The 483390-nt window shown below is 36.8% G+C and overlaps 39 protein-coding genes and 8 long non-coding RNA genes across 85 annotated transcripts; 22 read left to right on the top strand and 25 right to left on the bottom strand.

The window, feature by feature from the left end:
• The first annotated feature begins 8372 nt into the window (after positions 1-8372).
• psq (pipsqueak) lies at positions 8373-53902 on the top strand. 2 transcript variants are annotated; one of them, XM_068291120.1, is made up of 11 exons: positions 8373-8548; positions 11724-12008; positions 12086-12250; positions 49171-50184; positions 50858-50996; positions 51120-51752; positions 51817-52023; positions 52078-52467; positions 52632-52734; positions 52804-52987; positions 53164-53902. In XM_068291120.1, the coding sequence occupies exons 2-11, from the start codon at positions 11856-11858 to the stop codon at positions 53449-53451; spliced, it is 3276 nt and encodes a 1091-aa protein (XP_068147221.1). In that variant the 5' UTR covers positions 8373-8548; positions 11724-11855; the 3' UTR covers positions 53452-53902. The 2 variants fall into 2 exon arrangements, with proteins under 2 accessions (XP_068147221.1, XP_068147220.1); XM_068291119.1 differs by having other exon boundaries at positions 51817-52467.
• Positions 29664-31633, top strand: LOC137577244 (uncharacterized). The gene has a single exon (XM_068290666.1). It carries the CDS (start codon positions 30663-30665, stop codon positions 31524-31526), a length of 864 nt encoding a protein of 287 aa, XP_068146767.1. The 5' UTR covers positions 29664-30662; the 3' UTR covers positions 31527-31633.
• A 2609-nt stretch (positions 53903-56511) lies between the features above and the next one.
• Positions 56512-65533, top strand: LOC137577610 (mannosylglucosyl-3-phosphoglycerate phosphatase). 6 transcript variants are annotated; one of them, XM_068291126.1, is made up of 10 exons: positions 56512-56621; positions 58809-58991; positions 61477-61702; positions 61950-62553; positions 62621-62707; positions 62769-63332; positions 63391-63905; positions 63966-64211; positions 64282-64377; positions 64442-65532. In XM_068291126.1, exons 3-10 carry the CDS (start codon positions 61487-61489, stop codon positions 64511-64513), a joined length of 2400 nt encoding a protein of 799 aa, XP_068147227.1. In that variant the 5' UTR covers positions 56512-56621; positions 58809-58991; positions 61477-61486; the 3' UTR covers positions 64514-65532. The 6 variants fall into 6 exon arrangements, with proteins under 6 accessions (XP_068147227.1, XP_068147228.1, XP_068147229.1 ...); XM_068291127.1 differs by lacking the exon at positions 56512-56621 and adding an exon at positions 56667-56807; XM_068291123.1 differs by lacking the exon at positions 56512-56621 and adding an exon at positions 57047-57695.
• On the bottom strand, positions 65489-68690 carry Git (ARF GTPase-activating protein GIT1). Its single transcript, XM_068291129.1, has 8 exons — positions 68332-68690; positions 67547-68265; positions 67331-67487; positions 67190-67275; positions 66809-67117; positions 66390-66553; positions 65937-66318; positions 65489-65870 (listed from the first exon to the last, which is right to left on the bottom strand). The coding sequence occupies exons 1-8, from the start codon at positions 68489-68491 to the stop codon at positions 65667-65669; spliced, it is 2181 nt and encodes a 726-aa protein (XP_068147230.1). The 5' UTR covers positions 68492-68690; the 3' UTR covers positions 65489-65666.
• Positions 68691-68776: 86 nt separating this feature from the next.
• LOC137577618 (uncharacterized) lies at positions 68777-69253 on the top strand. The gene is made up of 2 exons (XM_068291135.1): positions 68777-68943; positions 69013-69253. Exons 1-2 carry the CDS (start codon positions 68833-68835, stop codon positions 69109-69111), a joined length of 210 nt encoding a protein of 69 aa, XP_068147236.1. The 5' UTR covers positions 68777-68832; the 3' UTR covers positions 69112-69253.
• A 56-nt stretch (positions 69254-69309) lies between these two features.
• Rab4 (RAS oncogene family member Rab4) lies at positions 69310-70742 on the top strand. The gene is made up of 4 exons (XM_068291132.1): positions 69310-69451; positions 69520-69600; positions 69671-70003; positions 70068-70742. Exons 1-4 carry the CDS (start codon positions 69436-69438, stop codon positions 70277-70279), a joined length of 642 nt encoding a protein of 213 aa, XP_068147233.1. The 5' UTR covers positions 69310-69435; the 3' UTR covers positions 70280-70742.
• A 166-nt stretch (positions 70743-70908) lies between these two features.
• On the bottom strand, positions 70909-77576 carry Dcr-2 (Endoribonuclease Dcr-2). Its single transcript, XM_068291118.1, has 9 exons — positions 77391-77576; positions 77168-77263; positions 76979-77109; positions 76444-76621; positions 75988-76298; positions 75222-75924; positions 74591-75148; positions 74362-74536; positions 70909-74300 (listed from the first exon to the last, which is right to left on the bottom strand). The coding sequence occupies exons 2-9, from the start codon at positions 77192-77194 to the stop codon at positions 71218-71220; spliced, it is 5166 nt and encodes a 1721-aa protein (XP_068147219.1). The 5' UTR covers positions 77195-77263; positions 77391-77576; the 3' UTR covers positions 70909-71217.
• A 930-nt stretch (positions 77577-78506) lies between these two features.
• On the bottom strand, positions 78507-80407 carry LOC137577612 (facilitated trehalose transporter Tret1-2 homolog). Its single transcript, XM_068291130.1, has one exon. The coding sequence runs from the start codon at positions 80256-80258 to the stop codon at positions 78855-78857; it is 1404 nt and encodes a 467-aa protein (XP_068147231.1). The 5' UTR covers positions 80259-80407; the 3' UTR covers positions 78507-78854.
• Positions 80408-81859: 1452 nt separating this feature from the next.
• Positions 81860-82350, bottom strand: LOC137577617 (protein PET100 homolog, mitochondrial). The gene has a single exon (XM_068291134.1). The coding sequence runs from the start codon at positions 82232-82234 to the stop codon at positions 81992-81994; it is 243 nt and encodes an 80-aa protein (XP_068147235.1). The 5' UTR covers positions 82235-82350; the 3' UTR covers positions 81860-81991.
• Positions 82351-82408: 58 nt separating this feature from the next.
• RhoGAP54D (Rho GTPase activating protein at 54D) lies at positions 82409-86468 on the bottom strand. The gene is made up of 7 exons (XM_068291121.1): positions 86104-86468; positions 85811-86040; positions 84962-85756; positions 84723-84901; positions 83491-84576; positions 83098-83429; positions 82409-83034 (listed from the first exon to the last, which is right to left on the bottom strand). Exons 1-7 carry the CDS (start codon positions 86244-86246, stop codon positions 82665-82667), a joined length of 3135 nt encoding a protein of 1044 aa, XP_068147222.1. The 5' UTR covers positions 86247-86468; the 3' UTR covers positions 82409-82664.
• Positions 86469-86570: 102 nt separating this feature from the next.
• Positions 86571-87561, top strand: icln (chloride nucleotide-sensitive channel icln). The gene is made up of 2 exons (XM_068291131.1): positions 86571-86763; positions 86866-87561. The coding sequence occupies exons 1-2, from the start codon at positions 86645-86647 to the stop codon at positions 87419-87421; spliced, it is 675 nt and encodes a 224-aa protein (XP_068147232.1). The 5' UTR covers positions 86571-86644; the 3' UTR covers positions 87422-87561.
• On the bottom strand, positions 87419-88216 carry LOC137577615 (ribonuclease H2 subunit C). The gene is given in 2 exon segments (XM_068291133.1): positions 87419-88003; positions 88005-88216. Coding segments are annotated over 2 exon segments (471 nt in total). The 5' UTR covers positions 88035-88216; the 3' UTR covers positions 87419-87562.
• A 109-nt stretch (positions 88217-88325) lies between these two features.
• On the top strand, positions 88326-99351 carry Smurf (SMAD specific E3 ubiquitin protein ligase). Its single transcript, XM_068288686.1, is given in 9 exon segments — positions 88326-88468; positions 89190-89662; positions 89727-89765; positions 94950-95186; positions 95246-96810; positions 96812-97542; positions 97607-97806; positions 97896-98059; positions 98128-99351. Coding segments are annotated over 8 exon segments (3276 nt in total). The 5' UTR covers positions 88326-88468; positions 89190-89607; the 3' UTR covers positions 98413-99351.
• On the top strand, positions 91133-92988 carry ND-51L1 (NADH dehydrogenase (ubiquinone) 51 kDa subunit-like 1). Its single transcript, XM_068290302.1, has one exon. The coding sequence runs from the start codon at positions 91446-91448 to the stop codon at positions 92925-92927; it is 1482 nt and encodes a 493-aa protein (XP_068146403.1). The 5' UTR covers positions 91133-91445; the 3' UTR covers positions 92928-92988.
• LOC137575913 (uncharacterized) lies at positions 94243-94505 on the bottom strand. Its single transcript, XM_068288687.1, has one exon. It carries the CDS (start codon positions 94503-94505, stop codon positions 94299-94301), a length of 207 nt encoding a protein of 68 aa, XP_068144788.1. The 3' UTR covers positions 94243-94298.
• A 983-nt stretch (positions 99352-100334) lies between the features above and the next one.
• Positions 100335-153393, bottom strand: LOC137577068 (uncharacterized). The gene is made up of 8 exons (XM_068290447.1): positions 153037-153393; positions 111481-111767; positions 106714-106980; positions 101849-104983; positions 101468-101783; positions 101265-101395; positions 101028-101195; positions 100335-100967 (listed from the first exon to the last, which is right to left on the bottom strand). Exons 1-8 carry the CDS (start codon positions 153143-153145, stop codon positions 100626-100628), a joined length of 4755 nt encoding a protein of 1584 aa, XP_068146548.1. The 5' UTR covers positions 153146-153393; the 3' UTR covers positions 100335-100625.
• Positions 142471-148489, bottom strand: LOC137576329 (chromo domain-containing protein rhino-like). 4 transcript variants are annotated; one of them, XM_068289372.1, is made up of 3 exons: positions 147330-148489; positions 146928-147271; positions 142471-143290 (listed from the first exon to the last, which is right to left on the bottom strand). In XM_068289372.1, exons 1-3 carry the CDS (start codon positions 148419-148421, stop codon positions 143113-143115), a joined length of 1614 nt encoding a protein of 537 aa, XP_068145473.1. In that variant the 5' UTR covers positions 148422-148489; the 3' UTR covers positions 142471-143112. The 4 variants fall into 4 exon arrangements, with proteins under 4 accessions (XP_068145473.1, XP_068145474.1, XP_068145475.1 ...); XM_068289373.1 differs by having other exon boundaries at positions 143148-143290; positions 146911-147271; positions 147330-148487; XM_068289374.1 differs by having other exon boundaries at positions 143155-143290; positions 147077-147271; positions 147330-148487.
• An 11951-nt stretch (positions 153394-165344) lies between the features above and the next one.
• On the bottom strand, positions 165345-188659 carry CCHa1-R (CCHamide-1 receptor). The gene is made up of 9 exons (XM_068290448.1): positions 188621-188659; positions 173169-173681; positions 169946-170172; positions 169783-169886; positions 169514-169726; positions 168604-168707; positions 168071-168208; positions 166828-166956; positions 165345-166741 (listed from the first exon to the last, which is right to left on the bottom strand). The coding sequence occupies exons 2-9, from the start codon at positions 173474-173476 to the stop codon at positions 166531-166533; spliced, it is 1434 nt and encodes a 477-aa protein (XP_068146549.1). The 5' UTR covers positions 173477-173681; positions 188621-188659; the 3' UTR covers positions 165345-166530.
• Positions 188660-189389: 730 nt separating this feature from the next.
• On the top strand, positions 189390-190408 carry cid (centromere identifier). Its single transcript, XM_068289211.1, has one exon. The coding sequence runs from the start codon at positions 189523-189525 to the stop codon at positions 190297-190299; it is 777 nt and encodes a 258-aa protein (XP_068145312.1). The 5' UTR covers positions 189390-189522; the 3' UTR covers positions 190300-190408.
• A 424-nt stretch (positions 190409-190832) lies between these two features.
• bbc (choline/ethanolaminephosphotransferase 1 bbc) lies at positions 190833-201722 on the bottom strand. 3 transcript variants are annotated; one of them, XM_068289210.1, is made up of 6 exons: positions 201172-201722; positions 196683-196923; positions 196460-196618; positions 194802-194933; positions 192413-192571; positions 190833-192349 (listed from the first exon to the last, which is right to left on the bottom strand). In XM_068289210.1, the coding sequence occupies exons 1-6, from the start codon at positions 201417-201419 to the stop codon at positions 191927-191929; spliced, it is 1362 nt and encodes a 453-aa protein (XP_068145311.1). In that variant the 5' UTR covers positions 201420-201722; the 3' UTR covers positions 190833-191926. The 3 variants fall into 3 exon arrangements, with proteins under 3 accessions (XP_068145311.1, XP_068145310.1, XP_068145309.1); XM_068289209.1 differs by lacking the exon at positions 194802-194933 and adding an exon at positions 193244-193375 and having other exon boundaries at positions 201172-201721; XM_068289208.1 differs by lacking the exon at positions 194802-194933 and adding an exon at positions 195739-195870 and having other exon boundaries at positions 201172-201719.
• Positions 201723-202336: 614 nt separating this feature from the next.
• drk (growth factor receptor-bound protein 2 drk) lies at positions 202337-210712 on the bottom strand. 3 transcript variants are annotated; one of them, XM_068291663.1, is made up of 6 exons: positions 210635-210712; positions 209474-209778; positions 204993-205090; positions 204801-204920; positions 204566-204731; positions 202337-203883 (listed from the first exon to the last, which is right to left on the bottom strand). In XM_068291663.1, the coding sequence occupies exons 2-6, from the start codon at positions 209549-209551 to the stop codon at positions 203710-203712; spliced, it is 636 nt and encodes a 211-aa protein (XP_068147764.1). In that variant the 5' UTR covers positions 209552-209778; positions 210635-210712; the 3' UTR covers positions 202337-203709. The 3 variants fall into 3 exon arrangements, with proteins under 3 accessions (XP_068147764.1, XP_068147762.1, XP_068147763.1); XM_068291661.1 differs by having other exon boundaries at positions 210551-210701; XM_068291662.1 differs by having other exon boundaries at positions 210536-210693.
• An 84-nt stretch (positions 210713-210796) lies between these two features.
• unc-104 (kinesin family member unc-104) lies at positions 210797-232304 on the top strand. 10 transcript variants are annotated; one of them, XM_068291651.1, is made up of 27 exons: positions 210797-211194; positions 219812-219970; positions 220037-220119; positions 220183-220422; positions 220482-220666; positions 220732-220987; positions 221162-221325; positions 221385-221524; positions 221721-221762; positions 222452-222571; positions 222642-223424; positions 223492-223658; positions 223726-223919; positions 224271-224483; positions 224720-225129; positions 225195-225372; positions 225436-225526; positions 225591-225887; positions 225947-226309; positions 226381-226570; positions 226709-227101; positions 227185-227299; positions 229017-229043; positions 229149-229338; positions 229404-229540; positions 229606-229707; positions 229773-232304. In XM_068291651.1, the coding sequence occupies exons 2-27, from the start codon at positions 219871-219873 to the stop codon at positions 229867-229869; spliced, it is 5277 nt and encodes a 1758-aa protein (XP_068147752.1). In that variant the 5' UTR covers positions 210797-211194; positions 219812-219870; the 3' UTR covers positions 229870-232304. The 10 variants fall into 10 exon arrangements, with proteins under 10 accessions (XP_068147752.1, XP_068147753.1, XP_068147751.1 ...); XM_068291652.1 differs by lacking the exon at positions 210797-211194 and adding an exon at positions 218726-218987 and having other exon boundaries at positions 226381-226561; XM_068291650.1 differs by lacking the exon at positions 210797-211194 and adding an exon at positions 218726-218987.
• On the top strand, positions 217121-218822 carry LOC137578023 (probable basic-leucine zipper transcription factor O). Its single transcript, XM_068291665.1, has 2 exons — positions 217121-217767; positions 218700-218822. The coding sequence occupies exon 1, from the start codon at positions 217474-217476 to the stop codon at positions 217714-217716; it is 243 nt and encodes an 80-aa protein (XP_068147766.1). The 5' UTR covers positions 217121-217473; the 3' UTR covers positions 217717-217767; positions 218700-218822.
• Positions 228383-228942, bottom strand: LOC137578022 (uncharacterized). Its single transcript, XM_068291664.1, has one exon. It carries the CDS (start codon positions 228821-228823, stop codon positions 228434-228436), a length of 390 nt encoding a protein of 129 aa, XP_068147765.1. The 5' UTR covers positions 228824-228942; the 3' UTR covers positions 228383-228433.
• A 426-nt stretch (positions 232305-232730) lies between the features above and the next one.
• On the top strand, positions 232731-233230 carry LOC137577674 (uncharacterized). The gene is made up of 2 exons (XR_011032447.1): positions 232731-232796; positions 232859-233230. It is a non-coding gene; the product is annotated as an uncharacterized lncRNA (long non-coding RNA).
• A 749-nt stretch (positions 233231-233979) lies between these two features.
• Positions 233980-234447, top strand: LOC137577897 (uncharacterized). Its single transcript, XR_011032500.1, has 2 exons — positions 233980-234046; positions 234108-234447. It is a non-coding gene; the product is annotated as an uncharacterized lncRNA (long non-coding RNA).
• Positions 234448-235603: 1156 nt separating this feature from the next.
• LOC137577093 (uncharacterized) lies at positions 235604-236692 on the top strand. The gene is made up of 2 exons (XM_068290474.1): positions 235604-236001; positions 236061-236692. Exons 1-2 carry the CDS (start codon positions 235667-235669, stop codon positions 236398-236400), a joined length of 675 nt encoding a protein of 224 aa, XP_068146575.1. The 5' UTR covers positions 235604-235666; the 3' UTR covers positions 236401-236692.
• Positions 236693-244718: 8026 nt separating this feature from the next.
• On the bottom strand, positions 244719-245548 carry LOC137577353 (uncharacterized). The gene is made up of 2 exons (XR_011032404.1): positions 245143-245548; positions 244719-245083 (listed from the first exon to the last, which is right to left on the bottom strand). It is a non-coding gene; the product is annotated as an uncharacterized lncRNA (long non-coding RNA).
• Positions 245549-246122: 574 nt separating this feature from the next.
• LOC137578081 (uncharacterized) lies at positions 246123-246590 on the bottom strand. Its single transcript, XR_011032538.1, has 2 exons — positions 246444-246590; positions 246123-246378 (listed from the first exon to the last, which is right to left on the bottom strand). It is a non-coding gene; the product is annotated as an uncharacterized lncRNA (long non-coding RNA).
• A 9558-nt stretch (positions 246591-256148) lies between these two features.
• Positions 256149-317612, top strand: LOC137577601 (putative polypeptide N-acetylgalactosaminyltransferase 9). 4 transcript variants are annotated; one of them, XM_068291115.1, is made up of 12 exons: positions 256149-256838; positions 275441-275475; positions 286253-286989; positions 291889-292257; positions 292328-292492; positions 293565-293758; positions 309501-309719; positions 311215-311357; positions 311415-311505; positions 312116-312217; positions 315627-315734; positions 315794-317612. In XM_068291115.1, exons 3-12 carry the CDS (start codon positions 286620-286622, stop codon positions 315953-315955), a joined length of 1923 nt encoding a protein of 640 aa, XP_068147216.1. In that variant the 5' UTR covers positions 256149-256838; positions 275441-275475; positions 286253-286619; the 3' UTR covers positions 315956-317612. The 4 variants fall into 4 exon arrangements, with proteins under 4 accessions (XP_068147216.1, XP_068147214.1, XP_068147212.1 ...); XM_068291113.1 differs by lacking the exon at positions 312116-312217 and adding an exon at positions 311655-311765 and having other exon boundaries at positions 256151-256444; XM_068291111.1 differs by lacking the exon at positions 312116-312217 and adding an exon at positions 311655-311765 and having other exon boundaries at positions 256151-256838.
• On the bottom strand, positions 298133-299998 carry Idgf6 (Imaginal disc growth factor 6). Its single transcript, XM_068291117.1, has 3 exons — positions 299777-299998; positions 298942-299517; positions 298133-298871 (listed from the first exon to the last, which is right to left on the bottom strand). The coding sequence occupies exons 1-3, from the start codon at positions 299919-299921 to the stop codon at positions 298219-298221; spliced, it is 1374 nt and encodes a 457-aa protein (XP_068147218.1). The 5' UTR covers positions 299922-299998; the 3' UTR covers positions 298133-298218.
• On the bottom strand, positions 317603-335305 carry LOC137577602 (putative polypeptide N-acetylgalactosaminyltransferase 9). Its single transcript, XM_068291116.1, has 10 exons — positions 334747-335305; positions 330849-331208; positions 330622-330786; positions 329408-329598; positions 322253-322471; positions 321214-321359; positions 321064-321154; positions 320893-320994; positions 318222-318329; positions 317603-318164 (listed from the first exon to the last, which is right to left on the bottom strand). The coding sequence occupies exons 1-10, from the start codon at positions 335027-335029 to the stop codon at positions 318003-318005; spliced, it is 1827 nt and encodes a 608-aa protein (XP_068147217.1). The 5' UTR covers positions 335030-335305; the 3' UTR covers positions 317603-318002.
• Positions 328028-329638, top strand: LOC137577604 (uncharacterized). The gene is made up of 3 exons (XR_011032436.1): positions 328028-328305; positions 328365-329373; positions 329473-329638. It is a non-coding gene; the product is annotated as an uncharacterized lncRNA (long non-coding RNA).
• Positions 335306-336014: 709 nt separating the features above from the next.
• Positions 336015-336729, top strand: LOC137577605 (uncharacterized). The gene is made up of 3 exons (XR_011032437.1): positions 336015-336210; positions 336274-336521; positions 336594-336729. It is a non-coding gene; the product is annotated as an uncharacterized lncRNA (long non-coding RNA).
• Positions 336730-337489: 760 nt separating this feature from the next.
• LOC137577954 (trypsin-2-like) lies at positions 337490-338263 on the bottom strand. Its single transcript, XM_068291557.1, has one exon. The coding sequence runs from the start codon at positions 338261-338263 to the stop codon at positions 337490-337492; it is 774 nt and encodes a 257-aa protein (XP_068147658.1).
• Positions 338264-340042: 1779 nt separating this feature from the next.
• Positions 340043-359387, bottom strand: LOC137577948 (transmembrane protease serine 9-like). Its single transcript, XM_068291555.1, is given in 6 exon segments — positions 340043-340136; positions 344816-344996; positions 346233-346942; positions 350966-351600; positions 357107-357292; positions 358755-359387. Coding segments are annotated over 6 exon segments (2439 nt in total).
• A 1476-nt stretch (positions 359388-360863) lies between these two features.
• Positions 360864-362123, bottom strand: LOC137577471 (uncharacterized). Of its 3 annotated transcripts, none has more exons than XR_011032419.1 (4): positions 361677-362123; positions 361358-361605; positions 361207-361304; positions 360864-361133 (listed from the first exon to the last, which is right to left on the bottom strand). It is a non-coding gene; the product is annotated as an uncharacterized lncRNA (long non-coding RNA). The 3 variants fall into 3 exon arrangements; XR_011032418.1 differs by having other exon boundaries at positions 361207-361289; XR_011032420.1 differs by having other exon boundaries at positions 361196-361605.
• A 19526-nt stretch (positions 362124-381649) lies between these two features.
• Positions 381650-382260, top strand: LOC137577671 (uncharacterized). Its single transcript, XR_011032445.1, has 2 exons — positions 381650-381881; positions 381950-382260. It is a non-coding gene; the product is annotated as an uncharacterized lncRNA (long non-coding RNA).
• A 16627-nt stretch (positions 382261-398887) lies between these two features.
• LOC137577941 (trypsin 3A1-like) lies at positions 398888-399679 on the bottom strand. The gene has a single exon (XM_068291538.1). It carries the CDS (start codon positions 399677-399679, stop codon positions 398888-398890), a length of 792 nt encoding a protein of 263 aa, XP_068147639.1.
• Positions 399680-407980: 8301 nt separating this feature from the next.
• Positions 407981-408751, bottom strand: LOC137577939 (trypsin-1). Its single transcript, XM_068291536.1, has one exon. The coding sequence runs from the start codon at positions 408749-408751 to the stop codon at positions 407981-407983; it is 771 nt and encodes a 256-aa protein (XP_068147637.1).
• A 255-nt stretch (positions 408752-409006) lies between these two features.
• On the bottom strand, positions 409007-413232 carry LOC137576558 (cilia- and flagella-associated protein 161). Of its 2 annotated transcripts, XM_068289757.1 has the most exons (5): positions 413222-413232; positions 410078-410173; positions 409510-410025; positions 409349-409450; positions 409007-409281 (listed from the first exon to the last, which is right to left on the bottom strand). In XM_068289757.1, exons 2-5 carry the CDS (start codon positions 410171-410173, stop codon positions 409072-409074), a joined length of 924 nt encoding a protein of 307 aa, XP_068145858.1. In that variant the 5' UTR covers positions 413222-413232; the 3' UTR covers positions 409007-409071. The 2 variants fall into 2 exon arrangements, with proteins under 2 accessions (XP_068145858.1, XP_068145857.1); XM_068289756.1 differs by lacking the exon at positions 413222-413232 and having other exon boundaries at positions 410078-410285.
• A 766-nt stretch (positions 413233-413998) lies between these two features.
• On the top strand, positions 413999-427787 carry Picot (putative inorganic phosphate cotransporter protein picot). 2 transcript variants are annotated; one of them, XM_068289755.1, is made up of 5 exons: positions 413999-414156; positions 418291-419138; positions 425750-425922; positions 425992-426555; positions 426625-427787. In XM_068289755.1, exons 2-5 carry the CDS (start codon positions 419075-419077, stop codon positions 427345-427347), a joined length of 1524 nt encoding a protein of 507 aa, XP_068145856.1. In that variant the 5' UTR covers positions 413999-414156; positions 418291-419074; the 3' UTR covers positions 427348-427787. The 2 variants fall into 2 exon arrangements, with proteins under 2 accessions (XP_068145856.1, XP_068145855.1); XM_068289754.1 differs by lacking the exons at positions 413999-414156; positions 418291-419138 and adding an exon at positions 424323-424480.
• A 137-nt stretch (positions 427788-427924) lies between these two features.
• Positions 427925-429688, top strand: Nach (nach). The gene is given in 6 exon segments (XM_068291531.1): positions 427925-428577; positions 428629-428653; positions 428655-429078; positions 429144-429270; positions 429325-429428; positions 429492-429688. Coding segments are annotated over 6 exon segments (1530 nt in total).
• Positions 429689-429958: 270 nt separating this feature from the next.
• On the top strand, positions 429959-431540 carry Amyrel (Amylase related). The gene is made up of 2 exons (XM_068289677.1): positions 429959-430610; positions 430671-431540. Exons 1-2 carry the CDS (start codon positions 429960-429962, stop codon positions 431496-431498), a joined length of 1479 nt encoding a protein of 492 aa, XP_068145778.1. The 5' UTR covers position 429959; the 3' UTR covers positions 431499-431540.
• Positions 431541-433010: 1470 nt separating this feature from the next.
• gprs (speckle type BTB/POZ protein) lies at positions 433011-441415 on the bottom strand. Of its 7 annotated transcripts, XM_068289684.1 has the most exons (10): positions 441323-441415; positions 440382-440514; positions 439506-439685; positions 439132-439290; positions 438772-438810; positions 437632-437749; positions 437240-437571; positions 437034-437174; positions 436790-436840; positions 433011-436612 (listed from the first exon to the last, which is right to left on the bottom strand). In XM_068289684.1, the coding sequence occupies exons 3-10, from the start codon at positions 439674-439676 to the stop codon at positions 433706-433708; spliced, it is 3918 nt and encodes a 1305-aa protein (XP_068145785.1). In that variant the 5' UTR covers positions 439677-439685; positions 440382-440514; positions 441323-441415; the 3' UTR covers positions 433011-433705. The 7 variants fall into 7 exon arrangements, with proteins under 7 accessions (XP_068145785.1, XP_068145782.1, XP_068145781.1 ...); XM_068289681.1 differs by having other exon boundaries at positions 436508-436840; positions 441381-441393; XM_068289680.1 differs by having other exon boundaries at positions 436508-436840; positions 441333-441369.
• Positions 441416-446302: 4887 nt separating this feature from the next.
• Alk (Anaplastic lymphoma kinase) lies at positions 446303-458102 on the top strand. The gene is given in 10 exon segments (XM_068289846.1): positions 446303-446666; positions 450899-452172; positions 452239-452932; positions 452997-453492; positions 453555-453742; positions 453813-453990; positions 454062-455095; positions 455161-455368; positions 455431-455701; positions 455703-458102. Coding segments are annotated over 9 exon segments (5280 nt in total). The 5' UTR covers positions 446303-446666; positions 450899-451305; the 3' UTR covers positions 457047-458102.
• A 3773-nt stretch (positions 458103-461875) lies between these two features.
• On the bottom strand, positions 461876-482723 carry LOC137575865 (putative fatty acyl-CoA reductase CG5065). Of its 4 annotated transcripts, none has more exons than XM_068288594.1 (11): positions 482276-482723; positions 468419-469448; positions 466166-466282; positions 465994-466098; positions 465777-465920; positions 465577-465711; positions 465389-465509; positions 465019-465318; positions 464824-464956; positions 464499-464756; positions 461876-464281 (listed from the first exon to the last, which is right to left on the bottom strand). In XM_068288594.1, the coding sequence occupies exons 2-11, from the start codon at positions 468851-468853 to the stop codon at positions 464134-464136; spliced, it is 1896 nt and encodes a 631-aa protein (XP_068144695.1). In that variant the 5' UTR covers positions 468854-469448; positions 482276-482723; the 3' UTR covers positions 461876-464133. The 4 variants fall into 4 exon arrangements, with proteins under 4 accessions (XP_068144695.1, XP_068144696.1, XP_068144694.1 ...); XM_068288595.1 differs by lacking the exon at positions 482276-482723 and adding an exon at positions 481049-481201; XM_068288593.1 differs by lacking the exon at positions 482276-482723 and adding an exon at positions 477032-477613.
• Positions 482724-483390: the final 667 nt, after the last annotated feature.

Here is a 483390-nt window from a genome sequence, read left to right as displayed (position 1 = left end):
TGGTAAGGAGCGATCATTTGTACAAGAGAAATGGAGTGGATCACCTTATAGTAAGCAATTTTTAGTTAATAGAATGGATCTTAGCTTAGTATTGAAAATACATGGACTTATTCATCTTAAAACTAAATAATCGTCTATTTTCAATATGGTTCCTGGTACTGTGGAACAAACTGGGCCGTTTGTAGGAGGCTATTTCTAACCAAATGCTAGAAATACATATAAGGTGAAAATGGGGAAAATACTCACTTAAGATCTTAAGATGTACATATGTACATTATCACACAGATTAGACTACTATATAAGACTACCATATTATTCGATTAATAACTGTTCTAGTGAATAGAAAAGTGTAAGGATGACAGCTCTTTGGTTTTCCAATTCCAGAATCATTACCTTCATCAAAACCAAGAATTTTACAAACAAAAACAATGTTCCCCTCAAGTATGGACGGATCCAGGTAGAGCCTAGATCTAGATCCTTTTATGCCCCCAATGAACAATTTGCCCTACCAAAATTGTATTGTTTGAAGAACCTTAATAAATAGTAAATGGAACTTGCTTACATATGTATGAATATATGTACATATGTATGTATGTATGTACATTCAAAAAGCTCAAAGAGAGGATATTTCATTGAAATGGTCACAGGACAGGATATGCGTTCCCAGACAGGATACGATCAGAAAAGATTGCGTCAAACAGATTCGACATCTCTTATGTACATTTACATATTATGAACAAGTAACATGATGAAAAAGTGTACATAAATTCTTCACCTTATCTAAATAGCAGATCCAAGTGATGTCAGCTTCTGGCCAAGTTAAATGTAACCCATTAGATAGAAGAGTATAGAAAATTGAAAAGAAAACGAAGCAACGAAGGAAGCAGGCAAAGTTCTGCGTGGGATGACGCCGCCGCCGCCGCCGCTGCTGCGATTGGGGAACAGTATTAACTTGATGGCGATGCAAAGAGAGCGGGTGAGTGGGGGGGTAGAAGGGGGGCTAACCTTGAAGTCATCATTGTTGTAGTTGCTGTTAGGTTTCAGCTGCTGCTTCTGCTCGGCGGCATTGCTGCACATGCATACAAATGCAAAAAAAAGAAAACAAAAACAAAAAAAAATTTGAAATGCAAAGCAAAAAAAAAAAAAACCTAAGTGAGTAACAAGGGAAGAGGGACAGAGAGAGAGAAAGAGAGAGAACTAGTCAGAGAGAGTGAACGCACTATCAAGAGAGAGGCAAAAGGCAGATGTGCGACGGCTCCTGCTTCGGCTCGGCAGCTCCCCCTTTTCTTTTTTGAATTTTCCCATTTATGCGAAGAGAAGCCCCTCGTCGAAGCGAATGTTTGTTGTTCTTGCTTCCCCATTAATCTGTTTTGGTTCTCCCTCTCTTTTGCTCTCTCTGTTTCTCTCGTTCTCTTGCTGGCTTCCTCCCTCAGTTTTCGCACTTCATGTTCATTTCCCTTTGTCAATTGAATTTAATGGAGTTGCGACCCAAGCAGAGGACCTGGCCCCGGAGGTCCAACTTAGGGGTAGAAAAATTGATCGATCAACTTGATCACAGAACCATGCAATGGGTACATTTGGGTTTTTTTTTTGGGGTGGGTTTTCAGTTAGCTCCTGCAGCTGTTCTCCACAAAAAAACAAGAGGAACAAAAAAAAATGCAGCAGAGGGTCCTGCCAGGCTCATGTTCATTTCCCTTCCCCATTTCCCGTTTTGGTTTCCCCGTTTCTTTGTGTGTGTGTGTGTGTGTATCCAATTTACCTTGCAGTCTACTGAACTTTTTTTCTTCTCTCTTTTAGGGGTTGTAAACTGCAACTTTCTGGTAAAGATCAGCAGCTGACGCTTTTTGGTTTTCCTGTTTTCTGTTCTGTTTTTTTGTTGGGGGAACGGGGTCTACTTAGGACCAACCCTCCTGGAGGGTTAGGGATCAACGCTGACGTTCAGTTTCCACCCCAATCTCTCTAAAATAATTACATAAATTGTTAGGTTTTGTAAAGGGGCCCGAACCCACACCCTCGCACCCTATATATCCACCACCCGCTGCCTGCTGCCCTTGTTGTCTGTGTATGTGTGTGTGATCTGAGCCAGTTGATGTTGATGCTGTTGTTGCCCCACAGTTAGGGTTGCAAATCCCAAATGAATCGCAAATTCTTGTTACAGCAACAACAGACACCAAATCATCAAAAAGATTACTTCAAACGAAGTTTGAATACACTTCAATACAATGGCGGATCCAGGGTGGAAAAAGTTACCCCCAAAAAAAAAGCATTTGTCACCTTATACTTTAGTAAAAATAAGAAAATTAATCGACACAGTTTTTCCACTAAGCTCCTATTATATAAACTATTTCCTAAAGCTTTTTTCTAAGTTGCTACCATCGACTATTGTTGGACTATATTTACTTAAATACTTATCCTACTGTTTTATACGCAAATTCATGTAATTACTTTTCATAGGAATTTGTTTTATATTTGATATATATTTGATCTGTACGATGAAAAAACCCTTTCTAAAAGGTGACCCAAAGTTACAAAAATGTTTGAACCCGTCCCAAAATACTTTCAGAAGTTTACCAAGATTGTTCACCTGAGTTGTTTCCATACAGATTTCCTTTAGAATTCAGAAAAGATAGTGATAATAAGAAAGAACATTTTATCTAATTACGAATTTCATTCAAAATGAACTGATTTATGCGAAAAAGTAGATTTTCCTCCCCCTTTTTTGGATAGGGTATTATCCCAAGTAAAAGCTCCTTTTCACCCCCAACACCGCCTCCAGACGGACAACCCACACAAAAAAGGGACACCGAATAGAAGTTACTACGCCTCAGCAACATCTATGTACATCCGTATGTAGGAGGGTTGAAATTTTGTGATGTGGTGATGTGGAGGGGAGATCATGCTTGGCTAACGTTGTCCTTCGTCCTTCAACCTCCCCCTGGTTCCTGTCATGGACAGGGCGACCATCCTGTGTTTGCCCTAGAGAGTAGGAGGGGAGGGAGTTAGGGAAAATCAATAAATTCTGGGCGGATCGGGAAAATAAAGGAAATGAAAATGTGAGCAGTTGTCGAGCAAAAGCGATTGCCATGGAAGATGATGATGATGATGATGATGATCTGGATGCTTATGCTGCTGCTGCTGCCTTCCTTTCACTTCTCCTCTGATTTTGACCCAAAAAAAATAAAAGAAACACAAAAATTGCCAAGCAAAAGAAAACCAGAAAGTTCCATTAACGAAAAATATTTGTATTTTATTTTTTGGCAGCCTCCATGACTTCCACTTGGCTAAAGAAAGAGAGTAAGAAGAGAGACGTCGCTCTTGATGGGGCGGTGGGGGAAGAGCATTCTTTTGAAAAGCACAGGCCCCATCAATCACACACAGACACGCACGCACACACACACTTAGAGAAGAGAGTAAGCTTAGCATGAGCGTCAAATAGAGACAGAGAGAGAGAGAGAGAGAGAGAATTAAAGTATTTTCGATTTCGAGTTCGAATTGAAAACGAAGCTTGTTTTAGAATTGAAAAAAGAGAGGCGCAAAAATAAAACAAATAAAATCATAATGGGAAATCAAAGCGCACAGAAATAGCAAACAAACACACATACACGAACACACCTACGAAAAAAAAAAAACACACACACACACACACATGAAGTGTGTAGAAAACTTAATTGACAAAAAACAAAAAGCTCATGCAAACTTGAAAATTACTGTTTAATTTTTGAAGTAATCAAAAGGCGTGGGCTGAAGGGTTTGCGGGGTGAGGCTTGGATTTTCACTTTGCCAAAAATTGGAAAGAGAAAAAAACTAGTTTGAGAGTTTCTTGTTCTCTCTTTCTGTGGATATTTTCTTTATCTTTTTCCAAAAAACCAAAACAGAAAAAAAACGATTTCAATTTTTGCATTAGAAAGTTTTTACATAAAATATAATTTCCAAGTCGAGCTTTAACGATCCCCATGGTCAGCGCAAAATGGAATTGGGTGTGGGTGCGCTTATATACAGATAGGCTGACAGACAGACAGCCAAATAGACATGTACATATGTACATACATGTACATGTTGTTGTTGTTGTTGTTTTTTGTGGCTTTTGGAGCTGCTTCACTGACTCGCCCCGAGGGCGCATCAAAAAAAAATAATGCTTTTACAGACAAAACAGACAATAAAGTAAATTTCATGTTGTCATGTCAGCCAACAACAACAACATCAACAACAACTACAGTAAAAAATGTTGAAACCCTGACGCTGATCCCCGCCGAACGATGTAGCCGCCCGCCGCCTTACTACATACAAAATTTCATTTCATTTCCACCCCTAAAAAAACAAAGTTCGGTTATTTGGGGTTGCGGCGGCGGTGGCAACATCGATTGAGACAAATAAAGCTTCAGGGCCAAAGTACAGCAAAACAGAAACTACCCTAAAATTCTCGCTCGTTTCGCTCGCCCCCCCCTTTTCACATTGAGTTAACCGCTTTTCTTCCCTTCCCTAGATCGAGAGAGGTCGCCAGGGATAAGGGTTTTAGGGGTGAATGACGAAAGGCGGAAAGCGAGCGAAAAGTATGTGGGGATCCATTCATGGGAAACTGCAAATCGAAAACACGTTGGAGACTTTTAGGGCAATGAGAGCTATTCATTTTTAGTTACTAAGCAGAAGGTCTGTGGAGTTCGTTTGTTAGGTTCTTATGCATTCCAAACCAACTGATTACTAACTGTTTTCGTCTAGTGCAAACGATTTTGTTGGTATAAAAACCGCTTCAACAGAGATTCACGAAAATTAGTTGCCAAACTCTTTAGATCATAAGAGCCGAGTTAGAGAGTTTGTTTCCAAAAGGTTTTATCAAAGAAAACCTTGAAAATGGAAGCTATTTCTATGATCTCATATGATTATTCCCATATACATACTTACTTATGCTTAATTCTTTCTTAATTCGCCTCGTTTTAAGTTATTAATCTATTTGTTTATTGGTCTAGTATAAGCCAGATCGTAAATAATCTGCTCGTTTGGCCGGAAAAACGTCAGCCAAGTCTAGATTTATGGAATAGAGATATGTAGTTGAAACAAATTCCGAAGACCATCTAAAAATCGAGAGGGAGTCAGGGATACCCCTCAAAATATATATATACATATACATACATATATGGAAATTTTAATTTCCTCTGCAGAAATATGAAATAATTTGTAAAGATCTATTTTTATAGTTTTCGTCATTGTACTTCTTTATGTATGTACATACTTATGTGCTTTTATAGATATGCATATCCTTAACATATTTTGTTTTTTGTATTATCATATTATGATCCCTTTTGGTTACTTCTCAAAAACAATATGATCCTTGTATAAAAGGAAAATCGATCTTGGATATTGAAGTATTATTAGTTTATGAGGTAAAATATGGATAAGAAGAAAGTTTTCTTGATTTTCGGGAGACGGTAGGCTTAAGTTTATAAGGTAAGATCGGCCTAAAGTACCATTTGATATTTTAAGAAGCTTAGGATGTATAACAGAATTTCCTTCCGAGGGGATCCACAGTAGATTTCAGTGCTGTCTGAAAAGTGGTGGGAGACGGAGGGTTGGGAAAGCCACCGAATAGGTGTGATTATATTTTGTTGGATATTTCAAATACCTTAAAGATCAACATGCAGTTTAGCTTGGCGTTTCGTTTCTTTGTCTAACTCTCTCGCTCTTTATCGTTCAGTTGCTAAGTATGTATGTATAAGTTGTCAACGCATGCCATGACACGTTTAAGGGCGGTGCAAGTGCAAGTGGTTAAAATCCAACACCTGTCGTTAGCTTTCATACAAACATATAAACATATGACTTGAACAGTGGCAGCTTTTTGTTTGAGGGGGGGTGGGCAGTGGGGTGAAATGTCGTTCTCGAAAATTAAGAGAAATGAATTTCATAAGATGTTGTCAGGCCTAAATGATAATATATTTTATCCAAGTCACCACCCACCCCCTGGAAGTCAGCCGCTGCCCCTATTGCATATTGCACTTGGTTAGTTGAAGGGCTTCATGGTGAAGTACACGTCAACGGAAAATATATGATGATGATGATGTTGATGGGTGATGGAGTGAGATAGCACCAATGCTAGTCTAAAACTTTGCCTCACTATACATATGTGTGCATAAGTTCTAGGGCAAAAAAAAAAATTGTTGCATTAGATAATCAGTCGAGTTGAAAAAAAAGGTGGAGAGAGATAATAATTGTTAGAGCAGGCTATCATGTGCTTGCAATTTTTATGCATTTATGACACACACACACACACACACATATGAAAGCTTTTCGGCTCTCTTTCATAGGGGTTGGGGGTTTGGGGCTTAAGTGAGGAAGAAAGAAAGCAAAATAGACCAAGGGAGTGAGAGAAGAAGGAAGAAGATTGAGATATTGAGTGCATGCGCACCATTCAAACTCAAGAATTGCAATGCATGGAACATACACTTGTCTTACCCAGCACGCGCACTAACACACACACACACACACACACAGGTAGAGAGAGGGAGAGAGAGTAAATGCTGCTGCTGCTACCCACACACACACACACACACACACTGACATACATACATACATACATACATGCACTTACATAAAACATTTCCGAATGACGTCAATCGCTTTTGCTATATTGCCTAGTATAATATACATACTTAGTTTTATTTGTTAACTTTATATTCTTAGAATAGAAGTTTTGCGGTGCATGTGTCTGCGTGTGTGTCATAAATTTGAATTTTCATTTTGGGATCGGTGGCGCCATCCATTGGGCTTTGTATTTGCAATGTTTGTGTGTGTCTATGTGTGAGGGTGTATGTGGTATGGGGATCTTTTGTTTTGTTTGTTTGCTCTTCTCTAATTGTATGTGTGGGTGGAGGAGCAGAGGGAGTGTTTGCTTAGAGATGACAACTTAACAATGTCTCTTTGTTTGCCGTGAGTGATGCACTAATACATATGTACATACATACATGTTTATTTATATATGTATGTATGTACATATTTATTAGAGGATTGCCCGCTTAACTTCAAAATAAAGATAGTTTAATACATAAAAAGATTTAATGCCCGATGAATAATAATGTAAAGAGAATGTACATACATAGGTATGTATGTATATACATACATACATACAAACGTATGTAAGTGCTTTTGTTTGTAATACTCACGATCATGCCGTGTCACGTTGCACAATTATTCATCCCTAAATATTCCGTACATACATATGTATGTATGTTTGTGTAAGTGGGTGATGGTTAGGGGTTAGGGGGAGTGGAAGGCCCACTGGATGGAGTATGGGGTGCATTTTAGTGGGCCGTGCTCTGCTACAACATTGTGGCTTATGTATAGAGCTATAATTATATGACTGTATATACATATGTACATATGAAGGTGTATGTTCTTGTAGATGTGTATGTGTGTGTGTGTGGTGACCTCGTCGCTCGATCGATTTTTCCCATTAAGCAAGTAGAACATGCATGTACATACATATGTATGTATGTACATATGTGTGATTATGTGTGCGAAAGCGAAAAGTGCGGGGAAATGTAACAAATGGAATGGAATCTAACGATCAAAATAGGAAAATGGAAATAAAAACAAAAATGCTTCAATTATGCACACACAACTACAACTCGTTCTTGTTATTGTTGTTAAAGCTAGAATATGCAATTATTTTAATATATTCAGCCTTGATGCTCATGAATGTCAATTAGTTGTGATATTTCTGTTTCATTGCATTTACTCCATGTCACGTAACGATCACCCAACGCCCCCCCAAGACTCTTACCACCCTCTTCTAAGCCCAGCAACACTCAACTAAAATGAGTCGCTTTGTATGCTTCAAACAGAGCACAAAATTGAAATAAATATGTATTTTTACCTCCCACATTTCCGCACCCAAGCAAAAGACACTTTCCTGACCAAAGGCAACTTAATATGCAAATATTTCTACATGGTGGCGAATATTTATTTGCCAATTATCTAAAACGAAAATTTAACTTTCACTTGCACGATTTGAGCATTTTAAATTTACCGCCCAAATGAAAAGCATACAATTTCATGTGGCAACACTGCTTAGACCAAAAGTGTTGCCAGAAGGTTATAACGTAAGATATAACGTAAGTTCTCAGTGGCTCCTTAGAGAAGGGGAAACTGTTAAACTGATATCGACTCTAGATTTATTTGCCGATAGCATGAAGAAACTCCTGTATACCAGGTCCAAAATCACGCGTAGGACATTTATTTTTGCTTGTATACCAGTTTTATGATCCGGCATAGTGTAGTTTTCTTCCATGTAGATCAGTTACAACAACGTGCGCCAATTATCGTTATCGTTTTGTCAGCCAAATTCGTTTGTTCTCGATTCTCGTTATCGTTTTGCCAGCCATTATCGTTCGTTCTCGCTCTCATGAAACAACATGAAAAAGTAAAAGAAAAAAAATAGTATGAAACGAGCAAAGTGCAACAACAACGGCAACAACAACAACATCTACATATTCGCTAGTGAAGAGGCAGAGAAAATCAAAATTTAGTGCAATGAGCGCTAAATAGAATAAATTAAAAGGTATTTTTCGCAAAAAAAAAAAAACGGGAGGGGAAAGAGAAGGCAAAGCCAATTGAGTTTCTCGTTGAATTGTGAACGGTGTGTGTGCGACTGAGACAGAGAGAAGGCAAAAAAGACGAAAAGCAATGAATAACAGAAAGAAAAACCAAATAAAATGAAGGAGTAAGAAAAAATGTATAGAGCTGGCGGTAAATTTACGCATGTGTGTGTGTGTAAAGTGTGCTGTGCTGTGTGTGTTTGTGTCTGTGTGTTTGGAAAACAACAACAACAATAACAAAAGCAACAATTTGCAATTACAATAATTTAGCGTAAGGCAACGTGCGTAATCCATTTTGGGTGTGCGTGCACTGAGAACAGGCAAAATTATGCAAAAAAAACAAGCAGCGCCAAAGACAGCAGCAACGGCAACTACAACAGCAACAGTAGCAGGCGCAGACCCCATATAAAAATAGCGCAAAAGGTAAAGCAACAACTAAAAATAAAATTAAAACAAAACGAAGCAAACAACATTTCAATTCAATTCAATTGACGTTTATGTTGCAGCTTTTCCGAAACGGGGTGGGGGCGTGCTGTTTCTGTCTCTGTGTCTGTTTCTCTCCCTCACTGCCACACAAAATTTTTTTGCCAGAACAATAATAATCAAAACAAAAATGTTTAAAATCCATTTTCTTTTTTGCCGCTTCACCTCTCTTTCTCGCTCTCTCATTCTCATTTGCTGTCTTAGCCATTGCGCACCCACATACACATACAATAGGCAATACATGTGAATGGTGGGGAATGGTAGGTGGATGGGTCAACCAGCTATCTCGCTTACTCTTGTGCCTCCCAAAGGTAAAACGAAGATGGCACAGTGCCCTGAAACATGATTTTAATAGGCAAGGTGTTGTGATTTATTTCAAATTTGAGATCAAATGTAAACAAATATTTCGTTAAAAAAAGTAAATATGGATTGATAGAAAAAATTTTAGTTACCCGTTTATAATACAGTGTGTATAAAAAATGGCACAAAGAACTACAAATTCTAAGTTCTAAGTTAAAATTAATAATTATTAATTATATCTCTTATTAGTAGCAACATATGTATAAAGGAAATTGTAGTTAATTAGTTAGCTATTGTGTGTAAATAAAAAGAAAATGCTTAAGTCAATTTATTATTGATGAACAAAGTTTTTATAGAACCCTTGACTCACTGTACAAGAAACCAGACAAAAACAAAACATTAAACCCCCTTGTAGGGTGCACAATATACTGGATTCGGGGCATCTTGGAATTTTCATTCAGTTGTTGATTGTAAACAACAAAAATGATGAAGTTTCCCATTAAATTCCAAATTACTGATTTAGTATTTCATTTGGCCTTAACCATCATTTTGATTATAATAGTCATTTAACCTTTAGATTTGTAATTAAACGGTAACTTTGGGTAATGGAACTGATAAGCATCACCGTAGAGTGTGTAGGGCACGGGCAATGGCCATATTCAAGAGCATTGAAAAGTGAAAAAGAGATAGAAAAGAAAAGAAAATCCATTTGCCAAACAAACAAGTAGCAGAAACCAAAGCGGACGGAATACGATGATAAAGAAGAAGACCAAGAGTAGGCGTATGAGGGTGGCAGTGTATAAGAAGAAGAATTTACAAAAGGCGGTAAAGTTGGCGACAAACAAAAGCAAAAACAACAACACGACTCTCCCCCTCTATCTCACTTACACCAACTTTTTAAGTTTCTTCTGATTTTAATAACTTTTCCTTTTTCTTTTGTAAATATTCGAATAATGTTTGAGCCATACAAATCAGAATATAAAAATTTACAACTCTTGTGGTTTACTACCTTTGCCCGTTCCTTCCACTTCTCAATCCAATGCTAAAGCATCCTTTTTTGGACGTTACTATTTTACTCTGTGCTTAAATTTATTTCTTTTGCCATTGAAACCGTAAAAAGAACTACAAGAAAAACAACAAGAACATGGCCAAGAAATACAGCAAAAAAAAAAAGAAAAAAGAACTGTAGACCAAGACAAAACTGGAAACTGGTTTCGGCCGCACAGCTCCAGCTCCAACTCCAGAAGCAGCAACCAGAGTACCAGGCAGCAGCCCCATTTTACATGAAAATGCGCAAAACTTAAAAAGTACAAAAAAAAAAATAAATAAATAAAAAAATTTCTGAATTGAAGCCCCAACAAAGATGGAGATGGAGCCAGGCGCATTGGCAATGAGCACAGAAAAACAGAAACTAAAACCAACAAAATGTTGCTTTTCTTTATACACTTGCAGATAGGAAGGGTATTATAAAGTTTTCTCAGATGTTTGGTATGCAAAAAAGGACCTCACAAAATGTACATATATATAAATGTTTTCGATTAGAGTTTCTAATCTAATAAGCGAGCTCTCTGGAGATTGTGGTTTAAGCTATTACCATAAGTAGGCTAAGCTCTTGAATTGAACGGATCGAATTATACTATAGCATAATCTTCCCATAGAAATGATTGTTCAAATAAGATGTCGAAGGTTTCTTGGAGTATCTCATTTAGATCTACAACAAGATTCAATTAAATTGCTAAAATGAATATGAAGACTTTTAGGCATAATTATATACTAAAGAAGAACTGCAAGAGTATACATTATTTAGCAACATCTTTAATATATGTATAAATTTTTTCTGACTTTCTACTTTTCACAAACATGGGTTTTATATGGATCCGAAATGCTTGACCTAGGTCATCTTCATTGAGAGGTTTGCTATACCTGAATTCAGCATTTAACATAGACATTCAAAAGGATGATATCAAAATGATTTCCATGAAGATTGGCCGCCTTATAAGAGATTCTAGGCTAGTCGACTTGATCAAAGTCCACGTATTTTTTTTTTGTTATAGCTTTTTTGCTTATGTCTGCTGTTGACTGCTAACTTGTAGTACAATGGAGACAATAACGACTTCAACTCCGTCTTGGCTCCTTCTGAAAGCTAACAGCACCAATAAGAAGGAGGAGTGGGAGCATCACCATGAAGAACAAAAAATAAGAGAGATAGGCGCGAGATGCTTCTCAGTTGCCTGGGGCAAGACTTTTCGCGTGGTAGCTTTTATTTAAGTCAAGTTAATTTTTTTTGAGTTCTTATATTGGTTTTCGTAATATGTTTCTAGTTTATGACACTTTGTGTATTCTTCTGTTTTTCAGCAACGTGTTGAACACGTCTAAATGAAAATCAATTTTGAAAAACCAAGTCAAAGACAAAGACTAATGTAATAAGGAACAAAATAGCAGAAACTACAGCGAAATAGAATCAGAGGAGAGAAGGAAATTGCAAAAATGGCAGCCGCCGTACGACATCATCAGTATTTCAGCCTTCGCTGGAATAACTATCAGAATACCATGACTTCAGTGTTTCAACAGTTACGGGAGGATTTATCCTTCGTCGATGTGACCTTGTCCTGTGAACATGGTTCACTCAAGGCTCACAAGGTAAGAGACCGTTAGATATTCCCCATAGGAAAACGATATTAATAGGTTTTTTTCTCTTCTTGTTCCTTCCCCAACAGGTTGTCCTGTCCGCCTGCTCCACATATTTTCAAAAATTGCTGCTCGAAAATCCTTGCAAGCATCCAACAATAATATTACCTGCCGATATCATCTTTACCGATTTAAAAACCATCATTGATTTTGTTTATCGAGGTGAAATTGATGTTACCGAATCGGAACTACAGGTGAGAAAACAACACAATGAAAAGATTTCTGTGTTTATAAATTGGGTAATGAAGTTGTAAAAGGTTTTACGACATTGTCATTTGCACTTGATTAGTCGACTTTCTTTAAGATATTTTTAGAGTTTTAAATTACATAGTTGTTTAACTTTTCATTTTGCCTAGAATGGCCAAATTGCAAAGAATTTTTAAGGAGGTTATCTATAACAGTGAAAACTAATATTGACAAGAAGTTTACAAAAAGTTGAAAGACAGAAAATATTAAACATTTTTGAGCAACAAAATGTTTAAAGGTTTATGTAAAGGCAAACCTTTATTTTGAATAATTTTTATATTTCCAAAAATGTTGCAATTAGTTGCAAAATTTTAAATTTTAGAAATGTTTGGGAAATCAATAAATTTAATAAATATTTTTTTTATAATTTGTGTTTCTAAAATGTGGAAAATTGTTTTTAATTGATTTGATTTTCCATTTTGATTTACCCTTTAAAAAGGTAAATATTTTGACAAAAACCCTTTTTCTTCTAATTTGAAGACGAAGTGAACTTGACTATAAAATTACCTTGACTAAATAATGAATGTGTTAAGCATTATTAATTCGTCTGGGTCCTCAAATTTATATTTTGTTAACCCTTTGCACCTTCAATTTGCATTTTTCTCGCTTATCAGCGGCACATTCGCATATCGTTGTAGAACTTGGTCAGAGTTCGGTTCGTTCACTTTTAGTCATTATCAATTTATTATTTGTTGTTGTTGTTCACATATCTCTTAATTATATATATTATTTTATATACATACATATATGTATATGTGTATGGACACGTTGTTACTTTTATTTAGAAGTTCCCATATATCTTGAAATTTCCACCTACTTATCTGATTGTCAATAGGGAAACTTGTGTATCAGTGTAAGTGTGTGGGTATGCATGTCGTATGCATATATTAAATTTTTAAATTGAACGCAGCCAGCAAACAAGACTGAGTGAGATGGAACGATCGACAAATACAATTACAGTTAGCATAGCTCCTCCCACCTACCTTGTCCATCGCCCGGTCCAGTCTACTGTTGCGCTTTTGCCCCCTCCATTGTAATTGTCATTCGTTTGCTTTATTAACTGTATTGAAGGTTCTCTTCTGCATTTAAGAGAGGGCGAGGGAGGGAGAGAACGATGGCGGCGTGCATGTGGATGGAAGAGCGAGGTTAATTGATAAAGAATGTCAATGATAAGGAGTAGAGGGGCGGTTCTGTTGTAAATTTTATAATTATTATCGATTCCCTATGCAGATGTTGCTGCTCCATTCATGCTGCTAATTGAAAAACATTTGTCTGATTTATCAGACCTATAGTGTTGGAATACTAATACTAAGTAAAGGTCGAAAGGAATAGATTTTCTAACGGTATACAAATTGATCAACAGGCGAACTATTACCGAAATCAGCTGTTTTAGCGGAACAGGCTGAGACAGACGTAGAAAGTGTCGCCCTCCTGTTAAAAATATAAATATGGTGGCGCCACTGCCGCCAGACGACATCTTTGGTAAGCATGGAACAGCTTTTTCTTTGCTAAAACCATTTTGAAAAAAAGCTTGAACTGTGGTGAATTAAGGGTGAGTAAGGGCTTGAAACCACTCGTATACCGCCTGTAAATCGTTTTGGTACCAAATTTTTTTCGAAAATTTATAGCTTTTGTCTATTTCTATGCAAACTATAGTCTGAGGTTTTGGTAAATATTTACTTAAGCTACTCGGGCCCAAAACAAGCTTAAACTATATAAATTTGGTATGAAACGAAAGAAAAAAATTCCACGAGCACAATCTCAGGTGCGCCTTGCCGATTTATTTTATAGTTTTTTTTTACGGCTAAAAAAAAAGATCAAATTTTGAGATGGTGTTGCCAGATGCCAAATTTCGGTTACTCAAATAAGAGGGCTTTTTGAATCATTTGTTCTCACTAGAGCAGCCAAATAATTTAGAGTAAAATATTTAGCTGGCAGGGCGGTCAAACACCTCGCCAAATAAAAAATAGCGTTTGCCAACACTGAAATCTAGCTTTAGACGACTTTTCAACACTGAAATCTCGAGTAGCTTAAGTAAATATTTACCGTCTTTGGCTAACGCTTGAAGATGTTGGCCTTTTCTTTTTAGCCGTAACAACAGTTTTTGTGCTCATATCTAGAAACGCCGTAGCCCCCATCCTTAGCAAGCTCCAACCTCAGCTGCTTCTGTTGTTGCTGCTGATTCTTGCGGCGTCGGCGACCGACCGACGAGACGACTTCCCATTCATGCTGCCTGTGGCCCGCCTTCGTTCCAGCCTGCTCGACTGCCTGCCTGCCTCCCCTGCAAGTTTAACTTCTTCGTCTCCACCTTGCCTGTGTGTGTGTGTGTGATATTTTTTTTTTCGCATTTTGTCACAGACATTGGGTGCGCGTCGCTCCATTTTTATATTTTCGCTGCAAAAGTTTTGCCGGCCATCTGTGTGTGTCCCCCCTTGTGACTCGCCCGCCAGCATTTCCACAAGTTGCCAATTTTTTTTTTTTTTTTTTTATGTTTTGTTCACTCTTATAGGGGGAGCTTACAACTACAGTTACGCTGAGAGACACAGGGAGGAGTATTGTGTTTGTTGTTTGTATCTCTTTCTGCACATGTTCTTGGAGTTGCCTCCTCATTTCTCGTTTCTTCGTCTCCCCCATTGCTACCTCCTTGCTGTTCCTACTTTATGTATTAAAATTTTTTTCGCCCATTTTTATTTTCTGTTTCCCTTTTGTAGTTGTTGTTGTTGCTGCCCTTGCCGACCGCAACTTCAATGGCGTGAGAGCAAAACCAGAGTTTGCCTGTGTAAGTGTGTGGGTGTGTGTGTGTGTGTTTGAGCTTTTAGCTTGAACGTCGTCTTTGCTGGGTGCGTATTTTGGTTTTGCTTTTTGGCTTTGTGTGTGAGTGTTTTTTTTTTTGGCGCGTCTGCTTCGCCTTGAAATTTTTTTGGGATGGCTGCCCATTGTTAAGTCCAGACTGGACTTGGATATTGTTTGTCTCTTTCGCTCGTTCTAACATTTACATATGGGTGAGTGTTTAGCGTTGCCACTTTGCTTGTTTTTTTGTTCGTTTGGAGCTTAGATACAATTTTTGCCAAGCGTTAATTAATGGGCACACCCAACACAACCCCCATCCTTTCTTCTCCTCCCTTTGTCACAAGTATCGTGTATTGGGCTGTGTATTTTTGCCTGCTATAGCAGTTGAGGGTCTTCCCAATGCGTCGTTTGGCCTCATTGCAAGCATAAGCATGTCGGTGCATAACTGTATGAGTGTGTGGGCACCCGCACCTTTATCTTTGGGGCCAACTATGTGAACAGCAGCTGAAACTGACACAAACACAAACCAACCAAAAGAGATAGAGCAAAAGAAAGAGAGAGAAAGACAAAGAGTGAGGGCCAGAAGAAGCAGCAGCAGTAGGTGGACATCAGTTAATGGGGTGGCGAAGCAACCTCCGCTACTTCCCCCACTACCGCATTCACTGGTAATACTCTCTCTCTCACAGTCAGCGCCAACCACTTGGCTTGCATTTTTTCCGATTTTTTCTTTCATTCTTTCTTGCAAACAAATTTTTATTTTTCTGTGCAGAATTTTTTCCTCTCTCTGAGCATTTTTTCTTTTCCTTCTTTTTTTTTTCTTTTTTGCGCCCCGCGGCACGTCGCCAATGTGTCTCAGTGAGTGCGATTGTATATGTGTGTGTGTATGAGAGAGTGAGAGCTCTGGCAACTTTGAACTTTTTGAAGGAGCCGGACCCAAGCTTTGGTCTGAGTCGAGCGCGAGAAAGGGAGGTAAAATAAAAGAAAAATCGAAATTGAGTGAAGCGCAAAGAAAAAAATTTTGCGCTCGTATGTGTGAGAGTCCACCAACAATGGGACGCCCAGCTTACACACGCTCACACACACACACGCGCTCACTTTCATTCTCAGTCCAAGTCGCTGCTGCCACCCCCACCACCACTTAACCACCCCCTGAGTTGGACGACGCTGCGTCTGTCCAGTTTCGTCACGACTATTTTTTTCTTCTGAAGTTTTCGTCCTGCTTCTTGTCTTTGGTTTCTCCTGCTCTGGGGCTCGTTGGTGTTGTTGTTATTGCAGGAGAGCGAACCATTTTTTTCTGCGGCTCACGAAATGTGCATTGTTTTTCTTGCACAGTGTGTTAAAGCTATTAGAGCCACAGACATTTATTTAATTTTTTTTTACATGGTTTAATTAAATATAATTCTAGTTCGTCTCATTTTGATGAGTTTTAAAAATTTATCTTATATTTAATACTTATAATAAAAATATGACAATGACGTCAGCAAAAAATGGTTCAAAAATTTAAAAAAATATTTTAGAAGCGACTTAAAATTTTTGGATCAAGAAGTTTCAAAGATTTGTTTGCATGTTTCTCCAGTCGGTATGGATGCTCTTTGGTAACCCATTTAACTTTGGTTCTGGCTGTATATCCTTGTCTACACCCTTATTTTTTTTTTTTTTTTTAGATGTACAACCATGTTGCTTGTTCTCGCTTTTAGCAATAACAACAACACCAAGTGTCCATCAATTGCTGCAATTCCTCTTTTATTTTTTCGTGTCGGTTTCTATTCCCACCCATTGTTTTTACTGGTCCTTTCACCAGGATCTCTAACCTAACTTAAACCCATGCCACACACACAAATCATGGCCAGGCAAAATTCGTCTCTAGTTAAAGGGCGTACAACGCGTCGTCGTCGTCGTTTGAGTTTGAGTCTGACTACTAAAGGCTCCACAAAATGCCCCTTGTCCCGCCACTTCTTTTCCCCACACGTATTTCAGAGTGTCGTTCTCTGGTCAGTGTGTGTTGGTCATTTTCTAAGGGTGTTATATACGGTAGGACTCTACCATCTTCCATATACACTCCCACATTTACCACTAGCCGCGAATGCTTCTGCTTTTGCCTTTTCCCTCCATCTCCTTTACCGTTATATACATATATCGCGTTGCTCTCTCACACTCACACTTTTGCAAGTTTGTTAAGAAATGTGTAAGTGGAGTGAGTCGGAGGAGGGGGTTGGCTAGCTGGCGCCAGCTCATCAATAATGCAAATTGTTGTTGTCTGTAAAAAAAAAAAAGAAAAATTTACAATTTTTTTCGCAACTGCAGACCACTGTGCGCGTGTTGTGGCGCAATTTTTTTTCCTACTCCTCCCCCCCTTACTTCGTTTATTCGACTTCGTCTACTGAAGGCTTTCTTGTTGGCGCTCAGGCTCAGTGTTTCTTCTCATTTTTTTCAGCTCTTGCTGCTGCTGCTTATGTTGTTGTTGTTGTATGCTTGAGTACTTCTCTGCCTCTGTGAGTGTGTGTTTGTGTGTGAGTTGGGGCTTGCTTATGGTTTTTTTTTTTTCGTCTTCTCTTTTTATGTGCAGAGAGCAGCAGCAGCGTTGGGGCTCTGCAATTTTTTCCGATTGCTAGCGATTTTTTTTTCCCGCTGCCGACGCTGCTTATATATGTATGTATGTATATGTATATATGTTTGTATGTATGTTTGTGTTTGGATGTATGTATGTGTGTGCTTTTGCTCCTTGCTTTGCTGCTGCTAATCGTTGTCGTTGTCGTCGTCGTCGCCGACGCTGCCGTCTTTTGGCATCATTCTTTTTATTTGTAATTCGGTTCATCATCATCGTTCATCGTTCTGTCGCATGTATGTAACTGTCTCCCCCTTAGTAACCGCGCCCCCGCTTACCCACATTATCTTTGTGTATGTGTGTCGCTGACGCCGCAGCCGCTCGCTGCCTTTTCTTGTATTTCTTTTTTTTTTTTTTTTTTTTTTGTATTTTTTTTCGACGACGACGGCAGCGACGGTCAATGCTGCCAACTTTGCTGCTGCTGCTGGTTGCTAGTGGCTGACTGCTTGGCCTGCCTTCATCAGACAACATTTGTATTTGTACTTCGGTGGGTCTTGCTTCGATCTCTCGGACTTTCGGACACTCGCCGCCGTCGCCGCTGCCGCCACCGCTTGTAATTATCGCCGTGTGCCAATTGATGGGGCCGCAATGCAGCTTCCCCTCGCGTTGCCCCCCACACTAGCCCCTTGTTCGCTTCTCGTTGCGTGGTCCAATGTCTGCCTTTTAATTAGCCAAAATCAAATTAAACTGGGCCGTTGCCGGCCCTCTACAACAACCGCCAAATAAAATTGAGTGCTTAAAAATAAATATCAGACAGTGTGTTTTTACCGTTAAATTGTGTCGTTTGCTCAAGTTCAAAAAAAAAATAAAATATATACATATATATGTATATAAGAATAACACATATAAAAAAGCTTACGTCTTACGTAGTTTTGTCTTACGTCGAAGTAAACAGGCAAAGGCAAAGGCATTCCCTTGCTCACCCACACACAGGCAAACAAAAACATACAGGCACAAGCTCGTACGCATACATATGCACATGCACGCACCTTGTAAGAGAATGAGTGAAAAAGAGTGATTGCGGAGGGGGAATGGCGAAGGAGACGGTCGCATGGAAGTCGAGGGAGCCGTCAAACACATGTCGCCAATGCCGCAAAACACATTCCTTTTCGTCTGATGTTTGTACGTGGTTGTGTACACATACATATGTATGTATGTTTGTGTTTGTGTGTGTTTGTGTGCGAGAGAGAGTGAGTAACTTTCTTGCTCTTCTTTTATGATTATTTTATTTGATATTTTTCGTATTTATTTTTATATGCAATTGCCTTTTGCCTCACAATTCGCGTGTGTTTGCCAATGCTTACGCTCCTAACGGCGACGCCGGCGTCTCCGCTGCCTCCGCTAACGGTTTATTGAACTAGCTCTGAAGCTTGAGCTATTTACGCGCGCCGGTTTTTTATCTCTGCTCCCTCACACTCTCTTTCTCTCTCTCAATTTCTATATTCTCAATTACAGTTTAAATTAATTCATAAATTTTCAATATTTATTTTTTTTTAGCTTTTTTAAAAAAACTACAATAATAAAAAAAAAAAAAAACAAACAAAGGAATAACATACATACAAATAGTATAATAATAATACTAAGTAAATCTAAAGCCAAAGCCACGAGTACCCAGAGATATTTCCAAATAACTGTGTCTTTCTCTCTTTCTATTGAATTCGATACCGTACACTCTGGTTACGACAAATTCAATTGCAATTTTCTTTATATTTCCTTTGGTGTTAATAATATAAATGGTTTTTCGTTATATATTACTTAATTATTATATTTTTTCTACATTAAAAAAAATTAAAATCTTTAAATCCGTCACGTCGTCTACTACAATTTGTCATCAGTAAGAATAAAAGGATACACGCCTCAAATAATATCAAGGTAAAGATACAACTTGAAAAATTCATTGCCTACTTTAAGGCGATACAATTTTTTTTGGGCTAGGCTGGGCTCGCTCTCTATACAAACACAAAGACACATACATATAAAAATACTTATATAAAATAATGACCATTAATTAGTTAGTTATAGAGTCCAGGCCTAACCTTAGATATCTACCTAAGCCACACCCACTCCGCCAATTAGCGACCATCAAAAATAACCACGACGAAATACTGAGACATCACAAACGCAGAAAAACAAAAGTTGAAAAAGTCCGCGGAAGGGAACACACCTAAAAAGTTCTGGTGCTCAAAGACTTTTTGAGGGTGGAGAAAATTTCTGAAAGGAAGCAACACTTTCCATCCTACTTTATATGTACATACATGCACATACATACGTATATGTAAATATATGTACATATGTAGGTATATGTATTTTTTTTGTAACTAATTAAATTATTTATCGATTTTGATCACTGAATTTAAAGGCACTTGTTTAGCAAATGATCGCCCATCTAATACACAACAGAGGATATAGGACGATTAATCCCTTAAAGTAGGCAGTATAAAACTTAAACCTTTAGGTATTTATAAAGATTGACCCATTTTATACCTGCAAAAAATTTCAAATGTTTCATTAAACAACTAGCTTTTGCATACTTAGAGGAACAAAGCTACTTATTTTACAATATTCCGATTTTTATGGCATTTCATACATTAAACAAAGATAGGATCGCTCCCCTATCTAAGACTTTCAATTACAAGTGTGTTTATATAATTTTGCATTGGAAACCTGTGGGAAAGATTGGATCTTGATTGTTTTTAACATAATATTTGATAAAATGGTGAATTAGATACCTGGTCAATAGTCCAAGTTTTGGTACTTGGTATTTCATCCATTAATCAAAGATCAGAGACCAATGTTTGAGTTTTACTTTACTGAGTCTTTGCTATGGCTCTCTGTTTGATGACGTTGTTGTTGTTTTTGCCGTTGCCGTTGCCTTTGCTGTTGCAGTTGAACTTGAAGCATTTCCACTTGAGTGAACAAAACGTTACAAAGTTGACTGCTGCAGTTCCCCAGCTATAGACGAGGAGCTTCAGATCCCCGTCAGGTTAATCGATATTTGTTAAGTGCCGAAGCAAGAAAGAAAGAAAAAAGAAAAAGTTCACACATCAAGAAGAAGTGAGCAAAGTTTTATACTAAGAAACAAAAAAAGTGTTGGTAAACTAGAAAAAAAAAAAAAAAAACAAAAAAACTAAAAAGGGAAAGAAATCGCCAATCGAAATGATGATGATGATGACGATATAAACATAAAAACAAAAGGCAAAAGGCAATGATTGTTGGCAGCCTCGTTTTGAAATGACCTGAGCCATGGGTTGAAGGGGAGGGCGGAGAAGAAGCCAACGTGGGCCAACGGAAAGACATACAGGCAGTGAGAGGGAATAAGAAAAAGGCCACACAACTATTATAGGAAGATGCAGACCAGCGGCAAGCGTCGCCGACGAGACGATTATGCGCCGGCTTGGAGCACTACTCTCTTTTGCATACAATAGAGGGTTATCAAGTCCAAACAAGAGTTGCCCCTTTTTGTGTACCGTTCTCCTCCCCCCAACCACTTCCTTTTGCACTTTCACTCCCTTACTCCCATGCTCCCTTGCACCCACTCATTTGTATTTTTTCTTCACTATGTTCTGCTGAGTTCGCTCAAGCATCGCCTGGTTCTTATCACAAGCCTATTGAGCGACTAGCTCAAGAGAGGGCGGTAACGGTGGCTTAACCCCCTGCCTGCCCTACATCCCCCACTCCAACCACCCACACAAACACACACATTTACAGATAGCATAATCAGAGGGTATTTCCGAGCTGTGATTTTTATATTTTTCAATTTGTTTTTTTCTTTTTCTGCTTCTTCTTCTTCTGTGTTTCTTTTTACATTCATTTACGCTTCTTGGACTTTTTCTTAATTTCTTTTTAGGGCTTAAATGAGTTCTACAACCCTCCTCTGACTCAGCCCCTCCCGCCTTGCCCACTTGAAAAAAAGGTTCTCGCCCAAGCAAATTTATTTAAGCAAGAAAAAAGGAAATTCTCAAAATGTAAAACAACTGGGCAACATTTTGATTTCCCCCCCCCATCTTAAGGGTAGGTTTTGGTATGAGTTTCCAACGCAGTTTTTTTTCCTATTGATTGTTTGCTTGGATTTTTTCCTTGTTTTTTTTACTTGGGCCAACATCAATCACAGTCAACGACAGAACAACAAAGACTTCAAAACTACATTGGCAATATGATAATTTGTTATAACCGAGAAGATTTTGACTAGAAATTCTTTAATTTGATGTCTCAGATAGTTGATTTAAGACTATGGCGACTAAGGTAGGTGGGGGCTGGCAATTGGAACGAACAAAAGTTTAGTGTAACCAGTCAAACTGAGACCTCAGGGCCTGAAGTTGGATGAGATGTCTTAGACTTGGCAGCAGCCACGCCTGAGAAACAATTCGTATAAAATAAATTTGGATGATTCTCAATAGCTTTAGTAGAATATAGAACCAACTCAGGTTTGCTTCATACAAATGTGGGAAAAAAATGTTAACTTTGAATTCAAATTTCAAACGGACCGCCGCGTTTGTCTTTCTTTGTTACCATCTCCATCCTGAGTCCTTAACCGCCTCCTCAATCCCTTAACTTCTTTCTTACCCCCAATCCCCAATTCATTGTGTACATTTTGTTCATTGAACAATGCTATATAATTACATAAAAGTCAGGCCAAAAGGAGAGAGAGAGCATCAAACAAGAAGGATAAGTACAAAACGAGAAAAAAAGTTCTAGTGCCAAATGGAAAAATCCTTCGTTTTAATTTCTCTTCTTTTTTTTTAGCTCTTCGTTCAAATCACACCCAAAAAAAAAAAAAAAAAAAGAGAAATTTCACCCAAACCGCCCACACAACTACTAAATAACCGATTTTTTTGTTTTTTTTTCTTTCGGAACGTTTCCAACTCATCAGCAGTTTTTTTGTTGTTGTTGTTGTTGTTGGGTTGGCTTCGGGTTTTTATTTCTCAACTAATCCCACACACCCCTCCCACCACAGAGAGCAGTGCCAGAGCTATGGGCACACCCAGTGATTTCGTGAATCCCTTCAATGTGTCTCCTTCTCCTCCGTCTCGGTCTTGGGGTCTCCATAGCCGTTCCGTCTCCTCTCCTGGTCCTGGCATTTTGTAGACATTTTTTTTTCGGTTTTTTTTTCTTTTTCGGTGCTACGTTTAAACACTGCAAAGATATAGATTACATTTATTGTTGTTGGCTGCTCAAAAATGTGTATATAGGGAAGGTAAATTATATATGTACATATATATTTGTATATTATATATTTAGTGTACATACATACATATGTACATATGTACATATGTAAAACCAGAGGAAAAAATAAAAAGTGTTTGTTTTATTTTTTTTGGTGGTTTCTTTGTTTGAACTTGCAAAAATGAAAGAATCTGATTTTAACTTGTTGTAAATGAGAATATTTAAATAGATTTCGTGAAAACATTAGTTAGAAAATTTTATGAAAAAGTCCTTTCAGGGTTGGAAAATTAAACGAAAATTCCAATTTATACACAAAAAATGCAGAAATGGAACGAACTTTAAACTAAAATTAGAAAGTTAAGTTATATCGCGTTATTTTAACTTGTAACATTTTTGGTTTCAAAGTTTTGTTCCTTGCTGAATCATGTGCAAAATAAAAGCAAATATTTGTAATATTGATTTTTTCTTAATAAATTGTGTGCCCCTTCAATAATTTTATAATAAACAACAAATTAGTTGGCATAAAACATTGATTTGGGAAATTTAAAGTTTCAAACACATAAAGCTAGATAAAAATGTTCCCAATTCATCTCAAATAGCTTATAAAAATAATATCTTGAAACGTTTGCGCCTAAAAGTAGGCAATATGTGTGTGAGTGTGTGTGTGTGGAAGATGGGAGAAAATATGAGGAAAATTATGAAAACGAAAGCGGTAATGTCGCGTCGCGACGGGGCGACGAGTCGTTTGTCGACCTACAGCAAGTTGTTGAAAGTTGTCAGGAATCAAAATAAAAGCCTCGAAAAAAGCAAAAATCAAACAACAAACAAACACACACACACACACACACGCAAAACATAAGTAGAAGATGTAGAAAACGAATAACACGAGGAACAGCAAGATGAAAAAGAAGAAAGAATTAAAGGAGAAAAACGTGTATAAAAGAAAATACACAAACTCACAGGGCTCATGTGACCCACCAAAAACGGAGGGAAACATACATATAATAAAATAGTAAAAACGTTGACAGCGACGCTGGCGCCTGACGTCGACGTCAACGTCAACGGAGTCGTCGTCGTCGTCGTCTCGCCATGTAAATAAAAGTAAAGCGTGTGAGAAGCAAAGCGAAAATACTCTGATACACACACACACATTTATAGCATAAAAAATACTTGTAATAATAATAATAAAAATGCCGGCCTGCCGCCTGTTTAACGGCTGATTCCTCTGTTTTGTTGCCATGTCTCTCTTATGTCTGTATTTCTTGCTTGCTTCCTGCTTCTCCTCCTACACACACACACACACACACACACACTCTTTTACACACAAGTTCACTCACATGATTACACGAAAATTTTTCTGGCATCTTTATTCTCTTTTGCTCCCTTTTTGCTTTGCTATTTTAGTCAGCTGCTTTTCTCAGACATATGTTTTTTTGGCCCTTGCCTTTGCTTTTAACTTTAACTTGAGTAACTTTGCTTTAATAGCCTTGACTTTGAGTCCTTAAGCTGACATATTTAACTTAAAAATTGGGTCTTAAACATAAAGTTACATTGCAAGTAAATTTAGTGATGAATTCTCGTAAAGATTTACCTCTTTGAATTGGATTATAATGCTAATTGTTAACAGGTTTGAATGGTTGCATTTGTATTGAAGAGTTTAGATGCACTTGGCAGGATCTAAATAGATATTAAACACTCGACTATGATTAAGCATTCCAGAGACCATTCGGCCCTTTTCAAACATAAGAAATCTCAATTGACAAATGTATAGAATGAAGCTATTAAAAGTTTATGAATTGCCATTACGGTGTCAATAGAAAACTCCTAGTTCTTATGTTCATCAAAGAAACTAATTTTGAAATGTGCGAGAATTGAACTCCGGGGCCAAGCCCTAAAAAAGCAAATTTTTAATTACAACTGCATCTGAAGTTTATGTACAAGAACTTGACCAAGAAAAACCTTGGAAAAAAACCCCATGCGGAAAGAGAAAAATGCCAGTGAAGAGGTGGGGAGGGGGGGAGATGTACCAGTGGCAGGAAAAAAATCTGTGCAAAGGAAATCGACATGCAGATTAAAAAGGAAGTTTGAGGTAGAGAAGCAGCAGGAAGAAATGCGTAGAGAAACAGAGCCAAACGAGAAAAAATTCGATTATCTGTGAGAGGAAAACTGTAATTAAATCTATGGGGTTTTCCTCCCCCACGACCAACACTATTCACCTCCATGTTCTCATTCTACTGGTCGTCCTTCTTGGCAAAGGAAATGTGCTGCGGAAAAAATGCAACGAAATCACGTAAAGCAAACTAATACCGCAACAAGGCGTGCAGATTGCAGGAGTAGTAGTGGAAAGTAGAAAGTAAAGAATGGAAGAAAAAGGACTTGGGTAGCGTAATAGTAGGAGCTGAGCCTGCGCAGGATCTGCGAACGGAATCCATCCGTATGGTTTGAGTTTTGGGTTGAGTTTTGGTAGTGGTCTTTAGTGCCAGGGATTAACAGCGAGCCAAATGGCATGAGCTTAGGCTCTTGGGCTTGGCCATCCAACCATCCAACTAGCTAGCCAGCCAGCCAGCCAGCCATCCAGCCAGGCAGCCATTGAAACCAGGCAAAAGAAGAGGCTTCATTAGCATAGACATATAGAGAGAAGACAGAGAGAAGGAGAAGATGAAAAAGGGGGGGGTAAAGGAAGAAGAAAAAGAATACACAAAGGAGGAGCAGAAGCAAAACGAGAAAGGACGAGGTGGTTGGGAGCCATTGCATGTGGCGGGGCTTATGTATGTGGCGAAAAAAATGCGGGGTTTTCACAAGATGTGCCACTAACTCAAACTCAAACTCGAGCTCGGAAAAAAAATATAAAAAACGCAGCACCACCGGCAGCCACCTGAGCCTGAACCAACCTGCAGGACGCGCGCCGTTTGAATGCCGGAAATGAACATTGGGAAGTTGAATCGCTGGAACTTGGGAGCTAGCTTGGACTGGGTCTAGAGAACTGGGACTTCGTCGTCGTCATCGTCGTTCTAGTCCTCGTCATCATCATCATCATCATCATCATCGTTGTCGTTGCAGTGGTCTGAAACACAAAAGAAATTAATTTCATTTTTTTCCCCTGTTTCTGTTTTTTGTTGTTACATTTCTCGATGTTGCTTTTGGCCATGTTTTGTTTTAACCCACCCCTTCCTAACACAGGAGAGGAGGGCCAGAGCAGAGAAAAATTTCTGCTAAACCAAACATTGATTGTCACAAGAGAAGTAGTAGACGGAGAATAGAAGGAACACTAGGAGATGCAGGACCAGCTGCTGCCATTGCCTCTGATGGAGATGGCGATGATGATGATGATGACGCTGCTGATACACACACAGACATAGCATATAAAGAGAGACGGTAGAAAGAAAGTCCGGAAAAATTGCACTTTGCATGCGAAAAAACAAAACAAAAAAAAATTGTACACCAAAAGTTTACTCCAACACTCTGAATACGAAATACCCTGTGAGAACTTGGAAATTTTGACGATCAGAAAAAGGATACCATTAAAAATAGTAATAGAAAACTATTTTGTTTCCTTTAAATTTCTAATAATCGAGTAGGTTAAAAGTGTGTGTTTGACTTTGTAGAGTTATAACCCAGTGTGAAATGGTGATTTTTGACTCTGGGTATAGAGATATATAAATATAGAAGGGTGATATTGCGATTTTTGTCCCTAAAATATGCAACAAGCAATTGAAAAATTTCCTTTTTAGAAAATTTTGAAGGAATTTTGTAATTTTTGGTAATTAAAACAATTTTTTTATCCATAGACACTTTTTGGATATAGACCTTTTAAAAAAACGGATTTTGTCAGGGAATTGCATATTTTAGGGGGCAAATTCAAAACATTTCACATCCTAAATGTAGGATGCTTAATACTTCATTCATTCCCGGTATTTACAAAAAAAATACAAGAGAATGGAAGTAAATGAAGATTCCTCCGCCTGGGCTATAAACTAACCCCACACACACACACACACTCTCACTCTTTCTTCTCCACACATGAAACTAGCAAACGGGGTAACGTTTGAGTTACGGAAATGAAATGTCACAACGACACGGAAGGCACTTGGCAGACGCGGCAGGCTCGACTCGACTCGATTCGGCTCGGCAGGAGTTTGCTTGGCTCCGCTGTTTAGCCCTGGCTGGCCTCCAATGTATGGCCCAATGTGTTGCCTGCTGCCAATGTTTGTGAATGATGTTAGAGGTTAAATGGACCGCCCAGTTGCAGGCATCAACTTCCCATTGCCCCCATCTTGACTGTTTTTTTGCTTCCTGCTACGTGCTTGGTTTCTTTTTGTAGTTTTTTTTTTTTTTTTTTTTTGACGCGAACTCGCACTCAAGCTTCGACTTAAACTTGGTGGTCAGGTGTTGTCCGCCAGCTGTATATACTCGTCTATACATGGCTATGTGTATCTTCTATCTATTGTGTGTGTGTGTTTTTTTTTTTTTTTTGTAATTTACTAACTACTTTTACGCGCTGGTTCTCTAGAGAGAAACAGACAGATAAAAGAGAGGAACGAAAAATGAGGAAAACCACAACATTTACCCACCATCGCCACCACCGCCCCTCGCTCTTTTGCATTCCTTTTGTTTAGTTAACAAAATTGCAAAATAAAGAAAAAAAAGAAACAAATATAAGAAAAACTTGCCTGCCGCCCTGCATTTTAATTAAAAATTCTTCAAAATTTGCTTTGGGTTTTCTACATTTCGTTTTTTTTTTTCTCTCCGTGCTTTATTTCGTGGTGCATCTATCTACTTGGAGGTTTTCCCCATTTTTACCCAATAATACTCTTGTGGTGTTTGTTTGTTGTTGCACCTGAAAGTAGACCACATATTTTTAATTTGAGGCAATTAAAAAACAAATTAAAAAGGATAAAAGGAAAGCAAAGGCGGTCAATGCAAGCCACGACTTTTTCTAGAAGTTTAAATGTTTGAAAAATGTTTCTTGGAGCTTAATAAAGACAACAAACAGTTGTACCTTTTGCTACTCATATGTTTAATATTTGATAGGAATTTATGCGTCTTTGAAGTGAAGGAAGTAGGTTTTTTTTTTTTGAACAGAAGAGAAAAATAGATTCTTGAGTCATTGTAAATAAGCAAAAATAAGACTTTTGATTAATGCAAGAAATTGAGAGTTGCTTTTTGTATATTGTTGATTACACCAAATGTCAGAACCTTATATATTAAAAGCTAACAACTAAAAATTTTACTGAATTTTTCTATAAATCAAATTATATGTATAATATATGTATATAGAAGAGTGTTACCAATAAGAACAAAAATCTTGTCACACAATTGCATTGGTCTATAAGAACTTGAATGTCTTGCTTAATAATATCTCCGATAGACCCTTTTATAAGTTGTTTTTGTGGTCAAACTGACTCTATTCCAGTGTCTTAATGGCATTCAAACATTACCAAATAAATAATAACCTTGAATAGAAAACTAAAGAATAGAAAGAATAGAAAAACTAAATATTAAAATACACTTTAAATTTGTACGTGGACTTTCTCTAGAGTATTTCTTTATAAAAAGCAAGGCATTGTCTTTAAATCGGACAAATTTCGGTGAAAATGCTTTTGTCCAGCTTTGTGATAAAAACGTAAGAAAATGCACTTAATAGGGGTTGTTCCTGAATATATAAACTATTGCAGAATGCAATAAAAGTGAGATTTGTTCAATTTGCTAAACTCAATGACCAGCTTGAAGGGAGGGATTACATAAACGTTAGTCTACGTTAGTTCTTATACGACCAGATCAGTTTGCAGCAGGTAACAAAAGATTTTCCAACTGCAAAAGGTGGTGGCCTTGGAAAATTCACTAAATATAAACCTATGTATTTACCTAAATTGTATATACATACATACATATGTATATACTATATGTACATATACATACAAAGTTGGGTTAAATATTTACCCTAATTTAAAGCGTAATCTTTTCGGGCCATAAAACCTTTTACTAATGACCTAATTTTTCTCGATTTTTTTCACTCTCTTTGCAGGTAAGCATCAATATTCGTGACTGACCCAAGAGAATTGCAAAAACAACAGAAAAAAGTAAAAACTGTAAGTTTCGCTCGATTGAATCAGAAAGAAAATAGCCAATAAAATGCAAGTTGAATCACAATGCTCAAAAGTCGAAGAAGAAGACACACAAAACTTGTATTTCGTGTCAAAAAAGTGAAGAAAAAATGAAAGCAGTTTAGCCCAAAAAATATTTACCTGTTGGACTTTAGTTTATATAGCTCCTTTGCCACGCCTTTAGCGCCCCCAATGCTTTGTGTCGCTTTCTTGGAACTGAGATTGAGGCAATTGATGAGGCTCCTGTGTACTGTACACTCAAGGGGGCATAATACTGTTGCAAGGTCTACCCTTCTGCTTTACCTCCTCCTCCTTCTCCTCTATGTGTATATGCCAGCCAAGTGCTAATTAAGTTAGTATGCACATGTATTTATGTATATATATATATCGGAATACATATATGTTGATTGTGAATGGCATTAGCAGTAGCAACATTTGGAAACAGCAGTTTTTTTTTGTGTCTACTTAGCAGCTTTGTGAAAAATCACAAGCCCAACACGGATTCGAATGTGATCTGACCTAAACTCTTATTCTACTTCAAATGTCTCTCTACATCTCTCTCTCTCTCTCTCTTTCTATGTACATATGTATCTTGTGATATGATGTAGTTGCTCTTGTTATATTTGTTGATGATAATGTGTGTATTGTTTGTACTCAATTCCCTTTGGCTTATTCTTTGCATATGGCATCGAAAACCGATAATTACCCTCAACAAAATGTGCTGTACAACGTCTTAGTAGTGTTGTCTGTGTCTGTGTCTACCTGCAGCGGAAGCCACACAAGAGACACACACACACACACATACACACACAGAGCCAGAGAGACATTCATATACATACAAATAAACTGGACAACAACCAATCTCACCTTACCTCACCTTGTTTTTTCCTACAGCAGCAAGCAATACACACAGCGCACAAATTACTCACGCGCAAAAATCGCTGCCGTACTTTTCCATGTACGACGAAACAAATAATTTCACTATATGTATGACGTATGCGCTTTCTTGTTGTGTGTTTGCTTTTACTATAAGCAGGGCCGGATTTAGTTACTGGACAAGGGAGGCTCCATACAAACGGGGAGGCAACTTCTGGAAAGTGAAAGATAGCAGATTTTGAGGCAAATATCTATCTACTTTTCAGAACTTTCTGAAATCTCGAAGCTCCGAGGTCTCCTTCACTTTGCTAAATTCGGCCCTTACTTGCCTCAGAGAGCGCAACCAAGCCGAGTCGAGCAATATGTATAAGCGTTGCTTCTTCTTGGTTTTTTTGTTACCTGTGTGGCATACAAAATTATAAGGGTACCTCACTACATCAAATTTATTTCTACATTTAAGTTCTTTTGAAAATTGGCGTCTGGACAAAAATCATAGGCTTCTTTACCTGTTGCCCACCCTAATCCAAGACAAAATCCACCCTTTTTGCTACCTAAAAGTAAAGCGCAAAAGTTTCTACAATAACCCAGCAGATGTCTGTGTAAAAGGAAATCCTTGAAGTAGTAGAAGAAGAAGGGACTCTGTGTACCTGGGACGAGGACGTTATTCACCCTAATCCAGATTTTTAACCCTGCGCCAAAAATGTTTTGTCTGCCTGTAGCCTGGGTCTCGCCATGATCGTCGTGTATATAATCATCCGTATGCGACAGAATCACAATCACAAACGTTTCAGAAGTTTAACCTAGCACATCATCAAACCAAAAATGGTTCTTGCCGCCGAAATTCAGAATACAAATTCCTCTTCAGCAAAGAATTTAAAAAAAGTCAACAATTTCATTGAATGTCAAATGGGTGATAGTGGCAAAAGAGTGATGCTTCGTTTGCCCAGCATACGCCGTGAGGTTGGACGTCCCAAGGTCTTTGAGAATCGTAAACTTATCGAACAGATGCTGGTGGAACATCCCCACTTTACTTCCATAGATGTCCAGAGGGAATTGAAATCATTGCACGGTATTAGTGTAAGTCGTCGAACCCTACAACGTCGTATTAGTGAGATTCGTGCCAAACGTCGTAAGACAACCCAAGGGAGAAAGCAGCCAAACCCACAGCAACGACAACAACAGCAGCAACAACATCAGGAGGACGAATTCCTGGATGAAAATGATGAAAACTTTGACAACTTTTTCGATATTGATGAAAACGAAGATTATAGACAATTTGAAATTAGTTATCTTAGTGCAGAAGCCAAAAAGAAACGCTTGGATTGGGCTCTAGCACATCAGGATTGGACTGTCCATGATTGGCGTAATATCTTCAATATGGATGACATAAAGTTTATCGATTGTGAGTCGCCGTGTAAGGAAATCTATGTGGACACCTTGCTGGGACCGGAGAGTGCTGGAAATAGCAATGATTTGAATCTACTCGAACAATTGATGGCCATTATTCAGCCAAAGATACAGGAATTGCCGCAGCCACCGAAAAATGTTGAAGAGTTCCGTAAAGTTCTCTACAATGTATGGCATACAGATCAGGAGATGGTGGACAAAATTGAGCAGCTCTATGAGTCTATGTCATGGCGTGTGGCCTCTGTGATACAAAGTGGCGGAGATGAATCTGATTTTTAAGAAAAACGGGTTGGCTAGAGGGTAGATGGCAAAGCCAAATGCACCTAAAAACATATATTTAAAAACTATTATTATTATTATTTACTTTTATTAAACTTGACCTTATAAATAAATTAGATTTCATGAAAATTATATCAGGTCTGTTCTCGTTTTGAAGTAGTTTTAAATTTTGAAAATTATTCAGCGCCCACTGTATCAGCTTACAGGGTTGTCGAGGTTGCCAATTATTCATCTAATTCAATTATTGGATATCACTCAGTATTGCTTGATATTGTGTCCTAAAAGTCAATGTTTACAATAATCAGTTAATATAGATCAGAATCAAAGGCGAAAACGGATCTCATATTTCGATTTCGAAAAAATATTCTTTAAATTCGAAAATTCAAACACGACTGATTGACAAAATTCATCGTGAGAAAAAACGAATTTGTATCGCGTCACCTTACTAAGTATTGCTCATTTGTATCTGAAATTATGTTGGTGTGTGTGTGTTGATGTGTGCGCATTTAAGCCGCAAAAAACAAAAACCAAGTCAGCATTTGCGACAGAAGAGACATCGGCAGTGGCAGTGGCAGCGGCAGCGACGTTGACGTTAATACGTTGTTGCTTATTCAGCCCAGCGCATGGAACCGGCGTTTGTCTACCTGTTCGCTTCAAAGTTGGGCATATTTTCTTTTTCTTCTTACCTAAGGGACCCACGGACAATCACACACACAGATATACATACTACCTGTGCGCTCATCCAATCGACGCACACACATGGACTCAATTGTCGATCAACTGCTCTCTTTCACACCTACATACATACATATGTATGTATTTGCTTTGTGCTAAGCAAAAGAGAGATCGTGAGCGAGAGAGAGAGAGAGAGAACCGCGGGGCCTGACTGACTGACTGCCTAGCAAGTCAAGCCAAGCTGAACGAGCCACGCTAAGCTGCTGTTGCCGCTCCACCGGCGGCGTTAACCATGTTGTTGCCGGCGACGTCGTCGTTTCTTCTTCTTCTTTAGCGTCGTCTGGACAGCGTCAACGACGACGACGGCGGCTCTAGCTCTGACGGTGGCTCCGACACCAGGGACGTCCAGCGGCAAAAGTTGGGTTTCGGAATTTTTTTTTCCATGCTCTTCTTTGGTTTCAGTTCAGTTCGATTTTTATGCACAGTCGCAACGGAACGTCTACATATACCTGACGCGCGCTGCTGCCTACTACTACTACGACAACAACGACGACGACGACGGCGTAGTCTCCCCCTTGTTCCCCACTATCACAAACTCTCTCTCTCGCTCGGTCGCTCATTCGCGCTCTCCTTCGCTCGTTCGACAACATTACTTTTATGGTGCGGGGGGACGAGTGATTCTTCCGTCAAAAATTTTGTTGATTGTCGAAACGTCGCGAAAAAGAAAAAGTGCAACAAAAGCGAATAATACATAAAAAATAAAAATAGTGCAAAGCGAAAAAAAACGAGTGAAGAAAGAAGAAGATTACAAATAAGAGCAAAAGTTTTTTTGATAAAATATAAAAGAGAAAGAAAGAAATAAAAAGAAAGTAAGTTTGAAAAAAAAGAACGGTGTGTGTTTGTGTGCGGCGTGAAGAAAGAAATGAGTAAAAAAAGAAGGGTAAAAACGAAAATCTACTTAAAAACGGATGTGATTCTATCTGTTGAACTCGATGGACTTAGGTGTTGTCGGCCATTTTGTATATGCCCTGTCATTAAGCCAGCATGCTATGTGTGAGTGTGAGTGTGTGTCAGTGTTTGTTTGTATGTGTGCATTGCCTCAATTATTGATTGATTAATTATTGCTGACGCGTATATAAGCGCGACCCTTTAAAAAATAAAACCGGTTAGCTACATTGGCTATTGGATGGAACTCTGCTGCGTGTGGCAACTCTCCCTGCTGTTTTAGTTAAAGACTCTCTTTAATATATACATATGTATGTATATAAATACACATATATTTCATTTTGGAGAAAAGTCGAATGTTGCAAGAGAAGTATTACCATATTGACAGACAACTTACAATATCGGAAAACGATGGCGAAAAAATAAAGGCGCATGCGCCACAGCGTAACGGCGGTTACACACATGGTCCAATCTTCTGCAGCACTCCTATAGCCTCTTTTTCTTTCATTCATTTGCAATTAACACTTTTGTGTACGTGCCGGGTAATCAGAGGTAACAAACAACAACAGCAACAGCATCATCCCCTCTAACTTGGCCAATTTGAAGTCAGAGTCGTCGTAGTCATAGTCTGACTTTGTGCTAGCCACAAAGCTAATCAGCGTGCAACGACTTTCTCGTTATTTAGTTTGTTGTTGTTTTTTTCCTGTTTCTCTTGTGTTTGTAATTATTATTTTATAATAAACTTATTAGCAGGCAACAAAGTCGCTTTCTGCTAATGCGTTTCTTTCTTCATTTCGCGAAATTCAATTAAGGAATATCCACACAGACACAGACACACATATCTGGGGAGGCCACGCACATGTTCAGCGTTTGCCTGTCACATTCTATTTCTTATTGAGGTCTATCATACTATGTATATGAATGTATGTACATACACAAATATGTATCTCTCTTTCTCTTTGTTACTTGCGGATGTTTTGGCTTGATTTGCCATGCATCAATAATATAGTAAGCTTGAAAAATGTGGAAAAAATTAAGACAAGCCCCTGATCAAAATGGTTTATATATACATCCATACATAAAATAGAGGAAATGGTGGAATGTTTAAACTTCTTTTAAGACTTTTAGAAACATCTTTATTTTCTATTAATTTCAGTTCAATTATCCTTTTGAAAACTAGAGTACTTAGCCAAAGCATAAAGCATGTACAAAATGCTTTTTCATGATAATCTGAGATTTTGTTATTTGTTATTATATCCTATAACCGTTCATGGATACACTTTAGGACCAATTTAAGTATATCTTTGATAGAGATGGCTCAGAAGTTATCAATATACATAGTAATTTTACATGTACATACATGTATTTGTTTAAACAATTTTAACTTTATTTTAATTCATTATATTAATACAAATGAAAAGACTTGAAATTTCCTGCTTCTTCTACAAGAAAGTTCACTAAATTTAGGCAATATTCCAGTTAGATTTCTCAAAATTCTTGATCTCATTTAAGATGATTGTTCTTATTTTACATGCAAAAAGTTTACCAGATTGCTCAATGATTGGAAGTATTAAATATTATTGGCATAAACGATTACAAAATTTAATAAATAAAGGCTGATCAAAGCCACTATTTTTGTTCAAAATAAATAATCTAAGAGGTAGGTACTTTGAAAAAATTCCCATAATTCAAGTCATTTCTTATAAACCAAAGTTACGACACTTTTTCAAAAAAAAAGTGCTAAAACCATTAAGCAATTCAGTTCAAAGAACTTTTGAAAACTGAAGAAAAACGATCCAAACAAAAACAACAAACAAAAAAAAAGAAGCACAATGATGACATCCAATTGGTAAGAGTCGTTTGGAGTTTTGTTCGGTTTTTATGTCTTGTCTGTCGTTTGGCCCATCTGACGGTCTGTCTGTTTATTTGTATGAATGTATTAATAATGCCCCTATTATATTTCAATATTCATATATCCACATACATGAATATTATGCCCTGAAACCAAAATGAGCTCATCCCCAAAAATCCGTGTGTTTATTCGTATATATGTGTTTACGATTTGATATGCTTATGTAATGGTTTTACAATTTTGCATAGATTGTTGTATAACTTTTACGAAATGTCTAACAAAATGGGCGACATTGTAATTAACACTAATTAATCACAAAAGCTTGCAAAAAAACAAAAAAAAAAAAAAAACTAAAGGCAAAATTAACGAACGAAAAAGTCAATCTGCGGCAAATTTTTTGTTGTTGATGAAAGAAACAGAAACAACAAAAAAAATAAACGTTAAAAAACTCTGCACGAGGAGGCCTTGAACTTGCCTTGGGGTGCTGCTGAAGATCGTTGTGTGTGTTGGCCAAGATGATGTGTGTGTGTGTGTGTGTAAGAACTACAATTTAATCATTTATTACAATGATTATAATTCCTTTTCTTGCCTCATTATATTCAATGGCTTTTGTGGTGGTGCCAACAAACTCATTAGACCTTGAAAATTTCGGTGCGTGGTGTTTTTTTGGAAATTATAGCCAAACGACATTGTTGCGCAAGTGCGTAGAATTAATTACAAAAAATAAGAGGAAAAATAAAAAAACCAAAACCAAAAAGAACTCGCCGCGCTTCGCCTGATGGTTTCCTACTCCCATGACAATTAAGAATGAGTTAGAGTATTTTGTGGAGTGGTTTTCTTCCAAAAAAAACGTGTCTGTGAATGTATATAATTTGGTTATACATATAAAGATGGCGTTTGGTCTCGTATAGGAAACCCAGAAATTATCGAAAGCCTGTCTCTCTTATTTGACTCTTTTTTATGTAAACATTATCTAGATCAATGTGATATAAACAAATTGTCAAATGCTCGCAGTGTTATTCAGATATCAGATACTATATAGAAAATTGTACAATTATAAAATGGCGTAAACTATTCTCAGACTATCAAGAGTCTGAGAATGTGTTTCAATTTCGCAGTTGCAAATAAATATGCTCAAATCAGTGAAAAGTTATTTGAAGCTTTGTTTGTAATTGACGAAAGTCGCCATAAATGTACTCAAAACCTTTGAATAACAATTTTTGGAGGAAACTGAAATTGTGAATAAAAATGTAGTGGAAATAGATTTTGATCTAAAACGTTTGTTGTTGGTTGTTTCTAATTTAATTTCTAATTTTTCGTTCAAATTTTTATTCAAAATAAATATCTCGTGAAAAAATTTGTTAATTTAAATTGTTGCTTATTCTTCTGAACTGATAAAACTATTTCAAATTGATTAAAATACAAAATCCTTGGCAGGATATATTTGAGGTGTATGTTGCTTTTAGTAAGTGTACAGAAAACACAATTTCAGACTTGTCCATTTTATTGCTTTGGAAACGGGCTAAAAAAAAGTTGTTAATAGACCCCTCTCTCTTTTTTTTCTCTATGATCCTAGATGGATGATCAAAGTGTGTGGCCGAAATTTACTTTGAACATATTCTGATGTTTTAGACAATTCTGAAACAGTATCCATTCTCAATTTGTGCAAATTGGTCTGTAAATGAATATATTCATAATGTTACTCATAAAAATAAACATAAATATCCTTTTTCTTCTCTTTGTCATTTTCTTTTGTAGTATATTATTGAGTGTTTTTTGTCTGAACAATGTGGCAAGAAGGGTAAGAAACGTTTTACTGCTTCAGTTGTTGGGATTATTTTCAAAATATTTTCATGATTTATGAAATTTACTTGGTTTTTGAAATCCAATTTGTTGAGCCGATTGACTCTAAAAGCGGCTTACACCTGATAAATTCTTCGATGTTTTTTTTTTTTGGAAATGACTTTCAATTTTGTTTTGTTCTGTGGCTGCTGCTGCAACAGGTAGAAGGTAGACATTAGTACGTTAGTAGTGACGCCCGTCAGATTTAGACAAAACAGGTAAAAAGGAATGAAGGAAGTGTCTAAGAGCGACCTCCATATGTATTCACTGGATGAAAAGAAAAATAACCTGTTTCTAGAGAGTGCTCAGTTACTTTTTCCTTTTGTTAATGTTGTTCCCCCTTTTGGTGTTTCTCTGTTCCCCCCACTTCTTTTTCTCTAAGTAACTCGCTGGAAAAACGTCAAAATTTTATGAGCCAACACACACACACACACACCAGACCTTGACCTTGCTGATGTACTTGTTGTTATTGTTATTGTTGGCTTCTTCTTTCATTTCTTGGTGTCTTGCCTTTTCTCTCCTTGTTCTATTTCTTGCATAATTTATGTGTAAAGAAAATCTAGGCTAGACATTCACACACACACATACATACAGAGTTACTACATGCATGTATGTGCCGTTATCAAACTGGCTTTTTACTCCACATTACGCGACGCATACGTTGCTGCTGCCGTTGACGTCGAAGTCGCCGTCTGTCTCTGTCTCCAGCGCTGTCGCCGTCGACGTCGTCTCCTTTTTCGCCTACTTCTTTTTAGCCACTTCCTCTTTGCAGTGCTTTGGCACATTTTCAAACGTTGTGCCTTTTTCTTTTTTTTTTTTGATTAAATTTTATGTTGCTGTTGTTGTAGTAGCTGGTATTCCCCATTTTTCTGACTTACCTTACCTACTTTTTGTCCTCCTGCCCCCCACAGCAGCTCCTTCGTCGCCTTGGCTTGGTTTCTTCTTGTGCTGTGTGCTCCTTTTTGCTTGGAAACGAGTTTTTTCCTACACTTTTCCACCGCACATCTCCTTTTTAGGTGGTTGCTGCTGCTGCCTCTCAAACAGGTCGCGTTTTCTTTTATTGTTTTTGTTGTTGTTATTATTGCATCTACTTTTACTTATTTCTTCTCTCTCTCCTTCTCTCTGCTGCTGCTGCTTCTCGTCGCGTGTGTGTCAGTGTTTACCTTGCATACGTCCTTGAAGATTTGTCTTTTCTTCTTTCCTTTATTTTCGGTCTGCTTCTTGAGCTTTGTTATTTTTATTACGTATTTTCCTCTTTTCTTCTTCTTTAGCCCTTTTGTTTTTATTATTATTTTTATTTTGACATTCCTCGTTTTTTTCTCTTTCTTTTATGCTGCTATAAATATCATCCATACACGTTTTCTGATTTTCTGTCTCACTCGAGTTCCTGCTTTTCGCCTATTATTAACTTGGCTTCTTTTTTTATGGCCCTGACTCTTCTTAACTTTAGCTTTGAGGTCAACAAACAGCTGCTTCTTCTTGTTGTTTTTTTTTTTTTTTTTTTTTTTTTTTTGGTTTGCTGAAGTCATGCGTGGCTCTGGCTCTATCTCTGACTCTCTCCCTAACACACTCACACACAATTCAGGGAGAGTGTGTGTGTGTGTGTGTGTAAGAGAGAGAGGCAAAGTCTTGTAGCCGGCTTCAGAAACCAGTTTCTTGTCTCATCGACCAAAAAAAAAAGAAAACGAGGAAAGAAAAAATTAAGTTTCTCAGCCTAGCAAACATGTATATTGAAATATATACATATATATATGTACATATATATAAATTTGTATATAGCCGGCTACTATATCTTACTCGTTTTGTGTTTAGTTCGCACGTTTTTTCCCTCTCTCTCTCTCTCTCGTCTGTATCTCTCCTGAAATCATATAGTCAATATATTTTTCCTCTTTCTCACACCAAATGTTTGTTTCCGCTGAGTTTTTGTTATTAAAATTTTTTTTTATTGAAATATATTTTACAACAATAAGTCCAAGAAAAAACCCAAATAACCAAAGTTCTTACAAGTCTTTTTATTGAAGAACGGAAATGCTTACACATGCAGGCAAATAAGCGTATGTGTGTGTGTGTTTGTATCAGTTAAATCAGTTGTTTTTGCCAAAAGGCCCTCTTGTCTCCCTCTCAGTACGATTTCGATTCATGTTGTCGTTTCACTTGATTGTCGCCCGAGAATACAAAATGAATTTCAATTTATGTATGTTTTTTTTTTATATATTTCTTTTCTCTTGAGTAAGATTTAGATATCTGCATACATCAGTATACGTTTGTACATTGACGTAGAGAGGGAGACAAAGAGAAAGGGGGTTCTCAGAACTCTCAAAATTTGCAAAAGGGACATCCCTTGGGGACCACTTTTACTCCCTACGGCTCTGCCAATACGTACATACTATGCCCATATGTATCAGCCTAAGATTATGTATTTTCAAAGATAAGGCAAACTTCCTGCTATGTAATTTTTTTATCTAAATTATGCTATGTTTTAACTCACCAAAAAGTCTAGAGTAGGAATTCCAAGTTAAAAGTTTGAACTTCATTGATTTTGCCAAAATTTACCCACTTTTCAAACAGACTCAAATCAAAATCTAAGTGTTTCTGGTCCATCTCTTTTAAACAAGTGCTTTCTTACTTTTACATACAACAGAAAGAAAACTTCAGCTGAAGCTGAAAAGTCTTCAAAGGGTTAAAGTTGTATAAGTATGGTGTATATACATATGTACATACATGTATGTTTATTTCGTTATCAGTTTTCCTATAATTGATTTAACAGTCAAAGAAAATTTTATCGACAATTTTTAAGTACTTAATTAATGCATTATCGCAAATTACTTATACGCACAGTATGCTTTATCAGAAAGGGTAAAAACATTGAAATAATCTTTATGCCATCTTAAGCCATTTAAGTCAAAAATAGCCATTATGATTTATTTTTATTTTGTCTTAATTGTTTTACTACATTTTAATACTAAATCGCATATTACGTATACGCAGAGATTGACCAGAAATATAATCTTTCTTTCCATTTGGCAGCTTATGCTACTTAGATTTCTGTTGAAAACATTTCTTATTAGTGTATTTACTTATTCGTTTCTTAAACAAATTACTTTGCAAAAAAAAAAAGCTATTTGCCACTTTGTGGCTTAGCTACACACGACGAATATCTGTTTTGGGAACGACGACGACCGCGACGTCGACGAAAAACGATGAAATGCTCGGCGACAGTCGTCAAAGAATACAATTAACATAATTTACTTACAAAGACATGCAAACCCCGTTCTTCTTGCCCCCTTTCCCCTCTCCCATTTCCCTCCCCTTCAGTAACCATCACGACTTGCCCATCAGTTTGCCGTATTCAGTTGAGCAAATTTGGCAAATCGTCTTCGTTAGTTGTTGTAGGTGTCATTTGGTTGTTGTGTTGAATTGCGAAATCGATTTCGATTATACTAACCCTATAATTTTTTTTTTCCTCAGTTCTCATGCTCTAGAAAAGAGAAGAGAAAAAAAGGCCAAGCCAAGATAAGTCAAAGTCCTCTCGCTCTTTCCAACTCGCTCTCTGTCTATCTGAAATAAATTTCTTTTTCATAAATATTTCATGGGTGTTGTTGGTTGGTATAGGTAGACGTTGATATCGTTTATACAAAATCAGCAAAAAAAAAGTGATTGGAACTTTTTTTTACTTTCAAAAAAACTGAAATGGAAGAAAGTTTATTTTGTTTTTGTTGCCAAAGATATTTACATGTTAATATGTACATATATGTATGTATTTATGTGTCTAAGTTTAAGAAAACAAAAAAAAAAAAAAAACTACAATTTGCATTGCAAAAAGCAAACAAACTTCAAACTTTTTTGAAGGGCAGGATTAACATTTCTCCTCATGTGTGTGTGTGTGGGTCTATGTGTCGCACGTTGTTGATATGGGGATTCAAGTTGGCTCCCAATTTTTTCATTTTATTTCTAACCCCCTTCCCTTGTTGTTGATGTAAATTTATGCACATCTACGAATTTTTCTACATCTATCGAGAAACAGTCGAGGGTTCCACTAAAAGTAAAACATTTTTCTATCGATCACACAGAAGTCTAATGATCCCCTTTCAATGGGTAAAAGGGAATTTAATCGTTTCTTTTCAACTGGAACTTTTCATGTGACTCTCGTATCAGTGCCTGCAAATTTGCATAAATGATGACTATTCCGTATGTGTGTGTGTGTTTTTTTTTGTTTTAGCTGGACTCCTCTCGAGGGAGAATTGAAATTTCAAAGTTTTTAAGCATACAAAATCAAAGGGAATACATATATTTGTAAAATGTTTTAAGCGCAAAATCGAGAACAGGCTCATGCTAAGAACAGGCTCATCCCAGGGCCCAGGGCTAAGGCATGAAACCATAAAAATGGCAAATTAACCTAACCCCATGGCAAGGGATGGGTAGAAGCCACAAACAAAACATCGTCATACTTATGTACGTATGTTCATATATGTACATATATGTCCATACATGTGTACATACAAACATATATATTATGTATGTGTATATATGTACATATATACATACATATATCCAAGCTGAAATCGGCACGTTTCCAGCTACGTCCAAGTCCAATCAAGCAAAGTCGTCAGCGTCACCGTCATCGTCATCGTCGTCGTCGTCTGATTGAAGCAGCAGATCGAATCGTATAGAGTGGCCGAGGGAACGCAGGGAACAGAAACAAGAGGAGGTTTTGGTATGGAGGTAGGCAAGCAAGAGTCAGGGCTATCCGCCGCGCTGTCCGATATTGAACAACATGCCATAGGGCGGCAGCGGACATTGGAAACGACTCTGACTACAACCAAGCTGTTTGGTTGGCAGTCGCTCACTTTGCTCGACAACGACAACAGCGATGAGGAAGACTGAGGGCAGCCTAGCAATTTATCCAGCCATGCATATTAAGCCTCACGATTTGTATTTGACTGTCGGCTGTGTCTCCTCCTCTCTCCGTCTCTCTGTGCTGTGTATGTGAGTCAGTTAAACCGGCGGCATATGTATATGTGACCTGCTCCTCCATCACCTCCTTCGGTCTCTTAAAAGACGCTGAGTTCGATTTCAGTCAAGTTTCAGTTTGAAATTCGATTTCCCATAAGTTTTCAATTTCACAGACTTGTAATATAAATGTTTCAGGTCTGGGACAACTTTAGCAACAGAGTTGGAATGGAATATTTACATTTTAAAACCAAGTGATATATATATACATACATATATATATTTTCTTTTTATACCCTATAAGGGTATGAAAAAACGAAAAGGAAGGGTTTTTATCCTCTCTATCCTGCAACAATTCTATTCATTGTTCTTTTCGACTCTTTCTCTTACTGAAAATGGATTTTCATACTTAATATTTCAACTATTGTATTGAAATTTAATACACTGCAACTTATTATCAACATCTTTGATTTTACGAAATTTCATAAAAGTTGCATTTACAATGTCCAAGTTATCCTTTTCCAAAAGTTTACGCCGCTTGTTTGCTAGGTGGTATTTAAAAGTCGAGGCATTTAAAAAAAGTGTAAAATTTTCTGGGGGAAAATCAAAGTGAAGTAGGCATACATATAAATCAACTTGCTAACAAATTCACATCTGTTTCTAAAAGTTTTCATTGCCTTTTCGCAGTAACCATCTGCTGCTGTTTGATGGAAGAGAAGAGTCTGAGAGTGAATGAGTTGACTGCCTGTCAAGCTGTTGTCGCTGTCTCTATCTCTGTCTGTGTGTAGCGTGAGCAACAAGTGAAGAAGTAAAAGAAGCTGCATCTTCACCCATCTGGCAATGTTACTTACACTCACACACACACACACATGTACATAAAGACATTGCCGATAAACGTTTTATTTTTGGGGCCACTTTAAGTGAATGAGTGCTGTTGTTGCTGTTGTCCCGTTATTCCACCTCATTTTAACTTAAACACACACACACACGTAAGAGAGTGGGAGGCTGCTTAACATGCTCTCGCTCTCGTTCTCTGCTTCTCTACACCTCTTTTCTTAGTGTGCGTGCGTGTATGTGTGTGCTAAGCCGGCACTTGTGCAACTTCTGGCACATGTTGAACCCCCTCTCTCTCTCTCTCTCCCCCGCCCACATACATCGCATACATCTTTTCTTAGTCTTCTTGCTTTTATCCTTGGCGCATAGCTTCCTTTACTTTTTCTGTCGCCGTCGTCGTCGTCGGCGGCAGCGTTGACGTCTCAGACAACCGTCTACCGTCACCGTCTCTGTCTTGGTCTTGGGCCCCCCTCTTTTAGCGTCTGCTTATTGTGCCACGTCCACAATTCGTTTTTGGTTTCCTTTTTCTATATTTTGTTTGCCTTTTTATGCTGCTTTGTTCGCGCGTAGACAAGGGCTATAAAAATGCTTTTGCTGCTACGTCGTCGTCTTTGCCTTCCCCTCCTCGACGTCTCCCTTACCCACTCACCTTCATCTCTGGCTGCTGCTCCCACACGTTATTTGTTTTGTTGCTCTTGCTTTTTTTTTTTTTGCCGTCTTTTGTATTTTTATTATTATTATTTTCGCGTAATTCTGTGTTTTGCTCCGCACATTCTTTTGGAAAAATTCAACTTTTACTTTTTTTTTGTGTGCTTCTTTTTCTTTTCTTGTCTGATTATTTTTTCTGTGTTCTGTTTTGCTCTGGAAATTTAGCCTTGACTTTGCTTCAGTCTATCAATTCGTTTTTATTTTATTTTTTAAGTTGTTTTTTCTCGCCTTTCCTTTTCGCCGCTTCTCCATTTCAATATCAGAAAGTAGCCCGAGCGCCACCAAGGGAGGTGGAAAGGGCGGCAACGGCGGGGAAGATTCGTTTCATTCATACATTTTCCATGAGTTTTTATTGCCGTTTGCTCTGCAGCTCCAGCTCTGCCGGCGTCGTATGTGGGGGATATAGTCAGCAGAGCGGCTCGTCGTCGTCAACTAAAAGATGCATTTGTATCTTTTGTTTTGGGCTTTTTTGTTGTTGTTGTTGATGTTGTTTTTGTGACTTTTTATGTCTTTATTTTTATGATGGAAGGTCGTTGGTTTGGCTGCCTAACTTTATTCATTTCTCTCTCTCTCCCTCTCTCTGTTTCTCTCTTCTCTCTCTTAGTCTTCTTTCCTACTTTTAATTTACATTTCATTCTCCACAATGTAAAGTGTTAATTAGTTTGCCTTTTGCCTTAGAATTTAAAACGATACAATTCAACCGATTAATCGAATGATCAATTCGAACAGTTGGCAAAAAATATATAAAAAATTCTCATTAATATGCGGGTATTGTACTACTTCCCCTCCTCAAGCTCGTCCACCAACCATTAAACCCAATCGCAAACGACTACAAAAATGTGGCGAAGCAGTTTATTGAACTTTTCGGCAAAAATAGGTACATACATACATACATATATATGTACATTTTCTATCATGGCAAATTTTTTGCTCGCGTGTACAGAGCCTCTCAACATTTTGGGAGTAATGTCGTAATTTACTCGATTAGTTTCACTTCCTCATCCATCGTATAGCCCAAAACAGACGTATTCTCCTCAATTTTCTCGATTAGATCAGATCGACAAAGGCGACAACCTTTAATTCGAATAATTTTCGCCGTCAATAAAAGTAATCAAATTGGCCAAAATGACGCTCTCACTTCTACTCCACCTCCTCCAACTCCTCTCTGAGGCCATTTGATAACTGGTTTGGTTCCGCTTTCGAAAAGCCCCTCCTCCTCCTTCTTCTGCTGCTGCTGCCCTCCCCTTTATAATATGTATGTGTGTGGTTATTCTTTTTATAAATATTATTACTACTAAACGTAAGCTTTTTTCTTTGGTTTGTTTTTTGTGAACAAATTAATTATACATTTTTGCTTATTTGCAAATTTTCTCTTTTCTCTCTCTGCCTTGGGACTTGTCGTTGTAGGTAAATTAATCGGGGAAAATAAAATTCATGTATATTTAATTCGAAGTGTTCAAAGTTTGAATATCGAAATACAATATATTGAAATCGTTTATATAGTATAACGATTGATATTTAGATTGCTTAATTTTAATATTCGATTATAGATTTCTCCAATGATCTTTTGTGTCTTTTTAAATGGGTTTTATTGGCATTTTCTTTGCTCTTAGTCATCGTCTTAGGTTTAAACATACTATTTTCATGGTAGTTTCTTTTTTTTTTCTCTCACTTTCTGTGATTTAACTCTTTGGAAACATTTGTTCCCGAATCGATTTAGCTCCAAAGTCAATGCCAAAAATTTACTTTTATTATAATGTAGGGCCAAGTTTTTCATATGCAAATTACAAAAAGATTGTCACATCCCTTTTACCCAACTCACTGAAAATCCTCATATCCTCCCCCAACACCACCTCATGGCTTCAAAATCAAGTTTTCATTTTCCTTTTTCCATAGATTTTTCTTACTTTTTTAATCCCAAGTTCATCTCATCTCATTTGCATGCAATTATTTTGTCTTGCCCATTTGGGAAATTTATAGAAAAAAAAATTGTGACATGTACTTCAATTTCCCAAGAATATATATCATTCTAAAATATATCTTGATGCCTTGCAATTTGCTATAAAAATCTTCATTATTATCAATGGGCATTTAATCAAGCTGTGAAATGGACTCCAAAACACCAAAAAGAAAAATCGTCAGGAAAATGTTAAATGAAATGAAATTACGCGAAACATAGAGTGGAGAAGAGGAAAAAAATAAAGATGCAAGGAAAGGCAGTTCGGCAGAGTGTGGGAGTAAGATGATGGTAAGGAAGAGGAGAAAAAAAATGCAAATGGTGAAATTTTAAACCCTTGAATGTGCGCGGTCCATTGTCTTTGATAGTCATCATCAGGCTGGGCAGGACTGAAACTTTGACTGTGTCTGAGAGTGGGGTGGAATTCTAGGACACGGGGATTGGTGGGTGAAACTGTGTGGGGTGGATTGTAGGTGGGTCCAGAGATTTCTCCCCCCTCCCCTAACATCCTTCATTTGCTAGTAAAGAGCGCGAGCATCTCATTCCGTTGCCCATTTGCCAACTGTGCTGTAAGTAAGCTTGCCGCTCATTTTTTTCTCTCCACTTTTTTTTCCTTTTCTCCCTTCGTTTTATTTTACATTGTGTATTTCTTTTTTTTCGTACTTCCTTCCTTCCGCTCATTTGTCTCTGCATGAGGCTGTCGCTCGCTGTGCCCGCTTGAATCTCGTTTGTTTTTTAATTGTATTTAGTTACATTGGTAATTATTGATTTTTTTGTTCTTCTGTTTTCTGAAATCTTTCAGTTTCAGTACAGTTTGTGCAGCAGCAAAAAAAAGGGGGCGAGATAATAGCAGGAATAGAGTTTTTTAGGTGCCGAAGATGAGGCGAGAAAGAGCCGGCCATTTTTCACAAATTCTATAGCATACTTATTTGGATTGAAAAAAAATATCTTTATTTGAAATATTTTTGTTCAATTTTATTTGGAGTTTGAGATTTAAAATTAGATGGATTTGTAAGATTTATCTATTTAGTTACAATTTGTGCATGGAAAGATGCGTTTCACTTTGAAGTTCGTCCAATCCAGGGACTCGTAATTGAAGTACTGTTATATCATTTCAGTTCCAGATTCGTTTAAGAAGATGAAAAAATCGGTTAACATTTCTTGGACATCGTTTGAAAGCTTTGAATAACACAAAAAGCATTCAATTAGTTTTAAAGTTAATCACAAAAAGCTTATAAAGGCTTAATTTCTATTTGAATAGTTTACTTATAGTCAATCTGATTTTGAGGAAATTGCTGGCTATATTTGGATTAGGACTAAATGGAAAAATTGTGGGCCTATGGGTTCACTATGTTGACATAATTCCTACGTTTTTTAAATGGTTGTTGTTATTGTGTTTTTCTGCACACTTTGTCCATAGAACTTTTCTTATTCCTTTTGTTTTGTTTCTCGCTTTTCAATTATGCCTGGTTGGTTGAATTGAACTAGGAAATAGAGAGAGAGAGCGAGAGAGAGGAGTGACAGAAGATGGCTACTGGATTGGACTTGGGGCTTTTGTGGCTCTCCAATTGCTGGGACCCATTGTGCCATTTTAAGCTATATATCACTCATACGCAGTGCTGGTTCCTTCTCTCTTTCTATCCTTCTATATTCCTATTTTGTTTTTTTTTTTTTGTTGTTGTTTCTCTTTATTTTCATGCACTAATTGCGTTAGAATTTCAATGGAAAACAAAAAAAAATATAAAAATGGAAAAAAGTGACACTGACTAACTCCTCTTGCAAACAGCATTTGAGGGGGAAAGAGGAGAGGTCTGGGATTTCAGGGGAAGGTTAAGCTCTTTGATTTTGACTTTAGCAACAGCAGCACATGAAGAAAGATTTTTTAATTGGAATTCACAGTGGAAGAAAGGGAGTGGCGGGGTGGACGATTATTGAAAATGGTTGGGTGAACTGGATTGGTTTTTCTTGACTTGACTTGGCTAGTAGTGATTTCTTTTCGTTTCGTTTTTGTTTTTTGGTTGCAAAAATGAAGTGGAGTGGGTGAAGAGGGGACTGGGGTAAAAGTCGAAGTATACATATGTACATACCTGCTGGCTACCAATACTTTTTGTTTTTTAAGAAACCTTTTTTGTTTTGTTTGGTTTTACATAAGTCCCAGGGCCATTAGAGCTCCTTTCCTCTTTGTCGCTTCTTTTTCTCTCTCTCTTCTTTCTCTCTCTCTGTCGCCGTAGTCGTCGTCATCGTAATTAAAAATAAGAATAAGGCACTGGTCAAAAGCAGAAAAAAAATGTGCCAAGAACTTGCTGGCTTGGCCATCAGCAGCATTTCCTTTTCCTTGCCAACCACCCCTCTCTTGACCTCCTTGGCCACAATTTATTTAAATTTCACTGCCGAACTCTTTTCTTGCTTCTTGCCCCTTTCCCATATTTTTTTCTTGTTATTTTTAATAAAGTGCCGCACAAAAAACAAAAAAGAAAAATAAAAATAAAATGAAGAAGGCCAAGAAAAAAAAAACTGCGAAAAAAGTTGCGTAAATTTGTTATGTACTTGATGTTGTTGTTGGTTTCGGTTTTTTGTTCTTGCTGAAAACTTAAATAAATAAATAAAAGAAGATGATGATGAGGAGGAGCAGGCAGAGATGAGTTTGGTGGGTTGCTCCAATGGGTAGAGGTAAGTCTTGGCGTTGATGAGCGAGCAGAGGCTGAGCAACCGACCACAAGTCTCCATGCTTAACCACACAGCCAACCCTTTTGGCCCCGGCAGTGGCAATCATGCATCCTTGCCTGACATGGCCCAGGACAACTCCCTGAAATGCCCCTTTCCCTCTCTCTCTGGCTCTCTTCACTTGCCATCTCTTTCTCTGTAGTTCCGTTTCCGGCTCTTGCCATTTGCATGTACAGCAGCAACATTTTGTTCCTTTCATTTAAAACGAAAGATGCTGTGCTTTTCCCTTCCACCACCATCACCACTTTCCTCTCGCTCCATCTTGCCATCTCTCTCGCTCTTATTCTCCTGCGTGCCGCAGAAGAAAAAGAAAAGATTTCTTTTTAAAAAACACAAACTGGACAACTGGGATGGGTTGAGGGTTGCTCCAAGCATGCCGTTGTGAGGGGGGTAGGGGGCTGTGGGGTATACAAATTTCAACCTACTCAATTTTTGCCTTAATTTCTTTTCTGGTTCGCCCCCACACCTCTCGCTCTTCGCCCAACTCACTCCCTTCCGCTGCCATCGAACTCAGCCAGGCGGTAATAAGAATTTTTTCTTCATCCTTCTTTTTATATACGTGAGTGTGCGAGTGTGTGTGTGGGTTTGGTTGTTTTTTCCTTTCCGTATTTTTAATTTAAAATGCGAAGCATATAAAAATGGGCAGGGACTTTGGCCGGGATCTGCTCCTGAGGAAGAAAAAAAGAAGAAAAAAAAACTTTTGAAGTAAATATTTGTCTGTCCAATTGCGACGACGGCCAAGACCAAGACCAAGACAACTGCCATTTGCAATGGGCATCGATGTGGGAGTGTGGATTGGGTTAAGGTTTGGGCGAAAGTGTTGGGCTGGGCTTTGGGCTCTCTCTTACTATATTTATTTAATTTTTTTTTATTTGTGGACACACTGGTGACCAGCCCAGCAACACCAACTTCTTAGCCCCATGCTTGTCTTTGTATGCTAAAAAGGGTGCGGTTACTCTTTCAATCCCATTACCATTAGGTTTGGAATTATATACATACATATACATATGTACATATATATGTATTTATTGATTAAACAATTAATTGTTTGTTGTCTAATTGAAATAGTTCGATTCAATGATTTAAAAGATCTTAAAACATGGACACTGTTGTAATATATAATTAACAATTTTCTATCTTTTTTTCTTATATTTTAGGGCCTGCTACGTACCGCCGAACAATTGAAAATCAAAGGACTCTGTGAGACAGCTGAAAATGCAGATGATTTAAATGATGCGGCAACTGCTACAATAACAGTATCCGAAAATATACAACAGGCAGTTGTTGGTAATATAGTTAATGCCACTATAGTACCCGGAGGAGCCAATTCACCCACCGCAATTGAACAGTCTCAACACCAGCATCATCATCATCAGCAGCAGCAAGAGCAGCAACAGCAGCAACATCAGCAACAACAGCAGCAGCACCAACATCAGGTACAAAATCAAAGTCATCAGCAGGAGTTAAGCTCAGCCTTTGGTCCATTGGGCGGGCAATTGTTAAGTACGAATAGTACAGTAAATGGTGAGCCGGCATCAAGAAAAACTCGTCCAAAACGTTCCAAATCACCGGATCAACAGCAACAACAGGAACACCATCAGCAACAGCAGCAGCAGACAATTTTAATTCAGGGACAAAATCAAACATCAATTGTTAGTTTACATCAAACAGTCGATGGAAATTATATACCCGTGAATGCCACTGGGCCGGGTGACGAATCGGACGTGGATAACGATCACGAACTTGATCACGTGCATGAGCACGAACACGAACACGATCACGTGCACGACGAGGACGACGACGAAGACGTACATGAGAGTAAACCAAATAAGATTTGTAAAACAGAACAATCACTTGTCTCGCCAACATCAAATTCGTCCCATACACCTTCGACACATCATCATCATCATCATCAACAACACCAACACCAACATCATCAACAACAAAATGCTGCGGCGGCAACAGCAGCTGGAGGAGGCGTGGTGAGCGGCAACAACGGCACCACAACAACATCAGCAGCAGCAGCATCAGCAGGAGCAACAACAGCAGCAACATCAGCATCATCATCCGCAGGAGGAGGCGGTGGTGGTCAAGCAGCAATTGTCACACAAATTGTAGTAGCGCGCGACGGAAAAGATACAAAAAATATGACTAGTTTAGGCATGGGATTGGTAAGTGGAAGCAGTTTCCATTACTCTCACGTGTGTGTGTTCATTATGAGTGTATTTGTGTGCTTGTGTGTGTGCTTAAGGGGTGTGCACAATAGGTACACATCTTAGTTCCCTAACCCTTCTATTTCATCCCATAATTCTGGTAACAAGTCGCTTCTGAGGGAGTGAACAAACTTGAACATTTCATTATGTTATACTCATTCATTTGTTCACTCAGTGACTCTTTGACTCAGTTGTTTATTTTATATTCATTCATTCATTAATTCAATCAGTGACTCATTAACTTAGTTGTTTAGTCAGTGAATCATTCACTAACTGATCACTATATATTTTTGCTAAGAGTGTAAGAACTAACTGGGACTTTATAAAAACCAGTTAATTCAAAACTGAAGAAGTGAGTGAGCAGTTGAATAAGTTCGTTAGCAACTGAACAACTGATTGAACAAATGAGTAAACGAATGAACAAAAAAAAATAAGCAAATTAACATGTCCTGCTCATAAGAAAAGTGAGTCAGTGAAATTGTTCATCAAAATGAGTCGTATGCCCCAACACTAGCAGCCCCCGAGATGTTCTCTCTGTGTGTGATTCTAGAGTGTGTGTTTGTGTGTGTGTGTGTGTGTGAGAGAGAGAGAGTAAATTATTACATTTCTTACTTTCCGGCATTTTAAACAGAATGGCGGCCTATTGGGCGTACCCATGGGTTTTCTGGACTTTACACCCGAACCACCAGCACCATCAGCCACACCAGTCACTGTAACGGAACATGTCGATATCTCCTGCAATCCAAGCACAGATACGCGAGATCTATCAAGTGAGTGTAACGAAATGGTAGTGTGTAGAGATAAATTTATAATAAAGAACTTGACTTGACTTTAAGAGAGATAAATATGAGAATCTTTGTGACTTATATTTTGAATTTTCCTTCTTTTGCCAGATCCCACCGAACCGCTTGACATTGACAATCATTTGGCGCAACAAATCCATCGGCTCGATCAATCTCCCATGCATTCAATAGCCCATCATCATACGGGGGATGAGAGTAATTCAAATTTGGTGCAAGTGCAGCATATAAAAAGTGAAGTAATTGAGGCGAAACATTTATCGCTTGCTGCACAGCATCAGCAACAGCAGCAGCAGCAACAGCAACAACATCAACAGCATCAGCATCAGCAACAACAACAACAACATCAGCAGCATGCCCATGTCCAGGCCCAACAGCATGCTGCCGCTGCAGCTGCCGCCGCAGCCGCTCATCAGCAGCAGCAACAGCAACAACAACAACAGCAGCAACAGCAACAACAACAGCAGCATCTACATGCGCAACAATTGTTGGCAGCACAACAACAACAACAACAGCAACAACATCAGCAGCAGCAGCAACAAGCGGCGGCGGCAGCAGCAGCTGCAGCAGCAGCTTCTGGGGTGCATGCACAGCATGGTGGACACGTGACGCATGCGGATATTGGTGGCGCAACTGTCATGGAGATTGATCCGAGCCAGATAAAGCATGAACCGGGCATGATTATAACGCCAGAGATTGTCAATATGATGTCCTCCGGTCATATGGGTAAGTTTAATATGAATTAACTCTCGTTATTGTTTCTAAAGTCATTTCTCTTGTCCACATTCAGATATGTACAATTCAGATACGAGCGAGGATTCCATGATGATTGCCAATGGCTCACCGCACGATCAAAAGGAGCCGCACTATACGAATTTGGATCAGAAACACGGAATACTTGGCGGCAGCGGAATTTGCGGACCGGGTGGTGCTGGTGGTGGTGGTGGTAGTGGTGGTAATGGTGGTGGTGTGGCTGGTGGTGTTGCTGGCGAGAAAGGTCAGTTTAATGGTCCCAAAGCTTGGACACAAGATGATATGAATTCAGCTTTAGATGCATTAAAGAATCAAAACATGAGCCTGACGAAAGCATCCGCCATATATGGTATACCATCGACCACCCTATGGCAACGTGCTCATCGCCTGGGCATCGAAACGCCCAAGAAGGAGGGCGGCACAAAATCATGGAACGAGGATGCATTACAAAATGCCTTGGAGGCATTACGTGCGGGTCAAATATCCGCCAATAAGGCATCGAAAGCCTTTGGTATACCGTCATCGACATTGTACAAAATTGCCCGACGTGAGGGCATCAGATTGGCAGCACCATTCAATGCCGCACCAACAACATGGACGCCGGAGGATTTGGAACGGGCATTGGTGGCAATCCGAGCGGGTAATACATCGGTGCAAAAAGCAAGTGCCGAATTTGGCATACCAACAGGTGAGTTTCAAGTTGTGTAAAGATTGTGGTCAGACTCCACCCTCTCTCGACCCTCCACAAATGCTTTTAATCTTTCTGTCATTCCATTCTCCCTTCTCTTACTAATCTATCACTCTTTTTTCGCCCCTATTCGTTGCAATGCTCCTTTTTTTTTTGTTTTGAAGGCACACTTTATGGACGCTGCAAACGCGAAGGGATTGAATTGTCGCGTTCAAATCCTACACCCTGGTCTGAGGATGCCATGAATGAGGCCCTGAACTCAGTTCGGTAAGTTTGGTAAACAAAAAAATGGCCGACTTGACATAAGTAAAAGTGTAATGCGTTTTTTTTTCGCAGTGTTGGCCAAATGTCAATCAATCAGGCGGCCATTCATTATAACCTGCCCTATAGTTCACTCTATGGGCGCTTTAAGCGTGGCAAATACGATGTTGTGGCCAATACCAGCGGAGTTTCGCTATTGAATACCTCAGGCAACACAACTGGAAGCATTGAGATTATTGAGCATAGTCAGGAGAATTCGGTAGGTGATATATAATGTGGTCAGGCGATGACAAACTGATTGGACGAACGCATACCAATTGCTTCAACTGATGCCTAAGCTGATGCTTACACTTTTTGTTTAACAAGCTGTGACAGCATTTCTCACTAACCACTAAAACAAAAACCATAATTTTTTTCTTTATTTACACCCCAAAGTTGCATATGTTGCAGCAACAGTTTCCGTACAGTCCGTCACCGCATCCACCAACGCCACAGCATCATAGTACACCGCAACAGCATCACAGCAGCTCTCAGCAAGGACCACCAACGCCACAGCATATGCAGCAACAGCATGTGGTCCATATGCAGTCGCCACATCAGGGTCATATGGCAACGGGTCATATGCAACAGGATGTGGTTACCTCAAGTAGCCAAGTGGTGCACGGCCAGCCGCAGCAACTTCAACAGATCTATCAGCATCATGGTACGCCCGAGCGTAGTTGAGAATCACTGCATGCTGCTTCATTAATGGGCAGCAGCGGCAGCGGAGGAGTAGGAGGTGGTGGAGGAGGAGGAGGAGGGCCTGGTGTATTAACGGGTATCAGCACTACACCCTTTGCTAGCATATCAGCATTGGTTAGCGGTGGATCAGCTGCACCATCACCTCATCATTCAGCACCACCGTCAACATCAGCTTCAACTGGCACTAGCAAACGAAAGAAAGCAGCCAAACAAAAGCGTTGAGTGGAACCGAAATATCTAAAACCGGAACTACTACTAGTGGACAACGTTGAGGACGACGACGACGACGCAGCCATTGCCGCCGTGGCCAAGCCGGCGGACATCAAGTTTAGATTCAATTCAAAGCATTGGAAGCGTAAACTTAAACAATTTCATACTCTGTTGTCCGTAGGCAGGCAGTGGTCCAAATTCAAACCCAACTAGATAACAAAAACATTAAATTACACAAGTTTGGAATGTGTATAAAAAAAATGTAAATAGATATATAAATATATATTTATATATTATATACAACAAAATATTATGCTTTACCTACCAATTAGACGAACATAGTTATACATATACATAAATACAAAATAAAAGTAAACAAAAAGTCCTCGGTTCTAGCCATGTAAGCTGAAAAATGTAAGAAAAGATAGAAGATAAAAGATAGAGAAAGAGACACGTATGAAACTTTTGCCTAGGCTCGAAAGATGTAACTTGGATTTAGACTAGGTTGTTGTGTGTGTATGTGTTTGTGTGTGTGTTTGTGTTGCTGTTAATACATACATATATACATTTTGATCCTAAGTGTACCACAAAATCTGAATAAAAGACAAGTTTAGCAGAATTTGTAGACTGAAGAACGCCCCTTCCAAAAATGTAAAAGAAAAAACTATTTAAACTTTCTCACATACACACACACACACACACACACACACACACACACACACACAGCAATAATTCACACACATACGTTTATATATTAGATATAAATGCTTTATAATTTTTGAATGGAGAATACCTTAAAACAAAATAGTGTAAAAAAAACCAAATGTTTTATGAATTAACTAATTAAACCTCCTTTCTTCATTTAGAATTTGATTTGAAAACCAACAACCCATACTCCGCCCTCCATAAACCCCCCCGCCCTCTTCAAAACTCCCTTGAAGTTTACTATGTATATTTTGAAAAGAAAGTGCAAGGAATAAACACATGAAATAAATATGTATTTTTGATAACAAAAAAAAAAAAAAAAAAGAAACAACCGTAAAAGAAACCGCAAATGTTAAACACTAAACAAACATTAAACTAATTAAGATATAAGCGAACTTCTATCTCTGTATAGTAGCAAAAAAAAAAACAAAACAAAAATACAGATACAAAAATTAAAATCAACATTTTTCCCGTATACAGAAATTAAAAAATATTTCTATTTTTCTGAAAACAACTTTAGGTTGTTGAATTTTCAAGCAAATCAAAAGTAAAACAAAAGAAAAAATATCTCAGATTAATCTAGAAAAATACCAAGAAAAAAAAAGAAATTGTAAAAATTATTCTAAATCTAAACTTTTTTAAAAACAAAACAAAACTCAAAGAAAATAATTAGCTTCCACTAGCATATGTATTTATTATATATATATATATTTATATATATATCTATGTATATATAAACACAGGTGCGCAAAAATTTGATTGGAATATATTCTGAAGTTACTTCAACGTTTTTTTGGTTTCATTTTCAGACAAAGAAACAAAAAATAATAAAAAAAAAAAAGGAAAATTGTAAATAGAAATTTTTAGTTTTTAGTTTTTTGAAATGGAAGAAAAAAAATCAAATGTTTTCGCACTTAATTTATTTTTTAGTGTTATATATATTTATGTATATATATACACCGACATTGTAGAACTGAATGCAATATGCTTACCTTAAATCAGGGTTCGCATTTGCTTGAACCCTGCCTTATACTCTATTTAATCTTATTTCCTATTATCGTTTAGTTTCCTCATATTCCCGTTCTCTTCTTTTTCTTCTAACTTAAATTAAACTGTATAAAAAAATAACGATTAAAAACAACAACTGTATATCATTGTAAAGAGAAAATCCAATACAAAACAAAAATATATCATAATAACTTTGTTAAAATTGTCCGAAGAGCAATTAAAAAAAAAAAAAAAAAGAATAAATCAACCAAGAAATAAGTTGGAATGACGTATGAAATATACACACTGAAGAACATTTATTAAAGCAAAATATGAAGAACATTACGAATTAAGCTAAATTAAAAGTATAAGAGTAAACTTTAACCACAAAACAACAACAACAGAAAACAACAATATTGTAGCACATTTTCGGATTATCAAGTAAAGAAAATTACTGTATCTATTACAAAAAAAATCCCCCCTTAACAAAATACAATCTATGTATGTATAACAACAGACCTAAAAAACAAAAAAAAAAAAAAAACAAAAAAACAAAACACAATGGCAAAAACATTTAATGTAATATTGGTATAACGTAATTTTTAAAAAGTGAGGTACTATGAAAATAAAAAATTATTAAATAAAATAGAAAATACAATCAAAAAAAAAATTTTGGTGTCTTTTGTAGTTATTGAAAAGTTTTGAAAACCCAACCGTTTTAGACTTGAATTGCATTATTTTTTGTTGTGGAAATTAACAACCAACTTGTGAAAATAAATCATGTTAGAATACATTTTCAAATTAGTTTTCAATATGAAATTTTTTTTTTTTGTTTTTAACAGATATGGTGTTTTTTGAGAATATCTGAAACTACCTATTATCTTTGCCAATTTCCAAAGTTCGGAGAATTCTTAGAGAAATATGACTATTGCAGAATTAATCTAATGTGAGGAATATGCAATTTATTTTCAAACTAATGGGAAGATCTAAAAAAACAGGAAGTTTTATTAAATAACTAAAAATATTAGATGTCACAGCATAATGTTTACTGGGTTAGATAATGTGAGACTGTTCCGGTGCGTTTTGTCAGTCTGGTAACACTTTTTGGGGGAGCCGGTCATCAAATACTGGTTCAAAGTGGTTGTTTCTTTAAAATGAAGGGAACCAAATAGGGGGTGTTAAAAACTGTTTTTTTTTGTTGGCGTTTTTTGTTGTGTCTCTTTTTTGTTATTGTTGCTTTTGTTTTCAAGGTAAGCGGTTGTGCGCGCGGATATTTTCGCAAAGTCGTTTATTTCGAAAATTTAGCATCGTTTTTGCTGTGTTTCTGGCCCATGATTAAAGCTCGCCCGCCCACCCAAAACAGAAAAAAATTTGCAAACGAGTAAAACAGTTAAAATTCTGCGCGTTACTTTTTACGTTGGTTTTGACAAAAATTGGTAACCAAAATGTGAACAAAACAAAACTGTAACTATACTGTAGTTATTTACACCCAAACGAGAGTGGGGAGCATAAAACTTACAACTGTAAACAAATATAATAAACCTTGAAGAAATGACATCAATATTAGAAAAATTCGATCCAAGTGTAGGGCACATTAAGTGAATCTAATAAATTCAATTGATATAATTGCGAATTAGAGCAAAAAGCGGATATTCCATTTGGGGTTTGCTAACTACATATATTAAATTTTTCTGTCATTCATAATATAAATTTGGTAGTTGTTGTTCTTGTTGTGGTGTGGTGGCAGGGGTTAGCAGCAGGTTCTTTGAATAATTCATGCCTCATGCCTAGCAGCAGAAATTTATGAAATATATATTAGGTCACTAGGGTAAAGAAGGCTCGGACATTAACTGCATTAAGCAGTTTATTTTATATGGCTAAAGGCAGCTGCAAGTTCAAGTGTACAAAAAGCAAGGGGAGCAAAAAAAAAACGTCGTAACTTCGCAGCCTAACATTACGCACGATACATACACACACACACGCCGTACATACAAACACAACGCACACCTACGCCCGGTAGGGAGAGGGGGTCAAAAGAATAAAGCTAAAAGCTAACGCCTTTTGCGTTCAACACGTTTTTACAAATTACCTTAAAAATATAAAAAAAGACTACAACAACAATATTTTGCTGTAACAATAATCAAGCAAACAACGTGCTGCGGAATTTTGGGAGAGAGAAAAAGCTTTGAAGCAGAATGTGGAAAGCTTATCTCTTGGTACAGCTGATAGTAATTGCTATACATACATATATATTCGAAGAAGTCCTGGTGTTCAGCTGACTTCTACATACAAGACCAACAACAACAACTGCGCAGAGACAACAAGTGAGCCTCATATCTCGAATCTTAATATTTCTTCTCTTGTCTGACCTTCAAGTTATGCTAAAATGAACCAAAAACAAAAAAAAAAAAAAAAATTGGGAATTTATTTATAAACATTTCAATATACACATTCAAAAATCAAAAATTATTTTCAACAATGATTGTCAGCTACATTAATTCCATAAACAGTTAAACCAGCCTATAATGAACTTTAATGCGATTTGTGAATTACTTTTGATCTCGTAATTCATTTCTAGAAATCTACTATCACTTTTAATGACTAAGAAAGGCAAAGTTTCAAAAAAAAAAAAAAAAAAAAACAGATCAAAAAATTACTAGTGAATGAAAATAAAAAAAACTTCCAAATTAGATAATTTGGCAGGAATTGTCATAGAATAAGTTAAACATTTGCTGGCAAATTAACATTTCTTGTGGAAAAGTTGTTGATAATTAAGGTACTAAATAAAAACAAATGAAGACATTATCAAACGGTTAGGAATCATTCCCAACTCCTTATCGTTTATAAACGTTTTAGCAGAATTTATAATTTAACTGTAAAAATATTCCTTAAATGTTTTGAAAAAATTATTTAGTATATGGGCATTTCCAAGGAGGATTGAGGATTCGCTCCAGTTCCAAGAAATAAAATCCGAAGGTTCTCAATTTGTGTCCCATTATAATCTGGGAAAATTACTATAAATTAAATGATCATAAGTCAAATGTAAACCATTTTATTAGATAGTTTTCTGGCATTATGGTATGCCTTATTCCTGATAACCCTATTCCTGCTCCTTTTAATCAATAATAGTTACAGGCGATTTTGGCACAGTTTAAAAATAATTTAAGTTTTAAGCTATCTAGCATTGAACATTTGATAATATTGAGATTAAATATCTTAAATGTTTATAAAAAGCCTAGAAAGACACATAATCATAACTGAAATATTATCAAATTATTAACAATAGTAATTTCTGTACCAAGAATATTTGTTTCTTTTTCTCTTGATTAAATGGAAAGTTTCAACGTATTCAACAAAATGAATTATTTAACTAGAAACACATTTTACAAATTTATGAGAAACAAATTGTTTTTGCTTTTTCTTTTTAATAATTGCAGACCTAATTGAAGCCACTAAACGATAAATAAGCTCCGACGCCAACGCACTTTTGCGCTGCTATAAATAGTTACTAGGGCAACACAGCCAATTCAAAAGGAGTAGGAGGAGGACATCCAACCACTACGAGGAAGCACAGGACGTTAAGGAGTGCGGTTGTATCCATTTTTGGAGCCTGCCTGGAAGTGAGTATATGCAATTAGATGGAAATGTGGAAAGTGGGAGGCAAGAAGAGGTGCGGATGAAGGGCCCGGTTATGAAAATAATAATTAGGTTACCAACCTGTTTTGTGGCCGCTGGGGAAATTTTAAATTTCACCTAGAGTATTTGCTTAAAAAATTGGAATATAACTTTGCTTTTCCATTTGAATTTTCATTTCCGTTTTACCTTTTTTTTATTGTCGGTTTTTGCAAGGCAATCAAGTAGCACTAATGAACTTTTGTTGCTCTCTTATGCATATAGTATACATACATATACATATATCTTTGCCTACGTAACCCTCAAAATGATTGGCTGTTCACTTCATGTTCATGTTCATGTATTCAAGTTCGACCTCAAATGTTTAAGCCTTCTATAAAATTGACCCTTGAACCTTTGACTATACATCTCAAAGGTGTCTGGCCATGTCTAAGTGTAAGTGTATGTGAGTGTGTGTGTTCACTATCCTGAATGAATATTCAAGGATAATACTTACAAATTGCATGCAATTGTTTGCCACTCTGAACTTTCGTGGCTGTCGGAAGTGCTGAGTAGATCCCTCAAGATTCTTTGCTTATAAATGCCAACGAGGCAAAATCCAAAGTAACAAAGTTGCCCAAGTAAACAATCAAACAATGTTAGTTTATTTTCAGTTTCAATATTTCAGACATGATAAATAAACATTAGTATTTTGTATATTTTTGGCATAACAAAGTTTTCGACCCTAAATTAATTATCAGCTCAAAATTGTAGTTTCCATATCTAGTGAAACATTTTTTAAAGGGCTTAACTTACAATTAGACTTAAAGGAGTAGTTTGAATTGAAAATTTCCTTGATAAATCCATGAAAAGTTCTATTTGTATCCTGGCAACGACTTTGAATGATATACATATGTATGTATATACCAGATATCATTGTGTGTATGTTTATGTGAAAATAGCAAATTGTGGTTGTAGCCTTTGCGGTTTTTGCATTTTGTCAGGTTAGCGTGTATGTCTGTGGCATTTTCATTTTCATTCTCATTTTCATTTTCATTTTGCTTTCAAGTGTAACATACATATATACATATGTATCTATGTATTTAGGTAAATAGATACATGATGTATTGTTCAGATTCAAAAACTAATACAGTATGCGAAAATCTCATTATCTTTAAGTAGATGAATTAAATTTAGTTATAAATAACATAAAGTAGGTGAAACAGATTTCTCTAGTCCTTACAAATGCAATAAATTTTAAATTTGCACCAGCTGTGTCCTGTTCCTGTGCTTCGTAAATCGAATACTTTATTTTTTTTTTCTTTTTACTTCTGCATTTCCTGTGCCCATTCATTTCCTGGCTTGGCTTATTCGTCGTCATCGTCATCGTCGTTGTCGTCAGGTCAACTTGTTAATGCTGTTCAGATTGACAATCTAAAAAAAGAATTTGTATTTTGACGCTATGGTAAAAAGGAAGCGATAGATTTGCTCTTTTTCTGTTCTTGTCATATATATATTTTGTATCTTAAACCTTCTAACCCTCTAAAGGGAAATATGTGAATGAAATCAAAACTACTGACTATTTTTATTGTAAATTCTGGATTAAAGTTACGCGTTTGGACCAAAATTATTCAATTATGTCGCCTTCATAGCCAGATTTTTGAAGAATATAGAGATCCGTCACTGATTATACAGAGAACAACTGAATTTGACACTGACCTTCTCTGGGCCTTGGCCAACATTGCGTATACGTTCCGCATTGAGAGCAAAGCACTGACAATGAGATAAACAGACAGAGAACGAGAGAGAGAGAGAGAGAGGGAGAATGTGTTGTTTGCTTTCAATATCAATGTCAATCTGGGTGGTTTAATGGGGCATATCGGGCACACATTTTCAATTGCTATTCATTTCATTCAGCTTTTGTAGGTCATCGATTCAGTCGATCATTGTTTTGTTTCCTTCCTCCTCCTTTGTTGGTCTGTTATGCTTGTTGACACACTCTTGGCAAATATTGCATAAAAATTCAGCTTGTTTGTGTACAATTATTTATTGCACTTGTGTATTTTATTTATTTGCCCCTTTCTCCCGCTCTCTCTGTCTCTCTCTCGTTTTCTCTCTCTGTTTTCATTTCGTTTTCATTTGTTCCAATCTTATCTATATATGTATGTTCATATATACGATTTAATTCATTATATTTTATTATTTTACTTTCTCGCTGCATTTGCATTTTGTTGACTAAAGTGAAAACATTTATTACGAACAATTTTCCTTTTTCTAATTACAAAAGTTCTGTATTTGTTTTCGTTCTTTGCTCTCGTTCTGTAATTATCATTATTATTATTATTTTTGGTTAAAAATGCGTTTACGTTGTGTAAAATTGTTGAGAAAAGTTTTGTAAGTTTTTAATTAAGAAGAATAAAAAAAAAAAAAAAGTAAAAAAATTGTTGGCCAAAAATATTTTGTGTGTTGTTGTCACTTTCACCTTCCAAGCAGCGTCTGTAGAATGAGCAATGCCACAAGCGATGGTGGGGGAGGAGGCGATAGAGGCTTAACCACTAGCTCACCAACGGCAACGGCAATGGCAGGATCAACAGGAGTGGGAGCAGCAGCAGCAGCGGCGACAACCGGATCCGGATCAAATCGTCGACTTAGCAGCTCAACACGCTCATCTGGAGGAGCTAATGGAGCCATGGGCAATGTAGTTGGATGGCTGAAGCAGGTTTCTGTTTGACATTGAATGTAATCGATGTGGTGCTGCACCAAAAACCCCAACCCACCACCCAAAAAATCCCCCTTTTCAACCAACCCCTCTCTCACTAAACCTTTCTCTTCTCACATAGTCAACAGTTTTATCTCTTTCGCTTGCTTTGATGTTTAAGTTGCCTTTTCGAAATCCTTCCAAAGTGTTGTTTACGTGCAAAGTTGAAGACATTTTGTATATATGTTTATATAATTCTGATTTTCAGGCCTCCATTGAAGTGCGCGACGCTGGCACTCGCACATTGTCTATGCTCCAGAGTAGTAATCCGAATTTTCGATCGTTGGATTTATCGACATTGGCCACACCGTCCACCGCCGCTGGTGGTATTACAGCAGCAGAAGCAGTTACCTCTGCTATACCATCAACATCAACGCCGCCTTCACTGAGTGGTTCCTCAATACTCGCCGATCAAGAGGAAGATCCCTATGATAGCAAATCATTGACACCCCAAGACGCTCGTGATCTATTGACACGACCGACACGTGCTTACGCCTCGGTTAGTCAACCACAAAGTCCGCGACATCGCGGCGGATCACGGGGCAGTAGTGTTTCCGGATTTTTACCCGGCCTAAACGGTCGCTCCACTTCGATATCCTCTCAGCTGGAGAAAACAAAGAAGTTGCTGAAAATGACAGAGGGCGAGGATAAACCATTAACGATTCTACACTACAACGATGTCTATAACATTGAGTCCATGGCCGAGACAGAGCCGATTGGTGGAGCAGCTCGTTTTGCCACGGCCATTAAAAGCTATGGCCATTTGAATCCTTTAGTGCTCTTCAGTGGGGATGCCTTTTCACCCAGCATGTGTAAGTCTTATTGACATTCTTGTGATTAAATTAATGAGAACTCAGTGTCATTTTCATCTTCCCATAGTGAGTACTTTTACCCAGGGTGAACAGATGATTCCCGTCCTAAATACAGTGGGTACACATTGCGCTGTCTTTGGCAATCATGATTTTGGTAAGAGTAGAGCTAAGAGCTACAAATTGAGTGAAATTTTTACTTATTCTTCTTTCAAAAGATCACGGCCTCGATATACTGGTGGAATTGATAAAGAAGACAACTTTTCCCTGGCTTATGTCCAATGTGGTGGACAATGAAACGGGTCGACCCCTCGGTGGTGGCAAAATCTCTCATTTTATTTTGCACCAACAAATCTCAATTGGTCTTATTGGTCTCGTTGAGAGGGAATGGCTGGAAACATTGCCAACCATAGATCCCAATGAGGTCACCTATATCGATTATGTAGAAGCGGGCAATCGTCTGGCGCGGGAACTTAGAAACGAAGGCTGTGATCTGATCATTGCCTTAACCCATATGCGTACACCCAACGATATAAATTTAGCTGAGAAATGTAATGGGATTGACATTATCCTCGGTGGACATGATCATGTGAGGGAAGTCACCGAGATTAATGGTAAAATGATTGTTAAATCTGGCACAGATTTTCAACAATTTTCGGTTATAACAATGGAAAGAGATAAAACCAATCGAGAGCATTTCACTACGGATGTTAAGTGTGTGGATGTTACGGCAAAAATACCCGAGGACAAGGATCTTAAGATGGAGCTAGATAAATATGCCAGTAAGAGAAAGAGAATGCATTTTGAAGCATGTCCATTTTAATAATTTTCTTCTTGCAGAATTCATTGAGAGTAAACTATCCGATGTTATGGGTGTATTTAGTGTGGAACTAGATGGTCGATTCTCGAAGGTTCGCACCCAGGAGACTAATTTGGGCAATTGGGTTTGTGATGTGGTCCTAGCAGCTGTCGGAGCTGATGTGGTCATACTAAATGGTGGCACTTTTCGTTCGGATCGGGTGCATCCAGTTGGTGCTTTTACCATGGGTGATCTTGTCAATGTGATACCCATGCGGGATCCATTGATACTTCTGGAAGTAAGTGGAAAAGTTCTTTGGCAGGCTTTGGAGAATGGCGTCTCATCTTATCCCAAATTGGAGGGTCGTTTCCCTCAAGTTGCTGGCATTAGTTTTGCCTTTGATCCCGAGGCCAAGCCAGGCAAACGTATTGATCCACAACTCATTCAAGTGGGAGACGAATATCTGAAACTGGAACAAACTTACAAATTGTGCGTCAAGAGTTATCTTTATATGGGTTGCGATGGTTACACGATGTTCAAAGATGCCAGAGTTTTGGTGAGCTCTCTGCAAAAATCTCTTTCTATTTGCTTTGTTAACATTTGTTTTTATCTGTAGATGGATGATGATGCCTGCCCGGAGTTGGGTATAACACTACAGAATCACTTCAAGGCAATCAATTCCCGTAAATGTGGCCAAAATACTAAGCATCGTCAATCGTTGGTCACTTTATCCAGGCGACACAGTTTAGTTCAGTGTCTGGATAGTTTAGACCTGGATGGTCCCTCACCCATACGTAAGCTCAGTGTTGGTGGCGGTCATCATAATAAGTCTTTGGATCTCTCACATGGCAACTCGCAAAAGGTAAATCAGATAAAAAGGAAGAAATCATGAAAAAGCATCAACAAGAAAACGCTTTTCAACTAATTTTCAGATGCTGCGGAGGGCTTCCTTGGATGATTTGGAACAATCCACCTGCGATCTGGCACCACAACTGGAACATCGCATAGTTATGATACAAAATGAAGAGGTAGACTTGATTTAAATTTATTCTTTAGAACAATTTATACAATATATATCGAAATATTCTTTAGCACCATCGACAACTTCTGTTTAAAAAGGAAACTCACATAATGAACTCCACCATAAACGAAGAGGACGAGTAAAGAGCTTCCACTTATAGCTTTCTTTATTTTTAAGCCAATATTTTGCATTTATGATTGATATTTTTATCATTTTCTTTCCTTTTTTTTTTGGTTTTCCTAGTTACAAGTTTAGACAACTTGATGAAGATTGTAGTAGATCAACATCTTGCGTTACGGAAAGACATATTTAGTAGTTACACATAATGTTAGTTAGATATATATTTATTGCGCTAATGCTGTTGTTATTAATAGTTTAATTTTTGTTGGGTCTAAGTTAACGTAAACTTGATATTGTATTATATACATATATATACACATATATGTAAGCTTTCAGTGACGGATGGATAATATAATAGATATACTTATAACTAGTATCTCAATCAAATGTCCTGAAATTTCAAAAAAATCCGCCACTGTATGCCATATACATACCTATAGACATATATAAGCAAAGAGTACTATAAGTTTTTAAACAAACATTACAATCCATTTGAAGGTTGTTATAATGCATCGTTTTGATTTTGCAAATGAAAAGTGTGAAATATTTGGAAAAGAAAGCAATATTTTTATGAATGTGTAAGAAGCAGCGTATACATATACATGTGTATGTATGTTTGAGTGTGCGTGTGTGTATATTTTTGAAAGGAAGTTTCCTTGGAAAGCATAAACTGTAACAGACCAGGCATATATATACTTGATAACGAATATAGAAAATTGTTTAACTGAATGTCCAAAAAACAAAACAACAAGAAACAAAAGATAAGCTTACAACTGACAACAGCAAATACAAAGTTAACCGAAATGTACAATATACATACAAAATCAGCAGTCACTTAACAAGATATATACATACATATATATAGAGTACATGTGTGTGTTAGGAGATATATACATATATATAAATGTTGCACCTGAAATAGTAGTTAATTTTTTAGATATTTCCATTTCTTTTAAGCTCTCTCTCTCACTTTCTCACAGAAAAAAACTAAAACTGTATGGCTTGATGTAAAACATTTATTAAATATATGAAATATATATGTTTATACATATATATATATTAAATATGAAAATTTTGCTTCTATAGTGGAAGCACTTGTTAGTCACAAAATGGGTTTAATACTTGTAATTGTTAAACAACACAAAAAAGAAGAATTGCAGAAAAAAAGAATGTTTGTTAATAGAATTGTAAAACCAAAGTCTTGATGGCACTAGCTATATGAAAGGCACAATCTCGTACTTCCAATGTATTTTTCTGTATGCCCAGTTTATCATCAGTCTCAATGGACTTTTGTAAATTCTCACACTCATGTTGTATGAGAATATTATGACGTGTCAATTGTTTAAGAGTTTCCCTAGTTGCCTCACTAGCGTTGGGTGGCTGGAAATAACAAAATATTGCAAAAAATTATAAAGAGGAACTTGATTCACTCTAATTTTAACTTACCAAATTTGTATACAAAGCTATCAAATCGGTAACAGCTGAACGTATCCTTTCACCATGCGGTGCTATGGATTGCTTTTGTTCCTCGGGTCCTTGTTGCATGGCAATTATCAATTCCTTAAGGCGCCGTGTGACTAAATCAGATTTTAGTTTAACCTCTTCGCCAAAAGGCTTGCCATCGCCAGCCATTTGATACATGCTGGTTGTATTCCGGACATCTGTTTGCCCTTTGACCACTATTGGTGCTAGTCGTCGTTCATACATGCTTGCTGGTCTTTTAATGGTCGATTGATTTGAAGATGATGAGCTGTCATTTGGATTACCCTCGGGCAAAGAGAGTGGTTCATGTTCTGTGTCCGGACTGCTGAGACTTAAATCAATACGTCTGAAGAAATTATAAAATTATAAATGATAATAAAAACTTAAAAATGAAAACTAAAAGATTTCAATGCTCACAATGGCTCATCATAGACGCTGGTATTTGATGTACTAGAGAATTTCGATTTTAATTGAGAATTCTCGCTGGATAGCTTTTGCACAACATTTTTTAGCTGATTGATTTCAGATTTGTATTCACTGAGCTGTTTGCGCAACGTTTCCATTTCACTGTGAGTCTGAGCCTAAATTAATAAAATTAAATCAAAATGTTTACATAAATCAAATAATTAACTTAAAAGAAAACTTGATAATCAAATTAAAATAACAGGTCTAGGGTCTATATAATTAAACTACAGAATTCTATTTCTACTCAGCTAAAAAATTTTATTTAATCTATGAACACTTTTGGCGGCATTGCTATTAATAGTAATGAGTCTTCTTCATTTTTAACCAAAACTATTGTTCAGTTTGAGTATCTTTTGACGCATAAGGTTTACCTGCTGGGCCATTGCCGGCACTGGAGAGTAGTCATCATCGCTGGCCACCGGATCATAGATTGGCTCATCATCTGACAAATTTGGATCATGTATGGCGCTCTGTTCGAATGAGTTGAGCAGAACTGAATTATTAAATGACTGCAGCGATTGCAACGATGTATGCTGTTGTTGTATATGATGCGGTGGCATCACTGGTGCATCTAGTGGACGCAAATTGGCCATATTCTGTCGACGCAAAGCATCGATGAGCACATCGGTCAAAAGACCAGCGAATTCAGAACGATTGAAACGCGCCAACTTTTGACGACCCTGATAAGAGTAGACATAATTGAAGGGAGAATTAAACAAAGAGGTCACATTAATTTAAGCAAAAGGTCAAACCTGATTGCGAGTGGCACTAAGAAACGGATTGGCCGGAAGAAATGGCACAGTGGCATGATCAGCATTCAAAGTGCTTGTAGACCAAACTATCAATAAAAACAAATTACATATATCACAAGTACTTATATTTGGCTTACTCACTCGCTTCACATTCACGTCTATCTACTTCATCGTATAAATCCATTACCAGCTCTTCGAACATTTTATTAGGCACCAATTGCAATTTTCCGCGTGCTATTTTCAGTTGTTCACTGATATCGGCACCATTTGTCTCTGGGATGACAAGATGTCGGCCAGTCTGAAAGTTTTGTGAATGTTATGCTAAGAACAAAATGTCACTTTGCTTATGAAACTTACCGAATGATCAGGTTTTTTGCCACCCAAATAGACAATTATCCGATCGGTCACATCATACATGGCATCAAGCAGTCTCTCTGCGATTGTATTATGATTATTAGCCTTGGCCAATTCCAATGGGGTTAATCCATTGCCATCTAAGGCATTTACATCGGCTCCATAGATCAATAGCATCTCGATCTGCGATGCCTGACCAAACTTCGCTGCCATATGCAATGGAGTTGAGCATTTCTCCTCATGATAGTAATTCGGATCGGCCCCTTGGACAAGCAAACGCAAAGATGTCTCCAGATTGCTAGTCCTTACACTGGCATGAAGTTGTTTGCTCAACTCTTGCTCCAGATTTCCAGCATTGCCGGCGGCATCATCTTCCATATCCTGAAGACTTGGTTTCAAAACAAACGTTAGATTTACATGCTTGGCCTTGATGAAATCCGACTTTGTAGGATGCAATGCATCCTTGGGAGTTGGTTTGCGCCAACGAGGCAAATGTTTGTTGCCACTGGAAGAGTTCGTTGCTCCGCCATCCAACAAATGATGCTCCCATACACTATTGGCTCCATGGGCATTAAGAGAATTAACGAAATTTAATACCGAAGGCTCCCAATTGCCTTGACGCAGCGATTTCACTATAGAAAAATGACGTCCCAAACTGCGATGAACCGAACAACAATCGGCGCAGAGCAAAATGCCTCGATTTATACTGGCCCAGGAAGGATCTACGAACAACGAGAGAGACATACTTAATCTTCATATTCTAAATGATTGCATTTGTTTGTTTTTACCTGTAGCTCCACAATCTCCACAAACTTCTGTTTGCAAACGAGATTTAGATTTACTGCGAGACATTTTACTTGCAGAGGGTGGAGTCGTCGTCGATGTGGTCTCTGTGGGCGCTATAAATAATTTCTTATGAGCTTCGATTATGCTGCTGGCAAAACACATCACACATGTTCCTTTTTCTAAATATCCACATTTAAAATGAACTTAAATTGTTTGGTTCCTTTATTGGTTAAGAGCAAGCATTTTAAATATTTTTCTTTTAACGTTCAATTCCTCCAATTTCCGTATAATATTGAAGAGAATCGTTCGTCACCCGTTAACGTTGTTGTTTGCTTGGCGTAGTTTTAGGTTTTAGAAGCAGTGTTGAGCAACGTCAGTGGAATCTGGCCATCTATATGAAACAAATTGGTATGGCAACATTTATTTTCAACAGCAAAATTCTTGCATTACCCAAAACTACTTCAAAAAGTCAAATAAATAATTATTTCGATCAGCCGTTCAAGATGAAAACTCCAGTTTTCGGTGAGCTCAACACATTTGAAGTGTCCGTCCTGTGCAGTTTAATGCCAGCTGTTTTTATTTTCCTTTGGTCGTTGATAACCGGCGATATAAAGGTGAGAGAGAAAAATTTTGTTCTTATCATCACAATTAATTAATCATAAATTTTTTTATTACACCTGTAGAATTTTGAAGGTAGCCGGCTGGCATATTCAGAGTACACCGCAAAAGATCCGATCAATTGTTACCAAAACTATGTTGAGCAGAAGTCTAAGGATACTTAAGGATACTTTAGATTATAAATATATATATATGTATAAAATGTATTAAATTTTGTTATCTACACCGATGTGTCATGTGTAAATAAGTGTCTTTTGCCTGTAAACACAGTAAATTTACCGCCTGGTCACACAGACTAAAACGAAAGACTCATCTTTTTGTTTTAATTTTAATTTAGAAGCTTAAAGCAGTATTTTGATCTCCAATTACGTATATTGCTGCGAATATTGACTACCCGGTGCATATCCGACGTCATTTCGAGCTGTGCATTAGTTCCTTGCGAATAGGAGAAGATTACAAAAAACAACGACGCAAAAGCAGCAAAAACAATGTCTGAGACATACGGTTTGTCATCAGGAGAACAACGACTATCTAATTAGATATTCTAATTAACTAATATTTTCTTAATTTAGATTACCTGTTTAAGTTTCTGATAATCGGCAGTGCCGGAAGCGGGAAAAGCTGCCTTTTACATCATTTCATCGAAAGCAAATGTAGGCATAAGTTTGTTTAATTTTTTTCTGTGTCGTTTACAATTTGTTATCTTTTGCATGGGTCCACTAGTCAAAGACGACAGCTCCCACACAATTGGGGTGGAATTTGGTTCACGTATAGTTAATGTTGGCGGTAAATCAGTAAAATTGCAAATCTGGGATACTGCTGGACAGGAGAGATTCCGATCGGTGACACGCTCCTACTATCGCGGGGCGGCTGGTGCATTACTGGTCTATGACACAACTTCGAGGGACTCATTCAATGCATTGGCAAATTGGCTAAATGATGCCCGGACATTAGCCAGCCCAAACATTGTTATACTCCTGGTGGGTAATAAAAAGGATTTGGAGGAAGCACGCGATGTGACATTCTTGGAGGCAAGCACCTTTGCCCAGGAGAATGGTAAGCTTTAGGGATGGTGTCATTATTGGCTTTGTTATATATATATTCCTTTTGGTTTCTGCAGAGCTTATATTCTTGGAGACGAGCGCCAAAACCGGCGAAAACGTGGAAGAGGCCTTTTTGAAGTGTTCAAAAACCATATTGGCCAAAATAGAGACAGGCGAATTGGATCCGGAACGCATTGGCAGCGGCATACAGTATGGCGGAGCAGCTCTGCGAAATCTCCAGACCCGACAACGCAGCATTAACAAACCAGATTGCACATGTCGCGTGTAGATGACGACAGATTGAATCCACTCAATATTTACTTTACTTTTGAATATATTATAAAAAAAAATTAATCTCTAATATGCGAACTCCCCGGATCGCATTAACAATTAGGTTGTTCTATTTTCTATTTGTGTCACTTTAGTTCATTTTAGTTTTTAATCATTCCAAAATGTGTGTTAGTTTAATTTTAAACATTTTAACAATTTTATTTTATTATATAACTTGCTGAATTATTTATACGAATGGTCTCCAAGAAGTATGTAGTTATCGTAAAATATAAGGGACTAAAAGTGAATGTGGCACCAGGCAACGCCAAATGCTGGCTAAGATTTGGATTTAAATGGAAGGAGAATGTGTTTGGCATTTTTTGTTTGTAAATAAAATTGCACAGCGATTATAATTGTAAAGTTCTCCAAGTTATGCACGCGATTTAAATAAATAAAATGTAGAAAAAACGAACTAAACGCAACTAATTAAATTTTTTTAAATAACTTAAGAAAGCAGCATATAAATATGGAAATGTTGAACAAAATGGCTAGCATGTTAAATTTGCTTAACAACTAATCCCGAAGTAAATGCAGTTTCCAATTTAAAAGCTGACTCCGTACCCCCGAAACATTTGAACAACAGCATAATTATAAAAAAAGGTTTTTTATTTATTAACTTGAGAAAATTTGATTAAAGTATAGACAATACTAACTCTTAAAAAAAAATTGAAGATTTTGTTCTTTTCAAACAATTATAGACTTATATTAAAGTGTACAACAAATTGTCAGCTTTACAAGCCAGTCTCCTATAAATCCTTTGGAAAGCATTAACATATTTTTTAAATGCTGATACAAACTAACTCCAAGTATGAATTTGCGACTAAAAGGCGATCAAGACTTACAGTCTGTAAATCCTAAACGTCTGATATTCGCAAATTGATGCTGGTCGTTCCATATCTAAGCTTCGCTCTTAGCCAGTTTGCGTAGTGCGTGTTTTGCTGCCGCTAGCTTGGCTTGGCTGTTGTTAGTACCAAATCCATAGACCTTAATGGTTTTCTCATTGCAGGTGAACGAGCAACTAACCATCACCTTACCCTGATCCATAATGGCAGTACCGAATACGGGTTTAGCTAGCTTATGCTCATTGAGTTGACGCAGAGGATTTATAGGCACATTTCGTGAGAATTCAATAAGTTCTGGCTCAAAGAGTCCGTATACCACCTCCCAGGTTTTTTGTAGATCCTTGGAATCAAGATAAACGGCTGCAATTAAGGCTTCGACAACATCACCCAAAGCCTTGGGCACATCTACATTTTCCGACATATTCAATTTACCCTGAAGTGGCTTTTCTTCGTTGGTAGACAAACACTCGACCATTTCCAATTCATCTTCCTGGTCCATAGGAATGGGATTTTGTACATCGTTTTCTTCTAGAAGTATGCGTACATGATGGGTTACACGGTGCTTATGTTTTTCCTGGAACTTCACAAAATTGTTGATCGATTCGGTCAGTAGCGAATTTTCAGCTAAAATGAAGAAATGAAACCGATGCCTAACACAAATACATGCCAATGTTGTGTTATTGACCAAAGCGGATCGCAAATCTGTTAGTTGGCCAGGATTCATGCGGATATTACGCTCAAAAATATATGCTGAGATTAGGAAATCCAAAATGGCATCACCAATAAACTCCAACTCTTGGTAGCAGCCAGTCAAACGGTTAGTGGGATTCGATGGATGAGTAAGAGCCTGAAGTAAATACGCGCGGTCCTTGAAGGTGTATCCAAGGTTTTTCTCCAAATGACGATAATTGATGAGTAGTCCATCGATCTCATGGGGATCACGAGCTGCTCGTGTACGCGTACTACCCAATTGAAGGTCAAGAAGTTGGGACAATGGCTTACCAATGTCTACCTGCTTGCAGATGCCAAAATATTCCAACAAGCGGAAACCATGCTGTAGACCATAATTCTTAACAATAACGCCAAGGAGAGCTTCCAACGTGTCGGCGACCACCTTGTTGGGCAGTTTTAATTTACCAACGCAGAAATTCATTTCAGCTTCATAATCCGTAGTTGTATAATTGGCATTGGCTTGACAGCTCTCGACAAACTTTTCATAATCCGCCGGGGTTAATTTTCCCAATGAAAAAATTTCTTCCTCAGTAAGTTTTAGGGCACCCAGATTCCTTGGTAATATCAATTTGGCGACTTCTGGCTGTTCTTGAAACAGATTTAATATATTATATGGCAAACTAGTACCGGGCGGTTTCCAGTTATACTTTGGAGAAAATAAGGTGCCATTGATTTTCGAAGGAATATCGGTTTCGTTCATACAATATAGGAGATTGCGATTGGACACCAATGTGGATTTTATTTGGGTGAGAACGCCTTCGTTCCAGTTTGTATGCATGCTTGACAAATACAATGTTGCACTCATCTTTAGAAAACTATCTCCCAACAATTCCAAACGCTCCATGTCAAAGACATCCGAACTACCGGAAGTTGTAAGGGCAGATAAAAATTCACTTTGCTCGGCGGGCGTTATGTATTCATCGGAAATGGTTTTCTGCAACACCGATAGCTGCTCAACTGGAGTAATTGGTTTTGAGTTGGGTAGCAACGCTGGTAGAGATGTGTTCGCAGCAGTTTTGCAGTCATAAATATTTCCCTTTGACATATTGAATTGCGCCTCAATCCAGAATTCTTTGTCCTCTTCCTCCATCTTGTCATAGTTGACAACCATGCCGCTGGTGAATTGACAGTAATAAGCCAGTTCAACTGGATGAGTAGACATCATGTTGCGGCTCAAGTCCACTGGTTCCATATAACTTTGCCAGGGTGCTTCTAGATCACTAATCTGAAGACGTTCCATTGATACCTCTAATTGTTTGGTGGGCAATGGATCCAACATGGAGCGTGGTTCCTCAACTTCTACGCTAACTGCATTACCTGTTGTATCTACATTGCGGCGCAATGACAAATCGATATCCAGCACCTTGGGCCGGTAATCGGGACCATTTTGTGGTAGCAAATGTAGTCCCAAATAAGTGTTCATACGCTGACGCAGTGCCTCTGCGTGAAGGAGGAAATGCAAACGATTTAGAATACTCGGCAGAAAGAGTAATTTTGTCCAAAGATCGCCGGGAAATTCAAAATTGAAGCACAGCTCCGGTATTAAAATAATTCGCACACGAGCTTTGCTCTGAGTTGAGGTTTTTACTCGCTGTCCTACATAGAAATTCAATTGCTGTGTTAATTCACGAACTTCAATAAGGAACTGATTTTGATGGACCACATCTTCGATGACATTTTTATACTTGGACATGGTGTACTCATAATAGTTAATTTCGTGTTGGTTACTTTCCATCATGCTAAATGGGGTCTTATCCCTGTGCACTTTGGTGACTAACATCCGTTTATCCTGGTAGTTTGCATACCATTGGGTCACAATTTTACCCTCAAAGTCTTCCGCGCATGGAGGTTTTTGCTTGCGTCTTTGATCCAGGCTTACAGGTTTTGATTGTGGCAGTCCACGATAGAATTTAGTCACTAAATTCCAATCGATTACATCGCCTTCCCCTTTTCCTTTTGATTTGATATCTAAGGGGACTACCAGATAGGAGTTCTCCTTGCTGCGTTTATCAAGCACAAAGTAGGACTGCCAAATTTTCAAGATATCTCTAAACAGCATAATATGGAATTGATGCAGATGATACAATTGCTCTTCAGTTTTTAAAATCACTTCATGCGGCTTTTCAGCGACGGCTACGTGAATCTTTCCATGACTGCTAAACAGTGGCATTTCAGCCAGAGGTGGCAGTCGCTTACGCAGGAGCAAGGCATACCCACGCCCGGTCTGTAAAGTTCCGTGCATGTGCTCCGTGTATTCATTTCGCTCGAAATGTGGCTTCAAGAATATCTCATAAGCATAACAGGTCTCACCCACACGAGGACGTGTATCATAGAATTGAGTGGGACAGTTTACGGGATAGGTGCTGGTATTATCTGATTTATCGTCTTTACGCTTTACTTTGCTTACTGCAAAACAAAATTTTTTGGTTATTCATCTTTCATTTCTCTACGGACTAATTTCACTTACCATCATCGTCGTATTTCTTCCAGTGCTTAAAATGTATATCAGAAACATCATTTAGGCGGTCATTTAATGAAGTTGGCATAAACTTTTGATTAAGCTCTCCATGTTTATAAAGTTCTTTACAGACATTGAAGGCAGCCGAAATTTTAGCTGATTTATTGCAATTCATGGGATCTCCCTAAATGAAAACAAGCATGAATTTTAGTTTGCACAGAAGATTACTCATACGTACATATATGGTGTTCCTTAACTTGGTGCTAAGTGGCAGATTAACGGAAACTACTTGCTTACATTCGCCACTTTTGCCAAACTGTGCTTTACGTTCGTCTGGGTTAAGCAATTTGTACCACGGCATATTAAAACCAAATGCATCGGATGGTAGGGTTTGACAATAACGATGTAGCAACGCAAGCGCACTACTGGCCAAAAGCAGAGTACCATGCTCATTGACAAAAGGCGGAATTACATCCCTAAAATGTTCATTTATTTCATCCATTTGTGGCTCGGCACGCTCCAAGACACGATCCTTTAGATAGTTGGCTATAGCTAAATGAGCATTCTGATAGTCGGTGATTCTCTTGGCAGTCTTTGACCTTTCAGATTCCGATGATATGATAAGAAAAACAGCATTTTTAGAACGAGCCCGTCCCTTTGTTTGCACATATGAATTAAATGTCTTCAAAGGATCCAGTATAATGACATGATTACAGGCCTGCACATCGATGCCCTCCTCTAAAACGGATGAGCATATCATTAGATTTGCCTCGCCTTCCCGAAATTGTTGAATCGCCTATAAAGAGAAATGGAAATTGTTGAAGAAATAAAATTTATATCGATTTTTAAATAAACAAGTTGTTGTTTACCGAATTTTGCCACTTTCGTTCTAGTACGGTATCGAAATTTTGAACGATTCCATTCCGCCCTACCATAAACTGTGGCACCAGTACATTCTTCAGCTCCGGCACTGAGGCGATATAGTGAAGAAGCATACCGTAGATGCTCTTACATGTGTACCTTCGTTCTACAAACACTAGACAGCATATATCTTTTGGATTCTTGTTGCTGAAGGTTTGCTTTAAATACTGAAGAAATTTTTGCACTCGAGGGGTAGAAAAATTGTATATGATCTCTTCGGTGTCCAATTTACCGTCAGCTATTTTCTCATCATCTAGCAAATCTCTTAGTTTGCTTACAAGCAAATGTCGAATATTATCACATAGAGCAATGGCCATTCGGTATACTGCCCTTAAGACCAGCGTCTCTGCCTGTCGTTTCTTTACTTCAAACTCAACTATTAAGGCAACGATCGCTATAGATCCCATGTAGATACCATACTCTTCCAGCTGATAGATAAAATCGTTAAGTAGCAACTTTACGACACTCTTCTTGTTTGGATCCCGCTGCTGCTGAAGGCCTTTGGAGAAACGGAATGGTTGTTTGCCAATATCCAAAGTGTCCACCTTCTTTTGAAAGTTTTCAATATAAAATTTAATAGTATCTACGACCGCAAATTGACGATTTCCATAGCCATATAACAAGAAAAACTCTTTTGGCTTGGTCGAGTAACTAAAAGACAAATGAATAAATTAAATTAAAAAATCGAGATAAAAAGTAAAAGATATATATTACAGCATGACATTCTCCATTTCTTTCATATCTGACACGGTGATAATATTGCCATGATAAGTTGTCTCTAGTTCTTTTAATAATTTTTGCACGTTGCTGATCTCATTGCCCTTGATCAAAACTCCGGTAAGGCCAACAACTCGTGGCAGTTGCACACTGGGCCCAACGTGTAGAAATAAACGCATAAATTCACGAAACGGATGACGTCCGGTGCCATGATGACATTCATCTATAATCACAATGCTTACGGAGCCCAGAGACAGATACGAGTGAAGCATCAGGTCCAACATAACCTGGGCAGTACCAACAAGAACCTAATAGAATTTATGCATACAATTATTATAATCATTGTAAATACATACATACATCAAACTTAATAATTAGTTTAATAATTAGCAAACATGAAACATGAAATTTGGAAAATCATGCAATATCAAAACAATGCAAATTGGAACATACTTGATTTTCTTCTACTTCAACAACCCATTTGGATTTACTCCATTCATCGACACCTTGTTCGCCTACATAAAATCCAACTTTAAAATTTGTATGCGATTTTATGGCCTTTGCCTGTTGACGGGCTAACTCGACAGTGTTGCACATGAATAGAGCTCGTTTTCCGCCATCCTCAATGGTTCTATAAGTTTAATTCAAAACAGATAAAAAAATGTATCCCATAACCTACATATGTTTGTATCTTATGTCTAAGCTAAAGTGTTTATTCTCAAATTTCAATTTTGTGTTTTTTTTTTAAAACACTTGAGCGTACATTTTCCTTCTTATATATGTACATATGTAGATACATATTTCATTAAATGCACTTGCCCTTTTCATATTTAGATACATACATACATGCATATGTACATACATAAATGCCTCTCTGCTAGCCTTAACTGGTAAATCGCTGACGTTGTGAAATTCAACTTCAATTATTTTTGTTTTTTTTTTTTTTTCTGTTTGTATTCTTACATCAATACAAATAATTATCACTTACTTATCAAAGTCCAATGAGAAACGCTTTAATGCCAGGATGGCCACAAAGGTTTTGCCGGCTCCTGTGGGCAGATAGACTATACCATTGCGTTCAGTTAGATGGTCAACCAGACGCAATTGATAACTACGTGCCTACGACGAAGGATAAAAATTTTAAAACGTTTACAAATATAAAACCAAATCAGCTCACATGAATTTCCTTTGGTGGGGTTGCCATCGCGCTAGCCGGCCTTTGTTATTTTTTCGCAGAATCAAATAACCCTTGTGCTTCTGATCACCGCATTCACTATACAATCATATGTATGTATATATGTATTATAAATCACACGTATGTCTTACAAGCGAAGGGATTGTTCTTATATCTGATATGTTACGTGGCTTAATATTAGTGGCGAACAAATATGTATACTTACATGTGTTTTTTATATATGCACACACAAACACAGGCAAACCTCTTTGTCTTTTTTGTTTTTCGGGGATGTACCGAATTTCACTTTTAATTGCAATTATTTATTAACTATAAACACAACCAAATCAAAAAGGAATAAATATTACAAAGGCACTTACACACGTTACGAATTAAAATAGTACAAGTTAACAAAATCAACAAATTTTAATAAAAATAAAACTTGTCAATTTTTTGAAGCAGCTGTTCTGAATTTCGGACAATTAGAATGTAGATAGCGGCTATGTACATTCATTTTACATAATCGATAGGCTGTGGCTGTGGTCTATCGATTTTTTGCCTATCGAGCATAGCCATTTTTGAAAAATGCCGACAAAAGGAATTTAACGATTAAATGTGAAAAAGGCTAATCATAGTTGGTTTATTAGTTAGTTAATGAAGTTTAAATCTGTATCCTTGCAGTTATTTCTCTAAATTACGAACTATACACAATCCATTTAACTTAATGTTTATGTCGTTAATATATTCAATGGTATTTGCATTCGAAAATTAACATAACTAAATGCTGGCAAAACTCTTATGTATAATGGAGAAAATTAATTGAGGCATTTGAATAGTATTATTCCTCCAATGACAACACACGGTTCAACATTCAGAAATTTAATATGCTAAAAATATCATACAATAAGATGTAATTTTTCTAGTGGTGGTGAATTTTATATTAGAAAAAACATTAAGGGTTTGAATTGGAAAAGGTAGTGGCACATTTCATATTCATTTCATATATCATGTAGTGATGATTGTTTTTACAAACAAAAACATTTCAACTTTGTAAAAACAAATGGGCTCATTCTATCATCTAATATATATTAAAAAAATAAATAAAGATTGCATTCTGAAAGTACTTATCACGAGAAGCCTCTTTCTTCCCATACTTGATGCAGTTTCCACGTTGTCATTTTGTATAACTGTAATTATTTTAATAAATAATCTAAAATCATTAGTATGAACGATTAGCTAAGCGAATCATTATAATTCATTTGACAAAAACATTTACGTACTTTGTGAACCAATTAAATTATGCAACACAAGTAATAAAAAAACAAAGGCAAATCTACAAATATTTCATTAAGTATTGTTTACTTTATCAGTAATTTTTTGTTTGTTGCTTTTCTTTTACTAATCTTAGTATCAATTATCGACGTCCTTTTCGATTGGAATTTTTCAAGATTATATACTTTAATCAACAACTTTGGTTTTTACAAGTACTAGTAAAATTGGGTTATCTGGGCGAATTATTGAATAAGAAATTCTACATTATAAATGTACGTATAAATATATGCTACATATACAAAAGAAATATAAAAAGTATTAGTTTTAAATAACTTTTATGGACTAAGACTATATACATATTAAACGTATAATTAGGTGCTCTTTGGCAATCTTGTCTAACTCATTCAGTCGCCGTTACTTAACTTTTTTGATCATCTGATTTTTCGGTTTTTTCCACCTTCCCGCCACCCAAAATATGTTGAATCTCAACAATAGTTTTTCCCTTCGTTTCGGGCACAAAGAATATACAATAGAAGAAGGCTATAACAGCGATGACGGTAAATATCCAAAATGTGGGACCAGGATTAATCGACGACTTGAGAATGGGGAACAGGAGGGTCACTAGGAAAGCCGATAACCAATTGCTTGTTCCAGCAATAGAGCCAGCCACACTCTTGATATCCTCAGAGAAGAGCTCAGCCATAATTAGCCAAGGCACTGGACCAAAGCCAATGGAGAAGAACACAATAAAGATACAGATGCTGCTTATTGGAAGCCAACCAATAGATTCCACTGAAGTCGGATCGCTGGTCTGCATTTGGAAATAAACACCCATCAGACATGTTGTGATAGCCATAAAGAATGCCGAGATGAGAAGAAGGATGCGACGGCCAGCCTTGTCAATTATGGCTACGGCAACCACAGTGGTCACAACCTGAACGACAGCAATCAAAATAGCGCAATATTTGCCTTCTATGCCAACGCCAGTTTCCTCAAAAATTGATGCAGAGTAGAAGAGAATGGCATTGATACCAGTCCATTGTTGGAACATTTGCAGCAAGACAGCTATGGCCAAACCTTTGCGGGTCAATGGACGTTTAAGGGCCGCAAAGACATTGACTTTTTCTGCATCATTGCTTTTTTGAGTTTCCTCAAGGATTTCTTTTAATTCGTCCTGAATGTCAGCATCCTTGCCACGCAGCCATTGCAAAGCCTTTGCAGCATCATCTTGCCGTCCCTTAAGGGCCAAATAGACTGGCGATTCGGGCATGAAAAAGTGTACAACAGCAAATATTATTGGTAAAATGGCGCACAATATATTAATGGTCAAAAGTTCCAAGAAGGCTCCAACTATGTAACCATATAAGACACCGGACACAATAAGCAACTGAAAGAAACTTCCAATTGTGCCACGTAGCGAAGTCGTTGAGATTTCCGTACAATACATAGGTGCTGTCACACAGAACGCTCCGCCGCACATTCCCAAAATGAAACGTCCTACATACAACATGGCCAAATTATTGGCAAATATCATTAAAATCCATCCAACCATATAGGGCGGTATGAGGGCCAGCATTGTGGGTCTTCGTCCAATCCAATCGATCATAAAACCAATAGGGATACACACACAAGTCGCACCCAATGTCAGCAAAGAGGATACCCAGCCAAATTGGCTCGAGGATACTGCCATGCCATATGCATCACCCTCTGTTATCATGGTCTCTACCGGTGAGGACCAGCCGATACTGGCGCCCATACAGAAGGCACCAAAACTGGCCGATAATCCGGCTATATACTGTGGTAAAACCGATCCCCGCGACATGATGTGATCTCCGTGATGCCTTAAAGCAAACTAAATTCAAACTTGGCTCCTTTCTCGACCGTGCTTCAGTTGTTGCTCTGTCGCTGCTCTTGCTGCTGCTGCTGCATCGAGAAAGTCGTAAATCGAGTTCGAGTTTCGATGGGCGCCACAAATCAGAGGAATTGAACTCAACTGAAGTGGGGGCGTGAAAAATGCCATAATGTAATATAAAAAAGCCCCCCCAAATAGTAATAGAAAGCAGAACCTTAACTAATTAACGGCTGCTGCTATCGCTGCTTCTGCTGCTGCTGCTGCTAAAATACGAATAACTGCGTCTCGCTTCCACCCATAGCTTATATGCTCATGGAGTAATCAAGTGGTGGAATAACAATCCGCGCAATCCCAATTGTCGATCGGACAAGCTGACGGCACTAATTATACTCTAATGGCTTGAGAAACCCTCCTATGTGATGTTTTTTGTTCAAACCCCAGGTACGTTAATAAGTTCTCTGAACTTTTTACTATTCTTCTAAAAATACTAATATTAAAACAACCCTTTAAACTGTAAAATAATCAAAATAGAAATGTTGATTTAATTCATCCGAATAATTTAAAAAATATATTTAAACGAGGTTTTCATCAGCCTTTGGTATACGTAATTGCAAAACCTAGTTAATATGAACGGGTCTGAAATGTATTATTAAAATTCTTAGTAAAATGATTAAATTGTATTAAATTTGTAATACATTTTAAAATACTTCTTAGATTAATTTCAAACAATCTGACTACGGTTCAGGTTCAAACCTTACCTTGGAATTGGTAAGAATATTTACATAGGTTCAAAAAATTACAAGAAATGTATTTGTTATGATTTTTGGATGAATACGAATTTGTTAAAACGTTAGGCTGAATCATTAGCATTTGATTGTTTGGTTCATAAGCGATTATTTCATATTTTAGTCGAAGATTCCTCTATCATTACACACGATCCTTATTTGCCAATATGTCGGGTTACCTCTACGTTTCTTTGATTCTCCTAAACTTGTTTGATAATTATTAAAATTCTATAGACATTAGAGTATAATTATAGTTCATATGGGAAAAGGTTTGAAAATTCGGTTCCGCTGTTTTCTGGCTGTCATTGTAAACTACAGTTTGTTTAACTACTGCCGTGTGAAAAGCAGATAATAGAGGCAGAGAGCCTTTCAAACTTAATTGGGCGGGGTGGGGGGTGTGGCGCACAAAAATCGTCATGTGAGAGGTAGGTATGTACATCTAATCTGTCTAACCAATAGACATCATCGGTAAATCGAAGGTATCACATCATCACGCCTAATACACATGTTGTGGGAGACTTCACTAGTGTTAACAACGGTCACTTGGCGGTCGTAGTGGCCAAAGTGGCTATTGATAAGTTGTCAATCGAATAGAAGTACTGATTAAACGGAATCCATATATAGATGGGTTTTTGTTTTTTTTTCAAAAACATCTGCACCATGACTAGAACTAGGACTATTACTATGATGATAATGTTCTTCATTTGATAATTTCAAAGCCAATTCATGGTTTTCTGGTTAATTGCAGGCACATAGTAAACACTTATCATATGCCTACTTGAGAGCTTGTTTTTTTGTGTAATTAGAAGGGTTTATTGTGTTGCAGTAGAAAACAATTAATCATCAGCCTAACTTGATCAAAGTGGACAAGTGCATGCCCGATTATATAATCCAAAAGGTAAATACAATTATGGCGTGTTATTTTTTGCGTTCGGCTTCTTCCATGGCACGCATCATTTTGGCGTCATGCTGCTGATGGTGTTCCCTAATAGCCCGTTGCAATTCCTCGTGATGACTCTTGTGTTCCGGTGGATAAAGTTCCCGCTTCTTTTTGGTAACCCATTCCTCAAAGTATTCTGGTTGATTGAAGATGTGGAATAGCGTCACCGGAAATGCCATGTACATTCCCATTTTGGCTACCTCCAAGACCCAAGTTCCCATCTCGTATGTATCTCTGTTGCTTGTTTTTTAATGCAAAATAAATAAATTTTGTTGAATATTTATATTTTTGGTTATTTTCTGCTTCGAAACTGTCAACAAACAACAGCTGTTTAAATCAGTGTTATATAGGATTGTAACGAAAAAACTGTGTTGAAAAACGAGAGCAGGAAACGGTAAATTTTTAAACTCAATTTGTATAGAATATATTTTTGAATATTTCGTTAATTTGCATGCATTTAAAATGAAAAATCTTAAAGTAAGTGTATATAGATTATTGTAAATTACAAAGCGATAATAGAATATAATTTCACGGAAGCAACTTTTTCAAATCTAGTTGAGTTTTATAAGAGATTTTCGATGAGATTTTTTTAAAACCGTACAACGGTTTTAACGTTAGATTTACGAAAGGGAAGAGAGGGGGAGCCTTAAACTAAAGGGCAGTTTCGCCGGGATACTCCTCGTGTGAAGTAATCAATAATTTCTTTGAGCACAAATGCTGTTGTCCTTCTTGTAGGCACAGATTCTCTTTGTTATCCAAATCGTCTAAATCAACATTTTTTGGATTTTTCAATGGTGTCTCTGCCGATCGTTTCCTTCCATTTGTTGAAGCAGAACTTTGGGGGGAGCCGACGGGTGCCGGTTCATTGCCATCCAAACAGTATAATAAACTGGGACTCAATTCCGATTCATCGAAATCATCAATGTCCTGAGTGCTGGCCCCATCAAAGTCATCGGAGCGACTGGCGAACGATAGATCTGCTGGACTAGCCGTCAAAACGCTGCGTGTCAGCAAATATTCCCTAAAATCCAAAACACAACATTTTAGTAAATATACAACGTATATATCCTTCTGGACTACTGACTTGAAATCACTGGACAAGGCATTCAAATTCGGTTTGGCTTCCTCGTTGCTATTACTGCTACTTTCAGTGCGCTGTCTGGCTGACGAGAAGGAATTTATGCAAGCAAAATTCTGCTGACGCCGCAAAATATCGGCGTAGCCACCAAGAGATGTGGCATCTTCACTGTGTAACGATGGCGGTTCAAGTTCCGGTTTACCGGGACTTGCCGTCAACGATGAGTCCGCATCATCTTGTAAAGCAAAACTTAGATTAAGCTGCTTGTCAGTGTTTCCGGCAGCTAATGCATTTAAAAGCATCACGGGTTTGCGGGAACGAGGCGTCATAATGGATTCCTTAAAAACAGAAACCCTTGAAATTATTCAGAAGGTCACAGATTACAAAAGTTTTGCTTACCTGCATTGCTTTGGGCATACGTTGTGTGGACTTGGTTATCGGGGACATGGAGCGTCGACCCATGTGCAGAGCTGGAGTGCTTGTAATGAGATCCATATTTCGGTAAACTCTGCTCTGCAGAAGGTGCTGCTGATAGCCTAGACTCAAGCCAGGCAGCTCATTGGAACTGCCCATACTTTCTGAGAGGGTATCATCGTCATCGTCATCTTCATCAGCTTCATGGTCATCCACCGATGGCTCTATCTCCCCTTCATTACCATGATCCTTATCATTAGCACCATCATCAACATCATTATCATCGTCGTCCACATCCTCTAAAAGTGGGGCATCAGCTGCTTCTAAATGACCATGTTTCGCCTCTTCCCCACTTGGTCGACGCTTTAAAGTAGCTGAGACACTTCGTACTAATCGTTTTGTGGTTTCCGGAGTGCTGAACGGGAATCTTAAATTACCCATGCTGACTCCCTTCATCAGTTTGCGTGTAATAGACTTTCCCAAGTGGTGGTTGTGGTTGCTCTGATTGCTGGTTGTAGGCACTTCTATAATGGGTGTGAGTGGATTGTCGAGGTTAGCGCCATCGGTAACCTGTGGCAAGATACTACAGAGATTAGGCTCAGATTTGTAGCGTGATGATTGATGAACGGGCGTGCTAGGATTTGAATACTCCTCAATCTCTAAAAGGCGATGATCATCCCAAGCAACAGCTTTTTTCTCAGCCAATTTTTTCGCCGCTGATGTTAAAACTTTGAGCGGTGTCACACAGCACTCACCATCAATCTCGTCCGAATCTCCGACAGCAGCAGCAGCAGCCACGGTAGTACCAACACCTTCTCCACTATCCGAGTGCTGTCGTGAGACGGGAGCCGAATTGCTGCCACTGTCCGACGAGATGGACGACATTGTTTCCATTTTAAGCGATGTGGATGAAATTGATTTCTTAAGTGAATGCTTGTTAGTAGACATTGAAGTGGCGCATACGCTGGCAACAGTTGGTGTTGCGGCATAAGTGTTTGGTGGAATTTGCGGCGTAGGGCTCTGGAATAGCACTCGTAATTTCGGCTGCTTCACATGCAACATATTAGGCGTCTAGGATATGATAAGATGAAATGACATGCGATTAGTTTACAGGAAATATACGATAAAAAAAATAATGATCAATGAAAATGAACGAGCAGGTAATAAGGTTTTAAGAACACTTTTATGGTTGCACCACAATTCTTTATAATTCCTACCTCGGGCCCTCCTCCATCCATTGCGGAATGAAAAGCAGGCGGTGGAGCTCTCTTTGGTGTGCGGGACATAAGAGTCTTATGAAAGATATGCTTCTTAATTGAATCGCCTAATGATTTGGCACTACGTGTAGCCTCATTGTTCTTCAAACGATTCATTACTACCAACTGCAAAGGTGTACCTTTTAGAAGATCCGCCAATAGATTAGATTTTATTTCACATGATATTTTAATGGACTTACCCTGTCCATTTTGCTTATTAAACTGTTTGATTAATCGGCGCTTTTTCGATGATTCAGGCAGACTTTGTATGTGGGCATAAAGCTGTGCCAATTCAGTGTCAGTATTGTTGGTATTGGTGGCTGCTGCGGTGGCTGCGCGGTCGACAAATGTGTAAACAGTATTTACTGTGGAAACGTCTGATATGGATTCATCAAGCGTTTGTTCAGGAGACATAGTTTTCTTGCGTTTCCGCTCAAGGAAATAAGCTCTAATATCGGTGGCCAGTTTACCGGGTACCTGAAATATGTCTAGGCCACGGATAATCATGTAACTAACAATGCTGGACATTTTTTTGGCCGTATAATGCAGGACTTCCGGCGGCAATTGACGCGGGCAGATCAGATGAGGTGTGAACAAAGTAGCCAAATTTTCGGCAGACATTTTATTGCTATTCTCGTGCTTGGCCACTGAGTGAAGCATTTCAATGATATGGTATAACAGCTCCCTATGCTCTTCGGGTAGCAATAGAAGCAGCAGCTGCATGGAACTCAGTAGATGTTCTGCCTCCTGAGTGCCTACTTTACAGGTATAGACTTGACACAGTGGTACAATTTGCAAGTGTGCCGGATAATGGGCATCGGTGAGTAAAGGTTCAGGCAACTCCGCCAAAAAACTTTTAAATACGGTGGCACAGTCATGTGCTGAATAACCGGCCAATTCCAGATCCAAGGGCTTGTCCTGTTGTATGTTAGCTCTCAGCTCATTCTGCCGGGAAACAGCACCCGCCTTGCGAAACAGACCTTCTTGAATAAGATCTAAAAGAAGAGTATATTCAGTATTTACCCATTTTCATATTGATATTGACCTACTTTTATCAAGCATCAGAAAATCCTTAAGTTCTTGCAGGTGCATTAGGAATCCCGCATCAATTGTCGACTGCAATGATTCTGTGGGACTATTGCACACTGATTTCGAGCCCGATGCGGCGCAACCAGTTGGGGCTCCAATCTGTCCAAGACGATGTTTTTTGGAAAGGCGATTCCATTTTTTCATCTTACCCTTGTCCTCGTAGACAATTTCATGGCATGGTAAATCGAATCTGTCAAAAACAGTTAGAACAATGTTTATGTTAAAGTCATTAGGCCAACTGGAAGACACCTACTCATCCGTATTTAACTCCAGCTCAAATGAAAGATGCATTCGCACCAGAGATTTATATTTCTCATAATTGCAGCCGCGCATGCGCGTGGCCAAATCGAGGTCATTACAATCATTTATATTCACGTAGTCCAAGTCCGTGTCCATTGTTTAGTAAAAAGAGGAAGCAGCTGCCGCTTCAGGCGCAGTCATAAAGCGAAGACAATTCGAACAAAGAATATAACTAGAATTAACACAACTTATCTTTAACATAAACTTTAATTATTCCCTAAGTAATTGGACTTAAAATATAGACTTTAACCATATTTTAAATTGGTTATATTTAAAAATTTAATTGACGACGCGCTTCAAAGACACTAAAACCGCTGTGAATTGAAATATTAAAAATGGCAGGGTTGTAGAAACTCCCAAGTATATCGGTGTTGGTCAACAATGTTATCGAGCCTCCATCCCTCAAATCCGAATTGTTGCTTTCTATCAACACTAAATCAAGATATCTGCTATTGTCTCGCGGTCGTTTTATTTTTTATAAATTTTGTATTAAAATGGTAATAATAACTCCAGTTTCGGCGCCCGAACACGGTTTGCTGTACACAGCTAACAATATAAAACTTAAGTTGGGAGAAAAAATTGTTGGAGACGGAACAGTCTACATTGCTCAAAAGTAAGTTCAATATTTTTGCGGCAGGGGAGGAAATATCCGGCGTCTGCGTCTGGAATTGCAACTTAGTGTAATTTTTTGTTATTTTTGTTTTCATGCATATAGCTCGCTTTCTTGGCAACCTAGTGATTTGCCTGATGGCATATCTATTAATTGGACAGAGGTAAGCTTACATGGAATCTCATCAAACCCCAGGAAATGCATTTATTTCATGTTGGACAACAAAGTAGAATGGGATGGGGTATATGGCAGTGGACAAAATGGGAACGAAAATGGTATTGGAGAACCTCAATCGCGTGATGATGTGGATGAGGGTAATGAAAGTGACGAGGATGATGATGGTGTTGATAACTTTGAGGATGCTTTGGATAACGAACAGTTTGATGCAGTCACAGAGTGCTGGCTCTTGCCCGACGATATACATTCTGTAGACACCATGTACCGGGCTATGACTACCTGTCAGGCGCTACATCCAGACTCTGCAGATAGCGATCTCTCTGAAGATAGCGATGCTATGCAAGATGCCGGAGGCATGGCTTATGATGATCAAGACATGGCTGGGGATGCACTCACCCTGGGTCACAATGATGGCGAGGTAGGTGGTATGCAAAATCTAAGCCTCGACGATGATGACGAACGTTTCGAAGATGCCGATGAGTAAATTTTTTACGCAGAGGTTTTTTATATTTATAAATTATGCAAAATTTTAAGGCTAAAGTGTATGAAAATTGTGAAGATATTTGAATAGCTTTTGGAATACTATACATTATATATATATAAACGCTATAAGCGCACCTATAATCTATGAGTTTTCCTTTTTGCTCTCCTTGTGGCGTTGGATTTCAGCTTCCAAATCCTCTTCTTTAATTTGTTGATACATCAGCGCCTCTGCCACATCTGTCATAAGCAAAGCTTGTCTATATCCATCCGAATTGGAGGGGACTTTATCGTAATTCCAGTAAGTAAACTCGTCAAATTGCCCCGTCAAACGTAATTGTCTCTCCGACGTGTCTATTAAGGGTTTCTCCGTCTCCTGAAGCACGAGACCTTTAAGTCCGCTGGGGACATTTGCTTGCTGACCCAAGAGAGGATAGCCACGCAAGGAGTTAGTTAAGATTCCTGTCCCATAATCAGGATTCTCGCGGGTATAGTTATTAAAACATTTCTCCACGTTTGCCTCGCCATCGCCTTGAATTTTGGCGGGCAAATAATGGAGGCTGAGTTGTTTACTTTTTTGCCAATTGTTTGGCATCAAAATCCAAAGTAATGGACATTTTGAGCGCGATGACTTTACAACCTTTGTGAAGTTCTGCGTTAAGACAGCTTGTGTTCTCAGCTCTTTTTATCTTGGTTCTCGGGATTTCGGAATAATTTTTTAAGTTACGAAAATTTTGTCAGTTGTTGTGGACAATTTTTTTATACACAAGAACGGAAACCAGTGTTGAGAAGCACCCACTTGAATGAACGTTTCTGGCGCCACCGATCCGTATTGCAAATTAAGGGCTGCGTTATCGATACCGATATTGTGAGTGCAGCCCCGTCGATATTCCAGCCTATTATCGATATGAAATTTCTGCATCGATGTGTTCGCTTCGCCGTGTGTGTGTGCGCGTAGGAAACGAAAATAATTTTATATTTTTATTTCAAACGAGCTGAAATAGAGCAAAATACATATATGTAGAATATATGTTCACAGCTCCCTCCATGTGTATGTATAGTTTATAACAAATAGATAAAACGTGTGTGTCTTAATAACTATTGCGAATTTCTGTAGCTACACACATACCATACACATACATATACAACAAAAAATAAAATACAAGTGCAAAAGCAAAGGGAGCAGCAGGCATCAGATAAATTAAAGTTAATTAAACGCCTAGTGGAATATAATTTAATACAATTTGTAAAATAATAAATGGAAAAGAGGAAAAAAATAATAGAAATAAAACTGGCGTCGCAGTATGCGTGAGAGCATTTGATCTCCCTGTGTGTATGTGCATAGTGTATGCTGCTGCGATGTGTGTATGTGAGTGTATGCATGTGCGTGGGTGTGTTTGTGAGTGCGACATGTGCGTGTGAAATGTTTTTGAAAGCAAAACAATTTCCGGTGAGTTTTCAATGCATTTTTTTGTTTGCTACCTGCCCAGTCAAGGGAGGACCAAAGGTAGATGCAGCTTCTCTTCCTCAGCCTCAAACTCTCTATTTGTCTTTTTCCATTATTATCATTTATTCCTTTATAAGCTACAAATTTTTGCAAAACATCCGCGCGTCTTTATTTAACAACAATTCATTCATTCATATTTTCACACCCACACACACTTACATGCATACATAACTACTTCTACTCTCATCAAGAATATTGCTTATCATTTATATTTAATAATTAATCAGTTTCTTTTTTTTTTTGCTTTTGCCTTTTCAAATTCCAGCCTGTAAATAACCAACTCAAAATACATACATATGTAGTAGTTGCAATTAAGTTATTTAATTGTATAAGTGGGCAAACAATGACACACAGCAACAACAGTCAAGGCTATAATAACAGCAACACCAACAACTGCAACACCACCACCAACAAAAACAACAACAACAAAAATTGCTGCTGCTACCTTTGGCAATGATATTATTTTTTTCTACCTCCTTCAACAACATCAACAAATCAGTTCAATAAAAGCAGCAGCAGCCAACCAACAAAAATGTTCCAGCTAAATCAAATAAACAAAAACAATAATCGATGATAATCGATGTAATATTGACAACCAATAATAATAATAACAATAATAATAGCAACAACAATCGATAACAATCAATATCAAATTTATATAAAATTCTGAAAAGTCTGAAATTATGAATAAATTGGATTATCCACGTCGCAATGGTACACACAAAGTTCGCATAACGAGTAAGTTTTAAATCCTAAATTACACAATTAATTAAGTGTTTAAAATAAATTATTTCTTTTGCAGTATTGTGTGCTAGAAACTTGGCCCGCAAGGATTTATTTCGTGAGTATTTGCTAAATGAAAATAAATTATATACATTTCAAATTCGCCCATCGTTTGTCTTAAAAAAAGAAAACAAATATTGCTAGCAATTCTATAATTTTCCATGTCTAAATTTAGCATTTCCTTTTCGTCTAACTTTCATTTTCTATCCAAAAAAAAAAAATTAACCATTCGTTGCTAGGCCAAATCAAGCAAAAGTGTTTTTTTTTTTGTTTTTGTGTTGTTTAGATATATAACAAAAGTGATTATTACTAATTTGCTTTCATTGCGGCTCACTCACTCACCCAAACACACACAAAAAAATATATGTACATATGTACATTTATAGAAGGGGCGGACCGACAAATAGACAGACGAATGGATAGAGGCATAATTTATTTATTTCTCGTACAATGTTTTTTTTTACACCTCGTTGCACTTTAAATCACGCGTTTTTATGAATTCGCCGACTATTGTATGTACATAACTAGTATAGATGTGTACTTCCATTTAAAGAGACACATAAACAACAATCGAATCGTTATGTCTTTCTAACTAAAGTCTCTTCTCTGTTATCTCATTAATAATCAGGTTAGACGATCCGAAATCAGTCTCAATTGACAAAAGTTTCTTTGAATAGATTTGTTTATTAATAAAAAAATATTTATATAAATACATAATAGGAATCAAAACAAAATGTTGATAGAGCATTCTTTTTTTTAAATTAAAGTATTGATTTGTTTCTCTGCTAGATTCTTAATTGTCTTTGTTATAGCAAAATTTTCTTTTCAATGCAAGGACGTGGTCTTTCCAATTATTAATCTTTTCTTTCATATTTTGTTCTCACCTATTTGCTTTCATCTCATTGTTAGTTTCTTTCGTTGAGTCAACTTTTTTGTTATGCCAATGCAAATAAGTTTATGGTATGGGTTCTTCTTTTCCATTTGTACTTCTTTTTTTCTTTCCCTTTTATTTTGCAATAAAGTTTTTGTTTTTTTTTTTTGTTCGTCGCATTTATCGACAGTTCTGATTAGATTTGAAAAAGTTTTTTATACACACATGTGTGTATAATATATACATATATAAAACTTACTATTCATGTGCCTATACATACATATGTGGTATGTATCATCAATGGGGAAACCCAAAATTGAGTACGAATGTTTGCCTGTTTGTTGGTAGTAATCAGGATTTTTTAGTTGTTGTATATTTTATCGCCCAGACCCCTCGACCTAGATATAAATTGTACCACTAATACATAAACATATGACTTAAATTTGACCAGGGGGACTAAAGTTTGGTATGACTAAAGTTTTGGGTTTCTCCGATTGTGTTAGTTACTTTTAATAATTCAGAAAAGCATGCCTAGGATTTTCCTTATTTCTTATTTCGTGTAAGATTTTTAGATTAGTAACAAGAGCTCCTCTTAAATAGAAATAATTAAAATGAATAGAATAATTATTGGTGCGCATTTGGGGAGGTCAATCTACAATATACCATATCTTGGACAAATGCCAACACATCGGATTTGGATGACTGGATTAAATTTGGCCCAACCAAATGCAATGCGTTTAGCAAAAGATGCTTGGAAAAGTACTCAGATTTCTGCACAGTCTTTAATACATGGGATGAATGGTGTTATGATATCTAAGCAAGCTTCTACCAAAAGTGGCCCTCCAAAAGGAAATCCTCCCGCTGGAGATGCTCCAAAAGGTGGTGGCCCCCCCCAAGGGAGATCCACCCAAAAGTGGAGGTCCACCCAAAGTCGATCCCCCAAGGACGGTTGGGCCTCCAAAGCATGCCAAGGGAGTTAAGCCACCACCTCCACCCAAGACGCCACCACCTGGGACTCCACCACCGCAGACCAAAACCAAGTTTGGGCCGCTAGCCGATGCAGATCGTATCTTTAGCAATCTTTATGGTCGCCACGATTGGCGTTTAAAAGGCGCTCAAAAACGTGGTGATTGGTACAAGACCAAAGAGATTCTCGAGAAAGGTCACTTGTGGATTATCAACGAAATCAAGACGTCGGGTTTGCGTGGGCGTGGTGGTGCTGGTTTTCCCAGTGGTCTTAAGTGGTCCTTTATGAACAAGCCGCCAGATGGAAGGCCTAAATTTTTGCTGGTCAATGCCGATGAAGGAGAACCGGGCACTTGTAAGGATCGCGATATTTTACGCCATGAACCTCATAAATTAGTCGAGGGTTGTCTAATAGCTGGCCGTGCCATGGAAGCCCATACTGGATTCATCTATATCCGGGGCGAATTCTACAACGAGTGCTGCAATTTGCAATATGCCATCACCGAGGCCTACAAGGCAGGTTTCCTGGGTAAAAATGCTTGTGGATCGGGATTCGATTTCGATCTTTATGTACATCGTGGTGCTGGCGCCTATGTTTGCGGCGAAGAGACTTCTCTCATTGAATCACTCGAGGGAAAGGCGGGCAAGCCACGCAATAAACCTCCGTTTCCGGCGGATGTGGGGGTGTTTGGTTGCCCCTCCACTGTGACGAATGTCGAAACGGTAGCCGTTTCTCCGACAATCTGTCGCCGCGGTGGCAAATGGTTTGCCAGCTTTGGACGCACACGAAACTCGGGTACTAAACTTTTTAACATATCCGGTCATGTTAAGAACCCGTGCACCGTTGAAGAGGAGCTATCAATGCCGACACGTGAAATTATCGAGAGACATGCTGGTGGAGTCTTGGGCGGTTGGGACAATCTTTTGGCCATTATCCCAGGGGGATCATCTACACCCTGCATCCCTAAGGAATCGGCCAGCACAGCAATTCATGATTTTGACGGACTCATGGCTGTTCGCTCATCCATGGGCACTGGCGCCATTATAGTGATGAACAAGCAAACGGACATTATTAAGGCAATCGCACGACTTGCTGCCTTCTACGAGCACGAGAGCTGTGGCCAGTGTACACCCTGTCGCGAGGGTTTACATTGGGTTAATATGATCATGCAACGTTTTGCCACAGGACAGGCCAAACCCAGTGAGATTGATATGCTATGGGAAATCACCAAACAAATTGAGGGTCATACTATTTGCGCTCTGGGCGATGGAGCCTCATGGCCACCACAGGGTCTTATACGCCACTTTCGCCCACTAATCGAGGAACGTATGAAGGAGCGTGAAGCTTGCGATAAGGCTGAAGCTGCCGCTGCCGTTTCCTAGTTATTGTCACTTTACATTATATATTTATTTCTGATATGTGTGTATGTATAGTAAAAAAAAAGAAAAAAGAAATATGTGATAGAGTAACAGGGGGAAACCCTTCTCTTCATGCAACACTGACTTCCGTTTGTGGCGACGGACGGCAACGAGTGAAAGTGCAGCCAGTCGTTAATTTCCTTCCAAGAGCGACGCGCGTCGTCGACTGGGGCACGAAATTGTGCCACGTAGCGTTAAGCCAAATAGGGTTGAACGACATGTGGTCGATGGTTTTTTTTTCTGTCGAAGCTTACTTTATTCTACTTACTTTTTATGCACTTAAGCCATTACACGGGCATCACAAAATGCAATGCATTGCTCTGTGGGTAGGAAACTCGAGACTGAGGAGGAAGATGAAAAAAAAAAAAAAACCAAAACAATTCTTATTATGTTCATTTTCTAAAGCTTTACGCCATGTCTCTTTATTTAGTGCTCCGGTGTATGCTCTGTATATAGAATATTTCTTATCTTTAATCTTAGTCCAAATGTTAACTAATTTGTAGTAACTTTCTCTCAATCGGATCAGTTTTCTTAAACTTTGTTGTTGATTTTTGGTCATTTTATGGGTCGTATACATTGCATTCTTTGGAAAATGTAACTTATTTCCTCAAGGATACGCCACTGTTTTGAAGGCATATAAAAGTATTTTCGATAAATCCAATAGTCCCACATTTCAGATTCTTTAAAATCGAAGCTTTTGCTAAAAAATATATCAGCAAAATATATTTTCGTTAGTTAACATGTTCCTTAAAACCAAACTAAGGATTTGGAAATTATGATTTTACTAGACCTACATCTTGTGATAGTTCTTGAGTTAAATTCCTGGAATTTTGATAATTTCTTTTGTCTCAAGAGGCATACAATTGCCTTGCACAACATACAAATGTCCTTTATGGAAATTTTCACTGTCTGGTATCACTTGGTTCTTCTTTGCCTTGTGTTTGCTGTAGCATAAAATCAATCAACAGCTGTGGGTTTGCGACAAAGAAGACCATGGTGTCAAATTACCGAATTGTACCCAAAAAAAGAGTGTCAGTGAGATGAGTCAGTGACACATTAAGTCCAGCAGTATTTTTTATTTTTTCCAACAACAGTTGATAGTTGCTAATTGTTTAAGTAACTTGGAATTGCCAGGCGCTTAAGTTGTCAAAATGCTTTTATATTATATATTTTCTTCTATATAGGTACATATATCAGCAAGACGATAACGATTTGATTTGCTAGCGCCAGAGGCTTGCTCATTTCCCTTTGGTTCTTTGATATACTTATTTGAGTGAAATGTTGTTTACATTATTTATTTATAACAGAGAAATTAAGGTTTTTAACAAATTTGTCTTAGCCATGGGGATTGAATGGTGGTGTGTGGGGTATATTAGGTACTCCATGTCCTTGCTGTGGGTTCCAAGGCCTTCTACGTCGCTCATCGAACGGGGTGCCCAGGACAAAGGTGGCGATTACTGCGAGAAGTGCCAGCAGATGAAGCCAGTTGCGAATTGGACTCATGTTGAAATTGTTTTGTGGACTTCGAAGTGATTTACACATTTATTTATACCACCCTGACGAGAGAGATGTGATAAGCGAGCAGCGACGGGGAAAACTTTTAAGAATGTGATTTTTTTTTTTTTTGTTAAGCATCTGTTGTGACGATGATCTCGTTATAGGTTGAGGTAGATGATGTTATTGCTGGGGTTGTTGTTGTTGTTGTTAGGTAACGTGGATTTATGGCCAAACGATCTGGGAATCCCGGGCGGGGTCGAAGAGGTTTTTGTGAGCCACTAAAGGGCAATTGACTGCAGTAAAGCAGGAACAAAAAAGGTACCATGAACTTGACGAACATCATGTTAGCTATGACTGAATTGGATAGCCAAACCTTGTTTATATTACCCAGCAGGAACCAATTTTCCACACGAATCCCCATTTAAATTAAATTAATTTGAAAATAATTTGCAATAATATGTTTCTCTTTTTGTGTTTTATTTTTTACAGGCTTGCCCGATCCGTTTGCCAAAGTTCAAGTGGACGGCACTGGCCAGGTGTATTCAACGGAGATAAGTAAATCTTCTTTAGATCCCAAATGGAATGCACACTACGATTTGTTTTTGGGTCGTGGCGATGCCATCACAATAACCGTATGGAATCAACGTAAAATTCACAAAGGAAGCGGTTTCCTTGGATGTGTTAGGATACCAGCGGTGACCATTCAAAGCCTAAAGGGAGCAGGATGTAAGTAGATTGGCTTGCAGAAAAAAACACATTTCTAATGTTTTTTGTTTTGTTTTTAGTTCAACGTTTGGATTTGGGCAAACTGTCGGCGGATGATGATGAGCTGGTGCGAGGACAGATAATTATATCGCTATTGCCAAAAGATGGACCATGCAGTGGAAATCCCTTGGCAATAGTTGGACCAAGCGGGGATGTAAGGGGACCGTCTGAGGATGATTCATCGGAGGATAATAATTTGCCAGAGGGTTGGGAGGAGCGGCGAACGGACAATGGTCGCTTCTATTATGTGAATCATGCCACCAAATCCACGCAGTGGGACCGACCGAGGCGAACGACATCACCGCAACAGCGTAACGGGAATAATGATAGACAGCCACCGGCTGGACCAACGAGATCTACCACCTGCACAAATCTTTTGAATGGCCACGGTGGTTACGGAGGTGCTGGTAATCGTAATCGCGACACAACAGCAGCCGCAGATGAGCGGCGTCATTCGACGGAAATACTGTCGAGTGTGGGCAAAGAAAACACCAGCCCGTCATCTACAGCAGCGGCAACACCAGGAAAAAAACCTTCCTCAAATAGTCGCAGCACCTTGGAACCACGTCCCAGCAATGAGCCAGCACTGACCATTAGCACCAGCAATGCAACCAATAATACTAGCGCCACCAGTACCACGGGCAGTAGTCGATTGCACAATAATGACAATCATGTGAAAACGCCAAAGCATCAGGGAATGAATGGTCATGGAGTCGGTGGTGAGGCCATCTCGCCCACAGGCCAGCAGAACTATGTGAATGGAAATGCCAACCAGAGTGGTCAGGCGGCGCAGCCGCAAAGTGCAAGTAATGGTTGGGCGCAGGATGAGACCACGACAACAACAACAGCTGCAAACACACCATCAGCGGCTCCACCATCATCAATAGCAGCAGTAACAACAACCACAACGCCAACAACGACGCCACCCAGGCACACACAAAGTCAAAGTCCAACAGCAACAAATGAACGTTCTCCTCCGCCAGCGGGACCAGGGACGCCGACAACGACAACAAATCGAAATGTCCATAGTCCCAATGCCAATAGCAGTAGCAGTGGCCAGACTGCAGGCAGATCCACAACTACTACTGCTGCTCCACCCCCCGCGTCGGCTGGGGTTGTTGGTCAGCGCTCCCAGAGACGCAGTTCCCGGCAAGCTGGTGAGGATGCGTCATCGACAAGAAGACGCTCGTCACGCGGTACCAGAGGCAATGGCAACGGCGGCAGCAGCACTGGTGGCGGGTCGGGTCAAAGATATGCCTCCTCAGCAGCAATTGCAGCTGCTAATCAGGCAGCTCGTCCATTTCTGGACTTGCCGCCGGGCTATGAAATGCGAACAACGCAACAGGGACAAGTGTATTTTTATCACATACCCACTGGTGTCTCCACATGGCATGATCCGAGAATTCCACGAGATTTCGATACGCAGCATCTGCCGTTGGACGCAATTGGTCCGCTGCCAAGTGGCTGGGAACAGAGGAAAACGGCCTCGGGGCGAGTGTATTTTGTGGATCATAACAATCGGACTACTCAATTCACAGATCCTCGTCTAAGTGGTAGCATATTGCAAAGAATACGACGAGGAGGAACAATACCCCCCATCATCAGCAGCAGCAGCAGCACCACCAGGAGCACCAACCCCAGCGCAGACACCAGCCACTCCCGCACAAACTCCAACGCAGCCGACTGCAGCCGTGACACCCATAGCACCGACAGCAATGACGACGACAATCATGTCCACACCAACGCCCCATCGTATTGTTCCTGATCTACCACAGGGCCTACTTGAGGGCGCTGATCTCCTGCCAAAATATCGTAGAGATTTGGTTGGTAAATTACGCGCCCTACGCACCGAACTGCAGACAATGCAGCCCCAGTCGGGCCATTGTCGACTGGAGGTATCACGCAACGAGATCTTTGAGGAGAGCTACAGACTGATTATGAAAATGCGGGCCAAGGATATGCGCAAACGATTGATGGTTAAATTCAAGGGCGAGGAGGGTCTCGATTATGGCGGCGTGGCACGTGAATGGCTGCATCTACTATCGCGCGAGATGCTAAATCCACAATATGGCTTGTTTCAGTACAGTCGCGACGATCACTATACGCTCCAGATAAATCCCGACTCTGGTGTCAATCCGGATCATCTCTCTTATTTCCATTTTGTTGGCCGGACTCTGGGCATAGCTGTGTTCCATGGCCATTGTCTGGATGGTGGCTTTACCACACCCTTCTATAAACAGCTTCTAAATAAACCCATTACCTTGGGTGACATTGAGGGTGTCGATCCGGAACTGCATCGCAGTCTCACTTGGATGCTGTAAGAATTAATTCACATGTATAAATTTACAAGAAATACCTATTACAATTTTCAATTCACACAGGGAAAGCAATATCAGTGGAATTATTGAGTCCACATTTAGTGTAGAGAACAATAGCTTTGGAGCACTGGTGGTGCACGAACTGAAACCGGGCGGTGCGACCGTACCCGTCACAGAGGAGAATAAGCGAGAGTATGTGAAACTCTATGTAAATTATCGTTTTATGCGCGGCATTGAGCAACAGTTTCTAGCATTGCAAAAAGGTGAGTTCAGAAAAGGTCTCGCTGGCTATCTAGACATTTGCAATTAACACCCATTTCTCTCTCTCTCCCTTTGCAATTTAATTGGGTAGGTTTTTGTGAGCTTATACCCAGCCATTTGTTGCGGCCGTTCGATGAACGTGAACTGGAATTGGTCATTGGCGGCATCTCGAGCATTGATGTCAACGATTGGCGAAACAATACGAGACTGAAGCACTGTACGAACGAAACGACACAGGTGTTGTGGTTCTGGCAGGTAAAAATAAACAACAATTTACTTTTAATTTATGCTCTTACCTAAAAGTTTCTTTTTCTACTGTATAGGTGGTTGAGTCGTACAGTTCTGAGATGAGGGCACGTTTATTGCAATTTGTGACTGGATCATCGCGTGTACCTTTGCAAGGATTTCGAGCATTGCAGGGTTCAACGGGAGCAGTGGGACCACGATTATTTACCATACATCTAACTGCAGATGTGCCGACGCAAAATTTGCCCAAAGCCCATACATGTTTCAATCGGATCGACTTACCGCCCTATGAGACCTATCAATTACTCTGTGACAAGCTAACCCAGGCCGTCGAGGAGACTTGTGGCTTTGCTGTTGAATAGAGAACTAACTAAGCCACACATGTGCATATGTATATGCATAGACACACACACACACATAGACTCATACACAACACCCCTCTATACATATACATATTTATATATATACATATATACAAACACACACACACACACACACACATATATATATCAAAGCGATTTGAAATCAAAATTTAAAAAAAAAAAACTGAAAAAGTAATGATTAATTTGTATTTTATTTGTTAAAAGAACGTAAAAACGAAGAAAAATTCTATTCACAAAATGCTGTTGCAGTTAATGAGAGAAAATTTTGAAAGTGCATATACACACGAACCACTTACATTTATTATATATATTATATATATCTATTTGTATTTTACTGTCCAACTTTTTTGGCCTTCCTCTGTTTGTTTGTGTGAAGCGATGATGTTTGTGACGCCCTGTTATAAATTGTAGTTTTAAATATTGAATCCTAACCATCCCTCATCCCACTTATATCCCACACTCATCCACCCATCAATCCCATCTCCTTTATACATACGATACATTTATACATATATACATATATATCATAGTTAATAATTAGGCATATAGAAAAGAAAAGAAATGAACAACAAATTTTATAAAAATTGGTGGCATTGGTCCGGCAATTTGATGTGCTTTTTGTTTTAGTTTAATGCATTTTTTAATGTTTATTAATTACGTTTTTGTACATTTGATTAAATTGAAAATCGAACTCAATTCTAAGTTTTTATTAATTAATTGTTAAAATTGTCCTTAAACACACACATAAGAACACATTATCACATATACATACACACAACACACACACAAACACTACGATACATATTTGCATATTTTATAAACATGTAAACAAATTGATTTGAAAAAAAGTACTCAATTCTTTAATGTAGCTATTTTTAGTTTCTTTCTCTAAAAATAAATGCAAATTATTTAAAGAAATTTTACGTTAACAACAATTGAGTTTCTTAGCTGGACATAAAATCAAGAGAATATTATTCAATCTATCTACAGTCACATTCACTTTACATTAGTTATTAAAAATGCCCATTAAACTGCATATACATACATTAAAAATTCATAATCGAAACAATTGGACAAAAGAGAAAATTTCTAGCAAGTGATATTAGTGAAAATTTTTAAAGTCCTTTTAAATTGGTAGTTTTTGAAATACTTATACTCCAATACCCTCTTGCCCCTTAACTTACCTTATGCATATACATATGTGAAATCTATTGATTTGAACAAAAACAAACAAAAAACAAAACAAAAAGCCCTTTAATATAAGAATGTAAGCATTACAACACAAATCGAACGTTAACTTTTTAGCTTTAGAGAGCTCTAGGATGTGAATGAAATGTTGTAAGGATTCAAAAACAAAGAAAAAACAAATGCAGATCGATCTATACTTAGATGCTGCAACAAATAACAAGGACATTGCTCCAAATACCCAAAAAAATGGATTTAATAAATAAAAATGAGCCTTATACAAAAAAAAAATATATATATATTTGCCTAAATTTCTTGGAAAAGTACAAAACTGTACTGTTGTTAAAGTAGTTGATGATTTTATGAATTTGATTCTTTTGTTTTTGGTTTTATATTCACGATTCCATTCAAGATCTCATATAAATGTCGTTAGCTTTCATTTTTTTTTAGGAAAATAAAAATAATGCATGTTTTTTTTTAATAGTTATAGAATATTCGCAGAGAATCAAAAATTTTATACACATTTGTAGTTTTCGAATTGTATTTATTTTTGCCTAATTTTAGACATTAGTAGATTAAATTATACGATTATAATATATATATATATATAGGTATGTATATATGTATTTTGAACGTATATCTAAATTGTCAATATAAGTACAAACTAGGATTAACTAAAAGTGCATGACTATTCATCTCCAAAATGAAAATTTTGGAAATGTCATTTAATTATTTTTTCGGCAGTTTTTAGCGGAGAATAAAAACTTTAGAACAGAACAGAACAGTTCCAACTCCAGCTCTAGCTTCACGTACAGTTAAGGATATATAATTTTTTTTTTTTGAGCAGTTCGATAAACGATAGCAAAGATACAACTTAATACTCATATATTTTATGCTATTAAATTACCACACAAAATCGTTCGCAAGTTACTAAAGCTAGTGCATGGGTTGATATACTTTTACTCAAAAAGGTATATCGTAGATGTAGAGTCTAAATAGAACTAGACTCAAAAGTCTGGATCATAATCTCTAGAATAGCGCGTTCGGTTTGGATGATTGTTATAGCTATACATTTGGTGGGCATCGGCAAAGGCATCTGGATATTGGTGTCCATATGCCTGCTGATGCTGCTGATGTGATGGATACTGATGATGGTGATGATGATGGTTGAGTTGTGGTCGCTTCAGAGAGTCACCCTTTTGCGAATACGTCGGCTGCTGATCATAGAAATAGTCACCACCTCCACCTCCTCCTCCGCCACCGCCGCTGCTGCTGTGAGGATGACGGGTAGATCGCCAGCTGTCATAGATGTTGGAGCTATTGCTGCCATGCATTGAGTTGGTAAAGCGCTAGAAAATGAATCAGAAATGAGATTTCAGTTTGATTCATTACTAATGTTCCTAAGTTACCTTGGGTTTAATGGGCTGCTTGGTATCATTCCAAGGGTCATCTATGTTGTAAAAGTCATCCACACCATAGTTATCCACTCCGCCCATGTGATTTACTTTCAGCTCATTAAGCATATCATTGGTCAGAGGAATTGGTGCCTTCTTAGCTCTCTTCTGGCGATTAAGGAGCTAAAAGATAAAAACAAACAATTTTTGTAATACATATTAAATTAAAAAGATGAATATTCCCATTCTTACCACTGTGACTCCAAAGATGATGACAAAGACCAACGATCCCACGCCAATAACAATCACAACTATGGCCCATTGGGGAATGAGAAGATCTTCTTCAGCATATTCAACATTTGTCTGCAGATTTTTGGCTATGACTGAAGTAGATAAATATATACATACATATAAGGTGATTCGAAGCCTAAATATTTTTAGTTAGAAGTATTTACCACTGAAATCCGTAGCGACGGGATCTATAATATATTTGCCCATCTGATAGCTGGCTTTAACCAAATGCTCTTCCTGGGGTCCTGCCACACTATCCGTCTCATTCTCCTGGGCATCTTTGTCGGGTAGAATTGGCGTTGTCGGTTTGGTTAGAGCATCATGGAATAATTGTCGAATCTCCAAGGTATCCACATCTTCTGTAATATTGGCCAATTCCACATAGTAGTCAACCAGAACGCTGCCCTTACTGAAGCTATCAATGCGAACTTTCTTGTACCATTTGTTGAGTTGTTGGGCACTAGAATAGACATCATTTAGCTGGAAAAGATCAGAGAGAGGGAGTTTAATACTTGCTACAGGATTACCAAGATAAGTGGGCATACCTGTGCCTCTAGCTCATGTGCCAGGTTCTTCCATTCGAGCGTATTGTGATCAAGTAATTCTGGCTTCCAGGCTACGCCATCGATGATCTTGATTGTTGCAGCCAGATCACAATCTGCTGTGCAATGTCCTGGTTTTGTAGGTCTGGGTGTCGTTGTTGTTGTTGTAGTTGTGGTGACCGGAGCTGCAGTTGTTGTTGTTGTACTACTGGCACTAGCTGTTAGAAGATCCTCAAAGTTAATGGTCTGAGCATTCAGTTTGTCAATCGACAATGGAGTAGTCGGCGGTGTGGGCCATCCTGTGAACTCTGTGGTGGCACGCATCGGTGGTCCCTTCTTAATGACCACCTGGGATGACGCCGATCCACCATCGGGAGTGGGAACATCGTGAGGTGTGTGCGGTGTTGTCAAACGATGAGCACCCAAACGCTTATGGAAACCTTTTGGGAAGACCACCTTCAGACCGCCTCCAGAAGCTGTTGATTCTCCCGCAGCAGCTTCAGTACTTTCCGGTTTGCTGGTCGTTGTTGTGGATGTCGATGTCGAAGCTGGATGAATGCCCTTTGACTTGTAACCAGGTGGCAGCAAGGACTCGGGCAATTCATCTTTGCCCTTGTCAGTTTGATTCAACTTAAAACCCGGTGGCAGTAAATCGCTCAAGTCATCCAATTTGATTGGTGTCACACCTAAAGGTAGTTTGGATTCCGCTTCCACCTTCTTTTCCTTTGGTGCCTTATAACCTGGAGGCAGGAATTTACTTAGATCATCAAAAGGCACAGCCACTGGTGGAGATCTGGCTGTAGTTGTGGATACATTTTTGTTCTGTTTATATCCAGGTGGCAGGAACTTGGACAAATCATCGACTTCCTTTGGAGCTGATGATGGTGGCGTTGTGGTGCTTAATTTGTAATCCTTAGGCAGCAAGGCAGCCAGGCTGTCGTCAAACTTAATGCCACTGAACAGGCTTTCCAAAGCTGAAGATGTTTGGGCCGTGCTTTCATCAGGATTCGCAGTCGTTGTTCTTTTTGTTGTTGATGGTGTTGTTCTTGGAGGCTTATAGCCCTTGGGGAGAAGTCCTGCCAAAGCCACATCCTGCACGGTTACAAGACCATTCTTAAAGGATCGACTAATTGTGGAATTACGTCCCGGTTTCTTTGATAGATTCGCCAAAGAGGGCAACTCGGTGGTTGTGGTGGTCGTCGTAGTAGTAATCTTGCGATTTTTATAGCTGGATTTGGGCTTGAAGCCAACAGGCAAAAGTCCAGCTAGCTCATCCATTTCACTCTCATCGAAATGCTGGACTTTCAATTTGCTACCGCTGCTTGTGGTTGTCGGAGCACTTGTGGTCTTTGGTTGGAATTTCCTTATATGAGGCACAAACTTTCCACTTCCAGCGCCCACGGTGGTGCTGGTGGCAGGCGTTGAGGCATCCATTTGGCTAATGATTGGATATTTGCCTGAGAGTAGGCCACTGGACAGCTCCGATTGTACACGGTCCAGTTTGTCAATAATGCTCTCTGTGGAGGCACCCACAGAGGCGGAAACGGAGGCAGAAGCAATGGATGAAGATGAACTGGTAGTGGTGGTCGTGGTGGTGGGTGTTGTGGTGGGTGGTTCTTCACTACTCTCCATGGGCTTTTGCTGTTGTTGCTTGGAGTGAACTTTTCGCTCTAGTTCCGAGAGGGTTTGCTTTGTCTCTTCCTGCTCAATGGCCGGGAAGGGTAGGAAACGAGCTCCATTAATGCTGCGACTGGTTTGAATAGAAGCCACCACGACATAGCTCTCGGTTACATTAGGTGTGGACTGATTCTCAGGTAAGGGAGTGGTATTTATCACAACAGGTTCGGTTTTTTGTTCCTCTTCTTCTAGCTTGGGAGCTGGTTGGCTATCACCAAGAGTTGTTGTACTCGTACTTGGGGTAACTGGAGCTGGATAGGCAGTAGATCCATTTACCACGCTCTTGGTGGTCACGACCGAGATAATTTCACGATCGTCTTCATGCTGGGCAGCCGGCTCTGATTCATTGGTGGCATCTTCTTCATCAGTTCCCTCGCTATCCTCTTCATCGTATTCATATTCATCATCACCCGCACTACCCTCCTCGTCATCATATTCCGATTGTGAATCCTCTTCTTGGTTGTGTGAGTCTTCCGTTTCTTTCGGTTTCTCTGTGGTGGATGTGGAAGATGTTTCTACTGGAAGCATTTCTGTGGTTATATTTTCTACTTCAGGGTGTTCTTCTTCGGTGGATTCATTGTTTGGCGGCATTGCAGTGGTGGCTTCGTCATCTTCTCCAACGTATTCGTATTCATAGACTGGACGTAAAGTGGTCACATCGTTATCACCCTCAGTGGTCTCTAGAGATTCCGTTTGGGCATCCTCCTCTGTACTCAAAGTGTTCTTTTCCGGCTCCTTGTCACTGGTAGTATTGGTAGCTGCTGCATCCAATCGCGAACCATCAGGTAGATAGAAATTGGATGTCAATATAATGGGACTCGACTGTTCCAAGCTGGCACTTGTTGATGATTCATATTTGCTGGTGCTTGTTATTTCCTCTTGTAGTGGAAGTTTCTCCAAACTAGAAGCCTCTGAATGGTCATCCTGTTCGCTGCTTTCCTCTTCTCCCTCATGCTCTTCCGCCTCCTCCTCCTCCTCCAGTTCCTCTTCTTCCAGACTCTCTGTTGTGCTTGTGGTGCTAGATGTGGGTCGCGGTAGCTTCAATCTGGCACTATTATAGGTGAAAGGTCGCTTACTAACCAAACTAACTGGCTCATTGACTTCACGACTAATGAACACCGGTCGTCGGGGATTAGGTGACTTACGTCCAAAACTGGGACGCTCAGATGGAGTATTTTGTGTGGTCGATGTGGTTGTCTTCGATCGATTGCTGCCAAAGCGATTGTAACGTTTGCTGCTCACTTCATTACTACTTCCCGTCGTGGTTGACGAAACTGTTGTTGACGATGGCTGTGATTGGAAACGATTACGCGAACGATATGGTTGCACAGCAGCCGCGGAGGATGTTGCTGCAGCCTCCGTAATGGTCGTGACAGGAGCTTGGCTGCGTGTGCGCGTGGGTGAGAATCCTCCACCATTTCCAAACGGACGACTCGATGAGGGCAATCGCTGTTTGTCGTTCTGCAAATGGATATACATAAATGGAGATGAGTGGTTGGTAGAATCAGTAGCCCGTTTAGCTAGCCAATGCATTGGCTATTGTTATTATTATTACTATTGCCGCAGCCCTTCTTCTCAAGCTTTAGTCGCGGCTTTTGTGGTTGTCTGTCGCTGTCGTCATGGGAAACTGTCATAGTTTCAACACAGACGACAAGAGATTTGAGCAACAAGCAGGTCCCGTCCCTGTACCTGTCCCTGCCCCTCTCCCTCTCACCCTGCTGCAATGATGCTCTGCGGTTCGTCTGTCAATTGTTTGGCGTGCGAACGCCATTCAACTGATTCTCAAATTTGTCTGAAAGCGTTTTGTGCAAATTTTTTTCTTCTTCTCTTGTCTTCATTGCAGTTGCCGTTTGCCGTTGCCCCATTTTCATGGAGATGTCTATAATTTATGTGCTCTCGTATTTATTTCATTTTCTGTGGGTTAGCTTAAGTTGAATCGTTTGAGCAGGTTTCAACTACATCTAAAGCGGATTCAAGGTGTGCGAATTGAGTTGAGGGTGGTTAACCAAGCAGTTGGAAGCTCGTGAAGCAGCTCAAAGCGGAGATATAGATCTCTATAGATCCCTCTGTATATACTACTGACCTGATCTCATTCTTGAGCTTGTAGAAAAGTGGGAATACACCTCTAGAGAGTGGCCTTAAGGAATTGGACTAGTATATCAACACCTTTCAATAGAAAGTACTTCGAATTAAGAGGCCAAAACGTTCTTTCCGTTTTCGAAGGGAAGGGTCTTCAGATAACAAGATGAATAGGCTAAGAAGAAAGGCTTTCAACGACATCCGAGTGGATGATCATTAAGATGACTCATAGTATAAATGTATGAGCTTAGATGTGAACAACTCTGGATTCAATGGAGAGTATTTGAACTAATGATCGCCCACCAATAGATAATGTGGAATTATTGTACCGATGCCATTAAATTGTAAATTAATCGTGATCTGATTTTGTATTTACCATAAGCTAGCATTAATCATACAAAACGACTTTCGCTTGACAATCGAAGAGGCACACGAAATGGAAGCAATTAACTTGAAATATTTATGTGGGCACCCCACCAGATGATGGCAATGGAAATGGCAGGTGGGGGAAAGATAAAGGTGTGTGCGTATGTGTGGAGGAAGAGCTGGTGAAAACTGACATTTCAATTATGAATGAATGAATTGTTATTAAAAATAAAAATGTAAATATTAGTAAAAGAAGTAACAATAAATAAATAAGCTGAAGTCTGCTCCAAAATAAAATTTATGATATTTTGGAATGTGGTTCAGGTGAAAGGTAAAACAGTTTTTGTGTTATGTTTTTTTTTTCTTTTGGCTATTTGGGAACTGGTTCTGGCCAAAAAACAACATCAAAGATAAAGACATTTATCGCATTACATTTGCAGTCACGTAAAAAGAGAGAGAGACTGGCCAAGACTCTAACTCCAATTCCAAATTGAACTGCCTCTATTATAACAACAAAACTTCACTCTCCAAGTTGATATTTTATTGGCCAAAAATCAGAGCATAGCCAATTGTTTTGTTCACAAAAAGCGTTATGCAATTTTGTTAACGAAACAACAGCAAAAAAAAAAATTGTTAACTATTTCTCTTTCGTTTGCTTTTACTTTATTTTCTTTTTACCTCTTTTTTATATGTTTATCTTTCGATTTGGATTTCGATTAACAACATTTCGTTTTAGTTTTGCTTACCGTTGTCTCGCTGAAGTGTGCCAGAAACTGGGTCTGCTGGTGGGGCACATTGATGCGCTGTGCCTGCGGCTGGAAGCCACCCGTGAGGCTATTCCCTGAACCGCCGCTGCCGCTGCCGTTGCGTATCGCCTTGGAGCGTGTGAAGCCATTGGCCAGTGTTGCAGCCGATGCGGACGCGGACGTTAAGCCACTACTACCACCACCAACAGGCACACCAAAGGGGCGTGGCGAAATATCGTAATAGTCTGATTGCCGATTCGGTTGTTTCTGTGGGAAGCGAACACAAAAGCAAAAAATCGAAAATGTTAGATGTAGTAGAAGAAGCCGGGATTAGTTTAATTAGTTTGGCATTTTTAGTTGTAGGTGAGGGCAAGAGTCGACGCCATTGCGGGTGCTTATGGTACGTATAGCAAGCTACTTTTGAAAATATATAATTTACTGATGAATTATGATTGGCCTAATAAATATACTTGGCCAATTTATTTTTGAAACTTATTATTTATAACTTGCCGACAAGATCAGTTACCAAATGCAGGTCAATATATGTATATTCCATATTTGATAATACAGTTACACCCCCCGATTATCCGAGCTCCCATTAACCGGACACCCCTATTTTATCCGGGATGAAGTTGCGTTTGTTCCATTGTCACTGTACAACCTAAAGTACTTCTATTATCCGTGAATATTAACAGAATATTTGGAAAGACGAAGTTCATAAAAATTGGCTTTTCTGGGCTAATATTCAATCTCATATTTGAGTGTTATAAACAACCCAAAACAAAGCAATTATTGATAAGACAGATGGATTGGTTCTTAATAATACATTAAGAATCAAATCTTAATAGGTTTCTGAGATATTGAAGTAATTACTACTCCGACTCACATCAGTGAAAGTTGACTTACTTAGATGTGGGATAAAAGGTTCGACTAAATTACAACAGATCAAGCTTTTAAATCTATAACTATTAAGTCAATTAAAATATCTAAACCAGAATGTTTAAGTCTATTAAGATGGAACAATTATGCTAATTTTTGACTTGATTACCTATTATAACTACTCATTCTTTTAATCTGAACTGGATATTTCTGAGATTGCTGTACAACTTGTATTGGTTCAGTAAAAAGTTGAAATGCATCAGTATAATCTCTTACATGACACATTTTCCGACTATTATCTAATGAGCTTCATAAGCCGACATAATGCAACTAATTCGGGACTTGAACGAGAGGAGCAGCCCTTCAATGGGAAATTGTCTCTTTTAAGTGACAGAACTATCAAAGGGTCAACTTGGTTGTAACACTCAACAAAACTTTAGGTTGACATAGATTGTAATCTTAGGTAACCAATTGATGAAGTGGACAGCCAGTACCCTACTCCAAATGCAACAGCAAAAGGTTTTCTTGGATCCCATGGACAATGGACAAAAAGCAGCTTAAAAGATATGTTTGATTGAAAATGAAATCGAAAGCTGAAACAGCAAGACAATAGAAATCGATTGAAATCAAATATTTGATTGAAGTGTATCAAGGTCGAACGAATCACTAATTATCCAATTGCAGTTCACAGAAATAAAATTGCTGCCAGTTTCGCCTTTAAGTACATGTTATTATTATTGTATAAATTGTTTTTTTTTTCTTTTCGTTTTTTGTTTTTTACGATTTTTGAAAGTGGGCACTTCTAAAGGCAATCTCTAGCTCCATGTCTTTAGCATAGCAGCAGTTGTGCTCTGTTAAACAAATTGCATACAAAACGCGAGTTTTGTTGCTAAAAGCTGCATTTCATTGCATTTTTTTCCGCTTCTTGGTTGAAGTCGGTTTTTACGCATCAGAAAGCCCGTTAAGACCCCGCCCACTCTTCGGATAGCTGACAGCATTTTCCCTGTGGTTCCAAGTGAGAAGAAGAAATTGCGGTTAGTGTACTCTGATTAACTGATCACTGATCTAAAACTCCCAAGTAGTTAGCCACCTTGATAAACTATGTAGGTGTGGGTATCAAAAAGTAAACTAAATTTCACTCTTTTGTCAACTTAAGTGCATTAGCTAGCCGGGAGATTGTGTGCTGTGTTCGTGTGTTGATGAGTTATTTATGGTAAAGAAAGCAATTTCTAAACTATTCATCAAAGAGAGCTTTGAAATCAGCTTACTTATTTCCAAGTCGTATATGTTTATAGAGGGAACGCAGATGGAGGGGAAATCATATTGATTTTAAGTGCAAGACCTGAGAGTCATTGGTGCAACTTTCCCCTCATTGACAAATAAGTACTCATTAATGAACTAAGTATCTACATGCAAACATAATTATAATGTGTGCACAATATTTAAGTATCTTCATTTCTTAAAAGAAAATTTGAAATTTGTTTGAGTTTTGCGTAACCAACTTGGCTATCGTCTTTGGATATCTTAACCCATAATAACTTTTAACTGTAAGTCACATTGTACTAATTAATTTTGTCTAAGTTGCCATAATTTGGATTCTAATATGTGTCCAAGCCATGGCTGGGAACTATAGAGGCGCCTCTATGTAGATTTTCCAATATTTATACTACATACAACAAAAATATATCTTAAAATTCTAAAACTGCATTCATTTTAGACAATTGTTTATCGAATATTCATTTCGTTTCATTTTAAAGCTTAACCAACCAAAATATCTTTGGCGTATCTAGAGTTTGGAAGGCTAAAAACGGCAAGTAATCTCTTTGCTCTAGCAGTTTCGGCCTTCCCATAGTTCTGCCTGAGATTCATGCCAAACTAATGTCACAGTTTTATAGAGAGATTAATGGTAGTAGTTATTTTACGCTTTGTTACCCTTTTGGCTAAACGAACTGCTACGTCATTGGGCCGAATAGTGAATTTTGTTTTCGTATTATAAATAAATAGGGCTCTTTGTAATATTGGACTTCTGACAAATTTCTTTAAATTAGGACTACATCAAGTAAGATCACTCAAATATGAAATTGAAATTTTACAAAAGAATAATCCTAATCTCTATTCTATTTTTAGTTTAATGTGGACTTGCATGATTTACAACCTGTCTTCATATCTGCAACGTTTGCTGTCTTTTTGTTTAGCTGGCCAAGTTAATTGAGTTTTTTTCCTGACCAGAGCACAGAGCACAAATGGCATAAAGAAACCATTTCCATTAGTCAAATCAGCACAAAGCAAACAATACTCTGATATCCAGCTTAGAGCTTTGACTTGGGACAGTGTAAAAAGTGCATGGTGCCCACTCGCTGTGCTCAGACAATTTAGCCACCTCCACTTGCCTACCCCCTCTCCTCCTCCTATTGCCATGCATTTCTCTGGTCAACTGACCATTTCAATTAGGGCTTTAAAACTGGAAGTGCGTGTTCATGCCATTTCAATATGATTACACAGTTTTTGATTTTTTTTGGTTTATTTCAATTAAATACACGTTTTCTCAACTCGATGAGACGAGGAAATGCATTTGACTATTTTGAATATTCAACAATTAAATTGTTCAAGTCGTTGATATGCAGAAGCCAATTCGACAATTATTTCCCCCCTCCCATATCTTTTCCGTGAGTGTGTGTGTGTGCTTAGTGAAAGAAATAACAGAAAGTAGTCAATGTGTCGGCGTTGTCTCTTCGTCTGCCATTTGTTCAGATCAGTTAATTTGATTTGTGTTTGTTTCTCGGTTTGCATTGCGTGAGAGGCGTTAAAACGCCCCAAAGGAAAAACTATAAAATTAGTAAGTACATAAAACAAATTGCGTGCTATTGGAAAATAGCAAAATAAAGTGAAAGGAAAAGTCATTATGGCTAGAAAACTTGCGAAAATCGGGGAATGTTAGTACATACATGGAAAGTTTCGCATATACTTCCTGATATATTTGATCTGTGCGAAAATATCTCTTTGTTACCTTTATCGATCTCAGTTACACACTCTAGTATTGAAATATATCAACGGTTTCATAGAGATTGTGAATTATCTTGAACCTTTAAGGTTCCTGCATTTTTAGTAAAAGGGTGAAAGAAATTTCCCTACTTATCTTCTCTATATCAACCCTTTCGATATACCTACAAAATGGAAAGTGTATGCCCTTAATAAGGCTGGATTAAGATTTGGAGTAATGTGGGAAAGAAAGAAATCAATTCAAGATCAACAAAGAAATATCTTTGCTATATCATCCATTTCGTTTTATTTCTGAACTTTTAGTAGTATTTGTATTGTATTATTATTTTAAAAGGTTTGCAATATTAATACTAAATGAATATATAGAAAACACTTTATATTTCCGTCATTATTGACTTGCTAATTTAATAGTTAATTTACTTTATGTGTAATCTTATCTAAGCCGTCATCAAGAAGTTGAAGTAACAAAAACTCATTTACTTAAGTCATTCCTAAGGTATCGGCTCTAACGTCTAATACTAGCGATTAAAACAGGTGTAAATGGATAACATTTTAATGGCATAATGCAATTTGAATAAAAAATTCTACTTGTTAATTTTCTTAATTTGCATTCTTGCCCATTTTGAAATTTGGTTTGGATTTGGCTCTAATCATATTTCATATGCAAGTAAATGTTGCAATTTCTGCATTTATTTTGTCGAATTTGATTTGATTTCGTTTTGAGTTTGTTATTTTTGGAGCTGATTGAAGCCTTTGCGTGTTGACTACAGACACAAAAAGTTACTTAATTGCCTCAAACGAAGTTGTTGCATTTGGCCAGACACCATTGAACAAGCCGCATATGGAAATATGTATGGCTGGAAAATTGAATTCATATTTGGAGCTTACCGCAGCAAATTGTGAAGTGGGCAATCCACCGCCGCTTCCTCCTACAGCAACGGCTCCGAACGATGAACCGCCATATGGGGAATTGCCGGCCAATGCTGATGTTGGCTGCTTCTGGCCATTCTCATTGGCTATAAATAGGAGTTGCTCTTGATAGGAGCCCGGCGAAGGTGAAAATCCTCCAGAATTTGAGCCTCGAAAGCCGCTTAATGATGATTGCGATTGGCGGGGAAACGATCCAGACGATGGCACAAAACGATTTTGTGATGGAAAATAATAGCTGGATGTATCTGAAATGAGTAAGGTCAAAACCATCAGCAAAATGTACAAACACGCGTGTTTTGTTTTTTTCTTGAAATGTGTCAAGCAACAATTCAAATTAATGAAACGTTTTAAACACAACTTGCTGACACCTTTCAACGCCAGCGGCTGAGCTTAGCCCTGAAATGTTTGCCAAAAAAAACACAAAAATCATTGCAGTTAATTGTGAGAAGTGTTATAAATAAATAAATAATAAATAAATGAATGGAGCTCGCCTCAGGCTGACGCAAGCTCCATAAGATTTTTGGGTCACAAATTTGTCACAGCAGCAAAGCTCCAAAAACGTTTTGCCATTAATTATTATAAAAAAAAAACAATTATGAATGTATGTAACTTATTTATAACAAGACATAGATCAGATTCCTAACATACACAGAACACAAATTGTATATTCAATATCAAAAAGTATCGAAAGTGTAGATAAAGTGGATGATTTAATATCTTTAGTGCCAAAAATCATTCAAGTTGTGGGATTTATTTGTATTTATGGGAGTAAAAACAATATTAACTAGCAATATAAGCTTGTTAATATTACAAGCAACATTTTATAGGCAATCTTAAGAAAACCATAAATCATTTGAATTTGATTGTTATCCAAGCTAAAAGTCATGTTGGGGAGGGCAACTTAATTTCTTACAAAATTTATTACAGACCAATACTAATGCTAAATATGTATACTATTTTAATTATGGGCGATGTTAAACCTATAAATGGGATTCTTTTGGTTTTTGATATCTGTTTTTGTACATTTGGTTCAATTTTATTGAATATTATAAAAAATTTGAAACTCTGGGAATGTTAGTCATTGCATGTGTCGTAATAGCTCGTAAATGAACTGGGAATTATTCATTAATAGTAATTCACTTTTAAGACATGTTTAATATTAAAGTATTGCAAACTGCCATTCTTTTAATTTTTATATCGCTATATATCCATATAATTGTCAAATTCGAATTTATTGCCAAAGTCAAGAAAATTACTCATTCGCAATGTTGACTCACCGAAGGCACTCTGACTAGTCGTTGCATAGTGAGGATTGGTTTAATATTCTTGTCAACTTTGCTAACTATGTGCTATACATTTAGCAATCGGGTGTTGTATTGTTCACAATTATTGTTTTTTGTTATTAAAAATTATTATTCCCAAAATCTCTCTATAAAGAGAGTTTCGATATCTTTGTAAGCTCCCATATCAGACCAATAATTTGATTTTCTTCACAATTTTTATGTATTTGACATTGTCATTTTGTATTTGTGCCATTGTTCAATTATTTCATACGGAGGACACACACACAGACACAAGCGTCAGCAGCAGCAGCACCCAAAAACCCAAAATGCGGGGTCTTACCATGCGTCACTTCTGCAGCAAAACTGTTGACTGTTTGACCCACAATGTTTGGCCATAAAAAGAAACTGATACAACTCAGAAATGCATTTGAAAGACCACGCAAAAGTCAAATCTTGTTCGTGGGCCACATGTCGACAGATTTTCGCTGCTTGTACAAACGTACACATTCAATTTTTTTTTCTTTTTAGTCTTACTAATTGAAAATTGAAATATCATATAGCCGCAATATTTCAAACGAAATTGCAGCAGCCGCAGCCCATTGAAAATTTTATCAGGCAAAATTTATGCAAGAGCCTAAAGCCTCAAATGGAATGAAGTGGAAGTAAAGTGAAGTGAAGTGGAATGGGTTAACACGCCCACCATATGTAAGCCTTACTTTGAATTTCACACCTTATTTTTCTCGGTTTGTTTTTGTTTTTTTTTTTTTAAGCACTTGGCTATATACAAATAATTGCCGTTTATTATCACATGCAAGAACGCGACGAGGCGTTGCTGCATGCCCCTCACACATTTCGGGTTGGAGAGCTTGTCGAGATTAGTTTAGGGTTTGATTAATTATTTGAAATGTCAAGAAGGCAAATCTTAACAAAATGGGACAAGGCAAAACTGAAACGGAAACTAACTTCTTCGATCTTCACACATTTCACAATTAACAATAAATTTAAAATTGTTATTATATAATTTAGTTGTACTTAACGGAAAAAATGTTACGAAATGTTAAGTTAACAGCATCATTTGCGAGCCAATTCAAATTTAACATAATCACACAAGAGAGCTCTGTTAATTTAGAAGTGTTGCCGAATGAGCAACAGGTTGTTGTTTTCATACGATGGTGGAGCGCGTTGAGCTGCTTTTTCTCGCTGTATATCATCTAATGTGATAACGTATGTTGTGAGGGTTCGAATCCCCTTGCCGACCCCGGAGAAAAATTCGAAATTTTACTAGTTTATACCTTCTGCTGCTATGCACTGGCAAGAGTTTTTGGTAATTATGATAATCATTAGCTCTAATCCGCAGAAGGTAGATTAAATCGTTCATTCTTACATTCCGTTGACACTGCATTAATAGCTTCTATGTGTGAGCCTTGCAGCTTAGCTGATTGGAGTGAATACAATCTTTTTTTTAGAAATTCATTCCATCGATTAAATTTAATCTCTAGGAAAGCTTCTGTATCTATTACGGAATTGTAAAACTGAAGTTCATTAATTTTTCCACTCACATATTTGACCTACAATTGAAAAACCATCAAAATAATTCTTATATTCCAAAGTCGTGACACATTTGCCTACATTCTAGAGAGAATTTGACAGTGGCATAATAAAAGTTTGCCTATCGATGACTTTGGAATTTATTGTAATGGACAATGTTCAGTGTGGCGATTTGAATAAACAATTAGACAAGCAGAAACAAAACGATCGTTTCATGAAAACGATCAACATTGAATTCATTTTGGTGGAAAATAAAAGAATATTAAATATGCAATAGAGACTGACAAAACAAAAGACATACATACATACATGGATATCTCATCGTCGGCCTTTTCAACTTTGCCGCTGGCGACCTTTCAAACTGTCATTTGTCTACCCAACTGGTTGGCAAACAATGTGGCCAAAAGACACCTACCTACCTAGATTCAATAGTTGGACTGGATTTCGTATGGGAAGTCGGACATCCGTTGACAACAGCCAATGCCCTGCTTTAGAGACTGTAAGTTTCCATTGTATGTGCAACCAGATTTTCTTCACCTCGGGAAAGGGCTTCTTACATATGCCGCTGGACTTAATTCCACAAATATGTTCATAGAAATTCAATCAAATTGCAAAATCTCCCAAATCGATATAAAATCAAGCCATCGCAATTCAAAACTGCTGCTGCACGCTTGTCTTGACATTTGATTGTGAACCTAAGAGAACAAGGAGAATTTGGCGAATTGTGTTCACCTAAAAGTAAATACAGTGAAACCTCGATATAACGAATCTGAGGGGGATCGCAAAATTATTCGTTATATCTATTGATTCGCTATAGGTACTGAAATGTAAGACCTTAGTCCTTTCAAGGGACTTAACAAAAAATTCGTTATATTGGGTTTTTCGTTATAACGAAGTTCGTTATATCGAGGTTTCACTGTATCTGCGAAAATTTAATGTGGTCATAAAATTCGTAATATCTGAGACTTGTTTTCGAAACGATGTTTGTATGAATGTCGTGGACGCGGCAAAATACAATTTGGTTCGCGTTTCTAGGAAATACTATTATAAAAGGGATAGATAGACACTTTTAAAACAAAACAATCCAAACATATAGTTCACGAAACACCATAAATAAACTTTAAATTTGAAATTTTGAAATTTAAACGAAAACTTTAAATTTGGAAATTCTAAAATTTAAACGAAAACTTTAAATTTTGAAATTCTAAAATTTAATTTAAACGAACACTTTTAGTTTTTTATTTAAACAAAATATACCATAAATACGTATATGCGCTTTTCTGTGTCACTTAATTTTGATGTAAAAGAGATATTATTGGTTAATTTGCAATTTTTAATGGTCAGAATTTGGATTTTAGGGTTAGGTTAGGTTAATCCGGGAATCCTTTTGGTCCTAGCAGCTAAATACATCTAACAGGATTTGGGTGTCCGCTTGGCTGCAACCTAAAGCGTTTTGCCAAGACTGCACAGGAAGTGTTCTGGAATTATACATTTCCTGCAGATATTTTTGGCGAGCTCCTGTGTCCAGAGAGCATGTGGGAATTCTGCAATCCTATCATCTGCGCTGCCGGTCTGTTATCTCGCGAGCTACACGTCATCTTGACTATATAACAAATGATGGCTTATGGATTTAATATTTTTTCAAATTTTGCTTTGTCTCGAAACAAAAAATGTCAAATTTATTATTTTAATTTTAAAGCCGAAAGGACAAAGAAAGGCATAATGGTCCGATTTCATTTCGATAAAAATGATTGTTTATGGAATGAGTTTTAAAATTTGTACTTAATTTTGATGTAGACTTTTATGTGTATTTTGTAGCTTCGAACGAAAGGACAATTTTTAACAACTTTTTATGGAATATATTTCGAAATTTTCACTTTTCATAGAAATTCATTCTTATTTCTTAAACCGTTCGAAACTTTGATTAATTTTGAATTAAAGGATTAAGCATAACTGTTTTATAACTTTTGGACAATATCTATCAAAACTTTTGTAACTTTTTGTGGATTGCGTTCTAAAATTCACTTAATTTCAATTTAGAATTGTGTACGTTTTTAGATATGATGGATTATGTATATATGTTTCGTAACTTTGGCACTTTTAGCCACTCTTATAACTTTTCATAGAGTCTGAGCTAAAATTTGTACTTAATTTTGATGTAGACTTTTATGTGTATTTTGTAGCTTTGGCCGAAAGGACAATTTTTAACAACTTTTTATGGAATATATTTTGAAATTTTCACTTTTGATAATAATCCATTCATATTTCTAAAACCGTTCGAAATTTTGATTAATTTTGAATTAAAGGATTAACCATAACTGTTTTACAACTTTGGGACAATTTGTACTAACTCTTGTAACTTTTTGTGGATTGCGTTCTAAAATTCACTTAATTTCAATTTAGAATTGTGTACGTATTTAGATATGATGGATTATGTATATATGTTTCGTAACTTTGAATTGAATTAAAGGATTAAGCATAACTGTTTTATAACTTTTGGACAATATCTATCAAAACTTTTGTAACTTTTTGTGGATTGCGTTCTAAAATTCACTTAATTTTGGAATTGTCTACATATTTAGATATGATGGATTATGTATATATGTTTCGTAACTTTGAATTGAATTAAAGGATTAAGCATAACTGTTTTATAACTTTTGGACAATATCTATCAAAACTTTTGTAACTTTTTGTGGATTGCGTTCTAAAATTCACTTAATTTTGGAATTGTCTACGTATTTAGATATGATGGATTATGTATATATGTTTCGTAACTTTGGCACTTTTAGCCACTCTTATAACTTTTTATAGAGTCAGCTAAAATTTGTACTTAATTTTGATGTAGACTTTTATGTGTATTTTGTAGCTTCGAACGAAAGGACAATTTTTAACAACTTTTTATGGAATATATTTCGAAATTTTCTCTTTTGATAGAAATTCATTCTTATTTCTTAAACCGTTCGAAACTTTGATTAATTTTGAATTAAAGGATTAACCATAACTGTTTTACAACTTTGGGACAATTTGTACTAACTTTTGTAACTTTTTGTGGATTGCGTTCTAAAATTCACTTAATTTCAATTTAGAATTGTGCACGTATTTAGATATGATGGATTATGTATATATGTTTCGTAACTTTGAATTGAATTAAAGGATTAAGCATAACTGTTTTATAACTTTTGGACAATATCTATCAAAACTTTTGTAACTTTTTGTGGATTGCGTTCTAAAATTCACTTAATTTTGGAATTGTCTACGTATTTAGATATGATGGATTATGTATATATGTTTCGTAACTTTGGCACTTTTAGCCACTCTTATAACTTTTTATAGAGTCAGCTAAAATTTGTACTTAATTTTGATGTAGACTTTTATGTGTATTTTGTAGCTTCGAACGAAAGGACAATTTTTAACAACTTTTTATGGAATATATTTCGAAATTTTCTCTTTTGATAGAAATTCATTCTTATTTCTTAAACCGTTCGAAACTTTGATTAATTTTGAATTAAAGGATTAACCATAACTGTTTTACAACTTTGGGACAATTTGTACTAACTTTTGTAACTTTTTGTGGATTGCGTTCTAAAATTCACTTAATTTCAATTTAGAATTGTGCACGTATTTAGATATGATGGATTATGTATATATGTTTCGTAACTTTGGCACTTTTAGCCACTCTTATAACTTTTCATAGAGTCTGAGCTAAAATTTGTACTTAATTTTGATGTAGACTTTTATGTGTATTTTGTAGCTTTGGCCGAAAGGACAATTTTTAACAACTTTTTATGGAATATATTTTGAAATTTTCACTTTTGATAATAATCCATTCATATTTCTAAAACCGTTCGAAATTTTGATTAATTTTGAATTAAAGGATTAACCATAACTGTTTTACAACTTTGGGACAATTTGTACTAACTCTTGTAACTTTTTGTGGATTGCGTTCTAAAATTCACTTAATTTCAATTTAGAATTGTGTACGTATTTAGATATGATGGATTATGTATATATGTTTCGTAACTTTGAATTGAATTAAAGGATTAAGCATAACTGTTTTATAACTTTTGGACAATATCTATCAAAACTTTTGTAACTTTTTGTGGATTGCGTTCTAAAATTCACTTAATTTTGGAATTGTCTACGTATTTAGATATGATGGATTATGTATATATGTTTCGTAACTTTGAATTGAATTAAAGGATTAAGCATAACTGTTTTATAACTTTTGGACATATCTATCAAAACTTTTGTAACTTTTTGTGGATTGCGTTCTAAAATTCATTTAATTTCAATTTAGAATTGTGTACGTTTTTAGATATGATGGATTATGTATATATGTTTCGTAACTTTGGCACTTTTAGCCACTCTTATAACTTTTCATAGAGTCTGAGCTAAAATTTGTACTTAATTTTGATGTAGACTTTTATGTGTATTTTGTAGCTTCGAACGAAAGGACAATTTTTAACAACTTTTTATGGAATATATTTTGAAATTTTCACTTTTGATAGAAATTCATTCTTATTTCTTAAACCGTTCGAAACTTTGATTAATTTTGAATTAAAGGATTAACCATAACTGTTTTACAACTTTGGGACAATTTGTACTAACTTTTGTAACTTTTTGTGGATTGCGTTCTAAAATTCACTTAATTTCAATTTAGAATTGTGTACGTATTTAGATATGATGGATTATGTATATATGTTTCGTAACTTTGAATTGAATTAAAGGATTAAGCATAACTGTTTTATAACTTTTGGACAATATCTATCAAAACTTTTGTAACTTTTTGTGGATTGCGTTCTAAAATTCACTTAATTTCAATTTAGAATTGTGTACGTTTTTAGATATGATGGATTATGTATATATGTTTCGTAACTTTGGCACTTTTAGCCACTCTTATAACTTTTCATAGAGTCTGAGCTAAAATTTGTACTTAATTTTGATGTAGACTTTTATGTGTATTTTGTAGCTTTGGCCGAAAGGACAATTTTTAACAACTTTTTATGGAATATATTTTGAAATTTTCACTTTTGATAATAATCCATTCATATTTCTAAAACCGTTCGAAATTTTGATTAATTTTGAATTAAAGGATTAACCATAACTGTTTTACAACTTTGGGACAATTTGTACTAACTCTTGTAACTTTTTGTGGATTGCGTTCTAAAATTCACTTAATTTCAATTTAGAATTGTGTACGTATTTAGATATGATGGATTATGTATATATGTTTCGTAACTTTGAATTGAATTAAAGGATTAAGCATAACTGTTTTATAACTTTTGGACAATATCTATCAAAACTTTTGTAACTTTTTGTGGATTGCGTTCTAAAATTCACTTAATTTTGGAATTGTCTACGTATTTAGATATGATGGATTATGTATATATGTTTCGTAACTTTGAATTGAATTAAAGGATTAAGCATAACTGTTTTATAACTTTTGGACATATCTATCAAAACTTTTGTAACTTTTTGTGGATTGCGTTCTAAAATTCATTTAATTTCAATTTAGAATTGTGTACGTTTTTAGATATGATGGATTATGTATATATGTTTCGTAACTTTGGCACTTTTAGCCACTCTTATAACTTTTCATAGAGTCTGAGCTAAAATTTGTACTTAATTTTGATGTAGACTTTTATGTGTATTTTGTAGCTTCGAACGAAAGGACAATTTTTAACAACTTTTTATGGAATATATTTTGAAATTTTCACTTTTGATAATAATCCATTCATATTTCTAAAACCGTTCGAAATTTTGATTAATTTTGAATTAAAGGATTAACCATAACTGTTTTACAACTTTGGGACAATTTGTACTAACTCTTGTAACTTTTTGTGGATTGCGTTCTAAAATTCACTTAATTTCAATTTAGAATTGTGTACGTATTTAGATATGATGGATTATGTATATATGTTTCGTAACTTTGAATTGAATTAAAGGATTAAGCATAACTGTTTTATAACTTTTGGACAATATCTATCAAAACTTTTGTAACTTTTTGTGGATTGCGTTCTAAAATTCACTTAATTTTGGAATTGTCTACGTATTTAGATATGATGGATTATGTATATATGTTTCGTAACTTTGAATTGAATTAAAGGATTAAGCATAACTGTTTTATAACTTTTGGACATATCTATCAAAACTTTTGTAACTTTTTGTGGATTGCGTTCTAAAATTCATTTAATTTCAATTTAGAATTGTGTACGTTTTTAGATATGATGGATTATGTATATATGTTTCGTAACTTTGGCACTTTTAGCCACTCTTATAACTTTTCATAGAGTCTGAGCTAAAATTTGTACTTAATTTTGATGTAGACTTTTATGTGTATTTTGTAGCTTTGGCCGAAAGGACAATTTTTAACAACTTTTTATGGAATATATTTTGAAATTTTCACTTTTGATAATAATCCATTCATATTTCTAAAACCGTTCGAAATTTTGATTAATTTTGAATTAAAGGATTAACCATAACTGTTTTACAACTTTGGGACAATTTGTACTAACTCTTGTAACTTTTTGTGGATTGCGTTCTAAAATTCACTTAATTTCAATTTAGAATTGTGTACGTATTTAGATATGATGGATTATGTATATATGTTTCGTAACTTTGAATTGAATTAAAGGATTAAGCATAACTGTTTTATAACTTTTGGACAATATCTATCAAAACTTTTGTAACTTTTTGTGGATTGCGTTCTAAAATTCACTTAATTTTGGAATTGTCTACGTATTTAGATATGATGGATTATGTATATATGTTTCGTAACTTTGAATTGAATTAAAGGATTAAGCATAACTGTTTTATAACTTTTGGACATATCTATCAAAACTTTTGTAACTTTTTGTGGATTGCGTTCTAAAATTCATTTAATTTCAATTTAGAATTGTGTACGTTTTTAGATATGATGGATTATGTATATATGTTTCGTAACTTTGAATTGAATTAAAGGATTAAGCATAACTGTTTTATAACTTTTGGACAATATCTATCAAAACTTTTGTAACTTTTTGTGGATTGCGTTCTAAAATTCACTTAATTTTGGAATTGTCTACGTATTTAGATATGATGGATTATGTATATATGTTTCGTAACTTTGGCACTTATAGCCACTCTTATAACTTTTTATAGAGTCAGCTAAAATTTGTACTTAATTTTGATGTAGACTTTTATGTGTATTTTGTAGCTTTGGCCGAAAGGACAATTTTTAACAACTTTTTATGGAATATATTTCGAAATTTTCACTTTTGATAATAATCCATTCATATTTCTAAAACCGTTCGAAATTTTGATTAATTTTGAATTAAAGGATTAACCATAACTGTTTTACAACTTTGGGACAATTTGTACTAACTTTTGTAACTTTTTGTGGATTGCGTTCTAAAATTCACTTAATTTTGGAATTGTCTACGTATTTAGATATGATGGATTATGTATATATGTTTCGTAACTTTGAATTGAATTAAAGGATTAAGCATAACTGTTTTATAACTTTTGGACATATCTATCAAAACTTTTGTAACTTTTTGTGGATTGCGTTCTAAAATTCATTTAATTTCAATTTAGAATTGTGTACGTTTTTAGATATGATGGATTATGTATATATGTTTCGTAACTTTGAATTGAATTAAAGGATTAAGCATAACTGTTTTATAACTTTTGGACATATCTATCAAAACTTTTGTAACTTTTTGTGGATTGCGTTCTAAAATTCATTTAATTTCAATTTAGAATTGTGTACGTTTTTAGATATGATGGATTATGTATATATGTTTCGTAACTTTGAATTGAATTAAAGGATTAAGCATAACTGTTTTATAACTTTTGGACAATATCTATCAAAACTTTTGTAACTTTTTGTGGATTGCGTTCTAAAATTCACTTAATTTTGGAATTGTCTACGTATTTAGATATGATGGATTATGTATATATGTTTCGTAACTTTGGCACTTTTAGCCACTCTTATAACTTTTCATAGAGTCTGAGCTAAAATTTGTACTTAATTTTGATGTAGACTTTTATGTGTATTTTGTAGCTTTGGCCGAAAGGACAATTTTTAACAACTTTTTATGGAATATATTTTGAAATTTTCACTTTTGATAGAAATTCATTCTTATTTCTTAAACCGTTCGAAACTTTGATTAATTTTGAATTAAAGGATTAACCATAACTGTTTTACAACTTTGGGACAATTTGTACTAACTTTTGTAACTTTTTGTGGATTGCGTTCTAAAATTCACTTAATTTCAATTTAGAATTGTGTACGTATTTAGATATGATGGATTATGTATATATTTAGATATGATGGATTATGTATATATGTTTCGTAACTTTGGCACTTTTAGCCACTCTTATAACTTTTCATAGAGTCTGAGCTAAAATTTGTACTTAATTTTGATGTAGACTTTTATGTGTATTTTGTAGCTTTGGCCGAAAGGACAATTTTTAACAACTTTTTATGGAATATATTTTGAAATTTTCACTTTTGATAGAAATTCATTCTTATTTCTTAAACCGTTCGAAACTTTGATTAATTTTGAATTAAAGGATTAAGCATAACTGTTTTATAACTTTTGGACAATATCTATCAAAACTTTTGTAACTTTTTGTGGATTGCGTTCTAAAATTCACTTAATTTCAATTTAGAATTGTGTACGTATTTAGATATGATGGATTATGTATATATGTTTCGTAACTTTGAATTGAATTAAAGGATTAAGCATAACTGTTTTATAACTTTTGGACAATATCTATCAAAACTTTTGTAACTTTTTGTGGATTGCGTTCTAAAATTCACTTAATTTCAATTTAGAATTGTGTACGTATTTAGATATGATGGATTATGTATATATGTTTCGTAACTTTGAATTGAATTAAAGGATTAAGCATAACTGTTTTATAACTTTTGGACAATATCTATCAAAACTTTTGTAACTTTTTGTGGATTGCGTTCTAAAATTCACTTAATTTTGGAATTGTCTACGTATTTAGATATGATGGATTATGTATATATGTTTCGTAACTTTGAATTGAATTAAAGGATTAAGCATAACTGTTTTATAACTTTTGGACATATCTATCAAAACTTTTGTAACTTTTTGTGGATTGCGTTCTAAAATTCATTTAATTTCAATTTAGAATTGTGTACGTTTTTAGATATGATGGATTATGTATATATGTTTCGTAACTTTGGCACTTTTAGCCACTCTTATAACTTTTCATAGAGTCTGAGCTAAAATTTGTACTTAATTTTGATGTAGACTTTTATGTGTATTTTGTAGCTTTGGCCGAAAGGACAATTTTTAACAACTTTTTATGGAATATATTTTGAAATTTTCACTTTTGATAGAAATCCATTCATATTTCTTAAACCGTTCGAAATTTTGATTAATTTTGAATTAAAGGATTAAGCATAACTGTTTTATAACTTTTGGACAATATCTATCAAAACTTTTGTAACTTTTTGTGGATTGCGTTCTAAAATTCACTTAATTTCAATTTAGAATTGTGTACGTACTTAGATATGATGGATTATGTATATATGTTTCGTAACTTTGGCACTTTTAGCCACTCTTATAACTTTTCATAGAGTCTGAGCTAAAATTTGTACTTAATTTTGATGTAGACTTTTATGTGTATTTTGTAGCTTTGGCCGAAAGGACAATTTTTAACAACTTTTTATGGAATATATTTTGAAATTTTCACTTTTGATAATAATCCATTCATATTTCTAAAACCGTTCGAAATTTTGATTAATTTTGAATTAAAGGATTAACCATAACTGTTTTACAACTTTGGGACAATTTGTACTAACTCTTGTAACTTTTTGTGGATTGCGTTCTAAAATTCACTTAATTTCAATTTAGAATTGTGTACGTATTTAGATATGATGGATTATGTATATATGTTTCGTAACTTTGAATTGAATTAAAGGATTAAGCATAACTGTTTTATAACTTTTGGACAATATCTATCAAAACTTTTGTAACTTTTTGTGGATTGCGTTCTAAAATTCACTTAATTTTGGAATTGTCTACGTATTTAGATATGATGGATTATGTATATATGTTTCGTAACTTTGGCACTTTTAGCCACTCTTATAACTTTTCATAGAGTCAGCTAAAATTTGTACTTAATTTTGATGTAGACTTTTATGTGTATTTTGTAGCTTTGGCCGAAAGGACAATTTTTAACAACTTTTTATGGAATATATTATGAAATTTTCACTTTTGATAGAAATCCATTCATATTTCTTAAACCGTTCGAAATTTTGATTAATTTTGAATTAAAGGATTAACCATAACTGTTTTACAACTTTGGGACAATTTGTACTAACTCTTGTAACTTTTTGTGGATTGCGTTCTAAAATTCACTTAATTTCAATTTAGAATTGTGTACGTATTTAGATATGATGGATTATGTATATATGTTTCGTAACTTTGAATTGAATTAAAGGATTAAGCATAACTGTTTTATAACTTTTGGACAATATCTATCAAAACTTTTGTAACTTTTTGTGGATTGCGTTCTAAAATTCACTTAATTTTGGAATTGTCTACGTATTTAGATATGATGGATTATGTATATATGTTTCGTAACTTTGAATTGAATTAAAGGATTAAGCATAACTGTTTTATAACTTTTGGACAATATCTATCAAAACTTTTGTAACTTTTTGTGGATTGCGTTCTAAAATTCACTTAATTTCAATTTAGAATTGTGTACGTACTTAGATATGATGGATTATGTATATATGTTTCGTAACTTTGGCACTTTTAGCCACTCTTATAACTTTTCATAGAGTCTGAGCTAAAATTTGTACTTAATTTTGATGTAGACTTTTATGTGTATTTTGTAGCTTCGAACGAAAGGACAATTTTCAACTTTTGTAAATTTTAAATAGAATATTTTGAAATTTTCACTTTTGATAATAATCCATTCATATTTCTAAAACCGTTCGAAATTTTGATTAATTTTGAATTAAAGGATTAACCATAACTGTTTTACAACTTTGGGACAATTTGTACTAACTCTTGTAACTTTTTGTGGATTGCGTTCTAAAATTCACTTAATTTCAATTTAGAATTGTGTACGTATTTAGATATGATGGATTATGTATATATGTTTCGTAACTTTGAATTGAATTAAAGGATTAAGCATAACTGTTTTATAACTTTTGGACAATATCTATCAAAACTTTTGTAACTTTTTGTGGATTGCGTTCTAAAATTCACTTAATTTTGGAATTGTCTACGTATTTAGATATGATGGATTATGTATATATGTTTCGTAACTTTGAATTGAATTAAAGGATTAAGCATAACTGTTTTATAACTTTTGGACAATATCTATCAAAACTTTTGTAACTTTTTGTGGATTGCGTTCTAAAATTCATTTAATTTCAATTTAGAATTGTGTACGTTTTTAGATATGATGGATTATGTATATATGTTTCGTAACTTTGGCACTTTTAGCCACTCTTATAACTTTTCATAGAGTCTGAGCTAAAATTTGTACTTAATTTTGATGTAGACTTTTATGTGTATTTTGTAGCTTTGGCCGAAAGGACAATTTTTAACAACTATTTATGGAATATATTTTGAAATTTTCACTTTTGATAGAAATCCATTCATATTTCTTAAACCGTTCGAAACTTTGATTAATTTTGAATTAAAGGATTAACCATAACTGTTTTACAACTTTGGGACAATTTGTACTAACTCTTGTAACTTTTTGTGGATTGCGTTCTAAAATTCACTTAATTTCAATTTAGAATTGTGTACGTATTTAGATATGATGGATTATGTATATATGTTTCGTAACTTTGAATTGAATTAAAGGATTAAGCATAACTGTTTTATAACTTTTGGACAATATCTATCAAAACTTTTGTAACTTTTTGTGGATTGCGTTCTAAAATTCACTTAATTTTGGAATTGTCTACGTATTTAGATATGATGGATTATGTATATATGTTTCGTAACTTTGAATTGAATTAAAGGATTAAGCATAACTGTTTTATAACTTTTGGACAATATCTATCAAAACTTTTGTAACTTTTTGTGGATTGCGTTCTAAAATTCATTTAATTTCAATTTAGAATTGTGTACGTTTTTAGATATGATGGATTATGTATATATGTTTCGTAACTTTGGCACTTTTAGCCACTCTTATAACTTTTCATAGAGTCTGAGCTAAAATTTGTACTTAATTTTGATGTAGACTTTTATGTGTATTTTGTAGCTTTGGCCGAAAGGACAATTTTTAACAACTATTTATGGAATATATTTTGAAATTTTCACTTTTGATAGAAATCCATTCATATTTCTTAAACCGTTCGAAATTTTGATTAATTTTGAATTAAAGGATTAAGCATAACTGTTTTATAACTTTTGGACAATATCTATCAAAACTTTTGTAACTTTTTGTGGATTGCGTTCTAAAATTCACTTAATTTCAATTTAGAATTGTGTACGTATTTAGATATGATGGATTATGTATATATGTTTCGTAACTTTGAATTGAATTAAAGGATTAAGCATAACTGTTTTATAACTTTTGGACAATATCTATCAAAACTTTTGTAACTTTTTGTGGATTGCGTTCTAAAATTCACTTAATTTTGGAATTGTCTACGTATTTAGATATGATGGATTATGTATATATGTTTCGTAACTTTGAATTGAATTAAAGGATTAAGCATAACTGTTTTATAACTTTTGGACATATCTATCAAAACTTTTGTAACTTTTTGTGGATTGCGTTCTAAAATTCACTTAATTTTGGAATTGTCTACGTATTTAGATATGATGGATTATGTATATATGTTTCGTAACTTTGGCACTTATAGCCACTCTTATAACTTTTTATAGAGTCAGCTAAAATTTGTACTTAATTTTGATGTAGACTTTTATGTGTATTTTGTAGCTTTGGCCGAAAGGACAATTTTTAACAACTTTTTATGGAATATATTTTGAAATTTTCACTTAATTTTGATAAAGAGTTTTATTCATTTCTTAAACCGTTTAAATTTTGGATTAATTTTGATTTAAAGGAGTAAACATAACTGTTTTATAACTTTGGGACAATTTATAACCAAAACTTGTGTAACTTTTTGTGCATTGCGTTCTAAAATTCACTCAATTTCAATTTAGAATTGTCCACGTGTTTCGAAATTTTGTCATAAAGGATGGATAAAGGATTTTGTATATGTTTCGTAACTTTGGCACTTTTAGCCAAATTTGTGCTGAAATTTGTACTTTATTTTGATGTAGAATTTTAAATGTATTAACTTTGGCCAAAGGGAAAATTTTTAACTTTTGTTAATTTTTAAAGGAATATCTTTTTTCTAGTCCTTGACTTAAAAAGAACTTTGAATACTTTTAGTTTGATATTTGTAAAAATTCACTTGTTTATAATCTGTTGTAATTTTTGTCTCAAGAATCAACTCGATAATAATTTTTTGATACTTTTTATTCAAATGATTTTCAAACTCTCAGCAATGTTGTGACTATTCGACTGAAGTAGTTGTTTTCAGTTCATATGACCTTTTGAGTGAGAATTTCTAGGTAACTAGATTGACTTGTCATGATATGTAAAACTTTGAAAAATAATTGAAAATTTATACTGCCTTCTGAGACCCTTGAAAACAGGTCATTACATGGCATGGCATGGCACTTGTTGGCATGCAGTTTGTCTTTTTTCCGTCTCCATCCCACCATGACTCGAGTCCGCTCCCATTTCAAGTATCTCCACCCCCCACCAATAGTCTGACAGTTTGACATTTACTACGGCAAAGAATTTGCAACTTGTTGCTGATGCCGAGATGCTGATGATTTCCCATCTAACATCTCTTGGCATGCCATTTGGCTGGGGCTCTGGTTTTTTAAGCTAATTAAGGCAGACTCAAAATAATTTTTGAAATTTCAAATTTGTTTTTTATGCATTTTCAATGCAATGCTATGCAACCAAAATTGCGAAAAGAAGAAACCCCTGAAATATACAAAATAAAAGCATAAAATTTTCCAGGGGGCAGCAGTAGAGTCTTCTTCATTTGTTTTTGTTTTGTTTAGCTTTTTTCTTTTGTGTTGTGTGCGAAATGTCAAGCAGCAACAACAATAACAACAACAACACAAACAATGGCCATAATAATGAACAACAGCAACAAGTTGAACTTTACGTTTTTCTTAACTTTAATCAAGTTTCTGTTTGGTTATACATATATATTTTTTTTCATCATCTGCTTAGCTTCTTGGTTGGACGCTCTCTACTTAGTTCTTCTTTTTATCTGATTGAAGGTCGTTGCAGTTTATGAATGTTACAGCACAGTTTGAGAAGCATTGCACACAAGACATGATCTGTTGCATGATCTGAAAATCTGAAAATATAACCCCCGAACCGGATTTTCTGCCTACTCCCATGCTTGTAATCACATTAAATGTCGAAGTCTAGTAACAAATTGCTCTGCACAGGTTGCAAATATCTGCTCTGACATCATTCTATAACCATTGAACATTATCCCATCAATGTGTATATTAAGTATGCCCACACCCATATTCAGTAATACCGCAATTTTGTTGTTTCTCTTTTGACAAAATACATAATTTCATTTAATTTACTCGCTTTTAATGGACTGCCAAGCAAGGTGACGACCAGCAAAATACAGAAAACAAAAAACGACGAAAAGACCTTCGTCAATGTCGTTCATTTGATACTCTTTCAAATTGGAGATCTCGGTCAGATCATCAGATCTCTAATAACTAAATATATTCTCTAGTCAAGCTGACTCTATGGCCATGTCACCTTGTTTCTAGCACTCTGAAAGCAACAACTATTTGGAAGAAGTCCGGTCCCAAGAAAACTCCTGGGGATTCCAAATTCCTAATACCTGCAACAAATTCAACCCATTCCAAAGAGAAAAAGATATGAAATTGCATTAACGGTCCAGACGTTTACTTATTTATAAGTTCAAATGTGCCAAAGATGTGTCCTTTTAGAAATTTTAAAAAATTTATCGGATCGTCAATATCAAGTTTGCCTTATTTCTTTTTCTTTTTCTCCAACTGCTTCACCTTAAGCAATGCATTTTGATCATTTCTGGGGATATTGATTTTGGTACGTCCTCTTCGTATGGCCAGCTCTCGGGGATGTTGATTAGTTACCTTCATTACATTTTCAAGTCCAGTGGCTGCAGCAACGGCCTCGCGCCATTTTCTGATCCTAATGGATTTCCGAAATTCTTGGCCCACCGTTTTTAAGGATCTACAAGCCTGCTTTTTCACATGGTCGCCATGCCGACGCGTTTTCTTGATACTCCGCGGTTTGGGTGTCGGACATCTAGTCAATGGGTGAATCTCACGGGAAACATGGTTTTGAGGCTCTTGTACGAAAGCCCTGCGATTGCTCGAAAACACCTTCTTCTTTGTATCTTGGAATCTTGGATAAGCCTTCGATTTAGTGAATTTGGGCTGCAGCTTCCACTTAGCCTTCGACTTCATAACTTTTTTCGCCCAATAATTGGCCATTTTAGGAAGTATTCGTGGAACAACTTTATCATTTCTACCACTTTTTTTTTTCAATTTGTCCAAATCAATTTTGCGCATTTTATAACTTGGAATTTTGTATTGTATATTATTGTTGTTGTTTATTCAATAGCACAAAACGTCGGAATGTGAAGAGTTGGAGTATGGCATGAGGCAGGTAAACAAGGCACATTTACATGGCCTACTTTTCACTTTTTATTTTTCATTTCCCCGCCTGCTGCCTTTGTCTGATCAGGATTACATAGTAATCTTTCTATTAACACATTTTAGTTGTGATTCCATGAAATATTAAGTATTAAGTCTTTATTAATGTCAAATACCAATAATAGACTAGTCGTATTTACAAAGGAATACAAAATAAGTCGCTTTAAACTGGCACAATACACTAGATTTAACCGATTGATAAGGATAAAGCAGGTTCTTTTGAAGATTTTGTGGTTACTCCCTATTTATTTCATATTTCGGCTTATTCAAGATAGGTATACCTTTTTACCATTTACTTGGATAATCTATTCTGGATCTAGTTCTTCTAACTCTCTAGTGAAATGGTACTAAAACTTATAATCAATTATACATGTTGATTTCTGTCATGGCTCAAATGTAAAAACGTAAATACAAATTCATTTATTTCAGTCTGAAAGCTAGTAGCAAACAAATCGGTTAAAAAAATTAATTTTTCTAAATTTATAAAAGTTTTAACTAAATTTTGAGTATTAATAATATTAACAAAAAAGGAGGAGTCCCACTCTCACGCACTATGTTTCCAAAAGGCCGTGCAAACCAGCCCGTGGCACAGACAAATGAGGATATCAAAAAAGAACTGAAAAATATGCATCCCTACAAGTTATTTCACAATGACTATGTCGCTGCCATGGATGCTGAACAGAAGGCTAGATTAACACAGCGGGAAATTTGTCGTCTCTCACGTTTGGCCTGGCATAATCTACCGCCACCTAAACGTATGCACTATGTCATTATGGTAAGACGCAAGATTATGGAAATCCTAAAACGGAAGTTATTGTCAAGAAAGAAGGTCCACCAAAAGAAGGGCCCCCATAAGAGGGGACACCAAAAGAGGGGTTTGGCTAGGCCTGTGATGAATGATGAAAGACGCAAGATGTTCGACACAATGATGCTGAATCGATTTGGCCACATGAATAAGTAATGAGGCATGTAATGTCTTGTTAATTTCATACAGGATTGTCATAGCTTTTGACTTAACTTTGTTATAAAGATGATATTAAAGCATAACAACAAATCAAGCAAATAGTTAGACGTAATTTTGTTATATCTCTCTAATATAAGCAGTATACCCACTTACCGTTAGGGTATATCTTTGAAGAATTGGGCCCGAATTCTCTTGCTCTTTGGTATATTCTCTGCTGCTTCTAGCCCGGGGAGTTGTTAATTAGAAAATAATACACCGATGAAGGTCAATGTCAAGCGAGATATACAGAAGGAGAGACATGGAGATGGAAAAAGGGAAGTTATGTATGTGTAAGTTTTAATGAATCAGCTAAAAAAAAGACTTTAAAGAAATTCTATTAGTCGGCAAGTTTGTGGCCTAAGTCTTTTGATTTTTATTGAAGAATTTTTTTGTTGCGTCATTTATGAATGAAAGAAAAAAAATTTACTTAATGCACACAACACACACACTGAGGGAGAAATAATAGAGGATTACATTCCAATTTTAGTTTTAATTATATTTACTAATACGTTAGCTGTTGGTTAATTACATATGCAAACTTGTTACACAAAACAAACCGAAAAGCGAGCAACACAGAAACCAAAACAAAGAAACATAGAAACAAACAGAAAGAAAAAACAAAACTATTGCCAAAGCTCTCCAGCTGGTTTTCTTTTAACTTGCTTCGCCCGCTGTGTGTGTGTGTGTGTGTGTTGGCCATTGTTTAAACAAATATGGGGCGGTGGTGACGGTGCTGGAGCTCAAGCTGGTGGTTGAGAGATATATGTACATATGCAAACATCATATGCATGTAGGAGCAAAATGCGCAAAGTTTGTCTACTACTCCACTAAAAGCCTTACATGTGCCAACAAAACCGAAAAGTGCTACCAATTAGGTGGCATACTGCGATTTGTATATGTATGTGTGCCGAACGTCAATAACTGAGTGTACAGCAAATTAGCTTTCTATAATTTATAATAATTTGTTGCTAAATGGTAAACTCTATTCGTTGGCATTCTCCGCTTCGAAAGTTTTTTTTTTTTTTTTTTTTGTTTTGAAAACATCAAATTATTAAGTTGCATCTTAAACAAGAAACAATCATCTTTAATCTTGGATATCGTATGATTTTAATGCTAGATAATTGGCTAACAGCATGCGAGGCAACTTGTTTGTGCATTTTACAATTTTAGAAGATTTTATTTGAACTTTGCAGTAGCTTAAGTTTACAAATTTTATTTATTGAGATAGAAACAAAAAACAAGCTAACTTTAACTGCAAAGTAGTTAGTGCAAAAAAGTTTCTTTACTGTATTTATAGGCTACCTGTTCCTGGCCAACAAAATTAAACCGTCAATAAAATGTCAAACCTCTATTTTCATATCAGATATCAGAAGTCTAGGAAGTGTGGCGATTGTAAGGAATGCAGCTTATGAGGTTTGTGGACACGAACATAGACCGTGGTTATCCACACCCACAATGTTTAAGTCAAGTGTCAATTTATAATTGATACAAATACAGACACCCCCTTTTCAGCACACTCTTGTTCCAGCCCTTCTCTTAATGCTCTGAAGTGCTGGGCAAATTAAATACAATTACGGCAAAATAATTGCCAACCAACGACAAAACGTAACAAACGACTCATAAACGGGTTTCTTGGGTTTAGAATGTTGTTTGATTTGGCCAACAGCATTCCATTTCCTCTTGTGCGGGTGTTGGCCACGTTCTATATAAATCAGTTAAGGCGCATTCTAATTGCCGGGCCAAGGTGTCCTTGTACACAGAACAAAAACAAAAAAAAAAAAAAAAAAAAATTAAATGATTGATTAGCATAAATATTTCTTGGCCGAAAGGCGGATATTATATTTGTATCATGTCGGAATGACTCGTTTGAATATGTTGGCAAAATCAAAAACCAGAAAGCAAACGAAATCAAAAATGAACGCTTTAAAAACTGGTTCGAATTTCTTTAGTTTATTATTTGCATTATTGTATGCAACCTGCTCAGACCAGTGACAGTAAAACTGTAGCTGTAATTAAAGTGGATTTTCGGGTGGGCAGTCAAAACAAACTCAACAAACTGGGTAAATGTAACACACACAAACACACTCAAACACTCTGACACACAGAGTGCAAATGCACTTCAAACTGTTGCACTTATTTTTCAAACGTTTATTTAAACTGGGTGAGCAGGTGCTTAGTTAACCGAATTATATAAAATAAATCCACAAACAACTTGCCGGAAATCAACTAAAACTTTTCGAATGGAATGTACTCTGTGTCTGATTCTCGTGGACCATCGATGAAAGTGAAACCGTTTATCCAATGCCGAAGGTGCAATACCCTGACAAGATTTATTACTTTCATGAAGAGGATAGCGCGGGGTCTTCAGGCTAAGATTTTCTAAGGGGAAATGGGTTTTGGATATCGAAAATCAGCCTGGAAGACCGGAAAATGTATCGATAATCTACCACATTTGGTAGTTAAAGGAAACACTTGTTTTTATTACAAGTCGTTTCAATTTAATACAAAAACTCTCAAGTGACGCATTCTGTTCAAAGCGCCAAAAAGAGGAAGTCCATGCACAAAGACAAACAATTCCCAGTCCAGCTCTCTATGGGCCTGAGAAAACTTCCAAACATTTTAAATTCATGACCAGCTTGACATAATGCCCATCAACATAAATTGAAAGCATTTTATTTTCAGTTTTTTTTTTTTATAATTTTTTCTCTTTCTTCATGAAAAGTAACCGCATAAATTTGTAAAACATTTCGAGTCAAAAGAAACATCCATCCAGATGCGTCGGCAAACTACTGGAACAACAACTACTGGGCGTGGCATAAGCCAGGCCAAAATAATCTTTTACATAATACGCTAAATGCTCATTGAGGGTCAGTTTTGGGGCGGTGAAAATGAATGAATTTCGTGAAGAAAGGCAACAGAGACGGTGAAACAAAACGAAAGTGAAATTTTTTTTGTTCGCTCATCGATTAAATCATGATTTTTCTTTTGTTTCGGTAATTCGAGCTTAAGCTTTGAATGATGAGAAATGGAGAGAAGAAAACAAAAGACAAAATCATCGATCATAGATCAATAAAAAAAAAAAAAAATTCAATTTTCATAAACTGAAGATGAGCATAAACATGAAATTAAATTGAATTCAGTGTGGGAGGTGGTTATGATCATGATGCTTATGATGATAATGAAGATGATGTGTCTGAGGCAGTCAAATTGATACTTCCTCAGTTCATAGTTCAGTTTCACCTGTTTGCCAATGGAGAAAATATTATGCAAAATATTAGAGACTCACGATCTAGAGAAGGTACGTTTATCTGTAACTAAATTAGTAGGCATTAGTATTTGAACTATTCGCTTTCCTCACTGCCAGAGCTTTTATCAGGTAAACGATGATTTAGGAAAATTTTGAAATATTTTGTTTACATTTTTCAAAATTTTTCTCATACTTAAATTACTAATAAAAGGTAGTTTATTTCATAATTGGTTTGCTCGTATTTCAATGCTAAAATAAATAATTGAAAGTTTGCTTCTGACATTCATTTATGCAAACTAATTGCTGTTATATGACCAAATAGCAGTAGACTCATTTTATCTTAGCAATAGCAGATTGAATCTCGGTCTTGAGCTCTTGAAATGTTTCTGGTTTAAAAATTTGTAAGCGACTTGATTTTCGATTTAAAACTCTGATGAATTTTTATTTTCTATACAGAAAACAACTAAAATGGTCGGTTCAAACTGGGAACTCAGTTTTTGTTTATTCGCAAAGGGATTTTTTCCATAAACTTTTTGTGAATCGCTAAATGATTCATTCTAAATAGCTTGGCTTACCAAATATTTAGATTCAGTATACACAAGTATCTGTCATTTGAATCAGAATAACTGAACTGATATATCTGTTAGATATTTTATTTGTTGTGCTTTAATAATCTATGCCACTAATCAAAGCCCAACAAATAAAGGTGTTACGGTTAATCTTCAATTTTTAATGCTATTCACATGTGTCCATCTAAAGACTCAACTTTACTTTGAGTATCTTACTCTTTGGACTTTCTCTAACTTGAAATGTATTGCTATTAACCATAGATCAAAAAGACTTTTTAAAGTTCAATATTGTATACTATTACGAAGAATACTGAAAGTCATTTTAGACTAGTTTAGATTGTCGGCATTAACATAGCCTTAAAGTCGTTTTTGGTGTTTTTTTAAGCCTCGGCAAAGTAATACATTAAACCATTAAAAAGCAGCCATTAAAGAGAACTTCAAAATCCAATGATCATTCTCACACACGTAAAAGGACAAACCACAATAAATTCTCGCCCATGCAATTGTAAATGGCAAACGAACAACGAAAAACTTCTTGACCAAAAAGAAAAAAAGTTCTCTTTAGCCGGTTTTTGCATTTGACTATCAATTTCAGGCATCAACAGACCATTGCCAACACTCCATGGACCTGGTCAAAATCAAAGCCAACCAAAAACTGGTTCAATACCACTATTCGGTCTCTCTGGATTATTGTGTGCGGGTGGCAATGTCCATATTCACATAAACAGTCAAAAACAAAAACAAAAACACAGAATTCACGACTGTAAGTTAAGTTGCGGCGTAGTGTTACTTTAGGCCATATTCCAATTCCAGGCTCTTTTTCTGGTGGCCCTTCATTGCTTGGCCCCAGCTCGTGCTGGGTTCAACGTAGAGGTGAAAGGCGAATGTAGTTTTGCTCTGGCGCATATTTTTTTGGCATGTCAGCTCTTCAATTTTGAATATTCTATCAATTTATTTGATGTTTGATTTGTGCTTCACACTTTTTTCCCCCTCTGCGTTTTTCTTTGTTTTTATTTGTTTCTTTTGGCTGCGTCAGCGTTGACTTTGTCCACAGTTTGCTCGTGCCATGAGTTTCATTTCATTTTTTGCCATTTTTATACCCTGGACTCAGTGGAGAAAGGGGGTATATAAGCTAACCACAAAGCACATACTAGATTCCGAGGATTTTAAGGACTATAATGTTTCAATGTTTAATTTTTCCAAGTGCTTGACACATGTCAGCAAAGAAATATTTCTCTAATGAAACTTCATTCAATAAAGGGCAGCATAATGTCTTTTTCTTTTCCATTCTGTTGAATTTTTTTTTAAGGTGCGACTGCATTTTGTTTATATTTATTTATTCATTTTTCTTTATTTTTCTCGTTTCTTGTTTTTTACTTATGTAATTTGCCAAGCGTGCTCTAGTCAGGTTCAATAGAAAAAATTGTATATTGCAAATATTAAAACCAAATTACGAGCACAACTCAAATGCAAAAACGAGTTTTATAGAAATCGAAAACGAAAAATTAAACTTTACTTATCGCCCCAGACCTGGGCTTGGCACATTGATCTCTTGCTTTTGGTCAACAACTAGAGCAAAAATAGATTTCATTTAAGCAATTTAAAGCAAAAGCCCCTAAGAGAACTACTGGAATGATACAAAATTTGCATATGATGAAATTGTGAAAATACCAAACCCAAATCCCTTGAATTTCAACATTCCTAGAGTTAGTTATTTGGTGTGCTTGTGTGTGGATGTAGTACCGTAATTCAGTAGAAAAAAAAAAAACAACAGTTCTATTACTTAATATGCAACACTAATGCGAACAATAGCAGCACGACATCGTGAAGAGAAAAAAAAGTAGTCAGACCCCCAACCCAACCAGATTCAAGCATCAGACTCGAACCCGAATCCGACCCAGCCACATTCACCGACAAAAAACACACGATCCTACAGTTACAGTTTCCCGAGACATTCAATCAACACAATTCCACGACTTGGTCTTAGAAAGGCAAAAGTTGAATAAAATAACAACAGCAACAAAGATCTAAATAGAAAAACAGTTGTTCAACTGTTCATGGTGTTGTTGTTGTTTGCTGTTGGATGGTTGGTTGGTTGGTTGGATGAGGGCGGCTCACAGCGGGCTATTTCACACCTACAGTATACTGTGTAAGCACATATGTACATACATATATACAGCTACAGGTACAGTTAGAGTGTAGTTGGAGTTGCTCTGATATAGAACCCCACTTATAGTTGGGTATTTTTTTTGGCGGCACTTTTTTTTCTAAGCTATATATGTACGTGCTTGGATTTTGATAAAGTGCTACAAGAGATTGTTAAACACTGACAATGGCAAGGAATTTCGTTGCTGGAATGATAATTTGTTTTGGAATTGGATCACACATTAATGTGAGAGATTTGTGACTGTTGTCTAAGCGGTTTGAGGTAGTACCTGAGAGAAGGGAACTGCCAATGCAGTGGATGGGAATTTGTCTAGAATTGTTTTAATATACATATGTATGTATATAAATCCTTCTATGAATATGTATAATTTATGCTGGTATTGACTCTATACTTATTACTTCTTCTTTGTTTTCATTCATAATCATCCATTCTTAGTAATCGATAATAAGGATTTCAGCTTGGGAGTTTATATTTTTAAGGAAAATAGTTAGGATAGTCTCTCTATTCTACTTGTGTCTTCTACATTCTACCGATCTGCTTCACATCATTCAAACAGTGTGAAAGGAAAGCCAATAAACGTTTTTAACACTAATAGACATCTTTCTGACTATTTACCAAACAAGTTTCAGTTAAAAACTGAACCAAAATCCATTTCCCCTTTGTCTAAATGACTAAATCCAAAACTGTTATTAGTCAAAACTTGAGTAATTTTCTTACCAAAGTGAAATCCCAAAATTCGTAAGCAAACTGAGTTATTAATGTCGTTACAAGGAAAACTCTTATGGGGATACATTCACAATTTAAAAAAAAAAAAAAGAAACCGAATCAAGTTCGTTGCTTAAGTCATTCGTTTCGTTGGCTGGCCTTTTGTGACTTTTGTAAGGCAATTTTTTATTCCAGCTTAGCTACTGCAATGAGAGGGAATGCAGTTATCCTTGAGTCAACAATTTGGGCAGACCGCCCTATAAATAGTATGTATGTATGGACATATATAATAATCAAAGAAGAGATTCCTCCCCTCCATCTCTAGGGGCAACATTTAAGCAGGAAATGATGCCCAAAAGCAACAATCGAAACAACAACAAGAGTTGCTTAACGAGCAGCCGGCATAAAATGCAATATATGCCCTTTGTTCGGATCTTTTCAGATGGCGAAAAAGGCAAACTGCATTTTTAATAAAAATGTCAAGATATGAAAGTTGTTGGCAAGAAAAAAAAAAACGACTGAACGAATTGCCACAGAACCGAAGCCGAATCTGCCAAAGTGGAGAACTGCTCTCTGATCTCTACTGGCGACAATGAATTGCAATTTGCAAGCTTCTGCTAAGTAGTCCTCGCATTCAATTGATATGGCCGACTGGCAGAGACTGAAAAGTGCAACAGTCGAGAAAAAGATCATCATCATTTGCCTCACTCGGCGTGTGTGTCTGTGTGTGGGTGAAGAGGACGAGCGACGACTACGGCGACGATGATCAGCGTCTTGAAAAGCCATTCAACTCGGGAATGGAGATTGATGGAGTGTTATTTGCTTTAATAACACTCTTAAGAATTGCATATTTGTGGTTCATTGAACCGCACAATATTAAAACGACGTTTTCATGGGTTTTTATTTTGTTCAGGTAGCCTACACCTCATCCAGCACAATATGTAATGAAGCCAATTTCCATCCACTTGGCTGCGGATTCAGAGTGCCAAACCACTTAGGGAAACGTTTTCAATGGGTCTGGAGTATATGGCTTCTATAGTATAACTGAATGCCTTAAACACGCCCCAAAATCATAGCCCATTCAGCTACCCACGCCCTAAGCCACAGTCATACATAAATAGCAGGAGGCAAAATATGCAAATCAGACCAAAGACAAAAGGCATAGAAAGAATCAAACAGAGGGAGCAACAAAAACCTTTGCTGTTCACACAATAAATCAGCCAGAAACAGCAAAGGAGGAAAAAAAATCACAATGAGCAGCAACAGAAATTGTAATTACAACAACAATAGACCAGTTGGCCAAGAAAAACTAAGCCAAAATCAAATGGTTGACCATTTTTGTTTTTTGCTTTAACGTGGGCAAAGTGTGCGGCGAAATGTTCCATACCCTTTATTAACTATGACAAAGGGTATATTTAGTATCTTCAAACTCATGATCAGCATCTATTAAATTCAGACAAAGATTCATGCCAATTCATTACAAACTACTTTAGATGGTATTTTTTAGTCGATTCTTTTATTTGGTAAATGGTAAATTTGCTTTGGTTGTCTTTCATTGGACTTTTGGCCATTCTTTTTATCACCCCAAAAACAAAAACGAAACAAAAACTAAATATGCGGAAAATTACAATGTATATAGAAATTTGTTTTTTGTGTGTTTTGAGAGAAACAGTTATCAAATCCGTAATTTATGTATGTAGTAGTAGACTTATTTCTCTTTTTAACCGATTGCATAAAAGTTGGCAAATTTTTATTCATGTCAATTTATGTAAGACTATGTAAATGATTGCGAAATAAATTAAGAAAATAATCAAACGCTTCTTTTTTTTTTCATTATGCAAAAAAGTTGTGATATCCATATCATTCAGATCGAATTACCATACTATCTATTTAGCGGATTTAGAGTCACAACAATTTGCAAGTTTTAAGAATTCTGATTAATATAAAATTTCTTTTATATTCGTTTCCTTTTGTTGGTTTAATTTTTAATATATTTTACTTTTCCCAACAAATAGTTTTATTATAACCGTGAATTTTTTGTAAAAGACAGGAAAAAAAGGAAATAATTTTGAAAACCAATTAAAATTTGACAGAATTAGATAGAAACCATGTTGGATATATAATTTAGTAAAAAGATCGATTCTATTGATTGAATAATTTTCTTATTAACTTAAACAAAACATCCACTGTTTAAGCCTGTAACTTCCTGCTATCTAATAATATTAACGTTGAAATCACGCTGCAGAGTTAACTAAGAGGATTAAATTTGGCGTACATTTGCAGTTTGTCTCCAGTCAACTGACTAGGAGAAAGGCTTAAAGAGCAATATCTATTATTGAAGTTACTCCTATACAAACGCCTTCACTCAATGGCCTTTGTTGCCTTTCCGGTACAGTGTTTCCCATCTATATTTCCAACCCGCAATGTGGGTTAATGGTAAGCTTAACTCGATTGCCTAACCAGAAATTTGTAATTTAACAGCAGCCGCAAAATTTATAAAGAAAGGGGCAAGTGACAATTACCAATCGCGATATCAACAACCTCAAAAAAAAAAAAACCTAAAACCGCACGCAAATTTACCTTGAAATATAAATACTTAAGAGTAAGAGAGTTTCAGTTTTTAAAATAAAAAATTCAATCTGAACAAAAAAAAAAAAAAAAAAAAACGGGGCGTCACATTGCAAATTGTAATTTTCGGCTGAACCAAACAACAACAAAAGTAAAACAACTTTAATGACACGAAATTGAATGGAAGGCAAAAAAAAAAAAAAAAAAGAAGAAAAAAAAAATAAGCGAACTTAAATTTTTGTTTTATGCCTGGCTGTTTGCACTTTGCAACAAAACGGAAATGCCAACAACTATAGTAAGAGAGAAGGACAGACAGATTCAGTCAATTGGGTCAAGGATTCTCAAGACATTTTTTTCGCCACACTCGATTGACTTCGACCCGAGTTAGGGTAGGGCCTCACACACATAGCTTACATATAGTAAAGTTCAGTTCAGTTCAGTTGAGTTCGGGTCGGTTTGGTTCAATCACCGACTGATAGTGAAAATGGTTGCACACCTGGGCCAGAAATCGAAGTCGAATTTTCCTTTGTCTTTTCAAAATATTTGTGCTGGTTATGTCACTGACCTACCAATAGGCTCTCGGGCTGGCAAAAAAACCACCAATGCTTGTTGCAACTCAGCGGGTTGTCCCCCCATTTATTGGACATCTAACATCTACATACATTTTTTTTTGTGGTCCAATTATGAGTCACGTTGATGGACTCCAAACACGGCATCCAAGTCCATGAATCATATGGTTCTAACACGATTTTTTGGTATCCCCAGTGGATTTATTTGTGGGAACTTCTTTATTTTTTGAAAAACAAGAAAAGATTATTTCTAAGAAACAACAAAACTTTCTAAAAAAAAGTATTGATACTATATGTCATTGTGAATCAAAGTAAAAATATGTTGGCCAGTGTAATATATGATAAGTATCAAATTGTCTGTTGAACCACATAACTTTTTAGTACGATTTTCCCTCAGCCATATTGTTGGTTACCATACTTTTGCCCATAATCACTTAATTTCATAATTTTGCATTACTTTCGCCCCTTTGGCTAAATGGCACCTGGTGGTCGCTTGGTGCCCTGGCCATAACTACCGACGATTTAGTGTCTCCAAGCAGTTCCGTTTTCTACAGTCAACACTTTCTTTTTGCCAAAATTTACATATACTTTTTGTCTTGGCCACTGCGCTACTGCTGATTTTGTTTATGATTTATAACCGCTGCCAAATTGTCAAAAGAAATCAACTCTTCCAACACCCAAGTTCTGCATGAGAGGCGATGACTTCGCCACCGCCGCCGCCGCCGCCGCAGCTAATGACTGACTGTTGGTCAGCAAGTTGGAAGCCATAAAACACAACTGGACGGAATGGCACAATTGCAACTAGTTGGCCAGGCGAAAGTAAAACGAATGCGAAACAGCTATGAGGAAAATCAAAAGCTAAACAACAAAATCAAGAAAAAAAAACGGTTTAAGGAAAAACGAAGAGAAAAACTGAGAAGAAAGAAAAACCTAATGCGTTCAATGTACTGCAATGGTGTAGACAAATTGGGGCGTGGCAGTGCAGCACAGTGACCAGTCAACATTTGTAGCTCTTTTTTGTCTGTGCCTTTGTCATGAGTCATTTGTAAGCGGAAGTTGTAGGCGAAGCTAATTAAACAACAAACACACACAACACAAACAAAACAAGAAGCGACAGACAATTGAAAGAAACATTGTAATGTGACTTTTAGGCAAAACATTTAACATATTTTTCATTGCCCACCCACCCGTCAGATACAATCTGGAAATTTAAGACACCAAAAGAATGCACATCGCCTGGCAATTACCATATAAACCTCATTCATTTCGAAACACACCCCGAAACAGAAAAGTGCACAAAACAAAGCAAATCAAGCAAGTATATAAGAAAATAACGTAATAATTGCATTTGCCCACAGCTACAAATATTTCAAAAAGTCAAACAAAAATGTCAACAACTTTGCCAAAGACAACAGAGAATGAAGGAAATCAAAATAGGTATACATATATATAATATGTACATATGTATATATATATTTATGAGGAGTGCTGATTTGTGGGGGCTTGAATTTCAATTTGGCAATTACAATACAAATTGGCATTTCAGAATTTATTATTACCATTTATGAAATTGGGATATATTTTTATTTTTACTATATATATTAACTATACATAACTGATTTATTTATATGTAACTAAAGTATATTAAAGTCTTGTGGTTTTCTAAGTTGCACTGTTGCTAATAAAAAAAAAATAGATAAGTTCAATTTTAAATGAAAGATTAGTTAAAGTTCTCAGATGAATCAAAATCAATCTGAGAAGAACAATAACATTTAATGATAATATCGCTACTTAGATCGTGATTGAAGCACTATGTTCTTTAGCAATTGCTAGTAGATAAGAAATTAAAAACAAAATGTCTTTAATTAATACGAATCTAAATTGCAAAAAGTTTCATAGTTTCAGTTGCATCTTTCACATTTACATAAAAGGAGAAAATAATAATAATTCAAACTAAACATTTTTCTATTCAAAAGATAATCAATAAAATGCTTTAAAAACTTATACCAATGTTAAAACTTTCAAGAAATTTGAGTTTGAAGATATAACAACATAAACTTCTTGATTCAATAAACTTTCAAATACGATTAACCAGATCGTAAACAATATAATGGAAGTTAATAATTAAGGAAAACTTGAAATCATAATTGGTACAAACTTCCACGTCTGTTCAACATTACATTAATAGAAACCTAAATATTATAAACCATCGTTTTATGCATGTTAGAAATGTCGTTATAAAGCCTAATTTTAAAAATATATAAAATGATTCATTCATTTGATAACTTATTGTGTTTTTAACCCTGAACTTCAGCAGATTGCTATTGCTTTGTGTACGATGAGAATTTTCATACCTAAAACGAAAGAGAGAAAGAGACGAAAATGAATAAAAACAGTTTTAATGTTAGCTCGTATAAAATAATTAAAAAAGTGAAACAACACAAAATTAGTTAGTTGAACATTTTCGGAGTTTTGTTTGATGGTGTGAATATACATATAAAATAAAGTAATACAATCATAACTATATCAGGTTCTGGGCTAAAACAAAACAAAGCAAGGTCAAAAAACCAAAATTGATATTACGGTTTGTGTGATTTTGTGCGTGGAAGTGACTTTTAAATAAATGTGGGAATAACCAGAAGAAAAATCACTGCATAGACTTTGCTTAGAGCAAGGTTAAACTTGGTTTCCGTTTGATTAATGACTAGCTAAAATAACTACCATGAGTTTTTGCATTGAATTTTTTAGTTAACTACTTAGTATTAGCTATTGATAATTGGATATGATTATTACTCTAACACTTGAAGATTCAATTAGATAGATATGTGATACATTTTGTATATGGATATGGCCTCATAAACTAAATCATCGTAAACTAGTTTGGGCAATCAAAACCGCATCTCCAACAGATGTTAAGAGCCCTCGACACTCAATTGCATCAGCAGCTACAACAACTACAACTACAGAGCCAGCAGCAACACTAGCACCATTAACAACATATAATTGCTGTTCCAATAACCTCTAACCCGCAGGCACCCAACAACAAACAACAACTGAGATAACAAATAAGTAACAATATATTGTATATATAACGTTGGTGGACTCGTGCCAGCCAAACAAACAACTATAGGTAAATATATTAAACTGTCAAGCAATCATAATAAATAAAGCCAACAAAAGCAAAGTGGAAAAACGCCCCCACCGAAACCGACAAAAAAAAAAAAAAAAGAAAAGAGGAAAACAAAATATAATAAAAAAGTTCATCATGATGCAGTGGAAATTGTATATCATATGATGGTCCAGCATTAGCCAAAAGCGACTCAAATAAAGAGAGATGGGGAGTGAGAGATCTGCAGGAGGTCGACAATCATTTCGGTTTTTACCTGGCCTCAGATCTGCATATACATATGACTTGATGTTTTCTTGTCTGGCCCACACGACAGACCTGGCCAACTACAAACCACAAAAAAAAAAAAAAAAAAATACAAACACAAATGCAAGACAACTAACTAACTACAAATACTGTTTTTGGTAATAAGCGAAGCGTTAAACAAATTGCATTACAACAACACAAACAACAACTACATACAATAACAACTTACATACACGAAAAATGTCTGATTTGTTGTCTAGCATATGCAAAGCGTCATAAATGAGGTTGCCTTTTGCCTTGCATTGCCTTGGGCGTAATTACATCAACTACCAAAAATGGTCAAAAGAGCGAGAAAATTATCGCATATATATGATGTAGTTGTTGTTGTAATAACCAGCCATCCAACTAACTGAACGCAAGACAGACAGAAAATAATTAAATGCAAATTTATTTTCAAGCCACATTATTTTTTCTCCTTCTTTTTTTCTTTCAATATGTCGAAACATTTTCATTGCAATTAATGGAAGAGACCGATAATAAATGTTGCCTAAACAATTTATATATATTTTTATTGAATACAAGCTTGCAAGACTTGTTTTCAACTCGAGGAAATTATAGCAACCAGATCAATACACACATAAGTCAATCAACGCCCCATTAACTTAACTAAAAGAAAATCTTAGTTTTCAAAATGATTGCAAAATGTTTCAAGTTACATTTGATAGCTATGAAACTAGCTTTACATTGAGTAAAGCAAAAGTAAATCACAATCACTAGAAGCATTAGTTCTTAACTAAACCATGAGAACCAATATTACATGGTTATGAGAACTAATATTAAGTTCTCAAATACTGATGGATCGACTATTGTTGTCCAACATACAACATTGTTCTCAATTTGTAAACGAAACAATAAAAAAATATTTTACAACATTTCAAAGTTCTTCTTACTGAAACAGAACAGAACCGAGAGACGTTATATAATATAAAGATGATCAAGGAGACTTCTCTTTAAGGGGTTTCTCTTTCAAGTTATTCCCCTAAAAATAAATTTGAATGCTTGAAGATAAACATCAAATTCGTTCAACATTTTTTTAAACTTCTAGCAAAATAACTATACCCTCATCTAAGAAACAGAGTATAAGAAAACCAAATTGGCAAGCAATAATCGGTCATAATCACACAGAGAAAATGAGTTCAAAAATCTAGACAAGCAACAAGTAAGCGCACCTTAGAAAATTATACTTAAATTGATTAAATTATAAAGCAGAGAATTAAAAGTCAACACAAGATGAAAATTGCTTCCCTTCCATCTGGTTTTATAGATAATAACTCAACTCCAAATGTTTGCCGAAAATAGAAACGAGGTAGAAAAAAAAGGTAATTGTTGAATTGATTCGAGAATGAGATATAGCCAGAGCAATGAACCGAATACAAAACTAAATTAATTAAAGAAAACTAAACTTTGTTTAGATTAAAAATTGAACTTTCTGCTGCATGTCTTTCCTTGTATAATTTTAATTTTGACCTTCTGTTAAGCAATGATGCCAACTTTAGTCAAATTTTTCGGTTAGTTACAAATCGAATTGCAAATCGTTAAAAATTGCTTTATGATTTGTTGGCAAATTGTTACAAGAAAATACAAAAAACCAAATGCAATCAGTGAAAAAAGCAATGTACAAATGACATTGAAAATTGCGCAAAATATGTACACATTAGCCACTCGATCAAGCCGGTCCAGCCAAGCCAGCAACGAGGCGTGCCTGTCTAGCTAACCATTGGTGCCAAGCATACTCTTTGGGTTGGGTTTCTCGTAGTCGTTTGATTGAAGGTTGTATATGGCAGCAAGATATGCATAGATCACACATATCCAAACATATCGCAATGGTTAGTCAGTCAGAGAGTTATGTTTTTATTTGCTTAATTCGCGAAAGAGACAAACACAATTTGAAGCTTTTGCATGTAAAGAGTTTGGTTAGTTCAATGAACCGAAGCCGCCCACGAGAAAAGCTTGTCATGGATAGAGAGATGGAGACACATTTGAAGCCGCATGGTTCAAAGCGAAGGCGTCTGTATAGCTGGGTAGCTGTCAACAGATGCCACAAGATAAGACACAAGCAGACTCCAACTTTAAATCCGACAACACGTGTATTTGGAGTCTCATAATTTTCGACTTGATCTTGAGCATGAAATCTACACAACAGAGAGAATAGAAGAGTGCCTCATCTTGGAATTTTTTTTCTACATAAATCTTTTGGTTTACGAACATAAATTTCCTCCTCTAAGTAACAAAAGAGGCAAAACCAACTAACAATTTGTCATATGGCTAACTTGTGCATTATCAATGTGATTTATGTGGCAAAGAAGAGTGGCAAATGCAGGTGCAATAGCACCGGATGAAATCGGATTGCTATTTCCCTGAAGGCAAAATTTTTCATGGCCCATGGCCCATAGCTTCATCATCACCACCAAAAATATCGCGAGCGTCGAACTGTAAAGTTATGATGCGGCCGTTCTTTGAACGGAAGTTAGCGTTTAAGGTTATGGGTACGGGGTCGTGGCAGAAAGATCTACCAACTTTTGTTGTTGTTTTTATACGTACGGGGTGCTGCAACCTACATGACAACCACCAACGACTCCAAGTATTTTATAATCTGCTGTGGATAAATGTCAATGAGGTCGTCTAGGAGAATAACATCCGTAATACTCATTCCTTGCCAATTGACATACAGAAAGAGTTTTTCCCGCATTTTAAAATGGTGTATCACCTTGTCCAAGGGAAGGCCACGAGCGAGGCCATACGGATATTTTTTTATTCTGGGTGAAACTCTCCATGTTTCCCCTCTTTCCCTTTTGTTGCCGCTGCGATTTATGGAATAGTTGTCGTCTAAATTTGGCTCACATTTCGGTGTGGTGGTAGTGCTAGGCATATTCTCCTGCCTATTATGGGTGCCACAGTGCAACTGATTTATTAAATATATTAATTAATGCGCAAGAATATTGATATATAAAGATGCTTACACGCTTCATTACAACATCAATGGAATTATCCAGATTTCTTGGCTTCATAGGTTTACCCGGCCGCGATGTAGGCGTATCGCGTAGCTTTTGATGTTGTTTCCCTTTCTTGCCCCTCCATTTACGTGCCTGCTCTTTAATAAACTCCAAGGAATTATATTTTGAAACAGCACTCAAACAAGGGCTGCAAGCTCCTGTTGTTTTACCCGCTTGTGGGCGTTGCTTTTGAGGCTTCTGAGTTTCTTGCTTCACTGGGATCGTTTCATCATTATCACTTGAGTCACTGCTCAGGTCTAAAAATGATCTATGCTCATAGGACCGCGAATGGTTTCTCTTGGCCTTAAATTCTTGTTTTGCCTTACGTTTTGGCGACGATAATATATTTAAGGACTTATTGTCTAATTCTGGGGTGAGTTCTTGATTTGCTTTTCGTTTTAATGGCGATACGATATTTAAAGTTTTACTAGTCATTTCGGGAGATACTTTAATTTCTTCTTTTCCTTTACGTTTTAATGGCGATAAGGTATTAGAAGTCTTAATGTCCATTTCTGGGGAAAGTTTAACATCTTGTTTTGTTTTACTGGCTATTTCTGGGGATAGTTTAACTTTTTGCTTTAGTTTACGCTGTAATGGCAAAGAACTAGCTTTTATTTGGAGTTTGTCCATTTTCATGAGAAGATTAGCTTCATCAATTTCCCTGGTGTGCAGCGTTGAAGATGTTGTTTTTTTATTTTGTTTCTTTGCCGATGTAGATAAAGTTTCAAGGCGCTCGGTTTTGATCAGTGCCTCCTGTTTCATTTGTTTTTTATGCAATTCCACCTCAAAATCCGTGAGAAGTTCAATGCAATTGCCCATGTTCTCCTGGGGCTCCCAAGTGCTCTCCTCATCCGGATAACCAAACCACTTGATCAGTAGTTGTGGGCGTCCATTCCAAAAGCGTTTACCCATGATCTTTTCTACGATGTATTCCTCAGGTAAGATTGTTGGCTCGTTGCTCTTGAGCGGTGTTTTGTTAGACGGTTCTTTTTTAATCGTCTTCACTTTGGCGTGGCCAATTAAACTCACGGATACAAAGGCATCCTTCTTTAAAGACATTTTTATCAACTTTTCGCATTACAAAATTCCACAAGAAAAAGGGTTGCCAGATGCCTCTCTTGTCCCGGCTCAACGGCAGTGCTTACAAAATCTGGCAGCGCCACCAGAGCCCATAGAAACTTTACTAGTGTTGGCTACCGAATTTTTCAAATTTTTTTTTTCTGTTACTGATCGTTTTTAATTATAATCTAAAATTAAGAGTATAGAGTATCTTTAAGTCAACTCAATTCTTTTTAAAGTTATTATTTTTTGTTTTTGTGTAGCCATTAATACTTGTTTTCCTTTTGGAGCAACAAACTACAGTTAACTTAAGCGGAAATAATGCGGCTGTTGTTGCACTATGAAAATGTATACATACATATGTACATATACAATACCAACAACCATTTTAATTGGCCATTGGCAAAAATACCAAAGCAATATTTAGCTTTTGTTTTAGTGTGTACTTACATATATAAATGTACATGCATATATGTACATACGTACATATGTAAATTACAATAATAATTTTTTACATTTCTTTTCACTGCAATAATGTGCAAATCAAGTTTTGGACAACAATGTCATTGGGCATTTTTCTCATCATTGTGGTCACAGAAAGGCGCCAAGTTTACATGGAAACTCAATGAATGAAATGAAAAAACCGAAGCCAATGAAATGTGTTAACTGGATCCAAAAAAAGGGTTATACCTCTTAAAATGTATGTATGTACATATATCATTTAGTAACTTTATTTCACTCAAATAGTTCTTAAAAAGCAAAAAGCATTATGATTTATGAGACGAATATGTTTCTGAATAAAAGGCGTTTAAAGAAATTTGCAAATATCTTAGGCCAAGTTTCATTTAATCAGTGGCGTAGCCAGAAAATTTTTGGGGGGGTTAACATGTTTTAGGATCAAAGATATTGAATTGGCTGAATCAATTTTATAAGAAATGAAATTTTTATCCCCAAAACCCCCCCCCGTTACTACGCCACTGCATTTAATTAAGCTATTTTCCTCCTCATCAATGGACTGTTTAATTTGAAATCAGTGTTTGTAGGAATATCGTTTATATAGAGTATCAGCATATTTGTATTTGTAAAATATGTGTAAGTAAAGTATGTTTATATGCTGTGACAATTTAAAAATGTTATATAGAAAAGTCAGTCAGTCAGCTGTTGACAGTTGGCAGCTGGCAGTTAGCGGGGCAGACAGTCAGTCAACCTGTTATAAATTTTCTGAGCTCAGACTCAAAGTTGCGGCACAACTTTACGACGTTTCTTTCACTTTCTTTTTATCACGCATTTGCCATGTGTATGCTGTTATATTTGTTGTTGTTTCTATATCACATACATTCGTTCGTTTTCTCGTATGTAGGTATTTATTTTAATTCGATCAAATTAACAAGTAGAAAGAAAAAAAGTGAAATTAATGACAATGATGAATAAAAAACCAAACAAGGGCAGCTCTCATCAAGGGTCACCAATTCACTTTCGTTTTTCATATTTCCTATTACAAAATTCCAAGCAGCAAGAGAAGGAAAAAAAATCATGTTGCCTTTGTATTCGTATGTTTAATTTGCATAGAAGAAACTTGAAACTAAACTTGTTTTCAACACGCGCGACAAAAGACAAAACAAAAAAAGGCCAGCAAAAACAGAAAATATTCATAAAGAAAGAAAACAACAAAATATAATACTGTGTCCATAAGCAGTGTTTCTTGATTTCGGATGCATATACTAATATGTATTGGTATTTTTCCTGTCCGGTGTGATCATCGATTCATTAGTAAGTTAATTTTATTAAGTTTTTGTTTTGAACGCCACATACATATACAAATACAATAAAGATTTGTGCATATGTATGAATGAACACACACACACACCTAATATTTTGCCATAGGCGTAGCCAATACTATTATGCTTATCCACGGGCACATTTAATACCCTCTAGACATTGAATACAAAAAGGGTATATTAGAGTCCTGGTCGATGATGTTCATTTTTCCACCCTGACTCAGATTGTATCTCTAAAGAATTGCAAAAAGTTAGCTTAAGAAGTTTGCCTATAAATATTTATCCTAAACTAGACTTAGGGTTTGGTCAGGTATAATTCCAACTATCCCTAAATTTTGCATAGCTCAATATGCTAGACTGAAAATAAACTTGGGTATTGAAATGTCGACATATTTTTTTGCTAATATCAATTATTGTCTATGAATTCCTTAATGCCAAAAGTAGAACTTGTAATTTATGAACTAATGCACCAAAGGTCAAGCTAAACAATATGAAGGCGAATAAATCCATTAGTTTTTATTTATTATAAATTTCTTACAACACTTGAACAAGGTTATTGTACTTAGTTTCCTATGCAGTTGATGACATTCCATAACTATTTTGAATCCAAAGAGGAGTTGTTAGACACCAGTCATCAATATTAACACCACTTGACCCCCCTTTAAAGATACGCCTATGATTTTTACCCCGTTAGTCTCGCTAGAAAGGTTGGCATTTTGATGAGTTATGCAATAGATTTGATTTTAATTTGAATTTTTGTTGATTTTTTGTTGATTTCTTTTTTTTCCTTGTTTGGTTAGTAATTAATTAAAATACATGGTATAAGCTTGGACAAAGACTTAATCGAAATGTTGTAATCCAGTTAAATATTATGTCAAGTTTACAAGACACGCTCAAGACAAGGTCACAAAACTTACAAACACTCAGACATTGCATTTTTGTCGATTTTTCAATGAAAGATGTTGAATGAGAGGAAAACATCTTAAAATGGATTTTGGAGTTAAAATTAAATTAATTTCTTAAGCTTTTAATTTAATTTTATACTAAATTTAGTCTTTCAAAGATACACAGAAGCTAAAAACTATATCATTTGCCTATGGTTTTCGGAAAGATGGTTTACCGAACTAGTTTTATTAAATCAGATTATCAAACTATACTCAGAAAGGAGCTTGGCAGAGAGCTAACAGACCGACAGACAAAGGATTAAATTATTTAAAGTATAGCTATCAGGAGCTAAATAGGATAGAATAGATGATTTTCTAGTAGAGGAAGAGAACGCTCTGAGTAGATTACAAAAAGTAGTAGGTTGTAAAGTTTATGTTAGGTATAGTTGTTAGAATAATGTCGACTAAGAGCTAATTGCATAAAAGAATGTCCACATCTAAGTCAGAGGAGTCTTTTTCGCCATTCAAAAGCTTGAGCATTAATATAACATCAAGCCTAATTCTACGATTAATTAGAGAGGAATGATCTATTAAAATACAAGGGGAACTAGTCGTTGCAATCCCTCAGCTTAAGCCACAAAAAACAAATAGTTTAATCTGCTTTTAAACGGTTTCAAGACCAGCCTCTTGTGATTTCTGTGAATCTGAAACGGCCTACAAAACAGTTTTAATAGGAAGAACTTTTTGTGTGTTTTTCTTGTTTTGTCACTAAACTTGTTTGATCTTAAAGTCGTAAAATTCTAAATATGTGGATCCGCATTGTAGCAATAAGTTTTAGATTATGAGGAATAGAATGATAGAAGAACTTTGTTTCGAAATGGTTAACAAATTATGCTATATTAACGTTATAAAATTATAAAAATTATAAAAGTTCTATCAAATTTAAATACATAAAGAAATATTCACTGATAACTAAGTGAACTGAATGACTGTTGGGTTAGGGCTCAAATTGGCAAGGGCATTTTGCCTGTGCTAACCTGATTCTCTGGTTTCGTATAGAACCTTTTTTTGACCTGCTTTGCTTTGGGAATATGAAGAACTTGTCTGACATTCGATACTCATTTTTGCTGATGCCTTCTTCTTCTTATATTTTTTTGACTTTACTGTTATGAAAACATTTACAAAGCGGCACTTTATTGACGAGCTTGTTGACTTGGAGTTGTAACCCACTTGTAAGCCACCACAAAACCATAAAATTCAAAAGGAAAAGGCCAAGAAAAAACAAGCTCAAAAGAGGCCACATGACTTAAATGTTTATTCAAAACGAAATTCGCAAATTTTTGGTCTCAGGAAGAGCTGCAGGTGCCACCAAAAAATTTGAATGTTTACTCTAAGTTGATTCAATACTTAAGTAAGTATTTATATGGTTTGTATATAGGCAGTACTTATTTGTCTCTTTCAACAAACAAACAAACTACGAAAAAAACGCAATTTTAAGTTAATTCCACGGAAGTTTCGAACGTGTTTCATTAAAAAAGCAAATTTTTTTGATTCTGATGATTTTTTTTATATATTTTTTGGGGGACATCCGTTTATGATCGCCATGATTCGCTTCGTGACAAATCTCAACTGAATTTAAGTTTAATTTCTGTTTATAAGTCATATTGTTCTTTTTGGTGTTTTGGTTTTTGTTTTTTTTTTCTGTGAAGAGACCTTCGGCCAGTTCCGGCATGTAAGAAACAAAAACAAAATTTTGAGACTATCTCACGGTTTAAAACAGGCCGCCACCAACATCGAGATAAATTAGCATGAAGTGAATCAGATGGCGGCAGGTATCTTGATTTTTTGGGTTTTGGGGTAGGGGATCTCTTTTCGTCTGGTCTTAATGAAACTTTGTGGCCATAAAAATATGACTAAAATCTGAAATAACGTACATATGTAAAACTTACTCACCTTGCGCGCTGACATGGCAAAAGATGTTGACGCTTATGAAGATGGAGAAGAACAAGACAAACTCTGCCGACGTCGACTGCCGCCGCAGTCGGTTCACCGGGGCCGGCATCTTTTCGGTTTCTGCTTCTATTTTTATTTAATTTTTGTTTATTGTTTAAACAAAGTGAGAATGTTGTTGTATCCAAAAGTGGTTTGCAATTTTCGTGTTACTTGGTACTCGGGTACACGGTATTTTTTATTTTTTGTATATTTTTTTGTGTTTGGAATGACTTTTTTGTACACTTATTATCAATAATTTATTTAGTGCTTAGCATTTGCATTTTATGTTTTTCAACTTGATTTGTTTATGGCTCTGAAAGCCCATTTAATAAATTTTTTTTACTTAGTTAACTGGCCAAACAGGTTCCCGTTTTGTCTTCTTCTGGCTTTCAAAATATTTGTTGTTTGCCAAAAACAAAATAAAATAAAAATTATATATTTTCATTAAACAAAATCTTTTGCGTGGTTTTTTTGTTATTGTTTTTTGCCTTGCTATTTGGTTGGAGTTACCGTTAAAATGTAATTAATAATATTTGGCTTAATGGAAAAGTTCAAGGCTAACAGCAACGCCAACGTTGCGTATGATGAATGTACCATAATGTGTGTTTGTGTGTATGTGTGCTTGAGTGTGTATTTAGAATTGTGTGTGAGTAGGCTAAGAGTTCTTTTTGGTAACCTTTAAAGTGAATTGAGGGGGAAACAGTCAGAATTGAAACTATAAAATCAAGTGAATTTCTATAGCTAACTCTTTTAGTCATTGAAGCCTGATCTATTGAATTCTTTTATATCCAATAATTTGATTAAATTTATGGCTATTGTTCTTCTAAGATAATCAATTTGAGGTGAATATAGATATAACTGGAATTACTAAGACTATTTGAGTATTCACAACAGATTTCATAAAAATCTATTGAAATATAGCTAAGTTATAGCTGAGTCCATTAACATTTAACCAATCATCAATGAAATTTTGCCCCAAGCAAAACAAATTTTTTTTATTAATTTATCTAGTTTCGAACTGCTATTTATTTTTAAAACCACTTCACTACACACTTTAAATACATTCAAACGAGATCTTACTGTACTTAAGTACGAGAGATCTTTTTCTAATCAATAGAATGCATAATTAATTTCTTGTTCAATTTATAATATTCCCAATCCATTTGAAATTGATTCTTAAGATGTGATTTATTTTCCATTGCTTTTAAATTTTTGCTCATTTATTGTTAAATTGTTTGAGTTGATAAATTAATTTTTGTAAATGAAGTCTTTTTTTCGTCACTTTTGGCCATAAATTTTCACCTGTTGTCATCAGAAATAATAATGGCAACATTCACCTTGGCGAAAAGTGTTTCATTTTGTTTTTGTATATTTTTTTTTTCATCTTATTTGTTGATGGTGAGTTTTTTTCGGTTTTTTGTTTAATAATTGATGTGTTGTTTTGTTGTTGCCATTTCTATTTGTCTTTAAGTTTTCTTTATCTTTTTGTTCAATGAATTTTATTAGAAAATATTTTAGCCTTGGTTAAGTTTTCATATTTTTCTGTTTGTTTTGTAATTACCATGTTTTTAATTAATTCTATTTAATAATTTAATTTTTTTTTGTATTCTTATGCATTTATGGCAGTTTCTAAGTGAAGGCCGTCCAGTGGGGGGGAATGGAAAGAGGCAAATTTTTATGTTAATAACAATAAAGTTGAAGAATCTCAATGCTATTAATTGAGAGCGGTGATTGGAGGGGCAACACACATCACTACACACACACACAGGCACAAAGCAAATTCAAATGTGTGTTAACTTGCTTTCAATTCAAAGTGAAATTTCCACACACACACTCTCAGATACTCCACAACAAGTAAAAGCGTCTAAAAGCAATACGAAAATCCACTCCAACAATAACAACAATTGCAAGTAATGACCGAGTGACTGAACTGCAAGCAGTACATGTTTATGTACATATGGGGGGGACTCAATGGGGCGGGAGGCGTGGTCACTTTAATGACGTTTCATAAACAATTCAAACGTAATGCAAAAACAAAAGAAAACACAACACACACATACACAAGCACACAACATGTACGCGTTTTGCATATCAAAAATTGTAATTACAATCGAAGACTGGAAATATACCGAAATTCAAATATTAAGACGGTTAACCGTTCCACGCACTCGCACGCTAATAAGTCACCTTCCCCACCGTCTGACTTAACACTATGGCAAACAAAATTCACCATTCGAGAGTTGGACTAACCCGACGGCAACAACCAAACTGAAACGCGTTTCGAATTGTACTGAAGAATGGCTAAAAGCTAATAGCTAACCAAAGAGCCCAACGCAACGGCAAACCCAAGGCGGTTAAAACACGTTTTAGGCCCCAAGACAAGTGCAAAGCGAGAGAGAGAGAACGACAGTCTGAGCGCTACTTAGATACAAGGAAAAACTGAGAGAGAGAGCGTCAGTGAGAGACGAAGAGGTAGAGCGTAAGCTTGGCCTAAACGGGAGCGCGTGGCCAACTAATGGCTCCAAGACATGGCCTACCATTGAAGACAGAGTTGTCGAGTTGTTTCTTTAAAGAAAAATTAGGCGAAAAAATTTGTTCTTTTAAAATAGTTAAAAATAACAATAGTTAAAATTAAATAGGGACGAACTGAACTTATTAACGTCTTTTCATATTCATATTGTTTTTAATTATTTAGAAATAATTTGTTAAAAGTACTTTCCATGCACTATGACACATAAATACTAAAATAATTTAATAAGTTTCACGGTTTTACAAATTTTATTTAATAGTTAAAAAAAATCCTTATATTGTATTTTTAAATAATTGTCATTTAAAAACTTTGTTATTTTGAGTGAATTTTAAATTTGCCGCCCACAACGATTTTTTTATCGATATCGACATTGAATTTTAATTATCGATATAAATCAGAACCGGATAAAAAATAGTGGGAGTCGGATAAAAATATTCGGATATTTGTACCGAGAATTATGCTACAAATTTGATCGGTTTCTACCTTTTCGGCTCATAGCTATAAAATTTCGTTGCCTTCTTTCAGGTTAAAAAGGGGTTGGTTGCTTTGTCGTTACTTTTTAAATGTCTCTAAGCGCCGACTGCCTTGTATTCGATAAACATTAGGCGGCAAAATTTAAAATTATTGTCACAAAAACTTCTTTCTTCTTTTGAATATCTCATTTCAGTAGTCCATTTGATTAACTCAAAAGATTAAATTCAAAACCAACTTTTAAGCATAGAAATTTCGAAAGTTGCATACGTCGGCAAGTTTTGGTAATCTATAAAGTTTAATCGTCTGGTAATAAATTACCGAAACGAAAAAGCAGAGCTATGTTGCAAATTTGAATTGCACCAAAGGATTTCTAGCAGCACATAAAGATTCATTGTTGCACAGATAAGAAAAAGACACAGCGAGAAAGAGAGGGAGAGAGGGAGAAGCAACTGGGCAAAAGGGGACATTTGTACATATGTGGGAAGTGGAATCATTTGGTCGCCTGCAGGGCAATCGATGGCATCAAATTCCAATTCAAGCGGTGATGGTGATATAAGCGGCAAGTTTCGAAATATGCAAATGATGTGAAATGTGTGTGAGGCAATGGAGGCCAGGCAACAAGGATATGTAATCGCCGTTGGCTACAGAAGAAAAAAAACTATGCACGGATCCTTGTCCATCTTATCCACCTGTAGTCCCCAGTGAATTTCTTTCGCTCATTTTCTTCCTTACCTCCCGCACTCCGATTGCCTGTCTGTTACAGCTCCACGTTGTTTCGATACATATTTTTTTAATCTATTTGTCGACATCTGCTGCTGCTGTTGCTGCTGCCACTGACACTGAAGTAACCGAAGACAATTTTCGCGCAATTTTGCAATTTCACAAACATTGAAATTTTGCTTATGACAGTTCTCGTTTCTCATCTCTACAGGCACAATATGCTTTTATCTCTTCTTAGCCAAAAGAAAACTCAACACGCATTTTTATACTCGTATATACTATACGAAAAAGTAATTTATGTGAAACAAGTCTTTGACCTAGCCTTGAGTATGTGAATTTTTTTGCCAAGTTTCGCTAAAAAGAATTTCCTGCTCCTTGACATTCACACACTAATATATGGGAATATTTAAAGTAGTAAAGAATTTCGGAATATTGATTCTGAGAGAGGAGTTTCGTTCTTTTTTGGCCTTGTTAACATGTTCATTAAACGTGCTTTACTTTTGCAACCATTTTTGTGACGTTATTCAAATGCCATCAGTCATAGGGTACCCCAGAGTAAACCACAAACACGTACTTAACGCACACTTAAACTCATAAAATTGTCTTTTGGAGGTTTCCCCGCCACAAAATAATAATTTGTCATTTATTTTGCATGCATCCGAGTGGAAACCGAAAACGGAAATTCAACTCGAGTTGGAGCCAAAGCACAAAAAGTAAAAAAGGAAAACTAAACTTGGCAAAAAGTTCGAAAATGAACGTTTTCAAAGTGTTTAACTAGTAGACGACGGTGGCAAGTAGGACAATGGGACGGATGAGGGCAACAATTGAACTTGTCATCATTGCTCTTGCTGGCCCCCCCCCGTTCCGTTCATGCTGTTGACAAATGACAATGATTTGGCAGTTGTTGCAGGCGACAACGAAACTTAAGTTATCCATGTCCAGGACCAATGTAGGAGGGCAACTAACAATGTCAAGAAAGCTGCCAAGTGCTGGCTAAAGTTGTCTTCATTTGTCCCGGAACTAGGTCGTTTGGGGATAGGGATATACATAGATATGTATGTACGTTTATGGATGTAGGGGAAATGCCAGTTGGCTGGCTGTGTGGAAATTTTACTTCCTACTCTCGGCTTAATTGAATGAGATCGTTGGTGGTATTGCAGCAGCTTAATGACAAGTGTCAAAGGCTAATTAAGTTGTAAAGTGCAGAAATGTTGCTTGGTCTTGGACTTGAAATGGTCATCTGCCAGCCAAATGGGCAATATCAAAGATGCTGGTCGTAACTAACTTCAGTTAGGTGTTGCCTAAGGCGTTTCAAATCAATTTCAAGGGAAATAAAAAACACTTAAAGTGAAATATGTTTTTGCGTTTTTAAATGGGCAATAAGCCCGATGGCTTTACTTAGCTGGGTTGAAGTTAATTTAAATCCACGGCAGAAACAGAAAATTCTTGGGCAGATTCCATCCAAAAAGTTGATGAATAAAGTTAATTTGCTTTTTTAGTAGTTTCCGAAGCCTTCAGAAAGAAAAAGAAATTTCAAATCTGTCAGAATAAAAACTATTAGCCATTCATTCACCTACCAATGAAGAAAGATATATGTATATCCCTTTTTTCTATGGCTATAGCAAAGTGTTAAATAAGTGACCAATAGTTGTTCTCAAATCGATTGCCAATTTCAATTTGAATACCAATTTCAATTTGATTTTAAATTGAACAAGTTTTTTGCCATTGCCGTCCACCCCTCCCACTATAACATTAAACCTTGGTCCGTTGAATTTTTCATTATCTCACTATGATTGAATGCTCTGTTGGCTGGACTGCGGCTAATTTGATTGAAAAAGAAAAGGGTTTTCCATTTGTTTAGCAAACAAATAAAACTCATCGATGCGCAAAAGTCGGGGGATCAAAATATATATATATATTTAACAAGAAGACAAGAATTTATTTTATCAGCGCTTTCTGTTTGTTTCTTATTTTCGCAGACAGCTAAGAGCCGAAAAAGTTGACTCACTTTCTGAAAAATTGAAAGGGTTCATCCCTTCACTCAAAGATTTGAAATTAATTAAACAAGTGTCAGAGAACTGTAACTTTTCATACAAAATGCTTGACTGCCTTTAAATTGGCATTAAGATTAGAAGATTTAATTCATTGCGATAGTGTTTATGTGTGTGTATGTATCTTTAAAGTCAAATTATTGACCTTTTCCAGCAGTCAGTAAGAGTTCAGAGCACTTTTTCTATGCAAATTATGGAAAGCCACATCACTACATGGACACACACGATTGTATTAGGCATTGTGCATAAATTGTTAGCAATTTAATCTTTTAAGAGCGAAACGAATGTGACAATTCAGGCGAATGTCCTTTTTATTATTTGCCAGAAAACAAAAACGAGAAGGAAAAAAAAGGCTAACCGAACTCTCTTTCCTCTCTGTCGTGTGACGTCCCAGTCTTGTCTTCAAGCAAATCTCAGTAGTGGAGTGACAGAGTCAAGTCAAAATCTTATAGAGGTCCACGTGCTGGCACGTTGATGTGGGTTCAACTTACGATTTGGATTGCCTTTGACAAATAAAATATGAACACGCGTTCGAAACTTTATTTCAGCCCATAAATGCAATCAATGTGAATGTGTGGTATTCTCTTTTTTGTTTTCCTTCGTTTTTGTGGCGGGAAGGGGGAAAGGGGACAATTGTGAAATGGAAAACATGGAATGGAAATCTTAGTGAAACCTTGACGATTTTAATTTATATAATGATTGGTTTTATATTGCTGCGAAGTTAATTAGCTTTTGTATGTCACACGAGGCGTATGCTTAATTTGCTTCACCTGTTTCGTGTTACCACTTAATGAAGCACTATGACGCTCTTGGCCCATACATTGTGCATTTTGGTGTCAGATTTGAAGTTGGTGCCCTGTTTTACCTGGCTCATCTACTACATTTTTTCTTGGTGTGGCAATTAGAAAGCAAAAATGTTGTTGGATGTTGTTTTACCCAGACCACCAGCTGTTCATTGATGTGAATAGCCCCCAAAGGGAGCTTAAAGTTAGCTCAGTGAATGGCTGAACTGTGGCTTCTCCATCTCCTTTGGAAAATATCTAGCAGCAGCAGGAATTGCTGTTGGTTATGGGGAGGGTAAGGGATTCTGACCAAGGGCTATAAATGCTTGTAAATGCCCCAAAAATAGACATGGACTTGAACCGGAGAGTTGACCAAGGAGTGTGAAAGGTTGAATTAGATGCGGTCGAGTCGCAAATAATAGTTGGAGTTGAATGGGGCGAGAATCGTATACATATATATAAATCAGCAGGTGGTAAATCTTAAATGAGTATTGTTGGCAATTCAGAGATTACAGCCAAAACAAAGGAATACATTAAAGTAAAAGGAAAGTTAGGTGTAGGTAAACCTAAGAATTGAATTGATTGAAATTTAATTTTTTTCGATTTGGGTCACCATATTAAAGTTAGACGAGTTTGATTAAGCTAATGTTGTTTTCTTTCTGTGCTGCTTTGATTCTTATCCTTCATATTTTTGTTCTATATGCATTTTAACCTGTGACATAAGGTAGATTCTTGATTGGCTTGACTATTTGAATCGTTTGTGATCAACCCCTTTTGAGCAAATCTCGAAGTGCTCCCGTTGGATGCATTTATTTTTTATTCCCTCCATTCACCGATTCTGCTAATTTTTGGGGTATCCCTTTACAGTTTTGCTGACAATGTGTGGTTAATGTCACGTTTCACACAAAGCAGGGGAAAAAGTTTTTTTTTTTTTTTTATATTCTTCGTTTCATTTTTTATTCCCTCGTAAAAAAGATAATGTACTACAACCTTGTCAAATTCAATCGATTTCTTAAGCCAAAGACACTTTTTTAAAACAGTTATTAGGTAGTTAATCCAAGGATTCAGCTAAAAGTCATTGTAGATGGACAGTATAATGTCAAAAGTTAGCTCCTAAGGAAACTCAAAAATACTTTATATTATCAATGTTAAACATAGTATGTAAAAGGTTTACAAAAAACTTCTGCTCTAGTTGTCTAAAGGTTAAAGAATTTTATAAAAAACTACTTTATCATTATAAATAACTATGTTGCACATAGTTTTAGATATATAGACTTCCATTTGGACACACTTAAAGAATAACTTTAGTTATAATTAAACAAAAGTATATGGTAAAAAACCAACTAAGCAAATTATGTAGCATACTTATTGGGGATAAAAGTAGGTTGCGCTTAAGCCCAAAGACTTTACACACCAAAAAAGTCTCGTCAACTTTATTTTCAATATATTGATAATATTGAATTAATTATTTTGTTTTTTTATTGAGTTTTGACAGCTCTTTACTTTTTTCTGTCATTTTAATCTAATGAAAGACTCTTAATTAATTTAGTTTAGTTTAGCTCTTGGAATATCGGGTAATCTCTCTTGACATACAGTCCTTTTAAGTCACTCGAAAAATCATGGCATGGGAGTTTCGGATGATTCAACCGAATTACGATTTCACGGTCATTGCTAATGCCTTGCTTAACCTCAGCACGCGTATTTATATATTCTTGCATATATTACTCTCAGCCGAGTGGCATAAGTATATTCTGTCAGCACAGAATTGTTCGTATGTACATATATTGTATTATTTTTTCTTCTTTCTGATTACATTTATAGAATTTATGTATTTAAAATGCATAGGCAGCTGTCAGTTGAGTGGATTCTAGATTCAGGATGTGTGTGAGCCCAGTCTAGGGATGCCGTCAGCAGACGCCAAGTGAAGCCCAATGTAGATATATGAGTGTGTGTGTAGCCAGGCGACAGCACCACGCCTACGTGGATTGTCCTTGTCTGACTCACAGACACACGCATGTATTCGTAAGAGAGGGACATGTTTATGTATAAGTGTGAGACCCAAAAGTGCCCTCATGCTTATTGAGTGCCAATTTTTATGTGCCTAATATGTGTGTTTGAGTGTGCAAGTATGTGTGTGTATGCGTTAGATTAGTCCTCCTCTAAGCAATTTACGATTAGCGAACATCATCCTGCTAGACCGCAACCCACTTTTTCCCCCCACCATTCGTTTTTGGTTAAGCTGCCGTTGCTTTGCACCTTCAGGTTTATTTATTTTCCTACCCTGCAAGCACATGCTTGAAAGGATATATTTTTTGTTTAGCACTGAAAAGCATGCTATGGAAATGATTAAAAATTTCACAGCCACAAAAACACCACCAACAAATGGATATGTTGCGCAGTAATTGCTTCATCCAGATACTCTCTTGAGAATTTTAAACCTATACACAACTGTTACAGGGTATTTACTAGCCTTCAACTTGTTGTAGGTTGTACCTTGTGCTTTTTTGTTATATTTACATTTCGTGTTGTTCGTCTCAAATCGTTTTATTTATTTGCCTAGCTACCACAGACACACCTCCCCATAAGACGGTGGCCCTGCACATATGTTTTATATGCCCTTACCATTATTGTTATTATTATTATTAGTATTGCTCTCTTTCTGTTTGTGCTTTCTTTCTATTGTTATTATTATTCTTTCTTCAGCACGGTATTGTTTTTGTGGCTTTTAAGTGTCAAGGCACTTGGCACATTCGCTTTAATGAATATTAATGGCCGTTTAAATAAGAAATGAATAACTAAAAGCAAATAGCTTTATAGACTTCTCTTAATTTCATAAATGAAATAGAATTTTAACCTGTGGCTACAAGGCCAATATGCACTTGATTACTTACACAAAAAGAGTCTTTGGGCAAGCTAATCAATTTTATCTGTCAGGCATGCTATTAAATTTGAGTTAATCTTCTTACCACAGACATTTGTTTGAGTGAAATAATCAAATATAGTCTTTGAAAGTTCATTCGACATCTAAAAAGCTTGAAGTACAAACAAACCAAGAACAATTATATTTTGATGAATTAATATTCAATCAGATTTTTGTCTTTTATCTTTTATAAATTGAGAATGAACAGACAAAGCTATATTTTACGAAATCATTGGCTTACTGTGGCTTATCTATGGCAATCATAAGTATGGGTTTGATGCAAAAGATGTAAAAATAATGAAAGTTGAGCCCTTAATGTATGCAATAGTTTACTGAGGGAAAAATATGCAATAGGCATGTTTGGACATATGCGTTTTGAAATAAATAAGGAAGTTTTTAAATATTCAGTGGATAAAAAAAAGGGCAAAAGCAAACTTTGCTTCTTATCTAGCCCATAGCATACTTTAAGGGGCCAAGTTCACCCAATCTATAGTCCTAGTTTCGCCTATATCTTTAATAGTCCTCTTTAAGAATGTTCCTAATATTGAGGCATACTATATTTCAAAAGATATACTATATAGAACAAATAAATGAAATAGTTTATAATCTATGCCTACTTAATGATTTCCAAATTCACATTCCTGAATCCGAATTTGATTTGGTTAATAAACGAAACCGCAAACTAGTACATTATTGCTGCCTTTTAAAGTCAATTGCCTGTGAAATGTTTTGTTATAATTTAATTGAATCGCGGTGTATATCTTAATTAAGTCTACTGTAAATTGCATTTGCATACTTGATAGCCACTTGGGAAATCGAACATCATTAATTAGAGGCTAGCATTAACAATTAAAATTAAATTACCACAGATAACAGAGAGTTGTTCATAATTTTGCAAGAAATGGTTATAAAAAGAAGTTTAAAATAAAAATAGCAAAACGCTAAAATGAGCAAAGAAATGAAATTGAAATGCGAAACCGACCGACTTCGAGGACAACAACAACAAGAATAGAAAATATGGAAGATGAGTTCCTGACAGTAAAGGAAGACGCAAACACTTTGGACAGTTAATAAAGCCAAGATAAGCACTCGACTTGCTGGCTGGATGACAACTTGACATGGACGCTTAAGGACCAAAAATATATATATATATATAATATATACACAGTTTTTTATAGTCCATATATATATAGAGCAACCGCGACAAGTTTATTAAAAAAAATAAGGAAAATAAATGAGAGGGAGAGAGAGAGGACACAATAAGTAAGTAAAAGCACGGTTCGTTTTTATGACCTTGTTTCATCTTTCATGTTTTCCCAGAACTGAAATTTAATGTAGGTCTAATTTATATAATTTTTTACTTACTTGAGTTCACTTCATAAACTTCTTGGAGAGTGATAAAAAAAGGTAAATTTAAATATCACTTTCGGCACAAAAGTAAATTTAGTTTACAGGTAAAAAAATATGCGGCAGAAGACCTCATTTCACTGTCCGATATTGATTGATTGTTTATCCGCTCAGCTATCAACCTTTGACAAAAACCACGCCCACGCGAAGCCAAACATTCAAAAAGCAAAGGTAATCTTTGAGTCCAGGGAAGAGTGCTTAAATCCTTAGCACGTAGGCTTTGCCGTCCAACATTTCCATTAGTTGATTTAACATCTGAACTTGCCAAAGAGCGAAAATGCTAAAAACGTGCTCATGATTTAAGCCGCTTACTTGAAGTGGATGAGCTATGACCTATTGGGTCAGAAATTAAATTAAATAAAAATATTCCAAATCACAAAAGGTCAACACTTTAAATATTATTTATCTTATAGTTACCGCTCTCAATGGTAAAACAGTTCTCATATGTTCTTAATAGAAGTACTTTACTTTACCCTTTATTGGCTCCATCTTCCAAATAATTACAATTAAAGATTTATTTGTTTTTTGTATTTTCTTGGAAATCCTGATTAAAACACAGATTTACCTAGACCGCAATGTACTCTAAACGTCAATAATATAAATTTCAGACCATTTCAACCCAACTAAACCCAAAAGTCTCGTACATATATAACGCTGGAAATTTGCTTTGACTTGTCGATGTGTCAATAAGATTCCTTTTATACGATGGAAAGGGTTGCCCAAAGGCAAACCAATTAATCTTTTGGCCTGTTTATCGGCACTCAATGCCACGCCCCAAAGCCATACAGAAGTGTGGCCTACTCCTTTGTAGGTCATGACCGGTCTGATGTCCTGATTTGCCCCACACAAAACTTGTCCGCAGTCAAAGGCAGACAAAAAGGCAAACCCACCTAGTCATTTAATTTCACATAAATTTTACTTGTTCTCGCCAACTCTTTTCTCATTCCACTTTTCTACTGAATAGTCATTCTTTTTATATTGTCGTTTGTGGTGAATAAACTTTTGAATTTAAGGCCACAGTGAAGCTTCTCTTAAGTAGACTATAGTTTAAAAGATTTTTCGACTAATAACATTGAACTTGAATTGATATTTTTTTGCTTTTCTTTCCACGGGAATCGTCAATACCTCCCTCTATCGCTTTTTTTATAATAAAGGACTCTAAATAATAATAATTGCCACCCTAATAAATTTGTCTGTTAAGCAAAATTTCACTGTAATTACATTTATTTCATTCATCTATTTTGTTATTTTTTATATTGTTGAAAATTGTTGCACATAAAAATATATTTACAGAAGTTTTTATTTTATGCTTACATGGACACAACATGAAATCATATATTTATATGTACATAGATCTGTATGTGTATTCAACTATATGCCTCTTATGTTTATATAAGTAGATAGTGCTTGTATGTTAGCTTAAAGCCGTAGAACGGCTGCAATACTTTAGTATGGAACAGACACTGGGGGAGGGGGAGGCTGGGTGGTCGGGGCGTTTGCTTAATATTATGACTAGACGACAGACATGAAAAACGCATAAAATTCTATGTGCACAATTTATAAACCCTATGACTAGTGCATATAGTATACAGACTACATAGTATGCATATTCAGTATGCTTACGTTTATGTACAAAACTAAGGATTTTAACAACTTTCTAGCTATTTGTATAGGTATAAGTACATAAATAAACGTCTGAAAAGTATATGTCCTGGCCAAGTGGAACTTTTCTTACATTTTGTTGTCTTTCTTTAAGATTTATTCAGTTTCAAGGTGGGACTTTTTGCTTCAAGCCTTGCATAAAAAGAAAAGCAGTTCGGCTCAACAGGTTTTTCAAGATTCACCAAGTTCTGATGAAAACTAGTTGAGAATTACAATTAATTAAGGCGCTTAAATATGGGCAAAGCTTATTAAATCCATTTTTTTCAAACAAATAACAAAGACCCGACTCGCTGAACCACTCCCCTGAGTCCTACTCTGATCACTTACTTTAATACCATTTTTCATTAAATTGATTTCCGTTTTCATCTTTCTTACTACTTGTTGGAAGTTACTTCCATTGGCGATACCTTTTTCCTGTTGTTCGTCTTCGGCTCAGTACAATCGTTTCGGTGTCCTGTAATAATAAGTGCTCTTAAGACAACCCTTGATTTGAATCAAAAATATATTTTAGCTATCCCATTATCAAATAAGACCAATTCATTTTGTCTTGTGCATAAATATTTGTTTGGTTTTTCATTCTGGCCTCTACCTTCCTTCGCTTTTAGGTCAGTTGACTAATTTTCGAGCTAAAACATTTTTCAATTTACTAAAAAAAAATAAGTAGAACGCTTGAAGCTTAATGAAAAAATTCCACAAAAATTATTTTTTTGCCAAGACATTTACTTTTCAGGCGCCTCACGTATTAGTTAGATTTCCTTGCGTGTGGTCCCCCGAAAATGTCCACCCACACGCCGAATACTATGATTCTTGGAAATTTGCAAATATGTTAATTGGATTAAAAATTATGTGGCTACTTCACTTCCTGTAATCTCCGTTGAGGGCGGTCTGCCTACGCTTTTTTTCGGTATTTTAATTTAATGGGGATTCCTGCTGATGCTGCTGTGGTTGGGTCAGTTGCCTTGATGCGTGGTTTCGTCTATACTGACCAATCTCACTTAGCGGGGCGAATTCATAACTCGCTGGCATAGACTCGGGCAGGGCGGACACTGAAATAGGAGCAGTTTGTCCGCCGTTCGTGAGGGGGGGCAGCGACGTTATAGTTGTCTCTTGCAGGCGACAACTAAACGAGTGCGAATGAAATCAATAATTTGGTCAATTTTCGTAAAAGGATCTACAAATGTATGTATATCGATCGATGCGACTCACCTGCGTACAGTGCTCTGATAGCAGGAATGACGCGATTGATAGCGTTTCGAGGCGGTGCTGGTCAATGAAGTGTCATTGTGTTGGCTGCGCTTCTTGCGGCGACCGTTCACGCCTCGGCAAAAGAGATATCTGCAAATTGACCAATTGCGAAAAGAGAAAAGGGCTCAGGATGTAACAGAAATCAAAAAGCAACATGCAATATTTCAGGACAAAAAAAAAACAACATTTCGATTTTCATGTTTTGTGTGTGTAACTGTGGTTGTGAATGTTTATGGTTCTGTGTGTTCGTGCGACTGTGTGTGGGTGTGCGTGTATGTCTTTCATTGTTGATTGCAATTTTGAAAATAAATACTGACAGATGGTGCCTAATACCCAAATTCAATTCAGTAATCAAGCTTTTAGTTTTTCCTACGTTTAAAGCTTTATTTCGTAACTTGAATTTCCTTGTTTTGGGTTCGAGGGTTTCTTTTATAGTCGACAAATAGAAAATGACTATCCTTGATATCATTGAGTGCGCAAATGTTGCTGCCAGGATTTACTGTGACTACCCTCGTATTTTAAAGCCTTAAGCCTGAACGAAGGATATGCAAACGGACATCCTAGTTGTTAATAAGTACTAGGATCTGCTGAATGTAGAGAGAATATTTTACAATATTTATGTGCTTAACAATGAGAACTTCATGGAAGCACTATATGTATACTCTTGCAACTATAGAAGGAATAATATGAATATAAGAAGAAAGAAAAATTTATGTGAAAAACATAAATTTAATAGTAATAAACAATATTTTTTGCTAAGAGAGATTTTGGTTAACAATAAATCAAATTCAACCCTGCCTAGACACAACAATTCCAGCTGATAAGTGCGCTCATACATATATATAGAACTACATATGTATGCACATAAATTTGTTTGTATGTATGTATGTATGTATAGTATATAGTTTGTTATCTATAGCATACTCTTGTGGGCAATCAGAAAGAAAAAGTTTTTGCCAAGTGGTAATGTTTTTTTCTTTGTTTCTTGTTATTGTTAGTTGATTGGTTGGTTGGTTAGTTGGTTTTTGGTATCGTATTGCTTTGGTTTTAGGCTATGTTTTTAGGGAGATACAAATTGCAGTTTGCTTACGCTTACAGATTTACAGTTATTTGTTTGTTATCGATTCTAATCGAATATCATTAGTCATGCTGTTATGCTGCTGGTGGTGGTGGAGGAGTAGGATTGATGTGAATGAACAAATACCTATTGAAATGCTTGCGAAAGGCCCCGCTCACAAAGTAGAGGGCAACCGGATTGGCACAGCTGTTGGCAAAGGACATGCAAAATCCAACGATGCGCAGGACATGCCAGAATGCATTATAATCTTCTTGTGCAGTTGGCCTGTGTGCGAGAGTATGTCGAGATGTGGCAAAAACCATCATAATGGAGATATAAACGAGAGAAATTGATTATTGTCCAGAGCTGGGAGTATATGTCAAACAAATGGTGACAACATTACTCAAGCCAGCTCCTTTCTCCAGGCAGGAAAAGAGAGGCTGTGCGGGTCAATAGGGTGCCTGACTGTCGCTGTGACAGTGTGTGTGTGTGCACGAGTTCCTTTCTTATCTGCATTGACAAATTGACTTTCCCATTCATGAATATCGTCAGCACACATAAATCCTGGCACACACACACACACACTTCACTTCCTTTTTTTTAGACGCAATCGCACTCTCTCTCCTTTCCGCCATTTCTTTTCTTTCCCCATTTTTTTGTCATTTGCCCCTTGTACTTACCAGTAGTAGAACCAGAGAAAGAAGACGTGATATGGCAGAAAGCAAATACCAAAGATGACAACAAATGCCAATACTGTTACAGCAACTTTACGACGAGCTCGAACCTGAAACACAAAACAAAAGTTGCAACAAACCAGGCAAAAAAAAACTTGCTAAATTGAGGTTGAATATATTTATTTTTATTTTGTTTTGGCATTCGGCAAAATTTATTCTGACGCTGCCAATTGAATTTTAAATTTCCTGTAAAATACTCAAAGCATGTTCACTGGTTAAGGCAATATAAATATTTTAGTAGACTCAGTTTAGGCAACAAGCATTTTGAGTTTTATTTAATTTAATTTTATCTCCGGCCTGCATGTGTGAGTGTTTTGTTTTTTTGGGTTGTTGGTTATTTAATGTGAATTGTTAATTGATTGAGACTTTTTGGTTAAAAGAAAAACACTGAAAACTGTGAATGATTCATTAAGATTGCCAAAAAAAGTATCTAAAATACATTTTAAAGACCTGCTTTCGACAATAAATTATAAGAAATGGCTGCCAATCCAGACATGACGTCTTAATCAATCATCTATGTTAATCGACAATGCTAGAATGTATGCAGGTCTATACAGTTTTTGCCGAAAGTTTGTTGGCTTAGGGGACACTTCTTTAATAGTCTTTCATCTGAGGTGACCACAAGCTTCAGTCAGTAGAGGGATTGATTTAGGAAAACGTAAATTCTAACTTCAACTTTAACAAGCTTATACAACATTTGTCCTTGAGAGAGAGAGACATTTCTATAGGTAAAGTTGGTTTAAATTCAACAAAATATCAAGAAATTTAATAGAAAATGTACATATATATTCAATGACTAATATAAATTAGGTTTGAGTATGGCACATTTAGAGCTTTCTTTCTAATTTTATCTTACCTGTCTGACAGCTCCTTGCATCTCACCGGGAACACTGGCCGAGTACATCAAATGCAGAGCAATTAATACATAGAAAGCAGCTATGATAACCAAAGGTATGGCATAATATACTAAGAATTTCAATAGAACCATAGTTTTGGCATAATTTGCACCCCAATCATCAGGATATGGATAACAGATTACAATCGATTTCTCAAGACTAATGCCAACGGGCTGTAAAAAGAACCAAAATTATCACACAAATGTTATATTTGAACGAGGAAACTCACCTTAAGATTACTGCCAATAAGATCTGGTATACCGCAGAGTACAGCTAAAAGCCATATAGATACAGCTATGGCCAAAGTCATACTAGTCGCTCGACGACCACCTCCTATTTAGGTTATAATTTTCAAATTTTTCCATATCAAAATTAGTAATTTGGTCACTTACCATGAGCATGAAATTTACGCAATGGATCGACTATAGCAAAATATCGATCACCCGATAGGGCAGTCAAGGTAAAGACTGATACGCCAATTGACACATCCTTCATGAATTCGGTAACACTGCAGAGCGGGCCGCCCCATGGCCAATATTCCACGGCATAAACCGTGGAGACCAATGGAACTGTTGTCAATATAACCAAAAGATCAGCCAGGGCCAAGGAAAGTATATAACTGCGAGACATTGAGAGAGAGATCAAGAGAGAATATTAACAAAAGCCAAGGCTCGATAGATTTCTGTTAAAATATATCCCTTCGTGCAAGCGTAAAGAAAGGCAAAAGTCTAATAGATTTATGTGACCTTTTTTTTTTACATGGGAGATAAACCAGCAGCTTGCATATCTCTAAGGGTCCAAGGATATTTTCTGTAGCACGTGCGCGCCTTGAAGTGTGATAAAACAAATGATTTATGCCTGATATGTTGGCCAATTTTTAAGTAAAATTTTTGCCATTTGCCCATTGACCGATAAAATTGATTTATATGCTTGAGAATTTTTGCTTGAAAACATTTTTGACTTTAAAATTTGAATAAGAAGAAAAAAGAGGACGCCATAGTGACTGCAGATAAATTGCTTACACAGTGACAGAAGCTTTGTGATCTTATGCAATGTATAGTAATTTAATGTCTCCATCTCCCTTGCTCTGTGTAACCCTATCTCTTTCACACCCAGAGACGATGAGCGTGTGTGTTATACCATAAATAAGCTGCATGTGGCAGCAGAAACGAAACACCAAATTACATTTTTGTGGCACTCTCGGCACAACCTGATAAGGATTCTTGCTTTGGGTTTTTCTAGTGTTTTCTGTTTTAGTCCAGAGAGTCTGGTGGTCTGCCGGGGTATGGTCTATTTTTAGTCCTGGAATCCCCACCTACTTATATTCCAGTCGAGCTGAAACTGAGTCAAGTTGACTGTGGTCCGTTGCCTGGCTATGAAATGCAATTTCAGCGTAATTTGATCAGTTGACATTTCAGTTGGCTTTGGCTGAAATGTGCAAGTTTAATGCATTGCACGTGGGACAAGTGCTGTGACTCAGTGTGTGTGTTTGAGTGGGTGTAACTAAACACAGAAGTCCTATCCTTGGCCAGTGTTGGCATTATTGCTTATGATTTTTGGTGTTTTTATCAAATCCATAAAACGGAGAACTTTTGGCTTTTGAATGCAATTAAAAGTGTACTTATTTATGTCTGAGCACTTGTGCTAAAGCCACCTGGAAGCAATGCTAGGTTTGCAATTTGATTCTGTTGAACTTTGTGAAATGCCAATCAATGCACATTGGAACCTATCTCCAATTTCTTAGCATAAAGTGGAAAAAAGTTGATCAATACAAAACTTGCAAAAAAAAAAAGTAAATTCGTAAGTATCAAGTGTCAAAGCTGTTTTGTCTTGATGAGGTAAACTTTATCAAAGGGTTCGTATGTTAAACTAAAGAAGAATTCAAATGTTTACTACTAATAACTCTAATATCTAGTATCGCTCTTGATACGGCTTTGACCTCACCATTATCTTAAAGTTACAACTAAAGGCAACTCTATAATTACGTATACGCAATGTTTGTTTATATGCCATATTCGTTTACTTTTTGCCAAAAATTCCGTTATTGGGCCCAATGTGCAATGGTTTGGTCTATAACTTTCCAGTTGACAGATTTGACATCTGATTTAGATTGTTCTTTTGCCTACTACGAGTTGCAATGCTGCAAATTTGCAAATAATTTGCTTTTTTTTGATTTACTGAAACGGATATTTAGTATAAGCTTCTTCTTTAAAAAGCAATTTGTTTAGACCTTTAACAGAAGCTGTAAAACTATTAAACTTCTAGGTTGAACCCCAGTTAACATGGGGCCACACATTGAAGGGCTAGGGCCACTACCGAAGGTCAAGTGTGTGTAAGAGATGTGCGTTGAGTAAACAAGAACATCAATTAATAAATATCTTTTTTTTTTTTTTGTTATAGTCAGCCAGGTGTGACCTGGTAGTAGAGAGTTTAACGTTTTAATTGGCTGTACCCAACGACCACAGAAAGTGAAGTCCAATTCACAATTAACGAGATTCAGGCATCTGGCTAATGATGTAGCCACTAACGAACACTAATTAGCTATAAAGGTTTTTTCTTTACCAAGAATTCTTAAATAATTATGAGATTTTATTTATGGCTCAACTTTGCATATTTTAAGCAAGGAACTGTACCTTCAATATTTAGTCAATACCTCGAAGAGGTTGCCTAAAAGTAGGCAACATATTTTTGCCAACAAGCAGCGTAGGGCCCCAACATCTCCTAAAATCAAATTAATCGCAAGGCCTGTGTAACAATAACTTGATTTATGGCACTCAATTTATGCAAAACAACACAAAAATGTTACAATACACGCGCACGCACACACACACACACACACATGTGGCCAAACATGGCTAATTAGTCAGCTGTGGTATGTATAAGCCAAAAAGACGAGCAGCCTGGCTAAATTTTAAGTAATTTCTAGCCAAAACCAACTTCGACATTTTCCGCATCACAATCATCATCAACTGTATCATCATCAGCTTGGGCAACCACTTAATTAGCAGCAGCAATGTGTAAAGGCGTGCCAACGTGTAGAGGCGTGCCAACGTGGGCGTGGCGTAGGCGTTGTAAGGAACTTTTCACCACTGACATTTGCCACTTTTGCATGCATAATTTGCCACACACACTTTCGCCCTAAAAGAACGTAGCAGCGTTCATAATTAAATTCAATTTAAGTTTGTCATAAATCAAAAAGACATTTTTCATAATGTGAAAAGCTTTTTAAAGTTGAGGAATGTGATCGACTTTAAAATACCCTTAGTTTTGACATATCTATATACACATAATTTTTACAAAAACTTCAGAATATATAACTACAAGGATGAAGGATTCTAACAATGTCATCGAAGAAACTGAAAAGATCATGAAATTGAAAACATAAAAAGATACTTTACAGAAAACTTCATAATTATCATATATTAAACTTGATCTATGTTCTGATAAAACAAGGTTTACTCATTAATATCAGAAAGTAGTTTTATAAATCTTTTTTTTTCTTAGACATTAAAACTCAATTGCCTAATATACCCCACTAGCACTTGTTCTTACAACTTTTGAAACAAATTCTTTTTTTTTTTTTTTTTTTGGTCATAACTTTTCTTTGAAACTCACGTGTTGGGCACATTTCGCATCTGTCGCACACTGAGAAAGACCACTATGAGCGTGCCATTGCCCAGTACGCCGACCACAAAGATCAGGGCAAAAAGTATGGGCACAATATAAGTCTCTGGACGTCTTCCATATGGGACATAAGTTGTTGCAGTTGAGCCATTTATCGAATTATTATATTCCTCGAGGAGTGGCGAGGCAGTTGCCATGGCCAGATCCAAAAGTGCTTGAGTCATATTGGATGACTCTGGTTGTGGTTGTGGGAGTGGCAGACGACGGCCTGGAGTTGTGAGAGATAGCGCTGAGTCCATTTCTTATATGTTTTTGTTTCTCTTTTTGACTTCTTCTTCACTTTGCGATTGCTGAGCCAATAATTGAAACTTGTTTAAGCATAAATGATTCATTTAATTTCCTCACGGCTCGTTGAATATTGTTGATTCCTTTTGGTGTTTTCTTTTGCTGCATTGCCAATTGGGTTTTCCGGCTTTATCAAACAAATATATCAAATTTGTTTTGCTGCAAATAGAACAAAAGCAAGATATATTTATATAGTTCGATTAAATCATCTGTGAAAATTTGTTTTTAACTTCAATGTGAATGGGTTTCTATTGAACAGATTTGTACTATTTTACGAAATAAATATTGTAAATGCATTTTTCCATTTAATTTGTACATCAATTAAACAATTTAGGTCTTAGAGAAGTAAAATCAACACACACACACATTTGCCTATAAAACAAACAAAGCTTTAAACTGAATGGGGTAAAAAAAAAAGAGAATTTTCCACATTTTATACAAACAATTAAGACAATTCATTCATTTAAATGAATTTGCCAAGAGCTTTTGATTTATTCACTTTTCGGTCTGAAACAAACAATCAATGCACAGTGCACAAAAAGATGTGTATCAAGATTACATAAATATTTATATTTATATTTAATCATGGAATTTAATTTTATTCATTTACATTAATAAATAAATAAACGTTTCTATAGATGTGCCTATTATTAGTAAACATATTGACATCGCTACTAACATTCCACATAATTTAATGTTTAAATATATATTTATTATTTTAGAACTTTAATATTTTTTGTGTTTATAAACTTCACAGTGGTTAAACAAGACTTAAAATTACATTTAGTCCTTAAAAAACCTAAAAAATTTTACACAAAAGAAAGATGCTTTTAAAGTTCCTCAGTAGTTCAATGTGAGAAATTTCATTAAACTTTATCCAAATATTCATTTGTATACAATTTGCTTAGGGCTTGTACTAAACCAAATGCGGTTTGCATAATGAGAGTAACTAAGTCAAAGAGAAAATGACTATGCATGGTCATGTCATTCCGAAATCACATTAGTTTGTCTCAAATGTGTTTAAATTATTTTAAATTATAAAAGTTGTCTATTAGCAATAAAATTAAATTTGTACTTTGTTGCTCGCGGTCATTCCACAAAGTTCTTTATAGTTGGCAAAAAGTGACTTATTCGCAAAAAATGTCCTGTCTAGTTTCGGCCTCTCATTTTAAAACTTCTGCTTGTGACAGGTAATTAAATTGTAATTCATAAAATTAGAATTTGCTAATAAAAGCAAAGTCTTTTATGTTGAAATCCATCGTTGGCATAGTTGAGAGTGGAATTATTGCTAGGTATTTTACGGCCTGAGGCGGGATTCCAAGTTGGCGCCTTTCTTAAGAATTTGTGTTAGTAAATTATATAAATTTATAACTCGGGCTCTGGCATTTTCTTCTCTTTTGATGTTACTCTTGTTTTTGTTTAGTTTTCTGTTGGTGTTTTTCTTTAAATTGAATGCAGGCCCGCAGAAAGTACAATTAGATTATTTACTTAGCGAAAGAACTTCTGTCCCATGAAATGGCATAAGTTCCATTTAGAAATGTTTCTAGCTCCATGTTTATTTGATTTGCATCCTTTTTTTGATATGTTGAACATCTGTCAATGATTTGTCTCATTAAACACAATCTCTCAATTCAAGGAACTTTTTAGGATACTTGTTTACTTCAAGCGAATAATAAAATATCAATCAGGGTCGGATTGCCTTAAGGCGGGTATGTTATGGCCATGCTACAAATGTTTAGCATTGCTCAATTTAGTATTTGTATTTTGTTTACAGCTCTACATTCTAGATAATCTTTGAATCTTAGTCTTGTTTCAGAAGCAAAAAACGAGTGCCCCTTCCTTTGCATCTACATAAAATTGTTCGTTGCTATCAGATCAACGAGCTAGGTCGCTTTAGGGGCTACATTGGGGATGGGTGTCGCTAAATTCTACTGGCAAGGGAGTAGAATGGTCATTTTAGAACACTTTTCATTTATTTGTTTAGAAACCGAAAAAGAAGTTCCCAAAAGGCCGTCAATTTCACAGCTTGCCTCAAGCGGCAAAATAACTCTCTCTCTCTCTCTCTTTTATACCTTAATACGTGCTTGATTCAATTGCTGTAGTTAGATGACAAAAACATGTTGTTTCTCAATCCGATGTGATATGTTCGTGAACTTTAAGCTGCTTAGTAAACATTCCCACTTCAACCAAAGGCTTTAATATGCTTTGTAAACTGTTTGCCAAAGGGAATCAGAGTGCTGCATTTTCCTCTTGTGTAGTTGCTTTTGTTTTCTTTCGCTTCTCGTTTCTATGTCCTTTTGCTTCCTTTCATATTTAAGTTCAAATGCAGCAACTCGTATGCATATCGTCTTAGCCCCAAGTAAATTTCTAGTTCCAGTTAACAAACTCATTTCCCTTTTCCCTTTTTTTCCACCGATATTTGCCTGAGAGAAATGAACTGGGTTTTGGCATTGTGAAATGGCGAAGGCCAGCAGCATTTGCATTGAAGATTCTTTTTAATTAAAGCAAACAGTGTGAAAATTGAAAGGAAAAAGCTAGTGGGGGGCATGAGATTAGCTTTAAGTTACAGATTTATGACATTAGCATATAGTCGGTTACTTATAGCATGGCATTTGCTTATCAACTTGATGCTCTGTAGCTTGACTAGCACTTCAAGGGAATGCATATCCTGTCATTACATTTCCAGCCATTAAGCACATGTACACACACACACACACACACACACACACACACACACACACACACTGTCCCTATATAGTATGTCATAAAATATTACTGACATCCGAACGAACTTCAATAGCCAGGACCAGAATATCTAGCAAGAACGAGTAAGAGAAAAACTGAGTATAATTGAAATCCGTGCGTTGCGGTTCGTGTCCTTTTTCATTCATGTGTTTCTTACTTTTCGCTGACACTTCTTTGTAATAAAAATATGAATGGATTCACACCCAGGTAAACATCATAACATTATGGTTTCCCTCCCCCTTCCCTATACTTCTCAACTATTTATTGTTTTCTTTCGCTGAGTGCATAAGCCGAATGGCATTGGCAAACCAAACCAACTGCAAATGCAAACTGCATTCACGGTTAGGGGCCATAAAAACAAATGGTTAACTACGCAATGCCTTAGCTTCTGTTTACTTTTCATATACTTAGCTGGGTGAATATAAAAACAAAAGTACAACATTTTCTGTGCAACAAATGCAAAATATATGCGACATAGAGTCAATCTAGGTCAGAGTCTGGACCCAATTGCATTCTCAACAACCTCTCTGTACAATTTCTTAATTAGCAAAAAACTTTGTTCGTTTTTAAGTTCAATTTATATGCATCCCATTAGCATATAACATATTCTAAGTAATGTCTGGTCAAGTTGTTTTATGTAGTTTTTCTAAATAGATGAATAAAAACCACAAGAATCAAACAGAAGTGGACTAACCATATTTATATTGATTGTATAAAGATGCAAAAGAACTGAAGTTCTTAATATATAATTGATTCCCGTACATAGAAGTCTATATATAATCAAATTACTTAAGTTCAACTCTTGATAACTTATTATATGAATTGCATGGTGAAGCTTTTCCTGTGGAAAAGTTTTAAACAAAAGAACTTAAAAGTTACCTTAACTTGTTGCCCCAGGTTGCACATTCTGTTTGTTTCATCATCAATGTCTTGGAATTTATAACTTAACTATATAGATATAAACTGCACAGTTAATTAGCTTGACTTGATGCTGAATTCTTGGAAGTTGCAAAAGTTTTCTTAATCAACTTGACAGGAGTCATCGGATAAAACAGATAAAGTTTGAAGAGAATATATAGTTGTTATTAAATATTTTTGTATTTCTTAATGCTGAAAATTGATTTTTAATGAATTTATGACTGGCAGTCAATTGTCGTGAGGCTAATTGGTATGAAGACATAAATAATAGGGCCATTACAGAGTGTCCTTATTAATGGCCGCATGCAATGAAAATGATTGTGTACAACATGACGTATGAGCAACATATGACCTTTAGTGGTTTGGGGGGCGGGTTTAAGTAGAACAGAACGAGAAATAGATTTAAAAATCCTAAGTGTATAATTATATGAAATTAAGGGGAAATCTCAGTGTTCTAGAAGAGCGCTAGATTGCAATGACACATTCTATTTTTTCCCATTCCTCAATTCAAAATTTTTGTTTCTATATCTCTTATATATCGATAAAAATCAATTAAATTTCGTAACCTTTTTTTTTGTTTATAATTTTCTTTGAAAAGGGTTGAATTTTGAAAATCTCCACAAACAAAAAAGTAAACTTGTGGCCATTGCCAATTCCCTGAAGAACATCTTGTAGTATCTAAACAATGAAACATTAGAAATTTGCATATATTGATCCCTTATTCTGATACAATTCCATTTCGCATTTTATATGCAAATTTTCTAAATTTTAGAAAAACTTTTGGAAATTCCAATTTAACTAGATTATATTGTTCCTGTTGTTGTTCACTTTACGCAATTTTGTGTCCAATTGAAATGTAAAAGGGTTTCATGCTAATTGCAAAATGTTTTGGTTTGAAAATGCAAATTGAATTTGAAATAAGTTTGAATAACAAAAGCTTATTCGCATCTCACTTAGGCAACGCCTTTGATTTTGGCATTACAACAAAAGTGAGCTTAATTAAATATTTTTGGTGAATTTCATGCCATTTCGATTGAGGCATTTTGTTTTTGGTGTTGCTGATGTTGTTGTTCTGCGTTTTGCATTCCACTCGTATTAGGTTAGTAGGGAAAATGTCAACATTGTGGCATTGTTTGCCGTTGCTCGTAATTAATTTGTTAACACAATGACGAGGACATGGCCAAGAGAACGGAGTAAGGGACATGGACCTTGGCTTGGCGTCCGTTTGTTTCTGTGTACTCAATTAGCTAATTGAAAACTTTTCAACTACATAATGCCAACACGATTACCTAAACCACAAAAAAAAAACATCAATTTATAATGCCAAGATATAAATTTCCACAAAACAATAAATACGTTAATATTCATGTCTATTTTTGGCCCTTTGCCCTTCATTTGGTTCCCTCGCAACCATTAAAGTTGACAAATAAACCTGTTAGCCTGTATCAATAACTGGCTTACAGCAATTTGACAAAATAAAACAAAAACTGAAATACAAAATAAAACTGCTTTGCTCTGATTTATGATGGCCAACAAAGTAGGAGACGACAAATGCTCGTGGAGATGGGGACATTTAGTCGCTTATCTTACCAGCCATCTGGATGTCAAATATTTATGGACTCTTCGATCGAACAAATGTATGTTCAATGAATATATATAGATTTGCTACCCTCTTTCCAATCATTGAAAGGTCTTTTTTTTCAATCTGTTCTTAGTTGTGGCCAAAATAGAAAATTATGTCGGGTTGTTGTTGTGAATCTAGCCATAGTCTTATCTAGCCATATTTGTCCTGTGTTTTTGTTTTGTTTGTTATAGATTTAAATTCTTTACAATATTACGTCTTAGGAAATTCTAAAGTATTTTTGAAACACAACAACCTTGGACAAATACATAATCGTTGGAAAAGATCTTTAAACTTTGCCAAAAAAAGTGTTGATATTTATGTTTTTAAAGAGTTTCAAGTTTAAGATTCTTTGGATGGGTTGTTTTTCTATATTATATAACGGAATATTTTGCAATTCCCATAAAAATAGAACAATGTACTGAAATATAGAGTTTAATCTGAGTAATCAAGTTAATTAAAGCTTTTGCTATTAATTTTAGCTAGCTTATTGGTTGGTATATTTTAATATTTTACTTTGTAAGTAAACTCTTTATGTGTAAAATAGTTAGTTACCGTACCTAAGTAATGGTAATTATAAAACGTACTTATTTAGAATAAAAATGTCATAAATAATAGCAACTATAACAATAACAATCAAATATATCTGACACTCATCGCTTTTATAAATTCTTTTCATTTGTGGATGAACTCGAGCCAATTGTGAATTGCTAAGTACATTCTAGTCGATCCTTTTGACTGATAATTCGCATTTGTTATTTGATAAATCAATGCAATTTATCAGCAGTTCAGTAGCAAGCACAAACGCCACTTAAAGTCTGTCCACATGTGTGATTTTTTTGGAGGAGGAGCGGAAAAAGCATGTGGGGGGGTGGAGGGAGGCAATTGGAAAACATCCGCAGGCAAATTTTTTATCTAAAAGCAAACACTCGCCCAACACGTTCCAAACTCCAAATAGAAAATCAAAACCAAAAACCGAACGTTACCGAACAGAAATGAAATGAACTGAAATCTTATCTGTCAGCCGTTTTGGGGTGGCTTAGTCCGTCTACATAATAAATGTTAAATGCATTTAAGTTAGCGGCAAATGTTACGAGTTGTGTTTGGAAGGATCTGCTGACGACATACGCGAAAACATTTTCATCTAATAAATAACGCGATTCGCAGAATCGACCAGACGAAGTCGCGCAGTCTCAGGCCCTGCCCCTGTACACATCTTTTGGGGACGACTTTTACATTGTTTTTTCGTTTATTTCGAAACAAAAGATTTGTGATTGGCCATTTGTTTTTCGTTGACTGTTGACTGAAATTGAATACGCCGCGAATCTCTGCTCTTTGTTCTTATTTCAACAAATAATGAACTGAGGGAAAAAATACGATTTACCTATAAGTTACTGAATGCAAACATACAAATATTTCAGAAATTGACATGTATGACTTCATCAAAAGTTATTCATTTCCAAAGAAACTTCTCGAGACCTATGGAAACACAACAGGAAACACAGCGAAATTGTCGTTAAAGGTTAAAGGTTAGCGGGCAAAAGTTGTTGCCTCTGCACCTCGCATATTTTTATCTTTCAGCAAAAAGCAATTACTTTTGTCTGCGGCATATTTAAAGTCCTCGTTTTAAGCATCTTATATTTCATTTAAATGCCAGAGGAGATGCCAACGAAATCCAAAATACTTAAAAACTCGTATGTTCCAATCCATAAACCAACTCGCTAAGAGGCAGCCATAAAATATGTAAATTTAAAGCAGCTTCAGAGCTCCGTAAGCCCATTCGCAATTCGAATACAATGTGATAGTTATATTTAATATTTTTATACACTGACTTAGGGTAAGTCTGCTTTATTATGAATCTGTTTTTAGTTCTGTGATGAGTCGTTTTTGACTACCAAGTCAATGTCTGCATGGAATGTACATATAGTTAGGAATGGATGTTCAACTTCATATCATATCGATTCAATCAGCTCTCTAAGACCTACCTAGAATTTGAAAAATTTTATTTTAATTTAAAGAGTCCCCACAAGCAAGGGTATACAAACTTCGAAGACTTTGAGAAGCTTTATTTATGTATAGGTATATAAGTATGTATGTATGGTATATAAGTATATCCTGGTTCGATTTGTCAAACTGTTCGTACACTTTTTGTTGCCTCTTCTTAAAGCTATAAAAGCACTAGCCTGGCAGGGGCGACAATGGAGGGAGGAAGGGGAAAAATTGAACAATTTGATGCTGCTATTATCTCTATAACGAATATATACATTATTCAACCTATATATATTTTGTTAACATTTTTATTGCTATGTATTGGATTTTCGCTTTGATTTTGCCTAAAAGTATGCTGTAAAATACTCATTTTGCCGCAACGGAAACGGATTCCGATAACATTTTAGTGGAAATTCTTTATACCCTAAAATTTAAAATGGGTATATAAACTAAAAGCAATTGTAGTGATTAAATATACAAGTCTCTAACTAACTCTGCTGAACTCTCTGCAATTATAAATTATTGAAATCGAAAAGGCATTAACTGTTTTTCTTAGTAAATAATTAACTGGACTGACTGTATCTTTCGTATTACCATTAAATCATCATTTAGGCTGCTAAACTTTGGATTGCAGATACTTCTAAAGTCGACTCCACATTTTTCTCTTTTGCGTTAGCAATTTAATACAATGGCGGCCACAAAGCTGAAAGCTAAAAAAAAATTGTATGGTACTGAATGGTTCCGGGCGCTCCCACCTTCATTTCCCTGCCCCATTTTGTGATTTCATCAATGCGGCAAAAAACTTTGAGAAAGGGAAAAAGACAGATAGAGAGGGAGGAGAGCGAGAGAGCGAGAGAGAATGAGAAGAAGTAGAGTATAATAGAGATAGTGAAAAGAGCAAGTAAGTTTAAATTACTTTTACATGCTGCTAATGTCCTTTAATAACCATGTTTTGGGGTGTGCATAACAATTTCATTCTGCTCGTTGCCTGCAATTACAGTGCATTAGTGTTTGAGTTTTGTTTTATATTGCTTTAACCGAGAGTAAAGTTTTTGCACTCACTATAAGTAAGTTTTGTGCGCCAAGCCACGCAACAGCTGCAAATTAAATGAATAAGTAGAAGAAACCACAAACAGAATGAGAGAGTTTTAGCAGGTGTATATACAGAAACAGACCCACAGATAGACACAAAATTTCCATAATACATATATGTATATGCACACCTACAAATATTGTCTTAATAAATATTATTAAACTCAATTTGCATTAAATTAAACTTGAGCGAATTTCAATTTCAAACATGTGTGTCTGAAGCCTTTTCCTTTCCGGCTCTGCTATACATATGTGGGTCTCATATGCCAGTTTCACTCTCCTCCTGGTTTCCTCTTCTTTGGTGGCCATTGAAATTTTGGACCATTTGTTGTTTTATTGCCGTAAACTTTTTCGGTCCTGCCATTTGCAAGGACTAATTGTGCGCGCTAAAAGTGGCCATTTTTCGCCTGGCTTTGTTTTTTTCTTCTTTTTTTTTTTTTTTTTTTTGTTAACTTAAGTCCTTTGAGTATGTAAATGAAGTTCCTGACGCTTGATTTATGCACTTGAGTAATGGTTTTTCTTTTATTTGCTTGCTCTGCTGTTTGTCTGACAATTTAAAATACTCAAAAACACAAACACAACACGAAACGGAACACTGAACATACTGAATTCCCTTTGTTAAGGCATTCAAAGTGAATTGCTCGAAATTTACTTCTGTGTTTTTACTGTTTTTCATTAAGAGTCATGAGATTTGAAAATATATCTGGCTTATTTTTCTCAGGAATCTAATTGGGCGAGGATTATCCAAATAAAAATATTTTGCCCATTAGGAAGAGGCCAAACAGTTGAATTTTGGAAACATTTGGAGTCCTTTAAGTGAACATAAATGGATTCTCTCTCTAAAAGAATTTAAAAGTTTCAAAGAGTTTTATAGTATGATACCTATCTTAGGATCTTAGCCCGACTTTCTCTATCCTATGTCGTAAAATGAACTCTCGAAATCTCACATAATATCCTTCTAAAGACTTATATGTATTTAAAATACAAAAGAGACAATAGCCAAAACAATATTTGTATTGTCCTTTGGTATTTTGGGAACCCAAAGCTAACGCATATTCCCATGAAGTTTAAGTACTTTTAAGTTTGAAAATATTAAAAATATATATATTTTGTTCCCTTTGTCTCTAAACTTATTCCAAAGTTATCTGTTACTTTTAATTTGTATTTATAATGAAAATAGTTTAGAGTTTTTTCTACTTTTCGTAAATTGTTTTCTTCCGATTTTGAATCACCCTATTTCAATATCCATTTGCCAAGCGCTAAAGAGACATATTTTTTAAAACCACAAAAGAAAATGAAATATTGTCCTTAATAATAGAAACCTAATTGTGGGAGTGGGCCATCTTTTGGCATTAGTTAAAGTTGAGAGATTTGCATGGCCTACAGCTAAGTGTCTTTCAAAACGATTTGCGTTCCATTTTTCACAAGCTGACACAATTTATTTTTCTCTTTGCAGACTTTTTTCACTGCTCATTAATATGAATTTCATTTTGTGTTTTACTTTCGTTGGGTTTTTTCTTGGTTTTTTCTGCATATTTTCCTAATTTTTCTATGTGTTAAATTTTTGTTTGTTTGCCAATTTGCATAATTCAAGACTTGCCTCAAAGCTGAGAAAATTTCTCTTTAGTAGTTTTGTTGACATTCTTTCTTTGATGACTGTGATGGCCACCTTCCCCCCGCCCCCGCTCCACTTGCTCATTAGAATCCCGAGTCAGGACAACAACAGCAACAGTTTGTATTTGGTTGGCCGACTAAATAAATTTGTTAGATGCTTGGCCGCTTGCTGAGTGACAGTGAACACTTTGCCTCATACTCTCGGTCTCATTCTCCACCCCTGTCTGTATCACTCTCTCTCCCTGAGATTCTCTGACTCCTGACCCCACCTAAACATGGATACATCAGCACATCAGTGCACATATATCATTTTCATTTTGTAATTTGTCTCCTCCCACTCTCCTCCAGGCAACAGCTTCTACCTCCTGGCTTGGCTTTTGGCTTTGGCCTACAGTTTGGCCCACAGTTAATTGGTTGGGTGTTGATGTGAATGTGTAGCTTGCCTCATATTAAATTACATGACAGCTAACATGAGATGGTGGTGCCCCGAGCCGTGTGGAGGGAGAGTCATATACCAGAAGCGTCTTGCCTTAGCCCAAAACAGAAACACAAAAAAATTATGCCCATGAGCTGTCGTTCATAAAAAATGGGAACAATTCAATTTTGCTTATGCAATTTTCATGTTTCCCTTAAGGTTGCTATCTAACTTTTTGGCCCAATAAAATAAATGTCGAACAGATTTAACACCAGGCAAAATGATTTAATTTACTTTAAATTAAATTACCATATTACAGGAATTAAAGTACTTGAAGTATTTAGTTAAATAAACCGAAAGAAAGTAAATTAAATTTAATATTAAATTGATTAGTTCAATCGCAAGTTCCTCACCCACTCACTTTTTGATCCACTTTAGAGAAGGATAAATTAATTTCATCTAATTGTTAGAGTTTCCTTCCTCTCTCCCACTTTGTCTGTCTATGTATTTCGGGAACTAAGCCATGGCACACTTTTCATATTATAAGCAAAGTCGTCGACATTTTCATTAATTCCAAACGTGCATGTCTATCAAAATTCTCTTGGCCATGGAGCCATAGCGAGACGGAAAGTCAAATTGGAATGGGAAAGAGAATATAAGCTCAAGGCGAAAGTATTAAAATTATCCATTTCTCTTTCAGTTTGTTTAATTAATGAGATTGTCTTACAAAGGAATGTAATATTTCTAGATGTGTTAACGAATTTCGCATACTCTATAGGCTGCAGGAGCCAAAATTAGAATGAATAAAATTGTATACCATTCCAAGTCCTTATTCGATAGATCTGCTGCTTATAAAGAGAAAATCTTTAAAGAAGTTTTGTTTAGTTACATTGGTTTCCCCCCTTAAGGGACACGGAATCAATCAAAATGCCTCCAATCCCTTAGCCATTACAGCAACTGATTTCAATGATCCATTAAAATGAAATTTGTCTGTTGTCTGTCAAGACATATGAAACTTTTTTATTCTGCATAGATGAAATTTTGCATATTTGTTTAAATATTAGATGTAAGTTTGTTAGTTTGATGGCTTCTTAGTAAATATCCTTAAGGAGAAATAGGTGCAGTAGAGTATTTTAGAGTCACCAAGCTAAATCTAAAACAGAAACGTTTAACACTTCACTGGGCTATCTTTTGGGCAGTTTGCCTAAACCCATTACTAGTTCCAGCCAAAGATAAATTATATAAAGATTTAATCTGAAGCATACTCAAATAATGACTACAACATAAATATTGATTTAGTTGATAATACTGATTAAATCTGGATGATGGATTTGTGAATTTCCCTTCGAGTAAAGCCAGCTGACCAAGTGTCTCATTGTCATGGACAGAAACCAAATTTTTTTTCATTGTGCATATTCATTTGTGAAAACAATGCACATACCAAAGACTTTGTCAAAGTGTGGCCCAAGTAGGTATGAAGAGCAGCAAAGCCACTTGAAAAGTTCAGGCATCATTACTTTGGTATTTTGTGGTGATTGGCTTTCGTTCTCTATGCTCAAGTGAAGCAGAATGAAAATGAAGTGAAAAGAAACCGAATAGAAAGAAAAGAAGAGAAAAGCCAAAAGAATGGACAAGAGATGATACGGCCAACACTTGGAGTGACAAACAAACAAAACACTTTGCAGCCTACGTGTTTGGTTTGGCTAAAAGGAATGGGCCAGGAACATCTTAACTAAATGCCACACACATACACACAACACAAAAAGTTTTTTTGTTATATTTCAATTTAGTTTGTCAAGTTTTATATTTACTTTAAGTTTCACTTCGATTCTCAGTTTCAATTTCTTCTTCATCAGCTCATACACACCCACACACACACAAATCCGCAGATATCGGGAAAGAGAGAGAGGGCGTCCGGTCTTCTGCCCGTAAGCATTATAAAAATTTATGGCTAATAGAAATTAAATGACTGCCATTCGTATGTATTAACAAAGAACAAAATTAGTTATTTAGTTAGTTAGTTAGTCTGTTGGCAACTGCCAAGCTAAGCACAGAGAGCTCCTCATGATGGTCAATGTGATAAATTGACCCATATATAGATCTATTCAACATATGGTTGCAGGAATATAACTTTCTATGTCAGAACATAAGTTTCAGCATGAATAAATTACAGCAAAAAGTTTACGAATTATTAGTTAGAAAAATGTTTGCATTAAATTAATGAAATCAGATTGGGATATTATAGTTATAGATCTATTTGGGAAGACCCAATATGTTTAATTTAAATCATTATGTAAGGGACATAAAAGGCTTTGTGGGTCTATTGCTAATACGACATGTGAACCGGGAATTGCTTTATTTAAAGTCTTCTTAAGATTTTATTCATTTAGAAGCATTCTTAAAGTTTTAGGTACCCAAAAGTACTTATTTTAAGGAATATTACTCATACGACATGGAATATATTTTTATTTTATTATATATATTTTTATTTATAGTGATCTGACTATCTTTCACACATTTTGAGAATCAATTTCTAATATTTTTTATGAAATACACAAAATATTTTAATTTGACAATATTAATATTTTAAGTTCTTAGAAAGTTGTAAACATTTTCAATTAAAATTGATATAAAATTCGGGAAATTGCTTGAACATTGACCTTGATACTGTTTTCTTTAGTAGTTTTTGATTAGTTTGAGAAATTTTTTGTGAAAATTGCAAGTAAAGAGCAAATAATTGTTTCTATCTTTGGCAAATTTGTAAATTTTTGAAAGCGTATATAGTTTTTAGTACATAAAGTAAATACAGTATGTAATTCAGGTGAGCAATTTTCATGTGTTTGGCATGTTGTTGCTGTTTATTTTGGCTGGAGCATTATTTTTTTGTTTAATGCTGTCGCGTCGGCAAATTATAAACAAATCGCCATATTTGAAACGTTTAAACATTGTAGAAGAGCACACGCCTCTCTGCTATATAATTAGATTTACACACTGAATCTAGTGCGATATAGGCCTCAGTGTCTTGCTATGATGATCAGTCATCAGTTTATCATGTGTGTATTTGTGTGTGTGTGTGGGCGTTTGAGGGGGTGGCAATTAGTTGCCATAAAGCGAATCAAGCAACCAACCAACCCACTAGGCAGAACATGGTTTATGTTAATAGTTCTGGGTTATGGGCACATTTAAGCCAGGCCATAAGCAAGCCAAGGATATTCAGGTTATATCTCTGCTGCCAAAGACTAATAAATGGCATATGCCCTTCCATTGCACTTGCACTTTATCCTCTCCACTTGCATCTCCTAGTCCTCGTTCCCTCTTGGTTTTCTGTGCATTTTTAAGTTTGTTTTGCGTTGCGTTTTTTTCATTAACTTGAGAAGATTTCTTTCTCTCTCTCTACCTCTGGGTCGTGTAGTTGGTTGACTTGTGGGTTACTTAGTTGTTTTTTTTTTTATTGTTTTTGTGGTTTCCTCTTAGTGGGCGGTTGGTTGGCTTGTGTCTTTTTTGGCAGATAAATTTCTAAAAAGCATGAAAAGGGTGGATACTGGCCAAAGTCCCTGGTTGAGTTTTAGGTTTGTGTTTTCCTTTTTCATTTTTCTTGACACTTTTAGTTAACTCAAATATTTATGAGCTTTTTTTATTGTTGTGAAAATAAATTTTCTGGATACTTGTAAAAATACGTTTTGAAAAACGCTTGTTTTACAGTCGGATATGTAAATCAATCATAATTCGAAATGCCAAGTAAACAAGAGAAATCCATCAACATTCAAAATCATTTTGCATTTTGGGCACTTGATATGCGATTGAAGCTGTCAGTGCAAATTTTGAATTAAAGGCAGGTACATTTAAACATTAAATTTAAATAAATTATTTGAATACTGTAAATTATGGTTAAAATGTTTAAATGGAAATAAATCAGTGGATTTTTATATTAACTCCAGATCATTGAAATAAAGAACTTTTGAATTTAATTTTATGAAATGTTTTAGGAAAAATTTTTCAAAAAAATTGTTAAAAATTTAAATTTTTTAAAATTTAATTAAGTTTGACATTTTCTAAACCAAATTGTTCTTTCAAGGTACAAAAAGATTGGAATTTATTTCTTAAAAGGAGAACACAATAATTTTTGTATTGAAAAAATGTTCAATAATATCTTTAATTTATCAAGATCAGAAAAAAACGGCACAAATATATTTAACACAACATTTTACAATTCGATTGTAAATTGAGTACAAAAAAAAAAGAAAGGAAAACTAACTGTGAAAAGCGGAAGCAATGCACACGGACATACGCAGACACACATATGTAAATTGTGGAGAACCCAGAGTCGAACGAGATTCCGATTTGTAGATTTGAATGCAAATTCCTAGAACGATATTTTCCCTTTGCCAGGCGATTTACGATTTGTTATTGCAATTTACACAAAAAAGCAAGCACAAAAGGGTAAAGGCAAAAAGGAAAAGCCATGAACGATACATTTTACACCATTTTCCAAAACGTGAAAGGGCACAGTGCAAGCGTAAATTTTCACAAAATGCTTCTCAACTGTCAGAACACAATTACTTACTTAATCTGATCAATTTATTGTTTCCCGATAACACAGACGCATGTAGATACATACATACATATATTTATATATATGTACATACATATATATCTATGAATCGCGATTTACATCAATTTGCAATTATTATTTATTATGCTTACATCTGCATTAAAGTGTTTCCGTGTTTAACTCAAACAGGATATGCCTGGTTAGCAGAGGAAAAACACTTGTAAAGATTTTTATGTTTACACACACACATTCACACACACAAAGACACCAAATTTTGTTTAGGTTTTTTAAATTTTTTGGTTTTATTTGATTTTTGTTTTGGTTTTTGTCTTGGCACTTGGTTTAGCTAAAAAAGCCGGAAATTGACTTCAACGTTTAAATTTCGCACCAATTTAAATTTCGCTCTATGTGTGATCTCTTTTTAGATGGCCGACAGAAAATTTATCCGTGAACCGGAGAAAAACGCATGCGACTTGTTGGCGCGCGCGAAAGCGTTTGACCAACTCACAGCAATTTCCCATTTCATTCAAGACTCAAAAGGGCGGCCAGCCACAAAGCCAAAGGATGGGAAGGGAAGGGAAGTATCTTCTGTTTGGTTCTAAAATGCCGGCTATGATTTGCCAGGCGCATGCTCCATAATGTTCATTTGTTTTGGTTTTTTTCTTTGTGTACTAAACCAATAACTATCTTCATATGGATTAAAGTTTTATTTGTATAAATTTGCATTAACAATCTTTTAGTCCATTGTAAACGTGTGATAAAACAAAAACCATGGAATTAATGAATTTGCATTTAGCAATTTGAAATAATTTCATTTGGCGGACAATAAACTAAAGCGCCACTGAGCGCTAACATGTAGATATTCGGTGTATGCATGTAGATAGCGCAGACCGGGTCATACGGTCACACTTTGCTCTTCAGTAAAAAAGGCGGCAAGCTACTTTGAATACAACGATTTTTTTTTGTTTTGTTTGTCTCATTGAGTGTGCTGTTTGTTAAATATAAAAATAATTAACACATATTATTTGTTTAAGTCAAAAGTAACTAAATTAGCATGAGACCCCCCAGAGGTAAGAGCGGTGGACATGTTGGACATGCGACCAAAAAGAAACGCAATCAGCGGGACGCCGAAGATTCTGATGAGAATGAAGATGATGCCACGCCATTTCGTTCGCCAAATGCCGAGGAAGATGTCACAGACTATGGCTTGGAGTTCACCACCAGCCGATTGACTCTCACTGATCATAATGGACAAGCGCGGAACTCAACGTTGCGAACTAGAAATCAAACATCTCAAGTGGCCCAACAACCCGAAGACCAGGATGCGCCAACGGACTATGAAGATGAAGATGAGGAAAACGAAAGCGCCGATGAAGAAAATGCTGAGAACCAACCACCGAGTAACCCACATAGATCCCGACCCGGACCTATACCGCCACCGGGACGTTCAAGTCAAAATCGAAAACAATCGCAACCACAGTCACATCCTTCACCTGGTACACCTCGCGTCAGACGAAAGCAAGTAAGACCTATAAATAGAGACGTACGAATGAATCAGCAAATCGCACGACTGCAAAGTACAGTGAATTCGCTGATACCACGCCTCCCATTTTCTCGCCTGGTGCGTGAAATCCTTCATTATAACAATAGAGAAACGGATCCTTACAGAATGACTGCATCCGCTTTGGAAGCTCTGCAACAGTCGTCAGAGATGTTTCTCGTGCAACGATTCCAAGATGCCTATCTGCTTACCATGCATCGTCAGCGAGTGACTTTAGAAGTCCGGGATATGGCATTAATGGCCTTCTTTTGCAAAGACAGTGCCAATTGATGAATGCGTGTTCGAGGCTTCTAATTATACCTGTTTATATAACTTTGAAATAATTTATCATTTGTTATTTTGTTAATAAAATCTTCCATCTATCTTACTATTAACCAAATGGCATTGTAGTCTCTTGTTCAGAATATCCTGTAAATAGTAAACTAAAATTCTTGTGTGAAAATATAGCCACAGGGCATTGCGAATTTGAATTGATTTATGAAATAACAGAAAACTAACGTAACAGAAAACTTACTCAATTATAGCAATTTATAATGCAAAAATTCCTTTCGAAAGAATTATATATTTTTGTGAACATAAATGAATTAGGATTATAAATTCACTTTAAGTACTCAGGAATGAATCTAAAAAAAAAAATTTTAAAATACAAACAAATCCAGTTAATCGAAAATCTGAATTCGAATTTTAGTGTAAACATTTAATTAGCTGTAATTAGTTGACCAAATATTGTTTTATATGGTAAAAATGAATATTAAAACAATTGTACTCTAAAATATACATATTTCCGAATGAAAAAAAAACAGTTTTGGTTTTAGGTGTTTTTGTAATTCGTTTTTATTTGTGGCATTTCACGCTCATTTTGGTTTGTTCCATTTATTATATTATTTTACTTTGTTACGCCAGTTTCTCTCAGTTTTGTAAAACATAAAACATAATCAATCCATAATAGTTTCACTATAAATTTGCCGCTGCAGCGCCAAGCAAGTATTTAGTTACAATATTACAATTAGTTTAAATTTCTCTTAAAAAGTCAAATCAGAATAGTTGTGTAGGTAGAGAAGTTATGCGCCTTTTTGAAATGAGTCACCATTTAGAATGTTTTAGCCCGTATGATATAGGGGATACTAACTAGCTGGTTAGTTAGTTAGCTCTTAATAAGAATCAAGGAAAGGGGTAAGAGAGTTTGAAGTGGGGGAAAAAGATATAGGACAACTAATAACTAATGAAAAACATTAAAAATGTAGATTTCAGGCTTTCTCTCTCTCTACTCATCAATGGATAAAGTTGAGAGTGTGTGTGGTGTGGTGGGTTAGGAATTGGAGTGATCGATTTGATGGGTTGGTGTAGGATGAATGTCTTTAGGGTAGATCTCATGGTGAGTTTCTTCTGTTCAGCCAATTCTAATCGTCTGGAGGGACTTAAAATGTAAATTGAGCTTCTGTTGTTTTGTTGTCTCCTTGTTAGGCCAAATTGTTACAATTGTTATTATTATTTTTACATTTTGGCATTTGTTTTTGTTTCGTTTTATGCTTTTTGTTTTTGAACAGTAAAAAATACTGCATTCTACACAATTGTAATGAATTACAATTTACACAATTATATAAAATATATTTATTATATATATATATATATATATGTATATATATATACGTAGCCAAATAATTGATATCTGGAGGGGCTGGATTTTTGCAAAACATTTGCTTCTGCTTTTTTTCCTTCTCATTTAAATTGTAGTTCTTGTTCTTGTTTCAAGATTGACGGTGAATTTTGCTGGGTTGTGTTCACAATTTGTATAACGTGTGCTAATTTCTGATTCTAAACTTGCTCCTACACGGCCATTGTCTGCTGCCTCTTTGTCTTCTTCTTCTTCTACTTCGTTATCTCAATCCTCCATATCTCATTTACCATCAACGACATAAATTTGTAAAAAGAAACTAATTAAATTAATGTTAACCATTGATTGGTTTCCAGGTTGTCTAGTGGGGGGTTTGCTTTTTGATTTTCGATGTGTGGTGCCTCCATTCTTGTCGGCATTGCCGCCAAAGTTACTTTGGCTGCTTACTGAGGCGGTGGCTGGATGCGGCGCGCTACCTTTAGGCGTATATGGGATTCTAAAGAGATCAATGTGCAAATGTTGACAGATCTCCAGGCACACCTGTGAACAGTAGCGCAATAGATCCTGTGTACCCCAGATAAGGGTGAACCAAAGTAACCAAATCTCTGGCACAATACAATTGAAATATTGGTTCAGGAACAATAACGATGGACCAAGCAGTGACCAGTCCAGATACTCCATTTCCGATTTCGTCATATGGGCTATCTACAATGTGGAATTACAGATTATTATTGTATCAAGATTGACTGTTTCTTTTTGTATATTTACCACTAGCTTATTGGTTATTTTGGCGGCAACCATGCCAAAGGCTAAGATATAAACCGAGGCATGCTCGGTGAATATATTCTGCGGCGATTTTTGGGCGATTATTAAAGCTGGTAGCACCACCAAAGTCAATGGTATGCTAGGTGAAAGCACACTTGTGCCCTGATGGAAAACATTAAAAAATTGATGTTAGTTTGGTTCAGAAATAATTGCTGCAAATCTTGCAGAATGTGAGACAATTACAGTCACGCCAATAGTGCATAGTCAGGTTCACATTTTGCAAAGGTTTACAACATTTGAAGGTGTTTTTTGGGGGGGGGATAGAGGGAATACAAAAATTCTTTTGGCTTTAATTTGTTTTTTATTTTCATTTTACTTGGACTAGCGCTATTTGGTGGGTGGACATGGGTAGGTAGTGGTATATGTAGGATTGTTGGTGTGTTGGTGGTGGAGAAAAGGGAAACGTTAATTAAGCAACAAGGCAACATACAAACTATTCAAAGATCCAGAACTTTTCAACTAAAGAATGTACCATACCACAAGACTTTATAAACTACCATAGATCAACAAGAAACAACAACAAATCGACATAAGGCAATTATATATATAGATATACACATTAAGATAAGATAGGACAAATAGACAAAACAATTAGTTAGTTGGCTACTTAGTTAGTTAGATACGAAATATCACTTAGACTAAGAGGGTGGGGGAAAAAAATAACTATAGATATGCAGACTGGCTCAGTATATGTGTTTGTGTGTATCCTTGGGAGAGTGTGTGTGTGTGGGTGAAATGAATGGTTCAATAACCATTTATATATTGAATTCTTACTGCAACCGATGATCCATTTTTGCCACAACCCTCGTTCAGAATGCTTTTCGCGTAACGCAACGCTAAAATTAAATCAATTCCAGTGGCCAAATAGAAGGGCACAAAACGTGTCTCACAGTCAAAGTAGGGCATCTTTTTCATTCAGTTTTAGTTTGTGTGTTCGATTAATAAAATTATAATTTTTTTTTGTAATTTGTGAAACATAATTTTGAATGCAATTTATTTTTAATTTTTTTGTGTAATATATATATGTGTGTGTGTTGCATGAGAGAGAAAGAAAAAAAAGCGTCGCCATTAATTTTTTAATTAAAATTTACACACAAGTTTCCAGAAGTCTTTTGTAAAAAAAGAATAATAAATAATTAAAGAAACAATATTTATGTATATTTGTAAACAATTTCAAATGTATGCAAATCTTCAAAAATATTTAGATTACAATCAAATGTTTCGATTAGGAAAAGTGTATTAATTGAGAAATGATAAGGCGGTAAGGCATGTTTAATGTTTCATCTAGTTCAATATAAACAGTTTTTTAAATAAATTTTTAAGCCTATAAAAACTTTAAGTTAAAAAAAATAATAATAATACATACATCCAAATATGTATAACTAAAGACGAAATTATTAAATACAATTTGTCAGAAACTATTTAAAATATTATAAAATTGAATCTTTCAGAAATGGGAATCTAATTGTAAGTTGAAAGTGTAAAACTATCTAGAATCGAGATAGTTAAAAAGTTTGAAATTAGAATGTAAGAACTTTGAATTATATAATTAAAATTAAGATGTTTGCACATATGTAATTCATAGTGGTGACTAATTTTTGATTTTAAGAATAGAAATTGAAAATTCGCTGCTATTTTTCTAAATATTTTATAAAAATTAAAAAAATTCATTTCTCCATAAAAACTCATATCTTTGATAAGTTTAGATTTTACTATTTCATTGTAAGGCTAATACTAGTTTAATTCAACGAACTTACTAACAAATTTTGTTGCAATTATCTTTATTGTTTTACACATGCCTTACCCCTACAACGTAGAAACTTATACAAATTAAAAACTATTAAAATAAATGGTCAAAAACATAGGCATGCTTATTAAAAGTCATAAGGTTAGATGCATTAGGTATGTATATCTTATAATCCTTAATATCCATGCACTGAATGAGAGAGCCCACTGAATGAATTAAAAACCAAAATCCAAATTCTAAGAGTCCCTCTCACAAATATCAATGAGGAGAAGAAACCAAGAACCAAATGTCATTCCAGAATGAAGCAATCTTTAGAGATCACAGATGAAAGTTAAAAGATTACATATCTTTTCTACCCAATAAATAAATAGGCTACAACAAATAGAATGGTGAAATCCCTAAGGATTAGATTATCAGTTGAGTTAATAATTAAACCATTGATTGCATAGTTAGTATTAGTTTAGTATCACTTTTTGCGAAGTCGTGTGAGAGAGAGAGAGAGAGACAGACAGAGTCAGAGAGGAAATGGTAGTTTGGGCCTTGTTGAGGGTTTTTTTTTTTTAAGAGGGGGAGAGCAATGCTTACAGCAACTGATGAGCCGTTTTTGCCACTGCCGCCTTGAGTAAACATTTTTAAGAAATTTATTAGATTCTGGGCATAACCGATTGTGATAAATATTAATATTGTGTAATTCCATGAAACGCCCACAATTGGTATCTAAGATGGGGGAAAAAGATTTCAAGAGAAAAAACAATAACAAAACAAAATGAAAAACAAAGTTAATTTTTTTTTCCAAAGATTAAATATAGTGAAAGAGAGTTATGGAGTAGATAGTGAGTATTAGAGAAAGAGAGAATAATTTTTGTTGTGAAAAAAACTTATAAACTAAGCTTAAAGTTTCTTAATAAAAAGATTTTCAAATAAATTTTAGTAGAACCGAAACCAGAGACATAAAATATAAACATAATAGACATAATAGAAAACATATGAAATTCAACTTAAGATCAGCATCTAAAAAGGATATACATATATATAACGGGATATATATTATAGATCAGTAGTAGTAGTTGTTTATTTTATTTTTTGTTTTTGGGCATGCTCAGTTATCCGAAAAATTTCAGCGCAAGGCATAATGAAAAAATATAACAAGAACAACGACATGAACAATAACAACAACAACGGCACAAATTATATAGTTTAAGAAAAGGGTAGTAGGGAGAGAGACAGAGAGAGAGAAAGAAGAGAGTTTAAAAAGTGGTAAGGGGTCAAGCAGATTTGATTGATTCAATTCGAACAAGGGGGAAAGAAGCAGGGAAGAGAAATTCCACTCTCGCACAGGCCGGTGCCCTTATGCCCAGTCAAATAAAAACGGAACTAGTTCACTTTTTCAATATCAAAATTCAATTTGATAAGAGCCAAAATAGTTTTTGTGGGAAAAAAGGTGTGTGTTTGTGTGTGTGTTTGTTTATGGGTGTTCGGTGTGTTTGTGTTTATGTATTTGTAGTTCTAGTTTTGGACTTACAGCAACTGTTGAGCCATTCTTGCCAACACCACCGGCCACAACGACGGAAAAAACATAGGTTAGGGAGAATAGACCACACACTGTGGTGGCTATTGATAGACCATACCAAAGCTCAATATTGCCAATGCCAATCTGCAGCACGTGTGTATGTTTTTTATGTATGTGTGTGTTAGGTGTTTGTGGGTAAATATTTTCGTTTAGTATTTTTATGTTGTGGCAGCAGGTAAATTGTTTAATTGTTTGTTTGTTTGTTTAAGAGACAGAGCGCGCGTTGAACGCATTTATGTACATAGAAGTAAGAAGAATTTAGTTATTAATTTTTTTTGTTGGTTTTTTACATTTGTATTTAGTGTTTTGAGTTGTGTTGTCCTGGAACTAGTTCAAAACTCTCCTAAAATATCCCCAAATTTTTGCCATCTGGCAATGTTGTTCATGCTTAAGAACTAGTTCATTAAATCGAACCAAAACGCACACAACTCTTTTAATTAACTAACTTAAAACTAAGCAATTTGAAATGGTAAAAAAAAAGTTAAATAAAATATGCTTTTTATACTAAATATAAGCTTAAACAATTTAGAAACAAAAAAAAAGTGAAAGGAAACTTATATAAGAACTGAATATAAATGCAAAGAACTTCCGGAAAGAAATTATATATTACTATATGAATATTTTTTCTCTTCTTTTTGGTTTAAGTTTTTTATAATTTCAGATTTTCGCCTACCTTGGTCAACCATATCTCAGGACCCAAAACCGCCGATATCAGATGTATGGCCATAATCGAAAACTGAGCTTCGGTCACATCGACGCGTCCAAATCTCATTGTACCCGACACATATGTTTGCCAATGTGCGCAATAGAATAAAGCTATGGCGCAAAAGCACTGCAAAAATAAACAAAATTTATCATGTTCCTTTTTCAATGGAATACAAAATAAGCCTACTCACCTGAAAGAATAACCAATTGGGATAGTGACCCAACTGGCATGAGATGCAGGCAGAAAGAGCCACAAAAACAGTCGATATAGAGTCACAGCCATGATCAAAGAGTTCGCCCAATGGCGATGAGGTGTTCGTACGACGAGCCTGTTTGCCGTCAATTGAATCCAAACTCTGATAGATGAAAAGACCCAGAGCACAAAGGAAACAGGTCCAACGCGGTGGTGGTTCCATGCCATTTGGGCTGTAGCTGTAATCAACAGAGTTTGTAAGTCATGAGGCTTTTAAACGAATCGCACTTTAAAGAGCTAAATAAAAGGTATTGGCTTAATAAATTCTATTAAAAATTAAATAAACTCTTTGAGATCTTTGAATGAATGAATTTTTTATTCACCTTCTTTTCTACTATTCCCATTGTATGAATGAGTATCAGTACAACTACTGATACTATTAATAACAGTTTATTGATCTTTTATGTCTATCAAAAAGGTGAAATTCTATTAAAACGAATGCAAACAAAAAATGGTACAATATAATTAAGCCAAAGCCGCCACACTAACTTTGTTAAAGGAAAAGTCTGCTGATGATATAACTTGGTGGTTCTTAAAATGGCTCCAGAGACAATCTGCCCACCTTTTGATTTGCTTATGATTTAAAATCTAATATTTATATCAGATTTATTGATCTCAAGCCCGTTTAAATTAGCTTGGAATATTATGTAAAAAATTTATAATTTGAGATGAGATTGAGAATTGAGCCTTTTCAACAAATGTTCGGTTCAAACACTGTTTGGAAGGCATATATGTAGGTAAGCTGAGATTCCAGGAAAAAAAAAAAACAATCGAAATCAAATTACGATCATTAATGGCGTAGAATTGTGAGATAGTCCACAATAAAAGTAGAGAGATATTTATATAAATAAATGATATTTAAGTTAACATTTAATGCATGAAAGAAAAGTTGACTAATCCTTTTCCTACGAGATTCATTTCATTTTCAATCTAATTTTCCATTCTGAATAGTTTAAAATAGTTGAGGACACGTAAATTTAAACTTTAATGGTATATTGATTTTTTATTGTCCAATAATATTTAGTTTCCCATCGAACTTCATTTGTTGTAAAGCGGGGGACTGACTATGTATGTATGTATGTACATATGTATATCAGCTAGCCCCGACCTAGACACATGCTGACGTCAGCTTCAACATAAAATCGCCTGATGGGCAAAGATCCCCTGTCGCAACAAACGCAAAAAAAAAGTGAATATTTAAAAATAAATTACTAAAAAATGTCATAGATAAGCAGCAGCAGCAACGTTAGCACCGCAAACCTTGATTCCACCCCCTTTATCACTCGAATATAGAGTAAACGTCGACGACGACGTCGACGCTAGCAATCAGCTGATTTTATTGTTCCGGCTAGAATTTACTTAACGAAATCTCTAGATATATGTACATACATACATACGTAGAAAACATACAAACACATGTTTGTTTTCGCTTAATCATCATTAAATCCGATTTATATTTTGTATTGTAGTCCCAGTAACCCAGAGAGCAAACCTGTTGGCATTCATTTTAGCACAAATTGCTAAAACAAATACATTTATTATTCCCCATATATAGTATTTAGTCTGATGATGATGATGATGTGTTGTGCAAAGTGCAAATAAGAACCAGTTTTTCCGTTCATTTTTGGTGAACGAAATTTTAATTTAGCAAAACACGTGCAAACAACACACGCATCATGAGGTAAGAGAGAGAGACAGAAGATAGTGATTCATCTATCCCAAAAAAAGGAGGAAGTGTCAGGGCTGAGATTTGACAAGTGAATGACATTGGGCGACAGATGATTTTTGCTCTTCGTGGGATAGAGGAAAGGAAAATTCAATTTCCAATTGAGTTTATATTGAGTTCACATAACCTTGACATAACCCCTAGACAAAAAAAAAAAACCGCATATATAAACGCTTTCTCGTCATTTACGGCAATTTGCATAAAAATTGTCTTTCTTCTGCAGCAATAATACAAAATTTAAACTGCATAAATTATTTAAATTCTCTGCACTATATTTAGTTAAGAGAGAAAACTAGGTTGGAGAATAAGAAAATATGAGATTTATACTTGATTTCATAAGTAATTCAAAGTTGATGTTTGAAAGATGTTTGTGATCGTTAAAAAAAAAACTTTCTCAAACCTAAATCACAACAATTATTAATGTGTAGTAATGCAAGCAAAAGATTACTTTTTTATTTGTGGCTAACAAATAAATTATTTTCCCTGGTTTGCGAATAAATTTTGGATTCATTTCAAAAAGAACATTTACGCCACAACCAAAAACCAAATGGAAATCAATTAGAAATCTAAATTAACATTTTTAATTCAATCAAAAACAAAAAAAAAAAACCTAAAAAACATCAATTGAATAGAGAAAAATGGCAAACGTTGACAGGGCTCGGAGGTTAACTAAATTGAACTTTCTTGCCATCAGAGTGCACCTGATATAAACACTCTTAAGCATACATATATAGAAATATATATATAGATATATGAATTGTATGTATGTATATATGAATAATTTTGAATCAAAGAGATTCCCACGAGCCTTTGTTTATTCACTTATCGTTAATGTGCGCCTTTTGTGCGTCACATTAGCAAAAAACAATTACACTATTTAACACAGTTTTAGGTCCCAACCAAGAACAAAAAAGAACTGCAGTTGTTATGGTTTATGAATTTCTTTAAGTATTCAAGAACTTCAATTAAAGCAGTTTTTGCTTTCATATAATGGAGCACAATGTAAGATCGTGATGTTGAAAATTGACTTAGAAAAAGAATATCGAAAGAACAACCAGTAATCCTGTGATTTCAAGTTTAGGAGTTAAGCCAAGTTCCATTAAAATGATCGATTATTAAGAAATAATTTATTGTCCTTCTAAACATTAACTAAACAGTTTAAATATTTTTTCAACATACTTTGACACATAATTTTATTGTATTAAAAAGGTTTCATAACTTTAATCGCAGTTTCTTGGTATTAATTACTCAACTAGGGTTTACTTAACAAAGCCGTAATTTATCGATAATTGGAAAATTGCAGCATAGTGTTAGATTTTGCACAAAGATAAAAAAAAAACTTGCGACTAGACGCCTTTTTGCTATCTTATCTAGCTGGCGCGATGGGCATACCTACATATGTAGTTAATGTCCAAGTACAAGTAACTGTGTGAATGTGTGTGGGGGTGGATCGGGTGTGAGTTTTCCCTCTTTCTCACTCTCGTCAACAAAAGTAGCTGTAGTTAGTCAGTTGTTATGTGTGTAGTAGTTATGAAATGATATTACTATGTCGCGAGGCTACACATTATGAAACTGTGACTCTTGGCTGGTGGCCTGATTGGAAGTGAAAAGCGAGGCAAATGAACGTCAAAATTATAAAAGAAAAAAAACGTATGAAAAATAAAATGTCGCATTTATGACAAGTAAAGGCTGGCAGGGTTTGTTTTACATAAATAATACGAGAAAACAAATAAGTGATGATGAAAAATGTGCATACTTAGCTAAATCCAAGCCACACAAGGATTACTAATGCTTTTCATAGAGAGATATGTATCTACATACATACAAAAATATGTTGCGATGCGAAACCTTGGCAGTAGATTAACCCTTTGGCTGTCCTTTAAAACCTCAACTAATATTATATGTTTGTATTTATTTCGTCTTGAGCTCAATATCTTTTCCCTTACACATTTTTTTAAGCTTTTGTTGGGTAGTGCATAATTTGAAAAATAGACAACCGATTTATTGAGAACTTAAGACAATATTTATAAAAGCAGTACTCAACTCCAATTCTTAAATTTAATGTAATGCGACTCCCACTTTAAAAGTAAACAAGCCCTCAAGTAAACAATAAAATGCACACACAAAAAAAAAAAGAAAGAATTATCGCTTTTGATTGTAAATGGCGAACGGATGTGAAACGGAAATTGGGAAGTAGTATGTATGTACATATGTATATGAATTTGCCAAATGCATATGACTTAATAAATAATGTCGTTCAGCTGCCAAACTAACTAACGTCAAAGACAAATACAACAAAAAATGGTGCAATAAGTTATATTTAAATTACGTATTTTTTTGCATCAACGCAAAGGAAAGTAAAAGTGCACAGATAATGAACCATTTAATGCATTTTACTTTGACTTTAAACTTCAAATAAAAGAATCTCAAGCAAATGGAGTGCCACAGTGCTAACCCACATTATTTTGGCCCACTTTTTATGGCATTCTATACCCGATGAGAAACCAGCTGCTGCTGCTTCTGGCCTGCTTACGAAATGGAAACGAGCGGGGAAAGAAATGTGTCAGACAGTCACGCATGACATTGAAAAGGCAAATGAAAGAGAAGAAAAAAGAAAAAAAATACTTGACATGCACTTTTTGGGGGTCTTTGCTCACAGTCCCCCCTTCCTCGCCACGCTTGATCACTTGGTTGCACTTACCATATTAATATCAATGTGGTCACAATATTGAGTACAAGACCGACAATTGTTATCAAATTGGGGGCCAGCCAGAGCGGCGTTTGGGCCACCAACCAATTCCACCAGGGTTGCAGTAGCGGATCCAAAAGACTAGAACTGGAGCAGGAGTATTTGTGCTCGCTTAGTTTGCGCAGTTGTTGGCCACTCAATATGTGGACTCCCTTGTAGGCAAGAAGCGGCATTTTGTTGGCAATTTGATTATTTTGCATTTCCTTACTCTTTCTCTCTCGCTCGCTCTCTTAAAAAAAATTCCAAATTGGAATTTTTCACTTCACGTGTCAAGACTTTTCTTCACACACACAGCACGCTCGAAATCTTGCACACGCACATTCAAAAACTTTCTTTCCCCGCAGATTACAACGTGATGCGATTTTACACGTCTCGATTTATCTTTAAAAATGCGTATCCAAAAACTTAACTGATGCCCCCGAAAAAATAGCAACAATTATTTTTATTTTCTTGGTTCTGCTTAATTTTAGTGTTGACTAACGATTGCAGCACAAAAAAAAATATCGACCTAATTATCGTTTCAGCGATAGCCCAATGAACATTTTTTCAACATGTCTTGTTAAATGCCTTAGGCAATTATTCCACCATCGCGGAATTTGATTTTATCGGGTTTTTAACTTTTTAGGTCAGACTGTATCTTCTTCATGTTGGAGCCTTACTTTAACTTATGATATGGCTCGATAGATATATACATACATAATGATATCGCAGGAAATTATCGACTCCCATTATTTGTCATCCGTCTGCTGACGATTTTTTTTTTTGTCGCCAGGGTCACACTTACTCATTCGGCGGCAAATATTAAAACTTGTGTTATTTGATTTAAATGTAGACTTTTTATTAGATAAATCAGTTATCGCTTAAATTTATTCCTCATTTGTATGTATGTTTTCTTTGTTTTTAAATAAGTATATCTAAACCTTGTTGTTGTTGCTTGCCTGCTTTAGATTCTCAATATATGTATATACATATATATATATATAATATATATATTTGTATTTATTAGTGTACTTTATAAATTTTTCCTGCAAATAAACTAAATACATATTAGTACAAAAAACTTGTGTCCTCTTCATTTTTTTTTTTGTTTATTAGTTTCTCGATTGTAAAAAATATGTATGCTTAATATGTTTTTGATGTTTTATTTTGTTTGTTTGTTGGTTTTTGTAAAATTACTTATTATTGGCAACTCTTCTTCACATCTTTCATTACATTTTCCTTTTATTTTGTTTGTTGTTTTGTTTATGCAATATAATAGTTTGTTGTTTTATGTAGTTTTGAATAATGCTTAAATGTGTGCAACTGCAACTATATATGTATGTATGCTTGTTTTTTTTTGTTTTTCTTTTTTTTGTATGAAGAGCAAATAATGACAAAGAGAAGCTAATGCGAAGCATCGTCAATCATTTTTAAATCCAATATAATTATAGTAGTTATGTAATAATTTATAGCACAATAATTGTTGAAACTTTTTACACATGTCACATAAAATGTTTAAATTGTGGTGAGATGGCGGGGGAGTAGATTTTTGAGGGCCGACGGTTTTTCGAGAACAAATCAAACAAAAGTTACTAATGCAGCGACATTTCATTTAATCGTCAAATGATAATGGACGGGGGAATAAAATGTAATGGGAAATGGGTGTACAACTTTAGTTAACAGTCGCTGCCAAAAGTACATGTGCAGCTGAGGCGAAAAGTTTTTGCATGCGCTTAATATCGTTTCGTTAATGTTTAATATATGTATATATATATATTATATAGATGTATTTATATAGTAACCAGCGATGCACAAATTTAAATTAATTTAATTGGTAGGCATTTGTTTTTCATTTTTTGTTTTTTCTTTTTTGATAATATTATATAAATTTTTTTTAGGTTTGTTTATTAAATTGTCTTCCATGCTGAGACATTTAGGCAAAGGTTTTTTTTTTATCTTTTTGTGTTCCTTCTCTTAGTTAAATTTGTTTTTTTGTTAATTATATAATAACTATGATTAGTGTTAAAACAGAAAAATACGAATTAAAGAACAAAGAGAGGTGACAACTAAAAAGGAAGAGCACATTGAGAGAGGAAAGTGATTTACGATGATGCAGCAGCAATTCGCCAGGACAATATATATAATATAATATATAAATGAACTTAAAATACAAATATATTTATATCAAAAATCGTTTAGTGCCATTTCTATATATATCTATATATATATTTCTTTCATATAAGTATGTATTTGTATATGTAAATTGCAAGTGGATGCTGTTGTCAGTTTTAGAAACAATTTCAAAAAACGTAAAAAAATGCATTTTCCTTTTTTTTTTTTTTTTTTGCTTAGTTTGTTTTTGTTGTTGATGATGTTGCAGCTAATATTTATAGTATGTAGTTGTTGTTGTTGCTTTTTCTGCAAATAGTTTTTTTTTTTTTTGTTGCGGCTGTGTTGCCTGTTAATGAATTGTTTTGTGTTTTTGTGTTTCTTTCTTTTTTTTTATATCTATTATGAATGATATGGCGTCACATAGGTTGCTGGGAATATGCCTTTCCGATTGCCAATTTCACCATTCCACCAATTCTCGTCGGAGCGATCTGTTACAGTGATGACATCGCCGCGTCTGAAGTCCAATTCACCAGATTCTTGTGGCACAAAGTCGTACAACGCCTGTACAAGCATCTATATACGATATGAAAAGAAAAGCAAACAAGCGAGAGAAAAAAATTTGAATTAAATTTAGATAAACTCATATTTTTGTATACTCTTTAACCTAAAACTGGTTATGAGGGTACATTATAATGATGAAAGCCTATAAAAGTGTTTTCTTTCTTCCTTTCTAATTTGTATACCTATGACTATACATTTATGCACTCTCTTATTGCTGCAAGGTATTGCTAAGTCGTCGTTCATCTTAACGTATACAAATATTTTGTTTATTATTATAGGCCGTCGGTGGTGGCCTTAATTGAAAGACTAATGTGCTGCCTGCTGTTGCGTCACATTTTAATTGCTTTCTTTTTTTATACAACTGCAAAAAATTCTGATAATTTTGCTCACATGCTTATAAATACGGTAAAGCAGAAATATATTCTTATTCAGTATCGTGTATATGCTGCTATGCAAAACTAATAATTTAGCCAATCACATTTAAATGGCTATATTAATGGAAAAGGAAAAGTAGATCTCAGGTTTATCTGTTTTGCAATTCTCCTTTGTAAAAAACCTAAAAAACCACAGAAAAAAAAGCTTAAAGTTTTTCCTAATATAAAATACGTTAAAGACTACTTTTACTGTTTTTCTAAACCATCGCTTAAATTGTCATTTAAGCAAACTATTTCTGGTATTTTATATAAAAGTATACCTCTTCAGGTATCATATCACGTAATTTGACATCCTGTGATCGTGATACGCTCGCTGTTCGATGGTATTCAACCAGTTCATTGAGGGAATTAAATTTGACCACCCAGAGAAAGAATTTGCTTTGGGCATCGCGCAGAACCTTAAAATGTTGCACACCATCGGGACATCTAGCAAAATAAGAATGCAATATATTAATCAAATTTAAACTTCAAATATTTTTTTGCTTGAGGACTCACTTGACTGATAAGGAGAAATCGCCGGGACTAGATTCGCTGATGCGTATCAAAAAGGCGCCTTCATGTTTATTCGATAGTAACTTTTCAGCATCGGCACGTGTGATACGGCCATAATACCAACTAAAATCATACAAAATAGATAAAGAATTAAATTTCGTTATATAGCATTAAGAAATATTAAAAATGACATACTCGTGATTTTTCATTTCTATGTAATTGCTGGGTATAAGACCTTCTTTGCCATCCAATTCGGCACGATACCAATTGGAATCGTCTTCCATGTTTAATATCTGGAAATTGACAAAAAACATATTGAATTATAAATTAAATAGGATTGATTTTTGCATAAATTTAAAATAAATACTTTATCTAGGTTTTCACCCTCAAAGAGTTTGTGATTCTGTTTACTTAACAGAAATGCTGACCCTGACCTTCTTTTGGTTCAATTATTGCGAAAAGTATGTTTGATTCACCTCAAGACATTGAAATTGCTGAATATCTACGGCGACTTTATTGTAATAATAGTTGTTGCTGATTTGACGTATTAGTGTCTCTTGGTTTCCTAACATAAAATGCTTTTCGACTTAAAGTTAAAAATTTTTGTTATTTTGTATTGAAAACTTTATTTTTGCTTTAGACAAATATTGAATGGGATTTGATTTTATTAAGGTCAACGTGGGTTCTTCAATTTTAAATAACTAAATTGTAAATAAAAATGAAAGCAAAACTCATTTTTAAATGTTGGATGCGCATTATTTATAGTTTTTAGGTTCTCTATTTATTAGTTGAATATATTTTGGATGTGAGTCACGTCTTGCATTGCTCTTTCTGACTTTTTTTCTTCTATATCTCTAATATTTATCTCTCATGCCATTTGCGACAATCAATGGAAGGCGCTTTTCCCCTTCCAAAAAAAAATTTTCTTTTGAAATAATTTTTGATAAACAATTTTCAATTGTTTTGCTCCCCAATGAGAAACTGTGTCAATTCGCAATCAACGAAGAGGAAAACGTCGAAAAAAAAAATAACAGAAACGATAAGCTAAAATTGAAACTTGAAACGTGATAAGAGGAATCTCTTGTACGTGATTTCACTTAATTGTATGTACAAAATGTGTAGAATGTATGTATATGTTATACTAGATACATTTTGAGTTACGTTTTAGTTTCGCACACACTCATGACAACAACAAAAACTGACTGACTACGCACAATTATAAATAGATAGAGATACATTTTTTGTTGTTGTATCTATGAGATGTTTGCTGCATGTCCAAATATTTGTTAGCTAATCCGCCTCACAGAATGAGAAAGAGAGACACAGAGAGAGAGAGAGAGAGAACATTTCCAAATTGGGGGCGAGGGAATGCCAATATTTTATTTAGTTGAAGGCAATGCGAAAAACTAAATACAACTTTTCCATGAATGAAATGCTATCAATCAGTTTAGTTGACGACGACCTCCAATCTTTCAATGTGTGTATGCGTGTGTGTGTGTGTCCTCCATCGAGGGCCATTTTGGCCAAAGCATTTACAATCAGGTGCTGTGAGAATAAGTGAGACGACTTCTCTGTTTGCATTTCACATGAATTGCCGGAAAAGGTCAACACTTGGCCAAAAGCGGCATCGGGGGCGGAATTATTATATAATCAAGCAAAAAATGTAGCACTGATACCCGGAAAAAAAGAAATGTACAAAAATGTTTACTTACAATGGAAACTAATGTACTAATTTTATTTTTGACACATTCTTATGAGGGCCTTCAGAATGTAAATAAAAAAATAAGAACTCCCGCTAAAATGTGGGCGAGATGTCAAATAATTGCTGGTGAAGTGAAAAGATATCTAATCAATTTGCATAATATTGAAGTCTTAACCGGATGTCAAGGATGCCAATGATATCCAAGTATGGCGACATGGGAATCTCTCATCGAAATGCAACTTCCAACAATTTACTAAAGATGTGCGAAGGTTTTTTTAATCACAAGAACCAGGGTTTTTATGAGAGAGGTATAATGAAATTAACAACAAATGTGCAAAAAGTGAGTATCTTTGATTTCGGTCGTAATATTATATACATATAAGCTATATAAACCCCAACAAAAGGTTTTAAATTTTGAGGGTTTTAATCTTAATTCGCAGCTTGAAATCAATATAGTACCTATGCTTTCGATAACTAGATTACAATTAATCTAGATTTGATATAGGACCTTAAGTCACGCAAGATGAAATAAATGTCATATATGCCATATTTTACAAATGTTTAGTTAAATGCTCAAATATTTAAATCCCTAAACTATAATTTGTTTTAAACAAATTTTTTTGTGCAAAAAAAAAAACTTAATGACCCCTACTCATACATTAAAGCACTTTGAATTTTTTTGTTACACCCATTCAAGCACACACACACACACAAAGGAAACGCCACTCAAGTGAGTCACATTGGTCTGTTTTTTTCGGGAAATTTTTCCATTTGGGCTTGTGGGTGGGTGTGAGTGAAGGAATTTGAGAGGGCTCAAACAACAGTTGAACGGCGGTCTACAAATATTTTCTCAATGACTGACTAACATACAGATGTATTACTAATGAGAGAAGCTAGATGGATAAATTTCATCCCGTCTCGTAATCGTTTTATTGTTGTTTTTTATTTTTAGATTGCTTAGTTTTTCATTCATCGAGAATATTGTTCGGTAATTCGGAAAACAATATTTTCAGAGTATCGCTTGGCTTAGAGCTTTGTATTACCTCAAAAATTTTGTTGTTCTCGTGACTTTCAAGTCAGTTGATTGAAATGGAAAGGAATGTTGCCGCCTTAGGAGCGTTATTCTTAATAAATATTATTATTTAATTGTTTTGTGTTGTTGTGTAAGTTTGAGGGTTTACGTAAAAAATATTAAAAGTACTGATAAATAAACAAAACTGAATAGCGAAATCAATAGTTCTGTAGAATTTTAGGAAAAGATCAACTATAGCGTAATTCAAGGAAAGAACACCAATATAAACTTTATTACATTATGCTACTATAAGCTTTGACCGCTAGGGGGTGCCAGTGTACTGATGTAAAAATAGAACCCCTAATACAGTACCAAGAAATGACAGATAACAATTACTCTTTAACGCCCTCGAGTTTGATTTCAGATAAAGGTAGGTGTTATAACATTGAATTTGCCTTACTTAGAAAAAAGACAAGATTCAGGGGCCTTATTGAAGAAGTTTTGCCCCCACCCATAATCAATACATAACTGACGCATCGTCTGTCTGCGTGTTAGGGCTCTTTCTGATCCCCCTTTTTAGTGAGCCACTGGTTTTCCAAAAAAACTGATGATTCATTCATGGGCATAAATGGTTTTCCCACATTCCAAAATATCAATAGAAGATAAGATGTTTGTTGGTCAGCACAAACATGCCTTCACACACACAAATAACTACACACACACAAATGGTTGCTATCTCTATCAATGTGGATTAAGTGGCGTTTGGATGATTTGAACTTGTTATCAACTCAGCTGATAGGAAAAACTATTAAAAGAAGGCAACGAAATAAATGGACGATGGATTTTTCTAAAGATATAGAAGTGCATTGGACACACTTGACCTTCGATAGATGTAGCAGCAGCAGCAGCTGTTATTGGTGTTGCTGCTGTTGGTGATAAAGAAAGCTTCAAGTCATTGACATCATCAATCAGCATATTGAAGAAACTTCTGCAAAATGAAAACCTGCCCTGGCCCTGGCCTGGCCTGTGACTAACCTACGACAAGGTAGACACACCGCACCGCAGCCCCCCAAAACAACAGCAAAAGAACCAAACACGGGGAACACAACAAGCTGGAGCTCTGAGCTTATACCGCCCTGGCAACAAGAAACCGGAAAATTCACCAGCCAAAACAAAGGGCCTAGGACAGAGAGTAGAGAACACCTGGAAAGGAGATGCAGATAGGTAGTGGGGCAGACAATGAAGGGGAGGGGTGAAGGTGAAAGAGGCATTGCAAAAACATAAAAGATTTCGTATGTTATGTTGGCCATCGACGACTTTGAGTTACTCTGCTTATATTAGTTCATTCATTAAAGCATTGGAAACCATCACCTTTTAAAGGCTTAGTAGTAAGGTAGGTTGGAATTCTAAAAAAAATTAATGTTTCAAGCAGTCTCGGGAGTAGTTCTAACACATCAAAGTTTCTTTAATTATGTAGCGGGCATTTTATCTTGGTTACACTAAAATATACAGGGAAAGACAGGGGTTTCAAGAATTCTCAGTTTCTTTCTTAAGAAAATTCAGCTATGAATCACCTATGCACAATAGACGTTATTGTATTTACAGGGTATACATCCGTATGCAAACTTCCGTCTAAAAATTAGGATATTTCCCTAACTGTGGCATATGGCCAGACGAAGAGTATGCACAGAACCAAAGAGTCAACATCTGTTTTAGCGATAATCTTTTCCTTCTTCTATTCTGTTTTTTCACATTTTGAACCGCTTAGGCGGCTTTAGTTTCCCTTTTCTTCCCCACCTTCTCCTCCTCCACACCCGCACAATAACAAAATCTGTCTAAGGTGTCTAATGCGGAGATGTGGGTTAAGGCAACGACCTGGGCATATATGCAAATGCAATCCTTGCTTGGTGCATCTACATATCTGTCCCACGATGGAATGAGGGACTTTCGGTTAAAACTTACCTTTAGAATCTGAGTTTTCCGAAAACTGAGTTCATCGTCGGCAGTTGCTGAAAAATCGTGTTTGGCGATTGCTTCCATTTTGTTGTTTATTTAATTAATTAATTATATGTGTTTGTCGCCTTCCGCTGCTTTTATTCCTTTTTCTTTTAATTTACTTTAGTTAGTCACTTTTTTTTTTTATATATATATATGTATGTATATATTTGTATATGTATGGGTGTATAAGTGTGTAATTGTGTTTGTAAGTTTGGTCTTATCAGCCTTTTATGTGCACCATGCATACGCGCGAGTTGTTGTTGGTTTGCCTACAAGAATTTTATATTATTATTATTTCACCTCGTTATACAATAAGTAATAAATTTTAAATTTTTTCAATATTTTTCTTCAAATTTTTTCCTTTTTTGGGCGAGCGATTAAAAATATACCGAATAAACACACACAACCAGGCACAGCAACAGTGAACAGTGTTGCCATTTTGGCTTATTTTAAGCTAGATCTGGATTATTTTAAAATGAAATAGCTTGGAAAGTGGTTAAAATGCTTATAGCTTGAAATATACTCGCAACTCAATGTCGCAGCTCCAGATCCAACATGCAACTCGATCCAACATCCAACAAAAGAGCGCTGTTTATGCAACACACGCACACTTTTATGCTTTTTTTTTTTTTATATTTAGCTTATTCTTGCTTTTTTTTCCCTAAATCTAGCTTATAGTGACTCTAAATTTCTGGCAACACTGACAGAGAATGACAGCCGGACAAATGAGAGTGAACGAGAAAGAGATAGAGCAGAAGCAACAGTGTTACCAACTGTAAAATTTATTTCACATTAAAATCACTGAGACTATTGAGGCCTGTTTTTTTTTTTTTAATGAAACTAAAAGCCAATTTAATAATGAAAAATATGAATTTTTCATGGCTTTCAAAATTGTTGCTCTTGCTTGGAATTACTTATAGTTTTACATTGATTTTTTTTTTTGAAAAAACACTAAAACTTTTAGGGCGTGTAGGTTTTTGGCTGGCAACGCTGTGGCGCTGACGTCGTTGTTGTTTGTTTTTTTACGTTTTGTCGGCTTGCCTTTTCTATATATATACAATCGTTAATTTTTAAATAGGCACGTTTTCTGTCGTATTGATAGACTATTTAGAAATTTTTCTTTACTTTTTGCCCAATAATTTTCTTAAATTTATACAATTTATTCTGCGAATCTACAGTGTGTTATCGATACACTGTCTACACTGCCTATCGGATATACTTTTATCGAATGTATTAGTCGGCAGTTCGATAGGCAAAACAGCTGTTTAACAACTACAACAACAAACTATTATTATTTTGCGGGGAGTTTGGGGCGGTTTTCCATGGCTCTGCGCAGCTGCAAACTAAATCAAAATTTTCCATCACGCGTAATCCTAAGGACACTGCACAAATGGCCAACAACCGCTGGCAGTGTCGGGTTAAAATTAGACTCTAACAAACGAACAAAAGCCATCAAATGTAATTGACGTGCAAAGTGCAAGTGCAAGTGCGGGGGAGCAAGTGCAAACAATAACAACAATAAGACTAACAATTTAAGTGCAATCCAAATAACATACATATATGTACATATATGTGTATTAATTCTATATAGATTAGAATAATTTAAAAATTATTGTGAAAGAAAGTAGAAAATAGATCAAAAGAGCGGAAGTCCTTAGTGGAAGAATTCATTATTCCACTAAAATGTAAGTTTTCATTAAGTATTTTAAATAATTAAATCAATATAGAACTTCTGCTTGATTAAAATAATTTTAAGAAAAATCTTCACTTTGCTGTATTCACGAATTTTTGAGAAAAATCAATATTCCAAAATTGTTCTGGTCCTGCGCACGCATTTCTCTACCCGTATGAAACATTATTATCCTGTTGCTGTTGTTGTTGTCGCTACCGAGAGTCCAGCTGGACCGCGTGGGCGTCTAGTCAGACCCTTAGTCCTTTCTCTTGGTTTCAACTAAAAATAAAAGTCTTTTTTTGTCGCTTTGCAAATGCTATGCGAGCATATGGTGCAACCTGTCATCAGACCTCAGACCAAAATATGCCAGCACAAGCAGTCATTTCACATTTCACAAATCTTGTTGCCTGCCGCCAGGCGCAATAGCTTGTCCGCCTACGCTTTGTGAGGGTGTTGATTATCTCAGTGACGGAATTAAGTTGGTCTCGAACAGCTACACAACTGTGCTAACTATAATTTGAATAAATGCTTAGCTGATTACTAAAATTTTAATTTAAGTTTAATGTTTAATTTTGGTTATTCGTAAAATCAATGATTCTTTTTTAAATAATTTGTTTGTGATCTCCGAGTTATATTCTAGTTCAATTTGAAGTAACGAAGTTTTAATGTATATACATACATTTAAGACTCATTTTAACAGTGATTGTATGAGGTAGCTTTGGAATATTATTTTTCAGAATGCGGATTAAGCGGATTATTATTTTGAATACTTTATCGATATGAAAACTTTTCTTTGTGACAGTCTAACACATGTTTGTTTGACTCCGCTCCTGCTTGGATAATTTTATGTTATCACTTTGTAAATTGACCGTGTGTGCTCCGTTGCGTCGACAATTGACGTCAGACATTTAAATACATACCTACTATATTCGATATGCGAACTTATGTGTACAAATATTTGATGGGTTCCCCAGAGTTAAGTTCTGAAGTGTTTGTGTCAATTGAACCCAACACCATCAATATCATCAACAGACAATATCATAACCTTTGACCTTTAAAGAGACATCCTTTACCTTTATGCGACGCAAAAAGTCATTGCATCTCAAGGGTAGTAAGCATACAAACGTATTTGTATATGTATGTATGTGTGTATATTTCATTTCGAATGTCGGACGTCGCTTCTCGGTTCTCCTTTGTGTCTGCTGTATGTGGGCGTGCTCTTTTGATTCCATTTGCGCATCAGTTGTCGTCCATAATATGCTAGAGTGAGTCATACAATCGGATACTGCTGATTTTTGCTCAGCTCAGTTATGTTTCCGCCGTAAAGCATTCAAAGTGAACTCAATTGCATTTGTTCATCTTGCAAATAATTGAACCAGATTGTTTCCGTTTATATCCGTTTCACATAAATAGTGCAAAAAGACTTTAAAACTTATTTAACTCAACTAATAGATAGTACCTACTTTATTAACAGAGTTTCTTATCTATCTTATCATCAAAATTCGAATGCTTTTGTCGGAATTGAACTGGATCTAATATGGTTTTCGAGTATTTTGTTGTATGTAGCAATATTATATAAAATAGGTTTAAATAGTGACGCAGAAACATTCCAAACATAATAATAGGGACATTCACTAAGATGACAAACAGGCGAAACGAAAATATGTCATATTTATATTGTCTGGCCGTTGACATGATAGAATAAAGGTTTTTTTAAAAAAAAAGAGAGGCTTTTGATCTGATTACGGGATAAAGAAGATTGTTATTAGAGCATAGAAATCGAAAAGGTTCTTGCAAAGCATAGTTGGAAATACAGTGTTTTAAAGATAGACGAATACAATTTCTAGTAGGTCTACGGGGCACAGATGGGTTTAACTGTTTCAATAGCTCAGGAGAGTCTATTTCATCTATGATAAGTCTGTGTAAAAGGATAGCACGAAACATTACTCTACGATTAATTAGAGAGGGGAGACTGATTAAAAGAAGCCTAATGGAGTACGATGGCAAATCGACATTGCGATACCAATATCAACTATTGAAACGAATCAGAACATAGAATGCCAAATTAAAAAAACTATGCAGCTCTTAATTATTATTTGCAATCAACTCGAAAACGAAAACAGGCTGACAACATTTGTAATAATAGTTGTTAAATATTCATGTGAAACTAAACATTTTAGCACACATTTTTCCCTAATAAAGGAATGCGAAAATATAATCTATAATCTCCCTTATCGCATGTGGTAACCAAAGTAATGCCTCGAAAATATTTCAACCACGAGTACGCTTTAAGTAAGCAGACCTCTTCTGTGTCCTACCTGTTCCTTGGTGGTCGGTTATAATAGCCATGGCTTAAATGGCACTCGCTAAAGTCCAACCGCAACATAAAGTGGCTTCCAAAATGTCATGAATAAATAACATAAATGCAAAAGAAAAAAATGAGTACTCTCTTATATAGAAAATATAAAAAAAGTGCTACTCAAGCATAGGCTAAAAAAAGGTGGATGGGAATGGAGCCCAATGGGGGTAAAAGAAATGGGAGTGGGGTAGGGAAGGGGGCTTTTTGGCTGGCAGTGTGCAGCGAGTAAGCAATAAACATAAATTTCCGCTGTGCGCGACGACATTAAAATACACGGAAAGTCACCAACATAAAAAAAAGGGGAGAAAGAAGAAAATTCTTTACCTGCTCGAAAAGACCTTCCTCCAACTCCCAAAAAAAAGGATGCCAACCAAACTTAATACCTATGTTATAATACTAGTATCCTTTTCCTTTTTTGTTTTTTTTTTTTTTTTTGCAAGAAGCCTTCCATGTGCGTTCGAATTGCAGTGTATGCAATTTTTGTACGTCAACTGGGCGTGGCTTTCCATTGCGGTTTACCAAATTATTATATATAATAACTTGCAGCATGTGGTCTAGCCGGGTCACCCATAATGGGTTTTCTTTTCTCTATATATGTAATTAACAGCTGACAGTTGTAATGGCCATAGTTTTAGCCATGAGAGAGAGGGTCTGTTAAATAGGATAGAAGATGAAGGAATATTCATTAAGGAGCTTGATAAATAAGCCTTGTAACTTACCACAGAAGGCGATCCAAGAAGTGTGTTTGTTTGTTTTTCTTTCTCTTTTTTGTTGCCTCTTCAAGGATGATTCACCACTTTGGCTTCCTGTTTGCCCCTACTCCTGACAAAGTGTGTTTGTGTGCCTGTGTGTGTTTAGGTTCCAGCCATGTAGAGGCGTACTATTTGTTTGAGACGCCACTGTAACAACTTGGCACGAACATTCACTTGGATGAGTCATCCTTGTTCCGCTTCGTCTGTGTGTGTGAATGTGTGTGTGTACGGCAGGCTTCTTTCTGACTTTTTCTTCTTTATTCGTTGCTTTCATTGCAATAATTTAAATAACAAAATCGCATTTAGTTTATGTTACTAGTAGACATGCCTTACGGCCGCCTGGGTGAAAGCAAATTGAGTTCTCCCGCTGTTTTCCACGTGGCTGCCATTTTAAGAGTCCTCCAAGCCCTCTTGGCTCCCCCCCCCCATTCTTGATGTTTCTCTTAATTAAGGAGATGGCTCAAAATGGAATGAAAAATTCAATTAAAAATTGATTTCATGCTAACATTCTAAACTCCTGGAGCGTTTCGAACTTGAAGTCAGCGAACCTTAAATATATACAAAATGATTACGCTAAAAACCAAAAAAATCGCTTCAAAACTGTCATTGACATTGACTTGAAAAAGGAATTTAAAATTTAAAGTCATTCAGAAAAAAGAAAGAAAGGAATTGCGCAGCCAAAAAAAAAGAACAAAAACGTCAACGACCCCAACCCTGTGGTTTCTGCGTAAGGGCAGGGGAAGTTGAAGGTACACACGCTCGATATTATTTGGGTTGGTTTTTGTTGTTGATGCGTGTGTTTGTGTATGCGACTAAGTGTGAGTGGAGCGCGTAGGTGGGTGAGTGGTTGCTCGTGTGTCCTTTCCTTCAATTTGTCGAAATCCTAGATTGGCATTCACTGCGCCATAATAGAATTTGGTGTTCGTTTGTCCCCTTTATGTTCAACTTGGGAGTAAAAATTTAATCAAAATTTGATAAAGGTCAGTTTTGTTTTAGTTTCTATACCAACAGCAAACTATTGAAAATTCAAATAGTCTCCGTGGACCCTTCAAACGCATTTAAATAGAAAATCAATAAATAAATTCCATAAAAATTAATAAAGAACTCTACATACATAAATATGAAATTTTTCATAAACAAATAAACACTAAAATATTTCTTAATAATCGAACCACTCGCTTGATAATTGTAAAAAAAAAACCACCTAACTAGTTAAACCGATTTTTAATATGGACTTCGCTAAATAATTTTCAAGACTTAGTTGAATTCGTCATATTTTATATATGAAATAATAAAATATAAAATATTCAAAAAATATATTTCATTGAAAAATCCTAAACAATCGACTTATTCGTATTGGTCAATAGAGATTTTTAAAACATAGTGACAAAATATTGTATTTACTCAACATTTTATACATATACATATGTATCTAGATGACAAATAAAGGCTCAGTTAACATATCTTAACATTTTAAAGCCTTAGACTTAAATGTCTTCAAATTTCTGGCAATCTCAATTACCATGTATACATACCTATACGTTTATACGAAAAGTCAGTTTGATCTTACAAAAATCTTGTTAAACTGACAAAAAGTTATTATAGAATTTATAATTAATAGAAAGGCAATAGTTCGATTGGTGTCCTTTTACAGCGAGGACAGCTAAAAAATATTCCAAAAGTTCTGTTTGGATTTGCGACTTTGTCGATTATCTATTGTATGTATATTATAAAATGGGCACACTAGATTTGCCATCCACTTTAGCAAGTTGAGTCTACTCTAGGATAGTTCTTTAGGCCCATTGTATTAACAGTATTTCGAAAGTACTAATTACTAAAAAATTTTATACCAATGCCAATAACCTAAACCTAAAATAATCCTGAAGAGCTTAGCTGTTCTTTCACGGAGTTTGTCATTACACAAATGCTTCAAAATTTATTTTCTCATTTTTTAAGTGCCGTAGGTCTGCCATTGATTTTTGTTTTAGTAAGCCTTACTTTTTAATAATCACAAACAAATTTATATTATATGATTTACTTAGGAAATTATAAATCTTCTTACAAATTTAAACAATTGTGATCAAAATTCTTACTATTTAACATCATGACAACATTAATAAAGAGCATCGAATAACATTTAATGACATTAATTACATGAAATCTCATCCCTTAAACTTGTCTCTTAAATTATATACTACTCAAAGAGGGGACTATCTAATTTAATCACTCATTTTTTTCTTGGTGTCTCTACCATGCTTGACGTCGAATTTCAATGTCAATGTAATTACGTTGCAAACAAATGAAACTACCGGATAGAACATAAAAAGCTTAAAAGCCTTAGAAGTCCTGCGTCAAGTTGCCTAGGCTGGAGGAGAAGAACGACGTAGGGTCTTGACTGTGAACGAGAAATCAATAGAAATTTCATTTTACGTCATTCGAGGCGCAGACGTTTGCTACTATGCCGGCAGCGAAATTGTCCATAATCTCAGATCAAATGGTAAACAGTGGCGGCCAAAAATAATGTCTCATCAAAAAGAGAAAAAGAGTGCGAGTTAGGGGGACACAGCGAGAGAGAGAGAGAGAGAGAGGGAGAACGCTGTTATGATTATTATTAATGTTATTGTGCGCTAAAAGTTCTTTATGAAATTTATGAAATATTTCCTCTTCCCTTCCTGGCCTCTTGTGTATTTTCAACCACCCTGCCACTTGTTTCTCTTTGCCCCTTTTGCCAGAACTCTTTTTGGGGCGCATGCGTCTCAATTGAGGGCTGGTTATCCTGGCTTGGGCCTCGACTCAACTTGTCACTGTGCAGTTCGTTTTGGTCTCTAGTCGTGCGCGTTTTGTTTTTTTTTTATATTGTTCGGGCCCATCTCTTGGCCTGGCCATCGATTTTGTGCAGAAAACCTAAAAGCTTCGACCCAAGAGAAAAGAAAAAAAATTCGAAAAAAATCCATTGAATTGTACGAAATTTAAAAAAAAAAAAAAAAACATACAGCAAAGTAAAGGATTATATAAATGTTTTAAATATAAATCAAATTTCAAATTTATGCTTCCAATACAAAGAAAGTGCTAAAGAATTTTCCCAAATGCGTTGTTATACACAAAAGTTAAAACTCCATGTAGATACCAAATAGAAAAAGATATAAATAAAAAGGATAAATTCTAAATTCAATTTACACGAATGTGCGCATTTGGTTATTTATTGTTTTTCGCCTTATTGTTAACAACAATTTTGGTGCTTTCCATTATATTGGCCACCACTTCAAAGAGATCCATGTTGGATACATTTATTCTGGTCTTCAATTATACACAAGAACAGCAGGACCAACAGCAAGAACAACAACAACAACAGCAGCAAGAGGACTATCGACTACAGCAACAACAACAACAACCACAAATGTTTTTTAAACCAAAATCCCTTTGAGTTGATTTATTAATAATGATAAAAAATAATTTTAATAATACAGAATAATTGGTAAATGCTTTAAAAAACATGTAGAAAATATTTTGCAAAAAACAAAAAAAAAGTTTTCATACAATTCGCATTAAAAAACATTTCAAAATTCGTCTCTCATTGTTTTCTTTAGTTTTAATTTTACTTTCATTTACATAATTTTCAAAATTATTAATCATACATGTATTATTATTTTCCTAGTTTTTGTCCTTTTTTCGCACATACAGAAGCCTCGAGAACAGTGTATACTATATATATCAAGTGAAGTGGGTGTAGAGAGAGTGTGTAGAAATTTTCTTTGTCCATGGCAAAGGCTATATGAAAATTTATTAATAAAGGTCAAGACGACCCAGCCGAAGGATATGTGTGAGAGTGAGCGATGGTGCGAGTGAAGTGTGAAGGATATATAGTCTAATGGTTATGTGAAGGTTTTTCCTTCTTTTGATAGTCCTAGCAGGATCTGGAATCACTTTGCCCTGTTTTTCATCAGCTATATACGCGACCGAAATGTGTGTCACTTTACATTGAATCAAGCATAAAAACATAACAATTTTATTTTGCATATTTTAGTTTCTTCTCCATTACAATTCTCTCTTTTTCTCTTTCTCTTTGTTTCTCCAGCTGTTATGCTGCCTTTATCACTACTGTCTTTCACTTTCGAAGGCGTCTGCGCATATTTCTTTTTGTGTAGACTTTTTTCCCCACCAAAGATTATTATTATATTTGCAGGCTGTTGCATTTATGCTGTTACCAAAAAATATAAACAAAAGTATTTTGCCAGGTAAACAGAGAGAGAAAGAGAGAAAAATCAAAAGAGAGAGAGAGAGAGAGAGAGAGAGAAAGAGAAAAAAATATAGAGAGAGAAACAAAGAGAGAGCATGGAAGAAATCCTTACAGCTGCGCATTTCAAAATCTTGGAAGTTATAGAATATAATGTGTTATCAATATTTTAGGCCACAACTGTAACGTTGACTAAAAGAAATTTCACGTGTGTGTGACTTGGCTGCGATGTGAAAGATTCACGAAAAATGTGTAAAAACTTCGCTTAAATTGTAAAAAAAAAATTACAAAAATAAAAACATAAGCGTCATCAAAATAAGTGACTTTGGCATATTAAAATTAACACAAATAAGTGAAGAAAATCGAATTGTGTAATTCAACGTAATATGAACAACTTAAAGGATATTAATCCTCAAGACATAAAAATATAAGCGAAAATTTCATTTGGCTTTTCCCAAAAGGTAAATGGAACGTTAAATAAATCAAATTTAACAATATATGCATAAATCGTTGTACATATTTAAAGTCTTTCCTATCTAAAGGGTGGGTAGTGTGAATTTGCTTTGCTTTTCTGCTGATGACTCATTCGTGGGGCCGACAGTCGGCTGCGCTTTTTATTGGAACTGTTTTGGAACTATTTGTGTGTGTGTTTATGACTGTGTGTGTGGTTATGAGGGTTATATGAAAACTATTTGCCTAACACTAAATTCAATAAATAAAAATAAGTTGAATTTTTAACATTTTATTTTTCATTATTCTTAAAAATTCTTCTTGGAATTCCAAAGCGTTTGTTTTTTAAGAATCAACATTTCTATTTTGTAATTTAATTTTTTAAATTCTGACTATACGAATATTTTATTTATATGTTTTCATTTACTACTAAGCAATTATTATTTTTGTGTGGATCTGCAAAATATCCTCGTAAGATTGAGTCTTACAATTAGTATAACTCTGAAAAGTATGCTACACTTTTGGACCTAGAGAATTTTGTTTCATAGAATTGTCTACATAAGTTTTATGCAGGCATCCTAAGCTCATTATGCGTCAATATATATGTATATATTTATATTTCTTCACACATGTGTATGTGTGGTTCCCTGAAAGAATTGTATGACTCACAAGCCATAATCCACACACACACAAAGCACATGTATACATATCCTTATTTACCATGAAAAGTTACAGTCGCGGCAATTATAAATTTGAAACCGGCAGTTATGCGGTTTATTTGCGAACCACATGACTTTGATAATTATAAGCACATTTGCTTGCACTTTTCTTCCAGTTAAACGCAACCTAAGACAACTGAATTCCCCCAGCTCAGCGTAATCCAGTCCAGCCAAGATGTCGTCGGTTAAAGTGGCGGTGCGTGTGCGCCCCTTTAACTCGCGCGAAATAGCCAGAGAATCGAAATGCATCATTGAGATGACAGGGGCTACAACGGGTATGCAAATATATACGCACCGATTTAATAAAAAGCCTCACATTGATTTATTACATTATTTTGCAGCCATTACCAATCCAAAAGTTCCACCCAATACCAGTGATTCGGTGAAACGCTTTAATTTTGACTATTCCTACTGGTCTCATGATGTAAGTGAGAGCGATGCAAAGTGAAAAAAGAAATATTAATAGATCGTTCCTTTTCATTTTTAGCCACGTGACTTGGATTTCTCCACACAATCAATGGTCTACAAGGACATTGGCGAGGAAATGCTGCAACATTCGTTTGATGGCTATAATGTTTGCATTTTTGCCTACGGCCAGACTGGTGCTGGCAAATCCTACACCATGATGGGCAGACAAGAAGAGCAGCAAGAGGGCATTATACCCATGATATGCAAAGATCTTTTCGGTCGGATACAGGACACGGAAACCGATGATCTCAAATATTCGGTGAGTTATTATAATCTCGAAAATTATGAATCTTAGTCAACTCCTTTTCCAATTTTCAGGTTGAAGTTTCCTATATGGAAATTTATTGCGAACGTGTCAGGGATCTGCTGAATCCCAAAAATAAAGGTAATTTAAGGGTTCGAGAACATCCACTTTTGGGTCCCTACGTAGAAGATTTATCAAAACTAGCAGTCACCGACTATCAGGATATACACGATCTCATCGATGAGGGTAACAAGGCGAGGTTCGTATGAATTCCAAATTAAAAGGAGTTCTGAAAGGTTAACTTTGCGTTTACTTCACTTTTAGAACTGTGGCAGCCACCAATATGAATGAGACTAGCTCTCGATCTCATGCAGTCTTTACCATATTCTTTACACAACGTCGTCATGATGCCATGACAGATTTAATCACTGAGAAGGTATCCAAGATAAGTCTTGTGGATTTGGCTGGTTCCGAGCGAGCCGATTCGACTGGCGCAAAAGGTACACGCTTGAAGGAAGGAGCCAACATTAACAAATCATTGACCACCTTGGGCAAGGTCATTTCAGCTCTGGCAGAAGTGGTAAGTGGTGTATCTAGAAAGTATTTGCTAAACAAAAGAAATTTGAATTAATTGTGATTTTTCTATGCTGCTTACTGCAAACTTATTGGTAAAAAACAGTCTGTAAGTTAATTACTGTCCACCTGACTTTAGCCGAATTTTAATATACAAATTTATAAATTTTCTTTTTTCAAGGCCTCTAAGAAAAAGAACGCTAAGAAGGCAGATTTTATACCTTACCGTGATTCGGCCTTGACTTGGCTATTGCGTGAGAATCTTGGTGGCAATTCCAAGACTGCAATGATAGCAGCTATATCGCCAGCAGATATTAACTACGATGAAACTCTTAGCACTTTACGGTGAGTTAAGGTCTTACCAATGAATGAGTGGACTTTATCATAAAAATCTCGATTTCTAGGTATGCGGATCGAGCCAAGCAAATTGTCTGCAAGGCTGTGGTTAATGAAGATGCCAATGCTAAACTTATACGTGAACTAAAAGAAGAAATCCAAAAACTACGCGATTTGCTCAAGGCCGAGGGCATTGAAGTGCAGGAAGGTGAGTTAATGGAATTGAAATTTGCAGACTATTTCATAAGCTAAACATAAAACATACGACTAACATACACACAAAATTAACTGCCACACTTGAAAACTTGAACTTAAGTTAGTTATTAGATATATGTAGTTGTTTAACTAAAGAGTAAAAAGTCCCTCGAAAACAAAACAAAAAACAAAATCCTCGTTTCGTTTAGGACCCGATGGCAAAGTGGTGTGTGAGAAGCGTGATGCGAATAGTAAGTAAATAGCTAAGAATATTTTTCATTCTGCGCTAACTAAGGCTTCACTTGCAAATTAATATCAAACCTAATTACTCTCAATATAATTTATGTATAAATATGTCAAATATACGTTTAAACGTATATCGTAGAATTAACCACAGCCAAAAAATATATACTATATACCAGCATATGTATGTGTTCGTGTGTGTGAACTTCTCTTCGCTTCAGGACAAATTTATATTCATATTCTTATGATAATCACCAAAATAAAAATTGAGTCCTATTTCTGTTGCATTTTGTTTGTCAGGCCAAAAAAGGGACAGTGGATGGGTATGCATAGTCCATCCTGTCTCCCTCTGTTGTCCCTGATCGTAATATACTTATCTATACAATATATTTTATGTTGCCCAAATGTTTTCAAAAAAAAAAAATAAACAAACAAAGTGCAGGCACATACTCCTTGCAGTCTGGATCACAGCAGCTGCCTTCAGACATGCCAGAGTTATGTAAACGGATTTTTTGTCCCCTAGTTAAAAACTACACCCAATTGGCAAATTGCTTTGTTCCATATACTCGTATAAATAATTTCTACATTCCATATTTATATACATATATATATATAAATAAATAACCATCGCACGCTTTATATTTCTCATTTAAATTGATTGAATTGAAAACCCACACGTTGGTAATCACTTTTACAGAGGATGAGATTACCAAATCGTCGGTAATCAAATCATCCCCCACCAAGGCACGTAATCGTAATGGATCGACTACAGAGATGGCTGTGGATCAGCTGCAGGCTAGTGAGAAGCTCATTGCTGGTAAGCTATAAATACATAAGCTCTCTAACCCGAATCAAGTAATTTAATGGGATGCAATTTCTATTCATAGAACTCAATGAGACCTGGGAGGAGAAACTTAAACGCACCGAGGAGATCCGCCTGCAACGTGAGGCTGTTTTTGCCGAAATGGGCGTGGCTGTCAAAGAGGATGGCATTACGGTTGGAGTATTCTCGCCCAAGAAGACACCACATTTGGTTAATCTCAATGAGGATCCTAATCTATCGGAATGTTTGTTGTATTACATTAAAGATGGACTAACACGTTTGGGTACCCATGAGGCAAATGTGCCACAGGATATTCAATTGTCCGGCTCGCATATATTAAAGGAACATTGCACCTTTGAGAATCGTAACAGTATGGTTACACTTTTACCCCACAAGGATGCCATTATTTACGTTAACGGACGCAAATTGGTCGAGCCTGAAGTTTTAAAGACCGGCTCACGTGTGATTCTGGGCAAGAATCACGTATTCCGGTTCACCAATCCCGAACAGGCACGCGAACTGCGCGAAAAGATCACCGAAAATGAGGCAGAGAATGAGAATGAGGAGAAAGCTGACACCCAGCAAGTGGATTGGAATTTTGCCCAATGCGAGTTACTTGAAAAGCAGGGCATTGATCTCAAGGCCGAGATGAAGAAGCGTTTGGATAATTTGGAAGAGCAATATAAGCGTGAGAAATTGCAAGCAGATCAACAGTTTGAGGAGCAACGCAAGACCTATGAAGCACGCATAGATGCTTTGCAGAAGCAAGTGGAGGAACAATCGATGACCATGTCCATGTATAGTAGCTACTCGCCAGAAGATTTCCATCAGGAAGAGGATGTCTACAGTAAGTAAAAGCATCGACAACTTGTGTCCAATTTTAAATTTCTTTTTTGTTTTTTTTTTTATTATAGCTAATCCCATGTATGAGTCCTGCTGGTCGGCCCGTGAGGCAGGTTTGGCTGCCTGGGCTTTCCGTAAGTGGCGCTATCATCAGTTTACATCCCTACGTGATGATCTTTGGGGAAATGCTATATTCCTTAAGGAAGCCAATGCTATATCTGTGGAGCTAAAAAAGAAGGTAACCCACTGTATGCTTTTCTTTCTTTTCAGACTCGTATTAATTTATTTTCTTTTTGCCACTCTAGGTTCAATTCCAGTTTACCCTTTTGACAGATACCTTGTACTCACCGTTACCACCAGAGTTAGCCTCCAGTGTATTACCCCTACAGCAGCAAGAGGATGAATTTGGTGCCCCACCAGTATCGAAAACTTTGGTGGCTGTTGAAGTAACTGATACCAAGAATGGAGCTACTCACTACTGGTCGCTAGAAAAGCTACGGTAAGTTTTCATGCTGTGGTGTAGTTCTTCTTCTTTTCACACATTCATTCTTTTGCTGCACTTGTATATGATTTGAGATAGTTTTATTTTCGGTTTCTCTGGTAACGTGCATGGTGGTTGTAGTTTCTCTCTCTATATCAAAATAAATGCCTAGCGAAGATATCACCGCCACCATTTACGCCTACAATCAACTCTCATCGCCATTAACATAGCCACAAGAAGAACAAATGCTATTAGTTGGGCTTAGATCAAATGTTGATTTGTACTTTTTCGGTTCTTTTACCTCAAACCTATATCCTCAAACTCCTCCTTCTACTGATCCATCTCGATCATTTGACCCCCTCCATAAAGCTATCGCCTCGAACTGATGCGACAGGTGTACAATGTTGAAAGTCCACCATCATCCATGCTATTCGATACGTCCAGCATAGAGATGACGGAGGGAGGGCGGACTGGATATGTTGGATTATCGACTGAGCCGCAGCAGGTGCTGTCTCTACAGGTGGAACAGCCGCCGCCAACGCCATCATCACGTTTGACATTGGCCAATCTAATACCCTCTAGGTTTGCTTTTTAATGAGAGAGGTTTCTTTCATTTGTATAAAATTTGCAAAATCTGTGTATATTTATATAGTATGTCTATACTTGTCCTTAGTTGTAGTTGCATGGCTTTGCTCTATCCATAATGATAGTCCTATTCTGCTTTCTCTAACCACCATATATCAGCACCTCCGCTATAAAGTTTTTCTCCAATACATCTATATCAAAATTTAACATATGAAACAATAAATTATTTGCAGACAACGTCTAGAGCTAATGCGCGAAATGTACCACAATGAGGCGGAGCTAAGTCCCACATCTCCCGACTACAATGTGGAGAGTCTTACAGGAGGGGATCCATTCTATGATCGTTTTCCCTGGTTCCGAATGGTTGGACGCTCGTTTATATATTTGAGCAATTTGCTCTATCCCGTTCCCTTGGTCCATAAAGTGGCCATTGTCAATGAACGTGGTGATGTTCGGGGTTATCTTAGGATTGCAGTCCAACCTGTTTTAGATGAAGAGTCGATTGATTTCAACAACGGAGTCAAGCAGTCAGCTCGTCTCATTTTTAACGAAGATGATGCCAAGCCCAAGTACCGAGCGCTTAACGAAAAGGATGATGTTCAGCGTTACATTGAAAATGGTGGAATCGATAGCAAACTTGAGGGTAAAGTCAATTTTAAGTTAAAATCAAATATTTGTGATTTACGACACTCTTTTATTTGCTATTAGAACTTGAAGATGCTGATTCGGGACGTGGCATTGATTCCAATTCCGCTTCGGAATGTCACGAAAACACCGAGGAGCCAGGAGAACATTTGCAGGTGGGCAAAGAGTTTACATTCCGTGTAACAGTTCTCCAAGCAACTGGCATTGGAGCTGAATATGCTGATATTTTCTGTCAGTTCAAGTGAGTATTAGGGCAGGGTATTTCTTTTCCTAAGATCTAATGCCAAGTAATATATCTTTATAGCTTTTTGCATCGTCATGAGGAAGCTTTCTCTACAGAACCGGTTAAGAACTCCGCTTCTGGAGCTCCGTTGGGCTTCTATCACGTCCAAAATGTGAGTATTGGTATTGTAATTGTTATAACATTTAAATAATTCTAAATGGAAATGTTTTTTTTAGATAACTGTACCCGTGACCAAGTCATTTATTGAATACTTGAAGACACAGCCAATTATGTTTAAGATATTTGGCCATTATCAGACACATCCCTTGCACAAGGATGCTAAACAGGAGTTTGTCTCTCGTCCACCACCAAGACGCATGTTGCCACCAAGCATACCAATAAGTCAGCCAGTGCGCAGTCCCAAATTTGGACCGCTGCCCTGTCCGCCATCCTCAACGGTCTTGGCGAAACATGATGTCTTGGTGTGGTTCGAGATCTGTGAGCTGGCCCCTAATGGTGAATATGTGCCGTCGGTATGTCCAAATAAATTTGCAGTCATAAGCACAGGAATTTAAATTACATCCCATTCTAGGTGGTTGAACATAGCGACGATTTACCTTGCCGTGGGCTTTTCCTGTTGCATCAGGGCATACAGCGTCGAATTCGCATAACAATTGTACACGAACCCACTCCAGAGGTTAAATGGAAGGATATTAATGAATTGGTGGTAGGTCGCATACGCAATACACCCGAGTCATCGGATGAGCAAGATGAAGATGCTTGTGTCTTGTCGTTGGGTCTGTTCCCTGGCGAGGTTTTGGAGGTGCCCGGCGATGATCGTTCCTTTTATAGATTTGAGGCTGCTTGGGATTCGAGTTTGCATAACTCAGCTCTTCTGAATCGTGTCTCTCAAGGTGGTGAAACTATTTACATAACGCTTAGCGCATATTTGGAGGTAACCCCCAATAAAATTTACAATCTTATATATATGTTATTCAATTTTAACCTTACTTCATTTTTAATTAGTTGGAAAATTGCGCACGTCCAGCGATTATTACCAAAGATCTTAGCATGGTTATATATGGACGTGATGCACGCACTGGTCCACGATCGTTAAAACATTTATTCTCAGGACAGTATCGCAATCCGGAAGCAAACCGCCTCTCCGGTGTATATGAGCTGTCGCTGCGTAGAGCATCTGAAGCAGGTAGTCCAGGTAGCAATTCTCATTGTAGATGTAATCTGTGCTTTATTCAGCTAAGGCATGACACAATTTGCCGTATCGCCTAAGCTCTCGTGTCTTCTTCTCTAATTGATCTGATTTTCTGTATTTATGTAACTTATTTTTTATTAGGTGTTCAACGACGCCAGCGGCGCGTTTTAGATACGAGCTCCACATATGTACGTGGTGAAGAGAATCTTCATGGCTGGCGCCCACGTGGAGATTCCTTAATATTCGATCATCAATGGGAATTGGAAAAATTGACACGTCTAGAGGAAGTAGGACGAATGCGTCATTTGTTGTTGCTACGTGAGCGCCTGGGCATGGACACCAATCCGAATCCAACTACAAAAACTGAAAAGGATGTTTGCAATTTGGCTGCCCGAGCAGCTACATCGCCAGTGCACATGGTCATACCGCAATCACCCCAGACTCCTGTTAAAGATCCGCAACAAATTGTCCCAGAGCGAGAGTACAACCAGCGTGAGCAGGATCTCATGCTTAAATGTTTGAAATTGGTACAAGGTACGTGAAAATATAAGCAAAGATTTATTAAGATGATCAATTCATGTTTGTTTCTCTATCTCCCACTTCCACTTTATCTGCAGGACGCTACAATAAGAGTGAGCAACCCAGCGATTCACAGACCCAATCCGATGTATCGCCAAGTGATGAAGGTTGCGCAGATATGACCGTTAGCTGCATTTCCAGCAACTCAATGGAGTGAGTAGGAATACAAATTCTTTATCCTTAAGCTCCCGCTTTTCTCAACCAGCTTCTCCTCATGCATACATATTGCTTTCTCAGTTTATTATATATATATACACAACATACATATATACGCACACATTACATTAACTCACACATACAAACACAAACGCACAGCTGTCAAACAAACACCCTGTACACTCCATTTCGACTTTGCACTACGCCCTTGGGACAATCAGTGCGTAGGGTGCAGGCCTTGGCATCTATATTATAGACATAACCACGTTTACATCGACACGGTGGACCACATAACGGCATACAGTATTTTGAGCGATACTGACAAGTCTCCGGGCAGACACCGGCACAACCCACATAGGTGGAATTATGACAACAGCCGAATACAAAAGGATGTTGCAACAAGTCCTTTTCGGCAAGTGGTTTTCTTTTTTACACTTTCATTCTGGAGCACAGTTTTTGGCGTGGTTGTGGCCAATGTGATAATGTCCATATAGTCTTCCTTGTCTTCGCCTTTGCCAAAAGGCTGCTTATGGAATTCAGAGGAATCGTAAAGTGCATCGAAAGGATGAACGAATGTTATATTACTGTTAGCTAGCGCATTCACAGTGAAACTTGACTGATATGATTTTCTCATTTTAGGAAAAGGAATGAAATGAGTTCTCGTTGATATGTCTTTACTGTCATCGTTTGTATGTGAGCTCGTTGCGGTTACAGCTAAATCGGTGTAGACTTCTGTTTCTGTTCCTTGGTCAAAGTAACCTTCGGTAGTAGTTGGTGATGTGTGACTTTCTCCAAGTTTTTCGAAAAGACTGTCAGGTTTAGTGACTTTAGTCCGTGGTCTCTTGATTATACCCCAAGTAAATTGACCTTCATTTGTTGTGCCAAATGGATTATATGCTCCATGCAGCTCAAAAAGTGTGCTGGTCAACAAAAAAATTGAAGTAAATTTCATCCGGATGCCTGCCATTGCAAGCTTTGTTGATTTTGAAATGGACAACTTTACCTTCCTTTCAACGTTGTGTGAAATGCCAATTAGTCTTACCTCTGTCGACGTCTTAACGAAAGAAAAACACACAGATCTTGAATGTTCTATAGAATATGATAATAATATAAAATTTCATAAGTTAGACTTTACTGAAACACACGATGAGTGCCGATTAGTTTCTGGGGTCCCACATGGGAGGGACAGTCGCTACGCAAGATGCACTGCAAGCTGAGCTCATTAAATATAAAACCTCTTTTGCATTTACATGGCACTCCGCAATAACTGACACAGTACAGTGACTTATATTGGCAAGTTTCCGGGCAGACACCACCGCAAATTACCCTTGTGGCATTGGGACCACAAAGGCCGGGGAATGGATTCCATATATAGTTATGCCTTTGCGGATCAGGGTCTGTTAGATGATGTATTATGTGATCTTCTCTTTCATATTTGGCAAGAGCACCCCCTTCCGACATTCTTATCAACATCACCACTGTGAGCACTGTTAGCCCAAAATGCCGAGACAACTCCTTCATTGTACAATAAACAATCAACTGAAGCTCAATTCAATCACACTCATTCATTGGCAAAAAAAAAAAAAAAAAAAACAATAAACATTCCAACAAACAGCTGTTTTTTCTTTCTTAATAACTCTCCAAACTCAAAAACAACTTTCCTATAATTTCTTTCTGGTTATTTTTCTTTTGGTTTCCTTTTTTACACAATTAGAAACAACAAATTTGTAATTCGACGCAGGTTAGTTTTCTTTTGTCTATCCAAAACCCATTGGAACCACAAAGTTGAATAATTTTTTGATTCGTTTCGGGTAAATTGATATGTAAATAAACTTTTTGCACTTAGATTATGTTCGCCGGATCGCGCGGATGCTCCCAATGGATGGGAAGCTCCAGCTCCCGCTACTCAACCAGCTCTTCCATTGCGTTTGTATGTGCCAGAGCTTGAGGAGATCCGCGTTAGTCCTGTGGTGGCACGTAAGGGTCTATTGAATGTGCTCGAACATGGTGGTTCCGGCTGGAAGAAGCGTTGGGTGGTAAGTATTTCATAATGAAGCTGCAATACATATAATTTTATTACTTTAATTTGTTTTTATTTTAGATTGTGAGACGCCCTTACGTCTTTATCTATCGCTCCGAAAAGGATCCTGTAGAACGGGCCGTTCTTAATTTGGGCACTGCCCAAGTGGAGTGCAGTGAGGATCAAGCTGCCATGGTTAAAATACCCAACACATTCAGGTGGGTTGATGTACCTCCTCGACAAAAACTTTGTAATTTACAAATTTTCTTTTGTTTTCTTTCAGTGTGGTTACTAAACATCGTGGCTATTTACTGCAGACTTTGGGAGACAAAGAAGTACACGATTGGCTTTATGCCATCAATCCTCTATTGGCTGGACAGATCAAGTAGGATCAATCGAAGGCGATAAGAGAGAGCCAAAGACTTAAATAATTACCAATTTATATTTCAGATCGCGTCTGGCTCGTCGTACATTGGAGCCGGCTTCCCAGACAGCTTCACAGATTCAAGCCACCAGTGCAACCAATCCAAATAATGCGAATAAATGAGATACAATTACGATGGAATCCGTGTTGGTTTACTGAGACGCAGGCTATGGCTGGCTGCAGCGTCTGAGTTTGGCCAGGCGCCGTTTGTGGTCGATTCAACGTCAACGTTTACATCCATGTCCACGTCAAGAACAGCAGCTGGCATCTACAACAACAGATTGAAACTGGATTCCATCGGAGATTACATAAAAAGTATAACAATAAACACAATAGAAATTTCGATTACAGAATAGAAAGAAAACACAAAATGCAAACGTACGTAATTTTTAAGTAGTGCAACGTGTTTATTATACATTTTATTAATACATATGTTATTATTATTAAAATATTATTACAATTAATATTTTGTTGGCAGCCACAAGAAGAAGTAGGTTTTGCGAGCAACTAGATTTTAAAATAGATTTGCTGGCCTACTTTACGAAATTGTCCACAACATATTTACAATGGACACAAATAGAAATATATATATATATATATCTATATATATAAACAATAACAGGCAAATATTTGTAAATAGCTTTGATTTATTATTTGTTTACATATATGAATTGTATAGATTATCTGAAATTAGTTTAAATAATATTTATTGATATTTAGTTTTGATTTTTATATTTTGAAAGTGATATTATGTTGATGCCATTTGATTTATAAAAGAAAGACAAAAATTAATGCTTAAAAGAAAGAAAGAAACAAACAGAAACAAGCAAAACACTTATATATATATACATATATATATGCATTTTAAAGGAGCAACTATATATGAAAAACTCAATCTATATATATATATTGATAAACAAACATATATGTATGAAAACAATTATTGTATAAAACCTATATATTTGCTGTTTATACACAAATTTTTCGAATAATTATAATACTTGATAAAATTCCATGACAAGAAGAAAAATAACATCTTATATAATAAAACTGAGATATATATGTCTGTTAACAAGAAGAAACGAAACGAAATAAAATGAAACAAAAAATAAACCGTACAGTATATAGGATGTGGCTCAGCAGAGAATTTTGCGTAATCCCTATATAAATGGATAATGACAATTTGTTAGTAATACTTACATGAAATTATTTTACACACAACAGTTTATCGAACAATGATCAAAGAATGATATAATCGAAATTCAAAGTGTTGACTGCTTCAAAGCTTTCCCAGTTAATCGCTTCTTCCCCTGTCGATTATTATAATCGGTATAATCTATTCTTTCTCTCACACACACACACACTGAACCACCTGCAAAAGCTTAAAGCAAAAAAAATTGAATAATAATGATAATAAAAAAAAAAATGAACATATAGAAAAACCTAATTGTAGTTTTGATAACTGTACATTTCCAAAGAAAAATCTTTTAAAATCAAGCAAAGAAAATGCAATGCGCTCACAATGCAATAACTATTCACAATGTGTATAGAAGTCTCTAAACACAAACAAACCAACACACACACAAAATAAGAATAACTATTTAAAAATGCTATATACTACTAATATTTATATGCATACATACATAAATTTAAACGCATTCATTTTGCATTTTGCTTTCAAATATGGCACGAGCTTAGAAAAAGTACAGAGAAAAGTCTACGGAAAGCCTTAGTGACCATTCCACCCACCAAGGATCACTAGTGCAGAATATTTCCAGGCCTATTGATTGGTTGATTCATTGATTGATGAGTCAATTGTTTTCCTTTGTGTTCAACGCAATGAACACACAAAGGTTAAGCGATTGTTCTATCATTGGTCAGTGTAGTTAAGTTGAACTAGAATGAAGATTGGTTAATATGAGTTTTGAGTTTTTGTAGCAAAAATGTAAACATTTGTTAAACTATTGAATTAATTTTCAAATTGTAAAATATTAGAGAATTGTAATTACTAAATAATCAGAATCTATACGAGACATATTATCTATATAAATATATGTATGTATCGTATTTGTAAAACATATTTGGCCATTCAAATTGTATGCAAGGCCAACAACAAATTGAAATGCACACACAAAAAGACACACATACACATGCACACATAAACATATACACCGCAAAACAAAGATATATGTAATGCTAGAAATCTGGTGATTACAAAATACGTTTGAAATTCTATATGGAACCTATATATGCATATATAAATAATAATGTGTCGAAAAAGAAAAGAGACCCAAAGTAAAGCAAATCATAAAAATCAAATCGCTCGCTAAATTTGAGAATAAAACGAAGAGTTTAATCAGCATGTAAAATCAATTCTCGGCAATGGGTTGAAATGAAAGGATAGCAAGAAGGCATGAAATATAGAGATAAAGATAAAGGCGATCAAAAAAAACCTATGCTATGTGTATGTACTTGTATAATCGAAATTATATACTATTAAAGAAACTATATAAAATAAAACGGCTTTACATGAAATAAAAAATCGATATGAAGTATTAGTCTTTGGATCTTATTGTTAGCCAACAAAGAAGTAACAAATATTAATTTGACTTAGGTTAAGCTTGGCTAATGGACCTACTGACAACGATAGGATGCAGCATTTGCCGGTTCAGGACATTTCATGGAGTCTGTTTAACCGAGCTCTAATCTGAACCATTTTCAATTATACAATTTAACTAAAGTAAACCTAATTTGTATGAAAAATTGAGAATTTAGTTTTTAGCCGTAACTGGAACATGTCTAAAATTGTAAAAAGATCTGAAATTATACGCTTGTGGGGTAAAGTAAATTAGATTCTTCGAGCATCTCTTATCCCATTAGGTGTAGATGACTTTAATTTTAATGGTTTTACGCAATCATCTCAAATTTTACTCGGTCATTTTGCATATAAATAGAACTCAATTCTTTTCACTTATCATTAGTGGATCATAAACCGAGACAAAATGCAATCCTCAAAGACCGCCATCGCCCTTCTTCTTGGCTGCATTGTTGTAAGTATATTACATGGCTACATTTATGATAAATCAAATTGACCCCTAGCCTTTATTTTTAGCTTCTGGGATCAATGACGGATGTGGCTCATTCTCTTGATTTGGCCAGAGCTGCTAAGTGCGCTGAAATTGTTGCAGCGGGCACTGCAGCTTATTTAAGCACCGCTCCACCTATTATTAAGAAATTGGTAACCTGCTCAGGTTTCAAGGCCGCTAAACCAAAGGTAGCCGATCAAAAGGAATTGTTCTTGCTGATCGGTGACTTTTTGAAGGCGGCGATTGCTAAGCCAAATTGTGTTATGTCTTCACTTCTTGAGACCCGAAACGTGTTGAATAAGCATGTCGAAAACTTCTTTAACGCCAAGTGCTTTGTTTAAATAAAAACATCTGCCTGAGCAGATATTTTCCAATTTCTTTCAAGTACATAAATTAAATTATTGTGTTTTTTTTATTTAAACCAATATGGATTGTTTCTACATATGTCTAAAAGACACTCTCCATCTATTGAATCTTACATTCATGAAAAACCTCAACTTTTTTTTTGACTTTAGAATAGAAACTAACTTAATTAAGCAATTTGAAAATAATTGCATACATTTTCAATCCCAATTGGCCTTGAATTTTTTGGGCCAAGCCAATATCTATAGCCATTTGAATTTATATGTCGATTCACGGATTGAAAACGAATCTCATAACATTTTTGAATGGAAAATTGTGAGTTTCCTATCTATTGATATTAATAATTGTTATTTTTATTAAGATTATTATCAGTATATGAAATATATTGTCGATTAAGACAAAAAATCAGTTTCAGCAGTCTAAAACTGAAATTACAAAATTTCAAATTTGTTTTTTTTTTTTTTTTTTTTGCCATCAAGTATCAACTAAATCTGAATTAAAGATGTGGCTTGAAAATTGCATATGGAATTCGATAACCCCGAAATCCTCGTTGCTTAGTTGCCTAATTAGACTCATTTACCAAGGACATTAGTAATTAGTATAATAATAATAGTTTAAGAACAATTTATAACCGTAACTGGAACATATCATTATCTCAATTTAGTAATTTTCAGCACGAAAACTTGTGAACTTGGTTTCCGGGTTTATAATTTTCATGGTTTCCATCCCATTGGTGATTCTACATATAAATAAAAGTCATTGCTTCTCTTATTTAGCATTAGTGAATCGAAAAGCGAGATAAAATGCAGACCCCAAGAAGCACCCAAGCAATCTTTCTTTGCTGCATTGTTGTAAGTGTTTTAAATAAACCTATTCCGATTTATCAAATTAACTAATATAGTTTATTTTAAGCTTCTAGGCCCAATGATGGATATGGCCTTGTCTTTTAACTTGGAGAAAGCCGTTAAGTGCGCTGAAATTATGGCAGGAGGCGGTGGTGCTGGGTTAATCGCCGCTCCACCCATTATTAAAACTTTCATAGGCTGCACTAATTTCCAGGCCACAAAAACAAAATCGCTTGATGAGACAGATGTATTCTTGTTGGTGGGCAGCCTTTTACAAAAAGCAATTGCCAAACCATCGTGCATTATCTCTGCATTATCCGAATTTAAAAAGGTGGTTGCTCCGCATGTCAGTAAATTTATTTCAGCCAAATGTATTAACTAATAAATACAACTGACTGAACAGATCATCTTTTCGAACTTTTTTCAAGTACTTATAGAGTTATAGTATACATTTAATATATACTTACTACACATATCGAAGTTGAGTTTATTAAACAATAATACAGATTTGTATTTTCAAGGCCATTTTGGAAGCTTCGTAATTTTTCTTTTTATAAAGCTTTCTTGCTTCTTCTTGAATTTTCTGCAAACCGATTCAAAATGCAAATGACAAATTTAGTTATTGTAGGAAAACTTCAAACAGGACTTCCACAATTCAATAAAGGTTTAAGATTCCTGCAGCTAAAGCAATTAAGGCGGTGTCAGAGCTTCTGGGGAATTGCTAGATAAATGGATACCTACATATCTAGGTCGCTCTAGTTAGGACCACATCAATTCATTATCAATTTTAATATGCAAATGTTAATTATTATTACTAACAAGAGTTTATCTTTCATTCGGTTTCAAGCTTTTGTACAAGTTGAATCTTATTGTTAGACAAAGAATTTTAGAATGAAGAGGGCAAACTAATGTTATGGATGACAGGGCGTATGAGGTATGGGGAGAGACAAACCAGGACCTGTTTATAATTAGTTAAGTTGTCATTGCTGGTGCTGGTCATGATAATGCTGTTGCCGAAGGTGATGCATTTTATCAACGCTGTTGTTTCTGCAGTTTCTGGGACTTGAGAAATGAATAATTCAATAGCAGAAGCTGTAGGCTTACAGGTCTCCAACGTCGGCCACTATAATTGAGGTCAATGAAATCAACATGACGTTGTTAGCACTTGGTGGCTCAGTGGTTAGTGGGAATTGATTCTTTTGCCGTGGCGGCTCCACTTTCAATGACCAAAATGGGTTTTTGCTTTTGTTTGTGGGGCCTTCGAGTGACGGAAGCTTCGTCGGTCCCCGAAAAAAATCACAGCCACTAAAAATAGCAAACAATTAAATGCAAATCAAACGATTGATTGATAGATTGATCGAACTACTGTGAAAATTCAATTGGATTGCACAATGTGAATTAAATATTTGAGGCAGTTCATTCTAAATGGTACTGACTGTATTTGGCAATTACCGCACATTGGCAATGACATTGGCCAAAACGCACAAGAAGATTTGCCAATTGCTGCTGTCGGGTATAAAAGCATTCATCGAATGCCTCCAACGCCACATAACTTAAGTGATCGTTATCCGTTTAGCACCGTGTGTGTGAGTGTGTTGTTGTGTGCCCACTGTTGAGATCAAGACAATGTTTGATTCAAAGATTCGGGTGCCCAAATATGATTCGGAGGCTTTCGACAATGTCGAATATGAGCTCCAGATGACATACACTTTGGAGACGGATAGGCGGATCATGAGCTTCTATGACGCCATGTGGGGCATGGAGGTTTCCGGCGGCAGTGATCAAGATGAACCCCTGACCATTGTCAGTGTATCGGCTACAGGTCTAGCGAAGCGAGCAGGCATGCGGGTCGGCGATGAGATAACTCAGATCAATGATGTACCAGCCTTGGAGATGACCTTTAATGAGGCCCTGCAATTGTTTCGCAAGTCCTCACGTTATGTGAGAGTCTATGTTCGAGGGTAAGTTAATAGTGATAATTGATAATTGATTCTCATGTGTATGTATGCCTTTTTTTCAGGGATGATGATGCTCCCGGCGAAGAGGATTGGACGTGTGACTGTTGGTTTAAGCCTCGCAAGCCATGGCGACGTGACTTTACACCCATTGTGTGGAGCTTCCCCTGGAATGATCGCCGCAAGCCCGTGTACAAGGAATCCAATTGCTTTATGGTGCCAAGTAAAATGGAGGAAAAAATTCGTCAGCGCCGTGCGGCCACATCGGCAGTTCATAAAAAGGATGAGGCTGCCCCACATACACGTTCGCTTACGCCAACGCCACGTCCCAAAAACCAGCCAGGACCCAATCTTCTCGAGAGCGTATTACGTCCTCGGGGCCCTCCACCTAGGGACTTGGTCTAAATGCATTCCCAATAACGACGGTTACAAATTGAAAAACGGAGAACTGCAAATTTGCAGAACCGAATCTGCTGTATATAGTATACCCCAAGGCGCAAGATCCAATTTCTTGGCCAATTTGAGCCTGTTAGGCAGTCGCAGTGACAGGCTCTGGTGGGGGAAAAGAAATTTCGTAGATTTTTTCATCATAAATGGAATTTTGACGAAATTTACCAAAAGGAAAAGTTTCGATTGTGCGAAAATAAATGATGAAAGCTTTTTAATTTCTTGTGAATAAATTTTTATTTCATTATTATTATTCTTAGAAAGTATTATTAATTTGAATGGCAGTCGATTGATGTCGCTGTTTCTTCCCCTTTCTTTAATTTCCCTGAGTGAAAAACCTTTGATGCTGGCCTTGGAAAATGCACCCTGACACATATGCACTATCATGGACTGTCTCCATTATTACAACAAAAAATCCCAAGCGATCGTGTCAAGTGTCTCAATAATTTTGACTCATGATGCTTCGTAACGAACCAAGAGAGAAAATCTCCATTCTCTATCAAATGAATCGATCAAATCTGTCACAGACATGCCTTAAATTGGAGGTATAATTAGTGTATTTAATAATTAATTATTTAGGGTCTGTTCATAATTTAAATGTTAATTGCCACACATAATTAGATTACAAACCGTTTCAAAAACTTAATTTTACTTAGCAATACTTTAGCATTAAACCAAATGAAATTGTTTAATAAGTATAACTAAATAGTATTTGTGTAGAGCTTAATTATAATTTAAAGTCTAGGTATATAAAACCGGCTTGAACATCGGAAATTGCTCCATTACGTAGAAACAAGTGAAACATTTGTATTTATCAATTTTATTTCAATGTAAAGTTAAAAAAAAGGAATACATAGTAATTTTCATCTTGATCAATGGTCCCGTCAATGGATAAAGCCGATGTTTGCTATTCTCAGCATAATCGTCCTTTATGAGTTGTACCTGACTCAGGCAATGGAAATCTTACCAGGCCAAGGGAGAAATTTCCTGGATTGCCATCACTTCTGCAGAAAGAATTCTTCAGGAGATCGGGTCAAGTGTGCATATCATTGCGAGAATGATTACGGATGCAAATCGGCTTTTATAATGGACAGCGCCGCAAGCTGAACCATTATACCTTCGATGACAGCAACGAGGAGTATTTGAATGGGAAAGAGAAACTGAATCTACGCGAATTTATACTGCCACCAATTAAAAGCGGAAAAATTTAATTATTCTTGGTTAATTATTAACCAGCAAAATTCAAAAAAAAAAAAAAAAAAAAAAAAAAACTGAAACAGCTTGAATAAATTATCTCGATAAGAAGGATAAATACATTTAATTTTTAATTATTGCCATGCAGGTATTATGAAATTGATCTGCTCTTTGTTTGCCGACCCCATACAGTAGGTATATATGTACATATCTAACTGATAACCCGATCTTAATGAAATTTGGTATAATTCTTGTTTTTATTTTTTTAGTGTATTACTAACATTAGTGTATTACTAACATTATTAGTGTAGTGTACTAACAACCAGAAGAGTTTGATTTTTTACAAGAATGCCAGGTTTGCAAGTACATATTATAAACTTACAATATATTTAATCTAGATAAAATTACAAATAACAAGTAAAAATAAAGCTACTTCAATTAAGTTTTGGCTATCCAAATTCACTTGGTTGCTGTTTATAAAAAACTGCTTCTAAATCGAATTGATTTGTATAAATTTGTTTCACTCATAGTTAAAATGCCACGTTTTAGAAAGGCTTCTATTTGGCTTTTGACCGAGTGGCTGTCGGCTGATGATGTCGCTGTTTGCTGCTTTAGTTATATTTTTCCTTTGTGAAAATTTCTTGACTCTCGCCATGCAAAGTGTACCGTGTCATGGACGGACATTCATGGACTGTCATCATTACTGCAAGAAAAATTGCCGAAGTGATCGTGTCCAGTGTGTATATCAGTGTCAGAATGGATGTGGTTGCAGGACAGCCTTCATAGTTATGAACAATGGACAATGCCGCAAACTGTCGCGTTGCACCATCGAAGAGTCCCAAGAGGAAAATCCCTTTACTATGGATAAATTAATGACCATGACTTCGACAACTAAATCTTCAGCGGCCTCCAAGTCTAATGGCAATGATAGGCTAAATCTGAATCCAAATTTGCCGGAATTGGTCATTGAGGATAAATCTGCAGCAGGCACGGGGAAACGTAAAATTTTTGCTTCTTTTCTGTTAAAAATAGCTGCAAAACGGTTCGCCAACAAAATGGTAGACAATGTATTGAAACCTCTTATTAATGACAATGTAAGTCCAGACGTTGTCATAGCAAGTGCCAAAAATACGATAGGCGAGGCGATAGATTTCGTTGCCCCAATTGCCAAAAATCTGTACGGGTAGTATGGGTGCTTTCCGCAACATCTTATGAACTCATATTTCGATATACCAAACCTTGATCGGTGGATAAACGCAAATAATAGTAGAACCATTTCATTATCAATTCTTATTGACTATATTATTATTTTTGCATGCAGCCAGGTAGGGTAAAATGGTATATTAAAGTTGCCATAACGGATGTATAAATTTTCTAGAGAATAATGGATCTAATTTTCTCTGTCATCCACCATAAGCACCTTGATTTCGAAGACCGGATAAGACTGTTTGTTTATTGTAGAATGTTTGCTGTATGACTTTTTGAAGCGGCTATTTGAAATTTTGGTATTATTATTGTGTCTATTTAAATAATTCACGTTTGTATATACATTTCGCAAGACACATGCCATTAGATGAAGCTCATGGAATGAAAAGATTCATGCTTGTTCTTGGCACACTTAAATGCTTAAAAAAATGCAAATTGTAGCCATAAACAAAAGTACATACATACCGAAAATATTAGAAGCGTAAAGAAAATATTTAACAAAGTTAAAGGCAAAAAGACGGACAGACCGTAAAAAAATGCAAATTACTTCGGAAACATCTCTGCCAGATGTCTAAAGAAAAAATTGTAACAAATAATACAGGGAGAGCTTTTATATTAAGCATGTAATTCAATTTTCATTAGCTTCTGTTGCTGATGCTGGCCTTGAGCCACCCCTCAAAAGTAGACTACACTTGGAGAACTTTTTCAATTTTATTTTTGCTTTCGAAAGTGTATACAAAGCAGAATACTATCTACCACTGCAATACGATTTATTATGGACCAAATTCATTTTTCCATTGCGCAAATGCTAGGAACGGGCTTCACTATGTTTTCTATCTTATATACACTTCTAAGTTTTTCCATAAGATCGCAATACTATATCTCTTAGCCCCAAGGAAGTGTTTCCTGCCTATCCTTTCAGTGATTTAACTACCTCCTTCAGTGATTTACTACCTTTTGCCATGTTATTAAAATTATTTTCAAATCGAAACATTTCAAAATGAATTTGTTATTCATATATTGAATACTAATAAAAGTAAAAGCCAAAAATTATTATACAACTGATACAATGTCAAACCGGATAACGGACTGCTAATGATAATGAATATGCAGAAAGTTTTAATGGGATAAGAGAAAAACTTTCATTTTGTAAAAGTTTTCAATTTCAACGTGAATTCGAAAATGCCAAGTTATGACAGTAAAGACAGCATCAAGTCATTCTTTAAGTTTTTTGTTTTGTTTTTTTCAGAAAACATAACTCGGACCCCATTTGAAGATAACTATTTTTACGGGGCTTGGCTTAGGCAAAGGCAAAAAACAGGTTGGGTAAAAGTGAATGACGAACAAGTTGTCATGGGAATCGTCGAGATTATCATCACCAAAATAATCATTATTTGTGGGAAATGTTGGTAAAGCATATTTGATGGAAAATTAGCACAAATCATGGCAAATTAAATACTCAACATGACCAGCTGTAAAAGTTTTTTGCCAGTCCTAAAAGATTTTATAAAGTTCAACTCTGTCAAGTGAGAATAGAAATTGAATGAAAATGTGGGGGAGCCGTAAGTTTGGTGTGGTAAAGGGGAGGAATTTCACCATCAAAGAAACAAAAATGAAGGGGAGAAAAAAAAAACTGGTCAGTTGCTCGGCTGACTGAAGCTTGAGCCAATTCAACCTATGGTCGATGCAATTTTCCAATGCCATTGGCTTGGATACTTTGCTGCAGTTCGTACAGTTTTTTGTTTTATGTTTTTTTTTTGTCCAGTTTATCCTCCCCTACCGCCCTCGCTTTTGCCCAGGAGGTCGTTGTTGTCGTCGCCGTGGACGGAGTTGCCCAGAGGTTATAGGTAAAAGGGCTCCTGGGCTAAATGTGGGTCAAGCTTAAGCCAACTTAATAAATGGCTTAGATGGTTCAGTTGTGGGTAAATGGAATGTGTAGCTACTTTAAAAATGTTTCAACGGTGAGTGTATTGAGCAGTGACTTAGAGATAGTAGTCAGAAATGTTTGCAATTATTGGTGGTACCACTCTGCATATCAGCACAGTATGATATGCATTCTTGTTTATCAGTATGTCAATATTTCACGAATGAGGCACACACACTCTGCTGTTGTTAATTAATGCAAGCCACATAGGGCAACAAAAACTGTGACTCCGTAGAATAAAAACCTTAAATGCTCTCTGCAATCCTTGTGATATTATGACGCATTCATCGCATTTGCCCATGAGGAGATGGGACAACGAACTGCTTTTATCGCCTCTGGCACCGAAATTCACTAAACAACAATTCACTTTGGCCATTAGCATAATAGGGTAATGAAGAGGGGAGTATTGGGTCAGATGGGCAAATGATTCTCCTAATTAGACATTCGTAAAGTACGACATTATCTCATTTCCTCTCGACTATTCAATCCCACCAACAAGTTTCCTTGTATCCGATAAAATGCCAGCGAGTTAGCAATTGAGTGAGTGGCTTCTAAACTGAAAATGAAATTTGAAACAACAAAAACAAAGAACAGGATGAATAAATAAATGTTGCAGCAGATCCATTTTATGAGACATGTTTGATCTCTACTACTATTAAAAATTATCTTATGAGATTATTTTTTTATATGCACTTAAAAAAATTGTTTGAAAAAGTGGTTTACGTTGTTGTTTATTATTTTCAAACCCTTTAAAAAAAAAAAAAAAAAACTAGTGACTTGTATATCCAAAGGCCTAAGTAGTCCTTCAGCTAAAAGTTCAGACAGCATTCTAGTCACAATGTAATATTTTTTAGTTTAGGCCAAGATAAAAATTAATGGGGATACAAAGCTTCAAAGTCATATATTTGATATACAACAATTTTAATGTGTATAAAATTGCAGAAGTTTTTAAACAAATTTATCTATTGAAATTATATTTAATTATTTTTATTTTTAACCATTAACCATTTTATTTTAATTATTATTTATTAATCACACCTACTATCTAGGTCCGCCTTAACTGCAGCAACTCGACGTCTAAACGCCCATTTAGCGCCCAAATAGATGAAATACATGGATAATGTCAGTGCACCTACGATCGAAATTTTACGCTTTTGTTTTGTGAGCATATTTTTCCCTTGCTTAACAAGCTGATTTTCTTTAAGATTTAGCTTTTCCTCGCCATTTACATTCTCCTCGTTGCTGTCATCGACTGTACAATGGTGCAGCTTGCGGCACTGTCCATTATTGACTATTATAAAGGCCCGCTTGCATCCGCAACCATTCTCGCAATGATATGCACACTTGACTCTATCTCTTCGACAGTTTTTTCTACAGAAGTGATTGCAATCCATAAAGGTTCTTCCACGGCATGGCACAATATCCATTGCCAGAATCAGGTACAACTCGTACAGGAAAAATATAATCAAAACAACAAAAAGCGACTTCATCATTGATGGTAGTGGTGTTTAATATTAAAATATTGAAATTCAACTTGTTTTTAAAGGGTGGCATTGCGGAAGTCGTAGAAGCTGGCCAAACTTATTTATCCAAGTCAAATTGATTAAGCCAGATGTTTCATGTGATTTTATATAATAGTAACATTCGTCTTGGTGTACAGTGGGATTGATGCAAGTCACTGCGTTTGACCGATAATACAATCACCGGATGTTGATCAAATTTGGTAAATTATGACAATAGCCTAGAAAATAACAAAGTTATTGATTATGAATCTTCCTTTCTATATCTTTTGAGGGCAACGATGATGTTCTATCTTAGTCTAATTAGGAGGAATTTAGATTCTCCTAGTGCACAATGGGCCAGATTGCGTTTTATTTTTACAGAAACTACAATTTTAATACTACAGATCTGAAGAACATCAGTTTGAATAGAATAGAAATTTTATTTTTTGCACTTATTGTTAGATCACGGGGTGATTCTTAAAACTATTAAATTTTGCCTTTTTGCATACTTTTAGGCTGAGTTTCAAAATATGTTGGAACATTTTTTTTTTTTAGGAAATACAAAAATTAATAATTTGTTTAAAATTTTGGTTTCAAAACTTAGTTTGAACGTTAATCAATGCATTTTACCAACAATACAATCAAAAAAAAAAAAAAAAAATATATATCTAATACAATTAAATTCGCCGTGTGGAGAGTTGGAAATAAAACTTGAAAAATGTAATCTACATATATATTATCTATAGTATTTATTATACAACACACTTGGCGTCAAAAAATTGTTCGACACGCGAACTCAATACGTCCGCTTTTTTTGACAAAGTTTTCAACTAGTATGAACAATTCCGTTGTATTGACAATTTTTGGATTTGTGTGTTGAAAACCAGAACAGGCTACAAAATTTGCAAAAATGGTTGGAGCGACATTTAAACCAGCTGCACTGGCACCTGTAAGGACTCTAATGTATTCAGCATCCTTGCTTATCTCAAAAGAATGCACTACGCCCATCATCGTCCCCAGTAGCTTAATATAAAGACCATAAGTAAATTTTATTTATCATAAGGGATATTGCATTTTCTATATGTTATATAGCATATATACGCACTATTGCCGTCGTATGACCGGAAAAATGACTAAAAACCATAAAAATTGGAGAACCCTTTAACCGTGCTCACATATTTTTTTGTAGAGAAAGCTGAGCAGATGAACGATCTAGTTTGGGCAAAGCAGAACATTGTATACCCTTGCAAGTTTCTGTTCTAATCTGTTCCTTCAACAATTTTATAATACGCTCAGAAAATTTAAAGTCTGAGGGGTATCATAAAACTATTAATAATCCTAAAAAAGGATAAGACAATATTATCTCGTAAAATAATGCTGATTACGAATATTGGTATACATATGGTTTGTTAGCCTCCCTTCTATGCCTCGCACACATCTATAATACCTCGCAAAATGGTTGAATTTTTTTTTTTGCAAAGAATACGCGCAGATAAATATGATTTTTCATAATTGATTCTAATTTTTAATGAAATTACGCACGTGTCGTCTACAGGATACGCTTCCACTTCGCTTGTGTTATTTACAATTTGCTGGCAGCTTGGACCACGGCAACTGCTAATTTCATCAACAATGGACATAAAGGCATCTCCAGATTCCAAGCCAGTTAACCTGCATCTGGCTCTTCTTGCTGCTTCTTTCTTCTCTTCTGGTCCTTGTCCACGTGTCAGTGTCATCGAACCCAGAAGCTTCAAATAATTAAATATATTAATTGATTGGATCAACAGAGAAGTGACGATCAAATAAATACAACGATAAGGCTGAAAAGAAAGATAATGTTGTACTTTGAGTTCTGCATTTTGGCTCGGTTTTCCTAAGAGATCCCAAGACATGAGTTGTATATATATGCTTTCTTATATAATAGGCAAACGAAAAACTTAAATACCATTGCAAAACAACCGTAAAAATTCAAATCTAAAGGCAAAATCAAGCGTACCGTAAAAAATTTCCATCTCTTGAAATAGGATACTATAATGTCAAAAGCTATAAAGAGCATTTATAATTTACACTCAACTTAAATTGATATTAAGCATTAAAACTCCTTAATTATCATCGAAACATTTGAGCTTAACTCGATAGATAATGTCTGTGAAATGTTCTAGCTATGAGTGATGGTTGATTTCAGATTCAGACCTAATCTAATCACAAAAATCAAATTACTATTCGCGGCTGCCTCAAGGAACATGTTCCTAAATGCGATCAGTTGAACGATGTACGGATGATGCTCAATCCGTTCCCATGTAATTTCTTTCGTATTCTGATTAGATAGATTCTAGATTCTCTCGATGTTGAATTTGTAAGGTGGTAAGCAACTGATAACAATCCATACATTTAGCTTTATGTAATTTACTAAAACTAAAATATTATGCAAAAAACAACATTTCGGTATATATGCTTGGAAAAAATTCGAATGTATCATCTGCACAGGCAGCTGTCTTTATTAGTTAAAGCACTTGGCGGCAAACAATTTATCGACATGCGAAGCCAACACCTTTTGAGCTGAAAGAACTGCATCCGATACGCAGGTAGGTTTTCGCATAACTTTTTGTACAAAGTTACCGATCAGCAAGAACAAATCCGTTGCATCTTGTACATTTGTTTTTGTGGCCTTGTACTCAGAGCAGGTTATCAAAGCTTTAACAATGGGTGCAGCGCCACTTAAACCAGCCGCACCGGCTCCTGCAGCAACTTCAGCGCAGGCAGCAGCTTTGCTCAGCTCGAAAGAATGAACCACATCCATCATTGGTCCCAGAAGCTTCAAAAAGGATAACATTTCATTTGATTGTTCAAAAAAAGGTCATGAAAATCACTTACAACAATGCAGCCAAGAAGAAGGGCTATGGCGGTCTTTGAGGATTGCATTTTCTGTCGGTTTTTGATCCACTAATGATTGGTCAAAAGAAAACAGTTCTATTTATATGCACAAAGACCGAGGAAAATTTATATGATTGCATAAACCATGAAAATTAAAACCAGGAAACGAGCTTCACACTTTAAGTGCTGAAAATTAAAATTACTTCATAGTTAGTACACCCTACAAGCGTATAATCCAGATCGTTTAGGCGAAATTCCACAATTGATGATATGTTCCAGTTATGGTTGTGAATTGCTTAAAAACTTTTATTATTATTATTATTATTACTATTATTATGATTATTACTACTACTAGCTAAGTAGCAAGTATTATTAGAAGCACTAGTTGTCATGGCCTCTCGCTCATTTTTCCATACAAATTAGATTTGTTTCAATTATATGAATAAAAATTGAAATTAATATCTCTTGACACTTATCAAGAAATTCAACGCTTATTTGGATGAAATATGTTTGCAATATCCTTAATCCTTCTCACATTGCAATAGCATACAGCCGTGGGGCTATGTAACAGGCGGAAGGAAGCTTTGCCGACCCCATATATAGTAATGACTATGTCGATAAAATCATGTCCATGTAGTTTCTAAAGAACTTAGATATAGACTACAAGTGCTAGAGTCATAAAATCCTGAGTTTGGACTCTTTATGTTTTTTTCAAGATAAAGTTTATTTCCGACCACTCGTTCTTTCAAAAGATCTCACTTTCGCTTAAAATATTTAAAGTATTGCTGTTAAATTTGATACACCAGCACTTGTACCAAAGTCAAGTTATGCAGATGAACATTTTGTCCCATGTGAATTCAAAGTTCTGTGTTAAGGGGCTATATAACATATCGAAACAGAAACAATATAGCTAGGAGAACATGTGCAATGGGTTTAATGAGCTTGAATAGCTTGATAAGGAATCGCTGATTAAAACGGTATACATTTTTTTTTTTAAATCTTAATGTTCTTTTGTGTGCTAATCGAAAAGAATATTTTAGGTTCTCTTAATGTTAGATTTAAAAATTGGTGTACAGCAGGTTAATGATTCAACGCATATGCAGTCCCTCTAAGGTTGTATAATCTATAATTTGGACTATTTGAGTTTCAAGGAGTGCAATCGTCACGCACTATAGAGGAAGCTATTTCTCTGCATTTGGCACCTTTGTTCCATTGAAAATAATTAGAGCCCAAAGTCTAAAAGAAAGAATAAAGATTCATAAGCTAAATTCATTCAACCAAATCGTAATGTTTGGGTTTACATCTTGCGGAGTGTTATCGCCTATTTTGGGGGCATTAACCGGGTCGGGATAGCGAAATATTTCCTGCGGGAACCCAACACTGCCTACAACTATACAGCCAAATAGAATGGCTAAGACGGTCGTTGCGGTATGCATTTAATTTCGGGTTTCGCTTCACTAATGTTAGCACAAATAAAAATATTGTTATATTTATAGACAAACAAATGTATAATTGTCCGAAGAAAATATATGAGATTGCATTAAGACCGTGAAAATTTAAAACCCGGAAACCGAGTCAATTAAATTTACTAATCATTTGTCAAAAGGAAAAAAAATGGGCATATTATGTTTTTCTAGTGGACATCTGATTTTCACATACATAATTTGACCTTCTTCTGAGAGTCTCAATTTAACTTTTTATCTCGATATGATCTTGTCTTGCCGTGCTGATCAAAAGGAAATGTGGTGGGACATGCTACAATTTGAAAAGGGTATTAAATTGGCTTAATAGTATGGCTTAACAATTTTCCTTCTTATCTCTCTTAAAAAATCAAAGACCACGCCTAAATGAATATCATTTTCCATATGTGATTTTAATTTTCAATGAAATTAAACAAGTTGTTGGAGAAGCTTCTGTTTCTACTCTGCTTGTGTCAACTGTAGGTTGTTTGCAATTTCCACCACCGCAAGTGCTAATTTGGTCAATAATGGACTGCAAGGCATTTCCAGATTGCAAGCCAATTGTTTCGCATCGTGCAATATTTCCATCATCCTCGCCTTCTTGTCCACTTATAATTGTCAGTGAAACTAGAAGCTTTAAATAATTTAATGTGAATATTAGCTTATCGGGTTAAATAGAATGGTGTGAAATGCTTACAACGATGCAGTAAAGAAGAAAAGTGCATGTTGAGGTCTTCATTTTAGTAAGTTTTTTTGAAATATCAGAAGAAAAGAGCTCTATTTATGGGTTTTCTTTGAGAAAAATTGGATTATTGGAAAATCACCATACAAATTTGATTTTTAAGCTCAAATTAACCTCACCTCACCTTACCTGCATTGCAAATTGTGATGTATTATGGGGCGGATGGGTAATACCGGAGTACTGAACTATCGATAATCGCTTTTGTTTCCCTCGTTTATTCTTGTTTTATAAATATTTCCTAGCGTTATAACGCAAAATTTGGCAGAGACCAACCTAGAGTGTTGGAAAAAAGGATAAAATAGAAATTACTACTAAACAATATCGGATGATTACCTTTCGCCCACCTTGTAAAAAAAAGACATTTGTGTTTATTTGTAGTAGTTGGAAAGTTTATAATGTCTTAAACTATAGTTTAAAGTAGTTTTAGAGTAACTTTTGAGTTCTCTTTTAATTGTCTTTATTCCTCTTATGGTCTATGGTCACTTCATTAGAAGAAACTAAATGGATCATTGAACCACTTGACCTCTGACCGAAGACAGACCATTCCCGAGCTTAGCTTAAGTAAAATTAATTAACGTAACGACAAACTTTGGCCACTGCAATCTTTTGTCATAGTTTCTCTTGAAACCAAGTTTTTTGGTCCACCAGCTTTTGCTTCGGCCCCAAAACTCCCACCCAAACGAATAATGTCACGCAAACAACAAAGCAACAAAAGCTGCGATGGGTAAAAATTGCGGGACGTGGCAAAGGCAAACAAAACTTCAAACTGGCATTCAGCCATTTTAGGAGAAGTTTTGTGAGACCCCGCAGAAGCCTCTGGGCGGATGAAAGCCCACCAGACTCACCATTTTCCCCAAAGGATAGTCGGCAGCCATTTTGGACTTGCAAGTTTTTAGTAAGCGTAATATTTTTTTCCCTCCCTTTAATTTGTTAGATTTTTGAAGACGGCAACTTCTGCCACTGGAGGAACTTTAATTGTTTTCCAACTGTCCAGCTAAACATTTTTTGGGTGCACAATTAAGCAATGGGTCAGTAGACCACGACCAACCCAATTCCATTCCCATCTATTCATTCATCCATCTTGCCCAGTGATCCTGGGGCATAAATCTTTAGATTTACACTGGAATGCAATTGGCGTTAGCATTTGGTGTTGCGTTTCATTTGTTTGCCACCGAAAATTGAATTTCTCGTTTAGCGGAAAACAATAAACAAACGAGTGGAAATGGCAAAAGGCGACGAAGCGCACCATGTAGACCATGAATTCCACCACGGATGGTGGTGCATGGAGCATGAAGCAGAGCATGGGTTGGCAACAATTGAAACAGGTGCTGGCCATGCATATGCCACATTCCATCTACTCTGTTTACGTTTTTCAACAAGTTAAAGTAATTCTTTAATTAAAAAATATTTTCAGTTGCAGAAGAAATATTCATAAAATTCCAACTTTAATCACAGATTATTCCTTATACTTACTCAAATGTAAGTGCATTCCATATTCTGCATTTTTTTTGTTATCTTTCTTTACGTTTTTTTTCTTAGTTTAAACTGTTTTTTCTTTTGCTCTCTTTTTCCTTTCTTGGCACATTGTTTTGGGGTGGCCAAAACGGAAGGAAACACTTTCATTATCACTTTGGCGTTGCAAATTTATGGCGACAGCCGTGTGGAGGTTTGCACTCTTTCACGATGCTCGATGCTGCCTCTCTTAGCCACGTTTACGTGCATGGGTCTAAAATCCCGATAAAAGCATAATATATAATGTTTTGTTAGCTGGATTTAATCGCATATTGAATTGTATGAAGGTATTTGAATTATATTGAAACTATTAGGAAATTCTATTGTATTTATATATTTCCCGGACCAGATATATGTACATAAATCACAAATGCCTTGAACATTGATTTTGAGAATTTTGGTTCTGAATAACGGGGCAAAACTAAACAAGATAGTCATTGAGTTAACTGTTCGAAACGAGTGACCGAACGAGTGAGTGAACAAATAATTGAATGAGCTCAACAAGAAAAGGCTAAGGCCCAATACATTTAGACAGGTAAAAAATAAAATTTATATAAATTAATTTAATGAATTACTTACTATTTTCATATGATGAGAAATTGATGGCAAAAACTAAAGTCTTATACCATTACTGTAAGCTCAAAACAATTTGCGCAAATTAGCCAAGGTGTTTTATGGCCATCATTAACAACAATTTCGTCCTTAGACAGCATTGTTTCCCTTTCCCGCTCTACTCTCTGTCACTATTACTCTCACGCTATATATATCCATTTGTGTGTGTGTATGAGTTTCCTGTGAAGCTTTTTTTTAATTGAGGTCTAAGCTGTAATTAAGCTCCTTCTCAGCCCACAAGTAACAAGGAAGTTAGCCTCTCCATTCTCCGTTTGCTGCTAATTCTATTTTTGCAATTTAATGAAGTTTTTTTTTGTTGATGTTTGATACTGCCTCTGTGGCAGAAGCTGCTGGCTTGTCATTATTCAGAACAAGTCCTTTAAAGCCAGACAGAGGATGTAGGCAACAGGCCGCAGATATGGTTTAAATGCCAATATATCACAGGCCAACAGGACTGACTCTCTCTCTCTCTCTCTCTCTCTCTCTTACCGTTGGTGTGTGTTTGTGTAGAAGTATTGTATGGCAGAGCCATGCATCACACACATGTCTGCACAGGATACTAATTATGATTGTGGCGGTATTTGCAAGGACACCAAAGCCTCTCTGCTTCAACCTTGGGCCTTGGCACATAGATAGATACACCATGTGTGTGTGTGTATGTATCTGTGTACTTATGTTTGCCATGTGCATAAGCTGGTAATGCATATAGATGATAAAGGCCTTGAAGCTCCGAGATGGCTCCATTAAATTGCGAAGCATTAAAGCTACTTCAATCTTCATAACTGTGGCAAATCTTTCACAGTCTGTTTTTTAAAACTTTTTTTAACTTTAAATTGACTTTCGCTTAACCTTAAGCCATTTCATTTTGTTTCATTCTTTTGTTAGATATTTGGAAACTGTAACCTTAAGTTGAACCCAATGTAACCCATAGCTTTAGTATTTTACAGCTCACTGAGTTTTGTGCTTTTCCCATTTTTTCATTTCTCATCTGGTTACAAATGGTAAATCGTTTTTGCCCTATTCAATAAAGATATACCACTCCTCCGCCAAAGCTCAGAGGGAGAGAGACCATCATAAATTTTCGTCATTCTCAGCTGTGTGCACCTGGATGCATACCACCTACAGTTACCACAAAACACCTGTCCTGCCACAACCCCTTGGCCCATTTGTCACAATCCATTCGCTCTGAACAGAAAATAGAAATTGCTGCCAAGTCATGTCATTGCCTGCTCATATATATCCTTGCCAGGACGTTCACACAAACATACACTGACAATAACAACTGCAACTCACATGCAAATCCTGTCGTGACTCTGCGCCAGCTACGTGTCCTTTTGCTTCAGCTCTCCTTGCCTCGCGTTCTTATTTACTGTTTTTCAAATTGCGCTTTGCAACTTTTGGCTGCCAGTTTTTGCTCCTTTTTTTGGATTCCCACCAGTTCTCTAACCCGGCAGCATGTGTTTATGGCTTCTTAATTGTGTATATGGGAAAAAAGTTTACTTTTCTTTTCTTTTTTCAATGCGGAAATTTAACAAACTTTTCATTATGGCTCGTTTATGTTAATGCGGATATAATGTGCGGCTGTTTAATCTGTATAATAGAAAACCTATCTGATGATATTGTTATCCATAACTTCTTGGAAATATTGAACGAATCTGAAAGATATTGAGCATCAAGATACTATTTTTATGTAGATAATCACATCATAGTAAGATGTTTCACTGAAGAATAAAGAAAATAAACTCTGAAATTTCAAAATACGTTACCCAAAAAAGATAAAGGTAGGAAAATTCGAATATATTCAGAAACTTCCATTGATCAGGAATCCAAATTACTCAACTTGGGTTCGCTGTTTGATTTTTCACCCTAGACAAAAATAATGAATGATTAATATAGTTTTTAATAACAATAAAAGTCACCTTATTTTTATACACTTCATGGTAAGTTAAATAATATTTTCGAGAAATATCAACTTTTTGAAATATTATTAACCATGACTTATATTATTAGTTGTTATCCAATCTGATCTTTCCAGTAAAATTAATATTATAACAAATGAACTTATTTAAATGTCTAATTTGTGAAAGTTTGCTTGGAGAGATGTTAAATATTTAAAACAATGATTAAAATTATAAGATTAGTTTGAAAACCTAAATAAATATATAAGCCATTTACTCTTTGTATTAATCATTAAATAGTTAATTAATCCATTGATAATATTTTCATATTGATTAATTGTTTCATCATATTTGTTCCATTTGCGTCGCTTTTTATTTGTTTTATTGTTTGCATTGTTTGTTTCATTTATTGTTATTCATTAAATTCATCTTACAAATATTTTAAGTCCTTGAACACACACACAAATGGTCAGCATAATTAAGCTGCTTAATTGAGCATGGAATTGAAACAATGCACAAAAAAAAAAAAAAAAATAAAAAAATATTACAAAAAACACACAAATGGTAATATAAAAGCTTGCAAATTGTAAATTAATAAACGAATCAGCCACACTCTTAAATGCTCAAGAATTAAAACAAAATATACATTAAACGAAATTGAGATCTCTTTTAGGATTAATGTCTAGAAACTTTTTCAGTTTGAATTGGTTTATAGAGCTAACTCTTTTATGTTACTTTTTTTGTAGAATAAAACACTTTCTTGAATTGCTACAAATTTGAATTACTTTTCCAAAGTTTCCAATTTATGTAACTAAATTCTTAATTTATAGTTCCTTCGGCATGTGCTTTAAATTAATTGCTTGAAAATCAATAATGCGGATTTCTCACTATTTATTAGTCTAGGAATGTGTGCTATAGTAAATGCCTTTACACCCAAAAAAAAAAAACAAGTTTTTTTTGTGCTAGAAACATATACCAAATCAACTTGGGCAAACATACCAAAAACATGCATATTCACACATACACACACCCACAGACAATTATGCAGTCAGAGACACACACACATACATACACAGAAGTTATGGCAGGCAAATTGACTTGGGTAAAAAAGAAGAATTTGTTAGCTTGTGCGCTGGAAAGTATGCTACGATTTTGCAGTTATGCTTTGCCATTTGCACTCCATTTGCCTCTGAGTTCGTGTTTCTCTCTTTATCTGTGTGTGTGTGTGTGTGTGTGTGCTGGGGCAAAATCTAATTGGATTTGTGCGCGTTCAATGAACTGAACACTAAAAAGTATTTTATATTATTATTGCACTTGAGCCAGCAGGCTTTCTTTCTACAAAGGATGTGTATTTTATTGCTTTTGTCTACATAGTGAGCGATTTCATGTTACAGAATGTAGAAAAAATAGAAATAAGAAAATATTCTTCTGCAAATATGTCTTATTTTCAACATTTTGCAGCTCCATAACGATTTTAGTCTTGTTTCTGTTTTTCCTTAAAGGTGGCGACAAAATGCCACGCGACATTTTCTGCAATTAGGAGAAAAAACACGTACCAAGCGTGTCTTCTTGGCTCCATCTTCATCTTCAATAACTGAATGCAGCTGTTGCCCCTTAAACATCAAAATCTGGCAGAAAATTAAAGATAAAAAACTTTAATGAGACGGAAAGAGAGCGCCAATCGGTGCAATTAAAATTAATTATAGTATTTGTCAGCTTAGTAGCTTGACTAACTGGCCACCAACTGGTCTCACCACTCAGCTCATTCATAAGCAAAATCTTCGGGGCGCTCTGTGTGCATTGATTGCAATCGCGATCGTTAATTAAATGTCGAAAGGAATGTTGTTGTTGTTGTTGCCGTTGTTGTTTTGTTGCTGTGCGTAAAGATCAGCCAACTGGGATAAAAGAAGAACAAGCAAAAGATGTTGTTGTTGTTGGTATCTTCTTTGTATTCTTATTCTCTCCAGTTCGCTAGCCCGGGCTATTTATAGTTACAATGAATGCGTTGTTGCACGCAATACATGCGGCATGCCTCAAGCAGCCACTCGTAGCATTGCCGCGCGGTGCTGCTTCTTGACCCGCGGGCATTATCGCCCTTGATCTTGGACTAAAATCGAAATCGCCGGCGTTGCGTGAAGTGTTGCAAATGAGTTTTTGGTCTGGGGCGTGCATTGAATTTTCAATTGCTGGGCAAATTGGCAGCGCCAACAAATCGCAGGTGCCTCAAAAAATTACCAATATCAGATCTAAGTCCAAGTCATGGCCATATAATTTGTAATCCAAATCCTTTGAATGCAAAAGTTAATCATCGTTTTAGTCAGTTAAGGAATTTTAAAAGATAAACTGAACTTATTAACAAAATTAAGTGAAATTTTTCTATTTTTGTATACACTTAGATTAAAAGTTCGCAACATATATGTACATTTTGTGATCTAACTTTAAGATAGGTACCATTTGATTTAAAAAAATTTAATTTTGCTCTCTTTTTGTGTGCTTAACTATGTATGTATGCATTCACATATATTTCAGAAATTTCAAAATGTTGTTCATAGAAATAAATATGAAAATTATATTAAAAATTTAGCAATATTGTGGGCAATTTTTAAGCAGCTTATTCAAAGCTTATATTTGCATTTAATTGAACAATTTATTTCTCTCAACAATGTTTATTAGATAAAAATATTAAATATATACATACATACATATATAAAGAGAGAGAGAAAGTAGAGCAAGAGGGACAGATACAAGGAGAGGTACTTAGTCAGTTAGTTTGTTAAAAAGCAAAATTTTGGTAGTAAGTGAAATAGAAAAGAAAATTTGGTTAATAAACTTGTAAACATTTGAAACGTTTTAAGAATTTGTATATAAAAATATTTACCTGTTTTGGGATTTCATAAACTTTTCCTGATTTCCTTTACATTCCATTAATATAAAATAAAATTCAAAGATAAATTCAATTTGAAAAGGAAAATTCACAACAGTTTGCTTCCTGAACGGTGTGCAGAATCTAATGAAGCATATTGAGTTAGTGACACTAATGGCAAGTTCCACCTCTTAAACTTCATGCATACCTAAACTATACGTATACATACGAAACATATAACCAATGCCAAACATACGGCAGTTGAGTGAAGCCAAAGCCAGTCTCAGGCCAAACAGTATGCACGGCTCGTGTGTTTGCAAAATGAGTGCATCTGCTTACGTATATAGACATTCGAGTTTTCAATAGATGACGAACTCGAAACTCGTTTCGTGGCCCAAGACTATGAAAAACATTAGCAAAGAAAGCGAAATGCAAAAACAACAACCAAAAAAGAAGTGGTTAAAATAAGTTGATTGGTGTCATCTCCTCTTTCGGTTTTCTGCACTCTCTTAACCAAGTTGGTCAGGTTCCAATATGATATGGCCAACATAAAGCAAGTGAAAAGTGCAGTTGTCTTTCCACCACTTCCCACCCATCTACACATGCTGCCAAATGGAGCAAATCGAATTGCAATGTTATTGATGACATCGAAAATTGACAATTTCTGATAGCTTCTGAAGTGCCAAAATCGATTTCAACAAAATAAAATACAAAAAAAAAACAACACAAAAATTTGAGGGAAAAGTTCATAGAAAGTTGAGCTGAACAAAATAAATTGTTGCGGTTTGAAAGAAATAGAGAAGAAAAAAATAAAACTAAATATTATGCATATTGCATTACCTTTCCCCTCTCAAGACACCATTCCTTCAAATACACCCACCCACACACACACACACACACATGCATAAATGAGCCACGTGCATGGACGTCTAGTCAAGTGCAATCGATCATGTTTGAGTTCGAGTTGGAAGCCGGCAAATAACAAAATTTAGTTCCATGTTGCATCAGAGATGAACGATTTGGTGGGAAAAATGTTATCAACTAGCTATATACTGCAAATATTTGATTAGAATTATGTTTCCCCCATATGATATCATATTGTCAAAGTATTGGTCGAGCCTAACATAGGTTCCATCGATATCAGTACAGTTTCGCTTGGCGAAAACTTTTGCGTAAACAAAGTGTTAGTAAAGTGAAGCAAATGGCTTTCATACGGGTCTATTTGTCATTCGCCTGCAATATGTAGGTTCCCTCTTGCCTTCTTCTTTTTTGTGTCAGTTCGTTTCTTTTTATTGTATTTTTCTTTTTTTATTCTTATCAGCAAATGTTTATCACAATAGCAAGAGGCAGAAAAAGAAAGAGAAAAACCAACTGACCCACACTCTTGGCACCCGTACAATGGCCGAACATCAAACATCACACAACATGTTTCAAACAGGAGCGGACTCTTGGACCCTTACACATTATAAGAAATGCAAAAATACTTTAACATTTCAACAACAATGCGTACACAGCTCATAAAGTACATATTGATGTACATACATAGCTAACGAGAAATTCAACAAAAAGTTTGAATCTTTCTTGAATTGTTAGGAAATGGAAACTTGTTGAACAACTTTTCTCCAATAATAAGGATAAGAAAAGCGTATACGCAAGGTAAGCCAGTTAGACTTTTAATAATTGGAATATGCACAATGAGAATTAGATAAAAAGTTTAAGGTTTTTTAAAACTTTCACTTATATAGAATGAAGTAATAAGTTAGTAAAACGAAATCTACATTGCTTTGGCTTTTGTATCACATATAAATTTAGGTTACACATCTGCCCTCTAACGTATAGTTTCAATTCCGAATTTTCTAAATAAACAATAAACTTTTTTTAAATCCTTTTTTTCTAAAATAATTTAAGGAGAAAAAGAACAAAACCAAAAAATGTGCAGGTGAACAGTCACTTATTATGATTGTTTATCTAGGGCCGTGTTAAGTCTCAAACCGTCCCTGTGCTGCCTGTATCATAAAAAGTCTTTGGTATCGAGTTGGACTATTCAGTCGATTTCGGGCCGTTAAAACAGTTGGAAGCGGTGGTCGCGTATTACCTGCATTTTCACACTTTTCTCTTCCATTTACTTCTCCCTCTCGACAACAAGGGCAGGTGCAATTGGTCGGTGTTTCGTAGTGTCCCTAACCAACTGCGTGTGTGTGTGAGACGAAAGTGTGTATGTATTTAGGAGTAAAGGCGCGTGAAATATTGTATCAACGATAACAACAATAACAACAACCAAAGAGAAGTCACAGTCAGCTGTGAAGTTTCAGTTAATGTGTAAAAAAAATGTATATGCAAATGCAAAATAATAAGCATAAATTATAAATTAAAGCGTGATGTGCAAAAAATATAAAATAGAGAGAGAAAGAGAGTGAAAAACGAAAACCAATTTTCCCTACACAAATCAAAATTTTATTTTTATCAAATTATATTACATACACACATGATACTTGATAAATATATAAAATAAATATATGTGCATATATTTATTTATTGACCATTAAGGAGAATTCGGAAGATTTGTGACAGGAAAATCCAGCCAACTGCAACGGAAGTTTGAGACGGGGGTAAGTCTTGCCTCTTCGCCTCTCGTGTGTGACACGCGACAGCTCTAGTGCCAAGTGCCAAAGTGCCCAGTGCCGGTTGCCACTGAAACAGAACCACAATCAGATGGAGAACACATTTCTTTACCCTCAGACACTTCCTCATTCTTGGTTGTTAAGAGACGAAAACGACAAAAGAAAAAAAAACCTCAGCCGGCACCTGCTGCTGTTTGGCTGAGGCGCCCTCGTAACGTATATTTCTCATTGTTGTTTCGTCAGCTCCCTGTGCGTGCTCTCTTAACTGAAGCTGACATTTACCTAGTATATAGCTTATACACACATATACAAATATATATGTATGTATGTATGAGGAGTGATGGGCCAGGTTGTAAGCCCTCCCGCAATCCAAATTCTGTTCTTTTGTGCTTGTGTGTTACTTTTGCCTCTGCTTCTTTTCGACCGCACTTCTTTGGGATGGCTCTTCCTCATGTAAGGGGTCCGTGCATTGACTTTGTTAGCGCGCAAACCAAAAACACTTTATCAATGCCATTGGGTACATAGACTAGGCTAAAAAGTTTGTTTCCCAGCCACATGGGCTTAAACTGAATTATAGAAAACTTGTGCAAAATCTGTTAATGGACATCTCGCTACCTGTTGGTAAGACAAGTTAGTTAGAGCATTCGAATTTCGTTAGCGTTATGTGTCTGCTATTACAGGGCTATTTCGGTGTGTCAGTGTATATGTTTTTTGTTGTTTGCAAATTACATTTTATTGGCCACTTCCTTGACTTTGCTTTTGGGCCGCCTTTCTGTTGTTGTATATGTATGTGCGTGTGTGTGTGTGTGTGAAAGAAAAATCAATAAATTTCATTTGATTTTTATGCCACCCCGTAACGCCCCCTTCTTGTGCCGATTTTTTGAGAGCATGAGGAACCCTTGAATATGCAGGCTTTGTTTTTGCCTTTGGCTTTGCCATGGCAGCAGATGTCCTTACCCCTTATCCCCTCATCACATTTCGGTCCGCCCTCACACAAGTCTGCCTTTGTTTCCCACTGTCTGTGTGAGTTTTACCGGTTTTTTGTTTTGGTTTTGTACAACCAAGAGACAGTTTTGTATCTATGTGTATTTAATTGTCTGTGTGTGAGTTTCCATCCGTCTGTCTGGCCTAGAATCAAGCCAACAAAATTTTTATTAATTATCACAAGAAGCTTTCTGATGGGAAAGTAGCCACTTGCCCCATTGCCGCGCTAGTCCGTTGGCTTTAGTTTTAGTTACTTGGCATAGTTAGTTGGTTAGCATTTGAAAGACATTTGAGATTTGCCTGTCAGATTCGATAGATACATAAATAGATTGTCTGTTTTTTGATATGCCAGCTAATTAGGTGAGGTTTGTCTTTCGTATGATTGAAACTTTACCGTTAACACTTCAGATGTGTGGCATTTTGCATAAACCAAATTTGTGTATTAAATTAGTATAGAGTTAAGAACAAGTTAAACTGGAATTAAGACTTAAAAGGCAGATGCTGAAATAGCAACAAAAAAAAAAAAATAGAATCTAAATCATTTCGTTTAGCAAATATATGTAGCTAATCAGTTCAAAAAACCAACTAAGATTGCCAATTCTTATTAGAAGGGAATTCTGATTGATTGCTTAGTATAAAGTTGTCAGTCTTGGCAAATTTAAAAAATTGTTTTCAAATTAACAATCCCAGTTAAATCACGTTCTTATTAAGTGTAAGTGTTTTTCCATTTCAACATGAAAATTGTTTTACTTGCTGGTTTAGTGAACTTTTGAATTTTTAATTTGTGGTAACTGGAAATTTATTGTCTCTAATGAGTGTTAATAATATTCAATTAAAACTCACTAAAAACAACAGCTTAATTTACACATGTGCGACATATTACTTAAAGTTTTCAATTAAAAAATGTTTTGATATAAAAGCCGAAAATAAAAGTTAATAATAGTCGGTAATTTGTTATAAAATTTTATTAATTAGAGTATTGGTTTGCCATTCATACTCAAAGGAAAAATAAGAAATAAAAAACACTTTTACAACCACACTTAAAGTAAAGACATTTGAATTCCCATCATGTGTGGAATGGTAATTAAGAGGCATATCAAACTTCAAATGAATTAGAAAAAGTGATTGGAAATTCCAAAAGTAAAACACTTTCATTGATGTTAAGTGATTCTTTGCCCTAAAAAGTTTATTTGGGCCTCACTCCAAATCCTATTTAAGAGCTAATGCTCTCAAGTGCCGAAGTAAATACAATATTTATAAGTATAATTTAATTTTGAACTTCAATTTTCATCACTTTGGGGTGAACTTTATTCAAAATTCACATTTGGTGACCCCGACGTTGCTGCGGTGCCAGGTCAAATTGCGTATCGTTTCATTTCCATTTCAATTTTCATTTCATAAACAAACGGGTTTCGTCTTCTCACCTTTCAGGTCGGCAGGGGTCCGACTGGCTCTTTTTTTTGTTGGTTTTTGTTTTGTTGATGCTTGCATCATTAAGAAGCAGCAACGGCAATTAAATTTAATTATTAATGTCGGTCAGTGGCCAGATCGTGCCCCGACAGAGTGACAGACGAGCGGCAGGTAAAAGTTAAAGCTGTTGCCATTTATGTTAATTTCAATAAATTAATCACAGACCATAATATGTTTATGCTTATGCTTATGGGACTCTTGGCTTACATCACCTGGCTGGTTTGGAATATTTTTGTTGTCATTGGTTTGTTGTTTTTCTTTCGGTTATCATTGCGACCTCAGAAACAGGTGTTAAAAGAAATGTGATAAGTGTTTGTAGTTCTGTTTTTGTTTTGTTTTCATTATCTTTAAATTGCATTTTGCACGTTTGCACGTTCATTATTGAAACATCAGTTCGATGCTGAAAAACAGTTGTCAAATTGTGTTGCAAATGTGTGCAAAAAACATAATATTTTTGGCTAGTTCTTTTATTCTATGCCCAACACGTTTTGCTTGTTGATAACTTAATATGATCGAGGAATTTGGCTTTTGGTTTCTCCTCTCACGTAGTGTCACATGGATAAATCCATTCCATACCATACGGAAACCGTTTTGTATGTGCTGAGAATGAGAAATTACTGACCTACAATGGATTTGATTTCCCTTTCCTTTTTGGAAACAACTTACCCATTATCTTGGCATTCACAAAAGTTCCTTCCAGAGCAAAAACAACAAAAATAAAGGAAAGAAAGGAAAAAAAGGAACTAGGAACCACAAGAACAACAACAGCAATAACAACTTCATCGTCTTAAAAACAATGAACACACAGGCCAAGGCAAAGGGCTCCTTTGTCCAAAACTTTTTCTCCCCAAACTCTCAGTTTGAGCTTCAGCTTTGCTTTCTTCTGATAACAAAAAGAAACTTTTTTTTAGTTCTTCTCTGAAATTCTATATATTTTTATACTGGGTACTCTTGGCTGTAGATTGTAAGAAGATTTTTATTTTATTTTTATTTTTTTTTTTTTTTTGGCACAGCAACAAAACAACTTCTTAGCAATTTGTATGTGGCGGGTAATTCATTACTTGTTGAAATGCTTGTTCCTCACTAGACATTTGGATAAAGAGTGAGGTGGAGGGGGCAAAACGAGGAAGTTGCTGTATCCGTAAGATATCACACAAAACTATTTGTATTTGCTGAGTTGCTCATATTTTTCACTTGCCTCAACACAATCCAAATCGACTCGACTCGACTCGCTTTGTCTGAGTGGCTGAGAGAGTGACGGTCTGACGGTTCGCATCTCCGGGGCCAGCATAAACAATACATCAAGAAAATGTTCAAATGCGATAAGCGGAATCTCATTTGATGTTCTAATAAAAAATGAACTACGAATTCCAAGTATCTTTTCAAACACATCTCCCCTAGAGTTGGTTAATTTATCTGGTCTAGTATCTGAAAATTTAGGGCTTTTCAACATAAGAGTTTCGCACACACACACACAACTCAATGGACGCTCATCAAGACAAAATTCCCTTCAGGGAAAAGTATTTTAGAGAAATTATATTTTCCATAAAATATATTCTCGTGATTGTCGATGGCCTTAGCAGCTAGCACTCTTAACTCGTTAGTTATTATATTATTTTGTATAATAATTAATAATAAATAATAATAAATAATATTCTCGTGATTAATAGATTATGTTCTGCTTAATTAACAATTTCCTTAAAAGAAATACTGTTCAAAAATATGTTAGAGAGAAACCTTTTTTTTTAATTTTTAAATAAAATTAACAAACTACTGAATAGTGTAAAGTTTATTGATAATACTAACATATAATTTAGTTCAATAGATAATTCTTAGGTTACATGGGTTAATCCTTTCTATTATCCTATATTTGAAAAAAAAAAATTATAATGTCTTTTGAACTTGATGAATTTAAGAACATTTTGATGACTGAACATCAGTTGCTGATTTAAACTAATTTATGAGCTTGTGGTTAAACCAAATTTGATGAGACAATAATAAAAAGCAAACAAAAACCAAAGCAATTCAAATTTCAATCTTTTGTTTACATGATAATGAGGCAAAGATTCGTTCTGCTTTTAGCCCCAAAAGACGCAATCTTTTGCCATTTCTGGTTTTCACAAGCATTCTTTTTTCCCCCCTTCCATTTTGGTTTTTTCTTTTTGCGTATGGCATTTGCCTTTTCCTTCACAATCGTCAGTCCTCAGGCCTCGGTTTCTCTCTGTCTCTCTGTTGCTGCCTCTCACTTCATGACATGTGCCACAAGCGGACTCCAATTTATGGCTATGGATACTATAAATTGTGGCTGGGGCTATTGATTTGGCTGTTTGCTGTTGTTTTCTGTTTGCCATTCCTGACTGCGTGTGCTGACATTTGACAGTTGAGTTACAAGGTCATTATGTGTGTGTGTGTGTGTGTGGGGGGGGTTTGGGGCAGTAGGAGATGTGGGAATATGGGAATGCTGCATGCGGCACACACACAAACACACATTGTATGCAATTCGTGCAACTCGTTTACAAATAGCTACATGCTATATAGAATACGGTTTGCATTGTATCTATAGGTGCGTGCATTATCTTATTTTGGAATTGTGGTCATAAGCGCGCCTTCATTTCCGTTCTCAAAAGAAGAAGAGGAATGATATTTGATTGATGGCCAAAAGTATAGAGAAGCATCAGAAGAGTCATTCATCTAGGCAAACTCATCTATCTTTCTTCATGTTCATGTTCATCTTCATCTCCTTCAGCCATTGTTTTGTTCAGACAATAGAAGAGCACACAAACTCTGATCCCTCGTATCAATTGAGCTGTCGTTTGTCTAGATTTTCGGTAGCTTGAGTCACCTTAATCTTATTTTCAGTTTGGAGTTTTTAAGGTACATATATGCCAATTAGGGTTTGCTTAACAGAAATATATGTATTTCACAGACTCTCTTTTTTCTCTCTGCTGTGACATTTTAAAAAGGGGAGAGCCGAGAAGAAGAGTCTACGCTTTCACCGAAAAGTGAGAGAAAAACTGAGGAAAAAATATATGTATGTATGTATGTATATATAAATGCTGACAGGCTACTTAATCGAAGTAGCCGAAACGAATCTCAGACTCAAACGAAGTGAAAAGCAGATGCGTTTTTTATGCATTTTGCAGTTAAGATGAGTTTCAGTTTCAGTTTTTGGTTTTTGGGCTGCTTTTCGGCTTTTGGTTTTGGGGTTAAGAGGGAAAGAGAGACAGAGGAAAAAGAGACTTTTGAAGATGACTGCCGCATTCCATTTTATATGTGTATGTATGTGTGTGTGTGTGTGTGTTATATATGGTCTTGTATCTGTGTTTTTGTGTCTTTTTGTTTTTTTGGTGGATGCAGGAACCTGTTTGGTTTGAAAATTTACGAGTTTGGCGAATGCCTGACCAGAAAAAGAATTCAATGAACTCGTCTTCTAAGTTGCTCTTTCGTTGCGCTAAGTGGGGTCCATGTAAATTGTGGAATACCAATCGGTTACCCATCCATCCTCCCTCCTTCTATCTGGCTCTAAGCCTGCAGGCCAGCTTCCTTTCGAATGGGAACTTGCTACAAATTTTGTTGCATGCCTTTTTGTTCCTGCTGCCTCTTATGGCTAATGTTTGCCATGCTCTACATCTAAGCATGTGTGTGTGTGTTTGTGTTTGTGTGAGCCTTGTTTTTGCAGTTGTGGTCCACTTGTTTCATCAGCTGTGACCAATGATTGTATGGTAGTGTTTTTTTGTTTTTGCTTTTCTCCAACATAGTTATAATTGTGGACTACGCACAATTAGTCCAAAAAACTTATAATTAAATTGATGGCCAACTGAATTGAGAAACAGAGAGACCGAGACCGAGACCAAGACCAAAACCGACCAACTAGATGAGCAGAAGCATCCATTTAAGTTTTAATTGCCATCATTTGACTGGGTTAAGTGTGGGGACCAACTAGTAAAAAAAAGCCACAATTATGTTTGGAACCTGGCATGCGATTTGAGGTTTTCTTGGTCATTACGACTTGATTTTGTAGCTTCTTGTTGTTGATTTATTTTTCGCTTTTTTTTGTTTTGGTTGTTTGCGATTTACTTTATTTTTAGGGAAACCTAACGAGAAACAAATTGATTTGCAAGCCGGAAATATAAATGAGTTGCAATTAAAACAAATTTCAAAATGGCAAATCATCAAATATCAATCAAAAACATTGATATGGAAAAATTAAATGTCAATCGGGAGAGATTATGTCAAATTCATGAAATGTCATGAATTCATTATTAAATTTATGCATTTTAAATGGCCAGGGAGAAATATATTCCCACAAAAAGCAAAAGTTTTCCACTTTAATTCCATTTTGATGGGCACTGACTTACTGTGGCTATTTATTTCACATGGAAAATCATCTTTTATTCAACAGCTTGCAACAGTTTTCAATAAATTCAATTCTTATATTGAGAATATATATTTATGTTTAAATGAATATATAAAGTTGGCGATCTCATACTTGAAATTTAATTTCTTGCATTCATTTAAAACTATATATTTTCTGTTTATTAAGAAGGCGACGAAGGTCTTAATAAAGGCTTTAAATATAAGTGCATAAGTAAAATCTTTAAAAGGGGCAGCTAATTCCAAAAACTTATTATAAGTAGCTAGCTCTTAATTAAGAAATATCGTTAGTTGAACAAGATATTTAACCATTTCAGAAGAAAGTACTCTCTACTTATAAAATTGATGCTCTCTGATTCAAATACATATTTGTGTTAATATTGTTTACATAAACCTATAACCAATTTCTAAACCAGAGTTAGCTACCACAAATATTTATTCCAGGGTTTGATCTTAGAGTGTTAAAGTAGAATAATAATGAGTGAAGTTAACTATAATGACAATTACTATTTTAAGAGTGTGTTTATTGAGTTTTTTTTTTTTTAATTACATGTTATATTACTCATTTCAATCTCCATTTAAAGTTAAACAAAAATTACAAGTTTCCCAACTAGTTTATGTGTGTAAGTTGCTATTTTTAAGACCTTGGTATTTCTGATTGATCAGCACATAAAGCTAACACTTTCGATGATTACAAGTGTTTTAAGTATTTACAATTTTAGCGTTTTCAATAATAGTCATTCATCCATTCTTAATTAACCTTTAAACCTAAAATTCTTAATTAGCTATTAAATGGGATTTTCAGATATATTTAAAAACTTAAAGTACTTGTTTCATATCTAGCTTACAAATACATACATACATTGTTTATAGAAAGAAACACAAACAAAATCATCTTCAATTTATGGGAAAAGCCATTCAACAAGCAGCAGCAGCAACAACTCTAATGACTTGAACTAACCTTCGGCAACAAATCATAGCTGTCAGAGATGGAAAAAAATACATATATATGTATATATAAATACTTGAACAAATACAATAGCAAGTAGAAGATTTAATAAAGCACCCAATAGAGCACACGGCTACCATCTCCGATCTCCCATCTCCCATCACCCATCACCCAACGCCATCATCTTAGTCAGGCAAAAGGCCAATAAGAAACCTGTTGCAATGTTTTTGTGATTTTGGTGCTGCTGCTGCGCTTACTTGACTAGTTTTTTTTGTTTTCTTTATATGTAGATACATATTTTATATATACATATGTACAAGTATATGTACTATTTGAGAGAGACCTTTAAAAGAGTGTGAGTTTAGTTTAGTCGCTCTGGGGTTATTCTTGTGCATTTGTCTCCGCTGTGTTGGCATTAGGAATGAATGTTTATTAAACCGTAACCATAACCGCCGACGATGCCGCCATTAGCGGCAGCAAACTTGTCAAGCCAAATGGCCAAAAGGGCAATTGCAAGAGAAGCAGGGAAAAAGAGGGAGATCAAATAATACACCTAACAAGTTGCTAACTTGGCTTCATAAGCAGCTAAAGAAACCAACAACAACAACAACAGCTACAAAAAAAAAAGGTTTCATCTTACAAACGTTTGCAAAGGGAACACACTGCGGCGGCCTTCGGGCATTAAACTTTGTTTAGCCATGGGCGCTAGACAATTGTGGCAAATGTTGCATCATCATTAAAATATAGAAAAAAAATAACAAATAAAAAATGGAAAAAATGGCAAAAAACAAAAAAAAAACAGGCATTCAGCATAATCACTGTTGATGTTTTTGCGACCATGTTGAACTCAACGCATCGACACTTTCATTGTTTGTTTGCCTCAAGTTGAAAGCAAATGCAAATGCTGAAGATGATGACAGATGCGGCAACTGCTCCCCACCTTCCTCAGCCCACTCGTCGTCAGGCATCATCTCCTTTGGCTTCCCATTTCACCTTTGGCTTGGCATTTTTGTTTTTATTACAAAATGTTAATGGTTAATGCTGTTGCCGATGCCGATGCCGAAGCCAAAGCCGGCGAGCCTATGTGCCAGAGGTGCAGCAGTTCAGGTGAGTCAGCTTAACTAAAAATGCCAGTTGGAGGCCGTCGAAGAGACATGCCTGCGTGTGTGTGTGTGTGTGTGTGTGTGTAGGTTGTTGCAGATGCCACAAAGATGCTTATACCTCTTGACAGAGTTAACCAACAGCCAAGCAGATAGTGCGATAAAATGTTCAAATACCTTGTTTAGAAAAGTACTAAAAATCAGTTAGGGTTAAAAAATATATTTGCCATAAATCAACATCGTTTAAAGCTCTTCATGGAAAGAATATCCACTGTCTAATATTATCCATCCTCTTTGTGAGATAAAATATTATTCAATTCGTATGTGTGAGTTATGTGTATTTTTATGTATGATCCTTGACGAAATTGGTGGGCTTGCCTTGTTAGCGTTAATTTAAAGAATAATGCAAATATTTTTAAACAATTTTCGATTTACCCTAGCTAAAGTTAAAAGATTGATCACTTGAAAACATATAGAATTCTTTTATGAAATTAGGATTAACGTATCATAACACGAAATTAGTTAAAGTTGATTGGATTAACATTAAACAGATTAATTTCTTCACTTCACTAACACTAAGAGATAAATTATTTATCTTAAACTTTTAGAAATATTGTTCATTTCACTATACAACAAAAGTCATTTTTGTTGTAATCTTTTTGTGAGCAATTGTTGATGATCATGTTAAAGTTGTTCTAAGTCTTTAAGTTTCCCTCTCAGTCTCAGAGAGTGTGTCTTCTGCTGCTTCCATTTATCACATGTGTTGCAACTGGCAGGTGAAAAATTTGTAAAATGCATTCAGGTGCCACAAAATATTTAAAGCATGCCGTAAAGTTTCGTTCCTCCACTAGGGGCTTGAAGTTTTATTTATTTTTTTCCTTTTGCTTTTTTAGTAAGTCATTAACTGAGAGTTACCTAACTCTTGGATCGTCGTTGTGGTTGTCGTTGTCTGAGGCAATCTGCTCTGATGAGTGAGCCCTGCAGCTGCCTGCCTACCTGCCTGCCTGCCTGCCAGTTGATTGAGCCCGTAATTAGGCCTCCACGGCCTCCCCATTGAAATGACTTGTACTGATACATCATGGCATAGGTACATTCATGTTCAACTCCTACTACCACCAGCACTACAACATGGATTTTTTCTGAATCTCTGATCTTTGGGCATTTCTCACATGTGAGTTGCCAACTTAATTAGACAAGTTAGACGAGACTTGACTGGCTATGTGGGTCGGCAAGGAATTAACACCCCAGCCGAAAATCGAGCAACTAAAAAGAGAGAGAAAAACAAACTGCTAAAAATCCAAAATCAAATGGAAATGGAAATCGAAACGCAGTAGCATGGGACAGCCAATTGATATGGACTGTGAATACGCAGTGGAATTCTTGGCACGTCGGATATTAACCAAAAGCAGAGAACAACAGCAAAAAACCATAACAAATTTCATGACTCAGGGGGTCACGACGACTCTTAAATACTCTAAAACTGAACAGAAATGTTGACTTAAATTTATGGGAATCATTAATTTTTATGACAAACAATTTGTCACCATGTGTCAATGTGTCATTCTAGTATAACATAGTTTGTAACAAAGTGAGTTAAAGGACATACGATTCAGCATAACCTTTGGTTAGGGTATAATAACAAGCAAATATAAAAGGCAATCACAATAAAAACAAACTGGGCAGGGCCAAAAAGGCGTTGAAGTGACCAAGAAGAGACTTGGAGCGCGTCGAGAGTCAGGTGAACAACCGTCTGATTACCTTTTGGAGATTTTTACAGCTATTTACTCATAGTTTTTCCTGTCTCTCTCTCACTGATTCTCATTCCCATTGACTTCTTTCTCTTTTCTCTTTCATTCGTTACGCCCCCAAATTCTACTCCTGTTGTGGCATTCCCTTTTGTTTGTTTTACTTGCGGTTGGTTGCTGGTGGAACACCTGTTTTATTTTCCCAGCCATCAAGCTACTTCCAAGCACTCTAATTATAATTTTTTGGCTTTTTTGTTCTTTATAAACAGAGAGGAAAATGGGAAACCAAAATTTAAAAAGTTTACAAAATGAGCTGATACTTAAGAAAGATTTTTCTATAGACTTGAATGAGGTAGAAGGAGGAGGAGAGTGCAACCAGATTTCGTTGTGATCCAAATACCCAAAATATATTGATTTATCTTGTGTTAATTATTAAACAAACATTGAAAGATCGTGCTCAGAAGTGGCAACTTCTATTCAAAAGAAGGCAACTTACTTATCTAAGCCCTGGCGCTATAAAGTTCATAAACCTATAAATGTTACTCATGTATTTGATCTGAAGAAGGTAATAACCTAAGGCAACTTTTCTCAAATTGAACCAAATGCTGTAAACATTAGTTTGTATAAGAACTACATATATAATTAATCTGAAAGTCAAACTACACTTATTCTCTAGCTATGTATATGAATAGTTGGTCTTTGCTAATGTTTATGTTTGATTTTGTTTATTGATACTTAAAATTTTTCTTTTACGTTTGAATGTCTGTAGTTTAAGTATAGCAGATCTCAAAGGAAAAGCCTGCTAGTTATACTTTCAGCCACAACTTTTCTATTTTCTTAAATACATACAACTAGAAGGCCTAGCCCAAGGCCACGCCTCGAACCTTTGGAACCTTTGAGTAAGTCCGCCACTGCAAATTTTTTAATAAACAGCCCTGGAGTTTACAGAGTTTATTTTTCTCTTGAAGTGCTTAGTAAATTTAAGATTTGGTATGTATTAAAATGATCGGCACTTTGGAAAAATCTTTATATTAAGTTAATTACAAGATATATATTACCGATGGTTTTACATTTGCCATAACTCCTTGATTATGGGAGATCCAAAAAAAAGTAAACCGTAAAATTAGCTTTTCTTAAGATGATTTCAAGCTCTTAATCAATATATGTATATACGTCAGTTTTCATTAGCCTTTTGATAACCTCTGGCTATGTCTATAGTCATGTCATGACCTTAAGCAATAGACTGGATTAAGACATATGTATTGATGGGTTGCCCTCTTCTAGATAATAACCAATCTTGATTCAGTCAACTTTCATCAAGCCAGACATGTGTTTAGGCAACTGTTTCTATGCTTACATAAAGCTAATGTCCACCATCAATGGCTTGGTGTGACTTTTTATAAATATGTTTCTTTTTTCTCCCTTTTTTTTTGCCTATCATCATCATCATCGTTGGCAACATCGACAAAGTCATAACAAACATCTGCCCCAATCCGCAATCTGTTGTCCCCGGTTACTAAAATCAGGAGGGGGGAGGTCACTTTCACTATCAACCGAGACTACTGACTACCTCATCGTAATCCCCTCCAGGCAACTAGCCATCATGGCGATGATGATGATGATGATGTGTTTTTGTTGGACGCTTTTTTTTTTTGTCAGATGGCTTTTTGTGGCTCCCGCATTGTATAATTTTGTTCATATGTATATGCATTCATTGTGGGTATGAATGAGTTTTGCTTTCAAATGTTGATATCATCAATGAATAAATACAATAAATGTTTGTTTGTTTTATTTTATTTTATCCCATTTTGTTGTATTCTACTACTTTTTTTAGCTTGTCATTTTGTGATTACAACGCGCTCTACATTCCGTATACAAAATATTTGAAGGTTTTTTTTTATCCATTTTCTGTTGCTGTTGTTGTTTTGTTTAATCTCTTTGCCAACGGAAATAACATGGACCGGGCATACATTTTGCACTTTAATCTCTTGCCATCGATTTTGATGTCTACAAATCGCCGCAATCTGTAAAAATGTGCATGAAATTTGTAAAATGTTTGTCAACTGGCATCCATCAGGAGCATTCATTCACCACATGAGCAACAATAAGTTCATATTTGCACACATACATATATAGAAAATAAAATATGTATCTTGTAGATACACTACCTACATGTGTACATATCAGAAATATGTATATATTTTTGGCTACAACAAAAAAACTCGGCAAATATTTGTTAACAAAATATGTAAACATATGAAAAATTGCCCACAAGGTGCAAATATTTTGTTTGGTTGTTGGTTTTTCTCGAATATTGTATTTAAATAATTTTTAAATGCATTTATAATTAAGGTAGATCGACTATATACCTACATATGTATGTATGTATATATGTAAGCTGGACATGTCGTAGCCCTACTCAGTTTAAAAGTGTCAGCGAAAGAGTGTTCACTTTGTATTGTTATCAGTGAAAATAATATTATTAATTTTTATTTCAATGGAAACCCAATCAGACGTTACTTTACGATAAGAAACTGCCAGAAATCGTATTAATCAAAAGTGATATCGATTTTGCTACGTTACACAACAATTCGCGATAAGGGAGAGACAAAAACCAAGCCTTGTTCTGCATGTATCGAGTGATTCCAAAAATGAAGATATTTGCAGAACATTTGTGAGTGCGAGACGGTAATATATACATATATATTGAAATATACAGTTGATCCATTCAGTTAAAACTTTAGTCACGTTCTTTTCCCCTCCATCACCCATGTCACCCAATCTCTTTCCACCCATTTACATATACATATATATAGAACCTATGTATATAGCGTACTATTTAACTTGCATGCCTAATGAATGTCACTGGGCAACCCATTTCGGAATTAAGAAGTTCCATCCCTACACTCTAAAAAGATAACGAATCTTTTTATGATATGTTCAAGGGTTGTGAGAATGACCCAGAGTCTTTCTTTCTTATTCTTTGACTTTGAAGCTTTTACCTTTTTACTTGTTTTTGTTTGATCAATTAGGTAGTGAATTGTAGTCATATCTTACAATTAGTTACAATTTCTTTTGTAAAGTATTGTTCATCATGATTGTTTTGCTTTATTTGCATACAGTATCTATATACTTGAACTGTGTTGTCTAGTGTTATCCCACATTGTTTGTCTTGAGTGCTTGGGCAACCTAATTCAGCCTAACTTAACCGGTTAGATTGTCAATGACTCCACCTGGGCCACCATTTAACTTGATAAAAATCGCATGACAAGACCTTTTCGAGGTGTGGGCGTGTGGGATGACCAACTCACCTAGATACATACATATATACCACTCGGGCCCCCCAAAACATTTGTGCTTAATTAGGATGTCCTAATTAAAGGACTCGTCAACTAGGCCAACTTGTATGTATCTGTTGGAAAATGTATAAATATATATATTGTTATTGTATGATTAATACAACTTTAGCTAAAGCCCAGATAAAACTTAATTAATGAAACGCAGCACAAACATAAACTAATTAAGAACAGAAATGGCCACATTTCGACAATAAATGAGTTTGTTTGTTGGCCGAATGCTTGGTTCGTTCTTTAGGTCCGTTTTAAGCCTCTTACAAACTTGCGACAATCAATTTTGCCACACTGGATGAGTTGGGTGGCAGAGGGAATTGAGGGACAGATAGGATGGCGGGCCACCCAGAGCAGAACAGGCAGTTCATTAAATGTGAATGGGTGTTCAATAAAGTTTAAGCGGCTTACATGAATGATGATACCCTAACCCCCCTTACTCAAAGAAGAAGCCGTTCTGTTCGTTTCCTTCATCTTGGAATCTTTTCAATTTTATTGGCTCATTCGCCTCAAGTTTTCTGCTCTGCTTTTTTTGGCGTCAATGATTTGCTAATGATTTAACAAAAATGTTTAACACATTATAAATAGACTTAAGTGTATAAACAAAATGCTATCAGCCCGCATTTCCAGCCCCACCGCACTATTCGTTTTGTTACGTAATTCCCTTAAAATTGAGTTCATTTCTTACAATTGTTGAATGCCTTTAACTATTTGTATTTAGTTAGATTGATCCCCTGGCCATCTTTTTGTGTTGAACACATAACGAATCTCCATAGTCATTGTCATAATCATCGATAAGTGAAGGTCATATGCATATTTATGCTCATTTACTAGACACGCCAGTCTACATTTTGAATAACAACAACAATGTTGAGAGAAATATTAATATAGTCGGAAAACCAGTTTTTCAGATATCATCATCTCCGTTTGAGTTTTTTCTTTTCCGAATATGCCCAGCTAGCCTTTTTTTTTTCTTTCTACCTTTTGAGACAAGTTATCGTCGTGGCTATAGGATTTTTTATTACCCATCGAAATGTAAGCCTAAGACAGAATTTGTTTTTACAATTTTTCGATTTCTTCTTGGAATGTGAGCTTGGATACTGGGACAAAAAGAACGAATGAAATTTAATTACAAAACAATAAAATTTTCAATCAACGCAAAAGAGAGACAGCGAACCAAGGACCAACGGCTGAAATTTCAATGGCCTTAACAAAGAATTAAATTGTAAATATCATCAAAATTCTAAACCTTTTTTGTTAAAGAACTTTGCATTTTAGGAGAAAAATTTCATCCACGAGCTATCTGTGCAAATTAAGTAAGTTTTTTTTTCCCTTTCCATGGGGCATAAAAAGGCAAATAAAAATGCCAGGCAATAATTTTTTGTTGCAAGTTGTGCTTTTTGTGAGACGAAAAAAATGCGAATTATTTGCGGAACTACAATGTAAAATATCTTCTGTTGAAAAGGACAAGGAGTCTTCCTTGTTGCAGTTGTTGTTGTTGTTGTTGTGTCGTGTCAGCATCCGGGGAATGCAAAACTGCAGTCAGAGGAGTTTGGAAAGAGAGAGAGAGAGAGAGAGAGAGACCTAAAACAAGACCGACATGGCAGACAATGGGACAGAGGAACAGAGGGATAGTGGGAATTGCACCAGTCCAGAAATTGCAAATCATGCAATTTGTGGGCACTTCGAATGCAATCAGCAAAACTGTTTGATTTATGATCTTTTCTGTAGTTTGTACTAATTTTTCAAATCATACACAAAAGCTACAACACCAACCAACCAACCATCCAACAGTAACAACAAATAATAACAACCAGAAAACCTGACTCAACAGAAAAATTAATCATGACCAGCAGATGAATGAAAAGGAGATGCTGCTATATACAGCTGTGTGTAGTTAAAGAAATAGTCACTATCAATAACTCAATAACAATTTAACCCTACAAAAGAAAAGAGAAAAATGTGCACAAAATTGAAAGAAAAAGTTGTCTGACAAACTTTCATTATGCAATACGTCGGGGTCACCAATAATTATTTTGCATCTTCCTGTCTCTATCTCGCTCTCTCTACCTGTGAGTTTTCTAGGGTTAAGCCTTCTTCCTGTCTATATTGAGAGAGTGGTCTTTATCGCAGCTTCTTCCTGCCCTTTTAAACCGTGTAATTATGCAGCATAACCATCGATGGCGATTGCTGTCGCCTCCTTTTTTAAGGAACACAGAGAGCATCTCTTCGTAGCATTTTGCATTATGATAAACGAGCTTATATGTATGTATAGAGGCACCCAGATCTGGGGACTGGGCATCCTTTATGCTGCAGATCACTACTCCACTTCAACATCTTCATTATGAATTATGGCCCTTCCACTTGGCTTTTTATGTAGCATAAACTTTGTTGTTGCTTATTCCTCATGGGTGTGTGTGTGTGTGTGAGTGTTTGCCATCCCATGAGACATAACTTTTGCTTTTATCACTCTGTTGTACATGTAACAAGGACTTGGAAGACTGTGCTTATCTCTTCTACGAGGGAAACTTTTTCATCCAACATGTTGCAACTAATTACATAAAGCGACACGTGCAAGTTGTAATTTTATTTGTTACAACTTGAAATTAGCATGAATTTACTAATTAGCTGTGATTGTAAAAGTTGCCAAAGACGATGGCCTCCAACAGAAAACTGAATAGTTAAAGCAGACCTCCCATTCAATTTTTTTCTCTCTTCATACTAACTATACACGCTGCACTTGCGTTGGTTGCTTGGTTGTTGTCAAGCCAGATACTTTTACTAAAAACAAAAAACAAAAACAGTTAATACCCATGGCATATGTATATGGTTACACAAAATATATGCGGAGCACTCTACCCACAGTCTCGGTTGCCGTTAGTTTACAGTTAAGACTAACTAAGCTGGCAAGAAATTGCCTTTTCAAATATGTTGCATTTTACTGCAAAAACATCTTCTGCCTTAAACATGCATTGTATTCAGATTTTAAACACATTTTTATTATGGCAAAGGAGTTGCTATACTTTGTAATGCAAAAAGTCATAATTTGTTTTTGAAAGTTTCTTCCTCCATGATGATGATGATGATGATGTTGATTATTAAATTTTAGTCATTAAGTTTTAATGTTTCACAAGTATGATAGGACGATATGTAAGAGCTCTTAGCCTAGTCATGGTGCAGAATGAGTAGATTTTCTTGTATTTAAGTGAGGACTTTTGGCAAACTGATTGTTGCTTGTCGGCGTCATTGAGTCTTTAACTTTTCTTAACGTCCTAACGTAATTTTCGCCTGGACAAATGTTGTTTAAGTTCCGCAACATATTCATATATCTGTGGTATGGACACTTCTATAGTTTTCACATCCTTAGTCGATATCGCTTTGCAACAGCTTTTAAATTTATCCTTTTTTTTTACTGAATTCCGTTTTAGGGACTTCCATTACTGTGCCTTCCACAAAGAACTATTAATAGTTGACCGTTTTCTAGGAGAATTTAGTTTAAATCTTCCATTGCTGAAGTTTTAGATTTCAAAAGCACATAGCAAATGAAATATCTACATTATGTTTTATTTGCTTAAGCACAATTAATGTTTTTCCAGTATTTTTAAAGAATGAGTCTTATAGAGTATCTTATATTTCTCAGTATAGGATATAGTTGTAAACTATCAACCTAACTATATTTTACAGGCACTTGCAACTATGCCCTTCGGCTTAGATGAAAACTACATCCAAACACTGGCTTGCGACTCGAACCCGGATCCTCGTTGTTCGGTTGCCTAATTGATTGGGCCACTTAGACAACTTATCCTACAGGATTTCTTTAATAGAAAGTTACAAAAACAGGGTTTTTATATTTCTGCCATAAGTCTCTTTATGTATCTGGAAATTTGGCAATATTTTGTAACATGATCATTAAATTTAAGACCAAAATCATGAAAATTGGTTAAACCTAAAAAATTAAATGTCTTTGTTTAGTTTAACCAACAGTTTACCATTTATTTATTGTTCATATAAATACATTTAATGGCCATTTATGGCCCAATCGTTATTCAAACTGCAAGTCGTTTCAAATTACGTTATACGGAAGAAACTTTTTTTTTTTTTTTTAAGTTTGAGGATATTATATAATAAATAAAGCTACATAAATTTCAAGAGGACTAAACTTATTTAATCGAAATTTCTTTAATCAACTTTGTGTAAAGTGTTTTTGAAATTTTAATCTAAATATAATCTTCTTAAACATTATGCTAAATATGTATCTCAAATATATAAGGGCCAATTTATTTTGCAATAACATAAAATATAGACTAACGAGAGAGCATTTTGCATAATTCATAAAAATAACACAAAAATTAAAACGATACTAAATTGCCATGTGAATTTGTTCAGGTGGTGCAGGAAATGCGGGGGAAATTGTAATGCATTTCTCGGCCCCTATGGCCATATGGTGAATGTGAGTCGTAAATTAACCAAAGTAATTAAATACAGAACAAAAACAGAAACAAAAAACAAAAAAATACAATATGTAACCCACATTTACGGGTTATAATTTATAGAAGAATGAGCTGACTTATCGCCAACAATTATTAATCCAAATTTTTGTTGTTGTTGTTTTCTATTACAGGTTTTGTTACGCTTGATAAACTAAACCATATGGAGGTAAGTTCTTAACTGTTTGGAGTCTAACTATTGACTTGGGTCTTATTAATCGTTTTTGATCCGTTGCTAAAAGGCTTATTTAGTTAGCACTCTCACTAGTGAATTAAGCCACTTAAAAGTGTTTTACTTGACGCCAAACTTAATACGTAGATGGGTATGTCCATTAGCTTTTTAGAATCAACTTGGCCATTATAACTGTCCATTTTTTATTAAAAATGAAAAAGGTCAAGTTTAGATTAATAAATAATGTTTACGTAGAAACCCTTTTAACAATTTCTGTTTCTTGCTTTTTGCGTCTGAAATAAAACAAAGAGAAATTTTCAATGTCAATTTGTAGCTGGCTATTTATGAGTTGGCATTGTCTTTTTGTTTTGTGTTTTGCTTTTTTTTTTTCCGTTGCTACAAGAATGTCCAAATATGGTTAGCAATTTCACTGAACAAGGCCTCCCAAAGATGGCCATGATAGGGTCCAGGGAGGCCGAGGAGTATTGGCCATTGTCTGTTTTGCGTCATTTGTGTCTCTCTTGTTATTTGTGCCAAATGACCATAAAAGGTTAATTGGGTCCTTGGCAAACTTGGCTGCAACAAATAATGCAAACATTCTTCTTACCTTTGCGACATAGAAAAATCTTAATTAGTTAATTAAAACAACAAACACAAGCTCTTGGCGGACCAAGGGCAGTTAGTGAAGCCCAGAACTCAACTGAACTGAACTGAACCGAACTGGACTGGATTGCAAGTAGTTCACTTGGGCTACTGCATAATTCATGCGCTTTTAATGACAACGAGGCGTGGAAGCAGCAGCAGCAAACACTGGCAACAAGAAGACCTCAATAGAGACACGTTGTCTGGGCCACTATTCTCCATCCAGGCACTAGCCATACCATAGATCTTTTCTCGGCTCTTCTCTTCTCCTCTGTTGTGTCCTCTTCTGTTTGGTGTCTTGTGTTTTGTTTTGTATCGTTTTGGTTTTAGTGCGGCCTGCGGCCAGCGTCTGTTCATCTGTCCGATTCCCTAGAGGTGACATTAAACTATGAAAGGCATTTAGTTTAGCGATTTATATAGGCGACTTTTTGACAGTTTTATGTCGTGGACATTGCGCCAAGGATGTTTTTGAGGATGTTGATAACGAGAGGACCAAAAAGGCAGTTGAAATGTTTATGCCTCATTAAATAGTTTGCCCAGACAACAGTGGCAACTTTTTATAACTAAACACATTTATCTCTTGTTGAGGATCTTGTTAGCCAACTGGTCAATGGGCAGTGCAATTGCCTGGAAGGGATTTATTTGCTTTTAAGCAATTTGTAATTGGCAATAATGAGAGCACATCGAACGATATAAGAGCCCCTTAACTTGTCTTAATCCCAAAGGAGAGGGGCATTTATTTCATTTTACTAATTAATTTTTTTCACAGGTAATTGAATTTACTAGCAATTTCTGACAGTTTAACAGGTCCAGAGATAAATTTGGAAAACTCGACAAAGTGTTTCAAGACTTTTTCTGGGTTTAAACTTATATGTAGTTATATGAAGTTGTCTTGCTATCGATTAGATTCACGTCTTCTATTATATATTTCTTATAGTCTTATATTCTATTACTAGTAACTCAAGTAACAGTATTTAACCAGGCAAATTCGATTTAAAATGAAGTATTATTCATATATGAGAGACAAAGGTCCTAAGATAATGATACAGTTTGGAAATAGCAAGGAATTGGGTGAAGTTCTGATAGAGCCGTGAGGTAAGATTACGCAAGAGAGATAAGAAAAATTATGCCAAACAAATATAAGAGATATGAAAGCTTTTCAAAAGTTTTATCTTCTAAAATGAAACTATTTATCGTCTATCTTTATTCACACCACACATTGAAAAGAATGATATCTATTTTTAATTTTCTTTCTAAGAAAAGATTTTTTGATTTAACTTAACTTAAAAATAAGATTGCAAATTCTAGCAGCTACTTAAGTGTATATAAACTTCGTCTATAGAATCAAACGTCATAACATTTAAAAGTCCAAATTCTTTTTTTTTTTTTTGGCTTTATGCAGATAAGTTCTTTGTTAACCCTTTCTGTCTTCATTAGAATGATAATTCTATTCATATAAATCATTTCCATTTAACTTGACCAAACTGAGAGTCATCATAAAAGAAACTGTCACAAAAAAAGTTGTAGCAAACTTTTAACTTTCTGAATTCGCTGTTCCCTGATTCATTCAAAATAAACTCGCAAAACTTGTTTTCTCCTTCCAAAAAAAACTTGAATCCCATCGTAATCAGTAATCTTCTCCCTTTTTGGTTTCACCGTTTGCCATTTCTATTTTGAAGCTTTGACCTTGCACTTGAGCTAACTACTAACTTAAAACAAGGTCAGCTATGCCACGCCCATTTGCCACTATGAGCCAAAAAAAAAAAAGAGAAGACAATAAGACAAAGAGGGGTCTGCTTGTAAACTAATTTCCAGGGTCAAACCAGTGAAAATCGAATAAAATTTGCAACGAGCCGCAAGGAAATCAATTGTTCATTTGCATATGCATGAATTTTTCCTCAACCTTGCGAGCAAACAACTTTACCCTCGCCATTTTCCCCCAGTTTTCCTACCAATTTCCCGCCCCGGGCTAGTTCACTCTATCGCCTGTCATCGTGTCGTCTTCAGTCCTCAGGTCAGTTCAGCTCTCCTGCTTTATTGCACGACCTCAATATTTATTTGTTTGCCTGTTTGCACATTCAGCAGCCCGACTATTGAGGCATTCAATTCCATTTTATTTTCCACCATTTTTCAACCTGGTCTCGGCCGAAAGACGAACCGACCGAAACACGGACCGGCAGCGGCCGGTTGCCTGCATCTTTCACGTTTTTCCACAATTTCTCATTGATTTTCTCCTTTTGGAGTGTGCGGGGCTTTTGTTTGAGTTTTTCGCTTGTTTTCATTTCTTTGGCTTGTGGCCCAGCCCTTGGCCACTTGCCCGCCAAGTTTTTTTGCCAAATTGAATAAGGCAAAACTAATTTCCAGTAAAACTGAGCAAACTTGATTAAAAATACTTTACTCTCAGCAGAGGAGATTAAATTCCACAAAGAGAAGTAAAAATCTACTCAATTTACTTCAACTAGTTGCACAGACCGAAAACCGCAAAGACTGATCAGCAGTTTGCTTCTTTTTTTTAAGAGAAAAAAATTTAATTTATTACATGTAAACGAGACGAAAAAAAGGATGATGGAAACTGGCTCATAAACAGATTTAGATTTAATCAAGTGATAGCCCAGAGCCAGAGCTAAAATCGCCGCTTGACTGGGCATCTTTCTCACCCTCTGTATCTCTCCACCTCTCTTGTGGCCTTCTCTTGGTAATAAAGTCAATATATATTTCAATGTGGCAACTCGATTAAATATGCCAGAGCAACCTCCTAACCAAAAATGTTCTCTCTTGCCGCCACCGCTACCGCCAACTGCCTGCAGGTTCTGAGGATTCAGGACTAAGCACTACATGGCCCAAATGTTTGTGTGGCATGAGAAATGGAAACAGATTTCGCCATACATATTCCTGGCTATCTGGTGCTTGTGTGTGTGTGTGTGTGTGTTAATGCGCTTGTGTGTGTGGGCCAAATGCTTTTAGCTGTATAAACTATCATCATCAGATTTCATTTTTTCTTTTGTGTGTGTGTGTGTGCTTTAGGGGGACATATTTTATATTTCGTGTAATACCCTGGCAAGAAGGTCTCATAAAACTTTTCCCAATGTTTTCCACATACAAGGGAAAGAATGTCGCAGTGCATTATTTATATATATTCCCAATCAACATCAATCTTGACTTAGAAGCGAGAGAAATAAACTATTTTCTACTGTATTGTGGGCTGCTAATAAAAGTATCTTATAGATATATTAGCCTAGGCCTTAGGCAAATAAGGATTAGTTTTACATAAGTCGGTTATAGTTTGGTTTTTCGAGAGTATACAAAATTCGTCAATGTCGACAAATCGGTTTTGGGAAGTATTTTATTTAATCTTTTTGGTTTGGTAGGGAAAGACATCGAAAATGTTACGCTTTGAAAATTGCCTGTCAAATGACAAAAATGGTTTCATTTTGTGTATGTGTGTGTGAGTGTTTGAGCACGCCCGTCCTAATGGCTGTTGGTCATTTTTTATATTGGGGCCCACCAGCAAACAACTTTTTTTATATATTTTACGAGATTAGGCCCCAACTCTGAAATGTTCTTCGCTTTCTTGGACACATTTGTGGAACATGTTGTGGTCACAGTGAAGAGAAGAGAAATGCGTGATGATTTTTGAAGAAGGTGGAGAAGGAGGGGTGGAAAACATTTTTAAACATTTTCAAAAGGTTTTTTTTCCCTTATTTTTGCCATAGTCATGCCGAACAATTTGTTGGCCAGTTGCAAAGTTTTCGTGGCAAAAGGTCAAATGAAAGAGACTATAAGGAATCGAACCGAAACCAAATGCTTGACATTGATGTGGATTATTGTGCATAAATGTCATGAATTCTCTTGTTGTGTGTACACAGAACAAACAATAAAATATTCAAAACTTATTCACATGACATTGTGGAGTTTTGTTCAGACAAATGTTTGAGCTAAAGGTCAAACGGACAACAATCGATTTTATGGAGCAAATCACTTGGTTTAGTACTTAATTAAAGATTTCGTTGTTTTGTTGGTGTTAAGTGCTGTTGGTTCTTAGTCAATTTGTGAGTTGTTAATTTATGAAATGTTTATTATAATTATTGATTTTATTTAATATTCATATCACATCTAATTGAGAAAATTGTGTTTGAGCTAAGTAGTGGTAAGAAAGTAGTATAAAGTTGTTATATTTAGTTTGGGGTTATTTATAATATAATTTTAATATTATAGGTCAAAAGGAGTTGTTCAGCATTTGACAGATTAAGAAATACAAGTTGAGCTCTGAATTTTATTTCCAACTAATATTTTTAGTATATTAGTTTGAGTTTTTTTGTTATTCAAATAGAGTTTTGATCTAAATAAACAATGCAAATGAGTAATGAGTAACTATTTACTCAAGTCTTCAACTATTTCGAAGTTACAACTTACTAAAACGGAAAGAAAACAATGGATTAAGACACCAAAGTTTATGTTTCGAAATCATTGTTTAGCTTCTATTCAAAATTACCATAGGTTCTGGTAAAATATGAATTCTACAAAAGTATTAATTTCATTTCTTAATAAAAATGCTTAAATTTGAATTAAAAATTCTAGTGTTTAAAAGATTTTAAGTGGCTTCGGCTTGCAAGACATCTCTCTTTTGGGGTTTACTTATCACAGCTCTAAAGGTCAGTTTTTAGTAGTTAAGATTATCCAAGTCATTTGTTAGTCGACTACTTTAGAATTTTCACTAAATTAATTCTGTTTTCAATATATGTATAGTACCTAAATATTAAATGACTATCGATTTGAAAACTGATTGATGTAGATGTTTGTCAGCAATGCTTAATTTTTCATCTCTCCAAAGTAGTAATAATAATATTTAATTTACTTACTTCTTAATTTATTATGATCATCTCTGATGAACGATATGAAAGGCTTAAGACTTTGTCACATTGGCCTGCCATAGTTTGTGATATTACTTAATTGCACTTTAATGGCCAACACAGGATAAGTGTAAATTCTTTTCAAACAAAATGAAAGCAAAGCGAAAAGTAATGGAATGCATTTGCGGCATTTTGAAGTAAAAGAAAAGCCATTTAATTATTTTTCAGAGTGTGTGTCTGTGTGTGTAATTTGGAGTAATCTAGTAGAAAAAAGGCAGGAAGGGAGATGGGGGACCGATTCGTTGTCGAATTAAGAGCCATAAAAAATGCGTGGCATGTGTATCCAACTGTCGATTGGGAGGATGCTGTTGCTGCTGTTATACGATGTTGCTGCTGCTGTGCAGTTGCTGTCTAAACTATAAAACTGGTCCTGGGACTGTGAACTGGTTGCCCGTCCGCTTGGCAAATTAACAGTTAAGCGCCAACGGTAAATAATTGTCAAAGACAACGGCTAACAGCAAAATGCTGCTGCCATTGCCGTTGCCGTTGCTGGTGATGCTGCTCCAAAAAACCATTTCGTGATGCACCGAGATGAAGACTCCGACTCCGACTTCGACTTCAACTCCAACAACAACTTTGACTCTGTCTGCGTCTCCAATTTCATCGTTGGTCGTCTCTGCTGCTGCTTTGCCATGGCATGGCCAAATGAGGTTTGACTGGTTTTTCGTGACATGCACCAAATGCCCAAAAGGAATTGGCCCGAATACAGTGAAGGTTCTGCAAAATGTGTGACAGATTTAAAATGAAGAAGTTTGAAAAAAAAATTTATCATAAATAATTAAGTTGATCCATTTAAGTGAATATAAAACAAAGACCATTAGGGTGGGTGCACTTATTGGGGATTTCACTGTACCCCGGCCAAGAACTGTATGTCTTTAGTGGCTCATCCTTCTAGCCACTTGTCTGCTTCACCTCCCCCTTTGCCAGACTACCGCATTCTGTTGGTGTTGTTGTTGCTGTGGTTGTTGTCTTGGACTGGTAATTCTAGTCGCCTTGGCAGCTTCTCGCTTTGGCGGATGTGCAAATATTTTGATTAAATTTTCTCCATGGCAACTTTCTTTCCACGAAGAGAAGTCAGTTGAAGCATTTGAAAGACAAGGGGACAAGGGAGAAGCACGAGGGGGTGAGCAGAAGAAACAGTTGATTCGTTAGTGCGTGAGTGAGTAGCTGCGACCACAGACTAAAGAGAGAGGCAGTGCGAGGGACAAAGAAAGAGGAATGGCATTTCCTGATTCTCAACATAAACCACACAAACACGATTTTGGCTTTAATGGCTGGCTGACCTTTGACCAGGTGCAAAAGCCGAATCGCTTTTGTGCAGCAATTTCCCCTCCTCCTGAACTTCATAATTTGCGGTTAAAGACAAATCAAATTGTAAGAACTTGCCACCAAGAAAAATGAACTTTATCTTCACTCTTTCTCTCAATGCACAAGCAAGTCATTAGAAACTGAAAACTTTTCCCTTTTTCCGTGTGTATTTGTGGGCATTCACATATATATACAAATTTATAAATGTGTGTGTGTGTGGAAAATGCAAATGAATATTAAAAGGCGCCTGCCAGGCATTCCATAGCTCTTGGCAAAGAGTTTGTGGCTGCATTTTAATAACTGCGGATTAAGTCTGCATAAATAATAATGATTATAAACTGAGAAGAAGGCGGGAAGAGGAGAGCTATGTATATGGGCGGATTGTAATATGCATACACCGTGAAAATGCACAGTTTTCCCTTCTACCCATTTTTTCACGCAGCTTCTACAGAAAACTTTTTGCATAAGAAAATGACAAATGATCGCAAGAAACTACAACAGCAGAGAAAGAAGAAAAAATGAGAAAAGAAAGAAGTCTTCAAAGACTAACTTGATGTCGTGGTGGTCTGGTGAAGGGAAAACCGCGACAATGAAGACAAGGAAAAGAAAACTGCAAAAGAAAAACAAAAAATTCTTGGACTTTGTTGTGCGTAATTTGCGTTTGCTTTACTTGCAAATTTTTCTCTTTTTCTCCATCCCTTCTCTGACATTTTCTCATATTTCACTTGAACGGGATAGTTTTTCTCTTTAGGGGGGAGACTATTTGAAGTTAAATGTGCATCTAATTATGTCAGGCAATTATTTTGAAAGCAGCTAAGAAACTATTTTACTTTAAATTTAATATTGTCTTATCAAAAAAAAAAAAAAAATGAAAATGAAGAGAGGGAGAGGGAGAGAGATACGATAAGACAAAACTAAGTAAACGAGAGGCACAAATTGCTGGCCCTGCTTATCAGTCAATTAGCCGAGAGATAAGAAAATACACGATTGGGAATGAGGCAAAATGAAATGAAGCAAACTAAAATGTTTAAAGTAAGGCAACTCAAGACAGGTAGTCCGACGGGCAGGTAAGCAGGCAGGCAGACAGAGCAACGAAGCTGTCATCAGGTAACAATGGGAAACACTTATCGGCTGACTGTGCTAGTGTAAGACCAAACCACTCCACTTCACTACCAAGATAATGCATAATGAGACACCACACAAATAAGTTTGTGAATCTGAGCTGAGCTGTTGTCTATTGTTATTACTTTTTGTGCTCTTGGTTCATGTACTTTGCTATCTCATCTCCAACCAAAAATTTCGGGTACACCAAAATAAAAATTTCAATTTAAATTCTTTATCTATCGCTCCAAAAAGCAAGTGACAGGGCGAATGAGAAGCCGCCCCCAGAGGCCACATAAACCGCAGCTCATTTGAAACCGAACATCTATTTGTTATGTAAATATTAACAAAATGTATGGAATCAAATTAATGTGACAACTGACAAGAGTTAGAAATGAGCTACAGGCTTGTTAAAGGCATAAAATGTTTTGTTGTATTTACACGGCAAACTTGCCAGCCACACTAATGCCAAATTCCTGCTTAAATTAGTTCGATTAAACAATTTTTGCCAACAACAAACTTTAGTCGGACAAACTTTCTACCCCAAAACCGTTTTGATATCAAAAACCAAAAATCAATTTCATAAAATTTTCCAATTGTGCAAAATAAAACATTAAATGCAATTTTGATGCAATATATTCACGAACCAAAAGCCATAAAATATGATATGTATAACTATATCTTTGTCTGCTGCATTTGATTTCAACCAAACCAAACGAGGGGGCAAAAAAAAAAAAAAAAGAGAACGCATACGCATAACGCATACGACACGTTAACCACAATGCTGGATTGCCGCATCGTGATGGCAAGCATTTTAATTAATATACAATTTAAATGGTGTTCTGCATACACACACGCACACAAACACACACAAATGTCATATATAATGGGGCAATCTGTACTCTCCAAAGGCCACTCAAAATGCCAAACGATTTTTTAACCAAGCCGCAAAGCTCATCAATTAAAAATTTTATATGATTGTCAGAGTAATTTTTGATATAGAGGACAAAAATTTTTTGGGGAAAAAACTTCATTTGTTATTGCTTATTTTTACTTAGACATGTCAACATATCGCACTTGCTGACATTGATTATCTATACGGATGATAAGACCCAAAGAAACAGCTGAAAAAACGCAACAAAATTCAAATGAAATGAAGCAATTACAGCTTATCAGGGCCCAATTGTCTGCCTATTTGTAGGGGACTATTTTTAGAAGTTTGGTCTAAGCCATAATTGGCAGTGTCAGCACTCCCCTTCCACCCGACGTCCACCTTTCTTATCTATGTATCATTCCCCTGCCACTTTTCATCATCATGCAGAGAACTGGCAACTCTAATCGCTCTATTTTGTTAGAGCAAAGTTTTTTACAGCTGAGTGAGGACATGACAAGTTTTTTTTGTGCTGTTTTCTTCTACCTCTCTCTTTTTCTCTTTGTTTTCAATTTATAAGCACATACAACGGAAATTGCCAACTCACATATATGCTGAAATGAGGGGCGGGAGGTGAGTAGGTGATGGGTGGTATGAGGAGGGGGCATGGCATTTGAACCCAACGAGCCATAACAAAAGGCACACGAAGTAATTAACTTGTATTTATCGTATGCACACATGGCTAGCATAGCTCTAGAAAAAAAGGGCAGCAAAATAACAGAAATGTATATAGATAGCGACTGAGAGGAAGAGAAATAGAGAGAGAGAGTGAATGAGTTTTCCCTAGGGAGGCAGCCCCTTAACTGCTGCTCCCTTTAGCTTTAATTGATAAGCCCCAAAGCAATTCTCGTCCGACCCTCAATGCTAGTAGAAATCCCCTTGGAACTGCCCCACACACACACACACACACACATACAATTGCTTTGGCCCCGGTCTGCTCGGTGAAGCTTTAAATGATCTTGGCTTGGAGCATTTGATTTTCATATTCCGTAACTTAACTCTAAGGCTCGTTTCAACCGAAATATTTGGACCCTATCAAGTATATTGAACTGGCCAAAATCAGATTTGTGATTTATATATAAATTTTTAATTCAATACGAAAATTTGGGATAAATTCGCTTAGATTTGATTAGGTACATGTTATTTTAATATTTTCTATATTTAATTAAACTGTTTAGTCACGGAAATAAAGTTTTAAACTGAAAGGAGTTGACCAAAGAAAACTGTGTTCAAATTTATTTGCCTAGAAAAACTCTCTTTCTCTTAAATCGGATCAAACAAAGAAGTACAAAGTACTCATAATAGGTATAGGGTATACAAAGAAGGTTTATTTTTTGTGTAGCAAATTTTAGTTGCAACTACCAACCTGACACGCAACTTTGTTTGTTAACTCTCTGAGGGGCAGGCTAAGACGAAGAAGCTAGAGACTTGAGCTATCATTCGCCGTCTTTATCTATCCGTATATCGCTTGCTCTTTGTCTTAGTTTTGCAGTTTTGCTGTCTGCCCGCGTTCATGTCATTTACCTGGGTCTTTGGCAAACGTTCTGCTTGACTGCAATTGGAGGGGAATTTTTTTTCTTCATGCATTTTGGTTTTTTCCTTTGCTGCTCTTGTGCTGCAATTATATAATATTGACATTAGTTGCATGTTGACTGTCGGCTTATGGTCAAGTCGAGGCCAACGATTGACTTTGTAGCTTAATTGCACCAGCAGAAGACGCAAGAAGATCAAAGAGGACGAAAGAAGTATCAATATTAACCTTAATGTCTCAATTATTTGATTTGCGTTTCAATTTAATGCCATGTGTAGCAAGGCTGTCATACATGATACCTTAAAATTAATTAAATACACATTTATAATTCTCTTTCATTATTTATTATAGGGTCACAGTAGACACATGAGGAAGGCTGTCTAAAACCGGAGAAGTTTTCGCATATCCTTCAGACTGAGAAACAGAAACTAATTAATGTATTAGAACGCACTACCAGAGAACATATCACAAAACACTTAAATTAAACTTCAAGCATATCCGAGCAATCCATAAATCATTGCCAGGACATAGCATTGATTAATGTTGCGTATACGCAACGTGTGCCACCCAAGAGGCGGCCTCTAACTGATACACAGAGCAAGAAGACAGACACACATAAGTGGAGAAAGTGTGCAAGACGGAGCCATTCCATTAGCACCTTTCCAATCCATTCATCCATCAGGACTAAACCAAAAAGACGTGAAAGAATTCTTCCAAAATGGCCTTCATATGGCGACGACGCTCCACAACAATTGTCAAATTGGTGGCAGTCCTTCTGGCCATTTGGTTTTGCATTGCCTTCCTCATCTACACAGATGACACGCGACGACAGGCCGCTCAAGTGGGATCTGGTGGCAGTGCGGGCAGCGGTCCAGCTGCCCCCGGTGATCCCGTTGCCATGGCCTTGAGAGATGGCCTCGAAGATCCGGTCGTTGATAGTGATTTGGGTGCCCTTGGCAATGCTATAGACAGTGCCCAAGGCAATGCAATTGACGAGGCTGACATTCCACCCACTATAGCACCCAAGCCAAAGGTTGCACATTCGGCAGAGAAGAAGAAGCCAGTACCCAAGGAAAAGCAGGAGGATGGTAAGTAGTGACAAATAATTGCTCATCACAAAGTGATTTCTGCTTCAATAGGATGGAAAATAATGTCTCGATTAATTAGTTAAAGTTTTTGTTTAAGCATACGAACTCAATCAATAGTGAGCTGACAAGTTTAGTCTTTAGTTACTTCATATTGTTTCAACTCCAGAAACATCGAGAATTGTCGGAAGAGTAGTTAATATAGGACGCCAGTGAACAACGCTTTACGAAATGAAGAATTAATCAAAATGAAGAAATGCCAATAGAAATAACCTTCAGATAAAGAAGTGATTTTGTTTCACAGTGGCTTAAATTTTAATTACCCTCCCTGTTACTTGTGAGCAAATTATCTTACAATTTATCAAACGTGTTTTTCGCTGTTCCAATTTTACAGACCGGTAAATATCTGTTTTGTGGTCTCTTCCGATTGGAAAATGGAACTTTAAGTCGAATCATAGGTATTTAAGTAAATTTATTGGAAGAGATTTGTGCCTTTGATTGTTTGACTCTTCTGTAAAATGTCAAACACAGCACATGTTAAGCTGAACAATTGGCATTTATATTGAAATCAGTCGCACATTTATTTCCATTGCTCAACCCAGCCCATCCAACACTTACCTTTTCGAAATCTTTTTAAGCTGTTTAGTGTTCCTCTCTTCTCCTTACTCTCTGTTATCAACATTGGAAAATCTCTTTTACATTTCCCCCTCTTTTTTGTTGCTCTTTTCCCATTCTGCGCTTTTGCACTTCATTTCCACGCAATCGCTCGCAACTAATTCCCATCAATTCAATGCACACGCAGCACATCCTCATACCGCCCGTCGCCCCACCTTGTCACTAAACCGGTCCACACCTAAATTCTGCTTTAAAGATGCATTTTGGGTCACCCGAATGAGTAGAAAAGGAGCAGGCGGAGGATAAGGGGATGTGAAATATCGATGGGGAGACAGAGAAAGAGAAAAAACAAAAAACGAAACCAAACGGGGATAATAACACATATTGCTTTCCTCTTTCTTCCTCCCTCACAATCACCTCGTCCTTCTTACTAGTCTTCTCACGCTTGCTGTCACACTTTTTCTCCCCTCTCTGTCTCTTTCTCCCTTTCTTTCTCCTAACATTTGCCTTTACGCCTTAAAGAAAATTTCTAACAAGTTTTACAACAATGTCGAAGATGCCAACGGCAAATACTAACAACACTGGAGCACTTAACAACTTGCAATTGTTGCCAAACAACATTTTCAATGCTAGATCAGAAGTAGGGAGATAAAAGTGTGGAAGCGTGTGTGGGGTGTGTAGAAGCGGGCTACTCTGATAGATAGAGAGACCAATTCCTGCTCATTCCTCTATGTCAGTTGAGGCATTCGCATTAAGCATATGAAAAAAATGAGAAAATTGTTTCTTACTAATCAAGAAATGTGGTGTGGCGAGGAAAGAGGTCGGGATGGATCACTTCTTGAGGTTTCTTTTACTCAATGGACACTTGACTTGTCTCGGGGCCCAGGCAAATCAATGAAGCGAGTCAAGCTTCAACCAGCCATGACTCCGAGGGGGGAAAGGGTAAGAGAATTGGATGCAGCTTCCTGTATGTATGTAGATACATATGTTGGGTCTTGCTTCTTCATCTATTGCTTGGCATGTGGAACAAGCATTTAAGATTGCATCAGCATGTGGTCAGAAGTCTCCTCCCTGTACTCCTCGTACCACTCATCGTCTCTCGTCTTGACTTGACTCATCCCTCATCTCTCTGGTGCTTGGACAATGCACGTATTTGCAATTTCGCATATCATGTTTGCATCTCTTGGCTCCACAGCAGCCTCCCCATCGCCATCGTCATCATCGAGGTGGCAAAGCTACAAGTTGGACCATTCTGATCCTTTTCCGTCTTGGGCCGCAGCAGCAGCAACTGCCCTTTGGCGTCAAAATTGTGTGCAAGCCTACAACGTTTACCAACACTCCCAAGCCACGCATATGGCCCAGACACACGAGATGTACTTACGGGTTCACTGCACAGTGAAGCGAAATGCAATGATAATTGAAATGAGTGAAGCTTGGAAAGTTTTATGATGAAATTTGCTCTCTTATAAGCATGGGAGTCCACTGTGCCGGTCATCGGTCTCTTGTGTCTCTGGCAAAGTCTGAATCTTGTGTGTCTTGTGGCCTGTGTGTTCATAGCTGGTAATTAGTGTTGTTGTACTTATTGGCAATGGCCCTGGCCTTGGGGCGCGTTACCACCAAAAAAGACGTGGCCAACACGACGTTTATCGCGCGCACGCATCAAGTTCCCTGTTCCAGTGCCCAGTGCTCAGAAACCTGCCTCTTGGCCATGTCTTTAATACGTTCGTTTGCTATCTTGATCGCAGGCTTTTGTGTTTTTTTTTTTGCTTTTGACCAGATTTCACTGACATGGGTGTGCGTGAGTCCCTCTCTCTCTCTCTCTCGCTATGTGTGTCTATGTGTGTGACACTACTCTTTTACAATTTAACAGCGATAATGATTTTGTCCATACAATGCAAATGCCACGCCCCATCTTTGTTCCACAGCCCAATTTTGGTTCAAGCAGATTGATTTGTTTGCCTCTGGCATTGTTTCATTTCCCTTTTAATCAATGCTAATCCCTTGGCCCATGTTCATAAAGCTTCTTTTTATGTCTTGCATGTTGTCTATTGTCTAGGGCAAAAAGAGGATGGCAGAAAGCAGAGCCAAGTGGGGACGAGGGTGGGTGGGGCGTGGCCAATCCTCTTCCTAACCTCATTCATTTTGCAAAATAACGCTACTTTGGCATATTATGTTACTTTTATGCGTTATGTGGCTCGGCAGCACACTGGGATACACACATAGACACACTCACACTCACCCGGACATTTGTCATGCGGCGCACCTACCCTACCTTTCGCCTCCCCTCCGTATTCCTGCTCCTACTGGGCTTCCGCCTGTTTCTACATTTATAGCTTCCTGTCACGCTCAGGCGTGTCCCTCGAGCGCTTGTCGCTATTATTGTCTATTTTTCTCCCCCTTTGGTGCTCTTCCCCATTTCAGCTTCCCCTCTCTGCTATTCGAATTTGGTCCCGAATATCGATAAACTCTCCTGTTTCATTGGAGCATAACGCATACGCAGCATGGAACAGGCGAGTTATTGGATTCGAATGGGAAAAACGATATTTGCATACGAAATGTTAAGTATTGATATAAATGAATTGGATTTCATAAAGGTTTTCTGTATAAATTTCAATTCTCAAGCATAAGTTTTAAAAAACCAAGAAAAAATATATTCTGAATATTAAATATATAATTGAGTAAATTATGAAACTATTGAAGTTAATATTCAAATAAACACGCAGCAAAAATGGAAATTTCTTAACGCCTTTGAAAACTTGTGGTGAAAATGGAAATGACCCTCCGCAAGTGTAGATTAATTTGGCTATTGAGATCCTTAAGAATACTTGAGGGTTCCGCAACCACTCAAGTGCTTGACCTTGTTTTGTGGGCATGCTTATAATTGGTTTATTCTCAGGTGGCTTACTTTTAATCCCACATAGTTGGAGCAGGCCGTGGCCAGAAGCAGGCTATTTCAACTTGAAAAGGCAATAAATAATTGAATCAATAAAATACATAAAACCCAGTTCTATTTAACTTTACCTTCTGCTTACCTCTCCACAGCTTTTTTTTTATTGTTTTTTATGATGATGCGTGTGCGCGCCCAGCATGCAAAAATGTTCATTATGAAGCCAGAGAAATCCGAACCAGAAAGGATGCCCAAAAGTCCTTCTTGTGGCTGGCACACGCGTGAATATTTCGCAATGAAGTTGTAACTACGGCAACTGGCGACAAATCATAAAATTTATATGGAGCCTCCTCCGGGTCCCTTTCTCGTGATCCGACCAAGCCTATGACCATTTTAATGGTTTGATGTTTTTTTCTTTTCGTTCTGCACAAATTTATCGCTGGCTGATTGGCCCCTTGGTTGGGCTAGTTGCCATTGCCTGGCCAACGTTTTGCAGCATAATGCCACAACATCTGCCTCTCTCTTTCTTTTCGCTCCATTTCGTTTCCCCTCCTTGTCCTGGTTTTATTTGAAAACCTTTTATGGATTTTATTCTTCGTATACGTTTTTTATGCTTATTGAAATTGAAATGATTGTGGTAATTGAAATGTTTTTGCATGGTCGGAGTTGACCAGAGAAGAAAATATGTTTTTTTCTTGCCTTGGGACTGGGATAAATGAAATAAAAAAGAATAAATGAAATTCATTCTAAATTCTATATTCATTTAAAGCATTATAACTAACTTTCAAATTGAATGGAGTTATAAAGTAAATGAAATACATTTTTCATTTGAGACATTTGGTGACCCCGATGTGCAGATACGGTGTTCCTTGGGGACACACACATGCCCAATAAGTGTCACTTATGTTTGACAAATCGCATAAAAAGCAGAAGCAAGCTTAGTTGAGTGTACAGTGAACAGGAACAGGAGTAGAATTCATATTTCCATGCGAATGCAAATAACAAAATAATACAATGCGCACGAAGGACATGCTCTGAAGTAGTAAACAGAGACAGAGACAGAGATAGATGAGGGTGTGGGTGGACTCCCGAGGGAGACAACATCTACACACAACACACATACGCACCGTTGTTGCCTGAGCAAATTTGCAAAAGGCGAGCCATTTTTCATAACCAAGCAGGGATGCTGACGGTGACGCTGATGATGACAACTTTTCATGTCAAATGCATTCAGATTTATCTAAGAAACGGAGAGGTGAACGGAAAAGTGAGCGAATGTAAATGTCGTAAATTTCACGCACAACAAAGCATCAGCATCGTATTTTAGACAATTTTGAAGCAAATCAAATAGCAACATTAACTTTAACTCGGATTTTTCTCTTTTCATTTTCACGTCACAGCGGCTCAAAAAGTTTTGCTTCCTCCAAGCGAATTGGAGGAGACTCCTGGTGAAATGGGAAAACCCGTGAAATTACCAAAGGATATGCAAGATGATATGAAAAAAGCAGTAGAGGATGGCTGGACCAAGAATGCTTTTAATCAATATGCCTCCGATTTGATATCCGTGCATCGCACACTTCCTGATCCACGCGATGCATGGTGCAAGGATACAGCTCGTTATTTAACCGATCTGCCCAAAACAGATGTAATTATATGCTTCCACAATGAGGCCTGGTCTGTACTTTTGCGTACGGTTCATTCAGTTCTCGATCGCTCACCAGAGCATCTGATTGGCAAAGTGATTTTAGTTGATGACTATAGTGACATGCGTATGTATCTACAGTTTAAATAGGTGAACGCAGATTGCTTAATTTCTTATACACTTAATCTATATTTTAGCCCATCTTAAGAAGCAGTTGGAGGATTATTTTACTGCCTATCCAAAAGTACAAATTGTGAGAGGAGCCAAACGTGAGGGATTGATTCGTGCCCGAATTTTGGGTGCCCAATATGCCAAGTCGCCGGTTCTAACATATTTGGATTCGCATTGCGAGTGCACAGAAGGTGAGTGTGGGATGGGGTGGGGTGAGGTGATGGCAATTTGCCACGGTTGTGACCATAACAAAGCAAATTTAAGCACTTTATTTCGTTTCTTGGCACGATGTACATAAAAGTGTGGCAAGATATTTATGGGTTTATCCGAAAAGTAGGCAATTTATTTGAGAAAACTCAGTATATTCGTTTTGGTGATAGAGCTCGGTCAGAATTCAGTAATTTACAGTATAAAAATAAAAATCAATAATTATAATTCCATCTCAAAATTTATTTATATAAAAAAGTGCAAATTTATTATTTACGATTGGAAACATGAATAAAATTTAATAAACATTTATCATTTCACTTCGAATAAATATTACACCCTAAAAGTAGGCATCATATTTTACTCGTTTCTCTAATTTCCATTGAATCTCATTATTTTTGCAATATTCTAATTGTTCAGCGAATGCAAATCCATTTAACTAAATGATTATAATTAACTGAACTAGTTTTTTTCTCGTTATTTGCCAAATTGACATGTTGATTAAATATTTTATATGTGGAAATTTTAATTTTATGTTGTGGGTTTGCCCTATAACCATAAACAATCGATTGCGTGAATTGAATTCCCTTTTCGTCGCTTTATTGAGGTCTTATGATTGGTTACCAAATGATATGAAATCCTTTTGAAATGTGACCAATAAAACAAAGCCAAGTAGTAAATCTCGTAATCTTTGAGATACCAGCAAGCTGACGACATTGCCAAAGCAATTTCTCTGCTACTTTTTGTTTCCTTGCAATAAACAGGAAAAATAAAAGAGAAAAGCACACAATCAATTTTCTTTATTGAGTTTTGCTGATGATGAAAAGAAGAAAAACCGTTGAGAGTTGAGGAAAAGTTGCCAAAAACTGAAGGATAGAAGTGTTGAAGGAGAAACATTTTCTGGATTTTATAGTACAACCGGAAAGATAGATGGAATGGGTTGGACAGGAAAAGAATGGGATGGGCAAACGATTGGGTGGGATAGAGCATGGCAGATGCAATTAAATTGTCAATCCTTTTCGTCGTTCTCAACTTGGTTTTGCTTCTGTTTTGCAGGCTGGCTGGAGCCGTTGCTGGATCGGATTGCCCGTAATTCCACAACTGTTGTTTGTCCCGTCATCGATGTTATCAACGATGATACTTTGGAATATCACTACCGCGACTCAACGGGCGTCAATGTGGGTGGCTTTGATTGGAATTTGCAATTCAGTTGGCATGCTGTACCCGAACGTGAGAAGAAGCGCCATAATGTAAGTTTATACTAAATACTATTTACTGCGAAAATGAGGGCGGGCGGTAAGGCAAAGATTTGAAGGATATTATTTATAATGGTATAAAATGCTCTCTGCATGGTTATTCGCTTTTTGCGCGTCTGTATAAATAGTTATTGACCCCCTCCTATTTACCCTAAGCCAGCGCCAACTTTATCCCACATTTCCGTGGAATCGCGTAACCCGAGTGCTTGGAAAAACAACATGAACAACGCTTAAAGCGTTGAAACGTGACTACAAAAACTTGAATGTGGCAGCCAATGCACACAGCTAACATATATATATATATGTACACACATAGATCTAGGGATAAAACACACGCGTACACACACTACACACTCATCCTCTTGCACAGGCTGCAAAAGTGTCAATTGATTTATACGGGAAATCTTGGAAATATCTGATAGTTTGGAACTTAATTTTGTTTTCCACCTCATCCTAGGTTTTCTCCTAAAGTGCGAATTAGATAGCATCAAATGAATTTTAAAAAACATGCTAAAACGTTGTCAATTTTTATGAAGAAGATGATTCATACTTTATACCCTATTTTTTACCTATAAGAAATTTAACATTGTCAGTTCTTATTAACACATTTTATTAGTCTTAAAGAACATTTGAAAATAGTTTCGGTAGATTTAGTCGCCTGTCAGCAAATAGCGAACACACGTTTCAGTCTGCACCCGCCAAACACACACACCCACATACACAAGCAATTAGATACTCTTCTCCTATCGGACACACATTTGCTCCATAAATGGACATACGAAACTGGCAGCCCGATGGGCTTTCAACAGCTGCCAAAATGGGTCGACTCACTCGATTTCGGACCAGCATTCACTTTAATCTATTGCGAAATCTGAAACTCAACCCGTTGGCATTTTGAAAAACCAAGTTTACACTCCTGATTAGATGGTTGACTGACATACATAGATATGTCGCCTGTTTGGAAATAGGTTAAAATCTTCAATTTTCGTTAAACACAATAATTAAAAACGGAAACAACGCAGCTGGCGGCAAATTGTTAATTAAAACATTCTCAGACTCCGTCTGCCATGGTGTGAATTGGAATAAATTGCAATTCTCAAGCCGTATACATGTAAGCGATATTACGTATACGTAGAAAGGAAAAAGCGCCAAATTACAAGCATGTGAGGCAGATGCAACTGGATCAGAGAGTAAGAGAAATGGGCCATGACTGCAATTAAAGGCAGGCCAAAAATGTTAACAGCAAATTCTGCAACAAACAGCCAGTCGAGAGAAAGTCGCACCGAGCCGGGGTATTGTCGTGCTGCGCCGTGCCGGGGTAGACATGCTTCTGCGGCGTAAATATCTGACATAATTGTTTTTACAAGCGCCTAGGGGATTTATGAGAACATTGTTGCCGAAAAATCCTTTGCAACTCGGCAATGGGACAGAAGAGAACAGGATAGTATAGAGCAGAAATTGTTACTGTTTCCTGGCGACACACAAACCCACACACACACACACCCAACATTCTGCGTGCAATTTTTGCCTTGAGCTGCACTTAGCAGCTAAATCAAGTAAAGCATTTCCTGTTCCTCTCGACGCGACCCTGTTCCCTGACGAGGGCAAAACATTGGCAATTTGCCGGAGCAATGTGAAAACCCATAAACGCTGCTCCAGCTTCAGTCTTTGCTGGGGCACATGTGTCTGTATATTTGCGTCGGGTATTTCAGAGTGTCGGCAATGATAATGGCTGCCAAGGAATATGGCTGCGAAGGTTTCTTCAACGAGTGTGTCTCTGTGTGTATGAGTTGGATGATGGCGGTGGCCTCAGTGCAAATGACAGACAGAAAGTTTTTACGTTCAACAAAATTGAAGAGGCTTTTAAAAATAAATGTATGTGGAAAGTAAATTTGCTCAAAATGGTGGGTTTTATGGACCATATGCTTAAAAACAAACCAAAACAATGAGAGGTAAGAACAAAGACCCCTGCCCACCCGTTTTCTAATGAAAATTCCTAGAAAAGTCTTGAGAATGCTTTGTATCTTTATCAAAATCTAAATATAAGCTGATTCCTATGGCTTTACGTTGGTTCATATCTAACTCAGGTGGAGCAAGAAAAACAACAAAAAATATATATAGAGTAAAGAAGCTCAGACTGTGGCCCAGCTGTTGACAGTCTGAAAGCCCAAGCCTGGCCAAAAATCCTTACAACTTTTGCCTTTTGCTGTCTGTCTAAAAGTTGCTTAACTTGTTACGAGATGGCAACAGCAACAACAACAACAAGAACAACAACAACAACATCAAAAATAACAATAATAAACATAGCATAGGGAATCAAAAATACATATTCGTTATGGGTAAACTCCCCATTGCCCATACCTCACCCTCTTCCTGTGTCACTCTGTATTGCCCGACAAACTTCTTACCAAAAGTTTCTTCAGTTTTTGTGTTTGTGTTTCCACTGTGTTGTCTGATTCCTTGGAGAGAAGGTAAAAGTTCCTGCTGTGTGTTCTGTGCTACTTTAGAATGGATATATTTTTGAAAAGTGCTGCCATTTGAAGTGCAGCTGACTGAAAGATGGCTAGCCTGCCAGCCAGCGCACCATCGAGCTGCCAGCGTTTGAATGAAAGGTAGGAGAAGAAGGAGGATTACACGTTAGCTTAAGGCCTGGGGCTAATGGATTTGGCATTTACTTTGGCAGCTGCCATTGACGCTTGACTGCACTTTTCCCTTCAATTTAATACGCAGCTTTTTCGCAACGAATCAATTTTTAAATTTAGCAACTTTCTTCAGGTTATACTCTTTAAATTTCTAGCCCAAAACTATAAGTTATTTGTCTTTAATCTAGTTTTGTTTACTTGTCCAACAATTGTTTTATGTTTCATGTTCAATTATCTAAAGGCAAAAATTTAAATATTTAAAAATGCCTCAAAAAAATAAATGCATAGAGAAATAATATTCTAGATATGCTCCAGAAGCTAGGCAACTAATTCCCCGTCAGCACAAAACAACAACAGCTAAAAAGGATCATAGAAATAACCCCGAAGCATAAAATGAAACTACAAACAATTTCATATAGAAATAATCCCCAGCCATAACAGCAGAGGATGCAAGCACAGTAGAATATATATATAACCACCCAATGTGGTTTGAAACACTAATCCAATTATTCGAAAAAAAAGAAAAGAAAAGAACAGAGAGAAAAAAAAGCAATACAACAGCAACGAAATGAAAGTTTTGTTGTACAATGGGGCGTATGCGTGTCGAACACACACTGAGACACACAAGCAAGAAAGGCATTCAATTTTACTTATATATGTATAGGACTTTTTAAATACATATATGTATTTGTATGTCTCGCCTTTCGTATCGAGAAAGAGAGAAATAGGGTGAGCAGAGACGCACACTGACTCAGAGTAGGCCGAAGTTTACCTATGAAAACTGTTTGCCTGTCGTCATCATAGTCGTAGTCGTCTCTTCATGTTATATATGTACATACATACATGTGTAATGGGCCCTGTGCGAAAAGGTAAATGCTTTCTAATACCCCAAGAGAGCGATAGAGATGGCGTAAGAGACCAAGAGCGAAAGGGAGGAATTGAGTTATGGCGTAGATAACACTCTCCCTCTCTCTCACTCTCTTTATATGTATATCAACCATGTTTGGTACCTCTGTAGTAGGTCTCATCTCTCGTCCATTGCACGTTTCATTTCATTTCTTTCGTTTCACGTTTATTCCTTTCTGATTGCCTATGCGTGCGTTTTTCGAGAGAGATCCTTTTATGCCTTTTGTCTGCCATTGTTGTTCGTATTACGAATAGGTAGTCCTTCATTCCCTTGTTATTGTGAAATCGTGCATAACATTGAGCTAGAGCTAGCTAGTGGAGACTTCTGTGTAAGTGTGTGTGTGTGTGTGTATTCACTGTCTGTGTGTGCTGCGTATGCGAATTTTTCGACGCTTTTCGCCTGAATGACAAATGATGAGCAGTCAATTCGCTGCTTGATTTTACCAAAAATACAATCAAATTGCTCAGGGGAATTGTGGATGATGGTTAGAGTGGTAAATGGAAGCAAACACTTTTGCCTCTTTAATGATAAAGCCGGTTAAGCATTTGTATTGAAGTCAAATTGGATTTGATGAACACACATAAAAAATGAGTAAGTCTCTTGAACCGACATTTGGTAATTGTCTCACTTAAGTAATGCATGAATAATGAAAATGAAAATTATTATGTTTATATTTTGGCTTAGGTAGTTTACGTTACAAACTTAAAGCTATTAAAGGCTTTAAAAGCTAATCTTAGTTAGAGATTTAACTAACTAACTGACTTCTCTCATTAACTCTCAATCAAATTTCAATGTTATTTCAAGGATACCTCTCACATGTTGCTTTCGTCATAGATAAAAGTTTTTATTAAAAATTGTCTTACAAAATATTCTTTATAATTTCACATGGTCACGGTTTTCGGTTTTTAATTAACCAACCGATATTTCACTGCCCTCAAAATGGGATATTTGTCATTAGTGCAGAGTCCACGGAAATCATCGTAGGACAAATCGAACAGAGCGATTCCACCCAAATTGTTATTCTTGACGTAGCCGGCCTTATCGGCAGCTGTATCGGGATCCTCAAAGCTTACCCAGATGCCATTGTTACCCTTCTTGTCGGCAGCACGATAGGCATATGTACCGAAACGCTTGGCTGGATCTTGAACTTTGGTCAACGGAGCATTGGCACCCTTGGCATAAGCATTATTCTGATTCGGCAAGAGCGCACAGGTTTCGGGCCAACTGTAGATACCATGCAGTTGAGTGTTTCCACCCACTGGAGCTTCATCCACAACATGGGAGACCGGTGGGAGACCGGTTTCACCGGAATCCTCTGACAATTTCCATGGTCGGCCATATGTAGCTACGCCCACATTGATTTTACTAGCCGGACAACTGTGACGCAGCCAATACTTGACCTGGGCATCTACATTGAACTCGGAATTGCGTTCGCTGAGCTCATAAATTGGGGCCGTGTAATCAGCCACTTCAGGGTTACGTTGTGGGGTAAAGAAATCAAATGCGGCCAGATTAACAAAATCAAGATAGTTGATCACAGCGGGCACATCATAGAAAACTAAGCAGGGAGACAGAGACTCAAATTAGTTGATATTTCCAAATAATTTTTTAAGACTTCAAGTACTTACGCGATGAATTAACATTTGGCAAAACTGTTGTCGAGAGCAAAAGGTTATCGGGACGCAAAGCATTCTTTATATCACGCAACAAAGCGGTGAACTGTTCCTTATGCTCTTCAGATTTCTCATCCACAATTGAATCGCCAGAAAAGACCTTCTTGAAACCCTTCCAGATGCTGCCAAGACCACTGTGCACCTTCTTGGGTTTGTTTTTGGGGAATTGCCAGGCAATATCTAGACCATCAAAGCCATAGGTCTTAACAAGCGAGAAGACAGTGTTCACGAAACGTGTACGACCAGTGGCATTCTCCAGAAGCTCTAGATACTTATTGGGCAAATCCTTGGCATCTTCTCCCGTCTCGATATCCTTGTCGCCACCCACACTCAGTAGAATGCGCAGATTGGGATATTTGCGCTTCAAGCGGGTCACAGTACGGTACAGACCTTTGCCCAAATCCAAATCCAATTGCTGATTAAGGCTCACCGCTTTGTGGGATTCACGCTCAATGCCCGCATAGCCATAGATCAGATAATCACAGAATTGCAGGGCCGGTTCCAATTCATCGATTACCAACTTGCCCAGACCTACAATTAGAATAAAGAGAGGGAAATGTTAATTAGAACCAAATGTTATCTCTCGCCTACATTTCCAAGAAGACACAATAACAAGCAAATAAACCTCAATATTTTGCTGCTTATTACTGATAAGCAAACTAAGTTTTCAGTTTCATTGTCTTGATTTCCAATTAGCAGCTGCTTCCAGAGCCACATTACGTAAGAAGTTTCTTTTGAAGTCAATAAATGGTTGATGGGTTGGTTAACTTGATTGTTTATTCGCACTTACCCTCTTTAACGAAACTCGCCGAATCGTAGTAGCAAACCAAATGCTTTTGCAGTCCCTGTGGCTGTTGTTGACCCACCTTCACGCCCTGTACACCAACTGTACTGGCGGTCAGGCATATCAGCGATACCAATGCCAGTGTCTTCATCGTGTTTATTCGACTTTCAATTTCAATTCAAATGAGCTGTTCACCGCTCGACTGTCGACTTGAAACTGATCGACACAAATGAAGCTGAGTTCGTTGAAGGTTGCTCGGACTGAGCAATGTGTAAGGGGATAGACAACAAAGCAAAGCTTAGAAGTTTATACAGTAAACAATGACTATGACCTCACGATATGTTTTTGTTGTTATTTTTAATATAGAATAAAAGGGAGGACTTATATAAAATACATTTATTATTACTTAAACTGGTTTCAGTGTTGCTTAACTTGCGCACTTAAAGTTAGTTGAAAGTTACTTCAAAGTTAAGCGTCAAAAATGAGTTTGATTAGTTTTGCGTTATTTTTTTCTTTCTTCCTTTTTTCATTTTTTTTTATCATTTTATGTTTTTATTACACTTTTTTTATATTCTGCTTCACACTCTTTTTTGTACATCTTCTCAGCAAGTTCAATATGTATACCACCCTTTTTAAGCAGATGTTTTTTAACTTAGTCACGTACGACAGAAATGTCCAAATTAAACACTTTAAACTCCGCGAAAAGATGAAGTTTTTGTGACAGGCTTTAAAAATGTTTAATTTAATTTTATATTTTAATAGTTTGCTACATTTTTTGCATGCATTAAATAACGTAAAAACATCAGAATCAGATATCTATTTCTTTTTAAAGATGTGTCCATGTTTTAACTTTTGTTGCATGTTTAAGTTAAAATCAAGAAAGGTTTAAATCATTTAATTAATACTTTAAGTTAAGTTGGAAACGCTTAAATTTGTTGTAAATGTAATAGTTATTCTTGTAAAATGACCCTTCAAGGAGCTTGTTAGTTCTTGGTATAATTTTAATCCAAATTACACAAAGGCATAACAATTTCACCGCAAAACCCAAGTATTTTGGCCCACTTCACCCTAATAAGAGGGCTGTAAGTGAGCGCACTATTGCCTTAAGAGTTCATGAGTTTAAATGCTTTCGATAAAGTTAAGTAGCCATTCAACTAATCTTCTCTGTGTACCTTTTCAGCAATACTCACTGTACTGAGATAGACAAAAAAAAATATTGTTGCTGTAGTCATCGCAATTCTATTTAAATTTTTACGACTTATTTCTTCTCTTTTGTCTTGTCTTGTCATCACATTTGAGCTGAGCCTAAAAGCTTTTGCTTTTGCCTTACTTCCAATTTGAATTTTTTTTTCTGCTTCTGTGTTTGATAGTCTAGTTGTTGTTCTTTTTTGGTTTGTGGTTATCAACACGCTGGACCAGTTGGGGATTTTTTGTTTTTTGTTTGTTTGTTGTTGTCTGTTATGGTTTCTTTTGCATACACTTTTTTTGCCCTAATCGCTGTTCAATCTACTTTTGCTTTGTATACTGCTCATTTCTCACTCTCTGAACATCTTTAATAATTTATTTTGACGGTGTGTGTGTGAGCGTGTTTGTGTGGTACATACACATATGTGGGTGGATATAACGTCTATCAATTTCATTTATTTCTCCTACGCAGGTTAAAATTGTTAAACACATTCTACATACACATGTAGCTATCTATGCATCTGTGTGTGTTTGTATAACAGTCGTTCCAAATGGCTGTTCGATTGGCATGCATCGAACGATAAGTTCCTTGAACTTCGCCAGGAAGCATAAGCATCTCCTGTTTCCCATCATCAAAAGTTATTTGCATATAAATGTGTTGGCAAACAATTTTTTGTGTGCTTCTCTTGATTGTTGTTTTCCGGGGATTTTTTTTCTATCGATAATATCAATTATCGCTTTTGTGCGCTGACTTTGTTGTTTTAAAAAACACTCTTGCCAAAAATGTTCGTGGATTTTGGGATTAAGTTTGAAACAGAAAGAAGTACATAAATGGAACCAAAAAAACTCAGTAAAATGTATAAAGGAAATTATCATAATCGAACGATTATGTCAACAGGATTGCTGTAATCTTCAGAGTGCTTACGACTATCTTTTTTCTTGCCCAAACTTTTATTGGGCTTATTAGTATGACCCTCTTCTGCCTATATAGACTAAACTGTTATTGCTGCCTAAAGATAGAGTAAATGTAATTCTTATTAGGACATCAATTTTAAGTTTCCTTCTTCGAATCAGGGTGGCCGACTATGATAAAAACAGGGTATTAAGACCGGTGAAAAAAAAAACATAAAATTAATTTAACCCTTTGGCTTTTTTTCATGTTAATTTGTAGTATAAAGGCGGCCAGAGAGAAATTGAATTTAAGCTATACTCAGCCAACTTCAAAGTATATGATTAAGTCAATCACATGCACGAGCGAGTTTTTGTGCGAAAATAAAATAAAAAAACAACATTAGAACTAAGCCAAAAGGGCAAGCATTTATTCCCTTTACCAGCCTGTAGGGGTCCCAACGAAAAGGAAAAAAAATTAAACCAGAGAAAAACCCAGGATTTTAACCTTTTTTTCTTGCCCTTTATCTTTCTCTCTCTTTTTCCTGTTTTACGCTTTAAGCATTTTCTGTAAATTAATTTTCACAGACAGGAATATTACTTACACATTTTGCGCCCGCTGTTCACTGAGATAATTATGTGCACGTTTAACTTTTAATTGAAATGTTGTAACACGACTGCGGGTGGTGGGTGGTGCAGGTGGTGCTAGAGGGGTTTTGGATTGCGGGCATGCCATGGCAGAATATATATGAAACTTCTTCCTGTCCCCAATTTTTACCCCTCAATCGTAGTGTGTACTATTATATCGAGTTTGTTGGTGTTTAATTAAACGTGCAGCACAAAGCAAAATCTGCTGCTAGTTAGCCGAAACCTCAGATCCCCCCTAAAAGTTTGCTGCACTTGTTGGTGGATGTAAAAATATGGATTGCCTGCTTTTCGGCTGGCCAAATGAAAATATTATTTAAGGCGCTTAAAATTATAACGAAGCACACAAACTGACCGCATAGTGGTTAAAGAACGGATGGCAATGACGGGGGCTTCATAGCACTCACAAAATTCCCATAACTTTGCATATTAAGCCATATGCAAGCGAAAAACTACTTCAACAAAAAAGTGCAGGAAAAACCAAAAAGAAAAAAAAAACACAAAATTGGAAACTTTACTGCTGTGTTCCACTCATGATAGCCAAACCGCAAAAATAACAACCATCGTTGCACTTCAGGCTCATGGCAAGGGACTCATGGGTGGTGGGTGTTGTGTTGAGCCCTATAACAACAAGATCAGAGATTGCAGTTACCCCTAAACTTCTCTTCCCCCCTTTCTCCATCATTCTTGCATTCGCTTCACTGGTGTATTAATTTGCACCCAATGTGGAGTGACGAGGAACGAGCCTGTGAACATTTTCGTTTCTAGGGTAAAACCAAAACTAACGACCGCATTCGATGGTGTATGTGGATGGGAGTCTATACATAAGTGGGCGTGGCATTGGTTAAGACCATTGCAAAAGTGATTTGTGCGTTTTTTTGGGCGGGAGCTGGTTACAGCCACATAAAAGGAAACCAGGGATCATACACCTTCATCTCTAGGAGAGAAATAACTCTTCTTTGTATTTGAACTTAATAATTAATTTAGTATTTTTAGTTCGTTTAAGGTTTCACACATGGTTTCGTTTCTATCAAAAATTCAAATCCAAAATGAAACCATCTGCTTTTTAGTGAAATTTAAGTTTGACTTTGTTTATTAAAGACATACCTTTGCTTTCGGTGGAATTATATCACTTTTAGACACTCACACAAAAAGACGTGAAAAACAAAGTAGTTTTAAATGACTTACTTGCTTAAAAAATGTACCGTTCGTTAGGATACTGATGTAAAAAAATAAGGAAAACCATTTGAAAGGAAAACTTTAATGAATGGGAATATCAATTTCGCTGCGAGCAAAAATAAGGCTATCAATATGATTTTATGCATTGTTTTCTTTGGCATTTAAGTTGGGTTTTGCCATCCCTGGCCAGCAACATATGCAAATCACTCACTCAACCGCTGCATGGAGGCCAAAGTGGCACACACTTACAGTGAGAAAGGGAAACGAGAACCCAGAGGGAGAGATAGAGAGTGAGTGAGGGAAATGTATCCTGTATATGAAAGTCAGCTTACGTGGCGCATGATTTATTAAAAAGTGCTCGTAAAAATGCACAGCACACTGAGAGAAAAAGCAAAATACAAAACAAACCCAAAAAACCCAGCACAAGCTCTAGCAACAGGAAGAAGGGTCTGGCTCTTGGCCTGGGCCTGAGGACACTCCCGACTGTGTGTGTGTGTGTGTGTGTTTCTCTGTGTTTATGTAGTAAAAATGCATGAAAAATAACTATGGAAATAAGGAAAAGCAACAGCACTAAAAATAGATATGAAATTTTTAAAGCATCCTCGTGCCCTGCTGCTCCGTCACATTGTCGCCATCCTCGTCATCCTTTCGTAGTCAACTGAAAGAGGACAACAACGGCTAAATCATTATGATGAGGGGCAAGTGGAGAAGACGGAGCTACTGTGTGTGTGTGGCTCCCAATTTTCAAGCCCATCCATCAACTGTCAGAATTTGTTGGCTCATTTTTAAGCAATTTTCGCAACCGATAGGAGAGTATCTCGTGCATGGTAGACAACAGCATTATGATGGTATCCATGGCATAATGACGGCATTCAGCTCCCAGATAGATGACTATGACTCTATATACTTGCCTATTGATCGATTTTATTTGTTTCAAAGTGCAACAGCAGCCACTTTTCGAGGTTTTCCCCCCCTCGGCCCCGTTTTCTGCCCGACACAGTTTGCCTGCAGGACGTCATTATTAATTAGTTTCGAGAATGAGCTGCTTCAACAGCCACTGCCATTGCCACTGAAACAGCCACTGCCATTTCACATGTCCATGTCCATGGCACATTTGATCTGCCAGCTGGCGGCATAATATTCGGACAGGAAAAGGGTAGCAAATTGCCAGTTAAACCGAACCGAACTGGACATCATTTGCATAGCATTTTGTGAAATATGTCTTAAGCCTCATTTACACTACCAAAATGAATGGCAAGAGGGAATTTTCCATGACTTAGGGAAAAGTGTGATAAATGGGAATGAAGAAATTGTGTTAGAAGTGTGAAACTGAGAGGTCCTTTAAAAACTCCTCCGATTTCAAAATTATGAACCATTTCTGGGATAATGTTTGTATGTTTTCCGTCATCAACTAGAAATAGGCACGTACTTAGAGGAAGTTTTTGTTACCTTTTCATCTACCGCGCTCTATGGTCTCTCTTGGTGTCCTGTGTCCTAGGGCCATGCAAATTGAGTGCGCGTTTCGCATAACCAAAAATTACATTTTCATCAAGCTCCAACGGAGTGGACAGAGTGGCCAAGGCTAAAGGCACACGTGCCCTAAGTTTCCCTCGTTTTGGTGATTGCATTACAATCTACCTCACTCGTAATGCTGTTGGGATAATTATGTAATGTCTTGGCACTGGAAGAGATGGAAGGGCGAGGAACTCTGGTCCTTGAAATATGCTTAACATTTTACAAAAGTTTCTCGCTGTAGTTGAATTTGAGACAAAATGTGCTTACTTACCGCCTCGGCCTTAACTTGGCGGCAGATTTAATAAGCATGTAAATGTCCTTGGTCTCCTCCATATTTCTGGTACGTGTTCCGTCGAGGTTGTTCCGTCATTTTATAATTCAGACTCATTTCAAGAGGAAGAAACTCTAGTTGTTTAGGAGACCCATGCCATCAGCGAGAGCAGAAGAGCGAGCAGCCCGGCCATTTTCTTTTAATTTTCATACAGTTTAATAGTTTTACCCGCGGATTTGACTGCTTAATACGCAGAGTTGCACTTTACTTTTATTGCGCTTTGGGTCTGGACCAAGCGGAGAATGGAAAAAGTGTAAAGTTTTTTGTTTCTCCTATTTTGTTTGTTTTTTGTTGCACGAGCACATGAAAATCTCTGCTGCGTTTTATGCCACAACAGAGGTGAGTAAGTCGAGGGGGCTCATCTGGCCCATCTGCCACCCCCCTGTGCATTGCCCAGATAGACAGTCGGAGAGACAGGAGGGCCCTATGCCTGGATTCTACGTTAAGCACTCGCTAACGGTCCACTGAACTGGTAATCAAAGCAAAATCAGCAAAGCAACGAACAACTTTTTATGCTAATTTTTACTTTTACATTTCAACTAACATTTTTGCTGTGTATGTGGGTGTCAGTGGGGTGTCTGTGGATGTGAGTGGGAAGGTGTGTGGGCATGCTACATTAAACATTTAAATATGCTTTTAAGTAGCGTTTGGTTTAAGGTTTACTAAGCGGGTTAAGAGAGCGAGAGATACTCCTCACTTTTATCCATCCATTCATCCGCCTGCAACCACTCGAGCAATAAGCCAAACTGCGTCTTAAAAAACCAAGAAATAAGTGTCCTGACTGCATCCTCTACATACGTCCTACTTATACATATATGGAGATATCTCCCAAGTATTCCTTGAACTATTAACTTTGAGAAAGATTGCGACTTTTGGCGCTTGACTCAAATATGCAAATATCAAAAGCGTAGCAAGGAAAACCCTCAAGATGTCCCGCTGAGCCGCCACTTTACCACTCAAGCTAGGATCCATGTGAGTGCGTGTAGGAGGGTTGAAGGAGGAGGAGAGGCATAAGAGCAGGCGTGTCTGGTAGGACTTGTCAAAATCAACTTGGCATTATGTCAAGCAGCGTGTTTTCCTTCTTCCTTCCGACTGAAGAAAATGTCTCTTTTACTTTTCCATACATTATTTTGTTGCTGTGTATGAGTTACTTAGAGGATAGCAAATGATAGACAAGGATCTCCAGAATCGTTCACAAAATATGACATAGGTCAAAAAGGTCTTATAATCAGGAGTGGTTGGAAGGGTATTATCACTGTCGGTGCCTGTTTAAGTTTTAAGTATTTCTTTTAGTTTTATCAACATTTGCAATGGTTATTCATTTCCTTGAGAGGCCCCTTACTGCGAGAAGTGAGAAAGAATCCCTTGGTCGTCGACAGTTGATGTCGCTACCCATTTCCATTCCCGTTCCACATCTGTCCGATTTCTATACTCCGTCCACATCCGCTCCCTGACTACTGCGATATTCCTGGGCATATTTTTCTTTGGCTGCGGTTGCCTCCTGCCGCTTTATGTGACTGTTTTATTTGATGTTAATGCCTAGAGTGAGGGGTCGAGGTGTCGGTGGTGTCGGAGGTGGTACTGGAAGGCGCCTTGCTGGCAGCCGCAGGTTAGCACATTATTTACATGCCATGACTTGGGATTTTAAACCGAACCCTCTTTGGGTTTCGCCTGTTTAATTTGCGGTCGACTTGCTCAAGGTTTAAGCTCTCCTTTCGTCCCTCTCCCTTTTGGTTTTCTTCTGAAGTTGATGAATTCCTTTGGCCGCCAAATGGCCATTCATTTTTCAGCTTAATATGTGTCACACACACACGCACAAGAGAGAAGCCTCTTTGTAACCATTATAAATGCCTTAAGATTTATTTAGATATCTTAATAGGCTCAAAATGTGTCCCTGTACGGCACGAGTTATGCGAGGCAGTTACTTTTGATGCTGCCATCTCGCGCGTCTGCAAACAAAGTTTGGATTTGTTGAGTGGAAAATTGAATTGATTCACATGAATCATCTTTTTTTAGAGCGACAGTGACTAGGTAAACCCGCTTATGAAATCAAGAAATCATTTCAAAGCAATGAAGAGGCTTACCAATCCCATCCTAATAGGCTGTCTGATTCTTTATAGCATACTTTTTTGGGCAAACCTCCTTAAAGTTTTTAAGATTGCGCATCGATGGAATGAATAAGTAATCGTATGTGTATTAACTCACTTTTTAATTCATTTAAGCTCCACTCCGTGTATATATTATGTGGGAGCATGAGCTGATGCCGAAAGGTAAAAAGTTATCCCATATTATTTGCTCTGTGCCGAGTGAGTCGACGCACAACTCAGCTTATTTATTTTATTCGTTTCGGTTTTTTCGGTTTGTATGAATTTATTTTATTTATTCATAGCGCTGCTGCTTTTTATTTCATCTCAGTTTATTTACGCAAAAAAGCGAAACTTATATTTTTGTATTTCTGCCTTTTACTTCCATTTCCGGTGGGAGGAAACGGGGAAAAAGAGCGACAAAAAACAAATGCAACTATAACAATAAAATCCTTTTACACACTGACACACACACATGCATGAAGTTCTTCTCCCAATTTTTTCTCTTTCTCTCTCGTTCTCTCCAGCAAGCTTTTCACTTTTGCTATTTGTTCTGTCACTTCCGGCGAAAAAAAAGAAAAAACGCCGCTCGCATGTTTCCTTCATTCACTCACTCTCTGTTTGTGCTCCAAATGTTTCGCATATTTGCCTACCCTGTTGTCCGTCTTTGTTTTCCTCTTTCTCCGCCTCTTGACCATGTTTTCGCAGTGTTTTTACAGGCTGGAAGCGTTTATTAAATGTCACACTGTGAATTTGCCAGCGGCCAGCAGAAGTTCCTCATCTATCTGCTGATCCATTTCGTTTTTAATGTTTTCAGGGACGTTTCCAAGCCATGACACAATTTCTTAAACTGACATCTTCTTGTTGTTTCTTGCCTTAAAATATGGGCACACATTCGAGAGTCTCCGAGAGTTTCAATTGTTTTGGTTTTATTTGAAGGCAAACCGAATCAAAAATTCCATAAGACATAAAGATATTCCCTTGCTACATTGTGTCTTCGGTTGATTTATTTTGCTTTTTCCTTTGGCCATAAATTTTATAATGTCATTATTTTAAGAGCACACAACCTAAGAGAGGGTCTTATAAATATGGTCAGACGTTTGCGACGTTCAGATGGGTTATTGTATAAATGATGTATTGAAGGGTATTCAGTAGTTTCTGAATTTTTACTTGATTGTTTTACTGAAATTTAATCATTTATATGTATATACAATTTATTTGCATTCAATTTATATTTCATTAAACAGCAAATTAAAATGTAGTGCTCCATTTTGTTGCTTTTTATTTATTTTTAATTATTTTGTAAAGTCCTTTATCTGCAGCAGCTGCTACTGCTCTAGCTTTTGTTTGTCCACTTGCATAAACAAACCTAAAAAATAGAAATTAAAAGAAGTAATTAAATTGCAATGGAAATAAAATGCAATTCACCAATTAAATGCACAAAATTTATGCCACAAGATGAATAGAAGAAAGCAGAGAAACGAGTCCTGAGACTTGGTAGACAAAGTATTCAATTACCACAAAATAGAGATGGAGATAGAGACAAACGGGCACAGAGACAGAGAAAGAGGGATAGAGATGGAGAATGGGACTCAAACGAAGAGAGAAATACAGGGAAAGCGAGCAAATTGTAGTAGTAAATAAAATGTGGCCTCGAGTGTTTTTGCCAAGCTGTTGAAAGTAACCAAAAAGGCAGCTGTGGACCGACAAGACGACCTTTCAACTCGGCAAAAACGAATATACAGTTTACTTAGGTGCCACAGCAATTGTTGTTATTGCTGAGTGGCCATTAAGGGGACACACTTTGTTGTATTATTGTCGGACCAACACTTTAGTATCAATTAGTTAAATTAAATGGTCGTACATCAACTCACCTCGATTATCTTTATTTCATTTGTTTCAGAGCTCTGCAGAACCTGTCTACTCTCCCACCATGGCTGGCGGTCTCTTTTCTATTGACCGGGACTTCTTCGAACGGCTCGGCACATACGATTCTGGCTTCGATATCTGGGGTGGTGAAAATCTAGAGTTGTCCTTCAAGACATGGATGTGTGGCGGTACTTTGGAGATTGTACCCTGTTCCCATGTGGGTCATATATTCCGCAAACGGTCGCCATATAAGGTAAGAACTATTTTGGATTATAATTATTCACCCGTGACGGCAAAATGAGCAAATTGTTTGGCCACTTTCGACCGAAATTGCTTAAACACAATGTGAGCCAAAGGCAAAACCAATATTTATACACTTGCCTCCTCATTAACGCCCACCACCAACTGGGTGAATAGAGAGAAACGTGTGGGTCATGTTGGTTGGGGGGTCAGGGGAACAGTTTAAAACTCTTACACAATGTCACGTGTTGGATTTTATGTGTGCGTGTGTGAGCCTGTGTGTGGGCTGCCTCAGGACCAGCAGCTTCTACCAGTTGAGATTCGTGTTTGGTCAACTGTGGGCCAATGTGGTTCTCCCCAAACCACCACCAACCATGCACCGACCATTCTATATTCAACAACCAATGCCGCTTTCTGTGTACATGTCGCACATGCCAGCCACAGAGCAACACAGAAGGGAAAAGACGAGACAGCTACATAGAACATGAACATGCATTGTGGCCGCCTCGTCCCTCAATCCTTTGCTTCCGTCTACTTCTCCATTTTACATCTCTGTAGCACCCACTCTGCCCACTTTCTCTCATTTTCTATCTATCTCTCGTATATGTATGTGCCCCTGAATGGGCTGCTTCAATTATCAACGGTTTACGCTTGACAAAAAGTTTGGCAACTGTTTTGGTTGTCAATGCCGTAACAGCTTCCCTCAATGCTCTAAGCTGTGGTCACAGAATCATAAAGAGATTTAAGGCCTGATGAACTATAGACATAAGAGGTGCTGTCTATGTTGGTGTCTATATGTATGTATGTGTGTGTGCATTGGGAGATCATTTGCAACAGTTTGAAATGATCATTTTATATTGAAAAATCATGTACCGATTGTAGATGAGCTAGAGATTGCTCTGTCTAAAAGCAAGTCAAACATGCAGGACCATTGAGATGGCTAAAAAAATATGGCTCTCGTATTCCAAAAGAAGTTAATAGTTTTCAAAAGAAGGAATTTTCAACCAATTGAATATTTTAGGAACCAAAATTCCGTCCGAAATATATTAGAAATGCTCTTAATAAAATTTTCTTTATATAAACTAAACAAAGCTATTTGCCAAATGTATGTCATCTAAATTCAGGATATTTCAGTTCCTTGTTGTTGGGTAAACTTGCATGTTAGGCACATTCCCAAGCTCGAATACGAATACACAAGACAAACACACTCTAAACGCACATTGGCACACAACAGATGGACACAAGGACACTAGGAATGAGGTTTTGGGGGCCACAAAAAGACAGATAGACCAACAAAAGGCTCCAGCAGGAGTCCTTCTGCTGAAGCTACTCATTCAGGTAATTAGCCCGGGTGCCTGGGCTAGGTGGGTGCTGGCTTCCATTGTGTATGGCCGATTCTGTTTGTTCACCAAATATTTTCCTCCACCAACACCACCAGCAAACTCAAACCTCCCGAAATGCACATCTTTCTTAACTACGTGTCGGCCTTTTGCTCTTTATCCTTACAGTGGCGTTCTGGTGTGAATGTACTGAGAAAGAATTCCGTGCGTTTGGCTGAGGTCTGGATGGATGATTATGCTCAGTACTATTATCATCGCATTGGCAATGACAAAGGCGATTGGGGTGATGTCTCTGATCGCAAGAAGTTGAGGTAAGCAAGCAATATGAGTTCCTGTTTAGGGAAATGGATGCATTTTTTTCTTTTTAGGGAGGATCTACAATGCAAAAGTTTCAAATGGTATTTGGATAACATTTATCCTGAACTTTTCATACCCGGCGATGCTGTGGCTCATGGCGAGGTAAGCTGGTCAGGTGTACTTTGTCTATATACCCTTGGGGTTATCCATTCCTTTTGGGCCCCTCAACCCAATCCAAAGAAAAGACAACTCAAAACACTAACCCATTTAATGATTCTCTCTGGTAAACACCCGAAATTCACAATTTACAGATTAGAAACTTAGGTTATGGCGGTCGCACCTGCATGGACGCACCTGCTGGAAAGAAGCACTTGAAGAAGTCTGTGGGCACTTATCCTTGTCATCGTCAGGGTGGCAATCAGGTTTGTTATCAGCAGCCCTGCGACCGCCACAAACTCCGTCGAAAAGAAACCACCATTTAGAAAACCGTTAAGAATACTTTCTTTTGTTTTTTAACTTGATTTTGAATTTTGTTTCCTGATTTCTAATATTTTTCCCCCTTTCCTACTACTAAACCAAGAAGATCTTCAACTAAACGGTAAAGCCGGTTAACCTACTGAAATAACCTTAGTTAAAATAACAGCAGCCGCTTTCTTCTTCTACTTCTGCCACTTTACAAAAAAAACAAAAAAAAACATTAAAACACCCACACACAATTTCAATCTGATTTGAATTTGATTTGTCAACCGTCTACATGAACTTCAAATTACAGATTGCCAATCCGCACTCAAACATGTGTCTCGATGCGCAAACTAAGGGCGATACCGAGATGGCAATGAGTCTCTATGAGTGTCATGGCCAAGGAGGAAATCAGGTATCCCAATTCAAAGACAACTACAATCAATCATCGGCTATGGCAAAAACAAAAAATATTAAAAGCAAAATGCGGAACTGGAAATGTTGTCATACATATATTTCCCTATCTCCCTATATAGTTCGGCCAGCTTTATTATTGAACAATTGTTTATTTCTTTGATTTTTTTCTGTTTGGTTTTGGTTTATATTGAGTGCTTTTATTAAGCTTTATCATCTTATCTTTGCTTTAATTCAATTTGATTTCTAACTATCTGTCTTGCTTGCTTTTTATTAACTTCTTTCATCAAATTGACACTTTACCCTATACACAATAAGCCAAATACACTTAAAAAAAAACGAAAGCTCCTTCTAAAATCCATTTATGTCTTCCATACTATCCAACTTAAATTTGAGTACGATTTACCCATTAATTTCTTAAATAATTCCATTTTTACTGATTGATTAACAATTTTCAAGTTTCTTTGAGTTTCAACTTTCTTATCTTACCATTTTATTAGTTGGTTTTTGTTGGTAAGATCTTGAATTAAATATCCAAATTAAAAAACCCTTTGCCATAAAGTAATTAGTTAATTCAATTAAATTTTTGAAAGTTCTACGGTTTTGAGCACTAATTTTTGACGGAGTTTGTGGCTAAAACAAAATATAATGTAGTCATTAAATGTGTTCGATTTGCCCTGAATTAACACATATCAAAAGTTAACTTGTTGCTAAAATGTAAGTTTTTGGAACACATAAGGCCATGGGAAAACGTGGCCAACAAATTGAGTGCTTATTGCATTGACAATTTTACAGTTTTACACAGGGTTTCATTTTGAGAGGCATACATAGTCATTGATTTTTAAGATCTAATTGTAAGATTAATGCTGTTTGTGCTCCAAAGGGAAGCACTAAAAATCATGACGATGCATTCCTCCTAAAAGAACACCCTGTTGCATACAGACACACAAATGCTTGATTTTTCATTGGCCATTCAGAGATTTACGCCTTGTCGCCGAAATATTAATTAAATTGCCATCATAAATAAAATATCAAGCAAACGATAAATCATTTGGTTCATTCTGTTGCTGCTGTTGTTGTTGTTGTTGTTGATGATGCAGTTTAATTTTCCAGATACTTTTAAAACAAATCTGGAAACATTTGTTAAACCAAATGCATCAACAACAATAACTAACAACAACAACAACTCAAACGAAATATCACAATTTTTGTGCTGGAAACATTTAATAACAAGCATTCCGACAACTAAGCAACAACAACAACAAACCCCATACAAATGAACTGCAACACACAAAAGGACTCTTTACACGGCTCACACATACAGAGACAAAAACACACTCACACACACATAGATACACAGACAGACAGGATATATTGTGTATTTCACATTAAATGTGAAAGTGTTGACCTCGTTCTGCTCCTACAGAAATCGCCAAGCACAGACAACACCGTGCCCCAATCTAGTGTTCCCTCCCTCTCCCCTCCGACACCACTCGACCCATCCTGCCATTCCAACCTCTTTTACCAACTAGAAACGCGTTGTGGAAACAAAAAAGGATTCCGCCAAATGTTGTTTGCACTCGGAAATGCGGCTGGGATAAAATAATCAACATTTGAGCATAGCGAGACGAATGAAGGGAGTTTAAAGGAGGGGACGATACAAACGTTTGGCCGTTTTTATGTTGCCACACAAAGTAAAGGGAAGGGTGTAGGGGGCGTGGCGTTCTGCTCGCTTTTTTGCACGCAAATTTTAATTTCGCACATCGTAAAATTTGCATGTGAGTCATAGGAGGGAAAAGGAAAGCATCAGCATTCGCGCTGCTTGTGTCAAAAGAATCGAAAGGATGCTGGGATCAGGGCTGAAGGATGGTGGCGGTGTGTGGAGCTCAACCAGTGGACAAGCTACATATAATAAACGAATTTTTTTACCACATAAGAACACGCTCTGAAAAACACGGAGAAAAAGAAATGGGATGAATTCGCCCTCACCGGAGTTTAAATGCCATTACGAAGAAGAAACTTAACAAATCGTATATCAATATCCAATACGTTTTCAACATTTAAAATAGCTCCATATCTCGGCAGGAATAGTGAATCGTCTTTCGATCCGAGAAGTCCATGTGAACCCAGATATAAGCCAAGCTTATGAGAAAATTATGATACCCTTCTTTCAAAAATGAAGCAAAATTTTGTTATTGTGCACAACCAGCAGTAAAATTTGTTCAGAGCTCAAAAACACACCAACAAAATGAAAAAAATTTTTATAAAAGGAAAACTACTTTCGCATGTGAAAGATAAAAAACTAAGAGATAAAAGTGGGAAAAAAATTCATTAGAAAAAAAAAAAACAAAACATAATTAAAAATGCATCACGTTCAGAAAGGTCTGAGGAAAAAGGAGGGGGGCAAATGCAGAAACAAATAGAGGGGAAAAATACAGAAAGAAGATGACATAAAAAAAAACGGAAAAAAGAGTAAAAGGAGGAAACAATCAGCAGGGGTACATATATAATTTAGTACAGTGTAAATTAATGCAGAATGAAATGGAAGGGGACAATGAGATAGTGAGTGACTGAGTGGAAGCCGTGTCCTTCAACTGTGAATTGTCTCATAGGGTTCTTCGTGAAGAGGGAAATGTCTAAAACTATGGTCCACGACCCACACATTAGTATGAATCTAAATGGTTTACCACTTTCTAATAAAATTATTATTTTTCGTTAGTTGAACTTTACATTTTGAAGCTGTATTAATGCCTTTATCATTCAGACTTAATGGGGTTTCGCCTTTGATTTGATTCTCTTTGGCCACTTCCTTTAAGATCCTTTTAACAAATGGCAACAATGGAATAATGAATGTGCTAGCAGCACTGGCAACAAAATGTTGCACAATTGCCATGCTCTGGCATCGTCGGCAGTAGAATCATTGTTATTATAAACAAAATAAGAATGGGTCAAGGCAGGCAGCGGAAAACGGAAATGGAGACACAACAAAATGGCCGCTCGGTCAGGCTCTGTTGCAGAGCAGAGACAGAACAGGAGCAGAGAGCAGGAGAGTCTGGCCAGATGGCAATGGCCAACGTGGCTTAAATTATAAATAATCATGACGGGATGACGCGCAGACATAACCCAGACCGAGGCACAAACACAAGTGAATACACACACAAAGATACACACACATACAGCCAGTCTGCCACCCACATGGACACACACACACACACACACACACACAAATACCGACAGCAAAGCAGCTTTGGCATTTCATTTAATATTACATTATTATGTAATTCGTTATGCGATTTTGTAGCCTGGCAGAAACTTGGCAACTTTTGAGTATTGGGCAAGCGAGCGAGAATTTGACACATGCCATAACAATTTGTATTCATATCCAATTTCATTTTCCTCATCCTCTACAGTACTGGATGCTGAGCAAAGCTGGGGAAATTCGTCGTGACGACTCCTGTTTGGACTATGCCGGTAAGGAAGTGACACTTTACGCTTGTCATGGCAGCAAGGGCAATCAGGTAAGATGATTTTGATCTTTGCCATCACAGTTCTAATCCGCATCCTTGATACGTTGCAGTTCTGGACATATCGTGAGAATTCAAAGCAACTGCATCATGGCACTTCGGGCAAGTGTCTGGCCATAAGTGAGGCCAAAGACAAACTTCTCATGGAGGAATGTAATGCGTCTTTGGCCCGTCAGCAGTGGATGCTGGAGAACTATGATGGCTCAAAGTTGTGAGGCTACTTTTATGCGAAAGGCAACATCCTTGTGCCTACTTCGCAGCGACATCGACGACTGGGAGCATAGCGACAGACGAAGTGACACGAAATGATGAAGTAAATGGATTAGAGGATTCCCCCCCTTGAAGAAAACTTGTGCAATAAGCTAGGAAATGAAACTTGAGATGGGGAAAAAGCGTAGCAGCCTCGAAAACATCAAATAAAGAAACAATAATTTGCCATGTTTGAAGCTCTGAATGCGCTCTAAAAAAAAAAAAAAAAAAAAAAAACAAAACAGATTATCCCCTATAACATATGTGTTTATATAGTTACACTTCCACATACACACACATCCATATACCTATATACATACATATGTAATATTTATTATAATTTCCAAAACGAAATAATTTTAAGGACACACACAAACCCCACTACAAGGACGACTGTTGTACAGTAGCTATAAGATTTTCTACTACGCTGAGTCTACAAATTTCGCTAGAAATTCTAGACTTAGTTTTTTTAAGCTAAGGAAATTTAGATATAGATAAATATCAGCCAAGCCAAGGACCATGTCCCTGGCAAAATTAAAGTCGTAGCGCAATTTTTGCATTTACTTTGTAAATTTTAGCACAATTTTGATCCCATATCCGATGAAATATGATAATGAACTTTTGTGTGTGTTTTTTTGGCCCGGTCAATGGGAAACTGAAACATATTTAATTCTATTGGCTTTGCAAAAGCCGCGTTCCAAATACATAAATGTATGATTTTAGCCCATAAGCTAATTAGTAAATAAGTATTAGAAGATGGAAAGCATTTGGTGATAGCCCCTCCAACTTGAGGCCCCGCAGCATTCCTAAAAAAGAAACAGAGGGAGAGAATAAAAGGAAAAATATAGGTCCAAAAACCTTGATTTTATTTATTGAACTTATTTCGAAAAGAAAAACAACAACTAAAAAAAGCCAATGCCAAATTATTTAATAGATCTATCTAAATATGTCTTTTTGTGTATTTTGTTTGTTTTTATACTTATGACAATGATAACATATCGTGTATATTTATTCGAAAATGCCAGCTTGTGTAGTAGACAGTTAAATATCAGTTTCTAGACTTGAAAAAATAAAAAAAGGGATATATAATTAATCATATTAAAATAATGCAATAGTGCCTTCTACTAATTACTTAAAGACACACACACACACACACACACACACATTCAGCAATTTAGAAATGTTTAGAAATAATGCATTTCAAGGTTTATCAAGTAGTTTTAGTTTATAGGTCTCAAAGAATACATAATTAAGAGAAATTCAAAAAGCGACTGTAAATAATCGTACTGTCAACAAAAATCATATCACATTTATGCTAGCATGTAAATACTGATGAGGAATTCAAATGATTGCATGCAAATATTACGATAACTACAATAACCAACATTGTTTTAACAAGTAATCCATTTGATTTGCATTTTTTTGCACAGCAAATGAAACCAACAGCCATAGAAATGGTCAGAAAAATGTTTAAAAAATTTGCTTTTTGTTTTTTTAGACTTAAATCATAACAAATTATTTGCTTGCAAAAGCATCGTGTAGTAATTTAAGCAATTACACAAAATGTACAAGGAGACATGAAAATAAAGTTACAAAATATAATATAAAATATATAATATAAAATTATTGTTGGTTTTATTTTTCAGATATTTAGTTTGCAAAACTTTACAGATTTCTGCCTTGCAGTTTTGAACTCTTAACGGCTGTTCAGACAATCGCCTCAGTGGCGCCTCTGGTAAAACTTTGTATTTCGATAAGGTTATCGATAACTTTTCATGTTGTTTCCATTTATGCAGCATACTTTCAGGCATTGCGGGTTTTTATTTCGTTTTAAATTCGTAACATATCAATGCATTGATTTTGTTGATTATTTTAATTTGTGTCCTTTATTAGTTCATATTTTTGTTGTCCTATGTTTGGCGTTTCATGCTTTGTAATAATTCTTACATAAGTAAAAAAAAATTACAGTTGCATTGCTAAACTACTGCTGTGTCTTTTAAATGATGTGTAGCCTCACAATTTCGAACTATCATAGTTCGATAACGCCCACTGATGACGCTCTAAGGATTCATCGCATTTCTCCATTGAAACCAAGCCGTTGTCTGCACTCTTGGCCAGACATGTCTTGTGGGTGACATGATACAGGAGTTTGGAGCCCTCATTATATTTCCACAACTGCAAGGAGAATGAAGTCACTTACCATATTGGGTAATGGATAGAGAAATAACTCACCTGATTATCTATTGGACTGGTACATGGAATAAATCTCACTGTTTTGCCATCATAGACCATACATTTGTCATCTCGTCTTATTTGACCACTTTTCTCCAACAGCCAATACTAAAAAAGGAAAATAGTCGAATAGTACAATATTCGAAAACTAATTAATTGCTGAATACTCCAAAGTTGCCAAGTTTTTGGCAGGCTACAAAATCGCATAACGAATTACATAATAATGTAATATTAAATGAAATGCCAAAGCTGCTTTGCTGTCGGTATTTGTGTGTGTGTATGTGTCCATGTGGGTGGCAGACTGCCTGTATGTGTGTGTATTCACTTGTGTTTGTGCCTCGGTCTGGGTTATGTCTGCGCGTCATCCCGTCATGATTATTTATAATTTAAGCCACGTTGGCCATTGCCATCTGGCCAGACTCTCCTGCTCTCTGCTCCTGTTCTGTCTCTGCTCTGCAACAGAGCCTGACCGAGCGGCCATTTTGTTGTGTCTCCATTTCCGTTTTCCGCTGCCTGCCTTGACCCATTCTTATTTTGTTTATAATAACAATGATTCTACGCCCGACGATGCCAGAGCATGGCAATTGTGCAACATTTTGTTGCCAGTGCTGCTAGCACATTCATTATTCCATTGTTGCCATTTGTTAAAAGGATCTTAAAGGAAGTGGCCAAAGAGAATCAAATCAAAGGCGAAACCCCATTAAGTCTGAATGATAAAGGCATTAATACAGCTTCAAAATGTAAAGTTCAACTAACGAAAAATAATAATTTTATTAGAAAGTGGTAAACCATTTAGATTCATACTAATGTGTGGGTCGTGGACCATAGTTTTAGACATTTCCCTCTTCACGAAGAACCCTATGAGACAATTCACAGTTGAAGGACACGGCGTTTCCGTTTTTTTTTTATGTCATCTTCCTTCTGTATTTTTCCCCTCTATTTGTTTCTGAATTTGCCCCCCTCCTTTTTCCTCAGACCTTTCTGAACGTGATGCATTTTTAATTATGTTTTGTTTTTTTTTTTTTTTTCTAATGAATTTTTTTCCCACCTTTATCTCTTAGTTTTTTATCTTTCACATGCGAAAGTAGTTTTCCTTTTATAAACTTTTTTTCATTTTGTTGGTGTGTTTTTGAGCTCTGAACAAATTTTACTGCTGGTTGTGCACAATAACATATTTTTGCTTCATTTTTGAAAGAAGGGTATCATAATTTTCTCATAAGCTTGGCTTACATCTGGGTTCACATGGACTTCTGGGATCGAAAGACGATTCACTATTCCTGCCGAGATATGGAGCTATTTTAAATGTTGAAAACGTATTGGATATTAATATACGATTTGTTAAGTTTCTCCTTCGTAAGGGCATTTAAACTCCGGTGAGGGCGAATTCAACCCATTCCTTTTTCTCCGTGTTTTTCAGAGCGTGTTCTTATGTGGTAAAAAAATTCGTTTATTATATGTAGCTTGTCCACTGGTTGAGCTCCACACACCGCCTCCATCCTTTAGCCCTGATCCCAGCATCCTTTCGATTCTTTTGACACAAGCAGCGCGAATGCTGATGCTTTCCTTTTCCCTCCTATGACTCACATGCAAATTTTACGATGTGCGAAATTAAAATTTGCGTGCAAAAAAGCGAGCAGAACGCCACGCCCCCTACACCCTTCCCTTTACTTTGTGTGGCAACATAAAAACGCCCAAACGTTTGTATCGTCCCCTCCTTTAAACTCCCTTCATTCGTCTCGCTATGCTCAAATGTTGATTATTTTATCCCAGCCGCATTTCCGAGTGCAAACAAACATTTGGCGGAATCCTTTTTTGTTTCCACAACGCGTTTCTAGTTGGTAAAAGAGGTTGGAATGGCAGGATGGGTCGAGTGGTGTCGGAGGGGAGAGGGAGGGAACACTAGGTTGGGGCACGGTGTTGTCTGTGCTTGGCGATTTCTGTAGGAGCAGAACGAGGTCAACACTTTCACATTTAATGTGAAATACACAATATATCCTGTATGTCTGTGTATCTATGTGTGTGTGAGTGTGTTTTTGTCTCTGTATGTGTGAGCCGTGTAAAGAGTCCTTTTGTGTGTTGCAGTTCATTTGTATGGGGTTTGTTGTTGTTGTTGCTTAGTTGTCGGAATGCTTGTTATTAAATGTTTCCAGCACAAAAATTGTCATATTTCGTTTGAGTTGTTGTTGTTGTTAGTTATTGTTGTTGATGCACTTGGTTTAACAAATGTTTCCAGATTTGTTTTAAAAGTATCTGGAAAATTAAACTGCATCATCAACAACAACAACAGCAACAACAGAATGAACCAAATGATTTATCGTTTGCTTGATATTTTATTTATGATGGCAATTTAATTAATATTTTGGCGACAAGGCGTAAATCTCTGAATGGCCAATGAAAAATCAAGCATTTGTGTGTCTATATGCAACAGGGTGTTCTTTTGGGAGGAATGCATCGTCATGCCTTGTAGTACTTTTAATCTTACAATTAGATCTCTAGAATCAATGACTATGTATGCCTCTCAAAATGAAACCCTTTATGTGTAAAACTGTAAAATTGTCAATGCACTAAGGACACAATTTGTTGGCCATGTGATGTACGTGATCCAAAAACTTACATCTTAGTAACAAGTTAACGTTAAAATGTGTTAATCAGGACAATGTACAAGATTTACCTGATAATCGCCGTGTGCGTGGCAGTGAAGTAAATTTATTACTTCAGAATTCGTTCCTGGTGCGCTTAAGCAATATTTACCATTATTAGCTAAATTTTTGATCTAACGTAGACAATCGTTTTTTGAATTAAGATTTCATTTGGGTTTAAAATTACAATATAAACCACTTACCTCGCCCCGTGCTACCGCCTCGTTAGGAACAAGAAGTTCTGGATAAACATTATCCAAATACCATTTGAAACTTTTGCATTGCAATTCCTCCCTAAAATGGCGAGAAAACAGATTAAATTGTTGAGATAGATTGGAATTATCTTCAATTACCTTAATTTCTTGCGATCTGAGACATCACCTGCAAGGCTTTTATTACCGCCACTTCGTTCATAATAAAATTTATCATAATCATCCAGCCAGACCTCAGCCAAACGCGCCATATTGCCTTCTATCATCATCGCCCTAGAACTAGGCCACTGTAAGAGTATATAGAAGTCGAAGGCTAATAAAGACGTTTATATAGTGAGTGATCGATGAGAATATATGGCTAGCACCGATTCTAATTATGTCAGTGACTCGTTCTAAGGCTAATTATTCTTCTCTTACTCTTACTCTTACTTGCTAGTGTGTTTGTTTTGTCTGCTGAGGCATGTGTGTTCGTACTTGAGCCCACAGCTATAGTCTTATCAGTGGTTTGAGTGGTCTTAATTCTTATTTCAATAAGAAGACCCTTTAATTTATAGAAAATCTCATGAAACTTAAAGACCCCTAACTTATGCTACGTCTCCATCAAACTGCCAAATTAGTGGCGCACAGTGTAATTGGAGAAACGAAGAGGAAGGAGGAAAAAGTGGAAGGGAAAGTGAGGGCTGTCCATGTTTATGTTATATGTAGCTATCACGTCTCGCCCCCTTCACCACTCTATGACTTTCAGGCTCCATATGCTGGTATGTGGCTGGCATGTGCGACATGTACACAGAAAGCGGCTTCGGTTCTTGAATGTAGAATGGTCGGTGCATGGTTGGTGGTGGTTTAGGGAGAACCACATTGGCCCACAGTTGACCAAACACGAATCTCAACTGGTAGAGGCTGCTGGTCCTGCCTCAGGGCTCATACACGCACACATATAATCCAACACGTGACGTTATGGAAGAGTTTTAAATTGTTCCTCTGCCCCCCAACCAACATGACCCACACGTTTCTCTCTATTCACCCAGTTGGTGGTGGGCGTTAATGAGGAGGCAAGTGTATAAATATTAGTTTTGCTTTTGGATCACAGTGTGTTAAAGTAATTTCGGTAGAATAGGGCTAAACAATGTGATTATTTTGCATTTACGAATTAATAATTTTAATTCAAAGCAATTTTTACCTCATATGGAGAGTCGTCGCGGAATATATGACCCACATGGGAGCAGGGTATAATCTCCAAAACGCCGCCACACATCCATGTCTTAAAGGATAGTTCTAAATTATCCCCGCCCCAGATATTAAATCCAGGATCGTAAGTACCCACGCGCCTAAAGAATTCAAGATCTATGGCAAAGAGGCCACCCGCTATGGTCGGCGTTTGAAGTGGCTCTGCAGGGTTCTGAAACAAAAGAAATTAATATTAGAGAAGTTAGAAATTTTAACTCTTACCGGACAATTTTGCAAGGGATACAAACTAAGGTGAGTCCTTGGACGACCATTTAATTTAACTAATTGATACTGAAGTGTTGGTCCGACAATAATACAACAAAGTGTGTCCCCTTAATGGCCACTCAGCAATAACAACAATTGCTGTGGCACCTAAGTAAACTGTATATTCGTTTTTGCCGAGTTGAAAGGTCGTCTTGTCGGTCCACAGCTGCCTTTTTGGTTACTTTCAACAGCTTGGCAAAAACATTCGAGGCCACATTTTATTTACTACTACAATTTGCTCGCTTTCCCTGTATTTCTCTTCCTTTGAGTCCCATTCTCCATCTCTATCCCTCTTTCTCTGTCACGGTGCCCGTTTGTCTCTATATCCATCTCTATTTTGTGGTAATTGAATACTTTGTCTACCAAGTCTCAGGACTCGTTTCTCTGCTTTCTTCTATTCATCTTGTGGCATAAATTTTGTGCATTTAATTGGTGAATTGCATTTTATTTCCATTGCAATTTAATTACTTCTTTTAATTTCTATTTTTTATGTTTGTTTATGCAAGTGGACAAACAAAAGCAAGAGCAGTAGCAGCTGCTGCAGATAAAGGACTTTACAAAATAATTAAAAATAAATAAAAAGCAACAAAATGGAGAACTACATTTTAATTTGCTGTTTAATGAAATATAAATTGAATGCAAATAAATTGTATATACATATATACATATAAATGATTAAATTTCAGTAAATGTCGTAAATTAACATGAAACAACTACTGAATACCCTTCAATACATCTTTTATACAATAACCCATCTGAACGTCGCAAACGTCTGACCATATTTATAGGACCCTCTCTTAGGTTGTGTGCTCTTAAAATAATGACATTATAAAATTTATGGCCAAAGGAAAAAGCAAAATAAATCAACCGAAGACACAATGTAGCAAGGGAATATCTTTATGTCTTATGGAATTTTTGATTCGGTTTGCCTTCAAATAAAACCAAAACAATTGAAACTCTCGGAGACTCTCGAATGTGTGCCCATATTTTAAGGCAAGAAACAACAAGAAGATGTCAGTTTAAGAAATTGTGTCATGGCTTGGAAACGTCCCTGAAAACATTAAGAACGAAATGGATCAGCAGATAGATGAGGAACTTCTGCTAGCCGCTGGCAAATTCACAGTGTGACATTTAATAAACGCTTCCAGCCTGTAAAAACACTGCGAAAACATGGTCAAGAGGCGGAGAAAGAGGAAAACAAAGACGGACAACAGGGTAGGCAAATATGCGAAACATTTGGAGCACAAACAGAGAGTGAGTGAATGAAGGAAACATGCGAGCGGCGTTTCTTTTTTTTCGCCGGAAGTGACAGAACAAATAGCAAAAGTGAAAAGCTTGCTGGAGAGAACGAGAGAGAAAGAGAAAAAATTGGGAGAAGAACTTCATGCATGTGTGTGTGTCAGTGTGTAAAAGGATTTTATTGTTATAGTTGCATTTGTTTTTTGTCGCTCTTTTTCCCCGTTTACTCCCACCGGAAATGGAAGTAAAAGGCAGAAATACAAAAATATAAGTTTCGCTTTTTTGGGTAAATAAACTGAGATGAAATAAAAAGCAGCAGCGCTATGAATAAATAAAATAAATTCATACAAACCGAAAAAACCGAAACGAATAAAATAAATAAGCAGAGTTGTGCGTCGACTCACTCGGCACAGAGCAAATAATATGGGATAACCTTTTACCTTTCGGCATCAGCTCATGCTCCCACATAATATATACACGGAGTGGAGCTTAAATGAATTAAAAAGTGAGTTAATACACATACGATTACTTATTCATTCCATCGATGCGCAATCTTAAAAACGTTAAGGAGGTTTGCCCAAAAAAGTATGCTATAAAGAATCAGACAACCTATTAGGATGGGATTAGTAAGCCTCTTCATTGCTTCGAAATGATTTCTTGATTTCATAAGCGGGTTTACCTAGTCACTGTCGCTCTAAAAAAGATGATTCATGTGAATCAATTCAATTTTCCAGTCAACAAATCCTTACTTTGTTTGCAGACGCTCGAGATGGCAGCATCAACAGTAACTGCCTCGCATAGCTCGTGCCGTGCAAGGACACATTTTGAGCCTATTAAGATATCTAAATAAATCTTAAGGCATTTATAATGGTTACAAAGGGGCTTCTCTCTTGTGCGTGTGTGTGTGACACATATTAAGCTGAAAAATGAATGGCCATTTGGCGGCCAAAGGAATTCATCAACTTCAGAAGAAAACCAAAAGGGAGAGGGACGAAAGGAGAGCTTAAACCTTGAGCAAGTCGACCGCAAATTAAACAGGCGAAACCCAAAGAGGGTTCGGTTTAAAGTCCCAAGTCATGGCATGTAAATAATGTGCTAACCTGCGGCTGCCAGCAAGGCGCCTTCCAGTACCACCTCCGACACCACCGACACCTCGACCCCTCACTCTAGACATTAACATCAAATAAAACAGTCACGTAAAGCGGCAGGAGGCAACCGCAGCCAAAGGAAAATATGCCCAGGAATATCGCAGAAGTCAGGGCGCGGATGTGGACGGAGTATAGAAATCGGACAGATGTGGAACGGGAATGGAAATGGGTAGCGACATCAACTGTCGACGACCAAGGGATTCTTTCCCACTTCTCGCAGTAAGGGGCCTCTCAGGGAAATGAATAACCATTGCAAATGTTGATAAAACTAAAAGAAATACTTAAAACTTAAACAGGCACCGACAGTGATAATACCCTTCCAACCACTCCTGATTATGAGACCTTTTTGGCCTATGTCATATTTTGTGACGATTTTGGAGATCCTTGTCTATCATTTGCTATCCTTTAAGTAACTCATACACAGCAACAAAATAATGTATGGAAAAGTAAAAGAGACATTTTCTTCAGTCGGAAGGAAGAAGAAAAACACGCTGCTTGACATAATGCCAAGTTGACTTTGACAAGTCCTACCAGACACGCCTGCTCTTATGCCTCTCCTCCTCCTTCAACCCTCCCACACGCACTCACATGGATCCTAGCTTGAGTGGTAAAGTGGCGGCTCAGCGGGACATCTTGAGGGTTTTCCTTACTACGCTTTTGATATTTGCATATTTGAGTCAAGCGCCAAAAGTCGCAATCTTTCTCAAAGTTAATAGTTCAAGGAATACTTGGGAGATATCGCCATATATGTATAAGTAGGACGTATGTAGAGGATGCAGTCAGGACACTTATTTCTTGGTTTTTTAAGACGCAGTTTGGCTTATTGCTCGAGTGGTTGCAGGCGGATGAATGGATGGATAAAAGTGAGGAGTATCTCTCGCTCTCTTAACCCGCTTAGTAAACCTTAAACCAAACGCTACTTAAAAGCATATTTAAATGTTTAATGTAGCATGCCCACACACCTTCCCACTCACATCCACAGACACCCCACTGACACCCACATACACAGCAAAAATGTTAGTTGAAATGTAAAAGTAAAAATTAGCATAAAAAGTTGTTCGTTGCTTTGCTGATTTTGCTTTGATTACCAGTTCAGTGGACCGTTAGCGAGTGCTTAACGGAGAATCCAGGCATAGGGCCCTCCTGTCTCTCCGACTGTCTATCTGGGCAATGCAGAGGGGGTGGCAGATGGGCCAGATGAGCCCCCTCGACTTACTCACCTCTGTTGTGGCATAAAACGCAGCAGAGATTTTCATGTGCTCGTGCAACAAAAAACAAACAAAATAGGAGAAACAAAAAACTTTACACTTTTTCCATTCTCCGCTTGGTCCAGACCCAAAGCGCAATAAAAGTAAAGTGCAACTCTGTGTATTAAGCAGTCAAATCCGCGGGTAAAACTATTAAACTGTATGAAAATTAAAAGAAAATGGCCGGGCTGCTCCCTCTTCTGCTCTCGCTGATGGCATGGGTCTCCTAAACAACTAGACTTTCTTCCTCTTGAAATGAGTCTGAATTATAAAATGACGGAACAACCTCGACGGAACACGTACCAGAAATATGGAGGAGACCAAGGACATTTACATGCTTATTAAATCTGCCGCCAAGTTAAGGCCGAGGCGGTAAGTAAGCACATTTTGTCTCAAATTCAACTACAGCGAGAAACTTTTGTAAAATGTTAAGCATATTTCAAGGACCAGAGTTCCTCGCCCTTCCATCTCTTCCAGTGCCTAGACATTACATAATTATCCCAACAGCATTACGAGTGAGGTAGATTGTAATGCAATCACCAAAACGAGGGAAACTTAGGGCACGTGTGCCTTTAGCCTTGGCCACTCTGTCCACTCCGTTGGAGCTTGATGAAAATGTAATTTTTGGTTATGCGAAACGCGCACTCAATTTGCATGGCCCTAGGACACAGGACACCAAGAGAGACCATAGAGCGCGGTAGATGAAAAGGTAACAAAAACTTCCTCTAAGTACGTGCCTATTTCTAGTTGATGACGGAAAACATACAAACATTATCCCAGAAATGGTTCATAATTTTGAAATCGGAGGAGTTTTTAAAGGACCTCTCAGTTTCACACTTCTAACACAATTTCTTCATTCCCATTTATCACACTTTTCCCTAAGTCATGGAAAATTCCCTCTTGCCATTCATTTTGGTAGTGTAAATGAGGCTTAAGACATATTTCACAAAATGCTATGCAAATGATGTCCAGTTCGGTTCGGTTTAACTGGCAATTTGCTACCCTTTTCCTGTCCGAATATTATGCCGCCAGCTGGCAGAACAAATGTGCCATGGACATGGACATGTGAAATGGCAGTGGCTGTTTCAGTGGCAATGGCAGTGGCTGTTGAAGCAGATCATTCTCCTGGTGGCTGTGGAAATATGCAATGGAAACTAATTAATAATGACGTCCTGCAGGCAAACTGTGTCGGGCAGAAAACGGGACCGAGGGGGAAAACCTCGAAAAGTGGCTGCTGTTGCACTTTGAAACAAATAAAATCGATCAATAGGCAAGTATATAGAGTCACAGTCATCTATCTGGGAGCTGAATGCCGTCATTATGCCATGGATACCATCATAATGCTGTTGTCTACCATGCACGAGATACTCTCCTATCGGTTGCGAAAATTGCTTAAAAATGAGCCAACAAATTCTGACAGTTGATGGATGGGCTTGAAAATTGGGAGCCATACACACACACAGTAGCTCCTTCTTCTCCACTTGCCCCTCATCATAATGTTTTAGCCGTTGTTGTCCTCTTTCAGTTGACTACGAAAGGATGACGAGGATGGCGACAATGTGAAGGAGCAGCAGGACACGAGGATGCTTTAAAAATTTCATATCAATTTTTAGTGCTGTTGCTTTTCCTTATTTCCATAGTTATTTTTCATGCATTTTTACTACATAAACACAGAGAAACACACACACACACACACAGTCGGGAGTGTCCTCAGGCCCAGACCAAGAGCCAGACCCTACTTCCTGTTGCTAGAGCTTGTGCTGGGTTTTTTGGGTTTGTTTTGTATTTTGCTTTTTCTCTCAGTGTGCTGTGCATTTTTACGAGCACTTTTTAATAAATCATGCACCACGTAAGCTGACTTTCATATACAGGATACATTTCCCTCACTCTCTCTCTCTGTCTCTCTCTCTGTCTCCTCGTCTCTCTTTCTCTCTGTATGTCTGTGCAACTTTACGCTTTAGAGAAATTGGTTTGCCAGAATATACCAACATTGCAGAATGAAATAAAATTATTGCAGCTGTTGGGCGAGCAACTGGTGGCCATATTGCGTGTATCCAGCGTGTGTCCAGCAAATAATAATCAAAATATTGAACAGCCCAAGCAATCGAGTAAGCCCAAGTGATGATAATAATAACTCGTACCAAATTGATCTTTACAATCACAACAGCTGGGCCAGTCAATCGTCGAGCATGTACTATACTCCGCGTTCCATATTGCCGGGTGAGTTGGTCATACGAAAGATTTGCTGCCTGCGGGAAGAGCGAGTACCGACAATTTGCGAGAGGGCCAGTGCAAAGGCTGTATTTCATTATATTGGTATCGTTAAGGAATTTCGCATCGAGATGAAGACACTTGATGAAATAAAGACTGGCGATGATTCACAATGCTTTTATATGCCATCCCACAACACAATATCGCCAAAGAGAGGAATAGCAGTTAATCTAAGCAAAAGCGACATCAACAGCAAATCAGAAACCGCTGACACTGCTACCACCATCATTTTGGAAAAGGCCAATGAACTGCGTTGCACTTCATTTTGCAAATTGCGTGAAAATCCAAATGTTCTAATCCAACAATTGCATCCAAAGTCAACGATGCTCCCCTTCTTCATCAATAGTATGGCCCATGGTGGTGGTCCATATAAATTGTCTAGTTCCACTTCAATACGTAGAAAATATAGTAAGACTGGTGTGGCTACTGCCTTTGATCCAACAACCAGTTTGCCATCTGTTCATAATCGTTTATCAGTTAGTCCGCAGACTTTTAAATTCAGTCAATTGCAGACGGCCGTGGATTCTGGAGTCCTTCAATCGCTGCCTATGAATCGCCGACGCCGGCCTCCGGCTTGTCAAGTGGGGCCCTGTGGCCGCAGGGATCTGGAGCCCAAAGTCCGTATGTTTAAAACCGTTGCCGTTGGCATTATACAAATCGCCGTATTTCTTGTACTTATTATGGCTCTGACCTATCCGGATATACGTTGTTGATCATCCATCACGAAAGCAAAACAAAAACTTCGTACCAAGCAGAGGTTGCGTGAGTGATTTCAATATGTTTCTGTCCTGGGATGGCAAAACCAATTTGAATTTAAATAACTATTAATAAAACTGTTGTGGCCTTGTTTTTGTTAAGATAAATCCAAAGAGGATCAATTAGTTTTCAACTGACTAAATAGGCAGGTAAATAATTTAACTTAAATTATGATTTACTTACTTTTCGACGCTTTATCTCACGTTTGGGAATCGGAATCCAATAAAACTCTAAATTCCAATCGAAAGCACCCACAACGTCGTTAGAGCCAACATAGTTGTATTGCAAAGTCTTATGGTCAATCATATCAATAGTGGGAGAAGCCACAGTATTTCGATTCCGGGCAATCCGATCCAGCAATGGTTCCAGCCAGCCTGCAATAACAATAGCGAAACAAAGCTGAAAATTGTTGTCCATCCCATTCTTTTCCAGTCCATCCCATTCCATCTATCTTTCGGGTATTAACACTTGGCAACTTTTCCTCAATTCGCGGCTTTTCTTTTCATCATCAGCAAAACTCAATAAAGAAAATTGATTGTGTGCTTTTGTCTTTTATTTTTCCTGTTTATTGCAAGGAAACAAAAAGGCGCATAGAAGTTGTCTCACCGAATTAGGTATACCACACACCAGTAAAGAAAATATTTCAATTTTATTTAACAAATGTCTTTCCACATGCTTTTTACAAGCATATCTTAGCCAACGGCCAACTTCGGCCTTATGGAAAAACGTTTATATGCATAACTCGACTATTTTTTGTTCGATTTTGATCAAATTTGCTGGATATTAGTATCAAATTAAAGTGTGCCAAATTTGATTGCATAAAGTGGAAAATACGGGAGATAATCGAGTTTTTTCAAATTACGGGGGTGAAAAGGGGCGTGGCAAAATCATTACACATACATAATGTGCGCATTTACTATGCAAATATACATACCAAATATATGGTGTCTCTAGCTAGAATAATTTTTGAGATAAACGCTTTTATTAAACAGCGGTGGCGGAAAGGGGCGTGGCAAAAATTTGAAATAAACTCGATCACTTTACATACTACACGAGTCAACATACCAAATTTGGTGGCTCTAGCTTTTACAGTCTTCGAGATCTAGGTGTTCATACGGACAGACAGACAAACAGACGGACGGACGGAAAGACGGACAAGGCTAGATCGACTTGGCTGTTGATCCTGATCAAGGATATATATACTTTATGGGGTCGGAGAAGCTTCCTTCTGCCTTTAATATACCAAGTTTTGAACTATAAATCTCATAAACTTGCCGCACTTTTATAACCTACGTGTCCAGAAATGAAATAAAATGGTTAAATTTGCTTTGTTATGGTCAAAAGATGCAAATTGCCCTCATCTCATTCAGCCACACCTTACTTCGTTATGTATTTACCTTCTGTGCATTCGCAATGCGAATCCAAAAAGGTAACAACCGGCGAATCAGCATATTTCATTCCCAAAAGTCGAGCACGGACTAGTCCTTCACGTTTTGCTACTCTTACAAGTTGCACCTTAGGATACGAAGAGAAATATTCCTTCAGCTGTATCTTGAGATGAGCTGAAACATAAAGATTTGGTCTAATAATATATTCCAATTCTCGATCTACGAATGGAACTTACGCATGTTACTGTAGTCATCCACTAGAATCACTTTACCAATCAGATGTTCTGGTGAGCGTGCGAGAACAGAGTGAACAGTTCGCAATAATGTCGACCAAGCCTCGTTGTGGAAGCATATAATTACATCTGTTTTGGGCAGATTGGTTAAATAACGAGCTGTATCCTTGCACCAGGCATCGCGTGCGTCAGGAAGTTTGCGGTGCACGGATATCAAATCGGAGGCATATTGATTAAATGCATTCTTGGTCCAGCCATCCTCAACAGCTTTTTTCATGGCATCTGTCATGTTCGTGGGCAATTCAACTGGTTTTCCCATTTCCCCAGGACTGTCCTCAAGTTCCGAAAATTTTTCAATTAAATCTGTAATAACAAAAATAGAAAAATGCTGTATAAAGTTGATTTGCTTCAAAATTTTCTAAAATAAGATGCTTTGTTGTGTGTGAAATTTACGACATTTACATTCGCTCCCTTTTCCGTTCTCCTATCCATTTCTTGCTTAGATAAATCTGAATGCATTTGACAAGAAAAGCTGTCATCATCAGCGTCACCGTCAGCATCCCTGCTTGGTTATGAAAAATGGCTCGCCTTTTGCAAATTTGCTCAGGCAACAACGGTGCGTATGTGTGTTGTGTGTAGAAGTTGTCTCCCTATCTCTGTCTCTGTTTACTTCCTTAGAGCATGTCCTTCGTGCGCATTGTATTATTTTGTTATTTGCATTCGCATGGAAATATGAATTCTACTCCTGTTCCTGTTCACTGTACACTCAACTAAGCTTGCTTCTGCTTTTTATGCGATTTGTCAAACATAAGTGACACTTATTGGGCATGTGTGTGTCCCCAAGGAACACCGTACCTGCACATTGGGGTCATCAAATCTCTCAAATGAAAAATGAAACAGTATTTGATTTACTAAACATGCAAAACGTTTCAATTACCACAATCATTTTGATTTTAATAATATTCAAAAACCTTGATGGAAAATTTTTATTATGGCTTTTTAGCCATAAAAGGTTTTGAAATAAAAACAGGACAAGAAGGGAAGGCGAAATGGAGAGAAAAGAAAAAGAGAGATGTCGTGGCATTATGCTGCAAATGTTGACCAAGAATCGCAACTAGCCCAGCCAATCGGCCATTCAGTTACCCAGAGAAACATCAAACCATTAAAATGGTCAAGGCTGGGTCGGATCAGGAAAGTTGGTGGGTAGCTTGATTCAATAATCTATCCAATCAAATTTTTATTTCGAGAGGACATTTTATTTTTCTTATTTTAAAACTTATGCTTGAGCATTGAGATTTATACAGAAAACCTTTTAGGAATTCAATTCGATTATCTCAATATTTTACAACTCGTACGTAGATTTCGTTTTTCCCCATTCAATGTGTTTTGTAACTGCTCCAAGTTCAAAAGCTCTTCTGTTCCACGCTGCGTAAGCGTTATGTTCCAAAGAAACAGGAGAGTTTATCGACATTTGGGACCAAATTCGAATAGCACAGAGGGAACTCTGAAATAGGGAAGAGCACCAAAGGGGGCGAAAAATAGACAATAATAGCGACAAGCGCTCGAGGGACACGCCTGAGCGTGACAGGAAGCTATAAATGTAGAAACAGGCGGAAGCCCAGTAGGAGCAGGAATACGGAGGGGAGGCGAAAGGTAGGGTAGGTGCGCCGCATGACAAATGTCCGGGTGAGTCTGAGTGTGTCTATGTGTGTATTCCAGTGTGCTGCCGAGCCACATAACGCATAAAAGTAACATAATATGCCAAAGTAGCGTTATTTTGCAAAATGAATGAGGTTAGGGAGAGGATTGGCCACGCCCCCTCCCACCTTCGTCCCCACCTTCGCTTTATGAACATGGGCCAAGGGATTAGCATTGATTAAAAGGGAAATGAAACAATGCCAGAGGCACACAAATCAATCTGCTTGAACCAAAATTGGGCTGTGGAACAAAGATGGGGCGTGGCATTTGCATTGTATGGACAAAATCATTATCGCTGTAGTGTCACACACATAGCGAGAGAGAGGGACTCACGCACACCCATGTCAGTGAAATCTGGTCAAAAGCAAGAAAAAAACACAAAAGCCTGCGATCAAGATAGCAAACGAACGTATTAAAGACATGGCCAAGAGGCAGATTTCTGAGCACTGGGCACTGGAACAGGGAACTTGATGCGTGCGCACGATAAACGTTGTGTTGGCCACGTCTTTTTTGGTGGTAACGCGCCCCAAGGCCAGGGCCAATGCCAATAAGTACAACAACACTAATTACCAGCTATGAACACACAGGCCACAAGATTCAGACTTTGCCAGAGACACAAGAGACCGATGACCGGCACAGTGGACTCCCATGCTTATAAGAGAGCAAATTTCATCATAAAACTTTCCAAGCTTCACTCATTTCAATTATCATTGCATTTCGCTTCACTGTGCAGTGAACCCGTAAGTACATCTCGTGTGTCTGGGCCATATGCGTGTTGGTAAACGTTGTAGGCTTGCACACAATTTTGACGCCAAAGGGCAGTTGCTGCTGCTGCGGCCCAAGATGGAAAAGGATCAGAATGGTCCAACTTGTAGCTTTGCCACCTCGATGATGACGATGGCGATGGGGAGGCTGCTGTGGAGCCAAGAGATGCAAACATGATATGCGAAATTGCAAATACGTGCATTGTCCAAGCACCAGAGAGATGAGGGATGAGTCAAGTCAAGACGAGAGACGATGAGTGGTACGAGGAGTACAGGGAGGAGACTTCTGACCACATGCTGATGCAATCTTAAATGCTTGTTCCACATGCCAAGCAATAGATGAAGAAGCAAGACCCAACATATGTATCTACATACATACAGGAAGCTGCATCCAATTCTCTTACCCTTTCCCCCCTCGAAGACATGGCTGGTTGAAGCTTGACTCGCTTCATTGATTTGCCTGGGCCCCGAGACAAGTCAAGTGTCCATTGAGTAAAAGAAACCTCAAGAAGTGATCCATACCGACCTCTTTCCTCGCCACACCACATTTCTTGATTAGTAAGAAACAATTTTCTCATTTTTTTCATATGCTTAATGCGAATGCCTCAACTGACATAGAGGAATGAGCAGGAATTGGTCTCTCTATCTATCAGAGTAGCCCGCTTCTACACACCCCACACACGCTTCCACACTTTTATCTCCCTACTTCTGATCTAGCATTGAAAATGTTGTTTGGCAACAATTGCAAGTTGTTAAGTGCTCCAGTGTTGTTAGTATTTGCCGTTGGCATCTTCGACATTGTTGTAAAACTTGTTAGAAATTTTCTTTAAGGCGTAAAGGCAAATGTTAGGCGAAAGAAAGGGAGAAAGAGACAGAGAGGGGAGAAAAAGTGTGACAGCAAGCATGAGAAGACTAGTAAGAAGGACGAGGTGATTGTGAGGGAGGAAGAAAGAGGAAAGCAATATGTGTTATTATCCCCGTTTGGTTTCGTTTTTTGCTTTTTCTCTTTCTCTATCTCCCCATCGATATTTCACATCCCCTTATCCTCCGCCAGCTCCTTTTCTACTGGTTCGGGTGACCCAAAATGCATCTTTAAAGCAGAATTTAGGTGTGGACCGGCTTAGTGACAAGGTGGGGCGACGGGCGGTATGAAGATGTGCTGCGTGTGCATTGAATTGATGGGAATTAGTTGCGAGCGATTGCGTGGAAATGAAGTGCAAAAGCGCAGAATGGGAAAAGAACAACAAAAAAATAGGGGGAAATGTAAAAGAGATTTTCCAATGCTGATAACAGATAGTAAGGAGAAGAGAAGCAGACTAAACAGCTTAAAAAGATTGCAAAGAGGTAAGTGTTGGATAGGCTGGGTTGAGGAATGGAAATATATGTGCCCCTGTTTTCAATACAAATGCGAATTATTTTATTTGCCTGTTTTTACTTACCAACTTCTCTGTTTTTTGATTCCAAAGTTAAATGCTTGGGCATGCGTGATGGTGTCCCAGCATCTTTAATTATAAAAGCCTCATCTTGATACAGTTCATCCGATTCAGTGCCATTTCTTAGGGACATGGGAAACGCATTATCGAAGAAGTAGTCATCTTCTGGATCGAAATAATCATCCAAATCATCTTTGAAGACGAATAATCCAATACAAAACCAAATGGCCATAATTATGACTACCCATTTTACAATTGTTTTCAAGCGTCGGCGACAGATGTAGGACATTTGGAAAAACTTCTTTAGCAACTTTTTTGTTGAACGTTTTATGCCTAAAATGTTCTAAGTGCATATACCACCTTTTGTTCGATTTATCTGACGTTGTATCTTAGTTAGCGGCATCCACGTGGGTCGCATACAGAGCGTATACTCAATATTAACCAATATTGTGGTTTTGCAATGACTTACGGATTGCTAAATTTGACCAGTACCTCATAAATTAGTTTCTATTCATTCTTTGACGTACACCAATTTTACGTAGTCGTTTTAGGAAAATTATGACCAATTAACAACCAACACAACAAAAGTTTTACAACTGCAATTTCTATAACAAAATAAATTATTATGAGTCGTTGAATTTTACAGTCTTGGCGAATTACTAAATTCACGCTACTTTAGTAGTACGTGACAAATAAAATTAAAGCAGTCTTTTTTTAATTAGTTGCAAATAGTTGAAATAGGATAAATTAGTTTAATAAAAAAATACATGTCATTCCTCATGGTTAAAGAGCTGTTGAGATCTGAGTGGGTAAATTTTTCCTTCGTATTACATTTCTTCTCATCTGTCAAATTAAAACAAACTAGCCACTGCAGTTTCTTCTTTAATTCAATTACTGAAACTCACTTAAATATGAGCATTTTGAAAGATCCAGCAACGGTAGGCTGGTATATATGAATAAACCACCGGACCTGTTCTGCCACACTTATAGCCCCAAGATACCACTCCGTAGAGTTTGTTATCCACAGTCAATGGACCACCAGAATCTCCATGACAACTGGCCGCCCTGCCAGCTGACTTTCCTGCACAAATGTTGCGCTTCGTAATGTACGGATATTTTTTATTTCTACATTCCTTTTCACTCCATATGGGAACATCGGCGTATCTCAGAAAGCTTTCCCTATCTTTATAATGATTGATAGCACCATATCCACTTATTGTTGCTGTTTTATCTTCTGGGTACTCAGAATCTGCATCGGCCAACAAAATCGTTTGCACTGTGCCACCCAAGGGAACTGGTTTACTTAGCCGAACCAAGGAAATATCAAAATCGGGTTGATAAGGACTATGCAGTGGATGGTTGATTAACTGAGCAACACTGAACCGATTTTTTCTAGAATCACCTAAATCGTTGCTGCCTACAATAACATCCATCTGGCTGGGATGTGCACCAATTGTGCAATGAGCAGCAGTAAGTACCATAGTCTCTGAAATTAAAGAACCGCCACAAGACTGTTCTTCTTCCTTTATCAAGGTCACATGATAGGGAATCTGCCCTGGTGCAGCAATTTGCCCACCAATGGTCCGAACTCCTTTACCAGCAGTAGAGATGAAGATGGTGTCTGATAGAATAAGTAACAGGCAAACTCTTTTAGCCGACCACATTATAGGAGATGACTTTACGTGGATAATCCACCTTTTATACACTCCACAGCTTTCCTAGACCTAACATCAAAGAAAAAGCCGAGACCAAACGATTAAACCATGAACCACATAGAATGGGTAAATTGAAATTTCAAATTGACAAAAATTAAACATTTTTAGATTAATTCCAACTTCATACTTAATTTCCAGATTGCCAACCAATCAAAAACATAAGGGGTATTTTGATTTTACTTTTACAGATCTATTGAAAGTATTCAATTAAACTAAAAACAATTTTTTATCTGTAGTGAGGAACACGAATTCAAAGAACCAAATAGAAAAGAAAAATGTATATTTAAAATGTAAATTTAATTGAAATTTTTCAATCCGCTTTGTATATAGGGGCTGCCTCTTGTGTGCTATACACTGCGTATACGCAATAATACCCCACGAGCTTAATGTTTAAACTAAGTGGTTTAAAAGTTGTTCTATTATCTATTCTCTGAGGTGAAGATGCGGATCAGATATGCTTATAATTATTAATCGGTTTCCAGGAAACACATTTTCTTCCTTGGCAAGAAAACCGTCAAAGTTATTTCACTATTTAATTCACAGTTACACACAAATATTTATCCTCCTAAAATGAATTAAACTACTCATTGTAGATTTTGCATTTAACTAAAACTTTTCACCTAAATATGTACATTTTGAAAGATCCAGCAACGAATGGCTGATAAGCTGGGCAACATTGAACCAATTTTCATTGGGTATACTCAAGGCGTTGCCGTCTACAATAACATCCATCTGACTAGGCTGTAATCCCTATGTGCAATGCGTAGTGGTAAGCACCATAGTCTCTGAGATTAAAAGATGGCCACAAACGTGTCTTTGATTTTCTTTGGTTTTCTTTTCGTCTTCTTTGTAAAATGGTAGCCGGCTCTTAGCCAATGTGCATGATAATTAATTAAAATGGCTGTAAATGGCTCGTAATATATATCTGCCCATACGTTAAAATGTGTCACAGTTAAGGCGAATTTTAAAAGCATGTGACAACTGGGAAAATACTTTTTGAAAAAGTTAATGTTAATTCTATTGACAGTTTTAACTTAAATATGAGAATTTTCATATATCCACGAACGAAAAGCAGGCACATAAGAATAAACGATTGGACCTGGCGTGCCACATTGATATCCCCACGATACAACTCCATAGAGTCTGTCACCAACAGTTAATGGTCCTCCAGAATCTCCTTGACAATTGCCCACTCTGCCAGACGTTCCTGCGCAAATGTTGCGCTTCGTGATGGCACTAAATTTTTTATGACAATCCTCTTCACTCCATATAGGAACATGGGCGTATCTCAGAAAGCTTTGCTTGTCATAATGATGATTTATGGCACCATATCCACTAACAGTTGCTGTTCTACCAGCTGGGTATTTGGCATCGGAATCAGCCAACAGAATCTTTTGCACTAGGCCACCTAATCGAACTGGTCTACTCAACCGGATCAGGCCAATGTCGAAATCGAGCATCTGATGTATGTACTGAGGATGGTTGATGAACTGTGCGATTTGGTACCAATCGTTATTAGCAAGCATAAAATCATTGCCGCCTACAATAGCTTCCATCTGGTTAGGCTGTAGACCCCATATGCAATGGGCAGCGGTAAGCACTATGGTCTCTGAGATCAAAGAACCACCACAAACCTGTCGTTGATCCTCTATCAAGACCACTTGATAGGGAATCTGCCCTGGAGCAGCAATTTGCCCGCCAATGGTGCGTAACATACTTTTATTGAAAGCAGCATCAGAGAAGAGTCTCTTATCTATTACAACAAGAAAAAGAAAAAGGGCAAGAACAACTCTCTTAGTCGACAACATCTCGCCCGATGACTTGGGTAGAGAATGGCACTTGTTTAGATATTACAACTTTAGTTAACCCATAATTTAGAGAAAGGCAAAACCAAACGATTAAACTGTGATCCATATAAAATGTTCATTTTTTTTAATGTTGAAATGGAGACTCAGAGGAAAACGAACTACAGAAACTTAAAAACTACTACAATTGTAGTGCAAAAAAAAAATGTAAGTTTTAAATATTAAAAATAAAAAAGAAGTTTCATTATGAAAGCATGCATTAAAAATTTTTTTGCTTCTATATATTTACGATTTGAAGCTTGTGCATTGCCAAATAAGACCTTTAAAATGGCTACAAGTTTTTGCTTAGGCGATCATTTTAATAGAAAGATTGTTAGACTAGAAGAGTTCGATTTGTACTTTTTACCTTATCAGTGCGGGTTATAAATAAAAACCGTGTTGTTTGCTTCCCAACTCATCCCTATTCTAGCCGCCGCTTGGCTGGCACGCGTTACGTATACGCAATTTTAACCGGTGTATTCCTACATATATACAAATTGAAAATTCGAATTTAACTGCTAAAAAGTGAAGTTAAAACTACACAAGCGTTTTTCTCCACGAGGTGCTTCTGCTGATAGGACAGAATCACAGAAAGATAGTTTTCATCTTCAAAAGAGATTACATCTCTGGCAGATCATCTGCCACAACTGTTTTCTTTTTTTTTTTTTTTGGTTTTAATATCTATCTTCTCTTTTGTTTCTGTTAGAAGTTTTGTCATAAAATCCCTTTTGCGATTTACCTTCATCTGGGCATTTTAATAAATCTAAGAGCGACGACATTAAAGAAGACCATTCGGTAACGGGACAGCAGTTTGTAAAAATTGTCCTGCACGACCGCAATACCCCCCAAAGACGACATCAGCAAAGAAGAAGCAATAGCTTCTGGGAATGCCCAGAACGAACAAGAATCAGGTATTGCTAAGGCAATGAGGCGACCTTACGAGCAATAGCTAACTGATTTTCAATTTATTATTGTTTTCACCTACTTCTAACTTAAATTATATTATTTATGAATTATAAATTCTTCAAACTGGATTTATGGATTATGAGTTGAATTAAAATGGTTACAATTCTTGTGCCGAACATTGTGAACTTTGGTTTTATTCCAAAAATTTTTCTTTTTCCGGACATACCGAAAATGCATAACCTGATCTATCCACTGACGGTGGTAAGGCACAGCTTGATAAACGGTTGGATGATGTGGTTCGCCACAGGTATCAGGTCCCAAAAAATATACGCCAATGAGAATGCGATTCGCAACCAATCCGCCACCGGAATCTGCATAGCATGGATCGTTTCGTCCATCGCCACCTCCTGCACAAATCATGCCGTGGTCCGTTATTACGTTATTAAAAGTTGAGCAATTATATTGGTCCCATAATGGAAGATATGCATATTTTAGACATTCTTGTTGAGTATGATGTGCATCGATATCACCATGTCCGCTGACACGAGCTACCGTGTGTACACTAAAGGTGGCATTGACAAAAGCCATTCCAATTGTTTGCACATTCTCATTTATTTCAGCTGCTCTGCTTAATAAAATCAGTCCAATATCGTAATCTAACGAAGTTGCATTAAACTGTGGGTGAGGGATGAATTCTTTGGGAAGGAACGTTTGTCCATTGATGTCCTTTAAGTCGATGACGCCCAAAAGAACCGTACAATCATTTTTGTCGTACATGGTAACACAGTGGCCACAGGTCAGGACAAAAAAGTTCGAGACCAAGGAACCGCCAGCGTATTAATAATCATGCACGAGCAAAGCAGCATGATAGGGAAATATTCCTAAACGAGCAAATCACCCGCCAATGATGCCAATAACCTCGGAGGCAGCACTGATAATAAGTAGCAAGCAAAGAGAAGGAACCACACTATTAGTTGACCACATGGTGAAGGTTGACTGTAAGGACTACATCCAAGAGAACAACACTTATAAATGGGATCGGAAATTTTAAGTTACATAACTGTGGTAAATTGTATTTGATTGGCGAATCTAAACTATTTGTAACCAGGAAACACAAGTTGTGGAATAATAACTAAAAATGGTAATGGTTTATAATCATTGTGTTATTAATCTAAAGGTTAAAATATTGCATAACCACAACACCGGGGCTAGTTGCGATCGTTTCTAAGGGAGCTATAAGATACAGTCACCTGATCTTGAATTTTTTTTAAATCCAGGAAGTGAATATTATGTAATTTGAATTATAGTTGTAATTAAGAATAGTCCGAGGGCTGATATTAATATTTTAAAAGACTATGTATACGCCATAATAAACGAACAATTTTCAAGCACATATGTACAACGTTTCTCATTATTATTACAAAATGCCAAGAGGTTGCTAATGGGCGTCAAATTTTCCTAAAGTTAAAAATTAAAGAAGTGAATTCGTGAAGTGAAATGGAAAGCGCCGAAGAAGTATTCAAAAATTTTAGAAACCATATTTGGCAAGTGTTTTACAGGACTGGATAACCATTTTAATTTAAATATTTGTTTTTTCTTAATTGCCATTCCTGAAATATACATAGCAGCCCTCCTATGCGGGGTCCGCCACTCGATGTGTAAGCAATTGAGAAGCCCATAAATTCTGCTTGGAAAATTATTTTTACGTAAGTTAAAGCCCAGCATGTGAGAAAATAATACAAAATTCAGAATAAATTTACTTCTGCTCGATTTGAAAAACTTTTGCTTTTACAATGGCCTTAAAATCGTAAGCAGGACGAAAGCCTTAAATTTCCGAATAATGAATAAGTCACATTCGGCGAGCCGATTTCAGGCTTAAGTCAAGGTAAGGTGTCGAACAAAAGTGAATAGATTCTAAATTTATTATTATTTTCACACATTTGTGCTTAGTATTAAATAACTAAACCAATATAATAACAATTCCAACCTGGATTTATGGGACATGTGGTGAATTAAAATGGTTACAATTCTTGTGCCGGACTCTGTTAAAATTCATGTTTTCATCTCTCCACTGACGATGGTATGGCACATATTGAAAAAGGGACAAACGATATGGTGTGCCAAAGCCATTCCCAATGGAAGAGATTGCAATGAGATTCACAGTCAATCCGGCTCCGGAATCTCCTTTGCATGGACCGTACCATCCAAGCGAATCTCCTGCGCAAATCATTCGGTTCGCCATGGAGACAAAGCCCAAATGCCATCCAAGTGCAGAGAACCATGATAGGCAAACATTCCTAAGTGAGCATATTGCCCGCCAATGATGCCAACTGCTTCATTATCCTTGTCGCCTACACAGATAATGAGTAGCAGGCAAAGAGAAGGAATCACACTACGATGTGACCACAATTTGAAAGTTGACTGTAAGGAGCACACCCAAAACAACTCTACTTATATAGGAGCGGGAATTTGAAGTTAACTGTAGTAAATTGTAGTTGATTGGCGAATCTAAACTTTTTTATCAACCAGGAAACTCAAATTCTAATTAAGAATGGTATTGGTTAACAAATTGCATAACCAGAACGCCGGGGCTAACTACAGATATTAATGAAATTCGGCACAGCTAGTTTGGGTATATCAAACTGACAAAATGTTTACTTTTATGAGAAAAGTGTAGAAAATAACGAAACAACAAACGGCAATTTTATGGAGCTCTATTATATAGTGATCCGATCCTTCAGTATTTAGGACCTTAAATGCAAACATATACGAAAACGTGGCACTTTTTGTGCCGGACACTGTAAGCATTCATATTATGAATAATCCACTCATAGTGGCCTATACAGATTGATAAACGGTATCCGTATCTCTTTCGCATGCCATGTCACGGACATCCTGAAAACCTCCGCAAAGTATGTGCTCATTAAAGCCATCAAATTTTAAGCAATTGTATGGACTCCATAGTGGAAGAACTGCCTATTTCAGACAATTTTGATCATCCATATCACCGTTTCCTGGGACAGTTGGATGGCGTATCATCTGGATAGTCAGCATGGCTAGGAGCTAAATTAATCACTTGCACATTCTTATTTTTTGTAGCTGGTTTCATTAAGCGAATCAATCCAATATTGAAATCAAACGTAATACCGAAAAATGATGGAGAAACGCACCTAAACGAGCAAATCGCCCGCCATGGATGCAAATGACCTCGACAGCAGAACACATAATAAGTAGCAGGCGAAGACAAGGAACCACACTCTTGGTTGACCACATGGTAAAAGTTGACTGGAAAAACCATACCCAAGAAAGAACATTTATGGCCAAGCTAAGTATGTGACATATGAATTTGAGTTAATACATTTGGTAGATAGATTAATATGTATATTATATACTCAAATAAAGTTATTTACAACTTTTGGTTACGTAATTCAAAATTGATTTTCCCCTTAACTTATCGAATATGTCACACCAATCATTTGTGTGTATCAAAATCCGACAAAAAATTTGTAATTCTTCCCCTTGCTCTTAAAGGAGATCGAGATACCCTGCGTACATATTAATGTGATCCTTTAGTCGTTTCAAATACTGATACTTATTTATTTATTTAAGATTTAGAAGCAATAACCGACAATCCACGATGCAACTCTTATTAGTATGACCAATTGATTCTGAATTTATTATTGTTTTCACCTACTTGTAACATAACTTAAATTATTTATTAATTGTACATTTTTTAAACTGCATTTATGGATTGCGGGTTGAATTAAAATGGTTACAATTTTTGTGGCGAACATTGTGAGCTTTCATGGTGTTATTCCAATAGTTTTTCTTTTTCCGGATATACTGAGAATGCATAACCTCATCTATCCACTGACGGTGGTAAGGTACAGATTGATAAACGGTTGGATTATGTGGTTCGCCACACTCTATAGTTCCCATAAAATGTAGCCCAATGAGAATGTAATTCACAGTCAATCCGCCACCAGAATCTCCATTGCATGGATTGTCTTTTCCATCGTCTTCTCCTGCGCAAATCATGCCGTGCTTCGTTATTTGTCTAAAATGTTTGGAATTGCAAAGTTCTGGACCCCATAATGGAAGATATACATATTTCAGACAATCTTGTCTAGTTTTATATGGATCGATATCACCGAATCCGGTGACAATTGCAATCGTATCTTTTCGATAGATGGCATCGCTAGGAGCCATAGCAATTGTTTGCACTTTTTCATTTATTATAGCTGGTCTGCTTAAGCGAATGAGTCCAATATCGTAATCCATCGTTATTCGATTATAATCCGGGTGAATGATGAATTCTTTAGGGAGGAATGTTTGTGCAGCGGTGTCTTTTAAGTCGACAACGCCGAGAGTAACCGTATAGGTGTTTATGTCGTGGATAATGCAGTGCGCACACGTAAGTACAAACAACTCCGAAACCAAGGAACCGCCAGCGTATGGCGAATCATGCACGAGCAGAGCAGCATGATAGGGAAACATTCCTAAACGAGCAAATCGCCCGCCAATGATGCCAATAACCTCGGAAGCAGCACTGATAATAAGTAGCAAGCAAAGAGAAGGAACCACACTGTTAGTTGACCACATGGTGAAGGTTGACTGTAAGGACTACACCCAAGTGAACCCCACTTATAAATGGGATCGGAAATTTTAAGTTACATAACTGTGGTAAATTGTATTTGATTGGCGAATCTAAACTATTTGTAACCAGGAAACACAAGTTGTGGAATAATAACTACAAATGGTATTTATAATCATTGTGTTATTAATCTGAAGGTTAAAATATTGCATAAGCATAACACCGGGGCTAACTACAGCCATGCTGTCAATAGTTGCGATCGTTTCTAAGGGAGCTATAAGATAAAGTCACCTGATCTTGATGAAATTCGGCACAGTTTGTTTGAGTATATCAAACTGAAAAATGTTTACTTTTATGAGAGAAGTTGAGAAAATAACGAAGTAACTGAGAAATGCCAATGATAGTGACAAATGGAAATTGTGTGGAGCCCTATGATAAAGCGATCCGACCCGGCTGAGATATATACAACCCCTGCAGTACCTACCTAATGCAAATATAACCAGAGGGCCGGGAATAACCTCGACCGCTTCAAAGTTTGTATACTCTTGCATGTTTGTTGTTACTCTTTCGTTTTATCTGAAAAGTCTATTGTTTGCAAAAGAATCGTATTCCGTTCTTTAGCATAGCATTGGAAAATTTCAGCTTTGTAGCTCTTTGAGATCAAGGACAAACAACGTTGAAGAACGCCATTTACTAGCAAGGCAGCCATATAAGCAAAAAGTCCTGCACGAGCGAATTCCCCTCGAATGACGGTATTAACGAACAAGAAGCCATTCCCAGAACGAACAAGAATCAGGTATTGCTAGGGCAATAAGGCGGCCATATGAGCAATAGCTAGTTGATTCTGAATTTATTATTGTTTTCACCTACTTTTAACTTAAATTACATTATTTATGAATTATAAATTCTTCAAACTGCATTTATGGATTATGAGTTAAATTAAAATGGTTACAATTCTTGTGCCGAACATTGTGAACTTGGTGTTATTCCAAAAGTTTTTCTTTTTCCGGACATACCGAAAATGCATAACCTGATCTATCCACTGACGGTGGTAAGGCACAGCTTGATAAACGGTTGGATGATGTGGTTCGCCACAGGTATCAGGTCCCAAAAAATATACGCCAATGAGAATGCGATTCGCAACCAATCCGCCACCGGAATCTGCATAGCATGGATCGTTTCGTCCATCGCCACCTCCTGCACAAATCATGCCGTGGTCCGTTATTACGTTATTAAAAGTTGAGCAATTATATTGGTCCCATAATGGAAGATATGCATATTTTAGACATTCTTGTTGAGTATGATGTGCATCGATATCACCATGTCCGCTGACACGAGCTACCGTGTGTACACTAAAGGTGGCATTGGCAAAAGCCATTCCAATTGTTTGCACATTCTCATTTATTTCAGCTGCTCTGCTTAAGAAAATCAGTGCAATATCGTAATCAAACGAAGTTGCATTATACTGCGGGTAAGGGATGAATTCTTTAGGAAGGAACGTTTGTCCATTGATGTCCTCCTCTTCCTCCTCTTATGTGCATTGTATATGCATATACAGTGGCGGACACGAATTTAAAACTTTTTGTTTTTTTGTTGGTTCGATGAGCTCCTACATAACTTAATCGAATAATTATTTCTTTAAATTGTTGGTTATTGTATTCAGATAATGGACCGTAAGAATGGTCTTCACAGTTTAATCCGTTTTTTTCACAGGTGCATTTGAACAAAGAAAAGTCCGTTTTTTGGGGGGCTTATATTTAAGACGTTTTTTCCAAAATCTTAAATATTAAAGATAGAGGTTTGAAATCTTCGAAGAAGTTGTAGCAAAACTGACATAAACTGCATACCACAAATTTCGATTTGGAGCCAATTGAAAATCTAAATTTTGTGTGGAAGTTTTGGGTCCTTTGGGCGAGTCCATTTTACGACACTAATTCATACTAAAGTACATTTTTTCTTGAACTACGAAAAAAAAGTGAATTGTGTTTCCCGTCGAATGACATATTTTTCATTAAAATCGGATAAAAATTAGATAGTTTTTTTTGCCTGTCAATAAAGGAAATTTTTTCTTTCGTATATATCTTCCGAAGGCCGTAATCTGAACACAATAACCAACAAATTACAGAAAAAATTATTCCCTTAAGTTTTTTAGAAGCCAAAAAAATCAAAAACAAAAAAAAAAAAAGAAAATATATAAAAATATGAATATGTTTATGTGCATACATTTATGTACATATTCAAGTGCACACTTATATTTTATTGCTTACATATTTAATTGTTTATACTTGCAACAAAAGATTACAATTTGAGCTCGTTGTATTAATTGCTTTTTGGTATGGATATACCACATTGGGTTGAATTAAAATGTTTACAATTCCTGTCCCCAACATTATGTGCATTCATGTTGTCATTTCAGGATTTTTTCCTTTTTACCGACATACTGGGAATGGATAACCTCATCTATCCAGTTACGGTTGTAGGGCACAGATTCATAAACAGTAGGACGATATGGTGTGCCACAGCCATACCCAAAGGAAAAAACAGCAATAAGAGTACCATTTACAGTCAATCCGGCCCCAGAATCTCCATCGCATGGATCGTAGCGTCCAAGAGGATCGCCTGCGCAAATCATGCGATCAGTTATGGGAGGAAAATAGTGGGAATTGCAAGTTTGTCGATCCCATAGTGGAATATCAACATATTTCAGACAATTTTGCTTGGTTCCATGTGGATCGATTTCACCGTATCCGGTGGTAAATGCTACCGTATCTGCTCGATAGTTGGCATTACCAGTAGCCATTGTAATCACTTGCACATTACCATTTAATCTTGCTGGTTGACTTAAGCGAATCAATGCAATATCGTAATCCATGCTAGAGTAGTTATAAGATGGGTGAATGATGGTATCTATAATATTGAAAGTTTGTCCATTGTTAGGCTCTTTTAAATCGACGATGCCAGCAAAAGCCGTTATTCGACTTTTCTCCTCCAGAACACAGTGCGCCGCTGTTAGCACCAAATTCTCTGACACCAAGGAACCTCCACAACCACAAATGCCATCCAAGTGCAAAGACACATGATGGGGAAACATTCCTAAACGAGCATATCGCCCGCCAATGATGCCAATAACCTCGGAAGCAGCACTGATAATAAGTAGCAAGCAAAAAGAATGAACCACAGTGTTAGTTGACCACATGGTGAAGGTTGACTGTAAGGACTACACCCAAGAGAACCCCACTTATAAATGGGATCGGAAATTTTAAGTTACATAACTGTGGTAAATTGTATTTGATTGGCGAATCTAAACTATTTGTAACCAGGAAACACAAGTTGTGGAATAATAACTACAAATGGTATTTATAATCATTGTGTTATTAATCTGAAGGTTAAAATATTGCATAACCAGAACGCCGGGGCTAACTACAGATCTTAATGAAATTTGGCACAGCTAGTCTAGGTATATCAACCTAACAAATGTTTACTTTTATGAGAAAAGTTTAGAAAATAACGAAAAAACAAACGGCAATTTTATGGAGCTGATATATCGATCCGATCCTGCAGTATTTAGGACCTTAAATGCAAACATATACGAAAACACTTCTTGTGCCGGACACTGTGAGCATTCATATTATGAATAATCCACTCATAGTGGCCTATACATGCCATGTCACGGACATCCTGAAAACCTCCGCAAAGTATGTGCTCATTAAAGCCATCAAATTTTAAGCAATTGTATGGACTCCATAGTGGAAGAACTGCCTATTTCAGACAATTTTGATCATCCATATCACCGTATCCGGGGACAGTTGGATGGCGTATCATCTGGATAGTCAGCATGGCTAGGAGCTAAATTAATCACTTGCACATTCTTATTTTTTGTAGCTGGTTTCATGAAGCGAATCAATCCAATATCGAAATCAAACGTAATACCGAATAATTATGGGGAAACACACGTAACGTAACGTAACATAACGTTTATGTAATTCAAAATTGATTTTCCCCTTAACTTATCGAATATGTCACACCAATCATTTGTGTGTGACAAAAAAATTGTAATTTTTCCCCTTGCTCTTAAAGGAGATCGAGATACCCTGCGTACATATTAATGTGATCCTTGAGTCGTTTCAACTACTGATATTTATTTATTTAAGATTTCGAAACAACATCCGCCCACAAACATGAGGCACCGATGTAAATACGGACAGCCGATACAATGTGCCGCAACAGACAATCCACGATGCAACTCTTATTAGTATGACTAATTGATTCCGAATTTATTATTGTTTTCACCTACTTATAACATAACTTAAATTATTTATTAATTGTACATTTTTCAAACTGCATTTATGGATTGCGGGTTGAATTAAAATGGTTACAATTTTTGTGGCGAACATTGTGAGCTTTCATGGTGTTATTCCAATAGTTTTTCTTTTTCCGGATATACTGAGATTGCATAACCTCATCTATCCACTGACGGTGGTAAGGCACAGCTTGATAAACGGTTGGAAAATGTGGGTGGCCACAGCCGTAATTCATAAAAAAAACCGCCATAAGTATGTGATTCACAATTAATCCGCCACCGGAATCTCCATTGCATGGATCGTCTCGTCCATCGTCTTCTCCTGCGCAAATCATGCCGTGATCCGTAATGCGGTTAAATATTTCACTAGTACAATTATCTGGGTCCCATAATGGAACATATGCATATTTCAGGCAACTTTGTCGATTTCCATATGGATCGATATCACCATGGCCACTGACATGAGCTATCGTGCCAACATAGTAGGTAGAATTGGCAAAAGCCATTCCAATTGTTTGCACATTCTCATTTATTTCAGCTGCTCTGCTTAATAAAATCAGTCCAATATCGTAATCTAACGAAGTTGCATTAAACTGTGGGTGAGGGATGAATTCTTTGGGAAGGAACGTTTGTCCATTGATGTCCTTTAAGTCGATGACGCCCAAAAGAACCGTACAATCATTTTTGTCGTACATGGTAACACAGTGGCCACAGGTCAGGACAAAAATGTTTGAGACCAAGGAACCGCCAGCGTATTGAAAATCATGCACGAGCAAAGCAGCATGATAGGGAAACATTCCCAAACGAGCAAATCGCCCGCCAATGACGCCAATAACTTCGGAAGGAGCACAGATAATCAGTAGCAAGCAAAAAGCAGGAACCACACTGTTGGATGACCACATGCTGAAAGTTGACTATAGAAACCTTATTTAAGAGAACGACACTTATATAGATACCTAACTGTGTTAATTTGCATCAATTTGGCGCAACTAAAGTTGTGAAAACCAGGAAATGAATGTTATGAAAAATTTTGTGTATATAATCGCCAGTATTACTGTACAGAACGGATTATAAATATCAAGTTATGGCAAAATTGTTTAATGCTTTATACATATATTTATTCAGTATTGCAGATGTCGATTTTCATTTATTAGATCAGACGTTTCTACATTTTAAATCAGCATAGTACACATGTCAGTCTGAATAAACTACTCTAAGACCTCCTACTCTATAGTTCTATATTTACCCAAAGAATAGATACTATTATTATTAATTTTATTTATATCAATTTAAATTGTTGTTTTATTTAAGAATAGTACGAGGGCTGCTATTATTATTTTGAAAATTGGCAAAATTAAAAGTCAGACGTAGATTATACGCCATAACAAACTCAATGTCGTATTAAACTGACATTTTCAATTTAGTATTTTTAAATTAGAATAAGAGCAATACAAACTCGAATCTATTGGGTGTCATTTCTAGATCTTTCACGTTTTTTAGCGCACTTAAAATATATAAATATATAAATAATAATATTTTCTTTTCAGAACTTCAATGTTTTCCAAGTGCTAAATACCAAAGGAATGTCATGTATCCACTCCTAGTGGAAGGGCACAGGTGAACGAACCTTGGGAAAATGTCGTCTTCCACAGCCGTATCCCATAAAATATACACCATAAAATATCTCCATCGCATGGCGTGGCATGGGGATCCTGCAGTCCTCCTAATTGAAGGCATCAAATGAGAGCATGTTTCTAGACTCCATACTGGAAGAACTGTCCATCTTAGACAATTTTGCCTAGATTTATGATCATCGATATCACCGTATCTGGTGACAGATCCTACAGTATCATCTAGATCGGTAGCATGGCTAGGAGCTAAATTAATCACTTGCACATTCTTTTTTATTGTAGCTGGTTTCATTAACCGAATCATTAACCGAATCGAAGTGTATTTGCGTATATTATTTGTAATGATTTGCGCAGCGGTTAGGACGAATTCTTCTGCTATCAATGAACCGCCACCTTGTAGTACGCCATGCACGTATATAGAACAATCATGGGGAAACGCACCTAAACAAGCAAATCTCCCGCCATGCAGAACACAAATTAAGTATCAGGCGAAGATACCCAAGATAGAACATTTATGGCCAAGCTAAGTATGTGACATATGAATTTGAGTTAATACATTTGGTAGATAGATTAATATGTATATTATATACTCAAATAAAGTTATTTACAACTTTTGGTTACGTAATTCAAAATTGATTTTCCCCTTAACTTATCGAATATGTCACACCAATCATTTGTGTGTATCAAAATCCGACAAAAAATTTGTAATTCTTCCCCTTGCTCTTAAAGGAGATCGAGATACCCTGCGTACATATTAATGTGATCCTTTAGTCGTTTCAAATACTTATACTTATTTATTTATTTAAGATTTCGAACCAACATCCGCCCACAAACATGAGGCACCGATGTAAATACGGACAGCCGATACAATGTGCCGCAACAGACAATCCACGATGCAACTGTTATTAGTATGTCTAATTGATTCTGAATTTATTATTGTTTTCACCTACTTGTAACATAACTTAAATTATTTATTAATTGTACATTTTTCAAACTGCATTTATGGATTGCGGGTTGAATTAAAATGGTTACAATTTTTGTGCCGAACATTGTGAGCTTTCATGGTGTTATTCCAAAAGTTTTTCTTTTTCCGTTTAAATGAATCATCAAAGATAGTCTGGTGTATCCAGTAAGCGTGGTAACCCACATTTTGATAAACGGTAGGATATTTTGAATTGCCACAGACCTCAGGTCCCATAAAATATACGCCAATGACAGTTTCATTATATATCAACCCGCCACCGGAATCTCCTTCGCATGGAGTGTCTTGTCCATCGTCATATCCTGCGCACATCATGCCGTTTTCGTTTATCCGAGGATCATGTATGGAATTGCAAAAGTCTTGACCCCATATTGGAACATAGGCAAATTTCAGACAATTTTGCATAGTTTTGTATGAGTCGATGTCACCATATCCGGTGATAATTGCCAGCGTATTTTCTGGATAAAATTGATGGATAGCGAGCGACATTATTTGCACATGATCATTTAATGCAGCTGGTTGGCTTAAGTGAACCACTCCAATATCGCAATCTAACGACTCCTGATTAAAATTCGGGTGAGCGATGAATTCTTTAGGAAGAATCCTTTGTCCACTATTGTCTTTAATGTCGATGATGCCCAAATGAACCATATAAGTGTTCATATCGCCGAGCATGCAATGCGCACAGGTAAGAACCCACTTCAAACTGATCAAGGTACCGCCAGCTACATATTTCTCATCCATGTGCAAAGAGACATGATGGGGAAACATTTTTGGACGAGCAAATCGCCCGCCAATGATGCCAATGACCTCGGCAACAGAACAGATAATAAGTAGCAGGCGAAAAGAAGGGACCACAGTCTTGGTTGACCACATGGTGAAAGTTGACTATAAGGAGCACACCCAAGGCAACTGTACTTATATAGGAGCGGGAATTTGAAGTTACTTAACTGTAGTAAATTGTAGTTGATTGGCGAATCTAAACTTTTTTCTAACCAGGAAACACAAATTGTGTAAAAATAACCTTAATTCTAATAAGGAATGGTATTGGCTAACATATTGCATATCCAGAACGCCGGGGCTAACTACAGATCTTAATGAAATTCGGCACAGCTAGTTTAGGTATATCAACCTGACAAATGTTTACTTTTATGAGAAAAATTTAGAAAATAACGAAAAAACAAACGGCAATTTTATGGAGCTGATATATCGATCCGATCCTGCAGTATTTAGAACCTTAAATGCAAACATATAAATGCATTAGATATATAGCTATATTCTTTTTTAACATAAAAGATTTGTGCGTAGCCAGCACTTAAATCGGAGGTACCGATAATATCGTTCATCGTAATGATATGCCCCACAAATCATGGCGCAGCGGTAAGGACAACTGACTTTAATCTCATAGAAGGTACGAATGCCCATTCAAATACGACTTCAGGAAACAAAATCAACGTCTTATGCTGATTAAGAATATATACATATATAGTTATAAATCCACTTCTTTTATTAATTTAAAATTTGATTTTTGCCCACTAAGCGTTCTCAGGCTTGGAAGTTTTTTTGGGGACATACGTGGAAAATAGCCTGTGCTCAGGCGGAAAATACGGGGTAGAGAGTTGGAAGTGCTTGCTGTGTTGCAAGTGAAATTTCTTGGGATGGTGACAATTCATGTAAAGCGAGATTGTCAAAAGCTGAGTCACTTGATCGTACAAAAGTTTCATTCTTAATTTGTGTAATAACTTTTTTTTTGATATTGACTTAAATTTTTAGATAAGATAAAGGGTTAAACTTATTAGTCTAATTTTAATGTTGTGGTAGTTATGATGTTAAATATTTTGTTATACGCAGTTTTTTCGGAAATGATTTGTTTAGCTTGGATATAAGAGATTGGTTCTAGTTTTGTTACATTGTTGGTTACATAAATATTTTGGGTATAATCTTGTAATGTATTTACTATTGATACTTCATTTAACTGCATAGCACAGTCTTTAATTTTTGTACCTTTGCAAAAAGGGTTTATTGATTTTGGTCAGAAGTGTGCAACGCATAGAACGAAGCATCTCCGACCATACAAAGTATATATATTCTATAGTCACGACGAGACGAGTTCAAATAGCCCGTCCGTCCGTCCGTTCGTCCGTTCGTTCATCCGTCTGGATCAACGCAAATTCCTCCTAGACCGTAAGAGCTGAAATTTTGCACGTAGGCTTGTATATTCTGCATATCTCGTATATCTCGGATTCAGCCGGATCGGACCACTATATCATATAGCTCCCATTCAAACCCCAAAGTCACGAACAGTGACTTTTCTCAATAACTTCTTTATTTTCTGTGCTATTATCGTGACTATATAAATATAACTTAATATTAGAGAGTTTATTACGCCTATAAACTACTGTGCCAAATTTCATCAAGATCGGGTGACTATATCATATAGCTCCCATAGGAACGATCGGTCGAAAACAGTGACTAAGATCAATATCTTCGTTATTTCCTATGATTGTAGGCCATTATTTCGCAAACATAAGCCTTTTTTAGCAGTGGCGTAGCCAGAAAATTTTTTGGGGGGTTAACATGTTTTAGGATCAAAGATATTGAACAAAATTCTAAATATGAGAAATCACTTAGATAATGTGTAATGTATAGGGTGTTTTATATTGAAATGCTGTATAGAATATAAAAATTTAATTTTATATATATGATATATATGAGCATCTCAAGATAAAATTGGACGTACGATTTTCCATTGTAGTTTATATTACAATATACTACTAACGTTTTTAATAAGTAACTAAACAATATTTACATGTAAATAATTGTTTGTGGAAAAAACAGTTGAAATCATATTGTATTGAATAAATATTGATCAATTTATTGATAATTCTGGAGCATAAAAAACTGTTGAAAAACATAAATATACGAAATCACAAATCGATTTTCCTCTTTTTTTGAGCGAATCTGTCGATAACTTATTCCACCGTGATATCAATATCTATGTTAATACTCATTAGAGCAAGTCCGTTCAGCCTATCTTCTCCAGTTGAATTTCTTATCCAATTTTTTTAACGCCTCAAAGTTGAAAAGCTCCGTTCGCTGCTAGCAATGGTCACAGCTAACGTTGCTCCTATCTTCAAAAATTTTGAAACGTTGGGAAAAAGTCCTTCGTTGCAAAGATTTAATGCGTCGATGAATGTCTTCGGATGAGTTTCTGCCCCAATCCAACGTTGTCTCCACAATACGACTTCATTTATTACTATGGAAACAGTTGCCTCAGTAGCTGTTGGCCATTGATCCATTATTACTTCGACAGTTTCAGAAACAATACCATTTTCAACTCCTTTTTTAAGCAATTTTTCAGGGAGGATATTTTTAATAATTGACAATGTCTTTTTGTGTTTGACGAATCTGTCAGATAAGGAAGATATGAAGTGATCGAGGAATGGTATGAATATTGATTGGCGATAATATTCTTCTGCCGAGCTGTTCTGGTAATTTTGTCGATGTTTTTGACATTGAACAATCCTGGGAACTTCAATTTTTTCTCCTATTGATTCAGCTAATTTTTCAGCATCAGCGAATACTTTTTTGAACTTTGATGCAACGTTTTCCCTCATTTCTTTCAACAAAACAGCCAAATCATCAGCCGCCGAAACAGCTGCAGAGAGATCAACTCTTTTCCCTTGGAGGTAAGAAGTTAAAGGTTGTGTAAGAGAAAAAATTTCGTGGATTATTGACATCGACACAATGAATGCTCCACTTTTCAATGTATGTAGAAAGCTAAAAGCATTCTTGGAACTTTCAGCGTTTCCACATTCATTAATTTTTTCCAAACTCGAACAAATTGGAACAAACATTTCTTTGAAGCAGATTACAGCATCAAGTCTTTCAGTCCATCTTGTTTCACACAATTTCTTCAATCGTTCTTTTCGTTCTAATCGAGCATTCTAGCAATTGAGTTGGTTTAATGGCTGAATCAATTTTATAAAAAATGAACCAATTTTCGGGGGGGGTTTTATCCCCAAAACCCCCCCCCCGTTACTACGCCACTGCTTTTTAGATAAAACGTTCTTCCACATTGATGGCTAATTGGTAAGGAAAGAGTTACCCAAAAAGTTGCAGGGGTATACAAACTTTGACGCGGTCGAAGTTAGCCCCGGCCCTATGGTTATGATATTATTTCCTTCTATGAATATTTTATTCTGGTTACAATTTCGTTTTAAATTTGTCTTGGGCAGGTTCCAAGTTACGATATTGGGTTCTACATAACTAATTGAATTTGTTGTAATAATGCCAACTCATTTATTTCTTGTTATACCATTGCAGAGGGTATTATAAAATTGGTCAGATGTTTGTAACGCACAGAAGGAGACGAAGCTGAGTCGATATAGCCATGTTCGTCTGTCCGTCCGTCCGTCTGTGCAAATCAACTTCACGCCGCCATCTTAAGAGCTATCGAGATGAAACTTGGTATTTGAGCTACTTATTGCCCGAAGCAGATAAAGGATGAAAATTGTCAGGATCGGACCACTATATCATAAAGCTCTAAAAGAAACATTTTCATAAAAATTGGAGTATCCCCATGAAATTTTCTACAATGATAGAATTGGATATAAAAACTCAATATAAATCGGTTCAATCGCTGCCGGCAGCTCTGCTACATAAACTGTATGTGTATGCGTGCGTTGCTTTGCTTAGGGAATGAGGGAAGAAGAAGAACAAATTGTACATAGTATGAAGAGTAAAATTGTTTTGTTTGTATATTAATGAATTGAGTTGCAGAAAACAAATTTTGAACATGTAAAATTATTATTGTCAAGGACTTCTAGGGTATATAAACTTCGGCATAGCCGAATTTAACTTCTTTGATATTTTCAATTGATTTAGGGTCCATTTGGATTTGATGGAATCCCTTGGCGAGGTCAATGGTTGTAAAGTATTGACATTTTCCAAGTTTGTCTAATATTTCATCCATTACTGGTAATGGGAACTTGTCATCGACAGTAATCTCATTTAGACTACCATAGTCGATTACTAGGCGGAACTTTTGTTCCTTGGATCCGTCCTCTTTCAACAATACGGCGATTTCGATTTTCGAATGATTTCCTGTTCTATCATTTCATTAATTTGTTTATTGACTTCTTCGTCAAAGATTTATGGGTATTTGTATGGGTGTTTGTAAATTGGGTCTTCGTGCTTAGTTCTGATGTTATGTTTTATTGTACTGGTAAAGGTCAAATTTTCACCAAATATGCAATATTTTCTTTAACTTTTCTATTTCTTCTGAGTTTAAATGATCAAGTCTAAATTCGTTTCTTTCCTTGATACCGTTATTTATTTCATGTGCGAATGCTTCATATTCGAACTCTGGGGGAGGATAAGGTATTGATTCTTCTTTTTCTTCTTTATTTGTGTATTTGAAATAGAATTTGTGATTTTATAATGTTACACTGTTTTCTTTTCGTAATAAATAACGGCCTGACATGCTTTGAGATATTTGCTACCTATTATGTCATAGTATGTTGTAATAGTATGTTGATGAAAATTTACGGCAATAAAATTTTTGATGGTTGAGGCAAACTTTGCTTGGTGTAAAAGATATTAAGCTCTATTATTCCATTTATTGTTTGAACATTCAAATTTTCCGATGTTTCTGGAAAATTGAAATAATTTTCGTTAATAATATTGTATTTATTGAAGAGCCTGTATCTATAACGCACTTTAAGGGAATGTTATTGATTTTTAGTTGGACATAGGGATTTGATTGGAGGTATTCGGTTGATCTATTTGATCCAACTGATTGATAAAAATTTTCGGACCATTCCATTTTACTCTGACCACTGGTACTTTCTCTTTGCCTTTTAGTGGGTTGATTTACCACTGGATTTTGATTTTGAGGTTGATTCTGAATCTGATAATTAAGGGGATTTTCTTGTCTGCCCTGATTAAAATTTTGTTGATTTTGTTTTGTTTTTTTGGAAACTGGTATGATTTGAATTATTGTATTGATGGTTTTGATTATAATAGGTTTGCCCTGAATTTTTTTGGTTTGATTTGTAATTCGAATTTCCTGAATTACTTTGTTAGTTTTGGGTTTCTGTGGAGCTGTTTTCATATTGACCCTCTCTCTGGGCTACTTGTTTCAAATTAGACAGTGTTAAAATATCGAACTTCGCTTATGTCATAAAAAAGCTTGTCTGGTAATCTTTTAATATTGACTTCTTTGACTGTGTTATTCATGGCATTTGTGTATAAAATGGTGTTGGCCTTCTAACGCTAACTTATTAATTATAATGAAAGACTTATGTTCTAAATCTTGAATTAACTTACGAAGATTTCCTCTAAAGGTAGTATGGTATAGCCGTCGTAGTAATTCTTTATAAGGCGTTTGTACCTTATATTCGCTGATGAGGGCGGCCCGCAACTCGCTCCAATTGTTGGGGTGCGCTAGTTGTGATGTCCGCTGTGCTTCTCCAGTGAGCTGCATCTCCGTAGAGTCGTACATCAAGCTATGTTGGCGGACGTCCCAACTCTCCGCATGAACGTGCTCAGGGTCAACTGTCAACTGTTGGGCAACTGTCTAAGCATGGTAAGTGCCTGGTTCAGATGTGTTTCTGATAGTTCCAGTGTCATCTTTAATTAGAACATATTTAGAACTTCAAGATTCGATGTCACGCTTTTGACTGCCCGAAAGGTTCTTTTGCGGATAAAACGAACAAAACATTTTCGGGGCTTTGGGCCTTAGTTGCTAACAGCTCCTTAATAATTTTTTTTTTTCGAGGGCTTCGGGCTTTAGTTGCTTACAGCTCTTTTACTTGTTTTTAGCACAAAAAGACTTGATCACGGACCAACCTTAGATTTGATATCTGAAACGGTCGCTTATACACAAAGTTTTGCACGCACTAAATTATTTCGTTTTATCCTACCGACTGCGCCAGTTATAAATCCACTTCTTTTAATAATTAACCAAATATGGATTGGTGAGACTCAAAAACGATCTTTATTGAAACAAAGCGTCTTAAGAACTAACTTATGATTATTCATACAGATATGATTAAAGTTCGATTATAAAGCTTTTGATATTAGTATTGGTAGCTTTTCATCTGGTGACCCGGGATCTGGATTTTAATTGGCTTATTGATTTTTGCCTACTAAGCGTTCTCAGGCATTAAAGATTTTTTGGGGACATGTGCTCATTAAAGCCATCAAATTTTAAGCAATAGTATGGACTCCACAACGGAAGAACTGCCTATTTCAGACATCACAGTATCCGGGGACAGTTGGATGGCGTATCATCTGGATAGTCAGCATAGCTAGGAGTTAAATTAATCACCTGCACATTCTTATTTCTTGTAGCTGGTTTCATTAAGCGAATCAATATCGAAATCAAACGTAATACCGAATAATAATGGGGAAACACACGTAACGTAACGTAACATAACGTTTACGTAATTTAAAATTGATTTTCCCCTTAACTTATCGAATATGTCACACCAATCATTTGTGTGTATCAAAATCCGACAAAAAATTTGTAATTCTTCCCCTTGCTCTTAAAGAAGATCGAGATACCCTGCGTACATATTAATGTGATACTTTAGATGTTTCAAATACTGATATTTATTTATTTAAGATTTCGAAACAACATCCCACAAACATGAGGCACCGATGTAGATACGGACAGCCGATACAATATGCCGCAACAGACAATCCACGATGCAACTGTTATTAGTATGTCTAATTGATTCTGAATTTATTATTGTTTTCACCTACTTGTAACATAACTTAAATTATTTATTAATTGTACATTTTTCAAACTGCATTTATGGATTGCGGGTTGAATTAAAATGGTTACAATTTTTGTGCCGAACATTGTGAGCTTTCATGGTGTTATTCCAAAAGTTTTTCTTTTTCCGGATATACTGAGAATGCATAACCTGATCTATCCACTGACGGTGGTAAGGCACAAATTGATAAACGGTTGGATAATGTGGTTGGCCACAAACGTAATTCATAAAAAAAACACCAATAAGTGTGTTATTCACAACCAATCCGCCACCGGAATCTCCATTGCATGGATTGTCTTTTCCATCGTCTTCTCCTGCGCAAATCATGCCGTGCTCCGTTATGCCAATAAAATGCATGGAATTGCAAAGTTCTGGACCCCATAATGGAATATATACATATTTCAGACAATCTTGCATAGTGCCAAATGGATCCGTATCACCGTATCCGGCGACAAGTGCAAGCGTATCTTTTGGATAGATGGCATCGCTAGGAGCCATAGCAATTATTTGCACATTCGCATTTAATATAGCTGGACTGCTTAAGCGAATCAGTCCAATATCGTAATCAAACGTCTCATTATTATGGCTCGGGTGAGGAATGAATTCTTTAAGAAGGATCGTTTGTCCATTGGTATCTTTTAAGTCGATGATGCCCATACGAATCGTATAAGTGTTTATGTCGTGGATAATGCAGTGCGCACAGGTAAGGACAAAGGTCTCCGACACCAAGGAACCGCCAGCCATAGAAGTCTCATATACGTCCAAAGAGACATGATAGGGAAACATTCCTAAACGAGCAAATCGCCCGCCAATGATGCCAATAACCTCGGAAGCAGCACTGATAATAAGTAGCAAGCAAAGAGAAGGAACCACACTGTTAGTTGACCACATGGTGAAGGTTGACTGTAAGGACTACACCCAAGAGAACAACACTTATAAATGGGATCGGAAATTTTAAGTTACATAACTGTGGTAAATTGTATTTGATTGGCGAATCTAAACTATTTGTAACCAGGAAACACAAGTTGTGGAATAATAACTACAAATGGTATTTATAATCATTGTGTTATTAATCTGAAGGTTAAAATATTGCATAAGCATAACGCCGGGGCTAACTACAGCCATGCCGTCAATAGTTGCGATCGTTTCTAAGGGAGCTATAAGATAAAGTCACCTGATCTTAATGAAATTCGGCACAGTTTGTTTGGGTATATCAAACTGAAAAATGTTTACTTTTATGAGAGAAGTTGAGAAAATAACGAAGTAACTGAGAAATGCCAATGATAGTGACAAATGGAAATTGTGTGGAGCCCTATGATAAAGCGATCCGACCCGGCTGAGATATATACAACTCCTGCAGTACCTACCTAATGCAAAGTTAGCTCTGTAGCTTCAACGGTCTAGGCGGTGTTCGTATCGACTCAGAATGACAGGCAGACAGACGAATATATATATACTTTATATGTTCGTATGCTTCATCCGGAGGATTTCATCAAAAGGATTTCACTTATTTATATTTTCATCTATCCACTGACGAGAGTGTGGCAAATATTGAAAAACTGACGGATAATATGGTGTGCCACAGCCATATCCAAAAAAATGTAGCATTCACAGTCAATGGGCCACAGGAATCTCCTCCGCATGGACCCTGTCCACGCGGATCTCCTGCGCACATTATGCTGTCCGTTATATTACGAAAATAGAACGGATTGCAATGTTTTCGACCCCATAGGAGAATATGTGCCCATTTTAGACAGCTTTGCGTAGTTCCAAACGGATCGATGACACCGTACCCGCTGGTAATAGCTACCGTATATTCGTGATAGTTCGCATTGGCAGGTGCCATTGCAATCGGTTGTACATTCGCATTAAAAATAGCTGGTTGACATAAGCGAATCAATGCAATATCGTAATCCAAATTCTCTATGTTAAATCTTGGATGAATGATGAATTTAGTAGCATCGAAAACTTGTCCATTGTTTGCTTCCTTTAAGTCGATGATGCCAGCAATAACCTTAAAGTTGTTGATATCTAACCCCCGAAGGCAATGCGCAGCGGTAGGGACAAATGTTGCTGAGATTAAGGAACCGCCACATTCATCAATGCCATTCATTCAGGGGTACCAGAATTTCCTCAGCACACCTTGGAAAGCGAGGCTAAGCAGATCTCCTGCAAATCATGCGGTCCGTTGTGAAACGATATTCTTGCAAATAGCAAACAGTATGACCCCAGAGGGAAAGATCTGTGTATCTTAGCAAATAACTCCCAAGCTGATTGATGGCACCAAAACCACAGATAGTGGTCCAATTATTTGGACATTATTATTATCAAATACAACTGAATTCCACATTTTTTTTTTTTTTTTTTTTTTTTTTTTTTAATTGCATATGTTTGTTATAATAAAAGGAGTATTCTTCAAATATACAATTTCATTAACATATCATTTCGACTTTAGCTTTGTTATGAATGTCTGAGGTGGGATGTTGCCAAGGGAGTTTGAATATAATTTTTAATAGTTTGTTTTGGGGCTGTTTGCAGCCTTTTAATATGGCACTTGGCAACATCCGACCACACTGGGGCTCCGTAAATATTGACCTGAACAGGTATAACTTGTTCTCAATAGATAAACGGGAGTTCCTATTAATAAAGGGATAAAGAATTCTGGTAAGGGAATTGATTCTGTCTATAGTATACCCTACATGGTCCTTACAGTTTATTTTAGAGTCTAAAATGACTCCAAGGTAGCGAACTTTTTTCTCCCAGGGAATATCGGTGCCATTCAGGTCTATGGGACTATTTGGAAGATACCTGGACGATCTATTTCTGGAGAAAAATATTGCTTGAGTTTTGTTGGAACTAACCTGAATCTTCCACCTTGTTTAAAAGGATTGGATAGTGTCAAATGCCTCCTGTAAGTTTTGAGTAACTTCCGCTGGTAACAGACCCGTGGTGATAATTGCAGTATCGTCGGCAAATGTTGAGGCAGTGCAGCCGTTTAGGTTCGGAAAGTCAGAAGTATAAATGTTGTAAAGCAGTGGGGGAAGACAGGACCCTTGGGGGCATCCTGCAGGGATATCTAGTGGGGCAGAATGAGCTCTTCCAATGTAAACTAAAAATGAACGCTTGCTTAGAAAGCTTTGAACTATTTTGATGAGTTCCGTAGGAAAATTAAGGACTGACATCTTGAAAATGAGTCCGTTGTGCCAAACGGGATCGAAAGCTGCTTTAATATCCATTAGTACCATTCCAACAGAGTTTTTCCTATTAAAATTCTGCTTAACAATCTTTTTGATTCGGACCAGCGGCTGGATTGTGCTGTGTTCCTTACGGAAACCGAACTGCTCCTTGGGGAGTAATTCGGCATCATCTACAAAGGATGAAATTTTTTGTTTAATAATCGTTTCCAATATTTTGCTGATTGAAGACAGAAGGCTAACAGGCTGGTATGATGATGGGAACTCGGGAGGTTTATTTGTCTTTCTAATTGGGACAACTTTAGATGTTTTCCAAACTTGTGGAAAATAACCAAGTCAAAAACTACCGTTTATAATAGCGGTCAGGAAACGAATACCGCTACTAGGAAGAGCTTTTAGGCATAGGTTGTTGATATCATCCAAGCCTGGGGCTTTTCTGATTTTAAGACTTTTAATAATTACCGAGACGGCGCTACAGTTTGTAAGGTAACTTACGCCGGGGTTAATCTCTATGGTATTTAGTAAATCTACATAGTTTTGAACATCATGTTCAGTATCAGGAAAACTTAAGCCCTGGGAGCTCGAATGATTCGCCAAGAATGACACAGCGAGTGCCTCACATTTTTCTACTGTAGTGGAACACTGATCTGTTCCAATGACAAGAGTAGGGATATTTGAGGGTGTTTTTTTAAATATTTTGGCCACTTTCCAAAACGTGTTCCACGACTTGTTCCGAAGGAGATTCTATTTCTGCGCTTAAACTGCTGTTCAATTCTTTGAACGCTACTCTAGGTGGGCTATGTTCCTGGAGCTTTGCCAATAACGACGGAGGCTATTTCTGCGCGTAATTAATAGCTTTATGTGGGCCGGCAGAGACCTTGTGCTGAATTGGGTCCTTACTTTAGGGATACAACGATCTTTAGCCTCTTTGATTACACTTGTGAATTTCTCGATCATGGAGTCTATTTGTGGAGGTTGAGTAAAGGTCTCTATCAGGTCTGTTTGGAGGTTGTGGCTAATATGGCTGGCATACAGCGTCCAGTTAGCTCGCTTATAGTTGAATCTTGAGGTTTCCTCTAATATCGGCTGTGTGTGTAGTCCAATCTTAACAGGCAGGTGGTCCGAACTTAACTGGTTTAATACCGTGGCCTGAGTTGGTACCCGTGAGCAGTTTGAGAGGAAGATATCCAGAGTAGAGCCTTGACACTTAAGGCTGGCAGGGACTAGAGTATGGCTAGCGGGTAGGATATATGAATATGTAGCGACATTAATTTTTCGTGCAAAATATTTCTGAATTCCACATTGTAATCAACGTAATACTATTGTTTTCGGGGAACGAATCTCTATACTAGAAGACAGTTTCAAGACAACATGATAGGGAAACTGTCCCGCCTAGAGTGCGGTGTTGTGCATTTGGAAAACATTCCTAAACGAGCAAAGTAGCAGGCAAAGGGGAGGATCCACACTGTTAGTTGACCACATGGTGAAGGTTGACCGTAAGGACTACACCTAAGAGAACCCCACTTTTATAGAAGCTCGAATTTTAAGTTACCTAACTGTGTTAATTTATATTTAATTGGCCTTTTCTAACGAGTAAAAGTAAATTTTGCAGTAGCAAATCGTATTTTTAATTAATCAAAGTATTTATTGTATCATTCACACGTTCAGTATGTCCGTCGATACGTATGCACCTTACTCGGCCAATTGGAAAACTATCTATGCTAATGGTTTAATATGGGAATGAGGAAAGAAGTAGTAAATGAAATTGCTAAACTACAATTTTAACTCCATAGGTCTGAAATTTGCAAAACCTTTAGTAGGGCCCAAACAGATTAGAATTTTTTTAAGTCCAGGAAGTGAATATTATGTAATTTGATATATTATTTTAAAAGACTATGTATACGCCCTAATAAACTAACAATTTTTAAGCACATATGTACATACAACGTTTCTCATTATTATTACAAAATGCCAAGAGGTTGCTAATGGGCGTCAAATTTTCCTAAAGTTAAAAATTAAAGAAGTGAATTCGTGAAGTGAAGTGGAAAGCGCCGAAGAAGTATTCAAAAATTTTAGAAACCATGTTTGGCAAGTGTTTTACAGGACTGGATAACCATTTTAATTTAAATATTTGTTTTTTCTTATTTGCCATTCCTGAAATATACATAGCAGCCCTCGTATGCGGGGTCCGCCACTCGATGTGTAACCAATTGAGAAGCCCATAAATTCTGCTTGGAAAATTATTTTTACGTAAGTTAAAGCTCAGAATGTGAGAAAATAATACAAAATTCAGAATAAATTTACTTCTGCTCGATTTGAAAAACTTTTGCTTTTACAATGGCCTTAAAATCGTAAGCACAACGAAAGCCTTAAATTTCCGATTTCCGGTAAAAAAAAGTAGTATTAAATAACTAAACCAATATAATAATAATTCCAACCTGAATTTATGGGACATGTGGTGAATTAAAATGGTTACAAATCTTGTGCCGGACTCTGTTAAAATTCATGTTTTCATCTCTCCACTGACGATGGTATGGCACATATTGAAAAAGGGACAAACGATATGGTGTGCCAAAGCCATTCCCAATGGAAGAGATTGCAATGAGATTCACAGTCAATCCGGCTCCGGAATCTCCTTTGCATGGACCGTGCCATCCAAGCGAATCTCCTGCGCAAATCATTCGGTTCGCCATGGAGACAAAGCCCAAATGCCATCCAAGTGCAGAGAACCATGATAGGCAAACATTCCTAAGTGAGCATATTGCCCGCCAATGATGCCAACTGCTTCATTATCCTTGTCGCCTACACAGATAATGAGTAGCAGGCAAAGAGAAGGAACCACAATGTTATTTGACCACAATTTTTCGAAGTTGACTGTAAGGAGCACACCCAAAACAACTCTACTTATATAGGAGCGGGAATTTGAAGTTACCTAACTGTAGTAAATTGTAGTTGATTGGCGAATCTAAACTTTTTTATTAACCAGGAAACACAGATTCTAATTAAGGATGGTATTGGTTAACAAATTGCATAACCAGAACGCCGGGGCTATCTACAGATCTTAATAAAATTCGGCACAGCTAGTCTAGGTATGTATATCAACCTGACAAATGTTTACTTTTATGAGAAAAGTTTAGAAAATAACGAAACAACAAACGGCAATTTTATGGAACTCTATGATATAGTGATCCGATCCTACAATATTTAGCCATCAAATTTTAAACAATTGTATGGACTCCATAGTGGAAGAACTGCCTATTTCAGACCATTTTCATCATCCATATCACCGTTTCCGGGGACAGTTGGATGGCGTATCATCTGAATAGTCAGCATAGCTAGAAGCTAAATTAATCACTTGCACATTCTTATTTTTTGTAGCTGGTTTCATGAAGCGAATCAATCCAATATCGAAATCAAACGTAATACCGAATAATTATGGGGAAACACATGTAACGTAACGTAACATAACGTTTATGTAATTCAAAATTGATTTTCCCCTTAACTTATCGAATATGTCACACCAATCATTTGTGTGTATCAAAATCCGACAAAAAATTTGTAATTCTTCCCCTTGCTCTTAAAGAAGATCGAGATACCCTGCGTACATATTAATGTGATACTTTAGATGTTTCAAATACTGATATTTATTTATTTAAGATTTCGAAACAACATCCCACAAACATGAGGCACCGATGTAGATACGGACAGCCGATACAATATGCCGCAACAGACAATCCACGATGCAACTGTTATTAGTATGTCTAATTGATTCTGAATTTATTATTGTTTTCACCTACTTGTAACATAACTTAAATTATTTATTAATTGTACATTTTTCAAACTGCATTTATGGATTGCGGGTTGTATTAAAATGGTTACAATTTTTGTGGCGAACATTGTGAGCTTTCATGGTGTTATTCCAATAGTTTTTCTTTTTCCGGATATACTGAGATTGCATAACCTCATCTATCCATTTACGGTGGTAAGGCACAAATTGATAAACGGTTGGAAAATGTGGTAGGCCACATTCGTAATTCATAAAAAAAACACCAATAAGTGTGTTATTCACAGCCAATCCGCCACCGGAATCTCCATTGCATGGATTGTCTCGTCCATCGTCTTCTCCTGCGCAAATCATGCCGTGCTCCGTTATGCCACTAAAATGCATGGAATTACAAAGTTCTGGACCCCATAATGGAATATATACATATTTCAGACAATCTTGTCTAGTTCTATATGGATCGATATCACCGTATCCGGCGACAAATGCAAGGGTATCTTTTGGATAGATGGCATCGCTAGGAGCCATAGCAATTATTTGCACATTCGCATTTAATATAGCTGGACTGCTTAAGCGAATCAGTCCAATATCGTAATCAAACGTCTCATTATTATGGCTCGGGTGAGGGATGAATTCTTTAGGAAGGATCGTTTGTCCATTGGTATCTTTTAAGTCGATAATGCCCATACGAATCGTATAAATGTTTATGTCGTGGATAATGGAGTGCGCACAGGTAAGCACAAAGGTCTCCGACACCAAAGAACCGCCAGCCATATAAGCCTCATATACGTGCAAAGAGACATGATAGGGAAACATTCCTAAACGAGCAAATCGCCCGCCAATGATGCCAATAACCTCGGAAGCAGCACTGATAATAAGTAGCAAGCAAAGAGAAGGAACCACACTGTTAGTTGACCACATGGTGAAGGTTGACTGTAAGGACTACACCCAAGAGAACCCCACTTATAAATGGGATCGGAAATTTTAAGTTACATAACTGTGGTAAATTGTATTTGATTGGCGAATCTAAACTATTTGTAACCAGGAAACACAAGTTGTGGAATAATAACTACAAATGGTATTTATAATCATTGTGTTATTAATCTGAAGGTTAAAATATTGCATAAGCATAACGCCGGGGCTAACTACAGCCATGCCGTCAATAGTTGCGATCGTTTCTAAGGGAGCTATAAGATAAAGTCACCTGATCTTAATGAAATTCGGCACAGTTTGTTTGGGTATATCAAACTGAAAAATGTTTACTTTTATGAGAGAAGTTGAGAAAATAACGAAGTAACTGAGAAATGCCAATGATAGTGACAAATGGAAATTGTGTGGAGCCCTATGATAAAGCGATCCGACCCGGCTGAGATATATACAACCCCTGCAGTACCTACCTAATGCAAATATAACCAGAGGGCCGGGAATAACCTCGACCGCTTCAAAGTTTGTATACTCTTGCAAGTTTTTTGTTACTCTTTCGTTTTATCTGAAAAGTCTATTGTTTGCAAAAGAACGGAATACGACCATAGCATTGGAAAACTTGAGCTTTTTTAGCTCTTTGAGATCAAGGACAAACAACGTTGAAGAACGCCATTTACTAGCAAGGCAGCCATATAAGCAAAAAGTCCTGCACGAGCGAATTCCCCTCGAATGACGGCATTAACGAACAAGAAGCCATTCCCAGCACGAACAAGAATCAGGTATTGCTAAGGCAATAAGGCGGCCATATGAGCAATAGCTAGTTGATTCTGACTTTATTATTCTTTTCACCTACTTTTAACTTAAATTACATTATTTATGAATTATAAATTCTTCAAACTGGATTTATGGGTTATGAGTTAAATTAAAATGGTTACAATTCTTGTGCCGAACATTGTGAACTTTGGTGTTATTCCAAAAGTTTTTCTTTTTCCGGACATACCGAAAATGCATAACCTGATCTATCCATTGACGGTGGTAAGGCACAGCTTGGTAAACGGATGGAAAATCTGGTACGCCACAGATATCAGGTCCCAAAAAATATACGCCAATGAGAATATGATTCGCAACCAATCCGCCACCGGAATCTCCATAGCATGGATCGTTTCGTCCATCGCCAACTCCTGCGCAAATCATGCCGTGGTCCGTTATTGCGCTATCAAAAGTTGAGCAATTATATTGGTCCCATAATGGAAGATATGCATATTTTAGACAATCTTGTTGAGTATGATGTGCATCGATATCACCATGTCCGCTGACACGAGCTACCGTGTGAACACTAAAGGTGGCATTGGCAAAAGCCATTCCAATTGTTTGCACATTCTCATTAATTTCAGCTGCTCTGCTTAAGAAAATCAGTGCAATATCGTAATCAAACGAAGTTGCATTATACTGCGGGTGAGGGAAAAAGTTTTTAGGAAGGATCTTTTGTCCATTGATGTCCTTTAAGTCGATGACGCCCAAAAGAACCGTAAAATCATGTTTGTCGTGTTTGGAAATACAGTGGGCGCAGGTCAGGACAAAAAACTTCGAGACTAAGGAACCGCCAGCGTATTGAGAATCATTCACGAGCAAAATAGCATGATAGGGAAACTGTCCTAAAAGAGCAAATCGCCCTCCAATGATGCCAATAACCTCGGAAGCAGCACTGATAATAAGTAGCAAGCAAAGAGAAGGAACCACACTGTTAGTTGACCACATGGTGAAGGTTGACTGTAAGGACTACACCCAAGAGAACCCCACTTATAAATGGGATCGGAAATTTTAAGTTACATAACTGTGGTAAATTGTATTTGATTGGCGAATCTAAACTATTTGTAACCAGGAAACACAAGTTGTGGAATAATAACTACAAATGGTATTTATAATCATTGTGTTATTAATCTGAAGGTTAAAATATTGCATAAGCATAACGCCGGGGCTAACTACAGCCATGCCGTCAATAGTTGCGATCGTTTCTAAGGGAGCTATAAGATAAAGTCACCTGATCTTAATGAAATTCGGCACAGTTTGTTTTGGGTATATCAAACTGAACCAGAGGGCCGGGGCTAACTTCGACCGCGTCAAAGTTTGTATACCCTTGCAACTTTTTTAGTAACTCTTCCCTTACCTATTAGCCATCAATGTGGAAGAACGTTTTATCTAAAAAGCCTTATGTTTGCGAAAGAATGGCCTACAGTCATAGGAAATATCGAAGATATTGATCATAGTCACTGTTTTTCACCGATCGTTTCGATGGGAGCTATATGAAATAGTCACCCGATCTTGATCAACCTTGGCACAGTCATTAACAGATATACTAAACTAACAAATGTTTAATTTGAAAGCAATCGCGTTAAAAGTAACGAAGTTATTTACAAAAGTCACTGTTTTCGCCCGATCGTTCCTATGGGAGCTATATGATATAGTCGCCCGATCTTGATCAACCTTGGCACAGTCATTAACAGATATACTAAACTAACAAATGTTTAATTAGAAAGCAATCGCGGTAAAAGTAACGAAGTTATTTACAAAAGTCACTGTTTTCGACCGATCGTTCCTATGGGAGCTATATGATATAGTCATCCGATCTTGATCAAATATGGCACAGTCGTTTATAAGCGTAATAAACTCTCTAATATTAAGTTTCACGATAATAACATAGAAAATAACGAACTTATTGAGAAAAGTCACTGTTCGTGACTTTGGGGTTTGTATGGGACCTATATGATATAGTGGTCCGATCCGGCTGAATCCGAGATATACAACGCCTGCAGTATATACAAGCCTAGGTGCAAAATTTCAGCTCTTACGGTCTAGGAGGAGTTTGCGTTGATCCAGGCGGACGGACATGGCTATTTGAACTCGTCTCGTCGTGCTGATCAAGAATATATATACTTTGTATGGTCGGAGATGCTTCGTTCTATGCGATGCACACTTCTGACCAAAATTAATATACCCTTTTTGCAAGGGTATAAAAATGACTGTCTACTACCGCTGTCATGATGGTGCACACGTGACCTATCGGCACGATGTTCTATTTTATAGGAAAAATCTTCCAAGTGCATCAACCATTGTACAACTTGTCGGGGCATATCCTTCTTTGCTGCTGTCATTTTGAAAGCTGTACAGTCTGTGACTAGAACAAACTTGATCCCCATCAAATAATGGCGCAACTTCTTCGTAGCTAGATATGCTGCCTTGACCTCTAGAAAATAACTGTGTAACTTTTCCTCCTGATCGCTTGTTTTCTTGCTCCAATAAAATACAGGGTTCCACTTATCATCATGTTTCTGTAAGAGCGTAGCACCAAATCCGTTTATTGATGCATCTACATGTAATTGCGTTTCAGCTGAGTGTTTGAAAATTTTCAAAACTGGTTCATTTATCAGACTTTATTTTAATTTTTCGATCGATTGCTTTAATTTGAGGACTGTCCATAAAAAAACTCTGCATCTTTTTTTTAGCAACGTGGTCAGCGGTTTTGCTATTATTGCATAATTACAAATTAATTTTCTATAGTAGCCTGTTAGTCCTAAAAATCGGCAACTGGAAATTTTTGACTGCCTTGACTTTCTCTTTACCCGGACATACTACTCCATCTTCTATTTCGTGGCACAGAAAATTGATTATTCTTTAGAAACTGGCATTTCGACCATTTGATCTGTAAACCATATTGCCGTGCTTCTTCTAAAACAGTCTTAACATTATGCAAACATTTTTCTGCTGTGGATCCGAATACCACGTTATCGTGAACATAAATTTCCATAATTTCTGCATTTATCAACTTCTGGAAGATGTAGTAAATGAATCATACAAAACTGCTGGGGAATTACAAAACCCAAAAGGCGCTTTATTAAATTCAAAAAGCCCTTGCTTTGTCACGAATGTTGTATATTTACGACTTTCTTCTTCTATGTCAACGTGGAAAAATCCGTTCTTAAGATCCATGACTGCAAAATATTTTGCTTGTTGCATTTTCTCTAACACATCTTTAATGATTGGAACTGGAAATCTATCTTTCAATACGAGCGAGTTTAATTTTCGATAATAGCACTACTCTGCTTGCCACGTCTGAGTTGGACTGACGAACGATTCCTTGATTTAGCCACTGTTCTACTTGGTCTTTTACAATTATCTGTTCATTTGCAGATAGACGACTGGGACTTTCTCTATTACAATTTGGCAGTATAGTTAACTTTATCGGGCAACTTAACGGGTTATCTTTCGGCTTATAGTCCTTAATTAATGCAGCGACTGTATCAGCATATTTTGGTTCTACATCAACTTCAATTACAGAGCTTACCACATTTAAAACGTTCAATTGGTTCTTCTCATCAGCGTGGAGTCTAAATGTACATCCGTTGGGATCCATCATCACCGTAAACTTTTTGACGTAGTCGTATCCAATAAGTACAGCTGATATGCCTCCGCATTTTCTTCAAAATTCTTTAGCCACTGTCCAATTGGAATTGAAGTCCCATCGAACGTCCGGCACCACCTTTGCAAAACTATCGACTGTTAGGTTTGAAAATTTATCGTTACGTTGCGAACCGCTGTCTTCAAATTTAACTGCCAACATTCTGATCAGCGTCTCCAACTCGCTGCTGCGCACACTCGTGTGCATGTTTTTACCGTTTGCACCGTCGCTCTTCGTTTCTTCGGCGCCAGTCTGCCGCGATTCGTCTGCGTCGTTTCTGGAAGCACATATGTATGTATATCTATCTCTCTTGCGCTTACTACTTTTAAATCGGTTTGCTCCGTTATTTCACCATTCGACGAAAATGTGCTGTTTAAATTGTCTATCTGAAATTGGTAATTAGACTCTTTTTATTTTTGGCACCTTTTTTCTTTCCAGAACGCAACATTTTTCTCAACTTTATTCTGTCTCTTCGTTTCACTTTTTTTCAACTTTTATACTGTTCTTTTTCAACGATTGAGCGGTTGAGCCCCCATGTAAGAATTATTGTGTGTACATATATAATAATTGTTGTTTATTAAAATTAATTATAGTTAGATAGCAAAATAGTCGATTGAACAATTTAGAATTAAGCGAACTCTCACACAAAAACTTTAGCGACTTTAACAACTTTAAATACAACTTAATTAACTTTTTATGCATCTTCTGCTTACATACATATACATAGTATGTATGTATGTATGTACGTCTGGTCTCTATCGTTCCTTCTGTCGCTCTCTCTTCTTACTTACTACTTCTTACTTATCTCGCTCACTCTACAAACACACGAGCACTCTAGCGCCGCCACTAGCCAACGGCCAATCCTGGCCTTATGGACTGCCTAGTAAAATACGTTCATACGCAAATTTTGCATGTTTCTAGTCCGATTTCAATCAAATTTGGTAGTTTGGTAGAAATAGATAAGAATAATTAGTCTGCCGAATTTGAATGCGATGGTCAAAAAACTACAGGAGGAAATCGGTTTTTTCTTAATTATGGAGGCGGAAGTGGGCGTGGCAAAATATGAAAAGATGTAAGCCAGTGTACATACTAAATTTGGTGACTTTAGCTTTGTTAGTTTTTGATAAAATCAGTTTTGTTTAATTTGCGGGGGCGAAAGTGGGAATGGCAACATTTTTAAATAGCCAATATCTGCGCGTCTATTAAGCTAGTCTGCATACCAAATTTAATGTCGGTAGCTATCATAGTTTTTAAATATATCAGTTTTATATAAATTCTATATATTTACATACTACACGAGTATACATACCAAATTTGGTAACTCTAGCTCTTATAGCCTTCGAGATCTGCGTGTTCATACGTCTGGACAGACGGCCATGGCTAGATCGACTCGGCTGTTGATCTTGATCAAGAATATATATACTTTATAGGGTCGGAGAAGCCTCCTTCTGCCTGATACATACATTTTGGCGACTTAAAATACCATTTCACCCTATGGATGTATGGTATAAAAAATTTCCCTTCTGAAAGATCATTTTTATATGACTTAACTCCGCTTGGCCTCGCCTTCCAAGGTGTGCTCAGGATTGCCTTCGGGGGTTAGATATCAACAACTTTAAGGTTATTGCTGGCGTCATCGATTTAAAGGAAGCAAACAATGGACAAGTTTTCGATGCTACTAAATTCATCATTCATCCAAGATTTAACATAGAGAACTTGGATTACGATATTGCATTGATTCGCTTATGTCAACCAGCTATTTTTAATGTGAATGTACAACCGATTGCAATGGCACCTGCCAATGCGAACTATCACGAATAGCTATTACCAGCGGGTACGGTGTCATCGATCCGTTTGGAACTACGCAAAGCTGTCTAAAATGGGCACATATTCTCCTATGGGGTCGCAAACATTGCAATCCGTACTGTTTTCGTAATATAACGGACAGTATGATGTGCGCAGGAGATCCGCGCGGACGACAGGGTCCTTGCGGAGGAGATTCCTATGGCCTATTGACTGTGAATGCTACATTTTTTTGGATATGGCTGTGGCACACCATATTATCCGTCAGTTTTTCAATATTTGCCACACTCTCGTCAGTGGATAGATGAAAATATAAATAAGTGAAATCCTTTTGATGAAATCCTCCGGATGAAGCATACGACCATATAAAGTATATATATTCGTCTGTCTGCCTGTCATTCTGAGTCGATACGAACACCGCCTAGACCGTTGAAGCTACAGAGCTAACTTTGCATTAGGTAGGTACTGCAGGAGTTGTATATATCTCAGCCGGGTCGGATCGCTTTATCATAGGGCTCCACACAATTTCCATTTGTCACTATCATTGGCATTTCTCAGTTACTTCGTTATTTTCCCAACTTCTCTCATAAAAGTAAACATTTTTATACCCTTGCAAAAAGGGTATATTAATTTTGGTCAGAAGTGTGCATCGCATAGAACGAAGCATCTCCGACCATACAAAGTATATATATTCTTGATCAGCACGACGAGACGAGTTCAAATAGCCATGTCCGTCCGCCTGGATCAACGCAAACTCCTCCTAGACCGTAAGAGCTGAAATTTTGCACCTAGGCTTGTATATACTGCAGGCGTTGTATATCTCGGATTCAGCCGGATCGGACCACTATATCATATAGGTCCCATACAAACCCCAAAGTCACGAACAGTGACTTTTCTCAATAAGTTCGTTATTTTCTATGTTATTATCGTGAAACTTAATATTAGAGAGTTTATTACGCTTATAAACGACTGTGCCATATTTGATCAAGATCGGATGACTATATCATATAGCTCCCATAGGAACGATCGGTCGAAAACAGTGACTTTTGTAAATAACTTCGTTACTTTTACCGCGATTGCTTTCTAATTAAACATTTGTTAGTTTAGTATATCTGTTAATGACTGTGCCAAGGTTGATCAAGATCGGGCGACTATATCATATAGCTCCCATAGGAACGATCGGGCGAAAACAGTGACTTTTGTAAATAACTTCGTTACTTTTAACGCGATTGCTTTCAAATTAAACATTTGTTAGTTTAGTATATCTGTTAATGACTGTGCCAAGGTTGATCAAGATCGGGTGACTATTTCATATAGCTCCCATGGGAACGATCGGTCGAAAACAGTGACTTTGATCAATATCTTCGTTATTTCCTATGATTGTAGGCCATTCTTTCGCAAACATAAGCCTTTTTAGATAAAATGTTCTTCAACATTGATAGCTAATAGGTGATGAAAGAGTTCCCAAAAAAGTTGCAAGGGTATACAAACTTTGACGCGGTCTAAGTTAGCCCCGGCCCTCTGGTTTCTTATTTGCTATTCCTGAAATATACATAGCAGTCCTCGTATGCAGGGTCCGCCACTCGATGTGTAACCAATTGAGAAGCCCATAAATTCTGCTTGGAAAATTATTTTTACGTAAGTTAAAGCCCAGCATGTGAGAAAATAATACAAAATTCAAAATAAATTTACTTCTGCTCGATTTGAAAAACTTTTGCTTTTACAATGGCCTTAAAATCGTAAGCAGGACGAAAGCCTTAAATTTCCGAATAATGAATAAGTCACATTCGGCGAGCCGATTTCAGGCTTAAGTCAAGGTAAGGTGTCGAACAAAAGTGAATAGATTCTAAATTTATTATTATTTTCACACATTTGTGCTTAGTATTAAATAACTAAACCAATATAATAACAATTCCAACCTGGATTTATGGGACATGTGGTGAATTAAAATGGTTACAATTCTTGTGCCGGACTCTGTTAAAATTCATGTTTTCATCTCTCCACTGACGATGGTATGGCACATATTGAAAAAGGGACAAACGATATGGTGTGCCAAAGCCATTCCCAATGGAAGAGATTGCAATGAGATTCACAGTCAATCCGGCTCCGGAATCTCCTTTGCATGGACCGTACCATCCAAGCGAATCTCCTGCGCAAATCATTCGGTTCGCCATGGAGACAAAGCCCAAATGCCATCCAAGTGCAGAGAACCATGATAGGCAAACATTCCTAAGTGAGCATATTGCCCGCCAATGATGCCAACTGCTTCATTATCCTTGTCGCCTACACAGATAATGAGTAGCAGGCAAAGAGAAGGAACCACAATGTTATTTGACCACAATTTTTCGAAGTTGACTGTAAGGAGCACACCCAAAACAACTCTACTTATATAGGAGCGGGAATTTGAAGTTACCTAACTGTAGTAAACTGTAGTTGATTGGCGAATCCAAACTTTTTTATTAACCAGGAAACACAAATTCTAATTAACAATGGTATTGGTTAACAAATTGAATAACCAGAACGCCGGGGCTAACTACAGATCTTAATGAAATTCGGCACAGCTAGTTTGGGTAACGAAACTCTATGATATAGTGATCCGATCCTTCAGTATTTAGGACCTTAAATGCAAACATATACGAAAACGTGGCACTTTTTCCGCTTTGCCGGACACTGTAAGCATTCATATTTTGAATAATCCACTCATAGTGGCCTATACAGATTGATAAACGGTATCCGTATCTCTTTCGCATGCCATGTCACTTACATCCTGAAAACCTCCGCAAAGTATGTGCTCATTAAAGCCATCAAATTTTAAGCAATTGTATGGACTCCATAGTGGAAGAACTGCCTATTTCAGACAATTTTGATCATTCTTATTTTTTGTAGCTGGTTTCATTAAGCGAATCAATCCAATATTGAAATCAAACGTAATACCGAAAAATGATGGAGAAACGCACCTAAACGAGCAAATCGCCCGCCATGGATGCAAATGACCTCGACAGCAGAACACATAATAAGTAGCAGGCGAAGACAAGGAACCACACTCTTGGTTGACCACATGGTAAAAGTTGACTGGAAAAACCATAACCAAGATAGAACATTTATGGCCAAGCTAAGTATGTGACATATGAATTTGAGTTAATACATTTGGTGGATAGATTAATATGTATATTATATATTCAAATAAAGTTATTTACAACTTTTGGTTACGTAATTCAAAATTGATTTTCCCCTTAACTTATCGAATATGTCACACCAATCATTTGTGTGTATCAAAATCCGACAAAAAATTTGTAATTCTTCCCCTTGCTCTTAATCCTTTAATCGAGATACCCTGCGCACATATTAATGTGATACTTTAGACGTTTCAAATACTGATATTTATTTATTTAAGATTTCGAAACAACAGACAATCCACGATGCAACTCTTATTAGTATGACCAATTGATTCCGAATTTATTATTGTTTTCACCTACTTGTAACATAACTTAAATTATTTATTTATTGTACATTTTTCAAACTGCATTTATGGATTGCGGGTTGAATTAAAATGGTTACAATTTTTGTGGCGAACATTGTGAGCTTTCATGGTGTTATTCCAATAGTTTTTCTTTTTCCGGATATACTGAGATTGCATAACCTCATCTATCCACTGACGGTGGTAAGGCACAGCTTGATAAACGGTTGGAAAATGTGGTAGGCCACAGCCGTAATTCATAAAAAAAACCGCCATAAGTATGTGATTCACAATTAATCCGCCACCGGAATCTCCATTGCATGGATCGTCTCGTCCATCGTCTTCTCCTGCGCAAATCATGCCGTGGTCCGTAATGCGGTTAAATATTTCACTAGTACAATTATCTGGGTCCCATAATGGAACATATGCATATTTCAGACAACTTTGTCGATTTGCATATGGATCGATATCACCATGGCCACTGACATGAGCTATCGTGCCAACATAGTAGGTAGAATTGGCAAAAGCCATTCCAATTGTTTGCACATTCTCATTTATTTCAGCTGCTCTGCTTAATAAAATCAGTCCAATATCGTAATCTAACGAAGTTGCATTAAACTGTGGGTGAGGGATGAATTCTTTGGGAAGGAACGTTTGTCCATTGATGTCCTTTAAGTCGATGACGCCCAAAAGAACCGTACAATCATTTTTGTCGTACATGGTAACACAGTGGCCACAGGTCAGGACAAAAATGTTTGAGACCAAGGAACCGCCAGCGTATTGAAAATCATGCACGAGCAAAGCAGCATGATAGGGAAACATTCCCAAACGAGCAAATCGCCCGCCAATGACGCCAATTACTTCGGAAGGAGCACAGATAATCAGTAGCAAGCAAAAAGCAGGAACCACACTGTTGGATGACCACATGCTGAAAGTTGACTATAGAAACCTTATTTAAGAGAACGACACTTATATAGATACCTAACTGTGTTAATTTGCATCAATTTGGCGCAACTAAAGTTGTGAAAACCAGGAAATGAATGTTATGAAAAATTTTGTGTATATAATCGCCAGTATTACTGTACAGAACGGATTATAAATATCAAGTTATGGCAAAATTGTTTAATGCTTTATACATATATTTATTCAGTATTGCAGATGTCGATTTTCATTTACTTGATCAGACGTTTGTACATTTTAAATCAGCATAGTACACATGTCAGTCTGAATAAACTACTCTAAGACCTCCTACTCTATAGTTCTATATTTACCCAAAGAATAGATACTATTATTATTAATTTTATTTATATCAATTTAAATTGTTGTTTTATTTAAGAATAGTACGAGGGCTGCTATTATTATTTTGAAAATTGGCAAAATTAAAAGTCAGACGTAGATTATACGCCATAACAAACTCAATGTCGTATTAAACTGACATTTTCAATTTAGTATTTTTAAATTAGAATAAGAGCAATACAAACTCGAATCTATTGGGTGTCATTTCTAGATCTTTCACGTTTTTTAGCGCACTTAAAATATATAAATATATAAATAATAATATTTTCTTTTCAGAACTTTCAAGTGCTAAATACCTCATGTATACATATATAATTATATATATATATATAATATAATTACAGACATTTATGGGAAAAAATACTTTAAAAATTGCAAGCCTAAAAATGAATGATAAAAATAAGTTTTAGTTATTTATATTTTCATCTATCCACTGACGAGAATAAGGCAAATATTGAAAAACGGACGGATAATATGGTGCGCCACAGCCATATCCAAAAGAATGAACCCCAATAAGAACGCCATTCACAGTCAATGGGCCGCCGGAATCTCCTTCGCATGGACCCTGTCGTCCACGCGGATCTCCTGCGCACATCATGCTGTCCGTTATATTACGAAAATAGAACGGATTGCAATGTTTGCGACCCCATAGGAGAATATGTGCCCATTTTAGACAGCTTTGCGTAGTTCCAAACGGATCGATGACACCGTACCCGCTGGTAATAGCTACCGTATATTCGTGATAGTTCGCATTGGCAGGTGCCATTGCAATCGGTTGTACATTCGCATTAAAAATAGCTGGTTGACATAAGCGAATCAATGCAATATCGTAATCCAAATTCTCTATGTTAAATCTTGGATGAATGATGAATTTAGTAGCATCAAAAACTTGTCCATTGTTTGCTTCCTTTAAATCGATGACGCCAGCAATAACTTTAAACTTGTTGATATCTACACCCCGAAGGCAATGCGCAGCGGTAAGGACAAATGTTGCAGAGATTAAGGAACCGCCACATTCATCAATGCCATTCATTCGCAAGGATACCTGATGGGGAAGCTCTCCTAAGCGAGCATACCGTCCGCCGATGATGCCAACTGTTTTATTATCCTCGGCAGCAGCATGAATAATAAGGAACAGACAAAAAGCAGGAAACACAGTGTTAGGTGTCAGCATGGTGAATGTTGACTGTTTGGATTTAAACCCAGGGGATAGCCAGTTATATAGGCCGGGGATTTTAGCTTATCACAACTGTGTAAAATTTAAATGAATAAGCGAAACTAAAGCACTCAACACCAGGAAACGCAAACTATGTATTGAGAAGCGGATCTTCTGCGCAAATCATGCGTTGTCCCCAGAGCGAAAGACCTGCGTATTTTAGACGACTTTGATAACTTTCATACAAATATTTTCGGTATGTAGTACCGGGACTAGCCATTCTAATGGCTGCCACATTATCATTGAATTGATCTTGTTCACTTAACCAAACCAATCCATTCGTAGTCCCTGCTTGTGTAGTTGAAATTAGGATGAGTTGTTAGTTTCCCAATCTCGATGCCTTCACCAGAGTCATCAGTTAAATTGGTGGTGCCGAGAATAATTTCAAGTTATTGGCATTAATACCTACGAAGCAATGCGCAGCCGTAATGACAACAGACGCTGAGATTAAGGATCCGCTACATATATTCGATTTACCGTCATTCGATAGCAAAGCAGCCATAAGCAAAAACTGTCCTGGAGTAGCAAAATCCCCACATACATATATACGATGCTCTGCAGCCACAAAAGGTAGGCCAGTAAAGCAAATGCTGATGAAACTGGATTTAAAATCAGTCAATTTCGGTAGACGTATGAATAATTAATTTTAAAATAACCCTACTAAAATTCTACAGCACGTTTAATTTTTACATTAAAAATGAAATAAATTTTGGTGGAGAAATTATTTTTTTCCTCGACTATTGGTTTTTCGTTTTCTGATTTAAAGATTTTTGAACCACTTGAATGCCATAGTCAAATGATTCGTGTTGAATTTATAATTTTTACATATGTATTATAACAGTATTTCCAAACTGAATTAGTGGTTCTTGAGTTAAATTGAAATGTTGACAATTCTTGTGCCTGACACTGTGATCATTCGTATTTCCAGTTATCCACTTCTTGCGCCGGACACTGTAATCATTCATACTATGAACTATACACTCCTAATGGAAGGGCACCGATGAATAAACCGTGGGAAAATGTGGCCTTCCACAGCCGTACACCATAAAATATTTCCATCGCATGGCGTGGCATGGGCATCCAGGAGTCCTCCTAATTGAAGGCATCAAATGAGAGCATGTTTCTGGACTCCATACTGGAAAAACTGTCCATCTTAGACAATTTTCAATTCATTAACCGAATCATTAACCGAATCGAAGTGTATTTGCGTATATTATTTGTAATGATTTGCGCAGCGGTTACGACGAATTCTTCTGCTATCAAGGAACCGCCACCTTGTAGTACGCCATGCACGTATATAGAACAATCATGGGGAAACGCACCTAAACAAGCAAATCTCCCGCCATGCAGAACACAAATTAAGTATCAGGCGAAGATACCCAAGATAGAACATTTATGGCCAAGCTAAGTATGTGACATATGAATTTGAGTTAATACATTTGGTAGATAGATTAATATGTATATTATATACTCAAATAAAGTTATTTACAACTTTTGGTTACGTAATTCAAAATTGATTTTCCCCTTAACTTATCGAATATGTCACACCAATCATTTGTGTGTATCAAAATCCGACAAAAAATTTGTAATTCTTCCCCTTGCTCTTAAAGGAGATCGAGATACCCTGCGTACATATTAATGTGATCCTTTAGTCGTTTCAAATACTGATACTTATTTATTTATTTAAGATTTCGAAACAACATCCCACAAACATGAGGCACCGATGTAGATACGGACAGCCGATACAATGTGTCACAACAGACAATCCACGATGCAACTGTTATTAGTATGCCTAATTGATTCCGAATTTATTATTGTTTTCACCTACTTGTAACATAACTTAAATTATTTATTAATTGTACATTTTTCAAACTGCATTTATGGATTGCGGGTTGAATTAAAATGGTTACAATTTTTGTGCCGAACATTGTGAGCTTTCATGGTGTTATTCCAAAAGTTTTTCTTTTTCCGGATATATTGAGAATGCATAACCTCATCTATCCATTTACGGTGGTAAGGCACAAATTGATAAACGGTTGGAAAATGTGGTAGGCCACAACCGTAATTCATAAAAAAAACACCAATAAGTGTGTGATTCACAGCCAATCCACCACCGGAATCTCCTTGGCATGGATTGTCTCGTCCATCGTCTTCTCCTGCGCAAATCATGCCGTGCTCCGTTATGCCACTAAAATGCATGGAATTGCAAAGTTCTGGACCCCATAATGGAATATATACATATTTCAGACAATCTTGTCTAGTTCTATATGGATCGATATCACCGTATCCGGCGACAAATGCAAGGGTATCTTTTGGATAGATGGCATCGCTAGGAGCCATAGCAATTATTTGCACATTCGCATTTAATATAGCTGGACTGCTTAAGCGAATGAGTCCAATATCGTAATCAAACATCCCATTATTATGACTCGGGTGAGGAATGAATTCTTTAGGAAGCATCCTTTGTCCATTGGTATCTTTTAAGTCGATGATGCCCATACGAATCGTATAAGTGTTTATGTCGTGGATAATGGAGTGCGCACAGGTAAGCACAAAGGTCTCCGACACCAAAGAACCGCCAGCAATATACATATCAAGTACGTGCAAAGAGACATGATAGGGAAACATTCCTAGACGAGCAAATCGCCCGCCAATGATGCCAATAACCTCGGAAGCAGCACTGATAATAAGTAGCAAGCAAAGAGAAGGAACCACACTGTTAGTTGACCACATGGTGAAGGTTGACTGTAAGGACTACATCCAAGAGAACAACACTTATAAATGGGATCGGAAATTTTAAGTTACATAACTGTGGTAAATTGTATTTGATTGGCGAATCTAAACTATTTGTAACCAGGAAACACAAGTTGTGGAATAATAACTACAAATGGTATTTATAATCATTGTGTTATTAATCTGAAGGTTAAAATATTGCATAAGCATAACGCCGGGGCTAACTACAGCCATGCCGTCAATAGTTGCGATCGTTTCTAAGGGAGCTATAAGATAAAGTCACCTGATCTTAATGAAATTCGGCACAGTTTGTTTGGGTATATCAAACTGAAAAATGTTTACTTTTATGAGAGAAGTTGAGAAAATAACGAAGTAACTGAGAAATGCCAATGATAGTGACAAATGGAAATTGTGTGGAGCCCTATGATAAAGCGATCCGACCCGGCTGAGATATATACAACCCCTGCAGTACCTACCTAATGCAAATATAACCAGAGGGCCGGGAAGAACCTCAACCGCTTCAAAGTTTGTATACTCTTGCAAGTTTTTTGTTACTCTTTCGTTTTATCTGAAAAGTCTATTGTTTGCAAAAGAACGGAATACGACCATAGCATTAGAAAATTTCAGCTTTGTAGCTCTTTGAGATCAAGGACAAACAACGTTGAAGAACGCCATTTACTAGCAAGGCAGCCATATAAGCAAAAAGTCCTGCACGAGCGAATTCCCCTCGAATGACGGCATTAACGAACAAGAAGCCATTCCCAGAACGAACAAGAATCAGGTATTGCTAAGGCAATAAGGCGGCCATATGAGCAATAGCTAGTTGATTCTGAATTTATTATTGTTTTCACCTACTTTTAACTTAAATTACATTATTTATGAATTATAAATTCTTCAAACTGGATTTATGGGTTATGAGTTAAATTAAAATGGTTACAATTCTTGTGCCGAACATTGTGAACTTTGGTGTTATTCCAAAAGTTTTTCTTTTTCCGGACATACCGAAAATGCATAACCTGATCTATCCACTGACGGTGGTATGACACAGCTTGATAAACGGTTGGATGATGTGGTTCGCCACAGGTATCAGGTCCCAAAAAATATACGCCAATGAGAATGCGATTCGCAACCAATCCGCCACCGGAATCTCCATAGCATGGATCGTTTCGTCCATCGCCACCTCCTGCACAAATCATGCCGTGGTCCGTTATTGCGCTATCAAAAGTTGAGCAATTATATTGGTCCCATAATGGAAGATATGCATATTTTAGACATTCTTGTCGAGTTTGATGTGGATCGATATCACCATGTCCGCTGACACGAGCTACCGTGTGAACACTAAAGGTGGCATTGGCAAAAGCCATTCCAATTGTTTGCACATTCTCATTTATTTCAGCTGCTCTGCTTAAGAAAATCAGTCCAATATCGTAATCTAACGAAGTTGCATTATACTGCGGGTGAGGGAAAAATTTTTTAGGAAGGATCTTTTGTCCATTGATGTCCTTTAAGTCGATGACGCCCAAAAGAACCGAACAATCCTGTTTGTCGTATGTGCCAATACAGTGGGCGCAGGTCAGGACAAAAAACTTCGAGACTAAGGAACCACCAGCGTATTGATAATCATGCACGAGCAACGCAGCATGATAGGGAAACTGTCCTAAAAGAGCAAATCGCCCGCCAATGATGCCAATAACCTCGGAAGCAGCACTGATAATAAGTAGAAAGCAAAGAGAAGGAACCACACTGTTAGTTGACCACATGGTGAAGGTTGACTGTAAGGACTACATCCAAGAGAACAACACTTATAAATGGGATCGGAAATTTTAAGTTACATAACTGTGGTAAATTGTATTTGATTGGCGAATCTAAACTATTTGTAACCAGGAAACACAAGTTGTGGAATAATAACTACAAATGGTATTTATAATCATTGTGTTATTAATCTGAAGGTTAAAATATTGCATAACCAGAACGCCGGGGCTAACTACAGATCTTAATGAAATTTGGCACAGCTAGTCTAGGTATATCAACCTGACAAATGTTTACTTTTATGAGAAAAGTTTAGAAAATAACGAAAAAAACAAACGGCAATTTTATGGAGCTGATATATCGATCCGATCCTGCAGTATTTAGGACCTTAAATGCAAACATATACGAAAACACTTCTTGTGCCGGACACTGTAAGCATTCATATTATGAATAATCCACTCATAGTGGCCTATACATGCCATGTCACGGACATCCTGAAAACCTCCGCAAAGTATGTGCTCATTAAAGCCATCAAATTTTAAGCAATTGTATGGACTCCATAGTGGAAGAACTGCCTATTTCAGACAATTTTGATCATCCATATCACCGTTTCCTGGGACAGTTGGATGGCGTATCATCTGGATAGTCAGCATGGCTAGGAGCTAAATTAATCACTTGCACACTCTTATTTTTTGTAGCTGGTTTCATTAAGCGAATCAATCCAATATTGAAATCAAACGTAATACCGAAAAATGATGGAGAAACGCACCTAAACGAGCAAATCGCCCGCCATGGATGCAAATGACCTCGACAGCAGAACACATAATAAGTAGCAGGCGAAGACAAGGAACCACACTCTTGGTTGACCACATGGTAAAAGTTGACTGGAAAAACCATAACCAAGATAGAACATTTATGGCCAAGCTAAGTATGTGACATATGAATTTGAGTTAATTAATATGTTAGATTAATATGTATATTATATATTCAAATAAAGTTATTTACAACTTTTGGTTACGTAATTCAAAATTGAATTTCCCCTTAACTTATCGAATATGTCAACATCCGCCCACAAACATGAGGCACCGATGTAAATATGGACAGCCGATACAATGTGTCACAACAGACAATCCACGATGCAACTGTTATTAGTATGTCTAATTGATTCTGAATTTATTATTGTTTTCACCTACTTCTATCTTAAATTACATTATTATAAATTATAAATTTTTATACCATACACCCATAGGGTGAAATGGTATATTAAAGTCGCCAAAATGTATGTAACAGGCAGAAGGAAGCTTCTCCGACCCTATAAAGTATATATATTCTTGATCAGGATGAATAGCCGAGTCGATCTAGCCATGTCCGTCTGTCCGTCCGTCTGTCCGTCCGTCCGTCCGTCCGTCCGTCTGTATGAACACGCAGATCTCGGAGACTATAAGAGCTAGAGCCACCAAATTTGGTATGTATACTCGTGTAGTATGCACATGTTCAGCATTAATTGGAATTTCGGCCACGCCCCCTTACGCCCCCAGGAATCACATAAAACTGTTTTTCTTAAAAAGTATGACAGCTAGAGACATCAAATTTAGTTTGTATACCCGATTAGTTAGTGCGCAGAAATTAACTGTTCAAACTTTTTGCCACGCCCCCTTCCGCCCCCGGAATTTACATAAAAGTGATTTCCTTAAAAACTATGATAGCTACCGACATCAAATTTAGTATGTAGACTAGCTTAATAGACGCGCAGATATTGGCTATTTAAACATTTTGCCACGCCCACTTCCGCCCCCGTAAATTAAACAAAACTGATTTTATCAAAAACTAACAAAGCTAAAGTCACCAAATTTAGTATGTATACTGGCATAGTACGCGCAGAGAATTTAGATATTTTCACATTTTGCCACGCCCACTTCCGCCTCCATAATTAAGAAAAAACCGATTTTCTCCTGTAGTTTTTTGACTATCGCATTCAAATTCGGCACAATAATTAATCTTATCTATTTCTACCAAACTATCAAATTTTATTGAAATCGGACTAGAAACATGTAAAATATGCGTATGAACGTATTTTACTACGCGGTCCACAAGGCCAGAATTGGACGTTGGCTAGTAGCGGCGCTAGAGTGCTCGTGTGTTTGTAGAGTGAGCGAGATAGCACATAGTATAAGACATGTAAAAACAATTTAATAGACATACATTTGGTCTTCGAAATTTGAAATATTTGTTTCACCAGGTGTATGGTATACCCAAGTCGACGAGTCGACTTACTTGCTTCATTCATACTGCATTTATGGATTGTGGGTTGTATTAAAATGGTTACAATTTTTGTGGCGAACATTGTGAGCTTTCATGGTGTTATTCCAATAGTTTTTCTTTTTCCGGATATACTGAGATTGCATAACCTCATCTATCCACTGACGGTGGTAAGGCACAGCTTGATAAACGGATGGAAAATCTGGTACGCCACAGATATCAGGTCCCAAAAAATATACGCCAATGAGAATGTGATTCGCAACCAATCCGCCACCGGAATCTCCATAGCATGGATCGTTTCGTCCATCGCCAACTCCTGCGCAAATCATGCCGTGGTCCGTTATTGCGCTATCAAAAGTTGAGCAATTATATTGGTCCCATAATGGTAGATATGCATATTTTAGACAATCTTGTTGAGTATGATGTGCATCGATATCACCATGTCCGCTGACACAAGCTACCGTGTGAACACTAAAGGTGGCATTGGCAAAAGCCATTCCAATTGTTTGCACATTCTCATTTATTTCAGCTGCTCTGCTTAAGAAAATCAGTGCAATATCGTAATCAAACGAAGTTGCATTATACTGCGGGTGAGTGAAAAAGTTTTTAGGAAGGATCTTTTGTCCATTGGTGTCCTTTAAGTCGATGACGCCCAAAAGAACCGTAAAATCATGTATGTCGTATTTGGAAATACAGTGGGCGCAGGTCAGGACAAAAAACTTCGAGACTAAGGAACCGCCAGCGTATTGAGAATCATTCACGAGCAAAATAGCATGATAGGGAAACTGTCCTAAAAGAGCAAATCGCCCGCCAATGATGCCAATAACCTCGGAAGCAGCACTGATAATAAGTAGCAAGCAAAGAGAAGGAACCACACTGTTAGTTGACAACATGGTGAAGGTTGACTGTAAGGACTACACCCAAGAGAACCCCACTTATAAATGGGATCGGAAATTTTAAGTTACATAACTGTGGTAAATTGTATTTGATTGGCGAATCTAAACTATTTGTAACCAGGAAACACAAGTTGTGGAATAATAACTACAAATGGTATTTATAATCATTGTGTTATTAATCTGAAGGTTAAAATATTGCATAAGCATAACGCCGGGGCTAACTACAGCCATGCCGTCAATAGTTGCGATCGTTTCTAAGGGAGCTATAAGATAAAGTCACCTGATCTTAATGAAATTCGGCACAGTTTGTTTGGGTATATCAAACTGAAAAATGTTTACTTTTATGAGAGAAGTTGAGAAAATAACGAAGTAACTGAGAAATGCCAATGATAGTGACAAATGGAAATTGTGTGGAGTCCTATGATAAAGCGATCCGACCCGGCTGAGATATATACAACTCCTGCAGTACCTACCTAATGCAAAGTTAGCTCTGTAGCTTCAACGGTCTAGGCGGTGTTCGTATCGACTCAGAATGACAGGCAGACAGACGAATATATATACTTTATATGGTCGTATGCTTCATCCGGAGGATTTCATCAAAAGGATTTCACTTATTTATATTTTCATCTATCCACTGACGAGAGTGTGGCAAATATTGAAAAACTGACGGATAATATGGTGTGCCACAGCCATATCCAAAAAAATGTACCGCAATAAGAATGCCATTCACAGTCAGTGGGCCACAGGAATCTCCTCCGCATGGACCCTGTCGTCCACGCGGATCTCCTGCGCACATCATACTGTCCGTTATATTACGAAAACAGAACGGATTGCAATGTTTGCGACCCCATAGGAGAATATGTGCCCATTTTAGACAGCTTTGCGTAGTTCCAAACGGATCGATGACACCGTACCCGCTGGTAATAGCTATTCGTGATAGTTCGCATTGGCAGGTGCCATTGCAATCGGTTGTACATTCGCATTAAAAATAGCTGGTTGACATAAGCGAATCAATGCAATATCGTAATCCAAGTTCTCTATGTTAAATCTTGGATGAATGATGAATTTAGTAGCATCGAAAACTTGTCCATTGTTTGCTTCCTTTAAATCGATGACGCCAGCAATAACCTTAAAGTTGTTGATATCTAACCCCCGAAGGCAATCCTGAGCACACCTTGGAAAGCGAGGCCAAGCGGAGTTAAGTCATATAAAAATGATCTTTCAGAAGGGAAATTTTTTATACCATACATCCATAGGGTGAAATGGTATTTTAAGTCGCCAAAATGTATGTATCAGGCAAAAGGAGGCTTCTCCGACCCTATAAAGTATATATATTCTTGATCAAGATCAACAGCCGAGTCGATCTAGCCATGGCCGTCTGTCCAGACGTATGAACACGCAGATCTCGAAGGCTATAAGAGCTAGAGTTACCAAATTTGGTATGTATACTCGTGTAGTGTATTTAAAAACTATGATAGCTACCGACATTAAATTTGGTATGCAGACTAGCTTAATAGACGCGCAGATATTGGCTATTTAAAAATGTTGCCATTCCCACTTCCGCCCCCGCAAATTAAACAAAACTGATTTTATCAAAAACTAACAAAGCTAAAGTCACCAAATTTAGTATGTACACTGGCTTACATCTTTTCATATTTTGCCACGCCCACTTCCGCCTCCATAATTAAGAAAAAACCGATTTCCTCCTGTAGTTTTTTGACCATCGCATTCAAATTCGGCAGACTAATTATTCTTATCTATTTCTACCAAACTACCAAATTTGATTGAAATCGGACTAGAAACATGCAAAATTTGCGTATGAACGTATTTTACTAGGCAGTCCATAAGGCCAGGATTGGCCGTTGGCTAGTGGCGGCGCTAGAGTGCTCGCGTGTTTGTAGAGTGAGCGAGATAAGTAAGAAGTAGTAAGTAAGAAGAGAGAGCGACAGAAGGAACGATAGAGACCAGACGTACATACATACATACTATGTATATGTATGTAAGCAGAAGATGCATAAAAAGTTAATTAAGTTGTATTTAAAGTTGTTAAAGTCGCTAAAGTTTTTGTGTGAGAGTTCGCTTAATTCTAAATTGTTCAATCGACTATTTTGCTATCTAACTATAATTAATTTTAATAAACAACAATTATTATATATGTATGTACACACAATAATTCTTACATGGGGGCTCAACCGCTCAATCGTTGAAAAAGAACAGTATAAAAGTTGAAAAAAAGTGAAACGAAGAGACAGAATAAAGTTGAGAAAAATGTTGCGTTCTGGAAAGAAAAAAGGTGCCAAAAATAAAAAGAGTCTAATTACCAATTTCAGATAGACAATTTAAACAGCACATTTACGTCGAATGGTGAAATAACGGAGCAAACCGATTTAAAAGTAGTAAGCGCAAGAGAGATAGATATACATACATATGTGCTTCCAGAAACGACGCAGACGAATCGCGGCAGACTGGCGCCGAAGAAACGAAGAGCGACGGTGGAACGGTAAAAACATGCACGCAGTTAAATTTGAAGACAGCGGTTCGCAACGTAACGATAAATTTTCAAACCTAACAGTCGATAGTTTTGCAAAGGTGGTGCCGGACGTTCGATGGGACTTTAATTCCAATTGGACAGTGGCTAAAGAATTTTGAAGAAAATGCGGAGGCATATCAGCTGTACTTATTGGATACGACTACGTCAAAAAGTTTACGGTGATGATGGATCCCAACGGATGTACATTTAGACTCCACGCTGATGAGAAGAACCAATTGAACGTTTTAAATGTGGTAAGCTCTGTAATTGAAGTTGATGTAGAACCAAAATATGCTGATACAGTCGCTGCATTAATTAAGGACTATAAGCCGAAAGATAACCCGTTAAGTTGCCCGATAAAGTTAACTATACTGCCAAATTGTAATAGAGAAAGTCCCAGTCGTCTATCTGCAAATGAACAGATAATTGTAAAAGACCAAGTAGAACAGTGGCTAAATCAAGGAATCGTTCGTCAGTCCAACTCAGACGTGGCAAGCAGAGTAGTGCTATTATCGAAAATTAAACTCGCTCGTATTGAAAGATAGATTTCCAGTTCCAATCATTAAAGATGTGTTAGAGAAAATGCAACAAGCAAAATATTTTGCAGTCATGGATCTTAAGAACGGATTTTTCCACGTTGACATAGAAGAAGAAAGTCGTAAATATACAACATTCGTGACAAAGCAAGGGCTTTTTGAATTTAATAAAGCGCCTTTTGGGTTTTGTAATTCCCCAGCAGTTTTGTATGATTCATTTACTACATCTTCCAGAAGTTGATAAATGCAGAAATTATGGAAATTTATGTTCACGATAACGTGGTATTCGGATCCACAGCAGAAAAATGTTTGCATAATGTTAAGACTGTTTTAGAAGAAGCACGGCAATATGGTTTACAGATCAAATGGTCGAAATGCCAGTTTCTAAAGAATAATCAATTTTCTGTGCCACGAAATAGAAGATGGAGTAGTATGTCCGGGTAAAGAGAAAGTCAAGGCAGTCAAAAATTTCCAGTTGCCGATTTTTAGGACTAACAGGCTACTATAGAAAATTAATTTGTAATTATGCAATAATAGCAAAACCGCTGACCACGTTGCTAAAAAAAAGATGCAGAGTTTTTTTATGGACAGTCCTCAAATTAAAGCAATCGATCGAAAAATTAAAATAAAGTCTGATAAATGAACCAGTTTTGAAAATTTTCAAACACTCAGCTGAAACGCAATTACATGTAGATGCATCAATAAACGGATTTGGTGCTACGCTCTTACAGAAACATGATGATAAGTGGAACCCTGTATTTTATTGGAGCAAGAAAACAAGCGATCAGGAGGAAAAGTTACACAGTTATTTTCTAGAGGTCAAGGCAGCATATCTAGCTACGAAGAAGTTGCGCCATTATTTGATGGGGATCAAGTTTGTTCTAGTCACAGACTGTACAGCTTTCAAAATGACAGCAGCAAAGAAGGATATGCCCCGACAAGTTGTACAATGGTTGATGCACTTGGAAGATTTTTCCTATAAAATAGAACATCGTGCCGATAGGTCACGTGTGCACCATCATGACAGCGGTAGTAGACAGTCATTTTTACCCTTGCAAAGGGTAGTATTAAATTGGTTAGATGATTGTAATGCAGAATAACACGTTTCCGAACCCACAAAGTATATAAATTCTTGATCAGCATGGGCCCTGAGTTGATATGGACACGTCCGTCTGTCCGCCAGCATGTCCGTCGATACGTATGCACCTTACTCGGCCAATTGAAAAACTATCTATGCTAATGGTTTAATATGGGGATGAGGAAAGTAGTAATAAATGAAATTGCGGTTATAGTGAAATGGACATTTACAAGTTTTATGACCAACATTTTTATTTGTATAAACTACAATTTTAACTCCATAGGTCTGAAATTTGCAAAACCTTTAGTAGGGCCCAAACAGATTAGAATTTTTTTAAGTCCAGGAAGTGAATATTATGTAATTTGAATTATAGTTGTAATTAAGAATAGTCCGAGGGCTGATATTAATATTTTAAAAGACTATGTATACGCCATAATAAACTAACAATTTTCAAGCACATATGTACATACAACGTTTCTCATTATTATTACAAAATGCCAAGAGGTTGCTAATGGGCGTCAAATTTTCCTAAAGTTAAAAATTAAAGAAGTGAATTCGTGAAGTGAAATGGAAAGCGCCGAAGAAGTATTTAAAAATTTTAGAAACCATGTTTGGCAAGTGTTTTACAGGACTGGATAACCATTTTAATTTAAATATTTGTTTTTTCTTATTTGCCATTCCTGAAATATACATAGCAGCCCTCGTATGCGGGGTCCGCCACTCGATGTGTAAGCAATTGAGAAGCCCATAAATTCTGCTTGGAAAATTATTTTTACGTAAGTTAAAGCCCAGCATGTGAGAAAATAATACAAAATTCAAAATAAATTTACTTCTGCTCGATTTAAAAAACTTTTGCTTTTACAATGGCCTTAAAATCGTAAGCAGGACGAAAGCCTTAAATTTCCGAATAATGAATAAGTCACATTCGGCGAGCCGATTTCAGGCTTAAGTCAAGGTAAGGTGTCGAACAAAAGTGAATAGATTCTAAATTTATTATTATTTTCACACATTTGTGCTTAGTATTAAATAACTAAACCAATATAATAACAATTCCAACCTGGATTTATGGGACATGTGGTGAATTAAAATGGTTACAATTCTTGTGCCGGACTCTGTTAAAATTCATGTTTTCATCTCTCCACTGACGATGGTATGGCACATATTGAAAAAGGGACAAACGATATGGTGTGCCAAAGCCATTCCCAATGGAAGAGATTGCAATGAGATTCACAGTCAATCCGGCTCCGGAATCTCCTTTGCATGGACCGTACCATCCAAGCGAATCTCCTGCGCAAATCATTCGGTTCGCCATGGAGACAAAGCCCAAATGCCATCCAAGTGCAGAGAACCATGATAGGCAAACATTCCTAAGTGAGCATATTGCCCGCCAATGATGCCAACTGCTTCATTATCCTTGTCGCCTACACAGATAATGAGTAGCAGGCAAAGAGAAGGAACCACAATGTTATTTGACCACAATTTTTCGAAGTTGACTGTAAGGAGCACACCCAAAACAACTCTACTTATATAGGAGCGGGAATTTGAAGTTACCTAACTGTAGTAAATTGTAGTTGATTGGCGAATCTAAACTTTTTTATTAACCAGGAAACACAGATTCTAATTAAGAATGGTATTGGTTAACAAATTGCATAACCAGAACGCCGGGGCTAACTACAGATCTTAATGAAATTCGGCACAGATCTTAATGAAATTCGGCACAGCTAGTCTAGGTATATCAACCTGACAAATGTTTACTTTTATGAGAAAAGTTTAGAAAATAACGAAACAACAAACGGCAATTTTATGGAGCTCTATGATATAGTGATCCGATCCTACAATATTTAGCCATCAAATTTTAAACAATTGTATGGACTCCATAGTGGAAGACAATTTTGATCATCCATATCACCGTTTCCTGGGACAGTTGGATGGCGTATCATCTGGATAGTCAGCATGGCTAGGAGCTAAATTAATCACTTGCACACTCTTATTTTTTGTAGCTGGTTTCATTAAGCGAATCAATCCAATATTGAAATCAAACGTAATACCGAAAAATGATGGAGAAACGCACCTAAACGAGCAAATCGCCCGCCATGGATGCAAATGACCTCGACAGCAGAACACATAATAAGTAGCAGGCGAAGACAAGGAACCACACTCTTGGTTGAGAACATATAGAAATTCTCCAGTGCGGTCGCGTTTTGTTATAGCTCCGTAATTTAAAAAAAAAAAAAAATCGTAGTTAAGAGGACTTAACTAGATCCCAAATCTGCGACGAGAGAGTCTCCTGTATTTTCCCTGTTTGAAAGTGATAGTGATATAGCAATTGTGTCCCAGCAAGGTGCTAGTTGTGCTTTTGGTTTTTTGGAGTACCAGTGGTTTGGTGACCAATTCGGGCGTAGCGGGGTTGCCTCTTACCTCCTGCATCTGTGAGGGTGAGGTGAACGTAGCTACTCTTGTTAGCATCTCTCCACATTCCTCCATCAGCTGATTAGCAGACCTGCCGGACCACCCAAACAACATAGGGCCCCGCATGTTAACAGCTGCCCTTAAACTGTTAACTTGTAGCCTAGATCCCTACCAGCCGAGAGGTAAGCCGAGCTTTTCTCCAGCGTAATATTCCCCCTTGTGCACCATAACGCGGAAACTGTAAGGGCACCTGCAAACAAAGTTCTAGCCGCCATCTGGTTCCAGCACCCCGTGGCGCCGGGGGTAGCGCCTCAGTTGCTTAAGCCGAATTCCCTGGTTCAAATCCCGGCGAAGGAATCGGCTAAAATCCCCCCGTTGGCTCAATAAACCTAAACATATATATTCTTTTTATTTTTTATTTTTAATTAAATAAATTGATATAAATTTAAATTTAAATTGAGCCTGTACCAAATTCTCTGCATTGCATACAGTCTGTGCCAAGCCGGCGAAAATTCGCCTCTGGCGGAGCGGTAAGAGGCCAAGCTTAAAGGATCGGTAGAGGTATAGGTTCAAATCCGGTGTTACACCTATATTTGTTTCCTTCTTCTTTTTTTTTGTCCCACTTTTTTTTTTTTTTTCTGGTCCCACTTCGGCCGAAGTAACCTTGGTCTACTGGTCAACGCTTTTAGTTTTATACTAGCTTGGATTTAGGCCACCGAGTCGGGGCGGTATATCTCCCAGCCGTCGTCAGGAGGAAATTCTTGGCCACCGGGGGACTTGCGTACGTAGACCAAGGCATACTGGAAGCTGAGTACGAATCGGCGTTCGGGCGACGACCTATGCTGCAGCGGTCTCCGCCACAGCAGGGAGTCAGCCAACTTGAAGTGGAGAGCCAAAAAAAAGGAGCAAATCTGGATTTAAATCCTGCCGGCACACTGATGGCCGCCAGTTCCAATCTAATGGCGAACCAAGTCTGTGAGGAGTCGAAAACTCAACCATCGGACACCCCAAAGAGAGCAAGAGGCACCCCGAGTCCTGCCAGTAGCCCTGAATCAAGGAGTGTTCCGTTAAAAAGAGTAAAAGTGCAGCCAATATGCAGAGAGCTAGATGAAATGGGACTCGTGCTAGAGTCCATCTCAATGATGACGGTAAAATGTAAAGATGGGCGTAATCGTTCGATTACGAACCCGCTTAGGGAAAACGTGGCGAAACTTCAGAAACTGCATGCAGATCTGATACTGCTTTTCCAGGGCAAGGGCGTCGCACCAGAGGAGACAGCAAGTCCAGGTTTAGGCCCGCCGCAGCGAGCAAGTAGAGAGCAGCAAACGGATGCAGAAAGTGCAACGGTATCGGACGTACTTCCAACCAGGAGTTGCCACTGTACTTGTGAATGCATGAAGCCCCCATCAAGTGATACAATAGGAAACGCCGAGCCAACTTTGACGTTGAATAACACCTCCCAGGCGGGCCAAAAAAGTTCGAAGATTTTGAAGAATATACCACAATTGCAGCGGCAACAGAGGCAACGGATGTGGCCAGCCCTTTCGGGGCAAAGAAGTGATCAGAGGGAAGATGAAGGTCAAATCTCAATCCGGACCAGCAATAGTGAGTCTAGCCAAGGCTGGCAAGAAGTAGGCCCAAAACGTAAGACCCGCGTAAAGGAGGCCAAGCCCCGAAGGGCAAAACCAGACGCCCTGCTGATTGAGCCGAGCTCTGGAGTTAGCTATAGCGATGTTCTGGCACTGGTTACCCGACGAGCGGACGAGAAGCTGGACCATGTTCGCAGCCATGTAAGCAGACTCAAGCGTACTGCCAAAGATGGGCTGCTGCTGGAATTAGGCAACGCCCAAAGCGATTCCCGAGGCCTAATGGACGAAATTTCCCAAGTTTTAGGCGACTCAGCTGGGGTCAAAGTTCTTAGGAAATTCAAGTCCGCAATTATTCGGAATCTGGATGACATAGCTGAGCCTTGCCATATTATTGAAGCCTTAGTTAAACACGCGAGTATTGATGCATCGACGTGTACGGTAAAGAGTATGCGACCGGGATACAAGCGCAATACTCAGGTGGCGATCATCACAGCCCCGGATGTGGTAATGCAAAAAATACTGCTACTTGGTAAACTGGAAGTAGGCTGGAATCTCTGCAGCATCAAGGAACTGGAAGAGCTACCAACTCGATGCTATCGATGCCTGGGCTTTGGCCATGTAGCAGCCAAATGCAGCAGCCAAACTGATAGGTCGAACTCCTGCCTCAAATGTGGACAGCCAGGCCATAAGGCTGCAAAATGCGATGGGTCAGAAACTTGTTTCCTTTGTACTGAAGCAGGCGTAGACAGGGCCAAAATAGGCCACAGAGCTGGTAGTCGGCTATGCCCTCAGTTGAGGCGGACCGGGAAAAATTAAGATGACGCCCAAAATAAAAGTGATACAGCTGAACTTGAACCATTGCATTGCGGCTCAAGATCTTTTGCACCAAACAATCCGCGAAGTATCAGCAGATATTGCAATTCTCAGCGAACCATACAGAATGGAAAGTATTGGAGGCTGGGTCTCAGACTCGACAAACAAGGCTTCTATTTGGACCTGCAGTGCACTCCAAGCACCTCTGGTTAATGTGCGATCATACGATTGCTTCGTTAGAGCGCAGATCTGCGGTAGCTACTGGGTATATAGCTGCTACCTACCCCCCAGCTTATCCATCACTAGATTTGGAGAGGTCATTGACGAATTAGTGGACGATGCAAGGGGCCGCACCCCAGTTATAATTGGCGGCGATTTCAATGCATGGGCTACGGAATGGGGCAGCAGTCATACAGATAAAAGAGGCCGTTTGCTTCTTGAGGCTCTGACGACTCTCAACGTTTCGTTACTCAACACAGGGTCCAAGAAAACCTTTAACAGAGCAGGTTTGGGATCAATAATAGACTTGACGTTTGTGAGTGATCCACTGGTGCGATTTTCCAACTGGAAAGTATGCGATATTTACTCTGCAAGTGATCATGAGGTAATATTGTTCTCCATTGGCAGTAGTACACCTCCTCACCATACTACTGTTAGCGAAGGAGCATTCAGAGTGGATACTTTGAGCATTCCTGATTTCTGTGGAAACCTGCTGTTCAACACAAGTGAAAACAGTGCAGAAAACCTGGCGAACAGTATTATGCATAGCATTGAGACAGCCTGCAACGCTAGCATGACACGACGAAAACTTTTTAAGCGCCCCTATGCGGCTGTACATTGGTGGTGCGACAATATAGCGACAGCCAGACGAGCGTGTTTCCGTGCGCGGCGACTATTTCAGCGTTCAAGAGGTACAGAAAGTTTTGAATCTCTAAGGCTTGAATACCACAGCAAACGGCTGGAACTAAAGCATGCAATCAAAAATAGCAAAAGAGAATGCTTCTTGCGTCTTTGCGATTCTGCCGAGCACGATCCCTGGGGAAAGGCATACCAGACCGTGGTCAAACGCGTTGATGTCGGGAAAACATCAATACCATCTGATGCAGCGAGCCTGAATCAAATCGTCAGCTCACTTTTCCCACAAAAACAGGTCCAGCTACCACTGGCAACTCGAAGCAGGGAGATAGAAATAACAGCGTGCACGAAAACAGAACTGTTGGAAATCGTCAACAAATTAAATAATAAGAAAGCTCCTGGACCCGACGGCATCCCGAACAGAGCTTTAAGGCTGGCAGTTAACCTGCACCCAGATGTGTTCATAAAAATGTACAATGCATGCCTGAGAGAAGGAACCTTTCCATCCAGATGGAAAAGGCAGAACCTGGTGCTCCTACCAAAACCCGGCAAGCCCCCCGGCGAAGCCTCATCGTATAGGCCTATCTGTCTTCTGGACACAGCAGGAAAAATATTGGAATCGCTCATAGCGCGTAGGCTCAACAAGGCTATTGAGCAAGGAGGTGGACTTTCTCCTAACCAATACGGATTTAGAAAGGCAAGATCGACGATAGACGCGATAAGCACAGTTGTGGACACAGCCAGAGACGCCATATCTGGTAACAGATGGAAAGGGGGTACCAAACAATACTGTATGGTGGTGACGCTCGACATCAGAAACGCATTTAACTCGGCTGAATGGAGTCGTATAATGGGCAGTCTGGCTTCTTTCGGCGTTCAGGGTAATCTGCTGCATATAGTGGACAGCTACTTCACAAATAGGCTCCTCCGATATTCGACAGTGGACGGCTCGGAGGAATATAGTATCTCTGCTGGAGTACCACAGGGTTCAGTCCTGGGACCTCTCCTGTGGAATTCCATGTACGACGGAGTCCTCAGACTAAATTTTGATCCGGGCACACGCATAGTCGGCTTTGCTGATGATATCGCGGTGGTGGTAACAGAAAAGGAGCTTGCAGTAGCGGAACAAAAATGCAACAACGCCATTGCAACTATTGGCCGGTGGCTGTCTGTTGCAGGACTTGAATTGGCAGCCCACAAGACTGAAGCCGTTTTAATTAGCAGCAGGAAGAAAGTCGAGACCGCCTCTATAGAAGTTGGTGGCAAAATCATCACATCTAAGAGGGCCATCAAATACCTAGGTGTAATGCTGGATACACGTCTCTGCTTCCGTGAGCACTTGGAATATACGTGCCAGAAGGCACTGAGCTCTGCACGCGCGCTTTCAAGGATAATGCTTAATACAAGAGGACCCAAACAAGAGAGAAGGCTGTTGTTAACTAGCGTTACAAAATCCATTTCCCTGTACGCTGCCCCTGTTTGGGCCAGTGCGCTACAGGTGAAAAGCTACAGGCGAGGGCTGGATTCGGTCTTTAGACTCTGCGCAATGAGGATTTGCAGTGCGTTCCGCACAATCTCAGACGATGCTGCGCATGTCATCGCTGGTCTGTCTCCAGTCAGCGATCTAGTGTACGAAGCAGACGCGATGTACAGAGCGCTACACTCCACACAACCGGTGGTTGAGCGATCGCCCTTAGCCAGTTTACGGCAAGAAATACGAGGCGAACATGTGGCTCTATGGCAGCAACGATGGACGGAATCTGCGAAGGGCCGTTGGACTTACTGCCTTATCCCAGACCTACAACAGTGGATAGGCAGAAGTCACGGGCAAGTTACGTTTTACCTGACGCAAATTCTGAGCGGCCATGGCTGCTTCAGAGCTTATCTAAAGCGTTTCGGGCACGAGGCATCCGACGAATGCACGTGGTGCGGAGCCGGCATCGTCGAGGACGCAAGGCACATAGTATTTCACTGCCCTCGATATGAAGCACGGAGACTCGAGTTGGAGTCCAGAATCGGCACGCGCATCACAATTGAGAACCTGGTGCCTCTGATGTTAGAAAACGATCGCGCATGGGAGGCAGTGTGCGAGTTTGCGGCAGCCGTCATGGTCGAACAACGGCGACTAGAGAGGCTGAGAAGGGAGGTTTAGTTTAAAGGGTTTAGTTTAAGCCGGCCGCTGCGAAGCAATACCTCGCGGTAGTCCCGCAGTAGCTTGTTTGAGCCACACCGCAAATAGCTAAATATATAAATATATGAAGTAAATGAAAAAATTTTTTTTTTTAAAAAAAAAAAAAAAAAAAAAAAAATTTTTTTGTTTTACCCTTGGGAAAAGGTTGCTGGAAAAACCATAACCAAGATAGAACATTTATGGCCAAGCTAAGTATGTGACATATGAATTTGAGTTAATTAATATGTTAGATTAATATTATATATATTTTATATTTAAATAAATTTTTTTTTTACTTTTGGTTACGTAATTCAAAATTGAAATTTCCCCTTAACTTATCGAATATGTCACACCAATCATTTGTGTATCAAAATCCGACAAAAAATTTGTAATTCTTCCCCTTGCTCCTTTAGTCGTTTCAAATACTGATATTTATTTATTTAAGATTTAGAAACAATAACCGACAATCCACCATCCAACTGTTATTAGTATGCCTAATTGATTCTGAATTTATTATTGTTTTTACCTACTTATAACATAACTTAAATTATTTATTAATTGTACATTTTTCAAACTGCATTTATGGATTGCGGGTTGAATTAAAATGGTTACAATTTTTGTGGCGAACATTGTGAGCTTTCATGGTGTTATTCCAATAGTTTTTCTTTTTTTCGGATATACTGAGGTTGCATAACCTCATCTATCCACTGACGGTGGTAAGGTACAAATTGATAGACGTCTGGATAATCTGGTGAACCACAGGTCAGAGATCCCGTAAAATATACGCCAAGGAGAATGTTACTCAGAATCAATCCGCCACCGGCATCTCCATCGCATGGACTGTTTTTTCCATTGTCATCCCCTCCGCATATCATGCCGTGGTTCGTTAAATGATTATAATTATTGGGATTGCAGTCTTCTCGATCCCATATTGAAACATTGACATATTTCAGACAATCGTCCCGAGTTTTATATGGATCGGTATCACCGTATCCGGCGACAAGTGCCACCACATATTCTGGATAGGAGGTATTGCCAGCAGGCAGAGTAATTATTTGCACACGTCTATTTATTACAGCTGGACTGCTTAAGTGAATCAGTCCAATATCGTAATCGAACGTCCGTTGATTATATTTTGGGTGAAGGATGAATTGTTTAGGACGGATCGTTTGTCCACTGGTGTCTTCTAAGTCGATAATGCCGATATGAACAGTATATTTGTTTATCTCGTAGCTTAAGCAGTGCGCACAGGTAAGGACAAACAACTCCGAGACTAAGGAACCGCCAGCTATATAATTGTTCTCTACGCTCAAAGAGACATGATGGGGTAACCTTCCTAAACCAGCAAATGTCCCGCCACTGATGCCAATGACCTCGGCAGCAGAACACAAAATGAGTAGCAGGCGAAGAGAAAGAAACACACTCTTGGTTGACCACATGGTGAAAGTTGACTGTGAAAACCATACTCCGGAAAACTCCTCTTATATAGCAGCGGCAATTTAAAGTTACCTAACTGTGCTAATTTTATTTAATTGGCAAATCTAAACCTCTTACAACCAGGAAACAAGAATTTTGTAAAAATAATCGTTATTCTCATTAAAATTATTTGTATACCCTTGCAAAAAGGGTATATTAATTTTGGTCAAAAGTGTGCAACCCATAGAAGCAGGCATCTCCGACCATATAAAGTATTTATATTCTTGATCAGCACGACGAGACGAGTTCAAATAGCCGTGTCCGTCCGTCCGTCCGGCCGTCCGTCCATCTGGATCAACGCAAACTCCTCCTAGACCGTAAAAGCTACCGAGCTGAAATATTGCATGTAGGCTTGTATATCTCGGATTCAGCCGAATCGGACCACTATATCATATAGCTCCCATACAAACGGCTAAGTCAGGAACAGTGCTTCTTCTTAATAACTTCGCTATTTTCAGATATATTGTCGTGAAATTAAATTAATAATAATAGTAAGCTTGTTACACTTATAAACAACTCTGCCAAATTTAATAAAGATCGTTTAACTATTTCATACAATTCCCATAGGGACGATCGGTGGAAAACAGTGGCTTTGATCAATATTTTCGTTATTTCCTATGCTAAGATTGATGGCCGTTCTTTCGCCTTTTCAGATAAAGCGTTTTTCTATTTTGATGGCGATAGGTAATGAAAGAGTTACCAAAAAAGTTGCGAGGGTATACAAACTTTGATGCGGTGGTACAATGTGCCACAACCGACAATCCACGATGCAACTCCCATTAGTATGCCATTTACCATTAATGGTCCACCTACGCGGATCTCCTCCGTTATAAAAGGAAGATTGTAATCATTGGAAAAAAAAAGCCGTGCGTAGCGGGGAAAACCACTGACTCTAAAATCTAAGAGCGACGACATTCAAGAAGGCCATTCGGTAACGAGACAGCAGTTTGGGAAAATTGTCCTGCACGACCGTATTTCCCATCAAAGACTGCATCAGCGAACAAAAAGCCATTCCCAGATCGAACAAGAATCAGGTGTTGCTAAAGCAACAAGGCGGCCATATGAGCAATAGCTAGTTGATTCTGAATTTATTATTGTTTTCACCTACTTCTAACTTAAATTACATTATTTATGAATTATAAATTCTTCAAACTGGATTTAAGGGTTATGAGTTAAATTAAAATGGTTACAATTTTTGTGCCGAACATTGTGAGCATTCATGGTGTTATTCCAAAAGTTTTTCTTTTTCCGGATATATTGAGAACGCATAACATTATCTATCCAATCACGGTGGTAACTCACAGATTGATAAACGGTTGGATAGTTTCGTTTGCCACAGACCTCAGGTCCCATAAAATATACGCCAACGATAATGTGATTTCTAACCAATCCGCCACCGGAATCTCCTCCGCATGGAGTGGATTGTCCATCGTCATATCCTGCGCATATCATGCCGTGGTTGCTTATCCGATGATAATGTATTGAATTGCAAGAGTCTTGACCCCATATTGGAATAAAGACGAATTTCAGACAATTTTGCATAGTTTTGTAGGGATCGATATCACCGTATCCGGTGACAGTTGCAAGCGTAACTTCTGGGTAGAGAGTACTTTCAGGAGGCAAACCAATTATTTGCACACGTGGATTTAATACTGCTGGGCTGCTTAAGCGAATGAGTCCAATATCGTAATCTAACGACTCGTGATTAAAATACGGATGAATGTTAAATTCTTTAGGTATGAACCTTTCTCCACTGGTGTCATTTAAGTCGACGATGCCCACATGAAGGAAATAAGTGTTTATATCGCCGAGAATGCAGTGCGCACAGGTAAGAACAAACAACACCGAAACCAAGGAACCGCCAGCTACATATGTCTCCTCTATGTGCAAAGAGACATGATAGGGAAACATTTTTGGACGAGCAAATCGCCCGCCAATGATGCCAATGACCTCGGCAACAGAACAGATAATAAGGAGCAGGCGAAAAGAAGGGACCACAGTCTTGGTTGACCACATGGTGAAAGTTGACTGTAAGGAGCACACCCAAGGCAACTGTACTTATATAGGAGCGGGAATTTTAAGTTACCTAACTGTAGTAAATTGTAGTTGATTGGCGAATCTAAACTTTTTTTCTAACCAGGAAACACAAATTGTGTAAAAATAACCTTAATTCTAATAAGGAATGGTATTGGCTAACATATTGCATAACCAGAACGCCGGGACTAACTACAGATCTTAATGAAATTCGGCACAGCTAGTTTAGGTATATCAAACTGACAAATGTTTACTTTTATGAGAAAAGTTTAGAAAATGACGAAAAAACAAACGGCAATTTTATGGAGCTGATATATCGATCCGATCCTGCAGTATTTAGGACCTTAAATGCAAACATATACGAAAACACTTCTTGTGCCGGACACTGTAAGCATTCATATTATGAATAATCCACTCATAGTGGCCTATACATGCCATGTCACGGACATCCTGAAAACCTCCGCAAAGTATGTGCTCATTAAAGCCATCAAATTTTAAGCAATTGTATGGACTCCATAGTGGAAGAACTGCCTATTTCAGACAATTTTGATCATCCATATCACCGTATCCGGGGACAGTTGGATGGCGTATCATCTGGATAGTCAGCATGGCTAGGAGCTAAATTAATCACCTGCACATTCTTATTTTTGTAGCTGGTTTCTTTAAGCGAATCAATCCAATATTGAAATCAAACGTAATACCGAAAAATGATGGAGAAACGCACCTAAACGAGCAAATCGCCCGCCATGGATGCAAATGACCTCGACAGCAGAACACATAATAAGTAGCAGGCGAAGACAAGGAACCACACTCTTGGTTGACCACATGGTAAAAGTTGACTGGAAAAACCATAACCAAGATAGAACATTTATGGCCAAGCTAAGTATGTGACATATGAATTTGAGTTAATGCATTTGGTAGATAGATTAATATGTATTTTATATACTCAAATAAAGTTATTTACAACTTTTGGTTACGTAATTCAAAATTGATTTTCCCCTTAACTTATCGAATATGTCACACCAATCATTTGTGTGTATCAAAATCCGACAAAAAATTTGTAATTCTTCCCCTTGCTCTTAAAGGAGATCGAGATACCCTGCGTACATATTAATGTGATCCTTTAGTCGTTTCAAATACTGATATTTATTTATTTAAGATTTAGAAACAATAACCGACAATCCACCATGCAACTGTTATTAGTGTGCCTAATTGATTCTGAATTTATTATTGTTTTCACCTACTTCTATCTTAAATTACATTATTATAAATTATAAATTTTTCATACTGCATTTATGGATTGTGGGTTGTATTAAAATGGTTACAATTTTTGTGGCGAACATTGTGAGCTTTCATGGTGTTATTCCAATAGTTTTTCTTTTTCCGTTTAAATGGATCAAGCATGGTTTGTCTTATCCAATAATCGTGGTAACCCACAGATTGATAAACGGTTGGAAAGTTTGGCTTGCCACATACCTCAGGTCCCATAAAATATACGCCAACGATAGTGTCATTTATAATTAATCCGCCACCGGAATCTCCATCGCATGGAGTGTCTTGTCCATCGTCATATCCTGCGCACATCATGCCGTTTTCGTTTATCCGAGGAAAATGGATTGAATTGCAATAGTCTTGACCCCATATTAGAAGATAGGCAAATTTCAGACAATTTTGCATAGTTTTGTATGAGTCGATATCACCATATCCGGCGAACATTGTCATCGTATCTTCTGGATAGTATTCTCTGTGAGAGAAGAAAACAAGATTCACAAATTCATTTATTTGAGCTTCTTGGCTTAAGCGAATCAGTCCAATATCGCAATCTAACGACTCGTGATTAAAATTCGGATGAATGTTGAATTCTTTAGGAATTAGCTTTTGTGCACCGGGGTCTTTTATGTCAATGGTGCCCGCATGAATCGTATAATCGTTTATATCGCCGAGAATGCAGTGCCCACAGGTAAGAACCCACAACTTCGCGACCAAGGAACCGCCAGCTACATATTTCTGCTCCATGTGCAAAGAGACATGATGGGGAAACATTTTTGGACGAGCAAATCGCCCGCCAATGATGCCAATGACCTCGGCAACGGAACAGATAATATGTAGCAGGCGAAAAGAAGGGACCACAGTCTTGGTTGACCACATGGTGAAAGTTGACTATAAGGAGCACACCCAAGGCAACTCTACTTATATAGGAGCGGGAATTTTAAGTTACCTAACTGTAGTAAATTGTAGTTGATTGGCGAATCTAAATTTTTTTTCTAACCAGGAAACAGAAATTGTGTAAAAATAACCTTAATTCTAATAAGGGGGGTAACTACAGATCTTAATGAAATTCGGCACAGCTAGTTTAGGTATATCAAACTGACAAATGTTTACTTTTATGAGAAAAGTTTAGAAAATAACGAAAAAACAAACGGCAATTTTATGGAGCTGATATATCGATCCGATCCTGCAGTATTTAGAACCTTAAATGCAAACATATAAATGCATTAGATATATATCTATATTCTTTTTTAACATAAAAGATTTGTGCGTAGCCAGCACTTAAATCGGAGGTGCCCCACAAATCAGGGCGCAGCGGTAAGGACAACTGACTTTCATCCAACGCATAGTAAATAGTTAATTGATAATAAGTTGTATTTTAGGTAGCAAGATATTGATCTATCCACTTACGAAAACGTGGCACATTTGTATATACAGTCGGCCGATGGACTGCGCCACAATTCCAACGAGTTTGTTATCAATAAGGAATGGGCCCCCGAGTCGCCTGGGCATGACCCTTGCTGTCCGCTTGGAAGTCCTGCACAAATCATGTTTTCCGTTACCCTTGGAATATTGTCACCATTACAATATTCGGGGCCCCATAACTGAACTCTGACACATCTTAGTTGAAAAAATCGAATCCACAGGTGGTCCCAATTGTGTTGGGCAAGTAGAAGACGTGTTCATCGGGCAATGCAATACTGCGTACATTCTCATTGAATTCAACTGAATCGGCCAACTGGAGCAAGGTAATGTCGTCATTATTGCTCGGAGCGACGTATTCTTGATGAACGATAATTCTTTAAATATCTAATCTGTGCCCACAAAAACTTTTATCGTATTTGTGTTGTGTCTATCACTGCAGTGAGCAGCTGTTACTACCATGGTCTTTGAGATTAATGTACTACCACAGTAATATCTAGGACAAGCTGCCCGCCAATGGTACGTGACATACTAGAATGCAGGGCAGTAGCGACGGAGAACAAGCTACTCATTGTTAGAGCAAGTAACAACCAGAACACAATTGGGTTCATTTGGCGAAACTAAACGAATCAATTCTCACGTCACGTCACGATAGACATTAAAACAAGCATTGAAACATCACTGAACTTCGAAAAAACTAACCATCAGATATGATATGGACCACAGCAGGATACAAAATCAGTAAATATTGTTATATATATAGATATTGATTAAGTAATCTCGTTTGGCAAATATGACCTAGAATATTGAATCTTTTGATTAAAATTCTATAATTTTTTTTTTTTTTGGCATTCTTTTTGTGAAAATTGATTCTTCTATTTTTACTTAGGATTTAAATTTAATTAATATTGGTGAATTCATGGCCATATACGATTGAGTATTTGCTAATATTTACGTATGTCGAGGTGTCCTAAATGAAACATGCCTTTGATTTAAATTCTACATATACATACGTGTCCTTTATTATTGGACTCTTTTTTCAAAACCGATGGGAAGATTTTTATTAATCCAGCGACGATAAGGAGCCACATATGTAAATAAGAATGGACTGTGCAATGCGCCACACGTAAATATTCCAACTCCATAGAGTTTGCCATTCACAACCAGTGGGCTGCCAGAATTGCCTTTGCATAAACTAGACCGACCAAACTTATCTCCGGCGCAAATTATCTTTTTTGTTACCCCAGGAATATATTGATCGTTACAATATAGACGACGCCAAATCGGAGCTTTGCCAATTTTTAAGGCATTTGCTTGTTTAAAATGTAGGCCACCAAATCCCATAATGATTGCGTTCTGATTTTCCGGGTACTCGGCATCACCATCGGCCATGTTAATCCTTGTAACATAATAACCGGTATCTGATTTATGCACCTCAACCAATGCAATATCGTTCACCTTACCGTCGTATTTGGGATGAACGAGGAATTTGGAAATATTTAAGATTTCTGCATATCTAGAATTAAGTGCAGTAATGTTGGCAATAATCTTTACTTTATCGGGGTTTTCTCGAGCGACGCAGCGAGCAGCGGTTAGGACAACGGTAAGTGTGACAAAAGAACCGCCACAAATATATGCCCCATTCTTTGTCAAGGCGACATGATAGGGATAGGGAAAAGGAATCAAAGGAGGAATTTCCATGAATTGCGCAACACCGAAGCCACTACAACAGATGATAAGCAGCAGGCTGAAAGCAGGAACAACAGTGATAGCTGGTGTCAACATTTTCAAAGATAACTTAAACGACTATGTTAGGTTTGCAAAATGTCGTTTATATAGTATTAATGGCAGCTATAACACAATTAAATTTAATTGACAGAACTAAACGATTTGAAATGAAAATCCATAAATCGAATTTGACAAAAAAACCATCCGATCTATTTTCCACACATTTTAGCTGTTTGCAAATTAGATTCTTACATATCGATCCACATACTTATATGCGTTGGTCTTACCATTAATCTGTAGTGAATGAATCCCTGAATGATGTGGACAGAATATTGCATTCCTTTTTATACCCTTGCAGAGGGTATTATAAAATTGGTCAGATGTTTGTAATGCACAGAAGGAGACGTTTTCGACCCCATAATGTCTATATATATTCTTGATCAGCAGGAGAAGCTGAGTCGATATGGCCATGTCCGTCCGTCCGTCCGTCTATGCAAATCAACTTTACGCCGCCATCTTAAGAGCTATTGGGATGAGTCTTGATATTTGAGCTCTTTATAGCCCGGAGCAGATAAAGTGTGAAAATTGTTAGGATCGGACCATTATATCATATAGTTCTAGAAGAAACATAAATTCAAAATTTACGTATTTCATAGTTTTGTATATAAAACATCAGATCCCGAAATTTCAATTATATCGGATAAATAGAACACAAGTTACAGTTAATTGTATAATTTTCTTGTCTCGCTTTTTATTTCAAATTCCCCAACCGGGCATTGCTGGCAAAAATTTAATTTTCAGTTTTCCATTTGCATTCAATTGCAAAGTGCAAAGCTTGAGCAAAAAGCTTTAGAGTAATACCATTCCCCACTTCGTCCCTAGTCACCTTAAAAAAACATTTCTTAAGGAATAGATTACGACCTTCTTTTAATTTAAATCAGTCCGTGCATTTATTTACCTTTCGGCAAAAGGTAAGCAGGCTGTCTCTATAGCTTTTTCAAAGACTATCAAGTTCTATCACTAGCAGACTTATTGCAGGTGAGTCAGTTTAACTTATGTTAATGTTTTGTCATATCTCAAACATATTTTTAATCAGACCGCAGCTTATTGTTAAGTTGTAGTGCCTTTTTTTTTTATTAATTACCCCTCTTTCTTTTGTTATTAAATTACCCCTATTTCTACCATTTTAATATTGATGTCAAAATTTTTTTTTAATGTATTGAGAAATTCTCAATGAGAATAAATATTTCAAATTTGTAATTGATATCTATGTTAGTTAAAAAATTATTCACTTTTGGCCAGGGACCGTAATCATTAAAAATTATATTAAAAAACTTATTTGATAATAATTACATTTCGATTTTTTTTCAATTTTCTGCAAAAAAGATCATAAAATTTGAGTAATTTAATGAGAATTATCCATAAAAATCTTTTTTGATGATAATAATTATAAAAATGATTTTTATTTTTTTTTGAAAAACGGCTCGAAACGACAAAGGTCGAAACATTGTAAAGGCCATGGAATTACTCAACAATGAGTAAGAAGTTGCTGAGGACCTTTGGCAGCTACTTCAGCGATTGTGACCACTGTGCAATAGTTGATAGCAACGCATCAGTGGCGCCGGAAATAACAACAAAGATGAGACATTTTTGCAGCACACTTTTAGGCATGTCAAAATTCTTTTAATTGCTAAACCCAAGAGTTACTTCCAAGCTAGGAGTCATTAAAATTTTCATTTTATTTTTAAAATATTGCGCTTTTGTTTTTTATTTATCGAATTTTGCGATATAAATATTAATGATAATTTGCATTAAACATTAGCGTTTTGCTGGATCCACGAACACAAAGCACCTACATAAGTATACATGGCCGGACGACCTTCTGCACCACAACCGAATCCCCACGATACGACTCCAAAGAGTTTGCCATCCACAGTCAATGGGCCACCAGAATCTCCTTGGCAGGCGCTGACTTGTCCACTAGGATGACCTGCGCAAATCATGCGATCGGTCAATCCAGGTATATTTTGTCCATTACAATAGTCACGACTCCACAGCTGAACCTGAGCATATTTCAAACGATTGGGCAACTGGAGGTTTTGATTGATGGCACCGAATCCACTAATGGTTGCCATGGTATCTGCTGCATGATTAGAATTGGCATCGGCCAATTGAATCTTCTGTACTAGACCACCAAATTGAACTGGGCTACTTAAACGGATTAGTGACATATCGAAATCCTGACTCTGTGGATTGTATTGTGGATGTATGATGAACTGAGCAATACTAAATGTTTGTCCATTGCCAGCACTCAAATCGTTAGTGCCCACAACTGCCTTCATCTGGCCAGGACTCTGACCCTTTGTGCAGTGGGCAGCGGTAACGATCATTGTCTCAGAGATCAGAGAACCACCGCAATGATGACGGCCATTAAGTTGCAACGAAACCTGATGGGGAAATTGTCCTTGTTTAGCAAATTGTCCGCCAATAATGCGGCTTACATCAGCAGCCTGAACGTCGGATGAGTAGAAGCCACCACCAGTCAGGCAAATAACAGAAACAACTATGTTAAAGGAAATCATGGTGAAAGTTGACTATATTGTGTATGGCTAAAACGTGCCCCTTATATAGGGTCTCTACAGCTTGGATAAGCTTATCATGAACTCCCATAAGCATCGAAATTGCCAACAATGAGTTGGGCTGCGCTTTAATGGGCAATTTTCTTATCTATTAAAAAAAGGTAGGTCACCCTATTGCTAGTTCTTATCTAGGCCAAAGCCGCGGGGGCTTGGCCTGACCCCAATTCATGTGCAAAATTCTAACACCTAAGACGAAAATCAAGTTGATACATTTTTTAATTGCCACGCCAATTTGTACTTGAAATAAATTTGCATTCGGAAGACTAAAAATTTTCTCGGTATTCGGAATTAGCATTTGTTGGATGGCCATTGCTAATCATCCACACATTCTTCCATATTTCACGTTTAAAAGCATTGCGGTAATTCTGCACAGAGACAAGAAATTCGGGACCGAATAGTGTTTGAATAGCAACATTCTCGGCAGCCAGATTTTTGTTTGTGGCCGCATGTACAATGACCAAAGGAGCATTACTCTGCAATAAGAGCAAAAGAAATGATTGTGAATAAGTTTAGACTTAAGGACGGGAAGAATCTACAGACCGGCAAAGGCATGCCATCCGTTTCGAAACGCTTCTGTGGGTCTCTATTGATGCAAAACCAATTAGTATAGGCCTTGGGTACATCACCAGGACACCCACATTTCTGCAAGACAACAACAAGAAATCAGAACTAGCTTTAAAAACTAAAGATTTCTTACTCACACTACGATGAACCAGACCCAATGGAAGATTTAGTTCTCCATGTTTATGCGAATCGAAAGTAGTGCTAATGCTTTGAAACAGATTACACTGTTTAGGCGCACTGTAAAGCCAAATGGGATCATTATCCGTTTCCAAGCACTCGAGACGAAAACGTTGACCGAACTTGATATGCTCGCCAGTTCGATCTGTGTCATCTCCACTAATAATGCGAAAGGAATTACGCACACAAGGACGGCCTGCTGGCGCCACCGAGAGTTCACAATCATCGTTTATGGATTGACTAGAACGAACCACACGCTCATTAATTAGCACTGACAGAGCTGGTTTCAAATCGGATGTATCCATATTTTCTATATCCAAATACATTGGCATCAACTGGACCACTGCGCCAAATATGACAGTCTCCTTGGGAGCAGCCAGCACAATTTCTTTATGAAAATTGTCAAGGAGAGTGCGAGCCTTCTCCACAAGAAGTTCTCCCTTATCTCTCATTTTTTTAAAATGCCTAATTTTCTCCTGGAAGCGAAGAATGTTAAGAGCCAAAAAACAATTGTCAGCTTTTAATTACCTGTTCAAGACAATGATCCTCAAACCAATTGCCAATACGGACCACTGGACGAAAGCGACGCGATCCTGAATGCAACACAGAGATCTCGCAAGGCATCTTATAAAGTCAAAGTCATAAGAGGTAAAAATGAAATTACATTTACGTAAAGTGAATTTTTGAAAGCGTTACAGTTAACTAATCTGGATTTGTTTTGTGTTTGTTACTTGAAGTGGGCAAGCCCAATGGAAATAAAATCAACAAAATGAACAAAGTTGAAAAAGTCAAAGAGTGCTAGATTTAGATACACTTACGTAATGTGATGTACACATACATATATTCATCATATTGTTACTGACTCATTATTTGCCACATTTCGTTCGATTCTCACGAATTTTCAATCAAAGTGTTGCATACTTTTAGTTGCCCTGCTGAAAATACCCACATGTCGTATGCGTAATAATGACAACATTTACCAGTCTACATATTTATTTTTTGTGTTAATCAGCCATATATTTGTTAGCTGATTTCAACGACGCTGTTGATGATTATGATGATTTTGTCGACCCATTCAGTTAACTGTTTGCCCAAAATGTTGAATAGCGTAAGACAAGCAGACAAGCAATGAGACATTCAGATGGCTAGTAAGAGATTAGAGTCGAAAACGCAGAATCATAAATAGCCGCCTCGGTAACTGTTTAGAAATGTCGGACTGCTGGCCCCCATTGGTTGATGGGTGATGTGGGAGTTGTCGGCTTCTCCTCCTAACCGGGATTCCATCCGTCTCGATATCGTTGACAAGATAAGCCATTTGTGTAGCACATGGGGCCCGTTGTTGAGCGCTTTAATTACTGATGTTCTTGATTGTTTTTATTCTAGCGTTGCTGTTGTTATTGCTATGGTCTGTATCGGCGTGCACTTCACGTGAACGTGAGCACCAGGCTCGGCCGATTCGCAACACGTTTGTTATCACCGGCGACGACAACAAAAACAAAAACACAAACAGCAAACAGTAAAAAGAAGAGCAAATCAAGTGCCACTCGATTATAGGAATGGGACTTTTACGATATATTGTAGACACAGTTTTATGGACATATTTGTTTTTTTACCATTCCATGCGCAAAGGGTTGGTGTATGCGGGTGAGAGTTAGAGGCTATATTATGACATTATTTCAGTCCATGCTGTATCAGTCGCGTCATCTAACTAATGTGTAAAAAGAGCTGAACTGATTTATTTTGATTAGTTTGCACTCTATACATTAATGGTTGCCATAATTTTTCACGACATTATCGCTAAGAGTTTTCTCAAAACAACATTTCAACTTGTCTCTGGAATTCACCTTCGATTTGATTGATATTCTGTTGTGCCTTTCCCCCTTAGTATTGATATGAATCGAGGCGAAGATTATCTTTAATCTTTAAGCAATATTGGCCTCTTAATCGCGAGCGTAAGGGGTCTTCTCTTATATAGCCACTTAGGCAAGGAAAGTCCAATTTTTTCGTATTTAAAAGGAGGTACTTAATTTCAACTGAGCATTGCCATGAACTCAATTAATTAGTTAATTGCATCAAACTTAGACTGAAATCAATAACGCTTGACTTAAAATATAATCTTTGTATATATATTTCGCTTAGATAGTTGTTTATATTTTACCTAAATGACTCTAAAATTGTTATTGATGAAATATTACCATGAACTCGAAGTTTTTTAAGATCTACAGATCTATAGATAATGAGTGAAGATTTTAATAATTTTTTTTGCCAACTACAACCATTTAGTATTAATATCCATTTAAGAAGTAACTAAAATGGATTAAAATTAAGTTCATATTTATTGGCATCTTTTTATTTTTACTGTAAATAATAAAATAGATGATTTTAGCTTTTCCCAAATCTTTCAATGTGTTCAAACATTGACACAAGAAAGTTTCAAAAATTTTAAAAAAATTCAAATGCCATTTCATTTTTTTACATCTGAATTTTGTAAAGATCCCTTGCCACTCTACGTCCCGCAATGGTTCCGGTTGAATGTGCGTCTTATTTAAGACTCTTTAAGTTTTGTTCAATCCATAATATAGATAGACGTAAATAGGAGGATAGTTCAAGTGTTGATTGCAGTTTCATAATCTATAACCATTATTTGCCCCTTTTCTCAATGATAACAAAAACTCTTCCTCTATCCGAATAATGCGTCTGTCTATCTATCTATTAAACTCACACTTGTGGCTCTTTATCATTATTTAATTGCGTCAAAGAACGAAAAACAAAAATAAATATATAAAGGTATGTACATATACATATGTACACTTTATACTATAATAGATCAAGTGGCGCTCGCAAGTCTATATGTACGTTCCAACCATTTAATCGCATATGGCGAAATTTAAAGTCAAATAAATAATTAATATACGAGATATAGTTTTCATCTTGATAAAGTCTACATTGATTTAGCTAAGTAATTCGAAAATTTATATATGTTGCTTGGGTCTGCCCAATGCCGATTGCAATGCACTCGAGAGTGTCAAATAATCCACTCGATAAGCATCACGGTTAGTTCGGTTGTTAGGCTACAGGTTTAATAACGATAATCCAAATCATGTGATGAAGGTTGTTATTTTTATTCGATTTGAAAATAATTTGCTGAACTTATTGATGGTGGTTGGTGGCTGCCTATACCATTCATAAAAGAGAAACAGGCAATAACTACTGTTTGTTTAGATAATGTTTTATGATCCTTTATGAACTCTAGAAAATCATTTTCATATAGAGGGGAGACGGAGGGGCACAACCAAACCAATTTGAGCCAATCTTATCGAGCGGTCATTTTTATTAGAAAATTACTTCATAGAGAGCAGTTAAAGAATATATCTCAATCTCAAAAGTAATCACTTGGATGTTATAAGATCTACTAAGTTTCATAATTGCAAACTCATTGTTCTACAAATAGCGTGAAATTTTTGTGATCTTCTGACGACAACTAAGGGACAATAAATTCTGCCATCTCTCTATCTCTCTCTGTGGTTGTCAATGTTGTAAAATGTGGTCGGTGTATTTCTAAGATAGTCATGCGTCCTATGTCTAGATCTCTGTGCACGTGAATGGCAGCTCTAAGTAAGCGACTGACTATATGAAATAAGCTGAAGGAAAGTAACCACAATTATAACTTACCTAGTCTTTTGTCTCTCTCTCTATCTTTCTTCTTCTCATTCTTTAACTGTAATCACTTGATATTGGTATGTAGCTTGACATTCGTTTGATATTCGCTAAAAATTCACTTCTCGCAATTCTCTCGTTTACTTTTTCTTTCGTCTCTTTGAAGTTTTATTGGTTGGCAGATTGTTGAGTTTGCCTTTTGTCATAAAAACATCATTTAATTGTTTATAACTCTATGTCATAAAGCGTAGGCTCATTATCACATTATCATTAGTTATCACAGCAAGCTGCCCATGCCTACGACTGTGCCTTTTCCTTTGCCTTTTTCATTCGTTTTAGTAAATACCCTGTAAAATTATATTGGGTATATTGCAACTGACTAAAACAAGGAAACGTTTAATCATATGTACGAAGAAAAAAATTAATTTCTATGCTCTTTTTTGAAGCATTTGTAATCTTGTAATCACTTAAAACCATTTCTAATTACTTTATTAGATATCGACAACTTTCAACCTGCACATTTAACATTTCACAAGTCACAAATTTTAAAGAGGTGGTTAGATCTAAACCATATATCCAGAACTACATCAAAGTCATGAAATTACAGGGTAACTCTAAGTCCAATTCAATTTCACCTACCCACATTGATTATTGTTTGTTGCTGTTTGATTTTTTTTTTTTCGGTGCTCGGTTGATGAATCAAATACGCTCGTATTTCCTCTGCCTCTGCTGTCGCCTCTGTTGTTTTAAACGAGAGTGAGGGAAAACAGAAACAGAATTATAAAAACGTTCAATTAGCTGAGGTAGTAAGTCATTACAGAGCAAGCGTTCGCTCAGGCAGCTCCCCAGCTCCAGCTCCAGCTCCAGTTCCCCACACTTGATGACGACGACGACGACGACGACGGCCACAATCGAAGACGACGACGTCTAGTGCCAACTTCAGCGGCTAGGTGAGGAGACATTTCAAAAGTGTTTCAAGTGCAATAAGAAAGTTTTATTAAAAAACCGCGTGTGAGTTTGTTGATTGTGGTGAAAATTTATTAAATGCAAGTTTTCAAATTGAGAACTAACCGAAAAAAAAAAACCCTTTAAGCCACCATTTCCACAATCAACTTACACGTGAGTGCCTTCAATTTTTTAATTATTTAAGCAAAAAAAAAAAACTTTACAAATAAATAAGTTTTGTGCAAATTTCTGCAACGTTGCGTTACCAGATCTCACATCGGTTTCTGTTTTTGTCTAACCATTCGCTGAGATCAGCTAATTAACCGCAAAACAAATGACACAAAAACGTTTCAAAAAATATAAAAAAGCAAAAAAAGACAGTGATCGGAATATGAAAGAAAAAAATAAGATAAAAACAGCTGATTCGTATTTTTAAAAAGTTGATTTACTTAAGGTGAGGTGAGTGAGTTTCAGTTGTAAATTAAAATTTGCACAAAATTTTAATGATCGTAAACACGAGTTTCTAAAAAAAAACAACTCATTTCTCATTGCCCAAAAAACGTTAAGTAAAATAAGATATGTATGAGAAAATGCAATTACTCAATGCAAATAATTTTCATGGCTTAATGATTGTCATTAAACTTTGTCGAAGTCAAGTGCATGATAAGCGCCAGGTAAATACTCCCCCAGAGAGTTCTGTTTGTTCTGTACCTTTTCAAAGAGTTCATATGTTCGGTTTAAGTATGTGATATTTGTTGAATTTTTTTCCCATTTGATCGAGGGAACATAATCAACACTCAAAAAAAAAAAAAAAAAATTGAGAGCCACTCGCCCGAAACGACTGTGTGTGTGTGCGTGTGTGAGACTGTGCATTGTATCTGAACTTGAACTTGAACAAAAGCAACGAATGAACGAAACAAAAAATGTGGCAATAACTACCCACACTCTGAATGGAAAACATTCCAATGATCATGAAAAGAAAAGCTACCAACGACAATAAGCTAAATCGCATAAAATTACAATAAATTGGCAATGAATTTGAATACAAGAGATAACTAAAGCTTTCTATACACATGTACATATATGTATGTAGAGGTTGTGGGTGGGTGGCTGATAGCCTCCTTTGAAAAGTAATTAACTAGGTGTGGAAAAGTTTTACTTTTCAAAAACGGCCTGCCTGCTTCTCAATTACTTGGCCATAATGTCATAAAGTTAATTATTGGCCCCATAATTGGAGAGCTCAGCTATGACACGCATTTCGGGCAAGAAACGTTTTTCATCTTCACACGTGGTCGTTTTTTTTTTCTTTTTTATGGAATTTGGAATGTGGTGAAGAGAATAGGCTTTAATCTATGAGTATATCTCCTGGGTGAGTGGCCACACACTCTGCAAGGGTATCACGATAAGACTAAATTATTTGATTTATGGTTTAGGCCAGCTCATGGCAACGCCTTAATCGAATACAAAGTGTTTATACAAAACTGGAAAAACTATACAATTTCTTTATAATTCTTCAAGTTGAGTGATTTATAAAACTATCTAGATGATTAAGTTGCTGATAGAATATATCAAAACCCTTTCCCTAGTGTGTGCTTCAGCCATTTAAGATGGCCAAATTGGTTTCATTTTTGTGTGTGTGGCCCAAAACTTATCTCTAGCGAACTTTCCGCCACTTGACCAATCCGATTAGAGCTAAGAAGTGTGTTTGAGTTTTGCGATTAAATTCATAAATTCTTCTTTAATAATTTCCCATTGACTTAATACAAGTAAGTACTAGAGGTACTCAAGAAAGTTTTCATTTTGCCTCATAAATTCAATAGAATTTTCTGTAATTTATTATTATACCAAATGCACTTTTAATGCCTGTAGAATGAACAATAAAATAAGTTTATAAATTTATTTGCGCATTAGTAGTAAATGAGAGATTATATTGGTTTATGCAATGAAATTAATTCTTCCTTACAAACTACAAATAATTTATATGATTGTGTTAAAAATTTATTGTATGGCTAGTTCAACTTAGTTGAAACAATTAACAATTCTAATTTCAAATTTGTATAATATAAAGTAGAAAAAAATTAGCAAGGGGGGACACTTTTTGTAGAACCTTATTGGGAAGTTCCAATATGATAATTTTTTTTTTTTACAGCCGCTATTAAATCTATATTAGATACCAACTGATTGTTGGTTGAATTCATTGAAATAATAGTTGTAATAGTTGACAAAAGTAAATAATAAACAATTTTTGGGGAATAAAATAAACTTGTCAACCTTTTTCGTTATGACTTGCAATCAATTTTTGTTGTTTTCGATTTTGGAAGACATTTTAAATAGGTATATTTTGTTAAACAGTGCTGCCCACATATTTAGTTCACTTCTGATTTCAACCTTGTTTATGAGGATTTTGTCGATTCAATTCAGCTTACATTTACACAAAAATCTTAGAGTATTAACATCCTTTAAACGCTTAGTAAATTAAATGTACTTTTTAGCAAGTGTATGAAATCGATTAAAAAACCCTTTAGTCCCTTTTGTTTATTTGTTTTCATCATTCGGTACTTTTTTTTCTATTTTTAAAATAAGTCAAGCCTGTTTTAAGATGCAACAATCGTAATATAATCAGCAATTAATATGTCAGGTGCCAGTCGGCTGGTGGGCCTGGGTAATCTGGTTAACCACACACGACTAACCGCAACTTCACACTGAAAACGTGAGATCGAGCAGTCGAGCAGTCGAGCGATCTAGCCAGCAATCATTTAGCAGTCTTCCCAAAAAAAATTACTGCCACATCATTCTATCTTGGGTTAACTGATTTTGCATTTTTCACTAAATGTTTACCAAACAGAACTAAAAATTTGCTAATTGTTTAAGCTGACGAATATTTTCTGTTAAATGAAATTATCAAATTGCGGCAAATGAAATCAATGATATTTCTTATTTTTGGCTCTAAGCCGGCAGATAAAGATTGTTTAGCCAGACATGACAATGAAAATCTCATTTATGTATTGTATTTGCCCAAAATATCATTTTAATTTAGACAAATGGCATGTAACTCCCACTCGTGAAATGAGTTAGATAGCTTTTGAGTTCACCTAAGCAAATAAGAAAACTTAAGCGAACCTGAACCTGGTTTTGTGTTTTTGTGTGTTGTTCCCCCCCAGTGTCTTGAATTTTGTTTGACTTTGAGTTATGAAACTTTCCAAATTGAATTTTTGCTTATAGCCCAGCATAAGACAATAGCTTAGACTCTAAAATACCCTGCAATTCAGATAAATAGTTTGTACAAAGGGTCTCTCAGGGGTCGTGTGGTTAAAAGGAATAAGTATATTTTGGATGAAGAAAATTTTGACGTTTTCTAGGTTGTATATTATATGTAGTCAACGTTTATGTGACTCTTCTTACTTTGTTGATATGTAGGGTATTAAGACAATTGAAATTCCTTTCACAAATAAACCGAACTGCTCAACTGTTTTTGTATTTTTTGTTTGTTATTTATTTTGTTTTTTATACATATATTTGATTGGATGATTACGTATATATAGAATTATAATTGATTTACCTAGAAATTGGGCAGTTAGCAAAATAAAAACCTGTTCTTTCCTCCTCTGACGCAGAGAAGAAAAAGGTTTCTGTGGCCCAATAAACAAATAGTTACATCATCTCATTGACAACGTAGAATGAAAGATTCGAAAGCTGGATCAACTGTTTAAATAAAAATCTGTGAATATTATGAATATACATTTACATTCAGATTACGAGACAAGACTAAAAATAGGGCCAATTAAATATTTAAGTCCATATGTATAACTTGATAAATATTATCCAACCAAGTCCAAGGTTAATACCAGACGTGGCAAAGGGAAACTTAAAGACTAAACGATCAACTGTACTTGAGAAATCGATGATAGAGATATCAAAGAAGATCAAAATTTTGTCAAATCATTTGCCAATATTTGTTGGCGAAAAAAATAAACTTTGTTAACTTGGAAAACGTGCGTGTGGGGAGATAAGCTCGTGAGCTGACGCAAAATATAAAGCAATTGCTATAATTTGCATTTGGTGATATTTGTTCAATCAATTGACCGCCGCCGACGGCGACAACTTGCTAAATTTATCAGACTAATTTATTTTGCTTACAGATTTAACACACACAACTTGATCAGCCGACGACACTGATCGCCGGAAAGGCTCTGAACGTGCCAAAATAACACATCTACCCAGAGCGGGAAGTGGAAACGCATGCGCAAAGGCTCGCAGATCTCTCGAGAGCGCGAATCAACAAATATTCGTATAAGCCAAACAATAATAATATATAAATAGTGTAAATAGACAAAAACGGAGCACACACACACAGTCTGTCGCCCTGTCTCCCTTGTCGATTTGTCTGCCTGACTGTTTTTCGAGACACAGATAGAGATCTCAGGTTGGCTATTTAAAGGCCCGCGCCGCAACGTCTATCAATCAGAACATTCCCAGCTGCCCAACTGGCAGCAGCGAGCAGCAGCACCAAGCACCAAGCCGCAAAAAAATATAGCACCACCCAGCACCACCAAACAGTCGACGAGTCAAATCGTTTCCAACCCACAAGTGACAACTAAATATGTCTGGAGGCCCTCAAAAGACGTGCTTACCCAAGACATTTTGATACAAAAACAATAACAAAGAAAATAAAACACCAAAACAGTTAGCCAATTGTTGTGCCGCGTCTACTTCGTTCACTTCTCCAACCACCTACATACTTACCTGTCTACATATCTACATATATTCATTCCTCGTCTTGACTTCAGACTTACGCAAGTCCATTCGGCATTGTGATATATATGCGTGAAACTGAATCAACTGTTCAATTTAAACGTAGAAAGTAAATTTAAAAAAAAAAAACACTCACACACACAAAACCAAAACACAAATAAATCACACAAAATGTCTGCATCAAAGGAGGCAATTTGCGCTAGCACCGAGAAGGATCTCGAAAAGCCACATTTAGGTGAGTTTTTTGAAAACTACAATTAAAACTTAGTGTAAGTTTTTTGGGTGAAGAAGTTATTTAAGTAATTAAAAAAGGAATCGGTAAAGAATTAAAAAAACACATTAGGGAAGAGCCAAAGTTAGACCTAATTTTCAAATTTTATTATATAAAACTTTCTTTTCAGCTTAGAAGTTTGTGATAGGAATACCCATATTTCTCTTTTGTCTGTCCAGTTCTCTTGTCTTCGCAATTCCTTTTCATAACAGAAATCCTGTTTCAGGAAATACCACTGCATACTAGGCATCATTCGCAATTATTAAAATAAATGTGATTATCTTATTTAAGATTTCATTTCTTCCCTCAAATACTATGCAATCGACTTAAATGCAAAACTCAACTATATATAATTAAGGCATGATTTCATGGTGACTGATGTATAATTGCTCTATTTGTTTCACATGACAATTCATAATGTTGGCATATAATTTGCTTGTATCGGTTGTGAAATAACATTTTGAGAAAATAATTGCCTTAGCTTCAAAGCCCACTGATATGCAGGTTCTACGTGGCAGATTTCAATGTTAATCTTTCTCACGATTTTGCAAGAGTCTTGAGTAAAAGTTTCCCTTCTATTGCTCTTAATGTTGATTCAATTTAATACAAAGTCTGAGAAAAGAGGCCACTTCAATTTGATTGAGAGAATTCACCAAAGAGCCGGAGGTCATTGTGAAAACGGAAGTTATTTATTATGCCAAAGTCTCCCCAAAAAAAGTATGCATATAAAGATTAAAATAAATTAATAATAAGAAAAACAGTTTCATCGCCGCTGCCTCTGCCGCCGACGCGTGATCCAAATTCGCAATTAACCTGATGATGATCACATTATCCAGCCTATAACCATAGTTTATTGACACAATGCCAGCTGTTTGTCTGTCCGCCTGTCTGTCATCTAATTTGCCTATTATGTATCCATTTATGGAAACTCTCCAAGCAAATAAGTAGTTTGTTTATGTTTTTTTTTATATATTTTTCCTACATCGCCAAGATGTCCGTCAATTGACATAGTTTTTGTGTTGTTTTCAGTCGTCGAAGTTCCTCAATGGCCTTTTTGGGGGCAACAAGTGTAAAACCGGTTACCGGCAATAACCGAAACAACCATATCGTTGCCAAATTACGTATCAGTGTTTCAATTGTACGTGAACTCTAGACAATAACCGGTTTTTAATACAATTCATAAACTTGGTTGGTTATCGGTTTCACAGTTAAGGTCAAAGACGCATATCAGATGGAAAAATGTGCAATCAAGTGCATCAAAAGCCTTGAAATTCCAGCGAGAGAACTTCTTTTTACTTTCATTTGGCACAGAGGCAGAGAATTAAAAGAGAAAAGTATTCAGAGAGAGTGTGTCAGCACTTGGCAACTTGCCAAAGATTCTCAAAAATGTTTGGCCCTGATATTGACATTTAAATATTTTCTTAAATAATTGCAGAGACTTTATTATATATTAATTTGGCTCTAAATGCAATAATTGATGATATTCCCTCGTTGAATAACATCGCAAAGTCTCATTCATTTTTCTAAAGCCCAGACAGCTTTCACTAGAGGAAAAATGTCATCTATAAAATGTTTATAATTTAATACTTTTAGTTAGAGCAACGACTCGATAATATCCTGCATCAAGTAAAACTTAAAAAATTTTAAACCAGTAAATATTAGACTTATCCCTTTTAAATTGCTTAATGTTCTCACATTTGGCAAATCTCTTTCCCTTCTATTCAGTTTTTAGTTGCCTAAATATATTTCGTATTTCATATCTTTCGAAAATTAAATTAACTTTAACTTAAGATGAACCTCTGCAGGTAAAAATAAGCTCCATTGCTTCAGAAACAACATGTAAGGTGTACCACAACTATAACAGTACATATATGTTTATATTCACTAGATATACAATTTGTGGTTTGGGGGATTTTTCTATATAACGCCAACGCCCTCTCAATTGATACTTCTGCTATGCAGTTTCTATTTGTATGAACGTCAACTATCAAATGAATAATGCGCTTAAGTTGAGCTCTTTCTAATGCGATCTCTGAGAGTTGAGTGTCATTCCCACATCCAGTTCAATTAGAAAATTGCTTTTATTTGGCAGCTTTCATGTTAGCGGAATATATATTATTTAGAACGAGGGCAATAGAAAAAACAAAACAGACTATTAAATTTGTTATCTTATTCGTGACTTTTGCTATAATTTATTATTTAAGCATTTTGTTGTAAATTACTCATCTCATCTTAAAAGCGCATGTTATTCATATAAATTGCAAATTCCTGAAACACTTAGTTCCCCTCAATAGTTTACTAGATGTTTAACAACAAGCGAGTGACAAATCTAATTTTAGATGGACCTCAAAACACTTTCTACAACATGACATGAGATCAGCAATTTGCAGTAGTAGTAGTAGTTTACAATTAGTTTGAACCCTATTAATATTATCATTAAATGTTGTTATTGAAGAGCCATCACAAAGAGAATCATACATACATACATATAGAGAGATCAGCCAGAGACCTATTTTAACCTTGTAAAACAAACACATAAAGCTTCTTCTGTCTTTAAGTATTTGCCAATATTTGTGAAACTTCTTTACACCTGTATTGTGCGAGCCGATTCCGGGAACCTGGGACACATTTTAAGTATGTGAGACGACAAGTATTGTTGAGCCATAAAAAAACAAAATGATTAAAACTGAAGTAAATAAGAGATAAATCGCCATATATGTATAACATACAAATCTTCCATAGACTCGGAATACCCTCGAGAATAAATAATAAACTCAATATTTAAAATATACGTTACTTAAGTAAGTCTTACGTCTTACTTTACGTACTTTCTTTAAATACGACCGACGCCTAAAAGCAGGCTAGACAAGCTTAGTCAATACAACCACACATAGAGCCGCGAAGCTTTCCATTGAAAGTTCTAAAGCTCTTTGCTCTCTAATGAGCAACAAATACCATTTTGAAATTTAAATATGCGACTTTTCTAAAAACGCAATCATGCATTAACACAATCGTGATCTATCTACAATTACCGAACGGAAATAGAACAAAAACTTAAACTATAATAGGGAGAACCTGTCATCTAGTTGCTTGGCAGCCATTGTCAAAAATCACTTAATTGTTTCAACCGCAACCGTACTGAATAAGCAAAAAATTCCATTCACTGGTCTTGCCAAAAATATTCGGTGTGACAAATATGCTGCATTTTCTATACCCTAGTAAATTAGGAATTTTTATTAGAAAAATTTCTTTGGACATTATGTTCCAAATATTTAAAGAATTTTAAAGTTTTTTTTTTTAACTATATACATTTATAAGTTTATTTTTCTGATAAGGTCAAAACAAACCACATTCCGAATAAAATTGTTTAGGAAACAAACCCAAAAACTCTGGTCTGATAATAAAGTACTTGCTTTTCTTAAGAAATTACTTAGATTAATTATATAACTAGTTAAGTCAAGTAAATCTAGAAAACGAATCCAGAATATCAGGGTTTTTTCTAGACTTTCTAAATAAATTTACCCATATGTTTCGTTGGGTGGTGTCATTAAATCAAAACATGTACATATATGTATTTATGTACTTTTAGGTATAGATAGTATAGGATTGGAAACAATGCCGGTCTTGATGGCGGTTTGTTTTTTGTTGTTGCTGTACGTTGTCACGAGAACGACTTAGCAATTCGATAAAATTTCTCTATGCCCCAATGGGCAAGAATAGCCATAACAAATTCATATGAAACCCCATGAATATGAATCATGTTCAAAGTCCGAATTGAGTGGCCAGCTCGAATGCCCTACACATCTTCCATATGAAGAATATTCTCGGGTGAGCTCAAGCGAAAAAAAAAGCAGCTCATATAAAAGTCGTCTAGATTGAATATGGGTATTGAACTTGGAAAGAGAAACAGGCGAGAAACACGTGTTTGACTCTTGCGACGACGACAACGACGACGACTTTCGAGTAAGCTTCCATATCGCCAGATATATACAAACATACACACCCACAAAACACACACTCGTGGCCATGGATATGTGTGTTTCAAAGCGTGACTGTAGCTATTTCTATAGTCCATTTGGATTTTTGTGGCTTAGGTTGATTTGGTTTTTTTATTCTTTTTGTCAAAAATTAACATCAACTTGTCAAAGCAAATTGCCCGAGTGGAGTTGTACGTACACATTTATGTATGATATAATTTTGCGTTTTTGGACTTAATTAGTAATTGCATGCACCTTGGTGGCGCCTCCATTTAGCACTCTTGTGAGGGCATTTGCCCTGCTCTCTGCTAGCATTTCTATGAGTTCATCGGGCATATGGCAAACCTTTTTGCAAAGGCTTTGTGGGTTCCACTAATGGGGGTTTATTTCAATGATGTCTGGAATACCCTTTCAACCAATTTCATTTCCTAATCACTTAGCTTTTGCATATTTTAGGCAAGGCGCGTGTTTCATTTTTTCAGTCACGAGATGTGACCGTGTTGTGTGTGTATGGTTGTTGCTTACGTCTGTTTTCTATTTATAGACATATGTTTATTATATATCTACAGATGAAACGATTTATTAGGCTAAAGTGACTGAAAAGTTCAGTTAATTAATTGACATCAATCTATAGAATGTATCAGTCGATGATGCATTCTAGAAATACATACATATATCAAGAACTTTAGTGGCAATAGTTGAATTTAATTAATCAAAATCTCTTGTGACCGAAAAGACACAATTTCTGGTTGATGTAATCGCGTGAGAGCAACGCCGGCGCAAAAGCCTCTCCGCAGAGTGTTCTCCTACCCCCTCGCCACAGTCCCTTCTTGGTGGTCTTTAAAACCCAAGGGAACGCAACAGTTGGCGCTCAGTAGAAAAAGCAACAGCTGAGCGAGAACAAGAGCAGTCTTCCATTAGTACTCAGTACTCAGTTGTATATCCAACGTTGTACCAATCGCACACACAGACTGAACTGTAAACGCAACGGCAAATAATAATTTTACAATTAGTTCACTTTTTGGTTCGTTTACTTGAAATCCGGCAAGAAATGTTTCGGCTTGGCCCATGTTACAGATAGAAAATGAAATGGTTTAAACGTGTGCGAAAAAAGTTTTGATTAAACAAAAAATCGTTAAAAAAAAGCAACAACAACGCGAATTTAATTCGAATTTTTAGTCTAGTTTAATATAGTTTTGTTGGAGAACATTTCAAAAATGCCTTTTCGTCGCAGTAAACTAAATCATCGCCATCATCGTGATGGTCATATTCTGGTTTGGGATCAGAGAAATCTACACGAATCTCTCGACGAGCAGGACACCCCAAAAAGTAAGATTAGTGGAAATAAAATTAAATTGCTGTTTTTTATTATCTATTGCTACGTAATTGTATTAATTAAATCTCAAACTTTCGCTTGCCGGCAAAAACGTCAGCACGAGAGTGTATAACTCGCACGAGAACACATTGCGTATACGTAATGTTTATAGTTGGTCGCTCGTTTTAATTCTTTTTAAAAATAGATTTCGATTTTCTGCTGATGTTGGAGTCACCCTGTGTAGAGCGCGATATACACGTGCTTGGTATGATAAAAAAAAAAATAGCTGACATCGTTCGGTCGGTCGATTGTGCAAAACGAGACCAGCCCACATCAGACCAAGGTGTCGGAGTGGGCGGGGGGAACGTTCACTAATCGCACGATTTAACGCTGTGTGACCAGAAAAACAAAAATTCCAATGCTTTAGAATCTACAATAAGTGAAAATTTTAATTTCTTTAGATTCAGCAATTCGCTTTTGTTTTTGTTGATATCATAAGTGTATAGTAGGCAAAAATTTTTGCACCATCAATTTCGGACATGACATGGCAGTTTGGTCCGCGCTCTCCCTTTCTCTTACACCTTGTTGGCCGCGAATTCCATTAGGGCCAAGTCAAAGTATACTGCGTTTTATTTCGTACTGTACTTGGGGAAAAAGTGTGCAAAACCTCACGTGTTCGCAGAGACCTTCTCTATACCATACACATTTACACAAATGACAAATGACAAAACAAATATAGACGGCAATTCCCTTTCATTGCAGAAACAATAACAATAATAGTAATAATAACAATTTCTAATAATCACTAGGAAAGGCAAATTGCGCAACAATCACCTAGAATGCGGATGAGGCAACCAATTATGGTTTGGTTTAGGGGTAGGGTAGGCTCTCTCTATAGAGGTTCTTGGGTCTCGCCCTCAATGCGTAATATTCTTATTTTGAGTCATAATAAGTAAATCTAAATCTTATCTGCAACGAACAATGAACCTTGGACTAAACAAACCTCACACTCAAGACAATTTCTTGGTGCTGTTGATGATGATAATGATGATTGTGGTTGTGATGATGCTGATGGGATCTTATCTTAGCGATGAGCTCGTTCTAGTGGGATAATTTCTTTTTGGTTTTATTTTTGGCATGCATTGGCAAAAATGCTTTGACATGTTTTCCGCTTTCATTGAATTTAATTGGGCGGGATAAATATATACCTATATATTTCTAGTTTATGATTCATGTTGTTAAGTCAATTTGCTCATTGCTCAATCAACTCTTAATTTTTTCAGGATGTTTTGCTACTCGTTATTTTGTAACTTTCATGCTCTTCCTGGGCATGGCAAATGCTTATGTTATGCGTACCAATATGTCGGTGGCTATTGTTGCAATGGTCAATCACACGGCGGTTAATGAAGGCAACGAAGTTTTTGATGACGAATGCGGAGATCGTGATATACCAGTAGTAAGTAAAAACAAACTAAAGTTATGAGTAAAATGGTTACTAACTTTTGAATCTTTTTTTCCCCTCCAGGACAATGGCCAGGATGGAGAGTTCAAATGGAGTTCAAGTCTTCAGGGTTATATACTCTCATCCTTCTTCTATGGTTATGTTATCACGCAGATTCCATTTGGCATATTGGCCAAGAAATTTGGAGCAATGCGTTTCCTTGGCTATGGCATGTTGATCAATTCGGTGTTTGCCTTCTTGGTCCCAGTGGCAGCTCGTGAGGGCGGCGTCTGGGGACTGTGTGCTGTCCGTTTCATTCAGGGTCTGGGCGAGGGACCAATTGTGCCATGTACTCACGCTATGTTGGCCAAATGGATTCCACCCAATGAACGTTCGCGTATGGGTGCCGCTGTTTATGCGGGAGCACAGTTTGGAACAATTATCTCTATGCCTCTGTCTGGTCTATTGGCTGAATATGGTTTTGATGGTGGCTGGCCTTCGATTTTCTATGTGTTTGGCGTGGTTGGCACTGTGTGGTCTATTGCATTCCTGTTTTTCGTTCACGAGGATCCCTCCAGTCATCCCACCATTGATGAGCGTGAGAAACGTTACATTAACGATGCTCTATGGGGAGCTGATGTGATCAAGGTAAGCTGACATACATTTTCCGTGCTTTTCTCTTTCTTCTTATTAATAAGTTGGTTTTCTTTTCTGCAGAGTCCACCAATTCCATTCAAGGCCATTGCAAAATCATTGCCATTCTATGCCATCCTCCTCGCACATATGGGCCACAACTACGGCTACGAGACTCTAATGACTGAGCTGCCCACGTACATGAAACAGGTGCTTCGTTTCTCCTTGAAGTCCAATGGTCTGCTGAGCTCTTTGCCCTACCTAGCCATGTGGCTGTTCTCCATGTTCATTTCGGTCATTGCCGATTGGATGATTAGCTCCAAGCGTTTCTCTTTGACCGCTACCAGGAAACTGATCAACAGCATTGGTCAATATGGACCTGGTCTGGCTCTTATTGCTGCTTCCTACACGGGCTGTGATCGTGCCCTAACTCTGGCCATTCTCACAATTGGTGTGGGTCTCAACGGTGGCATCTACTCGGGCTTCAAGATCAATCACTTGGATCTGACGCCACGTTTTGCTGGCTTCCTGATGGCCATTACCAATTGTTTGGCCAATTTGGCTGGTCTCCTGGCTCCCATTGCTGCTGGCAATTTGATCAACAACAATCCAACAATGGGCCAATGGCAAATTGTATTCTTCATTGCCGCCTTTGTGTACATCATTTGCGGCACCTTCTACAACATCTTTGGCTCGGGTGAACGTCAATTCTGGGACCAACCTGAGAATGATGAACAGAAACCGGCACTGGCAGCTGCTGATGCCAATAGTAATCAGCCCACTAGGGCCATAACTGCCCAGCAATAGACCCCCACGACCCATTTACCAAGTAGCCTTTTAGATTAGTCCTTTGTTATAGTTAACTAGTTAAGTTGCAAAGTTGTTATTAGTGAGCATTGACCTAGCTACCTACCTAACTACATACATACATACATGTTAGTTTTGTTATCCTACCTGTCAATCAATCAAAAGACAATAGGCTCCTTCCCCCCGCCCTTTCCCATTATCAAACTACTGAGCACAAATTGTAAAACTCAAGTCACGCATGATTTAGTTTTTCGATTCCCAACCACTGAAACATTTTGTGTAGTTTGTAGTTGTATCTTATTGTGATAGCAGAAGAGTTTATTAAATTATAAAATTTATAATTGAGTAAATTTAAGAAATGAAAATGAACTTGACACAGAAACAAGTCAAGATTTGCTAATAAAAAATTTATATATTTGCCTAAAGGGCAAATTAACAAACGACAATTTGTGTACTGATAAAAATTTATAACTTAATTTGATAATAATTACAGCTTGTCATTGATTGTGATAAATGAGCTATGGGTATAAGTATTAAGGTTTTCCCAATGGATTTTTTTTTCATAGTTAGTTCCACGATGGCTCACGATGAGGAACTAGAACAGGAGCAAATTGATTTCAAGGTGTCATCATTTCGTGGCTCTTTGCGACGCACTTGGCATGATTTTTGCGCTACTAGCAGCATTCATGGCCTAAAGTATACACGTGAAGAGGACACGAATCGTATAGTTCACTTCATTTGGCTTCTCATCTCGCTGGTGATGTTCATATGTGCCATTGTTATGGCTCAGACTTTCTATGCCGACTATCGTAGTAATCCTACACGCATGAATGTGGAAAGTGACCATACACCAGTGAATTATTTATATTTTCCACCTATAACTATTTGCCCGGATGTTTTATTTAATATGGAAAAATCTCAAGCATTTCTACAGACCCTACATCTACCACAGGGAACTAAACTATTGGATATACAAAGACATTTGCATATATTCTATGGCTTTATGGTCGACGATGAACGCTATGCCGATCAGGATATTGAGCACATGGAAACACTTTTGGCCATTAACAATTTGACATTGCAAGAATTTGTGCAACATTTACGTTGGGACTGTGATGAGATTTTACATCGTTGTCGTTATCGTGGCCAAATTGTCAATTGTTCGCAACTCTTTCAGCTATCCAAGACTTTTTTTGGGCACTGTTGTTCTTTCAATTTGCGACAAAAGGGGTAAACACTTTAAATGATCGGATATTTTGATATTAAACTTCTCTTTTGCAGTCTCAATTTCACAGGTCAACGAGCTGCTGGGGGGCTTGGACTATGGACTCTCTGTTATAGTTCGCTATAAGGATGCCAAATACGATCCTGTGCAATCGTATTCGTACGGTGTAAAGCTGCTAATACAAGAAACCGATGCCTTTCCTAGTGCTCATTCGGTTTCTAAATTCATTTCCTTTAATACAGAAGTTTTTGCCACATTAAGACCGCAGGAAACGTTCTGTTCCAATGCTGTTAAAGCATTAACAATCAAGGAACGAAACTGTGTTTTTCGTCAAGAGTTTCCTTTGCGTTACTTCTCGGACTATGTGTATCCAAATTGTGAGCTCAATTGTAGAGTTACGAATATGGTCAAGTTTTGCGGTTGTTATACTTATTTCTTTGATTTCAATCGCACGCACGAGAGAATATGTTCTTTTCGTGACATACCTTGTTTGGTGGACAATTTTGGTGGGTGCTGAGACAGAGTCTGAGTTTAAGACAAGTAACTGTAGTTGAAATATTTCCTTTTCTAGCCAATATAATAACACGTAGACGCAGCACTCAGTGTCCATGTCCTTTGACCTGCGAATACTTTGATTATGATGTCCAGATATCTAATTTTCCTCTACAGCTAAATATGCCGGTTATGGATCCATTTTAGTAAGTAAAAAATGACTAGCAGATTTCTCTAGTAATTTCTCTTCATGTCTTCAGTTCCGATATAGCAAAAAACGATGGGATCGTACATATATTTATTAATTCGCAAGTTTATCGAAGAGTACGTCATGATTTGCTCTCTAATATGGTCACTTTGGTCTGTAAGTTTCAGGTTAATCGATTCTCAAATCTATTTTGTTAATGTTTTTTTATCTGTTTGTTAGCAAACTTGGGAAGTGCTTTTAGCCTGTTTGTGGGAATGAGTATGCTTAGTGTCGTCGAGATAATTTACTACTTTTCAATCATTTTGCGTAAGAACTACATGCAAGAGTGTCAAGCACGGCGTAAATATTTGCAAAAGAGGTCAAAGTTCGAGACGCAGATGTCAATTTTTACAATACACAAGACACAATCAGAATGAAAACACAAAATAAAAATATTGTCATAAATAAGAGCAATAAAATGATCAAGTTCAATACGTTTTCTATTTGGGTTTTTGTTCATTTGCTTTGCTATCGCATATTGCCATAGGTCAGACCATCTTCATCATAAATTCGCTTCTAATCGCGCTCATGTGCCATCCATAAATTGGACCCAAGCAAAGCTCCCAGCAGATAGCTGATAAGATACAGCGAATTCCTATAAAAGAGTCAGCAAAAGTGGCCATTTTCTTAGAAGCTTGTACGTTGGCCATGAGATTGCCATTGTTAGTTTTACTCTGTTCCGGGTTGGCTTTAACGCTGGCCCAGCATAATCCCCATTGGTGGGGTAATCGGAATACCATTGTCCATCTCTTTGAATGGAAATGGACGGATATTGCCGACGAATGTGAACGTTTCTTGGGTCCACGTGGCTACGCCGGTGTTCAAGTGAGTCCAGCCAATGAGAATATCATATCCGAGGGACGTCCTTGGTGGGAACGCTATCAACCGATCTCTTATAAACTAGTAACCCGCTCTGGAAATGAATTGGAATTCGCTTCCATGGTTAAGCGTTGCAATGACGTGGGCGTACGCATCTATGTAGATGTCCTACTCAATCACATGTCTGCTGACTTTGATGGATTGGCCACGGGTACAGGTGGTTCAGTGGCTGAGCCGGCAAAGAAGAGTTTCCCCAGTGTCCCATACACAGCCGAAGATTTCCATGAGACGTGCGAGATAACCGATTGGAATGATCGATTCCAAGTGCAGCAATGCGAATTGGTTGGTCTAAAGGATCTGAATCAGAATCGTGATTGGGTGAGGACAAAGTTAATTGAGTTCTTGGATCATCTGATAGAGCTTGGTGTGGCTGGTTTTCGTGTGGATGCTGCCAAACATATGGCAGCCGAGGATCTTTTGGTGAGTAAGACACCACACTCTTTCTTTTTCAATGACTCATAACTTTCGTTTGCCATTCAGTTCATTTACAGTAGCGTGCGTGATTTGAACATTAATCATGGTTTTCCCAACAATGCCCGTCCCTTTATATACCAAGAGGTTATCGATCATGGCCACGAGACTGTGACTCGCGAGGAATACAATGAATTGGGCGCAGTCACCGAGTTCCGTTTTTCGGAGGAAATTGGCAAGGCATTCCGTGGTAACAATGCCCTTAAATGGCTGCAGAGTTGGGGCACCGATTGGGGCTTTTTATCTTCCGGTCAGGCACTTACCTTTGTGGATAACCATGACAATCAGCGTGATAGTGGAGATGTTCTCAACTACAAATCACCAAAGCAATATAAAATGGCCACTGCTTTCCATTTGGCCTATCCATATGGCATTAGTCGTGTCATGAGTTCATTCGGCTTCGATGATCGCGATCAGGCACCACCTCAAGATGCTCAGGAGCAACTGATTTCCCCTGAATTCGATGCCGATGGCGGTTGTTCCAATGGATGGATCTGTGAGCATCGCTGGCGACAGATCTACAACATGGTAGGATTCAAAAACGCCGTAAGGGATACAGAGTTGACCAACTGGTGGGACAATGGAGATAACCAAATCGCCTTTTGCCGCGGCTCGAAGGGTTTTATTGCCATCAATAACAATTTGTACAATCTGTCTGAGACACTTCAGACTTGTTTACCTGCTGGTGAATACTGTGATGTCATCTCTGGCAGCTTGGTGGACGGTGTCTGCACTGGTAAATCCGTGTCGGTCGATGGCAATGGCTATGGTTATATCCATATTGGCACTGAGGACTTTGATGGTGTTTTGGCCATACATACCGACGCAAAATTATAAAAAATTAAACTCTTTATAATATTAAAAAGGACAAGGACGTTATTTCTGTTTTTTTTTCCTTTTTCTTTTGTTTATTTCTCAAAATTACAATGAAAACGAACGCACATAAAGTATAATTGGGATTAACCCTTTGATTACACATCTTTATATGAATGGATCTATAGATCGATAACGATAACGGCAACAATAACGACACGTACATGAGACAGTTAAGGTATGTATGTATGTATGTATGTAAAATAGAAATATAGTTTCGCTTTCAAACTTGTATAGGTCTTATTGTTAGTTTAACAAATGCAATGCAAGAAACGACATCGACATTTGACATCTCCGCTCCTCGATCGTGCGATCATTGAAATCTGTATGTATGTGGATCTCGATAACGATGACTGTAAAACAACTCTGCAAATAGAAAAAAGTTGCATAATCAAATTGTAGTTGTGTGTTCTGGCTTTTGAATTAGACTGAACTTTATGATCTCCATAACTTGAGTTCAAGCATTCACAGGCAAATCAAAATCATCGTCGAATCAGCACTACGAATTGTAATTTTTAAGCGTTTCATGTATTTTTTTTTTTTAATTTGCTATTAGTATTTATTTTTGTTTTTGTTTATTTTCAAAACAAGCAACTACAAATCAAAATGGCAACATTTCTACTTGCATTCATGTTAGTCATACTCACATACCTACTAAGTAAATATGATGTATTTGATTAAAGATATTATGTGTGTGTGTGTGTTTGTGTAAAAAAGAGGTAAATAGAGATTAGAGAGAGAGATAGTCAAGTGGTGTCATTGTCTTGTGGTATCGGTATCGGTAACGTTCTCGCTTGTCCTGTGTCTCGTAAAATACAATATTTAGTTTTGATTTCTCTTGGTTTGGTTTTGTTTTGAATAAATGCTTAATTTGAGTAGTTACCTGTAAATTGTTGATATCATTTTGCAATTAATATTTTTCTTTTCATTTGCTAAAAAGCCATAGTCAATATTACATTATAAGTATTTTGATAACAATGAGCTGGCACTCAATTTAGATTGCTTAAAATTTAAACAAAAATACTGATTCCAAAAAACATTGCTAAATACATACATATGTATGTAGTCAAATATTAAACATTAATTTCATGATTTCTAAACTTCATTTCGGCACAAAAGTTTTTTTTCTCTTTTTCTTTTTAATTTTAAAGAGTTTTCTTTCTTTTAATTTTAATTTTAGTTTCAGTTTTCTTTTTTAGTTTCTTTTTAAATTTAAATACGGCCCCAAATCCAGCTTTATGTAATTTTTAAATATTTATGGCTTTACACATAATTATAATTTAGCTCTGATTTCTGGTCTTAGGAATTAGACATAAGCGAAAATCTTGTTTTCTTTCAATTTATTACATTTAGAATTCATTCAATATTTAATGCTTAAGTTTTTATAATAATTATTTCATTTTTGCAAAAATTTGTAATACATTTTAGTATATATAATATATATATATATATATAGTATAACAGGAACCACGTAAAAAATGCACGCCTTGTTTATTTTTTAATTCATATTTTTACTCTTTTTGTTGGTAGTTTATTATGATTTAGATATAATAATTTAATATGTATAATAATAATATTAATAATACCACAAAACATTACAACATTGAAGTTTTCAACTTTTATGTAAGTACATTTCATATATATGTAAATATAAATGTTTGATCAGGTAAATCGTGGGAGGAATTATTGTTTCACATACATTTGTAGATCGTTTAGAATATGATTTTGTTTTTTCTTTTAGTATTTCTTATTTTGTACCAGTTTGGAAAAAGTTTGTCAAAGATTTTTATATATATATTTTTTTTGTTGGATTATCTAAATAGGCGTAACTTTTTCTTGAAACGGACGAATTAAGAGCTATATGTATATCCTCCAAGCAAATGTAAATCGTCGTCTTTTTTTTTCATCTTTGTCTTTATGTATATATTGGATAAGAAACTTCGGGTTAGCCGAATTTACTTAACGTTTGATAGAGTTTTGAAACGGCCTAAAAACCAGAACCATTTTATAAAGTTTGATCTATAAACGCCTTGAGTACTTTTATTTCAGCATCTTATTGCTATCTGTATTATCGGTATTTGTAGAAACACTTAGATTGTCAAAATGATATCTAGAAATGATTGCTGTAGAAAAAGGTTTGTGATTCAATATTTGGTTTTTTGGGTTTTTGCTTAGAAACTTTTGCCAGCATCATGGATACGTTTACGGCGACTATCACGTCGTCGATAGCGATCGATAATGCGAGAACGATGTCGTTCCGGACACAGGGCCTCCGGTGAGCTATCGACCTTCTTCATAACAATACGAAAGGTGAACGTATGCTTGGGGGAGGCACTGGCCGCACGCCTTGGGGAAGGCGGCTCAAATTCACTGCCACTGGAGAAGCCACATGACCCCAGGGTTCCATGGATTAGGGGCGGAATACCGCTAGGCATACAGACCATAGGTGTAGGAGCAGCTCCTCCTACAGCACTAGGGACACGAGGTGTACCGTTCGTATAGCCTGAGGGCGTTGACATGGAGCCCGTAGAGAGTTGTTGGGTCAACACTGAACTGGGACGTGGTTCAAAAATGGAGGCACAACGTTGATCTGTGCAAAGAAATGTTTTTACCTCCTCCTCTTGCTGCTTGATGGTTAAGGGAAAATGCTTTTTACTCGGATCAGCATACGGACTACGTTGAGGCTCATGGCCGTGCGGATATGGATAAGATGAGCTCGAATCATCTCGACTGTCACGGGAGCTATAGTTCGAGGAAGTCTGCTGTGAGAGCGGACTACGTGCCCGCGAAAAGGCACTGAAGGGTGAGATATGCAACTGGCGGAAGGTTTCGGTCTTCTGCTTCTTCGTCATGGGAAAATTTGGCGATCGCACCGGCGTTATGCCACTTGTCTCTGACGGCGTGTAGTCAAAGTGCGTTTCCAGTGAGGATTTACGACCACAAGAAGAGCCGGAGCGCTGAAAGGTTTCCGCATCGACAAGCTCAATGGAGCTTTTACGCAAGTCAATGTGTCGCCGACGTTCATCAGTGTCGACAATCTCGAAACTGGATGTCTGATCCTCATAGCTAGTGGACTGATAGCGCGATATGGACACATCAAAGCTGGTATCACGCGACGAGTAAGGACAGTCGAAGCTAGATTCAGCGCGACTTGATTTGCGATCACCTTCGACCATCTCGAAGCTATCACCACCCGAGTCTAGACGCTGTAGGTTAATCAGGTCCGTCTCAGTATCCACCCCAGGACTACGCAACTGATCTAAGAATGGAGATCTCGGCGGATCAAAAGACGAACGACGCGATGGCGGCTCAAACTCAATAGTAGGACACTGCAGCGGCTGTTTTTCGGGAGGAGCAGCGACTACAGCAGCTGCTGCATCGGCCACTGCCTTGGCGGCAGCTTCCGCTTCCTCGGTTTCGCGCCGCAGTGCCTGCAAATTAACATAAACTGGTTCTGGGGCATAGGCTTTCAAAATCTCTACAAGTTCAAGGCGCAGATCCTCGGGTATTATGAGATCATTTGAGTCCGATTCGCGCTCCTCGCTGATTCTGGGTTCTATGGGCTCACGGCTCTCTGAGCGGCGTGTAAAGTGATGGATTGCAGTTCCATTTGCTCCTGCCTCCAAGCCACCGTTGACGGCCACCACCTTAAGGGAGTTGGTCACCTCTTCGACGAATTGGGCCATGGCTGTATCTGGCTGCTCGGTTTCGACTTCAGGTTCAGGCTCAACTAATTCTCTGAGTCTTTCATGCTTGATATACGACTCACCTACCTTTTCAAAGTGTACGTTTGCCAATTCGAATGGCAATTCCTCGGCTGTCCCTTCACCTACCTGGTCAAGAGTTCCTGCATTGGAGTCCGCACTGGGCCGTTTCGAACCGGAGGCTGAAGTGACTGGTTGCTGTTGTTGTTGCTGTTGCTGCTGTTGTTGTTGCTTCTGCTTCTCCTCCTCCTCGCGACGCGCCGATCGTCGTAACTTTAGTGACATCTTGGTGTAGTGGGCAAACTTTAATGACATCTTTGGCTCGAATCCAACTTCAGACATTTGTTTTTGCACCGCACTCTTGGCTGCCGTAGAAGAAGCAGCGGGACTAGCCGAAAAGGTACTTTGCCTAATTAAAGGTCCACCAGATGATCCAGACTCTGCCCGAGTGAATGCATTGGCAAACCGATTCGTACGCGTCGTTATATGTTTTGAGGGTTTACGTACAAAAGCCAGAATCTCTCGCATGACACTTTTTTTCTCCGGTTGGGGCTGAGCAGCCTCTTTCTCTTTTTCTCGGGCAGCTGCCTCGGCTGCTTCACGTTCGCGTTCTGCACTCTTGTATGTCTCGGCAGGATTGGATACAGTAATGGGTGGAATGGGTCCCATGCCCATGGGTGAACGCTTTTCGCTGGCAAAGTATATGGGCGTAAAGAGGCTAATCGAAGGTCGCTTAAGACCAACAAAGCATGCTTCATCAGGTTCGGTGGCCATATCCTGTACATGCACCGTGGAGGTTGGACTTCTTCGAGACACTCCCGTCTGACAGCTAAAATCAGAGGGTGCCGCACCGAGGGGAGAACGTCTTTCTTGTGTGTGTATACTAAATGTTGGACTTCTCCGCTGCACTGTCTCGCCAGTGGGACTTCGTAACGTTGGGCTAGGCTGGTCATTGGGAGATCTTAGACCACTGCTGCCGGGAAATAGGGGACTACGTCTTCCTTGGGGACTGCGATCACCCACCGGACTACGTCGACCACCCTGGGCACTCAGTGAAATTGATAACTGGCCACTATTCTTACGCCGGCTCGAGGCCCGCAGTGTACCCTGTCGTGAGAGAGTATTTGTGGGTGTTTTCTGTGAACTACTGCCCGGGCTTTTGGATTCTGGTTGCGGCAACACCGGACTCTTGGGTGTCAGTGGACTTCGCTTCTTTTCGCCGTTGACTCCGGCACTGCCGGTATTTAGTGTAAGTGTAGGAGCTGCTGCCGCATTGGGACTTCGGCGTTCAGAAGGACTGCGACGAGTGCGGAAGGACTGAGACTTGGCCTTGCGGATCTTGGGCAGCGACTGATGATGATGGCGATGACGATGCTGGTGTTGGGAGGAGGAGGAGGAGGAGGGGCCGTTCAACTTATGTTAGTTGCTGTGATGTGGCCCAGTCGTTGGGTCACTGCTACCGCTGGAGCTTAGTGTAGTATTGGAGCCATAAGGATCGAGCGAGCTCTGCACGGACATCGAGCGGCCCTGATTCTGGCGGGCGCGCCTCACTCGGCTAGAGTTGGGAGACAGCTTTCCGGGGTCGATGCTTTCTGGGTCTGCCTGCAAATTGTAGAATCAGACATAAAGGGGGACAACAGGATGGCGAACACAGGCGATGGTTGGATGATCGACAGGCGACAATGGACATGGACAGATGGACAGACAGATAGATAGAGGATGGCGGCATGAATGATACTGAGTTAAACACCAAAGCAGCAACAGCAAATAAACATTTAAGCACACAACAACCCACCTGGTAGGCCAAAGCATTCATAATAATAGCATAGGGAACCAAATTAAGCGGATGAATCTCACGCATCAGCACATTAGCTGGTATCTTATGGAATTGAATGTACTCCAGAAATGTGCCCAATATCTCCTTGATGTCAATATTCTATTCAAAATTAAAAAACAACAAATTAATATAAATATATAGTTCGGACAAAATGTAAGCCTTACTGGGTTATTATCATAGTACTTCTTGCTCCACATAAGAGCCGCCTGAAATTTGGTAAACTCATCGGCCCGTAGCTCCTCCCTTGCCAAAATCAAACGTACCACATGCTGGGGCAGCAGAGTGAAACTGCCCAAATTCAATACCTCAGTGCCATGCTCGTCGACAAACTCCAAAACCTTTTGCACCAAGGTTTTGGTGCACTTGTACTGAATATAACGCTCTGCTGAAGCCAGCAAAGCGCACACGGTATCTACATTGATGCAACACTGAATGAATCCAGCACACGCACGACGAAGTTCCTCCAAGCCATAATAATCGGCAGCGTTCATCACCCCTACAAAAGGAAAATGGTTACTTAATATAATTAAGCTCCGTTTTGCCTTCTTCAACTTACCTAGAAGTGTCCTAGGCTGAAGTGTCACACAACCCGTATGAATATACTCAATAAGCTGACGGAAGACATCGGGTTCAAACTCCTCTATAATCAAGGTTTGATGCTGCTGACTGTTGGGCTAAATTGTTAACGTAATGCAATTAGTATAGAGAGCGCAAACACATTTTCCACATGACCAGATTATTGTGCAAAGGGACAACTCTAAAGCTAACATCAAGTGCATAGGAAAAAAATAGATGGGGATCGACAGAGATAGAGAGGGAGAGAAATGTTACAGGTTATACCATAGATAAAACTAATATAGGGGATCGAAAGAAAGTAATATAGCCTTAACATGCCATTGAATATTTTGGTTAGACAAGCATTTCTTTTTAACACACAGAACAGTTTAATGCATAGAAGAAAATATACCTCCAAACTAATTTATGGAAGAATATATTTTATATTAAATTATCCTTTCCTATCATTATTTTATTGAGAATGTAAACAAATATGTACAAGCATTTGAAGTTAACCTATAAAATGTACCAAAAATGGTGGCTAAACATTTTAACATTTAATCCATGTAAGAAACTATAGAAATCAATCCTCTATTTCTAACTAAATCGTATCTTTTGAATTCTTTATCTTAGTTTTCCATTATCATGGTAACATTCTGTTACTGTTTTTAGATTTCAAAATAAATTTTAGATTTAACAATACTGAAGTTGATGATAAATATTCAAATTAGATATCTTTCCTAATACTAATGGGTCGAAGCCCAAAACATATTCTGGTTTATTGTAAGAATATAAATATCTATCAAATCTTATTGGTAAGAAAATCTATATACAGAAAGTTCATACAAACTTGAAGAATTCTTGATTTTAGTTCTTATTTTTAATTTCTTAATTTCCAAGAGAGAGAGACAATTTTACGTTCACTACTATTCCTAAGTTCTATATTATATTTACATATTTATATTTACAAAGCAATCTTTTAGTTCTTGTACATTTAAAAGACATTTACAATTAGCATATTTTTACATTTACATAAATTTTGAAATTAATTTCAATTACGATACAGACACACACACACACAATACAAGCAGACAGAGACACATACACACTGACATCAATTGATCACTTAGGTTTTTTTTACCTCAGGTATCGGAGCTAATTGTTGGGAGAAACCGGTTCTCTATCATTATGAATGGGATTATCATATTTTTTGGATGATGAGGATATACAGAGGGGAGATTACAACATGGAGGGCGGGGAAAATGCACGAAAAACATTGATATTAATAAAAAATGCGATATTGCAATATTTCTTACTTATTTACAATTTTGTTAGATTACCATGTAAATAAGTGTAGGGAAACCAAAAGGAAAAACCCAGATATACCCAAAATCACACACACTTTCACTTATACCACAGCAAAATGCAAAATCCATATGCACACACACACACACGCAGACACACACCCCTCTAGGGTAATCGATTATGAATGAATACGAACCTGTTGTGCCGCATTCTGGAGATTCAATAAGGGCTCCGATGAACGCTTAAGGAATAGACGCAACTTATTCTCTTTGGTTGAGGTCTCCCTTTTACGTTGGGGCGATGGTGCTGCATATAGCATTTTGGCGAACACCCGAGAACGGGAAGCAAGCACAGCCTGTTGACATGAAAACAGAATAAAAGGGAACAAGGGTTTCCGGTTGAGTACAGGGATTGTTATAATGTGTGTTATGAAAGTAAGAGAGAGAGAGAGAGGAAGCCACTGTAGAGAGAAAGACGGATGCTTGTTTTGCGTACGCAGTGACCTGATTCGAAACATCGATGGGATGTCCAGTGCAGCAAGCAAACATCATCTCGTTCTTCTCTACTTACCTTAACGGCACAAACTGGCTCACGAGTGTCACCAACTAGGAAGGTTACATCACATAGCTCGGGCATGGATGCCAGGAATTTCATATCCTCAGCCAATCCTGTCTTATTCTCAAAAGTCGATAGATCCGGCTCTGCGTCAGCCATGCCGGGTAATATCAATGCTTCTGGCATTTGGGTTTACTGTAAAAGGGATGAAAAAAACCGAAATGAAATCAAATTACTGGCATTACTCACTGACTTAATTGAACAACAGAGAGGGAGGAAAATATTTGCTATAAATATAAACTTGAAATGAAATTCCCCACGAATTGATCTCTTAATGCCAGCTTCAGTAATTAAATTGTAATTCAAAACGAAATCCCTGAACCCACACACCCACAAACAAGACAATTGAGACTCGAGTCTGCGCCCTCTCATCCTCATTCTCTTTTCGTTCTCTCACAGTAATGTGAATTGTCTGGCTGAATGTCCTTGGCAAATAAATTACGATTTGGGAATCAAAGAAATGGAAGAAGGTGAAAAGGGGGGTTACAAGAAGGAAAACAAAACGGAAAGGAGCCACCAGACAAGGTCTACGACAACGACGACAATAACAACAATAAGGTTGGTCCAAACGTATGTACAGTCAGGTAATCGAATGTATGTGTGGGTGTCTCTCTGTGTGTGTGTTTTTGTGTGTTTAAGCCTGGCCTTGCTTTTATGCACAGAAGCTGCATGGGAAAATTGTTGCATACTTTCAGGGTCTCGAGGAAAAAACGGGTTGACATGCCATACAAAAATTGAATAGGGGAAAAAGAGTTTAAGTTTTTACCTCGTTGTGCCAAACAAAATATAGATTAAGAATGTATATATTAAAATATATCCTATTCTACTTACCTGATCCAATGTGAATTAAATTTGCGGCCCCCTTTTTCGTTATAAATGTTATATATATAAATTTTTGTAACGGATATCCATATCCGTTGTTTAACTTAAACTTAAATCATTTTGTTGTCTCTTAAAATTTCGACTGAATATTCACAAGGCGAAAGGTAAAAAATTTAAAAGTATTAAACAAATTCGAATAAAACTTGCATAATTTAGGTCTACGTTAAAAAAATGTTTATAAATATGAATATTACAGCATGCTAAAAATGAGTTTAAAAAAGGGCGAGGAATTTGGCAAAACAAAAAAAAATGTGTGCTGTGTATAAGTGTTTTTTTCTTTAATACAAGTGAAAAAATGGTTGTATGTGCGCTACGCATGGATTACTTATTTTGGGGGGTGGGGAGAGAGAAAGGGAATTTTAGACAATTAAAAACTTGGAGATTTGGTAGTTGATTAAAGAAGAATTACTTTGCCTAAGCGTATCGCAATTTGTGATATAATTCAAAAACGTTGCCCTTCCAGATCTACGGCAGCAGCGAAGTAGTGTGGCAGGAGCAGCAGCAACAGCAATTTTTAGGTCCTTTCGATTTTGGGGCGTCACTTTCACTTTTCACAAAGGCGTGCTTATTTTTGTGTGTGTATGTGTGTGTGTCCCTTGTATTTAGTGTATTTTTGTGTTTATATGTATTTGTGATGTATACATGAAGCAAGCTAAAAAGCAACCAAAAAAAGCAACACACACGAGGTGAAACTTTAAAACACTCGCTCTCTCTCTCTCTCTCTTTCTCTCTCACAGACAGATACAGGCAAACACTCAGACAGATGTAGCTAAATTAATGTTATTCCTCTTTAATTTCAATCAAAAGATTGCACCACTTGGATTTTTGATTTAGGTTTTTCTTTGATTTTCTCTATATATATACATATACATTCACTCAGTCACACATACACACACACACTCTCTAAATCTGTGGCGAAGTAATGCTTTTTTGGGATGTGAAATGAACCGTTTCGCACGAGGCACAGGAGCGTTCTGTTCTGCTCGTTATAATTATTGTGTCTACATCAAAAGGAGTTTCCATCGATATGTCATGTTGGTCAAAAGTTTATCTGCGCATGACTACGACGAATCGATATATCCTTGGCCATGGTGTTTCTCCTAGCAGTCGTCGTCGTCGTCGTCGCTGCTGTCGTGTTGGCGATAATGATGATTCGCATAGGCAAGGCAACAGTTTGTCGCGAGGACAAGCTCAACAACGTTGCCTTCAGGGATTCTGGGACACTTGTTTGCATCCAATGCTGGGTACAGCTTGAACCTTCTGTTTATGTCCTTACTGCGCAGTTGCCGATCAAGTAAACGTAAACAAAAACGCCCAACCGCTAAACAAATTTTTTGACAGTTCAGTCGCATGCTGGATTCACTTGACATGCGCCTCGCCTCAGCTAAGGTGTGTGCGCGAAATTTGTATTTGGCGACTACGTTTCGAATACCCCACACAGATGTCTATGACCGCAGTCTGTCTGACCAAGGCATGAAAAATAAATAAACAGTTTCATTATTCGGTGGCAAGTACTTGAAAAGGGAAAAAACTCGAGGACAGAAGCACAGACCACAGACCACACAGGCAATCCGACAAGCAGACTGCTCATACAGTGGGAATTATTAGTATTTGACTGGTTAAAAAGTTATTTCAAACTAGTTTCTCTATATTATAAATTTGAATTGTATATGGTATAATATATGTATGTAGATCTATCTATAAGAGTTGGTCCAGTTAAAGTTTCTGAAAATTTGCACCTCGAAGTATTTGAATTTATCCAAATATAAAATAATGTCAATCAAGGATATCAGCGTACCATAATAATCGACAGAATATTTATTTTTTCTATGACTATTTCTACTTCAAATCGTTTTCACTAAATTGTCAAGTAATGATGAGTTTCTTTTTTGCCTTTGAATTAAAATTCAATTACTTTCATTAGGATACATAAAAATATATCAAGATAGAACTTGTCTATGCATAAATGATTCATTTCGATTATGATTTAGTAATCTAATATTTTTAATCAAATGATTACCTACTAATCACATAGAGAAAAAAACAACAAAAAGCCAAAATTTAATAACTATCTGTTTTTATATATATTTTACTGGACTTTCCTACTTTAATTCAGCATAATAAAATTCAGAAAAATGTTTAATATTTAATCTTTAAATATCAATTCTTGAATTTAGATTTCAAAATCAGTAGAAATACTCAAAGAAATAATAATTAAAATGATAAAATAGACATCATTGCTTAGTCCAAAATAAGTGGGTCGCTTCGAACTGAATCCGATTTATGATAGGTTATTAACCAAGACGATGAAAACGTATTTGCTTCAAGCAAAATTAAGATCTTTAAATATTATTTTATAATTTATCAAAAATGGTTTCTCACTGACTTGAGAACTTTCTTGGTTTTTTATAATAGTTTCTCGATTCAAACAACCGATTCCACTGTGATAATCCCTTGTACAATCTCTGCATACAACATAGAAACATACACATACGATTTAACTTCCGTTTTAAGTGTCATGCCTGCCCCTGTTGCAGTTTTTGCTTATTAATTAGTTTCACAGCTACCCCAAGGCAAAACCGAACGTCTGAGCAAGTGAATTTTGGTCCGATTCTAAAAATATATTACTCGGCGCAGCGCACATCCAGACGTCACATAAATCCCTTGTGGCCATCAGTTTGATCATGTACTTACGAGGATTTTCGTCTGCAATTGGAAACTGTATGTTTGCAGGGGTTTCTATTTTCTATTTCAACGGCAGGTAGAGCAGTCCAGTCTGTGACGACGTATTGACGCCGCCTTCCCGCTGTGCTCCGAAACACAAGTCAATTGCATTTCGGCCGACTGGGTCCACTTGACGCGACGCCTAATGAAAAGGCAAACAAATAAACAAACAAAAGTCAAGGATGTTGCTGTTGCTGCGTTGCCCGTGAGAAAATCTCTTGAAACATATGACAATTGCGGTCGCCTCTGCCGCCTACGCAAGATTCTTCCACATCGTTCATCTCGATCCGAAATGCCGCTCTCGCAATGTCCCACAGTCAGTTGTCGTTGAACACTTGCGCCTCTCAGTTGTTGGTCTCGCAAATAAAGAATTAAACTCTGACTATATACACACACTAGCCGAGTCGAGACGATTTTATACGTGCGCGGATTTTTAGTGATTATAATTGAATTAAAAGTGACATAGAGATACGAGAGATCCGCTGTTGCCTTGGGGCACGTGCCACATGCTGCCTGGCAGGCAGTCAGTCAGTCAGCCGCCTCCGTGGTGAGTGAGTTGGGGAGTTAGCCCCTTCTATAAATAACAAACTCTCGACTTTAGTATGAACGAGTGAAGCCCAAAGAAAGAAGTGCAACAACTAGTAAGTTGCTAACTAAATTTTTATGTGCAATTTTGTATACAGTTTTTTCTTTCCCTTTTTTTTTTTTTTTTTGTGTGTAATTTGCACATCTCTAAACAGTTTATGGGCGCCAATTTTCAGCTGCTACAAAACTAGCAAAATCTATAGACATATTGTGAGGGGGACAGAGAGGGAGAAACGAGATATAAAAGCAAAATATGCCTTTAAAAATAAAGTGGATGTTGTTGTTGAGGTTTCCTTGTGATCGGTCTTTGACGTCGTCGTTGCTGTTGTCGGCATCGTCCGCCCCATATAGCATATATAGCACATACTATATATAAAAATACATACATACATATGTATGTATGTATGTGGTGTATAGATATCTGCACGATTTTATATAGAATTTGTAAAAGTTGTCGCTGAATGTGTTCGTTTCGTTTCCGTTTGTTGTCGTCGTCGTCTTTTGGATATATACTATATATATATATCTGCTTGAGTGCAAAAAAAAAAGAAAACAAAACATTAGTTTTACTTGTTAGAGATCATCTAATGGATTATCTCTTCTTTATATGCTCATTCTGATTTAATTTGATAAACTATTGTAAATAAATAAATCGGATATATTGTTAAAACGTGATGAATTTTTTTAGTTCCCAAGTTGACACAAAATATGTGACTTTTATTTGAAATTCCTGTAAAACAGATTGTGATAAAAACATTGGGATACTGAGAAGACAAGAACACAAATTCGTATACTAAAAGAAAATATTACCTACCTTATTCGATTTAGTTTTATCTATCTCAATATCGTCTTTAATATTATAGTAGCTGACTTCAAAGTTGAAAAGTGAATCCTGTGAATATGATTTCTCTGATTTCCTCCTTCCTCGATATCAGAAATAAATTGTTCTCCTAAACTGACAGATTTCACATATAAAATCTACACCTAGTTACGACATGGATTGTTTATAGATATTATATGTAGATTGCATTAAAACTGCAGGTCAAGAAGGCACTAATAACTAATAATAGGACTACAATCTAAATCTGCTCTTGATAAATACATTCAGAATTAAAATACACATAGATCGGAATAGAGCGGAACTTTAACTTGAAAGCCCATAACTAAAAATTTAGAAATTTTTTGACAATTTCACTTCTCTCAATAGTTTTTCTTCCTAAATTTTTACAAATTTTACTCAAAATATAAAACTTTTATAGTTCTTGAATTTATTGATATGAGCAAAAAACTTTAGATGCCAATTGTCAAAAACCCAATATTCTTATGATTATGAAGCTATTATAAAATTTTGATGGTTTTTACGAAAAGATGTAAATAGACGGATTTTCGTACTATGACCACAAGCTAGAAATACTTGGCAAGTGATTTTTGTTATTAAAAAGTTTCCGCAGGTACATAATAAAGTTGAAAAGAAATAAATTCATATAATCAGCAAACAGTGCAGAATACTTGGAACTCATCAACATCATCATTCGCATCATCTACGGGCACTTGCAGTTCGTGGAAACTGGCTTTGGCTTCGTCCAATTAGAGAGGAGGATGGAACAAAAAGCTTTAAATAGAATCAACAGGATGCCACTGACACTCGATAGTAAACTAAAACAACAACCAAATAATAATAATAAAAACAAGAGGATAATGAACAAAAAATAGGATGAACAAAACAACAACAGTAAAGTAATCTCCCACATATTATCCATTTGCACGTCATTCGGATGATAAATGCATTTATGTGTCGCATCCGTGCAACTGATTAGATGAAATTACAGACGCACGCGAATAGGATAACTATCTGGCCTCCGTTCCGTTTCCGTTCCACCCTCCTCATCGAGATCTCTTCCTTGGCCACTTACTGAGACTTGCACTTGAGTGCGCATTGCAGCGCAAATTGAAAAAGGAAACGTAATGCAGAAGAGGAGCAAAAACTGACGCACAGCGGCCCGGTACCGACCTAAGCTTCACCCACGGGCATATTCTCCAACAACAAGCTCCATCTGGCTGCCTGCTGCCATGGCTAAATTAAATTTCCAGCAGTTTGCATTAATTTCCCAACACCGTAACAAATCCGCCCCAGTAGAGTAAGGCCCATCCCCTTGCCGCAACCCCCCTTTACGGGGTTTCAATCAAATCACAGCCAAAACAGCAACAGATTTTGCCGCAACCGTTGTTACTGTCCACCAAACGAGTAACGAGTAAGGAAATTTCTTTTTCTATCCCGCCTTTCCATTTTGGCGTTTTTCCTTTTTGGACCGTTTTTTTCTTTTTTTTTTTCTTCTCTTCTATTCCTGTGTTGAGTTATCTGTATCTGTGTATCCTGAGCACAGCTCGATTTCAGCGCAGGATATTCGTTTAACCTCGTCGGCATCGATGTCGTCGTCGTCGTCGTCGCCGTCGTGGTCCGAGACCGAGGCATCTGCCTTTTGGGATGCTGTGATGGCCGGGCATCGGCATCTCGACATAGCCCAAAAAAATTTCCCCATTTTTAGTCTTCGTTTGCCGAGCGTCGTGCGCGCAAGTATCCAAAATCAAATGCGGATAGGCGGCCTTAGTACTACTACTACACAGTAACAACAACCACAATAACAATAACAAGAACAACAACAACAAACAGCCCAAAAAGAAAATTGTACAACAACAATTTAGCAGCAGCAGCCAGCACCGCCGCCGCCGCCGCCGTCGCAGAAAAAAAAATCGGAAAAAAGACACGGAATAACGAAAAATCTTGTGAAAAAAAGAGTGAAAAATTATAATTAAATATATATATACATATGTATATTAGAGTACATCAAATTTGAAATTATTTTCAATACTTTTCTGCTCGGCACTTGAAAATTTCTGGCTCAAAAAGAAAATGTCCGCGTTATGGTAAATTGGAAAAACAAGCAAAAAATTAAAAATAACAATAATGAAAAACAAAATTGAATTCCATTTGATGGAAGAGTTTTGAATATTTGAAAGATATTTTGTTTTTCTCTTGGCATAATGCAAAAATCAAGATGTGATATGGATATTTGTTAGGCTGCAGAAAAATTTCTATATATTACAGTGTGTGTGTGTGTGTTTTTGTGTGTAGTATCTTTTGTGGCTCATTTCTATGTATCTGTGAGATACGCAAAACAATTTGTCTGCGCCATTAGTAGCGAAAAGTTCTATAGCTTTCACTGGGTATACTGTGTATGTACATACATACATACATATGTATGTATGTATTTGTGTTCGCGTGTGTGTGTGCGTGTGTATCCTGCGCAACTGAAGCTGCGTTTGGCTGGCAGGACATGGGCAGGCAGGCAGTCCTAGTCCTTGGTAGCCTTAAACCAGCAAAACGCAGCCAGCAGAGCTGAACAGCGCAATATTTGCGAGCTTGACGCAGCTTCAACTCGTCGTCGTTGTCGTAGATGATGATGATGTTGCTGCCGCTGCTGCTGCTGTGTGCTGTGTGTGTATCTGCAAAATACAGATACAGAATACAACTGTTTTTCATATGTCTCCCCTGTTTGTCTATCTCTCTCTGTCTCTTTGTCTCTCTCTCTCTCTCTCTCTCTCTCTCTCTCATTTCTCTGTGTTTGTTGCTTGTCATTAACTTTGTTTTATTTCCATTATCATTTCTGTGTGCATCAAATTAATCGAAATTTTCGCATAATATAATAATCAGAATCAAACATATCAATGCATATGGCTTTATGTTCTATTGTAAACATGAATATTCAAAATAATTATGTTATTTTTCATACTAAATCATTTCAAAACTGCATACAAATTTATCAGAATTGTTCTAAACCTAATAATTGCCGTGTTTAGTTTCTTTTATATACAATTTTTTTTTTTTTAATAAGCCAAAAGCATATTTTTTTGTTTTTTGGGTAGTTTAGCTTTTTCCGACTTCATCTTGGTAAAGTTTTTTAATTATTGCTTACAATCAACAATTTGTTGTTTCAGTGACAGAAAGAAATTTATTTCACATTAAAAGAAATATTTCAAGCAACGGTTTTTCTTTTTCATTCTTTAACATATTTCCTATCAAGCTTTTATTTGAAGTCAGAATCAGAATCGCAATGTCCTGGGGACTCAAAAATAATCCTCAAAGCAAATCGTTATACATATGTTGAGCACGATGATTTTCTTGCCAGCACATTTGCATACTTTAAGGGGCAAAGTTCTTGCATTTCACAGCCCTAGATCCGCCTATGGGCCTATTTAAAGAAACGTTCGACAATTGATTTCACTTCAACCTAGACTTCAACTTAAGGAACTTACTATCTTTGACTAATGAGCCGTTCCTTACCCAAGCGCTGGACTTCTTTTTCTATTTTGGTTAAGTGTGTCGCTCTTCAACTAAACTGACGCTGCATTTCAAGATGTGAGCTTCCTGGCACTATTACCCCCAATTGGCAACTCCTTCTGTAAGCCATGTGTTGATGATCTACTGCCTACTTGACAAGAAGGCAAGAGAGTGTATAGTGGCATCTGGCCCAGTCACTTGTGCGTATTTTGAACCCATCTTCCTCCCATGGACCAATATGTCGGAATTTGCATACACATGCACGCCCAAGCATTCTCATACACAGGATTTTAGTTAGTTAGCTAGACTTGGTTACGAATAGTATCATCATCATCATCATCACATTGCATCTTACTCCTCTTTGGCAACTTCTCGTTGAACTTTTAGCTTCAATTGTGTTTCCGTTCGGGACTCGTTACAGCGTTACGGGACTTTGTCCTTACTCGTTGCTTTCGATTTTTTTCGCTTTTATTTTACTAGGCGTATTTTTGTGTGTTCATTGGTGTGTGTGTGTGTGTGTATTTACAATTTCGTTTTGTTGTTGTTTTCGCTGTTGTACAACTGCGGCAGCCATTTTGTATATCATACTTAGAGTACTATGAAGTTACAAGCACACACACACACACATGGACAAAGAGACACAAAGAGAGAGAGAGAGGTAAACATCTATGGAGAAAGAAAAAATTCGCTGCTGCGGGCCAACAAACAAAAATTTCCCAACTTTTTGGCTTCCATCTTCCAAAAAGAAGAAAAAAAAACATGCAATATTTCTTCGGATTCTCAGATTCCCTCCCTACATACGAATAGACAAAAACGAAATCCAAACAACAAGAGCCAAAAAAAAGAGGATAATGGAAAATCACTTTTTCTAGTATCTACACACACACACACACATCCAAACAGGTACACGAACAGTCACACATTTACAAAAGAGATAGAGAGACAGAGAGAGAGAGAGAGAGAGAGAGAGTATGGAAAAAGCCGAAATGAAGCTAACGAAAATTGCAAATCAAATAAAATAAATGCAGTTGTTATTCGGCGAAATAAATGGCTAAAAGCATACACAGACTCACATATACAAATATTTGTACATATACCCATATTCCAGTATCTGTGTGTGCGTGTAACTGTGTGAGTGAAATGTTAAAAGTGAAATTGTACGACGCCCTAGATGAAAAGCTAACTGTTGTAACTTGGTGTATCTCTGTGTGTGTGTGTGTGCTTGTGTGTGTTTGTGCTTGGATTCCAACCAAAAACCAAATTGAATTCTCGGAAATTGAAAAATATTTTCTATATTGAAAGTCTTTTGGAATTATCTAAAGCTAATGGAATGACATTGACATTTCTGTCGGAAATTTCTACAAAAATAAATTTTAAAAACAACAAATTTTAAAGAAAAATATTAAAAAATATGTGGAATTTCAAGAACTGAAATTTAAAAATACTGCCAGTATCTGAATGGAATGAATACATTACTTTGGTGTTTCATAGTTCCAAAAAGTATGCTAACTAAGTTTTAGATGCTACCCATGTAAATGATTTGTTGAAATGTGAAATATTCATTTCGAAAGCTGGGAGATACATTTTTCTTGAAAAACCCGAGGATGCCAAATCATCTATTTATATTTATATATATTGCAATTTTATTTTTGGATGCTTCTATTAATAAGAGACTGTCAATAAGTTCTGGTTTATGCTGACTCACATGTTCAGACGAAAAGAGAGAGAGAGTTTTTGCAAAACTTATCATCTCGAAAACACCAAATTTTGTAGCCATATAGTTCTTAAATTATGGTATGATTTCTTGCCAGACTTTTGGAATATGCATTTACTTTAAACATTTGACGAATAATCATCTATGCTTTTATATTAGATACTCAATGTAAATCAGAACAAATAAGAGATATAAGATTTTTAGTTCTTTTAGCTGTCGTTGCGTCAGTATCAGTAAGATACGATGATCTATTTCCTATTTAATCGAAAAAAAAACGGAATTTCTATTCAATGCATCCTGTTTCCATACGAAACAGAAAGAATGGCATTATGTACTTGATCAAGCTAAATATACTTACAATGTAATGTCTGTATAGTCAATTGTTCTTTCCTTTAAGACTAGTAGATTCATAATTAACCAGCTATATGTACATATACTGTAAAATGTCATTGGTTGGAAATAGACTGCTAATAGTTCTTTGAATAAGTATCTAAACGACTGTTCACAATGTTGAATCTAAATGCAATGCAATCCAATCTACCTAAAGCGAAAAAACGTTGCCCTTGCAGCCACAATTAGATGAAAACATGATTAACCCATTTCTTTTTTTGAACATTTTGGCCATCTATGTAGCTGCAAGGCCATCAACAGATACAAAATGAAAACTGCAATCAGCCTGCTGCAGGCATACAAATTTCATCGATTTCTTACCCATGGCATCAACGGCATGTATGTATGAGTGTGTGTTCAATTGAAAATGTTCTATTTCGTTGTCCTTAGGGCAGGCAAAGACTATATTGGGGATATTGATGCACCTTATTACCATTTTACTGCACCTGTGTGTCCCCATATCGCTGTGTGTGTGTGTGCGTATGTGGGCCACCTATCATTTTTAGGGATATTTCTGTGCATGTATGTATGTATGTGTGTGTTTGGCTGAGTGGGCGATAGCAGTTACATGATTGAAATGCCATTACGTGGGCAACGAACACACTTTCTCTCTCTCTGTTGAAAAGTCAAAAGTCATTGGCAACATCTATTAATTATATACCTACATACATGTACATATGACTTTAATATATTCCATCTCTTGTCATTTTACAGATTATCGCGGAAATTGTCATAGATCAAACTCTCTCTCCACTCTCTATGTAACAAAGCAGTTGACATCCGCCTACCACGTACAAACGCCCACAACCATTGTCTCTAATTATTGAAAAGGCACTCACAATGTATTGCCTGCATCTAAAGAACTTCAAATGTGCTTATCGTATGCCGGCTCAGCGGTTCCAGGCATTGCCGAATATCGAGAAAAGTTAAAGATAACAAATAAACCAAAATAACCGTGCGGCAAGTGAACAAAAATTATCAACAGCTATTGAAAATTGCTTTTTTTTTTTGTGTTTGCTCACACATACATATACGACTCTCGAACTCTCAGTCACTCAACGAAATTTGCAATTGAGATCGAAGGAGAATATTGGATATAAGCCCTAGACAGCTGGTGGAAGATGTCACAGCAAATGCTATTGGGACTGGGGCTAGTTGCCTGGCTGTTGCCCGTTTGGGGCCAGAGGCCGTTGCTCTCGAATCACACCTTTAACTCACTGCCCATGTCGCAGCATCAGAGCTACAATTATCCCCTGCCCATGGGTGGCGGTAAACAGTTGCGCAATGGACGTCTCCATGAGCAACCGTTGCCCTTGCCTACGCTACCGGGAGTGGCTCAACCCGTCCATATCTACGACGACTATGAGGGTGAAACAGGCGCCAATTTGGGAGGCGGCGGTGCTCTTGGATCGCGTCCACCGCCAGGTAGTCGTCGGGATACACGTCGTCGTCAGAATCTTTCACAGGTCGGAGCGGGCGCTTTGCCACGACCCGAACGTGGCAATGGTAGACGTGGCATGGAATCGCTCCGCAAGGAGCTGATGAAACCATCGGTGGGTGGTCCAGGTGGTGGCATATCTGGCAGTAGTTCCGGCTATCCCTCGTACTCTGGGACTTCATCAATTGGACGCATCGATGGTCTTGGCCAAGGTATTGGATCGGCGGATCGCTATGGCGAACAGTTACGACAGCCAAGCGGCGTAGCAGCCATGACATCTGGCCCTATGACTGGTGGAGGCGCTTCCGGTGCTAGTCCATATTCCACACGGTTTCCGCCACTTTACGCTGGGGTAGATGAACTACCGATGCGCACGTATCCAAGAAAGAATTCCATAAGTGAATTGTGGAAGCTAAAGAAGAGTTTAAATCAAGCCGATGAACCAGCTGGTGGAGTAACTCGCGGTAATTTAGATGGCGACCACGATGCAGATCCATTGGATCCCATACAACAGATCAAAGAACGTATTAGGGATACGGAACCCAATCCGGTAAGTTGGAGAATTTGACTTAAAAGCTTGTTCCCATCTAACAAGGTTGTTTTACTTTTTGATTAGAACACCTACGCACCTCACACAGAGTCCACACCGTCCTCGGAAATCGAAGATCTGCTCGGTGTCAAGTGCAATTTCGAGACACCGTGCGCATGGTCTTGGGTAGACTATCCCGATGGCTTTCAGGTCATATCCGGCACAGAGTTAGCTAAGAAAAATATGACCGGCCTTCTACCTGGACCCGTTGCCGATAGCATTGATGATGCCAATGGTCATTTTCTATATGCTCGCGTTCAACCAGGCACTAAGCAACTCAATTTGACTTCTCCCCAGTTTAGTACCACGATGGAAAAGTGTTTCTTGGAGGTCTATATGCACCAAAGCGACATGAGTCATGGTTTATCGCGAGTTGTAGTCGAACCACTTCATACACAAGAGAGCAGTTGGGTGCCTACGGAAATACAAGGAGACAATTTTCGGCAATGGACACGCAAATTCTTTCGTTTGGGTCGCATTTCCAGAGATTTTCGCATTGTCTTTGAGATTGTACCAGAGTTAAAGGCCGGTCAGAAGGCACATGTGGCTTTGGATAATTTACGCATGGTTAGCTGTTTCCCCGAGGGCACAAAATCGGAAAAATGCAGTGCCACACAGGTCAAGTGTATGATGAACAAGGTGCCGGTTTGTATTCATCTGCCGCGGATCTGTGACATTACACGAGATTGTGACGATGCCGAAGATGAATTGCAGTCATGTGGTAAGTTTTCGCTGAACCCAAACTGAAGTGCAATTGCTTATCAGTTGTCATGTCTTTTGTCTAGATAAAATCCCCTACGGTGGTCGCTGTGACTTCGAGGAGGATTGGTGTGGCTGGCGTGATTCGGGCAAGACAACATTGACATGGTCTCGACATACTGGAAGCTCACCCACCCATGACACTGGCCCCGATGCTGATCACACTCAACAGCATTTAGGCAACAATACTGGCAGTGGCTATTATATGCTTGTCAATATGAATCAGCACATTAACAATACGGAGAAGAGCTCGATCATCGGTTTTGCTAGCAATGCAATTATGCTGAGCAAAACATTCAATCCACCGCCATCGGTGCATGGTAATCCAGATTCACCCTATCGCAATTCATGTGTGGTGCGTTTCTATATCCATCAATTTGGCAAGAATCCGGGAAGCATTAATCTCTCAGTGGTCGAAATGAAGGAGAAGGAGAATATAACCACAACTCTCTGGTGGAGCACTAAGAACCAAGGAAGCGATTGGCTGAGAGCCGAATATGTTCTGCCTAACATAACATCCAAGTATGCGAAAACAGATTCAGAAGCTCCTAGTCAGTTGCATGACTAATACAATGTCTTTCTAGGTACTATCTGCAATTCGAGGCACGCATGGGAATGAGGATCTTTTCAGATGTGGCTGTCGATGACTTTTCTCTAAGTCCAGAATGTTTTGGCCTCAATATTCCGGAAGAACATCTCAATGGCTATAATTATTGGGATGTAAGAAATAATCTCAAGAGACCTACGCATCGAGATTTTGAGCATACAAACTGTAAGTCAGAAGATAAACAACATTTTGGCTTTACGATGGTTTAACTTAATCTTCCTCCGGTTTTATACAGATCTTGAGTTAACCTCTTGTGATACACGTGGAATGATAGGACCGACACAGGCTCAGTGTGAATCCGCCTATAGGGAGCAGAATAAGACGCATGTTTTAAAAGAAGTTCATGTGGTCGAGGATCAGAGTACCTACAAAGGAATGCAGAAGTGGAAAGTACCAAATGAAGGTCACTATACGTAAGTCTAAGTTCTGTTTGATCCTTTTAGAATTATCAGTCTAACCGCATTGCCCATTCCTCCATTTTTAGGGTCATTGTAAAGGGAGCGAGTGGTGGCCTGGGATCAGGTGGCGTAGGCAGCTCTCGCGGATCTGTAGCTGTATCCGTCCTTGAGTTACACAAGAATGAGGAACTATATTTCCTCGTGGGGCAGGAGGGTGAGAATGCTTGCATCAAAAGCATGGGCACCCACAAAGAAGCTGGTTGTGGCGCCGAACACGACGTGGACCTGGGACAATACAGTTTTCGTTCCAAACAGGACATGGTCAAGAAAATATACATCGAAAATGGAGCTGGTGGTGGAGGTGGCGGTTCATATGTATTCCTACTCAATCAGGCAAAGAATGAAGCCGTTCCCCTACTCGTGGCCGGTGGTGGTGGAGGTTTAGGCATTGGCCAGTATATCGATGAAGACTTTCAGCATGGTCAGAAATCGAAGGCTCAACAAGCTCCTGAAAGCGGTCAAATCAATGGTGAACCGCTGAACAAGAAAACTGCAGGACCTGGAGGCGGTTGGCGTGCCAAAGAGGATCAAGCTTTGAGTCCCACTTTCGGTGCAGCTTTGCTTCAGGGTGGAAGAGGTGGACATTCCTGCTATGTGGAACTCGCCGACAATGGCACCTCCGTTCACAGACATGGTCAGGGAGGATTTGGTGGCGGCGGGGGTGGTTGTAACACAGGCGGAGGCGGTGGCGGCTACAAAGGCGGCGATGTCTATCTGAATGAGTCAAATGGCGAGGGTGGCAGCTCATATATAAGCAGCAGCCGTAGCCTAAGGGACACCAGTTCCATCTATGCTGGAGCCAGCAGTGGACCAGGAGCCATCATTATCATTCCGGCAATCGAGGGTTGCGGTTGCGACTATCGCTGTGTGGCCCTGGATGAATTTAGATCCGCAGTGCGTTGTATATGTCCGGATGGTTGGAGTCTCAAGCGAGACAATAATACTGCCTGTGAGATCCACGAAGAGGCTGGCAAATCTTCATTCCAATATTTGGTTTCCATTCTACTGATGTCTCTAGCCGTGCTCTTTATCTGCATAGCCGCTTTGGTCTTTATGCTATGTAAGTAGAAACATTAAATGGAAATAAACTTAGTAGTTAATTTTTTTCGTTTTTACCTTATATAGACAATCGCTATCAACGCAAGAAGCAAGCTAAGCTAAGGCATAAAATGCTAGTGGAACAGGACCTACAGCTTAGCCGTCTGCGCCACAATATTGACGACTCGAATCTGAATAACTTTAATCCAAACTATGGATGCGATGGCATTCTTAATGGTCATATAGATGTCAACAGTTTGCCACAGGTGGCACGTGAAAGTCTTCAACTAGTCAAGTAAGTCAAATCTTTTGCCCCATAATCACCTCAATAGAGTAACCAATTTGAACTCTTTTCAGTGCCCTGGGCAAGGGAGCCTTTGGTGAGGTTTATTTGGCCCTATATCGTCATCGCGATGGCGATGCTGTGGAAATGCCTGTCGCAGTCAAAACCCTTCGTGAAGATCCCAAACGTGAGAAGGAGGAAGATTTTCTCAAGGAGGCAGCAATTATGGCCAAATTTAATCATCCGAATATGGTTCATTTGATTGGCGTTTGCTTTGATCGACAACCTTACTATATAGTCTTGGAACTTTTGGCCGGCGGCGATTTGCAAAAGTTTTTGCGTGAAAAATCGTAATACCCCCGAACGTGTTTCCCTGCTGACAATGAAGGACCTGCTCTTCTGTGCTCTGGATGTGGCCAAGGGTTGTCGGTATATGGAGAGTAAACGATTCATTCATCGAGATATAGCAGCCCGAAATTGTCTACTGAGCAGCAAGGGTCCAGGACGAGTCGTCAAAATTGCTGATTTCGGAATGTCAAGGGATATATATAGATCGGACTATTATCGCAAGGGCGGCAAGGCTATGTTGCCCATTAAATGGATGCCACCAGAAGCCTTTCTTGATGGCATATTCACATCCAAGACAGATGTCTGGTCCTTTGGCATTCTACTGTGGGAAGTCTTCAGTTTAGGACGCTCTCCGTATCCGGGTCAACATAATACACAGGTCATGGAGTTGGTTGTGCGAGGCGGTCGATTGGGATCGCCCACCGAATGTCCTGTAGCCATATACAAAATAATGGCCGATTGCTGGAATCCGACACCCGAGGATAGGCCCACATTTACTAGCTTATTGGAGCATTTAACAGCCTGCACTCAAGATCCAAGCATAATGAATGCTCCATTACCAAATATATTGGGTCCCACGGCATCGGAGCGCGATGACACTGTCATCCGGCCACCGAATGGCGAGGAGTTCTGCTTGGCAGTGCCAGACTATCTAGTTCCGCTGACGGATAATGTCAACAATCCATTGGCTATGCCTGGAGGCGCTGGTGGCTCATCACAGCGACAACAACAGAATGCTGCATCATGTACACCTCCTGCGGTGACTTCGCCAGCTGCCCCCAAGCCATTAGCTGCCGCGCTAGCAGCCGATCAGCTAGTCGAAGGCGGAGCAAGTGGCATGAATGGCGATTGTTGGGAGACTTCCTTCATATTGCCCAACTCGAAGAGCGATCAGCCCTTGCTGAATTCGGTGGCATCTGCTGGCAATACCAATCAGTGTGGAGTCCCAGATGCCTCCGTCACGCCCATTCTGCGTTCACCGACGCATAGTGATGAGGCCAAGCTAATCAGCCTGGATACACCGCAACCGACACCAACGACCATACAACCACCATTGTCGTTTGCCTCCCAGCTGGATGGAATAACATTGGATCCGTCGGCTCTCAAGAGTCTACCCAATGGCAGTGCCAAGCAATCGTATGCCAATGTCCAGGTCAAATTGGAGTCAGAGGGCAAACTGAACGGGGTCGTGCCAAATGGCAATGTCACCATTCTGAATGGTTCGGCTGGGGCAACAAGTGCCAATGGCACAGGGAATGGAGAGATTGCTGCAGTGGCCACCATTCAAGGCTATGCCGATCGTTATAAGGATAACAACAATCATTCCGAAATCAGTTGTTAGGCTCATTTTCAAATGTTTGCTCAAATTGGCAAACCCTCTTACATACACACACACACACACATACACATACAGGGTGTCACAGCTCAAAGCTGTTGCATTCGCCAAAATTCATTTTAATGGGATTGCCAAATCACAGTTTGTTTAAACAAAAAAAACAAAGTGAAAACCAAAAAAAAAAAAAAAAAAAAAAAAGTGAGACCTTCACAAGAACTTGTATTTGTAATTAAAAATAAAAAAATACGCTAACAAAAAAAAGAGTAAAGTAATAAATAAATTTGTATGGCTTAAAGGAATATATATTTCAAAATATATATAGTAAACACATAACATTAAAATTAGTTTGAAATTAGTTTAGTTGTTTTTTTGTCGAGAGGTTGTGTATATACAAAAACATATATATTTAAAAAAAAAAAAAAAACCAAAACAAAACGAAGAAGAAAACAAAAACATACAAATAATTTTTTTAGTAGATTTTCATTATAATTTTAAATTTTAATTACAAATTTTATTTGGTTTAAGCTATTGACTGAAATGCTAAACAATATTCCTAACCGAAAAACAAAACAAACAAAAAAAAAAAACCAAAATACTCAAAACCAAACAAATAGAAGAAAATTCGATTATTTTTTTAAAACTCATAAAACAAACAAAACAAACAAAAACCAAAAGCAAACAACACAAAAAAACAAAGGGCCAGCGCATCGTCACTTATTTTAATTAATAACAAGTCAACAATTTATAAGTTGGTTTTTTATTTTTATTTCATAAAATTAATTTGTACATGTAAATACAAAGCAGAAGCTTCCGTCGTAGCAGTTTACGTATATTAACTGTAAAATTAAGCAGAAAAATTTAGTATGTAAAACAACAAACCAAAAACCAAATATACATTATATATCTATATATAAAAAGAAAAAGTAAAAAAAAAGAAAACTTCAATTTACAGGGTGATTTTTATGAAAATTCAGTTGTATGTTTAAAAAACGAAACAAAACGTAGCATTAAAGACATAAAAGAGGTTAAAAAATAAAAAATTAAATATCATTTGATTAATGAGATTTTTTGTTTTGTTTTAACGATTAGTTTTAAATCAATTTATCTTGAGTTTTCTTAAGATATAGTTTAGGTATTTATTTTTTTTTTTTTAGATTTAGGGCATATTGTGTGTGTATTGGCTGGTTTAATTGAACACAAGTAAAAACAAATGAAAATGGAAAAGAAAACTAAGTGAAAAAACATTTTTTACATTCAGTTCGAAACGTAACAAAACAAGCTTTAAATTATATAATTTTTATAAAAATATATACATATAAATATATAAAAAAATATATGAATGAATATACAAATGAAAAATTGATAAATTCAAATTATGCAATACACATACACAACATGCATTCACACCCACAAACACAGCACACAGACATACATACATATGTATAACCCTAATCGGAAAAAGAGAACAACAGAGAACCCTATATATAGATATATGCATATACATAAATTATATGTGTACCTTTATATATAAATATGAAGAAATTTGATTTATATAGTGTATATTTAACTGTATACTTATATTGAGTGTGCGTTGAAAATAGAATAAAACCAAAAAAAAAAAAAAAAAAAAAGTGGAAACTACGATATCGATATGTAAATGTTTTGCTTATGTACAAGTATACAGTTACATATATGCGCATCTACATATATATATACATAAAAACATGAATAAAATATCTAAATATTTAAAATACATGACAAAAAATTAAACCATAATTTAAATGCTGAATACGCAAAACAAAAAAATGTAAATTTCATTGAAATTTCATTAAGTGTTTAAAAGAAAACAACAATAAAAAAATTTAAAAAAAAAACCCTTAAAATGTGTACAAAACAACAACAAAATATATATACTGAATCGAAGGCTCAAGCATACACAAACATATATAAGATCTAATTGATATATATATATATATATATGTATAAAATTATATATGAGTGTAAAGATAAAAACAGCTTACAACTTAGTAATTAAAGTTTAAACAAAAGAAAACTAAAAACATTCTTTTTCGTCCTTTTTCGTGTATCCACACAAATATATACATATATATACATACAATTATGTATATGTTATGATGGTTGTGCCGAGGCGAAATAATTTCCCGTTTTTCAGTCTAGTTTTCAGTTTTTCTAAACCCTCTTAACCACCAATCAGCCCTCCCACATACATACTTACATACATACATACATACACACACACATTTGCAACAAATTTGTACCCTGATCTAACCTAACCTTATGTACCTAAAAAAAGCTCAATAAAACCTGACGAGAGCGAAAATACAGAGAGACAGTGGTAAAGACAATGAAAGAAAGTCAGTTCAAGAGAAAGTGAGAAGAGTGTTTGATATTTTTACAACACACACACACACACACACACATACGTTGTTGTTAACAGTTAAGGGGAGAGAAATGTAGTATACACGATTTTAGCGAAGACACAAACCTTATACTTTGCTCTCCCTTTAACTGGTTTGTTAGTTATTTATTGTTGGCAGACCATACACTGCAAGTAGATCAATCGTAGACCAATCCATCTTCCATTCAACCCCCTAAAATGGCCAAGAGCCCTCTGCACCCTGCCCCCTTCCCTTCCCCTACACACGCCACCAACCAATATCAAGTAGATTTTTCAGTTATTCTAATACACTTCTCATTTCTCAACAATAAAAAGTCGCAACGAAATTTATAAAGAAAAAAACAAATATATATATATATATACGTATATATAAAAATAAAATAAAAACCAAAACCCAATATGTTGTAAGCAAAACGAAAATAAATGAATAAATAAATAAGTATTGCAAAAAACACAATAAATAGTATTTTTATAAAATTGCAAAAGCAAAGCGTATAACAAAAACAAGAAAACAAAAGAGACAAAAAACAAAGTTAAGTGCATAAAAACTGGCTTAAAGTTAGCTCTAACTAAAACGAACAACAAAAAAGTGAACAAAATGAACAAAACATTGAAAGGTTTTCATTTAAATGGTAATTTATTTTGTTGAAACAAGCAAAAGAAACCAGAAACGTAAAGACTAGAACACAATTTTTTCATTTTCATTTTGTTTTTCTTTTTACAAGCAGAGGCAAACGTTAGTTAAAAAGACAGCCAAACCAGTGAAGAAAATGAAAATTGGGGAGATATACAAAAAGACGTACAGAAGAAAACTTCGGCTACTCGAACTTAAATATACTCTTGCAGGGAAAGATATATTTGAACCCCACACAAATCGAACAATTTGTGGGATACCAGGAAAAGCACCATTAGGCTCAAAATGTATATACCATTAGTCATGTCTGATACCCTGGCCACCATGTCGTATGGGTATTGTGGATGAGAAACGCATTGAAAACATATTGCAAGAGTGTTTTTAAAAAAGATTGTTTAACTGATTGGTAAATTTAGCAACAAGTCCATTTAGTATATACATATTTACTTAAACAAAAATATTAACCAAAAAAACATTGCAGCTAACAAAATTCAAAGCCACAGTTTGCAATAAAACGAAAGAAATAACGAAACATTTTACATCAGATTAACTAGCTTAACACGAGATTTTTCAAGATTGGTTAATAGCATTCATATTCTCTCTCTCTCTCTCTCTCTCTCTCTTTTTCTCTCTATCTCTCTCACGGACACACAGACATACACATAATTTTCAAAAGATAATTGCATAAATATTGCCCACAATATGATTGAAGGCAAAGAATTGGCAAATTTTCAATTTAATACATATTCAAATGTACTCATTTTAATTAGGTATATGCATATACATATGTATGTACATTATATGCCTATTCTATTTGAATAAAATATGATTGATTTGAAAGTCTTTAAACATAGGCACAACAACAACAACAGCAACAACTACAACAAAAAGACGAAAAAGTTGAACATACATAAGTTAAAAACAAATATTTGAAAACAAAAAATAAAATTAAAGATAAATATGAATAAGAATTTTAAGAGAGCAAGCCGATGAGCCAATGTATTAGAAAATTTTAAAGATGGTAGCGTGTGAGCGCTAGATTTCTGAAGAAAATATGAAAAGTGAAGGAAACCGAAACACAAAAAAAAAATAACAAACTGAAAAACCAAATAATAAATGAGAATTCATGTGTACAAAAAAAATAAGAAGTTCAAATTTATTTGGGGAACAAAAATTTGGGTATGGATACAAACATTCTGATCTCCGATCGATTGACTAGCATCCAGGACATACTGTGATTGAAAATCGAAGCAGATTTCTTTTCAGGCCAAGACAAGATCCGACCCTATGTCTCATCCTTTTATTTAAACAACTGAAGTGGTTGCGGAGCATTTCTAAACATGGTTAACAGATGGGCGATAAAACTTTTTACCTCAAGATTGGCAAAATATAAGTTGTAAAAGGGTTCAGAGTCCTTTTACCTTTAGGGCTTAAATAAAAGTTCTTTCAACTCACAAACTGGCAACGCCAAAGTGATACTTCTTAACATTTACCTTGTTTGCTTACCAAAATTTTGAATTGATTATCAAAAACTTTGCAACAGCTCTGATTTGAAGACTTCATGAGTGAGAAGCCAGACCGACGTCCTTTTCAGGGTTTATGAAATAGTTCTGGCAACTCCATTTCCGATAATTTCTGGTTTATCAACAAACTGGCAACGCCAAGGTGATCCATAATCCATTTCCCGTTACCAACCCCTCCCACTTACTAGTAGAAAAGGCATTTCGCATTTATTTTATTCTCTTTTCAATTTTCTTAAGGGTTTTTATTTAATTACTCCCATTGTTTTTCATTTCATTTATTAGTTTATATCATTTCTCAATCATTTGTATATTTCTTGTTTTCTTTTTTTCACTAAATTCCACAAAATGTTTGTCCATTTCTTGTTATGCCAATAAGAACTAAAACCGTTTACATAGCTTACAATTTGTTTTTATAGCTTTAGTTTAATGTCTTTTTCCTTTTGTTAATTATAGTTCTCGTTTTCTTCTTGTTTTGTTTATAAATATTTTTGCCTAAGTGCTAATTATATGCAACTGCTTTGGAAATAAACAATTTGATTAGTTGGAAAAAACACTTTTTTAGAAAAAAATGCATATTTTGTTTGTTTTTGTTTTGTTTTTGTGTTTTGTTTGTTTTTTGTTTTTATAGATTTATTTTATATACGAAATTGGATTTGTTGTTATTGATGTACTGAAATTTACAAAATATACATACATATACAATGTATGCATACTTATATATGTATATATATAAACTATTTATGTATATAAATAAAGTACAATAAATTCTAAATAATAAAATTGCACGAAATGGTCTAATATACTTAGCTCAGACAACAACCTACAAAAAAAAAAAAAAAAAACAATTATTATTGACAAAAATAAAAATAAAATAACAGCTAACAAGTGAGGAGAGGCGGAAGGCGGAAGGGAGCGAAGACCAGGCAGACAGAAAGGGAGGAAGAATTGATGCCGATGCGCCATTTTGTTTCTACTTTGGATGGAATGTTCTTACTATATGTATGCCGTTATTTTCATTCGTATAATTCATGTTTTTGTTGTTGTTTTCATTTCATTAATTGAGTTTGTCTTTTTTCGTAGGTTTCTTTTTGGAAATTTTCTCCTTTCACTTGCTACTATTTTAGCTGATTACGCTTAGGTTTTTGAGGCTGCAAATGCTAATAAATTTATGTTATCGCTTGATTTGTTGGATGTCACTAAATATGTATATATATATATATATAGAAATCTATAAATATATATTGATTTTATTTGTTGTTGTTGTTGCTGCTGTTATTTGAAAATTATTATTTATTCATCGTTCACGCCTTGCAATATTTATATAATATACATAAATTTAATTTTGTATCATCATAATTTCATCTGATTTCCCTTCCATTCCTTTTTTTTTTTTTTTTTTTTTTTTTTTCTTTTGTCGTATATAATAGTTTTTTGTTGTTTTTGTTTTTCTTCTGCTTTTTGTCTTTTTCTTTAATATATTGAAAACTTAATTGTAAATGTAAAAATGTTAAAACTACTTTCAATTATAAATAATTCCATTTTCGTATTAATATATATATATTTTTTTGTTTTCTTTTTGTTTCTTTCGGTTTTACTTTTACGCAATATTCATAATTTATTAATTAGCATAGTTTACGTTAGGTTTATGTAATTTAAAGCAATAACAAGCCATCATCTTTTTTTAGTTTAATATTTTCTTCCTTTTTTTTTTCTTTACTAATAATTCATTTATTAATATATATATATATTTTTTTGTTTATTTTTTTGTGGTTTTCTAGTTACTGCAAAATTGCTTTATTATGTTTTGAACCTCGACATATGCATAAATTCATTAATAATTTGTTTTTGTTTATTTTTTGTTTTCTTTTGTTTTTTAGCGGGATTATATATAATATATATCTATATATATAATATATAATTCACTTCTAATTTTTATTCTGTATGCAAAAAGGTGGAATAATTTGTTCTTTTTTTTTTTTGTGTTATACTTTATTATTTTTCCGTTTCGTTTCTTTGTTTTTTCTTTTCATTTTTTTTTTTTTTCACAAAATTTACAAAAATTACGTCTTGAACTCAAAAAACTCGAGCCACATGATGCCAACACCCCAAAATATAATTTTCTTGATTTCCTTTTTTTTGTTTTCTTCCCAGTAGTATTTAGTATTTTTTTTTTATCCTATTTTTGGATGCGCGCAAATATTACCCCGACATTTTATTATGCATTTTTTTTTTTTTTTTTTGCTGGTGTAGGTTTTTTTTTGTTGTTTGTTTTAGTTGTTGTTGGTTTTACTTGTTTAAATATATGCTAAAAAAAACCTCTAAAATATACGCCATGTTAAAGCATTTAGAAATTGCAATGAATCCCGATATCGATATCATCAAAATGGAAACACTCGATCGATACCGATTCGCGACTAAACAAATCCAAATCCACACATCCAAACACACACAATCAATTAATCAAATCAATCAATGAATTGTCAATCAATTGTGTTGATCACCACAAAGTTTCATTCATTACAAAAATGGTATCAAACGTGCCATCTTCAGCGCATTGTCCAGGAAGGCGCTCCACAGGTCATTTAAGCGCTTCGAACGTGACATTAAGAAGCGCCAGGTGATTAGAACGGCCACCAATTTGGTCAGCTGATGCAGATAGTACAGTCTGTTAACAAGAATGATTGTTAAATAGATCGATTGTTAAGCAAAAAGACCCCCTCAAGTATGCAATAAGAAATGCAGAGATCAATTCAACTTTTGGAATGTTCTGTCGTCATCAATAGTTCTCGTTGTTCCAGAATTGAATATGAATTATCTGATTGCTTATAGCATTCTTTCGGGGACAAAGCGCAGATCAGTCTTGAACAAAGTTAGAGACTTACCTAACCATACGCTTTCTGCTGGCTGGCAGCGATTCGGGTCGCTGTTTGAATAGAAACTCCCTGAAGCCCAACACATAACGTTCAACATATTTATCCCAGTTTATGTGACGTACATCGAATACAAATATCTCACGATCCTTGGGACTGAGCGTGTGCAGCAAAGCATTCACATTGTCATCCTTGAAACGCCATTGACGTGTGGCAAAATACTCTAAACATTCCACAGCTTTGGCAATTTTATTTTGTACGTTGACAACGCTATAAGAAAACACACAAGAGATTCAATTTTATCTCTAAAAGAAATTGGAAGGGAGCTGATACCTACAATGGCTTTTTACCCATAATCCGCGCCACTCCATCCAGTATGTAGGCCGGAAGGAAGTGTTTTAATATACAATTCAGCGTATTTATGGGACGATTCATGCGCAGCTCACCCGTTGGATACCACAGGCAGCCCTCTATAAGAAAAATAATTCATACAAATAAACAAAAAGGCATTCTTTTGATTCAACTAACTTACCCAAGGGATGTTTACGCACACTGGTCATGGCATGTTTGACAAACTCTGACCATAATATGGGATTACGTTGACCGGTACAACAGTTGTATATGAGTAGATTATTGGATTTACGCGTCGCTGTACGCCAGGCGGCGGCAATCATTAGATTAATCACAATATCGACAGGTACCATATCGGCCACATAGTTCTTTTCGCACATCATGGTGCGGAATAGGCCTTTGGCCAAAGCCGAGACTAGACCCGTTGGCCCATTAAAGTTATCCACCCAACCGGCAAATGGCTCATTCAGGCTGGCAGTCACTAAAGTCAGAGAGAAAAACATAGTTAGAATATAGAAGAGTAAATTTTAGTTATTAATGGCTCTACTTACCAATCGAGGGCCTTACAATCGCAACGGGCAGATTACCAGCCTCCTTAAGTAACATATGCTCCGCTAAGGCTTTTGTAAATGTATACGTATTGGGGCGTTTGCCAATGAGGCGTGGTGTCAGCTGAAAACGTAACCAAGACGAATAGTAAGTTCTCCCTCTTCTTTTATTTGATTATCCCAAAATATACCTGATCGAGTATATCCTCCGGAAGCCAGTTGATTAATGAGATGATATCGTCGGGATTATAGGGTGGTGCATAGATAACCTCAGATACATCGGTTCTATCGCAATTGCAATAGGCAGTGGAGACGTGAATTAGTGCCTAAATGAAAAATTTGAATACTTTTTATATATAACTCTTATAATCACTTTATTGACTCTACTTACGTCTAGAGACAGCATGCGATGACATAGCTCAACCAAACGCTTCGTGCCCAGCATATTGATTGTGACAGAGAGCTTGAGCTTCTCATCGAATTTCACAGTGGCAGCTGAATGAAATACAATGGAAACATTGCGACACAGAAGGTTCTAAAAAATACACAAAAATTAAAGTAATTACGTTCGATGAGTTAAAGTTAAAGTTTCAAAGTTTCAAATCTACCTGATCTTTTTCTGAAATGCCCAATTCCTCGGATGTTATGTCGCCGGATATGGGTATAACTTTGCTCAGCTCCTTGGGTTTTTCGCGACGTAGTGACTCAAACAACTAAATAAATCCAATCAAATTTAATTAAACAATTTTGAAAAGAAAATTTTAGAAGTTAATTACTTACTGGTGCATTTAGCAATTCCGTTAGGCGTGCCGATACTTCTTGGCCACGTTTCGGTCGTATCAGCAGATAAATATTTCTTATATCGGGACATGAGCGCAGCAATTTCTCAACAAGTACCTGAAATTGTATTAATAATTGTCTCAATTAATCAACTATCTAATTCATAAATTAAATATTATAGGAACTGGAACTATAAGCGACAATCGAAAAGCCCAATCAACGCACTTAACCCACTCGTTAGGCTCAAAGAGTGTATGTCTGTCTGTCCTTGTTTCACCTCGTTGCCTTAGGTTATGTATGTACCAACTAATAACTAATAACTTAGAGGACTTTATGCACAACAACAAGGGTGAGAATACTATTGACACGTGCAGGCATCGGACACAGTCAGTCAGTCAGTCGGTTGACACGCCCATCAAACGATGTGAGAATTGTTTGTAAATTAACCCACAAAAACCACAAAAAGAGACCACCTTTGGGTCGGATCGGTCATTGAACACACGGACACTAAACACAGGTGAATGATTGAGGAGGGGAGAACGACAAAGGGATATTATGACGTTATTGTACATTTAAATTATAGTTCAAAATCGATGGAATTGCCTACGCCCCACATTACATACACGAGCACACACACAGACACATTTTCTCACTCACTCACTCACTCATTCAGGGGTGGAGTGTGCAATCGAGTCATAGTCTGAATGGCGCCGGTGCGATTACATGTCATACTGACGCAGCCAGGAACCCCACCAGACCAGGACATGCAATGTAGTCTAAAAACGACAAAAACTGGCACAACAGCCGCATGATGTCGGTATTAATGCCGAGCATGGAAGGAAGTGAAGTGAAGCAGTCGTTGGTCTACCCACACACACAACCGCACTTGACGAACAATTAGACGACTGATGCGGGCAAGATGAAGGGACTGGCTAGCCAGTTATGAAGCCTTGGCATGCCATGAACAATAAGCAGTGAGTCAACATTCGAATGCACTTGCAAAGGCAATCGCCACATCGTCAGTATACGAGCTCATTATCAGGGTAAATAATGTGACCGAATGTTATTTAATGTTTTCAATCAAGCATTGCTAATTATGCCCTAGAGTTCAATACTTATCATTTCTCTGTCTACTCAAAGTTCACGCGGCGTATGCATGATATGCCCGGAATAGTATGCAACAAAAAATTCAAAGCGCTTATTATACATATTATACATTTGTCTTGTTTTAAAAGATTCTTTCTAATTAAACTCATGTTTTAAACTCTGATCGATATTTGCTAATTATTTAATGTTTTCAATCAAGCATTGCTAATTATGCCCAAGAGTTCAATACTCATCATTTCTCTGTCTACTCAAAGTTCACGCGGCGTATGCATGATATGCCCGGAAAAGTATGCAACGAAAAATTATACATTTGTCTTGTTTTTTAAAGATTCTTTCTAAACTCTGATCGATATTTAATTAATAACAAGTAACTCAAGTAACTCAATATAGCAGATTCAAGTTAAATAAGTATCTTGCTTAGAAATCAAACTAGTGTAAGTATTTTTCTATTGCTTTCAGAAATTAAACTTGTAAAATAATCCCCTGAAAATGACCTTCATAGCAGTTCGAATATTAGGAAAACCAAAAAGGAAATAAGCCAAGCAAAAGAAGAACCGTTTGAGTTATTTTTGTTTTAATTGGTTAAAGAATCAGAATCTTTTAAAACTTTGACAAGTTAAATTTGTTTTAAATTTCTCAGAAAACAACCTAATTAAGTTGTTTATAAACTCAAAATCAATTATATAATTAGAAACTGAACTTTGTTTTAGACTGTTATCAATTGACGAACTTAAAAAACTTTCACTTTGGTCCAAAGGTCGGTAGAATCTCTGTTTAAAAGACAACGAATGACTCACAAATTTTCCTTATATTTGTATGCAATTTCAAAGTCTAAATTCTTAAACCTTTTAACCAATATATTATTAGGTATGCTACTACATATTTAAATAAAATTATTACTATTTTCAATTGTTGCTCGTGGCTCATTTAAGCAACTTAGTTGCTTTTTTCTACCAAAATTCTAATGACCCAGACAGTTAAGTTAAGTGTGTACTTAGATCAAAAACTAGTTAATTTGTATACCTTTTAACTACAACACTTAACCCAGTAACCTAAACAGAAAGTTTACTACTTTTTTTTCGAGATAAGCATTTAGACACACATTCTTTCAGAGTCAAGTGTTCAAGGGTTGCAAAATTAACTCACCTTTCCCATGAATCCAGTGCCGCCTGTAATGAATACACTGCGTCCTGCAAAGAATTGTCCGATGGGCACATAGCTGGTGTCATCCTCTCTATAACGTTCGTAGGGTGACTGCAGGCCATTGGTGTTTGGTGGCAATGCCGTGGCAGGGGTTGTCGATGAAATCAATGCCGCATTTAGACCCAAATTGCCGCCGCCGCCCAAAGATGTTGCCGCCGTCAACGATGAGGCTGCAGATGATGAGGAGGCTGTGGAGGTGGCGGCTGCAATTGCTGCCGCTGTATGGGTGAGTCCATTGGTACGCTGATGGCCATTTAATAGAATTGTTTTGCCATCGTGGGATTGTTGTGAGGGCGAAGACAACTGTTTGAAGTTGTTATTGCTGCTGCTGCTATTGCAGTTTTCGGTTTCTGTTTTCTTGACATTTGCGTTGGACATGTTCGAAAATTTGTTGTCTTTTGATTTTGGCCTTTTGTTTGTCTTTTTTTTTTCTTTTGTGATGATCTCTTCCTCCTTTTGCTTAAGTTAATTTAGGAAGCAATTTTTCCTCATTTACAGTGTTGTGTGTGTGTGCGTTTTTGTTGTCCTTTTCAACTACCTTCCGTTTTTTATTATGGAAGTGCTTTTTGTATTTGCTTAATGTTTTTATTTCTTTTGGAAGCTTTTTTTTGTTTGTTTGCTTTGTGGCTTTTTTCTTTTCTGCTTTGTAAAGGGGAAATTATGCAATTAAATCCGTTGAAGTATTGACTGCAAAATCTAACTGTCCCGCATTTAAGCGTTTATCCATTTTCGCTTAGTGTCGATTTTGTTTTCCTCTTTTCTTTGTTTGCTTTAGCGTGCAATTTTTTTACACGGACATTCTACACGGGCTTTCAGTTCTTCCTTAGAGAGCAAAAGAGTTGGCCGGGTTGATGTTGGAATTAAATTGATTTTTGGCTAATGGGTGTGTGCGTAATTAGTTTCGGTTTCTTGTTGAGGGGGAAATAAATCGAAAGAGTTTCAAAGAGCTGCTAAGGTAGTGCGGGTTGGTAAGCTGTAACGAAAAACAAAGAAGAATATACACATAATTAGTAGAGTAAATAGTAGAGATGGGGTAATTTATTCCTTCCCCCGTCCCCCCGTCCAAAAATCATTGTCAATGTTGATTAGATTTTTGGTAATAGGCACAAAACAACTGTCTTTCCTTGTCCCTATTTTGGGTATGTTGCCCATATCTAAACTGACACTCAATTAGATGCTGACAATAAAAACGACCGAAACCTTCCCATTTCAAATTATCTGTCAAATCAGGCTAAAAATAAATATTCTTATTCCACACATGCGTCGTTTGAGTGCGTATACAGGAGAGAAACCCTCAAAATGTTTGCTTATTTTTGTTTTTTTGGGGGAAGCCACAGAAACGCATCAAATATTTTGCGTCAAATGACGTCTTTAGAACCATTTAGATTTTCGTTTTTGGCCATCGGCCAACATCGTATCGAAAAAAAAACTAATGTTGTCTTCACATCATATCGTGTATTCTCAGAATGGTTTGGTTTTTTTTGTTCACAGTTTACACTTACTTTTAATCCACCGCAATTGAATTTAACGCACAATGGAACTAAATATGCCTAAGCTCTTTTAAAGCTTAAGCCACTTAAGTGGCAAATTGTGAAATTGAGAACTAACTAAAATAAAAACACACACATGAGACAAGTCGAGGCGATACGACAACGACGAGACAAGACAACAACGACACTATCGATAGGAATGACAGTTTACGAATGCTCGCACTACCGGCAGCTACACGGCATTCTATATTAAAGTATTGAAAACAAATTTTCATTAAATAAACAGACACACACAGACACAGAGAGACAGAGAGACAGAGAGAGAGAGAGAGAGAGAGACACACTTACAAACAGCTGTACGGATCGATCAAGTGGCGTTCTAAAGAGTCTGTGTACGTCATTTACTCAGACGACATCAGACACTCACACACACACACATAATTGTAGAATAATTGTCAAGCTTTGCGACATATTTCATATGCATTTATAAGGCTCGGCTTTAAGTCATAAGCTTCGCAAAGCTCACCAATACAAGTACCCAAAATATCCACACTATTAAAATATATTCAAGAAGATAACTTCAGTTATCTCAAAGTGTATATACCCCGTCTTACTTCCAAAAAATTTTGTTTTCAAAATTTAGAAGAAGGTTTAAGAAGGTATCTCTCTCTTACTAATCCATTCAGTGACATAATCTGTCTCTCTTTAGCAAGACTTTATCTAGTTATCTCAGTTATACGCAAATTATTAAGTGCTAATACATTATAATCTGCCAATCAGTCTGTCCAGGATAATACAAGAAAAAACAAACTAAACTAAGAGACTTATTTGCAGAACCAAATACTGATTATTTCTCGTATATACTCTCTGCGAGCGTATAAAAACATATGTATTGTAGATCATTTGAATAATTATTCAATAAAACGTTGAAATGTTCACATTCATAGGACCATAGATATTTGTTTTTGTTTTCTCTCTCTCTCTCTCTTTAGTCTGATGGGTAGGAAGTGTGCTTGGGGGTTACATAAGAAGAATTCGAACAGAGACACATAAAATAAAGAAAACATGTAGCCATATTCTTAAAAATTCCAACAAAAATGGCATGACAGGTTAAAGGTTAATCGATATCCCTATAACATTCCCTTGACAACCTTCACTTGGCAGACACCCACAAGCTAGTGCAATTACAAACAACCAAACAATAACAACTCAAAACAAGTTGTAAAAAAATGAAATGAATTTGTCAATAGTCAAGGCAGCGCTGCGCTCGGTTAAATGTTGCTAAGTGATTTCCATTTTTTTGTTTTATGAAACTTAAAACAAAACAAAAAAAGTAACAACTTGCTAACAACAACAACTGTGCGTTAGAACAAACCTATAGAAACGGAAATCGACGAGTCCAAAAACCGCAGGTAAACAAAAATAACAAACTGTTTCCTATTTGCTTCGTAAATCTGTCAAAAATCAACCTAAACAACTCATGTACATTTAGTTAGAATAGGTAACTCACTCGAAGATAATGATGATGGAGGAACCTCGACCACCTTTGAACCGTTTTCTGCTTACTATTTGAATTGAATTGCTAATTGAAATTTAAACAAATATTGATTATTAAAATACTCAGGAAACAACAGCTAAATACGAATTGTGAAATTTGACGTCAATTTGTATGGACAAGATGATCATCATTCCTACATATGAGACGATGCTGATGCTGATGCTGATGATGTTAATGATGATGTCGCATTTTGTATTAAGCTTACAACTGCGTTTCTAATTTGGTTTTTCGGTTTTCGGTCTTTTTTTCGTTTGTAGGGTTCAGGCCCCAACCCATGACTTTCACTTTATCTAAATTCCGCAATATTTTTTATGTATTTAAATTTGGGTAAGAAAAAAACCAACAGACACCGAAAAAAGTTCAAACTTTCGTTTTCAGTTCAAACCGAAAAAAAAAATCTATTTTCAATCAAGGTGGTATGATTTTTTTTTTTTTTTTTTTGTTTTCTAAGCATTTGCATTTAAAGGTTTCCTTCCCACTGACACAGCAATTAATATTTGGGTTTTTCGTAAATTGGCACAGTTTTTTGGTTTTTTGTGTGTGTGCGTGTGTGTGTGTGTGTCTTTCTAGTGATATTATCAAATCATATATCCGTCAAAAACTAGTTGTGGCTTGGCCTTATAATTAAACTTTTAAAGACACTTCGGGCCAATGGGGCATCAAAACGGTCTCATCACGTAACTGTAAATTTATCAATGAAGCTCTCTTCGTAAAGTCCAAAGACCTGTCCACCGTCAAAGTGGTTGCAGTGGTTTTCTTCATCAAAAGACTTCTTTTACTGGGCTGGCTGACTGGCTTTGAGTGTCTTAATTCTAAAGTGAAATTTCTTGAAAATCAACTTTTTCATCAAGCTCAAGCTCTTTTGCTCTCTCTCTCTCCCTCTTTCTCTTTCTCTTTCTTTCTGTCTCTCTTTACAACAAAAATTTGCGCGCCTAAGCAAAGACAAGGCAATGAACCACCAAACCACTGAACCACCGTCGCACCATCAACCTTACGAACCTAACCACGCCTCTGACTTTAACTGCGTCTCCATCCTCTTGCTCTGCGCGTGTTAAGCAAACATGAAGACCAAAAAACAAAAAAAACAAAAACAAAATGTATCGATGTGTGTTCCGAGTGTATGTGTGCGCTGTTAAACGGTAAACATTCAACCTGCCTTGACAAGGTAGTTACATACACTCTGTGTATTGTCTGACCCATTTCCTATAATCGTGCCGCATCGCATCGCATATCATCATCGCCAGCGTCATCGACCACTTTTGGCCCTGGCCAAATGCTTGGACATTGGACATCGCCAGAGTCTCTCTGGTGCCTTGAGAGAGTCTGAACCAGGTTTACTGGCAATACCAATTTACGTTCGCTACAAATTCACATTCCAAGAAAGGGGTATGGCAGCTATGTGATCGACTATGTTAAGGGAGAATTTTTCAAGGTGAAATTAACTACTGAAACTTAATAAAAAGGTTCGTCCCTTAGGCTTATCTTAAATCAGTTACTAAGAAACTAAAATTTATTCAAGGACCACCCACAGCTCGAGCCTTTTAAGTTAATTATTAGTTTCTTAAAAGTCACTTACTGAGAAATTTCAGTTGCAAATGGCTAGCAACCACTCACAAAAATTCTTTGACAGTAATTTGTTCAAGACATGGTATTTATTATTAAAGTATTCCAAAGTATTGAAAGCAGTCTAGTCGATTCCTCTTTTACCATTGTTTCCATAGTCTATTAGGACATTAATTTATTTAGTCTCAAAGTTATATAAGATTTGGTATTTACTATTCGATAGTTAAATCTCACTACGTTTTTTAGTATTCTTCCAATATTTAATATTATGGCTCACACTATTAATTAAATATTCATTTTAACTAATCACTTTATTAAATTGCATTTGATTTGATTGGATTCCATTTTCTTTCCAAAGACATTTCCTTAAGACTTTCGATACCTTTTAGCACTTGATTTTTATATGAGTTATAGTTTTATCGACAATTTTCAGAACAATTTGAAACACAACACATTTGTTTTACTACTTCTCTTCAAAGTATCCAATTAAAGTGTATCCAAATGTGTGGACAATGTAAGAAAACATTTCTTGCGTGTTTTTTTCTGAATTACAAGTACTTTAATATTTTATTTTTTGTTTTTGTAGGGTGGAAGTGTTTTGACAACCAATATTAAGCGGCTTCAGGTTAACTTATTCAACAGTCAACACTTCATTCTAAGTTATTTGTATATCCTGTTTCTCTGTAAAAATACTTTCACACTATTTGTTTTAGCAATTATCACGCTTGTTTCACAAATATTTCTTTTACGTAGAGCTATATATACATACATATATAAACTATGGATGGACATACTTATTATAGTATACGAAACGAAAGTTCAAATATGCATTTTCACTTTTTAACAATGGGAAGGCCTCTGCTCATTATGTAAATCCGTAAATGTGACTACGGCGGATGCTGGGAATACACACATACAGAGAGCTTGAACACATGGAAACAGAATGCCCTCTATTCTCTATTCTATTGAATCTTTTTAGAGTGACTCGTTAGTTGGTTATTTTGTGTGGTTTGGGTCGTCGTACATACATATGTATGCACATATGTCTAGCTGCTCTTACAGTTATCGTAAGTTATCTATGCTTTGTGTGTGTAATTGAATAAATCACGTATCTCTATAGGGGTGGTTGGTTAGTTGGTCAGTTGGTATGGGATATATGGATGGATGGATGGATGGATTGACCGCTGCCGCCGCTCTGTATGGTGCCCATAATTTGTGTCTTGATTAACAAACAAAGCGCGCTCTTTTTTTTTTTTTTGCAGTTTACAGCATAAAAGTTAAATTTAAGTGTATATTATAATGGGGGGTGGTGGTGGTTGTGGTGGAGGTGGTTGGGGTCTCTGTCTACAAAACGACACAACAACAACAACAACTACAACAACAATTGTGTATTGTCAATGGTTGGACCGCAGCAGTCCCCCACATTCTAGTATTTCTTTTGTAGGTAGAAGATTAGCTGCCCAATTTAAACTCAGCTGACACTAGCTCTCTTGCTCTCACTCTCATCATTCTGCTGGCCTTTTTTTTCTATGTTAGATATTAAATAATTTACAATTAGAATAAATATTTATTTTTAGCCAAAAGCCATGAGCTAAGACACACACACACACACATGCACGTAGGCACAAAACACAATTTCAACCCATCAACAGGCTCAATTAAAACGAAAAAAATAAATCTTTAAAGATTAGAGACTCGTGAGTTTTAATTAAAAGACAACAACACACACACACACATTCTATCTTATGTAGAAAGTAATTTGAATAATAAGGAAATATTTAGTTTTCAAAATCATTGTCATCATTTCAAAATGGAGATTAATGGCCTTAAGATTAATGATAAAGGCCAAAAGAAAGGATACAACGCAAAAAGAAAAACGAACAAAGATGAATAATCTAGGTGAAATAATCAAACAAAGAATTTGTTATAATAATTATTTATTGAAAATATGTATAATAATTTAGCAAAAAACAACAATTTGTTTTGTTTGTTTAACTCTCAAATTTGAATGCTTATTTCAGCAATTACTTGGAAAACTTATCAAAAACTAATTAAGAAGTAGATCTACTTTTAACAATTTTTTAAAGTTCTCTTCCATTAAAGAAACTTTAATATGCAATTGCATTAATATTTTAACAATCTGACATTCTGATCTTGAATCACAAACTTCAAAGTACAAAATTTAATTTGAAATATGTTTTTCACATATTTTCTCACAATTTCAAGTTAATTATAAATGTTTAGAGCTTATTCGTTTTTATAGGATTTTAATTTAATGGAATATTTGATTTCAGGACAAAAGCCACAAGTTTTATAGATCTACAACCCCTTCAAAGGGTACATATCAACATATTTGAACTTACTCGGAGAAGTCGATCAAACATGAATTAAAGACCACAAACAAAAAAAGCTGCTAACCTGTTGACCCAAAGGAAGTCTGGGAAATATTACGACCTCAAAATTTTGTTTTTTATTTACCTTTAATTATTTCACAAGACTTGAAATTGAATTGGTTGTAGTTTATATAGATTTCCTTTTCTATCTGTTGTATTCTTACTTTTTATCTTATGTTTAATACAAAATCATTCTAGACTGAGTATAACAAAGCCATTACTTAATGAATTAATGCATAATCCATTTAAAAATGAAGATTCAGAGCTTAAATAAGATTTCAACCTACTAACCCCATTTAAATTCAATGAATTTCAAGTTCAAATATTTACTTAAACAATTTGGTGAATTGGCAATCTCTTCCTCTTTATCTCTCTCTTCTCACAATATTAACTGAGCAAATTTCATGGCAAGAATTTCCATTATGAACTTTCTGAACTCGCAGTTTCAGCGAAACGGTGTTTCCAATAATTAATCAATCGGCATGCAAAATATGTACATACATACATAAGTGTCCAACAATTTCAAAACAAACAAAAATTCTAATTCAAATGCGAAAGTGTAAAAGAAATTGGGCAATTAATTAAGCCAGGCACGTAATCGATATAGCCTAAATAGCTTTTTGGAAACTGACACACGACGGATCGATCGTGGATGGATGGGAAGTCTGTCTATATGTACTATATATGTATGCATATGTATATTTGCTATATACCACTGCACATATGTATATTTGGTATTTCAGTTACTTTTTCAAGCTGAGCTTAGCAAATGTTTTCCCTTTTTGTTTTTTTTGTTGTTTTGTGAGTTTCAAGCTTGGCCCGAAACACCACATTAAAGTGGGTCAATGTGGCGGTGGTGTCGGTGGTTGTTGTACTGATGTGTTTAGTGGTTCGACGGCGGTCAATTATGCCAATTATGAGACAGTTATTTAAATTGTTGTAAGTAATATGTAAAAAGATCTGTTGGTACTTTGGTTTTTTGCTTTGCCAATATATGTTTGGGTTTTTTTTCACTGTTTGTCTGTGTCTGGTTGACTCGATCTGGCCATGATCCAGCCATTTATATTTATAATGATTTGGTTTTTTTTTTTTTTTGCTGTCGTTTTCGTTTTAGCCATCATCATCATCATCATGATTATCGTCAACATCGTCGTTGGCGGCGGCAGCGGCGGCGTCGTCGTATGTGTGCAAATTTTATTTGTAAATATGCAATGATTAATATTACAAATATACATTTCGAAAATATTTTAGTCGTTGTTTTTTCTTGATATTTATTTGTTTTTTTTTTTTTTCTCTTTTACTACAACTTTCTCGCGACGCGTTGATGAAGATGACGACGACGACGAAGACGACGACGCAGCATTAACCTGGAAATGGCCTTTTAGTTTTAGACTAAAAAACAAAAATATCAATGCAAAGGTATACATGTGTATGTATGCATGTGTGTGTGTGTGTGTAGATATGAAGGTAGAGTTGGAGGGGTAGGTATACAATATTACGTCAAAATATTTCAGTTGCATAAGCCAAATATTTGGCCCTGGCTTACACTTACTTGTCAATATGAAAACGAAGATGGAGATGGAGATATTGTATATAACTGATATATAACTGCTGCTACTCGCTGCCAGAGCTTGAATCTTCGCCCAGGCCTGAACTTGGGGAGACTTGTTGTTGTTGATGATGATTATGATGATGATGATAAAGATGTTATATAGGGCGGCGGCGTGGTGGGGTCGACAATTTGGCCAACAACAAAACACACACACATACACACATTCAAAAATTTAGGTCAATGACATTTGGTGTGCAATTTTTCTCTTTGCTCTTTATATATTATTTTTGTATATTTTGTATATTTTTTTTGGGTTTTTTTTTTCACTTTCGTTTAGAAAAATTGGTAGGGGTGGGGCAAAAAGTAACTTTTTTGTTTGGTTGTTGTTCCCGGATTTTTCTTTTTTATTGACACTATAGGCAAGGCAGACACCGATCTCGATATAGGTTAATCAACATGTATTATGAGAGAGTGTATATATGTACATATATCTTCAAGAAGCACCGGACCGCCGATCGATCGATCGTTTGTTCGTTCGTTCGTTGGAACGACTTTTGGTATGATGACACACAAAAATAATTCTGCGCTCAAGAAATTTCTCCAAAATATTTTCACTTTTGCGCGAGCTGGCTGCGCATGCGCAAAGACGTGAGACGTAAGCGAGAGACAGAGAGACAGAGCGAGAGAGCGGGGGAGAAAGAAAGAGAGATAGATAGATAGACAGAGAGAGAGTAAGAGATAGAGAGGAAGACACTAGTACGCGTCGTTTATTCTACGCTCGCTAAATTATATATATCGCTCGGTGTAAATTTCTCGGATTTTCGTTTCTTTCTTTCTTTACGTTGTTGTTGTTGTTGTATTTTTTAGTATTTTTTTGGAGTATATAATTTGTGTTACTTTATCTTTTGGCGTTAAACGCGTGCGCTATGTACGCCGGCTGGAACTGAACTAAACTTGGATGGCAAAGAAGTGAAAGACTTTATGCAGCGACGTCAGCGCTTAAAGCTGAGCATGGGGCGGGGAGTGGGCAGAGGGCAGGGAGGGAGGGGGGCGTCGACACAGTGGGGATACATTATTGTACGATGACAGTCAGCAGAGTGTGTGTAGTATAGTGTAACTCTTGTTGTTGGACAAGAAAAGGCAGACCAAAGCGCACACAAAAGAAAGCATCGTGGAGAGCGACACGTTAGCGGACACACACACACAGAAAAAGAGTGTGAAGTGGCAGAGAGAGAGGAGCTCCCCCCAATAGCCAGTAAAAGAGATAGAGAGACAGCGAGAGCGATAGAAAGAGAGAGAGAAAGATCGTATGGGGCATGCAACCCAGAAGCAGAAGCAAGTTTTAATTGAAAAAGCCGCAAAGAACCGTATGCGATTGCAAGTGTGTGTGAGTGTGTATATGTGAGGTGGGGAAAAACAAGTCGTTGAAATAAAAAGATATACATATGTATGTATATGCATGTATGTAGGTATATGTATGTACATTGTGATGTGAGCCGAGAAAAACCTGCCGCAAAAGAAATTCAATATGTAGCAATCCAATGGCCAACACATTGACATTGACCACCGAGCTGGCCAAGTTATACGCAGCAGCGCAAAAGAGGTCAAAGTACACACTACACTTGAGAGTACCCAGTGTGTGTGTGTGTGTGTGTTTGTGTGTGGTGCTTTTTAATCTCTTGCACTTGATGAAAATGACGTGCGCCTGCCCCACCGTCTTAAAACGAGGCAAACCAACAAATTTCGTGTCTAATTAAAAGTCAAACCACACAAATTTGAAGAGAAGGCAGGAGGAACAGGGAAAAGAGCTGATTACAAATGGGGGGAGGAGTGAGTGCGTGTATGAAGACCTGGTTAAAACTCAACACTGGGCCAACAGTTCATTGAACTGTTGAAACCAAAAGCCAAGTAACTCTAAGCTTTACGCCAAATACAAACGTCGTTTAAATTAAATGTTAAGGATAAGAAATAATTAAAGGAATTGACCACATTCTTCCTCTCATCCCATGTTCTCGTTGTATCTAAAACTTTCAAGTGTCTAAAGTTGATATTATGACACAAGTCCTAGAGGTATAGTAACCTTTTCTTAATAATAATAATTATTTTATTCAATTGGATCAAAGTACTTGAAAAAGCTTAACCGACTCTTTAATCTAGAAGTATACGTAAATATTTAATGAAAGTAAATTAGTTGAAGGATGAAATTTTACACTTTAATAACTAAAGTTATCTAACAAGCCCCACTGGGGATATCATTGTTAAACGGATTACTTAGCATGCAGGCAAAGTTTAAGAGTTTCTTAAGACTAAAACTACTGTTTAAATGTAATAACTATTACCAAGTGCTAGGATAAACATCGAAAATTAAATAATCTTTTAAGCAAAGCTAACTCAATGACATTCATTCTATAAAAAAGGGAAATGCAGTGCATCAGATTTTGTCCTCAATACATTTCTAGCATTCTTGATATCAAGTTTAGTTAAATAACCATCAATTACAAAGTAGCTTTATGCCAAACATCAAATGTTTTTTGAGTTCTTTAAGAAATAGTTACTACTTATTGTTGACCTTTCTCTTGACGTCATTTGGTGGTCTAAAATCTTTAAGTTCTATGCACACTGTCAAGTCAAATGTGATTAACCACTTTTCAAGATATAAACAAACATCTCATTTATTTATACCACTCGAGTTAATTTTCTTAATAGTTCATACAATATTTAACTATATTGTTTTCATTTGCTAGTGTATGAAAAATTAATTAGCATTTTCGATTTAACGTTGATCTCATCGTACACTCAAATATTGATAGACTACAGCCCAGCAGCAAGTTGGCGTATCTGCTGCAATTGCACAGTCTGGCGATATATCAATAGCGACACACTGGAAGACATTTAAGGAGAAGATTCTTGAACATTGCACCGGGTAAACATTAACAATAAATAAATATAAATATAAATGAACAAGTAACACGCCAAAACTTCAATTGCATATTGAGGACGTACTCGAATGTATATTCAAACGTAAGATGGTTGTGGTGGGTGTGTATACAAATAGTTTCTAGTTTTTTTTTTTTCAAAATTTCTGAATTAAATCAGTGATGGGTTGGCCCCACACAGATACACACCACGTGCTTGCTAAAAATTTGCTAATTACTTGGGTCAATATTTAGGTTTTTAATTGATTTTAGGCTAAGCCTAAAAACGGAAATTGTAGCTCATACATTTGCTTAGCCAATTGTCAACTCCAAGCCAAAATGATGAGAGAGGGAGAGTGAGAGGGATTCAGAGTCTAACAATAACTTGCAAAATGGGTTTTTGGGCTTCTCTTGCGAGAGAGTAAACGAGAAAAAAAAACACAAAAACCGTAGCCTAATTTCAGGCGAAGCACATAAATTCCAATAAACCGGAAGTGGCAAAGCATAAAACAAAAGTTTCGCAAAAGTATCCGGTTGTGAGTGTGTGGGCTAGACTGGCCATTTCATTTACATCATTTGCACATTCACACGCAGTGAGCGAATCCTTTTCCTTTTCCTGCTGTTCTTTTTTTTCTGTTTTAGATAACCATTATCATGGAGAGCTCTACCCTTGTCCCTGGGCACAAGGGGCTTGGTTTTTTTGTTCTTTTTTTTTTAATTACACAAAAAGTTACGGCATTAAATGGCGCCCTGTTGACAGCAGGCATCAGCAAGTGTGTCCTCGTCCTCGACGGGTAAATGGCAAACACTAAGCGCACACACACAGACACATAGGGGCACACATTCACAGACTCTAAGGTAGACAACAAAATGTGTGGGAAAAAATGACATAATGCACTTGAAATGTTATCGCCTCGATTTTGAGTTTGAGTGCAGGTTAGTTATTAATAATAATAATCAAAATGTAAAGATAAAAGCCCACTTTCAGGCTGCTGTTGAGATCAGACACCACTCACATTCAAAACACCCACAAACACACACAGTTCGTGTGTGTGTGTGTGCGTTTGGGGAAAAGGACATCATTTTACTACTTATCACTCACACATTATTCAATTTGATTGGATTTTATGCAATAGCAGGATATCTCAGCAGTAATAATGATGTAAACGATTTTTCACAAATTTTTCACGCATTTTGGCAAACATTTTTATGCACAAGTTTTTTAACTTTTTTTGCGATTTCTTGGATTTTTTTATATAATATACATATATATATATATTTCAATGGGCTTTTTTTGCCGTCGACCGCGTTGAAAATCAATTGGAAAATGCTGCCTGTTTTCCTTTTTTTTTCCTCCCAAGATTTTTCACGCGCCTGCTCTCATTGAGAGAGACAAGAGAGATTCAGACTCAGAGAGAGAGAGAGTATGAGAGAGAGAGAGACTTACTACTAAATCTACTACTTTTTTAACTCCGGTAACGCCTTGGCTGCCGGCTTTTGATTTGGGGATTTTTTTTTCTAATTTTTGCCTGCAAGGGGTTGCTAACTGCTTATATAATATACATATGTATGTATGTACCCTATATACTTATACAGAGCTTGACTCATTTACCCAACTATTGATTGGCGATAAGCCAAACAGACGGACACAGGAAGATAAGATAAACCCACATTCAGATATAGTTTCTATAATGTTTAACTTGTTTTGTGTGACTTTGCTACTTCTTTGGGAATTTATCGTTAGTTTTATTATTGGTCACAGATACATATATATTTTTTTTGTAGAGAGAGTCATTGTTAAACCTACTTTTAGGCTGTCCTTTTGTTTGTTACCTCGGCCACACTGTTAAGGCAAAGAGGCTGCCTTGCGTCTCTCTCGCTCTCGCTCTCTTTCTCTTTCTCACCCACTCGCATGCTCCCACCTTTCTCTCTCTCTCTCTCTTGGTCTTCCTTTTGGGTTTTGGCACTTTGCGGAAACATAAAACGGAACTGTCAGATTTTTCTGTGAATTTTTTGTTTTACAACTTTTACCCATTGATATGCCATATAATGTATTTCTATAAAAATGGGAAAATTCCTAACATGCTAGGCTGAATATCCCATTTGGCCTAGAGTTCTTTCAACATGCTCTTGAAGGGTTCTAAAAATAAGTTTGTGGGCAAACAATTTATGGCTAAAAATATAAAAATTATACAAAAAAATATAAAACGACAATTTCTAAGGGAAGACACATGACAAAAAAAAGTTCAAGCTAGGGAGGGGTCGTTTGGCTATATATATTCATTAGGAGGCTGGATCGGAGGGGGGCGGTTTAAGGGCGTGTACATACCGGCACAAGTTGCAAATGTGAGGTTAAACTCCAAAATTATGATGTATTTCAAACTGAACTGAGGCTGAGCACACACACAAAACACTTGGACTTGATTTTCGGTTTTGGATTTTAGGGGGGATAAATCACAATAATATATTGCTTCTTCTTCTTCTTCTTCGTGGGGAATCAGGAGAGGGCTAAGCTTTTACTTATTTGCTTCTTCTTTAAATTAAATACACAGCACTTGACTTAAGCATATTTCTCATTTCATCTCGATTACAAATTTTAGATGATTTTGTTGCTCTAATTTATCATCATATTGTCGTCCGACCGTGTATGTGATATTTTTCCGTTTTATTCGATTATCTATGCCACTGTCTCTTTCGCTCGTTTGCTAGCACGTTTGCTCGCTCGCACGCTCTTTCTTTCGCACTTTCTCTTTGCCTTGTTGTTACTCGCGCACAGCTCGACTAGTGACTGATTGAGAAGAAGCGGCCGAAAACCGGGCCGCGCTGCCTTTGCCTGCAATTTTCACCATCCGACGACCATCCAAAATAACAGGGCCACGGGGCTTATGACACCCGCTGTCGACGTCACCGTCACTGTCGGCGTCGTCGTCGTCGTTGCCGTTGCCTTGCTCTTCACCCTCTTTTTACACTGCAAGGCTCCCTTTGCGGTGCTGTTGTTGTTGTTGTTGTTGATATGGTGGTGAGTTTCGTGAGAGACACACGCACACACCCTTCGCAAGTGGGATTCGCCGGCCTGTCCCACCACCTTAGTGCGTATGTGTGTGTTTGAGTGTGAGTGCGTGAATGTGTGTGTATGGCTGTGTGCGATTTTCCTTATTGAATGAATTATACTCTCCTAGCTGCTTCTTCTTCCTTTCGCCAATTCATCCACAATGCGCAGGCGTTTGTTAATCGAAAAGCACTTGGTAAAAAGCACAACACACCGAAAAAAAAAAAAAACAATCACAATTACTATTAAACAGCAATCAAAACATTTAGATTTCTTTTTTGCCTTTTTGCACTAGATTTTCCGTTTAATATTGAAATTTAATGATAATTATGAAATATTCGTGGCCTACTGAGTTCTTGTCTGGCAACTCCACATTTCGATGGCGTTGCCATACC

This window comes from Drosophila tropicalis, unplaced genomic scaffold, assembly GCF_018151085.1.
Source record: "Drosophila tropicalis isolate 14030-0801.00 unplaced genomic scaffold, ASM1815108v1 contig_593, whole genome shotgun sequence".
NCBI classification, from domain to species: Eukaryota; Metazoa; Arthropoda; class Insecta; order Diptera; family Drosophilidae; genus Drosophila; species Drosophila tropicalis.
The sequence above is the reverse complement of the archived record's forward strand: the minus strand, read 5'-3'. Positions and strand labels throughout refer to the sequence as shown.

Excerpts from the sequence above, each read along its gene's own strand:
- LOC137577602 (XM_068291116.1), bottom strand. The coding sequence starts at position 335,029 with ATGTCCTACATCTGTCGCCGACGCTTGAAAACAATTGTAAAATGGGTA. Across the intron at positions 318,330-320,892 it reads ACGCACACGGCGATTATCAG|TATTGGCTGTTGGAGAAAAG; the intron begins GTAAATCTTGTA and ends TTCCTTTTTTAG. Across the intron at positions 318,165-318,221 it reads CCAGTCCAATAGATAATCAG|TTGTGGAAATATAATGAGGG; the intron begins GTGAGTTATTTC and ends TTCTCCTTGCAG.
- LOC137577941 (XM_068291538.1), bottom strand. The coding sequence starts at position 399,679 with ATGTGGTCAACCAAGAGTGTGTTTCTTTCTCTTCGCCTGCTACTCATT.
- LOC137577610 (XM_068291126.1), top strand. The coding sequence starts at position 61,487 with ATGAGCAATGCCACAAGCGATGGTGGGGGAGGAGGCGATAGAGGCTTA. Across the intron at positions 61,703-61,949 it reads TAGTTGGATGGCTGAAGCAG|GCCTCCATTGAAGTGCGCGA; the intron begins GTTTCTGTTTGA and ends TCTGATTTTCAG. Across the intron at positions 62,554-62,620 it reads TGCCTTTTCACCCAGCATGT|TGAGTACTTTTACCCAGGGT; the intron begins GTAAGTCTTATT and ends ATCTTCCCATAG.
- Git (XM_068291129.1), bottom strand. The coding sequence starts at position 68,491 with ATGTGTTTTGCCAGCAGCATAATCGAAGCTCATAAGAAATTATTTATA. Across the intron at positions 68,266-68,331 it reads TGGAGATTGTGGAGCTACAG|ATCCTTCCTGGGCCAGTATA; the intron begins GTAAAAACAAAC and ends CGTTGTTCGTAG. Across the intron at positions 67,276-67,330 it reads TAGACGTGAATGTGAAGCGA|TTTGGTCTACAAGCACTTTG; the intron begins GTGAGTAAGCCA and ends TTTTATTGATAG.
- LOC137576329 (XM_068289372.1), bottom strand. The coding sequence starts at position 148,421 with ATGTCTTTAAAGAAGGATGCCTTTGTATCCGTGAGTTTAATTGGCCAC. Across the intron at positions 147,272-147,329 it reads TTGATGTTGTAATGAAGCGT|TTGCACTGTGGCACCCATAA; the intron begins GTAAGCATCTTT and ends TTAATAAATCAG. Across the intron at positions 143,291-146,927 it reads GAGTCGTTGGTGGTTGTCAT|GTATGAAAATTCTCATCGTA; the intron begins GTAGGTTGCAGC and ends CTTTCGTTTTAG.
- LOC137577093 (XM_068290474.1), top strand. The coding sequence starts at position 235,667 with ATGTTTGATTCAAAGATTCGGGTGCCCAAATATGATTCGGAGGCTTTC. Across the intron at positions 236,002-236,060 it reads GTGAGAGTCTATGTTCGAGG|GGATGATGATGCTCCCGGCG; the intron begins GTAAGTTAATAG and ends CCTTTTTTTCAG.
- Rab4 (XM_068291132.1), top strand. Across the intron at positions 69,601-69,670 it reads TCATTTCATCGAAAGCAAAT|TCAAAGACGACAGCTCCCAC; the intron begins GTAGGCATAAGT and ends TGGGTCCACTAG. Across the intron at positions 70,004-70,067 it reads CACCTTTGCCCAGGAGAATG|AGCTTATATTCTTGGAGACG; the intron begins GTAAGCTTTAGG and ends TGGTTTCTGCAG.
- LOC137577618 (XM_068291135.1), top strand. The coding sequence starts at position 68,833 with ATGAAAACTCCAGTTTTCGGTGAGCTCAACACATTTGAAGTGTCCGTC. Across the intron at positions 68,944-69,012 it reads TGATAACCGGCGATATAAAG|AATTTTGAAGGTAGCCGGCT; the intron begins GTGAGAGAGAAA and ends TTACACCTGTAG.
- icln (XM_068291131.1), top strand. The coding sequence starts at position 86,645 with ATGGTAATAATAACTCCAGTTTCGGCGCCCGAACACGGTTTGCTGTAC. Across the intron at positions 86,764-86,865 it reads ACAGTCTACATTGCTCAAAA|CTCGCTTTCTTGGCAACCTA; the intron begins GTAAGTTCAATA and ends TCATGCATATAG.
- LOC137577617 (XM_068291134.1), bottom strand. The coding sequence starts at position 82,234 with ATGGGAACTTGGGTCTTGGAGGTAGCCAAAATGGGAATGTACATGGCA.
- LOC137577068 (XM_068290447.1), bottom strand. The coding sequence starts at position 153,145 with ATGCCGGCCCCGGTGAACCGACTGCGGCGGCAGTCGACGTCGGCAGAG. Across the intron at positions 104,984-106,713 it reads CACACTTCAGCGAGACAACG|AACGACAAACAGCGATTGCC; the intron begins GTAAGCAAAACT and ends ATCCATTTGCAG. Across the intron at positions 101,784-101,848 it reads CACATGAGCTAGAGGCACAG|CTAAATGATGTCTATTCTAG; the intron begins GTATGCCCACTT and ends GATCTTTTCCAG.
- LOC137578022 (XM_068291664.1), bottom strand. The coding sequence starts at position 228,823 with ATGAAGGAGTTGTCTCGGCATTTTGGGCTAACAGTGCTCACAGTGGTG.
- LOC137578023 (XM_068291665.1), top strand. The coding sequence starts at position 217,474 with ATGTGCGCATTTGGTTATTTATTGTTTTTCGCCTTATTGTTAACAACA.
- cid (XM_068289211.1), top strand. The coding sequence starts at position 189,523 with ATGAGACCCCCCAGAGGTAAGAGCGGTGGACATGTTGGACATGCGACC.
- bbc (XM_068289210.1), bottom strand. The coding sequence starts at position 201,419 with ATGCAAAATAATCAAATTGCCAACAAAATGCCGCTTCTTGCCTACAAG. Across the intron at positions 192,572-194,801 it reads AAAACGGCTCATCAGTTGCT|GGCACAAGTGTGCTTTCACC; the intron begins GTAAGCATTGCT and ends GTTTTCCATCAG. Across the intron at positions 192,350-192,412 it reads AAATAACCAATAAGCTAGTG|ATAGCCCATATGACGAAATC; the intron begins GTAAATATACAA and ends TCCACATTGTAG.
- LOC137577612 (XM_068291130.1), bottom strand. The coding sequence starts at position 80,258 with ATGTCGCGGGGATCGGTTTTACCACAGTATATAGCCGGATTATCGGCC.
- Idgf6 (XM_068291117.1), bottom strand. The coding sequence starts at position 299,921 with ATGAAGACACTGGCATTGGTATCGCTGATATGCCTGACCGCCAGTACA. Across the intron at positions 299,518-299,776 it reads GGCGAGTTTCGTTAAAGAGG|GTCTGGGCAAGTTGGTAATC; the intron begins GTAAGTGCGAAT and ends TTCTAATTGTAG. Across the intron at positions 298,872-298,941 it reads GCCAAATGTTAATTCATCGC|TTTTCTATGATGTGCCCGCT; the intron begins GTAAGTACTTGA and ends CTCCCTGCTTAG.
- unc-104 (XM_068291651.1), top strand. The coding sequence starts at position 219,871 with ATGTCGTCGGTTAAAGTGGCGGTGCGTGTGCGCCCCTTTAACTCGCGC. Across the intron at positions 224,484-224,719 it reads GCCAATCTAATACCCTCTAG|ACAACGTCTAGAGCTAATGC; the intron begins GTTTGCTTTTTA and ends AATTATTTGCAG. Across the intron at positions 227,300-229,016 it reads ATTTCCAGCAACTCAATGGA|AAACAACAAATTTGTAATTC; the intron begins GTGAGTAGGAAT and ends TTACACAATTAG.
- Dcr-2 (XM_068291118.1), bottom strand. The coding sequence starts at position 77,194 with ATGGCAACCCCACCAAAGGAAATTCAT. Across the intron at positions 76,299-76,443 it reads TTGAAGTAGAAGAAAATCAA|GTTCTTGTTGGTACTGCCCA; the intron begins GTATGTTCCAAT and ends AAATTCTATTAG. Across the intron at positions 74,301-74,361 it reads GAAGAAATACGACGATGATG|TAAGCAAAGTAAAGCGTAAA; the intron begins GTAAGTGAAATT and ends TTTGTTTTGCAG.
- drk (XM_068291663.1), bottom strand. The coding sequence starts at position 209,551 with ATGGAAGCAATCGCCAAACACGATTTTTCAGCAACTGCCGACGATGAA. Across the intron at positions 205,091-209,473 it reads GGAAAACTCAGATTCTAAAG|ATATTAAACATGGAAGACGA; the intron begins GTAAGTTTTAAC and ends GTCAATTTCCAG. Across the intron at positions 203,884-204,565 it reads GTGATATGATACCTGAAGAG|ATGCTTGTACAGGCGTTGTA; the intron begins GTATACTTTTAT and ends TATCGTATATAG.
- LOC137575913 (XM_068288687.1), bottom strand. The coding sequence starts at position 94,505 with ATGTGTAAATCACTTCGAAGTCCACAAAACAATTTCAACATGAGTCCA.
- Amyrel (XM_068289677.1), top strand. The coding sequence starts at position 429,960 with ATGAGATTGCCATTGTTAGTTTTACTCTGTTCCGGGTTGGCTTTAACG. Across the intron at positions 430,611-430,670 it reads TGGCAGCCGAGGATCTTTTG|TTCATTTACAGTAGCGTGCG; the intron begins GTGAGTAAGACA and ends TTTGCCATTCAG.
- RhoGAP54D (XM_068291121.1), bottom strand. The coding sequence starts at position 86,246 with ATGGACACGGACTTGGACTACGTGAATATAAATGATTGTAATGACCTC. Across the intron at positions 85,757-85,810 it reads TTTTCTGATGCTTGATAAAA|ATCTTATTCAAGAAGGTCTG; the intron begins GTAGGTCAATAT and ends CTCTTCTTTTAG. Across the intron at positions 83,430-83,490 it reads GTATGCCCAAAGCAATGCAG|GAATCCATTATGACGCCTCG; the intron begins GTAAGCAAAACT and ends TCTGTTTTTAAG.
- LOC137577601 (XM_068291113.1), top strand. The coding sequence starts at position 286,620 with ATGGCCTTCATATGGCGACGACGCTCCACAACAATTGTCAAATTGGTG. Across the intron at positions 292,258-292,327 it reads TGATGACTATAGTGACATGC|CCCATCTTAAGAAGCAGTTG; the intron begins GTATGTATCTAC and ends TCTATATTTTAG. Across the intron at positions 293,759-309,500 it reads GTGAGAAGAAGCGCCATAAT|AGCTCTGCAGAACCTGTCTA; the intron begins GTAAGTTTATAC and ends CATTTGTTTCAG.
- gprs (XM_068289684.1), bottom strand. The coding sequence starts at position 439,676 with ATGCCAGAAGCATTGATATTACCCGGCATGGCTGACGCAGAGCCGGAT. Across the intron at positions 439,291-439,505 it reads AGCCAGTTTGTGCCGTTAAG|GCTGTGCTTGCTTCCCGTTC; the intron begins GTAAGTAGAGAA and ends TCATGTCAACAG. Across the intron at positions 436,841-437,033 it reads TGAATGCTTTGGCCTACCAG|GCAGACCCAGAAAGCATCGA; the intron begins GTGGGTTGTTGT and ends TACAATTTGCAG.
- LOC137577939 (XM_068291536.1), bottom strand. The coding sequence starts at position 408,751 with ATGATTTCCTTTAACATAGTTGTTTCTGTTATTTGCCTGACTGGTGGT.
- psq (XM_068291119.1), top strand. The coding sequence starts at position 11,856 with ATGGCAGCCGCCGTACGACATCATCAGTATTTCAGCCTTCGCTGGAAT. Across the intron at positions 50,185-50,857 it reads CTAGTTTAGGCATGGGATTG|AATGGCGGCCTATTGGGCGT; the intron begins GTAAGTGGAAGC and ends CATTTTAAACAG. Across the intron at positions 51,753-51,816 it reads GATGTCCTCCGGTCATATGG|ATATGTACAATTCAGATACG; the intron begins GTAAGTTTAATA and ends GTCCACATTCAG.
- ND-51L1 (XM_068290302.1), top strand. The coding sequence starts at position 91,446 with ATGCTCCAAAAGGTGGTGGCCCCCCCCAAGGGAGATCCACCCAAAAGT.
- LOC137577954 (XM_068291557.1), bottom strand. The coding sequence starts at position 338,263 with ATGTTGTCGACTAAGAGAGTTGTTCTTGCCCTTTTTCTTTTTCTTGTT.
- LOC137576558 (XM_068289757.1), bottom strand. The coding sequence starts at position 410,173 with ATGCCTTGCGAGATCTCTGTGTTGCATTCAGGATCGCGTCGCTTTCGT. Across the intron at positions 409,451-409,509 it reads TGGGTCTGGTTCATCGTAGT|AAATGTGGGTGTCCTGGTGA; the intron begins GTGAGTAAGAAA and ends GTTGTCTTGCAG. Across the intron at positions 409,282-409,348 it reads CGGATGGCATGCCTTTGCCG|AGTAATGCTCCTTTGGTCAT; the intron begins GTCTGTAGATTC and ends CTCTTATTGCAG.
- LOC137577244 (XM_068290666.1), top strand. The coding sequence starts at position 30,663 with ATGGTTCTTGCCGCCGAAATTCAGAATACAAATTCCTCTTCAGCAAAG.
- CCHa1-R (XM_068290448.1), bottom strand. The coding sequence starts at position 173,476 with ATGGACTCAGCGCTATCTCTCACAACTCCAGGCCGTCGTCTGCCACTC. Across the intron at positions 166,957-168,070 it reads TTTCGCAAGCATTTCAATAG|ATATCTCTTTTGCCGAGGCG; the intron begins GTATTTGTTCAT and ends GTCAATTTGCAG. Across the intron at positions 166,742-166,827 it reads TATCAGAGCACTGTACGCAG|TTGTCGCCTGCAAGAGACAA; the intron begins GTGAGTCGCATC and ends GCACTCGTTTAG.
- LOC137575865 (XM_068288594.1), bottom strand. The coding sequence starts at position 468,853 with ATGTCCAACGCAAATGTCAAGAAAACAGAAACCGAAAACTGCAATAGC. Across the intron at positions 466,099-466,165 it reads CGGAATTGCTAAATGCACCA|TTGTTTGAGTCACTACGTCG; the intron begins GTAAGTAATTAA and ends GGATTTATTTAG. Across the intron at positions 464,757-464,823 it reads ATTATGGGTAAAAAGCCATT|CGTTGTCAACGTACAAAATA; the intron begins GTAGGTATCAGC and ends GTTTTCTTATAG.
- Picot (XM_068289754.1), top strand. The coding sequence starts at position 424,369 with ATGCCTTTTCGTCGCAGTAAACTAAATCATCGCCATCATCGTGATGGT. Across the intron at positions 424,481-425,749 it reads CGAGCAGGACACCCCAAAAA|GATGTTTTGCTACTCGTTAT; the intron begins GTAAGATTAGTG and ends TAATTTTTTCAG. Across the intron at positions 426,556-426,624 it reads GGGGAGCTGATGTGATCAAG|AGTCCACCAATTCCATTCAA; the intron begins GTAAGCTGACAT and ends TCTTTTCTGCAG.